Source organism: Erythrolamprus reginae, chromosome 1, assembly GCF_031021105.1.
Source record: "Erythrolamprus reginae isolate rEryReg1 chromosome 1, rEryReg1.hap1, whole genome shotgun sequence".
NCBI classification, from domain to species: Eukaryota; Metazoa; Chordata; class Lepidosauria; order Squamata; family Dipsadidae; genus Erythrolamprus; species Erythrolamprus reginae.
The window spans coordinates 403,068,442-403,624,707 of record NC_091950.1 but is presented as its reverse complement, the minus strand read 5'-3'; the positions used below and the strand labels follow the sequence as shown (position 1 = coordinate 403,624,707).

Here is a 556,266-nt window from a genome sequence, read left to right as displayed (position 1 = left end):
GTGCCTCTACCTACAAATGCCTCTACTTACGAACTTTTCTAGATAAGAACTGGGAGTTCAAGATTTTTTTTGCCTCTTCTCAAGAAACATTTTCCACTTACAAACCCAAGTCTCCGAAACTGTAACCAGAAAAGGCAGGGAGAAGCCTCCATGGGGCCTCCCTAGGAATCTCCTGGGAGGAAACAGGACCAGAAAAGGCAGGGAGAAGTCTCTGTGGGGCCTCTCTAGGAATCTCCTGGGGGAAACAGGGCCAGAAAAGGCAGGGAGAAGCCTCCGTGGGGCCACTCTAGGAATCTCCTGGGAGGAAACAGGGCCAGAAAAGGCAGGGAGAAGCCTCCATGGGGCTTCTCTAGGAATCTCCTGGGAGGAAACAGGGCCTCAACCCTCCCTGTGGTTTCCCCAATCGCAAGTATTATTTGTTTTTACATTGATTCCTATGGGAAAAATTGCTTCTTCTTACAAACTTTTCTACTTATGAACCTGGTCACGGAATGAATTAAGTTCATAAGTAGAGGTACCACTGTACCCTGTTTTCCTCAAAATAAGACTTACCCTGATAATAAGCCAAATTGGGCTTTTGGGTGCAGGGCAATAAGGCCAAGCACTTATTTCAGGGTTCAAAAAAACATCAGTCTTATTTTCAGGAAAATACGGTAGTACAAATGTTTTGCATATAATGGTTGCATTCTTGACAACCACTAGCGATCTCTTTCTTTCAATCTGAGGAATATACCTATACCATGTTTTCAAAGTTATATCTCTGGTAGGCAACAAAATTCCCCATAAGTCATTCCGAGTGTGCTTTATTATTATGTTAGTCCATTTTTCTATCCCCGGGGGTCAGTAACTTTTACAAGCCCCCTTAAAAACTAATTGCCTCAAATCTTATGAGACTTGGGTTATCTGACACAACATTTCACGCTAGATGACTTGCAAGATATCCGCCTTTAATTTTTTAAAAGGTAATAATTTAGTTTGGAGTTTGAAGTTGGTAGGCCTGCATCCGTAGTTGTCGTACTGTACCGCACCATGCTAGGTTCTGTTCAGAAGAATTGGCTTGTTATTTTGTGTTATCCCTAAAGTGGGATTAAATGTTGTAGATCTAAATTACAAGATAAGGGATTCAAAAGGAACACTAGAAACTTTGAGAGTAGGGCAATGAACATAATAATAATAATAATAATAATAATAATAATAATAATAATAATCATCATCATCATCATCGTAGGGTTTTTTTAATTGCTTTATTTGCTCCAGATATTTCTTTCCAGCCCTAACCAGGTGCTATTACTGTACCCAAGCTCTTTCATTGTTACTCTCTGCAAAGAATGTTTTCTAAGCCCTAAATCTTTGCAAGTTTTTCCCCCATTGGTCTAACCTGCTCCAAATGTTTCTTTCCAGTCCTAACCAGGTGCTAAGAATGTTCCCAGCTCTTACCTGCTTGCAAGCTCTTTCATTGTTACTCTCTGCAAATAAGATTATTTGTAAGGTTAGAAACATAGAAGATTGATGGCAGAAAAAGACCTCATGGTCCATCTAGTCTGCCTTTATACTATTTCTTGTATAATTTCTTTCCAGCCCTAACCACGTGCTATTAATGTACCCAAGCTCTTTCATTGTTACTCTCTGCGAAGAATGTTTTCCAAGCCCTAAGTCTTTGCAGGGTTTTTTCCATTGCTCTACTTTCTCAGACTGTTTCTTTCCAGGTGCTAATGATGTTCCCAGCTCTTACTGGCTTGTAAACTCTTTCATTGTTACTCTCTCAGAATAACTTTTTTTTAAGCCCTTAACCAGGGGATAAAATAATGTGCTGAAGCTGACCAGACTAAAGATGCTAGCCAGATGAATACCTGGTAAGCAGATTCGTATCCCTATTTTCCTCCCCCAAAACTAAGGTGCGTCTTATACTCCGAAAAATACACTGAGTATTGCAGCATCCACTTCCCACCCAAAGCACAGTTGGAATTGTAACTCCAGAATGGAAAAAGAATGAAACTCACAGTCCAGATTCAGGGCCAGGTAGGGAGAGATAACTGATCATACAAGAGCCAGCTTGGTCTAGTGGTTAAGACACCAGGCTCAAAAGCAGGAGGCTGTGAGCTCTAGTCCCACCTTAGCCATGAAAGGCAGCTTGGGGGATCTTGGGCTAGTCACTCTCTCTCAGCCCAACATACCTCAGAGGGGAAAATTGGAGGAGGAAGGCATGTTGGATATATTAGCCTTGAGTTATTTGTCAAAATAATAAAGGGGATACAAACTAAATCAATATGTACTTTATTGTTTTCAGAACTATTATCCAATTAAAGGTACTGTAGTGGATCAAATATACTTATAGTTACCATTTCTGCTTTCCCACAAAATTTGATACCAACCCTGAGTTTCCAGGAATGCCATGAATGCATCATCATCATCATCATGACAACAACAACAACAACAACAGAGTTGGAAGGGGCCTTGGAGATGATCTAGTCCAATCCCCTGCTTAGGCAGGAAACCCTACACCACCATAGACAAGTGGTCCAATAATTTCTCCTTAGTTCTAAGTTGCTTCTCTCCTTATTTAGTTTTCACCCCTTGCTTCTTGTTCTGCCCTCAGGTACTTTGGAGAATAGGTTGGCTCCCTCTTCTTTGTGGCAATCCTTGACATATTGGAACACTGCTATCATGTCTCCCTTGGTCCTTCTTTTCATTAAACTAGCCATGCCCAGTTCCCGCAACCGTTTTTCATATGTTTTAGCCTTCAGTCCCCTAAACTTCAGATCGTGCAGAATGCGGCCGCAAGAGCCATCATGAGGCTCCCTAGATTCGCCCACGTTTCTGCAACACTTCGTGGCCTGCACTGGCTGCCGACCGGTTTCCGGTCACAATTCAAAGTGTTGGTAATGACCTTTAAAGCCCTACATGGCATTGGGCCAGAATACATCCGGAACCGCCTTCTACTGCACAAATCCCAGCGGCCGATAAGGTCCCACAGAGTTGGCCTTCTCCGGGTCCCGCCGACCAAACAATGTCCTTTGGCGGGCCCCAGGGGAAGAGCCTTCTCTGTGGAGGCCCCGGTCCTCTGGAATCAACTCCCCCCAGAGATTAGAACGGCCCCCACCCTCCTTGTGTTTCGCAAATTACTCAAGACCCACCTTTATCACCAGGCATGGGGGAGTTAAGATATTCCTTCCCCCTAGGCCATTACAAGTTATGCATGGTATGTTTGTGTGTATGTTTGGTTTTTATAATAAGGGTTTTTAGTTGTTTTATTAATTGGATTGTACATGCTGTTTTTATCATTGTTGTTAGCCACCCCGAGTCTGCGGAGAGGGGCAGCATACAAATCCAATATATAATAATAAATAATAATAATAAATAATAATAATAATAAATAATAAATAATAATCATCTTTGTTGCTCTTCTCTGCACTCTTTCTAGAGTCTCAACATCCTTTTTTACATTGTGGTGACCAAAACTGAATGCAAGTATTCCAAGTGATGTATTACAGTAACTAGGATTAGTTCCTTATTTGCCTTATACAGTATATGGTAATAATGCCCCCCCACAGTTAGACTGATAAATCACAACTGGGCATCCACTGTGAGGTGTCCCAAAGGCTTCTGAGCTACTTCCTGCAACCTTGGGCTATACAACCCTGGATTAGACCAACCACAGCCCCAACTTCAGATTGTGCAGCTGGCAAATTTGGACGCATAGTTTTTCCTTTCCATAGGGAGCTATTTTCCCTCCCCTTAGCAGGCGTGAATGTAAACTTTCCTACAACTCTTTCATAAACACTGGCTGGGTGGTGGGAAATAATTAAGTACCAATAATGAAAACACTGACATGAGGCTATAATATAACAGCTTGAGAAGTGGAGGCCATCCTACCACGTGCCCCCCCCCCCATCCCAAGTTGCTTTTTTTGGAACAGACCGGTGGTTATAAATTGCCTGGGTTTAATTGGCTAACTTCAAAAGCATCTGAGAGATCCACCTGCCAGTCTTCAGACTTTCAAGTGGGGTGGTCAAGACGAGGGGGAACTTGATGGTGGTGTGGCTTCTATCCACCTGTCAAAATCTGCAGGCAGTTAAAAATGTATGACATAAATACCAAATGTCCTGTGCTGTTTCAGATGATTTAATGAAAGGACAAGATGGCTAACCCATTGGTCTACTTACAAACAAAGATTAGTTGCTGAGGAGCTCTGGGGAACACTTTTCCCCCCTACAGTATGTAAGGAAAAAAATAATATAATCTAATAGATTATAAAAGTGCAGCAACCCAAGAGTCAAAAGAGTTCCTGTTTGCAAGAATATGAAGATTTTTCCCCCCAGGAGCAATGATGGTATCCATCACACCTCATAGTTTAGATGAGAGGTTTCCCCAAATTCCACTTCATTGTCTTGCTTGGTTCAAAAAGAAAGTTTTGGGCCAGTTCTTTTTATAAAGTATTTTTTTTTAAATACACATGCTACCCAGTAATGGGCAGCCAACATTTTTACTGCCACACTGTGGGTGTGGCTTATTTTGTGAGTGAGACTTAATGATCATGTGACTGGGTAGGAGTGGCTTGCCGGCCATGTGATCAGGTGGGAGTGGCTTGAACGATCGTCATCGTTCAAGTGAACTGTTAAGTCCTCGACTTACAACCTTACCAGTGTCGCTCTCTGGAAATTTTTTATTTATTTATTTATTTATTCATTTGTCCAATACACAAATACATAGGAAGAAAGATAGACATGTGATAATATAAAAGAGGGTGAAAGTGAACTTAGAGGAGAGGATATATGAAAGGAAGAGAATATATAGGATAGTTGAAAGAAAGGAAAGACAATTGGACAGGGGACGAAAGGCACACCAGTGCACTTATGTACGCCTCTTACTGGCCTCTTAGGAACCTGGAGAGGTCAATCGTGGATAATCTAAGGGAGAAATGTTGGGGGTTAGGGGTTGACACAATTGAGTCCGGTAATGAGTTCCATGCTTCGATGACTCGGTTGTTGAAATCATATTTTTTACAGTCAAGTTTGGAGCGGTTCATATTAAGTTTGAATCTGTTGCGTGCTCTTGTGTTATTGCGGTTGAAGCTGAAGTAGTCATTGGCCGGTAGGACATTTTGCTTCACGTTTCCCACGTTCTCTTTCCTGGGTCGCCCCCCCCCCCCCGCCTCAAGCCAGTCACCCTTTTTTTCCCCCCAATAAATTTTATTAATTTTCTTAAAATAGACAAAACTGACAAAGTACATTTAACATAGAAGTGGGGTTGTATCTTCCCCACTTATTCTAGAAGTAAAATTTCAATACAGAAAAAAATAATACATTTAAAAAAAGCTTAAAATCAACTTATTACTTTAAATGAAAAGAAGAAATTTGTTTAACTTTTTATAATAAATCTTCATACATCAAGCCAGTCACCCTTAAGCCATCCCTTGGTCACATGATTGTCATGCCACTCCCACCTGTTCACATGCCTGGCAAGCCACACCCACAAAACAAGCCATGTCTATAGTGTGGTAATAAAACTTTTTGCAGCCCTTCTCTGTAGCTACCTATCATAAACTATAGCAATTTCAGATAAACGTAGGCTTGCTGTTGTGGTCTGGAGTCTGAAAAGACTCCATCACCTGCAACCTTTATTTTGCAACTTCTTCCCAGGTGCTTGTCTTCACACCCTCCAGGAGAAGCAAAGATCTCTGCTTTTATTAGCAATGAAGTGTCATTGAAACCAAGGGAGAGTTAGTGCAGCCATAGCTTATGGAGTCCTGTAGTTTTCAATCTCACTTTTTTCATTCTTGTAATACACCACAGTGGTGACAATGTACAGGGAGGAACTGAGAGGCAGGAAAAAAATGCTACGTCAGCCAACAGATTATTTCTTGCATGTGTCTGCTGTCAGTATGAAATTCTCTCTGGTATTCGCATTTTGGACAGTCAGCAAATCATTTCAACAGACGTTTGATGAGTGCGGGATGAGTTGTCATAATTTATGCAAGTAGGAACTGCAGCAAAATATTACAATGCAGAGGCACAACCGTTTTCGTTTTGTCTCAAGTTGTGGCTGCTCAGCCTGCCAAATCCTTGTGAATATAAGATGTTTCCCGGAGGCTGTGCTCTACTTTAGCTAAAATAAGACCCAATGTATAATAATCAAAACAGAGCCGGAAGGGACCTTGGAGGTCTTCTAGTCCAACCCCTGCTCAAGCAGGGGAGCCTATACAATTTCACACCAGTGACTGTCCTGTCTCTTCTTTAAAACCTCTGGTGATGGAGCACTCACAACTGATCCAGCAGTTAATTGTTCTCCCTATTAGGAACCTTCTCCCTAATTGCTTCTCTCCTCGATTAGTTTCCATCCATTGTTTCTTGTTGACTTAAATAAGAATAGAATAGAATAGAATAGAATAGAATAGAATAGAATAGACTAGGGACTGGGACTGGGACTGGGACTGGGACTGGGACTGGGACTGGGTTGGGACGGAACTAGAATAGCGCAGCGTAGAGTGGAGTAGAATGGGAATGGGAATTGGACTAGAATTAGAGTAGAGTAGAGTAGAGTACAGTGGAGTGGAGTGGTGTGGATTGGAGTGGAGTGGAGTGGAGTGGAATGGAATGGGGACGAGGACAGGATGGGACTAGAATAGAATAGAGTAGAGTGGAGTGGAGTGGAGTGGAGTGGAATGGAATGGGGACGGGGACAGAGACGGGACGGGACTAGAATAGAATAGAATGGAATGGAATGGAGTGGAGTGGAATGGAACGGGGATGGGACTAGAATAGAATAGAGTAGAGTGGAGTGGAGTGGAATGGAACGGGGATGGGACTAGAATAGAATAGAATAGAATGGAATGGAATGGAGTGGAGTGGAGTGCAATGAAGTGGAGTGCAATGGAACGGGGACGGGGATGGGACTAGAATAGAATAGAGTAGAATGGAGTGGAGTGGAGTGGAATGGAACGGGGATGGGACTAGAATAGAATAGAGTAGAGTGGAGTGGAGTGGAATGGAACGGGGATGGGACTAGAATAGAATAGAATAGAATAGAATGGAATGGAATGGAATGGAGTGGAGTGGAGTGCAATGAAGTGGAGTGCAATGGAACGGGGACGGGGATGGGACTAGAATAGAATAGAGTAGAATGGAGTGGAGTGGAGTGGAACGGGGATGGGACTAGAATAGAATAGAATAGAATGGAATGGAATGGAATGGAATGGAGTGGAGTGGAGTGGAATGAAGTGGAGTGCAATGGAACGGGGACGGGGATGGGACTAGAATAGAATAGAGTAGAATGGAGTGGAGTGGAGTGGAATGGAACGGGGATGGGACTAGAATAGAATAGAATAGAATGGAATGGAATGGAATGGAATGGAGTGGAGTGGAGTGCAATGAAGTGGAGTGCAATGGAACGGGGACGGGGATGGGACTAGAATAGAATAGAATGGAATGGAATGGAGTGGAGTGGAATGGAACGGGGATGGGACTAGAATAGAATAGAGTAGAGTGGAGTGGAGTGGAATGGAACGGGGATGGGACTAGAATAGAATAGAATAGAATGGAATGGAATGGAATGGAATGGAGTGGAGTGGAGTGCAATGAAGTGGAGTGCAATGGAACGGGGACGGGGATGGGACTAGAATAGAATAGAGTAGAATGGAGTGGAGTGGAGTGGAACGGGGATGGGACTAGAATAGAATAGAATAGAATGGAATGGAATGGAATGGAATGGAGTGGAGTGGAGTGCAATGAAGTGGAGTGCAATGGAACGGGGACGGGGATGGGACTAGAATAGAATAGAATGGAATGGAATGGAGTGGAGTGGAATGGAACGGGGATGGGACTAGAATAGAATAGAATAGAATGGAATGGAATGGAATGGAATGGAGTGGAGTGGAGTGCAATGAAGTGGAGTGCAATGGAACGGGGACGGGGATGGGACTAGAATAGAATAGAGTAGAATGGAGTGGAGTGGAGTGGAATGGAACGGGGATGGGACTAGAATAGAATAGAGTAGAGTGGAGTGGAGTGGAATGGAACGGGGATGGGACTAGAATAGAATAGAATAGAATAGAATAGAATGGAATGGAATGGAATGGAGTGGAGTGGAATGGAACGGGGATGGGACTAGAATAGAATAGAGTAGAGTGGAGTGGAGTGGAATGGAACGGGGATGGGACTAGAATAGAATAGAATAGAATGGAATGGAATGGAATGGAATGGAGTGGAGTGGAGTGCAATGAAGTGGAGTGCAATGGAACGGGGACGGGGATGGGACTAGAATAGAATAGAGTAGAATGGAGTGGAGTGGAGTGGAGTGGAGTGGAATGGAATGGAATGGGGACGGGGACGGGGACGGGACTAGAGTCGAGTCGAATAGAATAGAATAGAATAGAATAACAGAGTTGGTAGGGACCTTGGAGGTCTTCTAGTCCAACCCCCTGCTCAGGCAGGAGACCCTATACTAGTGATGACAAACCTGGTGCCAAAAGTGTGTTCGCGCACGCTATCAAACACGCACAAGTGCCCACAACCATAATTAAATGTCTGAGGAGAGCGAAAATGGCTTCCCCCCGAGGCTCCACGAGGCCCTCTAAAGGCCCGAAATGGCCCATTTCCCGACTTCCAGTGGGCCCAGTAGGCCCGTTTTTCACTCTCCCCAGGCTTCCGATGATTCCCTAGTGTTGCGTATGTATTAGGTTAATGTAAATAGTTGAATCCGAAATGATTGAATGTGATTGGATTAAAAGTTGACCGGGAAATTCAAGAAAGTGACAGTTGTATTTAAGCAGGAAAGTGGGAGTATAAAAGAGGCGATCTGACACTGTTTCAGTCAGTCCCACCGAGAGCTGAAGTCACAAGTTATTATTTATTATTATTATTATTATTATTATTATTATTATTTATTAGATTTGTATGCCGCCCCTCTCCGTAGACTTGTTCAACTGTATCTCTGCTACCGAGAATAAAGTACTTTTAAAGAAGCTGACAGCCTCAGTATTCTTCACCTAGAGCTTGGGGAGAGTGGAAATGCCCTCCTCTACCTCCCCCGAGCTTCTCTGGAGCCAAAAACACCCTCCTAGAAGCCTCCGCATGAGCCGAAAATCAGCTGGCCAGCATGTTGGAGCTAAACTAGGGCAACAACTTGCACGGCAGTAAGTATGCCTCTGCATGCCACCTATGGCACACCTGCCATAGGTTTACCAATACTGCCCTATATTTTTTCAGGCAAATGGTTGTTCAATCTCTTCTTTAAAACTTTAAAAGTGTTGGAGAATTCACAACTTCTGGAGGCAAGTTGTTCCACCGGTTAATTGTGTACATTCCCCTACTCCTCATCCACAAGTCTATAATTTTTTAAAAAGAAGAAATACAGTTTAACCGTATGAAATAGGACAATAGTATAGATTACTGTAAAAAGAAGAGATTTAGAAGTTGGTTTTTTTTCTTTTTTTTTCTTTTTCCAATTTTTTTCTCATTCTTTTTTTCCTTTTTTTTCTTTGTCTGTGTTCTGTCTGGGTCACTCCAGAAGCCAATACCAACCCAAAAAGAGAAGCCAGACACACTGGTAAAAGGCAAAGGCAGTTTTATAAAATTCAAGAAAAACATAGGTAACAGAAAATGTCCTTACAAACAGGAAAATGCTGTATCTTCAGATATATTCACGAAGGCCAAAAGTCCATGCAGCAATACAGAATTCTTGCTGCCAAGCCAAGGCTGTAGATAGCAGACCTACACCTCCCATGGATCTTCCAAAGTTGCTGGGCCACAAGCCAGGAACAGAGACACCGAGAAACAAGACAGGATAACGCCACGCCAAGCTGATAACACTCCACATGGCTTCAAGGGCTCGCCTGCCTTTTAAACCCTGCTGATGAGGACCACACCCAAACCCAGCTGTTTCCAATTCAATGGTGATAATATCTCTTTAACTGCTCCTTTCGTTGCTCTGAACGTCGCTGTCTCATGTCAATGACAGCTTGTGCGTCATCACCTAATGACTCCAAGCTCCTGGCTGGGGAGAGCCCCCCCCCCCCCCGGGGCTCTCATGCTGTTCTCCTTCATCCCATTCCTGATTTTCCTCTCCCCCGTCCGACTGTTCAGCCCCCACCTCTGCGCTGTCATCCTCCTCCGGGCATGGAGCCAGCAGAGACACAGCTGGTCCCTGAGCAGCCTCAGGCTGAATCACAACAGTCTGTATGTCTGTTTATATGTATTTATGTTATGTTATGTGTGTATAAGTCTAATCCATGTTCTAAATATATTTTTAATATTTATATCCAATAAAAAAAATTTTTTTCACAAGTCAAAAATTATATCTTTCTGAGGGACGTGGCATAGAAGGATCCTTAAAGAAGAAAAAAAAATTCAATAGTTTGATGAACCTACATCCTACATTCAAAACCCATCCTTGGAGAATAAACAAAACTCAGATGGGAAAATCTTACATTAAAAACAAAAACGAAACACTTCTAGTAAAGTGTCCAGAAAATTTCCAGAGAGCTACTTTTGAAATCAAAGCAGCTCGCACATCTGGAATTGGTTGCCGAGGATTCAGAAACCATCAAAGCAAATGGCATTAATAAATGCAAAGAGACATTAGGCAGGCAAAGAGGAGCGACAACAAGGACCAAGGACAGCAGAGGTGGGGAGGGGGTAACGTGAATTCTCCATGCAAATGGACTCATTAGCTGCAAAAGGAGTTTGCCTCCTGTCCTCACGTCTCTTAATTCCTTTTCATCACTTTCTGACATTGTTAATACAAAGGGTTTTTTTGTGTGTTGCATTGCATGTGTGTGTGTGAGGGAGGATGGTTGTTGTTTGAAAAGGATCAAGACTGGATTTTAGGTGAAGACAGAGATGGCATCCAGTCAACACATCCTATTTGATTAACTCTCCCCCAAAGTTTTAAGTAGAACCAGAAAATGCAAAAGCATTGTCAGAAACAGACAGCCTGTGTTCACCAGGCATGCTTCACACTGGTTGCTGAATTAATCCATTTTCCAGGTTGCACAGAATACTGTAAACTAGGCTAGCTTTGTGCTAGAAAATGTCCAAAGATACTTTACCAGAAGAGCCCTTCACTCCTCCACTCGCAATAGAATATCCTACGAAATTATACTTACAATCCTGGGTTTAGAAGGCTTAGAACTACATCGCCTTAAACATGATCCAAGCATAGCCCATAAAATCATCTACTACAGCGTTCTTCCTGTCAACGACTACTTCAGCTGCAACCTCAACAACACATGGGCACACAACAGATTCAAACTTAATGTAAACCGCTCCATACTCGACTGCAAAAAGTACAACTTTACTGATCGAGTGGTTGAAGCATGAAACTCACTATCAGACTCTGTAGTGTCATCTCCTAACTCTCAAAATTTTACCCTTAGACTGTCCACAATTTACCTCTCCATATTCCTAAGAGGTCAGTAAGGGGCATGCATAAGTGCACCAGTGTGCCTTCCGTCCCCTGTCCTAATGACTCTTCATGTTTTACTAACATCATGTATATGAATATTATTATTTCTAATGTTTTTCTTATCTTTTATTCATGTATATTAATATTGTTATATCTACACATACCTACATCATGTACTAATAAAATAGTAAATAAATAAATATTCACCGATATAAATGCCATGTCAAAAGTAAAATTAACCAAGTTTATGAAAATGCTTCTGTGATGTTTAGCTTCATTTTATTGGGAGGGTTGTGCCAGCAATAACTACCTTTGCAATGTTAGATATATAGCATATTTGATCATATATTTGGACATTTAAAATTACTGTCTGTCGGGGTGGGTTCCTCCCACTTTGGACCAGTTCGCTCGAACCAGTAGCAACCTGCTGATGATGTCACACTGATGTCACCAACCCCGTTCAGCCGGTTCCATTTTGTGGGGGCTGCCATCTTTTTTTTTTTTTTTTTTAAATTCTTTAAAAAATATTATTCTGAGCATGCAAAGAAGCCAAGTTTCGGGCACTGTATATGTGGTTGCCATCTTGTTTTCAACATTTTTATTTTATTTTATTTTTTGGCACTGTGCAAAAAAGTGTCAGGTAGCACAAGTTTCCAAACTGCCCTGGAAATAGAATAGAATAGAATTCTTTATTGGCCAAGTATGATTGAACACACAAGGAATTTGTCTTGGTGCATATGCTCTCAGTGTACATAAAGGAAAAGATACATTTGTCAAGAATCATGTGGTACAACACTTAATGATTGTCATAGGGGTCAAATAAGCAGTGAGGAAACAATCAATATTAATAAAAATCTTAGGATACAAGCAACAAGTTACAGTCATACAGTCCTAAGTGGGAGGAAAAGGATGATAGGAATGATGAGAAAAAACTAGCAGAAATAGAAGTGAAGACTTAGTAAAAAGTTGACAGTGTTGAGGGAATTATTTGTTTAGCAGAGTGATGGCATTCATGGAAAAAACTGTACTTGTGACTAGTTGTCTTTGTGTGCAGTGCTCTGTAGCAACGTTTTGAGGGTAGGAGTTGAAACAATTTGTGTCCAGGATGTGATGGGTCAGTAAATATCTTCACCGCCCTCTTTTTGACTCGTGCAGTATACAGGTCCTCAATGGAAGGCAGGTTGGCAGCAATTGTTGTTGTTTTTTGCAGTTCTGATTCTCCTCTGAAGTCCGTGTCGGTCTTGCTGGGTTGCAGAACCAAACCAGACAGTTATAGAGGTGCAGATGACAGACTCAATGATTCTTCTGTAGAACTGCATCAGTAACTGTATCAAACAGCAAAGGATCACATTGCAGTGCCTCTGCCAGCTAAAACAGCGCCCAGGAGGCCACCCTGAGATCCAATTTTGCTGGCAGAGAGCTGCAGGAGGCCATCATGGCTGAAAGCAGAGCCCAGGAGAGGGACAAGGGAAAATCAGCACAATGGGGCTACCAAAAGTCCAGAGGCTTTAGTGAAGCCTGTGCGCATGCATGGGGGGTGGAGCACAGGGTTTGTGTGCATGCGCAGGAGGCAGTGTGGGGGTTGTGCACATACACCCGGGGGGGGGGATGGCACCCATGTGCACCCATGCCGAAAAAGGTTCACCATCGGGAATGAGACAAGTTGGAGCAATGGTTAGAGTGCAGTATTGCAGGCCACTAAAGCTGACTGCTAGATCTGCAGGTTAGCGGTTCAAATCTCATCACCGGCTCAAGGTTGACTCAGCCTTATTTATTTATTATTTTATTTATTTATTAGATTTGTATGCCGTCCCTCTCCGTAGACTCGGGGCGGCTAACAACAGTAAAAAGACAATATGAATAAATCTAATATTAAAAGTAATGTAAAAAACCCCAATTTGAGAAACCAATCATACATACAGACATACAATGCATAAATTTTATCAGCCTAGGAGGAAGGGAATATCTCAGTTCCCCCATGCCTGACAACAGAGGTGGGTTTTAAGGAGCTTACAAAAGGCAAGGAGGGTGGGGGCAACTCTGATATCTGGGGGGAGTTGGTTCCAGAGGGTCGGGGCCGCCACAGAGAAGGCTCTTACCCTAGGTCCCGCCAAACGACATTGTTTAGTCGACGAGACCCGGAGAAAGCCAACTCTGTGGGACCTAACTGGTCACTGGGATTCGTGTGGCAGAAAACATTCCCGGATATATTCTGGTCCGATGCCATGAAGGGCTTTATAGGTCCTTCCAAGGTGGGTAAAATGAGGACCCAGATTGTGGGGGCAATAGGCTGGCTCTGTTAAAAAAAAAAGTGCTATTACTAACATGTTGTAAGCCGCACTGAGTCTAAGGAGAAGGGCAGCATTAAAAAATCGAATTAAAAAAAAATCGGTGCCCTAGCATAAAGTTCCTAGTCTTCCACAGTGACTTATACTAAATGATTTTTTTTAACGAAAGAAAAAGCAGAAAGAACAGCTTCTTTAATGAAATGCCTACTCGGAATATCTGCTGCAGGATGCAGAAATGGAGAACGTTCTGTTCGCTCCTGTTTGCTTTGGCCTACGTGCCCCTTGCTTAACCGGCTAATTGAATTAACTTTGCAGGTTCTGCATCGGTTGCTGGCCCCTTTTTTTCTTTTTCCCTTTAGACTAGCTGAATCGTTGAAGACGAGGATCCGCTTTCAAAGCTTTCCTGTAACGAAGACGGTGAAATAAAATACTGCACACTGAACTGCCTCCTGATTCCGGGTACCCTTTCTGTGTGCATTGGATAAAGAACAGGATTGGACTGATTTGTATAATTAAAACATCTGGGTATGGCAGGATTTCTTCTTTGGGATGGTTCCACCCACTCCCGAGGACATCTTGACTTTGATTGGAAGTGGGGGGGAGGGAGGCAGGAACAAAACATTCATTTTTGTGGGGCTAACAGGAGTCCCACGTTTTCATTTAGAAAACGTTTCTGATTCTAATTGAGTGGGACAAATAAGCGATCTTCCTATGAGGCTTTTGTAAATTGCAAAGGCTTCTGTCCAGGAGCAGATTCCCATTCCCGGTGCTACCGGTGTGCTGCGCCCATAGCTTTGCTTCTTGTGAGCGGATGCGCACATGAGATTTCAGTTATTTTTTTTTGCTTCTGGGCATGCAAGCGCAACCAAGATTTAGAAACATAGAAGACTGATGGCAGAAAAAGACCTCATGGTCCATCTAGTCTGCCCTTATACTATTTTCTGTATTTTAACTTACAATGGATATATGTTTATCCCAGGCATGTTTAAATTCAGTTACTGTGGATTTACCAACCACGTCTGCTGGAAGTTTGTTCTAAGGATCTACTACTCTTTCAGAAAAATAATATTTTCTCACGTTGCTTTTGATCTTTCCCCCAACTAACTTCAGATTGTGTCCCCTTGTTCTTGTGCTCACTTTCCTATTAAAAACACTTCCCTCCTGAACCTTATTTAACCCTTTAACATATTTAAATGTTTCGATCATGTCCCCCCTTTTCCTTCTGTCCTCCAGACTATACAGATTGAGTTCATTAAGTCTTTCCTGATACATTTTATGCTTAAGACCTTCCACCATTCTTGTAGCCCGTCTATTTATTTGTTTGTTTGTTTGTTTGTCTGTCTGTCTCTATCTATCTATCTATCTATCTATCTATCTATCTATCTATCTATCTATCTATCTATCATCTATCTATCTATCTATCTATCTATCTATCTATCTATTTAATTTGCATGCCGCCCCTCCCCGCAGATTCGGGGTGGCTCACAGCAATAGTAAACACAATGTAAAATACAAATCTAATATTTAAAAAACTAAAAAAACCATAATTAAAAAACATACACACAACATACCATACACAAATTATATAGGGCTGGGGAAGATGTCTCAATTCGTTCATGCCTGACGGCAGAGGTGGGTGTTAAGAAGTTTACGAAAGGCAAGGAGGATGAGGGCAATCCTAATCTCTGGGGGGAGTTGGTTCCAGAGGGTTGGGGCCACCACAGACAAGGCTCTTCCCCTGGGTCCTGCCAAACAACATTGTTTAGTCGACGGGACCCGGAGAAGGCCAACTCTGTGGGACCTAACTGGTGGCTGGGATTCGTGCGGCAGAAGACGGTCCCGGAGATATTCTTGTCTGATGCCATGAAGGGCTTTATAGGTCATAACCAACACTTTCAATTATGACGGGAAACTGATTGGCAACCAATGCAGACTGCGGAGTATTGGTGAAACATGGGCATACCTAGGGAAGCCCATGATTGCTCTCGCAGCTGCATTTTACACGATTTGAAGTTTCCGAACATTTTTCAAAGGTTCAAAGATTTTGGTTATTTTCACTGGTATTTTTGCTTTTGTGCATGCACAGAAGCAAGAAACCGGCAATTTTCACCAAAAATCTGTCGGTCGCATGTGTGACTGACCTCACTGCTGGGATGGCGCCCACAGTAATGGGCAGCCAAATTTTTTACTGCCACTGTGGGTGGAGCTTATTTTGTGGGTGTGGCTTAATGGTCATGTGATTGGGTAGGAGGGGCTTGATGGCCATGTGACCAGGTGGGAGTGGCTCTGGAATGACAATTTGCTTCACATTTCCCGCGTTCTCCTTCCTGGGTCGCCCCCCCCTCCTCAGGCTGGGTAGCTAGGCAAACGGGTGCTGCCAGAAGCATAAATGCTGCCAGCGCCGCTTCCACTCACGCCTTCTGCTTGCACCTCAGGCAGAAGGGAGCCAGGCAGCAGAGAGGGAAGCTCGTCCAGGGCCAGGAAGGAGGAAAGAGGAAAAAAGCAAGGAGCGCAGACAGCAGCAGCAGCAGGGGAAAAAAGGAGAGCTGAGCCGAGACCAGTAATCCAGGAAGTGACAGCCGCCGATCAGCTGGAGCTGCACATGCATCTTCATTTCCACTGGTGGAACTGTGTTCAATTCAATTCAATTCAATTTATTAGATTTGTATGCCGCCCCTCTCCAAAGACTCAGGGCGGCTCACAACAATAATAAAAACAATATTCCAGTGAAAACAAATCTAATATTAAAAAGCACATAAAACCTTATCATATTTTTAAAAAGCAAACAACATATACATACCCAAACATAAATATTAAAAAGCCTGGGGGAAAGGTGTCTCAACAGTGTTATACCCTGTTCTGCCTGCTGCCCACCCCGGTCATCCCCTCTCATTGGGGGAGCTGCCCTCCCCTGCCTAGAGAGAATGCCATGGGATTCCACATTATACAAGGTATATACAAAAAGAGGAGAAGGTCAAAGAGCATCAGGCAATGCTAAGTTTAGCAGTCACTTTCCCATCTTATCCATCTCCGATCTTCCCTGAGTCTTTTCCGTCCCTCTGGAATTGTCAGAAGGACAGTAGGGGCTCAGGACTCCAAGGAAGGTTTAGGAAAATTGGTTTAATGTCAAGGCTTTGACTAATGAACCCAAGCAAATCAGAACTCTGAGATTTGGCTCTTTCTCAAAGGTCTTCTTTATTGAGTACATTGTATCGGCACAGCTCCAATAGAAAATCAATTCTAAATCTTTCCCACGGTTTCATTATAATTAAACTATGAAGTAACCCCATCCCCAATGCTCATGGGTCATGTTGGCCAATTGGTTTAAATTGATGGGGCTCTCCGGGCACTCCTTCTCCCAACTTATCCGTTTCCAGTAGAGATGACCTTGGTTCTCATGAGAAAGCTCTTTGTTGTGTCTAGTAAAGTATTCCAACCTCCCCCCTTCCCTTTCTGTGTGGCAACTGATGAAGAGAAAAATAGATGCAGCCAGGCAGTTCAAAGTTGATAGTAAGTGAAAGACTACTTGCATGTTAGTTTTGTGCCTTTTATCATTTTAAAGCTTTTAATAATAGCAATACAATGGTACCTCTACTTACGAATTTAATTAGTTCCATGACCAAGTTCTTAAGTAGAAAAGTTTGTAAAAAGAAGCAATTTTTCCTATAGGAATCAATGTAAAAGCAAATAATGTGTGCGATTGGGGAAACCACAGAGAGGACTGAAGCCCTGTTTCCTCCCAGGAGATTCCTAGAGAGGCCCCACAGAGGCTTCCCTCCACCTTTTCCAGCCCTGTTTCATCCCAGGAGATTAGAGGCCCCACAGAGGCTTCTCCCTGCCTTTTCTGGTTACAGTTTCAGAGGCTCTGGTTTATAAGTGGAAAATGGTTCTTGAGAAGAGGCAAGAAAATCTTGAACACCCAGTTCTTATCTAAAAAAGTTTGTAAGTAGAGGCGTTCTTAGGTAGAGGTACCACTGTATTCATATTTGTTTGTAGGAATGTGTTTAGAGTAATGTAGACGTTACTAGACTGTGCTCAAAAATATGTACCAAGAATGGGGATGAAACTTTTACTTCAGCTGAATTCGTAAACAGCAATGGACAGAACTTGATGTGAGACATTTGAAGTAACAAAATTGACTGTACCACCAATCCCTACAAAAGCAAGTAGAAACACTGAATAAAATAGAAATATTCTTAGCTGTTTTGCAAAAGACCTACTAGGAGCTTGAGACATAAAATAAAGGAGGCAAACTAAGTGAGGTACATTGACCAAAAGGTCTTGTAACCTATTGTTACATCTGAAAAAGAAAAAATATATAATTTATTTTTTTTTCTCCGAGTCTCCGGAGAGGGGCGGCATACAAATCCAATAAATAAAATGAATAAATAAATAAATAATACATTTTTAGCAGATTGATAGTGCTGTTTCAGCCGCTGCCAGTTTTACATCTGTTCATTTATAAGTACTCAATCCATTCTTGTGATTTGCATTTTTGCAAAAAGAGAATGAGAGTATCTAATGCAAGTTTTGAGGATAGTTTGTACTATTTCAGCCCAGACCAGCTTTGCATCTGTTCGCTTATAAGTATTCCATCCAATTGATGTGTGTGTATGTTTGCATTAATGTGCAATTGAAGAAACAAAAAAAAAACCACCAAAATTTCCAAGCACAAAACTGTGTTTATAAAGAAATATTGAAATACAAGATTTCGAAGATGTTTTGTCACAAAATCCCTGTTTCAAAATGCAATGTAATTTTTAATCTTATGTAAGAGCTAGCTGGCCTTAAAACTTTTAAATCTATAATTGGGAAAGCTTTGGAGTGAAAAACTGCACCACCAATTCTGAGACTACACAATAGCTGAAGTGTAACCACACTCTGATCCACACCCCACTTGTGTTTCTGCAGAGCATCTGACAGCTACATGACATGTGGTCTTTAAAGAGTTACTTCCTTAAAATTAAATGCATAGTTGGCAGAAATTCAGGTCTTTTGAAATCTAATTCAACTGCAGATCCTGTGAATTTCTTTTGTTAAAGTCACATTCTGTTGGAATATCTGTGCCGTGTTCCTCACAAACGATTTCATTTTATTCTCTGGTTTGACAAGAGACCTCAGAGCTTCGCAGCAGTTCAAGACCGAGTTAGGCGGGCTTGATCATACAGGAAACTGATGAAAGTGTGTATGTGAATACTGTGTACACAGTGAAGCTGTGTGGCCTGCACCTATTAGTGAATTCTCAATTATTAGAATAGAATAGAATAGAATAGAATAGAATTTTTATTGGCCAAGTGTGATTGGACACACAAGGAATTTGTCTCAGTGTACATAAAATAAAATATACATTTGTCAAGAATCATGTGGTACAACACTTAATGATTGTCATAGGGGTCAAATAAGCAATGAAGAAGCAATATTAATAAAAATCTTAGGACATAAGCAACAAGTTACAGTCATACAGTCAACATGGGAGGAAATGGGTGAAAGGAATGATGAGAAAAACTAGTAGAATAGAAGTGCAGATGTAGTAGAAAGTCTGACAGTGTTGAGGGAATTATTTGTTTAGTAGAGCGATGGCGTTCGGAAAAAAACTCTTCTTGTGTCTAGTTGTCTTGGTGTGCAGTGCTCTGTAGCGACGTTTTGAGGGTAGGAGTTGAAACAATTTGTGTCCAGGATGTGTGAGGGGTCAGTAAATATTTTCCCCGCCCTCTTTTTGACTCGTGCAGTATACAGGTCCTCAATGGAAGGCAGGTTGGCAGCAATTGTTTTTTCTGCAGTTCTGATTATCCTCTGAAGTCTGTGTCGATCCTGTTGGGTTGCAGCACCAAACCAGACAGTTATAGAGGTGCAGATGACAGACTCAATGATTCCTCTGTAGAACTGTATCAGCAGCTCCTTGGGCAGTTTGAGCTTCCTGAGCTGGCACAGAAAGAACATTCTTTGCTGTGCTTTTTTGATGATGTTTTTGATGTTAGGTGACCATTTTAGGTCTTGAGATAGGATAGAACCTAAGAATTTGAAGGTCTCTACTGTTGATACTGTGTTGTCTAGTATTGTGAGAGGTGGAAGGGTGCAAAGGTTTCTCCTAAAGTCTACCACCATTTCTACGGTTTTGAGTTTGTTCAGTTCTAGATTGTCCTGGTCACACCACAAGAATAGTTGTACAACTTCCCGTCTGCTGTATGCGGATTCATCATTGTCTCAAGTATTTAAAGAAGGGAGAAGTCAGAAATTAAATACCCATCAGGGGTGGGTTGTAACTTACCTCGTTGCTGGTTCGCTTCCTCCTGTGCCGCATGGGCACACCGCATGAGCGAGCCACATATGTTTGACTCTCGCACGCATGCACAGTGCTGAAAAATCCCCCCCCAAAAAAAATTATTTTTAAAGTTGAAAACAAGATGGCGACACATGCAGTGCCGGAAAATCGGCTTCTGTGCATGCTCACAAGAAAATAAATAAATAAATAAAATCTCCCCCCCCACCAAATTCCATTTTTTTTAAAAAAAGATGGCAGCTCCATGGACAAACGCTGACCAAAAGGGTTCTGTGACGTCATTGTAACATCACCGGCGGGTCGCTACCGGTTTAGGTGAACCAGTATGAACCGGGGGAAGCGTACCTCTGCTATCTATTCTTCCCACTGCCCCCCCCTCTTTAGAAACATAGAAACATAGATGACTGACAGCAGAAAAAGACCTCATGATCTATCTAGTCTGCCCTTATACTATTTCCTGTATTTTTATCTTAGGATGGATATATGTTTATCCCAGGCATGTTTAAATTCAGTTACTGTGGATTTACCAACCACGTCTAAGGGCAGACTAGATGGACAATGAGGTCTTTTTCTGCCATCAGACTTCTATGTTTTTATGTGATGCATGGTGTGATTAGATTGTCTGATTGAGTAATATATAAAGTTTTAAATGTAGTTTTTAAAAATGTTTGTTTGTTTGTTTGTTTGATTGATTTTTATGCCGCCCTTCTCCTTAGACTCCTGGCAGCAGACAACATGTTAGCAATAGCACTTTTGAACAGAGCCAGCATATTGCCCCCACAAGCTGGGTCCTCATTTTACCCACCTCAGAAGGAGAGAAGGCTGAGTCAATCTTGAGCCGGTGATGAGATTTGAACCGCTGACCTCCAGATCTACAGTCAGCTTCAGTGGCCTGCACTACAGCACTCTACCTGCTGCACCACCCTGGCTCTCTTAGATTTGTTTTGTATGCTTTGTTTCTATATTTATTCTGTGAATAATAATAATAATAATAATAATAATAATAATAACAACAACAACAACAACAACAACAATAACAACAACAACAACAACAACAGCAACAACAACAATGTAGCATCTGAATATACAGGCAGTTCCGAATAGGATGGTTTTTTGCAAAGTCAGAATATTCAGATGTAATAAGTTCAAAATGTCCTTGCATCTAGGCAGCCCTTTGCATTATTGTTCCAAGGGCTCCTATTACTATTGATACAATAATTGATTTCTCCCTCCAGAATTGCTCACCTTCAGTTTGCAAATCTCGATATTTCGTTATCTTTTCTAGCTGTTTCTCTTCAATTCGTGCAGCACCTGGTATTGCAATGCTAGCGAACAAGACTTTTTTTTTCCTTTTCCACAATAGTGATATTAGGCATATTCTGTTTGGATCTATAAGGATCCCACAAGATCTTGACTTGTTCCTTTTCAAGAATTATATCAATTTGGCATTCCTAGTCATTTTTGCTACATTCGAATTCTCACTTCTGGCAAAGCTTCAAATGAACAATTTCAGCACCTCGATCATGACATTGTAGATAATCAGTCTTTGAAATTTTGCTGCAGCCACTGATAAGATAATGGACTGTTTCATCTTTCTCATTGCATAAGCGACATTTGCTGTTGTTCCTGATGTGTTGAATTTTTGCTTTCATGGAATTATTATTGTTGTTGTTGTTATTGGGCTGCTATTGCATAAGTAAGTTCATCAGTTTAAAGAAAAGGAGGACCAGGGGAGACATGATAGCAGTGTTCCAATATCTCAGGGGTTGCCACAAAGAAGAAGTAGTGAAGCTATTCTCTAAAGCACCTGAGGGTAGAACAAGAAGCAATGGATGGAAACTTAACAAGGAAAGAAGCAACTTAGAACTAAGGAGAAATTTCCTGACAATTAGAACAATTGATCAGTGTAACGGCTTGCCTCCAGAAGTTGTGAATGCTCCAACACTGGAAGTTTTTAAGAAGATATTGGATAACCATCAGTCTGAAGTAGTGTAGGGTTTCCTACCTAAGCAGGGATTTGGACTAGAAGACCTCCAATGTCCCTTCCAACTTTGCAATCAACTCCCCCCAGAGATTAGGACTGCCCCCACCCTCCTTGCCTTTCGCAAACTCATAAAAACCCACCTTTGTCACCAGACATGGGGAAATTGATTCCCCTCGGCCGCTCTGTTTTATGTATTGTTTATTTGGATCGTATGAGTGTTTTTTAATCAAGGGTTTTTAACTGTTTTGCTTTTTTAATCATTGGATTTGTATTTTGTATTACTGTTGTGAGCCGCTCCGAGTCGGCGGCATACAAATCTAATAAATAAATAAATAAATAAGCAAGCAAGCAAGCAAGCAAGCAAGCAAGCAAGCAAGCAAGCAAGCAAGCAAGCAAGCAAGCAAGCAAGCAAGCAAGTAATAGTATTACCAACCTGGATACTATTTTGCATGATCGAGGCATATAGAATTGTTTATAAATGGGAGGGGGCTATGTTTTTAATTAGGTGGGAAATATTTGGAGGAAAAAATAAAACGTTTTTTACAAGGATAATAAAAAGAAAGAAAATCTCTCCCAACACACACCAACAATTACAACCCCCCCCCCCCCCAAAAGAAGCCATCTATAAATTTTCTGCTTAGCTCTAAGGTTGCATTTAAATAAATAATGCAAACATAAAGGTATAGTTCAATTACTCTGTTTCCCTGAGACATTTTTCATTTTTTCCTCATCAATTTATTTTGACAGGTCATTTTAAAAATACTGTTAGAGTCAGGCAAGAGATTCTTCCTGAATATGTGCCAGTATTCTGCATATGCCTAAATAAAGGAAGAGTAGATGAGTTGGGGGGGGGGCGGACAGTAGAAATTGTGCTAGGAAAATATTGAAGTGTTCCTTTATAGGAGAAAGAGAAGAGAAATGTAAAAGCTAGGTGTGAAGCCATGAGTATGGCAGACTCAAGGATGGTTTGTGAGGACAGGACGATACGGAGAAGTATAATGAACAATAATTAAAACTATACAGTGGTACCTCTACTTACAAACTTAATTCATTCCGTGACCAGGTTCTTAAGTAGAAAAGTTAGTAAGAAGAAGCAATTTTTTCCCATAGGAATCAATGTAAAAGCAAATGATGTGTGCGATTGGGGAAACCACAGGGAAGGTGGAGGCCCTGAGATTCCTAGAGAGGCCCTATGGAGGCTTCTCCCTGCCTTTTCTCGCCCTGTTTCCTCCCAGGAGATTCCTAGAGAGGCCCCCCCAGACGTTTCTCCCTGCCTTTTCCAGTTACAGTTTCGGAAGCTTGGGTTTGTAAGTGGAAGATGGTTCTTGAGAAGAGGCAAAAAAATCTTGAACATCCGGTTCTTATCTAGAAACGTTCGTAAGTAATTTATTAGATTTGTATGCCGCCCCTCTCCGAAGACTCGGGGCGGCTCACAACAACAATAATAACAATGTTACAATAGAAACAAATGTAATATTAAAAAAACAGCTAAAAAACCTCTTCATTTAAAAACCATACAACACACACATACCATACATAAAATGTAAGAGCCTGGGGGAGGTGTCTCAGTTCCCCCATGCCTGGCGATACAGGTGGGTCTTAAGTAACTTGTGAAAGACAAGGAGGGCGGGGGCAGTTCTAATCTCTGGGGGGAGTTGATTCCAGATGGACGGGGCTGCCACAGAGAAGGCTCTTCTCCTGGGGCCCGCCAAATGACATTGTTTAGTCCAGTGTTTTTCAACCAGTGTGCTGCGGCACACTAGTGTGCCGTGAGACATGGTCAGGTGTGCCACGAAGCTCAGAGAGAGAGAGAAAGCAAGAAGAGAGAGAAAGAAAGCAAGAGAGAGAGAGAAAGAGAAATCAAGAGAGAGAGTAAGAAAACAAGAGAGAGAGAAAGAGAAAGAAAGCAAGAGAGAGAGAGAGAGGGAGGGAAGGAGAGAGAGAGAAAGACATAGACAGAGGTAGGGAGGGAGAGAGAAAGAGCAAAAAAGAGGAAGGAAGGAAGAGAAAGAAAGAGGGATGGAGAGAGAAAGAAGGAATGGAGAAAAAGAGGGAGGGAGACAGAAATAGAGTGAAAGGGAGGAAGAGAGAGAGAATTTTTTTGTGCAAACTTTTTTTAGCCCCCCCTCCCCCCGCTCAATGTGCCCCAGGGTTTCGTAAATGTAAAAAATGTGCCACAGCTCAAAGAAGGTTGAAAATCACTGGTTTAGTCGACGGGACTCGGAGAAGGCCAACTCATAATCTGGTGAGGCTGTAGCATTTGAGGAGGATCAAGGAAACATTTCATGCAAAATATTGAAAGACCATAATTGGCATTCAGGGAAATTTCAACTCTGGGCAAATTTGCTTGCCAATCTTTCTCTTGGTCCATTTAAATTGAACTTTTGTGGTTAAAACAAGTTGCTGCCGCCTGGTTTATCAACATGGCTATGTAACTGTTGAATAGTTTTCAGATATGTCTCTCAAGAAAGACATTTTGTGCTGTTTCAAGTAATTAATGGTTTGTCTCTTGGAATAGCCTCCAGAAATCTAAGTAATGTGCTTGACAGCAAACATGAATAAGCTTGTAAAAGTTTAAGGAAAATTATTAGACCTGTGTGAGCTTGAGCTGCTCAAATCAACCTCAACGTAGGAGTTGGACAAGACTTCAATAGAGGGAAGTTTCCAATGGTCAATTTTTTATCCATTCACCCAGCAGATTAAGACCATATATCCCACAATATACAACAGCCGTTCAAACAGTAAATAAGCAAAAAAAATATTTTTAAGGCGATGGTTTTGAGTACTTCAATCCTGTGCCTATTTTACAATGATTTGCTCATGTTTAACAGAATAAGCTTTGCCAGTTACATATTTTTCAGTGATTGCTAGATAGATTGATAGATTATAGAATGGAATGGAATGGAATAAAATAGAACACAACTCTTTATTGGCCAAGTGTGATTGCACACACAAGGGATTCGTCTTTGGTGCATATGCTCTCAGTGTACATAAAAGAAAAAGATGCAGTACATTTGTCAAGAATCATGAGGTACAACACTTAATGACTGTCAACAGACTCAAGCTCAACCCTGATAAGACGGAGTAGCTGTGGGTTTTGCCTCCCAAGGACAATTCTATCTGTCCGTCCATCACCCTGGGGGGGGGAGTTATTGACCCCCTCAGAGAGGGTCCGCAACTTGATCCACAGCTCACATTTGAGAAACATCTTTCGGCTGTGGCAAGGGGGTTCGCCTGGTGCACCAGTTGTGGCCCTATTTGGACTGGGAGTCACTGCTCACAGTCACTCACGCCCTCATCACCTCGAGGCTCGACTACTGTAATGCTCTCTACATGGGGCTACCTTTGAAGAGTGTTCGGAAACTTCAGGTCGTGCAGAATGCAGCTGCGACAGCAGTCATGGGCTTTCCCAAATATGCCCATGTTACACCAACACTCCGCAGTCTGCATTGGTTGCCGATCAGTTTCCGGTCACAATTCAAAGTGTTGGTTATGACCTATAAAGCCCTTCATGACACTGGACCAGATTATCTCAGGTACCGCCTTCTGCTGCACGAATCCCAGCAACCAGTTAGGTCCCACAGAGTGGGCCTTCTCCGGGTCCCGTCAACTAAACAATGCCGTTTGGTGGGACCAAGGGGATGAGCCTTCTCTGTGGCAGCCCCAGCCCTTTGGAACCAACTCCCCCCAGAGATTAGAATTGCCCCCACCCTCCTTGCCTTTCGTAAGCTTCTTAAAACACACCTCTGCCATCAGGCATGGGGGGACTGAGATATTCTTTCCACCTAGGCCTTACAATTTATGCATGGTATGTTTGTATGTATGTTTGGTTTTATAATAAGGTTTTTTTTAGTTGTTTAGTATTGGATTATTACATGCTATTTTTTATCACTGTTGTTAGCTGCCCCGAGTCTGTGGAGAAGGGCGGCATACAAATCCAATCAATCAATCAATCAATCAATCAATCAATCAATCAATCAATCAATCAATAAATGTCAAATAAGCAACGAGGAAACAATAAATATTAATAAAAATCTTAAGGATAAAAACAGCAAATTACAGTCATACAGTAATAAGTGGGAGGAGATGGGTGATAGGAATGATGGGGGGAAAAACAAGTAGTAATAGTAGTGCAGACTTGGTAAATGGTTTACAGTGTTAAGGGAATTATTTGTTTAGCAGAGTGATGGCGTTCGGGGAAAAACTGTTCTTGTGTCTAGTTGTCTTGGGGTGCAGTGCTCTGTAAAGACATTTTAATGGTAGGAGTTGAAATAGTTTATGTCCAGGATGCGAGGGATCTTATGTGCCATAAGTCACTGTTGACCCTTAGTCAACACATGGTGATGGTCTGATTTAGTCGTTTAAGTCTTCCAGGGGTTCACCCATTACCACTATAACCGAGTCCATCCATCTTGCTGCTGGTCATCTTCTTTCCTTCAATCTCCCGAGCTGGAGCTTTCCATAAGGTGCTCTTAAGTATAGATAGTCTTTGACTTAGATCTTAAAACCATACTTGAGCATGAAATTTCTGTGGCTTTGTTAAATGAGTTTTGTTCCGTTTTATGTCTTTCTTGCCATAGTTGTTAACTGAATCACTGCAGTGGTTAAGTTAGGAACATAGTTGTTATGTGAATCTGGCTTCCCCATTGACTTTGCTTGCGAGAAGGTCACAAAAGGCCACACAAGAAGAGTCCTTCACTCCTCTTCTCACAACAAAATACCTTACTCCGCCAGACTTGAAATTCTTGGTTTAGACAACTTACAACTTCATCGTCTCCATTCCGACTTAACTATAGTTCATAAAATCATATATACCAAAATGTCCTACCTGTTAACGACTACTTCACCTTCAACCGCAACAACACACGAGCACGAAATCGATTTAAACTAAATGTCAACCGCTCCAAACTTGACTGCATATAATACAGCTTCAGCAACAGAGTAATCAACACCTGGAATACACTACCTGATTCTGTGGTTTCTACTCCTAATCCCAAAACCTTTAGCCTTAGACTATCTACAATTGACCTCTCCCCCTTTCTAAGAGGTCTGTAAGGGGCGTGCATAAACACACCACTGTGCCTACAGTCCCTGTCCTATTGTCTTCTTTTTTATCATTATTATTATTATTATTATTATTATTATTATTATTATTATTAATATTATTATTATTATTATATTTATTTATCTATCTATCTATCTATCTATCTATCTATCTATCTATTTATTTATTTATTTATTTATTTATTAGATTTGTATGCCGCCCCTCTCCGTAGACTCGGGGCGGCTCACAACAATAACAAAGACAATATAAGAACAAATCTAATAATTTAAAAAACACTAAAAAACCCATTATTAAAAGCAACCATACACACAAACATACCATTACTTATCTAATGTTTTATTTGTACAAATTACCACTCTATAATTGTTTGACAAAATAAATAAATAAAAATAAACCCCAGGACGCAGCAACAGTCATAAATATGAATCAATTGTCCAGAGTCTGAATTTTAATCACATGACCATGGGCAGTGAAGGGCTACCCAAATTTTTACTATCACACTGTGATAGTATTTTCTTTCATCTTTCAGTGCAAATTGGATGCTATGGGGTAGAGCTCCATTTTCCCTACCCTACTGCATTCCCCCCCATCCGGGCAGTAGCCCACTCCTGACCATGGGGATGTTGCAATGGTCATCAATTGCTTTTTTCAATACTGTTGTATCTTTGAATGGTCAATAAATGAACTGTTGGAAGTTGAAGGCTGCCTGTAGGATAATTTGAGTCTGGTTCTTTGTGCCTCAAGCGAGAATTCTGGGTTCATTCATTGAACTATCAAATATCTGTTGTTCTTGACTGTCCAAAGTATTCTCCAACACCAGCAGAAGCACAAGTATTTAATTTATAATTATACCTTTGGTAAACCACTTCAGGAGTCAGTGTTTCCTGAGAATCAAGATATTCTCAGGAAACCGAAGAAACAAATACCAGACAATGAAGCCGTTTAATGGCTATGGAACAAGGAAAAAATCTTGGGACACAGTAGTTGCAAAATCAGCCTGGTTCTTTCCCATCATCCCACCCCCACTCCCCAAAAAATCAGATGGATGCATGCCAATAATATCAACATCATGTCAATTATGCAGGAGCAATTAAAAGAAGACAGAGATTCGAGATATGAATACCAAAATATGAGATTTCTCTCAGGAGTGATAACCGATTCCGTTTGCAAAGCCTGGTTGCCTTTGATTTTTAATTAAGATTGCTGGAGATTCATCCTGATCCAGATGAATCAACAAAGCTTTAAAAAGTTTCCTTGTTCTTGCACACATACCATTGCAAGGGTGGAAGGAGTGTTTTTGTTCTTTACTCAATCCATAATAATTTACCGGATTTGCTGCCAGCAATGGAAGAAAAATGTCTTGGTAGCCATAACCATCAAAATTGAAGCTTCAGTTTCTACCCAGATTCAGTGGAACTAAGACAGAATCATTGAGAAGATAATCATCTTTTAAAAAAAATATTTGTATTGATTTTTTACAATATAAACACACACACAACATAAAACAAGTGCTTTGTGAATTGTGCCCACCACCAAACATTCATACCCCACCACCAAATCGAGGCTGTTTCTTGTATAAACCATTTTAACCCAAGAGAAAAATATCTATTTACATATTATAAAGTGATTCCAATTTGTTTCTTGTAGTCTCGGTTTCTACTCGTTTTTGTGAAATTTTGTTCATTTTCATCTAGATTAGGCTGCAAAATCTTACTTTTTTGACCATCTTTGGTATTGGGAAATTAATTTGAACATTTCTGAACATAATGAAATGAAAATTATACTTAAAAAATAACAACAACACTTTCAACCAAGTTTATAGCCCTTTGGATTTTCTGATGTTCCCTCCAAGTACTAACCAAAACTGACCCTCTTTCACTTCCAAGCCTAGATGTAATTCACCAGCTGCTGTGACATGCTAAAGGGAAGGTATTTTTCAAATATCCAAAAGACTACTATTCAGACAAAGTTGGCTCTCTCATTTTTGAATGGCAAGACTAGCAATAGAAATAGCATTGTAGGATTACAGTATATACTGCCCCAGTACTGTATATTGTTCCCCAACAATCTGGGTCCTCCTTTTACTGACCTCAGAAGGATGGAAGGCTGAGTCAACCTTGAGTCCATCAGAATCAAACTCCAGGTTGTGGGCAGAGTTTGCCTGCAATGCTGCTCTTTCTTTCTTTCTTTCTTTCTTTCTTTCTTTCTTTCTTTCTTTCCTTCCTTCCTTCTCTCTCTCTCTCTATTTATTTATTTATTAGATTTCTATGCCGCCCTTCTCAGACAACTCAGGACAGCGTACAACATTATAAATGCAGCAATATGTAAAGAAATCTAAATTGCTATAAAAGAATTATACAAATTACTAAAAAGTATTAAAACCCCCATATACAGACATCCAATTCAATCATATATAGTATCGGCTGGAGACAATCTCATCACTCACAGCCCCCATGCCCGCCAGCAGAGGTAGGTTTTAAGAGCTTTACGAAAGACCAGGAGGGAGGGGGCGGTACATATCTCCAGAGGGAGTTCGTTCCAGAGAGTTGGGGCCGCCACAGAGAAGGCTCTTCCCCTAGGCCCCGCCAGTCAACATTGTCTAGCCGACGGGATCTGGAGAAGGCCGACTCTGTGGGACCTAACTGGCCGCTGGGATACAAGAGGCAGAGGACGGTCCCAAAGATAATCTGGTCCTAAGCCATGTAGGGCTTTATAGGTCATAACCAGCACTTTAACCATTGTGCCCCCAGGGCTCATTAAATAGAATGAATGGGTGGACATTTCAGGGGGGGAAACATATTTCAACCATATTTAGGGGAAAGTTCTTGTTGAGCTGTTGAGCAGTGAAACAGAAGGTGGAGGGTTCTGTTTTCCTGGAGAATGTAACCAAAGGCAACCGAGCATCTTTAAAGGATGCATCCCATATAGAAGATTAATTAGAGTTGTATTTTTTCGACTGTACCCACCTTTAACAAGACAGTTTGATTTCTACAAGACTAAGAATAAACCAACTATCTTGTTCACATTTTGTTTAATAGTTTTAAGTTCGAACTACAAACTTACTGAACTCTAAAAACTGCCCATCCTTGAAATGTTAAAAATCAACATCCATGGGACAATATGCTAAACCAGTTTCTTTTATTGGATTTTTTTTTACAAAAAAGTTGAACACCATTTATGTTTGCAGTGTCTCAAAATCATAGGGAGGTTCCTATATAGCTTCCTATAATTAACTGTTAATGTAAATTGCCTAAGAATCTTTTTAAAAATGCAAATCACCCTCTTTTCATTCTTTGACAAATAGACTTATCTGATGGGGGCTTCATGGAAGCTCTTTTTTTAAAACATAACTGCCTATTTTTCCACACAATGTTCATTCCTGTACATTTCAGGTACTTAAAATAATAATAATAATTATTATTATTATTATTTATTGGATTTGTATGCCGCCCCTCTCCGCAGACTCGGGGCAGCTAACAACAGCAGTAAAACAGTACAACAAAATCCAATACTAATAATAATTCCGGGTTTTGTCTTTAAGTGGCATTTTGAATGTAACATTTTGTTCACTGAATGGGACACACAGATTTACTTTCAACACAACTCATGGTGGAATTCTTTCACACAGTAAAATTCTTTCCCTATTGACACACCCACGCCTGCTTTGGGGAGGGATGGCACAATGGGCAGAAGGACTAATCCTGAGAAACAGGAGGTAATGCCAGAACAACGGTCAGATGAAAGAAATCTAAATCTGGGCCAGAACTGAAACCTGAGATACTGCAATGTTTCAGACAGACACCATCCTAATTCTCATGAAGATAAAGGGAGAGGTGATTAAATCCAACTTTTCAATCTTGTATATTTATTTATTTATTAATCAGATTTGTATGCCGCCCCTCTCCGCAGACTCGGGGCGGCTCACAGCAATAATAATACAATGTAAACAAATGTAATATTTAAGTTAATTTAAAACCCCAATTTAGAAACCAATCATACATACTAGCATACCATGCATAAATTTTATAAGCCTAGGGGTCAGGGAAAGTATCAATTCCCCCATGCCTGACGACAGAGGTGGGTTTTAAGGAGCTTACGAAAGGCTAGGAGAGTGGGGGCAACTCTGATATCTGGGGGGAGTTGGTTCCAAAGGGTCGGGGCCACCACAGAGAAGGCTCTTCCCCTGGGTCCCGCCAAACGACATTGTTTAGTTGACGGGACCCGGAGAAGGCCAACTCTGTGGGACCTAACTGGTTGCTGGGATTCGTGCGGCAGAAGGCGGTCCTGGAGATATTCTGGTCCGGTGCCATGAAGGGCTTTATAGGTCATAACCAACACTTTGAATTGTGACCTGAAACTGATCATTTGTGGTCCCCAACCCCCAGATCAGTAATGGATTGCGGTAGTATGTTTGTGCACTATTTATTGAATACGTAATAGTTTTTTATTGTCCTTCCTTCTCTAGTACCTTAGTATGATCCTTAATTACTTTTAAAATAGGAAATAATTAAATAGTATGTTCTTACCCATAAATGCTTCAATCACTTTAATCGTTATCTAGAACTGAACCTTTATAGCAATTAAAGAAAATTGAGCTACTTACCTAATCTGTTATCATACTGAACCTTGTGGGTTCAGTACAAAACCTTTAATGTTACTGTGCTCCTCAATAAATAATACTGTCTATCATTTGTCCTTTTTGTGGTTATTCAAATAATGTGACTTAATCAACTGAAAAAGAGTCCAAGCACCTATTTGAAAACTTATCTTGGTCGGGAAGCCACTCCCACCCAGTCACATGACCTTTAAGCCAACCCCCTGTCACATGATTGTCAAGCCACTCCCACCTGGTCACATGGGTGGCAAGCCACTCCTACCCAGTCACATGACCATCAAGCCACACCCACAAAAGTAAGCCACGCCCAAAGTGTGACAGTAAAGATTTTGGCAGCCCATCACTGAATATAACCACATTATTTCTCATCGTGAGAAAATGTTATCCAACTTTCATATACCTTATGGTTTTGTTATCACTGTGGAATAGCAGTTTCCAGATTGTTTGTGCTTCTCTTCTGTTTATAACCTGGGAATTTTCCATCTATCAGCAGTGACGTTTGTATCCAGTGTGGGAGCTGGCTTTAAAAAACTGGCTAACTCTATCCAGCAAGGGTATAATTGTCTTCATATATTCACAACAAAATAACTCAATTCAAGCAGGGGTGGCTCCCCGAGATATATCACGCACCAAAGCAAGTTTAGATTTTTGGAATATGGTTTTCAAGAAAAAGAATTAAGAAACTAATTGAAAACAATAGATCAAACGGTTGAAACAGATACAAGCAATAATCTCCAATGCTCAAAGAAAAGTATGAATGATTAACTAGCGGTAAGTAGCTGAAAAGAATTGAAGGGAAGGGACAAAATGTGCTATCGATAGTTCCTCGTGGAATTTTTTTTTATGGTTATCATTGTACTACTTTGCTTTTAGTATTTCATTCTTTGATATCTATACTTTTAAAATTTTTTTATCATCAGCTTGAAGAACGTACACTGACTGTATATCTATAACCAGGCAGGGGTTGCTGCTCCTGCTGCTACCAATGCGCTGCGCATGCAGCTTTGGGTGTTCGGTGTGTGCAGGGCCCCTGCCAAGAGTTTGCACCCTGTGCATGCGCTGAATCAAAATCTTGCTGGGACATGCGCGCATGCACTACAGACACCCAAAGCTTCCTTAAGTTTCTAGGGCAGAAACAAGGATCTTAGGCTCTCCCGATGAATAACCATGTACAGAGTAAATTGTGCATGTACAGATTAACAGAGTTGGAAGGAACTTTGTAGGTCACCTGATCCAAACCCACTCACCCACCCACCCCTGCCTAAGCAGACTGTCAGCCTTCCAACTAACATCTAAGTTTAAATCAGAATCCCAGGGAAAGACCCGGAGAAGGCCAACTCTGTGGGATCTAATTGGCCGCTGGGATTTGTGCGGCAGAAGACGGTTCCGGAGATATTCTGGTCCGATGCCATGTAGGGCTTTAAAGGTCATTACCAACACTTTGAATTGCGACCGGAAACTGATCGGCAGCTAATGCAAATCACGGGATGTTGGAGAGACGTGGGCGAACCTGGGTAACCCCACGATAGCTCACGATCTGAAGTTTCCGAACACTCCATGGAAGATGACTACATCTTAGAGGTGTCACCAAATTCTTTTAGCATTTTTTTCTACATGTTATACACTGTTCAAAAAATGAAGGGAACACTCAAAGAACATATCCTAGATCTGAATGAATGAAATATTCTCACTGAATGCTTTGCTCTGTACAAAGTTGAATGTGCTGACAACACGTGAAATTGATTGTCAATCAGTGTTGCTTCCTAAGTGGACAATTTGATTTCACAGAAGTTTGATTTAGTTGGAGTTATATTCTGTTGTTTAAGTGTTCCCTTTATTTTATTTTTGAGCAGTATAGTTTTGTCCCATTGGGGAATCTTCAATACACACAGATTTAAATTCCCAAAGTTCTCAGCATTCATCATGCTGACTGAAGAAGTTTTGGAACTGAAGTTGAAATGTCAGGAGGATATTCAAGTTTGGGGGACGTTGCTTTAATATGCAATCAGTCAAGACACTAGGGGTGGATTTGGGATTGTTGCAGGCCTCTGCAAAAGTGAACATAGTGAGTAAAAAATAAGATGGATCCTGCCCAGAATAAGCAATACAGTGACAGTGTCTTTGACAATGGTGGTCTTGGACAACTGTCCCTCTGTCCATTGTCTACGAATGATTGGAGGGCATCTTATCCTGATGCAGGATTGTATCCTAAATTTTGGAGCAGAAAGCAAGTAGAATGCTTGGCTGCATAGCTAGAGGTATAACAAGCAGGAAGAGGGAGATTGTGATCCCGCTGTATAGAGCGCTGGTGAGACCACATTTGGAATACTCTGTTTAGTTCTGGAGACCTCACCTACTAAAAGATATTGATAAAATTGAACGGGTCCAAAGTCGGGCTACAAGAATGGTGGAAGGTCTTAAGCATAAAACCTATCAGGAAAAACGTAATGAACTCAATCTGTATAGTCTGGAGGACAGAAGGAAAAGGGGGGATATGATCGAAACATTTAAATATGTTAAAGGGTTAAAATAGGGTTCAGGACAGAAGTGTTTTTAATAGGAAAGTGAACACAAGAACAAGGGGACACAATCTGAGGTTAGTTGGGGGAAAGGTCAGAAGCAAGGTGAGAAAATATTATTTGACTGAAAGAGTAGTAGTTGCTTGGAACAAACTGCCAGCAGACGCGGTTGGTAAATCCACAGTAACTGAATTTAAACATGCCTGGGATAAACCTTGTTTGTTTGTTTGTTTGTTTGTTTGTTTGTTTGTTTGTTTGTTTGTTTGTTTGTTTGTTTGTTTCCTTCCTTCCTTCCTTCCTTCCTTCCTTCCTTCCTTACTTACTTACTTACTTACTTACTTACTTACTTACTTACTTACTTACTTACTTACTTACTTACTTACTTACTTACTTACTTACTTATACAGTATACCTATATCCATCCTAAGATAAAATACAGGAAACAGTATAAGGACAGGCTAGATGGACCATGAGGTCTTTTTCAGCCGTCAATCTTCTATGTTTCTATGTTTCTATGAGATGTGAGAGTGCAGCAGCAGTTCCCATTGATCTCTACGATAAGGAAATGTACACACACAAATATTTTACGTTTATCGCATAATTAACTTTGCTGGTAGATGCCTCTGGTCGCCCTGTTGAGAAACCACCTGAGACACAACTCCTAATATCTATCCTATCTCAAAGCTACGGAATTATTGGCTCCCCTTTTCCCCTCCCTTCCCCCCCACCCCGCCCGCCCCCGCCCACTAAGCCTGCAGACATAAACGCCGCCTTATCTCATGGTGGAGTCTCCGATGACGCCAGGGAACCTGAAAAAACCTGCCTAGCCCTTGTCAGCAGACAGAGACAGTTGAAGCTCATTCCGCCTGACCTTACCTGCCTGCCAGCAAATGGGCGTTGAGAGAAAGGAGAAAGCTTTAATCATTTTTAAGCACCGGGCAGATCAGCCAACCACCGAAATCACCGTTTGGGGAAACCTGTTTGCTCTCTTTTTTTCCCCGATTTTTCAAACTTCATGCCCCTCACTGTACTGCCATCTGCAGAGCGTTTATTTATTATTTATTTATTCTTTGTCCAATATACAATACCTATGGAAGAGAATAGACATTAAGTAATATATATAAAGACAGAAAGTAAAAAAGAAGAGAAGTAGATGGGAGGGAGAGAATATATATGATATAAGAGATAGGGAGAGAATATATATGATATATATATATATTATATTAGATAGATAGATAGATAGATAGATATAGATATATAGATATATAGATATATATATATATATAGAGAGAGAGAGAGAGATAAGGAGAGAATATATATGATATATGAGATAAAGGAAAGGCAATTGGACAGGGGACGATAGGCACATCAGTGCACTTATGTACGCCCCTTACTGGCCTCTTAGGAACCTGGAGAGGTCAATCGTCGAGAGTTTAAGGGAGAAATGTTGGGGGTTAGGGGTTGACACTATTGAGTCCGGTAATGAGTTCCACGCTTCGACAACTCGATTGTTAAAGTCATATTTTTTACAGTCAAGTTTGGAGTGGTTAATATTAAGTTTGAATCTGTTGTGTGTTCTTGTGTTGTTGCGGTTGAAGCTGAAGTAGTCATTGACCGGAAGGACGTTGCATCTTGTGGGCAATACTTAGATCGTGTTTTAGGCGCCGCAGTTCTAAGCTTTCAAGACCCAGGATAGATAGTCTATTTTCGTAGGGTATTCTGTTTCGAGTGGAGGAGTGAAGGGCTCTAAATAATAAATAAATTATTATTTATTTATTATTTAGATTTGTATGCCGCCCCTCTCCGCAGACTCGGAGCGGCTCACAACAAAATAAAACAATTCACGATAAATCTAAATTATAATTTAAAATATTTTAAAAACCCCATTTACTAAGCAAACATACATACAAACATACCATGCATAAATTGTATATGCCTGGGGGAGATGTCTCAGTTCCCCCCATGCCTGACGACAAAGGTGGGTTTTAAGGAGCTTACGAAAGGCAAGGAGAGTAGGGGCAGTTCTAATCTCTGGGGGGAGCTGGTTCCAGAGAGTCGGGGCCGCCACAGAGAAGGCTCTTCCCCTGGAGCCCGCCAACCGACATTGTTTAGTTGATGGGACCCGGAGAAGGCCCACTCTGTGGGACCTAATCGGTCACTGGGATTCGTGCGGCAGAAGGCGGTCCCTGAGATATTCTGGTCCAATGCCATGAAGGGCTTTAAAGGTCATAACCAACACTTTGAATTGTGACCGGAAATTGATCGGCAACCAATGCAGTTTCTTCATGCCATGGTTGGTGAAGGAGAAGATGCCAGGATACCTGTGGTCCTGCTTGTAGGTTTACCAAGCACCATGCGCCACCAACATTTTATTTATTATTTATTAATTATTTATTAATAAATATTTTATTATTTATTAATTAGATTTGTATACGGTCCCTTCTCCGAGGACTCGGGGCGGCTCACGACATAATAAAAACAGTATATAATATCAAGTCTAAAATCCAATTAATAATAATAATAATAATAATAATAATAATAATAATAATAATTTATTGGATTTGTATGCCGCCCCTCTCCGCAGACTCGGGGCGGCTAACAACAATAATAAACACAACATGTACAATCCAATAATGAAAAACAACTAAAAACCCCTATTATAAAACCAAACATACACACAAACATACCATGCATAACTTATAATGGCCTAGGGGGAAGAGCTATCTCAACTCCTGGCGGTATAAATGAGTCTTCAGTAGTTTACGAAAGACAGGGAGGGTGGGGGCAGTTCTAATCTCCAGGGGGAGTTGGTTCCAGAGGGCCGGGGCTGCCACAGAGAAGGCTCTTCCCCTGGGGCCCGCCAAACGACATTAACTACTCTAAAAACACTGGAGCATTAAAATAATTCCTTCCCTTTCAACAACGAGCATACTTCGCACTCGTTGGCAGAAGCTAGGGTATAATGACCCCAGGTCTGGTAGCATAGATGGGTTTTCAAGTTCTTATGGAAGGCAAGGAGGGTGGGGGCAGTACAAATCTCTGGGGGGAGCTGATTCTAGAGGGCTGGGCCCCCCACAGAGAAGGCTCTTCCCCTAGGCCCCATCAAGCGACATTGTCTAGCAGTCGAGACCTGGAAAAGGCCAACTCTATGGGACCTAACCGGGCGCTGGGGCTCATGCGACAGAAGGCGGTCCCGCAAGTAGCCTGGTCTGGTGCCATGTAGGGCTTTATAGGTCATAACCAGGGGTGGGCAGCAGGCAGGACTGCCTTTCTGTGGCAGCTCCTCAAGTATTTGAAGGCTGCTATCATGTCTCCCCCCCCCCCAGACCTCCTCTTTGCTAGACTATCCATGCCCAGTTCCTGTAACCTTTCCTCATATGTCTTGGTTTCTAGCCCCTTTATGCAATTGAAGAAACCACAGGGAGGGTGGAGGCCCTGTTTCCTCCCAGGAGATTCCTAGAGAGGCCCCACGGAGGCTTCTCCCTGTCTTTTCCGGCCCTGTTTCCTCCCAGGAGATTCCTAGAGAGGCCCCACGGAGGCTTCTCCCTGTCTTTTCCGGCCCTGTTTCCTCCCAGGAGATTCCTAGAGAGGCCCCACGGAGGCTTCTCCCTGCCTTTTCCGGCCCTGTTTCCTCCCAGGAGATTCCTAGAGAGGCCCCACGGAGGCTTCTCCCTGCCTTTTCCAGCCCTGTTTCCTCCCAGGAGATTCCTAGAGAGGCCCCACGGAGGCTTCTCCCTGCCTTTTCCAGCCCTGTTTCCTCCCAGCAGATTCCTAGAGAGGCCCCACAGAGGCTTCTCCCTGCCTTTTCCAATTACAGTTTCGGAGGCTTAGGTTTGTAAATGGAAAATGGTTCTCGAGAAGAGGCAAAAAAAATCCTTGAATATCCAGTTCTTATCTAGAAATGTCCGTAAGCAGAGGCGTCCTTAGGTAGAGGTACCACTGTGGCTGCATATCTTAAAATACATTGTTCCTGCCACCTCCCCTGGTCTTTTCTTTCCTCTACAAAAATTTAAGATCCCAAAGTAGTTACTGAAAATTTCCTATTCTTGCTCCCCCCCCCTTTCCTGTCTCAAAGAACCCAGGGATTGCAAAACGGGGAGCTTGTGGGTTACAAATGGACCCCCAACGTTTTGCATCCCTTCTCTCGAAGGTACTCATAAAAGAATGCATAAAAACCTGCTTGAGTGGCAACATTAATGTAGGCGACAATCAACCTTTTCTTGGTGCCGCATCTGGGAACAATACCTCCAGGCAGAATTTCAAGGTTGTCAAAAACACCTTTGAATACTAATTGCTGAGAGACAAATCAAGGAAGGGCAATTGCTTCAAACCTTCCATGTAGACTTCTCAGAAATATCTGATCGTCTGCTCCAGAAAAGAGGATTCTCGACCAGGAAAGTGTTTGATCTGTTCAGGCTAGACTCTTCTAATTTCTTCTGGCTATAGAACATAATCTTTATTTTATTTATTTGTTTGTTTTGTCAAGTACGTATTAGTGGTATACAGAGATATGTATTGGTGGTATACAGGGGCGTGCATAAGTGCACCAGTGTGCCTTCCGTCCCCTGTCCAATTGTCTCTCCTTATCTCATTTATCTTTTCTTCCTTTCAAATATGTTCACCTATACTTTTATATCTTATCTTCTATTCTTTTCTTTACTTACATTATTACATACCTTTCTCTTCAATGTGTACTATGTATTGGACAAAATAAATAAATAAAATAAATAAATAAACAAAATATAATAATATTCATATACATGATACTGGTAAGAGAGAAACATTAGGACAGGGGATGGAAGGCACACTGGTGCACTTATGCACGCCCCTTACTGACCTCTTAGGAATCGGGAGAGGTCAACAGTGGATAGTCTAAGGCAGTGGTCCCCAACGTTTTTTCCACCAGGGACCAGTTTCAGCAAGACAATTTTTCTATGGCCCGGTGGGGGCGGAAAGGGGTGTGGTTGGGGGCGGGATTAAGCATGGGGGTGCTGGTCCTCCCCACCCCTCTTTCCCGCCATTGCCCTGTGGCCGGCAGAACCTGCGGCCCAAGCCCTCTTGCCCGGCAGGAGGTGAAGCACTGGAGGGAGGGGGTCAGGCCAGCCCTCCTGCCTCCCCTCCAGCCAAAAACACAAAGGCATGCCGCGGCAGAAGCCAAAAGAGGCTTGAACCTCCCGGTCCTTCCTGCCCATCTGTCCCATCCTCACCCTGTGGCTGGCAGAACCTGCCTCCCAAGGCCTCTTGCCTGGCGGGAGGCGAAGCGCTGGAGGGAGGGGGCGGCGGCAGGAGGGCCAGCAGCTGCTGACTCTGCGGACCGGTGCAACATGCCCCGCGGCCCGGTACTGGTCCGCGGCCCGGTGGTTGGGGACCACTGGTCTAAGGGTAAAGTTTTGGGGGTTAGGTGATGATACTACAGAGTTTGGTAGTGAGTTCCATGCATCAAATACTCGGTCACTAAAATTGTATTTCCTGCAGTTGAGTTTGTAGCAGTTTACTTTAGGTTTGTGTCTGCTGTGTGCTCGTATGTTGTTGTGATTGAAGCTGAAGTAGTAGGTAACAGCAAGGACATTGTAGCAGATGATTTTATGGGCTCTGCTTAGGTCATGTTTAAGGCGACGTTCTAAGCTTTCTAAACCTAGGATTGTAAGTCTAGTTGTGTAGGATATTCTGTTGCGAGTGGAGGAATGGAGGGCTCTTCTAGTAAAGTATCCCTGGACATTATTTAGAGTGATTGGTTCTCCATCAATAGCAATAGCACTTCCTTATATACCACTTCATAATGCTTTCCAGACTTCTCTAAGTGGTTTACAAAGTCAGCACATTGTCCCCCAAAATCTGCATCCCCGTTTTACCAACCTTTGTGGATGGATAGCAGGCTGAGTCAACCTTGAGCCAGTAAGATTCAAACTCTTGGCAGTTGTTCCGTCGGGCTCTCTGGTAGAATCCTCCCAAAAATGCACAGATACAATTTCAGACACACACATGTTTGAAAATTCAAAACAATGTTCTTTATAATGAAAATTCACTGGTAATTTGTACAAGTCCCTTATCAGTTCTGTGATACTTAGCTTGCAGCTGTGAGGCAATTCACAGTCCTTCTTCTTTCACAAAGTGAAACACACTTTGCTCTGGTTTAGTTTCAAAGCGGGGAAAAATCAGCACACAAAAGGTCAAAGTCAGTAAAGCAGTCACTAAACACAACGATCAGATAATCCTCCACAATGGCCAAACCCACAGGCTGCTCTTTATAGCAGCCTCACTAATCACCACAGCCCCAACCAACCACAGGTGGCCTCATTTTCTTTGATAATAATCTCTCAGTTGTTGTTGCCTATGCATTGCTTTCCGCATGTGTGGCTGTATCATTAACTCTTGTTCCGAATCCAAGGAAGAGCTAGATAATTGATCTCCTTCTGAGCTGTCTGCCACACTCTCCTCCTTCCTGTCACTCATGTCTTCTTGGTCAGAGGAGCCTTCATCAGCAGATTCCACAGGGGGCAAAACAGGCCTGCAGCATGTGGATGTCTCCCCCACATCCACAGTCCTTGGGGCAGGAGATGGGCCACAGCTAACCACAACAGCAGTGAGTAGAGTTAGCCTGCAATACTGTATTCTAACTACTGTGCCATCACAACTCTAAAAGGTTGGTTGGAAATATACTATATACTTGGCAATTTCTCCATTTTTACCAAACTCTGCCAAGCCATGGACAGCACTGAGAATGATTTGCTCTTATCCAAACACATCTCCTCATGGAAAGTTCATGGAGACCGTGCGTTGGCAACAGTTCTATTTTTCGGTGTGGAAAAGATTCTATAGAGATGGCAGCACCCTTGAATGCCTGCTCTTGTTCTCCCAAGCTTCTGGAAGAGCATCATGGTGGTTGAAAGTGAAAGCATCATCATAAAATGCACACAGCTGTAAAACCAACTGTATTGGGAGCATCTGGAGAGGGTTTAGCTGCCAGAGTTTGGATACGTAGAGATAGGAAAGTATTTCAGCTTTCAATAGCAAGAATGTTTGCTATTGTGGTCTTTGAACTAGAATTATTATTATTATTATTATTATTATTATTATTAATGTCAGTACAACACAGCAAATGAGATCACTATGCTGGATTTCGTATTTCATCACCAGTCGGGCGCTTCCCAAGCACCTAGGACTGCATGATGTAGTGGCAAATTATGTTTGCCGATCCCAGTAAAGCGGCCTTTTGCAATTGACAGATGGAGATTTTGTCAATTCCGATGGTTTTCAAATGTCCACTGAGATCCTTTGGTACTGCGCCCAGCGTGCCAAGTACCACTGGGACCACTTTCACTGGCTTATGCCAGAGTCGTTGCAGCTCGATTTTTAGATCTTCGTATTTCACCAATTTCTCTAGCTGCTTCTCCTCAATTCTGCTGTCCCCTGGGATTGTGATGTCGATGATCCATACTTTCTTTTTCTCCACGATCACAATGTCTGGTGTGTTATGCTTCAGAATTTGGTCAGTCTGAAGTCAGAAGTCCCACAGTAGTTTTGCTTGCTCATTTTCGACCACTTTTTCGGGCTTATGATCCCACCAGTTCTTTGCCACTGGTAAATGGTAGTTCCGGCACAAGTTCCAGTGGATCATCTGTGCCACAGCATCATGTCTATGCTTGTAGTCAATCTGTGCGATCTTTTTGTAGCAGTTGAGTATGTGATCGATTGTTTCATCTGTTTCTTTACAGAGTCTGCACTTTGGATCATCTGTTGATTTTTCAATTCTGGCTTTGACAGCATTTGTTCTAATGGCCTGTTCTTGTGCTGCCAGTATTAGTCCTTCTGTCTCCTTTTTGAGTGTTCCACTTGTAAGCCCTGACCAGGTCTTTTCTTTATCCACTTTGCATTATTATTATTATTATTATTATTATTATTATTATTATTATTATTATTATTATTTATTAGATTTGTATGCCGCCCCTCCCCGTAGACTCGGGCCGGCTCACAACAGTGATAAAAACAATACATAATGACAAATCTAATAATTAGAATCTAAAATAACAGTATTACATTTAAAAAGTCTAAAAGCAAGAAACCCCAATATATAAAAAGCATACATACAGTCATATCATGCACAAAACTACATAGGCAGGGGAGATGTCTCAGTTCCCCCACGCTTGACGACAGAGGTGGGTTTTAAGGAGTTTACGAAAGGCAAGGAGGGTGGGGGCAGTCCTAAGCTCTGGAGGGAGCTGATTCCAGAGGGTCGGAGCCGCCACAGAGAAGGCTCTTCCCCTGGGTCCCGCCGAACAACATTGTTTAGTCGACGGGACCCGGAGAAGACCAACTGTGTGGGACCTAACCGGCCGCTGGGATTCGTGCGGCAGAAGGCGGTCTCGCAGATATCCTGGTCCGGTGCCATGAAGGGCTTTATAGGTAATGACCAACACTTTGAATTGTGACCATAGAATCATAGAATGGTAATTAGAAACTTTGAAGGCTACCTAAAGTTATCATTTTTGTTGCTGCAGTGGTTCTCAAATATTTTGGTCTGAGGACCTGTTTACCTTCTAACAAGTAAAGATCTGAAAAAGCTTTGTTTTATGTGTTGTATTAATTCATGTTCTATATTAAAAATGAAAACTGACAAGCAATATGTATATCGATTAGACAATCTGTGTTTTGTTGAATCATCATTTCAGAGTTTTGGAGGTCATCTAATCTAACCTCCTATTCTCTCAGGAGACCTATTCTATTTCTGATACACGGCTGTCCAGTCTCTTCTTAAAAACCTCCCGTGTTGCTGCATACTGTTGCGGTTTATTGTTAAACACTGCTGCATGAGTCCCAGAGACCAATCAGGTCCCACAGAGTTGACCTTCTCCAGGTCCTGTCAACTAGACCAGTGTTTCCCAACCTTGGCAACTTGAAGCTATCTGGACTTCAACTCCCAGAATTCCCCAGCCAGTGAATGCTGGCTGGGGAATTCTGGGAGTTGAAGTCCAGATAGCTTCAAGTTGCTAAGGTTGGGAAACACTGAACTAGACAATGTCGCTTGGTGAGGCCTAGGGGAAGAGCCTTCTCTGTGGGGGCCCCGGCCCTCTGGAATCAGCTCTCCCTGGACATTCACACTGCCCCCACCCTCCTTGCCTTCCGTAAGAACATGAAAACCCATCAATGCTGCCAGGCTTGGGATCACTAGACACTAGCTTCCGGCTGATGGGTGTGATGTATGCTTGTTGTTTCAATGTAAATGAATGATTTTTAATGTTCCAGGATTTCTAGAGTAGTTGGTTATATTAATTGGATTTTATTTATTTATTTGTTTGTTTGTGTGTGTGTGTGTGTGTGTTTGTTTGTTTGATTTGTATGCCGCCCCTCTCCGTATATTGATATTGTATGCTGTTTTTTTGTTGTGTTGTGAGCCGCCCCGAGGGGAGAGGGGTGGCATACAAATTCAATAAATAAATAAATAAATAATAAATAAAAATGATGACATTTTGGCAGACTGCAATCCACTGAGTGGTTGAATGAAAGTCTGACGGTTCTCTCTGCTCAGCAATTGGCCATAACAAAACAATTGGTGATGTGCTATTTATTGTCGGTCTATATATATCAGTGATGGCGAACCTTTTCGGCACTGAGTGCCGAAAAGGAAAAGCATGCACACTCGTCTGGGCCGCAACCCAAAAGTGGAGCTGCCCAGGGGGCATGCATGCTCTGGAAAATGAACTTCCGGCTTCTGGCGCATGGATGCCCACTGGCAAGCTAGTCTTCCAATTTCTGGCGCACATGCACACATGACAATCAGCTGGCCGGTGTGCATGCTCACGCCAGTAAACCATAGACCAGCTCTTCCAATTTCTGCCACTGCCACACGTACAAAGGCCAGTTGATCATCACACCCGCATGCGCACTGGAAGAGGAGCAGGTGAGGGCATGCGTGCAAGGAGACATGGCTCCGTGTGCCACTTTGAGCACACATGTCATAGGTTCGCCATCACGGCTATATATTGCCTGTCTGTTAGTATGTCTGGGTACGAAATCTTCCACACACATTAAGCAGAGTTGTTGTGGTGTAGGAAATGTTGGTTAGCCAGACAATGACTCAGTCTTGGTATCAAATGTATATACAACAATATTATTTATTAAATGTATTATTATTTATTATTATTTATTAAATTTGTATGCCGCCCCCTCCGTGGACTCGGGGCGGCTTAGAATTATTATTATTATTATTATTATTATTATTATTATTATTATTATTATTATTATTATTATTATTATGTCAGTACAACACAGCAAACGAGATCACTATGCTGGATTTCGTATTTCATCACCAGTCGGGCACTTCCCAAGCACCTAGGACTGTGTGATGTAGCGGCGAATTATGTTTGCCGATCCCAGCAAAGCGGCCTTTTGCAATTGACAGATGGAGATTCTGTCAATTCCAATGGTTTTCAAATGTCCGCTGAGATCCTTTGGCACTGCGCCCAGCGTGCCAAGTACCACTGGGACCACTTTCACGGGCTTATGCCAGAATCGTTGCAGCTCGATTTTTAGATCTTCATATTTCACTAATTTCTCTAGCTGCTTCTCCTCAATTCATCATCATCATCATCATCATCATCATCATCATCATCATCATTATTTACAAATATACAAAATCAACAATATAATACTCTAATAGTTTACAAACCACGCATACAGCAAGAATACAGCTCACAGCAAAATATATCTCTAACAAAGTAACTCCCCCCCCCAAAGTAAACGGTGTTGGCGCCCTCTTCTGGCCAAACAGTAATATTCCTTTAAAGGTACAGTCTTTACATTTGTACAAACTAACATAGTTAGCTACTGTATGGCAACACCCAAGTAGGTTACGTTCTATATACTAACACTGTCTATATATTCTCTGTCTAAATCCCCATAGACATAGAAGCAAACCTGTAGATGCAGTGTTCAGATGTTTGCAAACATACAAAGAGCCTCAACTTGGATGCATCTGAGAGCAGATGGTTTCAGGGACCAAAAGGGCTGTTTATTTATTTATTTATTTATTTTATTTATTAGATTTGTATGCCGCCCCTCTCCGTAGACTCGGGGCGGCTCACAGCAATAATAAACAATATATAACAAATCTAATCATTTAAAAGAAACACTAAAAGCCCCATTATTAAAAGCAAACATACACACAAGCATACCATACATAACTATATAGGCCCGGGGGAGATGTCTCAATTCCCCCATGCCTGACGGCAAAGGTGGGTTTTAAGGAGTTTACGAAAGGCGAGGAGGGTGGGGGCAGTTCTAATCTCTTGGGGGAGCTGGTTCCAGAGGGTTGGGGCCACCACAGAGAAGGCTCTTCCCCTGGGTCCCGCCAAATGGCATTGTTTAGTTGACGGGACCCGGAGAAGGCCAACTCTGTGGGACCTAATCGGTCGCTGGGATTCGTGCGGCAGAAGGCGGTCCCGGAGATATTCTGGCCCGAAGAAGTAGGCCACACAGTCGTTTACAAATGGCATCCCAGAGAATCCACATTCCCCAGATGCAATTTAAGGAAGCCTGCGAGAATTAAGAGTCAACTGCCATTTCAGTCAGCTTCTGCACATGGAACGAGGGAGGCGCCACCTGGACTTTCATCTTAGTCAGGAAATCAGTTTGGATTAGTTTTATCCTGGAACAACAGAGCGCAAGTTAGATCATTTTTTTAAGTTGAGCAGCACTTTAGGTATTTGAAGACTCCTGCAATATTTTTTTTAACCAATGATGTGCTGACAGAAGAGGTATTATTTGAGGAATGTGCCAAATTCTGGATTTAGAATAGAACAGAATGAACGAGTTGGAAGGGACCTTGGAGGTTTTCCAATTTTCACCTAATTTTAACTTTTACTTCTTCTTCTTATCTATCCATATATACACTTTATCCCAAATCTCATAAAATTCTGATTCTTCTTGGTTATTTATCCATTTCAGCGCAGTCTAATATTTTCTTGATAACCTCTTCCTCTTTGGGAATACCTTCCCCTTTCCAATTTTGCGCATATACTATCCTGGCCGCTGTCGTTACATGAATGACTAAATGTAAAATATCTTTCTTATATTTCTGTTTGGTTATACCCAGTAAGTAAAATTCCGGAGTTTTTTCTATCTCTTGCCTTACTATTTCTTTTATTATTTTTTCTATCATTTTCCAATATATCTTAACTTTACAGCAACTCCACCATTGATGATAATATGAACCTATTTCTTTCTTACACTTCCAACAAAGTGGGGACATATTAGGGAATATTTTTGCTATTCTACTTGGTGGGAGGTGCCACCTATAGAACATCTTAATTTGATTTTCCTTTAGCGATACTGACTTTGTCATTTTGGAGGTTTTCCAGTCCAGCCCCTTGCTCAAGCAGGAGAACCTATATCCGTGATGGCGAACCTGTTTTGGCTTGTATACCAACAGGGTGTGCATTAGCACACACCAATTGTACACAGCCATGCCCTCCCCATGTATGCGCACAACACACACTGCCTCCGCACACTGCCCCCCATACATGCGTAAAGGCCTCACTGAAGCCTCCGGACTTCTGAAGCCTGGGGACAGCAAAAAACGGAGAAAGACACCAAACATAAGTTCAGAAAAGAACTTCTGGTTGGCCCATTTGGCTGTTTTTCACCATCCAAGAGACTTCCCTGAAGCCTGGGGATGGTGATAAATGGCCCAATGGGCCAACTGGAAGTCCATTTTTCCAAATTTCCTGTTTGACCGTTGGGCCATTTTTCAGACTCCAGAGGCTTCAGGGAAGCTGCCTGAAGCCTCCTGAGGGCAAAAACGGCCTTCCCCAAGGCCGAAAATCATCATATGCACACTGGAGCTGATACAGGGCAACACCTCGTGTGCCCTCCAATATGGCTCTGTATGCCACCTGTGACACGCATGCCATAGGTTCAAATTTTGGACAGATATGAAGAACTGGTTGAAAAATTTGGAATTTATTTATTTATTTATTTATTTATTTATTTATTTATTTATTTATTTATTTATTTATTTATTTATTTATTTATTTATTTATTTATTTATTTATTTATTTATTTATTTATTTATTTATTTATTTATTTTATGCCGCCCTTCTCCTTAGACTCAGGGCAGCTTACAACATGTTAGATTACCTCAGGGACCGCCTTCTGCGGCACGAATCCCAGCGACCAGTTAGGTCCCACAGAGTGGGTCTTCTCTGGGTCCTGTCAACTAAACAATGCCGCTTGGCGGGACCCAGGGGAAGAGCCTTCTCTGTGGTGGCCCCGGCCCTCTGGAACCAACTCCCCCCAGAGATTGGAATTGCCCCCACCCTCCTTGCCTTTCGTAAGCTACTTAAAATCCTCCTCTGCCGCCAGGGATGGGGGAATTAAGATTCCTTTTCCCCCTAGGCCTTTACAATTTTATGCATGGTATGTTTGTATGTATGTTTGGTTTTTATATTAAGGGGTTTTTAATTCTTTTTTAGTATTGGAATATTATTGTACACTGTTTTATGATTGCTTTTAGCCGCCCCGAGTCTTTGGAGAGGGATGGCATATCAATCAATCAATCAAACAAACAAACAAACAAACAAACAAACAAACAAATAAATAAATAAATAAATAATAGCACTTTTTTAACAGAGCTAGGCTATTGCCCCCACAATCCGGGTCCTCATTTTACCCACCTCGGAAGGATGGAAGGCTGAGTCAACCTTTTTTTCCCCTTCTGGGCTCTGGGTATGTTTTTCCTATCACAGAAAATGAAGTTGGTTGTATAATTTTAGAAGAGCTGTGTGTGTGTGTGTGTGTGTGTGTGTGTGTGTGTGTACATACACATACTGTTTATATAGTAGATAATGTATATTTTTGTTTGCCTGTGTGTAATATGTATGTACACATATGGCATATATACATAGAATTAAATAGTATATTTTGGATGTTCAGTAATAGTAAATATTTATTTATTTATTTATTTATTTATTTATTTATTTATTTATTTATTTATTTATTTTTAGTCCAATACATAATACACATTGAAGAGAATAGATATGTAGCAATATAAATAAAGAAAAGAATAGAAGAAAAGATATAAAAGTATAGGTGAACATATTTGAAAGGAAGAAAAGATAAATGAGATAAGGAGAGACAATTGGACAGGGGACGGAAGGCACACTGGTGCACTTATGCACGCCCCTTAATAGGAGAGGCCAGGCACCCTAACCCTAACCTAAACCCTTGATGTGAATGACGTCAAGCTGGCCACCTTTAAGCCAGTCACATGACCTTTTAGCCACCCCGTCACATGATCATCAAGCCACTCCCACCTGGTCACATGGCCAGCAAGCCACACCCACAAAATGAGCCACAGTGTGATAGTAAAAATTTTTGCAGCTCTTCACTGACCTATACTATATCTGAGGTGATGCCTCTCCAATAATTTGGGACGCCTCAGATGTACAGGGATTGTAACTTCCATAATTCCCTAAGCAACAAACAATCTCAAACAGGGCTTCTCAACCTCAGGAACTATAAAATGTGTGAGCGTCAACTCCCAAAATTCCCCAGCTAGCATGTCGGGTTGGGAAGGGTTGGGGTTGGCCAGAATTGAAACAACATTTCGATTTTAGTTCGATTCACGCCATCTGATGGAATGATTGAGGGAAAGAACCAGGAGCCCACCTGCTTTGTCAAATCTGATGGAACAGGCAAAATTATTGGAGACAGGCAGTCCTGAGCCTAACCTAGCCCTATGCCATGAAAGCTTTTATACCAGTGTTTCTCAACCTTGGCCGTTTTAAGATGTGTGAACTTCAATTCCCAGAATTCCCCAGCCAGTGAATTCTGGGAATTGAAGTCTACACATCTTCAAACGACTAAGGTTGAGAAACTCTGTTTTATACCATAGGTCAGTATTTCTCAACCTCAGCAACTTTAAGATCAGTGAACTTCAACTCCCAGAATTCCCCAGCCAGCATGTTGTTGAAGCTGAGCAACATGGATACAGATGACAAATTGGAACAAGGTAGAGAGAAGGAGCCCGCAGAAGCCATTCATTCATTCATTCATTCATTCATTCATTCATTCATTCATTCATTCATTCATTTATTGGATTTGTATGCCGCCCCTCTCCGGAGACTCGGGGCGGCTAACAGCAATAATAAGACAGCATATAATAATAATCCAATACTAAAAACAATTAAAAACCCATTATAATAAAAACCAAACAGACATACAGACATACCATGCATAAAATTGTAAAGGCCTAGGGGGAAAGAGTATCTCAATTCCCCCATGCCTGGCAGCAGAGGTGGGTTTTAAGTAGCTTACGAAAGGCAAGGAGGGTGGGGGCAATTCTAATCTCTGGGGGGAGTTGGTTCCAGAGGGCCGGGGCCCTCTAATCTCTGGGGGGAGTTGGTTCCAGAGGGCCGGGGCTGCCACAGCGAAGGCTCTTCCCCTGGGTCCCGCCAAGCGGCATTGTTTAGTTGACGGGACCCGGAGAAGACCCACTCTGTGGGACCTAACTGGTCGCTGGGATTCGTGCAGCAGAAGGCAGTCCCGGAGATAATCTGGTCTGGTGCCATGAAGGGCTTTATAGGTCATAACCAACACTTTGAATTGTGACCGGAAACTGATCGGCAATCAATGCAGACTGCGGAGTGTTGGTGTAACATGGGCATATTTGGAAAAGCCCATGATTGCTCTCGCTGCTGCATTCTGCATGATCTGAAGTTTCCGAACACTTTTCAAAGGTAGCCCCATGTAGAGAGCATTACAGTAGTCGAGCCTCGAGGTGATGAGGGCATGAGTGACTTTGAGCAGTGACTCCCGGTCCAAATAGGGTCGCAACTGATACACCAGGCGAACCTGGGCAAACGCCCCCCTCACCACAGCTAAAAGATGTTTCTCCAATGTGAGCTGTGGATCGAGGAGGACGCCCAAGTTGCGGACCCTCTCTGAGGGGGTCAATGATTCTCCCCCCAGGGTAATGGACGGACAGATGGGAGGCAAGACCCACAGCCACTCCGTCTTATCTGGATTTCCCATTTTGTAGTTTGCTTCCCACATGCTGTAGGAGTGTTTTCTGAATGGTCTCCAAAGTCATCTTCAGGCAAATTGCATGACAGTAGTTTAATGCCAGATTAGCAGAGCGGAGCTAAGCGAAGACGGTCTATGCCCTACTTCTCCCCTATGACCAGCAAACGTTCACATTCATTTTAAGCCTCACTGAAAGAACCTATTACTTCACCAGGAGTGCACAGTTTTAATGAAACTCCTCCACTCACAATAGAATACCTTATGTAACTAGACTTACAATTCTAGGTTTAGAAAGCTTAAAACTAGGTTGCCTTAAACACGACCTAAGCAAAGCCCATAAAATCACCTGCTACAACGTCCTTCCTATCAACGACTACTTCAGCTTCAACCACAACAACACAGCAGCATACAACAGATACAAACTTAAAGTAAACCGCTCCAAACTCGACTGCAGGAAATATGACGAGTAACTGATGCATGGAATTCACTACCTCACTCTGTAGTATCATCATCTAACTCCCAAAACCTTATCCTTAGACCAGTGTTTTTCAACCAGTGTGCGGTGGCACACTAGTGTGCCGTGAGACATGGTCAGGTGTGCCGTGGGGAAATTAAACTACGGCGTGCATGCCAGATATGGCCCGCGAAGGCCATTTATCCGGCCCGCCACCAGCCGCCTCCATCCAAACATAAACATTCCCCTCACAATCCCTCCAGCTATCAGCGACAGGAAGAGTGGAGGCAGAGGGAATGCTCACTGACCAATCATCTTCTAGGATTCATCCCGACCACTAGCGATGAACCAATAGCAGGCCGCCTCTCATCCACACCCAGGAATGCCCCCGCTCGGGCTGCCGCGCACTTGTCATTGTGTGGCCGCGGCGAGTAGTTGAATCTGCTATTCCTCCCCATGGTCCCGATTTCTAATCCTGGTCAGGACTGGAGATAAATGTTATTTTGGTTGATGGTGTGCTCCAGGATTTTGTAAATGTAAAAAATGTGCCGTGGCTCAAAAAAGGTTGAAAATCAATGCCTTAGACTATCCACTGTTGACCTCTCCCAAATCCTGAGAGGGACGTGCATAGGTGCACCAGCATGCCTTCTGTCCCGTCCTAATGTTTCTCTTTTACTAGTATCATGTAAATAAATATTGTTATATCTTTGTATACCATCAATAGGTACTTGACAAAACAAACAAACAAACAAAATAATAAATAAAATTATTTATTATATAATAAATGTATTATAAAATTTAATTTATTATATAATAATTTATTATAAAATTTAATTTATTATATAATAATAAATAAATAAAGACTTTATTCTGAGCTGCAGACATTAATTAGGAGAAGGAAACTGATGGGCCCAACCTGTTAGATACAAGAAATTGCGTAAGAGATGGATTGTTAAAGATGAGTTGTATCCTGTTCCCGGACGTCAGGCAGTTCCATCCAAAAGGAATGAGGAATGGGTTGGAGGGGTTTTTTTTCCTTTCTCTTTTGCAGGGAACCAGACAGTTTTGGGGCAGGGCATGGTGAGCTATCTGACCACAGGTTCTTTCTACAAAGAAAAGAGACCAACAGGAGGAAGTAAAGCCTTCATATTTCTACAGTGCCGTGATACAAAGCATTGCCTAGGGAACGTTTAGAAGGGAAAGGAACATTAAAGACAGCAGTTCCACATTCCAGGTGGAATTTACATACCTGTTTATGTTTGTTTGTTTCTCTTTACTCATCCCCTGCCTTCGACTTGGTGACTGGAAGAATTTTTTGAATGGCTCTAACCTACTTTGCTTGCTCTGAAGAATGAATCACTTTCTCCTCCTACTGGCAGGCAATGGAACTGAATCTAGGAATTCGCCACCATTCTGTCCGGTTGTCTGGAATTCTTGTTACGGCAGACAGTAGGAAAGGGGCTACTGCTGATAATTTGGGGGTGGCGCAGTGGTTAGCGTGCAGCACTGCAGGCTACTTCAGCTAACTGCTGGCTGTAGTTCAACAGTTCAAATCTCACCCCCTGCTCAAGGTTGACTCAGCCTTCCATCCTGCCGAGGTGGGTAAAATGAGGACCCAGATCGTTGGGGGCACATGCTGATTCTGTAAAACCGCTTAGAGAGGGCTGTAAAAGCACTACAAAGTGGTATATAAGTCTAAGTGCTATTGCTACTGACAGCCAGGGGTAGGTTCCACTTACCTTTGCCGCTGGTTCACATTGCGATATTTCGCGCTCGTCCCATCGTGCAATTTAAGAACATAAGAAGAGCCATGCTGAACTGGGCCAAAGCCCATCGAGTCCAGCATTCTGTGTCACACAGTGGCCCACCAATTGTATATGGGCACCTTGAGCAGAAAGAGAAGACAAAACCCTCCCTTTCCCTTGGCCCCCAACAAATGGTATTCAAGGGAATCCTGCCTGCCTCAACCGACATAGAGGCGGCACTTGGACATCCGTTCCAATAACCACCGATACACTTGGCATGCATGAATCTGTCTAATCCTGCCTTGAAGCTATCAAGGCTGACAGCTGTTACGATCTCTTCTGGAAGTGAATTCCATAAACCAACGATCCTCTGGGTGAAGAAATATTTCCCTTGATTTGTCCTCACTTTCTTACCTCTGAGCTTTAAAGAGTTCCCCCTCATCTTGGTATTGTGTGATAGAGAAAAGAATTTTTCTCTATCCACCTTTTCTACCCCATGCATGATTTTATACACTTCGATCAAGTCACCCCTTAAATGCTGTCTTTCAATTTGACTCCCGTGCATGCGCAGAAGGTGGATTTAGCCCCAAACACAGCTGAGGAGCTGATCAGCTGTGATTCTGGTGAAGAAATAAAGATCACTTTTAACCCTGGGGGTGGGCAGGTGGGCTTTTTTCAAATCACAGAACATAAATTGGCGAAAAATTCAAAAACAAAGATTGGGGCAAGCCGGACCGATACAGAAAGAACCGGATCTGTGACACCAAAATTACATCACCAGCGGGTCACCAATGGTTTGGGTGATCTGGTCCAAACTGGGAGGAACCCACGCCAGCTGACAGCCCCATGGAATGGGAAAACTGAGGCACAGTGGGTGAGGCTATATTCTAGATTAGGCTAATCATAGTCTAGAGCAGTGTTTTTCAACCAGTGTGCCGTGGAACATGGTCAGGTGTGCCGCAAGAGGGTAGAGAGAAAGAGAGAGAGAAAGAGAAAGAAAGCAAGAGAGAAAGAATGCAAGAGAGAGAGAAAGAGTGTGAGAGAGAAGGAAACAAAAAAAGAGAAAGCAAGCAAGAGAGATAAAGAAAGCAAGAGAGAGCAGGGGGAGAGAGAAAGAGAGAGAGAGAAAGAAAGAGAGAGAAAGAAAGAAAGAGAGAAAGAAAAGAAGAGAGAAAGCAAGCAAGAGAGAGTTTGTGTGTGAGAGAGAGAGCAAGCAAGAAGGAGAGGGAGAGAGAGAAAGAAAGAAAGAGAGAGAGGGAGGGAGAGAGAGAAATGTGAGAAAAAAGGGGAGAAAAAAAGAGAAATGAGAAAATAATTGAGGCAGAGAATGAGATGAAAGAGAGAGAAACAAAAGAGAGAAGTGACTCTTGATTTAAAGCATATGATAAAAAGCACCCATTGGAAATGGTTCAAGAGTGTGTATACACACACACACAAGGGGGACGAGGGCAATATGTATAATATGTACTGTCTTAGAGTGTCATTTTGGTTGGTGGTGTGCCCCAGGATTTTGTAAATGTAAAAAATGTGCCGCAGCTCAAAAAAAGGTTGAAAATCACTGGTCTAGAGCAGTATCATAATGCAGAAAGACTGAGTAATTAGCTACAAATAGACTTCACTGAACAGAAGACTGAATCAATTGCAAAAGGTATATTGCTAGTTACGCAGGGCAGAAACACACCTGAAAATTAGCTCATGATTTTGAAGTAATTTGTCTCATGATAAGAAAAAAATTCTACCACTACACATGGCGGGATATTTGCAAACCTAGTACACGTAAATAGTCCTTCAGGAGTTAGATGGTATAAAAATAAAATAAAATAAAATAAAATAAAATAAAATAAAATAAAATAAAATAAAATAAAATAAAATAAAATAAAATAAAATAAAATAAAATAAAATAAAATAAAATAAAATAAAATAAAATAAAATAAAATAAAATAAAATAAAATAAAATAAAATAAAATAAAATAAAATAAAATAAAATAAAATAAAATAAAATAAAATAAAATAAAATAAAATAAAATAAAATAAAATAAAATAAAATAAAATAAAATAAAATAAAATAAAATAAAATAAAATAAAATAAAATAAAATAAAATAAAATAAAATAAAATAAAATAAAATAAAATAAAATAAAATAAAATAAAATAAAATAATAAATAAAATAAATAAATAAATAATAAAATAATAAAATATTAAATTAAATTAAAAATAAAATAAAGTTTCTCAATCTTGCCAACTTTAAAACATGTGAATTCCCAGAATTCTCCAGTCAGCACCTCAATTCCAGCTAGGAACTGAAGTCCACATGCCTTAAAAGCTGCCAAGGTTGAGAAACGCTGTGGCTTTAAATATATATACAGCATATATATTTGGGAAACAAGGCAAAACCTGCCTAGGTTCAGAAGCTAACCAGGGTTGGACCTGTTAATACTTGGGTGAGGGACCTCCAGGGCATCTGAGGGCTTTGGCCTGAGCCGAAAATCTGGAGGGAAAAAATAATCCCAACCTGGAAGGAAAGGCACGTTTACCTTTTCCAAGAAAATGACATGGAGACACGGTGTCTATGATATCACCAAGCATTAGACTCAACTTGAAAGATCATCTTAGCCTTGATCTTGCCTTTGATTTTATAGCAGTGTAAACTATTTTAGATTTATGCTACAGGTCTTGTGTGTTCCCCGTTTCAAAATGCAGAACCTTGACATTTTATTTATTTATTTATTTATTTATTTATTTATTTATTTATCTATCTATCTATCCATTCATTCATTTATTCATTCATTCATTCATTCATTTTATTTATTTTGTCCAATACACAATACATATAGAAGAGAATAGACATGAGGTAATATATATAAAGAAAAATATAAAATAGAGGAGAAGATATATGAAAGGAAGAAAATATATATGAGATAAAGGAGAGACAATTGGACAGGGGATGAAAGGCACACTAGTGCACTTACGCACGCCCCTTACTGACCTCTTAGGAACCTGGAGAGGTCAATTGTGGATAGTCTAAGGGAGAAATGTTGGGGGTTAGGGGTTGACACTACTGAGTCTGGTAATGAGTTCCACACTTCGACAACTTGATTGTTAAAGTCATATTTTTTACAGTCAAGTTTGGAGCGGTTAATATTAAGTTTGAATCTCTTGCGTGCTCTTGTGTCGTTGCGGTTGAAGCTGAAGTAGTCATTGACAGGTAGGACGTTGCAGCATATGATCTTGTGGGCAATACTTAAATCGTGTTTTAGGCGTCGTAGTTCTAAGCTTTCTAGACCCAGGATTGTTAGTCTATTTTCGTAGAGCATTCTGTTTTGAGTGGAGGAGTGAAGAGCTCTTCTGGTGAAATATTTTTGGACCTTTTCAAGGGTGTTGATGTCCGAGATGTGCTATGGGTTCCAGACAGCTGAGCTGTATTCGAGGATGGGTCTGGCAAAAGTTTTGTAGGCTCTTTTGAATAGTGTGAGATTGCCGGAACAGAAGCTACGTAGGATACATACAGCAGCACGGGAGTAGGAGTCAAGAGATTGCAAAAAATAAGGTGGGTGGGTGGGGGAATTGGGACACTAAATGCAACTCTGCAACATACTCGAGATGCGCTACTCCCTGGGTAACTGGTGATCAGTAGATGTCCATTATTACATCATCTGCTTCAACCGCCTCACATTCATAGCCAGCACCTTCTGGGTGCTATCTCAGCCCTGTCTCTTTTAAGACCACTGACATTCAAAGACCCAACCCTAAATAGTCAACTCTTCGCAGGAAGGATCAATGGCTGACAATCAATTCACTGACAAATCATATGATAAAATCAAACATGTATTAAAATTTAGAAACTCCATTATGCTGAATGTTGTGGTTAGCTCTGGCCAAGCTCCTGCCACAAGGAATGTGCAGGTGGATGTGGGGGAAACATCCACATGCTGCAGGCCTGTTTTGCTCCCGATTGAATCTGCCAACGAAGTCTCCTCTGACCAAGGAAGCGTGAGTGACAGGGAAGAGGGAAGTTTGGCAGACAGCCCAGGAGGAGATCAATCATCTGTATCATCCCTGGATTCTGAACAAGAATTAATGACACATCCACACATGCGTAGAGTGATGCATAGGAGACAACAACTGAAGGATTATCACAAGAGAAAATGAGGCCACCTGTGGTTGGGTGGGGCTGCTGTAATTAGTGCTACAGATAAAAGTGCAACCTGGTGTTTTAGCCTCATGGCAGTTTATCTGATTCATTGTTTCATCAAGATTGTGGTTTTTGTGCTGTTCAAGATTGTGTGGGGACTCTCTGGACTTTAGAATTGGACTCAATTTCCCAGTTATTGGGTGAGCAATTGGACTGCATTTAACCTGTGCCTTGTGTGTACCAGAAAATCCCTTTGACATTTAAAAAGGGAGCTGTTTCTGTTTTTCTGTTTATAAAAACTTTTGGGTTTTCCTTTTATCATGTGGTGTGTGTCTTCCTGGACTAATTACCCTGTAATTACGGGCGGTTGAAACATGCCGGCAGAACACTGAACAGACCTCAACGACTAGTATATATAAATCTGTGGTAAATAGAACTGTGATCTGCAAAGGCCATCCAGAAATAGTGAATTTGAAATAGCATAATGAATGGAGTTTGATCAGTTTGGAGATTCAATTGGTTCTAGACTAGGGGTGTCAAACTCATGGCCCATGGGCTGGGTATGTCACATTCCCCATTTTAGCAAAGGGGAAATAGTCCAACTGTGTCACATGACAACATGAGTTTTACACCCTTTGTTCTAAACTTGAAATGTTCTCCGAATTCTTCTGCATCTACACCAATGTTTTTCAACCTTGGCAACTTTAGTTTGTATGGACTTCAACTTCCAGAACTCCCAGGGAACTAGCCAAGGAATTCTGGGAACTCAGGTTCACACAACTTAAAGTTACCAAGACTGAGAAATGTTGTTCTACAGTAATGAATGAGAGCCACTTGAAAGTATAAAATGCATCACCTTATCATATCAATTATCCCAATGGTGCCTGTCTTGCAATTCTCAACCCTGAAGGTACGGCTTATCGTTCATGAGCAATTATTGAACACAGACTGTCACACACACCCAAAAAAAGTTATTCGGTTCCTTATAATGATGATCCAACGATTTTGTATGGATTAGGCACACTAAACCAGCCATGCAAAGAGTTTTGATAGACACCGACTCCGTGATGTGGATTTCAGCGGAATAATCCCAAACTGGTTATGCAAGGCTACATCAAGTCCTCAACCTTGCCAGCTGCTGGCACTGGGCCCAGAGAGAGAATATCCATGAAATGAGATTTTCTGCAGCAGAGATCCTACGACCACTTCTCTCTGCTGAAGATATGACCAGAAAACGTCTCTCAAAGTGGTCCACTTCTTTTCCTCTTGTGGCTGGCTTTTATTGACTAAGCTTTCTGAATAACCAATAACCCAGATGCTGCTTTAATTTTTTTTTGATAAATGCAGGAAATAATTAATTGGGAGCTAATAATTTTTTGGGGGGATTATAATTGGCTTACTAACTCAATACTGTTTTTATTATTTATTTATTGGATTTGTATGCCGCCCCTCTCCGCAGACTCGGGGCGGCTAACAACGATAAAAAACATGTAACAATCCAATTTAATAAAACAACAAAAAACCCTTATTATAAAAAACCAAACATACACACACAAACATACCATACATAACTTGTAATGGCCTAGGGGAAGGAATATCCTAACTCCCCCATACCTGGCGACAAAGGTGTATTATGAAAGTATTTTGAAAATGTATTGAAAAAGTTTGTATGGAGAAAAATAAAAAAAATTACCCCCCCCCCAAAAAAAACTTTTTAAAGTGAAGTCATTTAAAATGAAAATGAATACAAAAAATTAAAAGTACTGAATTCTTCCTCTTCCTGTTCTTCCTCTTCTTCCTTCGGATTTTGGTTCTGTTTAAAGAATCTGTACAAAAGAGTACTGTAATTCTATGATTTACAGAAGCAGTGAGTCTGGAAAGGAATATCGCTTAGACATGAGTAAATACTAGACTTAACTCTTCCAAGTCAGCAAGTTGGTTAGACCTTCTCCTTTTCAAGTGTCTCTCCCTCCTTCTGGCCCCATTCCAAGCTTTTGCCAAGGAAACACGAGTTACTTCAAGCATTTTGGCAGGCTCGGCCGTAACACACCTATGTTACCAGCTAATGATCTGATCAGCTATTAGGGCTGTCAGATCTTTTCCTAGACAAGGATGGCTGCCTGCCAGGTTCCTGGATCCAACATGAGAGGGATGTTTTCACAGGATAATAAGATGTGAAGCTTTCCTTTGTGATGTAACCTGGAGAAGATTCTTCTAAACAAAAGCCTTTTTGAGCACAGCATAAAGCTTTGGTCCGAGTGATGCATCTCCAGTTGAAAAGGAAAACTGTTTGTTCTTGACTGTTTAGATCCCTATCTATAATTTGGTTTGGGAGAATGCCCTGTTAGAATCTGTATCTGTACAATGCAGATCTCAAAGTCGCAACTTATTTTCCAAAGTTTCCAGAAGTTCAAGCTTATCACAGATGTAGGAAAGGAGCTTTCTAACAGGGCAGTCCAGTGATGGGATTCAAATAATTTAACAAGATGACTGGTTAGCTCAGTTGGTTAGAGCGTGGTGCTAATAACAACAAGGTTGCGGGTTCGATCCCCATACAGGATCCCCGTACTTACGCTGTATGTGCATAAGTGCAACAGCGTGCCTTCCGTCCCCTGTCCTATTGTCTTTCCTATATTTCTTTATATATCCTTCTTCTAGCCCTATATCTTTTAGTCTATTCTTTCATTGACATATTTTATTCCTATATCTTTTCTTCTATTCTTTCATTGATATAACTTACTATAAGTATATCCTATGTAACCTTCGTTATGTTTTGGACAAAATAAATAAATAAATAAATAAATAAATAATAAAAAAGAGCTTTGTGGTTTTTTTCATCTGTCTGGAAAACATTCCAGAAAATGTCCGGAGATATTACTTTACTAGAAGAGCCTTCCACTCCTCCACTCGCAAACTAGACTTACAATCCTAGGTTTAGAAAGTTTAGAATATGTCGCCTTAAACATGACCTAAGCATAGCCCATAAAATCATCTGCTACAGCATCCTTTCTGTCAGCTTCAACCACAACACACGAGCACACAACAGATCAAACTTAAAGTAAACTGCTCTAAACCTGGCTTCAGGAAATACAACTTTAGTAACAGAGTAGTTGATGCATGGAACTCACTACCTGACTCTAGTATCATCACCTAATCCCCCAAAATGTATCCTTAGACTATCAACTGTTGAGCTCTCCCGATTCCTAAGAGGTCAGTTAGGGGCGTGCATAAATGCACCAGCGTGCCTTCTGTCCCCTGTTGTTGAGACTTTGACAGCATCCACACCCTGTCCTAATGTTTCTCTTTTACTAGCATCATGTATATAAATATTATTATATCTTTGTATACCACCACTACATACAAACAAACCAACAAACCGGTTCTCTGCCCTAATGACTGGTTGGGTGGATGTGGCCATGGTGAGCATAGCTAGGGTGCGTGACAAGCGACACTCGGCCACATGCAGCTCTCCTGGGAGCAAAAACAGGCCACGGGGAGAGCATACCCCATTTTGGGCCTAGTAGGTCTCCTTGAAGCCTCCTGGAAGTGAAAATGGGCCATGTAAGCAGGGGTGACGCACCCCATTTTGGGTCTAGGAGGCATCCCTGCACTTACCTGGGAGCCAAAATGGGGCACGTGGGTTCGCCCAAAACGACCCAAAATGACCCAAAACAACTAAATCCCACCACTGGGGCAGTACTTATTTATGAACATAGAAACATAGAAACATAGAAGACTGACGGCAGAAAAAGACCTCATGATCCATCTAGTCTGCCCTTATACTATTTTTTGTATTTTATCTTAGGATGGATCTATGTTTATCCCAGGCATGTTTAAATTCAGTTACTGTGGATTTACCAACCACGTCTGCTGGAAGTTTGTTCCAAGCATCTACTACTCTTTCAGTAAAATAATATTTTCTCATGTTGCTTTTGATCTTTCCCCCAACTAACCTCAGATTGTGTCCCCTTGTTCTTGTGTTCACTTTCCTATTAAAAACACTTTCTTCCTGGACCTTATTTAACCCTTTGACATATTTGAATGTTTCGATCATGTCCCCCCTTTTCCTTCTGTCCTCCAGACTATACAGATTGAGTTCATTAAGTCTTTTCTGATACGTTTTATGCTTAAGACCTTCCACCATTCTTGTAGCCCGTCTTTGGACCCGTTCAATTTTGTCAATATCTTTTTGTAGGTGAGGTCTCCAGAACTGAACACAGTATTCCAAATGTGGTCTCACCAACCTCTTTCTCATCAGATATCCAGTGGGGTAGATAACTGAAAACTGATCTGGCTTAAAGAAAGACTGGTTTCATTTCCAATCTGTCCTAACAAAGTGGGTCTGTTTAACACCAGAAGCAGGAGGAGGATAAAATGCAGGAACTGGGCCTGGCTAATCTAGTGAAGAGAAGGACCAGGGGAGACATGATAGCAGTGTTCCAATATATGAGGGGCTGTTGCAAAGAGGGGGGGAGTCAACCTGTTTTCCAAAGCACCTGAAGGTCAGACAAGGAATAATGGATGGAAACTGTTCTTTCTGGGTCACTCCGGAAGCTATAACCAACCCAAAAAGATAAGCCAGACACACCGGTAAAAGTCAAATACAGTTTTATAATGTTCAAGGAAAACGAAGCTAACAGAAAATGTCCTTACAAAGCAGGAAAACACTGGAACTCCAAATATATACACGAAGGTAATTGTCCATGCATCAATATAGGATTCTTGCTGCCAAGACGAGGCTGTAGATAACAGACATACACCTCCCACGGTTCTGCAAGACTGCTGGGCCACAAGCCAGGAACAGAGACGCCAAGAAACAATGCAGGTTACAGGAACTCCAAACTGATAACACTCCACATGGCTTTAATAGCTTGCCTGCCTTATAAACCCTTCCCTGCTAATGAGGACCATACCCAAGCCCCGGTGTTCCTTATTCAATGCTGATAATATTTCCTTAATTGCTCCTTCCTTTGGTCTAAACCTCTCTGTCGCATGTCAATGACAGCTTGTGCCTCCTCACCTAATGACTCCAAACTACTGGCAGGGGAGAGCCCCTCCCCGGGGCTCCCATGCTGTTCTTCCTCGTCACATTCCTGACTGGACCCTCCCCCGTCCGACTGCTCAGCCCCCTCCTCTTCGCTGTCAGCCTCCTCCAGGCATAGAGCCAGCAGAGACGCAGCTGGCCTTTGATCTGCCTCAGGCTGAACCACAACAGAAACTGACCAAGGAGAGATTCAACCTAGAAATAAGGAGAAACAGTGAAAGCAATCAACCAATGGAATAGCTTCTCTTTGGAAGTTGTGGGAGGTTAAACACTGGAGTCTTTCAAGAAGAGATTAGACTGCCATTTGTCAGAAATTGTATAGGGTCTCCTGCTTGGGTGGGGAGTGGGTTGGACTAAATGACCTATAAGGTCCCTTCCAGCTCTGAAAAGCAGAATGTGGAATTCCTCCGTTGGTGCCACTTTTTACTGCAGTGGAAGACCCATAAACTTTCTAATGTCATCTGTCTGATCCAGTCATGGGCTCCAGCCGGTACCCCCAGAAACGTTGTTCCGCTGTGAAAAGCGGAGCGCGTAACATAGAAACATAGAAACATAGAAGACTGATGGCAGAAAAAGACCTCATGGTCCATCTAGTCTGCCCTTATACTATTTCCTGTACTTTATCTTAAAATGGATATATGTTTATCCCAGGCATGTTTAAATTCAGTTACTGTGGATTTATCAACCATGTCTGCTGGAAGTTTGTTCCAAGGATCTACTACTCTTTCAGTGAAATAATATTTTCTCACGTTGCTTTTGATCTTTCCCCCAACTAACTTCAGATTGTGTCCCCTTGTTCTTGTGTTCACTTTCCTATTAAAAACACTTCCCTCCTGGACCTTATTTAACCCTTTAACATATTTAAATGTTTCGATCATGTAGGCCCGTTCCAGTTTCCGCTGCTGCTGGTGCACGCGTGTGCATGAGCAGTCGGAGCGATTCCAGTAAAAAATTACATGGAATAAAAGAAACTGACAATTTTTGCTGCCGGAAAGTATCTTGCCCATTCTGGCTTCTGCCCATCTCCAGCCATGCAATGTTATCTCGCGCCGCAGGAAAGAGACGCCTGTGGCGCAGGAGAGCACCATGCCTGCAGCGCCCCTGCAGGCAATGTAAGGACCGGGCGGGCCGCTCACAGCAGGGCATGGTGGGCAGGAGTGGGGGGGAAGCCAGAGTGAGAGGCGCGTGTCATGGGCAGGGGTGGGCGAACGACGGCAAGCGGTCGATGGGAGGAAAAGCTGCTGCGTAGCGCGAACGGCAGCGAGCGGTTAGTGGGGGTGAAGCTGTCACATAGCGCGAACTGCGGCGAGCAGGCAGTGGGGGGAAGCTGCCACGTAGCGTGACTGGTGGCAGGCGGGTGGGAGGGAAGCTGCTGCATAGAGCGACCAGCAGTGGAGGGGGCATGCGCAGAAGCAAAAAAACCTGGAAATCTCACTCGCTTGTGTGAGATTCTGCTTCTGCGCATGCGCAGAAGCTGAATTCTGTGCAAGTGCATGCAAGCGGGTGCGCGCGCACGAGGTGGCAGGAGCGTGCACATAGGGGTACTCCTGGCCTGTTCCCATAGGGCCAGGATTGGTGGCCGATGCCTGGTCTGATCCTATAAATCAGGGGTCTTCAAGCTTGGCAACTTTAATACTTATGGACTTCAACTCCCAGAATTCCTCAGTTAAAAAGCGTTGAGATAATGAGATGGGCAACATATAAATTTAACAGTAAAATGTTAAAAAAACCTGCCCACCTATTGATTCAGTGAAGAAAATAGAATTTAATTTAATTCAATTAATTTAATGTATTGGATTTGTGAGCCACCCAACTACTATATGTTTACAACAGCATCAGATAAACCAGCATTCCAACTCAGACTATTGTGTATTTGGGCTGGTTGCAGAATTCTGCAGAGAGAACCATTCTGCAAAGCCAATATTCTTGACATCAATAGCAAGACATTGTTATTTTAATCATCGCCTTAAAATTGGTGTCTCATGTTTGAACTGCAAAAATCTAGAGGGCCACTAGAGGATTAGTGTTAGGAAACTGAACTCTCTGCTGCCCCCTAGAGTCTATTTTTTTCCAACCCAGATCTGACTTTGTAGAGAGGAGCCCAGGGGAAAATGAGAGAATAATTTGACTTTCTCTTTAACTGAAAACCACTTTGCGTTTTTCCCTTGCTGCTTTTTTGGTAATATTGGCTACTGTGGGAGGCAGCTTTGAGCTAATCCCCCTTGATTCCCTGCCATTCCTGGCAATTGCACCAAAGACCCGAGGCACTGAGTGAAACATCAAAAGGAAAATTAACATCTTCTATCAGCAATTAGAGGAAATTACGTAGATATACATCTTGTTTTATACCTTCTCATGTGTGTTTTTCAATCTTTGCTCTTTGATTCCTCCCTTCACTTCCATCTCCACTTTTTGAAAAGAAAGCATTTAGAATCCCTCTTGTAAAATCCAGAGACATAATTAGCTGGATGTTATACTCGGTATTTTATTCATCTGCAGAAGAACAATTTATTTAGCTTTCTTCTTCATTGTATACCCCAGAGGAATCCCCCCCAGCACTCTGAAATGAAACTCTATCCATATATTACCTCTGTGTTCTTTCACCACTGAAGGGGTAGTGGAAGCAAATCAATCCCGTGCACAGGTTTACAAGTGTTGTTGTGTGTTTTAAACAACACGCTTTGATTTCCATCCTCGGGGAATATTATATTCTTCAACATTTGACAGATGAAAATAGATAGACTTGGAATACTCTTGCTTTTTTTTTGTGAAGATTATTTTATAATGAGTTCAGTTGGTCAGCCAATTACAAATGCATCTGGTGGTGATGCTATCTAAACCACGTTTTTCTAGTTGATCAAGTAGTAGGTTATGGTCTACAGTATTTTGTCAAATGCCTTACTGAAGTCCAAGTAAACTATACTGACAGCATTCCTCTGGTCCACTAGTTCTCATCTTACAACCATAATTTCCATTGTTAACCAAGAAAGTTGTTAAGTGAGTTTTGCCCTATTTTACGACCTACTTTGCTATTTAATTTAATTTAATTTAATTTAATTTATTCAATTTTTATGCTGCCCTTCTCCTTAGACTCAGGGTGGCTTACAACATGTTAGCAATAGCACTTTTCAACAGAGCCAGCATATTGCCCCCACAATCCGGGTCCTCATTTTACCCACCTCGGAAGGATGGAAGGCTGAGTCAACCTTGAGCCGGTGATGAGATTTGAACCGCTGACCTTCAGATCTACAGTCAGCATCAGTGGCCTGCAGTACAGCACTCTACCTGCTGCGCCACCCCGGCTCTGTTATAGTTGCTAAGTGAATCACTGCAGTTATTAAATTAGTAACAGAGTTTTTAAGTGAATCTGGCTTCTCCATTGACTTGTCAGAAGATTGCAAAAGGTGATCATAGGACTCCTGGATACTCCAACCGGAATAAATACATGTCAATTGCCAAACATCCAAATTTTGATCATATGCCCATGGGGATGCTGCAACTGTTATGGGGAAAATGATCACATGTCCCTTTTTTCAGTGTTTTCTAAACTTTGAATAGTCACTAAAGAAATGGTTGTAAGTGAAGGATGACTTATCTTGTAATCTACACATTTTTATTTATTTATTTATTCATTTGTCCAATACACAATACATATGGAAGAGAATAGACATGAAGTAATATATATAAAGATAATATGTAAAAATAGAGGAGAAGATATATGAAAGGAAGAAAATATATATGATATATGAGATAAAGGAAAGACAATTGGACAGGGGACGAAAGGCACACTACTGCACTTATGTACGCCCCTTACTGACCTCTTAGGAACCTGGAGAGGTCAATCATGGATAGTCTAAGGGAGAAATGTTTGGGGTTAAGGGTTGACACTACTGAGTCCGGTAATGAGTTCCACGCTTTGACAACTCGATTGTTAAAGTCATATTTTTTACAGTCAAGTTTGGAGTGGTTAATATTAAGTTTGAATCTGTTGTGTGCTCTTGTGTTGTTGCAGTTGAAGCTGAAGTAGTCATTGACCGGTAGGACGTTGCAGCATATGATCTTGTGGGCAATACTTAAATCGTGTTTTAGGCGCCATAGTTCTAAGCTTTCTAGACCCAGGATTGTTAGTCTATTTTCGTCGGGTATTCTCTTTCGAGTGGAGGAGTGAAGGGCTCTTCTGGTGAAATATCTTTGGACGTTTTCAAGGGTGTTGATGTCCGAGATATGGTATGGGTTCCAGACAGATGAGCTGTATTCAAGGATGGGTCTGGCAAAAGTTTTGTAGGCTCTTGTGAGTAGTGTGAGATTGCCTGAGCAGAAGCTGCGTAGGATCAGGTTAACAATTCTAGAAATCCTTGAAGCTAAGAAGTGATTGGATAGCCATTTGCATGAAGGGGTGCAGGGTTTCCTACTAAGCAGGGGGTTGGACTAGAAGACCATCAGCTGTGTCATTCTATATCATTCTATATTCTATCTACCTATCTGGTGATATCTAGGAGATTAGTTGGATTTAGATTTCCAAAAACAGAAGATAGGATTCTGCCTGTCTCTAGGTGCAGTTGAATTATTACAACACTCAGAATTCTTTATCACCTTCCAAGCTAGCAAAGGTTGTAGAAAGTGATCCACAACAGGTGGAGAGGTCCTGGACCAGAGGCCAGGCCATCTCAATATTGCATGACAGCATACTGATTTATTGATCAGTATGCTGTCATGATTTATTGATTGATTTATTGAACTCCAATACTCTGGACATTTTTAAGAGGAAATTGGACTGCCATTTGGCTGGGATGCTATAGGGTTCCTGCTTAGGCAGGGGGTTGGACTTGATGACCCGCATGGTCCCTTCCAACTCTAACAATAAATAAAGCATTGGCATTGGCATGAGTAAGCATTGACATCAGTAAGCATTGTGGAAAGGCTGATTCTAAGCTATAATAGATGCTCCAAAGATGAATTGAATCATCTTGTGATCCCACTCCAGGGTTTGATACTTTCAAGGATTTGCCACTTTGCCTTTCAGACAACCATGTATTGGATTAAACCACAATTGTCATTCAGTGTTGGTGAACAGCAGTAACAATAGCACTTAGACATATATGCCATCCCATAGTGCTTTATCGCACTCTCTGAGTGGTTTAGTGGTGAGGCGTCTGTAATATGGTAAATGATTTAGCTTTACTAGATAAATGGTCAAAGCAATGGAAACTGCAGTTTAATGTTTCCAAATGTAAAATAATGCACTTGGGGAAAAGGAATCCTCAATCTGAGTATTGTATTGGCAGTTCTGTGTTAGCAAATACTTCAGAAGAAAAGGATTTAGGGGTAGTGATTTCTGACAGTCTCAAAATGGGTGAACAGTGCAGTCAGGCGGTAGGGAAAGCAAGTAGGATGCTTGGCTGCATAGCTAGAGGTATAACAAGCAGGAAGAGGGAGATTATGATCCCGCTATATAGAATGCTGGTGAGACCACATTTGGAATACTGTGTTCAGTTCTGGAGACCTCACCTACAAAAAGATATTGACAAAATTGAACGGGTCCAAAGACGGGCTACAAGAATGGTGGAAGGTCTTAAGCATAAAACGTATCAGGAAAGACTTCATGAACTCAATCTGTATAGTCTGGAGGACAGAAGGAAAAGGGGGGACATGATCGAAACATTTAAATATATTAAAGGGTTAAATAAGGTCCAGGAGGGAAGTGTTTTTAATAGGAAAGTGAACACAAGAACAAGGGGACACAATCTGAAGTTAGTTGGGGGAAAGATCAAAAGCAACATGAGAAAATATTATTTTACTGAAAGAGTAGTAGATCCTTGGAACAAACTTCCAGCAGATGTGGTAGATAAATCCACAGTAACTGAATTTAAACATGCCTGGGATAAACATAGATCCATCCTAAGATAAAATACAGAAAATAGTATAAGGGCAGACTAGATGGACCAGGAGGTCTTTTTCTGCCATCAGACTTCTATGTTTCTATGTTTCTATGTTTACAATGTTAGCATATTGCCCCCCAGCAATCTGAGTCCTCATTTTACTAATTGCAATAGTACTTAGACTTATATACTGCTTTACAGTGCTTCACAGCCTTCTCTAAGTGGTGTGTGGGGTAAGTATATTGCCCCCAACAATCTAGGTCCCCATTTTACTGACCTCAGAAGGATGGAAGGCTGAGTCAACCTTGAACCTGGTTGTTGTGGTCTGCCAGCGGCCTGCAGAGCTGGTAGCAGAATTGGATAGCGATGAGGCTGGGGAGGAACCTGGTACAGGCCTGGAGTCTGGAGAAGGCTCAGTGCCAGAGGCAGGGATTCAGCCAGGGCCATTGGGGAGATCTGTCCTGTCTCCAGAACCTCCAGAGGCTCCATGAGTGAGGAAGAGGAACAGGAGGAGTCTGTTGTCAATGCATGTAGGCGCAGAGCTACCAGAAGACAAGAACAGTTCCCGAGGAGGACTACTCAGGAGTAAGGCTGGGGATAATTGGCCCCTTCCATAGCCCGTATAAGTAGAGAATACAAAAGGGTTTGTTTCAGGAAGCAACTCAATTTATCTCTCGTTCTCATCACTGCAACTCGGATTCAGTTTTTGCTCCTGTTTGAACTTGCCAAGTTCTTCCTGCAAAGTGGTCCTTGGCAGTTTGCCAAAGAAGAGCAAGGTTCATGTGTGGTATCTGCTTTTCCCTGAAAGACATTAGTCAAACTTGTGTTTGTTTGTTTGGATTTTTATCTGCCTTTCTGTGGAAGACTTTAGTTGGACTTGTTTTACTTTGTTTGGACTTACTACAACTACTAATGAAAAGCATTAGAAGCCGTTACAAATCAAATAGATTTGTAGGATGCCATTTTTGCTATTTTATTTAATTAGGAAGTCCAGGTCAGAACACTGGTGAGGTTTGAACTGCCAAACTGTAGGTAGGCAGCAGTCATCAGAAGTACAGCATTCTAACCACTGTGCCACCACAGCTCTTAATTTAGGATGGAAGGATGGAAGGCAGTCAACCTTGAGTTCTGTTAAGTTCGAACTCCAGGCTGTGGGCAGAATTAGGCTGCAAAGCCACATTATAACCACTGCACCACTTTATGTGGATCCTTCACCTAGGCAGAAAAAACGCTGGACACACATACAACCTGGGAGAAACCCCTCTTAGCAGTAGTGACTGCGAAAGAGACCTCGGAGTCTTGGTGGACAATCAACTAAACATGAGCCAACAATGTGCAACAGCAGCTAAAAAAGCCAACACAATCCTAAGCTGCATCAACAGGGGAATACACTCCAAGACCAGGGAAGTCTTAATACCACTCTACTACGCCTTGGTCCGACCACACCTGGAGTACTGTATTCAGTTCTGGTCACCACACTTCAAAAGAGACATTGAAACTCTGGAGAAGGTGCAAAAAAGAGCAACCAAGATGATTAAGGGATTGGAAACCAAGACTTACGAAGAGAGACTGAAGGAACTGGGCATGGATAGCCTAGAGAAAAGGAGGGCCAGAGCGGACATGATAGCAGTCTACAAGTATACGAGGGGATGTCACAGAGAGGAGGGGATCACTTTATTCTTCAGGGCACCAGAGGGCCGGACGAGGAACAGCGGCTGGAAGCTAACCAAGGAGAGATTCAACATGGAGATAAGGAGGAACTTCCTGACGGTCAGAGCGATCAACCAATGGAACAACCTACCAGCAGACGTTGTGAACTCCAACACTCTGGACATTTTTAAGAGAAGATTGAACTGCCACTTGACTGGTGTACTATAGGGTTCCTGCTTGGGCAGGGGGTTGAACTCGATGGCCTTCATGGTCCCTTTGAACTCTAGCAATAAATAAATAAAAGTTAAAATAAACAACCCAAGACAGTTGTGAAAATTAGGATGAGCATCTGGATATTTTTTCTCTCATTTTGATACTAGTTTTCCTCAAGTTCAGAAGAACCCACAGTTGTGAGGGAATGATGGAAGTATTAAAAATAGCTGCTATGTCCCCATCAATAAAGCCTGGCTTCTTTCTTATTGAGACCACATCAACTACATTAAGAAGGAGCATACAATTCCAAGAGTTGTTTGATTCTCTCCTGGGTGTAGCTATGAGGAGAAATTACGGGTGTCCTCAGAAGGGAAAGTAACTGTGTATATCGACAATGCGATCATACAAATGCTATGACTCACATGTTTAAGTCGAATCTCTTGACACACATTTGCAATTGTGACTTGGCGTGATTACATCATTACATGCATGTTACTATTTTGGCATCCTTATGGTTTGTAAGGAGATGAGTATGACACATTCTACCCTCTGGCTTCATAAAGGAGAGCTTTTCCTATCCGCCTAGGCAATTCTGAATGGAAATCATGGAATGTTTTGACTTGGAAAGGCTAAGTTTCTAACATCACCAACAGTTCTTGATAAGAGCAGTCAGAATCATAATCAATACATAAAATGCCGTTGATTTATTTGGAAAAGGCTAGGTTCGCAAATCTTGGCTCAGCACACTACTAACCAGAGCATACAAAACTTTGGCCAGACCAATCCTTGAATACAGCTCATCTGTCTGGAACCCACACTGCATTTCGGACATAAACACTCTAGAAATTAATGTCCAGAGATACTTTACTAGAAGAGCCCTCCACTCCTCCACTCGCAACAGAATACTCTAAGCAACTAGACTTACAATCCTACGTTTAGAAAGCTTAGAACTATGTCACCTTAAATACGACCTAAGCATAGCCCATAAAATCATCTGCTACAACGTCCTTCCTGTCAACGGCTACTTCAGCTTCAACCACAACAACACACAAGCACACAACAGATACAAAGTTAAAGTAAACTGCTCCAAACTCGACTGCAGGAAATACGACTTTAGTAACCGAGTAGTTAATGCATGGAACTCACTACCTGACTCTATAGTATCATCACCTACCCCCAAAAACTTTGCCCTTAGACTATCCACTGTTGATCTCACCTGATTCCTGTCAGTAAGGGGCGTGCATAAGTGCACTAGAGTGCCTTCCATTCCCCATCCTTATGTTTCTCTCTTACTAGTATCATGTATATATTTATTTTTATTTATTTTTATTTATTTATTTTGTCCAATACACAATGAGGGTTTTAGTGGGTATATATATATCTATATACACATAGTAAAATACATGATGAAGGTTATAGAGGAGATACTCATAGTAAAATATATCTAAGAAAGAATAGAAAAGAAGATATAGGAATAGAACATATCAATGAAAGAATAGAAGAAGAGATATAGGAATAGAAGAAAGGTATAGGAGATATAGAAGAGCAATAGGACAGGGGACGGAAGGTACTCTAGTGCACTTGTACTCGCCCCTTACTGACCTCTTAGGAATCTGGATAGGTCAACCGTAGATAATCTAAGGGTAAAGTGTTGGGGATTTGGGGATGACACTATGGGATGACACTATGGTAATGAGTTCCATGCTTTGACAACTCGGTTACTGAAGTCATATTTTTTACAGTCAAGTTTGGAGCGGTTAATATTAAGTTTAAATCTGTTGTGTGCTCTTGTGTTGTTGTGGTTGAAGCTGAAGTAGTCACCGACAGGCAGGACGTTGCAGCATATGATCTTGTGGGCAATACTTAGATCATGTTTAAGGCCTCTTAGTTCTAAACTTTCTAGGCATACTACCAATGCGTACTTACAAACAAACAAACAAATGGGAGGCCTTGCACAACCGAAAGTTTTCTCAGGCTCTGTCCCTCCATCGTTGATGTATGAATCATAATTTTTGCCAAGCATTAAGTTTTGCAAGGCAGACCAATCTATAGCCTTGTTCATTTGATTTCAGTTCCTATATCTGGGGTGCAAAACTCAAGGAATCCTTATACGGTAGCAGAGCAATTCAAAACTGCCTCTTTGCTGCTATTAAGCAGTTGACCGGCTGTTTGGAGCCCAAATATCATTGCAGAGCTGAAAATGTTAATGATTAATACGTTACAGTTAACGGGATAACAAGGTAGGCAACATAGCAAAATAATAGCACCCCAGAATTGTTGATGTTATACCAGTGTAAAATCACAGCTTGAAGCAAACAAACCTTGTGGGAACAGGAGGTGTGTTGATGACTAAGCTGCTAAAGCCATCTGCATGAATTGGCACCATGAAATAAAACCAACCACAATGATTACTATATATGTTTAGGATTATTAGGTATAAATTATGCACACAAAAAAAGAGCTTTCAACATGGATGGATGCCTAAGAGCCGTAATTTTATGGAAATGGCAAACAGTTGTAAATGCTTAGAGCAGCCTTTCTCCAATCAGGAATTTTTTGCACAACTCTCATATCCCATAAAAAGCTAGGTGTGGAAAATGGGAGTTATAGTCCAACATAACATAGCATACATAGTCCGGTGCCCAATTGGGAAAGGCAACCATATTGGCCTCGAGAAACCTACCATTTTTACCACGAGTTTCAAGTTATAAACAGAGGCATAGAAACAAAATCACGTGAAGTATTAATACTGCTTTATAAAACATTAGTCAGGCCACACCTGGAATACTGCATCCAGCTTTGGTCACCACAATGGAAATGGGCCTATTTTCAGCCTTCCCAAACTTCCGGCAGGCCCATTTTTCAGCCTTCCCAAACATCCGGCAGGCCCATTTTTCCGCCTTCCCAAACTTCCGGCAGGCCCGTTTTTAAGCCTTCCCAAACTTCCGGCAGGCCCATTTTTCCGCCTTCCCAAACCTCCGGCAGGCCCGTTTTTCCGCCTTCCCAAACTTCCGGCAGGCCCGTTTTTCCGCCTTCCCAAACTTCCGGCAGGCCCATTTTTAAGCCTTCCCAAACTTCCGGCAGGCCCGTTTTTCCGCCTTCCCAAACTTCCGGCAGGCCCGTTTTTCCGCCTTCCCAAACTTCCGGCAGGCCCGTTTTTCCGCCTTCCCAAACTTCCGGCAGGCCCGTTTTTCCGCCTTCCCAAACTTCCGGCAGGCCCGTTTTTCTGCCTTCCCAAACTTCCGGCAGGCCCGTTTTTCCGCCTTCCCAAACTTCCGGCAGGCCCGTTTTTCCGCCTTCCCAAACTTCCGGCAGGCCCGTTTTTCCGCCTTCCCAAACTTCCGGCAGGCCCGTTTTTCCGCCTTCCCAAACTTCCGGCAGGCCCGTTTTTCCGCCTTCCCAAACTTCCGGCAGGCCCGTTTTTCCGCCTTCCCAAACTTCCGGCAGGCCCGTTTTTCAGCCTTCCCAGGAGTCCCCACGCATGCCCCGCACTTACCTGCATCCAAAATGGGACCTCTGGGGACTCCTGGGAGGGATCATGTGGGTAGGCGTGGCTAGCCAGGAGTGGGATGGGAGGGGTCTCTGAGCTGCACAGAATCTTGGCTAGAGGTTCTCCTAAACCCCTGCAAACCCCCCAACAGCCCACCCCTCTGTGGGTGCTTCATCACTGGACATTTTTAAAGAAAAGAGTGGATAGCCACTTGTCTGAAATGAGACAGTATTGGGTTGCTACTGGTATGGATGAAGACAGCACACCGGTGCTGAAAATTGTGCTGTGCATGCAGTTTCTGCTCTCCTGTGTGCGCACATGCGCATCCCAACATGGTTTTGCTCCTGCTGATGTGCAGGAAACAAAAACTCATGACGACCCAAGCATGCAGGAGATTTTGGTGGTTTTTTTTTTTTGCTTCCTCCCATGCACCGATGCAAAGAAATTACTGAAATCTTTCTCGTGCGCATGCGCGTGTTATCCTTTGCCAGATTTTGTTTGGTGTGCATGTGCAGAAGGAAAAATATGCTGGGAGGCGCACACGCACATGCCGGAGAAGCGAAGCTGCACACATAGCGCACTGGTAGCGGCAGGAATGGGAATCCACCCCTGATATAGGCCTCCTGTTTGAGCAGGGGGGTGGACTAGAAGACCTCCAAGGTCTCTTCCAGCTCTATTCTGAATTTGAATTTGAAAAAAGTCAGGCCCATAGCTGGCCAATTTGCGAGTGGCCATAGAGATTCAGGAGATAGACAACTGCTGTACAAGGGGTGCTCTAGGGCAGTGATTTTCAACCGTTTTTGAGCCGCGGCACATTTTTTACATTTTAAAATCCTGGGGCACACCACCAACCCAAATGACATAAAATGACACCCTAAGACACCCTCCTCTCTTTTTCCATCCCTGTCTCCTCCCCAACCTTGTGTGTGTGTGTGTATACACACTCTTGAACCATTTCTAAAAACAGGTGAGGGCTGGGGGGGGGGTTCTCTCTTATTATTTGGGTGCTTTTTATCATATGCTTTAAATCAAGAGTCACTTCTCTCTCTCTTTTGTTTCTCTCTCTTTCCTCTCATTCTCTGTCTCAATCATTTTCTCATTTCTCTTTTTTCCCCTCCCCTTTTTGCTCATTTCTCTCTCCCTTCCTCTCCTTTTCTCTCTCTCTCTCTCTCTCTTGCTTTCTTTCTCTCTTGGTTTCTCTCTCTCTCTCTCTCTCTCTTACTTTCTATCTCTCTGACACTTGCTTTCTCTCTCTTTCTCTCTTTTCTTTCTCTCTCTTGCTTTCTCTCTCTCTCTCTTGCTTTCTTTCTCTCTTGGTTTCTTTCTCTCTCTCTCTCTCTCTCTTACTTTCTTTCTCTCTAACACTTTCTTTCTCTCTCTTTCTCTCTTTTCTTTCTCTCTCTCTCACTCTCTCTCTCTTGCTTTCTTTCTTTTTCTTTCTCTCTCTCTTGCTTTCTTTCTCTCTCACACACACACACACACACTCTCTCTCTCTGCAAAAAGTTGCGAGACCGGAACCTGATATTCCTTCTTCCTGGCACACCTGACCATGCCTCGCGGTACACTAGTGTGTCATGGCCCACTGGTTGAAAAACACTGCTCTAGGGCATCCCTGCAAAACCCCTAAATCTGAGCACGTTTAAATCAGTGTTGTTAAATTATTTAAGAATAGGATGTGGTTAAATTTAAAAAAAAGATGAATATCAAGAATGCAGGAATGTATCATGATCTTCGGTTTGGGAGAAAAACTTCAAGGCAGGAGAAGTGTTTGCTTTGGAGCAAGATTTTTCTTTGGGGGGCAAAGCCCGTGGAGGATGAAGGCATCAAACTCCACTCATTTAGGCAAGATCAAAAAAGCTTGAATTCTCCAAGTTTCCTTGAGCTATTTTTAAAGCTAGTCTTGGGGTAAATACTGTGCAGAATCTTGGAAACTATGAGAGGTAACACCCTAAACCACATTTATTTTCAGCTTATTAAAGTGAGGTCTTTTTGAATGATTTGAAAATATTCCTCCACTTGGGCTACGTTTTCACTTAGGTCAGGGGTATCCAGTGAAGGGCTACAAATTTTTTTACTACCACACTATGAGCATGACTTAGGAATGTGGCTTGCCGACCATGTGACGAGGAAGGAGTGGCTTGACAATCATGTGAATGGGGGATGGCTTAAAGGTCATGTGACTGTTTAACGGTGGCCATCTTGACATCACTCACGTCAAGGATTAGGGTTAGGGTGCCAGGCCTCTCCTCGCCTCAAAGAGATACAATTTCCCTATCTATTTACTATTACTGAACATCCAAAATATATTATTTAATTCTACATTTATATGCCATATTTGTACATACATATTACACACAAGCACTCAAAAATATGCATTATCTACTATATAAACTGTATATGTGTGCACACACACACACAGCTAAAATTATACACATTCAACCTCATCTACTGTGCTAGGAAAAAACATATCTATAGCCCAGAAGGAAAAAAAGACCATACCTGTAGGAGCCCATCACTGGGTGTGTCGTACTTGATTTCATTGAGAGCTGCATCAGGGTTGTGTTTCACTTCATGAGCTGGGGTGGATGGGGCCAAGGTTGGCATGGCATCACTCATTTTTGTTTATTTATTTTATTTATTTATTTTGTCCAATACACAATACATATTGAAGAGAATAGACATGAAGTATTATATATAAAGAGAAGATATAAAAATAGAGGAGAAGATATATGAAGGAAGAAAAGATATATGATATATGAAATAAGGAGAGACAATTGGACAGGGGACGAAAGGCAGGCTAGTGCACTTATGTACGCTCCTTACTGACCTCTTAGGAACCTGGAGAGGTCAATCGTGGATAGTCTAAGGGAGAAATGTTTGGGGTTAGGGGTTGACACTATCGAGTCCGGTAATGAGTTCCATGCTTCGACAACTCGATTGCTAAAGTCATATTTTTTATAGTCAAGCTTGGAGCGATTAATATTAAGTTTGAATTTGTTGCGTGCTCTTGTGTTGTTGCGGTTGAAGCTGAAGTAGTCATTGACAGGAAGGACGTTGCAGCATATGATTTTGGGCTGGAAAAGGCAGAGAGAAGCCTCTGTGGGGCCTCTCTAGGAATCTCCTGGGAGGAAACAGGGACAGAAAAGGCGGGGAGAAGCCTCCGTGGGGCCTCTCTAGGAATCTCCCAGGAGGAAACAGGACCTCCACCCTCCCTGTGGTTCCTCCAATCGCACGCATTATTTGCTTTTACGTTGATTCCTATGGGAAAAAATGCTTCTTCTTACAAACCTTTCTACTTAAGAACCTGGTCACGGAACAAATTAAGTTCCTAAGTAGAGGTACCACTGTACTAACTTAGCAGCTGCTGTGTTTCACTTAATAACTGAGGCAAGGAAGGTCGCAAAATGGGACAAAACCCACTTAACAAGGGTCTCACTTAATGACGGAAATTCCGGACAGTTAAAAACTGCCTTTGCATGGCTGTTTTTCTCATGCTGTCCCCTTTCTCGGGATGTGGGGTGTTGGTGGAGCAGGGAGTGTTTAGACTTACTTTTGAAACTTTTCAAATATCTGTGCTATCTGCAGTTGCTACTTTGGGTTGCGGTGTGCTTAACTGGGTCACGAAAAGCCCCAGCAGCTATGTTTGCATAAAATGTTAACTTTGATTAGCGTTGACCTTGGTTGGCTTTTCTGGGGCTATGGTGTTCTTTTTTTTTTTTTGCAAACGCAGTCCAATTGGCTATGTTTTTGAGTTCACTGTATCATTCAAACTCGTAAAATGGGTTAATGCAGTAACTGGATTAAAGCTATTATGCAAAATGCCGCCTAACTTTGAAGTAGTTTGTGGAAGGATCGCACAACTACACAACACTAAGTCCCGAGTAAACATACTAAAAAAAAAACAACAACCCACACCAATGAAATTACATTTGTGTGGTGGGAAAGGACAACATTTCCTGAAACAATTGCTTTTTAAACAATGTCAGTTTCGTACAGAACGGCAAAATCACTGTTTCTGCTGGATGGTTGTGGCTGTTTGGCAAACAAGCTGAACTGGGTTACTGGCAGATCCACATATTGTGCAAATAATCTGAACTCAAATACCAAACATAAAATAGCACCGGGGCTGTTTTGGGTTAAGGTGCCCTTCCGTAATCAGCTATGTTATATAAACACCAGCCGTAAACTAAGTCAAATATTATAACAGTTGCTCAGTATCATTCACTTAGTCCTCAAAAAAGAAAAAGAAAAAAGAAATACAGAAATACAGAAATGTGGAAATACGGAAATACAAAAATACAGAACACCAGAATTGGAAGAACCTTGGATGGTTTGAAGTTACAATGGTGCTGAAAAAGTTTATCATATTTTTCAGAGTATAAAACACAGCTTCCCCCTCCCAAAAAAGAGGCTGCAAATTTGAGTGCATCTTATACTCCGAATGCAGAGATGGGTTGCTACCAATGCTGTAGGCCAGTGTTTCCCAACCTTGGCAACTTGAAGATATTTGGACTTCAACTCCCAGAATTCCCCAGCCAGCAAATGCTGGCTGGGGAATTCTGGGAGTTGAAGTCCAGATATCTTCAATTTGCCAAGCTTGGGAAACACTGCTGTAGGCGACCGTGCATCGGTAGCAGCCGCCAGATTGCGCAAGTTGCGCACAACCACTCCGGTGCAAGTCCTTCGGACACTGTCATCTTTTTTCTTCAATTTTTCATATTTTTGGCTTCATGCACAAAATCTAACTAGGCGACATGTGCGAGATATTTCAGCACCGTTTGGCTTCCACGCATACATGGTAGCAAAAAATCACTGAAATTTCACATGTGTACATGTCCCTTCATGAGATTTTAGTGCATTTTTGCTTTGTGTGCATGCACAAAATTGTCCCAAGCTGCACACATAACGCACCGGTGGCGGATGGTAACAGCAATCCACACCTGTCCAAATGTCATTTTTTTGAAGCTTTTCCGCCTAGCTCTAACGAGATGCTAACAATCTTCCCAGCTTGCAGGATTTTTTTCATTGCCACTGCAAAGGGTTTTTTTTCCATCCCTCTTTGCAGGCTTGTTTTCATTGCTATTCCCTCCCAAAAAGTTTTTTTTTCAGCCATAACCATGGGATAATATGATGTGCTGAAGCGGACCAGACTCTAGCCCAGTGATTTTCAACCTTTTTTTGAGCTGCGGCACATTTTTTACATTTACAAAATCCTGGGGCACACCACCAACCAAAATGACACAAAATGACACTCTAACACAGTACATATTATACATATAGTTAATAATATCTATATACACCATGAGGATAGACATAATCAGCTGAGGCTGAAGCTTCATCTAGTGGTGGCAACATTAACCTCCAGTCCTGACCAGGATTAGAAATCAGGACCATGGGGAGGAGTAGCAGCTTCAACTACTCGCCGTGGCCACACAATGACAAGTGCGCGGCAGCCTGAGTGGGGACCTTCCTGGGTGTGGATGAGAGGCGGCCTGCTATTGGTTCATCGCTAGTGGTTGGGATGAATCCTAGAAGGTGATTGGTCAGTGAGCATTCTCTCTGCCTCCACTCTTCCTGTCGCTGATAGCTGGAGGGATTGTGAGGGGAATGTTTATGTTCGGATGGAGGCGGCTGTCGGCAGGCTGGATAAATGGCCTCCACGGGCTGTATCCGGCACGCGGGCCATAGTTTTGGGACCCATGTTTAATTTCCCCATGGCACACCTGACCATGTCTCACGGCACACTAGTGTGCCACGGCACACTGGTTGAAAAACACTGCTCTAGCCAGTTGAATACCTGGTAGTAGATTTCATTTCATTTATTAGACTTGCATGCCGCCCCTCTCCGGAGACTCGGGGCGGCTATCCCCCCCCCTTGCCACCTATTTTCCTCCCCCCAAACTAAGGTGCATCTTATACTCTGAAAAATACAGTAGTTATGACCATTTTCACACTTAACAACTCTTGTAGCATCCTCATGGTCACGTGGTCAAAATTCAGATGCTTGGCAACTGACTCATATTGACGATGGTGGCAATGTCCTGGGGTCATTGGGCCGGGGGGGCGTGGTGGTTAGAATCCAGCCCTGCAGGCTGCTTCAGCTAACTGCAAGCTATCATTCATCAGTTCAAATCTCTTTTTTTTAAAAAATTATTTTTATTGGATATAAATATAAAAAATACATTTAGAACATTGATTAGACTTATACACACATAACATAACATAAATACATATAAACAGACATACAGACAAAGCAAAAAAAGAATGGAAAAAATGGAAAAAGAAAAAAGAAGAAAAAAATTCAACTTCTAAATCTCTTCTTTTTACAATGAACTTTACTGTTGTCATATTTCATACGGTTAAACTGTATTTCTTTTACAGTTTTTTACTTTCAAGTCTCACCGCCAGCCAGTAATGGCCAGCCAAAATTTTTACTGCCACACTGTGGGTGTGGCTTATTTTGTGGGTGTGGCTTGATGGTCATGTGACTGGGTAGGGGTTGCTTGCTGGCCATGTGACCAGGTGGGAGTGACCTGAACGATCAGCATTGTGCAAGCGAACTGTTAAGTCCTCAGCTTACAACCTCACCAGTGTCGCTCTCAGGAGGGACAATTAGATTCATGTTTCCTGTGCTCTCCTTCCTGGGTCGCCCCCTGTCTCAGGCTGGGTAGCTAGGTGAATGGGTGCCAATCAACTGTTGAGAAAAGAGGGGGGAGGAAATGGGCCCCCTGCAACTCCTGCCAGTGCTGGTCTCCCTGCCGCTTTCCGAGGAGGAGAAAGAGGATGGGAGGGAGGGATAGTCAGCTGGAGCTGGGCACACAGCTTCATTTCCACTGGTGGAACTGCGTTCCACCCCATCCTGCCTGCTGCCCACCCCTGCCAACCAGTTCAAGGTTGACTCAGCCTTCCATCCTTCCAAGGTGGGTAAAATGAGGATCCAGATTGTTGAGGACAATATGATGATTCTGTAAACCACTTAGAGAGGCTGAAGCGGTATATAAGTCTAAATGCTATTGCTATTGTTGGAAACTTTCTGACAAAGTCAATGGGAAAGTATATTGCTAACGTAACAACTGCAGTGATTCACTTAACAACTCTGTCAGGAAAGGTTGCGAAACAGGGAAAATTCACTTAACATAGTAACAGAAATGTTTAGGCTCAATTGTGATCGTAACTACCTGGAGAGCTACCTGTATTTGAATGCGAGACATGGATCTTGAGACTCAGAGGATTAGAAAACCCCTTGTGAATCAAAACATATCTTCAGGTTTATTCCTGCTGTCACAGGATGATCCAAAGTATTTCTGCTGAAACTGACTCCAGTGTATATTATGCTAGGTAGCTGAGCTATAAATGAATATTATAAAAAGTTACATCCGCCATAGATTTTAAAGACCTTCCCAGCATCACTGGAATAAATAGAACAGAAAGGAAATGAGGACAAATTGGCGCAGTCGTTTTGGAGTTTATTTCCTTCCTTGTTGATTAATGCTTGCATTGATTTCTTTTAAAGCACATATACTGAGTTCATCTAATTGAGAAAGGAAAATGTGGAGGTTCTTACTTGGGGCCTGGAAGCAATACAGGCAGGGGTGAAATTTATTTATTTTATTTATTATTTAAATTTGTATGCTGCCCTCTCCAAAAAGGACTCAGGATGGTGAACAGTAGTCATACAATCCAGAAACAATCAAATATAACAATAACACAGTAAAATAAAATTATTATTATTATTATTATTATTATTATTATTATTACTATTATTATTACTATTATTATTATTATTACTATTATTATTATTATTATGTCAGTACAACACAGCAAACGAGATCACTATTCTGGATTTCGTATTTCATCACTAGTCGGGCGCTTCCCAAGCACCTAAGACTGAGTGATGTAGCGGCGAATTATGTTTGCCGATCCCAGTAAAGCGGCCTTTTGCAATTGACAGATGGAGATTTTGTCAATTCCAATGGTTTTCAAATGTCCGCTGAGATCCTTTGCACTGCGCCCAGCGTGCCAAGTACCACTGGGACCACTTTCACTGGCTTATGCCAGAGTCGTTGCAGCTCGATTTTTAGATCTTCGTATTTCACTAATTTCTCTAGCTGCTTCTCCTCAATTCTGCTGTCTCCTGGGATTGCGATGTCGATGATCCATACTTTCTTTTTCTCCACGATCACAATGTCTGGTGTGTTATGCTTCAGAATTCGGTCAGTCGGAAGTCGGAAGTCCCACAGTAGTTTTGCTTGTTCATTTTCGACCACTTTTTCGGGCTTATGATCCCACCAGTTCTTTGCCACTGGTAAATGGTAGTTCCGGCACAAGTTCCAGTGGATCATCTGTGCCACAGCATCATGTCTATGCTTGTAGTCAGTCTGTGCGATCGTTTTGCAGCAGCTGAGTATGTGATTGATTGTTTCATCTGTTTCTTTACAGAGTCTGCACTTTGGATCGTCTGTTGATTTTTCAATTCTGGCTTTGACAGTATTTGTTCTAATGGCCTGTTCTTGTGCCGCCAGTATTAGTCCTTCTGTCTCCTTTTTTGAGTGTTCCACTTGTAAGCCATGACCAGGTCTTTTCCTAATCTACATTATTATTATTATTATTATTATTATTATTATTATTATTATTATTATTTAGATTTGTATGCCGCCACTCTCTGAAAATATTTCATATACTGTGCTATCTCTATTTACAAACTTAATTCATTCCGTGACCAGGTTCTTAAGTAGAAAAGTTTGTAAAAAGAAGCAATTTTTCCCATAGGAATCAACGTAAAAGCAAATAATGCGTGCGAATGGGGAACCACAAGGAGGGTGGAGGACCTGTTTCCTCCCAGGAGATTCCTAGAGAGGCCCCACAGAGGCTTCTCCCCACCTTTTACAGCCCTGTTTCCTCCCAGCAGATTCCTAGAGTGGCCCCACAGAGGCTTCTCTCCGCCTTTTCCAGCCCTGTTTCCTCCCAGGAGATTCCTAGAGAGGCCCCACAAAGGCTTCTCCCTGCTTTTTCCAGTTACAGTTTCGGAGGCTCAGGTTTGTAAGTGGAATATGGTTCTTGAGAAGAGGCAAAAAAAATCTTGAACACCAGGTTCTTATCTAGAAAAGTTCGTGAGTAAAGGCTTTTGTAGATAGAGGTACCACTGTATATTCATCTCTCTCTCCTTCTCTGCTGATCTAGACCCACAGTCATCACAGTATATTTGTAGCTCAGGGCTGAAATGTGGGGACGGAGGGACCTTTGAGCTTGGTCGTCTCCTTGCAGATTGTTTCATTACCAAACTAAGTAACATCATCAGTGCTAGGACTAGCACTCCCCCCAGAGATTGGAACCAACTCCCCCCAGAGATTAGAATAGCTCCCACCCTTCTTGCCTTTCGCAAGCTTCTTAAAACCCACCTGTGTTGTCAGGCTTGGGGGAATTAAGATACAGTGTTCCCTCGATTTCCGCGGGGGATGCTTTCCGAGACCGCCCGCGAAAGTTGAATTTCCGTGAAGTAGAGATGCGGAAGTAAATACACCATTTTTGACTATGAACAGTATCACAAGCCTTCCCTTAACACTTTAAACCCCTAAATTACCTTTTCCCATTCCCTTAACAACCATTTACACACCATTATTACTGGTACTCACCATTGAATAAGACACTTAGTGATCCTGATATTTATAAACATAATTATTTATTAACAATAATTATTTTTTTGTTATTTATTTGCAAAAATTATTAGTTTGGCGATGACATATGACGTCATCGGGTGGGAAAAACCGTGGTATAGGAAAAAAATAGCAAAGTATTTTTAAATTAATATTTTTTGAAAAACCGTGGTATAGGCTATCCGCGAAGTTCGAACCTGCGAAAATCGAGGGAACACTGTAATTCTTTCCCCCTCGGCTTCCACAATTTATGTATGGTACGTTGTATGTATGATTGGTTTTTAAAATAAGGGCTTTTAGTTTTTAAGTATTGGATTGTCGCACATTGTTTTTATTACTGTTGTTAGCCGCCCCGAGTCTGCGGAGAGGGGCGGCATACAAATCCAATAAAATGAAATGAAATGAAATGAAATTATCTAGTTTGGTAATGAAATGTCTGCAAGAAAGCAACCAAGCATCGAGAGCGCTTAGGACCCCACATTCAACTAAATGCCTAGGGAAAGCCTGCAGAGGGCAAAATTTTCAGGCTAAGCTGTCCTAAATATGGGAGAATGATTTCAGTACTTGGGGAAATAATACCGTGAAATGAACTTTTGATCGACTGATTAAGTGGCGGTAAGTTGGTGTCTACTCTCAGCAAATACATAGGTGGATAAAATAGAAAAAGGACCCGCTGGGCTAAATAAGTGTTGACTTCAGCTTTCTGCTTCTCACTTTGTGAACTATAATTTATAACATAACCCGCAATAATCAAAAAGGCCACGTTCCTCTCTTGCATGGCCGTCCACCCACTCTTATTAAATGGTCCCTATCTCTAAGTGTGGACTTTCATTACTTGGTCCCAAATCATTTATAATGTTAGAGTAGAAGGAAACCAGAACAGATGGTACAGTTTCAAACTGTAAAGTTTCAAACACACCTTTTTCCTTTGTGGGAAGCCTTCTGGGCAAGCAGACCTCCTGCAGAGCGATGACCAAGACTGAATTACATACCATCTTTCTGATAAACAAACTTTCTGTCTTCAGGGGTTTTTGGGGGCCAGCTGCCTTGTCCTATATCATATACCAAATTTGTTCACTCTAGTGCAGTGATACCTCATCTTACAAATCCCTTGTCATACAAACTTTTCGAGATATGAACCCGAGGTTTAAGATTTTTTTGCCTCTTCTTCCGAACTATTTTCACCTTACGAACCCGCCGCCGCTGCTGAGATGCCCCGCCTCCGGACTTCTGTTGCAAGGCGAAGGCTCCCCTCATTGGGAAATGCCACCTCCAGACCTTCCGTTGCCAGTGAAACACCCGTTTTTGCACTGCTGGGATTTCCCTGCAGCATCGCAAAAACGCAGAAGTCTGGAGGTGAGGTTTCCCATGGAGGGGAGCCTCAGGGGAATCCCAGCAACGCAAAAACGGGCGCTTCGCTTGGCAAAAGGAGTGAATTTTGGGCTTGCACGCATTAATCCCTTTTACATTGATTCCTATGGGAAACATTGTTTTGTCATACAAATTTTTCACCATACGAACCTCATCCTGGAACCAATTAAGTTCGTAAGACAAGGTATCACTGTATCATCTTCAACCTTGGCAACTTTAAGACGCGTGGACTTCAATTCCCAGAGTTCTTCAGCTTTGCTGGCTAAGGAATTCTGGGAGTTGAAGTGCACAAGGCTTAACGTTGCCAAGGTTGGAGACCCATGGTCTAGTAAAGAGAACGCCTTTTGCTGCCACCTGGATCTTGAAGGAAGGAAGGAAGGAAGGAAGGAAGGAAGGAAGGAAGGAAGGAAGGAAGGAAGTATTTTTGCCCTGAAAGCCTCTGTGTTTCTGACTGCATTTAGATTCTGCTGGATATCTACAGTATATAAATTAATCCAAATTCTTTCTCTGCTCCCCTCTCCCCTCCCCTCCACCCATTACTCCTCTGAGTAATTGCAGTTAAAGGAGGAAAGTTGGTATAATTAGCAAGAGGTATTTGGACTGATTTGGAGCAAGTCAGGATGTGGGATGGGTAACAGCAGAGGGAGGGCTTGGGCGGCAAAGACATTAAATCCAGGTGCAGTCATTCTCCCAGTGATTAGAGTTGATGTTTCCTGTACCACCCATCTTGAAAAGTTAACAGGTGGGCACATTAAGGGCTGATGTGAAATGAATGGCAGCACTGGACTTCCCAGCCAGCAGATTTTCTTAAAACTCTTTCTAAGATATTCATTTGCCAACTCTTAATGTGAAGAGTGAGAGAGCCAGCTTGGCGCACTATCAGTCTAGAGACTGGGTTACCATGAGTTTTAATCCTACCTTTGGCATGAAGTGAGTTTGGCAACTTTGAACACTCTCTCTGAGTCCTAGGGAGAATAGAAAACCATCTCTCCCCAAAAAACAACCCTTAGTAAGAAAACTACAGGGATATTCCATCCAGGCAGTTGCTAGGAATCAATACTGAAAAAAGTAACACAATAACCAAATTGGAAGAAGGAAGGAAGGAAGGAAGGAAGGAAGGAAGGAAGGAAGGAAGGAAGGAAGGAAGGAAGGATTTTTGCCCTGAAAGCCTCTGTGTTTCTGACTCCATTTAGATTCTGCTGGATATCTACAGTATATAAATTAATCCAAATTCTTTCTCTGCTCCTCTCTCTCCTCCCCTCTACTCATTAGTATTTGGAGTTGGAGGTCTTCTAATCCAATTCCCTGCTCAAACAGGAAACTCTATAGCTTTTACTTACTTACTTACTTACTTACTTACTTACTTACTTACTTACTTACTTACTTACTTACTTACTTACTTACTTATTATTTTGACAAATGTATATATAATTACAGACAAAGTATAAACATGATTGTGAATACATAAAATGTGTAACACGTGGTTATAAGTATATGGGGTGGTTAAATGCATGGGGATATTAGGGTAGGGATGGTACGGTAGGTGCTTTGGTCCGCTTATGCAAACCCTTTACAGACCTCTTAGCAATTGGGTGAGGTCAATGGCAGATAGTCTAAGGTTAAAGTTTTCTGGGGGTTGGGGAGAAAATATTATTTTACTGAAAGAGTAGAAGATGCTTGGAACAAACTTCCAGCAGATGTGGTTGGTAAATCCACAGTAACTGAATTTAAACATGCCTGGGATAAACATATATCCAACCTAAGATAAAATACAGGAAATAGTATAAGGGCAGACTAGATGGACCATGAGGTCTTTTTCTGCCGTCAGTCTTCTATGTTTCTATGTTTCAGCAACAGATTGGTCAATACCTAGAATACCTGACTCTGTAGTAAAATAATATTTTCTCACGTTGCTTCTGATCTTTCCCCCAACTAACTTCAGATTGTGCCCCCTTGTCCTTGTGTTCACTTTCCTGTTAAAAACAATTCCCTCCTGAACCTTATTTAACCCTTTAACATATTTGAATGTTTCGATCATGGCCCCCCTTTCCTTCTGTCCTCCAGACTCTACACATTGAATTCATGAAGTCTTTCCTGATAAGTTTTATGCTTAAGACCTTCCACCATTTTTGTACCCATTCAATTTTAACAATATCTTTTTGTAGGTGTGGTCTCAACTGAACACAGTATTCCAAATGTGGTCTCACCAGTGCTCTATACAGCGGGATCACAATCTCCCTCTTCCTGCTTGTTATACCTCTAGCTATGCAGCCAAGCCTTCTACTTGCTTTTCCTACTGCCTGACTGCACTGTTCACCCATTTTGAGACTGTCAGAAATCACTACCCCAAATCCTTCTCTTCTGAAGTTTTTGCTAACACAGAGCTGCCAATACAATACTCAGATTGAGGATTCCTTTTCCCCGAGTGCATTATTTTACATTTGGAAACATTAAACTGCAGTTTCCATTGCTTTGACCACTTATCTAGTAAAACTAAATCATTTGCCATATTACAGACACCTTCAGGAATATCAACCCTATTGTACACTTTAGAAGTCATGTTTTTTGCAATTAAGTTTACCTTGAGTTTCTATGTGTGCTTGTGTATTGTTGAGGTTGAAGCTGAAATAATCATTGATAGGTGAGACATTGTAGCAGATAATTTTATGTGCTACATTTAGGTCAGATCAAAGGCAGCATAGTTCTAAATTGTCTAAGCCCAAAATTTCAAGTCCGGTGGCATAAGGTATTCTGTTGCGAACAGAGGAGTGGAGGACTCTTCTCATGAAATATCTCTGGAGATTTTCAATTGTATTAATATCCGATATGTAGTGTGGGTTCCAGACAGATGAACTGTATTCGAGAATTGGTCTAGCAAATGTTTTATATGTTCTAGTTAGAATTACAATATTACCAGAGAAGAAACTTCTAGAATACATTATACATTTTATGTATATAGATGGTTATGAATAAAGTTTATACTTTTTCTGTAATCTTATATATGCTTGACAAAATTCATTAATTAGTTAATTAATTTAAAAAGTCTCACCAAATTTCATTTCAAAATTACCAAAGGAGTCATGGGTCTTAGATTTTGAACACATTCTGTAAGTTAATCCATTTGCAGTGCATTGATTCAAAAATTGTTGCCCTAGGAAGCACAGTTTCTTCCAATTGAAGGTTACAAACAAACAAATAGGTGTAAGAGTTTTTCTAGAATAGAATAGAATTTTTATTGGCCAAGTGTGATTGGACACACAAGGAATTTGTCTTGGTGCATATGCTCTCAGCGTACATAAAAGAAAAAGATACATTTGTCAAGAATCATGTGGTACAACACTTAATGATTGTCACAGGGGTCAAATAAGCAATGAAAAAGCAATATTAATTAAAATCTTAGGATATAAGCAACAAGTTACAGTCATACAGTCAACATGGGAGAAAATGGGTGATAGGAATGATGAGAAAAACTAGTAGAATAGAAGTGCAGATTTAGTAGGAAGTCTGACAGTGTTGAGGGAATTATTTGTTTAGTAGAGTGATGGTGTTCGGAAAAAAACTGTTCTTTTGTCTAGTTGTCTTGGTGTGCAGTGCTCTGTAGCGACAGTTTGAGGGTAGGAGTTGAAACAGTTTGTGTCCAGGATGTGAGGGGTCAGTAAATATTTTCCCCGCCCTCTTTTTGACTCATGCAGTATACAGGTCCTCAATGGAAGGCAGGTTGGCAGCAATTGTTTTTTCTGCAGTTCTGATTATCCTCTGAAGTCTGTGTCGGTCCTGTTGGGTTGCAGCACCAAACCAGACAGTTATAGAGGTGCAGATGACAGACTCAATGATTCCGTTGTAGAACTGTATCAGCAGCTCCTTGGGCAGTTTGAGCTTCCTGAGCTGGCGCAGAAAGAACATTCTTTGTTGTGCTTTTTTGATGATGTTTTTGATGTTAGGTGACCATTTTAGGTCTTGAGATATGATAGAACCTAGAAATTTGAATTCTAGAATATAGATATTCCACATGTCTTTCCTCTTTCAAGTATAATGGAATTCTTCCATCGCTAAATCCCTGTTCCATTTCCATCTTTCTCCCTGGCATGGCAGGTGATCAATTGCAGCTCATTTTTAAAGCATATCGCATCTCATATATGCTTGATCAACTTCAGTGGTTCAATTGACTGTTTGCATTTAAAGTAAACACAGGTGAACACTCAGGGTCTGATAAGATTTTTTTTTTTTGGAGATATTATAAAACTCCATTTATTCATTTATTTATTCATATATAAACAAAGACAGCTGGGTGACCTTGAGCCAGGCTTTCTCCATCCCTTCCTCCCTCCCTCCCAGGAAAATAGGGTGAGGAAAATGTGTTGGAAATGTTTTCAACTCTGTTATTTTTAAAAATAATACAAGGCAGATGCAAGTAAGCTAAGTAAATGTGCTATCCTGGAGGTTTTGAATCTAAACCATTTTGAGATGTGTAGATTTTAATTCCCAGAATTCCCCAGCCAACACGGGACCAGAAAAACAGAAGACCACTGTTCTGTCCTTCTTCTGGTCACTTGACCAAAATTGGCAGAATGTTAATTTGAAAGCTCTGCCATTTCACTCATTAAAGCAGTGTTTTTTAAACAGTTTGACCCGTTTATCCATTTCCAGCCCTGGAATAATGTCAGTAGCTCTAGAAAAATAACTAACAAATAAAAACCAGATTCTCTTCTTTTACACAAGCGACTGCTTTAAATACTGGTCCTGTAAATTTAAAAAATGATTCAAAAGCCCAGCCTTTACCTCAACCGCCCATAATTACAGGGTAATTAGTCCAGGAAGACACACACCACACGATAAAAGGAAAACCCAAAGGTTTTTATAAACAGAAAAACAGAAACAGCTCCCTTTTTAAATGTCAAAGGGATTTTCTGGTACACACAAGGCACAGGTTAAATGCAGTCCAATTGCTCAACCAATAACTGGGAAATTGAGTCCAATTCTAAAGTCCAGAGAGTCCACACACACAATCCTGAACAGCAAAAACCACGATCTTGACAAAACAATGAATCAGATAAACTGCCATGAGGCTAAAACACCAGGCTGCACTTTTATCTGTAGCACTAATTACAGCTCCTCACCCAACCACAGGTGGCCTCATTTTCTCTTGTAATAATCCTTCAGTTGTTGTCTCCTATGCATCACTCTACGCATGTGTGGATGTGTCATTAATTCTTGTTCAGAATCCAGGGATGATACAGATGACTGATCTCCTCCTGGGCTGTCTGCCAAACTCCACTCTTCCCTGTCATTCACGCTTCCTTGGTCAGAGGAGACTTCGTCGGCAGATTCTACTGGGAGCAAAACAGGCCTGCGGCATGTGGATGCCTCCCCCACTTCCACCTCCACATTCCTTGAGGCAGGAGCTGGGCCAGAGCTAACCACAACAATAATTAATGAAGGAGAAGAAGAAATACCATATTTTTCAGAGTATAAGATGCACCTTTTTCCTCCCTAAAACAGGCTGATAATTTGGGTGTGTCTTATATTCTGAATGTAGCTTTTTTTCCTTCAGCCTTAACCAGCTGCTAACAATCTTCCCAGCTCTTACCTTGCAGGCTCTTTCATTGTTTCTCTCTGTGAGGAATCTTTTCCAAGTCCTAAGTCTTTGCAGGGTTGTTTTCATTGCTCTAACTTGCTCCAAAAAAGGTTTCTTTCCAGCCCTAACCAGGTGCCAATGATGTTCCCAGCTCTCACTGCCTTGCAAACTCTTTCATTGTTACTCACTGCAAAGAATGTTTTCCATGCCTAAGTCTTTGCAGTTTTTTCCCATTGGTCTAATTTGCTCCAAATGTTTCTTTCCAGCCCTAACCAGGTGCTAACGATGTTCCCAGCTCTTACTCTTGCAAGCTCTTTCATCGTTACTCTCTGCAAAGAATGTTTTTCAAACCCTGTCTTTGTTGGTTTTTTCATTGCTCTACTTGCTTCTGAATGCTTCTTTCTATGTGCTAATGTTCCCAGCTCTTACTAACTTACAAGCTCTTTCATTGTTACTCTCCCCAGATAAAGTTTTTTTAAAGCCCTAACCAAGGGATAAAATAATGTGCTAAAGCTGACCAGACTAAGGACGCTAGCCAGATGAATACCCAGTAAGCAGATTCTTTTCCCTATTTTCCTCCTCCAAAACTAAGGTGCATATTATAATCTGAAAAATACGGTATGTTTGGCACTCAAGGTCCAATTCAGAATGAGTTGGCGGTAGAGCAGGGGTGCCAAACTCAAGGCCTGTGGGCAAAATTTCACCCATGGGGTGCTTAGATCTGGTCCGCGGGGCTCCTGCCAGGGAATAGAGAGCTTGGGAGGGCCACACGTAACAGAGGGTTGCAGGAGGCCATCACTGCTGAATAATGGAGTTCAGGAGCCCATTTTCATTGGCAGAATTCTCGGGTCACCATAGGCGCTCCCAACATGACTGATGTCTAGGTGGCCACACCCACCCTGGCTACGCCCATCCCAGCTACTCAAGGTCAAACACAACCCAGATGCAGCCCTCAATGAAATCAAGTTTGATACCCGTGGGGTAGAGGATCACTATGTTTCATCATCCATTTGGTATTTCTTTTATTGTATCCTTAAGATTTTTTATTAATATTGATTGTTTCTTCATTGATTATTTGACCCCAATGACAATCATCAAGTGCTGTATCTCATGATTTTTGACAAATGTATACTGTATTTTTGTTTATGTACACTGAGAGCATATGCACCAAAGACAAATTCCTTGTGTGTCCAATTCCACTTGGCCAATAAAGAATTGTATTTTATTCTAAGTGAGGAATTACAGGGTCATGGATCATGCCATATGGATTTCTTTCCTCATTTAATTTACTGGGTTTTATGCTGTTCTCTGCCAGGATCACACTGTTTAAACCATAAAAAGATTTATAGAAGGGTAAATAGACAGACAGACATAAAGAGAGACTGTCTTGGACTTTCATACTCCTGGGAAATGGTTGGACGCTCATATTTCAACACTTCTTAACTGCTGAAGATTTATTTTCCCCCATTTGGATACTGGCCTCTATAGTCATGCATGCCATATGCACAGAGTTAATTAAAAATTTGCAAAGTTTGTTTTGGTTCCCTTCATTTTTCTCCTGAAGTGCAATTATGGTGTCCCATCTGTTAAAGTCAGGAGAAAGATGGACAATGTGAAAGCAGCACTCCAAAGAAGAAGGGATTCAGAGGGCCTTTCTCTTTCCATCCTCACACCGCAGAAAGCAATTCGTTCTGATTGTCTCTATTGTGATGTCATAAAGCCGCAGAAAGCCTCTTTGTGTTTGTTTATTTATTAATTAAATGTATTATTATTTATTAATTAAATGTATTATTATTTATTAATTAAATGTATTATTATTTATTAATTAAATGTATTATTATTTATTAATTAAATGTATTATTATTTATTAGTTAAATGTATTATTATTTATTAGTTAAATGTATTATTATTTATTAGTTAAATGTGTTATTATTTATTAGTTAAATGTATTATTATTTATTAATTAAATTTGTTATTATTTATTAATTAAATTTGTTATTATTTATTAATTAAATTTGTTATTATGTATTTATTAAATTTGTTATTATGTATTTATTAAATTTATTATTATTTATTTATTAAATTTATTATTATTTATTTATTAAATTTATTATTATTTATTTATTAAATTTATTATTATTTATTTATTAAATTTATTATTATTTATTTATTAAATTTATTATTATTTATTTATTAAATTTATTATTATTTATTTATTAAATTTATTATTATTATTATTTATTAAATTTATTATTATTTATCTATTAAATTTATTATTATTTATTTATTAAATTTATTATTATTTATCTATTAAATTTATTATTATTTATCTATTAAATTTATTATTATTTATTTATTAAATTTATTATTATTTATTTATTTATTTATTAAATTTATTATTATTTATTTATTAAATTTATTATTATTTATTTATTAAATTTATTATTATTTATTTATTAAATTTATTATTATTTATTTATTAAATTTATTATTATTTATTTATTAAATTTATTATTATTTATTTATTAAATTTATTATTATTTATTTATTAAATTTATTATTATTTATTTATTAAATTTATTATTATTTATTTATTAAATTTATTATTATTTATTTATTAAATTTATTATTATTTATTTATTAAATTTATATGCCGCTCAATTCCCAAGGGGCTCTGGGCAGCTTACAACAGAAATCAACATCAAAAACAGTTTAAAACCCCAATTGATAAAATCATACATATATTCATGGCCGGATCCAGAAGATAAATCACTCAATTTATCCACTCGATCCTGCTGGCAGAACCAGGTCTTTAAAGCTTTCTGGAAGGCCAGTAAGGTGGGGCCAGGACAGATCTCAGAAGGTAGATGGTTGAACCAATATATGTTTGGTTCAGTTCCAAACTCGGAGAAAGATACTGGAAACATGGAGGCTGATTGGAAATATGGTTTATTGATAAAGCAGAACCTCATGGGGGGTTCTGGTGCAGCTGACCACATGGAGTTGGGAGTGAGGGATCCTTGGCAAGAAACACTGAAAGAGTTTACTGAAAGAGTAGTAGATGCTTGGAACAAACTTCCAGCAGACGTGGGTGGTAAATCCACAATAACTGAATTTAAACATGCCTGGGATAAACATAGATCCGTCCTAAGATAAAATACAGAAAATAGTATAAGGGCAGACTAGATGAACCATGAGGTCTTTTTCTGCCATCAATCTGTTGCTATGAGTCCAGAGTCTAGTGAGGAAGAAACAGACATTCGCTGGGTTAATCCTCAAGTCAGAAGGGTCCAAAAACGCAAGGAACAGGTGTTAGGAAAAAGATATTAAGGGGAGGAATGGGTTAAATACTGGAGCGATGTATTTGGTACGTCAGGGGGCCAGTGGGGAAGAAGGGTGGAGTTTCAATGTTGTAGTTCCAAAATGAAATGTGTTTCAGTTTAGCTCCGGAGCGAGTAAGCTCATTCTGTGTTATTTTGCAGTCATTCCTGCTGTTCTTGAAGCATGCTGTAAGTACATAAATCTTGGGAGAGGGAGGAGACTGGAGGGAATGTATGTGGAATGTAATTACGAGAGATAACAGAGAAAAGGAATGTACCAGTCTATATTGCATTTTGAATACGGAAGTGAAGAGAATAAAAATGGGGTTTCTTTATTATTATTATTATTATTATTATTATTATTATTATTATTATTATTATTATTATTTATTAGATTTGTATGCCGCCCCTCTCCATAGACTCAGGGCGGCTCACAACAATAACAAAGACAATGTAAGAACAAATCTAATAATTTAAAATACACTAAAAACCCCATTATTAAAAGCAAACATACACACAAACATACCATGTATAAATTGTATAGGCCCGGGGGAGATGTCTCAGTTCCCCCATGCCTGACAGCAGAGATGGGTCTTAAGAACTTTACGAAAGGCAAGGAGGGTGGGAGCAGTTCTAATCTCCGGGGGGAGCTGGTTCCAGAGGGTCGGGGCCGCCACAGAGAAGGCTCTTGTCCTGGGTCCTGCCAAACGACATTGTTTAGTCGACGGGACCCGGAGAAGGCCAACTCTGTGGGACCTAACCGGTCGCTGGGATTCGTACGGCAGAAGGCGGTCCCGGAGATATTCTGGTCCGATGCCATGAAGGGCATCTTTGCTTATGAAATACTGCATTCAGTAAGCATTATTGTTAATTACTAAAGTTCTACCAGAAACCAGAACAGGATTCGTGCAGCAGAAGGCGGTCTCAGAGATAGTCTGATCCAATGCCATGCAGGGCTTTATAGGTCATAACCAACACTTTGAATTGTGTCCGGTAACAGATCGGCAGCCAATGCAGTATAATGAAACATGCTGTGAATTTGGCTGACTGGCAAAACGAAAGGTTCCCAAATGAATTAAGGAACTGAGAACTGCTACAAAATCTGTGGCCAATTAATTGCACTTAGATTGGAATTAATGTAGCAATTTAGTTATGATTTAAGCACCTCTGGCTGCAGTGAGACCTAAGTTCAATTAACTTAATCTAGATGCAAATGTCCATTTGGTTTACTACTATGAAGTTAGAAATGAAAATCTGGGGCCAAGGTTTTTATTCTCCCCATGGTTAGCAGTTCTTAGGTAACTGAACTGACCTCTCTTAAGCAATGGGGTGGGCGCAGAGGTTATATTCAGCGGGTTCTGATCTATTTCTGGAGAACCGGTAGTGGAAATTTTGAGTAGTTCAGAGAACCAGTAAGTACCACCTCTGACTGGCCCCCCTTCCTGTCTATTCTCTGCCTCCCGAGTTCCCACTGATCAGGAAGAAATGGGGATTTTACATTATCCTCCTACCCCTGAAACACCCACCAAACCACGCCCACCAAGCGCCACCATACCACGCCCACCAGGCCACGCCCACAGAACAGGTAGTAAAAAGATTTGAATACCACCACTGGTGTGTGTGTGTGTGGAAACAGAACTACTACATTCTACACTGGAATTAATGGATATTTCATCTGAACAAACCACAGATTCCTGGTATTCTTTGAAAACAAGAGTGTTTGGTTAACTAAAGGCTGATATTATAATTGTAAATGTACAGCACATTGAATCAATATTTTAAAACAACCCCTAAGATAACAATTTTCTCTCTCTCATTTGCTTTATGTTTAAGAACAACAATAATTTTGTTAACAAAAATATTTACTTATCGAGAACGCCTTCTGCCGCATGAATCCCAGCTGCCGATTAGGTCCCACAGAGTGGGCCTTCTCCAGGTCCCATCAACTAAACAATGTCAGCACAATCTAAGGTTAGTTGGGGGAAAGATTAGAAGTAACATGAGAAAATATTTTACTGAAAGTGTAGTAGATGCTTGGAACAAACTTCCAGCAGACGTGGTTGGTAAATCCACAGTAACTGAATTTAAACATGCCTGGGATAAACATATATCTATCCTACGATAAAATACAAGAAATAGTATAACGGCAGACTAGATGGACCATGAGGTCATTTTCTGCCATCAATCTTCTATGTTTCTATGTTTCTATGTCTGGCGGGACCCAGGGGAAGAGCCTTCTCTGTGACAGCCCTGGCCCTCTGGAACCAACTCCCCCCAGAGATTAGGACTGCCCTCACCTTCCTCACCTTTCGTAAGTTATTAAAAACTCATCTTTGCCACCAGGCATGGGGAAATTAACACACACCCCAACTGTCAAAATTGGTATATGGTTTGATTGGACTGTGTGATTATTTTATTATAAGGGTTTTAAATTGTATTTTTTTAAATGGGATTTGTACACTGTTTATGTTGTTGTGAGCCACTCCGAGTCTTCGGAGAGGGGCGGCATAGAAATCTAATTAATAATAATAATAATAATAATAATTATTATTATTATTATTATTATTATTATTATTATTATTATTACTACTACTACTACTACTACTACTACTACTACTACTACTTGAGTCAAATATGGCACAGCTTAGTAGCTTTTCTCACTTTGTGGGGGGATGATTCCTCCCCCTCATTTCCTTATCTTAAATTAGAGGCCCAGAATTTCCTAATAGTTTCCTAATAGTTTGCCAGCAGCAAGATAGATGGACCTAGGTGATGACCACCAGATTAGAGACAGTTTTCTCTCATTGTGGAGAAACTCCTTCTGTAAGGTCTCTAGGAGCTGAAAACCACAATGGCATATAATCAATTAACCAACTAATCAGTTGATCAATAAATCTATGGCTACCCTTGTCCTATATAGCTTGGTTATATTAAGATGGTTCTCTGATTTTTCCATCTGTTAGTTGCTGTCCTGTCCTCAGGTGATGTGGAGAATAGTTTGACTTCTCTTCTCGATGACAACCTCTTAAGCACTGGAAGATAGTTATTATGTCCCTCCAATCCTTCTTTAATTTAAAGTTCAGTTTTTTAATTCCAAAATATTGCCAGTAACATCAACCCATGCTTTAAACCTTGTTTGTCTTCATTTTGCCTGTTGCTTCTCTTCCTTGTAGGTAGTGTCACTTTATTTATTTATTTATTGTGCCCCATTGTGATAGGCTTGCTTGGGAAATATATAATTGTCCTTTTTTAAATGGCAGTTTCCTCAGGTTAATTAAATATCAATTGAACATTATAGGCCATGGTAAGATTTATTAATCACCCTAGAGATAAATCTCTTTAGAATTCAATTAACTGAAAAATCACATCACAATATATGTGCAGTTTTATGTCGATGCTCCATAAAAAAAACCCTGGTAAATTATTAGTGAAGCATTTTCTGGTAAATTGATAATGGAATTCATTGTGAAAACTGCAGGGAATTGATCTTTAACTACCTTGTGAGGGTATTAAAATATCAAATATTTAACTTCAGCAGTTAAGTTGTAGCTGAAAGCCATGCACATGATAAAGCAGATAATGTATTGAATATGAGATTGGCTTGTTCCATATATCCAACGTATATTTGTTCTAGTTTGCTGTTTAATGCATTATGTTTGTACATATACAAATGATCCATAAATCTAACAAGGGGTAGTGATCAATCTTAAATTCCTGCTTTCGAAATAAAGTGTTTACTCCTATGATATCAGTCTGAATTATATGAAAATATCATATAACAAAGATTGGTTGCTTGGGAATTCAGCAGATGTTATCTGCATCATATTGTCACAAAACTGATATCATGATGATAATGAAATTTCGCCATACTTCAGCAAACAAACAAAATAAGCTGGGGTGGCGCAGCAGGTAGAGTGCTGTACTGCAGGCCACTGAAGATGACTGTAGATTTGTAGGTCAGGGGTTCAAATCTCATCACCGGCTCAGCCTTCCATCCTTCTGAGGTGGGTAAAATGAGGACCCCGATTGTGGGGGCAATAGCCTAGCTCTGTTAAAAAAGTGCTATTGCTAACATGTTGTAAGCTGCCCTGAGGAGAAGGGCAGCATAAAAATTAAATAAATAAATAAAATCAACCATAGATTACTGGTAGTCCTCACTTGATTACCATAGATTACTGGTAGTCCTCACTTGATAACAATAATTGGGATCAGGAACTTCATCGCTAAGCAACCTGGTCATAAAATGTGAGGTCATGAGTCCATGCTGACTTACAATAAGCAGTTCTGGCAATTCCAGCAGGTATGGCTGTGAAGCGAATCCTGCACTGTCATTTTAACATCACATGATCACCATTTGCAACCTTCTGCCACCTTTCCCTCTGTGGGAAACCAGCAGAAGATCACAAGTGGTCTGATACGAGGGGTGGGCTACTGACTGGACTGGGGGGGGAGGGAGACGACACACTGGGGTAGCGAAAATGGAGCTCCACCCCAGAGCACCCAATTTGCACTGAAAGATGTTGAAAGAAAATGCAGGGCGTCCTGCATAAGCCACGCCCACAGCGTGGTAATAAAAATTTTGGTAGCCCTTGACTCTGTGATACCCACACTGTGCTGTCCCCAGAGACAGAGATAGTTGGACTGTATTTAGGCATGTTTCTTTAAGATATTGCATTGGGGAAATGTCGTGAAATTGCACTCTGGGTAATGTAGTTTTACATGTGACCACATTTGTGTATTCCTATTGGCTCTGACTCGGGATGAGGGGTAATTGGAGAGAACATTCCATAGGGTCTTTGTCTTCACTCACTAAGCCAGCCAGCATGTAGATGCTACTCCTAGAGCCTGAGTCAATTCAACCTCTTTTTACCTGCGCAATGGGAAAGATTATACTGCAAAAGAATCGCATCATAACTGTGAGTTATTGTGAGAATGCCTGTAATAAAATGATCTGTGATATCTCGCTGTGCTGAGTTAGATGACTGGGAAAAGTTGAGCTTATACCAGAACACACACTGAGGACCAACATAAGTCTCCTTGTTCAGCACCATCAGGTCCCCAGATCTGTAGGTCCAACAGTCGGCCATCTCGAGATCCCATCAATTAGACAGTGTCGCTTGGGGGGCCTGGGGAAGAGCCTTCTCGGTGGGGGCCCTGGCCCTCTGGAATTAGCACCCCCCAGAGATTCGTACTGCCCCCACCCTCCTTGCTTTCTGTAAGAGTCTAAAGACCCATCTGTACCACCAGGCTTGGGGCCATTAGACCCTAGCTCCATGACCAACGAGTGTAGGTATGTTTTGCTGTGCAAATGAGAATGAGTGATTTTAAACGTTATTAGGTTTTTTAAAGACATTTTAGCTAAATTAATTGGATTTTTAGATATGTATACTGTATATTGTTTTGATATGCTGTGAGCCGCCCCGAGCCCTCAGATAAGGGCAGCATATAAATCCGATTAATAAATAAGAAATAAATAAGAAATAAACTTCAAATGGTTGTTGAATGTTACCTGTTACATTTGGCATAAAAACTGTTGGTGGAGATCAAAATGGATTATGTTGAGTGGCTTTGAGTTTCAGAAGCAGACAGAGGTGCAGACAGCTGGACGCTGGCCCCTCCAGCAACTGAATCAGGTAAAGAGGCAACTTGTGAGTCAAGGCCAGCATCATCAAGACAACCTGAGAGCTCCGAGGAGGGAATGGAGCCGTCAGAGATAGAGACAGAGCCTGGGCCATCCATCAGCCTTCAGATGGAAACTCAACACCCCCCAGTCTGGAGTTGGCTGATGAGGAAGAAGAGGAAGAGCTGGGTCCAGTGCCTGGACCTCCTTTTTCGCCTTCTGACTGGCCAACTGGACGACAGCTCCCCGGCTGTTTCGGAAGGTGACAGCTGGGCGGCGGTGCTTCCTGGTGCTCTCCTGAACCCGAACCCGAACCTGAACTTTTGCCGAACTTTTGCAAAAATTCAGGTTTGGGTTCAGTATACCGAACCGTGCAAAGTTCAGTACGAACCCGAACTTTGCAGGTTCGGTTCGCCCAACACAAGACAGTGCAAGCATGCTGTAAACAGAATATCCCAATAGTCCGAACACAGATCTGGGACTTCACCATTTTGGGTAGTTGATGGAATGGTACTCCCCCAAGCTGTCCTTCTAGACTTAGGAATATTTCTCATGGCTAGGAGAAAGCTTTTGTACACCTTGAGGCTATGTGTCAGTTGTTTCCATTCCTGGATCAGAAAGTATGACTCACAGTTACTCATGGCCTGGTCACCTCCCAAACAGACAACTGTAACGCATTCTACATGGGGTTGCCCTTGAAGTATTTGGAAACTCCAACTGGTACAAAACAAAGCAGTGCAGGTAATTGAGGTGTGCCTCTAAAATGGTACATTTTACACCTCTGTTCCACACCTGGGTTTGTTGCTAGTTTGCTAAGTGATCTTTGACATATTTTCCAGCTCAGGGATTCACTTATTCCCAATCACCACCACCACCACCACTTGGAACAACTTACCTTCTCACTTCATCATAATGCATGTACCAATGACAGTTAACTGCCCATTTGCCTAAAACTGGACATTCCCAATTGGAGGTCTTTTCCTATGATTGGAATACTTAACCCGTTATCCCCAACCATGATGGCCACTAAATAGAATTGGCCAAATGGCTTTAAAAGAAATAAATTCATAAATTTGACAATATGGACTGTTCTGTCGGGCTCTCTGATAGGAGCCTCCCGAAAATTCAAGGATACAAATTTCAGACACACACACGTTTGAAAAGTCAAAATAAACTAAGCACTCTTTTTGTATTGCAAAGAGCATTCTTCCCAAAACAACCAGGTAGTCTGTACAATTTCCCTTAAACAGTCATTAAGTACTTAGCCCGCAGCTGGGGAGAAACTTCACACCCCTTCTTCTTCTTCTTCTTCTTCTTCTTCTTCTTCTTCTTCTTCTTCTTCTTCTTCTTCTTCTTCTTCTTCTTCTTCCACACACACACGCTGCTCTGCTTTGGTTTCAAAGGCGTGAAAAAGCAACAAAGTCCAGCACACAAGATTTGTGACGAAACTGCAACAGATATTCTTCCACAATGGCCAAACCCACATGCTGCTATTTATAGCAGCAGCCCTAATTACTGGAGCTGCACCCAAACACAGGTGGCCTCCCTTATTTCCTGTAATATGTTCTTACTTGGTCTCTTCTACGCATAATTCTGCGCTTGCATGGATCCAAAATGTCATCATCTGAAGCTATAGAAGATAAGGAGGATTGACTGCCTTGACTGTGTGCCAAGCCCTCCTCTGCACAGTCATTCCCACCTTCTTCTTCGTCGGAGGAAACTAAACTCTGATCTGATTCTGTCGGCAATAACACAGGCCTGTGACATGTTGAATTTTCCCCTGCATCCACTTCCCCATTCTCTGGGGCAGGAGCTGGGCCAGAGCCAACCACAACAATAGACAAAGACAGAAACCCAGTACAGTAAAGAGATCAGATGTGAAAGACGACTATTATCTTGTTTGTAAACTCACGATACAATTTCTTCCCATTAACTGAATATGGAATGAACATTTCCCAAATGAGCTCGCTTTGTATTTCTTACCTTTTGTTGTTGTCAGAGATATTAGCATTAAATACTTACTACTTGGTTTAACTAAGGGTAGAGATTGGATTTAATTTGTATGGATGAAATTCAATTATAGAGCGAAGGCCTTGGGGAAAAGCTGTAATACCTGCTGAATCTTTATGATTAGTAATTGCATACAAAGGATCTTTTCTTGCTCTTGTTCTCTCATTCTTCAAAAGCAGACATTTTTTTTGTTACAGATTAGGTTGAGAGTTTGGATGGAGAATAGCATAACCCCGTGTAGCATGGGAATTAAGTGCTAAGAGTTAAGATGGCATTCACCTGACAAATAAAATATCATTTCAGGACAAATTCTCAAACAATACTTTTTTCAAACGACTTCCAGTGAGAACATGGAGAATTAGACATCCCTAGAGACAGCATTATGGCAGAGACTGGCAGTTGGATGGTGAATCCTGGCCAGCAAAACTCTCAGGAGAAAGGAGAGATGGGACCAGATTACTTAGGGACCGTCTTCTGCCTCATGCATCCCAGCAACCGGTAGATCCCACAGAGTTGGCCTTCTCCAGTTCCCATCAGCTAGACCAGTGTTTTTCAACCAGTGTGCCACGAGGCATGGTCAGGTGTGCCGCAAAGCTCAGAGAAAAAGAAAGCAAGAGAGAAAGAAAGAAAGAAAGAGAGAGAGAGAAAGAAAGCGAGAGAAAGTAAGCAAGAGAGAGAAAGAGCGAGAGAGAGAGAAAGAAAGCAAGAGAGAGAGAGAAAGAGAGGGAGGGAAGGAGAGAGAGAGAAAGACATAGAGGGAGGGAGGGAGGGAGAGAGATAGAGAGCAAAAAAGAGAGGAAGGAAGGAAGAGAAAGAAAGAGGGATGGAGAGAGAGAATGAAAGAGGAAGGAAGGGAGAGAAAGATGGAGGGAGAAAGAAATAGAGTGAAGGGGAGGAAGAGAGAGAGAGATAATTTTTTTGTCCAAACTTTTTTTAGCCCCCCCCCCCCCCCGCTCAATGTGCCCCAGGGTTTTGTAAATGTAAAAAATGTGCCGCGGCTCAAAAAAGGTTGAAAATCACTGAGCTAGACGATGTCATCTGGAGGGGCCTAGGGGAAGAGCCTTCTCTGTGGTGGCCCCGGCCCTATGGAACCAGCTCCCCCCAGGGATTCATACTGCCCCCACTCTCCCTGCCTCCCATAAAGATCTATCTCTGCCGGCAGACTTGGGACCATTGAAACTCTGATACCTTGCCCCGCCTGATGATCAAAATGTTTCTACTGGTTCTGTGTACCTGATTGTACCCATTGGAGCCCATCACTGCCTCTGATATGGTTCTGCATGCTACCAGTTTGCCATCACAGATATAGGGGATTTAGGCTGCACTCTTATACTCAGATGATTGGTAACTTAATGGAGCTTAATGAATCTTATTTGTAAGTAGACACACAGATCGCCACTGTGGCAAACATTTTAATAAACGAGGAATAGATGAATGAGTCAACTAATTCCTATGCCTCCACGCCAATTCATGTTGCTCATTTTATTACATCTCTCTTATAATTTTATTATATACACATTTTGAAATCACAGCTGCCAGTTCTTTAGCTGGTGTTTGCCTTCATTCAGACCAAGTTCTTTGCAAGAACCATGTAGCCAGTGTACAGATCCAAGCGCTGCAGTCATTTGTAATTAAGAAATGGGAATGTTGTCAATTACCACATCAATTGTCCATGCTTCCTCCCTTTCACCTACAGTTAAATCTGCTGCGTTAGGCACTGAGACTTTATATCCGATTGAATTTTAACCTATTAGCAGCCAAAAAAGCCAATACAATCCTAAGCTTCATCAACAGGGGAATACACTCCAAGACCAGGGAAGTCTTAATACCACTCTACTACACCCTGGTCAGACCACACCTGGAGTACTGTTCTGGCCACCACACTTCAAAAAAGACATTGAAACTCTGGAGAAGGTGCAGAAAAGAGCAATCAAAATGACCAGGGGTCTAGAAACCAAGACTTACGAAGAGAGACTGCGGGAACTGGGCATGGATAGCCTAGAGAAAAGGAGGGCCAGAGTGGACATGATAGCAGTCTACAGGTATACGAGGGATTGCCACAGAGAGGAGGGGATCACTTTATTCTCCAGGGCACCAGAGGAACAACGGCTGGAAGCTGACCAAGGAGAGAGTCAACCTGGAAATAAGGAAGAACTTCCTGACGGTCAGAACGATCCACCAGTGGAACAACCTACCAGCGGACGTTGTGAACTCCAATACTCTGGACATTTTTAAGAGGAAATTGGACTGCCATTTGGCTGGGATGCTATAGATGCAGGGGGTTGGACTTGATGACCCGCATGGTCCCTTCCAACTCTAACAATAAATAAAAATAAATAAAATAAATAAATAAATAACTAAAATTATTTTTTCAACTATATGTTCCTCTATACAGCTAAAGAGGATAGAATAATTCTACTAATCAAAAAAATTGGATTGGGCATTTTTTGTGCATGATGAAGGTCATGTAAAATCTACTAGGAGAAAGGTGGACGAACTCTTAGGTTATTTTGGGACCATACCAGTTCTTCATTTGTTGTTGACTCGTTAAAACTAATGTTAGTACAGAAGGGAGCTCAATGTGATTTGCTTTCCGAACTAATTATTGGCCACTGGTGGCTAATGAAACCAGAGTGGTGTTGTCAGAAGACATCTAAGCAAAGGTGATCCTTGAGGGATCCAGGTTGACAGTTTTGTACAATCATCAAGTCAGTGAGATATTTGTGTTGTTTACAAGGCCATCACCCTGATTGGATATGAGGACTTCCTGACTCAGATCTCCATGTTTTAAAAGGATACTAAAATCCGTTAAATAAAAATAGAAGAGGGAAGGTACAGCGGGGCAGTTATGTAATGTCAGGTTCTATCTATAATGGGCTTCTAGCACTCTCTTTTTATGACATGGGTCTGTATTTATTGATTTACATCAAACTGCAGTAAGGTAATGTCAGCCTCCATTTTTCCTATTCACCTACTTGCCTCTGCTGCAGTAATGGGCTGCTACTCTGACCGGGGGGAGGGGGAACGCAGTGGAGGTAAAATGATGGTTTTTAAAAATATATATATATATAATCTGTGCAAATTTTTTTATTTATTTTATTTTATTTATTTATTTTGTCCAATACACAATGAGGGTTTTAATGGGTATATATCTATATACACATAGTAAAATACATGATGAAGGTTATAGAGGAGATACTCATAGTAAAATATATCTAGGAAATAATAGAAAAGAAGATATAGTAATAGAACATATCAATGAAAGAATAGAAGAAGAGATATAAGAATAGAAGAAAGGAATAGGAGATATAGGAGAGCAATAGGACAGGGGACGGAAGGCACTCTAGTGCACTTGTACTCGCCCCTTACTGACCTCTTAGGAATCTGGATAGGTCAACCGTAGATAATCTAAGGGTAAAGTGTTGGAGGTTTGGGGATGACACTATGGAGTTCCACGCTTCGACAACTCGGTTACTGAAGTCATATTTTTTACAGTCAAGTTTGGAGCGGTTAATATTAAGTTTAAATCTGTTGCATGCTCTTGTGTTGTTGTGGTTGAAGCTGAAGTAGTCGTCGACAGGCAGGACGTTGCAGCATATGATCTTGTGGGCAATACTTAGATCTTGTTTAAGGCGTCTTAGTTCTAAACTTTCTAGGCCCAGGATTGAAAGTCTAGTCTCGTAGGATATTCTATTTGAAGTGGAGGAGTGAAGGGCTCTTCTGGTGAAGTATCTTTGGACATTTTCAAGGGTGTTAATGTCTGAGATGCGATATGGGTTCCAAACAGATGAGCTGTATTCGAGGATGGGTCTGGCAAAGGTTTTGTAAGCTCTGGTAAGTAGTGTGAGATTGCCAGAGCAGAAGCTACGTAGGATTAGGTTTACAACTCTTGAAGCCTTCTTGGCTATGTTGTTGCAGTGGGCTTTGGCACTTTGTTATTAGTATACCAAGGTCTTTAACCCAGTGGGGATTATCTGTGATAATTTGATTATTCAGTTCGTATTTGGAATTCAGATTCTTCTTCCCAATGTGTAGGACAGGGCATTTGCTAATTGAGATTTGGAGTTGCCATGTGTTGATACAAATGTATATGAGTTTTGAGTAGACAGTTATAAGTCAAAATACACACTTATATACATAAAAGGAAAGAAAGCTAAAGAGAAAGAAAGAAAAAGAAAAAGAGGGTAAAAGAAGAGAATAAATAAAAAAGGAAAGAAAGAAGAAGAAAGAAAAGGAGAGGTAAATTCATATCTGTACATTTATCAGGTGTTGTAGATGGTGTCAACTTATCTGTTGTCCTTCCTTCTCTAGTACCTTAGTACGATCCTTAATTACTTTTAAAATAGGAAATAATTAAGTAGTATGTTTTTACCCATAAATGCTTTAATCATTTTATCTAGAACTGAACTTTTATAGCAATTCAAGAAAATTGAGCTACTTGCCTAATCTGTTATCAGGAGTTCAGTACAAAACCTTAAAATGTTTCTGTGCTCCTCAACAAATAATGCTGTCTATCATTTGCTCTTTTTGTGGCTATTCAAATAATGAGAGTTAATCAACTGAAAAAGAGTCCAAGCAAACTTATCTTGGTCAGTAAGCCACTCCCACCTGGACACATGGCCAGCAAGCCACTCCTTCCCAGTCACATGACTATCAAGCTACACCCACAAAATAAGCCATGCCCACAGTGTGGCAGTACAAATTTTGGTAGCCCATCACTGCTCGGCAGTCATAATAACAGAGGAGGGAGAGGTCAGTTATTTGGGAGCGGGGAAGCGTACTAGTGAGTGCCCTGTTTGAATTTGCAAATATTGCTAGGGATGAATTTTCTCACCATTGTCTGCCTGGTACAGCCAGGCATCAAGGACTTGTTCACAGCCTGTTCAAGGTCAACAGCTTCAGCAGCCCAGATATGGAAGATCAAACGGCTGGCGCATCCACCTGATATCTTGAGACATTGGGATTGGATAGATGGTCCAGAAGAGGGTTGGGAGTGTCTTTGTATACGCATCTTGCTCACCTTTTGCCCCAGAACTTGCTTTCATTGGGATGCTATCACTTTTTGTCTAGTAAAAGTACTCTTCTCTAGTGATGGGTGAACCCAACGGTGTTCGCGTTCGGCAAGTTCGGCCAAATTTTACACAAAATTCAGCCGAACCTGAACCAGACCCGAACTCGAACACAAATGGGGAATCTCTCCCATGAAGAGATTCCGGGGATGGGGCTTTGACATCACCAGCAGGTTGCTAAGGACGCCAAGGTGATCACTTCCTGGATTCCATGGAATCCAGGAAGTGATCATCTTGGCGTCCTTAGCAACCTGCCAGTGACGTTAAGGCTCCGAACGCCGAACACGACCCCAAACATTACCCGAACTTTGGAAAAATTTTGGGTTCATGTTCGGCATACCGAACACCGCAAAATTCGGTACGGACCCGAATTATGCAGGTTCAGTTCGCCCATCACTACTCTTCTCTATCAAATGGAGTTGGGGTCTTTCTTGGACTTTGAATGGAAGCACACTTAACAGGTAGTCAGCTCTTTTTGGAGGATATCTTCCTGAATGGAACTCTAAACTTTGACCCCAAATTCTCCTCCTGCCAATAATAAAACTTGCGACATGGAGTGTGAAGTGACTCGAGACAGCACGTAAAGAGACGGTTCGCTTTATTTCTCAGCTCTTTAGAAGTGACTACCAGCTGGAACGCGTCTCAGCTGGAGCCGGCAAAACCGGCTCTATTTATACACAAAGTTCCCGCTCAAACGCGAGCTGTCAGCGCCGCAGCCAATCAGGCGCAACCTATTTACATAGTCTGCCTAGAGACAGTTTACATGGCAATACTCTGAGGCAATACACTTAATATTCAACACCCCTCCCCTCCTAGACAAAAAAACCATACAGATTATACAGAAAGCCATGTGACATATTCATCCAATCGGTGAGGTCTTTGGGTGTTTCTTGTGGATCTGCGCAATTCAGTTAGTCCTTCGTCGCAGGCATGGAAGGAGGTCGATTCGCTAGTACCTCCTCTGGACTCCGAAGGCCCTGGTTGCACTCCGAGGCCCAGAGTTGAGTGGGCTGGCACATCTCCGACCTCCGTTGACGAGGATGATTCCGGGAGGCTGGCCGAGCGGCTTCGGATGGGTGAGTCCAGATTTAAGTCTGTCCATGTTGGCGTTGCGTTGTTTCCCATCGGTGGGCCTGCGTGTGCAATCAGCGGGTTAACGGTAGCATTTGCCCCAGTTTCTTGGCACCTTCTCAAATGATCGATGTGCCTAGTCCATACTCGGCCATCGTTCAAAGAAATCAAATAAGTTTTTGGTGCTTTTTGTTGAATAACAGTGCCCTTAACCCACTTTGGGCCCCCATCAAAATTCCTTGCGAATACACATTGCCCCATATACATATTCCTCTCAACATTATCAACATTATTATTTACATAATTCTTTGTACAATACACAGGATTTAATCTGTCCAAGGTTGATCTGAGCTTCCTGCCCATTAAAACCTCTGCTGGGCTTCTATTTGTTCTTGAATTTGGAGTCATATGTTGTGCCAATAAAAATTCATCAAGGTGCTCTTGCACCTCCCCAGGGCCAGCCCTCCTCAATGCTTCCTTGGCCACTCTTACGTATCTCTCTGCCAATCCGTTCGCCCATGGCGAAAAAGGAGAAATGAGGGCATGCCTTACCCCTAACTGATCCAGGAAGAGTTCAAACTGTCTGGCTGTCAGTTGGGGCCCATTGTCGGAAACCAACACATCTGGGTAGCCATGCGTGGCAAAAAGGTGGCGTAACGCTTTAATAGTAGAGCATGTGGTGATATTATGCATTAATATTATTTCGACCCACTTAGAATATGCGTCTACAACGATTAGAAAATATTTAGAATCAATGGGACCAGCAAAATCTATATGCAGCCTAGACCACGGGCCCTGGGGTGGCTCCCAGTCCATAGGGGTTGTTTTTGGGGGTTTAGGCCGTGACTCCTGGCAAGGGTCACACTTTGACACCCAACTCTCAATGTGGCCATCAAGCCCTGGCCACCAGAAATGGCCCCTTGCTAACCCCTTCATCCTCACGATGCCTGGATGGCCCACATGTAGCATGGTTAAAACCTTAGATTGCAGAGTTTCAGGAATTACAACCCGGTCGCCCCATAACAGGCAACCCTTAACAACAGAGAGTTCTAACCTTTTACTTTTAAATTCTGACAAGTCTGTCCCCAAGTTTTCATTATTCCACCCTTTGAGAACACAATTCACAACTTTAATGAGAATGGGGTCTTTAGCTGTGTGTTCGGCTACCTCCTTGGCAGTAGTCATTGGGTTATCAGCCAACTCTATTAATAAGACATCAGCGGATGGGGCAGGATCCTCTACTAAGTCGGGAATGGGGCATCTGCTAAGGCCATCCGCATGGTTGATGGTTGTTCCTCCCTTATGAATTAGTTCATATTGATATCCTGCCAAGAATATTCCCCACCTTAGTAAGCGGGGGGACATAAAAGGTGGAGTTGGTCTGTCTGGGGCTAGAAGGCCTAACAAGGGTTTGTGATCTGTTACTAATTGGAATTTTCGACCAAAAATGTAATTGTGGAATTTCTTTACTCCTGAGACTAATGCTAACGCCTCCTTGTCTAGCTGACTGTAGTTCCTTTCTGTGCTAGACAGGGTCCTGGAGAAAAATGCGATAGGGGCCTCTGTACCGTTAGGCAGTACATGAGCCAGTACACTACCCACCCCGTAAGGGGAAGCATCGCACGTAAGACGTAGGGGAAGTAATGAACTGTACTGTACCACTACGCTTTTGGACGTTAATAGACTTTTTATTCGGGTAAATGCTTCACTCTCAGTTTTCCCCCATTGCCAGGGAACTTCCTTCTGAAGCAGCCGGTGGAGGGATTCCGCTGCTGTGGCCTTCTGCCTCAAAAAAACAGAGTAAAAATTAAGTAATCCCAAAAAAGCTTGTAATTCAGACTTAGTTTTTGGCTCGGGAGCGTTTTGTATTGCCCAAACTTTCTCGCTAGTGGGATGAATCCCTTCGCCATCAATAGTGTATCCCAGAAAATTAACACTGCTGGTTCCCCATACACATTTCCCTGGTTTAACCCTAAGGCCTTTGTCCTGTAGCCTAGTTAGAACTTGTCTTATTCTAGCATTTAATTGGGCCTGATCCTTCCCAGAAATTAAAATGTCATCAAAGTATGGTATAGTTCCTCCTATTCCAGTGAGGAGGCGTTCCATCAAACTCTGGAATATCCCCGGGGCTACACTAACCCCAAATTGCAATCGTGTGCATCGGAACGCTCCCCTATGGGTGACAATGGTTTGGAAATATGATGTAGGTTCGTCTACGGGAAGCTGTAGATAAGCCTGGGCCAGGTCAATCTTTGCAAACACCTTCCCCTCCCCCAAGGAATGCAGTAAGTGTTGTACAACAGGTATGGGGTATGGGTGGTGTTGTAAGGCTCTGTTCAGGGTTGACTTGTAATCTGCGCACACACGTAACGAGCCATCTGGTTTGAGGGGAGTGACAATTGGTGTTTCCCAGGCCGCTTGATCAATTGGCACTAGAATACCCTGATGGATGAGTTTGTCTAACTCAATATCTAGTTTGGGTAACAGAGGTAGAGGGACTCTCCGCGCTTTGAGCCGGATTGGAGGCACCTTAGGGTCTAGTGAGAAAGATATAGGTGGCCCTTTATAAGTCCCTAGAGTTGGACTGAATACATTTGGAAATTCCTTGACAAAATCCGGATTGTCAGAATGTGTAATTGTGTGGATTCCAGAAATCCCTATTCCCAATGGGTCCATCCAATCTAAGCCTAAAAGGGAATGAGTTTGCCCTGACACAATTAGTAATGGGAGGTCACCCTTAAAACATTTGTATACAATTGGTACATTTACAATGCCTAAAACAGGAATTAATTGCCCTTGAAAATCCTTAATACGTAAATCAGAATGCATTAAGTTATGTTTGTTAACATGAGGCATATACAGTTTAACCTTTGTCCAAGGCATAATGCTATAACGAGAACCAGTGTCCAGTTCCATCTGGCATGGTTTAGCATTTAACAGCAAAGAAATGTTAATTTTTGTTTTGTTGGTTGTTACCGTATTAATAGTGATGTTTTGAGTACCTCTTATGTAGTCGCGGTTATAGTTTGAGTGCTTGTTTCGGCCGAAGGAACGGAAGCCTCTATTCCCTCGGGTTTGGTTGTTGAATCTGGCAGCCCTTGTAGAGGAGAAGGTGTCCTCAGGAGTTGGGGCTCTGCAAGCGGCCGCAATGTGCCCACGGCGGCCGCAACGGCGGCAATCGGCGTCCCGGAAGGGGCATTGATGGCGGGGATGGTTGCCGCGGCACCCGGAACAGGGAAGAATTTGACGTGGAGGTCTCGACGCTTGGAGGTGGTCTTGTCGAATTAGGAAGCAGTCGTCTTCGGGGTGTGGAGGTGTAATTGCTTCGGAAGGAGAGTTGGCTTGTTGAGGAGGCGAATAGATGTGAGCCACGACTTCCTGTTTATCGTTTTGCTTGAGTTCTCGAGCAGCTGCTTCAGCGACTTCAGCTGTCTGGGCGAGTTTTATTACGTTTTGAAGTGAAGGCTCCTCTTCGGTCAGGAGCTTGTTTCTCACCGTAGAGTTTTTCATCCCGAAGATGAGGGCGTCAATTAAGCGCGCTTCCGGGTTTTCAAACCGGCACTTTGACAGCACGGCTCTGAGGCGCGTCGCGTATTGGTTGATAGATTCTCCCTCAAGTTGTCCCATTCTGGAGAACTGGTGGCGGTAGACGATCGGCGGCTTTGTCGGTTTGAAATGGTCGGAGAGCTTAGTCTTCAGGGAGTCCCAGGAAATGGAATTCACCGGAGTAGGGTCGGTCAACGTCTGGGCGAGATCGAACATTTCAGTGCCGCAGTAGTTTAAGAAGATTGCTCTCTTCCGATCGGCATCGGCGTTTCTCATGCCCGCAGCCTCGAGGAACACTTCGAACTTCGCTAGATAAGCGTCCCATGTTGTCTTCTCCGGGTTGAAGTAGTCTGGAGCTCTCCCGACCGGCAAGGGATCCATTGCGGCAGGCGCAGGCTCGTTCTTCCGTCGTCGCCAGGTGAAGTGACTCGAGACAGCACGTAAAGAGACGGTTCGCTTTATTTCTCAGCTCTTTAGAAGTGACTACCAGCTGGAACGCGTCTCAGCTGGAGCCGGCAAAACCGGCTCTATTTATACACAAAGTTCCCGCTCAAACGCGAGCTGTCAGCGCCGCAGCCAATCAGGCGCAACCTATTTACATAGTCTGCCTAGAGACAGTTTACATGGCAATACTCTGAGGCAATACACTTAATATTCAACAGAGTGGGGAGGGAATATACATCTAATAAATATATATTTGAAGCATGCTTTGCACCTTAGGTAAAAGGTATTGGCAACTTCTTCCAAATGATTGCTTCACATCATCCCAAGTATTAGATTTAATCAATGAGATTTTAGTCAACCAGTTATAATGTCCAAAACACAGTTTTTACTCCAGGACTACATTCTTAGATGCTAGGATTCCTTGAATCTCACAAGTCCGGCAAACAATATGTATGAATGAGAGAGAAATCTCCATCCTGACCTTATTCTGAGCCATTTAAATCCACTTTGCAGATTTGTGTGTGTGTGTGTGTGTGTGTGTGTGTGTGTGTGTGTGGAAAGAGTCAATTATTTGAAGTAAGATAATTCCCAAAAGCAGAAGTAATGTCCCCACACACTTGTCCAATTTCATTTTAGGTTGCCAAATGTAGGCAGAAAGTCAATTTTAAAGACAAGAGATTGTTTTCACATACAAAATGTTTTATTGTTCAGTGCATTAAATAAGTATGTCTTTTGTATCTGTGGGTTCTTTAATATTGCCCCCACTATTCTGTAGAGGGGGGGGGACACCCCAAAAGGAGAATACAAAACATTCCATATAGAAACCTATAGTATACAAGAAGAGAAGTAGATGCAATTCAATAAACATGTATGAACCTGAACAGTAATAATACAAAGCTGCAGAGAAAGTGTAGGTAGATGACCCCTGGGTACTCAGTTTAGGATCTGCATCTAGAAATATTTGGGCCAAAGAAAAGTTCCAAATCCTATTTCCATTCCCTTAAGTAGTTACCACATCAAAAGTAAAAATTAAAGCAAAATTTGCAGCAAGTAACACTGGTAAAACCATTTCTGAGAGAGCCCACAAGAGGAAGTGGCAAGACTATGAAATTCGCCTTCTACTCATCTTTAAAGTAGCTTGTCTGAAATCCAGCTGCTGGCCTGGATACACCGTTTTACCGCTTAATATATCCATGAAGTTCAGAAGTTCTGACCAAAACTTTATTCATTTTGGCATCCTCCATTAGGAAAAGAGCAAGATAAATGAGTAAGGTATCAAAAGAAGCTGGGACATTCTCAAATGTCCACAGTGCATGGCTATAAATGAAATAGATAGGTTTAATATTTCACATATATCTTTATATGGTACACACTGTCTTAACTAATTGGTCAAATTCAAATGCCTGTTTAAAGTGGGTTTGCAGACTCTTGATAGCAACTTTTGCATTCTTTGATTCACCTCCCTTACAGGCTGGGGATCATTTGATCATTGAAATCTCGCATGTGCATCCCATCGCAAGATTTTGCTTCCTGTGCATGTGCAGAAGTAAAAACATGCTGGGGAATTCTGGCTGGGGAATTCTGGGAGTTGAAGTCCAGATATCTCCAAGTTGCCAAGGTTGGGAAACACTGGGCTAACCGATGCTGCTACTGGTAACCGCAGTAATTGAACGGGTCCAAAGACGGGCTACAAGAATGGTGGAAGGTCTGAAGTATAAAACGTATCAGGAAAGACTTAATGAACTCAATCTGTATAGTCTGGAAGACAGAAGGAAAAGGGGGGACATGATCGAAACATTTAAATATGTTAAAGGGTTAAATAGGGTTCAGGAGGGAAGTGTTTTTAACAGGAAAGTGAACACAAGAACAAGGGGACACAATCTGAAGTTAGTTGGGGGAAAGATCAAAGACAACATGAGAAAGTATTATTTTACTGAAAGAGTAGTAGATCCTTGGAACAAACTTCCAGCAGACGTGGTTGGTAAATCCACAGTAACCGAATTTAAACATGCCTGGGATAAACATATATCCATTGTAAGATAAAATACAGGAAATAGTAAAAGGGCAGACTAGATGGACCATGGGGTCTTTTTCTGCCGTCAGTCTTCTATGTTTCTATGTTTCTATGTAATAGGAATCCACCCCTGGATTATGGGGTGCTTCCAAGGGCTTATCCTCAGGCCTCACTAACCATGGAACAAAGATGCTTTGCTGAAGGATGTATCTTTACATCTTGGTTTCATCCCCAGCAGATTAAATTCATCTTTAACTGTTCCAGTCCTAAATACTGTAATTCTTCTGCCAGGGGTGGGCTGCTGGGGGTTCGCAGGGGTTCAGGAGAACCTCCAGCTAAGATTCTATGCAGTTCAGAGAACCCCCAAATCCCACTCTCGGGTGTCCTCGCCCACCCTACCTATGCACAGCCCATTTTGAATGCAGGGTGGCGCACGGAGGCTTGGGGAGGGTGAAAAATGGGCCTGGTGGATGTTCCAGAGCCTGGAGGTGGCATTTGTGCCCTCCCAGAGGATCAAGGGAAGCCTCTGGAGACCAAGGAGAGCAAAAACGCATGGTCCAGGAGGCCACCATTGTTTATAGTTTGTGTTGGAAGGGACCCTGTGGGTCTTCTAGTCCAACATCCTGCTGGTGCAGGAGACCCTATACCAAGCAAAGTTGGCTCTTCTATGATATGTGGACTCCCAGAATTCTTGAGCTAGCATGATTGGCTCAGGAATTCTGGGAATTGAAGTCCAGAAGTCATAGAAAAGCCAACTTTGCCCACCACTGCCCTATACCATCACAGACATATGGCAGTCTAGTCTCTTCTTGAAGGTCTCCAGTGTTGGGGCGTTCACAACCTCCACAGGCAGGCCACTCCACCAGTTGATCGCTCTCACCATCAGAAAGTTCTTCCTTATTTCTAGGTTGAATCTGTCCTTGGTCAGCTTCCATCTGTTGCTCCTTGTCTGGCCCTCTGGTGCTTTGGAAACAGTGTGACCCTCTCCACATTGTGGCAGCCCCTCAAGTATTTGAAGACTGCTATCATGTCCCCCCTGGACCTTCTCTTCATTAGACTATCCATGCCGAGTTCCTTTGCTTGTATGTTTTGGTTTCCAGTCCTTTTATCATTCTGGTTGCTCTCTTCTGTACTTTTTCCAGCATTTCAATGCCTTGGTTGCTACGCCCACCCAGCACCCGGGCAGAGAACCCTTTACTAAATTTATTTATTTATTTAATTTATTTATTTATTGTTAGAGTTGGAAGGGACCATGCCTAAGCAGGAACCCTATAGCATCCCAGCCAAATGGCAGTCCAATTTCCTCTTTAAAATGTCCAGAGTATTGGAGTTCACAACGTCCGCTGGTAGGTTGTTCCACTGGTTGATTGTTCTGACCGTCAGGAAGTTCTTCCTTATTTCCAGGTTGAATCTCTCCTTGGTCAGCTTCCAGCCGTTGTTCCTCATCCGGCCCACCCATCTTCTTCTCCCAAAGCAAGCGTTGCCATGCAAAACAGCTTGCAATGCCTCCTTCACAGCATTGGGGATAGAAACATAGAAACATAGAAGACTGACGGCAGAAAAAGACCTCATGGTCCATCTAGTCTGCTCTTATACTATTTCATCTTACAATGGATATATGTTTATCCCAGGCATGTTTAAATTCAGTTACTGTGGATTTCCCAACCACGTCTGCTGGAAGTTTGTTCCAAGGATCTACTACTCTTTCAGTGAAATAATATTTTCTCACGTTGCTTTTGATCTTTCCCCCAACTAACTTCAGATTGTGTCCCCTTGTTCTTGTGTTCACTTTCCTATTAAAAACACTTCCCTCCTGTTGTGATTCAGCCTGAGGCTCCTCAGGGAACGGCTGGAACTCTGCCGGATCCATGCTCAGAGGGGGAGGACGATGAACAGGAGGGGGAGGACCAGGCAGAAGAGGAAGAGGAGGAGGGAGAGCAGCCTGAGACCCCCGGGGGGGGTCTCTCCCCAGCGAGTAGCCTGGATTCATTAGATGAAGACGCCCAGGCTATCATAGATATGAGGCAGAGACGGGCAGCCCAAAGAAGGGGCCAATTAGCAAGGTATTTCCATCCCTGAATTGGTAACAGCTGGGTTTGGCCCGCCCTTACTATATTGTGGAGAGTTATCAATTGGGAGTCCTGTGACCTTGCTTCGATTCTTGGCGTCTCTGATCCTGGCTTGTGGCTTCGAAGGCTGAAGATTTGGGGGAGGCGTGGGTTTTATTACCTCCAGTGTTGTTTTTGCCAGCAAGAATCCTGTTTTATTGCCTGGCCGTCGTGAAACCTCTAGGAAGCTTCATAACGTTCTTGTCTGTAAGAACAGTTTTTGTTACCTGTGTTTGCTTTCAAATATATAAACTGCCTTTGCTTTTTACCAGTGTGTCTGGATACTCTTTTTAGTTGGTGTTGGCGTCTGGGGGGGACCCAGACAGAACACCTCCTGGACTTTATTTAACCCTTTAACATATTTAAATGTTTCGATCATGTCCCCCCTTTTCCTTCTGTCCTCCAGACTATACAGATTGCGTTCATTAAGTCTTTCCTGATACGTTTTATGCTTAAGACCTAGATAAAAGGATAAAAGGAAATAATCCTGAATAAGATTTACGTACTTGGCTTCCGTCTGCCATGTTTCTGCAAATTACCCCTAGCCATTATCATTCAGGAACTTGCAATATGTAGCTTTTAGGTATCCATAATCTCATTTTGCAATCAAAAAGCAACAAAATGGTACAGTTGAGCAATGTAGATCCTATCAAAATGATTTCATTTTGTAACATACAAGAAGACCGCTGATTATCAGAAACTATAGATGTACAAATTGTACATGATCTGTAATCAAATTATAAAACCTAAATCATTTCTAGCTGTTTAGCCTCTTTTGGTTTACAGCTAAATAACAGAGGAATAAATGATTCATTAGACGCCTTCACATTATGTTTTCCTAACCTTCGAGATCAGGGCCCTTGTGAGAAAGTGAAAGAAATGTAATTTTAATAGCTTTCAAATATTAAATAAGATTCAGTAAAGAGACCATAGAGACAGTACCTTGAAACAGCCTTCAGCTACATTTATAAAGATTATTTTCTTTCTCACTTTCCATGACAATGTACCTTAAACAAAGTAGCATTTAAAAGAAGATCAAGTATGCTTTAATTTTCATCCTTGTTAATTAAAAGAGGCCCTTCTAATGCTCTAAGACAAACTTATAACAAGTTGTAGGTTAATAAACACATTTTAAAAATCTAATAAGCTGCACTGGGTTATGTTGCAAGAATTTCAATTTCGGTAAATGAACTAAGGTACATCCTCTATACAGTTAGCAGACCATTTGTATGGCTGCAAGACTTTATGTGAATTCTACTTAAATTCTGGAAAGCCTAGTAGACAGAGAGGGGAAAAAATCAGCATATTTCAAATCTAGAAGGGTGGATATGATGTTAGTCTTTTGTAACAAACAAGCCAAAAATGTCTAGTAGCAAGTTTTCAAAAATCTATTATATAATCTTTTGTTCATCACAATCTGATCACATCTAATGAAGCAGACTGAGATATACAGAACCATATGTGATAATAAATTTATTAATATTTAAGATGCCATAAGACACTTCATTTTTTCCCCTTACATGCTAGGAATACCACACTACTCTTGTCTCTGCCATTGACATCTAAAATCAAATGGATGAGGCAATTCTCCACACTTTGCCTATGAAATTTCATTCCTTTAGGAGCATTATCAAAATATATATCAAAAACAGGTCCAAATGAACTTTAATAAAAAGTGAAATAAGGAAGGAATCTTTAAAAAAAACCATACAGGTAAGATATTAGCCACAGCAGAACCACAAATAGTAAACTCTTGCAAAAGGAGACCTTAATTTTGGATTATAACATCATAATTACTACTCAAAAATCTAGTTGGATATGGGGGAGAATTAAAGGAAAGTATGTATATTCCCTAGCGCTTGGCTCTGTGGCTATATGAGCTATATCCATATAATATTTGTGGCAACAGTATTTAAGGAGGTGGCATTCTTCTCAGTTGTTTGTTTGACTTCTCAACCTATAGCTCTCAGATTTTCTGGTGATCTCCAATCTACATGTTCACCAATTCTGTTTAGTTTCTCATGGTCAGTCAAGTTTGGCTAGGCACTACAAATCTAGATAACAGGAAGATTTATATAGAACGATGCTTTTTAGACTGAGCTCAACTGTGTAACTGAGGTTTCTTGAACGCTTGGTGGGAGTTCTACAATTAGATCGGGAACAGTCTTGAAGTGATCATGAACTACAATTGACTTCTATTAGTTCTCCCCCCCTCCCTTGCAATATGAACTTGGCTTGTTTTCTGCAGTCCGTTCATTCAAAGCAATGGCAGGGCCAATAAACACATTCCGCGCTCTTCATGGATCGGTTCTAGAATGTTATTCCCAGAATGTTCTAGATTGCAGTACTGGCTCCATGGCAGACAGGTTACAACAGCGATTGTTACAAACATCTCTACAAATGTTGGTGTCTATCCCATGAGACTTCTTGGGATTGGAAGTTTATGTAATCACCTGAGATGGGCCCCAAAACAAGAACAAAAATAGTATGTATGTAAAATGTGAAGAATATTTTTTAAAGAATCGTGGAAAGTTCAAGGAAGGGATTCCAGTTGGACATGGCTCCATCCTCCTGGCCTGCAGGACTTCCCAACAGGAGTAAACAGAGGGGTTTTTTTTTCAAGTCTTCGCTGTTGTACCTACCAATGAAAAGGGATGCATTAATATTTTCTGTTAACTTTGGGACTCCCGTTGTTACTGTCATAGGAGGAACCAATTCAATTTCATGTCTTTACTTTCCTGTCATGTAATATTTAATATTTTTAACTCTATTTAATTTTAACTTAATGTAAACCCACCCAAGCTTGACTTTTCCTCCATTAAATAGGCAATTTATCACACAGTTCTCGACTTACAAAAAGATCTACACCCCTGCCTTACAGATTTAAAACAAGCAAAAAACAAACCACTATGCAGAAATCTACCCCAAAGGGAATCCTGGAAAGGTTTGGATGATGAAAGGATTTCAATTAACAAATTATTGAATGGATGCCAGGTGGATTTTCTACTATAAGTAGATTCCCTGAGGCGCATGTGGTGCCAGCCTTGTCTCGTTGTCTCAGAAATTTTCCTTCATCAATACAGAGCAGAGGCATCTGCTGGCTATGGAAGTGTGTCAAAATCAGCAAGATGGCAGATGAAATATCACATTCTAAGCCACGCCCTTAAGGGTGGGCTTGAGTCATATTACGTCCACCATTTTGTTGTTTTCAAATCACTACTGAAAACAATGCTGCTATGCTATTAGTAATAGCAATAGTAATACAGTGATCCCTCGATTTTCGTGGCTTCAAACTTCGCGAAACGGCTATACCACGGTTTTTCAAAAAATATTAATTAAAAAATATTCCATGGTTTTTTTTCTATACCACGGTTTTTCCCACTCGATGACGTCATACGTCATCACCAAGAGTCACTTCTCTCTCTCTTTCTCTCTCTTTCCTGTCATTCTCTGCTTCAATCATTTTCTCATTTCTCTTTTTTTCTCCCCTTTTTTCTATCATTTCTCTCTCTCTCTCTACCTTCCACTCTCCCCCCTCTTGCTCTCTCTCTCTCCTTTCTATCTCTGTCTGTCTGTTGCTCTCTCTCTGTGAGAACGCCTGCCCCACCTCTCCTGCAGCCCCCTCGCCGACAGCTGGGACGAAAGTGCTCTCAGCTAAGGGACTGCAAGAGGGGCGAGGCAGGCATTCTGAAAGTGCTCAGAGCCGCGAGCGGCCGAATGAGGAAGATAAGAACCCATAGCCGCCAGTGCTTCTGCAGGAGGACCCGTGCCCCAAGAAAGCTGGTGAGAGGGGCGGAGCGGGCGGGGCGGGGGGGTAGCGTCGAGGGGGCCGGAGGTGCTGGGGGGGTGGGGGGGCGGCCGACATTCAAAACAATCTTTGCCGGTCTCCGCACTTTCGTCGCTCCCCGCCCCCAACTTCAAGCCCGGCTCCTTGCGCAGCCTTGGAAAAGGGTGCGCGGGGGGTAGTTTTTGGCTGTCCATAGCCAAAATGGCGTTTTTACTTCCGCATCTCTACTTTATGGAAATTCAACTTTCACAGGCAGTCTGGGAATGCAACCCCCATGAAAATCGAGGGATCACTGTAGTAATAGTATAATAGTAATATTATATAGTATACCAGTGATGGCGAACCTATGGCATGGGTGCCACAGGTGGCATGTGGAGCCATATCTACTGGCACACAAGCCATTGCCCTAGCTCAGCACCAACGTGCATGTCTGTGCCGGCCAGCTGATTTTTGGCTCATGCAGAGGCTCTGGGAGGGCGTTTTTGGCTTCCGGAGAGCCTCCGGGGTGATGGGGGAGGGCGTTTTTACCCTTCCCTGGCTCCAGGGAAGCCTTTGCAGCCTGGGGAGGGCAAAACATGAGCCTACTGGGCCCACCAGAAGTTGAGAAACGGGCTGTTTCCGGCCTCCAGAGGGCCTCGGGGGGGCAAGGGAAGCTGTTTTTGCCCTCCCCAGGTATTGAATTATGGGTGTGGGCACTCGATGGTGCGTGCCCATGCTTTTTTGGCACCCGAGGAAAAAAAGGTTCGCCATCACTGTACTATACTATTATAATAGTAATATTCCAGAATAAGTATAACAAAATGGCAGCTTTTGCACAGAAGATAGTTAAACGCTTCTGGATACTTCATAAGTTGTGGGTGCTCCATTACTGGATGTTTTTAAGAAGAAGTTCGCCAAGGATCTCCTGCTTGAGCAAGGAGTTGGATTAGATGACCTCCAAGGTCCCTTCCAACTCGGTTGTTCTCTTCTGTTTGGTTCTATTCCCCTCTATATTTACTCAGCTATTTGAGGTCTGCTGCATGATAGCATTTCCTAACCTGATGCATCCTAACTGGCTAGAATTACAATTGCAAACACCACAATTCTTATTTAAACATAGAAACATAGAAGACTGACGGCAGAAAAAGACCTCATGGTCCATCTAGTCTGCCCTTATACTATTTCCTGTATTTTTATCTTACGATGGATCTATGTTTATCCCAGGCATGTTTAAATTCAGTTACTGTGGATTTACCAGCCACGTCTGCTGGAAGTTTGTTCCAAGCATCTACTACACTTTCAGTCAAATAATATTTTCTCATGTTGCTTTAGGGAGCATACTGCGAGGTGCCAGGCTGCTTCTATGTGTGATGCACAAAAGAGGAAAAATGTCGCTTGTGGATCATTATTAATATTAAAAACTGAGGCACATTAATTCATGCTTGAATTACTTAGTTTTCCTTTTCCTTCTTATGTTTCTCTCCCCCCCCCCCCCCATTTTAAACATCAAATGCAAAAACGGCTTGGATTCAATTACTGTGTACGAGGCTCTGGAAATTTTCAAACTGAGGGGGTGAGCCATATATTATTTAGATATATAATAAATAAAAGTAGCACCTACTCGTGGAGTGTTAATCTACTTTAGACATTTAAACAAATTGGATTTCACAATCAAATCCACTTTTCCAGTGTAAGTATTTTTCTTGTGCTAACACCCAGAGTGAAAAATGGAAATGTAACACAAAAAAGCCACGTGATGGGGGGGGGGAAAAATCACAACTTCACAAAACCTCATGCCTTTTGATAAATTTTTTTGTCAGTTAAAGAAAACATCACCAAATTCCTTCTGATATTTTTTGCCACTGGAAAAGTGAGTGAGTTAGAACTTTCTCAAATTCCCAACAAATAATTACTCTTTTGGAAAACGCTGTTCACAGCCAAGGTGGTACACCAAAGCAATTACTGAGTGGGAAGACCAATAAAAGAGAGGATCTTCTGGTGACACTTCTGCACACATTTGCATTGCCTTGCATAACTGAAAGGGAGAGGAGCAGAGGTGGGTTTCAGCAGACTCTCACCAGTTCTCGAGAACTGGTAGCGAAAATTTTGAATAGTTCAGGAAACCTGTGAATACCACCTGTTGTGGTTAGCTCTGGCCCAGCTCCTGCCCCAAGGACTGTGGATGTGGGGGAGACATCCACATGCTGCAGGCCTGTTTTGCCCCTGGTGGAATCTGCTGATGAAGGCTCCTCTGACCAAGAAGACATGAGTGACAGGGAGGAGGAGAGTGTGGCAGACAGCTCAGAAGGAGATCAATTATCTCTCTCCTCCTTGGATTCAGAACAAGAGTTAATGATACAGCCACGCATGCGGAGAGCGATGCATAGGCAACAACGACTGAGAGATTATTATCAAAGAAAATGAGGCCACCTGTGGTTGGGTGGGGCTGTGGTAATTAGTGAGGTTGCTATAAATAGCAGCCTGTGTGTTTGGCCATTGTGGAGGATTATCTGATCGTTGTGTTTCGTGACTGCTTTACTGACTTTGACTTTTGTGTGCTGATTTTTCCCCGCTTTGGAACTAAACCAGAGCAAAGTGTGTTTCACTTTGTGAAAGAAGAAGGACTGTGAATTGCCTCACAGCTGCAAGCTAAGTATCACAGAACTGATAAGGGACTTGTACAAATTACCAGTTTGTTTGGAGACAAGTGCTCTTTGCTATACCAAAAGAGGGCTTGGTTTAAGTGAATTTTCATTATAAAGAACATTGTTTTGAATTTTCAAATGTGTGTGTGTCTGAAATTTGTACCTGTGAATTTTTGGGAGGAGTCTACCAGAGAGCCCGACAGAACAACCACCTCTGACTGGCCCTGCCCAGTAAAGGGCAGCCATTTTGGAATGCTCTGGTGGGGGGGTGCACATGCACACCCACCCTTCAGCTCCTGCGCATGCGCAGAGTTGTGGCCCGAAGTAGCCCCGGCCAGGAGCCACCAGCAGGAAGTAATCCTCCAGGCAAGAGAGCAGCTCGTCAAGCGCCGCACTCTCTGGACCCACCCAGCAGAGGGTGCTGTTGCTGCTGGCTGGGGTGGCGAGATTCGGCTGGTGCACATGCGCAGAATCCGAATCTCGCATGCATGACCAGCGGTGATGGAGCTGTGCACGCGGCTCCATTTCTGCCGATGGAAACCGTCTCCTGCCCACCCTTGGCCCTGCCCCATCTATTCTCTGCCTCCTGAGTCCCAGCAGATTAGGAAGAAATGGGGATTTTGCAGAATCCATCAGTCTCTGCATTTGTTCACATTGTCCTGCTTGCATCGGCTTCTATGGAAACAGTGGGAGGGGGGAGGAAACTGGATTTTTGGGGAGGGGAAAGATGTGTTGGAGGACCCTGCTGAGAAGTTTGAAAACTATTAGGGAGGAATAGTACCACCATCCTCTTCGCGGCTCAGCTATGCCTCAGGGACTTGTTTATTGCTGGCTCTAAGGTCAACGGCCATAGCATACCAGATGCATCATCCCAAATCCCTCCCAGTTGCCCCTCTGCGCCATCCACCCAATCCCTATGTCCTTAGGCACAGGGGGGCAACTGGGAGGGATTTGGGATCTTTGTATTATGCATTCTACGTGCCTTTTCCCCCAGACTTTACTTTGCTTTTGTTGCGTCCACTGCTTATCGAATAAAAGTGCTCTTTGAAGTTCAAATGGACTCTGAGTTTTACTTTCCTAGATCCTGAAAGGAAGCAGACCTGACAGTATCCTTTCCCTGTCACTCCCACCAAGACACCACCAAGCCACAGCCACCATAGAAACATAGAAGCCTGACCGCAGAAAAAGACCTCATGGTCCATCTAGTCTGCCCTTATACTATTTCTTGTATTTTATCTTAGGATGGATATATGTTTATCCCAGGCATTCAGTTATTCAGTTACTGTGGATTTACCAACCACGTCTGCTGGAAGTTAGTTCCAAGCATCTACTACTCTTTCAGTAAAATAACATTTTCTCACGTTGCTTCTGATCTTTCCCCCAACTAACCTCAGATTGGGCCCCCTTGTTCTCGTGTTCACTTTCCTATTAAAAACACTTCCCTCCTGGACCTTATTTAACCCTTTGACATATTTAAATGTTTCGACCATGTCCCCCCTTTCCCTTCTGTCCTCCAGACTATACAGATTGAGTTCATTAAGTCTTTCCTGATACGTTTTATGCTTAAGACTTTCCACCAAGCCATGCCATGCCCACAGAACCGGTAGTCAAAAATATTGAACCCCCACCACTGGAGAGCAGTATAGGGATCTTACTAAAGTTTTATTGCCTCCGGTCACTTTTCGCCCTGGGCCTGCTGTCATCCAGAAGTGAAGAAAGGATCTGGTTCGAATGGTGCCGCTTGTTTTTCGTGTTTGCTCGGAGCGGGGCGCCCAGGATCACATCTTGTCCTGAGCCTGGTTCAACGGAAGACAAAGAATCTGAAAACAAAGGAAACCGGGACGGGGGTGTTGTTTTAAAAAAAAAAACAGGGAGGGGAGAGTGGGAATTGCCCTGGCCACGGAGGACCCCCCTCATCTCCCTGGAAAGAGAGAAAGTCTGAAAGCCTTGGCCGCCGGAGAGGCAGACGGATCAATGGCAGTAAATTATAAATACTGTAATCAACTGCTGTCCAAATAATCAAGAACTGGTTTCGTACAGCAGTCAAAGCACTGCCCTAGAAACTGGGAGATAGTGAGTTCTATTCGGTGATTTTGGGGAAGACCTTCTCTCTCAAACCACTATCCCACTGTGGTATCTTTGTTGTGGGGAAAATAGGCAGAACAGAACCCTCAAAAAACCCATAAACCCGTGATGGTGAACCTTTTTTGGTTCACGTGCCAAAAGAGGTGTGTGGGGGTGTGCTAGCATGTGTGCATGAGTCCATACCCCTTCACTCCCCCATCACACATGCGCACACACTCGTGCTCTGCCCCACATACATGCGCACAGGCCTTTCTGAAGCCTGGTTGATGAAAAACATGCCCAAACGGGCAAACTGGAAGTTCGGGAAAATGTACTTCCGGTTTGCCCATTGTGTTGTTTTTTGTACTCTGGGGCTTCAGGAAGCTTCCCAGAACCCTCTGGAGTGCAAAAAACTGCACAACGGGCAAACTGGAAGTTGGGAAAACGTACTTCCGGTTTGCCCATTGTGTTCTTATTTCTCTCTGGGGCTTCAGAAAGCTTCCCAGAACCCTCTGGAATGCAAAAAACTGCACAACGGGCAAACTAGAAGTTGGGAAAACGTACTTCCGTTTTGCCCATTGTGTTGTTTCTGAACATTGTGGCATTTTCCGAACTTCCGGTTTGTGCATTGGGTGATTTTTTTTTGCCTCAAGGGCTTCAGGGCAGCTTCTAGATGGTGAAATGACCTTTCCCAAGGCCGAAAATCAGCTGGTGATCACGCGCATGCGCGCTGGAGCTGAAACAGGGCAAAGTCTCATGTGCCCTCTGATATGGCTTTGTGTACCCCGTGACACATGTGCCATAACTTCACCATCATGGCCATAAATGAATGTGGCTGCTCTTGCTGTATTGCCATACTTAGCCAAACTGTAAGGGGAGCAGTCCAAACATTCATTCATTCATTCATTCATTCATTCATTCATTCATTCATTCATTCATTCATTCATTAGATTTATAGGCTACCCTCCTCCTTGCAAACTCAGGGTGGCTTTGGCCCTTCCAAAAATGCCCTTTTAAGCCAAACCCATGTTGTGAGTGATGTCAAGTTGGCCACCTTTAAGTCATTCACATGACCTTTAAGCCACCCCCAGTAACATGATCGTCAAGCCACACCCACCTGGTCACATGGCCAGCAAGCCACACCTACCCAGTCATCAAACCACACCCACAAAATAAGCCATGCCCCCAGTGTGGTAGTAAAAATTTTTGTGGCCCTTCACTTCCTGGAATATATAATTAAATGTCCAGGGGTTGGCACCTCTGAATAGACAACAATAAAACTATCCCTTGTTTTAAGTCTTTAAACTGGACTTTTGGCAAACTACCTTTCACATTGCCCATCCAAGATAAGGCAAACAGTTCCCTTGAAGAAAAGCCAGATTTACCGGCACTCACCATGAATCCCTATCATATGTTCTAAAATTAGCACCCTCTCTGCTAAAATCTTCAAGGCCTCTCGCAACTGTTGGACCCCTTCACCCTACAGAGGAGAGAAAAGGTGAGGGAGAGAAAATAAATTTCTGCATTGTGTTAAACTCCTATTTCTTATTTTCCATTTTTAAAAAAGCAAATGAGAAGTATTTCAGTAATTTATTCAACCTCTTAAGGACTTGGCTGCAGGGATGGGCTCCTACGGGTATTGAATTTTTTTTTTTCTTTTATTCCCTTTTGAGCTCTGGGCATGTTTTTCCTATCGCAGTAAATGAGGTTGAATGTGTATAATTTTAGAAGAGCTGTGTGTGCGTGCGTGTGTACATACACATACAGTTTATATAGTAGATAATGTATATTTTTGTGTGCAGGTTGCTACTACCAGTTCGCCCGAACTGTTCTGAACTGGCTGAATACCACCTCTGCTCTACACCTTCCAAACTCCTGCAAATTTCCACTCTGTCTAACCAGTTTTTGAATCTCTACCTGAGTTACCATATAGAACAGGGGTGGGGAATTAATTTTGCCATGGGGCCACATGAGAAATTGGGATGGTTTTAGAGGGCCAGACTAACACTTCGTCAGGGAGGTGGTCCACGGTGTGTCTGCGCATAGGAGGCTTCGGAAGCCGGGTCTTCCTGGACCACGGCTACTGCTGCCCCCCCCCTCTGCTGCCGCTGCTGCTTCTCCTTCTTCCTCTCCTTCCTCCACCGCCGCCACTTCCTCCGCTCACCCGGACCCCAATCGCCGCCGCTCACTCAGCTCTACCAAAGCGTCTCTCTCGGGCTCATGATGTCATCCACAGTGACCTCATCGCCTAGCGCTCACCTTATTGTTAATGTCCTGAGCCTCCCTCGGGCAGAGGAGGTGCACAGCTGCCCCTGGACTGCAGTTTCCAGGCTCCCACCACAGCCCCAGGGAAGGAGAACTTTTTTAAAAAGTGGGACATTTTTCACAGATAGCCAGCAGGCCAGTCACAGACAGCGGACAGGCTGCCCCTTGCCTAGGTTTTTTATTATTATTATTTTATTTATTTATTTATTTATTTATTTATTTGTTTGTTTGTTTGTTTGTTTGTATGTCGCCCCTCTCCATAGACTCGGGGCAGCTCACAACAATAACAAAGACAATGTAAGAACAAATCTAATAGTTTGGTATAGAAGGTCAACTGAAGACTCAAAATGAATTTCAATTAATATTCAGGAAGCCATTCACTTTGCCCCGCCAAATTCAGTTATTTCTTCCACAGGGACAGGAACTTAGGAATTAGTGTCTGTAGGAGAGGTGGGTTCCTGCTGGTTCAGACCGGTTCCATAGAACCGGTAGTGGGAATTGCTCCTCGCTTGCTGCTGCATGGACGGTCCAGTGCGCAGTCCCGGTTTGGAAAATGGAGATGCACATGCATCTTTGCATCCCCGACATGTGAACGTGTATGCTCGTGTGAGATTCAGCTTCTGCACATGGTCACGAAGTGAAATCTCATGTGAGGACGCTCTCACGTGGGAACTTTTACTGATTTTTGGCAATTTTTTTTGCTTCCACGCATACGCAGAACGAAAGAAATAGCCAAAAATCGGCAAAATCTTGCAGGTGTGAGCATCCTTGTGCAAGGTTTTGCTTCCTGCACAAGCACAGAAGTGCAATCTCATGATGACCTTCGCACTGCACCAGTTGCCAGGAGTGCGCCGGTAGTGCCACCCATGGCCAGCCCTTCACTGCCCTTCCCCGAGCGGCCAACTCCACAATCAGGGAATTTATTGTACATGAATTAACTGGTATGTCTGAGTTTTCAATAATTGTGAAGAAGAGTTTTTAGGAAGTGAACTTGGTGCATCAAATGCCATCAAGTCTTAGGTGGCTTGTCACCTCGTTTACCACCAGCGGTGTCAGATTTAATTTCTTACAAAGAAGCACGCACTGCTTTGCCACTTTGTCAAGGAAAACCCTCCAGGATGTGCAATATTAAAGAATCTCTCCTGCTTTCTTTGGCTTAAAATGCTGGCCTTTTTATGAACTTCAAGAATGGGCTTCTGAGCCCGAGATGGCCTTTTGAACTCAGGGCTAGATAAATGTTGCACAGCAGTGGGAGAGACTGTTGACACGATTCAGAAAAAGTTGATTGCATCCTTACATCAGCACCTCTGTCTCCTTCTTCACCTTTCTTACCAGGTTCACCCTAAAAAAAAAAAAGACAGAAATTGATATAATACTGATGTCTCCAGCCTCATGTATCCCAGTGACCAATCAGGTCCCACAGAGTCGGCCTTCTCCAGGTCCTAACAGCCAAGCAATGCCATCTGGGGGGGCCTAGGGGAAGGGCCTTCTCTGTGGCAGCTCTGACCCTCTGGAACCAACTCCCCCCGGAGATTCGCACAGCCCCCACTTTCCTGGCCTTCCGGAAGGCTTTAAAAACTCCCCTTTGCCAGCAGGCTTGGGGCCATTGAGCTGTAACATCCTACTCTAGCTGTCAGTTATGATTGTGATATGAATGAGTGGGGTTATATGATTTTATGACTTGGGTTTTTTTAAGATCAGTTTTATAATTGGGCTTTAGAATTGTTTTTGTATTGCTTTTATATGTTGTGAGTTGCCCTGAGTCTTTGGGGAAGAGTGGCATATAAGTCCAATCAATCAATTAATCAATCAATCAATCAAAAAACAAACAAGGAAACTGTCTTCCCAGAAATAAAGAGGGATGGTAACATGCTATGAGCTATGATTCAAGATCAAGCTATGAAACCAAGAGCAAATTACTCAAGACCCACCTATATCGCCAGGCATGGGGGAACTGAGACATCCTCCCCCAGGCTTTTATATTTTATGTTTGGTATGTATGTGTTGTATGGTTTTAATTGCTGGGGTTTTATATAGGTTTTATTTTTAATATTAGATTTGTTTCACTGTTATATTGTTTCTATTATTGTTGTGAGCTGCCCCGAGTCTTCGGAGAGGGGCGGCATACTAATCTAATTAATAATAATAATAATAATAATAATAATAATAATAATAATAATCTTAGCCTCCTTCCTCATCCCCCAATGTTGTCTCTTCCTGAAGTCCTTAGGCAAGAAAAACAAAATGCACAGGTATAGTTTTTGTGGTATATTGCTCAACAGTAGTAACAGGGAGAGGGATCTTGGAGTCCTAGTGGACATTTAAATATGAGCCAGCAGTGGGCAGCAGCTGCCAAAAAAGCCATCACAGTTCTAGGCTGCATTAACAGAGGGATAGAATCAAGATCACGTCAGGTGTTAGAACCACTTTATAAGGCCTTGGTAAGGCCACACTTGGAATACTGCATTCAGTTTCGGTCACCACAATGCAAAAAAGATGTTGAGACTCTAGAAAAAGTGCAGAGAAGAGCGACAAAGATGATTAGGGGACTGGAGGCTAAAACATATGAAGAACGGTTGCAGGAACTGGGCATGGCTAGTTTAATGAAAAGAAGGACCAGGGGAGACATGATAGCAGTGTTCCAATATCTCAGGGGTTGCCACAAAGAAGAAGGAGTCAACCTATTCTCCAAAACACCAGAGGGTAAAACATGAAGCAATGGGTACAAATGAAACAAGGAGAGAAACAACCTAGAGCTAAGGACAAATCTCCTGACAGTCAGAACAATTAATCAGTGGAACAGCTTGCCTCCAGAAGTTGTGATTGCCCCAACACTGGAAGTTTTTAAGCAGATGTTGGATAACCATTTGTCTGAAGTAGTGTAGGGTTTCCTGCCTAAGCAGGGGGTTGGACTAGAAGACCTCCAAGGTCCCTTCCAACTGTTATTATTGTTATTGTTATTGAAATGTTTTCATCAGCTGTTCCTCCAACATTGGCTGGAGAAAGCTATTCCATCTTCTTCAAGGAAATCCTTAAGTTGCTTAGTTAATACTATTGGTTGTTGAATAAGATAGGGGTTACAAAAGTAATGAAACCAAGCAAGCCATCATAGGGTTTGCCAATAACATCTAGGAGGCTCCCTCTAGAGCCAAGAGAGGTTGCGGTCAGCTGCTTCGGCACAGGTACACCTGGCTTATTGAAACACCACCCCAGGGAGAAGTGTGGGATCTGAAATCCATTAACAATATGCATCGGCTTTGATCTCTTCCTGAAATACGCTATCCATTAGTTGTGTGCTTTAAAATTATCTCCTGGCCCACCCAAGAAGCAAGCTCTCCACAAACAAAAGCATTGGATTAAAAACAGAGGGCTGGCTTGAGTAACAGGACGTTCCAGGAGAAACTTGGCTCCGTTGGCTGTCCTTGAAAAACTCCGAAGGACGGAAAGAGATTTTGCCAGTGACAAAAGAAAGAGGCAGAAAGTTAATATATGGGGAGACGCTATTTTTAAAAAAAGGGAGAATCTTTTTTCTTCTTGAAAACCAATCTACTTGGTTTCCCTCTGTTGTTCCTCTAATGCAGTATTTCCCAACCTTGGCAACTTGAAGATATCTAGACTTCAACTCCCAGAATTCCCCAGCCAGCAAATGCAGAGGAGCTGGACAAAAGAATAGGTTTGGCCAACTGAGCCCCCCCCCCGGAGGCCAAACACAACCCTAATGTGGCCCTCAATGAAATTGAGTTTGATACCCCTTCTATAGAGGGTGCTGGCCTGCTTCTGATCTTGTGCAGTGGGACAAATGAGGAATCCTGTTTATTTATTTATTATTTATTTATTTATTTTGTCCAATACACAATGAGAGTTTATGTGTATATGAAGGGATTGGATACTGTAGCCTAGAAGATAATTCTCTGCCTTACAAGGTAAAGGTTGCAGGTTCAAGTCCCAATGGGTATGACTAGCTGATGAGGCCAAAATAAGGCCAAAATAGATCTATCCTAGTCTCCCTTAATTTTCAAATTCAGCAAAAAAACATGTGACATATATATATATGTATATACACATAGTAAAATACATGATGAAGGTTATAGAGGAGATACTCATAGTAAAATATATCTATGAAAGAATAGAAAAGAAGATATAGTAATAGAACATATCAATGAAAGAACAGAAGAAGAGATATAGGAATAGAAGAAAGGTATAGGAGATATAGGAGAGCAATAGGACAGGGGACGGAAGGCACTCTAGTGCACTTGTACTCCCCCCTTACTGACCTCTTAGGAATCTGGATAGGTCAACCGTAGATAATCTAAGGGTAAAGTGTTGGGGGTTTGGGGATGACACTATGGAATCCGGTAATGAGTTCCACGCTTCGACAACTCGGTTACTGAAGTCGTATTTTTTACAGTCAAGTTTGAAGCGGTTAATATTACGTTTAAATCTGTTTTGTACTCTTGTGTTGTTGTGGTTGAAGCTTGTTGTATGGTCCAGTCCCTATTTGATCCCCTGCATCTTATTGCAGGGGTCTTCAACCTTGGCGAATTTAAGGTTTGCAGACTTCAACTCTCAGAGTTCCTCAGCCTGCATTTTGGGATCTGAAATCCACAAAACTTAAAGTTGCCACATTTGGAGACCCCTGGCTTGTTGAACGGTTGGTTATGGTCTAGTCTCAGCTGGGGGATGCTGTAAAACCCCAACCTTTATGCTTTGGGTGAAATTAAGCCGAAAACATACATGGACACACATAAATAAATCACTTACAGGAAAACCCTTAATGCCTCTTTCTCCAGTCTGCCCCGCTGGCCCCTGTCAGAAGTAAAATCGATTAATGGGAAAGTCCAGCTGCTAGGTGAGCTAAAGTAATTTGTTTCTTTGTTTGTTTACGTGAGAAGGGGATAGATCAGAGAAGGGATGGATGAGCATCAGGATGTAGAATCGAAAGTCTTTCGAACAACACTCAATGAAACTGATTAAATGTAGTGTTTTGAGACGAGATAACTTTTAGAAAAAGAAATAACTAAGATTTTGGAAACAAATTTCGTGATCATGTTGCTTTATTTGCATTATTGTTCTTCTTCTGTTTTTTTTTAATTGTGGTTTACCATACCCCGGGGCAGTTTTCAATAAAAACTTCAAATGGTGAGTAAAAATCCTACATTTACAAGTGAGCATTAAAATCCAACGAAAATTAAAACTCTGCTCAAAACATGCGCTTATAAGGCTTTTTAAAATGCCAGCAAATTGATTTCAAGATCTGAAGAGGAAATGCAGTTCAGACATTAAGGGAACTATAAAGACGGCTAAATTCCTGGTGATCCTTGGGGAAATTGTTACAGGTTTTTTATTAGTTTTTTATCACAGCGCTTTAACATTTTTTATTTTAGATAAAATTCAAGATGGCAAATAAAATTTTCCTGCCTTCTATTTTCCCCATAACAACACTGTGAGGTGAATTGGGCTGCGCAGAGGGTAAAAGAACCCAAATTGTGGCATTCAGGCGGTGGGCGGAGCCTCGCACTCGTTTCGTGACTGGCTCTCAGGCGACCCAATGGCACAAGCGAACCGGGAGCATTTCCCCCTTGGCCGAGAAAGAGTGACTGGCCCAAAATCACCCAGCTGGCTTTCATGCCTAAGGGAGAATTTATTTATTTTATTTTTTATTGGTTTGTTTTGTCAAGTACTTATTGGTGGTATACAAAGATATACAGTGGTACCTCTACCTAAGAACGCCTCTACTTACGAACTTTTCTAGATAAGAACTGGATGTTCAAGATTTTTTTGCCTCTTCTCAAGAACCATTTTCCACTTACAAACCCAAGCCTCCGAAACTGTAACTGGAAAAGGCAGGGAGAAGCCTCTGTGGGGCCTCTCTAGGAATCTCCTGGGAGGAAACAGGGCTGGAAAAGGCAGGGAGAAGCCTCTGTGGGGCCTCTCTAGGAATCTCCTGGGAGGAAACAGGGCCGGAAAAGGCAGGGAGAAGCCTCTGTGGGGCCTCTCTAGGAATCTCCTGGGAGGAAACAGGGCCGGAAAAGGTGAGGAGAAGCCTCCATGGGGCCTCTCTAGGAATCTTCTGGGAGGAAACAGGGATGGAAAAGATGGGGAGAAGTCTCCTTGGGGCCTCTCTAGGAATCTCCTGGGAGGAAACAGGGATGGAAAAGGCAGGGAGAAGCATCTGTGGGGCCTCTCTAGGAATCTCCTGGGAGGAAACAGGGCCTCCACCATCCTTGTGGTTTCCTCAATCACACGTATTATTTGCTTTTACATTGATTCCTATGGGAAAAATTGCTTTTTCTTACAAGCTTTTCTACTTAAGAACCTGGTCACGGAACGAATTAAGTTCGTAAGTAGAGGCACCACTATAATAATATTTATATACATGACGCTAGTAAAAGAGAAACATTAGGACAGTAGGCACGCTGGTGCACTTATTCCCGCCCCTTACTGACCTCTTAGGAATCGGGAGAGGTCAACGGTGGATAGTGTAAGCAGGGTAAAGTTTTGGGGGTTAGGTGATGATACTACAGAGTCTGGTAGTGAGTTCCATGCATCAGCTACTCGGTGAGTAAAGCCGTATTTCCTGCAGTCGAGTTTGGAGTGGTTTACTTTAAGTTTGTATCTGTTGTGTGCTCACGTGTTGCTGTGGTTGAAGCTGAAGTAGTCGTTGACAGGAAAGAATTAGAACTCATGGTCTCCTGGTTTCCAAATCAGCACTCTAACCACTAAAATTGGTGTAGTAGTTGGGCCTTGGACCAAACATACATTGATTTTAATATACATTGGATTTTGTTCTGAAATGGCATTGGCTGTTTTTTCGCATTGGCTGTTTTTCCACATTGACTAATGGAAGAACAATCGACTAAACAATGTCATCTGGCGGGCCCCAGGGGAAGAGACTTCTCTGTGGCGGCCCCGGCCCTCTGGAATCAACTCCCCCCAGAGAACAGAACTGCCCCCACCCTCCTTGCCTTTCGTAAGCTATTGAAAACTTTTTAAAAGTTTTAACATTTATCTGGGGCTACCTTCGAAGAGTGTTCGGAAACTTCAGATCGTGCACAATGCAGCAGCGAGAGCTATCGTGGGACTTCCAAGATCTGCCCATGTCTCATCAACACTCCGCAGCCTGCACCGGCTGCCAATTAGTTTCCAGTCACAATTCAAAGTGTTGGTAATAACCTATAAAGCCCTACATGGCATCAGACCAGAATACCTTCAGAACCGTCTTCTGCCGCACGAATCCCAGCGACCGATAAGGTCCCACATAGTTGGCCTTCTCCAGGTCCCATCGACTAAACAATGTCGTCTGGCGGGCCCCAGGGGAAGAGCCTTCTCTGTGGTGGCCCCAGCCCTCTGGAATCAACTCCCCCCAGAGATCAGAACTGCCCCCACCCTCCTTGCCTTTTGTAAGCTATTGAAGACTCGTCAGGCATGGGGAAATTAAAATACCCCTGGGCTTATATTGTTTATGTATGGTATGATTGTGTTGCATGGTTTTAATAATGGGTTTTTAGATGTCTTTTAATATATTGGATTTGTCACATTGTTGTTTTTGTTGTGAGCCGCTCTGAGTCTCTGGAGAGGGACGGCATACAAATCTAATAAATAAATAATAATAATAACAGAATTTCTTCAGTTTGGAATCTTCTTTGGAGCATCCCCCGATTGTTAAACAAATTTTGTTAAATTTCCTTGCACAAGAGCTTATGAAAGTTCTGAAGTTAATGCCTTTTTGGGTCATCGGCAGAGATCTATCGAACTGAAGAGCAGAACAGTGAAGGAGAAAGAGAGAATAGTTTAAAGGCTCATCTATTTGGAGAACAGCTTTTTTCCACATGAATTTGCCTGAAGCGCCATTTTTCATCTCAGGCCCATCTTCTGATATCAATAATTATTTCAGATATATACCAAACTGTTGTGGTTAGCTCTGGCCCAGCTCCTTCCCCAAGGACTGTGGATGTGGGGGAGACATCCACATGCCACAGGCCTGTTTTGCTCCCGGTGGAATGTGCTGATGAAGGCTCCTCTGACCAAGAAGACATGAGTGACAGGGAGGAGGGGAGTGTGGCAGACAGCTCAGAAGGAGATCAATTATCTAGCTCCTCCTTGGATTCAGAACAAGAGTTAATGATACAGCCATGCATGAGGAGAGCGATGCATAGGCAGCAACAACTGAGAGATTATTATCAAAGAAAATGAGGCCATCTGTGGTTGGGTGGGGCTGTGGTGATTAGTGAGGCTGCTATAAATAGCAGCCTGTGGGTTTGGCCATTGTGGAGGATTATCTGATCGTTGTGTTTCGTGACTGCTTTACTGACTTTGACCTTTTGTGTGCTGATTTTTCCCCGCTTTGAAACTAAACCAGAGCAAAGTGTTTTTCACTTTGTGAAAGAAGAAGGACTGTGAATTGCCTCACAGCTGGAAGCTAAGTATCACAGAACTGATAAGGGACTTGTACAAATTACCAGTTTGTTTGGAGACGAGTGCTCTTTGCCATACAAAAAGAGTGCTTAGTGTATTTGAATTTTCGGTATAAAGAACATTGTTTTGAATTTTCAAACGTGTGTGTGTCTGAAATTTGTATCTGTGAATTTTCGGGAGGATTCTTCCAGAGAGCCCGACAGAACACCAAACTATGTCATTAAGCGTATTATAGGACCAAATTATATTTGACAGTAAATATACCACCTTGAGTTTCTTAGACTGTGCTATAATCCAGATTCAAAGAGCAAATGGGTGATTTGGTAGGCATGGAAGTATTTGCCTCATACCAGTTGATACGTCCTTACAGAAGTGCACTTTTTCCTGGCTTTTGCTGCCTCAGTGAAGATGCATTTGATTAAATGTGGTGCCAATAGGTACAGTGTACACTTCAGCATATGGGTGGACAGTTTATGCCTGACCGCCTCTTCCCCTCTGAATCTGGATTGATGCTTTGCCTCGGTTTTTAATACTCTTTTAAAAATTTCATTTTAGCTGTTGAATACAGATTGTCCTTGACTTTTGATCGGTTGCTTAGCAACCACTCAAAGTTCTGACATGGGGTATTTACACCCGGTTTCAAAGTTCCAACGTTCAACCCCCTCAAGCAGTCACATGACCGTAATTTGGGAGTTTGGCAACTGGGTTACATTTACTGCATCCTATGTTCACGTGACTACATTGTATGATGGCTTGACCAAAAACCAGTATTTGCTTTCAGCAAAACCAGGTCATAGAAAAACATGAGTTTGCCCTGGTGGTATAGTAGTTAAGTATACTGCTCAAAAAACCACTTAAACAACAGAATATAACTCCAAGTAAATCAAACTTCTGTGAAATCAAATTGTCCACTTAGGAAGCAACACATCAATTTCATTTTGTTGTCAGAGCATTCAGCTTCGTACTGGGACTTCAACTCCCAGAATTCCCCAGCCAGCGAATGCTGGCTGGGGAATTCTGGGAGTTGAAGTCCAGATAACTTCAAGTTGCCAAGGTTGGGAAACACTGCCCTATGCCCTCCGTCTGGTAAACACACAAGATTCATTTTTCTTGCTATTTATTTTTATTTATTTGTTTGTTTGTTTGTTTTGTCCAATACACAATAATCCACAATGATTATAGAGGATATAATCAGGTAGAATGTATTAAAGGGGGAATAGAGGAGAAAATAAAGGAGTGAAATATAACTATGAGAGAATAGCAGAAAAAGATATAGGTATAGAAGAGAAGATATATAAGATATAGGAGAGACAATAGGACCGGGGACGGTAGGCACACTGGTGCACTTATGTACGCCCCTTACTGACCTCTTAGGAACTTGGTGAGGTCAACCGTAGATAGTCTAAGGGTAAAGTGTTGGGGGTTGGGGGATGATACTACAGAGTCCAGTAATGAATATGTACAGGTATGCATCCAAAATAGATTTTGTTGTTTCTTTGTGTTATATGATTGTGAGTATATTTATTTAGTCATGTTTATGTAGTGCATATTGGAGGTGGAGACCCTTTGAGAACGGCACACAACAAAATTTCATTTTAATGTATGCCAATTAGTGTACATTCAAAATGACAATAAAGTTATTCTAAGTCTAAACTGCTCAGAGACTGCTGTAAAGAGCTATGGAGTGGATTATAAGCCTAAAATTATATTGCTATGAGTTCACTTATTTATTTATTTTATTGGATTTGTAACCCAGCTCTCTCCGAGGACTTAACAACCATTGCAAAAAAAAAAGCAGCTCATTAAATTCACTCAGTCAAATATTGATCCAATATATGTTTGTTGTGTCTTATGACACTGATGGGCAGGATCCATTATGGTTATAACTCAAGGACTACCTGCAGGCAGGGGAATTAAGAACCCCTGATGTCACAAGTGACAGTTTCCCTTGCACTACAGATAACAATAAGAATGAGTTGTTGAGATGCGAGTTGAGATGTTGACATTGTATAGTCATGTTTATGTTGAGATGTTGACATAGTTGAAATAGCAAGCAATATGCAAGCCAATGATGAATGCCAACATTGTGTGGAATTAGTCAGCCCGCTATCACAATTGCATGATGTAACCTAAAGGTTCCTACAGGAAACATCTTTGATGGCAGCAAGACTTCCTCCTCACTCTTTTAATTAAAAGATGGGAAGTTAGCTCTTTGCAAGATCAACAATCGCCTCCAATTTATTTATTTATTATTAGAGTTGCTTGGAAGGGACCTTGCAGGCCATCTAGTTCAACCCCCTGCTCAAACAGGAGACCCCACACCTCCCTTGAGAGATGGCAGTCCAATCTCTTTTTGAAAGTGTCGAGTGTGGGGCATTCACAACCACCACTGGCAAGCCATTCCACTAGTTGATCGCTCTCACCATCAGAAAGTTCTTTCAGAGGGTCGTTGGTTTATGGAATTCACTTCCAGAACAGGCTGTGACAGCTGTCAGCCTTGATAGCTTCAAGGCAGGAATAGACATTCATGGATGCCAAGTGTATTGGTGGTTATTGAAACGGATGTCCATGTGCTGCCTCTATGTTGGTTGAGGCAGGCAGGATTCCCTTGAGTACCATTTGTTGTAGGTCAGGAGAAAGGGAGGGTCTTGCCTTCTCTTTCTGCTCAAGATCCCTATGGACAATTGGTGGGCCACTGTGTGACACAGAATGCTGGACTCAATGGGCTTTGACCTGATTCAGCATGGCTCTTCTTATGTTCTTATGTTCTTTCTTATTTCCAGGTTGAATCTCTCCTTGGTCAGCTTCCATCTCTTGCTCCTAGTCTGGCCCTCTGGAGCCCTGGTAAATAGTGTGACCCCCTCCTCTCTGTGGCAGCCCCTCAAGTATTTGAACACTACTATCATGTCCACCCTGGACCTCCTCTTCGCTAGACTACCCATGCTCAGTTCCTGTAATCTTTCCTCATATGTCTTGGTTTCGAGCCCCTTTATCATTCTGGTTGCTCTTTTCTGTACTTTCATAAGAACATTAAGAAATTTCAAAAAAGTACTTTTCTGTAATTTCTTTCGTCAATATTCCTAGGCTTCCTGTAAGCCTCACCTGATTTTTTTAGGAAATGGAAACAAAGAAGAATTACAGCCTTGTGATTCATTCAGGGATAAATCCAGCTGCCCATATCTTTTTTTAACAGGTCAGTTGGGATAGAATTTTGAAGAGAAAAGGTAGAACAATGTTTCTCAACTTTAGTAACTTTCAGAGGTGTGGATTTCAACTCCCAGAATTCCTCAGCCAGCCCTGTCTTCTAGGGCAGTGTTTCCCAACCTTGGCAACTTGAAGATATCTGGACTTCAACTCCCAGAATTCCCCAGCCAGCAAATGCTGGCTGGGGAATTCTGGAAATTGAAGTCCAGATATCTTCAAGTTGCCAAGGTTGGGAAACACTGTTCTATGGAATCCTAGGAGTTGAAATCCCCACACATCTTAATCTTGCCAAGATTGAGGAACAATGGTGTAGAATAAAGAAACACTTAACTGAGTAAGCAAGCCAAACAATCAGTACGTGAACATGCTAAAACCTGCTTCCAAAATTCCAATTATGTCCATTGCCCCAAAGTTCATAATGCATATATTTAATGCACAAAAGGGATTTGCTGAACTGCACTGATGATCTGGTGCAAATTTCAAAATTGGCTTACCCTTTCGCCCCGATCACCTTTTGGGCCCTTCAACCCAGGCTGTCCAGGAGAACCAGGAGTGCCCTGATGGAAAGCAAAGACATTAGAAGAAGTGTGTTTGTCTGTTTTAAGATGTGTTGTAATATCACAGATAATATCACTCTGGATCTTTTTATAGGTAGAAAATACTGCCTTTTGCAAAATCACATACAGTAATACCTCATCTTACGAACCTAATTGGTTCTGGAAGGAGGTTTGTAAGGCGAAAAGTTCGTAACACGAAACAATGTTTCCCATAGGAAACAATGTAAAAGCGATTAATGCATGCAAGGGGGGAAAAATCACAAAATGGCACTCCGCTGGGCACCGCCGCCCAGCTGTCACCTTTTAAAACAGCCGGGGGGCTTCTTGGCGTTCTCCCGAACCCGAACCTGAACTTTTGCCAAACTTTTCGGGTTCGGGAGGCTGCCGAGAAGCACCGCCGCCTGCCTGTCACCTTCTGAAACAGCCAGGGGGGCTTCTCGGCGTTCTCCTGAGCGCCGAACTCGGATGTTCGGCAAAAGTTCGGGTTCGGGTTCTGGAGGCCGCCGAGAAGTGCCCAGCTGTTTCAGAAGGTTACAGGTGGGCGGCGGCGGCCGCCGTTTTCGGCCAATCTGGAGGCTGAAACGGAGGTGGGGAATCCCAATAGGGAATTCCATGGGCGGAGCTTTGACGTCACGAAGACGTCCTTCCTGGTCGGCCGAAACGTGGCAAAAGAGAAAGTCAATGTGATGTGTGCCCTTCCTACAAAGCCCCCCTTGTGCCATTCCAGAAGCAGCTGCTAGAAGCAGCCATAATTCTCACAATCTCTCAGAAAGACTCCATTTGGAAAATTCACAATCTTCTGAGATTGCCCGAATGATGCCCACTTTCAGAAAGGCTAGAGGTGGCCTCTGTAGGAAGGGCACCTATTGCACATAGTCTGGGGGCTCAGCCATAGGTTGAATACTACCTGTAACTATACTGCTCAAAAAATAAATAAAGGGGACACTCAAAGAACACATCCTAGATCTGAATGAATGAAATATTCTCATTGAATACTTTGTTCTGTACAAAGTTGAATGTGCACAACAGCATGTGAAATTGATTGTCAATCAGTGTTGCTTCCTAAGTGGACAGTTTGATTTCACAAATGTTTGATTTACTTGGAGTTATTTATTTATTTTATTTATTAGATTTGTATGCCGCCCCTCTCCGTAGACTCGGGGCGGCTCACAACAATAACAAGAACAATGTAAAAAACAAATCTAATAATTTAAAAAACACTAAAAACCCCATTATTAAAAGCAAACACACACACACAAACATTCCATGTATAAACTGTATAGGCCCGGGGGAGATGTGTCAGTTCCCCCATGCCGGACGGCAGAGATGGGTCTTAAGAACTTTATGAAAGACAAGGAGGGTGGGGGCAGTTCTAATCTCCAGGGGGAGCTGGATCCAGAGGGTCGGGGCTGCCACAGAGAAGGCTCTTCTCCTGGGTCCCGCTAAACAACATTATATTGTGTTGTTTAAGTGTTCCTTTTATTTTTTTGAGCAGGGTATATGGGTTGTACCAGAGATTAATGACCATAAATTCTAAAAGGTTAAACTATCATGTTCAAACTATCTGGTGCAGAAAGTCAGAATCAGGGAGATCGAGCGATTACAACCTCGCCTCTTTTAAAAAAGAAAAAAAGAAAAGAAATATGAATAATTCATTTTAAGCTTAGTTTTTTAAAAAATCACTTTAATTTGACCTGAAAAGGTTCAGCAGGTGGGTGAAAATGGTTTGCCTACCTGTACTCCAGGTGTTCCCATTGGCCCTGGTGCCCCCTTGGGGCCTGAAGATCCAGGTGGGCCTGGTGAAAAAAATGCATTAATGTATTTTAAGGATTTGCATATTATTTAATGCACATCTGTATTCTGATGCAAATACTAAATGGCAAGATTCCAGGCTTTCCTTAAGCCAGTGCTTCTCAAACAGTCCTCTTTCACATTTCACATTTAAAGACCAAACCCTGTTCTCTTATAGTGGTGTTTGGCAATTTCACTCTAGAAAACCCATTTATGGCTGATGTGCAGGACTGGAAAAATTTAAACTATAAATAAGCATTGTATTTGTATTTATTAGATTTGTATGCCGCCCCTCTCCAAAGACTCGGGGCGGCTAACAACAATAAAAAAGACAATGTAAACAAATCTAATATTAAAAATAATCTTAAAAACCCCAATTTAAAGGACCAATCATACATACAAGCATACCATTTATAAATTCTATAAGCCTAGGGGGAAGGGAAAATTTCAATTCCCCCATGCCTGACGACAGAGGTGGGTTTTAAGGAGCTTGTGAAAGGCAAGGAGGGTGGGGGCAACTCTGATATCTGGGGGGAGCTGGTTCCAGAGGGTCAGGGCCGCCACAAAGAAGGCTCTTCTCCTGGGTCCTGCCAAACGACATTGTTTAGTCGACAGGACCCGGAGATGGCCAACTCTGTGGGACCTAACGGGTCGCTGGCATTCATGCGGCAGAAGGCGGTCCCGGAGATATTCTGGTCCGATGCTATGAAGGGCTTTATAGGTCATAACCAACACTCAAACTTTTAATTTCGCTCATTTAAAAAAATATATGAACTGACTTGAAAAGTCTATTTATTTCTGCCCTTCTGCGACAAGTTTTGGCAAGATGTAATAGAGCAGGCAGATTCATTTTACTTTTTTTTTTTTTTTAAAGTAAAACAAGTGGTGATGCAGCAAGGACCCCTGATTTAGATAGGGTTAAGGAGATTTGGTGGGAAATTTAAAAATATTACAGGGGCTAAGGGGTAGTCTTAAACCTGAACAAAAGTTTACACCTCCAATTTGTCTTGATTTATGCCTGGAAAGCAGCAGGAAACCACTTGCGATTTCTTTGCAATTTTCTACTGAAATTTGAGCGGTTTAAAGTTGCCCGAACACCTTCACGTTTTGCTTTTGGGAAGCAAAGACCAAACCTTGTTCTCTTACAGTGGTGTTTGGCAATTTCACTCTAGAAAACCCATTTATGGCTGATGTGCAGGACTGGAAAAATGTAAACGATAAATAAGCAACTCTCAAACTTTTAATTTTGCTCATTTGAACCGACTTGAAAAGTCTATTTATTTCTGCCCTTCTGCGACAAGTTTTGGCTAGATGTAATAGAGCAGGCAGATTCATTTTACTTAAAAAAAAAAAAGTAAAACAAGTGGTAACACAGCAAGAACCTCTGATTTCGATAGGGTTAAGGAGATTTAGTGGGAAATTTAAAAATATTACAGGGGATAAGGGATAGTATTAGAAACATAGAAACATAGAAACATAGAAGTCTGACGGCAGAAAAAGACCTCATGGTCCATCTAGTCTGCCCTTATACTATTTTCTGTATTTTATCTTAGGATGGATATATGTTTATCCCAGGCATGTTTAAATTCAGTTACTGTGGATTTATCTACCACGTCTGCTGGAAGTTTGTTCCAAGGATCTACTACTCTTTCAGTAAAATAATATTTTCTCATGTTGCTTTTGATCTTTCCCCCAACTAACTTCAGATTGTGTCCCCTTGTTCTTGTGTTCACTTTCCTATTAAAAACACTTCCCTCCTGGACCTTATTTAACCCTTTAATATATTTAAATGTTTCAATCATGTCCCCCCTTTTCCTTCTGTCCTCCAGACTATACAGATTGAGTTCATTAAGTCTTTCCTGATACGTTTTATGCTTAAGACCTTCCACCATTCTTGTAGCCCGTCTTTGGACCCGTTCAATTTTGTCAATATCTTTTTGTAGGTGAGGTCTCCAGAACTGAACACAGTATTCCAAATGTGGTCTCACCAGTGCTCTATATAGCGGGATCATAATCTCCCTCTTCCTGCTTGTTATACCTCTAGCTATGCAGCCAAGCATCCTACTTGCTTTCCCTACCGCCTGACTGCACTGTTCACCCATTTTGAGACTGTCAGAAATCACTACCTATTAAACCTGAACAAAAGTTTTCACCTCCAATTTGTCTGGAAAGCAGCAGGAAACCACTTGCGATTTCTTTGCAATTTTCTACTGAAATTTGAGCGGTTTAAAGTTGCCCGCACACCTTCACGTTTCTGCTTTTGGGAAGCCCGGTGCCAAGAACTGAAACTTAAGTGTTTCTGCAAGTAAAGCAGGTGCTCTTTCCTCGAGCTGGTGACAGATCCTGACTCCACCTATGCTACTTGCCAGGCATAATTTTGGATGCAGCTTCCAAATCCCCTGCCCTGGAGAATTCTTGTGACTCCAGACAGGCTAGTGCTTCCCGCCGTCTCTTTCCTAACAAGTGCTGAGTTCTTCCTGGCATGCAGCAGCTCCCTGCTTGGCAGGAGGAGAAGACTATTTGGACTGATCTGCTTTGCTAATGCTGCATGGTTAAGGGATTGCCTTCAAATGGCTTCACCCTACCTGGAAAAAAAAGGAGGGGGGGGGGCAGTGATATAATTTCTTCCAGACGCCGACTATTAATTACACTTGCCGATCTTTGGGGAGAGGGAGGGACCTGCGTGGGCTCCTTCCAAACTTAGCCTTAATTGTTTCAGTTGAAACCCCCAAGAGCTCCAGACGGCTCACCAGGGCAATTGAATCTGCCTCCATAATTAATGCAACCCTCATATATCAAAGTCTGGGATGAAAACGAGCTGAAGGCTCAACGCAGGAATGCGGTAATAAGAGAAAGGACCGTCTTGCCATCCTGATGGGAGGTCACTTTTGAGTGCCTCTGCCATAGACAAATCACTTAAGACGCTTTTCTTTTCTCTTTTAAAAAAAAGAAAAGAGAGGGCAGAAGGAATGAAATGAACATTACTGTTAGACGTGCAGGACAGCCTAACGGAAGGAAAAGCATTTTTAGCTATCGTGATTTAATTCCTGATTTTTGGGTGGACTGAAAAGTTTGCTGTCGTGGCTCTATGATTCTTCCTCTTTCTTTCTTTCTTTCTTTCTTTCTTTCTTTCTCTTTTTCTGTCTTCCTTCCTTCCTTCCTCCCTCCCTCTCTTTCTTTCTTTCTTTCTCTCTTTCTCTCTCTCTTTCTTTCTGTCTTCCTTCCTCCCTTTCTCCCTCCCTCCCTTTCTTTTTCTTTCTTTCTTTCTGTCTTCCTTCCTTCCTTCCTTTCTCCCTCCCTCCCTCTCTTTCTTTTCCTTCCTTCCTTCCTTCCTTCCTTTCTCTCTCTCTCTCGCTTTTTCTGTCTTTCTTCCTCCCTCCCTCCCTCTCTTTCTTTCTCTCTCTCTTTCTTTCTGTCTTCCTTCCTCCCTTTCTTTCCTTCTTTTTCCTTCTTTCTTTCTCTCTTTCTTGCTGTCTTCCTTCCTTCCTTCCTTTCTCCCTCCCTCCCTCCCTCTCTTTCTTTCTTTCTTTCTTTCTTTTCCTTCCTTCCTTCCTTCCTTCCTTTCTTTCTTTCTCTCTCTCTCTCCTCCCTCCCTCCCTCCCTCTTTCTCTCTCTCTTTCTTTCTTTCTCTCTCTCTCTCTTTCTTTCTGTCTTCCTTCCTCCCTTCCTCCCTCTCTTTCTTTCTTTCTTTCTTTCTTTCTTTCTTTCTTTTTCTTTCTTTCTTTCTTTCTTTCTTTCTCTCTCCTTCCTTCCTCCCTCCCTCTCTTACTTTCTTTTGATTGAGGGCTGGGCATCTTTTGGGTAGCATGAGACAGTTCATAATTGTTATCATTGGGAGTGATTGTTGCAGTAGTGGGGTAAGAGGGCAAAGGGCATTTAAAAAAATTAAATCAGGCCACTGGACCAAATGTTTTCATGAACTGGGAGACCCAATGGTCACAAGGTCAGACAATGAAAAGGCATAGCAACTAAGTTGGGAGCTAACCACTTCTGAGTCTGTGCAGAGAATCAAAACTGAAAACGTATGCTTAAGGCTGGGCGTGGCTCAGTCCACGCAGCACTCTGTACTCTCAGTCCACTCTGTACTTGTCTGAACTCTGGTGAAATGAAACCAACTCAGTCCACTCTATACTTGTCTGAAACTCTGCTGTCTGTAACTGCTTGAAGAAGAATCTACATTGGTATTGCAAATATATATATTACTATGTTTACAAAGAAGTTGTAAACCGCTTAGAGAGGGCTGTAAAAGCACTATGAAGCTGTATATAAGTCTAAATGCTATTGCTATTGCTAAATTCTATCCTTGGTGATGGCAACAGTAGTCAACCTTTTAAGGTAGACCAGCTCAGGAAACCAACTCAAGACAGGTGATTGAAATGGCATCTTACAAAGCTATGTTTCCCCTTCCTTTCTTCTTAAAGTTAAGGCAGAGCCAGTTTGAATTTTTTTTCCTAATCCTTTCTTCATTTTCTGCGCTTAAAATGTACTTTATTTTTAACTGCTGCTGCTGCTGCATACTTTCTTCAAAATCATCTCTGTGGTTCTCCCCAATGGTGAGCAAAGCACCGCTTGCTTATGGGATGAACAGTTCTTAGCCTAAATTTCAATTCACTCTGATTCTCTAAAACCAGAATTTGTTAATCTCGGCATTTTTGAGGCGTGTGGACTTTAACTCCCAAAATCCCCCTCAGCCACACATCTTAAGGTCTTAAGCATAAAACTTATCAGGAAAGACTTAATGAACTCAACCGGTAGAGTCTGAAGCAGTGTTTCCCAACCTGGGCAACTTGAAGAAATTTGGACTTCAACTCCCAGAATGCTGGCTGGGGAATTCTGGGAGTTGAAGTCCAAATTTCTTCAAGTTGCCCAGGTTGGGAAACACTGGTCTGGAGGACAGAAGGGAAAGAGGGGGACATGATCGAAACATTTAAATATGTTAAAGGGTTAAATAAGATCCAGGAGGAAAGTGTTTTTAATAGAAAAGTGAACACAAGAACAAGGGGGCACAATCTAAGGTTAGTTGGGGGAAAGATTAGAAGTAATGTGAGAAAATATTATTTTAATGAAAGAGTAGTAAATGATTGGAACAAACTTCCAGCAGACGTGGTTGGTAACTGAATTTAAACATGCCCAGGATAAACATATATCCAGCCTAAGATAAAATACAGGAAATAGTATAAGGGCAGACTAGGTGGACCACAAGGTCTTTTTCTGTCGTCAATCTCCTATGTTTCTATGTTAAAATTGCTGAGGTAAGGATTGAAGTCGGTACATCTTAAAATTGCTGAGGTTGACACACACTGCTCTAAATAAATGTGTCTATTCCGTCTGTAACAGAGGCATATCTGGATTTTTGAGAACACACATAGGACTCATATTGCTTCTGAGAATGGGAGGCTTTATAGTTCAGGGGTCTTTAACCTTGGCCATTTTAAGATTTGTGGACTTCAACTCCCAGAATTCTTGTGGACTTCAACTCCCAGAGTTCCCCAGCCAGCTTTGAAGTCCACAAGTCTTAAAGTGGCCACGGTTATAGTTGCCTTGTTATAGTTGCCAATGGGTGGGAAATCAGTTACAGTTCACCAATTTACCAGAAGGAGACTTGAGAATCTCTTAGCTCCCACTTCTCTACTAAGATTTTATTTATTTTTATTTATTTATTCATTTGTCCAATACACAAATACATAGGAAGAAAATAAACATGAAGTAATATATATAACACGAAGTAATATATATAAGTATAAAAGAAAATAGAAGAGAAGATATATGAAAGAAGAAAATATATATGATATATGAGATAAGGGAAAGACAATTGGACAGGGGACGAAAGGCACACTAGTGCACTTATGTACGCCCCTTACTGGCCTCTTAGGAACCTGAAGAGGTCAATTGTGGATTGCCTAAGGGAGAAATGTTGGGGGTTAGGGGTTGACACTAATGAGTCCGGTAATGAGTTCCACGCTTCGACAACTCGATTGTTAAAGTCATATTTTTTCCAAGTTGCAGCCGTCATATTCTTATCATCCAAGAACACTTATGCAGTCTTGTTGAGTTCCAGAAACATTCTGGAAAACAGAGATGACTGTCCAACCTGCCATTTGGTTTGCTTCCCGTTTATTTTTCCAAATGGAATACAGTTGAAAAGATCAAAGGTTGGATGTTTAAAAAGAAAAATTAAGTGTGTCAAGCGAACAGGTTCTAGAAGTGATTATCTTGGAGCGTCTCAAACACAGTTATTGCTTCATTCCTCGGTTTCTATCAATCCATCTGTCTTACCTGGCAGCCCTATGGGTCCTGGTGCCCCACGAGGTCCTGGCAAACCCGCCAATATAGTGTCAATAACAGTAGATGCTAACTGTGGCTCTCCATCTGTAGGAGCAAGGGAAAAAGGCGAGACGTCACTGCACTTGTTAAATTATTAAATGCATGTTACTGTATTTTGTGTGCCATCTGGGGATTTCCCTTGCAGACAAATAGAAAGGCAGAGTTGGACAGTCCTTCAGTTCCAATTTTCCTTCATAGAAACATAGAAGATTGACGGCAGAAAAAGATCTCATGGTCCATCTAGTCTGCCCTTGTACTATTTCCTGTATTTTATCATAGGATGGATATATATTTATCCCAGGCATGTTTAAATTCAGTTACTGTGGATTTACCAACCACATCTGCTGGAAGTTTGTTCCAAGGATCTACTACTCTTTCAGTAAAATAATATTTTCTCACGTTACTTCTAATCTTTCCCCCAACTAACCTCAGATTGTGCTCCCTTGTTCTTGTGTTCACTTTCCTATTAAAAACACTTTCCTCCTGAAACTTATTTAACCCTTTAACATATTTAAATGTTTCGATCATGTCCCCCTTTTCCTTCTGTCCTCCAGACTATACGGATTGAGTTCTTTCTGTCCATGTTTTATAGTAAGTTATATAGAAACATAGAAACGTAGAAGAAGGTGGTTGAATAATCAAGTGGAAATAGAATTTTATAAAACTTGGCAAAAGGTTTATTGTTGGTGGAACAAAAGGAGTGTTTAAAGACGTTGAAGTATAGAGTTTAATAGTTAAATTTATTAGATATAGAATAGATTATATAAAGATATTTTACAGAAATGTATACTTTTCTGAATTGATCTAAACCAGTGTTTTTCAACCAGTGTGCCGTGGCACACTAGTGTGCCGCGAGACATGGTCAGGTGTGCCGTGAAGCTCAGAGAGAAAGAAAGCAAGAGAGAGAGAAAGCTAGAGAGAAAGAAAGCAAGAGAGAGAGAAAAAGAAAGCAAGAGAGAGAAAGAGCGAGAGAGAGAAAGAACAAGAGAGAAAGAAAGCAAGAGAGGGAGAAAGAGAAGAGAAAGAGAGAGAGAAAGAGAGGGAGGGAAGGAGAGAGAGAGAAAGACATAGAGGGATGTAGGGAGGGAGAGAAAGAGAGCAAAAAAGAGAGGAAGGAAGGAAGAGAAAGAAAGAGGGATGGAGAGAGAGAAAGAGGAAGGACGGGAGAGAAAGATGGAGGGAGAAAGAAATAGAGCGAAGGGGAGGAAGAGAGAGAAAGAATTTTTTTGTCCAAACTTTTTTTAGCTGCCCCCCCCCCTCAATATGCCCCAGGGTTTCGTAAATGTAAAAAATGTGCCGCGGCTCAAAAAAGGTTGAAAATCACTGATCTAAACTATAATTAATTTTTCCTTTCTGTACTAAGATGACTTCAATACTGAGCGGAGCAATTGTAGCTCCCTTTTTTGTTATGTGTTATGTTTTGTCTATTTTATGTTAGTCTGTCTTGTTATGTTTTTTTATTTTGAAAACAATAAAAATATTTCTTTAAAAAAATTAAAAAAAGAAACGTAGAAGACTGATGACAGAAAAAGACCTTGTGGTCCATCTAGTCTGCCCTTATACTATTTCCTGTATTTTATCTTAGGATGGATATATGTTTACCCCAGGCAAGTTTACATTCAGTTACTGTGGATTTACTAACCACGTCTTGTGGAAGTTTGTTACAAGCATCTACTACTCTTATAGTATAGTTATACTCTACTCTAAGAGTATAACTATACTCTTATACTTGAGCATAGTTATACTCAAGAAGGATATATTGATGCAAAAAAGGAAAAGGTGCAAAAAAGGGCATTAAGAACGATCAAGGAAATGGAGCACTTCTCTTATGAAACCAGGTTGCAATGCCTTGGTCCCTTCAGCCTTGAAACATGGCGTTTAAGAGGTGACTTGATTGATGTGTATAAAATCATGCATGGGATAGAAAGTGGATAGAGAAAAATTCTTTTCTCTATCACACAATACTAGGACAAGGGGGCACTCCCTAAAGCTCATAGGTAAGAAAGCGAGGACAAATAAATTGAAATATTTCTTCACCCAGAGTGTAACTGGTTTATGGAATTCACTTCCAGAAGAGGTTGTGACAGCTGTCAGCCTTGATAGTTCAAAGCAGGATTAGACAGATTCATGAATGCCAAGTGTATCGGTGGTATTGAAACAGATGTCCAAGTGCCGCCTCTATGTTGGTTAAGGCAGGTTAGATTCCCTTGGTACCATTTATTGGGGGTCGGGGAAAGGGAGGGTCTTGCCTTCTCTTTCTGTTCAAGATCCCCATGGACAATTGGTGGGCCACTGTGTGACACAGAATACTGGACTCGATGGGCTTTGGCCTGATTCAGCATGGCTCTACTTAGGTTCTTTTATTTATTTTATTTATTGGATTTGTATGCCGCCCCTCTCCGTAGACTCGGGGCGGCTAACAGCAGTAATAAAAACAATGTCTTATGTTCTTATAGTACAATACAAGATACAGCCGCATGATTCTTGACTGTTTGCTGTCTAGCCTCGAAAGGAAGCCCTGTACGTCTTCAGACAGTTATTTGCATTGTCGATCAACTCTTACCATTAGAATAAGAATTTCTCCTAACGTTGAGCCAAACTCTGTTCCCTGTAATTTGCCTTTAATTGCTTCTAGCCCTACCCTCCGGCGAAACAAAAAACAAGCCTGAACAATACCGGAATAATTACTAGCATGCTTTTTTTCCATTTTTCCATTCGTTCACTGTCCTGCAAATTCACCCCATCTTCATTCTGCTCTTTTTCTGAATTCTGGATTAAAAAGAACACCCAGCATTCATTTCCATTTACAGATCCCTAAGATGCAATGGGGAGTTTATTTTATGTATGTAATAAACTTCAATAGGCAATAGTTCCCTTTGACCCATCTGCAGTTTTTTCTCTATCCTTTTGTTATGGATCTGCTGGTATCCATTAATAAAAGATTTCAAAAAAGTTATTTTCCTGCAAGCCTATGTGATGGTACCAAAGTTTTGTTTTAATAAAACAAAAAAGTTTCTTTCAACATATAAATAACAAGAAAATAATCAAGGAAACAGTTGGTTCACTAAAGAGAAAAGAGGGCAAGGAAGTAACAGGCAACAGAAAGAAAGCAGAGCTGCTTATTTATTTTATTTTATTTTATTTTATTTTATTTTATTTATTGGATTTGTATGCCGCCCCTCTCCGGAGACTCATGCTTAACTCATTCTTTGCATCAGTCTTCACATAAAAGAAATTATAACCCAACCTACCAGAAATATAACTGCAAAAAACAGACTAGAAACCAAAGTTAAATAAGCAAAAAACCTGCAAGACACCTGACTGAACTTGATGAATACAAATCACCAGGACCAGATGGATTATACCCTAGATCAGTGCTTCCCAACCTTGGCGACTTGAAGATATTTGGACTTCAACTCCCAGAATTCCCCAGGCAGCGAATGCTGGCTGGGGAGTTCTGGGAGTTGAAGTCCAGATATCTTCAAGTTGCCAAGGTTGGGAAACACTGCCCTAGAGTACTAAAGGAGCTGGCAGATGTCATCTCAGAACCACTGCACCACATTTTTCAAAAATCCTAGAAAGCTTAGAACTACGGCGCCTAAAACCCGATTTAAGTATTGCCCACAAGATCATATGCTGCAACGTCCTACCAGTCAATGACTACTTCAGCTTCAACCGCAACAACACAAGAGCACGCAACAGATTAAAACTTAATATTAACCGCTACAAACTTGACTGTAAAAAATATGACTTTAACAATCGAGTTGTTGAAGCGTGGAACTCATTACTGGACTCAATAGTATCAACCCCTAACCCCCAACATTTCTCCCTTAGACTATCCACGATTGACCTCTCCAGGTTCCTAAGAGGCCAGTAAGGGGCGTACATAAGTGCACCGGTGTGCCTTTCGTCCCCTGTCCAATTGTCTTCCTTTCTCTTGCTTTTCATATATATTTTCTTCCTTTCATATATCCTCTCCTATAAGTTCACCTTTACCCTTATATATATTACTACATGTCTATTTTTCTTCCTATGTATTTATGTATTGGACAAATGAATAAATAAATAAAATAAATAAATTATACCCTAGATCAGTGTTTCCCAACCTTGGCGACTTGAAGATATTTGGACTTCAACTTCCAGAATTCCCCAGCCAGCAAATGCTGGCTGGGGAATTCTGGGAGTTGAAGTCCAGATATCTTCAAGTTGCCAAGGTTGGGAAACACTGCCCTAGAGTACTAAAGGAGCTGGCAGATGTCATCTCAGAACCACTGCACCACATTTTTCAAAAATCCTGGAATATCAGGGAACTACCAGAGGACTGGAAAAGAGCTGATGTGGTTCCCATTTTCCAAAAAGGAGGAGGGGGAAGCGACCCTGCAGACTAATTAGCCTAACATCAATACCTGGCACGATACTGGAAAAGATAATAAAAAAACAGATCTGTCAACATCTAGAAACAAATAAAGTAATAACTAGCAGCCAGCACAGGTTTGTTTAAACAGATCATGCCAAACCAATCTCATTTCATTCTTCAACTCTGTGACTAAACTACACTGCTCAAAAAAATAAAGGGAACACTCAAATAACACATCCTAGATCTGAATGAATGAAATATTTGCATGGAATACTTTGTTCGGTACGAAGTTGAATGTGCTGACAACAAAATGAAATTGATTGTCAATCAGTGTTGCTTCCTAAGTGGAGAGTTTGATTTCACCGAAGTTTGATTTACTGGGAGTTATATTCTGTTGTTTAAATGTTCCCTTTATTTATTTTTTTTAGCAGTACAGTAGACTAGCGAAACACTGTGGACGTTAAATACCTAGACTTCAGCAAAGCATTCGACAAAGTAGATCATAACCTACTTCTTCATAAACTAGAGAAAAGTGGGATAGGCAACCTCACACCAGATAGATCTACAATTGGATGGCAAACTGTATTCAACAAGTAGTCTTTAATAGGTCTAAGTCCATATTGAGAGCAGTAAGCAGTTGGGTACCACAAGGCTCTTAGGCCCAATACTTTTCAATTTCTTTATCTTTATAAATGACTTAGATGACTTGGATGGATGGACAGACAGACAGACAGACAGATATAAGATGGAGTGGCTGTGGGTTTTGCCTCCCAAGGACAATTCTATTTGTCCATCTATCATCCTGGGGGGATCATTGACCCCCTCAGAGAGGGTCCGCAACTTGGGCGTCCTCCTCGATCCACAGCTCACATTAGAGAAACATCTTTCAGCTGTGGCGAGGGGGGCGTTTGCCCAGGTTCGCCTGGTGCACCAGTTGAGGTCCTATTTGGACTGGGAGTCACTGCTCACAGTCCCTCATGCCCTCATCACCTCGAGGCTCGACTACTGTAATGCTCTCTACATGGGGCTACCTTTGAAAAGTGTTCGGAAACTTCAGATCGTGCAGAATGCAGCTGCGAGAGCAATCATGGGCTTTCCCAAATATGCCCATGTTAGACCAACACTCCGCAGTCTGCATTGGTTGCTGATCAGTTTCCGGTCACAATTCAAAGTGTTGGTTATGACCTATAAAGCCCTTCATGGCACCGGACCAGATTATCTCAGGGACCGCCTTCTGCTGCACGAATCCCAGCGACCAGTTAGGTCCCACAGAGTGGGCCTTCTCCGGGTCCCATCAACTAAACAATGTCATTTGGCGGGACCCAGGGGAACAGCCTTCTTTGTGGTAGCCCCAGCCCTCTGGAACCAACTCCCCCCAGAGATTAGAATTGCCCCCCACCCTCCTTGCCTTTCGTAAGCTTCTTAAAACCAACCTCTGCCACCAGGCATGGGGAACTGAGATATTCTTTCCCCCTAGGCCTTTACAATTTTATGCATGGTATGTTTGTATGTATGTTTGGTTTTTATAATAATGGGTTTTTTAGTTGTTTTAGTATTGGATTGTTACATGCTGTTTTTATTATTGTTGTTAGCCGCCCTGAGTCTGCAGAGAGGGACAGCATACAAATCCAATAAATAAATTAAATAAATAAATAAATCAGGTGAAAGTGGATACTCCAGCATTATTATTGTCCTCACCAAGATCATTACATCATGGTCCTTGACTCCCACCTAGTGGCCCTGCGGCTGCTGCAAAACCAACTTTTCTTAAGTAATGAAAGAAGAACGTACCAATACTGACGGGAACATATAAATTCCAACATTTTATTTTATCAAGGATTATGAAGCAGAATAGAACAGGTCAACAAGGGCAAATAAAAAGAAGAAAACTGCAAAATATTGAAACCAACCAAAGATCAAATTAAATTGCTTGAGATATTAAAACTAACATCTTCCTTTTTGTTTTCTTCCAACCACAGAAAGGAAGCAGTGATTTAACCCAAAGAACTATAAAATCCTGTAAAGTGACGTGGTTTAAACTGACTTAAAGTTGGCATCCTTCCAGTTACAGCTGTCATCAAAAAGCTGCCCAGGATAGCTTAAAAGTCCTATTTGCTAGACTGGTCATCTCATACTGGATGCCCTGGAATTCCGTGACAGTAGAAACTTTTCACAGCAATGGCTCAGAAATGATGGGAGCTAGGTCTCAATACACTTGGAGCACTTGTGGTGAAATAAGAAAGCAAAAACCAGCTTAATGCAGAAAACCTCTGAAAAACAGGCTGACCCCGGGTTAGGAAGGTAGAAAAACTATTGATGGTTTTTGACCGCTGGAGAAGATTCTTGAGAATACCATGGACAGCCAAGAAAACAACAACACACAAATGAATCCAGAGTTCTCATTTGAGGCACAAAGGACAGAGTCACACTATCATACTTCATGTAAAATAATGCACTTGGGGAAAAGGAATCCTCAATCTGAGTATTGCATTGGCAGTTCTGTGTTAGCAAAAACTTCAGAAGAGAAGGATTTAGGGGTAGCGATTTCTGACAGTCTCAAAATGGGTGAGCAGTGTGGTCGGGCGGTAGGAAAAGCAAGTAGGATGCTTGGCTGCATAGCTAGAGGTACAACAAGCAGGAAGAGGGAGATTGTAATCCCCTTATATAGAGCGCTGGTGAGACCACATTTGGAGTACTGTGTTCAGTTCTGGAGACCTCACCTACAAAAAGATATTGACAAAATTGAACGGGTCCAAAGACGGGCTACAAGAATGGTGAAAGGTCTTAAGCATAAAACGTATCAGGAAAGACTGAATGAACTCAATCTGTATAATCTGGAGGACAGAAGGAAAAGGGGGGGACATGATCGAAACATTTAAATATATTAAAGGGTTAAATAAGGTCCAGGAGGGAAGTGTTTTTAGTAGGAAAGTGAACACAAGAACAAGGGGACACAATCTGAAGTTAGTTGGGGGAATGATCAAAAGCAACAGGAGAAAATATTATTTTACTGAAAGAGTAGTAGATCCTTGGAACAAACTTCCAGCAGACGTGGTTGGTAAATCCACAGTAACTGAATTTAAACATGCCTGGGATAAACATATATCCATTGTAAGATAAAATACAGGAAATAGTATAAGGGCAGACTAGATGGACCATGAGGTCTTTTTCTGCCATCAGTCTTCTTTGTTTCTATGTTTCTATACTTTATGCAAATATCTTTTCCCTTGAGGAGTCCACAATGGTGGAAAAGGTAGAAGGAAGAAGAGAACGGGACGACCATCAGCAAAATGTTAAGACTCAGTTATAGTGGCAATGGATGCCTCATTGGAAGATCTAGAAGATGAGGTTAAGCACATCGGGAGGGGTGGAAATCTATCCACGTGGTTGCTAAGAATCAACACTAACTTGATAATAATCATCAAAGCACATCATCAGAGTCACCAGCCCTTTGCCATTAGCAGTTGGCTTTTCATCATTACTTAGGTTCTGCTTCCCTCTGCTGTTAGCAATCTGGAACTGCAGCTTAAATTTTAGAATTGAATAGAACAGAACAGAATTTACTTAGTTGTTAGTTGGAGGAAAGGTCAAAAGCAACATGAGAAAATATTATTTTACTGAAAGAGTAGTAGATCCTTGAAACAAACTTCCAGCAGACATGGTTGGTAAATCCACAGTAACTGAATATAAACATGTCTGGGATAAACATATATCCATCCTAAGATAAAATACAGAAAATAGTATAAGGGCAGACTAGATGGACCATGAGGTCTTTTTCTGCCGCCAGTCTTCTATGTTTCTTTGTTACTAAAGCTGCACTACTATTAATCTTATCATCGTTCCCATCACTCATTTGTATGCGGCTCCAAGTCTTCGGAGAGGGGCGGCATACAAATCTTAATAATAATAATAATAATAATAATAATAATAATAATAATAATAATAATAATAATAATAATAATAATAGCAGCACAGATGATCCACTGGAACTTGTGCTGGAACTACCATTTACCAGTGGCAAAGAACTGGTGGGATCATAAGCCCAAAAAAGTGGTTGAAAATGAGCAAGCAAAACTACTATGGGACTTCCAACTTCAGACTGACCGAATTCTGAAGCATAACACACCAGACATCCTGATTGTGAAGAAAAAGAAAGTATGGATCATTGAAATCGCAATCCCAGGGGACAGCAGAATTGAGGAGAAGCAGCTAGAGAAATTAGTGAAATACGAAGATCTAAAAATCGAGCTGCAACGACTCTGGCATAAGCCAGTGAAAGTGATCCCAGTGGTACTTGGCACGCTGGGCGCAGTGCCAAAGGATCTTAGCGGACATTTGAAAACCATCAGAATTGACAAAATCTCCATCTGTCAATTGCAAAAGCCGCTTTACTGGGATTGGCAAACATAATTCGCCGCTACATCACGCAGTCCTAGGTGCTTGGGAAGCGCCCGACTGGTGATGAAATACGAAATCCAGCATAGTGATCTCGTTTGCTGTGTTGTATTGACATAATAATAATAGTAATAGTAATAGTAATAGTAATAGTAATAATAATAATCTCCTCCCACAAATGACTGTTGCTTGTATCCTTACAATTTGTACTGACTAGTTCCTAATATGATTGAACTGTTTATTTCTACCCGGAGTATCATTAAGTGTTGTACCTTATAATTCTTGAAAAAGATGGCAGGGAAATCCCAGAATTGGCAATAATAGGGCCAATTCATAAGGCAACGAAGACCTGGCTTTGCTGGCAGGCCTGGGAGGCCATGAACTAACAACTAACATGGCCAAATTGTATGAATTGTATGTATGCATCTGATCATGACTGTTTTAATTAATGGGCTCTTTTTTATTACAGAGTTTTATAGTTTTAGATATTATATTCGACTTCTTTTTATTGTTCTGTATCTATTTGCATTTATATTATTATTATTATTATTATTATTATTATTATTATTATTATTATTATTATTATTATTATTATTATTATTGTAAGCCGCCCTGAGTCCTTTGAGATTGGGTGGCATAGAAGTCGAATAAATGAATGGATGGATGGATGGATGGATGGATGGATGGATGGATGGATGGATGAATGAATGTTGGCTGGGTTCATTAAGGTTTTATACTGTTTCTATACTGTTTTTATATATTGTTTTTATGCTGTTTTTATGCATTGTTTATTCATAGCCGCCCAGAGCCGTTCGGGAGTTGGATAGCATACAAAATTGGCAAACAAACAAACAAACAGACGGACAAACAGACAGGGTGCACATTTCATTTTCAAACCACATGCAGACCTACTTTCTTTTTCACCTCCAGGATGCAGTGAGTAAAGAACTCCTTGTTGAAATGTTAGTGGGAGATTTGAAGACGCTGGAGGTCCCGGTGGCCCCGGTAGGCCAGGAATCCCTGTCTCACCAGGATAGCCTCTGGGTCCCGGAGGTCCAAGTTGTCCTAGAATTCAGAGCAAAGAAAGAGTCAGGATTCCTCAGAGCACTGGAAGCGCATTGCCTTTGCTGAGGATTAAGCTGAGCCTTAAGGCATCTGACACAGAGCCTGTTCCTTAATGCAAAAACAAATCTTGTTTGAGATATGTGAAACATTGATAAAGGAAGGACAATATTCTGCCCTGATTAAGGCATGGCCAAGCATGATTCATCTCCCAACCCCCAGTCTATCAATCCCATTCCTCCCAATGCTGGATTATCAAGCATAAATATTTTGCACGCCAATTCTAGACATTGGTGGAGAAAGTCCTGGCTGTCAGCAGGAGACTAGAGCAAGGGAATTGTATTGTGGTGTGGTGTGGTGTGTTGTATTTATGTATGTATGTATGTATGTATGTATGTATGTATGTATGTATGTATGTCAAGTACAGTGATCCCTCGATTTTCGCGGGTTCAAACTTCGCGAAACGGCTATACCACGGTTTTTCAAAAAAATATTAATTAAAAAATAGTCCGCGGTTTTTTTTTCTATACCACGGTTTTTCCCACCCGATGACGTCATACGTCATCACCAAGAGTCACTTCTCTCTCTCTTTCTCTTTCTTTCCTGTCATTCTCTGCTTCAATCATTTTCTCATTTCTCTTTTTTTCTCCCTTTTTCTATCATTTTTTCTCTCTCTCTACCTTCCGCTCTCCCCCCTCTTGCTCTCTCTCTCTTTCTCCCTCTCTCTCTCCCTCTCTGTGAGAACGCCTGCCCCGCCTCTCCTGCAGCCCCCTCGCTGATAGCTGGGACGAAAGCGCTCTCAGCTAAGGGACTGTGAGGGGTGAGGCAGGCATTCTCAAAGCGCTCAGAGCGGCTACCGGCCGAAAGAGGAGGATGAGAAGCCGTAGCCGCCAGCGCTGCTGCAGGAGGACCCGTGTCCCAAGAAAGCCGGTGAGAGGGGTGGATCGGGCGAGCGGGCAGTAGCGGTGGGGGGGGGGCGGAGGCGCTGGGGGGGTGGGGGCAGCCAACATTCAAAACAATCTTTGCCGGCCTCCGCACTTTCGTCGCTCCCCGCCCCCAACTTCAAGCCCGGCTCCTTGCGCTGCCTTGAAAAAGGGTGCGTGGGGGTAGTTTTTGGCTGTCCATAGCCAAAAATGGTGTTTTTACTTCCGCGCCGCTATTTCGCGGAAATTCGACTTTCGCGGGCGGTCTTGGAACGCAACCCCCACGAAAATCGAGGGAACACACGCCTCATCATACAAACTTTTTGAGATACAAACCCGGCGTTTAAGATTTTTTTGCCTCTTCTTACAAACTATTTTCACTTTACAAACCCACCGCTGCCGCTGGGATGCCCTGCCTCCGGACTTCCGTTGCCAGCAAAGCAACTGTTTTTGCGCTGCTGGGATTCCCCTGAGGCTCCCCTGCATGGGAAACCTCATCTCTGGACTTCCATGTTTTGTGATGCTGCAGGGGAATCCCAGCAGTGCAAAAACGGGTGCTTCGCTGGCAATGGAAGCATCCTAGTCTTCCATAATACCTCAGCAGTGCCACAGGTTAATAGCGTCCATACCACACTGCATTGAGGCAGTAATTGCTGCAAAAGGGGTCCCAACAATGTGCTGAGTACATATGCATGCTTGTACTTTTCAGAGGTCCGATATTGTTCTATGTACAATCCTTTTTTAATTGATCGCATGTAATATTCTAATTTTCTGAGATGGGGGATTTGGGGTTTTCATGAACTGTACCCCATAATCATCACAATTATGACAAATCATGGTTTGAACTATCTTATCTTGCATGATGTGAGTATCTCCCCTATATTAAGTTTCACCTTTTAAGTTACAATACTAAAATAAATGAATGTTTGCACGATATTCTAATTTTTCGAGTTTCACCTGTAAAGCATGCTACTACTAATGAGAAATTGTTGCCCTTGATGACGCATGTGATGTTCATTAATAAAATGAGGACCTTTGACAAATCACACAAAGAAGTTCTCAAATGGAATAAATGACAGAGACCTGTTCTTAAGTTTTGGAAACAAACTGTTTTAATGACAGTTAAGCCTTGGGATTAAGACGGGTAGCCAAGAAGTAAACTCAGTTCAGCCACCAAGACTGAAGATTGGTATTTGTGCTGGGCTCCAGGTCCCTGTAATCTAAATCACTGTATTGATGGGGACTATGGGAATATGGTTCATCTGGAAGCTGTAAAATTGCCACATAACATGTAGCCCAACTTCAAGTATTATCATGGAATCGGCCAACTTGTCCTCCCATAAGTGTAGCTGCTTCTCTCCCCACTTCACTCACCTGGTGGTCCAGTCGGTCCTCTTTCACCAATCTCTCCCTTTTCCCCCTTGGGCCCTTGCAGTCCTGGTCTCCCACTTGGTCCTGGAAGCCCTAAAAATACAAGCATAAACATTTTGGTATCAAACAACAGGGGTCAATAAGAGGGATGCATTCCAATACTAGGGAAGTAATAATACCACTGCATAATGCCCTGGTCAGACCACACCTGGAGTACTGCATTCAGGAGTCATTGCTCACAGTTGCTCATGCTCTCATCACCTCGAGGTTTGACTACTGTAATGCTCTCTACATGGGGCTACCTTTGAAAAGTGTTCGGAAACTTCAGATTGTGCAGAATGCAGCTGTGAGAGCAATCATGGGCTTCCCCAGGTATGCCCATGTTACACCAACACTCCGCAGTCTGCATTGGTTGCCGATCAGTTTCTGGTCACAATTCAAAGTGTTGGTTATGACCTATAAAGCCCTTCATGGCATCGGACCAGAATATCTCCGGGACCGCCTTCTGCCGCACAAATCCCAGTGACCGGTTAGGTCCCACACAGTTGGCCTTCTCTGGGTCCTGTTGGCGGGACCCAGGGGAAGAGCCTTCTCTGTGGTGGCCCTGACCCTCTGGAACCAGCTCCACACAGAGATCAGAATTGCCCCCACCCTCCTTGCCTTTTGTAAACTCCTTAAAACCCACCTTTGTCGTCAGGCATGGGGGAACTGAGATATTCCTTTCCCCCAGGCCTATACAATTCATGCATGGTATGTTTGTATGTATGTTTAGTTTTAATAAGGGTTTTTAGTCATTTTTAATATTAGATTTGTTTCATGTTGTTTTATTATTGTTGTTAGCCACCCCGAGTCTACGGAGAGGAGCGGCATACAAATCTAATTAATAAATAAATAAATTCTGGTCACCTCACTACAAAATGTATTTATTCATTTGTTTGTTTGTTTTATTCGACTTCTATGCTGCCCAATCCCGAAGGTTTCAGGGCAGCTTACAACAAAAAAGGGACATAGAAACTCTGAAAAAGGTACAGAAGAGAGCAACCAAAATGATTAAGGGACTGGAAACCAAGACATACGAAGAGAGGTTGCTAGAACGGGGCAGGGATAGTCTAGTGAAAAGGAGGAGGAGGAGGGACATGATAGCAATATACGGGTACTTGAGGGGTGCCAGAGAGAGGAAGGAGTCACACTATTATCCAGGGCACCAGAGGGCCAGACCAGGAGCAACGGATGGAAATTAACTAAGGAGAGATTCAACCTGGAAATAAGGAAGAACTTTCTGATGGTGAGGGTGATCAATCTATGGAACAGCCTGCCAACAGAGGTTGTGATCACCCCAATGTTTGACATATTCAAGAAGAAATTAGACTGCCATCTGAATGGGGTGGTGTAGGATTCCTGCTTGAGCAGGGGGTTGGACTAGATGACCAGCAAGGTCCCTTTCAACATTAATAATAATAATGATAATTTATTACATTTGTATGCCGCCCCACTCCGGAGACTCGGAGCGGCTCACAAGAAAGATAGATAGATAGATAGATAGATAGATAGATAGGTAGGTAGGTAGGTAGGTAGGTAGGTAGGTAGACAGAGAGAAAGAGAGAAAGAGAGAAAGAGAGAAAGAGAGAAAGAGAGAAAGAGAGAAAGAGAGAAAGAGAGAAAGAGAGAAAGAGAGAAAGAGAGAAAGAGAGAAAGAGAGATAGATAGAGAAAGAAGGAAGGAAGGAAAGAAAGAAAGAAAAAAAGAAAGAAAAAAGGAAGAAAGAAAGAAAGAAAGGAAGGAAGAAAGAAAGAAAGAAAGAAAGAAAGAAAGAAAGAAAGAAAGAAAGAAAGAAAGAAAGACATTTTTCCCTTTTGGTGCACTGGTTAGAATGCAGTACTGCAGGCTATTTCTGCTGACTGCCAGCAATTCAATCCTGACTGATTCAAAATTGCCCTCCATCCTTTCAAGGTTGCTAAAATGAGGACCAGACCATTGGGGACAATATGCTGACTCTGTAAACCGTTTAGAGATGGCTGTAAAGCATTGTGAAGCAGCATATAAGTCCAAGTGCTATTGCTATGTTTACAAATACTCTAGTTATGTGTCTGTGTGCATCCTTATTACAGTCAAAAAACAGTTGAATGTGAAACAAAATGTAAATACAACTTGCCTAATTAAGCAGTCTAACTATAAAATATTCACTAATAGGAAACCGCTCATAACATAGCAAGAATAATAATTGACACTTTCCTAATTGATTCACAAGCTGCGTTCTTAATTGATAAGCACTGCCAAAAATATAAGCTGCAGCAGGGGTCTCCTTGAAATTTCTGTCACAAAACAAACATTTTTACATATTCAGCATGAGATCTGCCTGCAACTATTTTTAGCATGACCCAGATCAAGTCAAAGACAAGCCTCTTTCTCCCACCACTCTCACAAAATCACAGTGGCTCCAAAAACATATTTGAGTCTGAGAGATAATGGGAGGAGAAATAAAAAGAAAAGCTTGAAAAAGTTGGGTATGTTTGGCATGGAGAAGAAAAGACCAGAAGAAAATAAAGATGACTGTCTTCAAATGTTTGAAAGACTGACATGTGGAAGATGAGACAGACTTTTTCAGAATTCTTCTAGAACAGGGGTCTCCAACTTTGGCAACTTTAAGTCTAACATCTTAACTGAGTTGGAAGGGACCTGGGCAGATCATCTAGTCCAGTGTTTCCCAACCTTGGCAACTTGAAGATATCTGGACTTCAACTCCCAGAATTCCCCAGCCAGCATTCTCTGGCTGGGGAATTCTGGGAGTTGAAGTCCAAATATCTTCAAGTTGCCAAGGTTGGGAGACACTGATCTAGTCCAATCTCCTGCCCAAGCAGTGTTCTGCCTGACTGGCTCGGCAATGCGTAATAGTCCAATGAAAAGAAATCAAACACACACGTGCTCTGCTAATCAGCAAACTTGTATTAGATAAACAAAAATAGCTTACTCAAAAAACAGTTCTTAATGTCCAAAAACAATGCAAGGCTTACTTCAGCCGCACACAAAAAACACAGGGAAAAACAAACAAAGACAACCTGGAATGAGCAAAGACATTTCAGGAGTCCTTTTGAATCTTTGAAGCAAACAGCAAGTCCCAGAGTTTTCACCTCCCACTTGTCTGAAAAAGCTGGGTTGAAAACTCCAACGGCACAGAAACTTCAAAGCAGGAACCACAAAACAACACAGATAAACAGTCACAGTTTGCCTTGGCCTTTGTTCCCCTTTTATCCCTTTAGCCCTCATTAAGGGAACCACACCCAGCCCTGGTGCTCCTATAATGATTTGTAATACTCCTTAAAGCGATCCCTTCTTTGCATAGCTCTTCGGCTACTTAGATCAATATATTGATCTGCAGAAGAATTCAAGGAGGAAAGACTGTCTGAGGGACTGCAGGCCAAATCCCCTGGGCTGTCTGCTGAATCCTGTGTCCCAATGACCTCGTCCTCCTGGCTGTCTGCCACATCTTCCTGGCTGTCTGCCACATCTTCCTGGCTGTCAGCCAGGCTTTCACATTCACTTTGTGCCGCGTCTCTCCCATCTGTGGGAGCAACGGCTGGCCCAGGCCCAAACACAACAAGCAGGAGACCCTACACTTGCCTCTACCTAGGACAGAACTCACAACCTCTTGGTTGTAAGGCAAGAGCTCCCCCTCTAGGCCATGGCAGCTGGCTGGGGAATTCTGGGAGTTGAAGTCCACCAGGCTTAAATTTGCCATGGTTGGAGACCCCTGTTCTAGAAGACAGGACATAGTAGGTTTAAATTTATTTATTTATTTATTTATTTATTTATTTATTTATATGCCGCCCCTCTCTGAGGACTTGGGGTGGCATATAAATCCAATTAATTACCAAAAAAATGTATATGTTGGTTGGACATTGAGAAAAACATTCCTAAAGGTAAGAGATATCCAAAAATGGGCCAACCATTGGAATTATTTTTCCTTTACTTGGAGGTGCTTAAACTGGATTACACAATCCTTAAAGCCACTTCAAATTCTGTGATTCCCAGAGCAAAAAGTAAAGCAAACCTTGCTAATAGCTGGGTGTACAAAGCATGCTTAACCAAGTTACTCATAAATTTTGTATCTCCATTTGCATAGCAACTACCGTATTTTTTGACTATAAGACGCACCGGACTATAAGACACACCTTAGTTTTTGGGGAGGAAAATAAGAAAAAAACTGATTGGCCGGTGGATTGGCCTCCCGGAATATCCCCAATCAGCTGTTCCCGGGGTGAATTTTAGCAACAGGTTCATTGGTTGTGAGCTCTGTGCCTTGCTTTTTTTTTCTGCCTCTGAAACCTCCATTTCAGAGGCTTTTTTTATGAAGCTCCATTTCAGAAGCTTTTGTTGGAGTAATGTTTTGCAGAAGCTAGCCCACCCAGATAGCCAAAGCAGCTAGCCAGTCAGACCAGGATATCAGGAACTGTAATCATGAAGATAAATTGAAGACAAGTACTGCAGAGTTTCTTAGCAAAATATTTACTTCTTTCATAGCAAAATTACTTTATTTGTTTGTTTGTTTGTTTGTTTGTTTGTTTGTTTATTATTTCTGTATGTATGGATGGATGTATGGATGTATGGATGTATGGATGTATGGATGTATGGATGTATGGATGTATGTTGAAAGGGACATTGCAGGTCATGAAATCCAACCCCCTGCTTAAGCAGGAAATCCTACAGCACCCCAGCCAATTGACAATACAATCTCCTCTTGAAAATGTCCAAAGTTGGGGAGTTTACAACCTCCGCTGGTAGGCCATTCCACTGGTTGATCGCTTTGACCATCAGGAAGTTCTTCCTTATTTTTAGGTTGAATCTCTCCTTGGTCAGCTTCTAACCGTTGTTCCTCGTCTGGCCCTATTTACACTGTAGCTATCTCTCTCTAGCAGTTACTATACAAAATACTCATAATTCTCTATCTACTATTCTCAGTTACTCTGCTACAAGTCTTCAGCCACGACATTCTTCAGCCAACACAAGCCACAATAACTCACAATATCTCCAAGCTACAATATCTCTAAGCCATAAGCCAAGCCAAGCCACACCTATGGAAAGGTGCATCATGGTATATACTTTCGTCAACCAATCAGATTACATTACAATCTGTAGATTCTAAGCAGTTTTACATTGTTAAATTCATTACATTGATTACAATTCTTCTCTCTGCAATTTGGAATATTATGTCAGCTGATCCTGACAGCTTTTTTTCTGAAACTCCATTTCAGAGGCTTTTTTCAGCCACTGAAACCTCCATTTGAGATGCTGGGTGGGGCTACATTCAGAGTATAAGATGCACCCAGATTCTCACCCTGGTTTTTTGGAGGGGTGGGGGGGAAGTTACATCTTATACTCCAAAAAATATGGTAACTTTTACTGACGTGATTTTTTTACTTAATAGTTTGGTTGAATGGATGGCGAGCTAACCACGTTGTGTGAACCCAGCAAGCTAAGCACGTTATGTGTTGAATGGATGGCGAGCTAAGCACATTGTGTGAACCCAACCACTTTATAGTTCATTGTATAGTGAGAACTCATAAAATGGATAAATTCCATTATGAGGGTTAAGTACATTGAGCAACTGTGTGTAATTATTTCTCAACCAAGTGTCTTTCAAATGCATTGAAAAAGCATAATACAATTATTGTTAGGAAGTTAAGATATGAAATGAATTACCCGATGCCTGTTCTGAATTACATGCATTCTGAGAAGAATAAGTGAGGCCAATAAATCCCACACAGTCTGTTTCTCCACGGATATAATAGACATTCATTACATACAATAATAGTCAATGATCTCAGGCATAACAAAACTAAAGCAATGCCTGTATGCTATTAATTAATGCTTTGCTATATTAAAAAAAGGTTGCATTTAGAAACATAGAAACATAGAAGATTGATGGCAGAAAAAGACCTCATGGTCCATCTAGTCTGCCCTTATACTATTTCCTGTATTTTATCTTAGGATGGATATATGTTTATCCCAGGCATGTTTAAATAAATAAGATGCTTCTATAGCAAATGATATAAAGCCCTTCATGGCACTGGACCAGATTATCTCAGGGACCGCCTTCTGTTGCACGAATCCCAGCGACCAGTTAGGTCCCACAGAGTGGATCTTCTCCGGGTCCCGTCAACTAAAGAATGTCGCTTGGCGGGACCCAGGGGAAGAGCCTTCTCTGTGGCGGCCCCGGCCCTCTGGAACCAACTCCCCCCAGAGATTAGAATTGCCCCCACCCTCCTTGCCTTTCATAAGCTGCTTAAAACCCACCTCTGCCATCAGGCATGGGGGAATTGAGACCCTCTTCCCCCCCTAGGCCTTTACAATAATATATATATATATATAATATTAATGTGCTTTTAATTATTTCTAACATCAGACTACTATTGTACATTGCTTTATTGTTGCTGTTAGCCGCCCCGAGTCTCTGGAGAGGGGCGGCATACAAATCCAATAAATAAATGAATGAATGAATGAATGAATGAATGAATGAATGAATGAATGAATGAATGAATGAATAAATAAATAAATAAATGCTTTAACTAGTGATTACATTTCTTGGTCAGACTTAATGTTATTTGATTTAAATAATGAACCGCAAGTTCAATGCAGAAAAAAAGACAGAATTGGCCTATGAAGAAATACATGGCGTTTCCCATTTTTATGAAAATCAAATGCCCAGAATGAGAACACGAGGCAATCTGCTCACCAACAGGTCCCATTGGTTTCCTCAGGGTTGTTCCTGGATTAGCTAGTGGAATAGCATCAGGCACCACATCATCATACCAAGTGGCTGTAGTCCTTATCATCGGAAGATCATTGTCTGAAGGTGAAGCTCGTTCCGCAGCCTCAAGTAAAAGGATCTGGGTGGAAAACACAAGGGTAAAAACAAATTGTATACATGAAAGTGATATGGAGACGAGGGTCGCCCGGAAAGTAATGCACCACATTTTTTTCTTCAACAATTATTTATTGAATGCAATGAAACTTACACACAGGAAAGAATGATGTTTCTTCTACACTCCCTATTTTTCCATGTAATCTCTGTCCCATTCTATGGCCTTCCTCCAGCGAGACACCAAGGGAGTGTATATGCTCTGTTGGTACCACTCCTTGTTCTAATGGTCTCACCCTCTGTTCTTCTGTTCTGTTCTTCTAATGGCCTCACCCTCTGTGCCCAGTGACTAACCATACTTCTCTCAAGTGCAGATTTTCCATAAACTGTACATAAATGTTTGTGAATGTTCCTAACAGTTTCTTTCTCTGCAGTGAGAAATTTAACACTTACAGACTCCATTTCAAACAACTACTGCAGCTACGCTACCTGTCTGAAAAAACACAAAATTTACACACGCACTCCTGACTATTCAAATAATGTATATCTAAGGTTTCGCATTCATACCATTATTGTAGGCTGAGAAAAAAAATGTGGTGCATTGCTTTCTGGGCGACGCTCATAAACCTTTTTGAATAGGATATAGTGTTTAAATGAAAATCAGGACCACGAACAGCTCCTAATCTATCCTTGAGGACTGGAGCAGCTGGAATTTCTCTGGAAAAGTATTTTGAGCTATTTGCTCAAGGGATAGAAACATAGAAACATAGAAAACTGACGGCAGAAAAAGACCTCATGGTCCATCTAGTCTGCCCTTATACTATTTCCTGTATTTTATCTTACAATGGATATATGTTTATCCCAGGCATGTTTAAATTCAGTTACTGTGGATTTACCAACCACGTCTGCTGGAAGTTTGTTCCAAGGATCTACTACTCTTTCAGTAAAATAATATTTTCTCATGTTGCCTTTGATCATTCCCCCAACTAACTTCAGATTGTGTCCCCTTGTTCTTGTGTACACTTTCCTATTAAAAACACTTCCCTCCTGGACCTTATTTAACCCTTTAACATATTTAAATGTTTCAATCATGTCCCCCCTTTTCCTTCTGTCCTCCAGACTCTACAGATTGAGTTCATTAAGTCTTTCCTGAAGTTTTATGCTTAAGACCTTCCACCATTCTTGTAGCCCGTCTGTGGACCCGTTCAATTTTGTCAATATCTTTTTGTAGGTGAGGTCTCCAGAACTGAACACAGTACTCCAAATGTGGTCTCAACAGCGCTCTATAGGATGGTGTCCTTCAGAAAACTTTGGATTCCTGGAACACACTACCTATAGGAAGAGCTTCCAGGACAGATGGACTGTGGCTTGCAAAAACTAAGAAGAATGTTTTTGGAAAACATATTGTTGGTGTCATCTGTAGGGCAAGGGAGTCTAGTTCCTAGAACCATATTTAAAACACAAGTCTAAAGTCATTGTATAGTATCTTACATACATTAGGAGATACAGCAGGGAAATTTTAAAATAGCCCACCCAAAGTCCTTTGGGAGTTGGGCAGCATATAAGTCCAACTAAATAAAATGAATTAAAATAAATAAAATAAAAAGGGCATTATTAAAGGGGTCAAATACCTATATGGGGAACAAGCAAGAAAACTTAAAAATCCTAGCATAGGGGAGTTAATATGACATTGAAACAGGGGTGGGTTCCACTTATCTTCACCACCGGTTCACATAAATTTCTCCTTACTTCTGGGTTTCTTTTGCCCATTACTTTTTGCCCTACCCTCTAGTGTCTTAAAGAAGAAGTCAATCCCCAATTCTCTGTGACAGCCTCTCAAGTACTGAATGATAGTTATCATGTCCTCTTCACAGTCCTTCTCTTCTATAGGTTAGACCAGGGGTCCACAAACTTGGCTGGGCTGGATAATTCTGGGAGTTGAAGTCCACAATTCTTAAAGTTGCCAAGTTTGAAGACCTCTGTCTGCACTAGACATATCCAGCTGCCTCAATCATTCATCATGTGATTTAGCCTCCAGACTTCTTATTAAATTAAGTCTGAATCTGTAGGCACATTTATCTACGAGAAAGCATGATTTAATTTACTGGGATTTATTTCTATTAGATGTAGATGCATTTCATCTCATATAGTTGTTAACAGTTGTTTTTTTTATGTGTTTAAATTAAACATGTGCAACAAAAACTCTATTTTCCTTTAAATAAATCAGCACAAGCCTTTCAAGGATATGGGGAGAAGTTATAATTTGGAAGCTGGCAGAGAAAGACAATTATAGTATGAAAAATAGTGCTCATGCAAAAACTATGCAGTCCTTTAGCTGTCAAACAAGGAATCAATCATAACTAGCATTTGTATAATCTTATTTCTTCAGATCCAGGGCACCATAGCCTATGCCCTCCACTGGGATGCATGATATCAACTCAGTTCAGATAACTGCAAGTTTTCAAGGAGCGATCCAAACCTTATATTTGTAACAAGCTATTCATCATCCACCATGGATATTGCTAAAAGACATTGGCAGATAGGACTGAAAAACAAAACAAAAAAAGAAAGCAAAACCCCCAACCCTAGGCTCCAGAGAACCTGGCAAATATATATAGTCCTGGACAGATTATACATTGTGAAATCTAATACTTATTATTTATTTTATTTATTTGTTGGATTTGTATGCCGCCCCTCTCCGGAGACTTAAATATTGGTTGATACTGTATGCACTATATTAAGCCATGTACATCATTTATTTATTTATTTATTTTGTCAAGTTCGTATTGGTGGTATACAAAGATATAACAATATTTATATACATGATACTAGTAAGAGAGAAACATTAGGACAGGGGAAGGAAGGCACTCTGGTGCACTTATGCACACCCCTTACTGACCTCTTAGGAATCGTGTGAGGTCAATAGTGGATAGTCTAAGGGTAAAGTATTGGGGGTTAGCTGATGATACTACAGAGTCAGGTAGTGGGTTCCATGCATTAACTATTTGGTTACTAAAGTCGTATTTCCTGCAGTCGAGTTTAGAGCGGTTTACTTTAAGTTTGTATCTGTTGTGTGCTCGTGTGTTGCTGTGGCTGAAGCTGAAGTAGTTGTTGAGAGGAAGGACGTTGTAGCAGATGATTTTATGGGCTATGCTTAGATTGTGTTTAAGGCGACATAGTTCTAAACTTTCTAAGCCTAGGATTGTAAGTCTAGTTGTGCAGGGTATTCTGTCGTGAGTGGATCTTTGTTTCCAAAGCCACCAACACTTAAAAAGAATGTCCATTCTTTTTAAGTGTTGGTGGCCTTGAAAACAAAGATCCACGATAACCAAAAAGAAGAGAAGATCAACAAAAATGATTAAGGGGCTAGAGGCTAATACACATGAAGAATTGGTCTATGACAGAGCTCAAGCAACCCACGGCTCTGAGCCACATGTGGCTCCTTCATCCCTCTGCTGTGGCTCCCTGTTGCTCAAAATATGCGACACAACTGCCAATGTGCGACAACCACCGACATGCAATTTATTAAGCTTTTTGACTCCTGGTAGGCCAACCATGGATAAATCCAAAGAAAAAAAGGTTTCAGAAGGAAACAGAATCTTTAATTCAAGTATGGGAAGAGTTTTGTGGCTCCCGGTGTTTTCTTTTGTGTGGAAAATGAATCCAAATGGCTCTCTGAGTGTTTAAGGTTGCCGATCCCTGGTCTAGGAAATCTCATGTAAAAGAAAATTCTCTTAAGCTTAGCCAGTGATTCTAGCATCTAGGTTTATTGGGAAATGTAGTGTAGCAGGGAAAGCCGAGTTATTAACACTACTTACTGTGCCATAAAAAATCAAAGGGAATGTACTAGGCAGGAAATGTTGGGAACAACTCAGTGATTGGCTCCTACAGGTACGGTCAGATACTCAGTACCTGTAGCAAAATTTTGATATTTTTTTTCCTTTTCCCCCCTTCTGGGCTCTGGGTATGTTTTTCCTATCACAGTAAATGAGGTTGAATGTGTATAATTTTAGAAGAGCTGAGTGTGTGTGTGTGTGTGTACATACACTTTATATATTTATTATTTATTTTTATTTATTCATTTGTCCAATACACAAATACATAGGAAGAAAAATAGACATGTAGTAATATATATAAGGGTAAAGTGAACTTAGAGGAGAGGATATATGAAAGAAAGAAAATATATATGATAAGTGAGAGAAAGGAAAGACAATTGGACAGGGGACAAAAGGCACACCAGTGCACTTATGTACGCCCCTTACTGGCCTCTTAGGAACCTGGAGAGGTCAATCATGCATAGTCTAAGAGAGAAATGTTGGGGGTTAGGGGTTGACACAATTGAGTACGGCAATGAGTTCCACGCTTCGATAACTCGATTGTTGAAATCATATTTTTTACAGTCAAGTTTGGAGCGGTTCGTATTAAGTTTGAATCTGTTGCGTGCTCTTGTGTTGTTGCGGTTGAAGCTGAAGTAGTCATTGACGGGTAGGACGTTGCAGCATATAGTAGATAATCAGGGGCGGGCTGCTGCCTGGATGGGGGGGAAGCACAGTGGGGTAGCGAAAATGGAGCTCCACCCCAGAACACCCAACTTGCACTGAAAGATGTTGAAACAAAATGCATAAGCCACGCCCACAGTGTGGTAGTAAAAAGTTTGGTAGCCCATCACTGGAATAACTCCTAAAGAGTTGAGGACAAGAGTTGTGCATGAGAAAGAGAATAACTAGAGTGTCGCATTAACCAACCTAACATTTAAAAAATCCTTCCATTTTTGGGTGGTTACAATCGAACTAGAAGCATCTGGACACTACAATAATGGGGGAGAAATAACGAAAGAAGCTTAATTTCTCAGAGCAAATTGGTTGTAAACAAGTTCGTGGGAATGGACTATGAACCCAGATTCCTCCTAGGAATATCTAAGCAAGATGCCCACAAACTTGGTACTGAGATTTCAGGAAGTCTATGGAGAGGGGCGGAATACAAATTTATTTAATTAATTAATTAATTAATTAATTAATTAATGAAAGAAAGAAAGAAAGAAAGAAAGAAAGAAAGAAAGAAAGAAAGTCATTGTCACCTTGACGATAAAGCCTATTTCTAATGTGTTGGTTGGTTGGATTTTAGTTAGTGGCCGATGTAAAGAAAATTTTAGTATTGGTTTGACCCCAGTCTGTATCTCAAATAGCTTTGTTAATAAATTGGAACCTGGAAAAGGGCCAGGGTTTGGACTCTGGTTTACTTCTCGGAAGTTTACTGGGATGCTAACACTGAGATCTGTTAAGATCTGAAGTAGTCCTGTTAGTGACCATCTTCAACAACAACAACACAAGAGCACGTAATAGATACAAACTGTTGTGGCTAGCTCTAGCACAGCTCCTGCCCCAAGGACTGTGGATGTAGGGGAGACATCCTCATGCTGCAGGCCTGTTTTGCCCCCAGTGGAATCTGATGATGAAGGCTCCTCTGACCAAGAAGACATGAGTGACAGGGAGGAGGAGAGTGTGGCAGACAGCTCAGAAGGAGATCAATTATCTAGCTCCTCCTTGGATTCAGAACAAGAGTTAATGATACAGCCACGCATGCGGAGAGCGATGCATAGGCAACAACAACTGAGAGATTATTATCCAAGAAAATGAGGCCACCTGTGGTTGGGTGGGGCTGTGGTGATTAGTGAGGCTGCTATAAATAGCAGCCTGTGGGTTTGGCCATTGTGGAGGATTATCTGATCGTTGTGTTTTGTGACTGCTTTACTGACTTTGAACTTTTGTGTGCTGATTTTTCCCTGCTTTGAAACTAAACCAGAGCCAAGTGTGTTTCACTTTGTGAAAGAAGAAGGACTGTGAATTGCCTCACAGCTGCAAGCTAAGTATCACAGAACTGATAAGGGACTTTTACAAATTATCAGTTTGTTTGGAGACGAGTGCTCTTTGCTATACCAAAAGAGGGCTTAGGTTAAGTGAATTTTCTTTATAAAGAACATTGTTTTGAATTTTCAAACGTGTGTGTGTCTGAAATTTGTACCTGTGAATTTTTGGGAGGACACTACCAGAGAGCCCGACAGAACACAAACTAAATGTAAATCGCTCCCAACTAGACTGCAGAAAATACAACTCCAGCAACAGAGTAATCAATGCTGGAATTCACTACCTGACTCTGTGATTTCTTCCCCTAACCCCAAAATCTTCAAACTTAAATAAACTACAGTTGACGTCTCCCCATTTCTAAGAGGTCTGTAAGGGGCGTGCATAAGCGCACTATTGTGCCTACCGTCTCAGTCCTATTGTCCTATTATCCTTTTTAAAAATCATTACTTTCTAGTTATATTATGTTAATACGAACTACAATTCTATACTTGTTTGACAAATAAATAAATTAAAATAAATTAAAATTAAAATAAGATCAACGGAGTCAGGTAGATGAAGGCTAAAGGCAAGGAGAATGGTTTCCCAAATAATTTACTTACTTTGGCTTCCAAGATATTCAGCCTTTCAGTCATATCTGTGAGCTTTGTGCAATTCATACATTCTAGAAGAAAGAAAAAAAACATCGAGTCTGTTACAACATATGGTTAAAATAAATGAGCAACTCATATTGAGCAGGTTTTAATTTTATTTTAATTACTTGAAATGTACTGTTTGTGCTTAGCTTTTCAATTTTTAAAAAAATAAATAAATCCCTGGGGGGAAATTGTAATGATTTATTAACACAATAACATTTCAAAAACAGTACACATTCCTATGTTGAATGCAAATAAATAGATGATTAGTTTCATGAAAGAAGCAGATGGGTGATCCTTGTAACATTTAAAGAGGGGTCTATCAATCAAGCTGGCCTGGAAACAATAATGATAAAACAATGAGAAATGTTTTAACTCAATTTACTTGCTGGAGAACAAGGATTAGAAAACAGGGTGGCAGAAGATTTGGACTATGGTTCCCATTAGCGCCAAACCAAAAAAAAAGGGCCAATGAATAAGGATTCTAGCTAACAGATGTTCAGAAGTCTTCGGTTGTTTAACTGTGTCCAGAGTAGGGGTGGGGAGAAGCAAATCTCCCTATATATCTGCAATATAATTGCTTGGGAGTTCAGAATACATATTCCATCTCCTCTGTGAAGATTGTTGGATGGAACTACAGAGAGTCCTGAACCAGTGATGGCAACTGGCCTGCATTTATTGTTGTGAGCCACCCCGAGTCTTTGGAGAGGGGTGGCATACAAATCTAATAAAATAATAATTTATTTATTTATTTATTATTTAGATTTGTATGCCGCCCCTCTCCGCAGACTCGGGGCGGCATACATGATATAATAATAATGATAATAATAATAATAATAATAATAATAATAATAATAATAATAATAATAATAATAATAATAATTGTTCTGTCGGCGTGTCTCAACTGCCCTTAATTACAGGGTAATTAGTCCAGGAAGACACACACCACATGATAAAAGGAAAACCCAAAAGTTTTTATAAACAGAAAAACAGAAACAGCTCCCTTTTTAAATGTCAAAGGGATTTTCTGGTACACACAAGGCACAGGTTAAATGCAATCCAATTGCTCACCCAATAACCGGGAAATTGAGTCCAATTCTAAAGTCCAGAGAGTCCACACACACAATCCTGAACAGCAAAACCCACGATCTTGATAAAACAAGGAATCAGATAAACTGCCTCGTGGCAGTTTAGATTAGATTTATTGGATTTATATGCTGCCCCGAGTTTGCGGAGAGGGGCGGCATATAAATCCAATAAATCTAATCCAAACTGCCATGAGGCTAAAACACCAGGCTGTACTTTTATCTGTAGCACTAATTACAGCAGCCCCAGCCAACCACAGGTGGTCTCATTTTCTCTTGTAATAATCCTTCAGTTGTTGTCTCCTATGCATCACTCTACGCATGCGTGGATGTGTCATTAATTCTTGTTCAGAATCCAGGGATGATACAGATGATTGATCTCCTCCTGGGCTGTCTGCCAAACTCCCCTCTTCCCTGTCACTCACGCCTCCTTGGTCAGAGGAGACAGATTCTACTGGAAGCAAAACAGGCCTGCGACATGTGGATGTCTCCCCCACATCCACCTCCACATTCCTTGGGGCAGGAGCTGGGCCAGAGCTAAATAATAATAATAATAATAATAATAATAATAATAATAATAATAATAATAATATTATTTACAATGTTTACAAGATCATAGGACTGTGTTTTACCCATTTATTTATTGATTAAAATTTATATGATTTCCATAGCCAGGGTGGTGCAGTGGTTAGAGTGCAGCACTGCAGGCTACTACAGCCAACTGCTAGCTGTAGTTCAACAGTTCAAATCTCACCACCAGCACATGGTTGATTCAGCCTTCTGTCCTTCCGAGGTGAGTAAAATGAGGACCCAGACTGTTGGGGGCAACATAGTTATTGCTATCTTGTATTCTGAGGCAATTCTGGACAGTTTACGATGCAATAAAACATAGAGGTATCAAAACAATGACAGTGTATATCTATACTGATCTGAATCCTAGATCTGTCAATGGCAAAAGGCCGCTTTACTGGGATCAGCAAACATAATTCGCCACTACATCACACACTGCTAGGTGCTTGGGAAGCGCCCGACTGGTGATGAAATACGAAATCCAGCATAGTGATCTCGTTTGCTGTGTTGTATTGACATAATAATAATAATAATAATAACAACAACAACAACAACAACAGCAATAACAATAACCCATTACTGACCTACCTGAACATTTCACACTGGAAGAAATTAAAGAAAGAGCTTACAAAATCTCTACTGGGGGTAGTCTCCATACATTATCTTTTTTCATTCTTTTGCAAACGTTTCTAAGCATGAGCTGACTCATCTTGCACTTGCAGTGGCTCCATTTAGATTCCAAAACTCCTGGTAGGAAGCCACTAACTTTCCTATTAGGCACAGTCCTTCCAGTTGCATAGACAGCTCTTTTTTTAAATTAAAGATCAGTTGCTACAAACACAAAAACCAATAAAACGCCATTGGAATGTTGGTAGTCTGGGCTGCCTGCTGTTGGAAACAAGTTGTTGTTGTTGTTGTTGTTGTTGTTGTTGTTATTATTATTATTATTATTATTATTATTATTTAGATTTGTATGCCGCCTCTCTCCGCAGACTCGGTGCAGCATACAAAGTTGCTGAACCTGATACCTAATTTTTCAATGCACTTTTAATCAGCTTTTGTCTCTAGGTCAGTGATGGAGAACCTATGGCATGGGTGCCACAGATGGCACATAGAGCGATATCTGCTGGCACGCGAGCTGTTGCCCTAGTTCAGTTCCAACATGCATGTATGTGCCAGCCAGCTGGTTTTTGGCTTTCACAGAGGCTCTGAGAGGACATTTTTGCCATCCAGAGAGCCTCTGTGGGGGTGGGGGAGGGCATTTTTCACCCTCCCATGCAATGTCCCCTCTAATTTTTTTCTGGTGTGGGCGGAAAAGTATAGTGTCTGAGCGGCAGTCCCTTCGGGACTGGGTGGCACTCTTTCCCTCTCACTTTTTCCCTCTTGGCTTCTGGGCAGGTTTGAAAAACTCTGAGTTGATGATGATTTTTAAGTGAGCGATTGCTCACTGCTCAGCTTAGAGGGAACTATGTTCCCATGGCTCCAGTGAAGCTTTTGGAACCTGGGGAGGGCGAAACAGGAGTCTACTGATGTTCGGAAACAGGCCGTTTCCAGCCTCCAGAGGGCCTCCGGGGGTGGGAGAAGCAGTTTTCGTCCTCCCCAGGCATTGAATTATGGGTATGGCCACTCGCACAGGCATGATAGTGCGCAATTACGCTCTTTCGACACCCGAGGAAAAAAAGGTTCGCCACCACTGCTCTAGGTCATAACAACCAATGTGTAAAATAAATTTTAAAATCTATATACTAAAATAAGACACTAGGTGGCAGTACCGCCAAAGCAACATCTTGGAAGGAAGCTAGGAAAAGGAGGGTGGGAAAGGTGAGGGACAGATGGATCTTGTCTCGTTAGAATGTTATTTTAACGACAGTAAAATAGCTTACAATGGAAAGGACTTGTCATACACAACAACCACCAGACCTACATATTGGAAGATATATGGATGGATGGATGGATGGATGGATGGATGGATGGATGGATGGATGGATGGATGGATGGATGGAGGGAGGGAGGAAGGAAGGAAGGAATGGAGTCAGTATTTCAAGTAATGCACTCATAGAAAGCAGAATTCTGAAGCAAGTGCCAGTAAATTCCTCAAAGATCAATTTATTGGATACATCATATTGGCACAACTGGTAAAAACCGACTCTGAAAATTTGTGCGGTTTTCATCTAAATAAACACCAAGTCATCAGTCATATTGTCCAATAGAGGTGCTGGCTGGTTGCTGGGTTACTCCACTCCTCCTCTCCTCAGCTACCTATTGGAATGTCCTTGGTTCCCACAGGAAAACTTTTTGCTTTGATTACAAAACCCCAGCTATCTATTCCCCCCACCACGTCTTCCTCCTTGGGGTAACTGTGAAGCCTCAAAGATGGTTTCAGACAGGTTCACTTCAGGGTTGACAGTATGAATGAATTTGAATCATAGAAACATAGAAGACTGATGGCAGAAAGAGACCTCATGGTCCATCTAGTCTGCCCTTATACTATTTCCTGTATTTTATCTTAGGATGGATATATGTTTATCCCAGGCATGTTTAAATTCAGTTACTGTGGATTTACCAACCACGTCTGCTGGAAGTTTGTTCCAAGGATCTACTACTCTTTCAGTAAAATAATATTTTCTCATGTTGCTTTTGATCTTTCCCCCAACTAACTTCAGATTGTGCCCCCTTGTTCTTGGGTTCACTTTCCTATTAAAAACACTTCCCTCCTGGACCTTATTTAACCCTTTAACATATTTAAATGTTTCGATCATGTCCCCCTTTTCCTTCTGTCCTCCAGACTATACAGATTGAGTTCATTAAGTCTTTCCTGATAAGTTTTATGCTTAAGACCTTCCACCATTCTTGTAGCCCGTCTTTGGACCCGTTCAATTTTGTCAATATCTTTTGTAGGTGAGGTCTCCAGAACTGAACACAGTATTCCAAATGTGGTCTCACCAGCGCTCTATACAGCGGGATCACAATCTCCCTCTTCCTGCTTGTTATACCTCTAGCTATGCAGCCAAGCATCCTAATTGCTTTTCCTACTGCCCGACCACACTGCTCACCCATTTTGAGACTGTCAGAAATCACTACTCCTAAATCCTTCTCTTCTGAAGTTTTTGCTAACACAGAACTGCCAATACAATCAATTTGTATTGAATCAATTTACTATGGAAAAAATGCCCCTAGTGCAGTGATGGTAAAACTTTTTTGGTTCATGTGGCAAAAGAGAGTGTGTGTATGTGTATGCTAGCACACACGCACATGCCCACACCGATGCATGCACACAATCCCCCATGTTGTCCATTACACATGTGCACAGTCTGGGATGGTTTAAAACAGTCAAATAGCCAAATGGGAAGTTTATTTTTTCCAAACTTCTGGTTGTCCATTTTTCACCCTCCAGAGGCTTTGGGAAACTTCCCTGAAGCCTCCAGAGAGCGAAAATGGCCTTCCCGAGGTTGAAAATCAGTTGGCCAGTGTGCACATGCGCACTAGATCTAACATAAAGCCACACCTCACATGCCCTCCACTATGGCTTTGCGTGCCACCAGTGGCATGCATGCTATAGATCAGTGACGGCGAACCTTTTTTTCCTCAGGTACCAAAAGAGCTTGCGCACAGTCTATTGCGTATGTGTGAGTGCCCACGCTCATAATTCAATGCTTGGGGATGGCGCAAACAGCTTTCCCCACCCCCGGAGGCTCTCTGGAGGCTGAAAGTCGCCTGTTTACCAACTTCTTGTGGGCCCAGTAGGTTCATGTTTTGCCCTCCCCAGGCTTCAAAGGCTTCCTTGGAGCCAGGAAAGGGTAAAAACGCCCTCCCCCATCCCCCTGGAGGCACTCTGGAAGCCAAAAACGCCCTGCTAGAGCCTCTGTGCAAGCCAAAAATCACCTGGCCAGCACACCTGCACATTGGAGCTGAGCTAAGACAACAGCTTGCATGCCAGCAGATATGGCTCCATGTACCACCTGTGGCACCCATGCCATAGGTTCGCCATCACTGCTATAGATTCACCATCACTGCCCTAATGTATTTAGTGTTAACTCACAATACAATAAGTAAATGTCCACTGCAAAATGGCTCGCTTATTTCACATCAAGAACTACTAAGCTATGGAATAGTTTTCTCCCTAGACTTCTGGATGCGCCATTGCTGGAGGTTTTCAAGAAAACAAAGCTTTTAAGAAGAAGGTAGGATATTCGTTTTTGTTTTGGTTTTTTGTACATGACAAGCTTATAAAATGTTTTACAAAAAAATATTGCCATTCCCTTTGATAGAAATGAATGTTTTAATGGGTACAAACCGATACTGACATACCGCTGAATTCAGGAAATGGCCATTTATTAGAAGCTCAGAAAATGGCTCGTGCTTGAAATAAAACAGATGGCAAACAGCTTGAGCATTGTGGGCTGGCCTCTCTACCTGAAGGGGCTAGCAGTCCCACCCCTCTATTAAATGTTGAGTTTGTTCACATTGTACACTCAATCCAGTTCCTGAATTAATGCATTTTCTCAGTTCAGAAAAATTGAAACTATCAAATACTCAGACCACACCTAGAGTACTGCATTCAGTTTTGGTCACCTCGCTACAAAAAGGACATTGAAACTCTAGAGAAAGTACAGAAAAGAGCAACTAAAATGGTAAAGGGACTGGAAACCAAGACATACAAAGAGAGGTTGCTGGAACTGGGCATGGATAGTTTAGCAAAAAGGAGGGCCAGAGGGGACATGATAGCAGTATACAGATATTTGAGGGGTTGCCACAGAGAGGAAGGGGTCACACTGTTTTCCAGGGTACCAGAGGGCCAGACCAGGAGCAACGGATGGAAACTGACCAAGGAGAGATTAAACTTGGAAATAAGGAAGAACTTCCTGACAATCAGAGGGATCAACCAGTGGAACAGCCTGTCAGCAGAGGTTTGTGAACGCCCCATCACTTGACACATTCAAAAGAAAATTGGACTGCCATCTGGTTGGGGTGGTGTAGGGTTTCCTGCTTGGGCAGGGGTTGGACTTGATGACCTGCAAGGTCCCTTTCAACTCTAATACATAAATAAAAATAAAAACAAAAATAAATAAATATTCCTACCACAACTAAAATTAGTATTAATCTGGTTTACGGTTTTGGTTAATGTTGGAGTGCAGCAGCTCCAAGGTCTTTTCATAGATTTGGATAAATATTGTTGGTAATCCGAGTCTTCCGAGAGGGGCGGCATACAAATCTAATAAATGAATGAATGAATGAATGAATGAATGAACGAACGAACGAATGAACGAACGAACGAACGAACGAACGAACGAACAAACAAACAAACAAACAAACAAACAAACAAACAAACAAACAAACAAATAAATTTTAAAAATGCACTGGTTGCCAATTAGTTTCCGGACACAATTCAAAGTGTTTGTAATGACCTATAAAGCCCTACATGGCATTGGACCAGAATACCTTCGGGACCGTCTTCTGCCGCACGAATCCCAGTGGCCGATTAGGTCCCACAGAATTGGCCTTCCCCGGGTCCCGTCGACTAAACAATGTCATCTGGCGGGACCCATGGAAAGAGCCTTCTCTGTGGCAGCCCTGGCCCTCTGGAATCAACTCCCCCCATGGATTAGAACTGTCCCCACCCTCCTTGCCTTTTGTAAATTGCTGAAAACCCACCTTTGTCACCAGGCATGGGGGAACTGATACATCCCCTTGCTAATAAGGTTTATGTATGGTATGATTGGGTTGTGTGGTTATTTTAATCATAAGGGAACGTAGCACCTTACCGCTACAGTAACAGGCCATCAGTGCTCCCAATGCCTGATTTGTCTTTGTTTGTTTGTTTGTTTGTTTGTTTGTTTGTTTGTTTGTTTGTTTGTTTGTTTGTTGGACTTCTATGCCGCCCAATCCCAAAGGACTCAGGCAGGAAGGCGGAGTAAATCCCGAAGGATTTCTAGGCAGGAAGACACAGTAATAATAATAATAATAATAATAATAATAATAATAATAATAATTTATTGGATTTGTATGCCGCCCCTCTCCGTAGACTCGGGGCGGCTAACACCAATAATAAACACAACATGTACAATCCAATAATTAAAAAACAACTAAAAACCCCTATTATAAAACCAAACATACACACCAACATACCATGCATAACTTGTAATGGCCTAGGGGGAAGAGCTATCTCAACTCCCCCATGCCTGGCAGTATAAATGAGTCTTGAGTAGTTTATGAAAGACAGGGAGGGTGGGGGCAGTTCTAATCTCCTGGGGGAGTTGGTTCCAGAGGGCTGGGGCTGCCACAGAGAAGGCTCTTCCCCTAGGGCCCGCCAAACGACATTGTTTAATCGACGGGACCCGGAGAAGGTCAAATCAAACAAGCTTTATGTTAACGATTATTATCTCATAGGAAGCCTATCTAATAAGCTCCCTGACTGAGTGACGTAAAATCATGGCCTCTCACCAGTAGAAAAACAAGCAATTTGAACAAAAGGTTTAATTCACCCTTTGTCTCCTCTGCTGGTTTTCTACTTGGGAGTTCTTTTTTTAAAATGTTGGCCTGCATTCAAATAAGGTTTCCCCAGACAACAATCTGGCCTTCTCTTCTCTTTCCAGCTGCTTTGTCCTTGTATTGACCATCGGAAAACTCCCCAGTGGAATCTCGGAGAAAGTTCCCATTTTGCTTTCTGAAGCCTTAATAACCAGCCTCAGGCACCAAGAACTGAGGGAGTTCATCCAGAAATTACAGAACCTGCAACTTCTGATTGCTTTCTGCCCAGGCATCCATTATCAATGATGGCAACCACTGCCATTTTTACAAGTGGATGCCTCATGCATCCCAGCGGCTGGTTAGGTCCCGCAGAGTTAACCTTCGCCAGGTCCCATCAGCCAGACAATGTCGACTGACGGGGCCTTAGGGGAAGAACCTTCTGTGTGGTGGCCCCGGCCTGCTGGAACGAACTCCCTCTGGAGATACGTACCATCCCCTCCCTCTTGGTCTTTCGTAAAGCTCTGAAGACCCACCTCTGCCGGCGGGCATGAGATTGTCTCTGGACAATGTTGTAAATGATTGAACTGGGTGAATATGGATGACTGTTTATGGGGTTTTTAGAATCTTTATTAATTTTGTATATTTCCTTTTTTTAAAAAAATATTCAAATATATTGTCTGCATTTACAATGTTGTACACTGGCTTCACTTTGAGAAGGGTGGCATAGAAGTCTAATAAATAAATAAAGTATCCCAACCCCCACCCCAATTTGCAGGAAAGCAGTTAAAAGCATACCACTTTGAGAGAGAGGAAGATAAGAGTCGGCCTTCTCCAGGTCCCATCAGTCAGGTCCCGTCATCCAGGCAATGTCATCTGGCAGAGGCTAGGGGAAGAGCCTTCTCTGTGGTGGCTCCATCCCTTTGGAACCAACTCCCTCTGGAGATTTATACCGCCCCCCTTTCGCAAGGCTCTGAGGATTCATCTTTGCCAACAGGCATGGAGGCCATGAGTATTAAGAATTAACTCTGGCTGATGTTATGAATGGTTAATTTAATTGGATGAATGTGGATGATTGTTTTTCTGTTTAGGAAAATGGGGCTTTAAGCATTTTCAGAATTTTTTTAATGTTAATTTTAATTTAATTTAATTTATTAGATTTGTATGCCGCCCCTCTCTGGAGACTCTGAGTGGCTCACAACAATAACAACAATGTAAACAAATCTAATACATTTAAAAAACATCTAAAAACCCATTATTAAAACCATAGATTTCTACACGGTTTATATTTTTACTTATTTCTGTTGTAGGCCGCCGTGAGTTGGTTGAGAAGGTTGGCATAGATATCTAATTAATTAATTGATTGATTGATTGATTGATTGATTGATTGATTAATCTCTTCTCAGCAGCCCCCCAAATTCATCTCCATGTTTTGCTAAAACCAACGTCCTGTCTTTGTCAGAACTTCCACGCTGGAGCAAATTACTCAAGTTTCTCCTGCAGCCGGCATTGGGTTTCTGCCGAGCCCGCTGGTTTTTGCCATGGCGGCAAAAGATAAGACATCTAGGCCTGAGCCCTTTTATCCCCAGATGTGCCATTGCTTCCTTCACAAAACCCCTCGGTGGTTTCGGGCAGCTCGTCTGCTTAGCAGATGTGCCGCTTCTATGACTCCCAAGGTTTCCCCCTAGAACAAACCTACAGATGTTCACTGAGGTAAAACTGGTCCTAAACAACATATTTCTTCCCTGCGTTGGAAGTAACATCCTTTTGGGTTCAGTTCCAAGTGGGGGAAAAGACACTGGAAACATGGAGACTTCTTTGGAAAGATGGTTTAATGGTGGACAGGATTACATGGTTTGAGGGCTTGGAGAAAAAAAGGTAGGGAGGCAGAGATGTCCTGAGTGTGCCTGGGTTTTATGCCCTCTGTCAGCCTCGCTATGTTTCCTCCTTCAACTACGCTTCAGCTGTCATAAGTAATGGGGGGTGGGGGTTTGTGGTTTTGGGATTTGGGAGGGAAAGTTTTCCGGAGGGGCCTAGTAATTTTCATTTCTTCTGGTGAAGGCCAGGGGAGTATCATTTCTCCTGAGAAGAGGTGATAAAGAGGTCCATTAGTGGCGTGCATTCTATAAGCATGATGCCACGGTGAAGATGCATCCACCTGACAAAGATTTATTTATTTTATTTATTTATTAGATTTGTATTCCGCCCCTCTCCGAAGACTCGGGGCGGCTCACAACAGCAATAAAAAACAGTATAACAATAGAACAAATCTAATAATAAAATATATAAAAACCCCAACAATTAAAAACCATTCAGCACATACACACCAAACGTGAAATATAATAAGCCTGGGGGAGATGTCTTAGTTCCCCCATGCCTGGTGATATAGGTGGGTCTCAAGTAACTTGCGAAAGACAAGGAGGGTTGGGGCCGTTCTAATCTCCAGGGGGAGTTGATTCCAGAGGGCTGGGGCTGCCACAGAGAAGGCTCTTCCCCTGGGGCCCGCCGAACGACATTGTTTGGTCGACGGGACCTGGAGAAGGCCAACTCTGTGAGACCTTATCGGCCGCTGGGATTCGTGCGGTAGAAGGCGGTACCGGAGGTATTCTGGTCCAATGCCATGTAGGGCTTTAAAGGTCATTACCAACACTTTGAATTGTGACCGGAAACTGATCGGCAGCCACTGCAAGCCACGAAGTGTTGTGGAAACGTGGGCGAATCTAGGAAGCCCCACGATAACTCTTGCAGCCGCATTCTGCATGATCTGAAGTTTCCGAACACTTTTCAAAGGCAGCCCCATGGACAATGGGGATTGGTTGTTTCCCAAAGGGGGGTAAGTGGGATACTTTGATATGGGCAACTATCGAGCCTTTTTCCTCAGACTTTGCTTTGCTTCTGATGCATTCACTTCTGATTTAGAGAGGTTTACTTCTGAAGTTCAAAATGGACTCTGAGTTTTACTTTTCTTAAATACTGAGTGGAGCCATCCTGACAGTTGGGTTTTGAATTTGAGCTTGTGTTCTGATTGGTTGTCAGAGTCCCATGGGGCGGAGATGGGCCATTACCAGAGCGGTCAGGTGCTCCACTCCAGTAGTGATTTTCAAGATGTGCACCAGTTGCGGGTCCCTGATGTGCCCACATGCACCCCGTGTGAGATTTGGCTTCTGCGCATGTGCAGTAAATAAAATCTGTTGTAAATACACTCGCGCGCGTGAGATTTTGGCAACTTTCGCCGATTTCTGCGCATGCACGGAAGCTAAAATACCGGCAAAAATGGCTGAAGTCTTGCTCTCAAGCATATCCTCATGCGAGATTTCTCTTGCTGCCAAATCTCACACTGACGGGCGGACATGCGCCCACCAGACACACGCGCACCCCCGACGGTCTCAGAGGGCACACTGAAGACGGCAGTCTTTTGTTGCCATGGGGCCATGCAGGGGCAATTCTGTAAGCTGTCCTGAGTCCCCGGCTTGGTTGAGCCTTGCTGGGTGCCATGTGGGAAGTTCTGTTGCTAGATGGGTAGAGGGCTAATTCTACCTTTGTTGGATCTTGGGTGAGGGCATTTGCCTATGAATAGACCTAGCCATCTCTCTACGTCTTAAATATGCCCATGTCACACCAACACAGTCTGCATTGGTTGCCGATCGGTTTCCGGACACAATTCAAAGTGTTGGTTATGACCTATAAAGCCCTTCATGGCATCGGACCAGAATATCTCCATGAATCCCAGCGACCAGTTAGGTCCCACAGAGTTGGCCTTCTCCGGGTCCCATCGATTAAACAATGTCATTTGGCGGGACCCGGGGAAGAGCCTTCTCTGTGGCGGCCCCGACCCTCTGGAACCAACTCCCCCCAGATATCAGAGTTGCCCCCACCCTCCTTGCCTTTCGTAAGCTCCTTAAAACCCAACTCTGTCATCAGGCATGGGGGAACTGAGATATTCCCTTCCCCCTAGGCTTATAAAATTTATGCATGGTATTTCTGTATGTATGATTGGTTTCTTAAATTGGGGTTTTTTACATTACTTTTAATATTAGATTTGTTCATATTGTCTTTTTACTGTTGTTAGCCGCCCCGCGCCTACGGAGAGGGCGGCATACAAATCTAATTAATAATAAATAAATAAATAAATAAATAAATAAATAAATAAATAAATAAATGAATGAATGAATGAATGAATGAATAAATAAATAAATAAATAAATAAATAAATAAATGCTGACATTTGCTGTGGGCTATTGAGGAGGGTGGGGGACTATTAAGAGTGAGCCTGCTTCCTGCCTAAAAACATGTTTCTCCCTTTCTCATCCAGGAAAATATAATCTGCCTTTTTAATATTTCCTAGCATATTTCATTCTTCTAGGAGAGGGGTGGGTAGAGCGGTGGGCTACTAGCCAGAACGCTAAATTGGGCTCGCTGCCACAGCTCGTAAGTGCTTGCGGGGCCAGCGCGATTTTGCTTCTGCACCTGTGGAGGTAGCAAAATCCTGCACAAAGCCGCAGGTGCGCCCGTGTTTTGGCATCCGTGGAAGCAAAAAACCTCACCGAAACATGAGCACACCTGCGACTCCGTGCGCTATTTTGCTCAGGTTTTGCCTCCCAAGGACAATTCCATCTGTCCGTCCATCACGCTGGGAGGGGAATTATTGACCCCCTCGGAGAGGGTCCGTAACTTGGGAGTCCTCCTCGATCCACCGCTCACATTAGAGAAACATCTTTCAGCTGTGGTGAGGGGGGTGTTTGCCCAGGTTCGCCTGGTGCACCAGTTGCGGCCCTATTTGGACCGGGAGTCACTGCTCACAGTCACTCATGCCCTCATCACCTTGAGGCTCGACTACTGTAATGCTCTCTACATGGGGCTACCTTTGAAGAGTGTTTGGAAATTTCAGATCATGCAGAATGCAGATGCGAGAGCAATCATGGGCTTCCCAAGGTATGCCCATGTTACACCAACACTCTGCAGTCTGCATTGGTTACCGATCAGTTTCCAGTCATAATTCAAAGTGTTGGTCATCACCTATAAAGCCCTTCATGGCACCGGACCAGGGTATCTACGAGACCACCTTCTGCCGCATGAATCCCAGCGACCGGTTAGGTCCCACAGAGTTGGTCTCCTCCGAGTCCTGTCAACTAAACAATGTCGTTTGGTGGGACCCAGAGGAAGAGCCTTCTTTGTGGCGGCTCCGACCCTCTGGAATCAGCTCCCTCCAGAGATTAGAACTTCCCCCACCCTCCTTGCCTTTTGTAAACTCCTTAAAACCCACCTCTGTCGTCAAGCATGGGGGAACTGAAACATCTCCCCCTGCCTATGTAGTTTTCTGTGTATGATATGACTGTATGTATGTTTTTTATATATTGGGGTTTCTTGTTTTTTAGTCTTTTTAAATGTATTATTGTTATTTTAGAGTCTAACTATTAGATTTGTCATTATATATTGTTTTTATCATTGCTGTAAGCTGCCCCGAGTCTACGGAGAGGGGCGGCATACAAATCTGGAGGACAGAAGGAAAAGGGGGGACATGATCGAAACATTTAAATATATTAAAGGGTTAAGGAGGAAAGAAGGAAAGAAGCAAGGAAGGTAGGTTATAATGAGAGGGAAGGAGGATCTGAGGGAAGTTGGAGAGGGGCGGCATACAAATCTAATTAATCATCATCATCATCATCATCATCATCATCAAAATCGCACTGGCCCTGCAAGCACTCATGAACCACGGTAGCGAGCGCAATTTTGCATTCCGGCTAGTAGCCCACCACTGGGTGGATACTAACTTTTTACACCTGGAAACTACTAGGCTCTCTAACCAGCTCCTGCTGGGATCCTGAAATCTATTTTCAGTTCTAAACAGGGACACAATAGCACAACAATGATGAGTGCTTTCAACCCAAGGTATCTTTGAACTCAGTAATTCAATGAAGGGCTGCCTGTCATCAGCACTACAGGACTGTTCCTGGCAGTGGTCTAATCTAGAGAGGCAACAAACTGATTTAAAATATTAAACCAAAATGCTTTTCCCCAATATTTCTACTTCACTGCACAAAAAAAATCTGGAAAGGTTTTCAGAGTTGGATGAGCGGGCAGGGGGAGTTACTATAAATATTCTACTTTTTGTTATCATTTCCTAGCATCATGAAATTATCCAACAGTGAAATGCTGGAAATATACTTAACAGATTGGATCCTTTTTCCATATGTGGTGGCAATGTTGTAAAGCTCAACAACACTAGAAAACAATCCACTGTAGAATGGAACAATTCAGAAAGATGTACTCCTCTTCCCTCCCGAGATATTTTTATTACATTTCATGAAATCATATATGCCTTTAAAATCTACTGGATTGGCATTGTATACATTAATGACTACATGGATTTTATATGCTTTTAAATTGGAAAACAACTTTGATTCCCTCCATCGAAGATATGACTAACCAAACCGTGAGAATATGTTTTGGTGTCTGATATAACTTTGCATTTAGAAAATAAATCTCAGGTAGAATTCAGTTCTGTTTGAAAGTATTTTTTAAGACTGTGATTTTAGATGTGGAATTTTGGAAGGTTGTGGATGCAATGGTTGGTTGGGAAGTTACTTTTTCATCACCAGTCATTAAATAAGGCAGGCATTAAGCGAGTACTACATGTATGCAGTTCAGAAGTGATTTGTTTAAGTGGCATGGTGCAGAAGCTAGCCCACCCAGATAGCCAGAGCAGCTAGCCAGTTTGCCTCTGACCAGGATATCAGGAATTGTAGTCTTGAAGATAATTCCGCAGTCTGCATTGGTTGCCGATCAATTTCCGGTCACAATTCAAAGTGTTGGTTATGACCTATAAAGCCCTTCATGGCATCGGACCAGAATACCTCCGGGACCGCCTTCTGCCGCACGAATCCCAGTGACCGGTTAGGTCCCACAGAGTTGGCCTTCTCCGGGTCCCGTCGACTAAACAATGTCGTTTTGCGGGACCCAGGAGAAGAGCCTTCTCTGTGGCGGCCCCGACCCTCTGGAACCAGCTCCCCCCGGAGATCAGAACTGCCCCCACCCTCCTTGCCTTTCATAAAGTTCTTAAGACCCATCTCTGCTGTCAGGCATGGGGGAACTGACACATTTCCCCCGGGCCTATACAGTTTATACATGGAATGTTTGTGTGCGTGTTTGCTTTTAATAATGGGGTTTTTAGTGTTTTTAAATTATTAGATTTGTTCTTACATTGTTCTTGTTATTGTTGTGAGCCGCCCCGAGTCTACGGAGAGGGGCGGCATACAAATCTAATAAATAAATAAATAAAATAAATAAATAATTGGAGACAAGTACTACAGAGTTTCTTAGGAAAATGTTTACTTCTTTCGTAGTAAACCTACATTAATTATTTACACTGTAGCTATCTCTCTACATAAGTTACTATACAAAATACTCACAATTCTCTATCTAGTATTCTGTTACAATACTTAGCTACAAGTCTTCAGCCACAATATTCTTCAGCCAAAACAAGCCACAATATCTCCAAGCCACAATATCTCTAAACCATAAGCCAAGCCAAGCCACACCAATGCAAAGGTGCATCATGGTATATACATTTGTCAACCAATCAGATTACATTACAATCTGTAGATTCATCATGACTAAGCAGTTTTACATTGTTAAAGTCATTACATTGATCACAGTTCTTCTCTCTGCAATTTGGAATATTACGTCAGCTGATCCTGACAGGGTTTTTTTCTGAAACTCCATTTTAGAGGCTTTTTTCAGCCTCTGAAACCTCCGCTTGAGATGCTGAGTATAAGACGCACCCAGATTTTCACCCTCTTTTTGAGGGGGAAAGGTGCATCTCATACTCCGAAAAATATAGTAACTTTTACTGAGGTGATTTTTTTTTATTTCTCAGCTACAAGTCTTCAGCCACAATATTCATCAACCACCACAAGTCACAATAAGTTGCCACACAATATCTCTAATTCAAAAGCCACACCTATGCAAAGGTGCATCATGGTATATACATTTGTCAACCAATCAGGTTACACTACAATCTGTAGATTCACCATGACTAAGCAATTTTACATTGTTAAAGTCATTACATTGATTACAATTCTTCTTTCTGCAATTTGGAATATTATGTCAGGTATGGCCCTTGTTGTGTCCAGAGGACAGTTAGGCCTTGTACCCGCCCCATATTCCTTGGGCGGGAAAATACTGCAAGGTGATTGGTTGGCTCAGCCTGGCAGCCCGGGATATATATAGCTGCCAGGCACGGCCATGTTGTTGTTGTCTTGTTTCCATTCTGTGAACCTGATCCTGACAGGATTAATAAGAAATAAAATGCACCCTGCATAAATTCAAGCACAATGCCTCTGTTTTCTCAGAAGAAAGATGGCACTGCTTTAATGAGCCGATTTATTTACATAAATACTAAAAGAACCGCATCTTTTTCCAGGATTCCTTGGAACAACTTTGGGGTAGAGGAGTGGATGGGGATGGGCAGAAAGAAGCCTTCTTAATGAAAAGCAGAGCGGTGTTACAGTTAGGAGATCTGAAACACATCTTTCAAATTGTTTTTGAAACATGCAGAGTCCTAATTTTCTTCTGTATACCATTGGGCACAGTGCTGTTCTTTTCAGGTTGTCTGTGAAAGGTGATATAAATTGCCCACAGTGTGGTGCAATACGCTGGGGGGTCTGACCAACTTTAATTTGCCAGAATATTAAATTAGTGCATGCCTTTCTTTACATTTTAAAAGAAACCAGCCGCCACACATATACTGCAAAATGTCAGTTCCAACATTTCCATTTTTAACACGTCAATGTTCTTCTATTCCTTTGTCTGTGTACAGATGGGAAGAAAGTACAGTGATGCCTCTACCTAAGAATGCCTCAACTTACAAACTTTTCTAGATAGTAACCGGGTGTTCAAGAGTTTTTTGCCTGTTCTCAAGAACTGTTTTTTACTTACAAACCCGAGCATCCAAAACTGTAACCGGAAAAGGCAGGGAGAAGCCTCTGTGGGCCCTCTCTAGAAATGTCCTGGGAGGAAACAGGGCCGGAATACGCAGGGAGAAGCATCCAGGGGGCCTCTCTAGGAATCTCCTGGGAGGAAAGAGGGCCGGAAAAGGCAGGGAGAAGCCTCCGTGGGGTCTCTCTAGGAATCTCCTGGGAGGAAAGAGGTCCAGAAAAGGCAGGGAGAAGCCTCTTTGGGGCCTCTTGAGGAATCTCTTGGGAGGAAAGAGGGCCGGAAAAGGTTGGGAGAAGCCTCCATGGGGCCTCTCTAGGAATTTCCTGGGAGGAAAGAGGGCTGGAAAAGGTGGGGAGAAGCCTCCATAGGGCCTCTCTAGGAATCTCCTGGGAGGAAAGAGGGCCGGAAAAGGCAGGGAGAAGCCTCCATGGGGCCTCTCTAGGAATCTCCTGGGAGGAAAGAGGGCTGGAAAAGGTGGGGAGAAGCCTCCATAGGGCCTCTCTAGGAATCTCCTGGGAGGAAAGAGGGCCGGAAAAGGTTGGGAGAAGCCTCCATGGGGCCTCTCTATGAATCTCCTGGGAGGAAAGAGGGCTGGAAAAGGCAGGGAGAAGCCTCCATGGGGCCTCTCGAGGAATCTCCTGGGAGGAAAGAGGGCCGGAAAAGGCAGAGAGAAGCCTCCATGGGACCTCTCTAGGAATCTCCTGGGAGGAAAGAGGGCTGGAAAAGGTGGGGAAAAGCCTCCATGGGGCCTCTCTAGGAATCTCCTGGGAGGAAACAGGGCCTCCACCCTCCCTGTGGTTTCCCCAATCGCACACGTTATTTGCTTTTACATTGATTCCTATGGGAAAAATTGCTTCTTCTTACAAACTTTTCTAAAGAACCTGGTCACGGAACAAATTAAGTTCGTAAGTAGAGGTACCACTGTAGTTGGATTTTTGCTTAGCGAAGAACAAAAGCTTTCTCTCAAAGAGAAAAAGGATTCTTTTCAGAAAAAGAATTTGACCCGGCTCCATGGATTAGAGATGACCCAATAGTAATCTAGCTTCAGACAGAAAAGGAGAAATGGCAGCCAAAACAAGAGTATCTGGTGCTTTGGCAGATTTACCTGATTTTAATCAGGGCCTGATTATTAGTCATCATTGCAATTCTGGTGATCCGTACTTAAAATCTGACATTGGCTTCCCGTCTTTTCTGCATGTGGGTAAAAGCTCCTTCCAAATCAGTCACCTTAACCAGAAAATCCCCGATCTCTTCTACAACTTCTAGCCTAGTGGTTCTCAATCTGGAGGTCGGGACCCCTTTGGGAATCGAACGACTGTTTCACAGGGGTAGTCTAAGACCATGGGAAAATACAAATTTCCCACAGTGTTAGGAACTAAAGCCTCTATTCTGGTGCCTTGGAACATATTTTTTACAATCTGACCAATCAAGCATTTACAGTGGGGGTGTCCCTCTGACCTTCCTGCCAATCAGCTTAAAGCTCTTTTGGGAGAATTGACGCTAGACTTATGGTTGGGGGTCACCACAACATGAGGAACTGTATTAAGAGGTTGCGGCATTAGAAAGATTGAGAACCACTGATATATAGGGACAAAAAATTGCTGGCTGGAAAATTCTGGGAGTCGACGTCCATAGGTCTTAAAGTCACCAAGGGTGAGGAACACTGACTTAGCGCAATGCATCAACCACTTTATTGGATTTTGACTTAAATGTTTGGACCCCCAACTGAACCTGGATTGCTCAGTAAGAAATAATGGCTTAGCTCAGTGATTTTCAACCTTTTTTGAGCCGCGGCACATTTTTTACATTTACGAAACCCTGGGGCACATTGAGCGGGGCGGGGAGGGCTAAAAAAAGTTTGGACAAAAAAATTCTCTCTCTTTCTCCCTTTCGCTCTATTTCTCTCTCCCTCTTTCTCTCCCTTCCTTCCTCTTTCTTTCTCTCTCTCCATCCCTCTTTCTTTCTCTTCCTTCCTTCCTCTTTTTTGCTCTTTCTCTCTCTCTCCCTCCCTACCTCCCTCTATGTCTTTCTCTCTCCTTCCCTCCCTTTTTCTCTCTCTCTCTCTTTCTTTCTTTCTCTCTCTTTCTCTCTCTCTTGCTTTCTTTCTCTTGTTCTCTTTCTCTTGCTTTCTTTCTCTCTCTTGTTCTCTTTCTCGCTCTCTCGCTCTTTCTCTCTCTTGCTTTCTTTCTCTCTCTCTCTTGCTTTCTTTCTCTTTCTCTCTCTCTCTCTTGCTTTCTTTCTCTCTCTGAGCTTCGCGGCACACCTGACAATGTCTCACGGCACACTGGTTGAAAAACACTGGCTTAGCTTAAACCTAAACCCTTTCTCCATCTCAGGATAACTACGGCTAATCCCCATGAACACTGAATTTGGACCTAGAATAGAATATAGAATAACAAAGTTGGAAGGGACTTGGAGGTCTTCTAGTCCAACCCCCTGCTTAGGCAGGAAACCCTACACTACTTCAGACAAATGGTTATCCAACATCTCAAATCATCGCTACAGAGCACTGCACACCAAGACAACCACACACAAGAACAGTTTTTTCCCGAATGCCATCACTCTACTAAACAAATAATTCCCTCAACACTGTCAGACTTTTTACTAAATCTGCACTTCTATTTCTACTAGGTTTTTTTCCTCATCATCCTTTTTCTCCCACTTAGGACTGTATGACTGTAACTTGTTGCTTGTATCCTAAGATTTTTATTAATATTGATTATTTCTTCATTGCTTATTTGACCCCTATGACAATCGTTAAGTGTTGTACCACATGATTCTTGACAAATGTATCTTTTTCTTTTATGTACACTGAGAGCATATGCATCAAGGCAAATTCCTTGTGTGTCCAATAACACTTGGCCAATAAAATTCTATTCTATTCTATTCTTATGGGATACCGAGCCATATCAGAGGGCATATGAGTCGTTGCCATATGTCAGCTGCAGTGTGCTTGCAAATGCTAGCCAGCTGATTTTTGGCCTTATGGAAGGCCATTTCTCCTCTGGAGGCTTCAAGCTGAGTTGGGCTACAAGTCTTCGGATAGGGGCGGCATACAAGTCTAATAAATTATTATTATTATTATTGTTGTTGTTGTTGTTTTATTGTTGTTGTTATTGTTGTTGTTATTTATTTATTTATTTATTTATTTATTTTATTAGATTTGTATGCCGCCCCTCTCCGTAGACTTGGGGCAGCTCACAACAGCAATAAAACAATTTATGACAAATCTGATAATTTAAAATCATTTTAAAAACGCATTATTAAAGCAAACATACACACAAACATACTTGGGAGGATGTCTCAATTCCCCCATGCCTGATGACAGAGGTGGGTTTTAAAGAGTTTACGAAAGGCAAGGAGGGTGGGGGCAGTTCTAATCTCCGGGGGGAGCTGGTTCCAAAGAGCCGGGGCCACCACAGATAAGGCTCTTCCCCTGGGACCCACCAAATGACATTGTTTAGTCGACAGGACCTGGAGAAGGCCAAATCTGTGGGACCTAATCGGTTACTGGCATTCGTGCGGCAGAAGGCGGTCCCGGAGATATTCAGGTCCGATGCCATGAAGGGCTTTATAGGTCAATAACCAACGTTATTATTACTGAGCATGCTCAGAAGCCAAATTGGATGAGAGAACGCGGCTGTGAACGGAGCACGTGCGCAGGTGCAAAACACCCCGATACGAACCAGCAGCAAGGCAAGTAAGAACCCATTTCTGATTGGTACCTTCCTTTAAAAAGCCGGGTTTGAGGTTATGCTACGGTTAGCCATTTGGGGTTGTGGTTACACAATTAGCTGGATGGGCCAGTGAGTGAGTGAAGCAGTGTGAGGTGATCAGTCTGTCTCTCTCAACAAGCTGGGAGGGAATTGAGCACTTCCTTTCTCAGGTTTCCAAGCTTGTAAATGTTTATGTCCCTATGGAAAGGGGAGGGGGATGAGCTGAGTGTTGCCTTGGGAAAGGATGGGGAGGAAGGCCCTTCAGTCAGAATTTTCAGAGCAGTTTTTTCTTAGCACAGAGAGAAATTTTAACCCTTTTTCTTCAAACTGACATATACAGTACTATACACATCCTGGAGGAATCAGTTTCTGGTTAATTTTATTTTCTTAGCTCCTCTAAGGCAAGGGACAGTGATGGGCTCCTACAGGCATGGTCACATACACAGAACCAGTAGAAAAAATTTGAATTTCTTTCTTTCTTTCTTTCTTTCTTTCTTTCTTTCTTTCTTTCTTTCTTTATTAATCAGATTTGTATGCCGCCCCTCTCCGCAGACTCGGGGCGGCTCACAGAAATAATAATACAATGTAAACAAATCCAATATTTAAGTTTAAGTTAATTTAAAACCCCAATTTAAAAACCAATCATACATACTAACATACCATGCATAAATGTTATAAGCCTAGGGGGAGGGAATGTCTCAATTCTCCCATGCCTGACGACAGAGGTGGGTTTCCCTTCTGGGCTCTGGGTATGTTTTTCCTATCGCAGTAAATGAGGTTGAATGTGTATAATTTTAGAAGAGCTGTGCGTTTATGTCTGTGTGTGTGTATATATACAAAACAGTTTATATAATAGATAATGTATATCTACTATATAAAGTCTGGAGGACTGCTAAGTCTTGAGGACAGAAGGAAAGGGGGGGACATGATCAAAACATTTAAATATGTTAAAGGGTTAAATAAGGTAAAATTATGGTTCGATAAAATTGAACGGATCCAAAGACAAGCTACAAAATTGGTGGAAGGTCTTAAGCATAAAACATATCAGGAAAGACACAGTGAACTCAATCTGTAGAGTCTGGAGGATAGAAGGGAAAGGGGAGACATGATCGAAACATTTAAATATGTTAAAGGGGTAAATAATGTTCAAGAGGGAAGTGTTTTAATAGGAAAGTGAACACAAGAATAAAAGGGCACAGTCTGAGGTTAGTTGGGGGAAAGATCAGAAGCAACGTGAGAAAATATTATTTTACTGAAAGAGTAGTAGATGCTTGGAACAAACTTCCAGCAGACGTGGTTAGTAAATCTGCAGTAACTGAATTTAAACATGCCTGGGATAAACATATATCCATCCTAAGATAAAATACAGGAAATAGTATAAGGGCAGATTAAATGGACCATGAGGCTTTTTCTGCCATCAATCTTCTGCCGTCAATCTTTCTATGTTTCTCTTACTGCATTCTAACCACTGCGCCACCATGGCTCCTATGGATGGATACCGATCCCTGTCTAAGCTTTCAATTCATTTTGTTTGTCCCTCTCATTTCTTCTTTTCTTATTAGCGTTGGGAGCGAACATTACCCTGCCTTCCCTGCACAGAGGTTAAACACTACTAACCCAAATAGAAACCAACCATTAATTTGTTAAGCTGCATGGCAGTTTTTAAGGGTGAGGTCCCATGACCCTGCTGGCTTTCTCCATCAGTCATGTTGGTTGTGGCTGTGGCTGTTAAATGTGAATGTGACTTGAGTCTTCCTAACAGCGTCCTTAATCAACTTTGCTTTTCATAAGCCAGCTGTGAAGGTTACAACTGGCGATCGAATGACCCAATGAATGCTGTGATGGCTGCAAATTTGAGATCCTGTCGTAAGTCTTGTTGTCAACACTGCTGAAACTTTGAATGGTTGCTGAATGTGTGGACATTAAGCAAGGAAAGTTGGGCTTTTGAGAATTTCCAGGGGCTTGTTTGGCAGATTCTCTGTAACTTTTGCAAAAGACTCCCTTAGAGAGTCTGTAAATTATTTTTTTAAATAATCTTTATTAAATATTTAAATTAAAGCAAATATACAAAATTTGACTAACAAACATATAAACATACATTGCATATCATAGGCCCACATTCTATCACAACATCATTTTTCTTTTGTACATATTTATAATTAGTTAAGCGTATTTACAATAATTTATTCTTATTCAATTTCATAACTATCTTTTTCTGTGTGCTTAGACTAATTTGCTACATAGAAGATCTATTTGTCAACCGTACTGTTGACTTTTGTTATCAAGCGACCTGTCAATGAGTCCTTTTTTCTGGTTTGTGGATTTATTAAGCTATATAATTTGATTTTGTACGTTTGGAAAAGTATATGTATTACCTTCCATTTCTATAGCTGCTACACCAATATATTATTTAGTGTTCTAGCAATATGGTGTAGTATACCTGTGTTTACATTTCCTATGTGTAGAAGGTGTTGTGGTTAGCTCTGGCCCAGCTCCTGTCCCAAAGACTGTGGATGTGGGGGAGACATCCACATGCCGCAGGCCTGTTTTGCTCCCGGTGGAATTTGCTGATGAAGGCTCCTCTGACCAAGAAGACATGAGTGACAGGGAGGAGGAGAGTGTGGCAGACAGCTCAGAAGGAGATCAATTATCTAGCTCCTCTTTGGATTCAGAACAAGAGTTAATGATACAGCAACGCATGCGGAGAGCAATGCATAGGCAGCAACAACTGAGAGATTATTATCAAAGAAAATGAGGCCACCTGTGGTTGGGTGGGGCTGTGGTAATTAGTGAGGCTGCTATAAATAGCAGCCTGTGGGTTTGGCCATTGTGGAGGATCATCTGATCGTTGTGTTTTGTGACTGCCTTGCTGACTTTGACCTTTGTGCTGATTTTTCCCCGCTTTGAAACTAAACCAGAGCAAAGTGTGTTTCACTTTGTGAAAGAAGAAGGACTGAGAATTGCCTCACAGCTGCAAGCTAAGTATCTCAGAACTGATAAGGAACTTGTACAAATTACCAGTTTGTTTGGATATGAGTGCTCTTTGCTATACAAAAAGAGTGCTTAGTTTATTTGAATTTTCGGTATAAAGAACATTATTTTGAATTTTCAAACATTTGTGTGTCTGAAATTTGTATCTGTGAATTTTCGGGAGGAGTCTACTAGAGAGCTCGACAGAAGAAGGGGTGTTTGAGTTTGAGTTTCCTTTAGTTTTGCATTTATTTTGCATGTATTGTCTTACATATCGGATGTAGAGTACAGTATTTATTTTATTTTTAACTGTGATCCACAGGGAGAAAAACGAGCAGTCAGCAGACTACATTTGGCTATGAAGTTGGCTGCATTGCCACCTTTTAAACATTTGAGAACTGGGGTGACATAATATCAGTCTTCCAATGTTTGAGGGGCTACCATAGAGAAGAGGGGATTGAACTACAGTGATCCCTCGTTTTTCACGGGGAATGCGTTCCAAGACCACTACTTACCAGAGCTTACAAAACTTTTGCCAGACCCATCCTAGAATACAGCTCATCTGTTTGGAACCCATGCCTCATTTCTGACATTAACACCCTGGAAAATGTCCAAAGATACTTTACCAGAAGAGCCCTTCACTCCTCTACCCAAAACAGAATTCCCTGCGAAAATAGACTTACAATCCTGGGTCTTGAAAGCTTAGAACTACAACGTCTTAAACATGATCTTCTGCCGCACGAATCACAGTGACCACTTAGGTCCCACAGAGTTGGCCTTTTCTGGGTCCCATCGACTAAACAATGTCATTTGGCAGGATCCAGGGGAAGAGCCTTCTCTGTGGCGGCCCCGACCCTCTGGAACCAACTCCCCCCAGAGATCAGAATTGCCCCCCCCTCTTCACCTTTCGCAAGCTCCTGAAAACCCATTTCTGTCGTCAGGCATGGGGGAACTGAGATATGCCCTTCCCCCTAGGTCTATACAATTTATGCATGGTATGTTTATGTGTATGTTTGGTTGTCTTTTAAATTAGGGTCTTTTAAATTATTTTAAATATTAGATTTGTTATATGATGTTTCACTGTTGTTAGCCGCCCCGAGTCTGCGGAGAGGGGCAGCATACAAATCTAATAAATAAATAAATAAATATTGCCCACAAGATCATATGCTGCAATGTCCTGCCTATCAAAGACTACTTCAGCTTCAATCACAACAACACAAGAGCACACAACAGATTCAAGCTTAATATTAACCGCTCTAAACTTGACTGTAAAAAATACGACTTTAGTAATCGAGTTGTTGAAGCGTGGAACTCATTACCGGATTCCGTAGTATCATCTCCTAAACCCCAACACTTTACCCTTAGACTATCCACGGTTGACCTCTCCAGATTCCTAAGAGGTCAGTAATGGGCGTACATAAGTGCACTAGAGTGCCTTCCGTCCCCTGTCCTATATTTCAAGTGGAGGAAAGATATTTTTTTTATGTATTTAATGAATATTTGGACTTTTAAAACCCACCCTTTGCATTAAACAGTCATTCTATAATGTTTCTCAACTGGAACTACATGTGATATCCTACCAGTTTCTTTAATAGAGTACAGTAGTACTGTAGAAGAATTTTATGAATTTTTAATGGATATAAAATTTTCAATGGGTTTAATGGATTTAAGCCCCCTTTGAAAACATGTGAAGTAGCGAATCTGCAAAAGATGAACCGGCAAGTAGCGAGGGATTACTGTATTCTCCAAGCACCTGAAGGCACAACAAGAAGTAATGGATGAAAGATTATGAAAGAGAGATCCAACTAGAATTAAGGAGAAATTTCCTGAAAGTGAAATTGTGGGTGTTCCACCATTGAAGGTTTTGTCCAGAATGCCATATAGGGTCTCCTGCTCGAGCAGAGGGTTGGACTAAAAGACCTCCAAGATCCCATCTAACCTGGGGTGGATTCTAACTTAACTCGATGCTGGTTTGCTTCCTCCCGCGCCCCATGGGCGCCTGTGTGCTTTGTGTACACACGCATGCATGGGCAGTGCCAATTTTTTTTAAAAAAAGCTGAAAACAAGATGGCGACAGATGTACAGTGGAAGAAAAATTCAATTTAAAAAAAATTCATTAAAAAAAAAAATCCCAAAGAAAGGATGGCAGTGCCCATGGACCAGCACCAACTGGACCGGTTCCATGATATCATCATGACGTCACCAGTGGGTCGATTACCATTTCGGGCGAACCTGTGCAGACCGGGAGGAATCCAACTCTGCTTCTAAGTCTGTATTTTGTATTCTATTGCAAATCTAGATTCTTGGTCTACCCTTGAATATGCTGTGCTGCCGCTGAGCGGACAACAGCTGTCTGTGGGCAGGGAGCATCCTTTTGTAAAACCTGTAAGTTGTGGACTTTCCATCTCTCCCTGGAGAGCCTGTTCTAAAATATCAAAGAGAGATATTGCGTTACTTACAGACTGAACTTTCTTGTTGAAATATACATTGGTCAACTTTCAGCTGTTTTCAGGGGTCTGGATATAGCCTGCCTTCCCCTACCCGCACCACCCCATGTTCCTTTTCTCCAATCTAATGGCTCAGTGTGCCAGAAGAAGAAGAAGAAGAAGAAGAAGAAGAAGAAGAAGAAGAAGAAGAAGAAGAAGAAGAAGAAGAAGAAGAAGATTATTATTATTATTATTATTATTATTGTTATTATTATTATTATTATGTCAATACAACACAGCAAACGAGATCACTATGCTGGATTTCGTATTTCATCACCAGTCGGGCGCTTCCCAAGCACCTAGGACTGCGTGATGTAGTGGAGAATTATGTTTGCCGATCCCAGTAAAGCGGCCTTTTGCAATTGACAGATGGAGATTTTGTCAATTCTGATGGTTTTCAAATGTCCGCTGAGATCCTTTGGCACTGCGCCCAGCGTGTCAAGTACCACTGGGACCACTTTCACTGGCTTATGCCAAAGTCATTGCAGCTCAATTTTTAGATCTTCGTATTTCACTAATTTCTCTATCTGCTTCTCCTCAATTCTGCTGTCCTCTGGGATTGCGATGTCGATGATCCATACTTTCTTTTTCTCCACAATCAGGATGTCTGGTGTGTTATGTTTCAGAATTCGGTCAGTCGGAAGCAATGTTCCCTCTAATTTTTTTTCGGTGTGGGCGGAAAAGTATAGTGTCTGAGTGGCAGTCCCTTTGGGACTGGGCGGCATAGAAGTATTAATTAATTAATTAATTAATTAATTAATTAATTAATAAAAAAGAAAGAAAGAAAGAAATCCCTTCTTTTTCATTAAAAGAAATTAATAATAAAACAAAACCAAAATCTATTACTATTATTACTATATTCTCCTCTTTTTCCATCCCTGTCTCCTCCCCCCTTATGTGTGTGTGTGTGTGTGTGTGTGTGAACTCTTGAACCATTTCCAATAACAGGTGAGCTATTGGAAATGGTTCAAGAGTTCACACACACACACACACACACACACACACACACACAAACGGCTGGTTTTTTTTTCTTTGTTATTATTTGGGTGTTTTTTACCATATGCTTTAAATCAAGAGTCATTTCTCTCTCTTTCTCATTCTCTCTCCCCCTCTTGCTCTCTCTCTCTTTTTCTCACTTTCTCTGTCCCTCTCTTTCTATCTCTCTCCCCCTCTTGCTCTCTCTTTCTCTGTTTTCTTTCTCTCTCTATTGCTTTCTTTCTCTCTCTCTATCTCTCTTGCTTTCTTTCTCTTCTCTCTCTTGCTATCTCTCTCTCCCCCCCTCTTTCTCTCTCTCTCTCTCACTTCTCCCAAGGCGGTGGCTGCAGCTTCTCCTCCTCCTCCACTTCTGTGCTCCCAGCCAGGGGGCTGCGAGAGAGGGTTTTCTCCATGTGCTTCAGGAATGCCTGCCCCACCCCTCTCACAGCCCCTTCGCTGGGAGCACTTTCCTCCCGAGCTTTCAGCAAGGGGGCTGCAGTAGAGGCAGGGCAGGTGTTCCCGAAGAACTCGGAGAAAGCGCTCTCGCAGCCCCCTTGCTGAAAGAGAGAGAGGGAGATTTTTCTCCCCGCGGGCTGGCAGGGGGATGGGGAGCGCACGCCTGTGGAAAATGGTGCGCGGGGGGTATTTGGGGGTGCACGCCTGCTCACGGGCACAGCTTATGGGGAACGGTGGTCGGAAGTCGGAAGTCCCACAGTAGGTTTGCTTGCTAATTTTCGACCACATTTTCGGGTTTATGATCCCACCAGTTGTTTGCCACTGGAAAATGGTAGTTCTGGCATAAGTTTGACACCCCATGCCAGTCACCAGGAGCGCTGGCGATGACAATAATTCATTGTCAAGGACAGCCCATATTTGAAAATTGTTTCTTACCCTGTATATAAATGCATTAACCTGCGGTAATCTTACGGAAGATCAGGAGGGAGGGGGCAGAACATATCTCCGGAGGGAGTTCGTTCCATAGGGTTGGGGCCACCACAGAGAAGGCTCTTCCCCTAGGCCCTGCCAGTCAACATTGTCTGGCCGACGGGATGTGGAGAAGGTCGACTCTGTGGGACCTAACTGGCCGCTGGGATACATGAGGCAGAAGACATTGATTTATGAATAAATGAACAAACAAACATTTATATGGCTCCCCAACTCACAGTCACTTCAGGCAGCTTACAAAGATAAATGGATAAATAAAATACTGGTAGATTTTCCTCACAAACTAAACACAATTAAGTTTCTAGAATAGCATTCATTGTGACATCACCAGCAGCTTGCTACCCTGTTTCCCTGAAAATAAGACGTACCCCGAAAGTAAGGCAAGTCAGAGGTTTTGCAGAATTTGCTAATATAAGGCAAACCCCCCCCCCCCCGAAAATGTGTAGTGAAGTTTACATACGGTATGGTGGAAAAAACATAGAAACATAGAAACATAGAAGTCTGACGGCAGAAAAAGACCCCAATGGTACAGTACCATTCAAAGCTGTTCATAGCGGTACCATAATAATGTGGCGTCCCCTGCTGGCTCCTTCCATCGCTTTGTACTGTCCAGTACAGCAGACACAGTCTGCTGCTGTCTCACCGCCATTACAGTCTCCACTACAGTGCGTAGACTGTAGTTCCTCTGGTGGCTGGAAGCTGCAATAGTGGGAGTATACTGTTGTACCATATAAGTGCCGTCGTTTGTGTGTCTGGGTGCCATACTGACAGGCAGTGTTCCCTCTAATTTTTTGGGGGGGTGGGCGGAAAAGTATAGTGTCTGAGCGGCAGTCCCTTTGGGACTGGGTGGCACAGAAATAATAAATAAATAAATAAATAAACAAACAAACAAACAAACAAAAAACCCACCCTGTTTTGCCTCAGAGAATTTCAAAATAAAATACTGTACTGTGTGTCTATAACAGTGAGCTCATAATAGGGCAACTCTATCAATATCAAAATGCCACTTAAATAGTTGAGCTAGTTTCAAACTAGATTTTGATTTTCTTTCTCTCTTCCTTACTCCCATTCTTTCTCTTTCTCTTTTCCTTCCTCTCTTTTTTCTATCTGTTTCTCTCTCTTCCTCTCTTCCTCTCTCTCTCCTTCCCTCTCACTCTTTCCCTCTTGGCTTCTGGGCAGGTTTGGAAAACTCTGAGTTGATGATGATTTTTAAGTGAGCGAATGCTCACTGCTCAGCTTAGAGGGAACTATGCTGACAGGTACTGTACCGTAATCAGTCTACTGTATGGTACACTTTCTTTGGGGGTATCAGCTTTTCTGCCTGTGAATTTGTGTTATTTGAGAAATATAAGGAACCCCCCGAAAATAAGACATAGCACAACTTTTGGAGCACAAATTAATATAAGACAGTGTCTTATTGTCAGGGAAACACGGTACTAGTTCGGGCGAACTGGTCTGAAGTGGTCCGAACCCCCCCTCTGGATCCATCTGAAAGGTCTCTGAGCACATTTTAATCTCCTGAATTTCTGACTTTGAGTGAATTTCATTCTAAGCAAAGCCAGATGAGCTGGTCTTTCCTCCACCTCCCAAAAACAAGTTAAAAAGGGGAAACAAAACAATTTTTTAATATACATGCAAATATATTTTTCCTCCCACAGTATTTTTCAAATTTGCTCTCTGTTCTGCAGAAATCTCTCAGGCTGATTTATTTTTCTACACCTGCTCTCTTGCTGGGGGGGGGGGGACTTTATTCCTTTGAAACTCAACACTTTAGTGTCATAGACTACATTTTGGAAATTATTCAACTTCACTTAAACCATGGAGAGCCAAGGAATTGACTAATTCATACAGTGAGTGGTCCAAGCTTGGCAACCTTACGATTTATGGACTTCAATTCCCTGAATTCCCCAGGCAACATGGGGAATCTGAGAGCTAAAGTCCACAAGTCTTATAGTTGCTAGGGTTCATTGTGTCTTCCACTTTTTGCTTAATTAGTTTGTTGCAAAAATTGTCGGATTCAAACGACACTCTAACCTACAAACTTAGCTTGCTGTCTCTTGTGTTCAAACACCGTACAAGACACATTCAATATACCACACTCTGACTTGAGGTGTGATATAGCAATAGGGACCTTTGAATATAGCATTCTGCTCAGTGCAGAAGTCTTATATGCTGCCCCCATTGGGGGGGGGGAGAAGTGGGGGTAGTACCATAAGTTTATGCACTATTTATTGTCCTTCCTTCTCTAGTACCTTACTATGGTCCTTAATTAATTTTAAAATAGGAAATAATTAAATAGTATGTCTTTACACATAAATGCTTTAATCATTTTAATCATTATCTAGAACTGAACTTTTATAGCAATTAAAGAAAATTGAGCTACTTGCCTGATCTGTTATCATACTGAACCGTGTAGGTTCAGTACAAAAATGTTACTGTGCTCCTCAACAAATAATGCTGTCTCTCATTTGTCCTTTTTGTGGCTATTCAAATAATGTGACTTAAGCAACTGAAAAAGAGTCCAAGCATCTATTTGAAAACTTATCTTGATTGATTGATTGGATTTATATGCTGCCTCTCTCCAAGGACTTACCTTGGTTGGTAAGCCACACCCATCCAGTCACATGAGCTTTAAGCCATCCCCAGTCACGATTGTCAAGCCACTCCCACCTGGTCAAATGGCCGACAAGCCACTCCTACCCAGTCACATGACCATCAAGCCACACCCACAAAATAAAAAATTTGTAAAAATTTTGGCAACCCATCACTGTTTATATGGAAAAACCTTGTCTAGCAGCCACAACTGGAACAGGCAACATGGTCATTGTGAAGCAATTGCTAAATGAAAATTTGTAATATTAAGATCTTAATTCAGCCTACCTTTGTTTTACAGACCAGCTAATCATCATAAATGTGAGGACTGGTCATGAAGTTACATTTTCACCACTGTCGTAACAGTCATAACAATCGCTAACTGAAGTTGTCACTAAACAAGGGCTACCTGTAATTCAGAGAGATGGCCGGCCAGCTGTATGACAAAGGGACCCCAGCCTCTTCTTACATCCTTCCACTCGCCTCCAGAAGAAATTTATTGCATAGTTTCACAGCTCTCGCTTTATTACGTTTCTGCTTTTATAAAATTCTGTTGCCTACTCTTTACTAAAACTGCTATATCAATAAAATCTTAAAATTGTGGCAGCTAAAAATCCAATAAAATAAACCAAAATTTTCTAAAAATCCAACAGACTTTCGTAAACTCCTGAAAACCCACCTATATCGCCACGCATGGGGAAACTGACATACCTCCTGGCTGTTTCACTTTATGCTTGATTTGTTTGGATTGTATAATTGTTTCTTAAATAAGGGTTTTAAATATTGTTTTAATATTGGATTTGTATTTTGTATTGTCTGTTGTCAGCCGCTCCGAGTCCCAGGAGAGGGGCAGCGTAAAAATCTAATAAATTATTATTATTATTATTATTATTATTATTATTATTATTATACTCTTCAAACTGATTAAATCCCATTGACCCACTAAATTTCAATCTGAATAGAGCTGGAAGGGATCTTGAAGGTCCTTCTAGTCCAATGATGGACTAGATGGCATTTGGAGCCATACCTGCTGACGCAAGCCATTGCCCTGAGCCAACGTGCATTTGTGTGCCGGCCAGCTGACTTTTGGCTCACACAGAGGCTCTGGGAAGGCATTTGTGGCTTCCAGAGAACCTCCAGGGGGATGAGGAGGGCGTTTTTACCCTCTCCCGGCTCCAGGGAAGACTGGGGAGGGCTAAACATGAGCCTACTGGGCTAGCCAGAAGTTGGAAAACAGGTCGTTTCCAGCCTCCAGAGGGCCTCCGGAGGGCGGGGTAAGCTGTTTTTGCCCTCCTCAGGCATTGAATTATGAGTGTGGGCACTCGTGCATGTATGATAGCACGAAATCGATTTAAACTAAATGTCAACCGCTCCAAACTTGACTGCAAAAAATACAACTTCAGCAATAGAGTGATTAACGCCTGGCATGCCCTACCTGATTCTGTAGTTTCTACTCCTAATCCCAAAACCTTTAGCCTTAGACTATCTACAATTGACCTCTCCCCCTTTCTAAGAGGTCTGTAAGGGGCGTGCACCTCTGTGCCTACCGTCCCTGTCCTATTGTCTTCTTTTGTTACTTTTCATCATTACTTATCTAATGTTTTATTTGTACAAATGGCTTTCTCAACGGGACCCGGAGGAGGACAACTCTGTGTGTTCTTATTGGTCTCTGGGAGGTATATGGCAAGAGGCGGTCCCATAAATAGTCTGGCCCTGAGTCAGGTTGGCCATTACGGCCCTATACCATTTCAGACAAGAGGTTTTTCAATCTCTTCTTAAAACCCCCCAGCAATTGAGCACCCACAACTTCTGAAGGCAAGCTCTTTCAGCGGCTAATTGTTCTCACTGTTAGGAAGTTTATCCACTATTCCACGTTGCTTCTGGTGCTTTGGAAAATAAGTTGGCTCCCTCTTCTTTGTGGCAGCCCCTCAAATACTGGAATAACCGCTGTCATACGTCAACCCAAATCTTCTTTTCTCTAGACTAGATGCCACTTCAGCCCACATCCTAGACCGTCCTTCCCAAAGAAGATTTGTTGGTCTCTATCTTTTTATTCTTTGCTATGCCTGATCGAACTGCAACTTTTGACAAAGCGGCAACTACAGAACTGGTACTGGTACATGGTGGATCACATACATTTTGAAATCATGGAAATAAGATTAAACAACTTTGATGAAAACAAACTGGAGAAGCTGACGGTACGATGGAATAAGGTGAAAGGTTATATGTTGAGTAGAATCTGTGATGCAAATGTGAAAAATAAACTTCAATCACTCTTTCAGTAATAACAAATGCAAAGTAGAGCCAAGGAAATATATATATACAAACTAGTAAATTTTCGAACCCCCCGCAATGGGTGGTGGTGGTGATGGGGGTTTCTTTGTCGGTCAGGTGATGGGCACATGCACTGTGCACTGTTTTATGTTTGTTTTTATGTAATCACATTTATAAAATCAATAAAAATATATTTTTAAAAAAAAGACAAAGCGGCAATCTTGACTTTGCTCCGTGTTGTACTTAGTTACACAGAAGTACCAAGGCTTAACTTTTGACATTCCGCTAATCAGCAAATTCTTTGGCGTTGGACCACAAGTATTAAAACTAATCTGAGGTTAGCATCGTTGTTTTTATTGTCAGTGTACGTTGCTTTGGGTTATGTTATTTTTTAAGAAAAAGAAAGATGTAAAAACAAAAGTTTGTCTTATTGGCTGAGAAACCGAATGACTGGAGTCCCAGACATCTGGAGGTCAGAGTTCAGGAAGGTTTCATTAAACAAACAAGATGAACTTTTTCAAACTGAAAGATTATCTCGCCCACTTGTAGAAACAGAATACGGGGCTCAACTGGAAATTTAGATGAAAAAAAGCAATATGAATCAATCCAGCAAAACAATCCTTATTTTATCCTGTTCCTTTCCCATGACCAATTATATTAAAGTTTTAAAAAATCATGCTACTACTCCTGTATCAACACTCGCATAAATTTGAACAAAGAAGAATCATTCTTTTTTCTCATTCTTATTTTTCTTTGTTTAATAACCTAGAGAGGACTTCCATCTCTCTGGCAGCTGATTTATTTCCTTTCTTCCTTTCACACTGCTGTCAGTTCAAATCCCTGGACCTCTCCCACCAGGCTAATATTTCTGCAAACTTAAGATATATAGGTTTCAGCCAAATGCTGTCTGGAACTTGTTGGTTTTTCAATAAGAGTTTCAAATAAGGGAAAAAATATCCACACACCTGTTTCCCGTGGATTGTTAAAAAGTTCCATCTTTCATTGCACGATCTCTTTCTTATATCAGGAATCTAGATACTTTAGGTGTCCTCTTAATTATTAAAAAAATTGGACCTTCTCAACCAAAAATTTCAAATGTCTAAGGAGCTACTTGGTTTTCCAGATCATGATTGTTTCAAAGGAGCTTTCTTTGTTTTTCCTTTCTTTCTATTTGAACAGGTAAAATCAATAAAATAATTGAATTGATAAAATTGAACGGGTCCAAAGATGGGCTACAAAAATGGTGGAAGGTCTTAAGCATAAAACTTATCAGGAAAGGCTTCATGAACTCAATCTGTATAGACTGGAGGACAGAAGGGAAAGAGGGGACATGATTGAAACATTTAAATATATTAAAGGGTTAAATAAGGTTCAGGAGGGAAGTGTTTTTAATAGGAAAGAAAACACAATAAATATACAATAGACAATCACTAAGGAAATGGCAGTACTAGTTAAAAGTAATGCGATGGGAGAATTTAGAGAAATAAAACAAGCAGCAATAGAAAGCGCTCAGGCAGTAATAGTTTTGGGTTGGAAGGATGTGACAAAATGGACAATGCAAAATTGGTGCAGGTACATGGTGGACCATATTCAATTTGAAATTATGGATAAAAGGATAAATTCGGATATTGAAACTGAATTGGGACAACTAATGGGACGGTGGGACAAGGTAAGACGATATATGATGAGCAGAATCCGAGACCAACCTACAAGAAATAAATTGGAATCACTCTATAATATGTAAATAGATATATTGCTCTTGGGTCAAGTGGATTATATAAGAAACACCCCCAATTTGGTGGTGAGGTATGTGTGTGTGTCTGGGTGGTGGGCACATTCCACTATGCACTGTTTTATGTTGTGTGTATATTAAACTTGTTAAAAATTAATAAAAATATTTTTTTTAAAAGAAAAAGGAAAGTGAACACAAGAACAAGGGGGCACAATCTGAGGTTAGTTGGGGGAAAGATCAGAAGCAACGTGAGAAAATATTATTTTACTGAAAGAGTAGTAGATGCTTGGAACAAACTTCCAGCAGGTGTGTTTAGTAAATCCATAGTAACTGAATTTAAACATGCCTGGTATAAACTGGTTTTGTTTTACTAATTAAGAAGACACCTAAAGTATCTAGATTCCAGATACAAGAAAGAGATCAGGCAATGAAAGATAAACATATATCCATCCTAAAATAAAATACAGGACATAGTGTAAGGGCAGACTAGATGGACCATGAGGTCTTTTTCTACAGTCAATCTTCTATGTTTCTATTTTATTTATCTGTTTTTGAAACATTTGCAGGCCTGTCCTGCAAATTGTTGTGCCTGCCATTCCTTTCTACCTTATGGAGATTCACAGCCATATCTTTTCCAGATACCTTCAGTATCTATCACCAATAAAATATTAGTTATTTGATATCACCTTCCAATCTTACAGGAAGACGTACTTAAGAAGATGTATGTGTTCAGGGAATTTTATCGAAACCATGTGAGTACCCAATTTCCAGTTCTGGTCTAAAGCCAAAACATATAAGCAGAAAATTACAAAAGTGTAAAATGTGACAGTTGGATTTTTAGAGGAGGAAAAAGTCACCCTTGTGCAGATAAGAAACAAGGTTGATTCAGATCCGTATTCTTCCAAGTGTGCTTGGGAGACAAATTTTCAACCTCCCTGACCATCTATGATTGGAAAGTTAAGAGAATTGTAGCCATAACATTGTTTGAAAGCACCACAGGGGAAGTCTACCGTAACAAGAGGTTATTTGAGCAGATTATTATTATTGGTTTCAGTTTCATAAACAACTTTAGATTGGGTACTCTAATCAATCTGTATTAAGGCACATACAGCGATGCTTAAATGTTTGTGAACCATTTTGGATTTTCAATATTTCTGAAGAGTCTAACAATATTGTTGGAGGTATAGCAAGCAGGAAGAGGGAGATTGTACAGAGATTGTACGCTGCCATTTGGGTTCTTTTATGCTCTGTGCATGCACAAAGCATTCGGTACATGCGCAGAGGGTAAAAGAACCCAAATGGCAGCATCCGGGCAGGTAGGTGGAGCTTCACGCTTCCTTTGTGACCAATTCTCCGACGACCGACAGGTGCGAGCAAACCGGGAGCATTTCATCCCTGATTTAAAGTGATGTGCAGATATAGGAAAGCAGGCAGCTTAAGCTATTTAATGTTCTGTCGAGCTCTCTGGTAGAATCCTCCCAAAAAATGCACAGATACAATTTCAGACACACACACACACATTTGAAAATTCAAAACAATGTTCTTTATACCAAAAATGCAAATAAACAGAGCACTCTTTTTGTATAGCAAAGAGCACTTGTCTCCAAACAAATTGGTAATTTGTACAAGTCCCTTATCAGTTCTGTGATACTTAGCTTGCAGCTGTGAGGCAATTCACAGTCCTTCTTCTTTCACAAAGTGAAACACACTTTGCTCTGGGTTAGTTTCAAAGCGGGGAAAAATCAGCACACAAAAGGTCAAAGTCAGTAAAGCAGTCACGAAACACAACGATCAGATAATCCTCCACAATGGCCAAACCAACAGGCTGCTCTTTATAGCAGCCTCACTAATTACCACAGCCCCCCCCCCAACCACAGGTGGCCTCATTTTCTTTGATAATAATCTCTCAGTTGTTGTTGCCTATGCATCGCTCTCCGCATGCGTGGCTGTATCATTAACTCTTGTTCTGAATCTAAGGAGGAGCTAGATAATTGATCTCCTTCTGAGCTGTCTGCCCCACTCTCCTCCTCCCTGTCACTCATGTCTTCTTGGTCAGAGAAGCCTTCATCAGCAGATTCCACCGGGGGGGGGGGGCAAAACAGACCTGCAGCATGTGGATGTCTCCCCCACATCCACAGTCCTTGGGGCAGGAGCAGGGCCAGAGCTAACCATAACATTTAATGACTATACAACAGACAGCAAATTAAAAACAGAATGGTCAATTTCCTCCCTCCCCCCCAAAAAAAGTAGGAGCAGAGTCCATTTTAAAGGGATAGAAAGAAAGATGGTCCACAGGACAAACTACCTGTGGTTTGATTTAAAGTTTACACTCCATTGATTTCAATGGGATATGTTGGTGTAAAGTTACTCAATGGGAATATTGTTGGCTTTACTAAGAACCTGAAAATAGTCGTTTAGTTTTCCATATGCTTATAAAACTCTTGGTTGAGGTGAAATTGAAGAGTTTAGGCTATAGTTTTCATATCTAAAAGAAAATGTAACGTTTTGTCTGTGACTTACAACCACCCACTTAGTGGATCATTCAAAGTTACAAAATGGTACTGGAAAAAAATTGATTTATGACCATTTTTCACCCTTATGACTTGTGCCATTGAGAAGCCAAATCAAAGGGGGAAGCCAGATTCACTTAACAACTGTGTTACTAACTTAACAACCGCCGTGATTCACTTAGCCGTTGTGCCAAGCAATGTTGTAGAAAGGAGCGAAACTAATGCAATAACAGTCTTGCTTAGCAACTGAATTGTGTCTGTAAATCGAAGATTATCAGTAGACACTGCTGCTCTGTTGCCACCCCAGGAAACATTTTCATTTACAGCTATACAACAAATACCCAGGAAGAATATTACACATTTTTTTACATTTCTCTAGAACTGCGTGAGGAGGAAAAATTCGCCCTTGTGCAGGCAAGAAAAAAGGTTGATGCAGATCGGTATTCTTCCAAGTGTGCTAGGGAGACCCCTGATTTAAAGTGATGTGCAGATACAGGAAAGCAGGCAGCTTAAGTTATTTAATGACTATACAACAGGCAGCAAATTAAAAACAGAATGGTCAATTTCCTCCCCCCCCCAAAAAAAATGTAGGAGCAGAGTCCATTTTAGAATAGAATAGAATTTTTATTGGCCAAGTTTGATTGGACACACATGGAATTTGTCTTGGTGCATATGCTCTCAGCGTACAAAAAATAAAATATACATTTGTCAAGAATCATGTGGTACAACACTTAATGATTGTCATAGGGGTCAAATAAGCAATGAAGAAGCAATATTAATAAAAATCTTAGGATATAAGCAACAAGTTACAGTCATACAGTCAACATGGGAGGAAATGGGTGATAGGAATGATGAGAAACAACTAGTAGAATAGAAGTGCAGATTTAGTAGAAAGTCTGACAGTGTTGAGGGAATTATTTGTTTAGTAGAGTGATGGCGTTCGGGGGAAAAAACTGTTCTTGTGTCTAGTTGTCTTGGTGTGCAGTGCTCTGTAGCGACGTTTTGAGGGTAGGAGTTGAAACAATTTGTGTCCAGGGTGTGAGGGGTCAGTAAATATTTTCCCCGCCCTCTTTTTGACTCGTGCAGTATACAGGTCCTCAATGGAAGGCAGGTTGGCAGCAATTGTTTTTTCTGCAGTTCTGATTCTCCTCTGAAGTCTGTGTCGGCCCTGTTGGGTTGCAGCACCAAACCAGACAGTTATAGAGGTGCAGATGACAGACTCAATGATTCCTCTGTAGAACTGTATCAGCAGCTCCTTGGGCAGTTTGAGCTTCCTGAGCTGGCGCAGAAAGAACATTCTTTGTTGTGCTTTTTTGATGATGTTTTTGATGTTAGGTGACCATTTTAGGTCTTGAGATATGGTAAAGGGATAGAAAGGGATAGAAAGAAAGATGGTCCACAGGACAAACCACCTGGGGCTTGATTTAAAGTTCTGCTGATGTCTCAGCCAGCAATTTTCCTTTTCTGTGGGTTATTGTTTTGTGGAAGGGGGTTGCTTTTATAATGGCTGAATGACTATTAGTTCAGTGCTTCGTGCTTATCTATGTGAAGGAGAGCATCTTGCAATGATTAACAATTACTTCAAAGTACAGACAGAATGCCCCCTTTTCAAGAGGGGAGGGGAAAGTACTTCCAAGTGGAAAACAGTTGTAGAGCAAATTTTGGCAAAGGGTGGTTGAGGTGGGAGGAGGGGCGGCTAACGGAGTGACTAAGATAAATTACAATCCTGACATTATTTCTCAAGTTTCAAACAGGAAACTCTGAAATCAGTGAACCCAATGAAAGAACAACTCTTTATAAGAGACACGTTGTGATTTGCTCTGGGTTCTATCTCTTCCCTTTCACCACAAACATCCCAGTGTTTATCTTTCCACCATATTCTCTAACGTAGAATCAGATAACAGCCCCTCCTGCCCTCCCCGCCAAAGGGAAAGAAATTGCTTGCAACATATGATGAAGTACAGCAGTACATGACCTGGTATACATGCAACATGCCTTTAACTTTAACCTGGTTCACATACTTTCAGGTAGAGTCAGGAAAAGCTCCTTACCAGAATCCTGTTGGAGATTGACTACTACCAGTTAATGTTGGAAATGTTAGCATTAGTAAAGGAGGAGCTATACAAAAGAGTTATTAGCTGGGTTCTTAAAACACAATATATCCTATTCTGCCGGGCTCTCTGGTATGAGCCTCCTGAAAATTCAAGGGTACAAATTTCAGATACACACACGTTTGAAAATTCAAAACAATGTTCTTTATCACAAAATTCAAAATAAACTAAGCACTCTTTTTTGTATTGCAAAGAGCACTCGTCCCAAAGCAACCTGGTAGTCTGTACAATTCCCTTAAGCAGGATGCCTGGCTGCATAGCTAGAGGTATAACAAGCAGGAAGAGGGAGATTATGATCCCGCTATATAGAATGCTGGTGAGACCACATTTGGAATACTGTGTTCAGTTCTGGAGACCTCACCTACAAAAAGATATTGACAAAATTGAACGGGTCCAAAGACGGGCTACAAGAATGGTGGAAGGTCTTAAGCATAAAACGTATCAGGAAAGACTTAATGAACTCAATCTGTATAGTCTGGAGGACAGAAGGAAAAGGGGGGACATGATCGAAACATTTAAATATATTAAAGGGTTAAATAAGGTCCAGGAGGGAAGTGTTTTTAATAGGAAAGTGAACACAAGAACAAGGGGACACAATCTGAAGTTAGTTGGGGGAAAGATCAAAAGCAACATGAGAAAATATTATTTTACTGAAAGAGTAGTAGATCCTTGGAACAAACTTCCAGCAGACGTGGTAGATAAATCCACAGTAACTGAATTTAAACATGCCTGGGATAAACATATATCCATCCTAAGATAAAATACAGAAAATAGTATAAGGGCAGACTAGATGGACCATGAGGTCTTTTTCTGCCATCAGACTTCTATGTTTCTATGTTTCTAAGCAGTCCTTAAGTACTTAGCTTGCAGCTGTGAAGAAACATCACAGCCCTCCTTCTTCCACGAAGTGAAACACACACACACACACTTTGCTCTGCTTTGGTTTCAAAGTCGTGAAAAATCAACAATCAAAGTCTGGAGACAGCAAGGCAGCCCTGAAGCACAACGATCAGATAATCTTCCACAACGGCCAAACCCACACGCTGCTATTTATACTGGAACCTCACTCAAACACAGGTGGCCTCTCTTATCTCCTGTAATATACCCTCAATTGATCTCTTCTACGCATAACTCTGCGCCTGCGTGGGTCCAAGACTTCCGCATCCAAAGCGACCGAAGATAATGGAGATTGGCTTCCTGGGCTTTGTGCCAAGTCCCCCTCTTCCAAGTCACTCCTACCTTCTTCTTGCCTGTTTTGGCTCATTGATTATTCACTCCATTGTATAAACCAGGTAACATATTAATTAATTTAAGATAAATACACAAACACAGCCACTCAGTAACTTTGACTGAGCCATGATGGGAACAGTTTTGCATCAAATTATAGCTGAAGATTAACTAAACTTTGGAGAGGAAAATGAGCAGGTTCAAAAAAGCATCTAAAGTAACTAAATCTTCCAAAGACAAAATACATTAAATTAATCTCCCTTGTCTCTTTGACCTTCGGATGCATCTGAAAGAAGAATCCTTGAGGATTCCCAGAGGCCATCCTTGGAACTTTGATAATCTCTTAACTGGAGCAAATTGTAATGGTTTTTCTTTGGACCAAACATTCAAACAGCTGCTGCGGTGGAACTCTCTCCTTCATCACCTTCCCAAAGATATTGTTTTCTGCTTTTAAAAAAATCTCAGGTCATCCAAGAAAGATTACATCTGCAAATGTCCCTGCTCATTGAAACAGATCAACAAACAAATAAACAATGCATTTTGAATAATGCGCAGAAATACCACGGTTTTTATTATGATCTTCTTTCCAGAATCACTCAAAGGAAGGAGAACTGATCCAACATGCTGCATCCTATTTTGAACAGTGCAGTAGCTGAACAGTGCAGTCAGGCAGAAGGGAAAGCAAGTAGAATGCTTGGCTGTATAGCTAGAGGTATCACAAGCAGGAAGAGGGAGATTGTGATCCCGCTGTGTAGAAAGGTGGTGAGACCACATTTGGAATACTGTGTTCAGTTCTGGAGTCCTCACCTACAAAAATATATTGATAAAATTGAACGGGTCCAAAGACGGGCTACAAAAATGGTGGAAGATCGTAAGCATAAAACTTACCAGGAAAGACTTAATGCACTCAATCTGTATAGTCTGGAGGACAGAAGGAAAAGGGGGGACATGATCGAAACATTTAAATATGTCAAAGGGTTAAATAAGGTTCAGAAGAGAAGGGTTTTTAATAGGAAAGTGAACACAAGAACAAGGGGGCACAATCTGAGGTTAGTTGGGGGAAGATTAGAAGTAACGTGAGAAAATATTATTTTACTGAAAGAGTAGTAGATGCTTGGAACAAACTTCCAGCAGATGTGGTTGGTAAATCCACAGTAACTGAATTTAAACATGCCTGGGATAAACATATATCTATCCTAAGATAAAATACAGGAAATAGTATAAGGGCAGACTAGATGGACCATGAGGTCTTTTTCTGTCATCAATCTTCTATGTTTCTATGATAGCAAATATTCTACTTTTTCCAATGTAACAATACACTAGGATATTTCCAGTTTACAATTTTAAAAGTTCCAAAGATGCATGTTCCAAAATTTTCAAAATTTTGAAGTTCCAAACATGCAGCTCAAAAGCTATAACTGTCATCTTCGGAGACCTCCTAGTGTGCTTACCAAATCATAAAAGCCATCATTGCAGAAAGGGGGAATTACTGACGACATGGCTTCAAGCAATCAGTAAATATATCAGTACTTTGTACTGCACTGGGTGGGTTTTCAATATATGTACTAACCAGCAATGTATGGTTGGAGGAAATGGTATAATGATACTTTAAGAGCTGGGCTGCAATTAGCCATAAAAGGGAGACAGATGTGTGGCTCTCTGTTGCATTGTGTTGCATTGCATTGTATTGGATTGTAATTGTATTGTTGGTGGCTATTGCGATTAGTATTGCTAATGCTTGCAATATTGCTGTGCGCTAAGTTATGCTATGTGCTAAAGTATTGCTGTGTGCTAAAATATTATTGTGTGTTTAATATTACTGTGTGCTAATACTGCTGTGTGCTAATAATATAAGATATAGCTGTGTGCTAATAATCTAATAATCTCATCACCAGCTCAAGGTTGACTCAGCCTTCCCTCCTTCCGAGGTGGGTAAAATGAGGACCCAGATTGTGGGAGCAATATGCAGGAAACAATCAATATTAATAAAAATCCTTAAGATTTACAGTCATTTACAGTCCTACAGTCATAAGTGGCAGGAGATGGATGATAGGAATGAATAGTAGTAATAATAGTAAATAGTTTGACAGTGTGAGAGAATTATTTGTTTAGCAGAGTGATGGCACTTGGGAAAAAACTGTTCTTGTGTCTAGTTGTCTTGATGTGCTGTGCACCGTAGTGACGTTTTGAGGGTAAGAGTTGAAACAGTTCGTGCCCAGGATGCGAGGGGTCAGTAAATATTTTCACTGCCCTCTTTTTGAATCGTGCAGTATACAGTGGAACCCCGACATAAGAGCTGCTCTACTTAAGAGCAACTCGAGATAAGAGCTGGGAGGGGAGAGATATTTTTGTTCTACTTACAAGCCCAAATTCGAGATACAAGCGCCAAGGAGCTGTCTCCTGAAGCCAAACGCTAACTTCCGCGTTTGGCTTCAGGAGACAGCTGCGAAGCGGCGCGCGTGTTTTAAAAGGTTGCAGCCGGCCTGGGGGGCTCGGGGGGTGCTTGCAGCTTTCTTTCTTGCTCTTTTTCTTTCTCTCTTTTACCTTCCCTTCCTCTATTTCTTCTTTTCTTTCTCCTTCCCACCTTCTTCCCTCCCTCCCTCCCTTCACTCATTCCTCTCTTACTCTCCCCTTTCATAAGTTTCCTTGCTTCCTTCCTCTGTTCCTGTCCCTTCCCCCTTTCTTTCTTTCTTTCTTTCTTTCTTTCTTTCTTTCTTTCTTTCTTGCTCTTTTTCTTTCTCTCTTTTACCTTCCCTTCCTCTATTTCTTCTTTTCTTTCTCCTTCCCACCTTCTTCCCTCCCTCCCTCCCTTCACTCATTCCTCTCTTACTCTCCCCTTTCATAAGTTTCCTTGCTTCCTTCCTCTGTTCCTGTCCCTTCCCTCTTTCCTTCCTTCCTTCCCACCCTCCGTCCATTCATTCACCCATTCCTCTCTTGATCGCTTAAAGCCGGTCCCTGGTGCAAAAAGGGTTGGGGACCTCTGTCCTACAGGATTGGGTGGCAGAGAAGTTGAACATATGTAAATTTAAAAGTTTAAGAAAGTTTACAAGTTAAGTGAAAGAAACTTCATTATTCATTTATATGTACATGTACATTTCTTCATTAAAAACATGTCTTTCTGCATAATTTAGACTAACTTTGTGAGTTTTTTGAGGGCTGGAACCAATTAAAATTATTTACATTAATTCCTATGGGGAAAAGTCGTTCGAGATAAGAGCTGCTCGACTTAAGAGCCCAGGTCCGGAACGAATTAAACTCGTATCTCGAGGTACCACTCTACAGGTCCTCAATGGAAGACAGGTTGGCAGCAATTGTTTTTCTGCAGTTCTGATTACCTTCTGCAGTCTGTGTCAGTCTTGTTGGGTTGCAGAACCAAACCACACAGTTATAGAGGTGCAAATGCTTGGGAGAGTTTTTTTTAAAAGTCACATTAGTAGATGCATTAGCTACTATCAGTGTTGTCATTTAGCAAAGTTTTAGCGACACAGCAAATGAGCAGCGTAGTAGACTAGTGTTGAAGACTCTCACCTCCCATTTGGAAGTTTGAAAGTTCACTCCTAGCTAATGGCAGATGTTTCTCTCCAAGGGCGCAAAGAAAAATAATATCTGCTGCAAACTCTGTGTGGCATCACAGAGAGTAAATGCTGAGTTCCATCCAGTTGTCCCAACTCCTCCCCGAATTAAGGGATGCAGTGTTCCCTCAATTTTCACGGGTTCAAACTTCGCGAAAAGTCTATACCACGGTTTTTCAAAAATATTAATTAAAAAATACTTCACTGTCTTTTCCCCTATACCACGGTTTTTCCCGCCCGATGACATCATATGTCATCGCCAAACTTTCATCCACCTTTAATAAATATTTTTTAATAAACTTTAATAAATAAACATGGTGAGTAATAATCTAAATGGTTGCTAAGGGAACGGGAAATTGTAATTTAGGGGTTTAAAGTGTTAAGGGAAGACTTGTGATACTGTTCATAGCCAAAAATAGTGTATTTACTTCCACGTCTCTATTTTGCGGAAATTCGATTTTCGCGGGCAGTCTCAGAACGCATCCCCTGCGAAAATTGAGGGAACACTGTATAGGGACTTTAAAAGGGCATTTAGTGATACAAGAAATAAAGAGTTAGATTTGGGTCACAATATTGAGAAGTTTATAGATCAGTCTGAACTAATATACCATACCTTGTCCACATGACAACCTTCAACTGGGTTAAGGGATAAAGATGTTAATATGTTCTGCAGACACCATAACCAAGCCAATGGCAAGGAGAGACGAGGTAGCATTATTTGGAGTTAAGTTTATTTCCTTCATGGGAATATGGATGAGAATGTTAAGAGCTCCTGCTTTTGACGCAGTTCTAGAGAAATGTAAAAAAATTAATATTCTTCCTGGGTATATGTAAATGAAAATGATTCCTGAGATGGCAACAGAACAACAGTGTCTCCAGATAATCCTCGATTTACAGCCACAATTCAGTTGCTAAGCAAGACAGTTATTACGTTAGTTTTGCCCCATTCTACAACTTTGCTTGGCACAATGGCTAAGTGAATCACGGCAGTTGTTAAGTTAGTAACACAGTTGTTAAGTGAATCTGGCTTCCACCCATTGACTTGACTTCTCAATGGCACAAGTCATAAGTGTGAAAAATGGTCATAAATCACTTTTTCCAGTGCCATTTTGTAATTTTGAATGGTCCACTAAGTGGGTGGTTGTAAGGCTCGACTACTGTAACGCTCTCTACATGGGGCTACCTTTGAAAAGTGTTCGGAAACTTCAGATCATGCAGAATGCAGCTGCGAGAGCAATCATGGGCTTTCCTAAATATGCCCATGTTACACCAACACTCCGCAGTCTGCATTGGTTGCCGATCAGTTTCCGGTCACAATTCAAAGTGTTGGTTATGACCTATAAAGCCCTTCATGGCACCGGACCAGATTATCTGAGGGACCACCTTCTTCTGCATGAATCCCAGCGACCAGTTAGGTCCCACAGAGTGAGTCTTCTCCAGGTCCCGTCAACTAAACAATGCCGCTTGGTGGGACCCAGGGGAAGAGCCTTCTCTGTGGCGGCCCCCGCCCTCTGGAACCAACTCCCCGCAGAAATTAGAATTGCCCCCACCCTCCTTGCCTTTCGTAAGCTACTTAAAACCCACCTCTGCCATCAGGCATGGGGGAACTGAGATATTCTTTCCCCCTAGGCCTTTACAATTTTATGCATGGTATGTCTGTATGTATGTTTGGTTTTTTATATTAATGGGTTTTTAATCGTTTTTAATAATTGGATTATTATTGTACGCTGTCTTATTATTGCTGATAGCCGCCCCGAGTCTCCAGAGAGGGGCGGCATACAAATCCAATAAATAAATAAATAAATAAATAAAGTCAGAGACAAAATGTTGCATTTTCTTTTAGACATGAAAACTATAGCTTAAACTCCTCAATTTCACCTCAATCAAGAGTTTTATAAGCATATGGAAAACTAAACAACTATTTCAGGTTCTGAGTGAAGCCAACAATATTCCCATTGAGTAACTTTACACCAACATATCCCATTGAAACCAATGGAGTGTAAACTTTCAAAATGCTAACCATGCTTCAAAATCTGGAAACGAAAACGATAGCAATTGTTTTTCTTCCCACTGGACCTTCAAAATCATATCCCAGCCAGCAATTACAAGGGATAATATTTGCCTGGTGTATCAAATTTCCAGCTGACAAACATACAGCTATTGCAGACAAAGTCAAATTCTAATCCCTCTTGTTTTAATTCTCTCCATGGTAGAACGTTATTTTAAGCAGATGTTTATGTCGTGGGACATAATAAATTAGACCTTGTGAACTCTCTGGTGGTATCTGTTTTCTTTCTTGCTTGCCCCCTCATCTTTTATCCCAATCATGTTCCAAATTCAATGTACATGAAAATGGTGCTGGTAGTAACGGCAGACATCTTGAGCAATATTAACCAGATCTCTTGTTCAATCAAGAATATAATAAAAACATGTCAGGAGGTAAAACTTTCCTGTCCTTGAAATGAAGTCTGATCTCTGCCTAAGTTACTAACCATACAACTCTTCCTTTTCTGTGATGTCATTCAAAGGGGGGAAAAAGCAGATCTTTGCAAATTCCAGCCAACATAGCTTTTAACAGAATGACATAGTGAGAAGGGACCTTGGAGGTCTTCTAGTCCAACCCCCTGTTTAAGCAGGAGATTGAATACCATTTCAGACAAATTGTTGTCCAATCTCTTCTTAAAAACTTCCAGTGTTGGAGCATTCACAACTTCTGGATGTAGCTTTTTTTCCCGCAGCCCTAACTTGCTGCTAAGATCCTCCCAACTCTTATCTTGCAGGCTCTTTCATTGTTTCTCTCTGCAAAGAATGTTTTCCAAGCCCTAAGTGTTTGCAGGGTTTTTTTCATTGTTCTAGCTTGCTCCGAATAAGTTTCTTTCTAGCCCTAAGCAGGTGCTAACAATGTTCCCAGCTCTTACCAGCTTGCAAGCTATTTCATTGTTACTGTCTGCAAAGAATGTTTTCCAAGCCCTAAGACTTTGCAGTGGTCTTTTTTCATCACTTTACCTGTTCCAAATGTTTCTTTCCAGCCCTAACTAGGTACTAACAATGTTCGCAGCTCTTACTGGCTTGCAAGGTCTTTCATTATTACTCTCTCTCCGAATAATTTTTTGTTTTAAAGTCCTAACCAGGGAATAAAATAATGCGCTGGCTAAGGACGCTAGCCAGATGAATACCTGGTAAGCATAGAAACATTGAAGTCTGACGGCAGAAAAAGACCTCATGGTCCATCTAGTCTGCCCTTATACTATTTTCTGTATTTTATCTTAGGATGGATCTATGTTTATCCCAGGCATGTTTAAATTCAGTTACTGTGGATTTATCTACCATGTCTGCTGGAAGTTTGTTCCAAGGATCTACTACTCTTTCATTAAAATAATATTTTTTCATGTTGCTTTTGATCTTTCCTCCAATTAACTTCAGATTGTGTCCCCTTGTTCTTGTGTTCACTTTCCTATTAAAAACACTTCCCTCCTGAACCTTATTTAACCCTTTAACATATTTAAATGTTTCGATCATGTCCCCCCTTTTCCTTCTGTCCTCCAGATTATACAGATTCTTTTCCCTATTTTCCTCCCCAAAAACTAAGGTGCATCTTATACTCCGAAAAATATGGTAAGCAGAGTTTAAAGAGCTTTGATTCTTTGCTGCTTTGCTGATAACTGTGGAAAGCTGGAACATGCGCATTGATCAGAAGAAATGAAACAGTTAAATCCAATTACAGAGAATTGGAGAAAAGAGGAATGGCCAGTTTGTAAAGGAGACAGGTTGGCACCAACACGTTGTCGTCACCATAATGCTGGGATGCCCATTCACAGGACACCCCTTCCCCCAAACACCTGTGATTGAAAGATACGATTTCTTCTCCTGAAGCAGACAAAAGCCACGGATTCATCACAAACATGCTGAGTCAATGTCAGATGTAAACCTGGAGTGATATACTGTCCAGGCATCTCTTTGGGAACTTCTTGTCTTGAAAGCATTAAAAGAAGAAAAACCCAGTGGAAGTGTAACACACAGAAAGAGAGAGAGAGAGAAAGAAAGAGACCCATTTGACTTATACAAAGTCTGCATTCATTCCAGACACCTGGATCCAGCACTCCACAATCCGGAGGCCTGTCAAGAGCCCTCCAGAGGAGGAAGAAGGCAAGTCCATAAAATAAGAGCAGAGATTGAGGGAATTGAAAGAAAGCCCTCCATTAAACCAGCAGGACAAGAGGAACAGCATGAAGAGATTTCTGGAAGAACTCCAAGTATACTTCACCTCGAAACTGAAACTGCAGCAGAACACCAAACCGGAGTTGAATTCCAGGATCGACGATTCTTTCAGAAGTTCTGAAGTTCTTCCCGAGGAAAGCTAACGTCCCCTGCCCTATTGTCTCTCCTGTGTTTATTTATTTATTTATTCATTTGTCCAATACACAATACATATGGAAGAGAATAGACATGAAGTAATATATATAAAGATAATATGTAAAAATAGAGAAGATATATGAAAGGAAGAAAATATATATATGATATATGAGATAAAGGAAAGACAATTGGACAGGGGACGAAAGGCACACTAGTGCACCTATGTACGCCCCTTACTGACCTCTTAGGAACCTGGAGAGGTCAATCGTGGATAGTCTAAGGGAGAAATGTTGGGGGTTAGGGGTTGACACTATTGAGTCCAGTAATGAGTTCCACGCTTCGACAACTCGATTGTTAAAGTCATATTTTTTACAGTCAAGTTTGGAGCGGTTAATATTAAGTTTGAATTTGTTGCGTGCTCTTGTATTGTTGCGGTTGAAGCTGAAGTAGTCATTGACCGGTAGGACATTGCAGCATATGAACTTGTGGGCAATACTTAAATTGTGTTTTAGGCACCGTAGTTCTAAGCTTTCTAGACCCAGGATTGTTATTCTATTTTCGTAGGGTATTCTGTTTCGAATGGAGGAGTGAAGGGCTCTTCTGGTGAAATATCTTTGGACGATTTCAAGGGTGTTGATGTCCAAGATGTGGTATGGGTTCCAGACAGATGAGCTGTATTCAGGGATGGGTCTAGCAAAAGTTTTGTATCTCATATCTCTTCTCTTCTATCCATATACCTTTTCTTCTATGCTCTCATCGATATATTTTATGCCTATATTTTCTCCTCTATTCTCTCCTTGATATATTTCACTTCGAGTATATCCACTATAACCTTCATTGTGTATTATTATGTATTGGACGGACTAAGTAAGTAAGTAAGTAAGTAAGTAAGTAAGTAAGTAAGTAAGTAAATAAATAAGCAAGCAAGCAAGCAAGCAAACAAACAAACAAACAAACAAACAAACAAGTTCTTTCACAGTAACACAGGAGGCACCTAATTTATTTATTTATTTATTTATTAATCAGATTTCTATACCAGCGTTTCCCAACCGGTGTGCCGCGGCACACCGGTGTGCCGCGAGACATGGCCAGGTGTGCCGCCAAGCTCCGGCTGGGCGGGGCGCTGCCGGTACTTCCGTCCCGGGGCTCCCGCTCGCAGCTGTCAACCGGCTCCTGCTCGATGCCGCGGTTTTCGGCGCTCTCCTGCTGGGCTCCAAAGAAGGAAGGCGGGAAAAAGCCTTTTTCCCGCCTTCCTTCTTTGGAGCCCAGCAGGAGAGCGCCGAAAACCGCGGCATCGAGCAGGAGCCGGTTGACAGCTGCGAGCGGGAGCCCCGGGACGGAAGTACCGGCAGCGCCCCGCCCAGCTGGAGCTTCTCTGTCATCCACGGCAAGTGTCCTTTGTGGCCCCGCGGGAGGGCACTGGCGTTGGGAGCGGGGGGGGGGGCGGCCGCAGCAGCCGCAGGCAGTCGCAAGAAGATGTTGGAGGCGAGAGGGAGCTCTCTCTCTCTCAGCTGACTGCAAGCGGGAGCCCTGACGGTGGCGGTTGGACCTGCGGCAAGTGTCCTTTGTGGCCCGGCGGGAGGGCACTGGCGATGGGAGCGGGGGGGGTGGCCGCAGCGGCCGCAGGCAGTCGCAGGGAGATGTCGGCGGCGAGAGGGAGCTCTCTCTCTCTCTCAGCTGACTGCAAGCGGGAGCCCTGACGGTGGCGGTTGAACGTGCTGCTGGCGCTGCGGGCCTGGCATATACGGTGTCCAGCAGCACGTCCAGCTGCCGCCGTCAGGGCTCCCGCTTGCAGTCAGCTGAGAGAGAGAGAGAAAGAAAGAGAGACATAGCAAGAGAGGCAGAGAAAGAGAGACAGAGCAAGAAAGAGAAAGAGAGATAGAGAAAGAGAGAGAGAAAGAGAGACATAGCAAGAGAAAAAGAGAGAGAGAGAAAGAAAGAGAGACATAGCAAGAAAGAGAAAGAGAGAGAGAGAAAGAGAGAGAGAAAGAGAGACATAGCAAGAGAAAAAGAGAGAGAGAGAAAGAAAGAGAGACATAGCAAGAGAAAAAGAGAGACTTAGCAAGAGAGGCAGAGAGAGAGAGAAAGAGAAAGAAAGAGAGACTTAGCAAGAGAGACAGAGAGAGAGAAAGAGAGAGAAAGAAAGAGAGATAGCAAGAGAGGCAAAGAGAAAGAAAGAGACATATAGCAAGACAGTGAAAGAGAGAGAGAGAGCAAGAGAGAGAGAGAAAAGCAAGAAAGAGATAGCAAGAGAGACAGAGAGAGAGAGCAAGGGAGAGAGAAAGACATAGAGGAAGGGAAGGAGGGAGAGAGAAAGAGAGAAAAAAAGAGAGGAAGAAAGAAAGAAAGGAATGGAGAGAGAGAAGGGAAGGAAGGAAAAGAGAGAAAGAGGGAGAAATAGAGCGAAAGGGAGGAAGAGAGAGGGTTTTTTTGTCCAAACTTTTCTTTAGCCCGCCCCCCCGCCCCGCCCCCCTTCAGTGTTCCCCAGGATTTTGAAAATATGAATAATGTGCCGCGGCTCAAAAAAGGTTGGGAAACACTGTTCTATACCACCCTTCTCCTGGGACTTTCGAAGCATGGACCATGAGGTCTTTTTCTGCCGTCAATCTTCTATGTTTCTATGTTTCTAATCAATAAACAAATGAAATAAAGATAACAGATTAGCTAAAAGAAATAAAGTCTGCCATAAACCATCCTGGAGAAATACTGGCATAATATCTGAAAATTGAAAAATGGAACAGCAGAGAGTTGCTAATGCCTGGCTTACCCTTTGGGAACACATCCCAAATTAAATCATTTTGAACTCCAATCTAAAGGAGCCGTATGAAAGACAGAGAAATAAACAAAACATGAAAAAAAGCAGCCTTTCTAAACAAGACAGGAGGGATTATCTCCATTATGTTAGTAGTTGCCTCCAGCTCAGCAATATCAAAACTAAAACATTTAGAAATCAGAATAGTTGGAGCAACATGTCCAGAACGGAAAAGACAACCTGTTTTAACCTGAAACACAGCATTTTGATACGTATTTCAACATAATTGTTTTTTTTAAAACTCATTGCCTGAGTCATTAGCCAACAAATCTTTTAATTGTCAAAAATAGTGGAATTATGATTCTACGCCTGTGCGCATTGAGTTAACAACATTGAGTTGTCCACCAAAACCCCAAGATCCCTTTCTTGGGTTGTCTCAGACAGCTTGGTCCCCATCAGTTGGGGTTCTTTGACCCGATGTGCATAACTTTGCACTTGTTTAGGTTAAAATGCATTTGCCCCTTTGTTGCCCACCCACTCAATTTCTAGAGATCCTTCTGGAGCTCCCGACAATCACTACCCGGAACAATTTAGTGTCGTCAGCAAACTTTGCTACCTCACTATTTACTTCTACAACCAGATCATTAATGAATAAATTTAAAAGGAAAAGTCCCAAAACTGAACCAATGGTCCTCTAATGTATATATTGTAAGGCTTACATTAGAATACATTCCCATGGAACAATCCAGGACATGTTAGCTCCTATGTGGTCTTTCCTGATTGTATAGTCTGCAAAAACATTATTTATTTAGCATGTCGTCTCAGCCTGGGATTTATTGCTCCCTTTAAAAAGAAAAAAAATTATAAACCAAGATTCTCTAAATCAAGATTTAATACATTTCAATATAATCGGCTTATTTGAGAAACATCAGAACTACAAGTTCAAACATAACTTCTGGTCTACCTATATTAAGTTAAACTCATAGTAGCTGGCTCATAGTTTGGCATGCCAGAGCTCTCCAGTTCAAGCGACGGTATCTCCACTTAAAAGACTACAAGACAGTTCCCTCCCTTGTAATGTGCCAGAATAAACAGTGATGAAATTCGTGTGGCTACAGTCTGAATCAAATAGACTTTGTAAGGGCAGTGAAGAAATATAAGAATGCTCATTACTGTAAATCCACAGCCACCACTTTAAGACTGGGGAACGTGCCAAAGGCTTCATGGAAGAGGTGGGTTCTCTAGGTGCAGCCAAAAATAGATAAATGACATCACTGGAAATGTATGAAGAGTCTACAGGATGGTTAGAACATGTGTGCCTATAATACTATCTTGGTGCATATATTGGATCTCTATTTGCTATCCATCTTTTCTTTCTGAAATTGGCCAGATGGGCCATCAATTTTTCTTTCACACAACTTTGTTTGTTTGTTAGTTAGTTAGTATTCTGCCGGGCTCTCTGGTAGAAGCCTCCCGAAAATTCACGGGTACAAATTTCAGACACACACACGTTTGAAAATTCAAAACAATTTCCTTTATCAAAAGAAACAAAGCACCCTTTTTGTATTGCAGAGAGCACTCTTCCCCAAAACAACCTTGTCGGCTGTGCAAGTCCCTTAATTAGTCCTTAAGTACTTAGCTAGTAGCTGTGAAGAAACATCACAGCCCTCCTTCTTCCCACGAAGTGAAACACAAACACACTTTACTCTGCTTTGGTGTCAAGGCGTGAAAAATCCACAAACAAAGTTCAGACACAGCGAGGCACGATCCTGAAGAACTGCGATCAAATAATCTTCCACAACGGCCAAACTAGCACGCTGCTATTTATAGCAGCAGCTCTAATTACTGGAGCCCCACCCAAACACTGGTGGCCTCTCTTATCTCCTGTAATATTTCCTCAATTGGTCTCTTCAATGCATAAGTCTGCGCCTGCGTGGGGCTAACACTTCGTCATCCGAATCGACCGAAGATAATGGTGATTGGCTTCCTGGGCTGTGTGCCAAGCCCCCCTCATCATGACTCAGCATTCCTTTACACTTTTTCACTGTAACTGGAATATTAACTCAGGTACTAAGCCTGACATCAAGCGCTAGTACCGCCCACGCCCAGCTTAGCAAAGAGGGAGGGGGGGAATTGTGAAACCTCACGTGATGACACGCTTTTGACATCCCTGCATTATAGATACAAGGAAGAAGGATTCAACAAGACACCTGCTTCCCAGGCTATGAGAGGGCCAACATTATCTTCAGAAGAAGAATTGCAACGATTGCTGGTGTTTGCTGAAGAGATGCTGGAAACTTACTGTTTGCTTACTAAATGGAGATAAATGAAGAACAGGGATGAATTCTCTGTGTTTTGAAAATGCAGTGCCAGAAATATTTATGTCTCTTCCTGTCCCTTGGGAGAATGCCTTCAATTTTTGGCTCTGCCTTTTGTGGAGAGCAGTGGCCTCCAACTGGAATCAGTTTCCAAAGCTACCATATTTTTTGAAGTATAAGATGCACCGGAGTATAAGAAGCACCTTAATTTTGGGGGAGGAAAATGGGGAAAATAATCTGCTTACCAAATTTTCATCTGGGTAGCATCCTTAGTCTGGTCAGCTTCAGCACATTATTTTATCCCCTGGTTAGGGCTTTTAAAAAATCTTATTAGGAGAGAGGAACAATGAAAGAGCTTGCAAGCAGTAAGAGCTGGGAACATTGTTACCACCTGGTTAGGGCTGGAAAGAAACTTACTTGGAGCAAGTTAGAGTAATGAAGAAAAAACTCTGCAAAGACTTGGAGCTTGGAAATTTTTTTTGCAAACAGTAACAATGAAAGAACTTGCAAGTTAAGAGCTGGGATGACCTAGTTAGGGCTGGGGGGGGAGAAAATTATGGGGAAAAGTTTCAGAAAAAACCTGCATCCAGAGTATAAAACCATGCCTGAATTTTCAGCCTCTTTTAGGGAGGAAAAAGGTGCGTCTTATACTCCGAAAAATATGGTAATTCAAAGACAACGAGAAATGACAGACAATGAAAAAACAGCAACTCCAAGAAGACCAGACAACAGATGTCCAAAGAGGAGGAATTGGCTGCCCTTCTCCAAAAAATTGAGGAGCAATTTTGATCAGAGCAGGTGAGGAGTTACTGGCATTCAAGCAATTCCAATTGTAGTGCTGTATCCTCTGAAACCCTGCACAGGGACCTGGCAAACTGAAGTAAAGAGCACTGAAGTGCAGCCACATGTAACTACTGTCGAAGGAATGCGAGGGGAAAAAACCCCCACTGAGCTCAAAATGCATCAGAATTCGCAAGTGGGCATGACATTTCAGCAGTGCTTTTCCAACAATTGACATAAACGATTAGTCTGTATGCTTCAGGAATTGAAATTGGATTCTGCTTGTGAACTGTATTGATCTTGGATAAGTTCGAAGAAAGGGTGCAACGATTAGAAAGTAGGGAAATCGGGAAATAGTGTAATCTGGGTATGTTTAGCCTTGGAAAAAATAACAACAGACATGGGGGTGGAGGTAGAAGAATGATAGCATTCTTCCAGGACCTGAAGGGGTGTCACCTAGGTCAGTGTTTCCCAACCTTGGCAACTTGAAGATATGTGGACTTCAACTCCCAAAATTCCCCAGCCAGCGAATGCTGGCTGGGGAATTCTAGGAGTTGAAGTCCAGATATCTTCAAGTTGCCAAGGTTGGGAAACATTGACCTAGAAGAAGACCAATTGCCAAACCAATCCTTGAATATAGCTCATCTGTCTGGAACTCACACCACATTTCAGACATAAACACTCTAGAAAATATCCAGAGATACTTTACTAGAAGAGCCCTCCACTCCTCCACTCGCAAGAGAATACCCTACACAATTAGACTTTCAATCCTAGGTTTAGAAAGCTTAGAACTACGTTGACTTAAACACAACCTAAGCATAGCCCACAAAATCATCTGCTACAACGTCGTTCCTGTCAACGACTACTTCAGCTTCAACCACAACAACTCATGAGCTCACAACAGATATAATCTTAAAGTAAACTGCTTTAAACTCGACTGCAGAAAATATGACTTTATTAACCAAGTAGTTGATGCATGGAACTCACTACCAGACTCTGTAGTATCATCACCTAACCCCCAAAACTTTTCCCTTAGACTATCCACTGTTGACCTCTCCCGATTCCTAAGAGGTCAGTAAGGAGTGTGCATAATGAGCCGGGGTGGTGCAGCAGGTAGAGTGCTGTACTGCAGGCCACTGAAGCTGACTGTAGATCTGAAGGTCAGCGGTTCAAATCTCATCACCAGCTCAAGGTTGACCCATCCTTCCATCCTTCCGAGGTGGGTAAAATGAGGACCCGGATTGTGGGGGCTATAGGCTGACTCTGTTAAAAAGTGCTATTGCTAACATGTTGTAAGCCGCCCTGAGTGTAAGGAGAAAAGCGGCATAAAAATCAAGTAGATAGATAGATAGATAGATAGATAGATAGATAGATAGATAGATAGATAGATAGATAGATAGATAGATAAATGCATATAAGTGCACCAGAGTGCCTTCCGTCCCCTCTCCTAATGTTCCTCTTTTACTAGTATCATTTATATAAATATTGTTATATCTTTGTATATCACCAATGCATACTTGACAAAATAAATAAATAAAATAAATAAGATCAAGATATCTTTTGAACTGTCCCAAAGCACAGGAATCAGAATGATGGTTTAAATCAGTGGTCAGCAACCCGCCTGTGGCTCTTTCATCCTTCTGCTGCGACTCCCTGTCGCTCAAAATATGCCTCACAACCACCAATGTGTGATACCCACTGGCACACAATTTATTGACCTTTTCAAATCCCGGTAGTTCAAACATGAATAAATCCAAGAAAAGAAACATTTCAGAAGGAAACAGAACATTTAATTCAACTACATATGCTAGTTTTGTGGCCGCTCAGGAAATAGTCAGGCAAGGGAAGAGTTTTGTGGCTCCCGGTGTTTTCTTTTCTTTGGGAAACGGGTCCAAATGGCTCTTTGAATGTTTAAGGTTGACAACCCCTGGTTTAAATTATAGGAGGCAGCAGTTTGATATTGTAGCAGTGAACTCCACTTTGCAGGTTGAATGACCATCTGTTTCGGACACTTTCATTTGGATTCCTATACTAACAAAGGGGTGGATCTGAAATGCAAACTGTATGTATGTATGTATGTATGTATGTATGTATGTATGTATGTATGCATGCATGCATGCATGCATGCATGTATGTATGTATGTTGTTCTGTCGGGCTCTCTGGTAGACTCCTCCCAAAAATTCACAGGTACAAATTTCAGAGACACACACGTTTGAAAATTCAAAACAATGTTCTTTATAAGGAAAATTCACTTAACCTAAGCCCTCTTTTGTAATAGCAAAGAGCACTCATCTCCAACCAAACTGGTAATTTGTACAAGTCCCTTATCAGTTCTGTGATACTTAGCTTGCAGCTGTGAGGCAATTCACAGTCCTTCTTCTTTCACAAAGTGAAACACACTTTGCTCTGGTTTAGTTTCAAAGCGGGGAAAAATCAGCACACAAAAGGTCAAAGTCAGTAAAGCAGTCACGAACCACAAAGATCAGATAATCCTCCACAATGGCCAAACCCACAGGCTGCTATTTATAGCAGCCTCACTAATCACCACAGCCCCACCCAACCACAGGTGGCCTCATTTTCTTTGATAATAATCTCTCAGTTGTTGTTGCCTATGCATCACTCTCCACATGTGTGGCTGTATCATTAACTCTTGTTCTGAATCCAAGGAGGAGCTAGATAATTGATCTCCTTCTGAGCTGTCTGCCACACTCTCCTCCTCCCTGTCACTCATGTCTTCTTGGTCAGAGGAGCCTTCATCATCAGATTCCACCAAGGCAAAACAGGCCTGCAGCATGTGGATGTCTCCCACACATCCACAGTCCTTGGGGCAGGAGCTGGGCCAGAGCTAACCACAACAGTGTGTATGTATGTGAGTATTTATTTGACTGATTGACTGACTGACTGACTGACTGACTGACTGACTGACTGACTGATTGATTGATTGATTGATTCATTGATTCATTGATTCATTGATTCATTGATTTCTATGCCACCCTTTCCCTGCGATTCAGGGCAGCTTACAATAAAGATTAATACAAGGCATGTTAGAAATCTAAATAAAACACAGTCTAAAAAACCCAATACTGTAATTAAAATTAATCGATCACATTAATCACATGATATACCATACATTCAAGTATGGACAAGATACTTGCCTCTCTCATCTCTTTGATTCCTCAGAAATGAAATTAGGAGGCATAACTGATTTCACACACATGTTTAGAAAATTAAACGAACCTGGTGATCTAATTATGCTACTACTTTATTTCTTATTTAAACACTTGCACCATCCCTCAAATAAATATTTCTGCTTCTACGCAACCATGCCAAGTCTTTAATCAAGCTAATGCCGTGCACTCTGTTATCTTTCTGAAATGACACTTTCAATTCAATTAGTCTCTAAGATTAAGTCACTTCCAACCTATTAAGCAAAACAACTAGGCCATGCCGAGATAATGTGTCACACCACTCTCTTAATCTGTTTCTCGATTGCTCGTTTAGTAACCTGGATGGTGTATACAGCAAAAATTGCACATCACAGTCACACAGAATTCATGGGAAATCTGACTTACCGTGAAAATGCAGACGCCAAATCCTTATGGAAGAGAGCCATCACCAATGAGGCATTCTGGAGGAGAACCATCTCCATAAAATGGTGGCATCACCATAAACCAAGTACAGTGGTACCTCTACTTAAGAACGCCTCTACTTAAGAACTTTTATAGATAAGAACCGGGTGTTCAAGATTTTTTTGCCTCTTCTTAAGAACCATTTTCTACTTAAGAATCCGAGCCTGGAAAAATTTCCCAGGAAATTTGAGAGCAGCAAGAAGGCCCGGACAGTTTCCTGCCATTCTCCCTGGGTTTCTCTCTCTGGCACAGTATATGGGAGGCATGTGTTCCTCCTTGCTGCCTCAGAGTCCCTCTTTTTTTTTAAGCCTTAAAGTTTTGGATTTTTTTCATTCCCCTCACCTCACCTTCTTCCTTCGGCAGCGACTGTCCTCCTCCTCTTCTTCCCCCTCCTCCTCCCACCCAAATTCCGAGATTTTATTTCTTTCCTAATGGGTTTGCACGCATTATTTGCTTTTACATTGATTCCTGTGGGAAAAATTGCTTCTACTTAAGAACTTTTCTACTTAAGAACCTGGTCACAGAACAAATTAAGTTCTTAAGTAGAGGTACCACTGTACAAATATATCACTAATGGCATTTATCTTGTCTTAAGCATGGGGACCAGTGAAGGGCTGCAAAAAATTTTACTACCACACTGTGGGCATGGCTTATTTTGTGGGTGTGGCTTACCAGCCATGTGATCAGGTGGGAGTAGCTTGACGATCAGGTGACCAAGGTGGCTTAAAGGTCATGTGACTGGCTTAAAGTTGGCCAACTTAACGTCACTCACATCAAAGGTTGCGGTTAGGGTTAGGGTGCCTGGCCTCTCCTCGCCTCAAAGAGATGCAATTTCTCTATCTATTACTGAACATCCAAAATATACTATTTAATTCTATGTATATGTTCTGCCAGGCTCTCTGGTAGGAGCCTCCCGAAAATTCAAGGGTACAAATTTCAGACACGCACACGTTTGAAAATTCAAAACAATGTTCTTTATCTCAAAAGTCAAAATAAACTAAGCACTCTTTTTGTATTGCAAAGGGCACTCGTCCCAAAACAACCAGGTAGTCTATACAATTAACCTTGAGCAGTCATTAAGTAATTAGCTAGCAGCTGTGAAGAAACTTCACACCCCTTCTTCTTCCAACGAAGTGAGACACAGACACACACATATTGCTCTGCTTTGTTTTCAAAGGTGTGAAAAATCAACAAAGTCCAGAAACCAGAAACCCAGGATTCCTGACAAACTGCGATCAGATACTCTTTCACAACGGCCAAACCCCACGCTGCTATTTATAGCAGCAGCCCTAATTACTGGAGCGCCACCCAACCACAGGTGGCCTCATTTTTTCTTGTAATAATCCTTTAGTTGTTGTCTCCTATGCATCACTCTATGCATGTGCGGATGTGTCATTAATTCTTGTTCAGAATCCAAAGATGATACAGATGATTGATCTCCTCCTGGGCTGTGTGCCAAACTCCCCTCTTCCCTGTCACTCATGCTTCCTTGGTCAGAGGAGACTTCGTCATCAGATTCCACCGGGAGCAAAACAGGCCTGTGGCACATTCCATGGGGCAGGAGCTGGGCCAGAGCTAACCACAACAGTACATATGTCATATGTATACGGAGAGTCTGCGGAGAGGGGCAGCATACAAATTTAATTAATAAATAAATAAAATAAAATAAATAAATATTACACACAGGCCCACAAAAATATACATGATCTACTATTTAAACTGTATGTGTATGTGCACACATACACACACATGCACAACTCTTCTAAAATTATACACATTCAACCTCATTTACTGTGATATGAAAAACATACCCAGAGCCCAAAAGAGAAAAAAAAAGGAGGAGCAATCAAACATTTTTCTACCAGTTCTGCGTACCTGACGATACCCATAGGAGCGCATCACTGATGGGGACATCTGAGGTCGTATAGAATAGAATAGAATTTTATTGGCCAAGTGTGATTGGACACACAAGAAATTTGTCTTGGTGCATATGCTCTCAACGTACATAAAATAAAATATACATTTGTCAAGAATCATGTGGTACAACACTTAATGATTGTCATAGGGGTCAAATAAGCAATGAAGAAGCAATATTAATAAAAATCTTAGGATATAAGCAACAAGTTACAGTCATACAGTCAACATGGGAGGAAATGGGTGAAAGGAATGATGAGAAAAACTAGTAGAATAGAAGTGCAGATTTAGTAGAAAGTCTGACAGTGTTGAGGGAATTATTTGTTTAGTAGAGTGATGGCGTTCGGGGAAAAACTGTTCTTGTGTCTAGTTGTCTTGGTGTGCAGTGCTCTGTAGCGACATTTTGAGGGTAGGAGTTGAAACAATTTGTGTCCAGGATGTGAGGGGTCAGTAAATATTTTCCCCGCCCTCTTTTTGACTCGTGCAGTATACAGATCCTCAATGGAAGGCAGGTTGGCAGCAATTGTTTTTTCTGCAGTTCTGCAGTATCTCATGATATGAAGAGTTTGTCATGTATATACAGCAGCAAGCACCTTCTTAGTTTGTGTGTGGTCACTGCTGCACCCATACACGATGCATCAACTACATGAGCACAAAGTCCCAGTGTATCTCTAAGCAGCTCATTGAGCGAAAGTCTTCTATGTCAGCAATATGGGCCTGTTATCTGCCTCACTTAAAAACACATACTCCTCTGTCAGACATAGCCATTTCACTGGAGACAGCCAAACACAAGGAAAAAATAAATATAACATTATGTCAAACCTAATAATTCACTAGTCTGGGTTTATCCGGGCTGAGTCAGCAGTTTATTTGATTAGGGTTATTCCCAGATGTCTAACATTCGAGTTGCCATTAGCAACCGGTTCATGAACTCCATCAAGAGATCAAATGTTGAAGTTTTGGGGTTCTTAGCTGAAGTTGCAGCTTCAAAGAAGAGGAGTTAATGGAGTGTGCGCTTGAAATTTTAAACATTGATGAAGCAATAAGTAGACGCCAAAAGAAAATAGAACGGCGGCATGCTTTTTCAGCACTGTTCTCTTTTCTGGCCTTGTTTCCTTGATATCTCACAATTCAGGTGAAGATGGAAAGGAAACAGTATGAGATAAATTAAGTTATATTCCCAGCTGCAACTTCTTTTAAGATAAAAGCCAAATAGAGCTCCCAGACAGGGAGGGAGGTGCTAAAGAGAGTGTTGAGTTATCTCAGAGTGGTCAAAGATACACAAACACAGAGGAAAAGTGTAGGTCTTGCAGATATCCAGCCGATAACCCAGAGATACGAGTGATAATTCAGTAATATAGTACAGATACATTAAGTGTATAAAATATTATTTACTTTAGCAAATATCCTAGTCAAGAATAGTCCTAGTCGTACACAGTTAAATCAGTCAATACTTCTCACTACATATACAATACTATAAGATTACTTGTCCAGCTTACAAATACAGAAACCATCATATGAACACACAGTTCTTACTACAGCATAGTCACAAAGACAAAACAGAAATAGCAGAGAATAGCTGAGAGAGAGAATCACACTTCTGGCTCCCTCTTGTGGCAATCCATAACACTCGCTCTTAAAGCAATAGTGTTCTAACACATGTAAGCATACCTTGTTGGTTTATTCTTTATATTGCCAAACCCAACTAGTTATGTACATAGTACTAACAGGAGGTAGTAAAGAAGAATTGAAGCAAGAGAGTTGTGTACATTTTAAGTGCTTTAAATATAGATATTGTATCTTTAAAATATTTCAATGAGTATTGTATTTTTTAGCAAAGACCTGGGCAAGTATGGGGACACCCTATTTCGTTTAGTCTGGACCCCAATGTAGCCCCTATCCGTTTAAAGCCCATGCGGATTCCACTGGCACTGAGGCCCAGAATTGACAAGGAGTTTGACAAGCTTATCAGGCAGGGAATCCTTGAGCCGGTCAACTATGCTGAATGGGAGACCCCCCATTAAAGGGGACAGCTCTATTAGGATCTGTGCAAACTACAAATGCATGCTGAACAAGGCATTTCAGCAGAGCACATGCACAGAGAATGAAAAGGCGCATGTGATGGTGTCCCACATGCATGCAGAGCACATGCTTCAGAACCGGTAGGGAAGGTAAGTAGATTTCACCCCTGTTTCAACAGCCTTCTCTAATAATGAGGCCGTTGTTCAACATCTCTGCATTTCAAGAAGGCAACTTAAGGAAAGAGCTGACCAAGGTGTCCTTCAAAACTACAAGCTATAACCCCTCCAAAATGAGGAACTGACAATTTCCTATCCTTCTACCTTACAACAATACATTACTGGAATCTCTTTGTTCAACAAACAATATCCCATCTGTTGACATAGCCAACTTTGAAGGGCTGGAATGATCGATCAGGGCTTGGCCAGATTGAGTATTTATCTTTTTCCACCAATGATGGAGACATTGCTCCTGGTGCTTCCTCTCTTGAAGACCCCCGTGTTCTGTCTGGACAGATCAATTATCAGAAATAAAGACCCACATAACATTGATTCAAAAGAACCCAAAGGCAAAAGTCTATTGATGACACTATTTCTGAAATACAAGTTTTAATGCAAGGAATTCCATGTGATCTAATGAGAAAGCAGGGACTTATTTTCACATATGGTGGACCTGCCCACAAATCAAGAAATTCTGGAATAAAATACAAAATTGGATAGAGGAACTGACTAAAACTCAAATTAACAAAAAAAACAGAAGTGTTTTTATTAGGCATCATAGATCAGAATATGAAAAACCCCCAATACCATTTAACATTCCATATTTTGACAGCGGCCGGAATTTCAATCGCACAATTTTGGAAACAGAAAGATCTACCAGATGATTCTATGTTAGTAAGGAAAATAATGGACTGTGACGACGCTCAAAATAAATAATAAAGAAGACTCCGAATATTACAAAACCTGGAACAATTTTTACGAATGGTTAAAAACAAGAAAAAAACAAAATTGAGATATTTATATGAAATAGATATAAATATATATATATAAAGGAATGAATTTATATAAGCATTAAACTCTTAGAGATACATTATGAATGATTTGATATATAAGAAATGTATTACCATATCTAAGATGGATTATAAGCGTTCGAAAGCACAACTAAATCGTAAATTAAGTAAATAACCAAAACCAATTTTCTTACATTATTGCTCGTATCAGCCATCGAATTAATTTACTATAAGATGTGTTTGATGGATATATACAAAATGATTAATCAATAGATATTGTTTGTTTGTTTGTTTGTCTGTTTTGTTTTGTTTGTCTGTGTTTTTTTCCTACTTTCTTTTTCCTTTTATTATGTATGTTACATTCTATGTTTTTTCAATGTATTTTTTATGTTTTGTTTTTAATGTAAATAATTCAATAAAAACTATTTCTTTAAAAAAAAAGGAATTCCATGCTGGCCGAGTTTCTCTAATTAGCAGGAGATAAGGCTAGTCCAGGATGTCAGCCAGATAGAATCCCAGCGACCAGTTAGGTCCTACAGAGTGGGCCTTCTCCGGGTCCCGTCAACTAAACAATGTTGTTTGGCCGGGCCCAGGGGAAGAGCCTTCTCTATGGTGGCCCCGGCCCTCTGGAACCAACTCCCCCGGAGATTAGAATTGCCCCCACCCTCCTCGCCTTTCGTAAGCTCCTTAAAACCCACCTCTGCCATCAGGCATGGGGGAACTGAGATATTCTTTCCCCCTAGGCCTTTACAATTTATGCATGGTATGTTTGTTTGTATGTATGTTTGGTTTTACAATAAGGGTTTTTTAGTTGTTTTAGTATTGGATTTACATGCTGTTTTTTATTACTGTTGTTAGCCGCCCCGAGTCTACGGAGAGGGGCGGCATACAAATCCAATAAATAAAAAATAAAATAAATTATAAATCTCCGCTAATAAAACTACAGTCCAGATTCATGCCACATGCAGGAATCCAAGTCTGTGGAAGTAGAAGAAGTCCCTCAGCTTTGAGGCACCTTGCTCCATAATGGGGAACATTGTCTGCCACACCCCCTTTCCCATCGGCCCTTCCTTATATACTGCCAAGGTGTGGCCAAATGTCCCATAGATCTATTTAACTCCAAGAACCTCTTCTTGTGAGATATTCATGCCCAGATCTCATTCTCCTTATCCTTGCATCCAGGCGGTCCTGATCCTCAAAGTCCCCATCGCCCTCTGACTCACTCAGTTCCATAACTTGAAGTTCTACAGTCCGTGGTTGACCTTCAGTCCCTAATTCTTTCCCACTCTCACTCTCAGACTCAAATGGCAAGAACACTGGCCTGCAATGCCAGTACTCATCCATCTCCTGGTCCTCAAAATCCATGACCACTCACAACACCCAGGTTCCAGGAAATAAAGAGGTTCGTGCATCTTTAAATTGTCAGAGTAGAAATACTGTTATGTGCCATAGTTAAGGAAAGGTAACTTCTTAGTTACACAAAGTAAGAACCCTCACAAAAGGGAAACCTGTGCAAAGGTTTTTGTTGCATTTTTGCTTAAGAGAAAAATATTTTGCTATATTTCTTGAGTTTAGAAGCATATTCTAGACAGAGACTCAAGAAGTGGGTACTTGCATTTACAGAATTCCTGTCTTTAACAGTAAGAATGTTTTAAATCAGTCTCCCTCAATTTGGTATTTTCCAGATGTGCTGGAAAGCAGCTCCTAGAATTGCCAGCCAGCAAGGCTCAAGACCATTTTGGTTGGGAATTCTGGGATTTGCAGTCTCAGAACATCAGAAAATTGCCAAATTGAAGAAGGCTGTTTTAACTTAATGTATTCTTCAGTCCTAAGTGTAAAACATCTGTTGTTAATTCACAACTTGGTGGAAGAGAAATGCCAACACATCATTTATTAGATCCGTTGATGCTATAATGTCCTTCCTCATGTTCCTTTTGTCTTTTTCTCAGAGAGCGTAATAGATTCCAGGACATCTTTTGTTTCACTGTATAGACCATGTTTCCTCCATCAAACAGAGCACAATATAATGGATTCCATATATATATTGGCGGGGGTAGCCAATACTCTAGAAGACAGGCTAAAATTACAGAAAAACCTAGACAGACTAACACAGTGGACCCATACCAACAAAATGATGTTTAACATCGACAAGGGCAAAGTCCTTCACCGAGGCAAAAAAAAGCTCTTCAACAAAAAGAATGGCTTGGTTCCTCCCTACCAGGTCCGAGCATCATGAAAGAGAGAGAGAGAAAAAGAACGAGAGAGAGAGAGAAAGAAAAACTACTGTGGGACTTCCGACTTCAGACTGACCAAATTCTGAAGCATAACACACCAGACATCATCATCATCATCATCATCATTATTATTATTATTATTATTATTATTATTAATTAATTAAATTTGTATGCCGCCCCTCTCCGAAGACATCCTGATTGTGGAGAAAAAGAAAGTATGGATCATCGACATCGCAATCCCAGGGGACAGCAGCATTGAGGAGAAGCAGCTAGAGAAATTAGTGAAATACGAAGATCTAAAAATCGAGCTGCAACGATTCTGGCATAAGCCAGTGCAAGTGGTCCCAGTGGTACTTGGCACACTGGGCGCAGTGCCAAAGGATCTCAGCGGACACTTGAAAACCATTGGAATGGACAAAATCTCCATCTGTCAATTGCAAAAGGCTGCTTTACTGGGATCGGCAAACATAATTCGGCGCTACATCACGCAGTCCTAAGTGCTTGGGAAGCGTCCAACTGGTGATGAAATACGAAATCCAGCATAGTGATCTCATTTGCTGTGTTGTAGTGACATAAGAAGAAGAAGAAGAAGAAGAAGAAGAAGAAGAAGAAGAAGAAGAAGAAGAAGAAGAAGAAGAAGAAGAAGAATATCTCACATGAGGACACTTGCGGGCGTGGAATTTCACTGATTTTCAGCAATTTCTTTGCTTCCGCGCATGCGCAGAAGCAAAAACCCCGCCAAAAATCGGCAAAATTTCTCACACACGAGCATCTTCGCGTGAGATTACACTGGCTGCGCATGCGCAGAAGCCAAATCTCATGCGGGTATGTGTGTACACATACAGAGATGCATGTGCATCTCAATTTCCGCTACCGGAACCCCAATCCCAGCCTTACCAGCCGCAACCCATTACTGACTGCAGTAAACATGACATGAAACAGCTGTGGAGAGAGAGGAGATGAGAATTCCAGTTCCCAAAACCAACTCTTTCTCCCAATTCAGGCGGTCAGTGAAAATTCTTTCAAGCACAAGCCTGCATAGGAAAGTCTTCTTACAAGACAGATGCCAAACTATCTTGTTAATTTTTTATAGTCCTAACCGCTAAACAAGCTACTTTTTTCAATCATTTATACCTGAATGGGGTGTCTAGACATGACATCATTTTAAGATATGCCTGATGTTTTGTGGTCTATTTACAATAACCAGGATGTATAATTGCCTTCATTCAGGTCAGTAAAAGGGGTGATTAGTGGGTTAAGGAGTGGAGGGAAAAAAATCAAAACCCATATAACAGCTGTTTTAGGGAATGGCTTTTAAAGGCACTTGTTCTCTGTCAAGGAGGCAGGCCACAAATGTTAGACTCCACATCGGATCAGTATTCCTAGCAGTAAGGAGGGGCAACAAATACCATAGTTAATCTCCGATTCACAAGTAGTTTCTTGTGGATGGTTTACATTGAAGTCAGGAAAGAGCCAGTTGCGGTTAAGGTAGAATATTTATGTGTACGGGTGTAGACGGACTGCAAGGACAGGATCCTGCACGTATTTATAAAAACATGAGCTTTTTTGGAGTATTTGCCTTTGAGCAGGGAGTAGGACAAGGTTGTATGAAGCCCACCCCCAGGTGTTTAATGTGTTTATGGACAAACATATAAGGAATATTTGCTGTGATGTTAGAGGTGCAGTCGCTGATGACAGGATTGGGTGTGCGTTTTTGTACACAGGTGAAGTCATCGTTTTGGATGGCAGCTCAAATGGTTTGCAGCAAATGTCAGTCATTTCCTATGTCGCAGAATATTAATACAGTGAACATGAAGGTGGCTGTATTTGAGGGGGGAAAGAGCCACTGAAGGGATGCAAAAAAATTTACTACCACACAGTGGCTGTGGCTTGACGGCCATGTTACCAGGTGGGAGTGGTTTGACGACCATGTGACCGGGTGGTGGCTTAAAGGTCATGTGATTGGCTTAAAGGTGGCCAACCTGACATCACTGATGTCAAGGGCCTCTCCTCGCCTCAAAGAGATACAATTTCCCTATCTATTTACTATTACTGAACATCCAAAATATACTATTTAATTCTATGTATATATGCCACATATGTACATACATATTATACACAGGCACACAAAAATATACATTATCTACTATATAAACTGTTTGGCATCGGACCAGAATATCTCCAGGACCGCTTTCTGCCACATGAATCTCAGTGACCAGTCAGGTCCCACAGAGTTGGCCTTCTCCGGGTCCCGTCGACTAAACAATGTTGTTTGGCGGGGCCCAGGGGAAGAGCCTTCTCTGTGGCGGCCCTGACCCTCTGGAACCAGCTCCCCCCAGAGATTAGGATTGCCCCCACCTTCCTTGCCTTTCGTAAACTTCTTAAAGCCCACCTCTGCCGTCAGGCATGGGGGAACTGAGATATTCCCTTCCCCATGGCTTATAAAAAATTTATGCATGGTATGTCTGTATATATGATTGGTCTCTTAAATTGGGCCTATATAGTTTATGTATGGTATGTTGTGTGCATTTTCTTTTAAATTATGGGTTATATTAGATTTTTATTGTATATTGTTTTCCATTGCTGCTGTGAGCCGCCCCGAGTTTGCGGAGAAGGGCAGCATACAAATTTAATAAATAATAATAATAATGTGTACAGGTACATGCACGGACAGCTCTTCTAAAATTATACATATTCAACCTCATTTACTCTGATAGGAAAAACATACCCAGAGCCCAGAAGGGGAAAAAAGAAAAAAAATTCAAAATTTTTCTACCGGTTCTGTGTATCTGACCATACCCATAGGAGCCCATCACTGAAAAGAGCAAACAAATCCAAGCTACCTAATACACAAATGGCAAAAATCTAGTGCAAATCAAGGCATTTGTATTGTATTTTTTATTTAATAAGGTATGTTTGCTGCTTTGAGTTGACTAAGTATTTTTAAAAGTGGGATACGGTGATGATTAGAGGTGGGTTTCTACAGAGTGGTCACCGCATCACCACTCCAGTAGTGCCCCGCCAATGACTCAATTTTGGCACGATGGTTTCGCTGCTGTCTTTGCCAGTCCGTGCTCACCACCATTTTTTGTGGTGTGTTTTTTGGGATTTTTCAGTTCTCTGAGCCTGCGTGGAAGTAAAATCATCCCTCTTGAGCATGCACAGAATTAAAATTGTGCAAGGGGACACACTAAGCACTGTGAAGCAGTATATAAGTCTAAGTACTATTGCTACACTAACCTCCCCAAAAGGCAGTAATTGCATATTTTTTGGCCAAATCTATATACTGAGTGCAAGAAACCATATCTTTCTCAAATATAAAAAGAAAAACTGTGTTTTTGAAAGCTATAGTGGCTGATTCATCTGGAACTCCGTCTAACAAATGTTTTCAGAACCTTTGCATAAACCAATCTGATGTTGTTTAATAAGCGCTTCTCGACTGATCTATTTGTAGGTTTCAGAAAAATTGCTTAGAAATGTCAGTGATTTAATTTAATTTAATTTAATTTATTAGATTTGCATGCCGCCCCTCTCCGAAGACTCGGGGCGGCTCACAACAATAATAAAAATAATGTTACAGTGGAACAAATCTAATATTAAAAGAGAAAAAGACATATAAAACCCTATCATTTAAAACCAAGCAACACATACATACCAAACATAAAGTAAATTTAAGAACAAACACTGTGAAATGTCTGTTTGGTGGATGGCACTTCTAAGGACTTTATTACTAATTTAAGTAATAAAGAAAATCAGAACAATTTTACTGTATTTCATTTTTTTCTTTAATCAAATAAATTCTGCAGATTTTTAAAGCAGTATAAAAGATCCAAGATTAATAGAGCTATCATTCTTAATTCTTTATTTCTGACTTGATATCTACCTGGAAGGAAAACTATCTCTCTCCCTTCCCACCCCACCCCAAATTAAATTTATACAGTATATTGTCTTACTTTCCCAATAATAGGTTATGACCTATAAAGCCCTTCATGGCATCGGACCAGAATATCTCCGGGACCGCCTTCTGCCGCACAAATCCCAGCGACCAGTTAGGTTCCCACAGAGTTGACCTTCTCTGGGCCCCGTTGACTAAACAATGTCGTTTGGCGGGACCCAGGGGAAGAGCCTTCTCTGTAGCGGCCCCGACCCTCTGGAACCAGCTCCTCCAGAGATTAGGATTGCCTCCACCCTCCTTGCCTTTCGCAAACTTCTTAAAACCCACCTCTGTCGTCAGGCATGGGGGAACTGACACACCTCCCCCTGGCCTATATAATTTATGAATGGTATGTTTGTGTGTGTGTCTTGTTTTTTAAATACGGATTTTTAGAGACTTTTTAATATTAGATTTGTGATACATTGTTATTGTTATTGTGAGCTGCCCCGAGTCTGCAGAGAGGGGCGGCATACAAATCTAATAAGTAAATAAATAAATAAGGGAAGTAATAGTACTTTCCCAATAAGGAAAGTAATAGATTCCTGTGATCTATTTTTTGTTTGATTTCTTGATTGAATAGAACAGAACAGAATAGAATAGAATAGAATAGAATTCTTTATTGATCGTGTGATTGGACACATAGGAATTTGTCTTTGGTGCATATGCTCTCAGTGTACATAAAAGAAAATATACTTTTGTCAAGAATCATGAGGTACAACACTTAATGATTGTCATAGGGCTCAAATAAGCAATCAGGAAACAATCATTATTAATAAAAAAAATCTTAAGGGTACAAGCAACAAGTTACAGTCATAAGTAGGAGAAGATGAGCAATAGGAACGATGAGAAAAACTAATAGTAACAGTAATGCAGCCTTAGTGAATAGTTTGACAGAGGTGAGGGAAATATTTTTTGGTCATTTTTCTTTGAGGTGCAAATGGTATTTACGGTAAGTCAGGATCAGAAGGAGTGTAGAGTTATATTCAAGCATCAGTGCAGTCAATACAAGGTTAAAAGTTAGAACACAAAGTGATTTTCCACTCTCTCTCCTTTCAAATCTGTTTGAAATTCTCCTTGCACAGTTTGCTCTGTGTCTTTAAAAAGGAAAGAGATTTAAAAGCAAAACAAACTTTGCAATTTTACAGAAGCAACTAGGCTTACCTCTATCCTTATCTAGTCTATGGCTGAGCATGTGAGCTCAGCATAAACTACACTTCCCAGAATCCCTTGGGGGAAACCAGGGCAACTAAACTGTTTACATTCTCAAGGGAGAAGCCAAAGCCTTAGTTACCAAACGCAGAGGGAGATGAACCAGGCACAGACTCTGCTGCTTGATGGTCTCATCAAGACAAAGCATGTGGAAAAAGCTGCCCTTATCAGAATATCCGACATGAATGTGATGGCAGCCACTGCAGGCTTCAGCATCCAGAACTGGGCCTCAGTCTTTGTCCAAGCTTTCTTCAACAACCCGGCCCAGATACGAAAGGAAGGGCAGTACCTTAACGACCGGTATTATAAATGCCTCCGAGCGGATAGCAACTCCATCTACCTTAAGGTAAAAGATGAAGGAATGATACTAGTTAAAACAGGAAGTTTTATCCTGGTCGGAACATATTGCTCAGGCATGTACCCTAGTGTCTGCGTCGAGGCAATGGAGAAACTAGCGGACTACATAAGAGCAAAGGGGAACTGAAGAAAGGAAGGAAGAAGGAAAAGATCTGGAGAACTCCCTACCCAAAATTCTTGCTTGGCACAACCAGGGGAAAAAAACGTCCCTTTATGAACAACACAACACAGCAGGTCAGTCTCAATGGACACAGAAGACGACCCAGCATCATCATGAAACACTTTCTATGTGTAGACAAGCGTCTAGATGTGGAATTGAATTACTATAAGCCTATTTCCAGAGAAGGATACAGCAAACAAGCATGGGCGGAGACGGGGACCATCTCTTTGCTATTAACCTACAAAATGGCTGAGGTTGGCAGAGCTGTTGCCACGGCAACCAGAAGTGGTAAGGCACAGTTTCGCTTGTGGAGGGAAAGGCCTACCAGGTTGCCAAGGCAATGGACCATTGGGCCTCCATGGGGAATTTCCTGTCAGAACCAGCTCTGGCAGCAGGTTGAAAAGGCAACAAACCCTAGTTTTCTTGGTTTTATTCTCAAGGAGAGGCAACTCGGATTTTCCTTTGCCTCAGTTACAACTTGGATTGCCTTTGGGCCCCTGCACCTGAACTTGGATGCTAGAAAGATCTGCATTTGCTGCCCCAAGATTAATAATGTTTTCCATCCAATCTTGGGTGCGCATCATTTTTGCCCATGCGCATAAATAAACAGGGAAACTTTTTTTCAAGCTGAAGGTTGTTGTTATTATTATTATTATTTATTAGCTTTGTATGCCGCCCCTCTCCGAAGACTCGGGGCGGCTAACAACAACACAAAAAGACAATGTAAACAAATCTAATATTAAAAACAATCTAAAAAACCCCAATTTTTTTAAAAAACGCTCATACATACAAGCATGCCATGTATAAATTCTATAAGCCTTGGGGGAAGAGAAATTTCAATTCCCCCATGCCTGACGACAGAGGTGGGTTTTAAGGAGCTCACGAAAGGCAAGGAAGGTGGGGGCAACTCTGATATCTGGGGGGAGCTGGTTCCAGAGGGCCGGGGCCGCCACAGAGAAGGCTCTTCTCCTGGGTACCACCAAACGACATTGCTTAGTCAACGGGACCCGGAGAAGGCCAACTCTGTGGGACCTAACCGGTCGCTGGGATTCGTGCGGCAGAAGGCGGTCCCGGAGATATTCTGGTCCGATGCCATGAAGGGCTTTATATTCCGATCAACCGGAAATTGATCGGCAACAAATGCAGACTGCAGAGTGTTGGTGTAACTTGGGCATGCCTTGGGAAGCCCATGATTGCTCTCGCAGCTGCATTCTGCACGATCTGAAGTTTCCGAACACTTTTCAAAGGTAGCCCCATGTAGAGAGCATTACAGTAGTCGAACCTCGAGGTGGTTAGTTGGCCACAGACTCACACACCAGAGTTGTGTCATTTTGAAAGCAGACAGGCCCAAGACAAAGGAGTGGGTGAGCAAGGAGTGGTTTTAAATTTGAGTTCATGTTAATCTGTAAACGTTCAACAAATGTGGTTAATAGTATTCTCTGTCTGAATTATTTTCCTCTTCTTCTCCATTAAGTATTATAGCTGGGGAGGGTGGCTTTTGAATAAGTAAGCATACCTTGGGGATATTGTGGGTTGGATTCCAGACCACTGCAATAAAGCAAATATCGCAATAAAGTGAGTCACAGACATTTTTGGGGGGTTTCCAAGGGCTTATAAAAATTATGTTTACAATAAACTGTAGACTATTCTGTGCAATAGATGATGTCTTTAAAAAAAAAAGACCAATGTAGATACTTTAATTTAAAAAAGACTTTATTGCTAAAAAGTGTTAATCATCATCTGCAGGCCATAATTATTTTGTTGGTGGAGAGTCTTGTAACAAAAACACACACCCCTATCTGCAAAGCACAATAAAGCATAATGCAATAAAATGAGGTATGCTTGTACAGGGGGCCACACACAAAGCTTTCTACGTCCATATTTGGCCCTGGGGCATAAAAATGGTCGTCCCTTATATAGAGAGGAATAAATAACCTTTTTATCCTCGTTTTCCATTTTTTTTCGGTCTCTTTCTCATTTCTATCCATTCGGCACTTTTGCTTTAGCAATATTTTTTTCCCCTTTCAGCCCTACAGCTGGAAAAGCGGCAAATTTATTTTGTTGTAAATCTTAACTCCCTCCCAGCAAGGCTGACCAAGTTAGGCCAAGGACTGCAGGTTTATTTCCTCAGGTATAGAAACTTGGAGGGAAAGCCTGGGATGCAACTTAGACAGTATCGGATTGCTAGTGGTATGGATAAGGTCGGCGCACCAGTAGCAAAAATTGAGCTGTGCACATAGCTTTGCTTCTTCTGCGGGCGGGCGCGCACATTCCAGCAAGATTGAGGGGATGCACATGTGAGAGATTTCAGTGATTTTTTGCTTTATTTATTTATTAGATTTGTATGCCGCCCCTCTCCGTAGACGCGGGGTGGCTTCCGCGCATGTGCAGAAGCAAAAATAATTGCCAAAATCTCTCATGTGCATGCATCCCCTCACAAGATTTTGCTTCCTGTGCATGTGCAGAATCTCGCTGGGTCACACGCCCGCAGCAAAACTAAAGCTGCGCGCGTAGCACACTGGTAGCTGCGGAATTGAGAATCCACTCCTGAACATAGAATGCTACAATGTTAATAAAATGAGACCATTTTAAAATCCTAGTTTCCAAAGCAGGTTTTCTCCCCTGGCAGAATCTTCTTGTTGGCCGCCTTCAGTCCAGCGGACTTTGTGGTGGTGGCAGGAGAACTCAGGACACCGGCGGCAGTGTTTTCCTGGGGAAGCAGCTGTGTGATCCCCTTTGGGCACCTTTTGGAAGGTGATGGGCTGCTCCCCACCATGATTACAAGGCTGGGTCAGCCCGTGTATGGAGGCGAGATGCTCTTGGGGTTCACCCACCGTATGCCCAGAGACGATAACCTGGGCGCGTGAGCCTCCCCACACGCATGAGCGTGGCAAAGAGCAAGGGAGGGTCAAGTTCAAGTTCAAGGTTCCGGGGACCCTCCCTTGCTCAGCAGGGGGCTTTTGCCCTATAGTTGCTCACAAATGTTCTTGAATGGTTGTTGCGCCCTCTTTCGTTTACCTCTGCAGGTCCTAAGCTAATTTAATAAATGTGATCCATAAATCCCAGTTCTGTGCTTATTCTGCGTCCACCGCAAACTGGGACACAGAAATAAAACAAGAGGGGAAAAAACAAGTAGTACAGGATTTAGAATAGTTGTCAATATATTTTCTTCCATCTAATCTATTACTTTCTGTACACAGTTTCATTCCAAACAATTAACAATATGTAACTCTATTTTTAATTGTCTGTATGAGATCTGGATCTCTTGATTATGTTAGTGAGAATTAAAAATAATTCTGTTTTTTTAATTCTCACTAGCATAGTCAAGAGAACCAGATCTCATCTAAGAAAGCCCCAGGAGCTACTATGTACAAGTTTTAAGCCAATCCCAAATTACTGAATAATTTTACTAAAGACATTTTGATTTGACTGTTTCTCCAAGGACTTCGGGAAGCACATGGATTCCCACACACACACACAATTTCCACTTTATTCATATAACAGCTGAAAACAAGACAGACAGGCAGACCTACAAATAGGGAGGGAGGGGAGAGGGAGGAAGGGAGAGAGAGAGGAAACAATCCCAGATTACCAGGCTGAGTTTCTTGTTAAAAGCTTAAGTGTTTCAGGCCTTCGTTCCAAACTACTCATCAAACAGATATAACTCTGATACCACAAATTCAAATAGGCTAAAAGACAACTGTGTTCTTTTCGCCGACGATGTAAAACTTTTCAACACCACGGACAACACATCTACTCTCCAAAAAGACCTCAACTTTGTCTCAGATTGGTCTAACACCTGGCAACTTCAAATATCAACCAGCAAATGTTCTACCCTCCACATCGGCAAAAAGAATCCAAACCTCATATATAAACTGAATAAACAAAATCTCACAGCCAACCCCCACTCAGTAAAAGACCTTGGAATACTAATATCAAATGATCTAAGTGCCAAAGCCCACTGCAACAATATCACCAAAAAGGCTTCTAGAGTTGTTAACCTGATCCTACGTAGCTTCAGCTCTGGCAATCTCACACTACTCACCAGAGCCTACAAAACTTTTGCCAGACCCATCCTTGAATACAGTTCATCTGTCTGGAACCCATACCACATCTCGGACATCAACACCCTTGAAAATGTCCAAAGATACTTCACCAGAGGAGCCCTTCACTCCTCCACTCAAAACAGAATACCCTACGAAAGCAGACTATCAATCCTTGGTCTTGAAAGCTTAGCACTACGACACCTAAAACACGATCTAAGTATTGCCCACAAGATCATATGCTGCAACGTTCTACCTGTCAATGACTACTTCAGCTTCAATCGCAACAACACAAGAGCACGCAACAGATTCAAACTTAAAATTAACCACTCCAAACTTGACTGTAAAAAATATGACTTCAGCAACCGAGTTGTCGAAGCATGGAACTCATTACCTGACTCAGTAGTGTCAACCCCTAACCCCCAACATTTCTCCCTTAGACTATCCACGATTGACCTCTCCAGGTTCCTTAAAGGTCAGTAAGGGGCATGCATAAGTGTTCACCTATACTTTTATATCTTTACTTCTATTCATTTCTTTAGTTATATTACTACATATCTATTCTCTTTAATGTGTATTATGTATTGGACTAAATAAACAAACAAACAAACAAACAAACAAATAAATAAATAAATAAATAAATAAATAAAAACATTTCAAATGGATGGTCATATGCATTCACAAATAACATCAATAATAATCATGAGGAAGAGGAGAGCATGGCACATACAAATACTCCAGGAGTGTTTGCTTCTTCCCGTGCCATGATGCACAGGCATGCATGCGCAGGGCTGAATTTTTTTTTAAATCCAAAAAAATCAAAGCCAAAAACAAGATGGTGGTGCATGCCCAGTGCTGGGAACTAGGCTTCTGTGCATGCACAAAAGAAAAAAAAATCAACAACAAAATCCCCCCCCCAAAAAAATATTTTTTAAAAAAAGATGGCGGCATCCATGGACCAGCACCAACAGAAGTAGTTCCCTGATGTCACCGTGATGTCACCAGCAGTTTGCTATCAGTGATCCAGGCGGAACCCACCTCTGAAATATTCTCCATCCACTTAGTTTCAGTCCCATCTTTACAAGCAATCCTCAAGTTTGTTTATTTATTTATTTGTTTGTTTGTTTATCTATTTCCCTTCCTTGTTTTTTTCTTCCACTGTAATTTTCTAGCATTCTACATTATTTATTTGAAAAATGTAGCAATAACACGTAGACTTATATATCGCTTCATAGTGCTTTTACAGCCCTCTCTAAATGGTTTACAGAGTCCGCATATTGCCTCCAACAATCTGGGTCCTTCTTTTACCCACCTAGGAAGGATGGAAGGCTGAGTCAACCTTGTACACATTGTAGTTTATAATACAGTGGTACATCTACTTACGAACTGGAGGAGGAGGAGGAGGACAGTCGCTGCCCAGAGCGAAGGGAGCATTTCTTTTCTCTGAGCGCTGGCAGAGGTTTATTCCCTCTCCAAGCACCCAGAGAAAGGAAATGCTCTGTTCACTCTGGACTGCCAAAGTCTCCTTAAGCACCACTGAAAGGCTCCTCTGGCAGCCCAGAAAAGCCCGAGATGGCCGGGATTAAAGGAGAAATGGCAGGAAACTGGCCGAGCCTTCATGCCACTCTCAAATTTCCTGGGAAATTTTTCCGGCCTTGGGTTCTTAAGTAGAAAATGGTTCTTAAGAAGAGGCAAAAAAAATCTTGAACACCCAGTTCTTATCTAGAAAAGTTCTTAAGTAGAGGTGTTCTTAAGTAGAGGTACCACTGTATAGCTTTCTTAAAGTGGTTTATAATGTTCTAAAGACCCTGACCCAATAAGCTACCATATTGGTCCAGGGCAAGTTAGTAGATAGATGGTTTTTACTTCTCAGTGGAGAGTTGATTGGCTCAAAATCATCCAGCTGGCTTCTACGGCTGAAATTCGACCCATTCCTAGTCCAGCACCTTAACTATTACATGATATTGGCTCTCAAAATGTATTTAGAAGCATATAAACATACATATAAAAATACATAAAATTAAAGTGATAAACAGCAGAAAGAAAAATGTAAAAACTCCATTTCTGCATGCATATTAAAGCATTAGTGTTAGAAGTCATGAAAGAATAAAAATGCCTTTCCCTGATGCTGAAAAGATAATAAAATAAAGTCTAAAGCTATCTCACTACAGGAGGGCATTCCAAGTTTGGCTACCCCCACTAAGCAAGCTACCCATTATATACCACTATGGGAATTATGTGTAGCTGACTTTCCAACAATGATCTCTGCCAGGACCATGTGTTCTTCATACATATAATAAATCAATAAATAAACCTCATATTGTAGATAATAGATGGGAGGAAGTTTCACTACATGTACTGTGCTGGGAATGGTCATAAAGTATTATTGACATTCGCGAAGCCTCTCGATAAAATGAACAAAGCATGATGTGCATTTAACTGAATCCAAAGTTGAAATATTGCTCTTGAGAATGGCAAGGTATCATGGCCACTTTTGTAAGCCAAGGCTGAAGAGGATATGGCCTTTAAATATTTATAGAACTACAAGCCAGCGCATTCGAGACCACTGCCCATGCTAGTTGAATCAAACATCTGTCGTGCCAAATGCTCCAACTTTGTGTCAAGCACTTAGAAATGAGTTCCAGATCTCTTTTCTCTTTCTCGTAAAATCCTCTTTTGAGAGCACTGATAGCTATTGTAAATTGCAGCGCAGGCAAAATAATGAAGCTGGAAAAGTTGGACACCCAGCCATACAAAAGCTCTTCTTTCCAAATTGGTGGCTGAAAAGGGGAAAATGCTAAATGAAATTTTTGCATGGGGATATCTAGTAGGCAAGGAACACAGTCAAATGTTGACCAAAATGTGGAAATAGGCAAAGGTCCATGCAATAAGATTCCAAAATAAATAATGTTTTAGAAAAACCCTTTGTTTCTTTTTTACAAACATAATGGAGGAAATGCCTAAACCAAAATATCAAACTAAGCGAGGTCAATTTAATCCACTGATAGTTAACATGCTGTGCCAGAATAGAATACTATAGCTGAGCTCTGCAAAATATAAGTTACTAAATGGGATGCACTCAGGGACTGATGCATCCTGATATTCTATGCAGTTTTTATCTCCCTGCTCTGCAATATTGTCCAAAAGAGAAAACAGAGTGCACCAAGATTCGAAGCCAGAGAACACTTGCTGAGAGGTATGAAAGGAAGGGGCCTAAAAAGAAGCATCCTGTGTGGCAACCCCCCCTCACTTTCCTGGAATGACTCACCACCCCCAAAGGCTTCAGTGACCTATAGCATTTTGGGAGTCTGTATAAATGTAGCTGTTCTGAAAGATCTTTGGAATTTGCTGTTTTATATTTACTGGCAACAAATGCGAGCATCAATGTAATTATTATATATGGTTATCTCTTGGGTTTATTGTATTATTGTGTTATTTTATTGCCTATAGTACCGTATGCTTCTATACTGCCTAAAGTTCTTGATAGTGAGATGCATACATTCCCTAAATCTATGAATGAGCAGCATAAGGTGCGGTAAATAAATGCATAAGTCTTCGGAGAAGGGCAGCATACAAATGTTAATAATAATGATAATAATAATAATAATAATAATAATAATAATAATAATAATGTATGTATTTGTTCGTTCCTTCCTTCCTTCCTTCCTTCCTTCCTTCATTCATTCATTCATTCATTCATTTATTTGGATTTATATGCCGCCCCTCTCCGAGGACTCGGAGCGGCTTCCAACATATAAAAGAAACAATATACAGTATAAATCTCCAAAATCCAATTATTTTTTTCATTTATTGTATTTATATGTCGCTCACTCCAAAAGGACTCTGATTAACTAATTACTCTAAAACCCTAGAAATATTAAATATCACTCATTCCCATTCAAACAACAGACATGTATTATATTCGTCGCCCAGGGTGGATGTTGAAGTCCAAATATCTTCAAGTTGCCAAGGTTGGGAAACACTGACATAGATGAGACTTCAGACTCTTAGGGAAGGCGAGGAGGGTGGAGGCCGTTTCCAGATTATGATTATATTATGTTGTAGTAGCCAGTGGCAGAGGAAACGTTCTGCATATAGAAGACAGAATGCATTCAGCTAAATATAAACATATCCAGGAAGCTAATGTTTGAAATTCTTCAGTTAGACACCAGAAAGATAAAGACTTTTGGAATGGCATTTACAGTACTCAGAATTGAACACAATGGGAAATCTCCATAATGTATCTCAAAAATGCAGTGCATGCAAAGAAACTTGACAAAAAATAAAAAAATGGGCAAGAAAGAGTAAGAAAAAACTCCAAAAGCAAGAACTTAGCCTAGCGGACTGCAAGACATATTTGCACACTGTTATTGTTTCCAAAGAAAGTGTGCAAAGAAAGTGAAGGGCATCTAAAATTATGCTATACAGTACTTGTGTTTAATTTGAATCCGTAATTAACTGCATATAAATGTGCATTCAACTTTGCAGGCAGAGGCTTCACTTTCAACCACACTGAAGTTGTGCAAGTTTTGTTTGTTTAGGTCAGGGGTGTCAAACTCAATTTCATTGAGGGCCGCATCAGGGTTGTGTTTTATCTCCGGGGGGGGGGGAGCGTGGCCAGCTCAACATTGTTAGAAATGTTTATTTCTGAAGGTAATATTACAATGCAAGTAAATGGTTTGTAACCATGGGAAAGGCTAATGTAAGCCATAATCAGGATGTAATCATGGGTTTTCTAATTGTGCTGCAACCTGATTGGCTGTAATCTATATAAGGAGTAACACCCTTGCATGGGTGTGGTTTGTTACAGAGTGGATTGTTATAGTAGAGAGTGGTTTGTTATATAATGTTTTTGTGCTGAGTGGTTTATAGTTAGTGGTTAGTGCTTAGTGGTCGCAGTGGTGGATGTAATAAGAGTTATATACTAGTATTGTGGATAATTTATTATAGTAGTTAAATGTAAAGGTGATAGTTTATTTAGAGAAGCAGTTTGATAAAAAGAAAAGTAAAATATATTTTTACAAGAAAGCCTGCTGCAATGTTTTTCGTTGAAGACTTCAACTAGGTATAATGGTTAACTGTAGCTACTTGGTAGGATAACTTCTGCATGTGAGTAAAACTCTCCCCCAACAAACACCACTTGTGTCAGGGGCACTTGTGATGGCCTGAGCGTTCTGCCAGTAAAAACGGAAGAAGGTTGCAGTAGGCCGTTGCAACAGACTCAAACTCAACCCTGATAAGGCGGAGTGGCTGTGGGTTCTGCCTCCCAAGGACAATTCCATCTGTCCGTCTATAATCCTGGGGGGGGATTATTGACCCCCTCAGAGAGGGTCCACAACTTGGGCGTCCTCCTCAATCCACAGCTCACATTAGAAAACCATCTCTCAGCTGTGGCGAGGGGGGCGTTTGCCCAGGTTCTCCTGGTGCACCAGTTGCAGCCCTACCTGGACCAGGAGTCACTGCTCACAATCACTCATGCCCTCATCACCTCGAGGTTCAACTACTGTAATGCTCTCTACATGGGGCTACATTTGAAGAGTGTTCAGAAACTTCAGATCGTGCAGAATGCAGCTGCGAGAGCAATCATGGGCTTTCCCAGATATGCCCATGTCACACCAACACTCCACAGTGTACATTGGTTGCCGATCAGTTTACGGTCACAGTTCAAAGTGTTGGTTATGACCTATAAAGCCATTCATGGCATCAGACCAGAATATCTCCCAGAGCCCAGAAGGGGAAAAAAAGAAAAGAAAATCAATTTTTTTCTACCAGTTATGTGTACCTAACCAAAAGTTTTCTACCAGTTCTGTGTACTTGACCATACCTGTAGTAGCCCATCACTGCTTTAAGCATACCTTCATAAAAGTCAAATGCTTTATATTAGGAAAAAATATGTAAAGGAATGTACGTCTGGCCCTATATATATCCTGAACTAGAACTACCACAAAGTCACAGCCTGCACTCTACCCTTTCCAGAATAACCAGGTAGAGCAACTGTCGCCCTTGCTGAATTGCTGCTATTCCAATAAAACATACATACATACATACATACATACATACATACATACATACATACAGTAATGGGCAGCCAAACTTTTTACTGCCACACTGTGGGTATGGCTTATTTTGTGGGTGTGGCTTAATGATCATGACTGGGTAGGAGTGGCTTGCATGATCATCATCGTTCAAGTGAACTGTTATTGCCGCACGATGCCTTTTCATCTCAGCTGTGGGCAGAGTGAGGGCTTCAAGAGGGGAAAAAGACCGCAGCCCAGACTTCTTTGGCATGGCATGGCTTTCCTGGCCTTGGGAGGTGGCCACATGAGGCTGGAGGGGAGCCGGGCAAGAGAGAGGAAAGCTGATCCGAGACCAGGAAGGAGGAAAGAGGAAAAAAGCGAGGAGCACACAGCAGCAGCAGCAGGTGGGGGGGAAAGGAGAGCCGAGCTGAGACTGGTAATCCAGGAAGTTACTGCTGCCGGTCAGCTGGAGCTGTGCATGCAGCTTCATTTCTGCCGTTGGAACTGCGTTCAACCCCGTCCTGCCTGCTGCCCACCCCTGCATGCATACATATGTATGTTTTTCTGTCGAGTCATCCAGAATACCCAAATATGGGAGGGAGCTCTCTGCTCCCTTTTGCCTTTTCAGCCCCACTCCAATGGCCATCCAGACACCAAACCATATTTTTCAAACTTGCAAAGGACTGATAAAGAATTAAAGAGAGACTGGTATAGATCTATTTCAAGCCTATTAGCTTTCGCCAGCCAAGCCACACCCTTCTAGGATTCGAACCTGGGCTGTTATGCCTTGCTAAGCAGTGATTTTTCCTCTAAGCCACAAGCTAATATTGCTGAATATTTAAAATTAAGGGAGACTAGGATAGCGCTATTTCGGCCTTGTTCTAACCTCATCAGCTAGCCATATCCTTACTGGATTTTGATCCTGGGGCTTCTGCCTTATAAGGCAGAGAATTATATATATATTTATTAGCTTGTGGCTTAGAGGAAAAATCACTGCCTAGCAAGGCATAACAGCCCAGGTTTGAAAATATATGTATATATATGTTTTCGTAGATTTTCACGGGTACAGGTATGACGGTCTTGGTATATTCGGGTTTCTTCCCATGTAGGATTTGGAAATTTCTGGCGACGTTTCGACGAGATCCCACTCGTCATCTTCAGGCTGGTGTTTCTGTCCTTGTTCTAGAGTGAACACTGCGAGACCTGAGTGTCGGGATGGAGAGACCCCCTTACCTTAGACAAGGCGCTCAGCCCGTGAGGAGTGAGCCGGGAGCTTCCAGAGGTGATGAATATTGAAGTACAGACTAAGCATGTTCAAATGAACAATTAGTTTTTATTAGAAAAGTATAAAAACAATAAAAGTCTGAAGAGACATAAAAAGCACATCCTCTGGCTAAGGATGTACGGAGGAAAGATGTCTCCTAATTAAGGACCGCCCTTCTTCTCCAAGAAGAGACAGGATGTGAGCAAACAGGTTACATCACACAGGAGGAGCTATCTTACTAGACAGAATTAACTCTCTAACTACTGGATGTTTCTCAATGTCGTTGGGGGCTGGCAATTTCCAGCGCGACACTGAGCTGCCTTCCTTCTATAATCTACAACCATTAACTAATCAGCATACCTCAGCTACATCAACGACCCCAATTGTTACCCCACTGACTCACCAGGAAGTTTCTACACAGCAGGCAATTGCTGAGCCATCAAACCACACCCAGCCACCAGTATTTATAGAAGGAAAGCAGCTCAGGTCTCGCAGTGTTCGCTCTAGGACAAGGACAGAAACACCAGCCTGAAGATGACGAGTGGGACCTCGTCGAAATGTCGCCAGAAATTTCCAAATCCTACACGGGAAGAAACCCGAATATACCAAGACCGTCATATGTATGTATGTATGTATGTATGTATGTATGTATGTATGTATGTATATATAAAATCCCAGTAAGCTGATGAGGCCAGAACAAGGCCGAAATGGTGCCATCCTAGTCTCCCTTAATTTTAATTTTTTTAAAAAAAATTAAAATTTAAAATTTAATTTTTAAAAAAATTCAGCAAAAAACATGTGATACATACAGAATATAGTTGTCGGCTATGAATAAATTAACTGCCTTGAAATGGCCCTGGGTTAGGCCTAGAGGCAAAAAGGAGCTGTGACGTTCCTTCAATATACCAGGGTGATCCGACATAAAAAACATATAACCCCTCCCAGGTAAAGAGCTGAAGGGATCAGGTCTGGTGGCTCAGCTATTAATTCTCTGCCTTACAAGGCAGAAGCTGCCAGATCAAATCCCAGTAAGGGTGTGGCTAGCTGATGAGGCCAGAGCAAGGCCGAACTGTTGCCATCCCAGTCTTCCTTAATTTAAAAAAAATTCAGCAAAGAACATGTGACATATATATATATATGGCTAGCTGATGAGGCCAAAATAAGGCCGAAATAGATCTATCCTAGTCTCCCTTAATTTTCAAATTCAGCTTAAACATGTGACACATACAGATAGAATTGTCGGCTATCAATAAAATTAACTGCCTTGGAAATGGCCCTGGGTTGGGCCGAGAGGCAAAACAGGAGCTGTGATGTTCCTTCAATATACCAGGGTGATTCGACACAAAATGTAACCCTTCCCTGGTACAGAGCTGAAGGGATTGGATACTGTAGCCTAGAGGATAATTCTCTGCCTTACAAGGCAAAGGTTGCAGGTTCAAGTCCCAGTGGGTATGGCTAGCTGATGAGGCCAAAATAAGGCCGAAATAGATCTATCCTAGTCTCCCTTAATTTTCAAATTCAGCTTAAACATGTGACATATATACATATATATATATATATATATATATATATATATATATACACGTACGTATGTACATACATACATACATACATACATACAGTACATACATACATACATACATACATACATACATACATACATACACACACACACACACTCCAAACTTGCAAAGAACTGATAAAGAAATAAAGGGAGACTGGTATACTGTAGATCTATTTCAATCTTATTAGCTTGTGGCTTAGAGGAGATATATATATAAAGGACAGAAGTCAGGGTTGACATTTATATGAGCAAACGTAAAACAGTTGTCATTAGCTGGCTGCATCAAATTGGTGCCAAGATTCCAAGTTGATGGGGGACATTTCAGCCTCCCCAGAGAAGATCCACGTCTTTGAACTTCTACGCACAAGGGAGAAGGGAAACAGACTAGGTTGAGGTGTCAGCATTATCTTGGATTCAAATCAATCAAGTTGACGCATGTTGCAATAATTAGTGCACATCACCTCTGGGCTGCCCCCTTCCATATGGTCTTTATATTAGGATTTAGCAGTCTGGGTGGCTGAATAGGCTCATTTCCTGTTCTAGCTAAAAACTCTTTTTGCTCCAAACAGACAGAAAGAGAGAGAGAAATAAAGTCAAGCTTATTATACAGCAGAATTGTTTGAATAAAGGCCTTCAAAGCCAAAAAAACAAGTCCTGCTAAGTCCTTCATTATCTTACAAACTTAAGCAGATACAAGCAAAAGGAATAAACAAATAAATACTGATGAGTCCCCAAGGCTAGTGTCCCTCACATGTTTCTTCACACAGATTAATTTGCAGTATCTTCCCTGATCAAGGTCCCAAAATGGAAGGATGCTAGAAATATTGGCTGTGGGTTTTGTCTCCCAAGGACAATTCCATCTGCCCGTCCATCACCCTGGGGGGGGGGGGGAATTATTGACTGCCCTCAGAGAGGGTCCGCAACTTGGACATCCTCCTCGATCCACAGCTCACATTAGAGCACCATCTTTCGGCTGTGGCGAGGGGGGCGTTTGCCTAGGTTTGCCTGGTGCACCAGTTGTTTGGGGAAGACTGGCCAACTTATGTGTGTGCTTTTCCTATTCCATGTCTTATGCTCCTCCAAACTCATTTAGGAACTTTACTTACAGTATAAGGATACAAAGTTATATTCCTAAGAAAATTTCTCCATGTTTTTCTCTGTGTCGCTCCTTATTTTGATATGATCTATCCTTAGTTTTTTTGATTCTCGACAAATGTATCTTTTCTTTTATGTACACTTAGTGTATGCACCAAGTGTATGCACCAAGACAAATTCCTTATGTGCCCAATCATACTTGGCCAATAAAAATTCTATTCTATTCTATTCTATTCCATTCCATTCCATTCCATTCCATTCTATTGTATTCTAATTTATTTATTTAAGAACATTTATATGGCCACACAACTCACTCTCAGTGACTCTGGGCTTACAAAAGCTTTTTCTTTACCAGTTTGTCAAACAAACGATTGTTTTGTTTGAAAGATGGGCAGTCATAGAAGCTGAAACCTCATCCCCTTGGATGGTAGCTATCCTAATTGTTTTCTCCTGCCTCACCGGAGTCTTACAAAAAGAGTTCAGAAGCCATCAAACAGGAAACAGCCATCCAACAAAGACCAGGGTTCTTATTGATGAAGTGTTCTCTGTACCATGCAGTGGTGTTGTATGACTACATTTGTTATTTTATTAAAGCATTAATGGCTGAAGGTTTGGGTTTTTTTAAAGGACAGAGGCAGGCGTCTGAGTGATATTTTGCTTCTATGCACATGCAGGAAGCAAAATCTCGTGAGGGGACGCACGCACGTGAGATATTTCGATTATTTTTTTTGCTTCAGCACATGCGCAGAAGCAAAAAGTCACTGAAATCTCACACACACACGCATCTCCTCACAAGATTTTGCATGCGCAGAAGCAAAATCTTGCTTGGACGTGTGCACACAAACGCCGGAACTGCAGAGCTGCACGTGAAGCTCAATTACCGGTACAATAGCGTCGACCCTACCGGTAGAAACCCTCTACTGGACAGAGGGGAGAGAAAGGAACTGCCCTGTTTCCCTCAAAATAATAAGCCTAATCAGGCTTTTGAATGCACGGCAGTAAGGCCAAGCGCTTATTTCAGGGTTCAAAAAAATAATAATATAAGACAGGGTTTTATTTTCAAGGAAACACGGTAGGAAGGAGGCCGCACATGTGAAATCTTAAAGAGAGAGGCAAAGTTTTAACTATATCAATATGACATCTCGTATCCAATTCAAAGTGTTGTTTTTGACCTTTAAAGCCCTTCGTGGTATGAGGTCGGGTTATCTAAGGAATCAGCTCTGCTTGATTACATCTGTTTGTTTCAAAAGAATCCACTGGTTCTTGCCCCTCGGGAAATTACATTCGGCGAGATCAAGGAGGGGCACCTTCTCTGCCATGGCACTTGTCTTATATGGGACATTCTCTTCCTCGAAGTGAGAACAGTTCCATCCTTCCTTATTTTCAGGAAGAATAGAGGAGTAGAAACATAGAAACATAGAAACATAGAAGTCTGACGGCAGAAAAAGACCTCATGGTCCATCTAGTCTGCCCTTATACTATTTTCTGTATTTTATCTTAGGATGGATATATGTTTATCCCAGGCATGTTTAAATTCAGTTACTGTGGATTTATCTACCACGTCTGCTGGAAGTTTGTTCCAAGGATCTACTACTCTTTCAGTAAAATAATATTTTCTCATGTTGCTTTTGATCTTTCCCCCAACTAATACTAGTAGAGTAGACTAGACTAGACTAGACTAGAATTTTATTGGCCAAGTATGATTGGACACACGAGGAAATAGTCTTCGTGCACATGTTCTCAGTGCACATAAAAGAAAAGTTCATCAAGAATCCTAAGGTACTCAACACCTGGTTTTGTTATCAACCCTAAGGGTCTCAGGACTGGTCAGATCTTGAGGTATGGCTCCATTGCTGATCAAATCTCTTGTGTGTTTAATATAATTGCCTCCACCATCCTGTCCTTTCGTAAAGTTTTAAAAACTCTCCTTTTATTATTATTTTTATTATTATTTATTGGATTTGTATGCCGCCCCTCTCCATAGACTCGGGGCGGCTAATAACAGTGGCAAAAACAACATGCGACAATCCAATACTAAAGCAGCTAAAAACCCTTATTTTAAAACCAACCACCTCTGCCAGCAGGCTTGGGGCCATTGAGCATTGACATCCTGCTCCAGCCATATATGTGACTGTAATTGAATGAATGTGGATTTTTTAATAATTGGGGGTTTAGATTAGATCTAGATTAGTTTTAATGTTTTGGGTTTCTTACATGTACCTTTGTATTTACTCCTGTTTTGTAAGCCGCCCCGAGTCTATGGAGAAGGATGACCTAGAAATCCAAATAAGAAAGAAAGAAGGAAGGAAGGAAGGAAGGAAGGAAGGAAGGAAGGAAGGAAGGAAGGAAAGAAGGAAGGAAGGAAGGAAGGAAGGAAAGAAGGAAGGAAGTCGACAAGTTTGTATATATATAAATATATTATTATTATTATTATTATTATTATTATTATTATTATTTATTAGATTTGTATGCCGCCCCTCTCCGTAGATTCGGGGCGGCTCACAACAGTGATAAAAACAATACATAATGATAAATCTAATAATTGGAATCTAAAATAGCAATTATGCATATAAAAAATCTAAAAGAGAAACCCCAGTAAATAAAACCATACATACAGTCATATTGTGCATAGAAACTACATAGGCAAGGGGAAAGTGTCTCATTTCCCCCAAGCTTGACGACAGAGATGGGTTTTGAGGAGTTTACGAAAGGCAAGGAGGGTGGGGGCAGTCCTAATCTCCGGGTGGAGCTGATTCCAGAGGGTTGGGGCCGCCACAGAGAAGACTCTTCCCCTGGGTCCCCTGGGACGGCATTGTTTAGTCGACGGGACCCAGAGAAGACCAATTCTGTGGGACCTAACTGGTCGCTGGGATTCGTGTGGCAGAAGGCTATGTGTTGTTCTCTTCTTGTGAGATGAGTGGCCATATAAATTAGATAAGTAAGTAAGTAAGTAAGTGAGTGAGTAAAGTAAGTAAATAAAGCTACTAAGTAGTGGAAGAACCTCTTTGCTGGATTTACAGTAACTATCAATATTTTTAAACAAAGGCTAGATAGCCAACTGCCTGGGATAAGGAACTCTAATTTGGGCAAAGAGTTGGATGAGAGTTCCAGTCCTGATTCTATGATATTCAGCATTTCTGTCAAGAAATTTTATAAATAATCTGTTTGTGCAGGAGAGCTAAACATTGAAGGCCAAATCTGAAGAAATCAATCTTTACTTAGAAAACTCTTTGCTATTGTATACTAATTACCAACCTTTTAAATTACTACTGATCCAAGGAGAATTGTTCTTTCTAATAATTATTATAATAAAACTGACAGCTAGCAGCAACAAATAGAAGTTTGAGTGGGCAATGTTTAATGGGACAATTCACCCAGGCCAGCTAGCTCCGGTCAATCCGCCCCAGTTGTCGTGCTGCAGCCAACTCAATGTGGGGCATCTCTCTTTGGCACGATTTGCTTGTCCCTCTCCTGAGTTATCCTGCATTGAATTGCCCCACGGTGAGTCATCCTGCAGTGAGTTGGCTGCAGGGAGTCAGCTATGGGAAGTTGCCCTAGACCAGTGATGGCAAACCTATGGCACAGGTGCCACAGGTGGCACATGGAGCCATATCTGCTGGCATGAGAGCCATTGACCTAGCTCAGCTCCAACGTGTATATGTATGTTGGGCAACTGGTTTTTGGCTCAAACAGAGGCTCTGAGAGGGCATCTTTGGCTTCCAGAGAGCCTCTGGGGGGGGCAGGGGGGACAGCAGGTAGGACGGGGTGGAACACAGTTCCACCGGTGGAAATGAAGATGCGTGCATAGCTCCAGCTGATCGGCAGCTGTCACTTCCTGGATTACCGGTCTCTTTTTGGCTCTCCTTTTTTCCCCTGCTGCTGCTGCATCTGCGCTCCTTGCTTTTTTCCTCTTTCCTCCTTCCTGGCCTCGTATGATCTTCCCTCTCTCCTGCTCAGATCTCCTCCAGCCTCCCATGGCCACCTCCCACCTGTGGTGCAAGCAGAAGGCATGGGTGGAAGCGGCGCTGGCAGCACTTATGCTTCTGGCAGCACCAATTCGCCTAGCTACCCAGCCTGAGGCGGGGGGGGGGCAACCCAGGAAGGAGAGCATGGGAAACCTGAAGCAAATTGTCACCCCAGCGAGCGACACTGGTAAGGTTGTAAGTCGAGGACTTAACAGTTCACTTGAACTATGATGATTGTTCAAGCCACTCCCACCTGATCGCATGGCCGGCAAGCTACTCCTACCCAGTCACATGACCATTAAGCCACACCCACAAAATAAGCCATATCTACAGTGTGGCAGTAAAAATTTTGGCTACCCATTACTGGGTGGGGAAGGACATTTTTACTCTCTCGTGGCTCCAGAGAAGCCTTCAGAGGCTGGGAAGGGTGAAACTTGAGCCTACATTGAAAGTGAACACAAGAACAAGGGGGCACAATATGAGGTTAGTTGGGGGAAAGATTAGAAGTAATGTGAGAAAATATTATTTTACTGAAAGAGTAGTAGATGCTTGGAACAAAGTTCCAGCAGATGTGGTCGGTAAATCCACAGTGACTGAATTGAAACATGCCTGGGATAAACACATATCCATCCTAAGATAAAAAACAAGAAATAGTATAAGGGCAGACTAGATGGACTGTGAGATCTTTTTCTGCCGTCAATCTTCTATGTTTCTATGTTTCTACTGGGCCCACTAAGCAGTGTATCTATCTATCTATCTATCTATCTATCTATCTATCTATCTATCTATCTATCTATCTATCTATCTATGAAATTTATATGCTGCCCAACTCCAATTGGACGGCTAAACATCACATATTCAAACAACTATTTATATTTTACAGTACTCCCTGGGACCAACATACATACTGTACATTTGCTGGTCGCAAAAAATCCTTTCCATCAATGTAGCCCGACACTGGGTTAGAACTATATAATTCTATATTTTTATTAAAGCTTTCAATGCTTTTAAATGTAATTAATATTTTTCCCCTTTCTGGTTCCTGCGTTTCTGATATGAGACAAAATCAGTAAAGCTCACTCTGGGTCTGGCTAGACAATTTCTTTTGACCCCAAGGTCTTTCTACTATCTCAAGAACTTTGCTGAAGATAAGGGGGGAAATCCCAGTACTTTTAAGGTTTTAGGAGGGAAAGCAGAAAATTTTTACATTTTATGTATCTTTCTTCATGCCTATTGGCAGCCTCCTCCGACAATGTGTACAACAAATGCGCTTTACTGGAGCAGGATACTGGGATCCATAGTCTAAGATAGCTGGAAGGCACCAAAATGAGAAAGATTGGCCTTTTCCTTTTATTATGCTGGAAGATATTACGTTAGTAACCCCAAAATCATTTGCATGCTGTGAGTGAAAAACATCAACGTTTAAAAGTTCTGGCTTAATTTTCTGTTAAAATTGATGTCAAAAATAAAAGAAAAACAAGGGGAACCGAAAGCAAGCATAAGTGAATGAAAAATTAAATCAATTCAATGTTTAAAGTATATATCGTCTTAAGTTCCAAATGCACTCAGATAAAATTTCACTAGGGACAGGAAGCTATATCAAAACAAACAATATCTCTTCTTTCTTCAAAATCCCTTCCATTTATAAAGCTTCTGCTTTATATAAGGATGACATTTTTTAATCTGGCCATAACACTGTAAAGAAAATGAACCTTAAATTAGAGTTAGGTTTGCAGGCTTGAGGGACTGAGAAGGATTCACTTGTGTGAACCCCTACCTCAGTGGTCCCCAAACTACAGCCCGCGGGCCACATGCGGCCCACTGAAGCCATTTATCCGGCCCGCCAGTGAGTGACAAGAGCACAGGGAAAAGAGAGAAAGAAAGAAAAGGGAAAGAGAGGGAGGGAAGGAGAAGTGGAGAGGAATGAAGGAGGGAAGGAAGGAAAGGAGAAATGGAGGGAACAAGGAAGAAAGGAAGGAAGGAAGAATGAAATGGAGGGACAGAGGAAGGAAGGACTGTTTTGGGGGGGTGTTAATTTTTCTCTCAACGTACATTCAAACAACACAGTGTACCATCTAATTTTCCATGAATAAAATGTGGTATTTTGTTAGTAACTAATATCAATCATCAAAAAAGTTGCAAAAGGTTTTTTTTTCTAATTTTGTCATCCAGTTACATTCATTTTCTTTTAATTAAATTCCCTCCTTAATGTTCCTTCAAAAAGTGCAACACCAATTATATTTCTAACTTATTAACCATTATGCCAAAGTGCTTCCTTCTTTCTTTATACATTTTTCATAAGCCAAGAAAACCTTGTATAGCCAATAAGATGTTAACAAAAGAAAATTAAAAACAAAACATAAACATATATGAATTTCAGATCTTCTCCCCCCTCTAAATAGTACGTTCCCATTTTGTTTTTTACTTTAAAACAAGGTATGTGCAGGGTGCATAGGGATTTGTTCATAGGGTTTTTTTATAGTCCGACCCTCCAATAGTCCGAGGGACAGTGAACTGGCCCCCTGTGTAAAAAGTTTGGGGACCCCTGCCCTACCTAATGCAAAATGAAGAACATGAGTCAATCTGTTTTATTTGCAAATCAATCTTGTAGCTGCTACGCTAATGACTTTTTCTGCCTCATGTCCTAAATTTTTTCAGGAGTTAAGGCCAAGAGACAAACTATAGTCAATTTGTGTGCATTGGATGTGTCAGAACCTGGAAAGATGAAAAAGAATACATCAATCTATTATCTAAACTTAGTTTAATTGCACATAGCTGTCTGCCCTCCAACACAAGCCTCACAGGTAATTTCCTGCAGATGACTGCAGTTTAAAAGTTTGTAATACACACTTGGCACAACACTCACCCTACTAGGCTGAATCTTATCAGTTGAGCAAAAATTTATTTATTTGTTTATTTATTTAAAAATTATTTAGAAAAGAAATACAAAAGTATACAGTATCATTACAGATATACATATAGAATCATTTCAAAAGAAAAGAAACAAGAAAGAAGAGAAACTTACAAACAGTTAAAAAACAAGAGAGATATTTCATTCACTATCTTATTCTTGCTGGTATATTACTATATTTTGTGCAGTAATCCTTATCGTGTTGTATAAATGTTCACAATCTTATCATTTGGCATATTGCAATTTTATCATCTTGATAAAGATTCTTAATTTTAAGTAATTTTATATTATAATTGATATAGTTCACCTTTATAAATTAGCTCATCCGTAGTTTGTTTATTTATTTATTAAATTTACATTGCTGCCTATTCACACATCGCAACTCAAGGTAGCTTACAGAATATAAAACATCATTTAAAACAATAACACTAATTTAAAAAATCAAATAAATTAGTGTTATAATAATATATAATGTAATATAGTATAGTATTGTATTATTTTAATATGATATGATATAATATGATATAATAATATAATATAATATAATATAATATAATATAATATAATATAATATAATATAATATAATATAATATAATATAATATAGAAACATAGAAGACTGACGGCAGAAAAAGACCTCATGGTCCATCTAGTCTGCCCTTATACTATTTCCTGTATTTTATCTTACAATGGATATACGTTTATCCCAGGCATGTTTAAATTCAGTTACTGTGCATTTACCAACCACGTCTGCTGGAAGTTTGTTCCAGGGATCTACTACTCTTTCAGTAAAATAATATTTTCTCATGTTTCTCATATTATAATATAATATATCCCCCCACCTCCCCATCCCGGTGACAGATCACCTGAGCCATTTAATGGGCTCCATCCCGCTCTGCATTCCCTAGGCCCACTGGCAGAACCAGGCATTCAGTGCCTTCTGGAAAACTGTTAGAGTGGGGGGCATTCTAATCTCTGGGGGAATGATGTTCCAGAGAGTGGGAACCACCACAGAGAAGGCCATTCTTCGGGGGCCCACTAGGTGTATCTCCCTAAGGCAGGGGTCCCCAACCACCGGTCCGCGGACCAGTACCGGGCCGCAAGGCATGTTGCACCGGTCCGCGGAGTCAGCAACTGCTGTGGAGCCGGCGAGTGCCAAGCTGTTTCCTGTCTCTTTCCCCTCACGTTCACTTGGGACCGCCATTTGCCTCGGGCTGAGAAAACCTTTGCTTGCTTGCTTTCTTCCTTTCCTGTCTTTCTTCTCTCGTCGAAAGTGGTCTATTTCCTCCTTGCGAAGCCCTTGCAAAGCCCTCGCTCTGCCTGCAGCTCAAACGAAAAGGCTTTGGCATTGTGCAGCTCTTTTTTTGCTAGGCTCCCCCACCCTATTCCCGGGGTCCTGGGTGGGAGCGAAGCCAGGGGTGTGTGTGTGACCATGAAACCCCCACCACCAGCTCTGGTAATTTTCTTTTGGAAGGATTCCTTGCTGCAAGAAAATTACCAGACCTGGCAGTGGTGGGCGCTCCAAGCAGGCAGCGATCGCAAAGGAAGGTGACTGTGTCCGTGGAGGCACCTCCCCCTGCTCTGGGATTCCTTGCTGCAATCCCAGCCGGAACGGGGGCGGGGGATGTCCTCTGGAACTGCTGAAAGGCAAACGGCGGTCCCGAGTGAACAGGAGGGGAAAGAGACAGGAAACCGCCCCCTCCTACCCTTTCTCCCTCTGTCACCTCAACTCCCCCGCAAAATTAAAAAGGGGGGGGAGAGAGACAATGGAACGATAAGCTAAACCCCCTTTCCGCCCCCACCGGGCCATAGAAAAATTGTCTTGCTGAAACTGGTCCCTGGTGGAAAAAAGGTTGGGGACCACTGCCCTAAGGGATGCGACCCGCAACATTTCCTGTCTCCCAAATGATGAAAGATAGGCAGTTCCTCAAATAACCAGACCCTATGCCTATTGCATGAGTGTATTTATTTGTCTATTTCATACAGATTTTGTTCCCATAGACTAGATTCCCTTGCATTCCACATTTTTTTTAATCCTATTTTTGTTCTTGAAAAAAAATCTTGTCTCCCCATTTCAGCGACTTTTTTCTTCCTTTGTAGAGTTGAATCTCATTGTTGAATCTCATTTTAGAATAAAACAGAAAGTCTTGACCCTTTCTTAATAGGTTCAGGTTTTGAGAAAAGTAACCACTTAACCATCACCATCTGGTGGGCACCTCCTTAATGCTAAAGGCTACAGATTGTTTAGATTATAATTATCTCAGGAATTTTAATTCTTAACCAGGCAGCTGACAAAGAAAAGAAAAAAGAACTCCAGCCTGTGAAGAAATCTTTCTGGCTGTTCACTCAACTCTAGGTCATGTGTGAGCTTTAAATCATCACTTTTTCCTCTTTAGGGAAAGAGTTCCTCTACATTCATGAGATGTTCTCCTTCCTATGGAATATGTCATGCATTGACACAGGGCAGTTTCACAGAGCTATTTTCTGAAATCCCACTCTAGGAGACATTATTACTTTTTCTGGTCTTCTAAACCAGTGTTTTTCAACCAGTGTGCCGCGGCACACTAGTGTGCCGTGAGACATGGTCAGGTGTGCCGCGAAGCTCAGAGAGAGAAAGAAAGCAAGAGAGCGAGAGAAAGAAAGCGAGAGAGAGAAAGAGAACAAGAGAGTGGGAGAAAAAGAGAAAGAAAGCAAGAGAGAGAGAAAGAAAGCAATAGAGAGAGAGAAAAAGAGGGACGGAAGGAGAGAGAGAGAAAGACATAGAGGGAGGTAGGGAGGGAGAGAGAAAGAGAGCAAAAAAGAGAGGAAGGAAGAGAAAGAAAGAAAGAGGGATGGAGAGAGAAAGAAGGAAGGGAGAGAAAGAGGGAGGGAGAGAGAAAGAGAGCGAAAGGGAGGAAGAGAGAGAGAGAACTTTTTTGTCCAAACTTTTTTTAGCCCCCACCATTCCCCCGCTCAATGTGCCCCAGGGTTTCGTAAATGTAAAAAATGTGCCGCGGCTCAAAAAAGGTTGAAAATCACTGTTCTAAACTATGGACCAATCCTGCTTTTATTCTTAGTTGAATTGCACCAGAGCGGGGCCTTAAACGAAGAGAAGCAAATGTCCATTAATTCTATAATATCCTACTTTAATGCAGGTGCTGGTTGTCTGTCATATTTCTACACCACTCATCTCACCTAAGTGAGTTTGGGCCATTTATCTCTTCATGCTTATCTCAGGCTTCCTGGTTAAACCAGACAGGAAGCCCAATTAGATGAGGTAATTCTACTTTAATACATTGACAGGATTTTGCAACACCGAAAGCCCAAAACTTCCTGTTACCATTTTTAACCATTTGATCCAGGGGTGAAATGCTCCCAATTCAATCGTGCCTGTCCGTCATCAGAGAGCCAATTATGAAGGGAGTTTGAGGCTCCGCCCACCGGCCTGGACACCGCCATTTGGGTTATTTTACCCTCTGCGCATGCACAAAACATTCTGTGTAAAAGAACTAGAATGGTGGCCCCCAGGTGGGTGGGCAGAGCCTCACACTCCCTTCGCGACTGGCTCTCCAACGACCGACAGGCAGGAGCAAAATGGGAGCATTTCGCTTGATCCATTAGGGAGGGTCCTTTCTAAGTTTCTTTTTTTTGACTTTTAAGCCATGGGGGCTCCTGCCTCATTTATCTGATAGCTTCCTAAGCAACGTCTCTTCCTCTCTTTACCCAAAATCATTCCCACATTCTATTACAATTAATTAGAATGGGGTAGGCTATAAATTAAAATTATGCAGCTGAACTTTTGGGGTCCCAATTCTTATTTTGAATTACTAATTATTAGGACTCATCCAATAATGTCTTGAAAAGGTTAGAGAAAGTGGAATAATGTTGGACCAGTTTGGTACTCACACTAAACCTACGTTTTTAAAAAAAAAATACAATTGCTATACTAATACAATAAGTTGGAGTAAAATAATACTTCAGTTCATACAATAGACTAAGAAAATAGCTACGTTTTCACAACATACTGAACTGAAAACAATCCAATCCCATTTTAACGCTAACCTAAAACATAGAAACATAGAAGACTAACGGCAGAAAAAGACCTCATGGTCCATCTAGTCTGCCCTTATACTATTTCCTGTATTTTATCTTACAATGGATATATGTTTATCCCAGGCACGTTTAAATTCAGTTACTGTGGATTTACCAACCACGTCTGCTGGAAGTTTGTTCCAAGGATCTACTACTCTTTCAGTAAAATAATATTTTCTCATGTTCGTTTTGATCGTTCCCCCAACTAACTTCAGATTGTGTCCCCTTGTTCTTGTGTTCACTTTCCTATTAAAAACACTTCCCTCCTGAACCTTATTTAACCCTTTAACATATTTAAATGTTTCAATCATGTCCCCCCTTTTCCTTCTGTCCTCCAGACTATACAGATTGAGTTCATTAAGTCTTTCCTGATACGTTTTATGCTTAAGACCTTCCACCATTCCTGTAGCCCGTCTTTCGACCCGTTCAGTTTTGTCAATATCTTTTTGTAGCTGAGGTCTCCAGAACTGAACACAGTACTCCAAATGTGGTCTCACCAGCACTCAATATAAGGGGATCACAATCTCCCTCTTCCTGCTTGTTATACCTCTAGTTATGCAGCCAAGCATCCTACTTGCTTTTCCTACCGCCCGACCACACTGCTCACCCATTTTGAGACTGTCAGAAATCACTACCCCTAAATCCTTCTCTTCTGAAGTTTTTGCTAACACAGAACTGCCAATGCAATACTCAGATTGAGGATTCCTTTTCCCCAAGTGCAAGAATGGGGTAGGCTATAAATTAAAATTATGCAGCTGAACTTTTGGGACTCCCAATTCTTATTTTGAATTACTAATTATTAGGACTCATCCAATAATAAGTCTTGAAAAGATTAGAGAAAGTGGAATAATGTTGGACCAGTTTGGTACTGTCAATAAACCTACGATTTTTTTAAAAAAATACAATTGCTATACTAATACAATAAGTTGCACCAAACATAAGCCTGGAGTAACATAATACTTCAGTTCATACAATAGACTAAGAAAATAGGTTTTCACAACATACTGAACTGAAAACAATCCAATCCCATTTGAACGCTAACCTAAGACATTATGTATACCCATTCAAACTATGACAAGGAGCTTCAGAAAATAAATCACTAAAGGGCCAACTAGGAAAGCTTAAGAAATTATATTGAAAAATAATCAATTCAACAGACAACAACAACAATAATAATAATAATAATAATAATAATAATAATAATAATAATAATATTAATAATCAAGCATAGACATGATGCTATGGCACAGATGATCCACTGGAACTTGTGCCGGAACTACCATTTACCAGTGGCAAAGAACTGGTGGGATCGTAAGCCTGAAAAAGTAGTCGAAAATGAGCAAGCAAAACTACTGTGGGACTTCCGACTTCAGACTGACCGAATTCTGAAGCATAACATACCAGACATTGTGATCGTGGAGAAAAAGAAAGCATAGATCATCGACATCGCACTCCCAGGAGACAGCAGAATTAAGGAGAAGCAGCTAGAGAAATTAGTGAAATACGAAGATCTAAAAATCGAGCTGCAATGACTCTGGCATAAGCCAGCGAAAGTGGTCCCAGTGGTCCTTGGTATGCTGGGCGCAGTACCAAAGGATCTCAGCGGACATTTGAAAACCATTTGAATTGACAAAATCTCCATCTGTCAATTGCAAAAGGCCGCTTTACTGGGATCGGCAAACATAATTCGCCGCTACATCACACAGTCCTAAGTGCTTGGGAAGCGCCCGACTGGTGATGAAATACGAAATCCAGCATAGTGTTCTCATTTGCTGTGTTGTACTGACATAATAATAATAATAATTTATTAGATGTGTATGCCGCCCCCTCTCCAAAGACTCTGAGTGGCAGTAATTCATACTGACTTGTTCAGCATCTTATTTGCGGATCATAATCTTTCTCCAAATTTTGTGAAGCGCTTTGACTTCAACTATATAGCATTTTTAAATAATACATAATTCATTATAAAGATATCTAGAAAAGTATATCAATATATAAGGCCCTTTGTCAAGCAGGAAAAGAGAAGACACCACAATTTTTTTTTAAAAAAGATGGTGGGGTGCATGAACCGGTATCGACCAAATTGGATCTATGACATCACCAGCACTACCGATTCAAGAGATCTAGTCTGAACTGGGAAGAACCCACCCCTGAAATATGATGTGAAACATTTTCCAATTCCAATTTTCGGAACATTTCAAACTGGGATTTCTAATTCCAAGGCCTACAGATTTTATTGCAGCTTTGCATTGCTCTTATCACATCCCCAGAATCAACCAGGGGGAAAAAGAACTTTTAATTTTATGTAAAAGCTATTGACTTTAGGTTACCTGATCTAATCCCAATACTGTAATTATCTTTTCCTTTCCCCACCTTTTATCTCCTCCTTTCTGGAAGATAGAGACAACATTCCTCCAATTGCCTGATCCTTCATCAGTTTTCAATGATTTCTAAAAGCTAATACAAGTGAGATATAAATTGAATGAATGAATGAATGAATGAATGAATGAATGAATGAATGAATGAATGAATGAATACAAAAAGGTAAACCATTAGCTGGGTTCTTCAATTCAATTCCTCTGAAGATTTAGGTATTCCCCAATCATATTTCAGGTGAACCCAAACTTCACTTTTGCTCTTTGTTTTTTTTAGTTTTTTTAAAAACTTTATTTAGGTTTTCAAATACAATAAAAAGAGAAAATATATACACATGCAGACCATAACCCATTTCTGAATCAGTATGCAACGGTTTCATATTTGGTTAGTTACTTTCATCAGTGAAAAAGTAAAATGAGTTTATCTTATTAAATGTTAGTATTTATGTACTTCATCTGTTGTCATCTAAGTATGTTTTAGTTCCTCATCATCTCTTTGAATTATTCTGTTCTCAATCCAGGTGTACCATTTATCCCAAGGTATGTTTGTTTCATCTACTTTCGTGCCCTTAATGTCTCTTGTCATCTCGTCCATCTCTGCACACCTGTAGATTTTTTTCCATTGCATTGATACCTCGCCTTACAAACGCCTCGTCATACAAACTTTTCGAGATACAAACCTGGGGTTTAAGATTTTTTTGCCTCTTCTTACAAACTATTTTCACCTTACAAACCCACCGCCGCCACTGGGATGCCCCGCCTCCGGACTTCCGTTGCCAGCAAAGCACCTGTTTTTGCGCTGCTGGGATTCCACTGAGGCTCCCCTCCATGAGAAACCCCACCTCCGGACTTCCATGTTTTTGTGATGCTGCAGAGGAATCCCAGCAGGGGAATCCCAGCAGCACAAAAATGGGCACTTCGCTGGCAACGGAAGTCCAGAGGTGGTGTTTCCCAGCGAGCGGAGCCTCAGTGAAATCACAGCATCACAAAAACACGGAAGTCTGGAGGTGGGGTTTCGAGGACTTCTGTGTTTTTGCGATGCTGCAATTTCACTGAGGCTCCCCTCGCTGGGAAACCCCACCTCCAGACTTCCGTTGCCAGCGAAGTGCTTGTTTTTGCGATGCTGGGATTCCCCTGCAGCATCGCAAAAACACAGAAGTTCAGAGGTGGGGCTTCCCATAGAGGGGAGCCTCAGGGGCAATCCCAGCAGCACAAAAACGGACGCTTCGGCTGGCAAAAGGGGTGAATTTTGGGCTTGCACGCATTAATTGTTTTTCCATTGATTCCTATGGGAAACATTGTTGCGTCTTACAAACTTTTCACCTTAACAACCTTGTCCCGGAACCAATTAAGTTTGTAAGACGAGGTATCACTGTATTTGCCTTTCTGACTGAGTGTCTTGACTTTTCATCTGTTTTGACTTTTCATCTGCTTCATCAGTTTTGAGCGTAAGTGATTCTCGTGGCGGTGATTATGTTTTGCTCTTTAATCTTGCTCTTCAAAATTACCTAATGAAACACACACCCTCTCATATTGGAGACAACAGAATCAAAACAAGAGTTCTGACTTGACTTTGTTCCCCATTAACACTTTTATGTCTTCATTGAGTTGTTGGTTTATTGATTCTTTTCTCTTTTTTTATTTTAGATAGTTGAGTGCAAACGCCTTGAATTCAAAACAGCTGTTTCAAGATCGGGATTGGTTATTCCGAACTCAAAATATTTATCGGAGCCATTTCAAGCTCAGAACATTCCCATGAAGGTTGGAAGGCTTCCTGTTGGGATGGAACAGCCCATTTTAAACTTGAAACAACTGTCAAGCTCAAAAGATGTCACACTTAGAATGGTTTAAACAATCTAAACAACTCTAATTTTTTTTAAAAAAAAACTTCTATAAAAGCCTTTTTATTGTTTTTAGCATCCTTTGTCAACTTTAGCTCATTCTCACATTTCTTATACCATTTCTACAGTTTTCATCCATCCGTATGCGTGCAGTATGGTTAGGGTCAATCCCCACACACCTGGGCAAGTTCAAGGAAGCCAGAATTGCATCAATTTCCATAAAGTATCGTTAATGGTAGTCTTGAGATAAACACAGTATTGAAACCGCAAGAGGAATTCCCAATGCTCCTTTAGGTTGGCTGGGGAATTCTGAGAGTCGACGGCATCCGCACAGCTTAAAGTTACCAAATGTGAAAAACAGAGTGAATTAATTATGCTAGTTTTCAAGTCTGAAATGTACAACTCTGGAGAGAGTCTGAATTTTCTGGCATCTGGGCTGAGTTGCCATTTGTAAGATGAACTGCCAACAGCCTCACCTTTTATCTCTTCATTAGATTTGCTTTCCTTTCCATTTCTTTCTCAGTTTCCCTTTAATCTCTTACATTAAGTGATCTACTACTCCTTTTTGTAGATTTTCATGGGTACAGGTATGAAGGTCTTGGCATATTCGGGTTTCTTCCCGTGTAGGTTTCAGAGATTTCTGGCGACGTTTCGACGAGGTCCCACTCGTCATCTTCAGGCTGGTGCTTCTGTCTTTGTGTGTTCACCCTAGAACAAGAACAGAAGCATCAGCCTGAAGATAACGAGTGGGACCTCGATGAAACATCACCAGAAATCTCTGAAACCTACACCGGAAGAAACCCGAACATGCCAAGACCTTCATATATATACATATATATATTGCCCACTGCAACAACATTGCCAAAAAGGCTTCAACAGTTGTTAACCTAATCTGCTCCGGTAATCTCACACTACTAGCCAGAGCATACAAAACTTTCGTCAGACCAATCCTTGAATACAGCTCATTTGTCAGGAACCCACGCCACATTTTGGACATGAACACTCTATAAAACATCCAGAGGTACTTTACCAGAAGAGCCCTCCACTTCTCCACTCGCTACAGAATACCCTACGCAACTAGACTTACAATTCTAGCTTTAGAAAGCTTATAACTACGTCGCCTTAAATACGACCTAGGCATAGCCCATAAAATCATCTGCTACAATGCCCTTCCTGTCAACAACTACTTCAGCTTCAACCACAACAACACACGAGCACACAACAGACACAAACTTAAAGTAAACCGCTCTAAACTCAACTGCAGGAAATACGACTTTAGTAACTGAGTAGTTGATGCATGGAACTCACTACCAGACTCTGTAGTATCATCACCTAACCCCCAAAACTTTACACTTAGACCATCCAGTGTTGATCTCGCCCGATTCCTAAGAATAAGGGGGGTGTATAACTGCACCAGAGTGCTGTCTGTTCCCTGTCCTATTGTTTCTCTTTTACATAGAAACATAGAAGATTGATGGCAGAAAAAGACCCCATGGTCCATCTAGTCTGCCCTTATACTATTTCCTGTATTTTATCTTAGGATGGATACATGTTTATCACAGGCATATTTACATCCAGTTACTGTGGATTTACCAACCACGTCTGCTGGAAGTTGGTTCCAAGCATCTACTACTCTTTCAGTAAAATAATATTTTCTCATGTTGCTTCTGATCTTTCCCCCAACTAACCTCAGATTGTGCCCCCTTGTTCTTGTGTTCACTTTCCTATTAAAAACACTTCCTTCCTGAACTTTATTTAACCCTTAAACATATTTAAATGTTTCGATCATGTCCCCCCCTTTTCCTTCTGTCCTCCAGATTACACAGATTGAGTTCGTTAAGTCTTTCCTGATATGTTTTATGCTTAAGACCTTCCACCATTCTTGTAGCCCATCTTTGGACCCGTTCAATTTTGTCAATATCTTTTTGTAGGTGAGGTCTCCAGAACTGAACACAGTATTCCAAATGTGGTCTCACCAGTGCATATATTATTATTATTATTATTATTATTATTATTATTATTATTATTATTATTATTTCTTGGATTTGTATGCCGCCCCTCTCCGCAGACAGCATATTAATGGATTCTGAACATATCCCTCTGTGTTAGAGGTTTTTCACTGGTTGTCAATGAGTTTCTAGATGCAATTTTAAGTACCGAATTTAATTTATAAAGTCTTACATGGTTTGATGCTGAGACTACTTTTTTCATATGGAACCCACCAACCTAAAGACAACTCATAAAAAAATAGTAATGTCTATGAAATGGGTGGTGAGCCAAGGAGAAACTGTTTCTCGGTGCAATAATGAATTTTTACTTGTTTGTTTAATTTCTATGTCTGTCCATTCAATCACTGACTCTGGGTAGTTATTGTAATATAATGGTCTTACATTATGGAACAGCTTAACCCAAGAAACTAGACAAGCCTTGACGTTACTGCCTTTCTGGAAACAAGATAAAACAAAACTCTTCTGAAAATCATTTTAAATTTGACGTAACGAGGGAACACAACATGTGTGTTTATATTGCTCTAAGTTGCTGTTTTTAATTTTTGCATTGTACTATTATTTGGTATTTTTGTGATTAGACATTTTGTAATTATTTTTCATACCTTGCCAAAAGTGGCATGATTGCAGCCATTTAGAAACTAATAAACAAATGAACAAACAATGGAAAAACCAAGAACCAAGAAGACATAAAAAAATCCAGCAACAAGAGAGAGAAGGGAATTGAGAAATAGCAAATTAATGGGGGTGGTTTTTTTGCAAGTTTTAGCAAAGCAGAGCAAACTTTACTGAAAAGCAGTGGGCTTTCCTCTTGTGTATTTTAATAATTAGGCAATTATAATTGTAATGATAGATGTATCAAAAGTGGTTTTTATTTTGAAAAGGCAACAGGACTGATTTTTTGAGAAAAAGATATTTCATTCCCTATCCTGGAAGCTTCCTCCATTGAATTAGATGCTGTGGCAGGTGGAAAGATAGTTACTGACAATTAAGATTAATTGCAAAGAAAACACAATCTTTCCATTTCCCCACCACTACCATCATCCTATCAGAACCTATCATTCCCCCTCCCACCAAGTAAAAGCTGAGGTGGCGCAGGGGGTAGAGTGCAGTACTGCAGGCCACTAAAGCTGACTGCTAGATCTGCAGGTCAGCGGTTCAAATCTCATCACCGGCTCAAGGTTGATTCACCCTTCCCTCCTTCCGAGGTGGGTAAAATGAGGACCCGGATTGTGGGGGCAATATGCTGGCTCTGTTAAAAAGTGCTATTGCTAACATGTTGTAAGCCACCTGAGTCTAAGGAGAAGGGCGTCATAAAAAAAATGAATAAATAAATAAATAAATAAAATAATCTCAATAATCTATATACAGTACAGTGATACCTTGTTTTACAAACTTAATTGGTTCCAGGACGAGGTTCTTAAGGTGAACAGTTTGTAAGATGAAACAATGTTTTCCATAGGAATCAATGGAAAAGTAATTAATGCGTGCAAGCCCAAAATTCACCCCTTTTGCCAGCCGAAACGCCCATTTTTGCGCTGCTGGGATTCCCCTGAGCCTCCCCTCCATGGGAAACCCCACCTCCAGACTTCCATTACCAGCAAAGCACCTGTTTTTGCGCTGCTGGGATTCTCCTGCTGGGATTCCCCTGCAGCATCACAAAAACACAGAAGTCCAGAGGTGGGGTTTCCCATGGAGAGGAGCCTCAGTGGAATCCCAGCAGCACAAAAACGGGTGCTTTGCTGGCAACGGAAGTCTGGAGGCAGGGCATCCCACAGGCGGCGGTGGGTTTGTAAGGTGAAAATAGTTTGGAAGAAGAGGCAAAATAATCTTAAACCCCGGGTTTGTATCTCGAAAAGTTTGTATGACGAGGCGTTTGTAAGATGAGGTATCACTGTATATAAAAGCCAAATGCCACTCACTCATCACAAAATCACCAGAACTGCAATACCTAAAAACTTGAAACTTGGCACATATGTACCCCTTGGCTTTAAAATCCTGAGTCCTTTGGGATTGGGTGGCATAGAAGTCAAAAAGTAAATAAAATAACCATCAGATAATTAGTATTTAATGATTTAGATCATTATGATTAGTTTATTAACATGCTCTGATTCTAAGAAGTTAGACACTGTACTCCTCCTCCCTACCTGAAAAGAACTCTGTTCCAACTGCCAGTTGCCTTATATTAACACGTTCTGATCCTATTCTCTAAACTGGGTATAGGCATGGACAGCGCATGACTAATCCATAGACATTCTACTCCCCCTCCCCACTGGAAAAGAACTCTGTTTCAACTGCCAATTGTCTTGTATTAGCATGCTCTGATGCTAAGGAGTTACACATTTGACATAAATTTTCGAGCTTTGTCAATTTATCAAGCCCGATTACATAGTTTCGTAGCAAAACATGAGTATCCAGCGACTAGTTCTCAATAATTGTCCTTCCCTCCCCCACAGCATCCAATACAACTGATGAAGCTTCCAGGATAGGAAGCAACAAGTCTGGTCTAGATGGATTTTCAAAATAAAAACCACTTTTGATACAACTATGATCTGGATAACTGAGAACCTTGATACACATTTGTAATAAAGGATATACATATTTTAAAAATAGGCATAGAGATCTATAGAATACGGAAATGTAAAAATATATTCAGTAGTTACTATAGGTAACTGCTTGGTCGGGGTGTTTTGTGGCATACAACTACTATCCGTATGACCACATATGAGTTACTAGGAACCATCCTGTAACATTGAAAAGAGCCGAGGTGGCACAGCACGTAGGGTGCAGTACTGCAGGCCACTGAAGCTGACTGCAGATCTGTAAGTGAGCGGTTCAAATCTCATCACCGGCTCAAGGTTGACTCAGCCTTCCATCCTTCTGAGGTGGGTAAAATGAGGACCCGGATTGTGGGGGCAATAGGCTGGCTCTGTTAAAAAGTGCTATTGCTAACATGTTGTTAGCCGCCCTGAGTCTAAGGAGAAGGGTGGCATAAAAAATCGAATAAATAAAATAAAAATAAATGTTCCTCGATTTTCACGGGGGATGCGTTCCGAGACCACCCGCGAAAGTTGAATTTCCGCGAAGTAGAGATGCGGAAGTAAATTCACAATTTTTGGCTATGAACAGTATCACAAGCCATTCCTTAACAATTTAAACCCCTAAATTACCATTTCCCATTCCTTTAACAATCATTTACTCACCATTATTACTGGTATTCACCATTGAATGATGATGATTCTTGGTGATTCTGATATTTATAAACATAATTATTTATTAACAATAATTTTTTTTGTTATTCATTTGCAAAAATTATTAGTTTGGCGATGACGTATGACATCATCAGGCTAGAAAAACCGTGGTATAGAAAAAAACCCGTGAAGTATTTTTTAATTAATATTTTTTGAAAAACCGTGGTGTAGGCTATTCACGAAGTTCAAACCCGCGAAAATCGAGAGAACACTGTATAACATAGACCAGTGGTGGCGAACCTTTTTTGCCTCGTGTACTGAAAGAGCGTGCGCAAGTGCCCACACCCATAATTCAATGCATGGGGAGGGTGAAAAACAGTTTTCCCCAACTCCCAGAGGCATCTGGAGGCCAGAAACGGCCTATTTCCCAACTTCTGGTGGGCCCAGTAGGCTCGTATTTTGCCCTCTTGAGGCTCCCCTAGAGCTGGGGGGGAGGGTAAAAATGTCCTCTCCCCTCTGGAATCCACAAACACCCTCCCAGAGCCTGTGTGCGAGCCAAAAAATCAGCTTGCCAGCACACACATGCACTTTGGGTTTGTTTTAAATTAATTAATTAATTAATTTTATTTATTTATTTATTTTGTCCAATACACAATACATATAGTAGAGAATAGACATGAGGTAATATATATACAGTAGTACCTCTAGATACGAGCTGCTCCACATGCGAGTATTCCAAGTTAAGAGCCACGACGCGAGTGAAATTTCTGTTCGACACCCGAGCTAAAATTCAGAATATGAGCCGAGCTTCCACTAGGTGGCGCAAGAATCCTTGCTTCTGGTTATCTCGGCGCGGAAAAACAAAGTCTAAAGGCATTCATTCGAGATGCGAGTTGATCGACATACGAGCTCGGTTCTGGAACGAATTAAACTTGTATCTAGAGGTACTACTGTATTGAAAAGATATAAAAATAGAGGAGAAGATGAGCCGGGGTGGCGCAGCAGGTAGAGTGCTGTACTGCAGGCCACTGAAGCTGACTGTAGATCTGAAGGTCAGCGGTTCAAATCTCATCACCGGCTCAAGGTTGACTAAGCCTTCCATCCTTCCGAGGTGGGTAAAATGAGTACCCGGATTGTGGGGGCCTTAGCCTAGCTCTGTTAAAAAGTGCTATTGCTAACATGCTGCAAGCCACCCTGAGTCTAAGGAGAAGGGCGGCATAAAAATTGAATGAAATCGAATGAATAAATAAATATGAAAGGAAGAAAATATATATGATATATGAGATAAAGGAAAGACAATTGGACAGGGGACGAAAGGCATGCTAGTGCACTTATACATGCTCCTTACTGATCTCTTAGGAACCTGGAGAGGTCAATCGTGGATAGTCTAAGGGAGAAATGTTGGGGGTTAGGGGTTGACACTACTGAGTCTGGTAATGAGTTCCACGCTTCGACAACTCGGTTGCTGAAGTCATATTTTTTACAGTCAAGTTTGGAGCTGTTAATATTAAGTTTGAATCTGTTGCGTGCTCTTGTGTTGTTGGGGTTGAAGCTGAAGTAGTCATTGACAGGTAGGACGTTGCAGCATATGATGTTGTGGGCAATACTTAGATCGTGTTTTAGGCGTCGCAGTTCTAAGCTTTCTAGACCCAGGATTGTTAGTCTATTTTCGTAGGGTATTCTGTTTCAAGTGGAGGAGTGAAGGGCTCTTCTGGTGAAATTATTAAAATAAATTTTATTTACAAAGATAAATACAATAAACACAATAACAGTACAAATAACAATACAAGCATGTAAAAAGAGGGGGGAAGAGAAGAAAAGAAAAGAGAAAAGAAACACACAGAAAAAAACAAGAATTATACAGTGAATCATATGATAAGCAATGTACAATAACAACAAACAATAAAGGACGGGCGGGTGGACGGCAGATCTGCATGGAGAGTGTGAGCTATAAATATTCTCTGTAGCCCGTTACATTATAGCTAATAATCTAAATTATAAGTAAATAAAAGGAAGATTTGAAGAGGAAGCAAGGAGGTTTTAAATAGATAAGCTTAATTTTTACATATATCTTATTTCATTCGTCCATTGAGATAATTTAAACACCGGATAATTATCTTTGTATATAGAGAATTTTTGAATATGGCACATTTTTAACAGTTGTTGGGCGGATTATTCACACATGCACTTTGGAGCTGAGCTGGGGCAACAGCTTGCATGCCAGCAGATATGGCTCCACGTGCCATTTGTGTCACCCATGCCATAGGTTCGCCATCACTGACATAGACTAACATGGTGGAAATGTGTATAGAACATGAGATGCATAGTGTTTCTGTCTATTGCCATGGGAGCTACAATAACATTTAAATATGTTAAAGGGTTAAATAAGGTTCAGGAGGGAAGTGTTTTTAATAGGAAAGTGAACACAAAAACAAGTGGGCACAATCTGAAGTTAGTTGGGGGAAAGATCAAAAGTAACATGAGAAAATATTATTTTACTGAAAGAGTAGTAGATCCTTGGAACAAACTTCCAGCAGACGTGGTTGGTAAATCCACAGTAACTGAATTTAAACATGCCTGGGATAAACATATATCCATCCTAAGATAAAATACAGAAAATAGTATAAGGGCAGACTAGATGGATCATGAGGTCTTTTTCTGCCTTCAGTCTTCTATGTTTCTATGTTTCTATGTTTCTAATAAAGATAGTTCGATTTCAATGCCATGTACTAAAATTGCCTAATTAATTGTGGACTGAACACAATGCAACATGGGAGAAAAAAATCTAAATAGCACATAATGATACGTCCGAATGGTAATTGGAAAATAACCAAGGAAGCAGCGTTATTGATAAAAAATAGTGAGGTAAAAGAATATGAAGAAATCAAAATTGCAGCGATAGAAAGCGCCCAGGCAACTATAGTGCTTGGGTGGAAAGATGATAATAAATGGACGATAAAAAATTGGTGCCGATACATGGTGGACCAAATTCACTATGAAATTATGGAAATCAGATTACATAATTATAATGAAGAGAAGTTAGCAGCAACAATGAGGCGGTGGGAGAAGGTTAAAAATTATATATTAACAATATCAGCAAGCGATGCAAATGTAAGAAATAAAATTCAATCACTTTATAAAGAATGAACAATGTAACCCAGAGATGAAGCAAATGAAGGACACAAAATTGAATCTTCCCTGGTGAAGGGAATTTTTATTTTTCTGTTTGGTGATGGTATACTTTTATGTCTTATGTTTTTGTTTTTTGTAAAATTCTTTTTTAAAAAATCAATAAAAATTATATTTAAAAAAAAACACATAATGATACGTCACTTAAAATTAGTACGGCTTGCAAGCCACAAAAGCACACATTTATGAAATCCTCAGAAATGTAACTCTTGCTTAAGGGTAAACACAGATGAAACTCAGACAGGATCACAGTCCAGTATTTCTAATCTAAACCAGTAAATCCTCCCATTTCTAACTACTAGCATATTCCAGTCTCCATAGAAGACATCCATAGCCTCCGTGCTGAGATTCATGCTGACTATGGTTGTGAGATTCCAAGTCCAACACAACTAGAGGACATCAAATGGGAGAAGGCTGGATGATATATACTCACAGTTTCATAGACCACCCTCTTGATGGGCAGTGTCTGTCAAGTATTCAGGGATCTTACCTTCTTCACAGTTGCTTCCAGTGAAACCAGGGCAGCATCGCCATTCAAGACCAGTTACTGTTCGGTAAGCTATCTTGTACGTGGGTCGGATGAGGGTCCTGTAACTAACACAAGCAACACGTCATCCACAATGTTCAGCCCAAACCTGCCAACATCAATAGCTGCTCATAAGAACAAGATTTATCCCAGCATAGACCCTACATGTTGGAAATGCAAAAAATAATTTGGAACCTACTACCACCTATGGTGGTCATGTCCAGTGGCACATAACTATTGGTTGAAAACTAAGAGATGGATAAAAGAAATAGTGATACCTCGTCTTACGAACCCTTCGTCATACAAACTTTTCGAGATACATACGCAGGGTTTAAGATTTTTTTGCCTCTTCTTCCGAACTATTTTCACGTTATGAACCCAAGCCGCCGTCGCTGGGTGCCTTGCTTCCAGACTTTCATTGCCAGCGAAGTGCCCGTTTTGCGATGCTGGAATTCCCCTGCAGCATCGCAAAAACATGGAAGTCTGGAGGTGGGGTTTCCCATGGAGGGGAGCCTCAGGGGAATCCCAGCATCGCAAAAACGGGTGTTTCGCTGGCAATGGAAGTCCGGAGGTGGGGTTTCCCAGCGAGGGGAGCCTCAGTGAAATCACAGCATCACAAAAACACTGAAGTCCAGAGGTGGGGTTTCGAGAACTTCTGTGTTTTTGCGATGCGTTGCCAGGGAAGTGCCCATTTTTGCGCTGCTGGGATTCCCCTTCAGCATCGCAAAACACGGAGGTCCGGAGGTGGGGTTTCCCATGGAGGGGAGCCTCAGGGGAATCCCAGCAGCGCAAAAACGGGCACTTCGGCTGGCAAAAGGGGTGAGTTTTGGGCTTGCATGCATTAATCGGTTTTCCATTGATTCCTATGGGAAACATTGTTTCATCTTACGAACTTTTCACCTTACGAACCTCGTCCTAGAACCAATTAAGTTCCTAAGACAAGGTATCACTTTATTGCAATGCGATCTAGGGCTGAAACCAGAGACCTACCCTTTAGGGCTTGTTAGAGAACAATACTCAAAATCAAACTACTACCTTATCATCCACATAATAATCACAGTGAGACTAGCTTACGCACAAATGTGGAAGGACAACAATCTCCCAACAGATAATATGGTTAAAAGTAAACTTAAGGACTGGGCTGAAATGTCCAGGCTCACTTTATTCGAACTACAAAATAAACAAGAGAAAGATTTCTATACAATTTGGGAAAACATTTGCAAATGGCTTAAAACCAGAAGAAACAACCAACAAATAAGTAAATGATTACATTGACATAATTGATAATTGCAAATAACATGCTGAAAATGTAAATAATTTATATTATTATTATTATTACTACTATTATTATTATTTATTATATTTGTATGCCAGCTCACAGGATACGGACTAGATATGATATACGGACTAGATAAAGTAATAATGAGATATATAGAGTTTGCTTTTTGATTCACCAGAAATGTAAATAAGGAGATAACGATATGTCATATAACTGTTTCTTCTCTCTTTCTTTTTCTCATTCTCTCCTTTTGTTTTCCTTTTTTTTCTCTTCCTCTCTTTTCTTTTCTATTTGTATTTTTATATTGTTGTTCATTGCTCTTTCTGAATTGTACTGTTGTTTTATATGTGAATAAAATGTTTTACATCACATCCTGAAAATCCTTGATTTACAAGAGCCCAAAATTTCCATTGTTCATTGAGACAGTTGCTAAGTGGGCTATGACATTTTTTTCCACCACAATTGTTAATTGAATCACTGTGGTTGTTGTTGTTGTTGTTGTTGTTATTATTATTATTATTATTATTATTATTATTTATTAGATTTGTATGCCGCCCCTCTCCGTAGACTTGGGGTGGCTCACAGCATACAATAAACAATTCATGACAAATCTAATAGATTAAAAAAAACCATTTTAAAACTCCATTATTAAATCAGACATCCACACAGATATACCATACATAAATTGTATAGGCCCAGGGGAGAGGGGGGGAATGCCTCAATTCCCCCATGCCTGACGGCAGAGGTGAGTTTTAAGGAGTTTACGGAAGGCAAGGAGGGTGGGAGCAATTCTAATCTCCGGGGGGGAGCTGGTTCCAGAGAGTCGGGGCCGCCACAGAGAAGGCTCTTCCCCTGGGACCCACAAGATGACATTGTTTAGTCGACGGGACCCGGAGAAGGCGAACTCTGTGGGACCGAATCAGTCGCTGGGATTCGTGTTAAGTTAGTAACACTTTTGTGAAGTGAATCTGCCTTCCCCACACTGTTTATTAGTGTATGTTTTATTCTTGTAAACCGCCCTGAGTCCACTAGGGGAAGGGCAGCAGTTAAGTCTAACAAATAAAATGTATTTTCTGTCGTGCCTAACTCCAAATGCTTATATGCAATTCTCATCATATCCAATTCTCACCAGCATAGTTTTTTTTTTAAAAAAAATATTTTTATTGATTTTGTAAATATGGTTAAATAAAACAAACATAAAACAGTGCACAGTGCATGTGCCCATCACCTGACCAACAATAACCATCACCACCACCACCAATTGCGGGGGGTTCAAATATTTACTAGTTTCTATACAGTGTTCCCTCGATTTTCGCGGGTTCGAACTTTGCAAATAGCCTATACCACGGTTTTTCAAAAAATATTAATTAAAAAATACTTCGCGTTTTTTTTCTATACCACGGTTTTTCCCACCCGATGACATCATATGTCATCGCCAAACTAATAATTTTTGCAAATAAATAACAAAAAAATAATAATTGCTAATAAATAATTATGTTTATAAATATCAGGATCACTAAATGTCTTATTCAATGGTGAGTACCAGTAATAATGGTGAATAAATGTTGTTAAGGGAATGGGAAATGGTAATTTAGGGGTTTAAAGTGTTAAGGGATGGCTTGTGATACTGTCCATAGCCAAAAATGGTGTATTTACTTCCGCATCTCTACTTCGCGGAAATTCGACTTTCGCGGGCGGTCTCAGAACGCATCCCCCGCGGAAATCGAGGGAACACTGTATATTTATTTATTTATTTATTACTTAGATTTGTATGCCGCCCCTCTCCGAAGACTCGGGGCGGCTCACAACATGTAAAAACAAATCATAAGCAATCAGACAAATTTAAAATATTTAAATATTTAAAAAACCCCATATGCTAACAGTCACACACACAGACATACCATGCATAAATTAAACGTGCCCAGGGGGAGATGTTTCAGTTCCCCCATGCCTGACGGCAAAGGTGGGTTTTATATATATATATATTTCCTTGGCTCTACTTTGCATTTGTTATTATTGAAAGAGTGATTGGAGTTTATTTTTCACATTTGCCTCACAGATTCTACTCAGCATATAACCTTTCACCTTATTCCATCGTTCCATCAGCTTCTCCAGTTTATTTTCATCAAAGTTGTTTAATCTTATTTCCATGATTTCAAAATGAATGTGATCCACCATGTACCAGTACCAGTTCTGTAGTGTCCATTTTATAGACTCTTTCCAACCCAATACCACTACCGCTTGAGCACTTTCCAGTGCTACAGTTTTTATTTCTCTAAAATCTCTTAGTTCTCTTTGTTTCGCTATTTCTTTTGTAATTGTCCAATTAATATTTAACATTTTATTTATTTTGTTCTGCACTTCCTTCCAAAATTTCTGAACTTCAACACACTCCCAGAACATATGCATGAAAATTCCTTTCTTTTGGCAACCATGCCAACAATTACCTTTCTCTCTCCCCTGGAAGTGTGCAAGTTGTGCTGGTGTATACAGTAATACCATTTATGTAAGATTTTTCTTCTCATCTCTTTAACTCTTGTGTTCTTAATCTTATGTATTCTCACCAGTATAGTTGATACTGATTCTTAGCAGCTATATAGACAGACCTTCTCCAGAATATCTACTCCGCAAGATGAGCAGTTGGTGCTGGAGGAAACACCACAGGTGCTACTAGATAAGAAATCTGGTTTGATGTATTGTCTCAACAGCCCTTTTCTTTCCTTTTTTTACATTTCATCTCTAATGGCCCATTTGTGTTATCCAATAAGTCCCTGATGTACTACACTCAGATGTAATTTTTACACATGCTTAAAATGTATATTTTGAGAAGCTTAAGGAGAATATAGTGTTGCTCTCAGTGCTTAGGAAATGCTGTGTGAGCTGTGCCAGACACATTTGTTATGGTTACCCAGTGTAACACTCACTCTCGCCTTCCCAGTTTGATATCCTCCATATGTGTCGGCCTGCAATTTCCAAATTTCCCAGCTTGTATATGTAGGCCAGACATATTTGGATCCACGTTTTCCTTGGCAACATTTTTCCAGCACAATAGTCAATGTGCAATATTGCCACAATTTGAAATTGTAGGCGTGGGGTTTCATCTCTCTGCTGAGGATGGGGCTCACTGCAAACATAAAACAGAAGCCCTAATTCCTTGAAATAGCAAGGGAAGTAAGAAAGTTTCTGGTATATACTTAAATTTCAATTAGTCCCTAAATTTATCCTTTGAGTAAAGCTTGAAAAAACTCCTATGTGTAATAGAAACTTTGTGTGTGCCAGGGTGGTGGTGGTACAGTATGAATATGTATACTGAGAGCTATATTTGCTTGAGGAATTTGTCAATAGTGAGCGAAGCCAGAGTTAACAATGGAAGAATTATTTTGTTTCTAGGATCTTCTTCCTTGTCTGTCTCCCTTTTTCTTTTTTCCAAATGCAGTTGTACCTCATGATACGAACCCCTTGTCATACGAACTTTTCGAGATACGAACCCAGGGTTTGGAATTTTTTTACCTCTTCTGACGAACTTTTTTCATCTTACAAACCTGCCACAGCCGCTGGGATGCCCCGCCTCCAGACTTTCATTGCATGTTTTTGCAATCCTGGGATCCCCCGAGCCTCCCCTCCATGGGAAACCCCACCTCCTGACTTCCGCAAAAACGCGATGCTGTAGGGAAATCCCAGGAGGGGAATCCCAGGATCGCAAAAACGGGCAGAGTTGGGGGGACAAAAACGGGAAGAAAAGACTCATGGAGCTCAAGGGAGGAGAAAGGTGTGGGGGAGATTAGGAGAGTGGGGTGGGAAAAAACGGGAAGAAAAGACTCATGGAGCTCAAGGGAGGAGAAAGGTGTGGGGGAGATTAGGAGAGTGGGGTGGGGAAAAACGGGAAGAAAAGACTCATGGAGCTCAAGGGAGGAGAAAGGTGTGGGGGAGATTAGGAGAGTGGGGTGGGAAAAAACGGGAAGAAAAGACTCATGGAGCTCAAGGGAGGAGAAAGGTGTGGGGGAGATTAGGAGAGTGGGGTGGGGAAAAACGGGAAGAAAAGACTCATGGAGCTCAAGGGAGGAGAAAGGTGTGGGGGAGATTAGGAGAGTGGGGTGGGAAAAAACGGGAAGAAAAGACTCATGGAGCTCAAGGGAGGAGAAAGGTGTGGGGGAGATTAGGAGAGTGGGGTGGGAAAAAACGGGAAGAAAAGACTCATGGAGCTCAAGGGAGGAGAAAGGTGTGGGGGAGATTAGGAGAGTGGGGTGGGAAAAAACGGGAAGAAAAGACTCATGGAGCTCAAGGGAGGAGAAAGGTGTGGGGGAGATTAGGAGAGTGGGGTGGGAAAAAACGGGAAGAAAAGACTCATGGAGCTCAAGGGAGGAGAAAGGTGTGGGGGAGATTAGGAGAGTGGGGTGGGGAAAAATGGGAAGAAAAGACTCATGGAGCTCAAGGGAGGAGAAAGGTGTGGGGGAGATTAGGAGAGTGGGGTGGGAAAAAACGGGAAGAAAAGACTCATGGAGCTCAAGGGAGGAGAAAGGTGTGGGGGAGATTAGGAGAGTGGGGTGGGGAAAAACGGGAAGAAAAGACTCATGGAGCTCAAGGGAGGAGAAAGGTGTGGGGGAGATTAGGTGAGTGGGGTGGGAAAAAACGGGAAGAAAAGACTCATGGAGCTCAAGGGAGGAGAAAGGTGTGGGGGAGATTAGGAGAGTGGGGTGGGAAAAAACGGGAAGAAAAGACTCATGGAGCTCAAGGGAGGAGAAAGGTGTGGGGGAGATTAGGAGAGTGGGGTGGGAAAAAACGGGAAGAAAAGACTCATGGAGCTCAAGAGAGGAGAAAGGTGGGAAAATGAGCAGGACAGGGTGGGCAAAAACAGGAGGGACTCATGGAGCTCAAGAGGAGAAAGGTGCAGGGAAAATGAGCAGAACGGGGTGGGCAAAAAAAGGGAGGGACTCATGGAGCTCAAGAGGAGAAAGGTGCAGGGAAAATGAGCAGAACGGGGTGGGCAAAAAAAGGGAGGGACCCTTGGAGCTCAAGAGGAGAATGGTGTGGGGAAAATGAGCAGAACGGGGTGGGCAAAAAAAGGGAGGGACTCATGGAGCTCAAGAGGAGAAAGGTGCAGGGAAAATGAGCAGAACGGGGTGGGCAAAAAAAGGGAGGGACTCATGGAGCTCAAGAGGAGAAAGGTGCAGGGAAAATGAGCAGAACGGGGTGGGCAAAAAAAGGGAGGGACTCATGGAGCTCAAGAGGAGAAAGGTGCAGGGAAAATGAGCAGAACGGGGTGGGCAAAAAAAGGGAGGGACCCTTGGAGCTCAAGAGGAGAAAGGTGCAGGGAAAGTGAGCAGAACGGGGTGGGCAAAAAAAGGGAGGGACCCTTGGAGCTCAAGAGGAGAATGGTGTGGGGAAAATGAGCAGAACGGGGTGGGCAAAAAAAGGGAGGGACTCATGGAGCTCAAGAGGAGAAAGGTGCAGGGAAAATGAGCAGAACGGGGTGGGCAAAAAAAGGGAGGGACTCATGGAGCTCAAGAGGAGAAAGGTGCAGGGAAAATGAGCAGAACGGGGTGGGCAAAAAAAGGGAGGGACTCATGGAGCTCAAGAGGAGAAAGGTGCAGGGAAAATGAGCAGAACGGGGTGGGCAAAAAAAGGGAGGGACCCTTGGAGCTCAAGAGGAGAAAGGTGCAGGGAAAGTGAGCAGAACGGGGTGGGCAAAAAAAGGGAGGGACCCATGGAGCTCAAGAGGAGAATGGTGTGGGGAAAATGAGCAGAACGGGGTGGGCAAAAAAAGGGAGGGACCCATGGAGCTCAAGAGGAGAATGCTGTGGGGAAAATGAGCAGAACGGGGTGGGCAAAAACAGGAGGGAAAGACCCATGGAGCTTAAGAGAGGGTCTTTTCGCCTTGCTTCGTTGGGACTGCCACCTCTTGCCACCTCTCGCTGTCCCTCCCCCCACTCCATTTGCCTCAGCTTCATCTGCCCGCAGCTTTTTTTTTTTTTTAAAGCCTTAATGTTTTGGATTTTCCTAATGGGCTTGCACGCATTATTGGCTTTTCCATTGATTCCTATGGGAAACATTGTTTCATCTTATGAACTTTTCACCTTACGAACCTCCTCCTGGAACCAATTAAGTTTGTAAGATGAGGTATTACTGTGCATGCATAGAACTCTTTATAGAATTCTTTATTGCCAAGTGTGATTGGACACACAAGGAATTTGTCTTGGTGCATATGCTCTCAGTGTACATAAAAGAAAAAGATACATTTGTCAAGAATCATGAGGTACAACACTTAATGATTGTCATAGGGGTCAAATAAGCAATCAGGAAACAATCAATATTAATAAAAATCTTAAGGATACAAGCAACAAGTTACAATCATACAGTGATAAGTGGGAGGAAATGGGTGATAGGAACGATGAAGAAAAAATTAATAGTAATAGTAGTGCAGACTTAGTAAATAGTTTGACAGTGTTGAGGGAATTATTTGTTTAGCAGAGTGATGGCATTCGGGGGAAAACTGCTCTTGTGTCTAGTTGTCTTGGTGTGCAGTGCTCTGTAGCGATGTTTTGAGGGTAGGAATTGAAACAATTTGTGTCCAGCATGCGAGGGGTCAGTAAATATTTTCACGGCCCCCTTTTTGACTCATGCAGTATACAGGTCCTCAATGGAAGGCAGGTAGGCAGCGATTGTTTTTTTCTGCAGTTCATGCATACAAACCAGTGATGGGTTTCCAAAATTTTTACGACCACACTGTGGGCGTGGCTTATGCATTTTGTTTCAACATTTTCCAGTGCAAATTGGGTGCTCTGGGGTGGAGCTCTAGGGTGGTAGATAGGTAGATGATAGGTAGGTAGGTAGGTAGGTAGATGGTAGATGATAGGTAGGTAGGTAGGTAGGTAGGTAGATAGATAGATAGATAGATAATCGTCTTTGTTACTCTTCTCTGCACAAACAAAGGAGGAGGCTCTCATTGTACACTTTGCTGTGGATTTCAAACACATGGATTGACTCTTTTACATCTGCAGCATCTACACTGATTTTTTTTATGTAAAAAAGAAAGATAGCATTTTGAGAGTTGTGGAGTAGGATAGTCTTCTGAACTCTGTGGCCTTTAAGAACCAGCACCTATTTCAGATCTGCTGGATCACCTTCAGAAGATAATCACTTTTGCTGCAGTATGCTTTAGGAATGAATTAGAATTAGCAATATTATAACATATACCAGCGGTGCCCAAGCGGTGAGCAGTCACATGCAAATAGGCAGCTCAATTTTCATGAATGGCAGGGGCTAGCGCATAGTTCTAGCTCTGTGAGCGGTAGGCACTCATGCAAATGGACCTGTGTACCTGCCTACCACTCACACAGAACCCCCTCTGGGCCGCCAAGCCAGAAAGGTCGGGGACAACTGTAATTCAAGCTGACCAGATCATTGCTGTGAGTGATCCTTGTCAGCCTCAGGAAATGTCTGATTCTGAAGACAAAGAGCCATGTGCCTTAGTTTTTCCCGGGTTAGGGAGGTTATCAGATGGTGGGGGAGACAGGAGTGAAGTGGACAGTGATTTAGAAGGGCCTCCGGGGGGCTGAAGTTACTATGGAAAGTGGTTCCCAGTCAGATAGTGATGAGTTATCACACATCGAGTGGTTAGATCCGAGTCTATGGAGAGGGGCGGCATACAAATCTAATTAATAATAATAATAATAATAATAATAATAATAATAATAATAATAATAATAGAGGAGAATCAGCTAGAGAAATTAGTGAAATACGAAGATCTAAAAATTGAGCTGCAACGACTCTGGCATAAGCCAGTGAAAGTGGTCCCAGTGGTACTTGGCACGCTGGGCGCAGTGCTAAAGGATCTCATGGACATTTGAAACCATCGAAATTGAGAAAATCTCCATCTGTCAATTGCAAAAGGCCACTTTACTGGGATCGGCAAACATAATTCGCCGCTACATCATGCAGTCCTAGGTGCTTGGGAAGCGACCGACTGGTGATGAAATACGAAATCCAGCAAAGTGATCTCGTTTGCTATGTTGTACTGACATAATAATAATAATAATAATAATAATAATAATAATAATAATAATAATAATAATAGATCCAAAATATAGAAGAATGGTCAAAATAAAAGAAAAGAAGTTCAAGGTAAGAGGTATTAATCTGCAGTTTAATAGCTCTGTGCATTGATATGTCACTTCCAGGAGAAACCGGAAAAAGAAGGCTGTGTTCTGACAACTGATTGACAAAGTATGGCGTTTGTTTCATTAGTTTCTTGAAAAGAAAACCGTAAATAATCACGAGACTGTTCGAATGAGCCAGAAGCAGTTTTGCAGGATACCCTGTTTTGTACCGGTAAGATGTTTGCTTAAGTAGAGATTTATAGCCAACTAGCTCTCAGCTATTCAGAATGGAATGTTAATTGCATCATAAAACCATTAACACCCTGCTGACAGAGAAATCCCAGTCCTACTGCTTGCTTGCTACCAGAATATATTCAGTGTGTATTTGAACTGTGGAAAGGAAAAAAAGAGTTTACTTGTTTGAAGATTGAGTCTTTGGAGGATTGTGGGATCAGTAGTCGTGCCCAGAACAGTCATTATCCAAGAATTGCTCCCTTTTTCAACTAGACCTCACAGATGACTCTGAACCGTAGTGTAGAAAGTCTGCATTGGTTGCCGATCAATTTCCGGTCACAATTCAAAGTGTTGGTTATGACCTATAAAGCCCTTCATGGCATCGGACCAGAATATCTCCGAGACTGCCTTCTGCTGCACGAATCCCAGCGACCGATTAGGTCCCACAGAGTGGGCCTTCTCTGAGTCCCGTCAACTAAACAATGTCGTTTGGCGGGCCCCAGGGGAAGGGCCTTCTCTGTGGCGGCCCCGACTCTCTGGAACCAGCTCCCCACAGAGATTAGAACTGCCCCCACCCTCCTTGCCTTTCGTAAACTCCTCAAAACCCACCTTTGTCGTCAGGCATGGGGGAACTGAGATATCTCCCCCGGGCCTATACAATTTATGTATGGTATGTTTGTACGTATGTCTGCTTAATAATGGGGTTTTTAAAATATTTTAAATTGTAAATTATTAGATTTGTTATGAACTGTTTTATTGTGTTGTGAGCCGCCCCGAGTCTACGGAGAGAGGCGGCATACAAATCTAATAAATAAAATAAAATAAATAAATAAATAAATAAATGATACTTTTATTTTATTTTATACTTTTACTATTATTCTGTGAGCCGCCCCGAGTCTTCGGAGAAGGGCGCCATACAAATCTAATAAATTGAATTGAATTGAATTGATACAGTTTCCAAACAACTGTATAGATTCAGCAGCTCATTCAAATAGATAGATAGATTTATTTGTTTGTTTGTTTGATTGATTTTTATGCCGCCCTTCTCCTTAGACTCAGGGTGGCTTACAACATGTTAGCAATAGCACATTTTTAACAGAGCTACGCTATTGCCCCCACAATCCGGGTCCTCATTTAACCCACCTTGGAAGGATGGAAGGCTGAGTCAACCTTGAGCCGGTGATGAGATTTGAACCGCTGACCTTCAGATCTACAAGTCAGCTTCAGTGGCCTGCAGTACAGTACTCTACCTGCTGCGCCACCCCGGCTCCCTAAAAGATTAAAGTCTTCTTGCCAACCTTTGGCTTCGGTCAACACAGCAGATTATTTATCCACCGCTATTTCTCTGTGGCTTGGATCAAAAAAAAAAAGAAAGGTCTAAAACACAGTCCATTACCTGACTAAGTTGGCACAAGGTCCCGGCCATCGACAGCTCTGATAAACCCTTTGGATTACTGTCTCCGAACCATTCTGCACTTGACAGGAAACCGTCCGGGTGACTGTGTAGTGGCACCAATGACTGCGGAACGGAATGAAAGACAAATTCTGTTATTCAAGTTTAATTACTTCTTTCAGATGTAGTTCATTGCAAATTCTAAAGACAAGTCAACAAGTACAAATTACCAGATTAAGACTGAATGCATGTCCATTTCCCACAACTGTGGCAAAAATGTTGTAAAATTGGGGTCAACTCATTTAATATCTGTCTTACCCAGCAATGGAAATCAAGGATTATCTGTAGATGGTGCTTGGTTTGCTAACATTTCTCTGCTAACATTTCTTATGCTCTTGTCATCTTAAACCTATTGTCAGGGTTCCAAGTAATAGACCCATAGCAAGCAAAACTGGTTTCCATCTAATTAAAAGAAAATGTTTGTCACTTTCCCAAAATGGTCACATGGTCCAATCATGGCGCTATCTTGTTATCTGATGACATCACTCCGCCTTCCTCAGCCGGTGAGAATGTCCTTGGTTCCCAAGAGAAAGCATTTTGTTTTGACTACAAAATCCCAGCTATTTAAAATCCCCCCTCCCTATCCCTCGGCTCCAGTGTGGCAACACTGAAGCATTCATTCATGTATTTGTTTGTTTGTTTGTTTAGTCCAATACACAATAATACACAATGAAGGTTATAGAGGATATAGTAGAGAAGAAATGTCGCTTGGTGGGACGCAGGGGAAGAGCCTTCTCTGTGGCGGCCCCGGCCCTCTGGAACCAACTCCCCCCAGAGATTAGAATTGCCCCCACCCTCCTTGCCTTTCGTAAGCTGCTTAAAACCCACCTTTGCCGCCAGGCATGGGGGAATTGAGATACTCTTTCCCCCAGGCCTTTACAATTTTATGCATGGTATGTTTGTATGTATGTTTGGTTTTTATAATAATGGGTTTTTAACTGTTTTTAGTATTGGATTATTATTATATGCTGTTTTATTATTGCTGTTAGCCGCCCCGAGTCTCCGGAGAGGGGCGGCATACAAATCCAATAGATAGATAGATAGATAGATAGATAGATAGATAGATAGATAGATAGATAGATAGATAGATAGATAGACAGACAGACAGACAGACAGACAGACAGACAGACAGACAGACAGACAGACAGACAGACAGACAGACAGACAGACAGACAGACAGACAGATAGATAGATAGATAGATAGATATGAGATATAGGAGAGACTATAGGACAGGGGACGGAAGGCACTCTAGTGCGCTTATGTACATGCCTTACTGACCTCTTAGGAATCTGGAGAGATTCAAGATGGTTTTGGTCACGTCATCTCCAGGATTGACACATATATCCAGATAAATGTAATGTCGGCCATCCCTGAGCTACATTTAGTAAATGTATGGCATTACAGGAAGCCTTCAATATTGCTGGCTCAGACATGAGCTGGCCACATTTTTTCCTTGCCAGGAAACACTGAGATAGGAAGATGAAGTAGAAAGTACACTACAGGAGGATTAAACTTTGCAAAGATTTGACACTGAGAAGGGAGACCCTAGCTGTGTTTACATTACCCAATGCAGTTAAAATTTTGCATCCTGGGATGAAGGATTTCCTAGCAATAAAACAAGCAAGATAATTAAAAGCTTCTCTCAGTCCCTTGGATGCATCCTCTCATCTTTATGGGAATGACTCATGGCTTTGACCTCATGGGGCTATAATTTTATGACAAAGGAAGAGGCATTTTAAAAAAAACTTTCAAGTGAATGAGGACTTTTGCAAGAAAAAAACCCTGTAACATCCAAGACAAAAATGCCCACTTCACTAAAAAAATACAAAAGAAGATTTAAAAATGTATTATTCCATGCTTCATGGAGACATCCAAGAATAGATCATGGTGAAGGAAAATTACTAATTTATAATCTATTAAATATCACCTTAGAAAAGAATAAGCAAAAATGAAGAATGGAAGCAATAATTTCACAATTCCAAACACAGCTAAATGTAGGGAAGGGTCATATCATGATTAAATGCTTTAAAAAAACCTAGGCCCAATTCTATTCTGGTGGGGGCAGTGGAGATATTTCTTCTGTTAAAGAAAGTGAATGAAGGAAATTTATGGTGGAACAAGAAATATTTCCCCAAAAGTTACACTTAAGGTAACTGTTTAAATGATGTCTAAAGAGAGAAAAAACATCATCAAAACATAACAAAAGGGTGCCAGTATTTCTCTGCCTGTTTAAATTGTTGGAAATTAAAATATCTAGAAAATATACCGATAGACTCACAGGTTACTAAATAAAAATGTAAAACTACAGGAATAAGGAGAAAATCCTGTTACATTGAGACTATGGTATTCAACTGCTTTGAAATTCATCAAATTTAATACTCACCGTATTTTGATATAAATTTTTTTGTCCCGGTACTCTTTCTTTGTTTGGTACTCAACACACAAGCTAGAACTTATTACTGTCAGCTGTCTTGGGATTCATTACATTATTCCTTACAGAAAAAAATGTGTTTGGTACTCATTGCTTTTGCTACCCATCACACCTCCTGGAACCAATTAAGGATGAGTACCTAGGTACCACTGTATTTTTCTTGAAAACAATGGGACAAAATGAAATACCGTATGTTTTGGAGTATAAGACGCAACCCCCCCCCCTTTAAAAAGGTGGAAATGTTGGTGCATCTTATATCCTGAATACAGCCATTTTTTACTTCCCGAAGCCGCGTCCCATGTCCCATTTTTGCAAAATAATGGGCCCATTTTTTGCAAAACTGGGGTGAACAGAGGGTCTGGGAAATGTGCAAAGAGCTCCTGTGGGAACTGGGAGAAGGCAAAAAAAGGGCAAAAAATTGGCTACGTTTTGCAAATAATTTATTTATTTATTTATTATTTGGATTTGTATGCCGCCCCTCTCCGAAAACTCGGGGCGGCTCACAACAAGTGAAAAGACAATCCAATACATAATCCAATTTAATTAAAATATTATAAATTTAAGAAAAACCCCTATACTAACATACACACACACAAGCATACCATATATAAATTCAAAGTGCCCAGGGGAAGATGTTTAGTTTCCCCATGCCTGACGGCAAAGGTGGGTTTTGAGGAGTTTACGGAAGGCAGGAAGAGTAGGGGCAGTTCTGATCTCCGGGGGGAGTTGGTTCCAGAGAGTCGGTGCCGCCACAGAGAAGGCTCTCCCCCTGGGGCCCGCCAACCGACATTGTTTAGTTGACGGGACCCGGAGGAGGCCCACTCTGTGGGACCTAATCGGTCGCTGGGATTCGTGCAACAGAAGGCGGTCTCGGAGATATTCTGGTCCAGTGCCATGAAGGGCTTTAAAGGTCATAACCAACACTTTGGGGGTATTTTTGCCTTCCCCAGCCCCCAGAGACTCTTTGCAAGCTTCCCAGGCCCTCTGCCCACTCCACTTTTGCAAAAGAAATGGGTGAAACATGGTCTGTTTTTCACAACAACGGGGAGTATTTTTGCCTTCCCTCAGCCCCCTGGAGCTATCTGCAGACCTCCCAAATCCTCTGCCCACGGGCTCATTTTTGCAAAAAATGGGGCACACAGAAGGCTTTGGAGACCGGGGAGGACAAAAACTTTTTTTCTTACTTACTTCTTTGAACTCTCGGTGCATCTTATATACTGGTGCATCTTATAGTTTGAAAAATATGGTATATACAATGCTTTTATATATGCATATGTACAGTGGCTACCTCTACCTACGAACGCCTATACGTAGGAACTTTTCTAGATACGAACCAGGTGCAAGATTTTTTTGCCTCTTCTCAAAAAACATTTTCCACTTACGACCCCCCCCCCCTCAGGGATGAAACAGGGCCAGAAAATGCAGGGAGAAGCCTTTGTGGGTAGTGTTTGGCGAACCAAACTTGCACAATTCAGGTCCGTACTGAATTTTGCGATGTTCGGCATGCCGAACCCGAACCCGAATTTTTTTTAAAATTCGTGCTTCGGTTCGGCGTTTGTGCTGAGCACCGCGAAGCACCACCACCCGACTGTCATCTGCTGAGAAGAGGAGGAGAAGCTGGGCGCCCGTGGCGGCAGAGGAAGGCAAACCCCCGGAAGCTGTCGGCCGGTTGGGAGACTGGGAGAGAGGCACAAAAGGAGCTGGGGAATCCCATGAAGGGATTCCGGGGGTGGAGCTTTGACATCACGTATACCGGCAGGTTGCTAAGCACGTAGTGATGGGGTGACAATTTGCTCCGTGTATTCCCGCACTTGGGAACGGGTGCTGCCAGAAGTCTACAGAGAAGGGCGGCATACAAATCTAATAAATTATTATTATTAAATTATAAATTAAATTACAAATTACTCAATTTACGACCACACTTAAGCCCAAAATTTATGTTGCTCAGCAAGACATTTGCCCTATTTTTACAACCTTTCTTGTCATAGTTATTAAGTGAATCACTGCAGTTGTTAAGTGAATCTGTTTTACCCATTAACTTTGCTTGTTAGAAGTTTGCAAAAGATGACCACATGATCCTGGGACACTGCAACCACCATTTTCCCACTCCAAGGCTTCAGGAAGCTTCCCTGAAGACTCCAGAGTGGGGAAAAACAGCCCAATGGAGAAACCAGAAGTCTGTTTTTCTGAACCTCCTGCCTTCTGCCCATGGACCTTTTTTGAACTCCGGAGCTTCAGGAAGCTTCCCTGAGGCCTCCAGAGGGCGAAACGGCCTTTTCCAAGGCCATTTACAGTGATCCCCCGCTCGTTGCGAGGGTTCCGTTCCAGGACCCCCCGCAACGAGCGGGTTTTCACGAAGTAGCGCTGCGGAAGTAAAAACACCATCTGCACATGTGCAGATGGTGTTTTTACTTCTGCAGCGCTAGCGAGGAGCCGAAGATTGGGGGCGGCGCGGCTGTTTTAAAACGTCGCCGCCGACATGGGGGGCTCGCTAGCACACCCCCAAACCCGGGTTGGGGGTTCAGGGGGGTGCTAGCGAGCCCCCCATGTCGGCGGGGACGTTTTAAAACACCCGGGCGGCTTTCCAATGAGTCCCGAAGACAAACGTCAAACTTCCGTGTTTGTCTTCGGGACTCATTGGAAAGCCGCGTGGGTGTTTTAAAACGTCCCCGCCGACATGGGGGGCTCGCTAGCACACCCCCGAACCCCCAACCCGGGTTTGGGGGTGTGCTAGCGAGCCCCCCATGTCGGCGGGGACGTTTTAAAACACCCGCACGCCTTCCCAACTGAGCCCTCAAGCCAAGCGCCAAAGGCGAACTTCTGCGCTTGGCTTGAGGGCTCAGTTGGGAAGCGGCCCGAGCGAACGGCGTGGGCGGGAGAAGGGCGCGTGAGCCGCGGGCGCGCGGGCAGGCAGGCTGCGGACAAGCCGTTCGCTCGGGCCGCTTCCCAGCTGAGTACTCAGCTGGGAAGCGGCCCGAGCGAAGCGGCAGCAGCGAGGAGTTTGCGTGGGAGGTGGTGGGGAAACTCCTCGCTGATGCCGGCCAAGAGGGGGAAGACCTAGGGAAGCCGCCCAGCAGCTGATCTGCCCGGCGCCATCTACGCATGCGTGCCCATAGAAAAAAAAGGGCAAGCATGCGCAGATGGTGTTCTGACTTCCGGGTTCAAAAATCGCAAATTACCCTGTTCGCAATGGTCGGGGACGCAATAACCGGGGGATCACTGTATATCAGCTGGTGCGCGCTGGAGCTGACATAGGACAATGCCTTACATGCAGTAATGGGCAGCCAATATTTTTACTACCATACTGTGGGTATAGCTTATTTTGTGGGTGTGGCTTAATGGTCATGTGACTGGGTAGGAGTAGCTTGCCAGCCATGTGACCAGGTGGGAATGGCTTGAATGATCATCATCATTCAAGTGAACTGTTAAGTCCTCGATTTACAACCTTACCAATGTCGCTCGCTGGGGTGACAATTTGCTCCATGTTTCCCGTGCTCGGGAACGGGTGCTGCCAGAGGTCTACGGAGAGGGGTGGCATACAAATCTAATAAATTATTATTATTAAATTATAAATTAAGTTACAAATGCTGCCAGCGCCGCTTCCACCCACACCTTCTGCTTGCACCTCAGGCGGGAGGTGGCCGCGTGAGTCTGGAGGGGAGCCGGGCAGGAGAGAGGGAAGCTCGTCCGAGGCCAGAAAGGAGGAAAGAGGGAAAAAGCAAGGAATGCAGATGCAGCAGCAGGGAAACAAAGAAGAGCCTAGCCAAGACCAGTAATCCAGGAAGTGACAGCCGCCGATCAGCTGGAGCTGCACACACATCTTCATTTCCACCAGTGGAACTGAATTCCACCCCATCCTGCCTGCTGCTCACCCCTGCTTACATGCCCTCCAATATGGCTTCCCGTACTATAGGTTCACCATCACTGGTCTAGAATTACTGTACTTGTAAAGCCCTTCATGGCACCGGACCAGATTATCTCAGGGACCACCTTCTGCTGCACGAATCCCAGCGACCAGTTAGGTCCCACAGAGTGGGTCTTCTCCGGGTCCCGTCAACTAAACAATGCCGCTTGGCAGGACCCAGGGGAAGAGCCTTCTCTGTGGTGGCCCTGGCCCTCTGGAACCAACTCCCCCCAGAGATTAGAATTGCCCCCACCTTCCTAGCCTTTCGTAAGCTACTTAAAACCCACCTCTGCCGCCAGGCATGGGGGAATTGAGATTCCCTTTCACCCTAGGCCTTTTCAATTTTATGCATGGTATGTCTGTATCTATGTTTGGTGGGTTTTTTATATATTAATGGGTTTTTAATCGTTTTTAGTATTGGATTATTATTGTACGCTGTTTTATGATTGCTTTTAGCCACCCCGAGTCTTCGGAGAGGGGCGGCATATAAATCCAATATGTAAGTAAGTAAGTAAGTAAGTAAGTAAGTAAGTAAGTAAGTAAGTAAGTAAGTAAGTAAGTAAGTAAGTAAGTAAGTAAGTAAATAAATAAATAAATAAATTTCAATTATTCTGAGAACAAGGAGGAGTATAGAAATATCCACCCAATATTTCTTCCAGGTTCTTTCTTTGCTCTAACTACTGGACACAGACTTTGCCAATACAGTGTTCCCTCGATTTTTGCGGGTTCGAACTTCGTGGATAGCCTATACCACGGTTTTTCAAAAAATATTAATTAAAAAATACTTCGCGGTTTTTTTCCTATACCACGGTTTTTTCCATTCGATGACGTCATATGTCATCGCCAAACTAATAATTTTTGCAAATAACAAAAAAAATAATTATTGTTAATAAATAATTATGTTTATGAATATAAGGATCACTATTCAATGGTGAGTACCAGTAATAATGGTGAGCAAATGGTTGTTAAGGGAATGGGAATTTGCAATTTAGGGATTTAAAGTGTTAAGGGAAGGCTTGTGATATTGTCCATAGCCAAAAATGGTGTATTTACTTCCGCATCTCTACTTCGCGGAAATTCGACTTTCGCGGGCGGTCTCGGAACGCATCCCCCGCAGCAATCGAGGGAACACTGTAGTACTAAATATATTAAGGTTCTTTATTTTGGCAGATATTATTTCCACACATATATTTGGGGAGCGTAACCAGTACTATAGGATTCTGCATGCTAAGTGAAAAGGATTGAGAGAGAGAACAGATCTGCACAGCATCCACATACCAATGTACAGTATTATCTTATTTGACAAAATGCAAGTGGACACCTTACATACAAAGCAGCCTTTCCATATGCATTAAAAATTTAAAAAACCCACGTATTTGTTAGCCTTTGTGTAAACCAATATCTTAACTGTTCTTATGAGATTCCAAAGCTTTTCACCAAACGGCAATTAAATACCATCATCTTACATTCCAGACTTTACAAATGTCCTACCACCAGCATTAGATACAGATGTCCCAGTGCAAGACATTGTTAAAAATGCAATTGGCACAAGCCCAGAATATAGCAATAGATAGAGCACTGCTCCTCAATGTGGAGAAAAATGTACTGATTCATGTTTTAACTCTCTAGTGCTCATAGCTGCTTGTTTTTTTGGAAACCATGTGTGCTGAAAAAGTTTTAGCAACTGTCTTAAAGATATAGAATCCCACCTGTGCTGAGAAGATCAAGTTGAATTTGTCAATGGCCTCTTTACAGCACAGGTTAATTCAATAGAGTGATTCTTTGTTAACCCATTGAAATTCCACAACCCTAGGAACCTTTTCCACAACCCTAGGAACACACCGCTTTCTACATAGTCAATGGTTTGGAATATTGGAGAGATATCATAAATGTTGACTGTGGAGAAAAATATACAAACACATTGTTCTTTGGGTGCTATTGGGGGAAGACAATACAGTGGTACCTCTACATAAGAAGACCTCTACTTACGAACTTTTCTAGATAAGAACGGTGTGTTCAAGATGAATACCTGGCAAGCAGATTCTTTCCCCTATTTTTCTCCCCAAAACTAAGGTGTCTTATACAGTGATACCTCGTCTTACAAACTTAATTGGTTCAGGAACGAGGTTTGTAAGGTGAAAAGTTTGTAAGACGAAACAATGTTTCCCATAGCAATCAATGGAAAAACAATTAATGCAAGCAAGCCCATTTTGCCAGCCGAAACACCTATTTTTGCACTGCTGGGATACCCCTGAGGCTCCCCTCCATAGGAAACCCCACCTCCGTGTTTTTGTGATGCTGCAGGGGAATCCCAGCAGGGGAATCCCAGCAGTGCAAAAACAGGTGCTTCGCTGGCAAACCCCACCTCCGGACTTCCTTTGCCAGTGAAGTGCCCGTTTTTGCACTGCTGGGATTCCCCTGCAGCATTGCAAAAACACGGAAGTCCGGAGGTGGTGTTTTCCATGGAGGGGAGCCTCAGGGGAATCCCAGCAGCGCAAAAACTGGCACTTCACTGGCAACAGAAGTCCGGAGGTGGGGCATCTCAGTGGTGGCGGCTTGGGTTTGTAAGGTGAAAATAGTTTGGAAGAAGAGGCAAAAAAATCTTAAACCCCAGGTTTGTTTCTCGAAAAGTTTGTATGACAAGGGGTTTGTAAGACGAGGTATCACTGTATTCCGGTGCATCTTATACTCTGAAAAACACGGTAGTTCTTGATTCATGGCCATCATCATCCTGTGCATGCGCAGAAGCTAAATCTCGCATGGGAGCACGTGCCCCCCCCCCCGCCAGTCACCCTGAGCTGAATGCACAACCACACCAGTAGCGGCGACAATGAGAAACCCCTGCCTACACTAAACTTGTAAGTCAAGGACTAACTGTATTCAAAACCTGATCCAGGCCCCATCAGGTCTGTACATCTTATTTCCAAGGGATTATAGGGAGCTTATTCAGCTCTAGATGCAGATGAAAGTACTTTATATAAATAAATGATCATGGCCTTGGCATTTAGGAATCTAGGAATAAATGGACCCTTAGCTCTGCAAATTTAATAGCAGGGTATCTTAAAAGCAAGTTATCAGGACAAACTACTGCATTAAATTATCTTCTTCTTTCCCTAAAGATAAAAGAACAATACAGTGGTACCTCTACTTACCAACTTGACCAGGTTCTTAAGTAGAAAAGTTTGTAAAAAGAAGCCACTTTTCCCATAGGAATCAATGTAAAAGCAAATAATGTGTGCGAATGGGGAAACCGCAGGGAGGGTGGAGGCCCTGTTTCCTCCCAGGAGATTCCTAGAGAGGCCCCATGGAGGCTTCTCCCTGCCTTTTCTGGTTACAGTTTCGGAAGCTTGGGTTTGTAAGTGGAAAATGGTTCTTGAGAAGAGGCAAAAAAAAATTGAACATCCGGTTCTTATCTAGTAAAGTTCGTAAGTAGAGGCGTTCTTAGGTAGATGTACCACTGTACTTTATATATATATATGATCATGGCCCTGGCATTTAGGAATCTCGGAATAGATGGACCCTTAGCACTGCAAATTTAATTGCAGGGTATCTTAAAAGCAAGTTATCAGTACAAATTACTGCATTAAATTATCTTCTTGTTTTCCTAAAGAGCAATATTTGAGAACAGGGGGAAAATGGTAGGAGCATTTTGCTAAGGCCAGGGTCTATCTTCTATTCCCTCTTGAGTTACTCCCTGGTGTTTCATTGCAGAAATATATTGTTTCTCTGAAAGGGAGGACTGGGATTTCAATAAAAATTCAAAGGCCATAGACTCAGAATGGGAAAGGGGTTGATCAACCATTGGCGGGACCTCGAGGAAGAGTCTTCTCTGTGGCGGCTCCAACCCTGAGGAATCAACTGCCCCTAGAGATTTGTACTATCTTCTCCGCTAAGACCTGGCTACTGGTTAAGACCTGGTTAAGGCCTGGAATTAAGATTGATCGTGAGTATGTATGGTTTACTTTTTATGATATTGGAGTTTTTATGGATTTTAGATTTTAAATAAATAAATAAGTAAATGAATGAATCAATGAACGAATGAACGAATAAACAAATAAACAAATACATACATACATACATACACACAGAAAGAAAGAAAAAAAGAAAGAAAGAAAGAAAGAAAGAAAGAAAGAAAGAAAGAAAGACATACTGTGGACTTAAGTCAAGGATGACCTGTATACTATACAAATCTTCATACTTGTTCCTTTACCCCAAAGACAGTTAAGTACTATCTGCTTTCTCAGATGGATTTGTGCTCCACTTCCATCAAGTTGAGAACTATTTTAGGTTTTGCCCAATACAATCAAATCCCACATTTGAAAAAAAGATAGACACAAAACTTTGGGGGAGGGCCAAAAGGAAGGAAAAAAGTTTGAAATTGAATTACATACAAATGATGAACATGTTATTGCTAAAATGTATACACTTTTATCGAGATTTGAAACAGAAGAGGAACAAGTTAAAGGATGCATGATAAAATAGGCGAAGTATTTTGGTTATAACATACAGATGGACCAACGGGAGAGAATGTAGAAAAAAAGGACAGAAATTCACATTGTGTTCCAACTTAAAAGAGAACTTTTATGAAATGATGTACCATCAGTATATAGCTCCGCGGAAACGATCAAACCTGTATAAAATTACTTCTAATCAATGTTGGAAATGTGAAAAATATGAAGAGGCATTTTAATAATGCAGAGACGACTTGCAAAAAACTAAATGAAAATCAGATTCAAGTACAAACAATGATAAAGTTTTTAAGATCAATATTGAAGATGAAATTAGAACTTTTTGGATAAGACCTACGGAAAAATGGTTTTGTATATATATAATTGCAAGAAGACTATATGCACAAAGATGGAAAAAATACTAAAATACCCACAACAGAGGCATGGATTGTGAAGATGGTGGTACTTTGTAGAAAGGTGGAAGTGTAAGGATTGGTCACAAAGTTACTTTTTCATCACTTCTGACCATGACCAAATCAGGTTCTAGCCAAAAAATTCACAAGTATTCTTTCTGTAGCCAATTTCCCTTTCCACACCATTTTTTGTAAGCACCAAATTTCCAAAATTAGGTTTGGGCCACAACCAAATCAGTTTGCAACCAAAGTTATGGAACAAATTATGGTCATGACCAGAGGTTCTATAGCAATGTAAAAGCAAATAATGCGTGCGATTGGGGAAACCACAGGGAGGGTGGAGGCTCTGTTTCCTCCCAGGAGATTCCCAGAGAGGCCCCACGGAGGCTTCTCCCCACCTTTCCCACCCCTGTTTCCTCCCAAGAGATTCCTAGAGAGGCACCACGGAAGCTTCTCCCTGCCTTTTCCGGCTTTGTTTCCTTCCAGGAGATTCCTAGAGAGGCCCCATGGAGGCTTCTCCCTGCCTTTTCCGGTTACAGTTTCGGAGGCTCGGATTTGTAAGTGGACAATGGTTCTTGAGAAGAGGCAAAAAAATCTTGAACACCCAATTCTTATCTAGAAAAGTTTGTAAGTAGAGGCTTTCTTAGGCAGAGGTACCATTGTATATCTAAAGCCAATACAATCCTAAGCTGCATCAACAGGGGAATATACTCCAAGACCAGGGAAGTCTTAATACCACTCTACTACGCCCTGGTCAGACCACACCTGGAGTACTGTGTTCAGTTCTGGTCACCACACTTCAAAAAAGACATTGAAACTCTGGAGAAGGTGTAGAAAAGAACAACCAAAATGATCAGGGATCTAGAAACCAAGACTTACGAAGAGAGACTGCAGGAACTGGGCATGGATAGCCTAGAGAAAAGGAGGGCCAGAGCGGACATGATAGCAGTCTACAGGTATACGAGGGGATATCACAGAGAGGAGGGGATCACTTTATTCTCCACGGCACCGGAGGGCCGGATAAGAAACAATGGCTGGAAGCTGACCAAAGAGAGATTCAACCTGGAAATAAGGAAGAACTTCCTGACGGTCCGAACGATCAACCAGTGGAACAACCTACCAGCGGACATTGTCAACTCCAATACTCTGGACATTTTTAAGAGGAAATTGGACTGCCATTTGGCTGGGATGCTATAGGGTTCCTGCTTAGGCAGGGGGTTGAACTTGATGACCCGCATGGTCCCTTCCAACTCTAACAATAAATAAATAGATAGATAGATAGATAGATAGATAGATAGATAGATAGATAGATAGATAGATAGATAGATAGATAGATAAAGAGAAAGAAAGAAAGAAAGAAAGAAAGAAAGAAAGAAAGAAAGAAAGAAAGAAAGAAAGAAAGAAAGAAAGTTTCACATTCATACCATTACTGTAGGCTGAGGGGGGGGGGAAATGTGGTGTTTTATTTTCTGGGCGACTCTCATAAACATACCCAGTTCCTGCAACTGTTCTTCACTTGTTTTCCTTAGCAATGCTGTGTTCCCTGTTGCATCTCAGATATTGCAAGGAATAATGGTGCTTCATCTAATTCATCTACACTGCCTCCCTCTCCTGCAAATCCAACTGAGACAGACAAGCCAGTCAATCCTTTTCCAAATGCTCATTACAAGGGAGGGCTGCAACCCGCACAAGATGCCAAGCAGGAATGGCATTGAATGGAAAGGCTTCCCTCTGCTGCCGCATAACTCAAGCCTCCCCTGCAGAGAAATATAATAGTGAGGCATTTGGCCAAAGCACAGCAAATGCTCGCCAATGGGTGGAAGGTCCTTCAGGAAATGGGAAACACAATTATTCCTTGCAGTATACAAACTATATTTGTCATAGATACAAACTAAATGTAATGCATGCAATAGATACAAACTAAATGTAAATCGCTTCAAACTAGACTGCAGAAGATACGATTTCAGCAATAGAGTGGTCAGCGCCTGGAATTCACTACCGGACTCTGTTGTTTCCTCCTCCAATCCCAAAAGCTTCAACCTTATGTATTATTGTATTGGCAGTTCTGTGTTAGCAAAAACTTCAGAAGAAAAGGATTTAGGGGTAGTGATTTCTGATAGTCTCAAAATGGGTGAACAGTGCAGTCAGGCGGTAGGGAAAGCAAGTAGGATGCTTGGCTGCATAGCTAGAGGTATAACAAGCAGGAAGAGGGAGATTATGATCCTGCTATATAGAATGCTGGTGAGACCACATTTGGAATACTGTGTTCAGTTCTGGACACCTCACCTACAAAAAGATATTGACAAAATTGAATGGGTCCAAAGACAGGCTACATGAATGGTGGAAGGTCTTAAGCATAAAACGTATCAGGAAAGACTTAATGAACTCAATCTGTATAGTCTGGAGGACAGAAGGAAAAGGGGGGACATGATCGAAACATTTAAATATGTTAAAGGGTTAAATAAGGTCCAGGAAGGAAGTGTTTTTAATAGGAAAGTGAACACAAGAACAAGGGGACACAATCTGAAGTTAGTTGGGGGAAAGATCAAAAGCAACATGAGAAAATATTATTTTACTGAAAGAGTAGTAGATCCTTGGAACAAACTTCCAGCAGACGTGGTAGATAAATCCAGAGTAACTGAATTTAAACATGCCTGGGATAAACATATATCCATCTTAAGATAAAATATAGAAAATAGTATAAGGGCAGATTAGATGGACCATGAGGTCTTTTTCTGCCGTCAGTCTTCTATGTTTCTATCTACAATTGATCTCTCCCCTTTTCTAAGAGGCATGTAAGGGGCGTGCATAAGTGCACCTTTGTGCCTACCGTTCCTGTCCTAATGTCTTTTTTATCTTTTCTATCTCTACTTTATACTTATATTCTGGTAAACATACAATACTATATTTGTATGACAAATAAATAAATAAAGTATCTGAGACCGCACCAGGGAACACAGCATTCCTAAGGTAAGCAAGTGTTTTATTTCAAATGTCAGGTGCTAGAAAGCAAAAAAAATAAAATAAATAGGGGGGGGGCTGCAACTTTTCAGAAAGGATCCTGTAGGGCAGTGTTTCTCAACCTTGGCCACTTGAATATATTTGGACTTCAATTCCCAGAATTCCCCAGCCAGCATTCGCTGGCTGGGGAATTCTGGGAGTTGAAGTCCAGATATCTTCAAGTGGCCAAGGTTGGGAAACACTGCTGTAGGGTAACCCGCACCACCCCTCCTATACCTTCCTTGCGATTGAGAATTTTTTTAGATTAAAAAAAGTATTCAAATCAATGCTAAAAGTTAATAAACTTTAGGAACTTAGTGTTGGGTACAGAGAGTTTTGCACACACAGAAGTTAACCGACCAAGTAGCCACAATTAACCATTATACCTAATTGAAGTGTTCAATGAAACACAGCAGCAGGCTTTCTTGTAAAAATATATTTATTTCTCTTTTATCAAACTGCTTCTCTAAATAAATTATCACACAATACTTTAATATGACTCTTATTAAATCCACCATTGCAACCACTAAGCACTAACCACTAAGCACTAACCACTCCATAACAAACCACACTGTATCAAATCATTCTCTGTAACAAAACCACCCACTGTAACAAACCACACCCATGCAAGGGTGTTCCTCCTTATACAGCCAATCAGGTTGCAGCACAATTAACAAACCCTTGATTACATGTTGATTATGGCTTACATCAGCCTCTCCCATGGTGATGAACCAATTACTGTACAGTACTTGCATTGTGATATTACCTTCAGAAATGAACTTATTTCTGACCCTTAGAGCCTTGGTAAGTGCAGTGGTTAGAGTGCAGTACTGCAAACTACTTCTACTGATCACCTGCTGCCAGCAGTTTGGCAGATCGAATCTCAGTAGGCCCAAGGTTGACTCAGCCTTCCATCCTTCTGAGGTCGGTAAAATGAGGACCCAGATTGTTGGGGGCAATATGCTTACTCTCTGTAAACAGCTTAGAGAGGACTGTAAAGCACTGTGAAGCAGTATATACGTCTAAATGCTATTGTTATTGCTAGGCTACTGTATCTGCTATTGCCATTTACTTATACAGTGATACCTCGTCTTGCGAACCCCTCGTCATATGAACTTTTCGAGATATGAACCCGGGGTTTAAGATTTTTTTGCCTCTTCTTCCAAATTATTTTCACCTTACGAACCCAAGCTGCCGCCACTGGGATGCCCCACCTCCAGACTTCCATTGCCAGCTGAAGGCTCCCCTTGCTGGGGAACCCCATCTCCAGACTTCTGTTGCCAGCGAAGTGCCCATTTTTGCGCTGCTGGGATTCCCCTGAGATCCCCTCCATGGGAAACCCCACCTCCGGACTTCCGTGTTTTTGTGATGCTGCAGGGAAATCCCAGCAGGGGAATCCCAGCAGCGCAAAAACCGGTGCTTTGCTGGCAACGGAAGTCCAGAGGTGGGGTTTCCCATGGAGGGGAGCCTCAGGGGAATCCCAGCAGCGCAAAAACGGGCACTTTGCTGGCAACGGAAGTCTGGAGGTGGGGTTTAGATTAGATTTATTGGATTTATATGCCGCCCCTCTCTGCAAACTCGGGGCGGCATATAAATTTCCCAGCGAGGGGAGCCTTCGTCTGGCAACGGAAGTCCAGAGGTGGGGCAAAAGGGGTGAGTTTTGGGCTTGCACGCATTAATTGCTTTTCCATTGATTCCTATGGGAAACATTGTTTCATCTTACAAACGTTTCACCTTACGAACCTCGTCCCGGAACCAATTAAATTTGTAAGACAAGGTATCACTGTAGTCTGATTGTTTCTTGGCTTTCATATGATATATTTAACTATCTTTACCGCCAAATATGCAGAAATAATTCTGAGCTAAGCAGGAAGGCTCTTCAAACCAAATTGTTTCCACTCAAGCCAGCAATGAGCACTCAAAACTATTGCATTAGTACTAAGTATTGTTATTGTCCATTGTCACTTCTAAGGCACTTCTGATAAATACTGAACTTATTTTAAACATAAGGTACTTATTCTTTTAAATACTGAAGTTTATTTAAACAAAACTTTAAAAAAAGAACCCCAAAAGCACTTAACCTCAAAATTGCTATGAGCTTTTGAACCAAAACACCTCATAACTCGTTTTTTTTAAAAAAGGAAGAGAGGGGAAAATTCATTATTTGAACTTAGCATACACAAGCCGGAGCCTTTAACTTCCATTTGCAGAGATAAGCTGATTTTGACTGCTGTTAAGATATAAATACTCTTAAGTTTAAAGGGGCGGACAGAAATTTATTTTACAAAAATGTATTTGCGGAACGTGCGTTGGACAATAGATGCAGAAATGTGGCCAAAAGAGAGAGAAAATGGAGTGACTGTTTGAAGACATACAGCACCTTCTCCAATAGCCTGGGTGTTAACACACACAGACCAAAATGCATGAAAACTTTTTCAAAAACCTGTGCTCAATTAAAATAGCTCAGTTACAGAAGGTAGATGAGGAAGCAAATCAGCCTTCCATCTCTACAAACTGGGAAGCCCAAATACTAAATAAGAATCAATAAGCTCAAAGAATCAAGATCACGTGAAATGTTAATACCACTTTATTAGTCCTTAGTATGGCCACACTTGGAATACTACATTCAGTTTCAGTCGCCACGATGCAAAAAGGATGTTGAGACTCTAAAATGTGTGCAGAGAAGAGCAACAAAGATGATTAGATCTGGGACCACCTTCTGTCGCACGAATCCCAGCGACCAGTTAGGTCTCACAGAGTTGGCCTTCTCCGGGTCCCGTCAACTAAACAATGTCGTTTGGCAGGACTCAAGGGAAGAGCCTTCTCTGTGGCGGCCCCGACCCTTTGGAACCAACTCCCCCCAGATATCAGAGTTGCCCCCAGCCTCCTTGCCTTTTGTAAGCTCTTTAAAACTCACCTCTGTCATCAGGCAGGGGGGAATTGAGACTTTCCCTTCCCCCTAGGCTTATAAAATTTATGCATGGTATGTTTGTAGGTATGCTTGGTTTCTTAAATTACGGTTTTTAAATTAACTTAAATTATTGGATTTGTTTACATTGTTTTACTGTTGTTGTTAGCCCCCCAGAGTCTACGGAGAGGGCTGGCATACAAATCTGATAAATAAATAAATAAATTAGGGGACTGGAGGCTAAAACATATGAAGAATGGTTGCAGGAACTGTGTATGTCTAGTTTAATGAAAAGAAGGATCAGGGGAGACATGATAGCAGTGTTCCAATATCTCAGGGGTTGCCACAAAGAAGAAAGAGTCAACCTATTCTCCAAAGCACCTGAGGATAGAACAAGAAGCAATGGGTGGAAACTAAACAAGGAGAGAAGCAACTTAGAACTAAGGAGAAATTTCCTGACAGTTAGAACAATTAATCAGTGGAACAGCTTGCCTCCAGAAGTTGTGAATGCTCCAACACTAGAAGTTTTTAAAAAGATGTTGGATCACCATCTGTCTGAAGTAGTGTAGGATTTCCTGCCTAAGCAGGGGGTTGGACTAGAAGACCTCCAAGGTCCCTTCCAATTCTGTTGTTTTTGTGGTGGTGGCGGCGGCAGCTTAGTTCTGCCTGTTTGCAATGTACATAATTCCTTTTGCTCTCTAACATTATGTCTAGGAAAGTTTCATTGGAGAAAACAGTCAGACCATGTAATTCAGCACATCTCTATTCAAACATCGCACAATGCCCAAATATATTAGTATTAGTATTAGTATTAGTATTAGTATTGGTATTAGTATTATTAGTATTATTAGTATTATTAGTATTATTAGTATTATTAGTATTATTAGTATTATTAAATAGATTTGTATGCCACCCCTCTACGGAGACTCGGAGCGGCTCACAACAAAATACAGTACAAATCTAATGACTAAAAACAGTTTATTGTTTAATATAATTGGATTGGGTTTATGGTACCCGATATGTTACACACGTAGTCCTCAACTTACGACCACAACTGGGAGGGATGGCACCATGTGTGCTTATGTGCCTGTACTTTTACAGCCCTCTCTAAGCGGTTTACAGAGTCAGCACATTGCCCCCAACAATCTGGGTCCTCATTTTACCCACCTCGGAAGGATGGAAGGCTGAGTCAACCTTGAGCCAGTGGTGAGATTTGAACTGCTGAACTAAAGCTAGCAGTTAGCTAAAGTAGCCTGCGCCACCCCAGCTTTTTATCATAATATCATAAGAGACTTTGTTGCTGTTGTTATTCATAGCTAATGAGGAAGAAAGGAAGGGTCCAACGTCCACTTAAGACTCACTATCAAGCATGACCAAAGAAAGCCTCAGGGATACAGGAAACCAGCGCAGATTCCAGATCCAGACAAAAAAAATCTATTGAGTCCCAGAAGGAGCTGGACTGGCTTGAATGTGGCTTGCTGTTATCCCTCCAGGCGGAAGCTCCAGACTTTCTCTACCCCCTTCCCCTCCATCCCCTCCCCAACTTCCTTCCCCCTCTTCAGATAGGCTCAACCTGACCTCCTAACTTAAGCCTTCTGTGGAAAGGTCAAATAGAAAGACTAACCCCCAGGGGGATAAACCACATCAAGGAATTAAAAGGGGAAAAAAGAAAAGGAGAAAAAGCAAGTTCTATTACACAAACACACGCAAACACACTTCAAATCTGCACAAACGGAAATAAGGATGGCTTTACGTTTATTTATTCTGGAGCTGAGCTGGAGAGCGAGCCAACACAATCTTTTATACCAGCAAAAAACTTAAAAGGCTCCGAATTAGGTAGGAGTGTTCAATCCTTGAATACAGCTCATCCGTCTGGAACCCACACCACATTTCGGACATAAACACTCTAGAAAATGTCCAGAGATACTTTACAAGAAGAGCCCGCCACTCCTCCACTCGCAACAGAATACCCTACGCAACTAGACTTCTAGGTTTAGAATGCTTAGAACTACATCGTCTTAAACATGACCTAAGCATAGCCCATAAAATCATCTGCTACAATGTCCTGTCAATGACTACTTCAGCTTCAGCCACAACAACACACAAGCACACAACAGATACAAACTCAAAGTAAACCACTCTAAACTCGACTGAAGGATATACGACTTTAGTAACCGAGTAGTTGATGCATGGAACTCACTACCAGACTCTGTAGTATGTTCACCTAACCCCCAAAACTTTACCCTTAGACTGTTGACCTCTCCCGATTCCTAAGAGGTCAGTTAGACACGTGCGTAGGTGCACCAGAGTACCATCCATCCCCTGTTCTAATGTTTCTCTTTTACTAATATCATGTATATAAATATTATTATATCTCTGTATACCACCAATACGTACTCGACAAAACAAACAAACGAAGAAAGAAAGAAAGAAAGAAAGAAAGAAAGAAAGAAAGAAAGAAAGAAAGAAAGAAAGAAAGATTAATGGATTCTGGACACATCCCTTTTGCATTCAGTATTGCAAAGTTGTTAACCTGATCCTACGCAGCTTCTGCTCAGGCAATCTCACACTACTCACAAGAGCCTACAAAACTTTTGCCAGACCCATCCTAGACTACTGCTCATCTGTCTGGAACCCATACCACATCTCAGACATCAACGCCCTTGAAAATGTCCAAAGATATTTCACCAGAAGATCCCTTCACTCCTCCACTCGAAACAGAATATCCTACGAAAATAGACTAACAATCCTGGGCCTAGAAAGCCTAGAACTACAACGCCTAAAACACGATTTGAGTATTGCCCACAAGATCATATGCTGCAACGTCCTACCGGTCAATGACTACTTCAGCTTCAACCGCAACAACACAAGAGCACGCAACAGATTCAAACTTAATACGAACCGCTCGAAACTTGACTGTAAAAAATATGATTTCAACAATCGAGTTATCGAAGCGTGGAACTCATTACCGGACTCAATTGTGTCAACCCCTAACCCCCAACATTTCTCCCTTAGACTCTCCACAATTGACCTCTCCAGGTTCCTAAGAGGCCAGTAAGGGGCGTACATAAGTGCACTGGTGTGCCTTTCGTCCCCTGTCCAATTGTCTTTCCTTTCTTTCACCTATCATATATATTCTCTTCCTTTCATATATCCTCTCCTCTAAGTTCACTTTTACCCTTATATATATTACCATATGTCTATTTTTCTTCCTATGTATTTGTGTATTGGAGAAATAAATAAATAAATAAATAAATAAAATAAAATAAAATAAAATAAATTGTTGGATCATCTTCCCCTTGGAGATGATTATTTGAACATTGTTGATAGGACTGCTCTATTTGTATTAGAAGTGATCAAACTCCTATTAACTACAGCTGAACACTTTGTTTTCTGCCCTGTCCTACTTCCACTTGTTATCAGCACTGCGTTTTCTTATCATTTTTTTTGCATAACTTAACAGTTCTTTTGCTTGGTTTCACGCCCTTTAAATTTCATAATTCCATAGGGTTAGGGCTAGCTTAATTCAGATCAATATATTTTTACTTCCAAAGTGCTCGGTCCTGATTGCTTTGAAACAAATTACCGTAGGTGGTAGATTGTTAAATTGGTTAAATTAAGAACTGAGAATTCAATTTTCTCTTCAATGTTGTTTCTAAAAATAGACAATGCTCCCTCTACCGGCAGCAACAGGGTTTAATGCTTTTGTGTTAGCCAGTACAAGAGTCTGAATTTTCCTGCTTCAGGGGATCCTTTCCATATCAGTTTGAACTTGAAAGAACAAATTAGTGATAGATCATCATGGAGAAAATCTATCTATGTGGTTACTGTTGTATCCTGTAATGGCTACCTTGTAACTCTGTAAATAGTTTGTTCCTCTTTCAGCGCTGTCTGAGCCCAAGCAGGAAGTCGCTCCTGATTGGCTCAGACGCAGCCGGCTCTGGCTTTGGCGGGAACCGCAAATATATAAAAGGAGCGGTTTCTCCAGCCAGAGTCAGTCGGTACTCGCTGAATTGTCACTTTACCTTGCTGAGCTGTCACTTGTTCTCTGAGCTGAATAAACGTACCGATTGCTCCAAACCCTGTCTCTGGGTCTACTTCACTGGCGACGAACGGACGGAAGAAACTTCGCGTGCAACATGGACAAAATCCAGATCGGCCAGGCTCCGGAACTCTTCGATCCCGAGAAATCGACATGGGACGAGTACATGGCCACCTTCGAGATCTTCCTCGAGGCGGCGGGAATGCAGGACGCCGAAGCCGATCGCAGACGGGCTATTTTCCTTAACTACTGCGGCGCAGAAATCCGCAGACTTGCCCAAACTCTCACCGAACCGGAACAAGCAAGAGCCACAGCGTGGGACGTCCTACAACAAAAACTGGCGAGCCACTTCAAGCCGACCAAACCAGCCATGGTTTTTCGGCATCAATTCCACATGATGGTTCAGAGGGAAACCGAGTCGATCAGCCAGTTTACAACGCGGCTGCGAACGGTACTTGCTCAATGCAAGTTTAAAGACCCGGAAGCTCGCCTCACCGACGCCTTGGTTTTCGGCATGAAAAGCAACACGGTGAGAAATAAACTCCTCATCGAAGAAGAGCCGACTCTACAAACCGTGATTAAACTGGCGCAAACCGCAGAAGCAGCCGACGCAGCGGCGAGAGAATTGAAAGAGCACGGAAGGCGAGAAATCATTGCAAAAATCGACTCCGCGTCTCCCAGCGCCGTGGAAACAGACAACCTCAGCCAACAAATTCCCAGCGGAGACAACTGCCTCCTGGTGCAAGACCAGCCGAGACACCTGAGAGCTACTCACCCAGCACCCTGCGCGGGCTGCCGGGGAAATCACCAGCGCCATCGATGCCCCTTCCGAGACGCTACATGCCGCCGTTGCAACCGGAGAGGCCACATCGCCATCGCATGCAGAGCAACGGCGCCAGAGGAAACATTTGCCACACCGCAATACCAGCGACCTCCAAACCAGACCCCCCAATCGCGAGAAAGGAGACCATTCCGCAACGCGGGTCAAAGGAACTACTCAACCGCTAACCGCGACTACTATAGAGGTAACTCTCAATTTTCCGTGAATAACACGGCAACCAAAAAGGGGGCTAAAATTGTTATATCACTGTTACTCAATAACCAACCTTGCTCAATGGAGCTGGATACGGGCTCTAGATATACCATCATGCCCTGGGAAAAATTTAAACTGTATATGCCTAATGTATCTAAGGCTGACCTAAATCAAACCTCTTTGGTGATTAGAGACTTTCAGGGGGGAGTAATCTCGGTCTTGGGAACAGCAAATGTACCTATCGCATTCAAGAATGTTAAATGTACCCTTCCCATGCTTATTGTAACAGGGGCCAAGCACTCTCTTCTGGGTTTGGCATGGATGGAACCACTGGGGATCGAGATTTCGGGTGTGTGTAATGTAAACTGTTATGATATGCCTAACTTTGTGAAAGAGTTCCCCGAAGTGTTCAGCCCCACATTGGGATTGTACAAGGGCCCCCCTATATCTTTCTCTATTGACCCCAAGGTCCCACCGATCAGACTAAAACCTCGCAGGGTCCCCCTGCCGCTCCTCCCCAAACTAGACATACAGCTGGACAAACTCATTAGCCAAGGTATTTTGGTCCCTGTAGAACAGGGGCCATGGGAAACTCCCATAGTTACCCCTCTGAAGCCAGATGGCTCTTTAAGAGTTTGCGCTGATTACAAGTCGACCCTGAACAAGGCACTCCAACACCACCCCTACCCCATCCCGGTTGTGCAACAACTGCTACACTCCCTGGGGGAGGGGAAAAGGTTCGCAAAGATCGACCTGGCGCAAGCTTACCAGCAACTTCCGGTCGATGAACAAACAGCAAACGCCCAAACAATTGTAACGCACAGGGGGGCTTTCAAATGCACGAGGTTACAGTTTGGGGTAAGCATAGCCCCAGGAATATTCCAGAGCATTATGGAACGCCTATTGTCAGGGGTAAATGGGGCCATTCCATACTTTGATGACATCTTAATTGCAGGGGAAAACCAGGAACAAGTAAACAAAAGAATAAGGGAAGTACTTAAGAGGTTACAGAACAAAGGTTTAAGAATCAAGCCTGATAAATGTGTCTGGGGAACCAACAGTATAGAATTCCTAGGATATAAAATAGATAAGGAAGGTATCCACCCCACAACAGAGAAGCTGAGAGCAATTAGAGAAGCCCCAGAGCCACGAGATAAGAATGAGTTGCAGGCATTTTTGGGCCTCCTTAATTTTTATTCCGTTTTTTTAAAGCAGAAGGCAACAGTAGCAGAGCCTCTCCATCGTTTACTCCAGAAGGAAGCCCGCTGGACATGGGGGAAAACTGAACGTGAAGCTTTTTCTCAAATAAAAAATTTATTAACTTCTAAAAGTGTAGTAGTCCAATATAGTGCTTCACTACCCATTAGACTCACGTGCGACGCTTCGCCGTACGGCATAGGAGGAGTCCTAGCTCACGTTCTACCTAATAAGACAGAGGCCCCAATAGCATTTTTTTCAAGAACCATGACCAGCACAGAGAGGAATTATAGCCAGTTAGACAAGGAGGCTCTAGCATTAGTGGCAGGGGTAAAGAAGTTTCACAATTACATTTTTGGAAGAAGCTTTGAGCTAGTCACTGACCACAAACCCCTACTAGGCCTGCTAGCCCCCAACAAGCCCACTCCACCTTTTATGTCTCCAAGACTAATCAGATGGGCTCTTTTCCTCTCAGGGTATCAGTATGAGCTCACCCACAAGGGGGGGAAGGAAATCAATCATGCAGACGGCCTCAGCAGATGCCCCATAGCAGACTTAGTGGAAGACCCTGTTCCTTCCACAGATGTGTTAATGATAGAACTCGAGGAAAACCCACTAACCACAGCAAAAGAGGTAGCTGCACACACGCAGCAAGATCAAATCCTTAAACAAGTGGTGAACTGTGTTCTAAAGGGATGGCAAAATGATGTTGTGAAACCTGAATTGTGTGATTTTAAAAACAAAAGACTTGAGTTATCGTATGTAAAAGGTTGTTTGCTGTGGGGGGATAGAGTGATCATCCCCAAAAGCCTAAGGGGAAAGGTACTCAAAATGTTACATGTGGGTCATCCTGGGATTGTCAGGATGAAGAGCCTGGCAAGGGGGCATTTATGGTGGCCAGGGCTGGATGCTGATATTGAAAGTTGGGTTTCAAAGTGTGATCCGTGCCAAGAGTCACGGCCCAGTCCCCCCAAAACAACTCCGGCTGAGTGGGAACAGCCTGCTGGCCCTTGGTCTAGAATCCACATTGATTTTGCTGGCCCAGTGGGGTCTCAGTATTTTTTAATAGTGGTTGATGCCTTCTCCAAATGGTTGGAAATAATAGCAATGAACAACATAACCACAAGTGCCACTATCAAGGTATTGAGCAGACTGTTTGCATCCCATGGTTGCCCAGATCTATTAGTGTCTGACAATGGGCCACAGCTAACAGCCAGGCAATTCGAATTGTTCCTAGATGGCCTAGGGGTCAGGCATGCCCTCATCTCGCCTTATTCGCCCTGGGCTAACGGATTGGCAGAACGTTACGTACGGGTGGCAAAGGAGGCATTGCGCAGGTCAGGCCCTGGGGATGTGCAACAGAACTTGGACCAATTCTTACTCACCCAACACATTATCCCTAACTCGCACACACATGTAAGCCCTGCAGAGTTATTGATGGGAAGGAAGTTGAGGTCACCACTAGACAGGTTAAACCCAAGGTTCTGTGTTAACAATAACCAAATGTGTACAAAACCTGAAAGAGAAATGTATTTGGGACAAAATGTATATGTAAAAAGTTTTGATGGAAATGTAAACTGGATGAAGGGAATTATTGTTAAGCAAAATGCACCTAAGACCTATGTTGTTAAACTAGAGGATGGTCGTTTGTGGAAACGACACATAGACCACATTCGGAAGCGAACAGAAAATCAATTGCCACAAACCGCTGACATGGACTCTCCCCCTTCAACAGACTTTAGCACATTGCCCGAAATAAGAGACACGCAAAGAGACTTATCGGGCCAGGGGGAACCATCCAGTGACGCCGAACCATCCTCGTCCTCCGAAGCCTTCGTTGGGCCCGCCAGGCCAAGTCCGCCACACCGGGAGAACAGCGGCGAGCCATCCTCCACAGTCGGTGGCGAAGGAGAAATTGAACTGCGCAGGTCAGCGCGAGCTCCTCAGAGGCCCCACCGATTGGACGACTTTGTCACATGGCTTTCTTGATGGATGTGTCCAACTATGAGGGGAGGGGTGTTGTATCCTGTAATGGCTACCTTGTAACTCTGTAAATAGTTTGTTCCTCTTTCAGCGCTGTCTGAGCCCAAGCAGGAAGTCGCTCCTGATTGGCTCAGACGCGGCCGGCTCTGGCTTTGGCGGGAACCGCAAATATATAAAAGGAGCGGTTTCTCCAGCCAGAGTCAGTCGGTACTCGCTGAATTGTCACTTTACCTTGCTGAGCTGTCACTTGTTCTCTGAGCTGAATAAACGTACCGATTGCTCCAAACCCTGTCTCTGGGTCTACTTCAGTTACTAGAAGATGAAAATGACTTGATAGAAGGGGTGGGCTTCAAAAAAAGTAACAAGTGGTTCTCTGCCCAGTTGCTGGGTGGGTGTGGCCATAATGGGCGTGGCCTAGTCAGCCTCCTGTACTATGGCGGGGGGCACACATTTATTTATTTATTTATTTATTTATTTATTTATTTATTTATTTATTTATTACAGTGGTACCTCTACTAAAGAACGCCTCAACTTAATAAATTTTCTAGATAAGAACCGGGTGTTCAAGATTTTTTTGCCTCTTCTGAAGAACCATTTTCTACTTAAGAACCTGAGCCTAGAAAAATTTCCCAGGAAATTTGAGAACGGCATGAAGGCCCAGTCAGTTTCCTGTCATTCCCCCTTTAATCCTGGGCATCTGGGCTGCCAGAGGAGCCTTTCAGTGGCACTTAAGGAGGCTTTGGCAGTCCAGAGTGAACAAAGCATTTTCCTTTCTCTAGGTGCTAGGAGAGGGAATAAACCTCTGGCAGCGTCCATAGAAAAGAAACGCTCCCTTCGCTCTAGGCAGCTGAGAAGTCACCACAGCGAAGGAAAAGCGCCAGCTACAAAATGACTGAGCGAGAAGAGAGGGGAGCCCTTCAGCATGGGAAGGAAGAGGAAGCAGGTAACAGCAGCAGCAGCAGCCAGTGTATAGGAGGCAGTGTATGGGAGGCAGCCTCGCACCGGGTGTATGGGAAGCGCATGCTCCTCCTCGCCGCCTCAGAGTCCCTCTTTTTTTTTTAAGCCTTAAAGTTTTGGATTTTTTTGATTCCCCTCACTTCACCTTCTTCCTTCAGCAGCGACTGTCCTCCTCCTCTTCTTCCTCCTCCTCTTCCGACCCAAATTCTTTCCTAATGGGTTTGCACACATTATTTGCTTTTACATTGTTTACTATACCTTCAAGTTGCCAAGGTTGGGAAACACTGAACTAGATGACCTACAAAGTCCCTTCCAACTCTGTTAATCTAATTTAATCTATCAATCTATCAATCTATCTATCTATCAATTCTTGTATATCAGAATACCATGGATATCAAATGGGGACAAATAATAAAGCATGGAGCCCATAGAGCAAATCTTCCTTTATTTATTTTGCAACCCAACCTCGGATGCGAATATGTAAGTCATGGTATTTGCATCCTGATTTGTTGAGTAAATTAAAATCGGCTGTACGTACACAACATGCTATGAACTCTGATTTTAAATAACAGTTTAATTTATGCTTTTCCTTATGATGTTTTTTTAACCGAGGTTTACTGTATGAAACTCAACCAGTTGAGCTCACTGATGAAAATTGTGGTTTAAAACAACGGCTGGGTTGTGCAGCAAGCTAAAATACATAAGGAGCAAACCAGTTTTGGGCTTACAGTAAAGTAAGACTAGAGGTCCTACATAGTAGAAAACCAAAGTACAAGTAATTTGGGGCATAAACAAAGTACCTGTTCATTGGACACCCTGGACACACATACAGCCTGGGAGAAACCCCTCTTAGCAGTAGCGATGGCGAAAGAGATCTTGGAGTCTTGGTGGATAATCAACTAAACATAAGCCAACAATGTGCAGCAGCAGCCAAAAAAGCCAACACAATCCTAAGCTGCACCAACAGGGGAATACACTCCAAGACCAGGGAAGTCTCAATACCACTCTACTACGCCTTGGTCAGACCACACCTACAGTACTGTGTTCAGTTCTGGTCACCACACTTCAAAAGAGACATTGAAACTCTGGAGAAGGTGCAGAAAAGAGCAACCAAAATGATCACTGGTCTAGAAACCAAGACTTACGAAGAGAGACTGCGGGAACTGGGCATGGATAGCCTAGAGAAAAGGAGGGCCAGAGGGGACATGATAGCAGTCTAGAGGGGTTGCCACAGAGAGGAGGGGATCACTTTATTCTCCAGGGCACCGGAGGGCCGGACAAGGAACAATGGCTGGAAGCTGACCAAGGAGAGATTCAACCTGGAAATAAGGAAGAACTTCCTGATGGTCAGAACGATTAACCAGTGGAACAACCTACCAGCGGAACAACCTACCAGCGGACATTGTGAACTCCAATACTCTGGACATTTTTAAGAAGAAATTGGACTGCCATTTGGCTGGGATGCTATAGGGTTCCTGCTTAGGCAGAGGGTTGGACTTGATGACCCACATGGTCCCTTCCAACTCTAACAATAAATAGGTAGGTAGGTAGGTAGGTAGGTAGATAGGTAGATAGATAGGTAGATAGAGAGAGAGGGGGGGGGGGTAGGTAGATAGATAGATAGGTAGGTAGGTAGGTAGGTAGGTAGGTAGGTAGGTAGATAGATAGATAGATAGATAGATAGATAGATAGATAGATAGATAGATAGATAGATAGATAGATAGATAGAAAGATAGATAGATAGATAGATAGATAGAAAGATAGATAGAAAGATAGATAGATAGATAGATAGATAGATAGATAGATAGATAGATAGATGATAGATAGATAGATAGATAGACAGACAGACAGACAGACAGACAGACAGACAGACAGACAGACAGACAGACAGACAGATAGATAGATAGATAAATAAATAAATAAAATAAAATTGTGATTTATCACTTTGCAAATGGTGGCCTCTGCTGAAAGAACGAAAGAGGCCATAATTAAAATCACATTCAGTGTTAGAAGAACCAACAAGCCTTTAAAAAACTGCACATGTGTGCCTTTAATCCTTCCCTACCCAAAGCTGAGTGATCTGTTAGCTAAACTTGAAACTCTAGTTTTGGAACATCTGGTTCCCTCTGAGTTAATGCACTACATATGTTCCTTGTACTCCGCACTGGAATAAAACGAGACTCAATGAAATCACCTCTGTTTTCTGAGTCAAGGACCAAGGAAGTCCTTTGGGTTTGGTACAGCAGAGAAGGGTAAATCTCAAGATACTTCGACGAAGATTAGCGTCCATTTTCCACTCCCAGTCATTTAGTAGCAACAGTAAATAACCTTATACTTCACTCTCTTAAATTAGGATGCCGAACCAAGAAATTGTGAAAGAAAAGCAGAAACAGATTCATGTGTGCGCAGGCTCTACATATGGAATGGAAATAAATCCCCACTGAGCTGAGCATCTGCTTGAAGACAGCTTGGCTCTACAATTACACACTGGCCTTTCGGAGCAAATTTTCAGCATTGGGGTCCAGCTGGTGCGTCTCGGGCGTGTTCCTGAACTTGCAAGCCTAAATATCTGCTTTTGTTAGTAGACGGTGTTATTTCCAAAGCTGCAAGGCTCCCGTGGCTCTGTGCAGTTAGGTTCAAAAAAGGTGGAACGGCCCAGAAATGAGTAGAGCAGTGATGGCGAACCCATGGCACGCGTGCCGCCTGTAGCAGCCATATCTGCCGGCACATGAACCACTGTCCTAGCTCAGCTCCAGCATGCATGTACAGGGGTGGACAAAAAAATGGAAACACGTTTTGGCATCATAATGTTTCAACATGTTCAAATCAATCAAAACTTGACATATTTTAATGTTTTTTTTAAATTCTGTTATTTGATATGTTTTTTTAAACTACTTTTTTTTTTACAAAAATTAAGGGAAATTGGTTATAGCCTTTTAGAAATAGCAGACCTCTCAGACTTTCAAAAAGGCCAAATTGTTGGGGCTCGAATGACAGGCGCTAGTGTAACAGAAAGTGCTCAAATGTTTGGTGTTTCAAGAAAAGGGAAAATGTCCTCAGCCAAGCACAGGTCTGGTCGAAAGTCGCAGTTGTGTGAGAGAGACTGTTGGACTCTAAAGCAAATTGTAAGAGCAGATCGCAAGACCACAGCTCCTAAAATCACTGCAGAGCTCAATAGACACATACAGAACCCAGTTTCCACAAAAACTGTTCGAAGGGAGCTTCACAAATCTGGATTCCACGGAAGAGCTGCAAGGTGTTTCCATCTTTTTGTCCACCCCCTGTATGTGCCAGTCAGCTGTTTTTTGGCTCACGTGGAGGCTCTGGAAAAAGCATTTTTATATATATATATAAAATAGAATTTTAATTTACTGTCTTTAACTATTAGACTTTTATTTATTTATCTATCTATTTATCTATTTATCTATTTATCTATTTATCTATTTATCTATCTATCTATCTATCTATCTATCTATTTATTTATTTATTTATTTATTTATTTATTAGATTTCTATGCCGCCCCCTCCGTAGACTCGGGGTGGCTAACAACAATAATAAGACAATATAAACAAATCTAATATTTAAGTTTGAGTTAATATTATTACTATTGTTAATATTATTGTTGTTGTTGTTGTTGTTGTTGTTATTATTATTATTATTATTATTATTATTATTATTATTTATTAGATTTCTATTCCACCCCTCTCCGAAGACTCGGAGCAGCTCACAACAACAATACACAGTACAAATCCAATAATTAAAAACAGTTTAAAACCCTTAATATAAAAACAGTCATACTGTATATCCCAGACAAACTATACATAAAACGGAACAGCCCAGGGGAATCAATTTCCCCATGCCTGATGGCAGAGGTGGGTTTTAAGAAGTTTGTGAAAGGCAAGGAGGGTGGGGGCAGTCCTGATATCTGGGGGGAGTTGATTCCAGAGGGTTGTGGCCGCCACAGAGAAGGCCCTTCCCCTTGGTCCCGCCAGACGACATTGTTTCGTCGACGGGACCCGGAGAAGGCCAACTCTGTGGGACCTAATTGGTCGCTGGGATTCATGCGGCAGAAGGTGGTCCCGGAGATATTCTTTGTATACATATTGTTTGTATTGCAAGTTGTGAGCCACTCCGGGTCCTCAGAGAGGGGTGGCATACAAGTCTAATAAATTATTATTATTATTATTATTATTATTATTATTATTATTATTATTATTATTATTATCCCCAGGGGGCAGATTTGGGTGTTTTTGCCCTCCCCAGGCTCTAGGGAAGCCTCTGGAGCCTGGGGAGGGCAAAAAATGGGCCTACGGGCCCACTGGAAGTCAGGAAACAGGCTGTTTACCCTTCGCAAGCAGTGGTGGGATTCAATTTTTTTAACCACCGGCTTGGTGGCCGTGATGCAGCTTGCTGGGCACAGCAGGGCAAGGATCCTGTAAAATCTCCATCCCTCCCCCACTCCAGGGGAAGGTTACTGCAAAATCCCCATTTCCTCCCGATCAGCAGGGACTCGGGAGGCAGAGAATAGATGGGGGTGGGGCCAGTCAGTGGTGGTATTTACCGGTTATTCAAACTACTCAAAGTTTTTGCTACCTGTTTTCCAGAACTGATCAGAACCAACATATTTACATACATAACTGTTGTGGTTAGCTCTGGCCCATCTCCTGCCCCAAGGACTGTGGGGGTGGATGTGGGTGAAACATCCAAATGTCACAGGCCTGTTTTGCTGCCGACAGATTCAGCCAGTGAATTATCAACTGAAGAAGGAAGTGAAAGTTAGATGGCAGAGGGGGGGGCTTGGCAGGTAGCCCAGGAAGAAGCCATTCATCTTCTTCCTTATCTTCGATAGACTCTGATGAGGAAGCAATGATAGACCCACACATGCGTAGAGATATGCATAGGAGAGAACAGCTTCAAAAGTATTACAGGCGATAAGAGAGTCCACCTGTGGTTGGGTGGGGTTCAAGTAATTAGGGCTGCTGTTAAAGGGGCAGCGTGCCGGCCTCGCTGTGTGGAAGATTATCTGATCGTACTTGTGGATCTTGACTTGATGTTCAGGATTGTTCTCAGGACTCTGTTTGGATTTCAGGACTTTGACCATAAATCATAGTGAGTTTACAACGTCTGAAGAGTAGTGGCTATGACGAATTTCACAGTTACTGGTTAATTGACTGGAGTTTTATTGTCTTTGTTATCTCACTGCATTCAAGTGTGTTTTGTTTTTACAAGAACTATCCACGATTGACCTCTCCAGGTTCCTAAGAGGTCAGTAAGGGACGTATATAAGTGCACTAGTGTGCCTTTCGCCCCCTGTCCAATTGTCTTTGCTTTATCTCATATATCATATATATTTTCTTCCTTTCATATATCTTCTCTATTTTTACATATTATCTTTATATATATTACTTCATGTCTATTCTCTTCCATATGTATTGTGTATTGGACAAATGAATAAAATAAAAAAATAAATAAGAAATCCCTTTGACTTTAAAAAGGGAGTTTTGCTTCTATTTTTCTTTGGATAAAGAAACTATTGTTGCATTTTGTTGGTCATGACCTTTAAAGCCCTACATGGCATTGGACCAGATTACCTCTGAAACCGCCTGCTACCGCACGAATCCCAGCGACCGATATGGTCCCACAGAGTTGGCCTTCTCCGGGTCCCGTCGACTAAACAATGTCGTTTGGCGGGCCCCAGGGGAAGAGCCTTCTCTGTGGCGGCCCTGGCCCTCTGGAACCAACTCCCCTGGGAGATTAGAACTGCCCCCACCCTCCCTGTCTTTCGTAAACTACTCAAGACTCACTTATACCACCAGACATGGGGGAGTTGAGATACTTCTTCCCCCTAGGCCATTATAAGTTATGCATGGTATGTTTGTGTGTATATTTAGTTTTATAATAAGGGTTTTTAGTTGTTTTATTATTGGATTGTTATATGTTGTTTTTATCATTGTTGTTAGCTGCCCTGAGTCTACGGAGAGGGGCGGCATACAAATCCAATAAATTATTATTATTATTATTATTATTATTATTATTATTATTATTATCATCATCATCATCATTATTATTATTATTATTTTCCCGTGTGTGTGTCTGTTTTGGCTACTTTACCTGTAATTGAAGGCTTGTGTCATAAGCCGGCAGAACACATAACACCTACATAATCCCACCTCTGTCCGAGCTTCGGTGTGTGCTGTGAACATCAAAATGGGCTGCATGAGGACTTCCACTGGAGGGGAAGGGTGGACAAGGCCAGACAGGAGTGGGATTTGGGGGTTCTTCAAACGGCACAGAATCTTAGCTAGAGGTTCTCCCGAGCCCCTGAAAATCCCCAGCTGCCCACCCCTGATTAAGAGCCAAGCTAATGATTCTTAGAGATAACTAACTAGAATGTCCAAATTCAGCAATGAATAGCTGCTATGAAAGAGTTCTAATCCCAATTAGCCATGTCTCTACTTTCCTTTAACCCCAACGTAGTGCCTATGCCCCACAAGGGGGCAATTTGATTTTCAATGTGGGCAATTGGAACCTTGTCTAAACCAAGTTAATGGCCTTTTTGGCTTCCTCCATGTGATTAGGAGTTCACTTTTGGGACGGTGGGACAAGGTAAGACGATATATGATGAGCAGAATCCAAGCTACAAGAAATAAATTGGAATCACTCTATAATATGTAAATAAATATATTGCTCTTGGGTCAAGTGGACTATACAAGAACACCCCTGATTTGGTGGTGAGGGATGTATGTGTGTCTGGGTGGTGGGCACATTTCACTATGCACTGTTTTATGTTGTGTGTAATATAAATTTGTTAAAAATTAATATAATTTTTTTTTTTAAAGGAGTTCACTTTTGAAGAGTAAGAATTATATGTCACAGGGAGGGGGCATCGGGATTTTAGAGATGTTTAGTGGGCATGTCCAAAAAAAGGTTGGGAACCACTGCTTTAACCTCTGTCTGAAGAAATTTTCTATTTTTTTATTATTATTATTAAAAATAAATTTTATTTATAACGCACAAAATACAAACAACAAAACACACACACACAAACATTAAAATAAAAGTTGGACAATTTGTGACATGCCTGTAATACAATTCTAACAGTGCTTAGTTACTATTACACAGATTGTATTTATATAATATACAGTACATCCAGTCTTAGCAAAGATCTTATTCTGGTATATCTTTTTCTTTGTTTTCCTTTTGTGACCGATCCTCTGACATTTACTCTCCAAATTATCTAACATTTATTAACTAATTTTACTTTTTCCCCCTTTTTTCCATCCAATCTTGACTGTAAAAAATATGACTTCAGCAACCGAGTTGTCGAAGCGTGGAACTCATTACCTGACTCAGTAGTGTCAACCCCTAACCCCCAACATTTTTCCCTTAGACTGTCCACGGTTGACCTCTCCAGGTTCCTTAGAGATCAGTAAGGGGTGTACATAAGTGCACTGGTGTGCCTTCCGTCCCCTGTCCAATTGTCTCTCCTTATCTCATTTATCTTTTCTTCCTTTCAAATTTGTTCACCTATACTTTTATATCTTTTCTTCTATTCGTTTCTTTAGTTATATTACTACATATATATTCTCTTCAATGTGTATTATGTATTGGACTAAAAAAATAAAATAAAATAAAATAAAATAAAATAAAATAAAATAAAATAAAATAAAATAAAATAAAATAAAATAAAATAAAATAAAATAAAATAAAATAAAATAAAATAAAATAAAATAAAATAAAATAAAATAAAATAAAATAAAATAAAATAAAATAAAATAAAATAAAATAAAATAAAATAAAATAAAATAAAATAAAATAAAATAAAATAAAATAAAATAAAATAAAATAAAATAAAATAAAATAAAATAAAATAAAATAAAATAAAATAAAATAAAATAAAATAAAATAAAATAAAATAAAATAAAATAAAATAAAATAAAATAAAATAAAATAAAATAAAATAAAATAAAATAAAATAAAATAAAATAAAATAAAATAAAATAAAATAAAATAATAAAATAAAATAAAATAAAATAAAATAGCCTACCCCAACAACTGGTATACTCTTGCTCATATATATTTTTTATTTCTTATTTAAAATATCCATTTCTGCACACATTGTAATTTTTTCGATTATGTCTTCCTCGGTAGACATAATTTCTTTTTTCCAATATTGTGCAAGCACTATTCTCACTGCTGTCGTTATATGGAGGATTAGAAACAATTGTGGTTTTTTTCAAATTTTCACGGGCTATAGCTAACAGAAAAAAATCAGGTTTCTTTTCTCTTTTTCTCTCTGGTATTTCTTCTAACCACGTTTGAATTTTCCCTCAGTACAGTGTTCCCTCGATTTTCGCGGGTTCGAACTTCGCGGAACGTTTATACCACGGTTTTTCAAAAATATTAATTAAAAAATACTTTACGGTTTTTTTCCCCTGTACCACGGTTTTTCCTGCCCGATGATGTCATATGTCATTGCCAAACTTTCATCTGCCTTTAAAAAACATTTTTTAAAATAAACTTTAATGAATAAACATGGTGAGTAATAATCTAAATGGTTGCTAGGGGAATGGGAAATTGTAAATTTAGGAGTTTAAAGTGTTAAGGGAAGGCTTGGGATACTGTTCATAGCCAAAAATAGTGTATTTACTTCCGCATCTCTACTTCGTGGAAATTCGACTTTTGTGGGTGGTCTCGGAACGCATCCCCCGCGAAAATCAAGGGAACACTGTATATCTTAACTTTCTCACAACTCCACCACATGTGATAATATGATCCAAATTCTTTTTAACATCTCCAACATCTAGGTGAACGCTTTTTGTTTATTTTAGCTAATTGTGTGGGAGTTATATGTGATGTGGTTGGCTGTGGCCGAGCTCCTGCCCTAGGGAATGGGGAGGTGGATGCAGGGGAAAATTCAACATGTCACAGGCCTGTGTTATTGCCAACAGAATCAGTTCAGAGTTTAGTTTCCTCGGACGAAGAAGAAGGTGGGAGTGACTGTGCAGAGGAGGGCTTGGCACACAGCCCAGGCAGTCAATCTTCCTTATCTTCTATAGCTTCAGATGATGACATTTTGGACCCACGCAAGCACAGAATTATGTGTAGAAGAGACCAAGTAAGAACATACAGTGGTACCTCATGATATGAACCCCTCGTCTTACGAACTTTTCGAGATACGAACCCGGGGTTTCAGATTTCTTTGTCTTGTCTAAAGAACCATTTCCGTCTTACAAACACAAGCCCGGCTCTGTGGGCTCTCTAATTCTGCGTGCGCTAACTTACTTATGCAGGGATTATCCTGCCTTGAGACTACCCCGATGGGATTTTCCATTTGTTCCCCCCACATTCCCTGCCGAAAATACAAAGACAGGCTGCCAGCATGTTCCCCCTGCCCCCGCCCCTTCGCCGTCCCTGCCTTCCTGGGCGAAGCGCTGGGGAGGGAGGAAAACCGGACCTTCTGCTCCTCCCCAGCACTATTCAGAAACGTTGCCCTGCTGCCCCTGAAGGGTCCTGAGCCTCCCGTTCTCTCCCACCCGCCCCTTCGCCGTCCAGGCCTTCTTGGGCGAAGCGCTGGGGAGGAGCAGAAGGTCCGGTTTTCCTCCCTCTCCAGCGCTTCGCCCAGGAAGGCAGGGACGGCGAAGGGGCGGGGGGAGAGAACGGGAGGCTCAAGACTCCTTTGGCGATGGCGGTCCGGCTTCCAGGTTTCTAATTTCTGGGCTTGCACGCATTAATCACTTTTCCATTGATTCCTATGGGAAACATTGTTTCGTCTTACGAACTTTTCACCTTACGAACCTCCTCCTGGAACCAATTAAGTTCGTATCTTGAGGTACCACTGTATTACAAGAAATAAGGGAGGCCACCTGCGTTTGGGTGGGGCTCCAATAATTAGGGCTGCTGCTATAAATAGCAGCATGTGGGTTTGGCCATTGTGGAAGAATATCTGTTGCAGTTTCGTCAGGAATCTTGTGTGCTGGACTTTGTTGCTTTTTCACGCCTTTGAAAGCAAAGCAGAGCAGTGTGTGTGTGTGTGTGTGTGTGTCTCCCTTTGTTGGAAGAAGAAGGGGTGTGAAGTTTCTCCACAGCTGCTGGCTAAGTACTTAATGACTGCTTAAGGGAAATTGTACAGACTACCTGGTTGTTTTGGGAAGAGTGCTCTTTGCAATACAAAAAGAGTGCTTAGTTTGACTTTTGTGATAAAGAACATTGTTTTGAATTTTCAAACGTGTGTGTGTCTGAAATTTGTATCCTTGAATTTTCAGGAGGCTTCTATCAGAGAGCCCGGCAGAACAATATGCCACCTGAAATACATCTTGTACCAATTTTCTTTATAATTTTTGGCTAATGTTATCTTTTTGTTTCTGCTCCACATCTGTTGCCGTCCATTTAAAGCAGGGTTTCCCAACCTTGGCAACTTGAAGATATTTGGACTTCAGCTCCCAGAATTCCCCAGCCAGCGAATGCTGGCTGGGGAATTCTGGGAGTTGAAGTCCAGATATCTTTAAGTTGCCAAGGTTGGGAAACACTGATTTAAAGTAATGGAATAGCCAAAATCCTGAGCCCACTTAATCATATTTTCCTTCACTTGTTCTGTTTCCTTTTTATAATTTAATAAATAACAATACAATTTTGTAATCAGTTTCTCCTCCGGGCCCAATAATATTTTATCTCATACTACCTTTGTTTCAATACCCCCCTCTCTCTTGTCATTTTCTAGTCTTGATTTTATCTGCAAATGTTCCCACCATTCCAAGTCAGCCCCTCCCTCTTTCAGTTCTAGTCTAGATTTTAATGAAGGGATTTTCTACAACACTTGAAGCAGATGGGCGATCCTGGTCAAGCTTATCTAGGCTCACAAGCTAAACAAGGTCAAGGCTAGTTAGCACGCCAGGGAATCCCAGTTTATAGGCCAGACTAGGAAATGGGGAGAACATATCTAGGAGAAGGCAGTTAGCAACAAATCCCTTCTGTATTGCTGCCAAGAAAATTGCATCAACGTGTCCTTGAAATCAGCGGTTGTTGAATCCTTCTTGAAAACTTTTATTTCTATTTGAAATTCTTCCCAATCAGCTTTAGGAAATAAGGGAGAAAGGAGTTTATTCCATTAATCAAATGGAATTAGCCACTGCACAACACATGGCGGATGCATCTTTTCCCACTACAGTGTTCCCTCGATTTTCGCGGGTTCGAACTTCGCGAATAGCCTATACCACGGTTTTTCAAAAAATATTAATTAATAAATACTTCATGGTTTTTTCCCCTATACCATGGTTTTCCCCACCCGATGACGTCATATGTCATCACCAAACTAATAATTTTTGCAAATAAATAACAAACAAAATAATTATTGTTAATAAATAATTATGTTTATAAATATCAGGATCACTAAGTGTCTTATTCAATGGTGAGTACCAGTAATAATGGTGAGTAAATGGTTGTTAAGGGAATGGGAAATGGTAATTTAAGGGTTTAAAGTGTTAAGGGATGGCTTGTGATACTGTCCATAGCCAAAAATGGTGTATTTACTTCCGCATCTCTACTTCGCGGAAATTCGACTTTCGCGGGCAGTCTCGGAACGCATCCCCAGCGGAAATCGAGGGAACACTGTATAGCACAATATACAGTGGTACCTCTACTTACGAACTTAATCCGTTCTGTGACCAAGTTCTTAAGTAGATAAGTTTGTAAGCAGAAGCAATTTTTCCCATAGGAATCAGTGTAAAAGCAAATAATATGTGCGACTGGGGAAACCACAGGGAGGGTAGAGGCCCTGTTACCTCCCAGGAGATTCCCACAGAGGCCCCACGGAGGCTTCTCCCCGCCTTTTCTGGTTACAGTTTCGGAGGCTTGGGTTTGTAAGTGGAAAATGGTTCTTGAGCAGAGGCAAAAAAATATTGAACACCCGGTTCTTAACTAGAAAGGTTCGTAAGTAGAGGCGTTCTTAGGTAGAGGTACCACTGTACTGTGTTTCTGTTACGATGACTTCCAAATTGTCCTCCATCCGTGCATTAATCTACAGCAGAGGTCCCCAACCGCCGGTCCGCGGACCGGGACCGGGCCGTTGGGGCTTTTCAGCCGGTCCGCGGCGCCAGGGCCCCCTCGGCCTTTCCGCACCACCAGCAGCGCTCCCCCCGCCAGCCAGCCAAGCCCCGCGCCCGCCGGAACCGGCTCCTCGCTCTCCCCCCGCCGCCCGCCGCGTTTGCAGGAGGTGGGGAGGGTTGGGTGGCCCGCCAAGGCCAGGAGGGACGCCGCTGCCCCCCCTTCCCTCTCTCCGCCCGCCGCTGCGCCTCCTTGACGCCGAGAGGAAATGCCGGCAAAGGCTTTCCTCAGCGGAGGCCGGCGAAGGTGATATTGAATGTCGGGGGAGAACGAGCGGTTGCACGCGCTCCCTATCTCCCTGCTAGCCCACTCGGAATATTCAAAATAAGAAAAGCCTTTGCCGGCGAAGGCTTTTCTTATTTTGAATATTCCGAGTGGGCTAGCAGGGGGATAGGGAGCGCGTGCAACCGCTCGTTCTCCCCCGACATTCAATATCACCTTCGCCGGCCCCGCCTCTCCTGCAAACCCCCTTGCTGAGAGCCCGGGGCGAAAGTGCTCTCGCAAAGGTGAGGCGGGCAGGGCGTGCGCGCGTCATCGCTGAGAAGAACGGAGAACGAGAGTGAGTGATAGCAACAGACAGCAAGATAGAGAGAAAGTGAGAAAGAGAGAGTGAGAAAGGGGGGGAGAGAAAGAGATAGCAAGAGAGAGAACAAGAGAGAGAAAGAGCGTGAGAAAGAAAACAAGAAAGAGTGAGAGAGAGAGAAAGCAAAAGAGACAGAAAGAAAACAAGAGAGAGAAAGTGAGAAGAAGAGAGAGAAGGAGGGGGAGAGAGAGAGAAAGAGAGAGGGTGGAGAGAGAGAAAGAGAGGGAGAGGGAGAAAGAGAGAGGGGGAGGGGGGAGAGATAGCAAGAGAGGGAGAGAGGGAAAGGGGGAGAGAGGGGGGAGAGAAAGAGAGAGGGAGAGAGAGAGGAGATAAAGGAAGAGGAGAGAGAGAAAGGAAGAGAAAGAAAGAAAGAGGGATAGAAAGAGAGAGAGAGTGAGAGATGCTCAGTGAGCCTTTCTTTGAAGTTGCCTTTCTTTCTTTCTCTTTCTTGCTTTGTTTCTTGCTCTTTTTCTTTCTCTCTTTTACTTTCCCTTCCTCTATTTCTTCTTTTCTTTCTCCTTCCTACCTTCTTCCCTTACTCTCCCCTTTCATAAGTTTCCTTGCTTCCTTCCTCTGTTCCTGTCCCTTCCCCCTTTCTTTCTTTCTTTCTTTCTTTCTTTCCTTCCTTTCCTCCCTCCATTTCTTGCTTTCCTTTTCCTTCCTCCCTTCTTTCCTCCCTCATTCCCTTCTTTCACTCCTTCCTCTCTTACTCTCCCCTTTCACACCTTTCCTTGCTTCCTTTGCACCCTTCTTTTGTTCCTGTCCCTTCCCTCTTTCCTTCCTTCCCACCCTCCGTCCATTCATTCACCCATTCCTCTCTTGATCGCCCCTTTTACGGCGCCGCTGACAGCTAGCTCCCCCCCCCCCCACCGGGCCATGGAAAACTGGTCTAGCTTAAAGCCGGTCCCTGGTGCAAAAAAGGTTGGGGACCTCTGATCTACAGGACTGAATCAAACTAAGGCATTAACAACTGAAACAGTAATGCAAATATCTAGCTTCTCTTCTGTACTGTACAATTTCCACCAAAGTCTTCCAGAGGCTTCTGGGATGCCCACAGCAGTGGTGGCAATCATGGGCTCCTCCCTCCACATGAGGGTAAGCCGTCCGGCCAGTAGAAATAGTCTGGGAATGGCATGACCAATAGATTTTGGCCTGGGAATGGTACAACAAACAGATTCTTGGTGAAAATCAGCGTACAGTTAAGCGAGCCACTGAAGCCACCTATGGGCCAAAGGTGGGATTCAACAGGTTTGGACCAGTTCTGGAGAACCGGTAGCAGAAATTCTGAGTAGCCTGGAGTGGGGAGGAAGTAGAGATTTTACAATATCCTTCCCCTGTCCCTCCCACCAAGCCAAGCCACACCCACTAAGCCACGCCCACAGAACCGGTAGTAAAAAATTGACTCAGTATTGGGCAGCCACTTGCCACGCTAACCGGATGGTCCTTGGTAGCCGGCACAGAAGCACATGCTCCCGACGCATGCACTCGCACGCCCCACACAAGATTTGGCTTCTGCGCAAGTGTAGCAACCCAAATCTCACAAGATTCCAGCTATTTTCACCAGTAGTTTTCCTTCTGTGTATGCGCAGAAACAAAAAACCGGCGATTTTCACCAGGAATCTGTTCATTGTGCCATTCCCAGGCTGAAATCTATCGGTCATGCCGTTGCCGACCAGACTATCTCCAAGACCACCTTCTGCCGCACGAATCCCAGTGACCCGTGAGGTTCCACAGTGTTGCTCTCCTTAGGGTCCCGTTGACCAAACAATGCCAGCTGGCGGGACCTAGGGGAAGAGCCTTCTCTGTGGGGGGCCCAGCCCTCTGGAATCAGCTCCCCCCGGAGATTCTTGCCTTTTGAAAGAGTTTAAAAACTCATCTTTGTCACCAGGCCTGGGGTTACTAGATCTTCCCCCTGACCAACGAATGTTTTTAGTATTATTTTATTGAATGAATGTTAATGAAAGTTTTTAAAGTTAGAATTTTTAAAGATTATTTTTATGTATATTAATTTGATTAATTGTACTACTGTGTCTTTCTATATGCTGTGAGCCGCCCCGAGTCCTCGGAGAGGGGCGGCATACAAATCCAATTAAAATAAAATAAATAAATAAAAATAATAAATTTCTACTGGCCAGGTGGCTTCCCCTTATGTGGAGGGAGGAGCCCGTGATTGCCACCACTGCTGTGGGCATCCCAGAAGCTTCTGGAAGACTTTGGTGGCAAACAAAAACAAGAACCAAACAGGACGTTGAATTAAAACCCGGGTGTTCTTCCACTCAAACCAGCTCCTCACATATACTGAAGTGTGGTTATGCGCATTTTTTTGCTGATAAGCAATCATTTATTTATTCAACACCATAGGAAACTGCTTCATATGAAGTGAAGCCTCCAGGTCACAAGAGTACATTACTGTTTATTTTAAAACAAACCCCAGTGGCTTTTGGGGGTCTTTCCCAGACCTCCAAGTAAGCTAGCAAGAGATGCAGGGATTTGCATTTAAAAGAATCAAAGCTGCCCCCTTCCACCCCTGAGTAATGGGATCTCCAGAGGCTTTTTTTGTGTGTATGCGACTATATGTAAACTCACCCATTAATATTTCACAGATGAAAAGGGGCATATGGTGGAATTCCTTTTTTAAGTACCATAAGCATCCCAAATCTCCGAGTTATTTCTAATGACTCTATTTATCTTATCTTGCTTTATCTTATCTTTTCATTGCATTCCGTTGGGGGTTTCATTCATTTATTCGTTTTACAACAGCCTGAACAACACTAATCTTAAAGAAAGATGGGAGGGGGGGTCTTTGTGTTAACATAAACTAGAACAGTCTCCCTTAACTTGCTGCCCTCCAGATATGTCAAGTCTGCAACTCCCAAAATTCCTTTCCATGACTGTCATCTTGCTTGGGAATTGTGGGATTTCAGCACATCTGGAGTATGCTAAATTAGGGAAAGCAGTTTTTAAAAGACAACTCCCCCCCCCCTATAAAATATGATCCCCCATTTCCGCTCCTTTGGCATTCTCCAGAATCCATGCTCAAGTTAAATTTCATGCGCTAGTAAGTTTTTAGCCTAGAGATTGTTTTGCTTTATGAAACAGAAAAGTAATCACTAGAGTACAATAATCATCATAATCTCACTTTTGATACTGAAAACAAATTCCTTGTCTGAAATGCACTCACCTTCTTCTTTCTTTTGAACTTTACATCAATGATGCACTGGAATTATTAGGATTGCTCCTTGGGGCAAAAGATTGAGATTTCGTAAATCTCCTTTTTGACTATGGAGGCCAAAGACCAGAGGGGGAACAGTGGGGTCTGCAGGATGGGGGAGAGGTCAACATTAGCAAAATTGGTTTGGTTTGGTTTGGTTTGGTTTGGTGTGGTTTGGTGCGGTTTGGTGCGGTTTGGTGTGGTGTGGTTTGGTGTGGTGTGGTTTGGTGTGGTTTGGTTTGGTGTGGTTTGGTTTGGTTTGGTTTGGTTTGGTGTGGTTTGGTTTGGTGTGGTTTGGTTTGGTGTGGTGTGGTTTGGTTTGGTGTGGTGTGGTTTGGTTTGGTTTGGTTTGGTGCGGTTTGGTGCGGTTTGGTGCGGTTTGGTGTGGTGCGGTTTGGTGTGGTTTGGTGTGGTGTGGTTTGGTGTGGTGTGGTTTGGTGTGGTTTGGTTTGGTTTGGTTTGGTGTGGTTTGGTTTGGTGTGGTTTGGTTTGGTGTGGTGTGGTGTTGGTGTGGTGTGGTGTGGTTTGGTGTGGTGTGGTTTGGTGTGGTTTGGTTTGGTGTGGTGTGGTGTGGTTTGGTTTGGTGTGGTTTGGTTTGGTTTGGTGTGGTTTGGTTTGGTTTGGTGTGGTGTGGTGTGGTTTGGTGTGGTTTGGTTTTGTGTGGTTTGGTTTGGTTTGGTTTGGTGTGGTTTGGTTTGGTTTGGTTTTGTGTGGTTTGGTGTGGTTTGGTTTGGTTTGGTTTGGTGTGGTTTGGTTTGGTGTGGTTTGGTTTGGTTTGGTGTGGTGTGGTGTGGTGTGGTTTGGTGTGGTTTGGTTTGGTGTGGTTTGGTTTGGTGTGGTGTGGTGTGGTGTGGTTTGGTGTGGTGTGGTGTGGTTTGGTGTGGTGTGGTGTGGTTTGGTTTGGTGTGGTTTGGTTTGGTGTGGTTTGGTTTGGTGTGGTTTGGTGTGGTTTGGTGTGGTGTGGTTTGGTTTGGTTTGGTTTGGTGTGGTTTGGTTTGGTTTGGTTTGGTTTGGTGTGGTTTGGTTTGGTTTGGTTTGGTTTGGTTTGGTGTGGTTTGGTGTGGTTTGGTTTGGTTTGGTTTGGTTTGGGGTGGTTTTGGTTTGGTGTGGTTTGGTTTGGTTTGGTGTGGTTTGGTTTGGTTTGGTGTGGTTTGGTTTGGTGTGGTTTGGTTTGGTTTGGTTTGGTTTGGTGTGGTTTGGTGTGGTGTGGTTTGGTTTGGTTTGGTTTGGTGTGGTGTGGTTTGGTTTGGTTTGGTTTGGTGTGGTTTGGTTTGGTGTGGTTTGGTTTGGTTTGGTGTGGTTTGGTGTGGTTTGGTTTGGTTTGGTTTGGTTTGGTTTGGTGTTGTTTGGTGTGGTTTGGTTTGGTTTGGTTTGGTGTGGTTTGGTTTGGTTTGGTTTGGTTTGGTTTGGTTTGGTTTGGTGTGGTTTGGTGTGGTTTGGTGTGGTTTGGTTTGGTTTGGTGTGGTTTGGTGGGTGGTTTGGGTTTGGTGTGGGTGTGGTTTGGTGTGGTTTGGTTTGGTTTGGTTTGGTGTGGTTTGGTTTGGTTTGGTTTGGTGTGGTTTGGTGTGGTTTTGGTGTGGTTTGGTTTGGTTTGGTGTGGTTTGGTGTGGTTTGGTGTGGTTTGGTGTGGTTTGGTGTGGTTTGGTGTGGTTTGGTGTGGTTTGGTGGTGGTTTGGTGTGGTTTGGTGTGGTTTGGTTTGGTGTGGGTTTGGTGTGGTTTGGGTGTGGTGTGGTTTGGTGTGGTTTGGTTTGGTTTGGTTTGGTTTGGTGTGGTTTGGTTTGGTTTGGTTTGGTTTGATTTCTATACCGCCCTTCTCCAGAGACTCAGGGCGACTTACAACAATAAGAACAAAATACAATACAATATAAAAAGTGAAACGCAACCTAACCTTAAACCTAATAATTAAAACCCTTATAATATAAGAAAGTCCTATAACTAAAACCCCTATAATATAAAAAAACATTCATTCAACAACAATCACACAGTCACATCTACGACCAGAGCAAGGTGTTAAGCTCAAAATGGCAGGTGTACCTTTTATTTATTAAACAGTTTTTACATGCCCACCAAACTCACATTCACATGATGCCGGGTAGCTTATAACATTGATTATTCAGAACATTAAAACATTAAGAACATTAAAAATCATAAATCTCCACCCACACTCCCATGGCAGAAGTAACATAATCAAACCAATCACTTCGTCAGTTCCATCTCCATTACCTAAAGAGCCCTTTGGAAAAGCAACAAAGTGGGAGCCAATTACTGTATAGTTCATCGAAAATGATATTTCATAGGAAGGGGGCCACCACTGAGAAGGACCTTTTTGGTGGGTCCCATCAGAGGTACCTGAAACATGCCCCGCCTTCCCATCCTGATGGACTGGGTAGATGCAATGGGGGAGAAGCAAACCTTCAAATAGCTTTGCCCCAAATCTTTGCTATGAAGGCCCTGAACATTCATGCACCAGATGCACAATTGGAGTGGGGCTTTGTTCAAGATTATGCAGAGTGACCCCTGAGTTATCAAGGATGCACACAGGCAAAGGAAACAGGGAGTTCTAGCAGATATCCAGCAGAGACTCAGCATATATGAGTAATGGTTCAGTCATGCAAACCAGATGCATTTGGGGGCCTCCTCCGGGTCCCGTCAACTAAACAATGTCGGTTGGCGGGCCCCAGGGGGAGAGCCTTCTCTGTGGCGGCACCGACTCTCTGGAACCAACTCCCCCCGGAGATCAGAACTGCCCCTACTCTTCCTGCCTTCCGTAAACTCCTCAAAATCCACCTTTGCCGTCAGGCATGGGGGAACTAAACATCTCCCCCTGGGCACATTTAATTTATACATGGTATGCCTGTGTGTGTGTCTGTTAGTATATGGGGTTTTTTTAAATCTTTAAATATTTTAATTAATTGAATTATTTATGATTTGTTTTACACTTGTTGTGAGCCGCCCCGAGTCTTCGGAGAGGGGCGGCATACAAATCCAAATAATAAATAAATAAATAAATAATAAATAAATAAAGTGTATAAAATAGTAGTTACTTTAGCAAATATCGTAGTCAAGTTAAACAGTCCAGTCATACACAGTCAAATCGGTCAATAACTCAATATTTGAACAATACTATAAGCCTTACTTGTTCAGCTTACAAATACATAAACTATCATTGAACACACAGTTTGTTTGTTTGTTTGTTTGTTTGTTTGTTTGTTTGTTCGTTCGTTCGTTTTGTTCGTTCGTTCATTTATTCATTCATTTATTTATTTATTGGATTTGTATGCCGCCCCTCTCGTCTCTGTGGACTCGGGGCAGCTAACAACAGTGATAAAACAACATGTGACAATCCAATAGTAAAACAATTAAAAACCATTATTATAAAATCAAACATACATACAAAACATACCATGCATAAATTGTAAGGCCTAAGGGGGAAAGAATCTCAATTCCCCCATGCCTGACGGCAGAGATGGGTTTTAAGAAGCTTACGAAAGGCGAAGAGGGTGGGGGCGATTCTAATCTCTGGGTGTGAGTTGGTTCCAGAGGGCTGGGGGCCGCCACAGAGAAGGCTCTTCCCCTGGGTCCCGCCAAACGACATTGTTTAGTTGACGGGACTCGGAGAAGGCCCCATTCTGTGGGACATAACTGTTCGCTGGGATTCGTGCAGTTCTTACCACAGCAGTCACAATGAATCAGCAATACCAAACAGAGCAATAATAGAGACAGAGAGAATTAGCAGAGAGAGAGAGAGAATCACACTTCTGGCACCCTCTTATGGCAATCTCCAACACTAACTCTTAAAGCTATAGTGCTTTAATACATACAAGCATTCGTTGTTAGCTTGTTTATATAATTTATGTATGTATGTACTGTATGTATGTATGTATGTAAGTGTTTGTTTGTTTGTTTGTTTGTTTGTTTATTTATTTATTTATTTATTTATTTATTCTCTGCTCTATACACACTGCAGGGAGTGAATAAAAGCCCCAATGAAAGATTCCAAAGCATAATGGAATATAATGAGAAAAAGTGACAACAAATGAAATTTATTTGTTTGTTGGTTGGTTGGTTGGTTCGTTCGTTCGTTCGTTCGTTCATTCATTTATTTATTTATTAGATTTGTATGCCGCCCCCTCTCCCCAGACTCGGGGCGGCTCACAACAATAATAAAACAGTGTACAATGAACAAATCTAATATTTTAAAATATCTAAAAACCCATTATTTTAAAAACATACAACACAAGCATACCATACATAAAACTATATAACCCTGGGGGAGATGTCTCAATTCCCCCATGCCTGACAGCAGAGGTGGATTTAAGAAGTTTGCGAAAGGCAAGGAGGGTGGGGGGCAATCCTAATCTCTGGGGGGAGCTGGTTCCAGAGGATCGGGGCCCGCCACAGAGAAGGCTCTTCCCCTGGATCCCTCCAGATGACATTGTTTAGTCGACGGGACCCAGAGAAGGCCAACTCTGTGGGACCTAACTGGTTGCTGGGATTCGTGCGGAAATATTCTGGTCCAATGCCATGAAGGGCTTTATAGGTCATAACCAACACTTTCAATTGTAACCGGAAACTGATCGGCAACCAATGCAGACTGCCGAGTGTTGGTGTGACATGGGCATACCTAGGGAAGTCCATGATTGCTCTCGCAGCTGCATTTTGCACGATCTGAACTTTCTGAGCACTCTTCAAAGGTAGCCCCATGTAGAGAGTATTACAGTAGTCGAACCTCGAGGTGATGAGAGCATGAGTGACTGTGAGCAGTACCATCATGAACGGTTTTTATTGTGTTGTGAGCCGCCCCGAGTCTACGGAGAGGGGCGGCATACAAATCTAATAAATAATAATAATAATAATAATAATAATAATAATAATAATAATAATAATCCAAGTAATGCGCAGAGAAGTTATATCTTGCAGAAGGAACTTGGGGCAGGGAGAGGAGGAGGAGTTGGTGAAGGCAAGCCGGCAACTGACCCCTGCGCATAGAAGCCAGTCAAATAAATGGAAGTACCACATTTGAACCATCACAAACTCCCTCTTTCCCACTCTCCTCCATCTCCTCCCTACAATCTTCCAGGAGTACATTGGTGTCTAGTTCTGCCTTGCATTTGCCAAACACAGTTGATAGTCTGAAAGATGAGATTACACCCTGTTGCATTTCAAAGGAAGAATGGCATCCTTCCAATTTCTCTTATCCCGAGGAATTCCTCCTTCCTCCGCTGCTTTTGTTCAAATCCCTTTATTTTTTGAGTTTTAATGATGCCACTAGGCACGATGAACAGTTCCCAGAATCATTTAATTCAAAGAATTCTCTTTGCAAGAAATTTCCATTTAACCCCGATGACCTTCCGAAGACTTGCCAAAATCCATTTCTTTCTACACTTGGCAAGTTGTATTTCTTTACCTTTTCTTCAACTGAACTAGCCGGCAGTTTGCAATTGCTTTCTGCAAGACAGGCTTCTCCCCATAAAGTCAAGAGGAGAAAAGAGAAACAACAAATGGACCTAAAAGAGAAAGGCGCACTGTATTCAATGCGACTTGCAGTACTCCCAAAGGCATGCATAGGATTGCACCAGAGGTAGCATAGCAGTTAGGAGAAAAGCAAATTACACAATAGTACATAGTGACCTATTACTCTGCATCACTATTTATTTAATTGTGCTATTATTATTATTATTATTACTATTATTACTATTGTTGTTGTTGTTATTATTATTATAGAAACATAGAAACATAGAAGACTGACGGCAGAAAAAGACCTCATGGTCCATCTAGTCTGCCCTTATACTATTTTCTGTATTTTATCTTTAGGATGGATATATGTTTATCCCAGGCATGTTTAAATTCAGTTACTGTGGATTTATCTACCACGTCTGCTGGAAGTTTGTTCCAAGGATCTACTACTCTTTCAGTAAAATAATATTTTCTCATGTTGCTTTTGATCTTTCCCACAACTAACTTCAGATTGTGTCCCCTTGTTCTTGTGTTCACTTTCCTATTGAAAACACTTCCCTCCTGGACCTTATTTAACCCTTTAATATATTTAAATGTTTCGATCATGTCCCCCCTTTTCCTTGTGTCCTCCATACTATACAGATTGAGTTCATTAAGTCTTTCCTGATACGTTTTATGCTTAAGACCTTCCACCATTCTTGTAGCCCGTCTTTGGACCCGTTCAATTTTGTCAATATCTTTTTGTAGGTGAGGTTTTTATTGTAGGTGGGATTATTATTATTATTATTATTATTATTATTATTATTATTATTATTATGTCAGTACAACACAGCAAACGAGATCACTATGCTGGATTTCGTATTTCATCACCAGTCGGGCGCTTCCCAAGCACCTAAGACTGTGTGATGTAGCGGCGAATTATGTTTGCCGATCCCAGTAAAGCGGCCTTTTGCAATTGACAGATGGAGATTTTGTCAATTCCGATGGTTTTCAAATGACCGCTGAGATCCTTTGGCACTGCGCCCAGCGTGCCAAGTACCACTGGGACCACTTTCACTGGCTTATGCCAGAGTCGTTGCAGCTCGATTTTTAGATCTTCGTATTTCACTAATTTCTCTAGCTGCTTCTCCTCAATTCTGCTGTCTCCTGGGATTGCAATGTCAATGATCCATACTTTCTTTTTCTCCACGATCACAATGTCTGGTGTGTTATGCTTCAGAATTCGGTCAGTCTGAAGTCGGAAGTCCCACAATAGTTTTGCTTGCTCATTTTCGACCACTTTTTCGGGCTTATGATCCCACCAGTGCTTTGCCACTGGTAAATGGTAGTTCTGGCACAAGTTCCAGTGGATCATCTGTGCCACAGCATCATGGCTATGCTTGTAGTCAGTCTGTGCAAATCTTTTTGCAGCAGCTGAGTATGTGATCGATTGTTTCATCTGTTTCTTTACAGAGTCTGCACTTTAGATCATCTGTTGATTTTTCAATTCTGGCTTTGACAGCATTTGTTCTAATGGCCTGTTCTTGTGCCGCCAGTATTAGTCCTTCTGTCTCCTTTTTGAGTGTTCCACTTGTAAGCCATGACCATGTCTTTTCATTATTATTATTATTATTATTATTATTATTATTATTATTATTTATTAGACTTGTATGCCGCCCTTCTCCAAAGACTCGGGGCGGCTCACAGGGTACAATATAAAACAATGCGTACACAAATCAAATTAATTAAAACTATAGGCTAAGATCCCACTATATTAAAAACAGTCAACCAACTCAGTCACAACCACACATCACATTTGGTAGTCGGGGTGGGGGACATGATCTAGTTGTCCCATGCCTGGCAACATAACTGAGTCTTAAGACTCTTGCAAAAGGCAAGGAGGGTGGGGGCAGTGCGAATCTCTGGAGGGAGCTGGTTCCAGAGAGCCGGGGCCGCCACAGAGAAGGCTCTTCCCCTAGGCCCAGCCAGATGACATTGTCTGGTCGACGGGATCTGGAGAAAGCCAACTCTGTGGGACCTAACCGGCCGCTGGGGTTTGTGCAGCAGAAGGCAGTCCCGTAAACCAGTGTTTCCCAACCTTGGCAACTTGAAGATATCTGGACTTCAACTCCCAGAATTCCCCATGCAGCATTTGCTGGCTGGGGAATTCTGGGAGTTGAAGTCCAGATATCTTCAAGTTGTCAAGTTTGGGAAACACTGCCGTAAACAACCGACATTTAGCTGGCTTCCCATATGACTACAGTTTGCAAACCAAAACCTTGGGGTTCAGAAAAATGCTAAGCTCATGGTGAACAAACTGCAGTTTGGTTTAGTGTGAGGTGTGAATTCAATCGTTTTGTCAACTTTCCCCAGTGAAATAGCCTTAACTCCAGCTATGTGGCAGTGTGTGTGTCAAACTGATCAGTCTGATGAAAGCAACACCGCATTGTTGTGATGCAAGACCCTATCCCTATTCTGTAAGCCTCCTTCATCACATGCTCATCTTAAAGACTAGTGCCTGAAATGGTCACCTAATATCAAAAACGTCATCAAAAAAGCACAACAAAGGATGTTCTTTCTGGAGCAACTCAGGAAACTCAAACTGCCCAAGGAGCTGCTGATACAGTTCTACAGAGGAATGATTGAGTACTCCAACACTGGAGATGTAAAAGAAGAGATTGGACAACCATTTGTTTGAAATGGTATAGGACAGTGATGGCGAACCTATGGCACAGGTGCCGCAGGTGGCACGCAGAGCCATATCTGCTGGCACAAGAGCCGTTGCCCTAGCTCAGCTCCAGCACGCATGTGTGTGCCGGCCAGCTGATTTTTGGCTTGTACAGAGGCTCTGGGAGGGTGTTTTTGGCTTCCAGAGAGCCTCCAAAGGGAAGGGGGAAGGTGTTTTTACTCTCCCCAGCTCCAGGGAAGCTTTTGGAGCCTGGGGAGGGTGAAACACGAGCCTACTGGGCCCACCAGAAGTTGGGAAACAGGCTGTTTCAGAGGACCTCCCGGGGGGGGGCAGGGAAGCTGTTTTCGCCCTCCCCAGACATTGAATTATGGGTGTGGCCACTCACCCATGCACGATGGTGTGCACGCACACTCTTTCGGAACCCGAGGGAAAGAAGGTTCACCATCACTGGTATAGGATCTCCTGCTTGAGCAAGGGGAGGACTACAACAGGGGTCTCCAACCTTGACAACTTTAAGACTTGTGGACTTCAACTCCTAGAGTTCCTCAGTCAGCAAAGCACCTCGAAGGTGACGTCCAACTCTGTTATCCTGTTATTCTTTGCTATCCAAGAAATATTATTGATGATCTTATTTGAGTTAGTAATTGCTTTCCACCCAAGAATTAATCTCCTCTTTTTTATTACTATTATTTATTAGATATGTATGCCGCCCCTCTCTGTAGACTAGGGATGGCTCACAACAATAACAATCTTCTCTAGTATGTGGGTAGCCCTTCTTATGACTAATCCTTTACTGATCGTCTGAACTTACATTTCTCTCTGGAGATACTTACTCTCGGGGTTGAAGTCCACAAGTCTTAAAGTTGCCAAGATTGGAGACTTACAACCTGATTCCAAAATTCCAATGGTCAGTCTCCCTTTCTTTGTGACCCCTATTTAGGTGCTCAGCAACTCAGCAAATCAGACCAGAATACCTCTGGAACTGACTTCTGCCGCACGAATCCCAGCAGACGATAAGGTCCCACAGAGTTGGCCTTCTCTGGGGCCCATCGACTAAACAATGTTGTCTGGTGGGGCCCAGGGGAAGAGCCTTCTCTGTGGTGGCCCCAGCCCTCTGGAATCAACTCCCCCCCAGAGATCAGTACTGCCCCACCCTCCTTGTCTTTTGTAAATTGCTTAAGACCCGCCTGTATCGCCAGGCATGGGGGAACTGAGATACCTCCCCTAGGCTTATATAGTTTTATGTATGGTATGCTTGTGTTGTATGGTTTTAATGCCGGGTTTTTTTAGATGTTTTTTAAATATTAGATTTGTTACATTGTCATATTGTTATTATTATTATTGTGAGCCACCCTGAGTCTGCAGACAGGGGCGGTATACAAATCTAATAAATTATTATTATTATTATTATTATTATTATTATTATTATTATTAATTATTATTAACTAACCTTGCATCTATGGCCATTTTCAGCATCCTGTAGTTGTGTGAGCCCACATTTTACAACATTTTGCCTAAAACCAGCCCCTAGCACACAAGGGGTTCACTTTATGATCTTAGCTGTCACTTAATGGCCACTGTCAAAAAGCTCATAAAATCAGGTCAGTGATGTAAGTGACCTGTTTTACAGCTGTCATGATGTAAGACCGTTATAGGCAGGCTGAAACATGGCTGTAAATCAAGCCTAGAGGGATTTTCTGTGGTTTTGTCAGGAGAATAGAATAGAATAGAATAGAATGCCAGGAAGGACGTCTCTGTGACATCAAAGCTCCGCCCATGGAATTCCCTATTGGGATTCCCCACCTCCATTTGAGTCTCCCGACCGGCCGACAGCTCCGCGGCTCTTTTGCAAAGCTGACAGCCGGGTGGCGGGGCTTCTCGGCGTCCTCCCAAACCTGAATGCCGAACCCGAACTTTTGCCGAACTTCTGGGTTCGACGTTCGTGAGAAAGCCGAGAAGCCCCCCGGCTGTTTCAAAAGGCGACAGCCGGGCGGCGGGGCTTCTAGGCAGCCACCCAAATCCGAACCCGAACTTTTGCCAAACTTCCGGGTTCGGCATTTGGGAGAACGCTAAGAAGTGCCTGGCTGTTTCAAAAGGCAACAGCTGGGCGGTGGCACCCAGTGGAGCACCATTTTTGCATTGTTTTTTTTCTTGCACGCATTAATTGATTTTACATTGTTTCTTATAGGAAACATTTTTTCGTCTTACGAACTTTTCGCCTTACGGACCTCCGGGAACCAATTAAGTTCGTAAGATGAGGTATTACTGTATTCAATAAGAATATTTAATTCATTCAGATCTAGGATATGTTCTTTGAGCGTTCCCTTTATTTTTTCGAGCAGTATATTTTTAAAAATCTTAACATTTAACATTAACCAAAAAATTTTGTTTTCTATTTTTATTTTCACCATGAGCCCTTTCTAAGCCTTCTTTTCTTTCATATATCCAAGTGGAACCATGGGAACGTTTCAAATTATTAGCATTTTGATGTCACTTTTTTATTTCTAGCCTGTCATTCTTACAAACATATTCTCTGCTTAAATAGAATTGTAAGAGCTCACATCCTCCTCTTACTTCTTCTCTATTCTGAATCACTCTGCTTCTCCAAATGCAGTCCTTTTGCGATAGCTACTTATTCATTGCAATGGTTCCTAGATGAATTTATTTTTATTTTTTATTTATTTATTTATTTTGTCCAATACATAATACACATTGAAGAGAATAGATATGTAATAATATAAATAAAGAAAAGAATAGAAGAAAAGATATAAAAGTATAGGTGAACATTTATTTATTTATTTATTTTATTTTATTTATTAATAGAGTTGAAAGGGACCGTTAGGTCATCGAGTCCAACCCCCTGCCTGAGCAGGAAACCCTACAGCACCTCAGCCAAATGGAAGTCCAATCTCCTCTTGAAGGTGTCCAGAGTTGGGGAGTTCACCACCTCCCCTGGCAGGCAGTTCCATTGGTTGATCGCTCTGACCGTCAGGAAGTTCTTCCTTATTTCCAGGTTGAATCTCTCCTTGGTCAGCTTCCAACCATTGTTCCTCATCCGGCCCTCTGGTGCCCTGGGGAATAAAGAGACCCCCTCCTCACCTTGGCAACCCCTCAAGTATCTGTAAACTGCTATCATGTCCCCTCTAGACCTTCTTTTTTCTAGGCTGTCCATGCCCAGTTCTCTCAATCTCTCTTTGAAAGTCTTGGTTTCGAGTCCCCTAATCATTTTGGTTGCTCTTTTTTGCACCTTCTCCAGAGTTTCGATGTCCAAAATTGGATGACCAAAATTGGATGCAGTACTCCAGGTGGGGTCTGACCAGGGCATAGTAGAGTGGTATTAGTACTTCCCTGGTCTTGGAGCGTATTCCTCTGTTGATGCAGCTTAGGATTGAGTTGGCTTTTTTGGCTGCTGCTGCACATTGCTGACTCATGTTTAGTTGATTGTCCACCAAGACTCCAAGATCTCTTTCGCAGTCACTACTGCTGAGTGGGGTATCTCCCAGGCTGTATGTATGTCTAGGGTTCTTTTTGCCGAGGTGGAGGACTCTGCATTTGTTGGTGTTGAACCTCATTTTGTTGGTATGGGCCCACTGTGATAGTCTGTCTAGGTCTTCTTGTACTCTGAGCCTGTCCTCAAGGGTGTTGGCTACCCCCGCCAGCTTGGTGTCATCTGCAAATTTTATTAGTTCCCCTTTTATTCCCTCGTCCAGGTCGTTGATGAAGATGTTAAAGAGTACAGGACCCAGGACAGAGCACTGTGGTACTCCACTGTCTACTTTTTTCCATGTGGATTTGGTGCCGTTGAGGACAACTCGTTGGGTGCGGTTGGTCAGCCAACTGTTTATCCATCTACATGTGTAGTAATCTACTCCATTTTTTTCTAGTTTGTGGATTAGGAGATTGTGGTCGACTTTATCGAAAGCCTTACTAAAGTCCAAGTATATGAGGTCCACTGAGTTGCGTTGGTCAACTGACTTGGTTATGGTGTTGAAAATATGATATTCAACATATTTGAAACGAAGAAAAGATAAATGAGATAAGGAGAGACAATTGGACAGGGGACGGAAGGCACACTGGTGCACTTATGCACGCCCCTTACTGACCTCTAAGGAACCTGGAGAGGTCAATTGTGGATAATCTAAGGGAAAAATGTTGGGGGTTAGGGGTTGACACTACTGAGTCAGGTAATGGGTTCCACGCTTCGACAACTCGGTTGCTGAAGTCATATTTTTTACAGTCAAGTTTGGAGTGGTTAATATTAAGTGTGAATCTGTTGTGTGCTCTTGCTCACAGGTTTTGGCATTCACCTTAGCTTTAATGTGTTCCATGTTCTTTTTTGCTATCGTCAAAAAAGCAGAGGTAAATCTTCTCACATTCTCTTTCTTCTCCATTACATGATACTGTAGCTCTCCGATCGTGTGTCCTTCTGCCTTTTCTGAAGCCAGCATTTTAACCACTGTGCCACCACAGCTCTGGACAGAGACTGGACAGCTGCTTTTCTGAAATGGTATAGGGCCGTGATGGCAAACCTATGGCACACATTGCATTTTGGATGCAATCTTGCAAGGACAAAACAGTTAGCCATCACGGGTATAGGGTTTCCTTCTCCAGCAGGGGGTTGGACTAGAAGACCTCTAAGGTCCCTTCAAACTCTATTATTATGTTAATTTAAGTTTCTGCATCTTAAACATTACAATGCTGCAAGGGGCAAGTGGATCTCAGCAGGGACAAATCTAGAAAAATGACACAAAGCAATTTGTTCATTAAATTTATCTGCCGCCCACCTCAACCCCAAGGTGACCCTGCGTGGCTTACAATGTTAAGGTTCCTTATACTTTTAGGCTAGCACAGTGGTTCTCAACCTGGGGGTCGGGACCCCTTTGGGGGATCAAAGGACCATTTCACAGGGGTCGCCTAAGACCATGGGAAAAGACAAATTTCCCACGCTGTTAGGAACTAAAGCGTCTATTCTGGTGCTTTGGGACATATTTTTACAATCCGACCAATCAGGTGTCCCTCTGACCTTCCTGCCAATCATCTTAAAGCTCTGTTGGGAGAATTGACACTAGACTTATGGTTGGGGTTCACCACAACATGAGGAACTGTATTAAGGGGTCGCAGCTTTAGAAAGGTTGAGGACCACTGTTCTAGCTTTTCTGGAAGATACTTCAATGTATCTTGAAGTTACCATATGTGAATTTAGGGGGCATATATACTGCTGAAAAAAATAAACAGCACAATATAACTCCAAGTAAATCAAACTTCTGTGAAATCAAACTGATTTTCGTAGTTCGATCAACAAGGAAACATGCAGGCAACAAGATTAAAAAGTCTGCATCTATCTATACTCCTCAAAAAAAAAATAAAGGGACCACTTAAACAACACAATATAACTCCAAGTAAATCAAACTTCTGTGAAATCAAACTGTCCACTTAGGAAGCAACACTGATTGACAATCAATTTCACATGTTGTCAGCACATTCATCTTTGTACAGAACAAAGTATTCAATGAGAATATTTCATTCATTCAGATCTAGGATGTGTTCTTTGAGTGTTCCCTTTATTTTTTTGAGCAGTGTACATGTGTTTAATTAAAAAATAAATAAAATAAAATGAAGATATATTTTTTCCTCCCTGTCAGTGTCTGACGGCACTCCTCTCTGTTTCCCGGCCAAGGGAGTCACAATTGACGTATTCCATAAATAAATAATATAAGCATCTTTGGATCTTTTTTTTTCCTAAGTTAATGGGCACACATCCATATAAAACATTGGACTGCAACCTCTTATAACTCTGGTTGTCTAGGAATATCTCTGAAGTATATGCAGACTCAAAAGAATTCCAGAAAATGGTGTGCCTGTAACTAAAACCCCTGCTGTGCAACTGGGCAAGTCCCATATTGTGTTTTTAATTACAAGAATCTAAAAAGGAATGAAAGGAAAGCATGAGAAGCATGTAACCTAATGGTTTCCAAGGTGGGTATCCGTGAGCGCCGATTTGGGGGGCCGGATTACAGCAAATTCCCTTTGACATGCATAGGGACCGTCTTCTGCCTCATCTATCCCAGTGGCCGGTGAGGTCCCTCGGAGCTGGCCTTCTCCAGGTCCCGTCAGTTAAGCAATGCCGGCTGCCGGGCCCTAGGGGAAGAGCCTTCTCTGTGGTTGCCCCAGCCTTCTGAAACTAACTCCCTCCAGAGATCCAAACCATTCCTACCCTCCTGACCTTTCGGATGGTTACTAAAGCTTGCAGCCAGGTGTGGGGCTATTGAGCTTAATATCTTGTTCCGATTGAAGATGTGATTGCATGATTGTTGTTGAATGAATGTGACTGCCTGGTTTTTATCTCTTTGGGTTTTTAATGTTAGTTTTAGGTTGGGTTTCTCCTGCTATATTTTGTATTTTATTCTTATTTTTGTAAGCTGCCCTGAGTCTGCAGAGAAGGGCGGCGTAGAAATCCAACCGAAAAATAAAATAAAGTAAAGTAAAGTAAAGTAAAGTAAAGTAAAGTAAAGTAAAGTAAAGTAAAGTAAAGTAAAGTAAAGTAAAGTAATAAAATAAAAAATAAAATAAAATAAAATAAAATAAAATAAAATAAAATGAATTGAAATGAAATGAAATAAAATAAAATAAAATAATAACATAAAATAAAATAAAATAAAATAAAATTTAAATAGACAGACAGACAGCTAGACAGACAGAGACAAACAAACAAATAATAAATGAATGAATGGATAGATAGATAGATAGATAGATAGATAGATAGATAGATAGATAGATAGATAGATAGATAGGCTACCTCTCCATTTCGGCTACTTCAAGTCCCTTCTCAAAATGCTTCTGTGTTTTAATATGGCACTTGGTTAGCCAATTCACAATATTTTCTGGTGTCACCCAACCATCACTCTCCCAAAGGAAGAGCAATGTGGTCAGACTTCAGAGATGGCTGGATGATGCTATGAAGACACTACTAGTCCCTCAGTATCCTTTTTTGTCTGCTTTTAGATTTTAAACTTAGCAATAGCGTTTAGACTTATATACTGCTTCACAGTGCTTTACAGCCCTCTCTAAGCGGTTTACAGAGAGTAAGCCTATTGCCCCCAACAATCTGGCTCCTCATTTTAAAGACCTCGGAAGGATGGAAGGCTGAGTCAACCTGGAGCAGACTGAGATTCGATCTGCCGAATTGCTGGCAGCCGGTGATCAGCAGAAGTAGCTTGCAGTCCTGCACTCTAACCACTGACTACCAAGGCTCTTAGGAACACTACATAGTGGCACAGACCTGACAACGTATGCAGCCAAGTATACTGCTCAAAAAAAATAAAGGGAACACTTAAACAACACAATATAACTCCAAGTAAATCAAACTTCTGTGAAATCAAACTGTCCACTTAGGAAGCAACACTGATTGACAATAAATTTCACATGTTGTCAGCACAAGAAAGTACAGTTGCCTCCAAGGTGCCAGAATAAAAGCATTAGTTCCTAACACCATGAGAAATTTGTCTTTTCCCATCATCTTAGGCGACCTCTGTGAAGCTGTTGTTTGACCCCCAAACGAGTCCTGGCCCCCAGGTTGAGAACCACTGTTTTAGAGGGTCCTTGAAGCACTTGGAGGTTTATCTGTGTCCTCAAGATCACCTGATTCCTGTAGTCTGCAATTTCTCCCCCCCCACACACACACACACTGGAAATCCATTCCTACTTCCACACCAAAGGGTATTCATCCCAAACCATATAATTAAAAGCCTGTAGAGTCCCTACTAACCCCACTAACTAGAGAAAAGGAGGGCCAAGGGGGACATGATAGCAGTCTACAGGCACTTGAGAGGTTGCCACGGAGAGGAGGGGGTCACACTGTTTTCCAGGGCACCAGAGGGCCAGACGAGGAACAACGGTTTGTTTGTTTGTTTGTTTGTTTGTTTGTTTACTTACTTACTTACTTACTTACTTACTTACTTACTTACTTACTTACTTACTTACTTACTTACTTACTTACTTACTTACTTATTGTTAGAGTTGAAAGGGACCATGAAGGCCATCGAGTTCAACCCCCTGCCCAAGCAGGAACCCTACAGTACACCAGTCAAGTGGCAGTTCAATCTTCTCTTTAAAATGTCCAGAGTGTTGGAGTTCACAACGTCCGCTGGTAGGTTGCTCCATTGATTGATCGCTCTGACCATCAGGAAGTTCTTCCTTATTTCCAGGTTGAATCTCTCCTTGGTCAGCTTCCAGCCGTTGTTCCTCGTCCGGCCCTCCGGTGCCCTGGAGAATAAAGTGATCCCCTCCTCTCTGTGACATCCCCTCGTATACTTATAGACTGCTATCATGTCCGCTCCGGCGCTCCTTTTCTCTAGGCTATCCATGCCTAGTTCCCTCAGTCTCTCTTCGTAAAGTTGGAAGCTGACCAAGGAGAGATTCAACCTGGAGATAAGGAAGAACTTCCTGATGGTCAGAGCGATCAACCAGTGGAATGGCCTGCCTGTGTAGGTTGTGAACTCCCCAACTTTGGACATTTTCAAGAGGAGATTCGACTGTCATTTGGCTGGGGTGCTGTAGGATTTCCTGCTTAAGCAGGGGGTTGGACTTGATGACCTGCAAGGTCCCTTTCAACATTAATTAATTAATACCTGTCAGAGCTGTAGAAGCTTCTTGGATGAGAAGCAAAACCTCTTCAAAGAAAAAAAACAAGAAAGTCCAGTTACCTCCAGGTGCTGAAAAAGCACCTTTGGAACTAGGATGAAGGTAGAAAAGAAACAACAACAACAACACCAAGATCCATAGGCAAACACCTTATAAACCCTCTTGCTCATAGTACTGGTAATGTATGAAATTTAGCACACCTGAAGCAAATCTCCAAGGCAGGTTCTCCGGTCATTTGATTTTTTAAAAAGAAAATGACCCAAACTTCTGAAGCTGGCAGACAAATATTGATGCTTGAAATACTAAATTAATTTAACCAGGCAACTGAACTAAGGCTTTCTGATCCACACTGAACCATTAACTAAATCAAACAGAACCCACTAAGCAACATTAATTTCAAATTAAAATACAAAATGAAAGCCAAGCACCAAGGTTAAATTTATTCTACGAACTCTGTGAATTAACAAAGCTTGAATATTATGCAAATACAACCACCAGTGGGACTTTAACTGCGTTAGGGAAGCGCACTACAGTATGTGCAAATTGTACCACCCGATCCTAGATGCTTTTACACATTCAGTGCGAGAAAAGCTGTACAAAAGAAACTTAAAAACAGAACAATTTGGGTCCGCTTTCTGGCATCACATCTCCTTTGTTGACATCTAACTAACTATGGCTTGGTCATTATTATTATTATTATTATTATTATTATTATTATTATTATTAATTAGACTTGTATGCCGTCCCTCTCTGGGGACCCAGGGCGGCTCACAATATACAATGCAAACAATAAATGTACAAATCTAGTAGTTAAAAATATAGCTAAAAACCCATTAATTTTACTCAATCATACCCACACATAACATTAATGGTCAGAACAGGGGGGGGGGCATATACTAGTTGCCCCAAACTTGGTGACATAGATGGGTCTTAAGGCTTTTGCCTTAAGTTTCTCAATAGTTTCTCACACCATTTATTTATTTATTTATTCATTCATTCATTTATTGGATTTGTATGCCACGCCTCTCCGCAGACTCGGGGCGGCTAACAACAGTAATAAAACAGCATATAATAATAACCAATACTAAAAACTGTTAAAACCCATTATTATAAAAACCAAACATACATACAGACATACCATGCATAAAATTGTAAAGGACTAGGGGGAAAGAGTATCTCAATTCCCCCATGCCTGGCAGCAGAGGTGGGTTTTAAGCAGCTTACAAAAGGCAAGGAGGGTGGGGGCAATTCTAATCTCTGGGGGGAGTTGGTTCCAGAGGGCCGGGGCCACCACAGAGAAGGCTCTTCCCCTGGGTCCCGCTTTTCCTTTTTAAAGAAATAAATGTGGTGCTAGTGCATGCACAATGATGTGTGCATAAGCGCACCCTTGTGCCTACCATCCCTGTCTCACTGTCCTATTGTCCAAATTTACCTGCACCTTCTTTGCTCTTGTTTATGTTCATACCAACACCAGCTATTCTGAACATACTTTGATAAATAAGTACATAAGATGATTGATAGATAGATAGATAGAAAGATAGATAGATAGAAAAGATAGATAGATAGATAGATAGATAGATAGATAGATAGATAGATAGATAGATAGATAGATAGATAGATAGATAGATAGATAGAAAAGATAGACAGACAGACAGACATGACAACTGGCACAATAAAAAGGAGACAAAACTTAAGGAGCAAAAAAATAAGGCAAAGGGAAGGAAATCTGCAATAGTCCATGTATGTAAGTTATATTGGATCAATCTAGGATAGCCACAAACCAAAATCCCATTACCGACTGGAAGAGGGAGGGAGGGAGGCGTGGAGGGCAATGACTTTCGCAGTTTGACCAACAAGGAAATGTGCAGGCAACAAGATTAGAAACTCTGCATCCATCTATACTCCTCAAAAAAAAAATAAAGGGACCACTTAAACAACACAATATAACTCCAAGTAAATCAAACTTCTGTGAAATCAAACGGTCCACTTAGGAAGCAACACTGATTGACAATCAATTTCACATACTGTTGTGCACATTCAATTTGTACAGAACAAAGTATTCAACGAGAATATTTCATTCATTCAGACCTAGGATGTATTCTTGAGTGCTCCCTTTATTTTTGGAGCTGTGTATCTATGTATCTATCTATGTATCTATCTATCTATCTATCTATCTATCTATCTATCTATCTATCTATCTATCTATCTATCTATCTATCTATCTATCTTAGAAACGGAGGGGCCCTCCCCACCCCACAACTTGGCTGTCGATCCCATTTATCTATCTCATAAGGTTAGCCCTTCGTTCCCAGCCAAAGGAGAGGAATCTGGCTTACTCACCGCCGATTGGCGAAGGCATTGCCCGCCGCTCCGCCGGAGTTCTGCTCGGGATAATTGTGTTGCAGAGTCGACGCCGGGAACTGGTAGAGAAATCCGGTCCCGAAGGAACAGCCCCAAAGGCAGCAGGAGCACCAAAAGACAACCAGATACATCTCGGGGAACCAAGGCTGGCCTGGCGCCTTCGGAGGAGGCAAAGAAACAGGACGCGGCGGAGACGCGGGAAGGACCCCGGGGGGGGAGAGACTTTAGAGGCTCATCCTCCCAGACTCCGGAGGGCTCCCGCGTTGGGGGCTCAAGGCCAAATGCAGGGGGAGAGTTTGGGAGGGGGCCGGCAACTAACGCTGAACTACTATTATTATTATTTTGGAAAAAGGAGCTGAAGAAAAACTGAGGTTTAAAGCCACCCCGCCTGGAGAGGTCCGTGCGCTCTAGGCGCACAAGTGCTTTGGAGGGCGCTTTTTCAAGCGAGGTCGGTTCGGCAGCATTCTGCAAAAGGGGGCGGGAGGGTGGGTGTGGGGCGCCGGTTTAACCCTTTAGGAACGAGGCCGCTGCTGCTGCTGCTGTCATTGTTCCCATAGAAGAGAGCATATGTGCAATTTTCAGGGTTGAACTGTGGAGTCCTTGGCACGTTCTGAGCTTGGTCGGGTTTGCCTGCAGACGTTGCATTGACCCGACTGGAGTAAAGGTAACGGGCATAGCTACTCTGGTGAAGAGAATTAGATTGGATTGGATTGGATTAGATTACTAGAGTTGGAAGGCCCTTGTAGGTCATTCGTTCATTCATTCGTTTGTCAAAACCTGTACAAGATAATAGGTGTGGTACAGGGTGCGTTCCAAAAGTAATGCAATTTTTTTTTTAAAGTAATTTTGCACAAACACTTAAAATTGTTCAAAGTACTGTCCTTGGGCCTCTACACATTTTTTCCAGTGACTCTGGCATGACCAGTATGCGCCCTGGAAGGTGTCTTTGGGAGCCTCTCGCAAGGTCTTCGTCACGGCTGATTGGATCTCTTCTATGGACGAAAAACACGCTACGAGTCTGCGAGTTCCTGGCCAAACACCAGGTGCCAATGCTGCCCCCCCCTATAGTCCTGACTTCACCCCAGCAGACTTCTTTTTGTTCCCAGCCCAGAAAGGAACCCATTTTTCATCCATAGAAGAGATCCAATCAGCCGTGACAAAGACCTTGCGAATGAACCTCTGCCAGCACCTAGAGAAAAGAAACGCTCCCTTTGCTCTGGGCAACCCAGAGCGAATGGAGTGTTTTCCTTTCTCTGGGCACTTGGAGAGGGAATAAACCACTTTACTGTGGTGACTCCTTCGCGCTGCCTCCCATACAACGGGTGTGAGGTTGCCTCCCGGAGTGTCTGGCCGTGGAAAGGCAAAAGGGGGCGCTTTGCCTGGCCGGATCAACTCAGCTTCAGCCAAACTGAGAAGTTACCACAGTGAAGGAAAAGCGCCGGCTACAAAGTGAGAGAGCGAGAGGAGAGGGGAGCCCTTCAGCATGGGAAGGAAGAGGAAGCAGGTAGCAGCAGCAGCAGCCGCCGCCTCCGCCTTTCGATCAAAGGAGTGGGAGGTTCCCCCTTGCCCGCCTGGGTTTCTCTCTCTGGCACAAGGTATGGGAGGCACGTGCTCCTCCTTGTCTCCTCAGAGTCCTTCTTTTTTTTTGTAAGCCTTAAAGTTTTGGGGGGTTTTCATTCCCCTCACCTCATCTTCTTCCTTTGGCAGCGACTGTCCTCCTCCTCTTCCTCCTCCTCCTCCCACCCAAATTCCGAGCTTTTATTTCTTTCCTAATGAACATTATTTGCTTTTACATTGATTCCTATGGGAAAAATTGCTTCTACGTACAAACTTTTCTACTTAAGAACCTGGTCACGGAAACTCATTAAGTTCTTAAGTAGAGGTACCACTGTTTTAACATTTTAAACACTGCACACCAAGACAACTAGACACAAGAACAGTTTCTTCATTGCTTATTTGACCCCTATGACAATCATTAAGTGTTGTACCACATGATTCTTGACAAACGTATCTTTTTCTTTTATGTACACTGAGAGCATATGCACCAAGACAAATTGCTTGTGTGCCCAATCACACTTAGCCAATAAAGAATTCTATTCTATTCTATTCTATTCTGATATCCACACTGCTTGGAAAGTGAGGAAGGCAACAAAACAGAATACTGTACTATCCATTTATTACATGTGTGAAAAGATGGTTGAGGTCACATAACATGCTAAACGCTTAAATAGGATTATATGTATATAGGTACTTTAGATAGCTGTAGGAAACCAGCTACTATCTTACCATAAGGTGGAGCATTATTTAAACAATATTATTTGTACCGTAGTATTTTATTTTTGGCGGGCGTAGCATCTTACACAAAGGCAGCAATCTTGTTTTCTTAACCTGTCTTAGAATCTAGTGTGTTCTGTCTACTCAGCTGGTACAAATATAACAGCTATAATTCAGGGGAGGGAATAGCCTGGATTCATAATGAAAACAGAGTTCATTGTTCATTACCAACAGTTGCTCCAAGCATCATAAATTACCAGCAGACTTTGGAGTAAATTTAAATACATAATACAAAACAGAAGACACTGCATTCTAGTCAGCCAAGATATTTCTAGGTGCAAGGTTTGGAACAGACCGTGAATTATTGTTTCATATGTAAAGGATAAGATTAGAGAATTAAAGAGTAGATTTGCCAGGAAGATTACATCTGGAGGATATACCTGTATTCGTGGGAGCTGAATGGTACAGGAAGGGAATGGGAGAGATTCAGTACTGATACACAAAAGAATCTAAAGCACACTGGGAAGAGTTAAATACTGTGAAAAAGTAGGAGAAAATTCTCAAGATTTCAAGAAAAGTTCTTACGATAAAGGATGAAAGACCGGGCCAAAGAGAACATCAAATGACTTAAGGCTTTTAACATCAATCAAGGAAAGAAACAGGCAAGGAAAGTATCTCAGGAAAGTAAAAAAAGAGTGAAAAAAACCAAGAAAAGGAAAATAAATTGTATCCTTATATCTGTTTAATTTATCCAGTTAATATTCTTGAAAGGAATAGCCTGGGTTCAGTTCCCAGTGGGGGAAAAAAACACTTGAAGAATGGGACTGCTTGGAAAGATGGTTTAATGGAGGACAACAGGACCACATGGTCTGAGGTCCTGGGAAAAGGAGGATCACATGCAGTGAAGGGCTGCAAAAAAATTTTACCATCGCACCGTGGGCGTGGCTTGTTTTGTGGGTGTGGCTTGCCTGCCACGTGACCAGTTGGGAGTAGCTTGATGATCATGTGAACGGGAGTGGCTTAAAGGTCATGTGACTGGCTTAAAGGTGGCCAACTTGATGTCACTCACGTCAAGGATTTGGGTTAAGATTAGGATGCCTGGCCTCTCCTCACTTCAACGAGATACAATTTCCATGTCTATTATTGAACATCCAAAATACAGTATATTATTTAATTCTATGTATCTGCCATAAGCGTACATACATATTACACACAGGCACACAAAAATATACATTATCTACTATATAAAGTACACACACAAATACACAGCTCTTCTAAATTATACTTAAGAAATGCACTCTGATTGAATGTCAGACTCCCATGCAGGGGCAACTCTGAAGGCTGAGTGATGGTTTAATGCAGGGGTAGGCAAAGTTGGCTCTTCTATGACATGTGGACTTCAACTCCCAGAATTCCTGAGCTAGCACGATCGGCTCAGGAATTCTGGGAGTTGAAGTCCACAAGTCATAGAAGAGCCAACTTTGCCTATCCCTGGTGTAATGAAAGAGCTTTTGGCTATTCCTAATATGGCTCTGTGTGAAGGAGGTAGATCTTTGTTATGTAGAATGGACTGGTCCAGGCTATTAACAGGCAGGGGTGTTTTTTTAAAGTAAATTTTGCCATCTCAGTCAGTTCCATTATTTTCACTATCCGTTCTTCCATTGTGGGACTCTGTAAGTCTTCCAATCTCTGAGCACACAAAAATCTTGCTGCAGTTCTCATATATAGAAACAAAGTCCCAATTTTTTTTTAAATTGATTATCTCTGAAATCTAACCAGTCATCTCTACCCCCCACCCTACTGGCCAGTGAAGGGCTGCAAAATGTTTTACTACCACACTGAAGCCGTGGCTTATTTTGTGAGTGTGGCTTGCCGGCCATGTGACCAGGTGGGAGTGGCTTGACAATCATGTGACTGAGAGGGTGGCTTAAAGGTCATGTGACTGGCTTAAAGGTAGCCAACATGATGTCAGTCACGTCAAGGGCTTGGGTTAGGGTTAGTGTGCCTGGCCTCTCCTCGCCTCAATTTACTATCTATTTACTATTTGTTTGTTTGTTTGTTTGTTTGTTTGTTTCTTTGTTTGTTCGTTCATTCGTTCGTTCGTTCGTTCATTCATTCATTCATTTATTTATTTATTTATTAGATTTGTATGCCGCCCCTCTCCAAAGACTTGGAGCGGCTATTACTGAACATCCAAAATATACTGTTTAATTCTATGTATATATGCCATATGTGAACATACATATTGCACACAGACACACAAAAATATACATTATCTACTATATAAACTCTATGTGTATGTACACACATGAACAGCTCTTCTAAAATGATACACATTCAACCTCATTTACTGCAATAGGAAAAACATATCCAGATCGTAGAAGGGGAAAAAAGAAAAAAATTCAACATTTTTCTACCGGCACTGCGTACCTGACCAAAATTTTTCTATAGGTTCTGTATTTCCTGATTGCTTTTAAAAAAAATATATTAAATAATCTTTATTAAATTTCTACATATAAAAACAGTCAAAACAAACAAAACATACCAAAAAAAGAGAGAAAGAAATGAGGAAAAATAGACAGACAAATCAGCTTAGAGCATATAAAACGTTCAGTTTCAATAGTAAAGACATAGTTTGTCAACCATATTGTTGACTATCTCTATCGAGCAACCTTATATTAGGTATTTATGTCTAGTATGTGGAATTGTGTGTTTATTTTCTTTAGTTCTATATACTATATTTGTATTCATTTTGGGTATTTCTGAGGAAGTCCCTGATTGGACTTCCTCGCATGCCTGGGATAAACATATATCCATCCTAAGATAAAATACAGGAAATAGTATAAGGGCAGACTAGATGGATCATGAGGTCTTTTTCTGCCGTCAATCTTCTATGTTTTTATGTTAATATGATTGCTTATTTGTACCCTAGGACCATCATTAAGTGTTGTAACTCACGATTCTTGACAAATGTATACAGTATTTTCTTTTATGTACACTGCGAGCATGTGCACCAAAGACTAATCCCTTGTGTGTCTAATCACACTTGGCCAATAAAGAATTCAAATCCTGGATATAAACTGTTTCAACTCCTATTCACAAAAGGTTGCTATAGAGCACTGCACACCAAGACAACCAGACGCAAGAACATTTTTCCCCCAAACATCATCACTCTGCTAAGCAAATAATTCCCTCAACATTGTCAAACTATTTACTAAGATTGCATTACTATTACTATTAGTGTTCTCATCTCCTCCCACCTATGACTGTATGGCTGTAACTTGTTGCTTGTATCCCTATGATTTATATTGACTGGTTCCTAATATGATTTGATTGCTTATTTGTACCCAGACTTTTGTTGTGTTGTACCTTATTATTCTTGACGAACTTAATCTTTTCTTTTATGTACACTAAGAGCATATGCACCAAAGACAAATTCCTTGTGTGTCCAATCACACTTGGCCAATAAAATTCTATTCTATTCTATTCTGTTCTGTTCTGTTCTATTCTATTCTATTCTATTCCATTCTGGAGAACAGAGAGAAAGCAGCATGATTCTTTTAGAAGTGGCAAATTGAATATGACATACATTCTTTAGCCTTTTTAGAGATATGTCATATAATGACTTATATCAGGAATAATAAATGGATTCTCTCTTTCCCCCTAAAGTGTCTTTCAAAACTGCCTATCGGAACAATTTCTCAAAACTATGCTGATAAATTGGAAGCAGCACAGTTTGGAAGCAGAAGCAGCCAACAAAAATACCCATTTGTTCCATTTATCAGGGAGATTTCTTTTCTGTGTTTTAAGGAAGAGCAACCTAGAAATACGAACAGGCCAATCCATAAAAAAGCACTGTAGACTAATAAGGTAACAGAAAGAAAAGAGGCCGTTTTACTAATAATTTGAAGAGTCATCTTGGACAATGAGAAAATAAATAATAAATAAATGTGTTTAAGTGGTCGTAAGCATAAAACGTATCAGGAAAGACTTAATGAACTCAGTCTGTATAGTCTGGAGGACAGAAGGAAAAGGGGGGACATGATCAAAACATTTAAATATGTTAAAGGGTTGAATAAGGTCCAGGAGGGAAGTGTTTTTAATAGAAAAGTGAACACAAGAAGAAGGGGACACAATCTGAAGTTAGTTGGGGGAAAGATCAAAAGCAACGTGAGAAAATATTATTTTACTGAAAGAGTAGTAGATCCTTGGAACAAACTTCCAGCAGACGTGGTTGATAAATCCACAGTAACTGAATTTAAACATGCCTGGGATAAACATATATTCATCTTAAGATAAAAATACAGGAAATAGTATAAGGGCAGACTAGATGGATCATGAGGTCTTTTTCTGCCTTCAGACTTCTATGTATGTTTCTAAGTGGATTGATTAAATATTTGCTGCACAACCACCATTCAGACCACCTTTTAATTGGAAGAAAAGTAGCTTCTGCTGCTTTCTGTGTCTGGGTTCACCTACCATGCTGAGCCAAAACGTGATTCATTTGTCTTTGGTTTAATGGCTTGCAACACAAAACATGGCTTAGTTCTGGGATGGCTGGGTCTGCAGCTTCATGGTGCCTATCCCCTCTTCACAGCCTTCTGTCCATGCTTCCTGTTTTGAGAGTAAGGGTATTATACCCCTCCTGCGGATGAATGGATTTTATTCTCCTGAGAAGGTCTCTCGGTTTTATGTTGTTATAATATATGGTTTTATTTTTAAATTAGATTTGTATTGGTATTCATCTCAATTGTGCCTTGGGGAGCTGAGAGTTGGCTGGCCAGAGTGGCTGTCAGTTAAAAGGCCCCCTAAGTAGTAAAAAGAAAAAACAAATAGTTAAAACTTAAATGAGTAAAAAGTAGCTTTTTTAAAATCAGTACTAAATTAAATTAGTACTATTAATAAATAAAATTTTAAATTACATTTTAAAAAGCACTTTTTAAAAGAGTAAATAATGTTCGACTTCTTTTTATCGCTTTGTATCTATTTACAGTGGTACCTCAGTTCTCGAACGCCTTGGTTTTCATACATTTCGCATACCGAACAAAATTTTCGGCCAAAATTTGCTTCGGTATCTGAACAAAAATTCGGATGCCGAACAGCCACAGAAAATTTTGTTTGTTATCCGAAATGTTACCGCCCGCTTAACAGCCTCCCAGTCTCTATAGTCTAATCTCTCCAAGCTGCAGGAAGGGTGGGGGCGGCTGCAATACCAGCAGCTTCAGGGGGCTCCTTTCCTCAGTGCTTCGTCTTGTGCACCAACTTTCTCCTTCTTGGCGGCAGCGGTGGTGACAGCAGCGGCTTCTCTTCAAGGAGCAGCAGTGCCGGAAACGTTAGGTGATGAAGGGAAGCCGGTGGAGCCGTCTGAGCAGTTGCCGCCACTCCACCGGCTTCCCTTCATTACGTGACGTTCCTGGCACTGCTGCTCCTCGAAGAGAAGCCGCTGCCATCACCACTGCTGCCGCCGGGAAGGTGAAAGTTGGTGCACAAGATGAAGCACTGAGGAAAGGAGCCCCCCCGAAGCTGCCGGTATTGCAGCCGCCTCCACCCTTCCTGCAGTTTGGAGAGGTTAGACTATAGAGCTCCTCAGATTTTTATCCCATAGGAAATAAAGAAAATAGATTTAATTGGTTCCCAGCGAGTCAACAGGGGCTGGGAACCAATTAAATCCATTTCCATTATTTCCTATAGGATAAATTAATTCGGTACTCGACCAAATCGGTTCTTGACCACACTTCTGGAACGAATTGTGGTCGAGAACCGAGGTACCACTGTATAGTGTTATTTTTATTGTTGTTGTAAGTTGCCCTGAGTCCTTCGGGATTGGAGGGCATAGAAGCCAAATAAATGAATGAATGAATGAATGAATGAATGAATGAATGAATGAATGAATGAATGAATGAATAATAGTACAAATTACTGCTTAAAAAAGAAAATATTTGAAATCCCAATGAATATTGCAATTCTGCCTATAGGAAGATTTTTTTCAAATACAGACAGAAGATACCAATGCTTCTTTTTTTCTTGCAGGTCTGCTTTCCAGAAGACCCCACCCAGATGGAGTTGCCACTCCCAATACTACTGGTGCACTGTTCGCGCAGCTTCAGATGTACAGCGTGTGAACATGCACGGGACAGGGATATTTCGCTTCTGCACATGCCCAGGAAGCAAAATTTGTATCTTCGTTCCACCAGGTATACCTTGGCTTTTCGAAAGGCCGTGAAAATCTGGCTTTGCTGGCAGGCCTGGAGACCGCGAATGTAACTTCTTCTCACAGACGAATTGTGATTGATTCGGTATGTATGTGTTTATATCTTGGATCCAATTAATTAATTTAAAAGTCTAAAAAACCCAAAAAAAGCCATAAAAAACAGTCATTCCATTCGCTCAGCATTCTCTTAATCCAAGTTCTTATATTATTTATTTATTTGTTCAATTTGTATGTTGTCCATCTCGTTGCCAAGCAACGCTGGGTGGCTTATACAGTGTTCCCTCGATTTTCGCGGGGGATGCGTTCCGAGACCGCCCGCGAAAGTCTAATTTCCGCGAAGTAGAGATGCGGAAGTAAATGCACTACTTTTGGCTATGAACAGTGTCACAAGCCTTCCCTTACTTTAAACCCCTAAATTGGAATTTCCCATTCCCTTAGCAACCATTTAGATTATTCCTCACCACCATGTTTATTTATTAAAGTTTATTTTAAAAAAATATTTATTAAAGGCAGACGAAAGTTTGGCGATGACACATGACGTCATCGGGCAGGAAAAACCGTGGTATAGAGAAAAAAGCTGCGAAGTATTTTTTAATTAATATTTTTGAAAAACAGTGATACAGACTTTTCGCGAAGTTCGAACCCACGAAAATCGAGGGAACATTGTACAGTATTCCCTCGCTTTTCGTGGGGGATACGTTCCGAGACCGCCCGCGAAAATCGAGGGAACACTGTACAGTAATACCTCATGATACGAACTTAATTGGTGCAAGGAGGAGGTTCGTAAGACGAAAGGTTCGTAAAACGAAACATTGTTTCCCATAGGAAACAATGTAAAGTCAATTAATCCGTGCAACCAAAAAAAACCCCGCAAAAAACCGGCTTTCGGCGACTGCTGGGAAGCGGCGCGGCTCTTTTAAAAGGTCGCAGCCGGCCTGGGGGGCTTCCCAGCACCCCCCGAACCCGGGTTCTGGGTTCGGGGGGTGCTGGGAAGCCCCCCAGGCCGGCTGCGACCTTTTAAAACAGCCGTGCCGCTTCCCAGCTGTCTCCTGAAGCCGAACGCCAAAGCCGAACTTCCGCGTTCGGCTTCGGGAGACAGCTGGGAAGCAGCGCGGCTGTTTTAAAAGGTGACAGCCGGGCTGGGGGGCTTCCCAGCAACCTCCCGAACCGAACCCGGGGTTCAGAAAAATTTTGCCTCTTCTTACGAACTTTGTTCGAGTTACGAACCGGCGTTCGGGAGGCTTCTGGGAAGCCCCGCCGCCCGGCTGTCACCTTTTAAAACAGCCGCGTGGCTTCCCCGCAGTCTCCGAACGCCGGTTCGTAACTCAAAAAAAGTTCGTAAGAAGAGGCAAAATTTTTCTGAACCCCGGGTTCGTATCACGAGTTGTTCGTAAGACGAGGGGTTCGTATCTTGAGGTACCACTGTATATTGCTTTCTTCCATTGCTGCTGCTGTCTCATTTGCTCTTCCATCTCGGGCCTCTTCTACTCCATTCCCTGCCCATCTGCCATCACTTCATTCCAGGCGTCCAGCTTGCCTAGATTCTCAGGGTCCCCCCTCCAGTAACTCACTTCCCATGGAGACCGAAACAGCTTTGCCAGATCAGTCCTTCCACCCTCACCACCCTTCGCTTTCCTGCTTCTTTCTCATACTTATGATTCCCAGTGGAGGAGCTTGTCTTGTTTTCATAAGCTTTGTCCAAATCAATTTGATTCATTCTCCTCACCGGTCTGAGCGGTATCAGGCCTGAGCCCTAGAGAATCCTCTGAGCAAATTGAGTCGGAGGCCAGAATCTCTCCTCCCTCTTTTTGTATCTTTCAAGCTAAAATACAGCTTGGCTGGCGATTTCTGAAGCTCTCCCACAGGTACTTTTTCAAGAGGCGACTGGACCTTCTGGTTTATCTTTGAAGGTGTTTCACTTTCTCATCCAAGAAGCTTCTTCAGCAGAAAATAACGTTTTGGCCAGAGGACTGAATTTTGGAGTGACGCCAATTGTAGATCTTTTCACAGCTACAGAACCAGCCACTAGGAACAATAAACTGGCAGAAACCAGAAGCAGAACAATTAAGGATGAAGGTATCTTCGTGGAACAAGCTACCTCCTGATGTCCATACTGCTCCCACCCTACTGGCCTTCCAAAAGGCCATGAAAATCTGTCTTTGTCGGCAGGCCTGGGGGCCGCGAATGCAACTTCTTCTCAAGACAAATTTTGACCGATTCTGTATGTATGTGTGTGCAATTGTATAGTTCGTCAGGGTTTTATAATGGGTTTTTACTGTTTTTATTAGCTAATATTTGACTTTTTGTCATACGCCCTGAGTCCCACTGGGCTTGGGTGGCATAAAAAATTAAATTAAATTAAATTAAATTAAATTAAATTAAATTAAATTAAATTAAATTAAATTAAATTAAATTAAATTAAATTAAATTAAATTAAATTAAATTAAATTAAATTAAATTAAATTAAATTAAATTAAATTAAATTAAATTAAATTAAATTAAATTAAATTAAATTAAATTAAATTAAATTAAATTAAATTAAATTAAATTAAATTAAATTAAATTAAATTAAATTAAATTAAATTAAATTAAATTAAATTAAATTAAATTAAATTATTAAATTAAATTAAATTAAATTAAATTAAATTAAATTAAATTAAATTAAATTAAATTAAATTAAATTAAATTAAATTAAATTAAATTAAATTAAATTAAATTAAATAATTAAATTAAATTAAATTAAATTAAATTAAATTAAATTAAATTAAATTAAATTAAATTAAATTAAATTAAATTAAATTAAATTAAATTAAATTAAATTAAATTAAATTAAATTAAATTAAATTAAATTAAATTAAATTAAATTAAATTAAATTAAATTAAATTAAATTAAATTAAATTAAATTAAATTAAATCAAATTTTAAATTATCTGCAGATTTCACTGTTGTGAGTTCTCCCTTGTCCAACTCAGGTCATGTTAGATTCTGAGGAGGATGAGCTAGGCCCCTCTGGAAACCCAGGGTGAGGGGGGTTGCCAGCTGATGCAGAGAGCGAGATTGAGGGAGAAAGTGACCTGAGTGAGCCTGAGGAACCACTAGATGGGGCTGGTATGACAATGGGGGAGTGGTCCTAGTCGGAAGATGAGGAAGACATTAGAGTGGAAAGTCAGTGGATAGACCCTCACTATGGGAGATTGTTGAGAAGGCAAGAGGAGTTGCATAGTAAAAGGTATTAGTGTACAGACTTAACCTCTTTGGGGTGTGATGTTACTTCCAGGCAGTATAAAGGCAAAGGATGTTGGGAAATTGGGTGTGGAGTTTCAACATCGTTCAATGGGAGAGAGGTGAGACTGGTGTGGTTGAACAAGGTTTTAAAACCATGATTTCTGCCTTTATAAAACATTCTTTGCTGGATGCTTGTCAGCCAGGACTTTGGTGAACAAATTCATATGCTTAAATGATTAATTGACTTGTTATCTAAGGAATGATGATTAGGCCAAGTTTAGCGCCTTTCCCGGACATTGTTAAGAAAAAGATAACTCCTTTTCCTTTGCAGTTTAAAATCTGCTTTTCGTTATGTGTTTTTATATCAATAGTTTGATTTATTCATAAAATAAAGGCTTTTTGAGTCAATGGGATCACTCTGAGGGCCCGTGCACAGAACACTCCCTTTCCATCCTCAGAGCTGAAGAAGCTTCTTGGATGAGAAGCGAAATATCTTCAAAGAAAATCCATGACCTGGGTGACTGAACATCTCCATAGACATTCTGAAGCTCTGCAATTCATTCGTTCATCCGTTTGTTCATCCTTCCATCCGTTCAATTTACACAGGTATCCACCCTACATACATGGCTCTGGATAGCTTAAAATAATTGAAAAAAGAGAGAGAGAGAAAATGTAAATATATAAAAGCATTAAAAACCATATAAAATATATACAGTGGTACCTCGACTTACAAACGCCTCTACTTACAAACTTTTCTAGATAAGAACTGGGTGTTCAAGATTTTTTTGCCTCTTCTCAAGAACCATTTTCCACTTACAAACCCGAGCCTCCGAAACTGTGACCACAAAAGGCAGGGAGAAGCCTCCATGGGGCCTCTCTAGGAATCTCCTGGGAGGAAACAGGGCCGGAAGAGGCAGGGAGAAGCCTCCGTGGGGCCTCTCTAAGAATCTCCTGGGAAGAAAGAGGTGCGGAAAAGGGGGGGAGAAGCCTCCCTGGGGCCTGTCTAGGAATCTCCTGGGAAGAAACAGGGCCTCCACCCTCCCTGTGGTTTCCCCAGTCGCACACATTATTTGCTTTTACATTGATTCCTATGGGAAAAATTGCTTCTTCTTACAAACCTTTCTACTTAAGAACCTGGCCATGGAACGAATTAAGTTTGTAAGTAGAGGTACCACTGCAATTGGCAACCAAGGCATAAAAACAACAACTTTCAACAAAGCTACTGCACAGGCTCTACCACAGACTGGGGTTTCTATGTCTGGTGACCCAGCCACATCTTCAAGAGCTTGAGGATGCCAACGGTCAGGCCCATCTGATCTTCTCGTTCAAGAAACTTCTTCAGCTACGACTGGATGGTGGGAGCAAAAATGTCTTCAAAGAAAAACAAGGAAGTCCCGTTATTACTTGTTAGCAAGTTGAGGGAATGCAGCTGCTATCTCCTCATCTGCTCTCATTAAACGTCCTGTATGAAGCCTGTTTATTTAGGTTACATTTAATATGCTGTATGAGCCTAGCCGTGGGTTTATTCATCCAATCCTTATTAAACAAACTATGGCCTACTTGGCTGTAAACATTTGAGTGGCTACAGATCAAGAGTTTAAGCAGCTTGACTTTTACTGTAACTATTGTTAAATAATTAGGAGTGAGAAACATAATTGTTAAATAATTGGAAGCCAGCTGCTGAAATGCTGCGTTAGACATCTTTTACTATGATTAATGTAAAGCATCCAATTTCAAATTTGTGGGATAACCATGGTTTGATGATTGTCGCAGGCAGGAGGAAAATAATTAAGGGTCTGTTAGGACCACCGTTCCCTGTAAGCTGCGCACGTGAGCGCGCGCGCGCTCCAAAATACCCCCACGCGCACCCTTTTCCTTGGCCGCGCACTCCCCATCCCCCTGCCAGCCCGCGGGGGGGAGGCGCGGGCAGTAGAAGGGAGCCGCGGCCACACCTGCCTCTCCATGGTGCCTCCGGCCCCCTCGCGCTCCTGGCCTCTCGGCCCTGCCCCCCACCCGCCCGGCCTCTCTTTCTCCTCCGCTGCAAGAGAGGGGGGGCAGGCGTTCTCCGGAGGCTGGCGGGTGCGCGGGCTGGCGCGCGCCCTTCCCATCTCCCTGCCTGCGCGCCCGCCCAGAACATTCAAAGTAAGAGCGAAGGGTTTTCTTATTTTGAGTGTTCTGGGCGGGTGGGCTGGCAGGGAGATTTGGGGAGCGCGCGCCGGCTGCCCCCCGAACACCTGGCCGTCCGCCCGCCCGCCGCTCGCTGCCCACTCCGCCTCTCTTTCTCCTCCACTGCAACACAGCGTCCGGCCACGCTCCGCCTCCCGGGAGCCCAGCTGAAAACAAAACGGCTCCAAAAGTCGGCTGGGATACCGGGAGGCAGAGCATGGCTACTTCCTCTTCGCTGCAGAGCTGCACAGAGGCGAAGACACGGCGCCCGGCCACACTCTGCTTCCCAGGAGCCTGGCCGACTTTTGGAGCCATTTTGTTTTCAGCCGGGCGGAGGCAGCACGCGGAGGCGAAGACACGGTGCCCGACCACACTCCGCCTCCCGGGAGTCCAGCTGAAAACAAAACGGCTCCAAAAGTCAGCTGGGCTCCCGGGAGGCAGAGCTTGGCTGGGCGCTGTGTCTTCGCCTCCGCACGCCGCCTCCGCCCGGCCGGAAAAAAACCGCTCCAAAAGTCAGCCGGGCTCCCGGGAGGCGGTGCGCGGCTGCTTCCTCTTCGCTGCAGAGCCGCCGGGCAGAGGCGAAGACAACGGCGCCCTCCACTCTCTCTCCATCTTTCTCTCTCTCTCTTTTTCTCTCTGTTGCCGGCGTGATGAACGAAAGAGAAAGAGAGAGAGAGAGAAAGGCGGGGAGAGAGAATGAGAAAGAAAGTGAGAAAGAAAGCAAGAGAGAGAGAAAGAGAGGGGGAAGGAGGGGGAGGGAAAGACATAGAGGGAGGGAAGGAGGGAGAGAGAAAGAACAAAAAAGAGAGGAAGGCAGGAAGAGAGAAAGGAAGAGGGATGGAGAGAGAGGGAATGAAAGATGAAGGAAGGGAGAGAGAAAGGGGGAGGGAGAGATAGAAAGGAGGGAGAAGGGGGTAGTTAGGGAGAGGGAAAAGGAAGGGCTTGGAGAAAGGCAGGGGGAAAGAAAGATAGAAAGGAAAGAGGGAGGGAGAGATAGAAAGGAAAGAGGGAGAAAGGAAAGAGGGAGGGAGGAAAGAGGGAGGGAGAGATAGAAAGGAAAGAGGGAGGGAGAGAAAGAAAGGAAAGAGGGAGGGAAAGATAGAAAGAAAAGAGGGAGGGAGAGATAGAAAGGAAAGTGGGAGGGAGGAAAGAGGGAGGAAGACATAGAAAGGATAGAATTATGGATGCAAGAACTTGCTCATGTGTGATAGCGCACACCAACACTTACTTACTTACTTACTTACTTACTTACTTACTTACTTACTTACTTACTTACTTACTTACTTACTTTATTTATTTATTTATTTATTTATTTATTTATTTATTTATTTATTTATTTATTTATATATTTATTTATTTATTTATTTATTTATTTATTTATTTATTTATTTATTTATTTATTTATTTATTTATTTATTTATTTATTTATTTATTTATTTATTTATTTATTTATATGCCGCCCAGTGCCAAAGGGACTGCCGCTCAGACACTATACTTTTCTGCTCACCCCGGAAAAAAATTAGAGGGAACACTGGTTAGGGCCTTAACTTTAACCTTAACCCCATGGAGATCGATGGATAGAAACCTTAATCATTTCAAACAAGATATATTTATTTTAAAAACAGAAATAAACAAATAAAAAATTGTCTCGAGGGACATCAAAACATATACGTCTTACATCATGGAGATTAGGAAGAGAAGAGGGAAGAAGAAGGAGGAAGTGAAGTGAGATTGGCAGGATATTACATCATAAGAGGAGGATCCAACAAGGCACACATAGTTAACTCTTTCATTACTAAATGTCTCTGAGGGGCTGTCAATATACAACGTGACAATTATAACCAATGGGTCTCTGGACAGAATTCAAGGTGTGGGTTATTATCTTTAAAGCCCTTCATGGCTTAAGACCAGATTACTTACAGGACTGTGTGTTACTTCATACTTCTCTGCGATCGATAAGGACCCACAGAGTTGGCCTTCTCCAGGTCCCGTCTACCAAATATTGCCAGTTGGCGGGACCGCGGGTAAGGGCCTTATCTGTGGCAGTTCCGATGCTTTGGAACCAACTGCCACTGGAGTCTCGTACTATCTTCACCTTGCCGGCCTTCCGGAAAGCGGTTAAAACCTGGCTTTTCTGCCAGGCCTGGAGCCATTAAGTTGTCACCTTGGTATGGCCATAAATGATTGAGAGTATATATGGTTTGTTTCTTAATAATTAATTAATTAATTAATTAATTGGATTTATATCCAAGTTTTAGGAGTATTAATGTATTTTATAGCGTTTTTACTTTTGTTTATGATTGTAGCTATATTCTATATCAGTGATGGCGAACCTTTTTTTCCTTAGGTGCCAAAAGAGCATGTGTGCACACTATTACGCATGCGCGAGTGCCCACACCCATAATTCAATGTCTGGGGAGGGCAAAAACAGCTTCCAACACTCCCTGGAGGCCAGAAATGGCCTGTTTCCCAACTTCTGGTGGGCCCAGTGGGCTCCTCTTTTGCCCTCCCCAGGCTCCAAAGGTTCCCCTGGAGCCGGGGGAGAGTAAAAATGCCCTCCTCATCCCCCAGGAGGCTCTCTGGAAGCCAAAAACGCTCTCCCAGAGCCTCTGTGCGAGCCAAAAATCAGCTGGCCAACACACACATGCACATTGGAGCTGAGGTAGGGCAACGGCTTGCGTGCCAGCAGATATGGCTCCACGTGCCACCTATGGCACCTGTGCCATAGGTTTGCCATCACTGTTCTATAGAAACATAGAAGACTGACGGCAGGAAAAGACCTCATGATCCATCTAGTCTGCCCTTATACTATTTTTTGTATTTTATCTTAGGATGGATATATGTTTATCCCAGGCATGTTTAAATTCAGTTACTGTGGATTTACCAACCATGTCTGCTGGAAGTTTGTTCCAAGGATCTACTACTCTTTCAGTAAAATAATATTTTCTCATGTTGCTTTTGATCTTTCCCCCAACTAACTTCAGATTGTGTCCCCTTGTTCTTGTGTTCACTTTCCTATTAAAAACACTTCCCTCCTGAACCTTATTTAACCCTTTAACATATTTAAATGTTTCCATCACGTCCCCCCTTTCCCTTCTGTCCTCCAGACTACACAGATTGAGTTTATTAAGTCTTTCCTGATACATTTTATATTATTCTATATTATTTTTATTACTGTAAGTCCATTTGAATTGGGTGGCATATAAATGCTACTAATAAATGAATAAATAAATCTCAATAATGGTTAGAATCTACCTTGTGTGCTAAGCCAAATAAGACAGACCACGTGTGAGTGCAGCTAGTTGGAGATTGAAGAGAACATGAGTTTGTTACAAATAGACACAATAGAGTGTTCCCTCGACTTTCGCGGGGGATGCGTTCCGAGACCGCCCACGAAAGTCAAATTTCCGCGAAGTAGAGATGCAGAAGTAAATACACTATTTTTTGCTATGAACAGTATCACAAGCCTTCCCTTAACACTTTAAATCCCTAAATTACAATTTCCCATTCCCTTAGCAACCATTTAGATTATTATTCACTACATTTATTTATTAAAGTTTATTTAAACAAAATATTTATTAAAGGCGGACGAAAGTTTGGCGATGACATATGACGTCATCGGGCAGGAAAAACCATGATATGGGGGGGGGGGGGAACCGTGAAGTATTTTTAAATTAATATATTTGAAAAAACAATGGTATAGACTTTCCGCGAAGTTCGAACCCGCGAAAATCGAGGGAACACTGTATTTTACTTCCAGTAATCAGGTTTTATTATTTTCAGTTCCAAAACAACAAGCAATACAGTACAACTGTTTGCAAATGTAATTTGCCAGACAGAGCAGTGAACAAAGAAAAAGTTAGGTATGCCTGGGATGCAAGCAAAGTATCAGTCCAATCACTGTCAACTTTAAAAAAAAAAAATGTATTATTAGTCTCCAAGCCCAGATGTCAGCCAGGGCTCTCTTAGACCACAGGCGAAGACAGGGGAAAAAGAATGTAACTCAGGCAGCAAACGGGGACCTGCAGCTTAACAGACGAGGCTTTTACAAGCCTAAGCAGAATTTTATCATCTTGTCCATTTGCCAGTATTTTAGGCCCAGGAGATGTGAGCCAAAAGAAGGAAATCTTCCCAACCATCCACTTGTGTTTTGAATTTGTACAAGTGAATTCAGCTAAGTGCCCAATGTGACATGGAAGCAGACAATATCCAGAAGAGAAGGGCAGTAGCTCCAACCACTAGCAATCTACTCCCACGTTTTAGGAACTCTTGTGAGATCTGATCTAGGGGAAAAGTTTATGCAACTATGTCAATAAATAGAGATAAAGTAGAACAGACTCGGGTTCTAGGGAACTGTCATCCCTTTGAGGTTGTCCGGACAAGAAGCACAAACCACGAGCAGTAATTATGTAATATGCATTTGGAGAAAAAATGTGTGTGGGCTGGGGGAGAGGAGGGGAATCTCAGCCGGAGCACCACTGTTTCATTTTTTAAAAAATAAAGTTTTTTGTTTTTCTTCACAATACATCCATTTTGCCTCTTCTCAAGAACCATTTTCCATTTATAAACCTGAGCCTCCAAAACTGTAACCGAAAAAGGCGGGGAGAAGCCTCCGTGGGGCCTCTCTAGGAATCTCCTGGGAGGAAACAGGGCCGGAAAAGGTGGGGGAAAGCCTCTGTGGGGCCTCTCTATGAATCTCTGGGGAGGAAACAGGGCCGGAAAAGGTGGGGAGAAGCCTCTGTGGGACCTCTCTAGGAATCTCCTGGGAGGAAACAGGGCCGGAAAAGGTGGGGAGAAGCCTCTGTGGGGCCTCTCTAGGAATCTCCTGGGAAGAAACAGGGCCGGAAAAGGTGGGGAGAAGCCTCTGTGGGGCCTCTCTAGGAATCTCCTGGGAAGAAACAGGGCCGGAAAAGGTGGGGAGAAGCCTCTGTGGGGCCTCTCTAGGAATCTCCTGGGAGGAAACAGGCCTCCACCCTTCCTGTGGTTTCCCCAATCGCACACATTATTTGCTTTTACATTGATTCCTATGGGAAAAATTGCTTCTTCTTACAAACTTTTCTACTTAAGAACTTGGTCACGGAACAAATTAAGTTCATGAATAGAGATACCACTGTACCTTAACTTTTATCAAAATACATATTCACATAGTTATACACTTCTGGTCCAAAGACTCCATCAGGTTCAGAACAAAGAATGAGACCATTTTGCCAAGAAGAGTTTGAGAATCCCTTCCACACTATTCCACTTAGGTCAGGGGATTTCAAGACGAATGAGCTATGAATTAGCTACCTGATGAGTGAGTTGCTCCAGAAGTACGGTAAATAACCGCCCCTAAACCACCCTGGGAGCTAAACTTGAAGAAGTGTTATTCCTGAGGAAGTATTGAGTTGCACAGACAAGGGTCAGGCTAGCGATGCAATGAAGTCACCACCTTGTAATGAAGTCAATCGCCTTGTCGCCAGCAAGATGACTTCCTCCTTTAAAATAAAAAGAGAGAAAGTCTACTGGAAATCAGGGTGCCAGCAGGTCAGGAAGTGTGTAGCCCACCCACTCACAGGCTAAATCAACAACTAATACAGCATTCTGGTCCCTGAACCTGGAGAGGGTAGAAGAGAGAGCACGACAGACAGAGAGAGAGAGAGAAAGAAAGAGAGAGAGAAAGAGAGAGGAGAGAGAGGGAGAGAGAGAGAGGAGAGAGAGAGAGATGGGTGGGATACTTTTTCGTATTTCACTTTCTGTCCTAATAAAAAACAGAACACAGGAGAGGACTGGAGAAAAAGTGTGGTTTGCTACACACCATGAAAATCTCTCAGTGGCATTAAGTTAAAGGCAACAGAGAGAAAGGAAATTAATTTAAATACACTCAGCCACTAGGGGTTACTGTTGCTCTATTTATTTTCAGATTAGCAACTTTTTTATTAAGAAAGGGAAAAACTGCTCCAAGTGTTCTCTTGGTAACCTCAAGCTGAAAAGCTTTACTGCTTCTGATACAAACACAGTTTTACTTTTCTTTTTTGCCATTTCTTTATCATTTATTTATTTATTTGTTTGTTTGTTTGTTTGTTTGTTTATTTGATTTGTATGCCGCCCCTCTCCGTAGACTCTGTAGACCAGTGGTCCCCAACATTTTTTCCACCAGGGACCAGTTTCAGCAAGACAATTTTTCTATGGCCCAGTGGGGGCGGAAAGGGGCGTGGTTGGGGGCGGGATTAAGCATGGGGGTGCTGGTCCTCCCCGCCCCTCTTTCCCGCCATCGTCCTGTGGCCGGCAGAACCTGCCTCCCAAGCCCTCTTGCCCAGCGGGAGCTAAGCGCTGGAGAGAGGGGGTCAGGCTGGCCCTCCTACCTCCCCCCAGCCAAAAACGCAAAAGTGCCCCACGGCAGAAGCCAAAAGAGGCTTGAGCCTCTCGGTCCTTCCCGCCCCTCTGTCCCATCCATCGTCCTGTGGCCGGCAGACCCTGCCTCCCGAGGCCTCTTGCCCGGCGGGAGCTAAGCGCTGGAGAGAGGTGGTCAGGCTGGCCCTCCTGCCTCCCCCCAGCCAAAAACGCAAAAGTGCCCCACGGCAGAAGCCAAAAGAGGCTTGAGCCTCTCGGTCCTTCCGGCCCCTCTGTCCCATCCATCATCCTGTGGCCGGCAGACCCTGCCTCCCGAGGCCTCTTGCCCGGCGGGAGGTGAAGCGCTGGAGGGAGGGGGTGGCGGCATGAGGGCCGGCAGCTGCTGACTCCACAGACCGATGCAACATGCCCCGCGGCCCGGTACTGGTCCGCGGCCCGGTGGTTGGGGACCCCTGCTGTAGACAATTGCAATAGCATTTAGACATATACCGCTTCATAGTGCTTTTAGAGCCCTCTCTAAGCGGTTTACAGAATCAGCATATCGCCCCCAACAGTCTAGGTCCTCATTTTAAGGATGGGAGGCTGAGTCAACCTGAAGACGATGGTGAGATTTGAACTGCTGAACTACAGCCAGCAGTTAGCTGAAATAGCCTGCCTTGCTGCACTCTAACCACTGCCGCACCCTTGTGTGGTAGAGAGAAATCTGGACAACATTTTGGAGAAATCAAAACCTACAGTATTCATGCTGCAGGCCAAAAATATTGTATTTCCAAGAAAGAATCAGTTCGGTGAAATATTCACTTGAGAAGAAACAGCATGCTCTCTGAGTCAGTTCTATAAACACAAGTAAAATAAAACATCGATTTTGTTTTTTAAAAAAAACAGAATTTGTTCGAAAGTGCAAGAGTAATCTTCCTAAATGACACTTATTTATGTATGCAGTAAAACCTCTGGTCATGAATGCTTCCCCCCCTTCCCGCACAACCAAATTGGGTTCTGACCAAAAAATTCACATTTTTCCCCCTACAGCTGATTTCCTCTTCACACCATTTTTTTTGTAAGTGCCAAATTTCTAAAATTAGGTTCGGGTCACAACCAAATCAGTTTGCAACCATAGTTATGGGACAAATTAAGGTCATGACCAGAGGTTCTACTATATAAGGCTGCCCAATTCAATGTAACTCTAGGGTGATGATGTGCAATAACAGAAAGCAATCAATAAATCCCAAAAGAATAACCATGATGTAAAAACATGCACAATATATAAATATGAATATGAAAGCAACACTAATTTGTCTGCCTTCTGATTGCCTTACTGCAAGCATCTCCCAGTCTTGATATACTAGAACGGATGTACAGTGTTCCCTCAATTTTCGCGGGGGATGCGTTCCGAGACTGCCCGCGAAAGTCGAATTGCGGAAGTAAATACACTATTTTTGGCTATGAACACTATCCCAAGCCTTCCTTTAACACTTTAAACCCCTAAATTACAATTTCTCATTCCCTTAGCAACCATTTAGATTATTACTCACCATGTTTATTTATTAAAGTTTATTTTAAAAAATGTTTTTTAAAGGCAGACGAAAGTTTGGCAATGACATATGACGTCATCGGGCAGGAAAAACTGTGGTATAGGGGGAAAAACCGTGAAGTATTTTTTAAATTAATATTTTTGAAAAACTGTGGTATAGACGTTTCGCGAAGTTCGAACCCCCGAAAATCGAGGGAACACTGTAATCAGTATGTATACAGATACTGTATACAGTGTTCCCTCGTTTTTCGCGGGTTCGAACTTCGCGAAAAGTCTATACCACGGTTTTTCAAAAATATTAATTAAAAAATACTTTGCGGTTTTCCCCCCCCCATAACAAGGTTTTTCCCGCCCGATGATGTCATATGTCATCGCCAAACTTTCATCCGCAATTAATATATATATATATTTGAATAAACTTTAATAAAGAAACATGGTGAGTAATAATCTAAATGGTTGCTAAGGGAATGGGAAATTGCAATTTAGGGATTTAAAGTGTTATGGGAAGGCTTGTGATACTGTTCATAGCCAAAAATAGTGTATTTACTGCTGCATCTCTACTTCGCAGAAATTCGACTTTCGCGGGCGGTCTTGGAACGCATCCCCCGCGAAAAGCGAGGGAACACTGTACTGGTATATAGATCAATCTAAAATGAACCTTGGTGACCCAGTGGTTAGAGTGCAGTACTGCAAGCTGCTTCTGCTGACTGCTGACTGTAGTTCACCAGTTCAAATCTCACCAGGCTCAAGATTGGCTCAGCCTTCCATCCTTCCGAGGTGGGTAAAATGAGGACCCAGATTGTTGGGGGGGGCAACTTTGTAAACCGCTTAGAGAGAGTTGTAAAGTACTGTGAAGCAGTATATAAGTCTAAATGCTATTGCTATTGTTAAAAGAGTGCTGCCTGTTACTACATTTGTCCAAAGGTTGTTCTCAGTTTCTGAGCAGTAAATAAATCTACCATCTCATTTTTTTGTTTCCTGCCCTGACAACACTTGTGGTTAAAGGTTAAGATGATTATCTTATAGATACTTTTTTGATGATTTACTGTTTTATCATTTTATTGTTTTATGGTTGAAATCATTGTGTAAATTGTTCAGAGAAATGCAATTACTGTGTATTAAATATTTCTTAGTAGCAACAATAACAGTTGTGTTCTTCCTCTACTTAAGTTACCTTACAGAGGAGTGGACCAATTTTAAGAACTGGGAAAAAAATGCAACCAGATTCTCATAATTATAATTATATAGCTCTGTTGTCATCTCCTTAATCTCTTTTTGGTGCTTTTTTGACTCACAAATCATTCTTCTTATCTCCATTCAATGTGAATATTGTTTGTTTGTTTGTTTGTTTGTTTGTTTGTTTGTTTGTTTATCAGATTTGTATGCCGCCCCTCTCCGCAGACTCGAGGCAGCTAACAGCAGCAACAATACAATGTAAACAAATCTAATATTTAAGTTAATTTAAAACCCCAATTTAGAAACCAATCATATTTACTAACATACCATGCATAAATTTTATAAGCCTTGGGGGAGGGAAAGTCTCAATTCCCCCATGCCTGACGACAGAGGTGGGTTTTAAGGAGCTAACGAAAGGCAAGGAGGGTGGGGGCAACTCTGATACCTGGGGGGAGTTGGTTCCAAAGGGTCGGAGGTATTCTGGTCCAGTGCCATGAAGGGCTTTATAGGTCATAACCAACACTTTGAATTGTGACCGGAAACTGATTGGCAACCAATGCAGACTGCGGAGTGTTGGTGTGACATGGGCGTATTTAGGAAAGCCCATGATAGCTCTCGCAGCTGCATTCTGCATGATCTGAAGTTTCCGAACACTTTTCAAAGATAGCCCCATGTAGAGAGCATTACAGTAGTGGAGCCTCGAGGTGATGAGAGCATGAGTGACTGTGAGCAGTGACTCCCGGTCCAAATAGGGCCGCAACTGGTGCACCAGGCGAACCTGGGCAAACGTTCCCCTCGCCACAGCTGAAAGATGTTTCTCTAATGTGAGCTGTGGATCGAGGAGGACGCCCAAGTTGCGGACCCTCTCTGAGGGAGTTAGTGATTCCCCCCCCCCCAGGGTAATGGACGGACAGATGAGATTGTCCTTGGGAGGCAAAACCCACAGCCACTCCGTCTTATCAGGGTTGAGTTTGAGTCTGTTGACACCCATCCAGACCCCAACAGCCTCCAGGCACCGGCACATCACTTCCACTGCTTCGTTGACTGGACAAGGGGTGGAGATGTAAAGCTGGGTGTCATCTGCATATTGCATATTATGCATTTATTCTTATTATTTTCAGTTCTTTGTCAAACTTTAACCCATCAGAGGGACTCCCTGTAGATTCTTATCACTGCCTAGTTCATCCAAAAATTTTCAATCAGGAACCTTTTAAAAAGGTTTTTCTTTTTTATCAACTTGTCTAATTAAAAAAAAAAAGAACCAGGAAATTTGAGCACAGTTTTGAAAAATGGATTTGGGAATAGGAAGAAAATATATTTGTTTGGACGCAATATCCCACTACATTCAATTTGTAAATCCTTCTGACAACTTATTCCATAGGCCTTCGTGGATCACAGCCTGATTCAGCAAAAGCAGGGATAAAGTCATGAGAAGAGAAAAATAAAATAAAGAAAATGTTATCTTAATGTATTCCTTGCCAGTTTAACATGCCTGTATATAAATGGAAATTTAATGTCACTGTAAAATGCTATAAAAGTTGTTATGTGTATTTGTATGTGTTTATTGTACAGTACCGTCTAATGTTTGTATTTTAATATTTTAAATGGTTTTTTAAATATTTATACTCAATAAAAATTAATTTTTTTAAAAGAAATGTATTCCTTGCAACTAGTGCAGTGTGATTCTGTGATTTAGGCAGGATATACACTGCTCAAAAAAATAAAGGGAACACTTAAAAAACAGAATATAACTTCAAGTAAATCAAACTTCTGTGAAATCAAACTGTCCACTTAGGAAGTAACACGGATTGACAGTCAATTTCACATGCTGTTGTGCAAATGGAACAGTTGTGCAAATGAAATATTCAATGAGAATATTTCATTCATTCAGATCTAGGAATCTAGGATGTGTTCTTTGAGTGTTCCATTTATTTTTTTGAGCAGTATACTTTGTTGCCATTAAACCAAAAAAAGTGTAACAGTTCTTTTTTCCCCTTTTCTTTTAAGATCTGCAACAGGAGGGAACACACGAAGATAAAAGAAATTCTTCTCCGCTCCGCCCTGAGACCTGCAAACAGAGCCTGTCAGGGCAGCCTCTCCTTCGCCCGCCCATAGCAACCGTGCTTAGCAACACTCGCGTGGCTGGATAGGGGCTTGGGCGGAGCTGTCTGGAACGTCGGTCCTCTGGAGCGTCGGGTCGGCTTTCTAGGCGAGGCCGAGGCTGCGTGGCCTAGTCCGAAAGGGATGCTAAAAGTAAAACTCCTTTTCGTAGGCCCCAGCGAGGTGAGTGCGCTTCTAAGGCCTTTCTCAAAGAAAGGAAAACTCCTTACGGTCTTGTCGCTTGACTCCTCATCCGTTTATTTATTTATTTAATGCATTTGTTTTGTCAGGTACGTGTTGGTGATATACAAATATATATCAATGTTTATATACATAATGCTAGTAAGAGAGAAACATTAGGACAGGGGATGGAAGGCACGCTGGTGCACTTATGCACGCCCCTTAGGTCAACAGTGTATAGTCTAAGACGGGTAGGCAAAGTAGGCTCTTTTATGACATGTGGACTTCAACTCCCAGAATTCCTGAGCTAGCATGACTGGCTCAGGAATTCTGGGAGTTGAAGTCCACAAGTCATAGAAGAGCCAACTTAGCCTACCCCCCTGGTCTAAGGGTAAAGTTTTGGGGGTTAGATGATGATACTACAGAGTCTGGTAGTAAGTTCCGTGTATCAACTACTCGGTTACTAAAGTCGTATTTCCTGCAGTCAAGTTTGGAGGGGTTTACTTTAAGTTTGTATCTATTGTGTGCTCATGTGTTGTTGTGGATGAAGCTGAAGTAGTCGTTGACAAGAAGGATGTTGTAGCAGATGATTTTATGGGCTATGCTTAGGTCGTGTTTAAGGCGACGTAGTTCTAAGCTTTCTAAACCTAGAATTGGACGGGAAAGGCTGGGAGACAAATCGGAGTTGCAGCCTACTTACTAACTCCTCCGAAGAGCTCCAAGTGGGGAGGGATGGAGGTCTGTTGCCTTCACTTGCCTCAGTGGGCTCCAAAAGGCATTGGGCTGCCTAAGGCAGTGTTTCCCAACCTTGGCAACTTGAAGATATTTGGACTTCAACTCCCAGAATGCTGGGAATGCTGGCTGGGGAATTCTGGGAGTTGAAGTCCAAATATCTTCAAGTTGCCAAGGTTGGGAAACACTGGCCTAAGGGATGTTGAAGAACTGGATGCAAGCTTGGCATAATCGAACATTTGTTCGTTTTCTAATTTACATATTTACATCTTCTATTTTACTAGATTTTATGTATCGTTTGTCACTTTCTTCTTTCTTTTCCTTAATTCGATCCATTTGTGCCACTGTTGCCATGTCTCAGATTCCTTTTGGCCTCTTAATTCCATTGTAAGTTTATCCATTTCGGAACAGTTATATGTTTTTTCAATTATTACTTTTTTCTGGGGGAGTCTCTGCGTTCTTCCAAAATTGGGCAAAAGTAATCGTAGCTGCAGTTATAACATGTAGTATTAAATATTGCTTTGCCATACTCTTTTTTAAATATTCCCCAAAAGAACAACTCTGGGGTAAATTCTATTGTTAATTGTGTCATCTCTTGCAATCATTTATGGATTTTTGTCCAGATTTTTTTTTTGTCTCGGAGCATAACCAACACATGTTAAAGAAAGTGCCATTATTTTTTTTACATTGCCAACAATTTGGGTTTAGTTTTGGTATATTTTTGCCAATTGGCTCAGTGCCAAATACCTTCTATAACACATTTTATAGTACAGTAGTTTTTTTATAGGATACTGATATAAATAGTTTTAAGTTTCTATTCCATACTTGTTCCCAGTGTTCGTTTTCTATTCCTTCTGACAATGACCATTAAAACAGAACTGTAGAGCCTTCATGTTCAGAAACAGTTTATCTTTGTGAACAAAAGATCCTTTCCTTCCAGGACAAATTGCCATTTCTGCTGCTTGTGCACACAGCTTCACTTCTCGTGCATACGCGCGTGTACATCCCAGCGTGTTTTTGCTTCTGGGCATGCACAGGAAGTAAAAACATGCTGAAATCTTGTGATCTGGACGCAGGTGAGACAGAGATTTTGGCAATTTTTTTGCTTCCGTGCATGTGCAGAAGCAAAAAACAATCACCAAAATCTTGCATGTATATCCCCTCATGAGATTTTGCTTCTGCGCATATGCAGAAGCAAAAAAAATCACCAAAATCTCACATGCATATGAGATTTTGCTTCTGCGCATGTGCAGGAGCAAAAAACTGCTGGTAAGTGCACATGAAAGAGAACAGAAGCTGCGGGGGCAGCGCACCATTCGCTACCAATGCGCCATCCTCAACTGTACCAGTAGCAACCCACTACTATTTTCCTTAGTACAGCAGTACCTCTACTTAAGAACTTAATTTGTTCTGTGACCAGGTTCTTAAGTAGAAAAGTTTGTAAGTAGAAGCAATTTTTCCCACAGGAATCAATGTAAAAGCAAATAATGTGTGCCAACCCATTAAGAAAGAAATAAAAGCTCGGAATTTGGGTGGGAGGAGGAGGAAGAAGAAGAGGAGGAGGACAGTCACTGCCGAAGGAAGAAGGTGAGGTGAGGGGAATGAAGAAAAAGAGGGACTCTAAAGCAGCGAGGAGGAGCACACGCCTCCCATAGACCCAGCGCGAGGCTGCCTCCCATAGACTGCACCAGAGAGAGAAGCCATGGGGGAATGGCAGGAAACTGGCCGGGCCTTTGTGCCGCTCTCAAATTTCCTGGGAAATTTTTCCGGGCTCGGGTTCTTAAGTAGAAAATGGTTCTTAAGTAGAGGCAAAAAAAAATCCTGAACACCCGGTTCTTATCTAGAAAAGTTCTTAAGTAGAGGTGTTCTTAGGTAGAGGTGCCACTATATTCTGTTAAATCTTTCATTCTCTACTTATCTGGATAATCTGATCCAGCAGATTTCTACTTATTACAAGTAGTCCTTGATTTACAATCATGCCTTTAATGACTGTTGGACATGACAATGGCACTAAAAAAAAAGTGATTTATGACCATTTTTCACACTTACGATTGTTGCATGGATGGTCAGGAGTTCAAAATTCAGATGCTTGATAACTGGCTCATGTTTTTGACACTTGCAGTGTCCTGGGACATGATTGCTTTTTGCACCCTTCTGACAAGCAAGCCTTAAATACTTAACAATCCTGTTGCTAACTTATCTGCAGTGATTCGTTTAACACAGTGCTTCTCAACCTTCCTAATGCCGTGACCCTTTAATACAGTTCCTCATGTTGTGGTGACCCCCCAGCCATAAAATAACAAAAATTATTAGGAAACTCAGGGTGGGTGCTAACTTACCTCGCTGGTGCTTCACTTCCTCCTGTACTGCATGGGCACACGTGCGCTTTGCATGCTGATTTTTTTTAATTGCAAAAAAAAACCCCAAAACAAGATGGTGACACTTGCGCAGTGCTAGAAGTTCTGCTTCTGCACATGCTCAGAGGTTTCCATGCTAAATCTTCTATTCTACTAGTTTTTTCTCATCATTCCTATCATCCTTTTCCTCCCACTTTTTGACTGTATGACTGTAACTTGTTGCTTGTATCCTAAGATTTTTATTAATATTGACTCTTTCTTCATTGCTTATTTGACCCCTATGACAATCATTAAGTGTTGTATCGCATGATTCTTGACAAATGTATGTTTTTCTTTTATGTATGCTGAGAGCAAGACAAATTCCTTGTGTGTCCAATCACACTTGGCCAATAAAAATTCTATTCTATTCTATTCTATTCTATTCTATTCTATTCTATTCTACAGAGTTACTTTCTTGCAGTAGTTTATTTGCATACCTGAAGACAGATAGAGGAGCAGTGTCTCGGTTCCTAAGACCATTTGAAATGTGTGTTTTCCAATGGTTTTAGCTGAACCCTGTGAAAGGGTCATTTGACCCTCAAATGGGTTGCGACCCACCGGTTGAGACCTGCTGCTTTAACAACTTTGGCAAGAAAGATGGTAAAAATGGGGCAAACTCACATAACATAAATTTTGGGCTCAATTGTGGTTGTAAGTCGAGGACTACCTGCTGAAGAAAGTTTATTTTCAAGATGCTTAATCATGGACAATTTGGGTTGAGCCACATGGGAATTGGAGTCCAAAATATCCTCTCTCACCTTGGATAGGAAAAACAGTGTCAAACTGTCTTGTGCATTCATTCATGCATCACACTTCTAAACTATTTAAAAATACATCAATAACAGTGGGGAAGAATTCCAGGTGGGATCTTCTTTAAGCTGCAGCCAATATTGAAAATACATCTCTGGGACCGCCTTCTGCCGCACGAATCCCAGCAACCCGTTATGTCCCACAGAGTTGGCCTTCTCCGGGTCCCGTCAACTAAACAATGTCATTTGGCGGGACCCAGGGGAAGAGCCTTCTCTGTGGCAGCCCCGATCCTTTGGAACCAACTCCCCCCAGATATCAGAGTTGCCCCCACCCTCCTAGCCTTTCGTAAGCTCCTTAAAACCCACCTCTGTCGTCAGGCATGGGGGAATTGACATTTTCCCTCCCCCTAGGCTTATAAAATTTATATATGGTATGCTAGTATGTATGATTGGTTTCTAAATTGGGGTTTTTTTAAATTAACTTAAATATTAGATTTGTTTACATTGTATTATTATTGCTGTGAGCCGCCCCGAGTCTGCAGAGAGGGGCGGCATACAAATCTGATAGATAGATAGATAGATAGATAGATAGATAGATAGATAGATAGATAGATAAATCTGTTCCAAACGTCAGAGCAGCCATGGAAATATATAGTTTTGTCAGGTGCATCGCAATACTTTTGTTGTAATTTAATTCCTGCTAATGCTTCAGTAATTTTGTTTCTGAATTTGTTTGTGGTAGGCTGGAAAATCTGTCTTGGCAAACTTCTTGTCGGAGACCATTGAAGGTATTGGCAGTTACATCCCCACACAAGGAGTAAGGTGAGAAGGAATAGACTTATTTGCTGTGCACCTGATTACACAAGCAAGCATTAACATGACTGAAACCATTCATTAACTTCATTGTTAGTACTTTCTCCATGTCTGAAAACATAACATAGAACATACTGATTTATGTCCTTGACTTATAACACAATAGGGACCAGGATTTCCATTGTTAAACAAGACAGTTGTTAAATCACTTACTTTTTACAATGTCACTGTAACTTTGAATGGCGCCTAAACAAATAATTGTAAGTTGAGGACTACCTGTACTATGTTACTTCTTCAATAATGAGATCTTGACATTGAGTACATACCCAATCCAGTACATGTGGATCACTGCAGAAATGGATGTGATTCTCTTGCTGCTTATACACTGCTCACAGTCACTCATGCCCTCATCACCTCGAGGCTCGACTACTGTAACACTCTCTACATGGGGCTACCTCTGAAAAGTGTTCGGAAACTTCAGATCGTGCAGAATGCAGCTGCAAGAGCAATCATGGGCTTCCCTAAGTATGCCCATGTTACACCAACACTCCGCAGTCTGCATTGGTTGCCGATCGGTTTCCGGTCACAATTCAAAGTGTTGGTTATGACCTATAAAGCCCTTCATGGCATCGGACCAGAATATTTCTGGGACCGCCTTCTGCCGCATGAATCCCAGCGACCGGTTAGGTCCCACAGAGTGGGCCTTCTCCGGGTCCCGTCGACTAAACAATGTCGTTTGGCAGGACCCAGGGGAAGAGCCTTCTCTGTGGCGGCCTCGACCCTCTGGAACCAGCTCCCCCCAGAGATCAGAGTTGCCCCCACCCTCCTTGCCTTTCGTAAGCTCCTTAAAACCCACCTCTGTCGTCAGGCATGGGGGAATTGAGATATTCCCTTCCCCCTAGGCCTATAAAATTTATGCATGGTATGTCTGTGTGTCTGTTTGGTTTCTTAAATAAGGGTCTTTTAAATTAATTTAAATATTAGATTTGTTACATATTGTTTCATTATTGTTGTTAGCCGCCCCAAGTCTACGGAGAGGGGCGGCATACAAATCTAATAAATAAATAAATAACTTTCCCAAAGCTTGCTATTCTGCAGAAATGTTTGCTAAATGTGTGGTTCAGATGAGATAGTTGCATTTTTTTTGTTTTTTGCTGAGAACAGAACAAGGAGTTTGCATTCTCTGGCAACCTGTTTGATTTGTTAATCTCAGGATGCAGGGAATGGTCTAGTCTTCCATTGCGTTTTTCATGCAAATCCCATGCAGTACATTTGTACATGTATCTCTTGACTGATAGGCTAATGCATAAATCAAGGACTATGAGTGCCTCTTTCTGTTGAAACAAGAGATAGTAGTGGCTGATATTAGCCAATGGGCAGAGGAGACTGAATGTCTGAGAAAATTCTAACTCAACTTTGATTGGAAAGGAGAGAAATAACCATGGCAAGTAATATGACACAGTAACAGTTCATTTGAAAAATATTCTGTCAGTATACAGATCAGGGTTCCTCTTTCTCTAGCATGCCTGCTTTATTTCCTCAAATGTAGTATACCTGTTTTTAAATTTTAGGATTTTAGAATATGAGAAGCCACATTTCAATGGAAACAGCAAAGGACCAGGATGTCGATTTGAACTATGGGATTGTGGAGGTGATCAAAAGTGAGCAAGCTTCTTATATATCTTGCCAGTTTTCTCTATGTAGGTCCATTCACACCCTGTACCAGACTTTTAAGCTAAGAAACCTTAACTATGATGGTAGTTAAATTGATGATTTGCAATCAGTTAGCAATATAGAGTTAGATATTGTGATTTTTGAAAGGAAGAGTGAACACCGTGATTTACTCCTTGGTGTGATATGTTGATTAAAAAAACAGTTTAAAAAAATATATACTTTATTAATTTATTAAGAATGGGGAAGGGGAATGGGAGTACAAAAAGAGAGATAGGAGGGGCATGGGGCAAGCAATCTTTTTATACAGTAGCATATATATATTGTTGTATATTCATTTCAAACATTTATATATAGATAGTTATTTTATATTCAATATTTGTATTTACATAATCTTGTATCTATAAAAACAGTTTTTTAAATCCCATAGAAAGCCTCCATAGATAAAGAGGCACCGTGTTGCAGACAAGTAGTCTGGTGGGTATTAGCATTATGGCAATGTCATAAACCATTGATGGCGAATCTATGGCACGGGCGCCACAGGTGGCACGTGGAGCCATATCTGCTGGCACATGAGCCGTTGCCCTAGCTCAGCTCCAATATGCATGTGTGTGTCGGCCACCTGATTTTTGGCTGAAACAGAGGCTCTGGGAGGGCATTTTTTTGGCTTCCGGAGAGGAGGGCGTTTTTACCCAGGGAAGCCTTTGGAGCCTGGGGAGGGCAAAACACAAGCCTACCCACCAGAAGTTGAGAAACGGGAGAAAGAGGGGCTTTCAGAGGGTCTCTGGGGGTGGGGGAAGCTGTTTTCGCCCTCCCCAGGCATTGAATTATGGATGTGGGTACTCACACATGTGTGATAGCATGCACACACGCTATTTTGGTACCCGAGGGAAACAAGGTTCGCCATCACTGTCATAAACTGAACAAACTTGCAGATTAGATTCTGAAAGGGGATATCCTAAAGGCATGTAATGTTTTTATATTACTTATTATTGCAATTACATCCCATGCTGCTTATTTGGGGGGAATTTAAAATGTTATATATGAGAGTTTCTCTCCCATCCTTCAAGCTACAACCACCCTGTGAATTATGTTGGGCCGTAAGAGAAACTGAGATATGCATATCTGTAGCCATGTAGGAATTTCACATATAACTGTACTGCAGGCCACTGAAGCTGACTGTAGATCTGTAAGTCAGCGGTTCAAATCTCATCACCGGCTCAAGGTTGACTCAGCCTTCCATCCTTCCGAGGTGGGTAAAATGAGGACCCGGACTGTGGGGGCAATAGGCTGGCTCTCTTAAGAAGCGCTATTGCTAACATGTTGTAAGCCGCCCTGAGTCTAAGGAGAAGGGCGGCATAAAAATTGAATAAATAAAATATATACATAACACTAAGGCAATGGTTCTCAACCTGGGGGTTGGGACCCCATTGGGGGTCGAACGACCGTTTCACAGGGGTCGCCTAAGACTATGGGAAAAGACAAATTTCCCATGGTATTAGGAAGTAAAGCTTCTATTCTGGCGCCTTGGAATATATTTTTACAATCCAACCAATCAGGCATTTACAGTGGGGGTGTCCCTCTGACCTTCCTGCCAATCAGTTTAAAGCTCTGTTGGGAGAATTAGCACTAGACCTATGGTTGGGGGGTTTCACCAGAACATGGGGAACTATATTAAGGGGTCGCAGCATTAGAAAGATTGAGAACCAATGCACTAAAGTTTAATTAAATTGTAATTTGGCTTGCTGATTTCACCTTATCTAATATATCAATGTTTCTCAACCTCGTCAATTTTAAGATATGTGGACTTTAACTCCCAAAATTTCCCAGCCAGCAATTATGGGAGTTGAAGTCCGCTCATCTTAAAATTGCTAGGGCTGAGAAATACTGTGTTATATGAACCCAACTGCTGTGATTAGCAAACTGTGCTTGACGTTTTACATTAATCTTTATACTTGATAGCGAGATGGGCTGCATAGTAAGTAGCTGAAAAACTGTGGCTTGAAGCAGTGTGAAACCAGTTATTATCTGCAGCTGGGTTGCGTAATTTCTATCAAACAATACTAAGTGTTCCCAGCCACATTGTTTTTTTCTTTTGCACTTCTAGATTTGAGACTTGCTGGCCTGCTCTGATGAAAGATTCCCATGGTGTCGTCATTATTTTCAATCCAGACTTGCCAAGCCATGTGAAGGAAATTGAAATGTGGTACTCCTGTTTTGTCCAGCAGCAGCAGCTGCTTGAGAATCAGTGCTTGCTCATTGCACATCACAAGCCAGGCACTGCAGGAGATGTAGACAATATCACTTTGCGTAAGACCATAAACTTTATTTCTCCATGTTTGTGTAATCTTTGTCAAATTTGTCTCACTTACAAAAAAAGATATTGATAACATTGAACGGGTCCAAAGACAGGCTACAAAAATGGTGGAAGGTCTTAAGCATAAAACTTATCAGGAAAGACTTCATGAACTCTGGAGGACAGAAGGGAAAGGGGGGACATGATCGAAACTTTTAAATATGTTGAAGCAGTGTTTCCCAACCTTGGCCACTTGAAGATATCTGGACTTCAACTCCCAGAATTCCCCAGCCAGCGAATGCTGGCTGGGGAATTCTGGGAGTTGAAGTCCAAATATCTTCAAATGCCCAAGGTTGGGAAACACTGTGTTAAAGGGTTAAATAAGGTTCAGGAGGGAAGTGTTTTTAATAGGAAAGTGAACACAAGAAAAAGGGGACACAATCTGAAGTTAGTTGGGGAAAAGATCAAAAGCAACATGAGAAAATATTATTTTACTGAAAGAGTAGTAGATCCTTGGAACAAATGTCCAGCAGACGTGGTTGGTAAATCCACAGTAACTGAATTTAAACATGCCTGGGATAAACATATATCCATCCTAAGATAAAATACAGGAAATAGTATAAGGGCAGACTAGGTGATGTCTTTTTCTGCTGTCAAACTTCTATATTTCTATGTTTCTAAATTACAAACCTGATTCACTGTTTTCTCTTCTTCAACTTCGAAGCTTCACCATTGAACAGGCTGTCATTGATACACTCCAGCCTTGAAGAAGACCCTGAAGATTTCAGAATGGAATTTGTGAAATTCCTGAAGAATATTACTAATTTGGTAAATGAGAACCGGGACAGAGAGGAGATGCTGATTATTAATTAGTAATATGATAAACATTGGAGAAATAAATGGCTATTATTTATTAATAACTTAAGTTTCTATTAGACTTTTCTTAATGATTACAAGTTCATTTGCTTTTCTTCAAAATGTGAGAATAACTGTATTGACTTGGAATTATGTAATAAGGGAATCAGCATTCACTATACGGTACACAATGAGAAATACAGTGATCCCCCGGTTATTGCGTCCCCGACCATTGCGAACAGGGTAATTTGCGATTTTTCAACCCGGAAGTCAAAATACCATCTACGCATGCGTGCCGGGCACGCATGCGTAGATGGCAGCGGCTTCCCTGGGTCTTCCCCCTCTTGCTGGCGTCAGCGAGGAGTTTCCCCACCGCCCACGCAAACTCCTCGCTGCCGCTCGCCCGCCCTTCGCCTGCCCACGCCGTTCGCTCCCCCCTCTTGCTGGCGGGAGGGCGAGAAGCCCTCCCCAGCACCCGCTCGCCCGCCCTTCGCCACTCGCCCGCCCTTCGCCACTCGGCCGCCCTTCGCCCTGGCCGCTTCTTCCCAGCGGAGAAATTCCAGCCTCCACCTGGTCCCGCCCGATCCTCCTCCCTGAGGCAGCTCGCCCTCCCATGGCCGCTTCCTCCACCCTCCATTGCAAGCCCTCGCCACCGCAGCCAACGCGCGCTGCGATCTTCAAGCCCGGCTCCTTTCGGCCCAGCATCCCGGGCCAAGCAGCTGCCTTCCGTGACTGAGCCTGGCTGGCCCGGAAGATCGTAGCGCGCGTTGGCTGCAGCGGCGAGCAAAGCCAAGCCGGCAGCAATGTCGCCGCCGGTGCAGCCAACGCGCGCTACGATCTTCCGGGCGAGCCAGGCTCAGTGACGGAAGGCAGCCGCTTGGGCCGAGAGGAGCCGGCCTTGATCCGCTGAGCCTGGCTGGCCCGGAAGATCGTAGCGCGCGTTGGCTGCACCGGCGGCGACATTGCTGCCGGCTTGGCTTCGCTCGCCGCTGCAGCCAACGCGCGCTACGATCTTCCGGGCCAGCCAGGCTCAGCGGATCAAGGCCGGCTCCTCTCGGCCCAAGCGGCTGCCTTCCGTCACTGAGCCTGGCTCGCCCGGAAGATCGTAGCGCGCGTTGGCTGCAGCGGCGAGCGAAGCCAAGCCGGCAGCAATGTCGCCGCCGGTGCAGCCAACGCGCGTTACGATCTTCCGGGCCAGCCAGGCTCAGCGGATCAAGGCAGCCGCTTGGGCCGAGAGGAGCCGGCCTTGATCCGCTGAGCCTTCACATTCCTCCAAGTCATTTCGCCGCTCATGTCCTGGCTAAACCGGGCAGCCGGAGACAGGCTTTGAGTTTTGGCTGCGGGGCGAGGGAGTTAGGAAAGTCCTACTTCTCCCCCCGCAGCCAAAACTCAAAGCCTGTCTCCTGCTGCCCGGTTTAGCCAGGACACGAGCGGCGAAATGACTTGGAGGAATGTGAAGCTGAAACCGGCCGGTTTCAGCTTCACATTCCTCCAAGTCATTTCGCCGCTCGTGTCCTGGCTAAACCGGGCAGCAGGAGACAGGCGGTGGGCTGGGAGCCGCAGGCGAAAGGAGCTCGGGCATTGTTCTCCGGACCCCGCCCGCAGCCTGGAGAGGGAAAGGGCCGCCGCGGGGCTGAGCGGGCGGGGTCCGGAGAACAATGCCTGGCGCCGCGCTCCGATGCCCGAGCTCCTTTCGCCTGCGGCTCCCAGCAGCACTTTGAATCCAGCAGCTTCTGCTGGATACGGGCGGTGGGTGGGACGAGCGGCGCGGAAGCCAGGGGCTGTGGCAGCTCGCCCCCCCATCGCCCGTATCCAGCAGAAGCGGCGGGATTCAAAGGGATTCAAGGCTAACTTCTGCACTTGGCTTGAGGACTCAGCTCGGAAGCTGCACGGGTGTTTTAAAAGGTCTCCGCCGGCATGGGGGGCTTCCTACCACCTCCCGAACCCCCAACTCGGGTTTGGGGGGGTGCTAAGAAGCCCCCCATGCCGGCGGAGACCTTTTAAAACACCCGTGCAGCTTCCGAGCTGAGTCCTCAATCTTCGGCTCCTCGCTAGCGCTGCGGAAGTAAAAACACCATCTGCACATGCGCAGATGGTGTTTGTACTTCCGCAGCGCTACTTCGCGAAAACCCACTCGTTGCGGGGGTTCCTGGAACGGAACCCTCGCAACGAGTGGGGGATCACTGTACATAGCTATGGATCCTATACAGGTAGTTTTCAACTTACAACAGTTCATTTAGTGACTGTTCAAACCAGTGATGGGCTGCCAAAATGTTTACTGTCACACAGTGGGTGTGACTTATTTTGTGGGTGTGGCTTGATGGTCATGTGACTGGGTAGAAATGGCTTGCCAGCTATGTGACCAGGTGGGAATAGCTTGACAATCATGTGACCAGGGGTGGCTTAAAGGTCATGTGACTGAGTGGGAGTGGCTTACCGGCCAAGATAAGTTTTCAAATAGGTGCTTGGACTCTTTTTTTAGTTGATTAAGTCACATTATTTGAATAGCCACAAAAAGGACAAATGATAAACAGCATTATTTATTGAGGAACACAGTAACATTTTAAGTTTTTGTACTGAACCCACAAGGTTCAGTATGATAACAGGTTAGGCAAGTAGCTCAGTTTTCTTTAATTGCTATAAATGTTCAGTTCTAGATAATGATTAAAATGATTAAAGCGTTTATGGGTAAAAACATACTATTTAATTATTTCCTATTTTAAAAGTAATTAAGGATCATACTATTGGTACTAGAGAAGGACAATAAAAAACGATTAAGTATTCAATAAATAGAGCATAAAGTTACTACCCCCACTGCCCCCCCCCCCATGTGGAGGCAGTAACCCATCATTGGCTCAAACTTATAATGGCACTTTAAAAATTGACGTGACCGTTTTTCATACTTACAACCATTGCAGCATTGCCATGATCATGTGATCAAAATTTAAATGCTTTGGCAACTGATATTTATTTATTTATTGATTGATTGATTGATCGGTTTATTTGTTTGTTTGTTTGTTTTATTTATTTATCTATATGCCACCCAATCTCATGGGACTCAGGGCAGCTGACAGCAAAGATAAAAAACAATTAAATAATTAAAATACAATGATTAAAAGTACTTTAAAACCCTAAATAACACAATACAAATCATACTATCAAATATCCCAATTGAATCATATCTTGGCTGGAATAAGGCTTCAGTCTCACAGCCTGCCGGCAAAACCAGGCCTGCCGGCAAAACCAGATCTTCAGGCCTTATGAAAAGACAGTAGGATAGGGGCAGTACCCTTGATGGGTAGTTGAGTCTAAAGAGCCGGGGCTGCCACAGAGAAGGCCCTGCGCCATAGGCCAGCCGACCAACATTGCTTAGTCGATGGGACCCGGAGAAGGCCAACTCTGTGGGCTCTAATCGGTCGCTGGGAGGTATGCGGCAAGAGACGGTCCCGTAAAAAGTCTGGTCTTAAGCCATGTAGGGATTTATAGGTAATAACCAACACCTTTATTTATATTTATAACAGTTGTAGTGTCCTGGGATCATGTGATTCCCTTTTGCAACCTGACAAAGTCAATGGTGAATTTATTTATTTTATTTATTATTTAGATTTGTATGCCGCCCCTCTCCGCAGACTCGGGGCGGCATACAAATCTAAAATTCAGATTCACTTAACTGTGTTGCTAATTTAACAACTGCAATGATTTACTTAACAACTGTGGCTAGAAAGGTCGTAAAAATGGGGAAAAGTCAATACATTTCTCATGTACCAACATAAATTTTGGGCTCAATTGTGGTTGTAGGTCAAGGGCTTCCTGTATTAAAATTAAGTTCTGGGTCCATTGTTCAAAAATATCCTTCAGTATATCCAACGTTATAATATTTGACTAAGTTCCATAATTGTAAATTGAGTTTGTGTTCTTTAACTGTTATCTTCTTTACATCTGTTGGCATTCATTGCTCCACTAAACCATGCTGCATTTCTGAAAAGCGTCAATCTCCAATCTAATCAGCCAGTTGTGTGCTGCAACCGCTTATTGACAGCTCTAGTTTGAGATCATATTTCTGTTTTTTTTCCATCCATGCTTGATAAAGCAGTTGGCTCTTCAGCTGCAAGAATGAGACCAGAAGACTGATTAACATTGTTTGCTTTCTTATATTTTATTTATTTATTTATTTATTTATTTATTTATTTATTGTTTGTTTGTTTGTTTGTTTGTTTGTTTGTTTGTTTTATTGATCAATTTATATGCTGCCCTCTCCGAGGCCTCAAGGTGGCTTACAACATATAAAAGAAACGATACAAAATCACCTAAATCCAGTTATTTTATGCTAAAAACTAACAATCTAAAACCCAATTTATTAAAAAAAAACACCAGTCACTCTCAAATTGACCATCCAAACATGCATTCCATTCATCGGCAGGGACTAATGTCTAATGTCCCCAAGCCTGTCAGCACAAGTGAGTCTTCAGACTTTTGCGGAAGGCGAGGAAGGTGGGGGAAGTACAAATCTCTGGAGGGAGCTGATTACAGGGGACCGGGGCCGCCACAGAGAAGGTCCCGCCAAGCGACATTGTCTAGTTGACGGGACCTGGAGAAGGAATTCCTTGCCTACCAGTAGTTGAGCAGAAGTTTCAGTGTGTTTGACATTACCAGCAGTAACAGAAAAGTTGGTGAAATCATTAACTATCCGAGGCCAAAGTTTCCTTTGAACAACGTTAAGTGTGCTTTGGTTTATTTCATCCAAGGATTCCTTAATGATAAATAGTGCATGAGCAATCATCTATCATTTTCATGTTTCTCAAACAAACTCTTAGCTACATTTATTTATTTAATTCAATTTGTATGCTACCCAACTCCCTTGGTCAGTGATGGTGAACCTTTTTTTCCTTGGGTGCTGAAAGAGTGTGTGCATGCGCTATCACGCTTGCACGAGTGCCCATACCCATAATTCAATGCCTGGGGAGGGTGAAAACAGCTTCCCCTGCCCCCCAGAGACCCTCTGGAGGCAGGAAACTGCCAGTTCTGGTGGACCCATGTAGGCTCATGTTTTGCCCTCCCCAGGCTCCAAAGGCTTCCCTGGAACCGGTGGGGAGTAAAAACGCCCTTGCCCATCTGCTCGGAGGCTCTCTGGAAGCCAAAATCACCACCCAAGAGCCTCCGGGGGAGCCAAAAATCAGCTGGCCAGCACACAGATCCATGTTGGAGCTGAGTTAAGGCAATGGCTCGCGTGCCAGCAGATATGGCTCCGCGTGCCACCTGTGGCACCCATGCCATAGGTTCGCCATCATTGCCCTAGGTACTCTAGGCAGCTGAAATGAATGGTGACAATGGCCCTGGTTTAGATTTCTCCTGAGTGGCCATTCTCTGTATGCCAAACTGGTAGGGCTTTTCAGTTTATAGGAGAGTCCTGGCAGATTATTATTATTATTATTATTATTATTATTATTATTATTATTTATTAGATTTGTATGCTGCCCCTCTCCGTAGACTCGGGGCGGCTCACAACAATAACAAAGACAATGTAAGAACAAATCTAATAATTTTAAAAACAGTAAAAAACCCATTATTAAAAGCAAGCGTACACACAAACATACCATGTATAAACTGTATAGGCCCAGGGGAGATGTCTCAGTTCCCCCATGCCTGACGGCAGAGATGGGTCTTAAGAACTTTATGAAAGGCAAGGAGGGTGGGGACAGTTCTGATCTCTGGGGGGAGCTGGTTCCAGAGGGTCGGGGCCGCCACAGAGAAGGCTCTTCTCCTGGGTCCCGCCAAACGACATTGTTTAGTCGATGGGACCTGGAGAAGGCCAACTCTGATGAAGTTGCAGAAGAAACATCTATAGTAGTACTAGAGGAAGAGGAAGCGTCTGACATGGGTAAAAGCCACATTAAAGATTACATCATGCTGATAAGAATAGAGAAATGAAATTATTCTGCAGACATGTATCTTGACCTGGGCTTTATTGGAGAGAAAACTGCAATGAGGATTCTAACAGAGGGATTAAAAACACTTGGCCACATCCAATGATCTAAACCAGTGTTTCCCAATCTTGGCCACTTGAAGATATTTGGACTTCAACTCCCAGAATTCCCCAGCCAGCGAATGCTGGCTGGGGAGTTCTGGGAGTTGAAGTCCAGATATCTTCAAGTGGCCAAGGTTAGGAAACACTGATCTAAACAGTGTGGCAGGCCTGAAGACCCAATACCCAAGATGGTTTCCAGGCCTGACACTTGGATCTTCTTTGAGTTATAGCATGACCATGCAAAAATAAGTGCTATTAATCAAATGAGATCTACTAAGTAATTATACAAAGCAGCAATGGGTTGCTCCCGGTTTGTCACAGGTCTGCAAACAGTGACAGCAGCTGGAGATTCTGCCTGCCCTCCCAGGACACTCCGCCCACTTGCCCGGAACGCTTCTGCACATGTGCAGAATCATTGCGCACGTGTGAACCAGTAGCAACGGGATTTAGAACCCACTATTGATGCAAAGCCTCATGGTGTAAAGTTTCTTTTCTCCATAAAACAAATAGTCGCTTTCATTTTTGTCTATATTTTTTATAGATAATAAATGAAACTTTTATACAAATTAGAGTTGAGTAAAGGTAGTTGGAGGGGTTGTTTTATTATAATACTTTAAAAAATCAAAACAAAATATATGCATGTGTCAGAGGTTGCCATTTTTCTCCCTATAATGTGAGAAGGAATAAAGAAATATGTTAGTTTTAATGAAAAGGAACTCATATTGTCTATAAAAGATGACTCCCAGAAAGCAAGGGTTGGAGCACATTCTCAGTCTTGCTTGTTCTCCTTTGGGGAAACTTAGATGCGGCATTTATTCAATTTGGCAATATCTATTTGATTTTCTGAAAGGCGTATGGAACATATATTTTTTCTCCTCTTTAAAAGAGAAAGATCTGAAAAGTAGTGTTTATACAGCAAGTTTTGTTTTGGCAACAAGACACCAAACATTCCAACATCATTGTGCTGTTTAAAACTACACAAAATGCAACATCAGTTTTGCACCCATTCCAACCCTACAATGCCCCCTTTATTCAGAGATGATTCAGACTCTTCCTCTTCCTCCTACATTGAAATAAAAGTTTAACAAGACATTTGGTGCATCAAAAATGACTAACTAAACATTATTTAAGTATGAAAAATAATATAAGTAAAAGACAGTGGGTTTATAGATCACGTTCAATTATCAAGTGCTTTGTTAAGTTTGGCTTATTGTCTTCTCTGACCTAGCTAGTCTGATTTTTCAAATATATTTTGCAGCCATTAGTTACTATGAACAAAGTCAATGGTACTTTATTGAACAAATAAACTAAGAACAAATCCTAGGTAGCATAATATTTGACTCCAACCTATGGTGTATTCATACAATATATTAAGTCAACTGGAGATGTTTTTTTGTTTTTTTGTTTTTTTTATTTTAATTCGATTTCTATGCCGCCCAATCCCGAAGGACTCAGGGTGGCTTACAATAATAATATAGATACAAAAACAGTAAAAAGATGTCAAATATTCAAACTAAAACTATAAAACTCTGATTAAAAACCCATTATTAAACAATCACGGCAACATGCATGCATGCCATTCATATAATTTGCCCATGATAGTTATATTGCTTTATTTGCTTTTTAATTTGCAAGGACTGTAATTAAAACTTACAATAAGTCATTTTGTGAGACTCGAGGGCACGATCTAGATAGGCATGCGATTCTTCACCAGTTCAGTTTTTGTTCTGCAGTTAGGCTAAATATTTTTTTTAATAAGCTGCCTGGAAGAAAACAATTCATTATTTGTTAAGTATGGGAATCCGGGTCCTTTGTTTCTAGTGTTTATACAACATATAAGAATGTTTCAGCTCTATGTGTCCTTATTGCAAAGGGACAAATTTCGAAAACTGTTCTTGCCAAACAGTAATGAGTAGATTCTTTTCAAAGTGGGCAGTTCTCTTCTTTGGGAGAGAAGGAATTTTCCATTTCAATATACAGTCCTGCCATTTGAGAAATAATCACTAGCTGGAAAAAGACAAGTCCAGAGAAGTAAATCACATAGATAAGGACAGATTCCTTTTTTAAGTCTATGTACTATTGAACAAAGCTTTTTTGTTTGTTTTAGTTTTGATTAATTTCTCATGGTGTGCCAGCAGATTTTGCTAACTTGGGAATTTCACCACAAATGCTTCTCTAACCTGTTCTGTCGGGCTCTTTGGTAGACTCCTCCCAAAAATTCACAGGTAAAAATTTCAGACACACACACATTTGAAAATTCAAAACAATGTTCTTTATAATGAAAATTCACTTAAACCAAGCCCTCTTTTGGTATAGTAAAGAGCACTCGTCTCCAAACAAACTGGTAATTTGTACAAGTCCCTTATCAGTTTTGTGAAAATTAGCTTGCAGCTGTGAGGCAATTCACACTCCTTCTTTCACAAAGTGAAACACACTTTGCCCAGGTTTAGTTTCAAAGCGGGGGGGGGGGGGGGGGGGGGAAATCAGCACAGCAGTCACGAAACACAACGATCAGATAATCCTCCACAATGGCCAAACTCACAGGCTGCTATTTATAGCAGCCTCACTAATTACCACAGCCCCACCCAACCACAGGTGGCCTCATTTTCTTTGATAATAATCTCTCAGTTGTTACTGCCTATGCATCGCTCTCTGCATGCGTGGCTGTATCATTAACTCTTGTTCTGAATCCAAGGAGGAGCTAGATAATTGATCTCCTTCTGAGCTGTCTGCCACACTCTCCTCCTCCCTGTCACTCATGTCTTCTTGGTCAGAGGAGCCTTCATCATCAGATTCCACCGGGGGGGGGGCAAAACAGGCCTGCAGCATGTGGATGTCTCCCCCACATCCACAATCCTTGGGGCAGGAGCTGGGCCAGAGCTAACCACAACATAACCTAATCTAAAATTTGAGTATCACTAATTTTCAATAATTAGTTTTTATCAGTATCTTTTTGCAGAAAGAAACAAAATTTTCAGGCTCGTGAAATATCGAAGTCTTTGGTGAACACTTACAAAGGAATGAAAGAGTGCTCTCAGACTCTTTAATATGGGCAGCTTTCAAATGAGGTCATGAGTTTTGAATCTATTTCAATTTATAGTCAATGCAAGGAACATTAACTACTAGTACATTTGTTTTCAGCATTTGGGGAGGGGTCTCATCTGCTTTCCATCTACTCAGAACATGCACCCACATGGAACCTTTTAGACAAGAGAAGGGAAATTACAACCCCTCTGAATGTGGGGCGGGGATTTTTTTGCAAAAAAATTAAATCACATAAAATATCTGGGAGGCAGGATAGGTTAAGGTAATTTATGATTGCAAGCAAACTTTTGTTTCAGGATGAAAAAACCAAATTATGGGGCTGTTGCTGGAATGATCCTTGGCAGTTTAAAATGTATGCACCAGTCTCTCATGGGAATCCTAGGGCTTACCTAAGTTTCCACAACAAAATGGCATTAATAAGCAAGATGCTAATAAATGTGTCTGTTTAGCAATGTGCATGCATCATTTTTATTTCTGATTAAAATTAGAATAGGGGATAAAAAAAGAGCTGACATTGTCTTTGGGCATTTATGAGATAAAGTTCCAAAGTTGTAAATTGACAGACTTGATTCATTCAAACCTTTGTGGAAAAACTGCACAGAACAATCCCTGGAGAATCTGGAATTATCAGCAACAACAAAACTATGCCCGAGTTTACATTTTAGAAAACAGACTCACCAGGTTAATATTCCAATATGTGAGACCCCCCAAGGTTTGATATCATCCCTTTGACTGAATTGGGAATGAAAAAACCCCCCAACAAAATCTAGTTTTATTCCTTGTAGAAATGCAGATGAATTTCTCATTATTTGTAGAAGAAATCTGTGTTCATATCATGCATGGAACAACAAGCTACCCAACTACGGTACATTTTATCTTGCAAATTGACAACCTAGCTTATATCTTTACAAGCTAACAATTCAGTGTGTTATGTGAACCCTGAAATTGTTTTTTTTCTTAAACTCTGGTTAACATAACTGAGGTCAGAAAATCCCTAGATATTAGCTGTAGATTTCAAGCATGGTAGATTCAAGTAGGAAAAACAGAATGTGAAGAGCCATTGCCTAGCAAACCAACTATTGTGATTAAAAAAAACACTAATCTTCACATGGAATGAATGACAAGTAGACTGTGGAAGGTGGAAGCTCAATGGAACCAACCAGAAGAACACTGGTTGACATCAAAAACTGCTAAGGAGCACAAGATATATATGTATGTATGTATGTATGTATGTATGCATGCATGCATGCATGCATGCTTGTTTGTTTGTTTGTTTGTTTACTTACTTACTTACTTACTTACTTACTTACTTACTTACTTACTTACTTACTTACTTACTTACTTACTTACTTAATTTATTGGATTTGTATGCCGCCCCTCTCCGGAGACTCGGGGCGGCTAACAGCAACAATAAAGCAGTGTACAAAAGTAGTCTCATGCTAGAAACAATTAAAAACCCATTAATATAAAAACCAAACATACATACATACATACCATGCATAGAATTGTAAAGGCCTAGGGGGAAGGTCTCAATTCCCCCATGCCTGATGGCAGAGGTGGGTTTTAAGCAGCTTACGAAAGGCAAGGAGGGTGGGGACAATTCTAATCTTTGGGGGGAGTTGGTTCCAGAGGGCCGGGGCCGCCACAGAGAAGGCTCTTCCTTTCACGCCTTACTAAGGTAAATAACCTAGGCAACTATTATGGCCAGGCTTGAATTCACGGGTAGAACCAGTAATGGGCAGCCAAAACTTTTACTGCCACACTGTGGGTATGGCTTATTTTGTGGGTGTGTCTTAATGGTCATGTGACTGGGTAGGAGTGGCTTGCCGACCATGTAATCATGTGGGAGTGGCTTGAACAATCATCATTCAAGTAAACTGTTAAGTCCTCGACTTACAACCTTACCAGCATCGCTTGCTGGGGTGACAATTTGCTTCGTGTTTCTCACACTCTCCTTCCTGGATCGCCCCTTGCCTCAGGCTGGGTAGCCAGGCGAATGGGTGCTGCCAGAAGCACAAATGCTGCCAGCGTCGCTTCCACACACGCCTTCTGCTTGCACTTCAGGCAGAAGGTGGCCACGTGAAGCTGGAAGGGAGCCGAGCAGGAAAGAGGGAAGCTCGTCCGAGGCCAGGAAGGAGGAAAGAGGAAAAAAGCAAGGAGCACAGACACAGCAGCAGCAGCAGGGGGAAAAAAGAGAGCTGAGCCGAGACCAGTAATCCAGGAAGTGACAGCCACCAATCAGCTGGAGCTGTGCGTGGATCTTCATTTCCGCCGGTGGAACTGCGTTCCACCCCGTCCTGCTTGCTGCCCACCCCTGGGTAGAACCCTACTACTTTCTCCTAAGGGTGTTAAAAAACGATGAGTATATATAAGATGAAAGTTGTTTTTCCCATGGGATCTAGGCCAGGCTTTTGAGGAGTGGCTGGAACATCCTCTTCCTTCAGAGAAGCACTGAGCACAACCTGGGTCCACCTTCAAATCTCTTCCCTAGGTAAGGCAGGGATCCAATGCACAAATGGGAGAACTACAGTATAGCAATAGCACTTAGACTTACATACCACTCCATGGTGCTTTACAGGCCTCTCTAAGCGGTTTGCAGAATCAGCATATTGTCCCCAACAATCTGAGTCCTTATTGTACTGACCTCGGAAGGATGGAAGGCTGAGTCAACTTTGAGCCTGGTGAGATTCAAACTGCCAAATTGCAGACAGCTGGCAGGAAGCAGAAGTAGCCTGCAGTACTGCACTCTAACCACTGGGCCACTGTGGTATAGAAAATGTGGTCCTCTTCTTTGGGGTCTACAGCTAAAAAAATCTTCAATGATGTCTGTCATTTCAACAGAGTCCAACTATCTAGTTCCCAACTTTGAGCATATAAGACCTCTTTTATCAAGGCTGTAATAGCTGTCGTAGGTTTCTTATTCTGGCCAATCCTTATATAAATAAGATCTGAGACACTTTGGCCAACATTGTGCCAATGGAGTAAAACTATGGAAGTGATTCTGCCTCACCACATTTATCACGTACATAATAGGGCAGTGATGGCGAACCTATGGCATTGGTGCCACAGGTGGCACGCGGAGCCATATCTGCTGGCATGCGAGCCGTTGTCCTAGCTCAGCTCCAGCAGGCATGTTTGCATTGGCCAGCTGATTCTTATTCTTATTCTTATTTACTAGATTTGTATGCCGCTCCTCTCCGTAGACTCGGGGCGGCTTACAGCAATGATAAAAACAATATATAATGACAAATCTAATAGTTAGAATCTAAAATAACAATAATACATTTAAAAAGTCTAAAAAACAAGAAACCCCAATATATAAAAAAAACATACATACAGTCATATCATACACAGAAAACTACATAGGCAGGGGGAGATGTTTCAGTTCCCCCACGCTTGACTAGGTGGGTTTTAAGGAGTTTACGAAAGGCAAGGAGGGTGGGGGCAGTTCTAATCTAATTCGTGGCTTACAGAGGCTCTGGGAGGACATTTTCTAAGGAAATGGCAGTATTAGTCATGTTAAATCAGAGGCTGGAGGCTCGGTAAAAGGCTAACAGCTCTTTATTGGCATTCAGGAACAGTTGAAGTGACCAGCTCGATGCATAAGTAAGATTGGGAAACAAGTGGCATAACCCGCACCTTATATACATGGTTACTAGCACAGGGATTGGTGACAGTGTTTCAAGCCTTGGCGCTGAAGCTTCCTATTGGCTGAGCCTCGAGGCTCCTCATTGGTCGCGCCCAGGCTTCCCATTGGTTGTGCTAGCAGGCTGCTTATTGGTCGCCCTGCTCCAATCAGCTATCACCATTATTATACAGCTTGCAAACATAACACCTTTTAAAAGACAGACATAACAAGTCAAAAGTAATGCGATGGGAGAATTTAGAGAAATAAAACAAGCAGCGATAGAAAGCGCTCGGGCGGTAATAGTCTTGGGTTGGAAGGATGCGGCAAAATGGACAATGCAAAATTGGTATAGGTACATGGTGGACCACATTCAATTTGAAATTATGGATGAAAGGATGAATTTGGTTAATGAAACTGACTTGAGACAACTGATGGGACGGTGGGACAAGGTAAGACGATATATGGCGAGTAGAATCCGAGACCAAGCTACAAGAAATAAATTGGAATCACTTTACAATATGTAAATAGATACTTTGCTCTTAGGTTAAAATGGTTTATACAAGAAACACCCTCGATTTGGTGGTGGGGTATGAATGTTTGTCTGGTGGTGGGCACTTTTCACAAAACACTCGTTTTATAGAAACATAGAAGTCTGATGGCAGAAAAAGACCTCATGGTCCATCTAGGCTGCCCTTATACTATTTTTTGTATTTTATCTTAGGATGGATATATGTTTATCCCAGGCATGTTTAAATTCAGTTACTGTGGATTTATCTACCACGTCTGCTGGAAGTTTGTTCCAAGGATCTACTACTCTTTCAGTAAAATAATATTTTCTCATGTTGCTTTTGATCTTTCCCCCAACTAACTTCAGATTGTGTCCCCTTGTTCTTGTGATATGTTGTGTGTATCTTAATACTGTAAAAAATCAATAAAAAATAAAATTAAAAAAGACATTTTTGGCTTCCAGGGGGCCTCCTGGGGGATGGGGAGGGCATTTTTTCCCTCCCCAGGCTCCAGGGAAGCCTCTGGAGCCTGAGGAGAATGAAAAACGGGCCTAACGGGCCCACCAGAAGTTGGGAAATGGACTGTTTCTGGCCTCCAGAGGACCTCCGGGAGGGCAGGGGAGGCAATTTTCACCCTCCCCAGGCACTGAATAATGGGTGTGGCCACTCACACAGGCTCTATAGTGTGTGCCCACATGCTTTTGGCACCTGAGGGAAAAAAGGTTCGCCATCACTGTAATAGGGTCAAATTTTTAGTTCATACCTACGTCCAGGCACATTCCAGTCTTTGAAAATCTTATTTTAAGCTGTTCTCTGCATTCCTCCATATCCTACTTTATAGAAACAGACTTCCACTTGATATTTCAGGGGGGTAGACAGCCCTCAAAAAAATCCTGGATAATGTCCATAAAACCACTTCAGGCGTGGACATGTAAATCACAATTTTAATATGCTAGGAGGAGAAAATAAGCAAATACATATGGAGCAGATACATTAATGGTATTGTATTAAAATAAAAATTACACTAAATTTTTTTTTACTATTGGCGCTATAATGCATGCAATAACAAGAAGACGGCCTATCCGCTGTGTTAGAAATCACCTGGGATTACTCCTCAGAAACATAAATCTTCCATACCAAATTTGCAGAATAAGGTATTAGTGTCAGCCTTGTTGTGTTTTCCTTCCTATCTTCAACTGCACTTCGGCTTTCATAAGAAACTGGAGTGGGGGGAGGGCATTCAGTATTTGGGAGGGGAAGCTTACTGGAGGAGCCCAGGGGAATTTTGAGTTTGCATGAGAAAGGGTGAAGGGAGGCAGCTGGAGGCTGGCACAGATGCATTCTGCTGCACGAATCCCAGCGACCAGTTAGGTCCCACAGAGTGGGTCTTCTCCGGGTCCCGTTAACCAAACAATGTCGCTTGGCGGGACCCAGGGGAAGAGCCTTCTCTGTGGCGGCCCCGGCCCTCTGGAACCAACTCCCCCCAGAGATTAGAATTGCCCCCACCCTCCTTGCCTTTCGTAAGCTGCTTAAAACCCACCTCTGCCGCCAGGCATGGGGGAACTGAGATACACTTCCCCCTAGGCCTTTAAAATTTTATGCATGGTATGTCTGTATGTATGATTGGTTTTTATATAATGGGTTTTTAACTGTTTTTAGTATTGGATTATTGTTATATACTGTTTTATTACTGTTGTTAGCTGCCCTGAGTCTGCGGAAGGGGCGGCATACAAATTAATCAAATAGATAGATAGATAGATAGATAGATAGATAGATAGATAGATAGATAGATAGATAGATAGATAGATAGATAGAGCCGGCCTGCTTATCAGCGAGCCAAGGTTAATAATAATAATAATAATAATAATAATAATAATAATAATAATAATATATTAGATTTGTATGCCTCCCCTCTCCGAAGACTCGGGGCGGCTCACAACAATAATAAAAACAATATTATAGTAGAACAAATCTAATATTAAAAAACATATAAAACCCTACCATTATTTTAAAAAAACCAAACAACACATTCATACCAAACATAAAACAAAGTATAAAAGAGCCTAGGGGAAAGGTGTCTCAACTTTCCCATGCCTGGCGGTATAAGTGAGTCTTGAGTAGTTTACGAAAGACATGGAGGGTGGGGGCAATTCTAATCTCCGGGGGGAGTTGATTCCAGAGGCCGGGGCTGCCACAGAGAAGGCTCTTCCCCTGGAGCCCGCCAAACAACATTGTTTAGTCAACGGGACCCGGAGAAGGTCAACTCTGTGGGACCTTATCGGTCGCTGGGATTTGTGTGGTAGCAGGCGGTTCCGGAGGTAATCTGGTCCATTGCCATGTAGGGCTTTAAAGGTCATAACCAATACTTTGAATTGTGACCGGAAACTGATCGGCAGCCAATGCAAGCCACGGAGTGTTGTGGAAACATGAATCTAGGAAGCCCCACGATGGCTCTCGTGGCTGCATTCTGCACGATCTGAAGTTTCCGAACACTTTTCAAAGGTAGCCCCATGTAGAGAGCATTGCAGTAATCGAACCTCGAGGTGATGAGGGCATGAGTGACTGTGAGCAGTGTCTCTCGGTCCAAATAGGGCCACAACTGGTGCACCAGGCAAACCTGGGCAAACGCCCTCCTCACCACAGCCGAAAGATGATGTTCCAATGTCAGCTGTGGATCGAGGAGGACGCCCAAGTTGCAAACCCTCTCTGAGGGGGTCAGTAGTTCCTCCCCCAGGGTAATGGACGGACAGATGGAATTGTCCTTGGGAGGCAAGACCCACAGCCACTCCGTCTTGTCTGGGTTGAGTTTGAGTTTGTTGACACCCATCCAGGCCCCAACAGCCTCCCGGCACCGGCACATCACTTCCACTGCTTCGTTGACTGGACATTAATGACTCTGACGCCTTAAACATGAACTCCTTGATGCCTTGAACTCCGAAGCCTTAAACACGGTCTAAGTATTGCTCATAAGTTCATATGCTGCAACGTCCTACCTGTCAACGACTACTTCAGCTTCAACCACAACAACACAAGAGCACACAACAGATACAAGCTCAATATTAACCGCTCCAAACTTGACTGTAAAAAATAGGACTTTATTAATCGAGTTGTCAAAGTGTGGAACTCATTACTAGACTCCCGTAGTGTCATCCCCTAACCCCCAACATTTTACCCTTAGACTATCCACGGTTGACCTCTCCAGATACCTAAGAGGTCAGTAAGCGGAGTGCATAAGCACACTAGCGTGCCTTCCGTCCCCTGTCCTACTGTCTCTCCTTTATCTCATATACAGTGATACCACATCTTACGAACCCCTCATCATACGAACTTTTCGAGATACGAACCCGGGGTTTAAGATTTTTTTACCTCTTCTTCCAAACTATTTTCACCTTACGAACCCGCCACTGCCACTGGGAAGCCCCGCCTCCAAACCTCCGTTGCCAGGCGAAGGCTCCCCTCGTTGGGAAACCTCACCTCTGGACCTTCCATTGCCAGCAAAGCGCCCATTTTTGCGCTGGTGAGATTCCCCTGAGGCTCCCCTCCATGAGAAACCCCACCTCTGGACTTCATGGTGCTTCGCTGGCAACAGAAGTCCAGAGGTGGGGTTTCCCAGTGAGGGAAGCCTCAGCGAAATCCCAGCAGCCCAAAAACGGGTGCTTTGGCTGGCAATGGAAGGTCCAGAGGTGAGGTTTCCCAACGAGGGGAGCCTTTGCCTTTGAATTTTGGGCTTGCACGCATTAATTGCTTTTCCATTGATTCCTATGGGAAACATTGTTTCGTCTTACGAACTTTTCACGTTACGGACCTCGTCCTGGAACCAATTAAGTTTGTAAGACAAGGTATCACTGCATCTTCTTTTCTATCACTATATCTATATCTCTTCTTCTACTGCTCTTCCTATGTTATATATTATTCCTACATCTTCTCCTCTATTCTTCCATTGATTGATGTACTATGTGTATATCTCCTGTAACCTCGTTGTGTTTTGGACTAACAAAAGAAAGAAAGAAAGAAAGAAAGAAAGAAAGAAAGAAAGAAAGAAAGAAAGAAAGAAAGAAAGAAAGAAAAATAAAGGAACATTCCAAAAGCGTGACACGCCAGTAAAGATGCACCCACCTGACGATTATGGACAATGTGGATGGACTGCCAAGGGCGGTGTTGGGGTTACTTTGTAATAGCCACCTCTGGCACCTTTTTCCTTGGACTTTGCTTTTCTTTCGATGCATTCACTTCCGATTTAGTAAAAGTGGCCTTTGAAGTTCAAAATGGACTCTGGGTTTTACTTTCCTAAATTCTGAGCAAAGCAGACCTGACAGGTACTGTTATAAATAATGCAATGGATTATGCATGCGCACCAACTACTCATCACCTTTTTGCTTCTGAAACAGAACAAGAATAGCATTTCTGTGTTGGTAATACAGTTCTAATTACTGTGACATCTGCAAGCAGAGAAAACAGATAAGGTGCTCTTCAAGTATCTATATTTTCCCATTTATAATTAGACTTTTACATTTAAGAACATGATGTTCAACCTTATTGAATCCCAACCACCCTTCCTTACATTTCTCTCTCTCATCCTTGTGATGGGAGGCATGCTTAACCATCATGACAAAATACATAAAGAATTAACTAGTTACGATGCCAACATTTCAGGGTTGCCTGCCTTAACTATACAACCTAAGCATTTGTGCAAGGTGGTTGGACACATATGTGTTCAGATTTGCTGTTGCTAAATATACTTGTCTATGGTAATTCAATTGAACATAATTAAGGATGCTGCCTGGACTGTTTTATGACCCTGGGTTCTCAACTGCACCCCTAAAATTTAGAGGCAAATCATCAAGGCCAGCCTAATTTTCTGTGGCTTCAGAAGAACAAGATAAATGTATAACGAAGTGATGGCGACCGGACACTGGGATCTGTGCGGCAGGCGGTATAAATCTAATAAATAAATAAACTAACTTATTATTTTTGAAGGATGTTAAATCATGAAGACAGAATTGTAGAGTAGAAATGAATCATCAGGATCATCTAGTCTAGTCTCTGCGGGCTACAGGAAGGTCAAATTGTCCTCAGGGATAATTATCCAGGCTCTTCCAAAAAACAAGAGGCAGAGTACCTACAATCTCTCTATAATGCAAGTATAGCGTTATAGTTTGTATTAACATAACAAAGTATAAAGAGTAGATTGTACTCTTAGAACTTAGGTAGATTGTTCCACTGTTCTACAGGGTTTGTTTTAATTAACTTTTTGACAACTTATCTAGGTGCCACGTTATTTGTTTATTCACTCATTATGTCCCAACGCCAACTGAGATTTTTGACTGCCACTTGTGATAAACTTGCCACTGTTTGAGAACAATCACATTCACTTTATTTTTCTTAGCTAACCCCAAGGATCCCAAAATTAATGAGGAGGAGGAGGAGGAAAAGAATCAGAAACTGGAAGTTTTAAAGAAGATGTTGAATAACCATCTGTTTGAAATAGTTTAGGGTTTAGGGTTTCCTGCCTAAGCAGGGGGTTGGACTAGAAGATCTCAAAGGTCCCTTCCAACTCTGTTGTTGTTTTGCTGTTGTTATTGCTATCATTGTGATACGAAATCCAGCATATAAATCTCATTTGTTGTGTATTACTATTTATTGTGATGATGATAATAATAATAATAATAATAATAATAATAATAATAATGATGATGTTTAGATCTTCTGTCTCCAACTCTAGCAGGATCAGTGCATCATCACCATGAAAGATCAATGGTGTAACCATTGTAACCAAATGGTTGACGCATGGAACTCACTACCAGACTCTGTAGTATCATCACCTACCCCCCAAAACTTTACTCTTAGACTATCCGCTGTCGACCTCTCCTGATTCCTATGAGGTCAGTAAGGGGCGTGCATAAGTGCACCAGAATGTCTTCCATCCTGTCCTAATGGTTTTTTTTTACTATCATGTATATGAATATTATTATATCTAATGTTCCTACTTATCTTTTTCTTGTTACTAGTATCATGTATATGAATATTCTTCAGATATATTAGTGATAGGAAGAAGAAAAACTGCAGCATCACAAAGCTTAGTACCGGGAATAATACATGCATTGATGGGAATAAGGAGATCGCTGACCATTTCAATAGCTACTTCTGTTCAGTTTTCTCAAAAGACACCTTACAAAATAATACTATAGAGGGATATAGCATTGCTTCCAGCTGTACGGATTCAGCTCCAGTGATCTTAGAAGCCGATGTCTTAGAAGAACTTGAAAGATTAAAGATAAATAAGGCAATGGGTCCAGATGGCATCCACCCCAGAGTTCTTAAAGAACTCAGATCTCTCATTGCTACCCCCCTGACTGATTTGTTTAACCAATCCCTGTTAACAGGAGATGTCCCTGAGGATTGGAGAATGGCCAGTGTTGTGCCTATCCACAAGAAGGGCAGTAGAGAAGAAGCTGGTAACTACAGGCCAGTTAGCTTGACATCAGTTGTAGTTAAAATGATGGAGACTCTACTCAAAAAGAGGATAAATCAGCATCTAAAAAACAATAACTTATTGGACCCAAATCAGCATGGCTTTACTGAAGGCAAATCGTGTCAGACTAATCTCATTGAGTTCTTTGACTATGTCACAAAGGTGTTGGATCAAGGTGGTGCCGTGGATATTGCCTATCTGGACTTCAGCAAAGCCTTTGATACGGTTCCACATAAAGAGCTGATAGATAAATTAGTGAAGATTGGACTTAATCCCTGGATAGTTCAGTGGATTTCAAGCTGGCTGAAGCATAGACATCAGAGAGTTATTGTTAATGGCGAGTATTCTGAGCAGAGACAGCTTACAAGCGGTGTGCCACAAGGGTCTGTTCTGGGTCCTATTCTTTTTAATATGTTTGTGAGTGACATAGGGGAAGGTTTGGTAGGGAAGGTTTGCCTATTTGCCGATGACTCTAAAGTGTGCAATAGGGTTGATATTCCTGGAGGGGTCTGTAATATGGTAAATGATTTAGCGTTACTAGATAAATGGTCAAAGCAATGGAAACTGCAGTTTAATGTTTCCAAATGTAAAATAATGCACTTGGGGAAAAGGAATCCTCAATCTGAGTATTGCATTGGCAGTTCTGTGTTAGCAAAAACTTCAGAAGAGAAGGATTTAGGGGCGGTAGGAAAGGCAAGTAGGATGCTTGGCTGCATAGCTAGAGGTATAACAAGCAGGAAGAGGGAGATTGTGATCCCCTTATATAGAGCGCTGGTGAGACCACATTTGGAGTACTGTGTTCAGTTCTGGAGACCTCACCTACAAAAAGATATTGACAAAATTGAACGGGTCCAAAGACGGGATACAAGAATGGTGGAAGGTCTTAAGTATAAAACGTATCAGGAAAGACTTAATGAACTCAATCTGTATAGTCTGGAAGACAGAAGGAAAAGGGGGGACATGATCGAAACATTTAAATATATTAAAGGGTTAAATAGGGTTCAGGAGGGAAGTGTTTTTAATAGGAAAGTGAACACAAGAACAAGGGGACACAATCTGAAGTTAGTTGGGGGAAAGATCAAAGGCAACATGAGAAAATATTATTTTACTGAAAGAGTAGTAGATCCTTGGAACAAACTTCCAGCAGACGTGGTTGGTAAATCCACAGTAACCGAATTTAAACATGCCTGGGATAAACATATATCCATTGTAAGATAAAATACAGGAAATAGTAAAAGGGCAGACTAGATGGACCTTGGGGTCTTTTTCTGCCGTCAGTCTTCTATGTTTCTATGTTTCTATTTGCCGATGACTCTAAAGTGTGCAATAGGGTTGATATTCCTGGAGGGGTCTGTAATATGGTAAATGATTTAGCGTTACTAGATAAATGGTCAAAGCAATGGAAACTGCAGTTTAATGTTTCCAAATGTAAAATAATGCACTTGGGGAAAAGGAATCCTCAATCTGAGTATTGCATTGGCAGTTTTGTGTTAGCAAAAACTTCAGAAGAGAAGGATTTAGGGGTAGTGATTTCTGACAGTCTCAAAATGGGTGAGCAGTGTGGTCGGGCGGTAGGAAAGGCAAGTAGGATGCTTGGCTGCATAGCTAGAGGTATAACAAGCAGGAAGAGGGAGATTGTGATCCCCTTATATAGAGCGCTGGTGAGACCACATTTGGAGTACTGTGTTCAGTTCTGGAGACCTCACCTACAAAAAGATATTGACAAAATTGAACGGGTCCAAAGACGGACTACAAGAATGGTGGAAGGTCTTAAGTATAAAACGTATCAGGAAAGACTTAATGAACTCAATCTGTATAATCTGGAGGACAGAAGGAAAAGGGGGGACATGATCGAAACATTTAAATATGTTAAAGGGTTAAATAGGGTTCAGGAGGGAAGTGTTTTTAATAGGAAAATGAACACAAGAACAAGGGGACACAATCTGAAGTTAGTTGGGGGAAAGATCAAAGGCAACATGAGAAAATATTATTTTACTGAAAGAGTAGTAGATCCTTGGAACAAACTTCCAGCAGACGTGGTTGGTAAATCCACAGTAACCGAATTTAAACATGCCTGGGATAAACATAGATCCATTGTAAGATAAAATACAGGAAATAGTATAAGGGCAGACTAGATGGACCATGAGGTCTTTTTCTGCCGTCAGTCTTCTATGTTTCTAATATTATATTTTTACATACCTCCAATATGTACTTCACAAAACTAACTAACTAACTAACTAACTAACTAACTAACTAACTAACTAACTAACTAACTAACTAACTAACTAAGTAAAAAATATAAATTCCAAAAAAGCAATCTGTGGCCCTAGTTGCGAAAAGTTGGTCGGGCGCTGCCCTAAACCAGTGTTTCCCAACCTTGGCAACTTGAAGATATCTGGACTTCAACTCCCACAATTTCCCAGCCAGCGAATGCTGTCTGGGGAATTCTGGGAGTTGAAGTCCAGATATCTTCAAGTTGCCAAGGTTGGGAAACACTGCCCTAAGCCATTAATGCAACGTGTGTGAATCCGGCTAAATGCAACCTTTTCTTCCAAAACACATCCACCACCACCACCACCCAAACGGGACACCGCATCTTCATCCCAGCTTTTTCGTTCCATTCCCCCACCCCCGAAAAAACCTAGAAAGCCACTTCCAACACGACGATAGGAGGGAGCTGCCGCATCTTCTTCTTACTCCCCGCTAGGCTGTGTAAGCACCTCAGCAGGGTTATTTGCACCCACCCCTTACTTGCCCCCCCCCCACCTCCACAGCGTTCGGCGCCACTGGGCGCATGCGCATGCGCTCGCGCTGGCTCCCTCCTTTCCCGCCGCCGATTCCCCGCCCTCCCCCCTCCCCGCCGCCGTCCCCCCTCCCCCCCGCTTTGCCTGTCAAGATGCGTTCGGCTTCGTCGCCTGACGTAGCGGACCCGGCCTCGGCGTGACGAGGGACGAGCTGGCTCGGTCATGGCCCAGCCCGGGGAGACCCCGGCTTCGGAGCCGACGGAGGGTGAGGAAGGGAAGGCCGGGTTGTGTGTGTGTGTTTGTGTGAGGGAAGTGGGGCAGGGGGGCAGCCGGCGCCGGTCTGAGGCGCGGCCTGCAAAATCCTGCCTCGACCTGGGTGCAAAAGGGGGGCGTGGGAAGCGGCGAGGAATGCAGGCCGCAGAGGGAGCGTAGAGGGGGGGGAGCATGGAAGGAGCGGAGACCCTCGCTTTGCCCACAGGCGCTTCTTCCTCCTGAACCAAGCCCTCCTCGGCCGCATCCTTTCGAAGCCGCCCCACCGCCGCCCCTTCGCCATTTCTCTCCCTCTCGGGCCCTGCTACCTTCCTACCCAGCCCTCCTGCCCCCCCTCTCGGCCCCTTCTTCTCCTCCTTGGCCCAGCGGCGCCGCCGCCAGCTCCTTTAAGGCGCCACCTCCCCCCCTTTTTTTGCAACGTCTTCTGGCTTCAGCCACCCTATCCACTGCGGTCTCTGGTCTCTGTCCCCATAGTAGCCCCCCCACACCCCTTTTTCACGTGACTCCTGCCTTTCTTTCCTCCCATTCTCCCACCAAACAGCTGGTGCCTCTCCTTCCCTCCCCTCCCGCACCCGCACAGGAGTTTTTTTCCTTGTAGAGATTGACAAAAGAGTTGGAAGGAACCTTGCAGGTCATCTAGTACAGGGGTAGGCAAAGTTGGCTCTCCTATGAGATGTGCACTTCAACTCCCAGAATTCCTGAGATAGCATGATTGGTTCAGGAATTCTGGGAGTTGAAGTCCACATGTCCTAAAAGAGCCAACTTTGCTTACCCCTGATCTAGTCCAACCCCCTGCCCAAGCAGGAGACCCTACATCTGCCTCTACCTAGGATTCTTATCCTTGTGTCTTAAACTCATCCCCCATATCTATCTATCTATCTATCTATCTATCTATCTATCTATCTATCTATCTATCTATCTATCTATCTAATCTATCTAATCCTATCCTATCCCAGTGTTTCCCAACCTTGACAACTTGAAGATATCTGGACTTTAACTCCCAGAATCCCCCAGCCAGCATTAGTTGGCTGGTGAATTCTGGGAGTTGAAGTCCAGATACCTTCAAGTTGCCAAGGTTGGGAAACACTGTCCTATCCTATCCACCTATCTGGCCAGCTGGCCACCCACTTCAGGAAAACTCTGGGCGGCTTACAACAATTAAACAAATAGTTTAAAAAACAGTTTAAAATCCCATTGATACTATCATGTTGTGTCATGTAATTTTACTGTGGCCGGAACTGAAGAGTGTCACTTGCTCACGGTCCCAGATGTTTTATTTGTTTTTTTGTTTGGTCAAGTACATATTTGTAATATACATAGATATAACATTGTTGATATCCATAAGATAGTACAGTGGAACCCCGACATAAGAGCTGCTCTACTTAAGAGCAACTCGAGATAAGAGCTGGGAGGGGAGAGATATTTTTGTTCTACTTACAAGCCCAAATTCGAGATACAAGTGCCAAGGAGCTGTCTCCTGAAGCCAAACGCTAACTTCCGCATTCGGCTTCAGGAGACAGCTGCGAAGCGGCGCGCGTGTTTTAAAAGGTTGCAGCCGGCCTGGGGGGCTCGGGGGGGGGTGCTTGCAGCTTTCTTTCTTGCTCTTTTTCTTTCTCTCTTTTACCTTCCCTTCCTCTATTTCTTCTTTTCTTTCTCCTTCCCACCTTCTTCCCTCCCTCCCTCCTTTCACTCATTCCTCTCTTACTCTCCCCTTTCATAAGTTTCCTTGCTTCCTTCCTCTGTTCCTGTCCCTTCCCCCTTTCTTTCTTTCTTTCTTTCTTTCTTTCTTTCTTTCTTTCTTGCTCTTTTTCTTTCTCTCTTTTACCTTCCCTTCCTCTATTTCTTCTTTTCTTTCTCCTTCCCACCTTCTTCCCTCCCTCCCTCCCTTCACTCATTCCTCTCTTACTCTCCCCTTTCATAAGTTTCCTTGCTTCCTTCCTCTGTTCCTGTCCCTTCCCTCTTTCCTTCCTTCCTTCCCACCCTCCGTCCATTCATTCACCCATTCTTCTCTTGATCGCTTAAAGCCGGTCCCTGGTGCAAAAAGGGTTGGGGACCTCTGTCCTACAGGATTGGGTGGCAGAGAAGTTGAACATATGTAAATTTAAAAGTTTAAGAAAGTTTACAAGTTAAGTGAAAGAAACTTCATTATTCATTTATATGTACATGTACATTTCTTCATTAAAAACATGTCTTTCTGCATAATTTAGACTAACTTTGTGAGTTTTTTGAGGGCTGGAACCAATTAAAATTATTTACATTAATTCCTATGGGGAAAAGTCGTTCGAGATAAGAGCTGCTCGACTTAAGAGCCCAGGTCCGGAACGAATTAAACTCGTATCTCGAGGTACCACTGTATGATGATGATGTTTGAGCATCATGTTCGAAGAGGACATCTAATGGGTTGTGGGCTGTATGCGATGTGTCCGCAGGTGGCCAGTAAAGCCTATACAGGCACGAAATGTTCTGCCACATGTTGGGCAGATATGTGGGCATCATTGTCACAGTATTTGCAGCTCTGGCTTTGCAGAGTGCTTGCTTCTCTTCTGCTATGAATGTTCTTCTGACTGATAAGAGGGAACAATTGGACAGGGACGGTAGGCACGCTGGTGCCCTTATGCACCAGCTCATTTTTATTTCTTTTTATTCATTTCATTCCTTGCTCATTTTTCTCCCTCTAAACCCCTCTGCTTTAGCTTTCTGGAGTTGTACTGGATGCAGGTAGAGTTCTTTGGGGCTCACAACATTGTGTGAATCCAGCCGATTTATTTGTTCAGAAACTGAGTTAACTTAGAGGCCAGGTAAATAATTCAGCCACAAGGTGTTCCTCCCCCCCCCCCCCACTTATCTTCTTTGTAAAGCAAGTTTTGTCTTAATTGTTATCTTTTCTGCTTATACCTTTTCCCTCAGTCTCAGAGACCCTCAACATGTACTGCTCTGACTACTGTTTAGTGGTCTCTCTTTCTACTTCTGATCCACCTTCATGCCTATACAAGCAACCTCTTACTTTAACTGTCATCTAAACAGACTTTTCTCTCTTCTCCACAGTAACCACTTCCTGCATCCTTGAGGTGTTAAATAGTAATGCTAAATGTGATATCAGCTGTGGTAAGGTTGAGACTATCAGGAGCATGTATTAATGTTGTTAGCAGGTTTATACAGGCTATCTAGATCAAATAAGTCCAATATTAACTGTATGTTTAATCACTACAGAAATAAGACAGACAATCAGTAAGGTTCTACATTTAGGCAAGACAAGAAAAAAAATGTACAGTTACAGTATATGTGGTACTTTACTCAACAGTAGTAACTGTGAGATGGATCTTGCAGTCCTAGTGGGCAACCATTTAAATATGAGCCAGCAGTGTACAGCAGCTGCAAAAAAAGACAACACAGTTTTAGGCTGCATTAACAGAGGGATAAAAGGCCATATTTAATAAGGTCATACTTGCATTCAGTTTTGGTCGCCATGATGTAAAAAGGGTGGTGAGGCTCTAGAAAGAGTGCAGAGAAGAGCAACAAATATAAATAGGGGCCTGGAGGCTAAAACATATGAAGAACGGTTGCAGAACTGGGTATGTCTAGTTTAATGAAAAGAAGGACAAGGGGAGACATGATAACAGTGTTCCAATATCTCAGGGGTTGCCACAGAGAAGAGAGATTCAAGCTATACTCCAAAACACCTGAGAGTAAAACAAGAAGAAATGGGTGAAAACTAAACAAGGAGAGAAGCAACTTAGAACTAGGGAGAGATTTCTTGAGGGTTAGAACAATCAGTGCCCCAGGATACTTGCCTCCAGAAGTTGTAAATGCTTCAAATACTGGAAGTTTTTAAGAAGATGTTGGATAATCATTTGTCTGAAATAATGTAGGGTTTCCTGACCAGGCAGGGGGTTGGACTAGAAGACCTCCAAGTCCCTTCTAACTCTGTTGTTGTTGCTGCTGCTGTTGGTGTTGCTGTTGTTATTCAGAAATGTGATGGTTATGGCATTTGTCTAAGACTGGAGAGAGAGATTCAGGTTTTTTCTCTCCCATGGAAACTGATTGCCAGATTGTAGACTAGTCACTGCTTCATTCCAATAATATATTATATTAGATATATTAGATATATTATATCTAATATAAATAAAAAGAATAACTAATTTTATTAGTTTTCTAAAGCTAGTGCTTAATGTTTGTGGATTGGTTGCTCCTCCTGTTGTACAGGCAGGCTTGGTTCCCCTTTTTTAAACAGGATTTTTCCATTATGCTTGCACATTTGGTTTTTTTAAATAAACAATTTATAGTTGACTTGGAAAATATTGGCTGTATTAATTAAGATATATTATGGGTGATGTTTTCTTAGAAAATAACAAATGTAATAAATAGGGCAAGTATGCATTAAAATTGTATGTAAGAAGGAGGGAAGCTACAAGTACATGAACAACTATCGTTGGTAGAGGTGTCAATTTTGGAAATTTGTGTGACAGTTATATAGAAACCTGCTACTGTAATTGAATGTGTGAAATAACAGGTTTTATTCATTGCAATTCTAAACCACAAGGATAGTTATAGAAAAGTTGTTTTTAATGCTACATAATCTTGTAAAGTACCGTAACTAATAATAATGAATAAATAAAATAGCAATAGCACTTAGACTTATATATCACTTCACAGTGCCTTACAGCTTCTCTAAATAGTTTATAGAGTCAGCATATTGTCCCCAACAATCTGGGTACTCATTTTCCTGACCTCGGAAGGATTGAAAGCTGAGTCAACTTTGAGACGGTGACAATAGAACTGCCCAATTGTAGCTGGCAGTCAGCAAAAGTACTCAGCAGTACAGTGTTCCCTCGATTTTCGCGGGTTCGAACTTTGCGAAAAGTCTATACCACGGTTTTTCAAAAATATTAATTAAAAAATACTTCATGGGTTTTTTCCCTATACATGTACCACGGTTTTTCCCACCTGATGATGTCATATGTCATCGCCAAACTTTCATCTGCCTTTAATAAATATTTTTTTTAATAAACATTAATAAATAAACATGGTAATAATCTAAATAGTTGCTAAGGGAATGGGAAATTGCAACTTAGGGGTTTAAAGTGTTAAGGGAAGGCTTGTGATACTGTTCATAGCCAAAAATAGTGTATTTACTTCCGCATCTCTACTTCACGGAAATTCGACTTTCGCGGGCGGTCTTGGAACGCATCCCCCACAAAAATCGTTCTGCATTTTAACCACTGTGCTACCATGGCATATATGCTTGATTTGCTGGGGAAAGACTTATGAAGCTCCGTATTGTTTTAATTATTTATTTGGTAAAAGCAATTCTTCAAGAGAATACATATTTCTACAAAACTGTGCGGTAAATGCCATAATATTATATCCTGCTCCCAATCCTAAGGGCCCAATTTGGATGGAAGGTTGAGTCAATCTTGATCTGATGATAAAACTAAATTGTAAAACCATTTATTTAGAAAAAAATATTCAATTAATACTTGGTATCCAGTCAAAATTCAGAGGAAGTAAATCCTCTAAAACCTGAGACTAAATTAGATAGACTTTTTAAAGAACAGAATTCCAAAAGTCATTGGCTAGAGTTTATGTGTTTATGTATTGAGTTAATCTTTTCCACTATATAGCAACATCCACGCAGTTTCTTGGCAACATTTTTAAAAGTGGTTGCTATCGTCCCCATTTGCAGAATGAGAGAGAGTAACTGGCTCAAAATCATCCAGTTGGCTATTATCTAAGGCAGGACTGGATTTCAGTCTCTCAATTTCCAAGCTGGTGCCTTTAACCACTAAAGCCAAACTAATTTTCAACTAGGTTCATATACTGCAGTATGATGCTGTTTGCTTGTGGCATTTTATATCTTCTTAAGCCAACTAAATATAAATCATGGTAAAACAGTTTATGGCTTAGTGATGTATTGATCAAAATCAGTAGGCAGAACTTTATTTTTCTTCAGTTAAAGGAATCATGAATAAGGTTTTATCTCTAGGATAGAGTTTTGGGACATGGGGAGAAGTTGATATGTGTTAAAGTAATTTTCAGATGCCTTATATTAAAGCCATTCTGAGCTTTAAAAGTTCTTATGAAATGACTTTATAATCATATATGCATGACATTGGCTTTTTATAGGTAGTTATATTACATTATTTCTCCAGTCTGGACATGAATCCAAATACTGCATATTGGAAAGCTTGTAAGTTTTTTATAGTCTTTAGAAAATATATCTTCATGGTTGAGTGCATAACTTTATTTTTATTGAGTAGTTACCATAGTATAGTAGGTAGCAATGGCTAGAACACACTTCTCTCAGTGAAATGTATGAGTAAATGTTGGAAAACTGGAGACAGACAGTCATGGTCAGTGCAACTACCTGAAAATAAATTACAACATAGAAATGTGGGTTCTGTGACTGTTAAAACTCTTCATGTGAATAAAAAATTCATGATTAATGTAAAGAGATGAATAAAGTCATTTCAGCCAGGAATGGACCAGATCTTACTTTTGTTACAAGGTTCAAGGAATGCAAAAATGCTTTTTTGAAAATCCACACAAATTTGGAGCATGTAAACATATATTAAGGTGCATGAAGTATCAAAAAAAGAGTTACTTTCCCATATAACTATTTTTTATGTCTGGGCTGATCAAAAAGAAGAATTTTACCTTTGGTAACTGGGTTTCTTTAACACAAAACTGGAAGGCCTGTTTTGTACTAAAGCTATAATGTGTATTTCATTTTGGTTTGACCTGTTGGTCAAACCCAGTTTTTTCTACATGGAAACCATGGGTTTGGGGCATGATATATATACAGTGGTACCTCTGCTTACGAACTTAATTCATTCCATGACCAGGTTCTTAAGGAGAAAAGTTTGTAAGAAGAAGCTATTTTTCCCATAGGAATCAATGTAAAAGCAAATAATGTGTGCGATTGGGGAAACCACAGGGAGGGTGGAGACCCTGTTTCCTCCCAGGAGATTCCTAGAGAGGCCCCATGGAGGCATCTCCCTGCCTTTTCCGGCTCTGTTTCGTCTCAGGAGATTCCTAGAGAGGCCCCATGGAAGCTTCTCCCTGCCTTTTGCGGCCCAGTTTCCTCCCAGGAGATTCCTAGAGAGGCCCCATGGAGGCTTCTCCCTGCCTTTTCCGGTTACAATTTCGGAGGCTCGGGTTTGTAAGTGAAAAATGGTTCTTGAGAAGAGGCCAAAAAATCTTGAACACCTGGTTCTTATCTAGAAAAGTTTGTAAGTAGAGGCGTTCTTAGGCAGAGTTACCACTGTATATATATTGTGTATGTGTGTGTAACATATTTTGCTGATAATGAAAATAATATATAATTATTTATACACACACACCTTCCCTGGTGCAGAGCTGAAGGGATTGGATACTGTAGCCTAGAGGATAATTCTCTGCCTTACAAGGCAAATGTTGCAGGTTCAAGTCCCAGTGGGTATGGCTAGCTGATGAGGCCAAAATAAGGCTGAAATAGATCTATCCTAGTCTCCCTTAATTTTCAAATTCAGCAAAAAAATGTGACATATATATATATATTACCCATTGTGTGTGATTGCATTTGGTATCACATACTTTTGAGAATGAAATGCATAATCTTGTGATTATGTGGTTCCATCTTACGTCTTAAGGGAATTCAGACACTCCAGTTTACTATACTGTCAATTTTTAAAGTTCTTTTATATGAATCATTTCTGGTTTTTCATCTGTAAAATGCAGAATATTCATCTGATTCCATTATGGAATAATACTATAGCGGAAAAGAGGTAGCGTGTATAGATTAAAATGTTTAGCTTATTTTTGTAGTGCAGATTTTGAAAACTTGTTGGAGAATAGAATTACTGAGAAACACTAAAATATTGATGAAAAACACATTTTTCCTGAATTGCTACAGGTTCCTATTTCTTAATTGAAAATCTCCATTGTGTTGTATTGGAATGGGATATTTAAAAATCAATTATTGCTTCAGATGTAAAAATGATAACATCTTCGCTGCATTTAATATGCTTCAGTTGAAAAGATCATTTTTAACTGTTGAAATTTGACACTTAATATGAGAAGTCATAGAATGCTTGTCTTAAGGCTTACTGTTGTAGCCAAGGAGGCGGTCTTAACTTTAATCTTAAGCCATATTTTTATTTTGGGTCATATTTTCTTTCCTTGTAGCCTGTTGTATTGCTTAACTAAGGTTTAATGGTTATCCTATTGTTAAGTAACCACTAATCCTTCAAGAAAACAATATACAGTACTGTGCAAGGGCAGCTATAAAACAAGGCTGTACTGTACTTTGTTTTATAATACAGTACTTTTTTCTAATCTGCATGGTGCCCTCTTTTCAAGAGCTGTGGGTAAAGTACTGTAAGTTTTCTGTACTCTAGGCCAGTGTTTCCCAACCTTGGCAACTTGAAGATATCTGGACTTCAACTCCCAGAATTCCCCAGCCAGCATTCGCTGGCTGGGGAATTCTGGGAGTTGAAGTCCAAATATCTTCAAGTTGCCAAGGTTGGGAAACACTGCTCTAGGCAGTCCTGATCACTGTTGATTTGCTATTGTTAGGAAAAAGGTAAAAAAGTGCTGACATACAGGTAGCTGTATGAATATTTTAATCATACTCAGCTGTTTATATCTGTTGTGTGAACATAGTGAATCAAACTATGAAGATTAAAAAGAACTGCCAGAAAAATGCAACAAAGAAATGACAACATCTCTTTTTTAATATAGTAGTGTAATCGATTTCTGCACTTATTCAATGTTATCATCTATCCTATCTAAACCACAGCAACCATATGCTTCTTTTTAAATACAATTTGTTTTAGATGGAATGCATCTCTAGGTAATTTGACCTTGTAGAACTGGTTCACACATAATAGCAGTCTTTATTTTACTATTACTTGAATAAGGTTTCCCTTTTAATATAGTACAGTATGGTAATTATTTATAATTGTCCTCCAAGTATTTAAAGGTCCAACTATAATTTACAGTCCTGATTTTGAACTCTTTTTTACTAGCATGTGGAAATTATGTTATGTTGAGAGACTGACACACACTCATAAAAAAGGAGGGACTTTGGTGTTAAGCTACTTAAATGAACTAAGAAATTTTGTTGAAGTCAACTGAGAAACAAAAGAATGTAGACGGTATATACCCGTGATGGCGGACCTATGGCACAAGAGCCATATCAGTGGGTATGTGGGCTCAGATCCGGCACGCAAGCGCTTGCCAGCCAGCTGATTTTTGGGCATTCTGGTCCCACTGGGACTCGGGAAAGAGTCTGTTTTCAACGTCTGCAGGGGGTTGGGAAGGGCATTTTCGCCTACCCCATGCTCCTTGAAAGGCTCTGCAACCTGGGGAGTACAAAAAATGGGCATGCCATAATGTGCTGGGAGCAGGGGAGGGTGATGCATGCACTCCCCTCCCACCCCCACCCCTTTTGGCACACGAACCAAAAAACGTTTGCTATCAATGGTATATGTAGTTTGTTGTAATAGATATTTTTTTTCTTATGGGACATGAAAATGTGCTTTTTTTTCTCTTGGACCAGTTGTGCCAGTTGCCCGTTACCAATTGTGCCTGTTATATGATTGCATGAGCCATCATATAAGAAGGCATTTAAAAAAAATATTTTGTGAATTCTGAAAAATTGGATATGCTTTAGTAGAACCATCTATTTATTTTGCGCTTATCAGGTGGTTGCTGAGAACTGCTTCCACAGTATTATATATAATTATATCAAATGTTATGTTTTATTTGTATCGCCGTACAAACACCTTGGATTTGAAGACACTTTAAAATGCTGTATTCCAGTATTAAAATTGAAATAAAAACAAACATCATTATTTGAACGGAATAGAAAAAAAGCCAACAAATTAATCAATGCCCAGGTAGCCGTGGGGTCACGATGGCAATTGGGATCAGGATTGCAAGTAAGTAATATAATCATAAAGTACTGTGTCGTATGACTGTTTTGTATAGTGACAATCTCAGCAATCCTGGTTGACGTAACCCCAAGACATACTATATAGAACAATGATGCCAAACCTTTTTTGGCTCAGGTGCCAAAAGAGTGTGCGTGTGTGTGTGCCCACACCCATAATGCAATGCCCTCCCCCGTGCATGCGCACAACCCTTGCACTGCCCGCCATGCATGCACACAACCCCCTACACTGCCCTCCTGCACATGCACACAGGTCTTACTGAAGCCTTACGGATTTCTGATAGACCCGTCCGGCCATTTTTCGCCATCTCCAGCATTCAGGAAGCTTCCCTGAAGCCTGGGGAGAGTGAAAACGGCTGAAAAGAAGGCTGAAAATCAGCTGACTAGTGCACACATGCATGCTGGAGCTGACATAGAGTCATGCCTTGCATGCCCTCAGCTATGGCTCCGTGTGCCACCTGTGGCACCATGCCATAGGTTAGCCATCACTTGTGTTAGAATGGCTAGGTAATATAATAAACCTTCAACAAACTTTAAATAGAATGAATGTAGCAATGAGGGTTAGTCAATGAATCAGACTTAGTACAAAATAGAATAATATTATATGCAGAGAGGCAAAAAAAAAAGTAGTTACACAGTCCAATATCATACACATATGATCCTAATAATGGTTTACAAACCAGGTTATCCCACACAGCAAGTATACACACAGCAAATATAAATCTCTCTAGTATAAACTTCCCCAAAGAAGAACATTGTTGGCTCCCTCTTATGGCCAACCAGCGCATGTCTCTTAAAGGTACAGTCTTAAACTTACACTGTTAGCCTATGTATTGCAACACCCAACATATTTTACATTCAGTATACAGTGATACCTTGTCTTACAAACTTAATTGGTTCCGGGACAAGGTTCTTAAGGTGAAACGTTTGTAAGATGAAACAATATTTCCCATAGGAATCAATGGAAAAGCAATTAATGCGTGCAAGCCCAAAATTCACCCCTTTTGCCAGCCGAAGCGCCCGTTTTTACACTGGTGGGATTCCCCTGAGGCTCCCCTCCATGGAAAACCCCACCTCCGGACTTCTGTGTTTTTGCAATGCTGCAGGGGAATCCCAGCATCGCAAAAACGGGCACTTCGCTGGCAACAGAAGTCTGGAGGTGGGGTTTCCCAGCGAAGGGAGCATCAGTGAAATCACAGCATCGCAAAAACACCGAAGTCCTTGAAACCCCACCTTCGGACCTCTGTGTAGCATCATAAAAACATGGAAGTTTCCATAGAGGGGAGCCTCAGGAGAATCCCAGCAGTGCAAAAATGGGCGCTTCGCTGGGAACGGAAGTCCGGAGGCGGGGCATCCCAGCAATGGTGGTGGGGTTGTAAGGTGAAAATAGTTTGTAAGAAGAGGCAAAAAAATCTTAAATCCTGGGTTTGTATCTCGAACAGTTTGTATGACGAGGTGTTTGTAAGATGAGGTATCACTGTACTAACAACTGGTATAGAAGAAGTGGGAGTCTCAGCTAACAAGTGCAGGGATGACCCTGGATAGTGGAGGAGGGCCTGGGAATGCCGGCATAGGCTGTGCTTGGGGAGGGTGGTAGTACTACTGTCAAGAGGAAAAGCAGGAATGACTTGTGACCTTCCTTTCCACCTTCCCTATTGACTTTTCTGGAAATGTGGCTATTTATTTATTTGAATATATTTAGTGATCATGTGATTGCAACTCCCTGAAGTTTTGTAATCTCAAGCTGGGGCCTTAGTGAGTAAGGACCCTGTTTGCAATCCTGTGCCATCAAGGTGCTTTAATGGCCAGAACTTTGAGGATGAGTCTATGTCTCTTTTTGCCCCTCCACCAGAACTTTGATCAATGAACTAATGGACTGAGGACTACCTACATAGGAAATCCAAAAGAAATAGAAAAGAAAAGATACATTGGCATCCAAGAAAGGGGATGGTACAAAGTATCCAAATGAGAAAGCTGCAATGATATAGAATCTTCTGTTTGAGCAGGGGGTTGGACTAGAAGACCTTCAAGGTCCCTTCCAGCACTTATTATTCTACTTTATCTTAATCAACGACAGCTGCCAATTATGTTCTGAATGAAACCAAGAAGCTACAACAAGGGGTTAAATCCAGCAGGTTCTGACAGGTTCTGGAGAACCGGTAGCATAAATTTTGAATAGTTTGGAGAACTGGCAAACTGGCTGGCCCCAGAGTAGGTTGGGCATGGAGATTTTGCAATATTCTTCCCCTAGGAGTAGGGAGGAAGGAGGGAATGGGGATTTTGCAATATCCTTCCCCTGCAGCGCCCACCAAATCATGCCCATCAAGCCACACCACACCATGCCCATCAAGCCACACCCACAGAACTGGTAATAAAAAAAATTGGATTTTACCACTCAGCTATAAGAATATGATATAACTGTTTATAAAATTATTTCATATAGTCACATAAGTATTTGTACATATGGTTACATGGTAAAGGAATGAATATAAATAAATATAGACTTTCAGGGTGAACAGTGTCGACTCAGCTGCATTGGGAGGTACCACAAAAGCTTTGAGGAATACCTATAACTGAAAGGAGTCTGCTAAAAATACATAATAAATTGTTATAATTTACGGAGCTTCCTGGCTTAGAGGTAGTTTGTTAGGTGGATTTGTGTAAAAAACTCAGGAGAATTTGCTGCACTAAAAAGCGGTTTATCCTATTTTGCCTCATTGAAGTGAGAATTAAGTGTTGATCTGATCATCAGAAAAATTATAGCTGCACAGCATATTTTTACAATATTGGTAAGACTAAATGCAAATAAATAATTTTAGATATTGTAATAATAATCTAAAAATCATAAAGTGAAATTATTCAATGTTTTAGCTTAGTTTATATTTATTTCTTCTGGTTGATTATGACTTTATGGATAGAATATGCATTTTAGCTCTTAAATCAAAAAGTATTGTTTGATATTACCTTTTCCTGCAATTTAATCTAGAATCTAGATCCTCTTGACAGTCTTCTCAATATGTTGTTTTAATAACAGTAATTCATATCTGCCAGTAATGTGAGCTATACTGCTCAAAAAAATAAAGGGAACACTCAAATAACATCCTAGATCTGAATGAATGAAATATTCTCATTGAATACTGTACTTTGTTCTGTACACAACAGCATGTGAAATTGATTGTCAATCAGTGTTGCTTCCTAAGTGGATAGTTTGATTTCACAGACGTTTGATTTACTTGGAATTATATTGTGTTGTTTAAGTGTCCCCTTTATTTTTTTTTTGAGCGTTTGTACATTTTTAGTGATAAGTACACTTCTGGGTTTGTTCCCAGAAGTTTATTTCAGATAATGATTACTGTAGTGATAATGAATGCTTGGATGATGGACTCTTATTTACTAATGATTTCCAAAGGGAAATCATTTTCTATCTTCCCTTCCCTAAATTCACCTCTCAAACTTATTTTAGATCTACAGGAGGGTGCATTGTAGTTATCGCATGTGCATGCACACATATATTTCCTTTAGATTGAAAGGGGTAGTTATGGATTTCTTAAAGTTTGTTAGATTTGAGTTGAATCATGTGAACAGAGACAAATTAATTGTGACTCAATCTCCTAGTTATTGTATTTACAGTGTTCCCTTGATTTTCGCGGGGGATGCGTTCCGAGACCGCCCGTGAAAGTCGAATTTCCGCGAAGTAGAGATGCGGAAGTAAATACACTATTTTTGGCTATGAACAGTATCACAAGCCTTCCCTTAACACTTTAAACCCCTAAATTGCGATTTCCCGTTCCCTTAGCAACCATTTAGATTATTACTCACCATGTTTATTTATTAAATTTTATTAAAAATATATTTATTAAAGGTGGACGAATGTTTGGCAATGACATATGACGTCATCGGGCGGGAAAAACCATGGTATAGGGAAAAAACCCGCAAAGTATTTTTTAATTAATATTTTTGAAAAACCGTGGTATAGACATTTTGCGAAGTTTGAACCCGCGAAAATCGAGGGAACACTGTATTCTATTTTTAAAATTGACCAGAATACATCATCTTCCTTATTTTAGTGTGTTATAAAAATACCTTATGGTATAAAGATTGTGATCATTCTATGGCTTCAACTGAATTGTTCTATATTTATAAAATTCTGGGCTTGTTATTAAAGTTATGACAAAGATACTCTCTTTTGATGCTGCATTATTCTAATTGAAATATAACTTTTATGGATATATTTGTATTGCTTTTTAAATAAAATTTTAAGGGAAAAATGGGTTATAGATCTTACGAAGTCTTATATATTTTTATATCTATATCCACATCTTTTTGTAGTTCTATCTTTCTGTATTTGCATCTTTTTGTAGTTCCGCTTACTCTTCCAGAAGGGCTTTAGCTTCAGAATCTAATATAGCCAGTTTTGTCACTACCAGCATGCCAAGCACAAAGGGATGGCTATTGCTTCTAAAGTGCATATTCAGGTAAATGTTTATTCTGTGCAAAGGAAGAACAACAAACTTTTATATGCATGAATGTTTCTAGAGAAATAATGTAGCCTTTCAAATATTGTGACTGTAATTATGGATGGTTGGTTTTTTTTGCAAACTCTGGGAAGTTTGAGTATAGGTGAGCAATGCTAGAGCTGTTGGGAGAGGATATGAGGTTATGTAGAAAATTAGTCCTAGCATTGTCTATGTAAATCACCAAAAAACTGCAGTCACTTAAAGTCCAAATCTGTTTCTTTTGAAGTAAAAATTCTCAGTCAAAATAGTTTTGCATTTGCCTAGCATATCTATAATTATTTAAGACACATGTTATACGCACATATAGCTCATGATCAGGAGAAAAAATACAGTTCATTTGCATTGAAAACATTAGGTAATTTTTCTTTTGAATAATTTAAAACTGGGAACAAAGTAATGTGGGAATGAGCTGAAGAATCCACCCCTGGTTCAGAGTAATAAAATAGTTCATTGATGGCTGGAATGGAAGTGGAGGAACTCTCAGGAAGATTTGGATTGAATATGGAATGCAACCCTGAAATCATATTCCCTCCCAGCAGATAATGTGAAAAAGACACATAAGAACATAAGAAGAGCCATGCTGAATCGGTCCAAAGCCCATCGAGTCCAGCATTCTGTGTCACACAGTGGCCCACCAATTGTAATGGGGATCTTGAGCAGAAAGAGAAGGCAAAACCCTCCCTTTCCCTCTGCCTACTTCTCTGCCTACATTGTATCTACAGAGAATTGACAACGATGCATATTATATGACATCTTCTCATCCATTTGCAGTGGTTCTCAATCTGAGGGTCGGGACCCCCTTGGGGGTTGAACGACCATTTCACAGGGGTTGCCTGCGGCCATGGGAAAAGACAAATTTCCCATGTTAGAAACTAAAGCTTCTATTCTGGCGCCTTGGAACATATTTTAACAATCTGACCAATCAGGCATTTACAATGTGTTCCTTCCTGCCAATCAGCTTAAAACTCTGCTGGGAGAAGTGATGCTAGAGGTCACCACAACATGAGGAACTGTAGTAAGGGGCATTAACAAGGTTGAGAACAACTTGGTTGGCAAAGGAGAGACAAAACAAGATCTCTCTTGAGAATTTTCAGTATTTGAAGGCAAAATTGATTATATTCATATCAATTTCAACTCCAAAAATGGAATAGATGATAGGGAGGTGGCCTCAACAACTGTTTGTTATGTTCAAATAGTTTGTTTCCAGCTTGTAGAGCTCAGGGTTATGGAAAAGGTAAGGTAGACTGATGAGTCATTCTGCCAGTTTGTTGCCCCTCCTGGGAGACTAAGTAGCAGATGAATGCTGATCCTTTGCTTAAGGAAATGATTAATGTTTCCTTAACGAGATGATTAATGCCTTTCAAACTAACTTATAACTTACTAAGATATATGGATAAACTCATAAGTGTATTAGAATTGGATCTCAGCTCAAAGACATATTTATCTTTTTGTATACAAATATACTCAATAACTCAGTTCAGTGAATCAGTGGATGCGATGTGCCAGTGCCTAGAAGCTGTGAGGGTGTGGATGCGTGTCAACAGACTCAGATTTAACCCAGACAAGACCAAGTGGGTGTGGGTGCTGCCTCCTAAAGACTGTATCGAATGTCCATCCTTGGCTCTGGGGGAGAGAAATTGTCCCCCTCAGAATGAGTTCGTAATTTGGGTGTCTTCTTAGACCCACGGCAAAGATTATTAGACCAACACCTAACAGCTGTGGCTAGGGGGACCTTTTGCACTGATTCATCTGGTGCACCAATTGCGATCCTACTTGGATCGGGAGGTTCCCCTCATAGTCACTCATGCCCTTATCACCTCACGGTTGCATTACTGCAACACACACTAGGTACACTCACATTACACTGATCCTCTGCGAGCTGAATTGGCTCCCTATTGGTCTCCGGTGTTGGTTATTACCCTTTAGGTAATATGGCTCAGGGCCAGGTTATCTTCGAGACCGCCTTCTATCTCATAGTTCCCAACGACCGGTAAGATCCCACAGAATTGGTCTCCTCCAGGTCCCGTCAGCTAAACAATGTTGGCTGGTGGGCCTGCGGGTAAGGGCCTTCTCTGTGGCTGCCCTGGTTCTCTGGAACCAACTACCCCTGAGATCAGGACTACCCCCACTCTATTGGCCTTCCAGAAAGCATTGAAGACCTGGCTTTTCCGGCAGGCTTGGGGCCAGTGATCTTGCAATTTACAAGGTCTGGCATAGAATGATATGTATGAATGTGATTTTTTACTGTTTTTTTCTTTAATCTTTTATGATGTTTTAAATGTATTTTCCATATCCTGTTGTAAGCCGCACAGAGGCTTTTGGGAGTTGGGTGGCATAGAAATACAATAAATTAAATATCTCTTGGATATCTGCTAGAATCCCACAATTTCTCTGAGCATGCCCTTGATAACTCAAGGGTTCTACACACTCCTTAACATCTCTGTATTATTTTTATTGTTGTAAGTTGCTCAGAGTCATGATGGAGTCAGACAGCTTTATTCTTCTTCTTTTAAAAAAGCATGAATGTTTATAGTAAATGCTCATTAGTAAATGTGTTGGGGACATGTAAATAAGTTACAGCATGTTTGTGGACTTTTAATACTGTTATTTACCGTAAGTCTTCTGTATGTTTCAATTCATAATGAGAAGGGCAGCATAGAAATCTAATAAATAAATAAATAAATAAATAAATATATTCTGTTATTTAGCTCTTCTGTATGTTTCAATTCATCTGAGAAGGGCGGCATAGAAATCAATCAATCAAACAAGCAAACAAATTAATTCTATGTTAGTAAAATATTTTTCCATCAATGCATGTATTTGTTTCAATTTGATGGTTGTTTATTTTTTTCCTAAATGTATTCAGGAAAAGCTTCTGTGCAATTATTTTATGAAAACTTTATGTTCAGAAATAATCTTACTGATAATCAGCTTGCTTTTAGTTCTAAAGTTGTTACTGTGTACATTATATTATCCAAAACTTTGGCATAGTTGTTGAAATCTTACATGCCTAATAATTTTAAGTGCATGAGGAAGTGGAATTTATATTCAGCTTCCCAAGTTTTCTATACTGTATGACAAGAATAAAATATAATTGGCCAGCAAAATTCTGTGTTATATTTTTTTCTTCTTGAATCATACTTGTGATGGGATGACACTTCAAAATTATATACAGTGGAACCCCGACATAAGAGCTGCTCTACATAAGAGCAACTCGAGATAAGAGCTGGGAGGGGAGAGATATTTTTGTTCTACTTACAAGCCCAAATTCGAGATACAAGCGCCAAGGAGCTGTCTCCTGAAGCCAAACGCTAACTTCCGCGTTCGGCTTCAGGAGACAGCTGCGAAGCGGCGCGCGTGTTTTAAAAGGTTGCAGCCGGCCTGGGGGGCTCGGGGGGGTGCTTGCAGCTTTCTTTCTTGCTCTTTTTCTTTCTCTCTTTTACCTTCCCTTCCTCTATTTCTTCTTTTCTTTCTCCTTCCCACCTTCTTCCCTCCCTCCCTCCCTTCACTCATTCCTCTCTTACTCTCCCCTTTCATAAGTTTCCTTGCTTCCTTCCTCTGTTCCTGTCACTTCCCCCTTTCTTTCTTTCTTTCTTTCTTTCTTTCTTTCTTTCTTTCTTTCTTGCTTGCTTGCTTGCTTGCTTGCTTGCTTTCTTTCTTGCTCTTTTTCTTTCTCTCTTTTACCTTCCCTTCCTCTATTTCTTCTTTTCTTTCTCCTTCCCACCTTCTTCCCTCCCTCCCTCCCTTCACTCATTCCTCTCTTACTCTCCCCTTTCATAAGTTTCCTTGCTTCCTTCCTCTGTTCCTGTCCCTTCCCTCTTTCCTTCCTTCCTTCCCACCCTCCGTCCATTCATTCACCCATTCCTCTCTTGATCGCTTATAGCCGGTCCCTGGTGCAAAAAGGGTTGGGGACCTCTGTCCTACAGGATTGGGTGGCAGAGAAGTTGAACATATGTAAATTTAAAAGTTTAAGAAAGTTTACAAGTTAAGTTAAAGAAACTTCATTATTCATTTATATGTACATGTACATTTCTTCATTAAAAACATGTCTTTCTGCATAATTTAGACTAACTTTGTGAGTTTTTTTAGGGCTGGAACCAATTAAAATTATTTACATTAATTCCTATGGGGAAAAGTCGTTCGAGATAAGAGCTGCTCGACTTAAGAGCCCAGGTCCGGAACGAATTAAACTCGTATCTCGAGGTACCACTGTATTTGATTAAAACAGATGCTTGAAAGGACAAACAAAGGAAGCTTATGGGAAAGAACAGTCTTTTGCAAACAAAAGTCAAGGAATACTCAAATTAGCATTAGTCTACTGAAAATTCACAAGTAGATCTTGATTTATAATGACAGTTGGAACCATAATTTCCATTTCTGAGCAAAACATTTGTTAAGTGAGTTGTGCCCTATTTTGGGGGCTTTTTGCCGTGGTTGTTAAGTGAATCATGCCGTTCTTAAGTGAATCCAACTTCCCAGATTGACTTTGCCAGCTGGGAAGATGGCAAATGGTGATCACATGACTGGAGTGCTGCATCTATTGTAAATACATGTCTGTTGCCAAGCAACCAAATTTTGATCATATGACCATGGGGATGCTGCAGTGGTCATACGTGTGAAAATCAGTCATGTCACTTTTTTGAATGCTATTGTCATTTTGAACAGTCATTCAATTAATGCTTATAAGTCAAGGACTATTTATATAGAAATAGTATCAAAATTAAGAGAAATCCACATTCTTCCCAATTCTGTAGTGGCCAAATTTCACTTAAAATATTGCATTCAGTCTGGGCCCTGCACTGGAACCAGCTTTCTTTTATATCCACTTTTGTTTCTTTTCTTATGGAATTGTTGACACTTCAGGAAATGACTGATCTCTCTGTCCCCCCCCAATTTATTATAATATGCTGAATCACAGATCATATGATCTCTGTATCATGGATTTTGGTGTCTGATAACAACTTCATGCCATACTTCTATAGTATTCTGGATATTATTCCAATCCTTTTATTTGTTTTGTTATTAAATTTATAAACATCCCATCTCCTACTCAGCCGGTATATTTTTAGTGCTGCTAACTTAATCATCTTTGTTTTAGTATATAGGTGGTCACTATATTTATACCGTACACAGAGGCTATCATTACAGTTGATTGGAGTAGAACTACTCAACTAATGTTGAGTAATAAACATGTTTATTTATAACAGTGGAAAAATTACTATATTTAAAGTTTGAGGTCAACTGAAGGCCAGTCTCCTATTTACATATTACATTTTGCATTCAGAAAATAGATACTTTTCAAGGCTACTTTCCAGTACATGGAGGACTTAACTATACAGTACAATCTTAGTAAATTTGTCCACTAATAGATGTCATATTTCTGTTCCAGTTTTTAAAAAAAATAAAATAGATGCTGAGAGTTTCTTCCTAGGATGTTTTTATTTAAATTTTGCATAAGATGAGAAATAATTTATTAGGTGAGTCTGAAGTTACAAGTCTTTTGAATTCTCCTTTAAATTAGTTTTATTAAAGTTTTTTTACAAAGTAAAAACAGTACAAATTTAAAGGAAAAAGTAAAATTAAAAAAGTGAAAAGTAATTTTTTTAAAAAGTGGTTTTTGATCTTCTTTACAGCAACTATAAATGCGCTTATATTTTGTCCTTTCTCTATCTGGATACATCTTGGGTCTTTTCTTTCCATATTCTACCGTTTGTAATCATCAAACCCATAAATCACATTCATTTCTTTCCATTTTCAGCAAAAAGTCCACAAAGGGTTTAAAATCACTGACAAATATCTTTTTCCGAATCAGACAAGTCTGTTTTACTAGTCCTGCAAATTCAGTCATCTTTATTAACCATTTGTCCATTCTTAGTGTTTCTTTTTTAAAAAATATGCAAGCGCATTGTGAGTGTTTCAAAGTCTTTCCATCTTTTGTACATAATAATCTCTCTGCACTTACTAGATATAAAAGTAATCATACATAAGTCTTTTCTAACAATCTTCTGAATTCTCAAAGTAGCCTTCATCGAAGCAGGCAACAAAAAATGAAACAGGGAGCTGATATACAAGCCATATTTTTCACATTAGGGAGGAATATTGGAGCTGGCTCCAGACATGTAAATTAGGCTAGTATCAGATGCACCAGAACATTCATTAAACTGTCAGGATGAATAAACATACAAACTGTGATTATTTCTTCTTTTTTTGAAATCCAGCTGTTAATCTTGACCCAGCTTCCAATCTGTAATTAAATGCAAACATTAGAACATTTGCTCTTTTATAGTTTGTAATCATGTTTAAAGACTAATTTTTACTTAGCAACCAATTCACCATGCTCTGTTGACTAATGATATATCTTAACCCCCAACTCTTAAGCCTCTGCCTCAGAATTTGCCTTTTTAAAATGTATGTTTGTACTGTAAAGATAGAAATTAAACTTTGATGATATGAAAAGCAAAGTAATACAATACGAACAAATAACCCCAGTATAAAACAGAAGATACAATGCTACTGCTGAACATTCTGCAAATTTAGTAGATGAAATTGTAAAATGGAAAACAAGTTTCCCGGGGGGGGGGGGGATATAAAGAGAAAATCTGATACATTTTATCTGGTAGGAAATCATTTAGTGTATTTACTTCATTTTTATAATTCCTTTATTTTTGGTTAAATCAAGGTAGCATGCATACCTCATTCCCCTGTCTCCTGTTTTTTTCTACAACAGCAATTCTGCAAGATGGATTGGTTTAAGGGAAGAGAATGACTGGCTCAAAATCACCCTGTCAGTTAAGGGAAGACTAGAACTCATAGCTTGATTTATAACCCAATTCTTAGCCGCTATCATGTTGTTTTTTAAAATTTAAACGTGGGGAGGGAGTAAAGAGGGACTGCAACAGAAAATAGATTGTTCTGCATTGTTTAACCCACCTTTAATCAAAAGAAATACCCAAACTTCTATTATGTACAAACCTGCTCTACTACTGCAGAAAATTTGAATATTTAAGGAATATTTGATCATTTTTGTAACATTAGTAATACATTGCTAGACCTAGTCATACTCTTGAGATACCCTTTCATCTATATTTACATGATTCAGAAAATGAAACTGGAAATGTAGCATTGTGCATGGGTACAAAGGTATATTTTGATTATTTATTTGTATCCCACCTTTATTATTTTTACAAAAAGTCAACATGACAAATATATCCAGCTTATCTTCCTCCTCCTATTTTCTCCATAACAACACCCGTATGTCATGGCTGACTCACTGGGCACTCCACGACACAACAGAAATGGAGGGGAGGGGTAGCTGGAGAGGAAATTGTGGAATGGAAGAGAGCCAACTGTCACCTGGCAATGTCCTGGTGTCTAAGGTCAAATGGGAAGTTCCAAGGTGCTCAGACTGTTTCCCAAAACATATTGACTGTAGTTTATTGGTGGGCAACGAACAGTGGGTGATCCAAGGGAGAAAATGGGATTTTACCAATGCCACTTCAAGCGCAAAAACTTCAGAACTGGCTTTGCTTCTTTGTGAATTATCAGTAAAATTACACTCTTGATAAAATAATGTCCAAACGTTTTTTTCTGTGTTGCTTTTTGTTTGCTGCTTATACCAACAGGATGATTGACATCTTGGTTCTACAATTGTGGTTGATATACACTCAATTTTTGTATTCTACACATCTTGATTTTTTCCCATATTTGTATTTATAGTAATTAAGATTATTTGAAAAGGTATTGGGACTTGTGTGCCTCTACAGAGTTATTTAAAATTGTACACAATTATTTGATACATTGTTCTGTAGTAATACTAGTGCATTACTATTCTTATAGCTGAGTGGTAAAATCCATTTTTTTTATTACCAGTTCTGTGGGTGTGGCTTGTTGGGCATGGTGTGGTGTGGCTTGATGGGCATGATTTGGTGGGCGCTGCAGGGGATAAATTAGTGAAGATTGGACTTAATCCCTGGATAGTTCAGTGGATTTGCAGCTGGCCGAAGCTGGCCGATATCAGAGGGTTGTTAATGGCAAGTATTCTGAGCAGAGCCTGGTTACAAGCGGTGTGCCACAAGGGTCTGTTCTGGGTCCTATTCATTTTAATATCTTTGTGAATGACATAGGGGAAGGTTTGGTAGGGAAGGTTTGCCTATTTGCCGATGACTTTAAAGTGTGCAATAGGGTTGATATTCCTGGAGGCATCTGTAATATGGCAAACAATTTAGCTTTTTGGTGAAAGCAATGGAAACTGCAGTTTAATGTTTCCAAATGTAAAATAATGCACTTGGGGGAAAGGAATACTCAACCTGAGTATTGTATTGGCAGTTCTGTGTTAGGAAAAACTTCAGAAGAGAAGAATTTCGGGGTAGTGATTTCTGATGGGGGAACAGTACAGCCAGGCGGTAGGGAAAGCAAGTAGAATACTTGGCTGCATAGCTAGAGGTATAACAAACAGGAAGAGGGAGATTGTGATTCTGCTGTATACAGTGATGGTGAGACCACATTTGGAATACTGTGTTCAGTTCTGGAGACCTCACCTACAAAAAGATATTGATAAAATTGAATGGGTCCAAAGACAGTCTACAAAAATGCTGGAAGGTCTTAAGCATAAAACTTATTAGAAAAGACTTGATGAATTCAATCTGTATAGTCTGGTGGACAGAAGGGAAAGGGGGGACATGATAGAAACATTTACGTATGTTAAAGGGTTAAATAAGGTTCAGGAGGGAAGTATTTTTAATAGGAAAGTGAACACAAGAACAAGGGGGCACAATCTGAAGTTAGTTGGGGGAAAGATCAAAAGCAACATGAGAAAATATTATTTTACTGAAAGAGTAGTAGATGCTTGGAACCAACTTCCAGCAGACGTGGTTGGTAAATCCACAGTGATTGAATTTAAACATGCCTGGAATAAACATATATTCATCCTAAGATAAAATATAGGAAATAGTATAAGGGCAGACTAGATGGACCATGAGGTCTTTTTCTGCTGTCAATCTTCTATGCTGATCCACCGTACCTGCGCTGGCAGAGGGGACACACTGCAGATTCCATCAGCCAAGCAATTTGGACTGACAAGCTCCAGGAGAAGAAAGATATTGTGAAATACTGTATCTTGTCCCCTGAAGTGAGATTTGCTCCACCTTTCTGATGTTTCATAAGCTTCAAGACCTGGCTCTGTCAGGTGTCTTGGGGACCCAATGGGGGAGTTTCATAGTGGTTGACTATGATATTAAAATTTAATCCCACCTCCCCAGCCCTGTGTGTCCAACTCTCCCCTTTCCCATCTGGCATTAGTGGCTTGTATTTGTATTTGTTAATGATTTTATCTGCTGTCTTCTATGTTGATTATAATTTTTTAAAGATCCTTTAATATTTTTTATGCTGTAAGCTACTCAGTCATTGAAAACATAATGGATATAAATAAATAAATAAATAAATAAATACTGTGTTTTCCGCAAAATAAGACCCTGTCTTATATTTTTTGAACCCTGAAATTAGCAATTGGCCTTATTGCCATGCACTCAAAAGCCCAATTGGGCTATTATAATGGCAATAATTCGGAGAGAGAGTCTTCAGAGAGGGGCGGCATACAAATCTAATAAATAAATAAGTAAGTAAGTAAGTAAATAAACGAACGAACGAATGAACAAACAATTGAGGATGACTTATTTGGGGGGAAACATGGTAAATAAAATATTCAAAGTTAATAATGTAAGCTAATATTTTCTCTTTAGACCCCCCCTACAGAGAGCATCCTGTCAAGGACAGGTAGTCCTTGACCCACTACCACAATTGAGCCCAAAATTTATGTGGTTAAGTGAAACATTTGTTAAGTGAGGTTTGCCTCATTTTACCATCTTTCTTGCTGATAAGTGAATCGCTCCAATTGATAAATTAGTAACTTGGTTGTTAAGTGCATTTGGCTTCCCCATTTATTTTGCTTGCCAAAAGATCTCAATAGGTGATCACATGATCTTGAGACACAGCAGTTGCCACGCATCTAAATTTTGATCACATGAGCATGGGGCTGCTACATATGTCATACGTGTGAAAAATGGTCATGTCTTACTTTATTCAGTGTCATTATAACTTTGAATGGTCATTAAATGAAGTGTTGTAAGTCAAGGACTACGTGTAACAGTTTGTCAAATTAGTCAATATCAAGCCAAGTCCAAAAAATACACCGTGAAACTAAGGAAATCAAAATTTTGTATATTTCTGTCTATTCAACAATGTAATAAGAGGTACAGTATTATTGGTTTTTCTTCCTTTCGATAGCCATTTTTTTGGTGTTGCAATTGAGCATCCTAAAGGATTGTGAAGAAAAAGCTAGGCAATGAAAAGAATAGGAAACATATACAGTAATATTTTTCAGAAGCAATGAAATCACGGATTCTCCCCTGTTGCTAAGGCCATATTGTGTTTGCCCCCTCACGGATTATTAAATTACCGGTATTTATTATTTATTGAGAGGAAATTGTGAAGGAGTTTAAATGTAACTGCTTTTTAACTGCCAAGCGTCATGCTGTGAAAAATTCCACTTTAGTTAGATTGTGGTTTTTGACAACGGTGTCTAAGAATGAATGTTTCAATATACCAGGAATAATAGTTTCAGAGCTGTTGATGCGTTGTAATTTGAAGAGTTTATATTGGTTCTCTCAAGCAATATTATTTTGATGGTATAGTATAGGGATGCAAATTTGCTTTTGATTTCTAATTATTAGCCATTTTTAAAGAATAGAAAAGAACCATAGAAAGCTACAGAAAACTCTTAAGGATTTGATAAGTAGGGGGTTTCTGTTAAAAGACTTAATAAATGCTTGGTAGTGTAACTCTTTGGCTGTTAAATTACTCTGAAAGGTTTACTAAATTGGAGAACTTCACTGTAGACATCAGTATAATTATTGTACTGAGAACAGAAATGGGATATTGATGGGCTACTTTTTGTAGTCAATGTAGTTACTACTTGCTGTAGAGCAGTATGATTTTAAAGGGTTTGCTTAATTAACACATACAATTTAAAGTCTTCCTGACTCCTTTAACAACTTGGGGTGGCTTACATGTATAAAGCAAGAAACAATAAAAGCAAGAGTAGAGATCTTATGTGTCCAGCACACAAACCATGCACAACAACCACCACCTTATCTAAAGCCTTGGGGGATAGCAGGTTTTCAGAAAGCCATCAGGGTGGGAGTCATGCGAATCTCTTAGGGGTTGCTATTTCAGAGGGCCTGAAGACAATACATGCTTCTTAGGTTCTGATACATTATTAGAAACATCCCGTGTTCTTGTTCTCAACATTTAGAAAGCATTTGTTAATCATTTAAGCAGGCATTTATGAATTGGGGAATGTTATAATTAGATCCCTGAAAGTTCATGATACTATTATTTATTATGTCTTTATGAATTAATTGAAATCTTTTAAAAATACCATATGGTTATGTTATGTTACAATATGTTATGTTACTGAAATTGAAATCCTTCTGAGATGCAGGAGATCTGCCTAATAGAAGTAACATAAAAATATCAATATTAATAATTGAATAAAAGTTATACAAGTGATCTTCTGTGTATTTCAAAGTGAAAGGACTCCAGGTTATCATAACACACGTATGGCTGCAGCACTTCTACAGAATTCCAAGATACTGCAACTAGATACTCCACCCCATGTCTAGTCAGCGAGGCAGTGGAAGTGATGTGCCTGTGCCTGGAGGCTGTTGGGGTCTGGATGGGTGTCAACAGGCTCAAACTCAACCCTGACAAGATGGAGTGTCTGTGGGTTTTGCCTCCCAAGGACAATTCCATCTGTCCATCCATTACTCTGGGGGGGGGGGAATTATTGACCCCCTCAGAGAGGGTCCGCAACTTGGGCGTCCTCCTCGATCCACAGCTAACATTAGAGCACCATTTTTGGCTGTGGCGCGGAGGGCGTTTGCGGCCCTATTTGGACAGGGAGTTTCTACTCACAGTCACTCATGCCCTCATCACTTCGAGGTTCGACTACTGCAACGCTCTCTACATGGGGCTACCTTTGAAAAGTGTTTGGAAACTTCAGATCGTGCAGCTACGAGAGCAATCATGGGCCTTCCCAGACATGTCCATATCTCATCAACATTCCGTGGCCTGCACTGGCTGCCGATCAGTTTCCGGTCATAATTCAAAGTGTTGGTTATGACCTATAAAGCCCTACATAGCATCGGACCAGAATACCTCCGGGACCATCTTCTGCCGCACGAATCTCAGCGGCCAATTAAATCCCACAGGGTTGGCCTTCTCCAGGTCCTGTCGACTAAGCAATGTTGTCTGGCGGGGCCCTGGGGAAGAGCCTTCTCTGTGGCGGCCCCGGCCCTCTGGAACCAACTCCCCCCGGAGATCAAAAGTGCCCCCACCCACCTTGCCTTTCGTAAGTTGTTGAAAAGTCACCTTTGCCGCCAGGCATGGGGAAATTGACACTTCCCCTAACTACTTGGTTTATGTATGGTTAGATTGGGTTGTATGATTATTTTATTATAAGGATTTTTACATTGTGTTTTTAAATATTGGATTTGTACATTGGTTATTATTGTTGTGAGCCGCCCCGAGTTCTTGGAGAGGGGCAGCATACAAATCTAAATAATAATAATAATAATAATAATAATAATAATAATAATAATAATAATAATATTTTTTATTATTATTGTTGTTGTTATTATTATTGGAATGAAAGTAGGATGATACAGTTGTATGGTAGAAGCAACTGAATATTACAGATTACATCGTATCTCTTGTATTATCTGAATGTTAAATACCCTATTTTTTCAGAGTAATAGACACACCTTATTCCTCCCTAAAAGAATAGCTTTTTTAGCTTTTGTAGCTTTTTTGAAGCTTTCCCCCCCCCAGCCCTATCTAGGCGCTAACAATCTTCCCAGCTTCCTACTCTCACTGAAGAAGGTTTTTTCCAGCCCTAAGTCTTTGCAGGTTTGTTTTCATTCCTACTCCCTCTGAAAAAGGCTTTTTCATCCCTAACCAGAGAATAAAATAATGTGCTGAAGCTGAACAGATTAAGAACGCTAGCCAGATGAATGCCTGGTAGGTAGATTTCCCCCCCTATTTTCCTCCCTCAAAAGTAAGGTGCGTCTTATACTCCAGTGCATCTTATATTCCAAAAAATATGGTAGCTTTGCAATTACAATATTGTTTGTAATAATTTTCTTCAAATAAATATGCATTATTGTCATAATTATTGCTCTTTCTCTGATTTACTTTTAGCTCTTCTTCAACGAGTAGCTGAACTAGAGAAAGTCAATGCTGAATTTCTACGTACAAAACAGAATCTCGAGCAAGAATTTAATCAAAAGAGAGCCAAGTTTAAAGAACTGTATCTGGCTAAAGAAGGTAATGTTTAATTATTCTAAGTAGACGTAAAATACTAACTCTTAACTATGATGGCTAGGTAGAGAATTATTATTTTTTGAAGGAATGTACGTATGAGAAAATATATGTGCGGATCGTTCACACATGGAAAAGCATTATTCTCTGTCTCACAAGACATAAAGACCTTTCACAAATCTTAGGTTTTAAAATGAATTGAAAAATCATAACACATAATTTAGAATGGAATAGATATAGTCCTTGATTTATGACCAGTTTTTCAATGACTGTTGAAGTTACAACAGCACTGAACAAATGGTGGCTATGACCAGATCTTAAAGTTCAGGCTGTTCCAGCACTTTCTGTGGTTGTGTGATTGCACTCTGGGCCCTTAGCACCTTGCATTTATGACCAGTTGCAACCAGTCTGTATAATTTCAATGAACACAAGACTAATTTGAAATAGTGGACATTATCTTGAAGAATTTGTGAGTCTGTGGTCCCATTCCATTTTGTTTGAGTAGAAGCGCCTTGACTAATAAGGAATGTCTGTTGACTTTGTGTTAACTGGATTATCACAGCCCTTGAGAAGAGACAAAGAATGTCCTTGCATGTCTTGAGAAAAAATTTAAAAGGTATTAAGCCAGATTCAAGCTTAGATTTTACAGATAATGGCATTAAACCAACTTATGAAATTAATGGTGAAAGAATTGGCAAGCTCTGGGCCATACAGTCTTTATCAGGCCTGGGAGAGAGATTAATAATTTGGATATATAATATGACTTCATAAATCTGAGTGATCGTAATGATAACCATTCCAATGTTTAGTATGTTCAAGATTCTCCAAATCATATTTCAATATTACCCCCTAAGATGTAAAGTAAATGTTTACACCATAGCTTTTGGGAGAGAAGGAACTTTTGGGTAATGAGGAAAATAGAGAACATTTCTAAAGATTCATAGACGCCACTTTTCAATTTTGAAATGACACCTCTTCCTAAATGTGTAAGAAAGCCCCTTTGTTGCTTTCTTGGCACCAGGAATCTCTAAAATAAATAAATGTTTATATAACTATCCCCTATTGTTTTTAAAGAGGATCTGAAGAGGCAAAATGCAGAATTGCAGGCAGCACAGGATGATCTGGAGAAACTTCAAAAGGAGCTTATGGAAGCACAGGCTGAAATGGAGAACATCAAAGCCATTGCTACAGTGTCTGAAAATACTAAACAGGAAGCTATTGATGACGTAAAGAAACAGTGGCAGGAAGAGGTTGCCTCTCTGCAGGCTATAATGAAAGGTAGGACTAATAAAAATGGATGGATTGTTAGGCCAGTTTCATACTATCTCCGATGCATAGCTTGCTATTCCAAACCACTATGTAGAAAAACTGCCTGCTTCAAATAGCTCTTGTGGAAAGGAAAGTGCACTAAATTGATTCAGAAGAATGATTTTGATGTATGAGGTCATTGTTTAGCATCTGTGGTTTCTTTAATTTTGTGGATTCACATTATTTTTTGTCATTTAGAAATACCCATCCTGCTTGTGTTAAAAGTTGGTTCAGATAGACCTCCAAGAATAAATAAATGAATTTGTCATAAAAATCTTCTCCTGATAGTATATTCTTTCTGTTTTAAAAGTAGGATTGATTGATTGATTGATAAATAAATAAATAAAGAAATAAATCGTCCAACCTGAAGCAGATGTTAGTAAGAATGTTAGACTGGAACAGTCTTGCTGACAATATCAAATAATCTGGAACTTCTGGTGGTCTTTATTTATTTATTATTTATTATTTAGATTTGTATGCCGCCCCTCTCCGCGGACTCGGGGCGGCTCACAGCAAGATATAGCAAATCGTAACAAATCCAAATAAATTTAAAATATTTTTTAAAAAAAAAAGTTTAAAAAGAACCCCATTTTTCTAACAAACACAAACATACCATGCATAAATTGTACATGCCCGGGGGAGGTGTTTCAGTTCCCCCATGCCTGACGGCAAAGATGGGTTTTAAGGAGTTTACGGAAGGCAGGGAGAGTAGGGGCAGTTCTAATCTCTGGGGGGAGTTGGTTCCAGAGAGTCGGGGCCGCCACAGAGAAGGCTCTTCCCCTGGGGCCCGCCAACCGACATTGTTTAGTTGACGGGACCCGGAGAAGGCCCACTCTGTGGGACCTAATCGGTCGCTGGGTCTTATAACAAGATTGTCAGCAAAGATGATTTGTTGTTATTGTATTGTTGTTATTATTATTATTATCATTCAGAAACTGTCCGTGAATATGAAGGCCAGTTTCATCACAGGTTGGAACAAGAGCGATCTCAGTGGAATCAATACCGAGAGAACTTTGAACGGGAAATAGCAGAGCTGAGAAGGCGACTTTCAGAAGGTCAAGAAGAGGAAAACTTGGAGAATGAGATGAAGAAGGTTAGTCGGGATAGAGCAGAGTTTTTCAACTTTGGCAACTTGGATGGGCTTCAATTCCCAGAAATCTCCAGCCAGCGTTCCATAAAAAAATGGAACCATATGCCACTTGATAATAGATTAACAAATTGGACTGATCTTAACCTCACTATTTCTAAGTTTTGAGCTCTATAGAAAAGTCCTTTTATTTAATCTCACTTTTTGTGCATGAAAGCAAAATATATTTTATTTATTTAATTATTTTGACAATGGTTAAAGGCTGATTTGAAAATACCATTAGGACAGTGATTTTCAACCTTTTTTGAGCCGCGGCACATTTTTTACATTTACGAAACCCTGGGGCACATTAAGCGGGGGGGGGGGGGGCGCTAAAAAAAGTTTGGACAAAAAAATTCTCTCTCTCTCTCTTCCTCCCCTTCACTCTATTTTTTTCTCCCTCCCTCTTTTTCTCCCTTCCTTCCTTCCTTTCTTTCTCTCCCTTCCTCCCTCTGTCTTTCTCTCTCTCTCTCTTTCTTTCTCTTGTTCTCTCTCTCTCTTGCTTTCTTTCTCTCTCTCTCTCTTGTTCTCTTTCTCTCTCTCTCTCTCTTGCTATCTTTCTCTCTTGCTTTCTCTCTCTCTTGCTTTCTTTCTCTCTGAGCTTCGCGGCACACCTGACCATGTCTCGCGGCACACTAGTGTGCCACGGCACACTGGTTGAAAAACACTGCATTAGGAGGTATTGAAACTAAAAGTGATGCCATGCAAGAATTTTTAATATTCATCATTGAAAATTGTCAAAAATATTGAAATATTTTAAAGCCTATTTTTAATTTCCTTGTTTAATTTCTTCCATATTGGTATATAATTATGCATAAAGGTTTTAATAATACTTTAGTAATAGTGATACCTAAGTGTTTTATATGCTATTGGAATTCTTAAAAGTGTGGACATTTCCTTTTCAGTTTTTGGGAATGTATGAATAAACATCAAATGTGATTTATGAAGATTAGCTTATGGCCCCTGTACCTCTACAAAGTCCTCTTAATATAGCTAGCTGAAGGAAAGTATTTGGGAGAATTAAGATCATATCATCTGCAAATAGATTTAAAAGATAGCTCCCATTTTTATCTCTCTGATCTGATTATTGAATCTAATTGCTTTTGCCAAGATTTTGGTGATAAAACACAACCCTACTTGGTACCTCTTAAAATCATAATGGGATCTGAATCATAGTTTTTAAGACATATCGGGGATTTTGAATAATATTTAAGAGGACCGGGATTGTGGGGGCAATATGCTGGCTCTGTTAAAAAGTGCTGTTGCTAACATGTTGTAAGCCGCCCTGAGTCTAAGGAGTAGGGCGGCATAAAAATCGAATAAATAAATAAATTGAATAAATAAATAAGACTTAAGTGATTTCTGAAATAAAAAAGGAGATTCCATAAATTGTATATCCTCAGCAGCTGAATGTTAATTTATTTAAATATTTGTTGATTTTTATTGAAGGATTATGTGAGAAATGTAATTGTTGAAAAGTTTGAATTGTTCGCATACTTCTAATTTTGATCACAATTTGACCATTGCTATTTTTAATTGCACTTATGTATTTTTTTCATTAACATTTTTTCAAATTATGTGCCAGTACAGTATTCTAGAATTTTTATGACATGCTTGTAGTGAAATTACTCTTTAGAAAAATACTGTAATTTGAAAGGACATTTTATCTGTCTGCAAACTATCAAACTCTCTCCTTTGATTTACTATTTGTTTGTATTGTATTCAGTTCTGTTTTAATTTACTAATAAATTATTAATTTCTAAATAAAACCTTTTAGTTTGATATTTTATTATACTAATCTTGTTTATACACTCTCCTTTTAATACTGTCTTCATAACATACCATCTTGTTCTTACTGTTTCATTTGTATGATTTTTTTGCAAAACGTTTCTCTACACTTTGCTTGAGTTACTTATATAGGATTATATCGAAACACCAATTGTAAGGGGAACAATCTAATTGAACCCAAATAGCTTAAATTGTCAATGTATGTTAGTGTGCTTTTTATATATTCAGCACGCAAGAAATCTGTTGCCTAAAACTGATAGAATACTGAAATTCGGTTAGGATTCAGTCAGTAGACTGATGAAGTCACAGATGGATTTATTCTATCATTTAATGTTGATTTTAGGCTCAAGAAGATGCAGAAAAACTTCGCTCAGTTGTGATGCCCATGGAGAAGGAGATTGCAACTTTAAAGGATAAACTGACTGATGCTGAAGAAAGAATAAAAGAGCTGGAAGCTTCAAAGGTGAGCAAAACAAAATTCTAACGATCAGCCCTGAGGAAGAGTATAATAATTGCCAATCTGCCAACACTATACAGTAATACCTCATGATACGAACTTAATTGGTGCAAGGGGGAGGTTCGTAAGACGAAAGGTTCGTAAGACGAAACATTGTTTCCCATAGGAAACAATGTAAAGTCAATTAATCCGTGCAACCAAAAAAACCCTTGCAAAAAAAACGGCTTTCGGCGACTGCTGGGAAGCCGCGCGGCTGGTTTAAAAGGTGACAGCCGGCCTGGGGGGCTTCCCAGCACCCTCCCGAACCCCGAACCCGGGTTCAGGGGGGTGCTGGGAAGCCCCCCAGGCCGGCTGCGACCTTTTAAAACAGCCGCGCGGCTTCCCAGCTGTCTCCCGAAGCCGAACGCCAAAGCCGAACTTCCGCATTCGGCGTTCGGAGACAGCTGGGAAGTCGCGCGGCTGTTTTAAAAGGTGACAGCCAGGCTGGGGGGCTTCCCAGCAACCTCCCGAACCGAACCCGGGGTTCAGAAAAATTTTGCCTCTTCTTACGAACTTTGTTCGAGTTACGAACTGGCGTTCGGGAGGCTTCTGGGAAGCCCCGCCGCCCGGCTGTCACCTTTTAAAACAGCCGCGCGGCTTCCCAGCAGTCTCCGAACGCCGGTTCGTAACTCGAAAAAAGTTCATAAGAAGAGGCAAAATGTTTCTGAACCCCGGGTTCGTATCACGAGTTGTTCGTAAGACGAGGGGTTCGTATCTTGAGGTACCACTGTATATTGTTTCTTTACTTTGCAGTATGCCATTCTTCATGCTTTTTTCAAAGGGAAAATGAGTGAGCAAAATATTGTCACTAAGCATTATAAACATATTTTTAAAGTAGTGTTATCTCTGTGTCCTCTTTTCTCCTTCAACCCTATCCATGCCATGGTATCATTGCTATCTTCAAACCTCAGAACTGTAGCTTTGCTTCATCTGTATCTTGTTGAATACATTTTGAATTTAATGAGAAAACAGAAGTTTACTAGTAAATGTTAAAACTCAATGAAGATTTGAATGGTTAAGCCTCACATTCAGTCCTGATAAGCTAAGTATACAGTGGTACCTCAAGATACGAACCCCTCGTCTTACGAACAACTCGTGATACGAACCCGGGGTTCACAAAAATTTTGCCTCTTCTTACGAACTTTTTTCGAGTTACGAACCGGCGTTCGGAGACTGCTGGGAAGCCGCGCGGCTGTTTTAAAAGGTGACAGCTGGGCGGCGGGGCTTCCCAGAAGCCTCCCGAACGCCGGTTCATAACTCGAACAAAGTTCGTAAGAAGAGGCAAAATTTTGCTGAAACCCGGGTTCGGTTCGGGGGGGTGCTGGCAAGCCCCCCAGGCCGGCTGCGACCTTTTAAAACAGCCGCGCCGCTTAGCAGCTGTCTCCCGAAGCCGAATGCGGAAGTTCGGCTTTAGCGTTCGGCTTTGGGAGACAGCTGCGAAGCGGCGCGGGTGTTTTAAAAGGTCGCAGCCGGCCTGGGGGGCTTGCGAGCACCCCCCCCGAACCCGGGTTCAGGGGGGTGCTGGGAAGCCCCCCAGGCCGGCTGTCACCTTTTAAAACAGCCGCGCGGCTTCCCAGCAGTCGGCGAAAGCCGTTTTTTTTGCAGGGGTTTTTTTGGTTGCACGGATTAATTGACTTTACATTGTTTCCTATGGGAAACAATGTTTCGTCTTACGAACTTTTCGTCTTACGAACCTCCTCCTTGCACCAATTAAGTTCGTATCATGAGGTATTACTGTATATGGCTTTTAAAGAATACTCCATGGTTTGAGAAAACTAATACTGCACTTCAAAATCTTTCTTTCTCACTCTGCTTTTTATCAATATATTGCAATATTCTCTTAGAATTTTGCATATTACATGAATAGGGGAAATGGCTGCATTTAAGTGGTATTTTGTAATAGGTTTTATTTCTTATAGCATCTTCTTCCTAATAGTAGGTATTCTGCTGTTTAACATTCAAGATATCCCAGATACATCATTCCTTTTTAATTAATAACTTTTAATATTTGCTTTCAGCAGAGAATTATAGAAGAACTTGTTTATCAAGTGAATATTATGCTATGTTTTAACCTCAGTTAACTGTTCGACTTCTTTTACTGTTTTGTATTTATTTTCATTGTACTTGTACCGCTGTTGCAAGCTGCCCTGAGTCCTTCGGGATTGGGTGGCTTAGAAATCAATCAATCAAACAAACAAACAAACAAACAAATAAATAAATAAATAAATAAATATTAACAGATAAAGAATTAGCATTCATTATCTTTCTAACTGTAGAGTTGATCTATCCAAAAATACTGTGGTGGAGATGTTTCATGATCCTCCTCACACAGTTCTTTGCATGCTATTAACTTATGAAACTGAAGCAGAAATACCAGTGAAGCAAACAGCTGCCATCTTAAAATTCTCTCTTGTCTTAATTATATATTATTATATAATTTATATAATTTGTTATAGTCATTTTAGAGCCTAACCTATGAGCTAAAAGGTCTTAAAATAAGCAATATTTTTATTTTTTTAAAAATAGGAAATTTATAGGTAGTAAAATAAGACACAACTTCCATTGATTCATTATGTGTCATCAAGTCATTAATGATCATGGAGGATGATCTGCCCCGACTGGCCCTTTAGGCTGTCCAGTATTGCACCTGTCACCACTGCATTCAAGTTCATCCACCTTACTGCTGGTTTTCTTCTTTTCTTTGTCAACAAAAGAGCTTCTCTTTACATTGTGTGTCCAAGATATAATTTCAGCCTGCTTATTTGTGTCTCCAGTGGCAATTTGGATTGATCTGTAATCCATTTGTTTGTCTCCCCCACTATCCACAGTATTCCCAAGAATCTTCTCCAACATCAACTTTGAAATCATGAATAGTCTTTCTGTATTTTTCAAAATCCAACATTCACTTCCATAGAGTGTTACAGGGAAAAAATTGCAGACATAATTCTGAGCTTTGCATGTATCAACACATTAAGGAATATTTTTTCTGAAGCCTTCATATCACATTAACATATGCTAACCTGCCTCACATTTCTTGGTTGTTGATTTCTTTATTGTTAATAGTTTATTTATTTATTTATTTATTTATTTATTGGATTTGTATGCCGTCCCTCTCCGCAGACTCGGATCCCAGAAGACAGATACTAACCATCATTCCAATATCTTCTGTGTCAATTCCTTGTCAATTGGTTGCCCCATGTGTTATCATTATTTTCGATTTCATGTTTAATCTCCATTCCATTTTTTTCATTCTTCTTGATATTTGTTAGTAATTTGATTTTCCAGCTATCAGAGAAGGGTGACCATGTAGTGCAAATTATCAATGTTTCTTCCTCCAGTTTTGAAACCACGTTTGCCTTTTTCCAGTCTAGTATTCAATCAGGAGAACTACAGATGTCATACTTTTGAATGACTTTCCTCAATAAATCAATGAATAAATATAATATTTTTGACAATTATTTCATTGAGTACCGTTGATTTAGTTTTAGGACTTGTGTGAAGAACAAGTTTTAAAACATACTGTATTTATACAGAAATATTGAAATTTTAAAAGAGTTCACCAACACTGAAGCATCACTGTACAGCTGCAATATAGGTGGGTAATATACAAGATCTAGATATATCAGTATAACAGTTCCTGCCTAATAACTTTTTTTAACATGCTTAGAAATAGACTTGATAAATATCTATGCTAACCATTAACTTTTGCTTTTTTTGTATGTTTTTCAGGTTAAAGAACTGAATCACTACTTGGAAGCTGAGAAATCCTGTAGGACAGATCTAGAAATGTATGTGGCTGTTTTGAACACTCAAAAGTCAGTTCTACAAGAAGATGCAGAAAAATTACGGAAAGAACTTCATGAAGGTATGGATTTTTCTCTAGGCTAAAAATATGAAGATACAGTGATCCCTCGAGTTTCGCGATCTCGAGCTTCGCGAAACGCTATATCGCGATTTTTCCACCGATGACGTCACTCTCTTCCTTCCTTTCTCATCTTTCTTTCTCTCTCTCTTTCTCTATCTTGCTTCTTCCTCTCTCACACTCTCTTCCTCCCTCTCTCATCTCTTTCTTTCCTTCTCTTTCTCTATCTCTCCCCCTCTAGCTGGCGGGCGGCGGGCGGGCGAGTGGGGGCATCAGCGAGGAGCCGGGGTTTCCCCTTTGCGTGGGCGGCTGGGAAACCCCGATCTTCGTCTGCTTGCTGCTGCTCCGAGCAGATCAGCTGCTGGGCGGCCAAAGGAACCTTCCCTGGGTCTTCCCCCTCTTGCTGGCGGGCGGGGCGAGCGGCGGGCATCAGCGAGGAGCCGGGGTTTCCCCTTTGCGTGGGCGGCCGGGAAGACCCAGGGAAGGTTCCTTCGGCCGCCCAGCAGCTGATCTGCTCGGTAGCGCAGCAGCAGCGAGGAGCCAAATCGGGTTTCCCCTTTGTGTGGGCGGCGGGGAACGCAAACTCCACCATCTACGCATGCGCGGCCATAGAAAAAAAGGGCGCGCATGCGCAGATGGTGTTTTTACTTCCACCACCCTACATCGCGAAAAATCGATTATCGCGAGGGGTCTTGGAACGGAACCCTCGCGATAATAGAGGGATCACTGTAATAGCTTAATGTAGCTTTAGAACATGGGTGTCAAATGATTTTGTTGCGTGCTGTCATGTGACGTATTGTGATGTTTTTTGCCTTTGCGGAGCTGGAGTGGGTGTGGTCTACATGACGCTTCCAGCCCACGGGCCGCCAGTTTAATATTCCTAATTTAGAGCATGCAACTACATGCTTAAGCTAAGTTGTATGCCCATAATATGCTACTAAATATAATACGCTACTAAATATAATGTAATATCTTCTCATATTAGAAATACATAATTCTTAAGAGTTCAGAAGAGTTCAGGAAGCTTCATACAAACCAGAATCCAGCCTTTGATATACAATTAATATGTATATAAAGTTAAATTTTATCTTTTAAAATATGTAATGCATATTAAGGGAACTATTTTGTAATTTATGGAGGGTTTTTTTCTTTTTTCTCCTTGCCGTTTATTTGACATCTGAACAAATGGTTTTCTGGAGGATAATACAGGTAGTCCTCAACTTATAACCATACGTTTAATGACTGTTCAAAGTTGCAACAGCACTGAAAACAGATACTTATGATCATTTTTCACATTTACAATTGTTACTGTATCCCTATGGTCACATGATCAAAATTTAGATGCTTGACAACTGATTCATATTTATGACCTTCTGACAAGCAAAGTCAATGTGGAAGCTGGATTCACTTAACAACTGCATTACTAATTTAAAAACTGTAGGGTTTCATTGTAAAATGGGGAAAATTCACTTAACTGTCTTGCTTTCTGCTCCATTGTGGTCATAAGTCAAGCGCTACCTGTAATTATAAAAGAATATTAACTCAATGTTAATAGCTATAAAGAAGCAATGTTGTTGAAATAAGGTAAGCCTATGTAAGAGCTATGTCAAGTAGTTCTTCATGTGTCTTTGAGTACTGAGAACAGATAAATAAATTGGAATACTGTTTCTTAGCTATTAGTATCCTTCTAAGACTCGTATCTGATTTGCCTGTGTTAAGACAGGATCTTATGGAATTGTTATTTAAAATGCTTTTTTTATTATTTAGCTGAGTGATTCCACATAATCTGTTCTGTAGATTAGCTGGCTGAAGTATGCCTTTTATATTCATAGTAGTTCCTGTTGTATGCACATATAGTTTAGTAGATATAAAGCATTATGCATCAAATAAATCTTTAATGTTGTTCCTTCTTATCCATTCCTTTCACAAGAACTCAATGTGCATTCTCTTGAAAGTCTTATGTCAAGGGAACTTTTGATTTGAGTTTGAGATGAATCAAGCTTTGAGCTCTTCAAAATGTAACATTCTTACTACATAAATTAGAGAAAATCATCAAAATAAACTACGCCCCATAAAATAAATGGTGCAATGAAACATATGAATTCAATTGCTGTAGTGATTGTTACTAAAGAAAATAAATTATATTTTCTTTGGCATTCAAAACTATGGAAAATTATTTTGGTTGAAAAGATAACAAGGAATAGTTCTTACCAATGTGTATCCTTAATGGAACTGCATTTGCATGGAGAAAAGTATGCAGTGGGGTACCTCCAGGCTCTTAGACCCAATACTCTTCAGTATCTTCATAAATGATTTATATGAGAAGATAGAAGGGGAACTCATCAGATTTCCAGATGACACCAAGTTGGCAGAAATAACCAATAAAATATAGGCTAAGGAGACAAAAGGATTTCAACAGACTTGAACACTGCGTCCTATCTAACAAAATGAAATTCAGTGGTGGGAAAAGTACAGTTTCACTCTTAGGCACAAAACCCCAAATGCATAGATACAGAATCGGACAATAGGTGGTACTTGACGTCATAGTAGTAACTGCAGGAGGGATTTGGGAATCTTATTAGACAATCATGGTGAGAGCGATCAACCAGTCTGCGGAGAGGGGCGGCATACAAATCTAAATAATAAATAATAAAATAAACTGCCTGCCAGCGGAGGTTGTGAACTCCCCAACTTTGGACATTTTCAAGAGGAGATTGGACTGCCATTCGGCTGGGGTGCTGTAGGATTTCCTGCTCAAGCAGGGGGTTGGACTTGATGACCTGTAAGGTCCCTTTCAACTCTAATAATAAATAAATCACTTAAATATGCAGTGTGTTGCAGGCCACCAAAAAGCCACTGCAGTCCTAGACGCATGAATAGGGGGATAAAATTAAGATCATGTGAAGTGGGATCTTATCTGTTACTTATAATGCATTTGTAAGACCACAGTTGGAATATTGCATTCAGTTATGATCACCATAATCATCACAAAGATCATTAGAGGACTGGAGGCTAAAACATAATGGAGAACGGGGTATGTTAGTTTAATGAAAAGAAGGACTAGGGGTAACAGGATGTCAGTGTTCCAATATTTGAGGGGCTGCCACAAAAGAAAGCGGTGGGTGGGTGAGTGTTCAACCTATTCTCCAAAGTTCCTGAAGGAAAGACCAAGAAGGAATGGATGGAAACTAATCAAAGAAAGAAGTAATCTAGAAATAAAGATAAATTTTCTGACAGAACAATTAATCAGTGGAACAGTGTGGATGCTCCATCACTGCAGGATTTTAAAGAGATTGGACATTTGTCTGAAATGGTGCGGACTAGAAGACTTCCAAGGTCCCTTCCAACTTGAAGAAAATTTAAAAGATTCCTTTTGCTGCATTTTATCTCTGTTTTAGATAAGATAGAGATACTGAGAATGTGACTGTATTGAAAATGTTGTATTTGTTGCTCCTTATGTTTGCAAATATATAAAGCTTTATTGTCAATTTTCATGCTGTTGTTATTAGCTATATAGTGTGTACTTCTTTGGTTTTTAATATTCTTTTTTATTTTATGTATCCTGTAATTGTTGTCCATTCAACAACTATACCAAACTGTGACATTAAATGAGGAATACTTAAACAATATGAATTCTCTGCTCCTAATTATGTATGTTAGCTGTTCAGTAGGCTCCTAGATGTGTACAAAATATCATCACAATAAACTCTGTGAGCAAACTTAACTGCATTGATTCAAATGGAATTCATTGTTTGTTTTCATACAGTATGCCGTCTACTAGAGCAGGAAAGGCAACAGCATAATCAGCTCAAACACACATGGCAGAAGGCCAATGACCAGTTCTTGGAGTCACAGCGTTTATTGATGAGGGACATGCAATGGATGGAGATGGTGCTGACCTCAGAACAGCTGCGGCAAGTTGAAGAACTGAAGAAAAAAGACCAGGTGAGCTAATACAGCACTGAGATTAGCTGAGTCCTTCGGGATTGGGCGGCATAGAAGTCGAATTAAATAAATAAATAAGTAAGTAAATTTGTAGCCATTTTGTCTTGTTGTTGAAGAAGTGCAATGTAAGTAGATGTAGCGGAGCATTTGTTTCTAGTCCTGTAATTTTTGGGGGGACATATGCTTAATGATATCAGATCTCGGGTTTAACATGCATTGTGATAAAGGGTGGTTGGGTGTACATACGCAGAATGAACAGAAGAAGGATATACACTGTGGATTATATAATTATGACCACCAGAATTTCTTTTGCTAAGCAAGACAGCTACTACTGTGTTTTCCCCAAAATAAGTCATAGCTTGATTTTTACACATGCGCCCTACCCCCAAGGGTCTTTTCTGGGTCCTATTCTTTTTAATATGTTTGTGAGTGACATAGGGAAAGGTTTGGTAGGGAAGGTTTGCCTATTTGCCGATGACTCTAAAGTGTGCAATAGGGTTGATATTTCTGGAGGCGTCTGTAATATGGTAAATGATTTAGCTCTACTAGATAAATGGTTAAAGCAATGGAAACTGCAGTTTAATGTTTCCAAATGTAAAATAATGCACTTGGGGAAAAGGAATCCTCAATCTGAGTATTGTATCGGCAGTTCTGTGTTAGCAAAAACTTCAGAAGAGAAGAATTTAGGGGTGGTGATTTCTGACAGTCTCAAAATGGGTGAACAGTGCAGTCAGGCGGTAGGGAAAGCAAGTAGGATGCTTGGCTGCATAGCTAGAGGTATAACAAGCAGGAAGAGGAAGATTATGATCCCGCTATATAGAGTGCTGGTGAGACCACATTTGGAATACTGTGTTCAGTTCTGGAGACCTCACCTACAAAAAGATACAGTCATACCTCGTCTTACGAACCTAATTGGTTCCAGGGGGAGGTTCGTAAGACAAAAGGTTCGTAAGACGAAACATTGTTTCCCATAGGAAACAATGTAAAGTCAATTAATCCGTGCAACCGGAAAAAAAACCCGCAAAAAAAAACGCTGCCGCCTGGCTGTCACCTTTTAAAACAGCCTGGGGGCTTCTCAGCGACCTCCCAAATGCCGAACGCCAAACCCGAACTTCCGGGTTCGGCGTTCGGGAGGCCGCCGAGAAGCCCCCAGGCTGTTTTAAAAGGTGACAGCCGGGCGGCGGGGGCTTCCCGGCAACCCCCCGAACCCGGAAGTTCAGCAAAAGTTCGGGGTTCGGGAGGTTGCTGGGAATCCCCCCAGCCCGGCTGTGACCTTTTAAAACAGCCGCGCGGCTTCCCAGTTGTCTCCCGAAGCCGAACACCAAACCCGAACTTCCGCGTTCGGCGTTCGGAGGCTTCTGGGAAGCCGCGCGGCTGTTTTAAAAGGTGAGAGCCGGGCTGGGGGGCTTCCCAGCAACACCCCGAACCCGGAAGTTCGGCAAAGGTTTGGGGTTCGGGAGATTGCTGGGAAGCCCCCCAGCTCGGCTGTGACCTTTTAAAACAGCCGTGCGGCTTCCCAGCAGCTTCCCGAAGCCGAACGCCAAACCTGAACTTCCGTGTTCGGCGTTCGGAGGCTGCTGGGAAGCCGCGCGGCTGTTTTAAAAGGTGACAGCCGGGCTGGGGGGCTTCCCAGCAACCCCCCGAACCCAGAAGTTCGGCAAAAGTTCGGGGTTCAGGAGGTTGCTGGGAAGCCCCCCAGCCCGGCTGTGACCTTTTAAAACAGCCGCGCGGCTTCCCAGCTGTCTCCCGAAGCCGAACGCCAAACCCGAACTTCCGCGTTCGGCGTTCGGAGGCTGCTGGGAAGCCGCGCGGCTGTTTTAAAAGGTAACAGACGGGCTGGGGGGCTTCCCAGCAACCCCCTGAACCCCGAACCCGGAAGTTCGGCAAAAGTTCGGGGTTCGGGAGGTTGCTGGGAAGCCACCCAGCCCGGCTGTCACCTTTTAAAACAGCCACGCGGCTTCCCAGCAGCCTCCGAACGGTTCAGAAAAAAATTGCCTCTTCTTACGAACTTTTTTCGTGTTACGAACGCCAAACCCGAACTTCCGGGTTCGGCGTTCAGAGGCTGCTGGGAAGCCCCGCCGCCCGGCTGTGACCTTTTAAAACAGCCGGGGGGCTTCCCAGCAGCCTCCGAACGCCAAACCCGGAAGTTCGGGTTTGGCGTTCGTAACACGAAAAAAGTTCGAAAGAAGAGGCAAATTTTTTCTGAACCCCGGGTTTGTATCTCGAGTTGTTCGTAAGACGAGGGGTTCGTATCTTGAGGTACCACGGTATTGACAAAATTGAATGGGTCCAAAGATGGGCTACAAGAATGGTGGAAGGTCTTAAGCATAAAACGTATCAGGAAAGACTTAATGAACTCAATCTGTATAGTCTGGAGGACAGAAGGAAAAGGGGGGACATGATCAAAACATTTAAATATGTTAAAGGGTTAAATAAGGTTCAGGAGGGAAGTGTTTTTAATAGGAAAGTGAACACAAGAACAAGGGGACACAATCTGAAGTTAGTTGGGGGAAAGATCAAAAGCAACGTGAGAAAATATTATTTTACTGAAAAAGTAGTAGATCCTTGGAACAAACTTCCAGCAGACGTGGTAGATAAATCCACAGTAACTGAATCTAAACATGCCTGGGATAAACATATGTCCATCCTAAGATAAAATACAAAAAATAGTATAAGAGCAGACTAGATGGACCATGAGGTCTTTTTCTGCCGTCAGACTTCTATGTTTCTATGTTTGGGCGAAAAGTGTTTGGGCAGCTACTGCTGGCCCCGCCTTCTCTGTCCCACTGTCTGCTTCCCCGAGGTCTTAATCTGGGCCAAGCTCCTGGCACGCCCTGATCTCCTCCAGCCCTGCCAGGAGAGTGAAGGGCCCCCGTATCAGGAAAGACTTAATGAACGCAATCTGTATAGTCTGGAGGACAGAAGGAAAAGGGGGGACATGAGAAGTGTCCCAGCAGAAGAAGCTGGGCCATTAGTCAGGATGGGTGGAGGCTTGGCAAACCGAGAGCTTGGCCCACTGCAGCCAAGGGCAAGCAGACAATGGGACAGAGAGGGCGTCTCCTGCACTTAAAGAAAATAAGACCTCCCTAAAAATAAGCTCAAGTGCTTATTTTCAAGCCCCCTCCTCCCCCAAAAATAAGATCCAGGTTTTATTTTTGGGGAAACACAGTAAGTGAGTTGCACCTGATGTATGACCATTTTTGCCATTGCAGTTGTTAAGTGAACTGTCAGCCTTGCTGTGTTTCATCCTTCAACTGCGTTTCAGCTTTCATGAGAAAACGGGGGTGGGGTGAAGATGTGTCCACCTGACGAGGATGGACAATGGGGATTGGGTGAATTGCCAAGGGAGGTATTTGGGATTACTTTGATATGGGCAACTATTGCACCATTTTCCTCCGACATTTCTTTTCTTCTGATGCATTCACTTCTGATTTAGTAAAATTCACTTTTGAAGTTCAAAATGGACTCTGAGTTTTACTTTTCCTAAATTCTGAGCAAAGCCAGCCTGACATTAAGCAAAGTCTGATCCTTTACTTAACATATTAAGTAAATCTGACTTCCCCCATTGACTTTGCTGTTTTAACTTTCAATGGTCTCTAAAAAATGGTTATAAGTCAAGATCTACTCATAGTACTACCATACTTACATATGGGCTTTTTATGTTTAATATCCAATATTTTGCATTAAGAAGCCAACTTATAAATTAGATATATTGAAATGTTAATTATACTAGAAGATAATAATATAATTTTAAAGAATGATTTGTATTAATATGAAATTATGCAGTTTTTTGGGGGGGGTGGAATAAAGGGAGCATTTTGCAGATTAAAAAACCACTGATTTTCAACTTTTGTTCTAGGAGGATGAACAGCAAAGAAAACTTCATAAAAGGAAAGAAGAGAAGGAGAAAGGCACTGATGATGAATCAAATGTAACTTGTTCTACAGTTCATGAAGAAGCCCTTCCATCATTTCCTGGGGAAGAGGTAAACTTAATTATTATAACAGAACTGTCTTCCATGACAAATTCCAAGACAAATTCCTTGTGTGTCCAATCACACTTGGCCAATAAAATATTCTATTACATTATTCTATTCACTGGGAATGCTGCTGCTTCTTTCTTTTTAACTTAATGTATTATGCGTGTGAACCAACCCAGTTTATTGTACAGTATATTGTACATAATGATAATAGTTCATTTAATAACCAGGTTCAGCACATTGTGTGACTAGGTCCAAAAGTCACTCTTCAGTGAAGAGTCACTGCAAGATTGTATTTCAGTTTTGAATTTTATACCAAAAAGAGCTGGGCTTACAGTATATGAGCCCTGGAATTGGAAGCTGAAAACAAAATATTTCTGCTTTTTTGGCATCAATGTTTAAAATTACAATGGTACCTCTACTTAAGAACGCCTCTACTTAAGAACTTTTCTAGATAAGAACTGGTGTTCAAGATTTTTTTGCCTCTACTTAAGATTAAGAACCATTTTCTACTTAAGAACCCGAGCCGGGAAAAATCTCCCAGGAAATTTGAGAATGGCACGAAGGCCTGGCCAGTTTCCTGCCATTCCTCCTTTAATCCCAGCCATCTGGACTGCCAGAGCAGCCTTTTGGTGGCGCTTAAGGAGGCTTTGGCAGTCCAGAGCGAACGAAGCATTTTCCTTTCTCTGGGCGCATGGACAGGAAATAAACCTCTGCCAGTGCCCCCCAAAAAGAAACACCCCCTTTGCTCTGGGCAGCCGAGGAGTCACCACAGCGAAGGAAAGGCGCCGGCTACAAAGCGAGCAAGCGAGAGGAGAGGGGAGCCCTTCAGCATGAGAAGGAAGAGGCAGCAGGTAGCAGCAGTAGCAGCCAGGGTATCGGAGACAGTCTATGGGAGGCAGCCTTGCGCCGGGTGTATTGGAGGTGCGTGCTCCTCCTCACCATCTCAGAGTCCCTCTTTTCTTTTTTTAAACCTTAAAGTTTTGGATTTTTTTGATTCCCCTCACTTCACCTTCTTCCCTCAGCAGCGACTGTCCTCCTTTTCTTCCTTCTCCTCCTCCCACCCAAATTCTGAGCTTTTATTTCTTTCCTAATGGGTTTGCACACATTATTTGCTTTTACATTGATTCCTACAGGAAAAATTGCTTCTACTTAAGAACGTTTCTACTTAAGAACCTGGTCACGGAACGAATTAAGTTCTTAAGTAGAGGTACCACTGCACTTATTGTGCGGCAATTGATCCATTGTGTAAATTTTCTCACCATCTCCTACAAATGTGTAGCCTGATTTGAAACTTACATTATTGTCAATTCATGATAGTTTGAATTATAGTTTTAATCAGGGAACAATAACTATGAAATAATTTGAGATGTTTTAAGTATGGATTAAAAGAGAGGGAGAAGTTATATGACTGAGATTTTGGCAAGGGATTCTGTTCTCTTACAAATAGTTTAATCAGTGATGTTTGATGACTATATATTTGAGAAACTGTTCCAAATAAGCCTGGAATAGAAGACAGATGTTCCAATTCTTTCACAATAAATTCCCAATGAGAATTACATGGTGGCCTTCCTCAAAATATTTATCTTAAGCTTTATTTCCAAAATACAGAAACTATTTTGATGAGCTACAAACAGGATGGGCAGGTTCAGTTTAGAGGAGGGAATCCTTATCCTCTATAGCCCAAGCCTTACAGTGCTTTATAGATCACTATTAGCACCTAAATTGTATTTACAAACATTAATGCAGTATTTCCCATGCAGAGGCCATACAGTTGAATCAGATTTTCATCATTAGAATGCAGTCTGCAACATTCTGTACTAGTTGCAGCATTTGTGTGGTCTTCAAGGACAGCTGTAAATAGAGCATAGTTCAGTAACCTGTTTGATGTCAAGAGAATATGAATTGCTTCCTGCTCCCCACATGGCTGCAGTTAAGCCAATGCATCTCTGGCCGTATTCTCTACCTACTGGTCCATTCAATCTAGAAGAATTCTAGTCTCCTTTAGAGCTGTTTCTTTAAGAGCGCAGCCCATTCCAGAGCAAGTGGAGGGGCTGATAAACTGCTGATTTCTGAATGAGAAACAACTCCTAATCTGGATGAAAATAAGCTATAAAAGATAGCATGCATCAAAAGAGAAATTCTTATGAACAATGAGAACTCCAATGAAAGGGGAATTGGAGGTAGATTTCATTTTGGAGATAAATGAGGGGGAAAGTCTACAACCTGTCTTATATTTTGGTATATAACCTAGGAGTGGGTTGGTGGAGCAATGATTTGTCTGGATATAAGGGAGTTTTTATTGTTGGACAGTTTTTCTGTTTCAATTCTAGGTGCACCTCAACAGCAATCATGGTTCAGCCCACTCGCTTGACACAGATGCATTGCTGTCTTCAGGAGAGTCTCTCAAGTCGGACATTGACATGTTTAAAGAGGGACTGCGTAGAGCTCAGTCAACAGACAGTTTGGGAACATCAGGATCTTTGCAAGCCAAAAGTTTGGGCTACAACAATAAAGCCAAATCAGCTGGGAACCTTGATGAATCTGACTTTGGCCCATTGGTTGGGGCAGATTCTATATCAGAGAACTTTGACACTGCCTCCCTGGGCTCTCTGCAAATGCCTGGTGGGTTTATGCTAACCAAAGACCAGGAGAAAGCAATCACAGCAATGACGCCCGAGCAGGAGGAAACCGCATCCCTTCTCTCCAGCATCACGCAGAGCGTAGAAAATGCTTATGTGTCTCCTAGTGGTTACCGTTTAGTTAGTGAAACTGAATGGAATCTCCTTCAGAAAGAGGTATGCCTTTGTATGTACTGTATCCTCCCATCTGAGGATTATTTTATAGAGAATGATTTGTGTGTTAGACCTCTCTTCTGAAAACTTCTTCATTTTTATACAAAATGACTACATCCTCTCAGTGGGATTCATACATATTCATCTATGAAGCTTCCCAGAGAAATAATGGTTTTATGTTCTCCAGGTGCAAAATGCGGGGAACAAGCTGGGAAGGCGCTGTGACATGTGTTCAAATTATGAAAAACAGTTGCAAGGCATCCAGATTCAGGAGGCTGAAACAAGGGATCAGGTGAGTGCAGCTTGGTCTCTAATCAGAAGTGGGATTACCTGTGCAACATCTAGTTTGCTGAGAGCACACTTCAGAATTCAGAATTCTGTAATAATATTTTGTTGTGGGGTCAAAGAATCAGACGGCTATAATGTTTAGTTTAGTTTAGTTTTATTAGATTTATATGCCGCCCCTCTCCGAAAACTTGGGGCGGCTAACAGCAATCATAAACAATATACAATAATAATCCAATACTAAAAGCGAATTAAAAACCCCTTAATATAAAAAACCAAACATACATACAAACATACCATACATACAATTGTAAAGGCCTAGGGGGAGAAGGAATCTTAATTCCCCCATGCCTGGCGGCAGAGGTGGGTTTTAAGTAGCTTGCGAAAGGCAAGGAGGGTGGGGGCAATTCTAATCTCTGGGGGGGGAGTTGGTTCCAGAGGGCCGGGGCCGCCACAGAGAAGGCTCTTCCCCTGGGTCCTGCCAAGCGGCATTGGTTAGTTGACGGGACCCGGAGAAGACCCACTCTGTGGGACCTAACTGGTCGCTGGGATTCGTGCAGCAGAAGGCGGTCCCGGAGATAATCTGGTCCGGTGCCATGAAGGGCTTTATAGGTCATAACCAACACTTAGAAAAGGTTATATCAAAGAGGGCTGGAACTAAAACACTCATTTTCATGGTTTCTTTATCCATTCCACTTTGTTTCTAAATTATAAGCATAGATTTTGTCTTGGAGAATAATTAATCTCATTGAGAAAAGGGATGTTTATAGTGTATTGTTTCTAACCCCGTAGGTGAAGAAACTTCAGATTATGTTGAGGCAGGCGAACGATCAACTAGAAAAAACAATACGAGAGAAACAGGAGCTGGAGGAATTTATGAAACAAAGTAGTGAAGACTCAGCCAATCAGGTAAGGAAAATCTTACAGAAGACTAAAAATTCTTCAGTGAGAATGACCATTGCCTAGAGCAATGATGGCGAACCTTTTTGTCCTCGGGTGCCAACAGACCGTGTTATCGTGAATGCGAGAGTGCCCACACTCATAATTCAATGCCTGAGGAAGGTGTCTCCCATCCCCTTGGTGGCTCTCTGAAAGCCAAAAACGCCCTCCTAGAGCCTCTGTGTGAGTCAAAAATCAGCTGGCCAACACACACATGCATGTTGGAGCTGAATTAGGGCGACGGCTCGCGTGCCAGCAGATATGGTTCCACGTGTCACCTGTGGCACCCATGCCATAGGTTCGCCCCTACTGGCCTAGAGCCTTTATTTAAACTGGTTGATTCTTTTTACACCAATTGTGTACTGCAGAATGTAATGAAGTTGATTTAAGAGTATGGTCATCTTGTAAAGTTAACAGGATCAAATAGCACTTAGCATTGGTTTTTCAGTGCGGAAGCTGGCAGTAATGGTTGGAAGTGGAGGGGATAGAGGATAGATCACTTCATTTCTTTGTGTGGCTGCAGGAACAGAGTTGGAAACTTTAACGAGTTCAGCTCCATTCTGAACTCCATGGAGGGGCAAGGAAATCCTGGCACTCCTAACTGCACCTGTAAAACAATCTCCCAGTATTGGGAGATTGTTTTACAGATGCAATTACGAGTGCCAGGATTGTGGGCTTTGCTCAACAACTAAGATTCTGGTTCCACTTGTGGTCATAAGGAGAGTTACAAGGATGGTGAGTGGTCTGGAAACCATGTCCTATGAGGAACGGTTAAAGGATCTGGGGATGTTTAGTCTGCAAAGGAGAAGACTGAGAGGAGACTTGATAGCTGTCTACAAATACCTGAAGGGCTGTCACAGAGCAGAGGGATCAGCATTGTTCTCATTAGCACATGGAAGGATTAGAAACAATGGAATGAAACTGCGAGGGAAGGGATTTAGATTAGATATCAGGGAAAAAACTTTCTAACCGTAAGGGTGATAAACCGGTGGAACAGTTTGCCAAGGAGGTGGTGGGCTCGCCTTCACTGGAAGTCTTCAAACAGAGACTGGACAGTCATCTTTCTGGGATGGTTTAGTGAATCCTGCATTGAGGAGGGGGTTGGACCGGATGACCCTGGAGACTCCTTCCAACTCTATGATTCTATGATTCTCCTAAATTGACCATACATGGGTTGTGAAATCACTAGAGGCAGAGTTCAATTTGGAGACTACCTTTAAGTATTTTGGAGCATTTGCTCCATTGTTGCTGAGATTTCAGCATGGAATTCTGTAGGAAAAAAATGAAAATAAAAAGTTAGTGAAAATTGTATATTATGCCATTTTGTATTCATGGTATGTGTATTCCCCCCCCTTCCATCTTTTTGATAGATCTCATCACTTAATGCTAGAGCTCAGGAATCTGATGCCTTACTTAATGAGTTACAGCAGGCATTTTCTCAAGCTAAAAGAAATGTCCAAGATCAAATGGTAAATAGTGAAGAATTATTTTAATGCACATATTTGTTGTTTATTCTATATCTATATTATAGTTTCATATTATCTGTATTATTCAATTTATCTGCACTGTAGAATGAAATAAACTTTTTCTGCAGACAGGTATCACTCTTGAGTAGAACACATTTCTAGCTGACTAAGGATAGTTTAGGATATTATAGTTGGTTTTGCTCTTAAAAGCCTGCACAGAATGTATCTGTCTCTTTATTTCTTGTCCTTATTTCAAGAGCAAAATCAACTATATGCTGTATGAAATGCACAAATTGGTTCATAAAAACAGCCAATGAATCAACAAGGAGCATAGACCTTCTGGGTCTATTGGATATTACTGTATCAACTCTTCAGTACATCTGCAGCAGGCTAGCCCAGATGTAGGCAAAGTTGGCTCTTCTATGACATGTGGACTTCAACTCCCAGAATTCCTGAGCTAGGACGATTGGCTCAGGAATTCTGGGAACTGAAGTCCACAAGTCATAGAAGAGCCAACTTTGCCTACCCCTGGCTAGACTAACAGTCTTCTACAATTAAGATCTGCAGTTGGAATTACGTTACGCTGTTTATGAAGGAACCTTCCCTAACCCAATTTGACACTGTGCATCAATTATATACTGTTTGAGGAACAGACTGGTCTGCTTGACAGTAAACAGGGGAGGGAAACCCAAATGATGTTAAATTGGCCATTTTCTGATGATATCCGTCCTGCAATGTTGGGGAACTCAGGTCCCAGTGGCATCTACAGGGATGTCAACCTAGGCAAGATAACAGTATTGTGTAAAATTGTGACAAGGGTCTAGAAGTGGCAGTAACAATATACACGTTCAGGATGCTTCCTGTTTTCATATATACATTCTGACTGTTCTTAGGTCTAACCTCCTCACAAGGTTATTGTGAGGAGATATTATATAAGCCACCTTGAATTATACGAAATCAGTATTATTCCAGTGTACTAAATGAATAAATTTAAAGCACCAGAACTGCTTATTTTGTTACTACCTGTGCACTAAGACAGTATTTATGATGAAAGCCAGGGTTTTGGTTTTATAGTTATTCAAATGACCTTTCTTTCAATATTGAACAGCCCCCCGTACTTTACAAAGCTGGGACCTAGAGAGGATTGCTGTATTGTCTAGATCAGTGTTTCCCAACCTTGGCAACTTGAAGATATTTGGACTTCAACTCCCAGAATTCCCCAGCCAGCATTCACTGGCTGGGGAATTCTGGGAGTTGAAGTCCAGATATCTTCAAGTTGCCAAGGTTGGGAAACACACTGGTCTAGATAACACAGAACGGATATCTGTTTCTTTTCCAGCTTGTCTAAATGGTGAAATATCTTTGTCTCAATAGGCCAGAAGGAGATTTAGGAAAATGCTGAACAGAAAGGAATACAATTATGATACTTGATAAGAGACATGTCATTATGGAGGCAAGCCCAGAAATATAGTCAGGAAGGTAGATTAGGGCAAAGGTTAAGTCTGAATTTCCGTTGGGGGTTTTTCTATAAGCTCCCCATGGTCTTACTATTAAGCAGCGCTGCCTGTGAAATAGCAGCTTAAAAGTGGTAAGAATAAGCTCCAGACAGTTTGGCCAGCTTCCTAATAAGTTGATCTATTGTTCTTGTATTTTTGAAGAAATCATGTGCTCTTGTAGGAGGTCTATATTTTTATTTATGCAGCCAGCTATACAGTTATTCTTTTCCTAGAACTCTACTCACCAAACTAATTTCACTTAATGTAGATTCATAGAAACATAGAAACATAGAAGACTGACGGCAGAAAAAGACCTCGTGGTCCATCTAGTCTGCCCTTATACTATTTCCTGTATTTTATCTTACAATGGATATATGTTTATCCCAGGCATGTTTAAATTCAGTTACTGTGGATTTACCAACCACGTCTGCTGGAAGTTTGTTCCAAGGATCTACTACTCTTTCAGTAAAATAATTTTTTCTCATGTTGCCTTTGATCTTTCCCCCAACTAACTTCAGATTGTGTCCCCTTGTTCTTGTGTTCACTTTCCTGTTAAAAACACTTCCCTCCTGAACCCTATTTAACCCTTTAACATATTTAAATGTTTCGATCATGTCCCCCCTTTTCCTTCTGTCTTCCAGACTATACAGGTTGAGTTCATTAAGTCTTTCCTGATACGTTTTATACTTAAGACCTTCCACCATTCTTGTAGCCCGTCTTTGGACCCGTTCAATTTTGTCAATATCTTTTTGTAGGTGAGGTCTCCAGAACTGAACACAGTACTCCAAATGTGGTCTCACCAGCGCTCTATATAAGGGGATCACAATCTCCCTCTTCCTGCTTGTTATACCTCTAGCTATGCAGCCAAGCATCCTACTTGCCTTTCCTACCGCCCGACCACACTGCTCACCCATTTTGAGACTGTCAGAAATCAATACCCCTAAATCCTTCTCTTCTGAAGTTTTTGCTATCACAGAACTGCCAATGCAATACTCAGATTGAGGATTCCTTTTCCCCAAGTGCATTATTTTACATTTGGAAACATTAAACTGCAGTTTCCATTGCTTTGACCATTTATCTAGTAACGCTAAATCATTTACCATATTACAGACCCCTCCAGGAATATCAACCCTATTGCACACTTTAGAGTCATCGGCAAATAGGCAAACCTTCCCTACCAAACCTTCCCCTATGTCACTCACAAACATATTAAAAAGAATAGGACCCAGAACAGACCCTTGTGGCACACCGCTTGTAACCTGACTCTGCTCAGAAAACTCGCCATTAACAATAACTCTCTGATGTCTATGCTTCAGCCAGCTTGAAATCCACTGAACTATCCAGGGATTAAGTCCAATCTTCACTAATTTATCTATCAGCTCTTTATGTGGAACCGTATCAAAGGCTTTGCTGAAGTCCAGATAGGCAATATCCACGGCACCACCTTGATCCAACACCTTTGTGACATAGTCAAAGAACTCAATGAGATTAGTCTGACACGATTTGCCTTCAGTAAAGCCATGCTGATTTGGGTCCAATAAGTTATTGTTTTTTAGATGCTGATTTATCCTCTTTTTGAGTAGAGTCTCCATCATTTTAACTACAACTGATGTCAAGCTAACTGGCCTGTAGTTACCAGCTTCTTCTCTACTGCCCTTCTTGTGGATAGGCACAACACTGGCCATTCTCCAATCCTCAGGAATATCTCCTGTTAACAAGGATTGGTTAACAGGGATTCCTGTGTTTGTTCTTTGCCCTCCTTTAAAGTTATGTAATTATGAATTATTGCAGAATTGTATCTGTTGTAGCTAATTTACTCTTTAGAATGTTAAAATTGCTAAGGCCTTGAAACAACTGAACACAGTCAGCCATTAATGATTCTCACAAATCACAGTTGGAATAAGGGGCCATATGATTTGTAAATGCTAGAATCACTACTTAGTTCCTTCAGGAAATGCTTACTATCCCATAAGTCATTGCGCCAGGAAGGTAATGGCAAGACTTTCCCATTGGCAAGGGAAGCAGCAATAGATGTGAGCTAGTCAGCATCCCGTCAGTGTTTGGGAAGTGGTTTCTGAAAAATCAAAGATTTTTAACCTTTTAGTTGGTTCTCCTTTCCATCTTTCGCTTCAAGGACAGTGTAGGCAAACTGATTTCTTTAACTGGGTTTATGTGTTTTTAGAGAACAATTATGTTTTGGGTTGAACAATCTTACATATTAACTGTACTGTTTAGCTGATCCCCTTTTTTAGTATTTTAATTGAAAAATTCACAGCTCACCTATTTAAGTTATGGGAATGGGAAGAAAGTCATGGTGAGCAAGGATATTCTTCATATTGGTGGGGTTTTTTCCCTATTGTGTCCGCTACCTACTGCCACCATATTAAGAATGAAATGTGAGTTAATCTAAAGAGCTGAGTTTTGTAGGGTTTAATTTTTTCTTTGTTTGCTGGAGGCTGTCCTGATGCAGTCACGAGAACTTGTTTCAGAGGAATTGGTGAGGCTCCAGAAAGACAATGAAAGCCTTCAAGGAAAACACTGTCTGCATGTGTCCTTACAACAAGCCGAGGATTTTATCCTTCCAGAAACTGGAGAGGTAGGATACCTCTTGGTTAATTTTAAATAAATCCATTTTGAGCATATTAGACATTCTTGCAACTAAATAATGGCCATCACTTTTTTAAAGATTAGAAAAGTAGAAACTTGTTTTTAGTAATGTATGCGAATAGATCCACATGTTGATTATAATATTTATCTAAACAGAAATCTTAAATTAGTAAAAACTGCAACCCTATCTGTGGTTATGTTTTAGTGTTTATCTGTCTTAATCTAGATAACTTCCAATATATCTTGAACAATCACTGGTATTTTCACTCTAAAACAGCCTGTACTATATTTTGTTATTATATTATATTTTTGTTTTGTTAAAAAAAGGGTGTTTCTTTGTTATAAAGTATATGATTTGTAGCTACATAAGTGAAGTTACTTCCATTTCTGCTTGAAATCATTTGATATCAAGGAAGATAGCTTATTATGCAATTGTGGTAATATGTTTTCAAACAACATTCTAAGCAGAACTCTCTGAAATTGCTAGTCTGGAATTGTTGCTTGGCATCTGTAGTAAATGGATTAACAGAAGAAAACAATATAATAATTTTACTGCAAGGTGATTATTATAACTCTCCTTGTTTTTCCAGTCATCCTTAGCCTGAGTCCTTCCAGTTATCAACTTACATAGGTTACCTATCTGAAGGGAATGAGGTTGAGACAATTATATTAAGCCCCAAATTACATGAACTGCTGGCCTTAAAAACACGTTTGTAGTAACTGACAGCCCCAACATTGCCCATGGGCTCAGGAATTTGCCCTTACGTTGGATATTAAATTAACAAAGATGTTAATTTTAAAATGCTGGAGAATATTTTTTTAGTGTTAAACAACTGCCTCCCCCTACCCTTTTTTTTAAAACCTGAAGAATTTCAATAATTCTCTAGACTTGGAATTATTACATTTTAAGGCGTTCAAGACTATTGTTTCCCCTTTTGTATCTTTCCCTCCTTTTCAAAATCAGTTTCCAATCAAAGTCCCTTATAGTGTATTCCTCGAGGGTATATGTATACGGGAATGCAGTTTGACATATATAAGCCTTTGTTTCAGGGCCTCCGTGAATTGGTCCTCAAGTATCGTGAAGATATTATTAGTGTACGAACTGCAGCCGATCATCTGGAAGAAAAACTGAAGGCAGAAATTTTATTTTTAAAAGAACAGATTCAAGCTGAACAATGTTTAAAAGAGAACATAGAAGATCCTGCAGTAGAAACCATTGCCACGAGGAATAGGTAGAGACATTTTGGGTAGCCTTTCACTGGAAGGGAATTTCTTTGCCATGCATAATTTACATCTCCCAAAGTTTATTAGATAAATGAACCTGCTCTTTATTCACTCTTATTTGCTCCAATTCTGCTTTACCTTTCCCCATCTTTTAACAGCTGCTGCATCCAGTCTAAAAGCAGAATTGGAGCAAATAAGAGTGAATAAAGAGCAGGTAATTTATCTAAAAACTTTGGGAGATGCTCAATATGCCATGGCAAAAACCTTCCATCCAGTGAAAGGCTACCAAAATGTTTACTACTACACTGTGGGCATGGTTTATGCAGGATGCCCTGCATTTTCTTTTAAACATCTTTCAGTGCAAATTGGGCGCACTGGGGTGGAGCTCCATTTTCGCTACCCCATTGTATACCCCCCCCCCCCGTCCAGGCAGTAGCCCACCCCTGCTTCCATCCCTTGATGTTCTCCCCCCCCACCCCGCCCGTATACATTGGCCTCCTATCCAAGGTCTTCGTGTCTGTCTCTCAAACATAGAGTAAATCTTTAGCTAGTACTTTGTTTATTCCAAATTATTGGGTGTGGACTGTGGAGGAAGTGCTGTATGTCTTCTATCCTAGTTATGTTTTTTTTCTGGGCATAAAGAAGAACAACTAACAGAGGGGCGGCATACAAATCTAATAAATAATAATAATAATAATTATTATTATTATTATTATTTAAAATCAAAATAGTGATTCTTATTTCCCTCTCTTTGTGATAAAGTTTCTACCTAAAATTGAAGATAATATTCAAGGCCGCAAGCTATCTTGGAATAATGGTAATAAGATACATGTCGAAGGACTAATTAATGTTGTTCTCAGATTTTAATGTATACTTGGCATAAAACTGCTTGCTCTGTGTATAACCTGATATCACAGTGGCAAAACAAGTAGCCAGAAAACAGATGGTTCTGGAAATTCCGAGCAGCAGAGATTAAAATAATTGATGATAACTTCCGTGTTTGTTTTCAATAAAGGAGAGGGTTAAATAATGCCACAAAAGATTTTACAAAAGCAAAAATGAGTAGCCTGTAGAAGAGCCCTAAGTGGTTGATTAGCACTGGAGAGCTTTTAACTCATTCAGTACGTTCTTCCGTTTTCATAGTTGGAATCCAACTTGAAAGAAAAGATACAGCAGTTAGAAAACTTTGAGGAGAGAGAAAATGATCTTGAAGAACAGCTGAAGAAGGAAGTTACCACAAAGGTAAATAATTTTGTATGACTCACATTAAATGGTACAGAGTTGGTATACAGGAAGGGGGCTGAAAATGCTCATTGATGGAGGAACTGTTTGTCATTCTGTTGCTTCCCCCTGGGAGGAGGTTTTGAAGTATCTATAGCAGGACTGCCAGATCCTGTGACAGCTTTGTTTCCTATGCTATCCCTCTGGCAAATTCACACGATTCGTTTCTCTCACCATGTACATGTATACATCTGAATTAGGCTCTGCTGTTTCTCCATGTCATATAATATTTGTGGGTATATGCAGAATTTTGTCATGTTTACGTAGTGTAGAGGTATATGTGGAGAGAGCCATATGCAACAAAATTTCATTTTAATGTATGCCAATTAGTGTACATTCAAAGTGACAATAAATTTATTCTACGTTCTAATTGGGACAAACAGTTCACAAAAGAAGGGACTTGAATGGGATCAATAGTGTATTTCTGAAATCAACGAAATCCAAAGAGATTTGAAATGAATACAGGGAGTAGACAGCCAGGCAGCAAATTAGATTCATTACAATACGTGCAATATATGCAGATAGGGAATGGAGCAGTGGTGGGTTCTAAATTAGATCACCATTGGTTCGCGTGCACGCTCTCCTGGGCACAGTAGCGTTCCGGTTGGGTGGACAGAGACTCCCGCTGCCACCACTACTGGTTCTAAGAACTGTTCCGAACCGGGAGCAACCTACCACTGGAATGGAGATACGAAATGAGAATGAGCAAGCCCACTTTCATACACCTAGAGATGTGGTTTGGATAATAAAATAGAATTCCTTATTGATTGCATACCCAAGGAATTTGTCTTTGATGCATAAACTTTCAATGTATATAAAAGCTACAAGTGATAAATCATGATCATAATCATCCTATGAATACATTCATCATAAATCATAACACTTAGTAATAGTCATAGAATATAGTGCAATAGAGGTGATAAGAGATCCTTCCAGTCTTCTTTGACTAGGGAGGTCATCATGCAGCTATGTTTGTAAGCACACACACCCAATATCTCCCAAGATGCAGACATCATTGGTTTTCTTTTCCCCAGACTAATTTAGAACACATGATGTTTGAGGAGAAGAATAAAGCTCAACGGCTTCAGACAGAATTGGATGTCAGTGAGCAAGTACAGAGAGATTTCGTTAAGCTTTCTCAGACCCTTCAGGTAAGGTGATCACTTGAGAACAAAGACAGTGAAAAGTATTGTACAGTATTTGTATTTATTAGATTTGTATGCCGCCCCTCTCCGAAGACTCGGGGCGGCTAACAATATAAAAAGGACAATGTAAACAAATCTAATATTAAAAAACAATCTAAAAAACCCCAATTTAAAGAACCACTCATACATACAAGCATACCATATATAAATTCTATAGAGCCTAGGGGAAAAGGGAAATTTTAATTCCCCCATGCCTGACAACAGAGGTGGGTTTTAAGGAGCTTGCGAAAGGCAAGGAGGGTGGGGGCAACTCTGATATCTGGGGGGAGCTGGTTCCAGAGGGTCGTGGCCACCACAGAGAAGGCTCTTCTCCTGGTTTCCGCCAAACGACATTGCTTAGTCGACGGGACCTGGAGAAGGCCAACTCTGTGGGACCTAACCGGTCGCTGGGATTCGTGCGGCAGAAGGCGGTCCCGGAGATATTCTGGTCCGATGCCATGAAGGGCTTTATAGGTCATAACCAACACTTTGAATTTGTGCCCACAAATTGATCGGCAACCAATGCAGACTGCGGAGTGTTTGTTCTTGGATTTTTCTAGTCACTAGAATTATGTTTCTCTCGTATACTGTTGCTCTAGCTTGGTTGCTTCCTACCTTCCAAGGTCACAAGAGCCACCAGGTTCTTCCCACAAATAATGCTGATGAATAAAATAGGTCTTGCTCAATTTTGTCCTTTTATAGAGTTATTTCATGCTCAGGGGAGAAATCTTTCTTCTTTGAGAATACTAGAATGTAAGCGTAATCTTGGAGGTTGTCCAGGCCAACTCCTTGCCTGATGCGGAACTACTATCCACCCAGACTCTATTTAATTCCCAGCTGAGGAATATCCACCCCTTCCCTAGGCAGTCCATTACATTTTGGAACAGCCCTTGCCGTTTCAAAATGTTTCCTGAGGGCCAATCCAGATTTTCCTCCTTGAATTTAAACAATTGTTCCTTGTCCTGCCTTCTGAAACCACTCTGAATAAATTATTCCCCAGCTTCCAGATTTTGGAAGACTGCTTTCATGTCTCCCTGTAATCTTATAGCTTCCAGGCTAAAGGTACCCAGTTGCCTCTACCTATGTGTCTATTGATTGATAAATCTCTTAAAAGTTAATAACTAAGAGAAACCTCATTCCCCCCTTACAGATGGTCATTCTATTAATGTTCTGTGTTGCTCATTTTTGCTCAGGTCCAGTTGGAACGGATCCGGCAGGCCGATTCCCTGGAAAGAATTCGTGCAATCCTCAATGATACAAAACTGACTGACATTAAGTCAACTACCTGAAACATGACAGCCTCAGTAGCAGAGCTACCAAGCTACATTTTGGTGTTTGTTTGTTTTTAAAACCCTCCTCTTTATAGCAAAACCTTTCATAATTATTTAACTCTAACCGAAAGAGCAGAAGGATGACACAAGAGCCATGGTGCAGGTTGTGTTTCTGGGAGGGAGAGGAAGGTTTTCTGGAAGGGAAGAGAGTTTCACACCAAGAAGAGATTGGGCAGGGACCCTCCAGGGCAGAGGTCTTCAAACTTGACAACTTTAAGACTTGTGGACTTCAACTCCCAGGATTCCGCATAGCTTGGGCTGGAGAATTCTGGGGAGTTGAAGTCCACAAGTCTTAAAGTTGCCAAGTTTTGAGGACCCCTGCTCCAGGGTATCTGCCTTCAGTGTAGTTGGACTTCTCCATATAACTCATCTACCTTCATCTTCCTGCTCCTCCCCACCCCACCCGATCCTGGAATATCGCATATTCCCTCCCTCCCTTCCTCTCATCCATACCCTGTTAAAATACTGTGATGAAAGTAGTTGCTGAAAATTGTCTCCTCCCATCCCACCCCAAAATTTTTGGAGTGAAGTTACAATAGCAAGTTGGGCAGAAGGGGAAAATAGTATATTGTATTAATATTTTATATTAAAATATGAATTTATTTGCAGGACACTGGATTTTGGGTTTTTCTAGCTCAGTACATTTTTTTGTACGTTGAATGTTGTGCTGGAAGAGCCCCCAACTAAAAACATGGGCAGAAGATGATTAGAGGGAAGGCTACAAATTTTCCAAAAAAAAAGAAAAGAAAAAAAGAACCTAAGGCACAAGGGGGGGGGGATGGATAATTGGAATGGGGAAATAAGTCAGGTCAGGGAGGTGAAGGTTCATGGAAAGAAAAGCAAATGAAAATAATTTGCTTTAGTATCTCATTACTCCCATCACCACTACACACACACACACACAAAAAGCTACATTGCACAATATCTGCACATGGCTGGATCCAACATGACACTTTTCTCACTGAAATACATGGACTCGAGTTAATCACATTTATCAATACTACATTTGATTACTATGGTGTAAAAGAACCTAAGCCGTATCATACTTATAATGCAGAGGTGTTTTGCGAATCTCTACCCAGATTCTAGAACAGGGGTGCCAAACTAGTGGCTCACAAGCTGGATGCGTCATGTGTAGGCCATGCTTACTCCAGCTCTGAATGGGAAAAACGCCGTATGATGGCAACATGATGCGACAGATTTGACACCCGTGTTCTAAAAGGCCTTTTGCTTTGCATTTGTTTAAAAATTGGGTTTAAAAATTATACATTTAAGATAATGCTGCAACACTTCAGATAGGAAAGCTGCAGTTATGTTTGTGCTTGGACTGAATGCTTCTCTTGAAAAGCTCAGGTCTGGAAAACCTTGTTCTGGACTTACAATTTAATGCAAGATGCATTAAACTCCATAATAGAAGGGTTCCAGCAGAACTCAAATGCAACTGATTTGCGGTGATCCAACTCTGAAGGGAAAAGGAAGATGCTTCTCTAAATTTAAAATGAAACTTTTAAATAATTTCATTAAAATTAAATTATTAAAAATTTTCCAGTCAGGAGGCTGCATGATTTAAGAGCTTATAAACTCCAAGGAACTGTTTTAAATAGGATGAGTGTAAAGTAGATAAAATGTGTCTAATCTGTATTTCTATTGGATTTTTATTATTGTGGTCAAGCAGTAGTTGAAGAGATCAGTGCTGAAATGGGCTAATGGAGTTGCAAGCAAGTGTTCATTCCCAAATCTTCCACACCTGTTGCAAAGAGAGTAACTATCAGTTATGACATTCATTTTCTAAAGGCCAGAATCAATCTAATTTAATCATGTTTATTATTACTTGCTTCTTGAACAAGCAAATAATATCCAATATCTAGTTGAAAGAAAGCTATCACTCTATTTTATTTTTTTGGGTGGGCAACTGAGTTTTTCTATTTCAGGTTTTCTGGATAGTGATCCAGGTGGGGAGGAGAAAGAGGTGGGGGCAACTTGATTCCATGTAAGTTCTAACTATGTAACTGGTACAAAATCAAAAAGCATTTGCTGGAATCCAGTCTGTTTCAACCTGCTGGTTAATAAAAAAAATTGAAAAACATTGTAGGGAAAATAAAAGTGGACTTATTTTTAGAAATGAAGAGGTTATTCTAATGAAGTTCATTAGCATGTTTATTTGCATCTTTAATGTATCTCATTAAATTTAAGCAAATATGGTTTTCCTTTTAGGAAAGAGCATTTTCAAAGACCCCTGCCAAATATGGTCAACCTTGGCTAAATTTAATACAAATTGTATGTATTGCTGTGTTAATTGGGAGGCAATGCTATAATCTCTTAAGTGATGCGATACTGAAAGAATTATACCACTAATCAAACACATACTATTCTATTTAGCATAGCATCCAAGTACTGTTCTGCTATTCATCCTGAAACCTAGAAGTATTTCAGAATTATTGGGGAAAGAAACTACTATGGAAGAGAACACAAGGAAGATAGATCTGTAGTACTACATTTAAAATTTATACATATAATTAAACAAATATTGACAGTGTAATATTGTAAACCCACAAGTCTACAAACCTGAGAAGAATATGTTGCTACCCTGTTTTCCCCAAAATAAGACATTCCCTGATAATAAACCCAATCGGGCTTTTGAATGCATGGCAATAAGGTTATTTTGGGGTTCAAAAAAATGTAAGACAGGATCTTATTTTCGGGAAAACATGGCAGTCCACACAAATTTTTAAAGAGGAAAAATTTGTTTTAATGGCAGAAAATCTTTATTTTTCAAAATTGAACTTTGAAAATGAATTGCTTTCATAATTTTTTTTTTTTTTAAAAGGCTTGTATGACTTTTTTAATATAATAGATTTATGCCATTAGTTTTCAGTTTTCTCAAAGGCTCAACTACTACAAATAGGTATAATGTAGTGACCAGTATTGATTTAAATAGGGATTATGTGCAAAATGAGAGAAGAGTCAGGCTGCCTCTGTTCTGTATACTTATACAGTCCTTTTATATGCAAAATGTATACTAAAAGGTCAAAGAATTACTGGAAGACTCATAGTCTTAATATGTGCACAAAAGGTTCTTTCAACATGTCAAATGGTTTACTTTCACTTTTGTATGGTCTATGGCATAACTATATAGCTTCTAACAACACAATGTGCCCACGGCTAAGGGTGGGAGATGGGTAAACAATCTATAAAGCCCCTTACTTAAAAAAGAAAAAAAACTAGCCTTCAAATTCCACACTTTTGGAATTGTATTGCATTCCAGCAAAAGCCACTAGTGTCCTGTGAAACTGTGGATGTAAAATTATCCTGTCTATTTTGAATTTAAAAATGTAACCATTTGTTAACTGTATTGGAGGTGTATACTGCAAAAGTGTTCCAAATTAAAGGAGAAAAGTCTTGCAATTCATTTCACACATTCTTTCTATGTAAGTGTACTGTCTTGATGATCTAAGAAGGGTTCATACAGTTAGCTCAGAAGATGATCTATATGTAAAGATATATACAGAGGTTGTATTAGAAACATAGAAGACTGACGGCAGAAAAAGACCTCATGGTCCATCTAGTCTGCCCTTATACTATTTTCTGTATTTTATCTTACAATGGATATATGTTTATCCCAGGCATGTTTAAATTCAGTTACTGTGGATTTACCAACCACGTCTGCTGAAGTTTGTTCCAAGGATCTACTACTCTTTCAGTGAAATAATATTTTCTCACGTTGCTTTTGATCTTTCCCCCAACTAACTTCAGATTGTGTACCCTTGTTCTTGTGTTCACTTTCCTATTAAAAACACTTCCCTCCTGAACCTTATTTAACCTTTTAACATATTTAAATGTTTCGATCGTGTCCCCCCTTTTCCTTCTGTCCTCCAGACTATACAGATTGAGTTCATTAAGTCTTTCCTGATACGTTTTATGCTTAACCCTGCTCTTCTGTTTTAAAAAAGTTACAAATCTTCTGTTCCCTGGTCACCCTGACCCGGACCGAAAACTCTTCATTTGCAGTGCTTATGTTTGGTCAATTTGAATTTATTTATTTATTTATTATTTGGATTTGTATGCCGCCCCTCTCCGAAGACTCGGGGCGGATACTTTTTTCACTTGGAAAGTAGTCTGAACATTTCTGCACACAATGATATGAAAATTGAACTGAAGAAATTAATCCTTATTGGTTTATTTTGCACATAAATATGCCCCCCCCCATTTTTGTGATTTTTTTTTGGGTTTATTGATAATTATGCCTGCAAAATACATTCTATTTTACTAAAGTTGGTGTGGGATTGGTAGCTTGAACATTTCTGAACATAATGATATGAAAATTGAACTGGAAAAATTGATGCATATTGGTTTATTTTGTTGATGAAATGCAGGCCCCCCGTTTTTTTTAAATAGTCTTCACTTTATGGATAGTTTTGCTAGCAAAATACATTCTATTTTACTAAAGTTGGTGTGGGATTGGTAGCTTGAACATTTCTGAACATAATGATATGAAAATTGAACTGGAAAAATTGATGCATATTGGTTTATTTTGCACATAAATGTATGCCTCCCCCCATGTTCAATTATTTCAATTTATATAAAAATTATGCTGTTAATTTCAAACTTACATACTTTTTTTAGTAAAATGGATTTGTTTCATAAAATTAGTTCTCTGGCTACAATGTGGTTGATTTTCAAAAGGATATTCCAAATATTTCTAGCCAAATATGTATAAAAAGTGACAATAATGGCACACAGCAAGGCCGAGGGGGGGGGTTGGCCCTTTTGTGGCAAAAATAAACCAATAAGAACCATTTTTTCCAGTTCATTTATATTTTTCTTATATTCATAAATGTTCAATTTAGTATATCAAACCTTTTGGGGGGAAATTCCTTGGGGATTTGTAGCTGACACGAAATTCAGAAAGGATGGGGGGAGGGTCTTTTTGATCAAAATAAAAATATAAGTCTCAATTTTTCCAGTTCAATTTTCATATCATTATGTTCATAAATGTTCAAACTAGTTTTCCAGTTGAAAAAGTTTTCAAAAAGACCAAATTCAAGTACCTAAAAAAAATCATTTTGGTCCGGGTCTATATGACCCGAACAGACTAAACGTGACTTTTTTTTTGCCCAGAAAAAAAAATTTTCCCCCACCCCCACAAATATTTTTTTGATGATCAGCATTGTTAAATTGAGTAAATGAATGCCTAAGATTTTAAAGAATATTTCGGATTTGGGGCATAAAAAAATAAAAAGTGAAAATGGTTGCAAGCAGCTGAGGGGGGGGGGAGGCCTTATTTCTGATGTTAAAAAACCAGTAAGAATCATTTTTTTCAGTTCCTTTATATTTTTCTTATATTCAGAAATGTTCAAGCTACCAATCCCACACCAACTCCAGTAAAATAGAATGCATTTTGCAAGCAAAACTATCCATAAATTGAAAATACTTTCACAAAAACGGGGGGGGGGGGCGTGCATTATATCAGCAAAATAAACCAATAAGATTTACTTTTTTCATTTCAATTTTCATATCATTGTGTGCAGAAATGTTCAGACTACTTTCCAAGTGAAAAAAGCTTTCAAAAAGACCAAACATAAGCACTGCAAATGAAGAGTTTTCGGTCTGGGTCAGGGTGACCCGGGAACAGAAGATTTGTAACCCCCCAAAAAAAATTCTCATAGAGAGAACCCCTGAAATGATGAATAGTCATGAAATTTCAAGTTTCAGATATGCAGGGAAAAATTTTTACAGGGACTCAAACTTGGCTTCGGGTCAAATAGACCCGAAACAGAACAGCAGGGTTAAGACCTTCCACCATTCTTGTAGCCCGTCTTTGGACCCGTTCAATTTTGTCAATATCTTTTTGTAGGTGAGGTCTCCAGAACTGAATACAGTATTCCAAATGTGGTCTCACCAGCGCTCTATATAAGGGGATCACAATCTCCCTCTTCCTGCTTGTTATACCTCTAGCTATGCAGCCAAGCATCCTACTTGCTTTTCCTACTGCCCGACCATACTGCTCACCCATTTTGAGACTGTCAGAAATCACTACCCCTAAATCCTTCTCTTCTGAAGTTTTTGCTAACACAGAACTGCCAATGCAATACTCAGATTGAGGATTCCTTTTCCCCAAGTGCATTATTTTACATTTGGAAACATTAAACTGCAGTTTCCATTGCTTTGACCATTTATCTAGTAAAGCTAAATCATTTACCATATTGCAGACCCCTCCAGGAATATCAACCCTATTGCACACTTTAGAGTCATCGGCAAATAGGCAAACCTTCCCTACCAAACCTTCCCCTATGTCACTCACAAACATATTAAAAAGAATAGGACCCATAGTAAAATAAAAATAAAAATCAATAATGTTGATTTTTATTTTAAAACGAACAGTGTGTTATCACAAACATATATTTAAACTGAAGTCACAAGACTTACAAGGTTCCCTTATTTTCCCTCCCATGGTATCAAAAGGATGGAAGTCAAATGTCTTTAGCATCCTGCCTTCTGTAGAATGCTGCAATATGCGTTATAATCAGATGCATCCTCTAATGAGTATTTAACAGTGGCTCCTTTTGTAAAAATATTTCCATTTATAAATTAAGAAAAAGGCAGCTGGTTACACTTAATATTCCAAAAAATGTACGGTAAGTCTTTAATCTGATGACTAAAAGGTGACATGATTCCTGATGTCATTTATTTGTTTCACCATCTCTTGAATGTGTTCTCCCCTGAAAGGAGAAAAGAAAAAGTTTTCTTTACCTCAGTATTGAGCAAGGATAGTAAGACAGACAGTTTGCAATTTAAACCTTTAAATTTGATGTATTTTGGTTAGTCCAGTAATTTTTATGTATAACTAATACCTACAGTGTCTCACAAATTGCCTTACTGGAAATATATTTTTAAAAAATCTTATCACTCTCACAAATCTGGTAAACACACAAATATTTAGGACCTATACAACTCTGGCCAAAATATAATACTTAAAGCATTAGTATAGCAGCTGTCAACAGCCTAGAAACTCAACCAAGATTGAAGCCTGTGCACCATGCATGCTTTTGTCTTTAGTCAAATATTAATTATGCAAGAAAATTATAAATTCGGTTTAGCAAGCAATTGACTCACTCCTCTTTCAGAACAGCCTGGATACATTTCCTCTGATTGGTGCTGAGGTTGATGCTCGGCTTCTGTGGACTATTCCCCTTCTCCATTTTTCTCTGCTGGTAATCTTTTTTCATTTTAACCTGGGTTACAGGGCAGAAACACCTCAAAAGTTATTTTTATTGTTCTCTCAAAGGAAAATATTTGTAGCTCAGGGTTGAAATGAGGGGTCCTTGGTGTTCTCTGAGCCTGCCTGTTATCTTGCAAATGTCTCATTACCCTAGGTAACATCATCAGTGCTAGGCCTTAAGAGATTATTTGGTTGGGCTGTTTACTGTTGTGGTTAGCTCTGGCCCAGCTCCTGCCCCAAGGACTGGATGTGGGGGAGACATCCACATGCTGCAGGCCTGTTTTACCCCCCGGTGGAATCTGCTGATGAAGGCTCCTCTGACCAAGAAGACATGAGTGACAGGGAGGAGGAGAGTGTGGCAGACAGCTCAGAAGGAGATCAATTATCTAGCTCCTCCTTGAATTCAGAACAAGAGTTAATGATACAGCCACGCATGAGGAGAGCCATGCATAGGCAACAACAACTGAGAGATTATTATCAAAGAAAATGAGGCCACCTGTGGTTGGGTGGGGCTGTGGTAATTAGTGAGGCTACTATAAATAGCAGCCTGTGTGTTTGGCCATTGTGGAGGATTATCTGTTCGTTGTGTTTCATGACTGCTTTGCTGACTTTGACCTTTGTGTGCTGATTTTCCCCCCGCTTTGAAACTAAACCAGAGCCAAGTATGTGTCACTTTGTGAAAGAAGAAGGACTGTGAATTGCCTTACAGCTGCAAGCTAAGTACCTCAGAACTGATAAGGGACTTGTACAAATTACCAGTTTGTCTGGAGACAAGTGCTCTTTGCTATACAAAAAGAGTGCTCTGTTTATTTGCATTTTCGGCATAAAGAACATTGTTTTGAATTTTCAAACGTGTGTATGTGTCTGAAATTGTATCTGTGCATTTTTGGGAGGATTCTACCAGAGAGCTTGACAGAACATTTACTGATGGCTCTTTGGCAGTTTCTTGACTGGGGTATTGTTTTCTTGATTGATGGTCTGGAGTTAACCATAAATCTATGCTGATCTGAGAGCTGATTGCTGGTAGCTGATTTATCAGAGAGCCAGGCTTCTAGAAATCCCCTAGCTGTTTTGTTGTTGCAGTAAGAACAATGTAAGAACTGCAACAATCGCTATGTAGATCAGGGGTGGTCAAACTCGCTGCCTGTGGGATGGATGTGTTTTTCACTGCCCTTGCTGATTTAGCGAAGGAGGAGCGGAGTTGCACTCCTTACTAGCACTGACAATGTTACCTAGTTAGGGTAATGAAATGTCTGTAGAATAACAAGCAAGCTCGGAGAGCAGCAAGGACCTCTCATTTTATTTTTCTAGGTATGTTTTTAGAAATGAGAAGTCACTTGCCTGCTTAATAGCATTGCCTAAATGCCGCAGTTGTTCCTGTATTGTTTGTAGCTCCTTCTTCATATCCTTTTCACTATCGGACAGGACAGGCAGCTGTGAGTGGAAACCACGGAGAACTTTCTTCATCCTGTATCCATAAAAAGAATGACAGGTTTCTAACAAGGAGCAGTGGAGATGGGGGTTTGCTATGCATTTTCAGACTACACAGCTAAATATCTTCTCAGAATAATGTTACACTTGTACAATATATAACCATTCCTTTCAAATTTACTTGTAGATTTTAGTTTCTTATTTGGTGAGGTGTGATATATACTTTTGTTCAAAAGTAAATTGGTTTCATTTTGCTAATTAAATATTAGCAGACTTATTGGTTACTCTAGATGTTTGGTATTTGACAAGGAAAAAGAGGTACAATAGTACAGTACAGTACAGTAATACCTCGTCTTACGAACCTAATTGGTTCCGGAAGTAGGTTTGTAAGGCGAAACGTTTGTAAAACGAAACATTGTTTTCCATAGGAAACAATGTAAAGGCGATTAATCCGTGCAAAAAGAAAAAAAAATCGCAAAATGGTGCTCCACTGGGCGGCGGCGCCCAGCTGTCACCTTTTAAAACAGCCGGGGGGCTTCTCGGCGTTCTCCCGAACGTCGAACCCGGAGGTTTGGGTTTGGGTTCCGGAGGCCGCCGAGAAGCACCCGGCTGTTTCAGAAGTTGACGGCCGGGCGTCGGCGCTTCTCGGCAGCCTCCCGAACCCGAAAAGTTCGGGTGAATGCCGAAAAGCCCCCCATCTGTTTTAAAAGGTGACAGTCGGGCGGCGGCGCCCAGTGGAACGCCATTTTGCGATCTGCGGTGGGTTCGTAAGCCGAAAAAAGTTCGTAAGAGGCAAAAAAATTCCGAACCCTGGGTTCGTATCACAAGGGGTTTGTATCATGAGGAGTTCATATCATGAGGTACCACTGTATTAAGTAATTTTTAGAAAACTAATTTCTTTACTATGCAAAATATTCCTCTGCACAGACTGGCTGAGAGACACAACGGAGCTGCCAGACTCCGGTAAGATGCGCGTCTCATGGCCCGCCTGTCCCCTCCACTTGTCTCTCCGCCGTGTCTTACTTGACTCCTGGCATGCCCGGCGAGACTGCAAGTGGAGCCCTGTCTCACTCCATGTGTCTTGCTTCTCCACCGCCCCACCCCTCCGCACCTGCCACTCCCCCTTGCAGGGGAACAGCAGGCCAGATTTGGGTAGCTGAACATACTGCATCGCCTGGGAGAAGGTCTCACAGCGCCCCTCTCTCTCCCCCCCCCCCCGAGTGGCAGTGGCGCATCCGGCTCACCAAATCTGGCCTGCTGATCTTGGGCAGCAGTGGCTCTGACCCAATCAATGCCAACAATGCTGCGGGCAAGAACTGTCCACACCGATCCCGCTTTATGGCTGCGTAGACATCCTGCAACAGCCACTGCTTGGAACTCTGGTGCCAGTCCCCCTCGACTCCAGTCCCAGGTCAACAGGACTAGGGCTGGCAACAGTTTTTTTGCAGCCACCACTAAGAGAAGGGACGCATGAACTAGGGTTTGCATGAGTAGCCTCCACGAGGCCATGCCACATGAATGGCAGGCGCATGTGGGCCTGTTCCCCCTCTCTTTCCTCCCCTCTGGCATCATCTCACTGTGGTTTGCACGGCAACTGGGCATGAGTCTAAGTATTTTGGGGGGGGGGGGAGTATTTTAGCACATGCACTCAAAAGCCCAATTGGGCTTATTATCTGGACAGGTCCTAGTTTTGGGAAAACACGGTTGCTGTTACCTCAGCTAATCAGAAGAACCTGTAGTAAGATGTCCTCACCTGTTCACAATATCCTCTTGTTTCTCTTTGGCTTCTTCATATTTGTCAGCCAAACGCTCTGCTATCTCCCTCAAGCTTTTCCTTTATGAGAAAACAAAATGTTATTTTCAGGAGAGCAACACACCTTTGTTTTATTACACATTACAGTATTATAATAGACAAAATATTTGTTCCTTGAGTAAATTGTTTCTAATGGATATCTTCATTGCAAATCAACTTCTATAATACCCAGTAGCAGAATCCATGAGGAATCAGAAGAGCACTAAAATACAGAATGTACAACTTAATTTTCACCTAAAAGGAGCCAAATATTAGGCCTGGTAATGTTAAAGATTAAAAAAGGAAAAAGTCCAAAAGCATCCGTCCAAACACATTAAACTCGACCATTTAAGCTTTCCCCTATACCTGAACTGAACAACATAAGGTTTCCTTAAATGCTACGGTAGTACACAATCTCCTTCGTAGGAATTACAGTAGTACCTCTAGATACGAGCTGCTCTACATGCGAGTATTTCAAGATACGAGCCACGAGGGGAGAGACATTTCTGTTCTAGTCCCGAACTCAAATTCGGGATACGAGCCGAGCGTCCACTAGGTGGCGCAAGAATCCTTGCTTTTGGTTATCTCGGAGGGGAAAAACAACGTCTAAAGTTATTTGTTCCAGATACGAGTTGCCTCGACATACAAGCTCCCTTCTGGAACGAATTGTGCTCGTATCTAGGGGTACTACTGTACAATTCTTGGGTGGGAGAAGAAATAGGTTCTCTACCCTGTGTTATTTTTGTTTTACTGTGAAACTTAAGAGAGAAGCTTCCTTCCAGGAACCTCAGATTCTTTTGCCACCATGGACAATGGTTAGAATATTGCACCCAGCAGATGCATGCTCATGTTAACTTTGATTAGATTATTTCATAGTTTAGCAAGTTCTATGAACAATCTGGTTAGTGTACAGTTCAGTTTTACAACATCGGAAAAAGGTTTAATTAAGTAACCAGGTTGAGATTCAGCAACCTGGGTAAGTAGTCATACCAATTGCTCCCTATAATGCCTGGCCCTCCCAGTCTAAGATAGGTGAATTTGTCTTGTTCAGCAGTACTTGTTAATATATGACAATAGCTCCCCAAAATCATCCACAAATGGGTTTTTGGAATTCTACAACCCAAGTCCCAAAGGTAATTTTCCAAAGGGCAACTGGACTTCCTTGGGGGTTTTTTCCCTTTGAAAAAGTTTCACTTCTCATCTAGGGAACTTCTTCAGTTTCACTTCTTGATGAGAAGTGAAACATTTTCAAGGAAAAAAAACCCAAGAATGACTCACTGCCTTTTGGAAAAGCACCTTTGGGACAACCATGGCCTGGATGATTTGAAGATCTCCATAACTGTCTATAACCCAAGCCATTCGAGCTATTGAATATGTGTACATCTGAAATAATTTCTGTACGAGAATATTCTGCATCATTGACTTTTGCTACTTCCATGGGACAATCCAGTACACTGGTACCTCTACTTAAGAACTTAAATTTGTTCCGTGACCAGGTTCTTAAGTAGAAGCAATTTTTCCCATAGGAATCAATGTAAAAGCAAATAATGCGTGGAAACCCATTAGGAAAGAAATAAAAGCTCAGAATTTGGGTGGGAGGAGGAGAAAGAGGAGGAGGAGGAGAGTGGCTGCCGAAGGAAGGTGAGGTGAGGGGAATAAAAAAAATCCAAAACTTTAAGGCTTAAAAAAAAAAAAGGGACTCTGAGGCGGCGAGGAGGAGCACACGTCTCCCATATACCTGGTGCAAGGCTGCCTCCCATACACTGGCTGCTGCTGCTGCTACCTGCTGCCTCTTCCTTCTCATGCTGAAGGGCTCCCCTCTCCTCTCGCTCGCTCGCTCGCTCGCTTTGTAGCCGGTGTCTTTCCTTCGCTGTGGTGACTCCTCGGCTGCCCAGAGTGAAGGAAGCGTTTCTTTTCTCTGGGTGCTGGCAGAGGTTTATTCCCTGTCCAAGCACCCAGAGAAGGGAAAATGCTTTGTTCGCTCTGGACTGCCAAAGCCTCCTTAAGCGCCACCAAAAGGCTCCTCTGGCAGCCCAGATGGCTGGGATTAAAGGGGGAATGGCAGGAAACTGGCCGGGCCTTCGTGACGCTCTCAAATTTCCTGGGAATTTTTTCTGGGCTTGGGTTCTTAAGTAGAAAATGGTTCTTAAGTAGAGGCAAAGAAATCTTGAACACCTGGTTCTTATCTAGAAAAGTTCTTAAGCAGAGGTACCACTGTACTTGAAACCAGAAAAAAAACATAATCATTGTGTAAGTTCTGTTGTAAAATCTCAATCCATGATGGCAAACCTATGGCAAGCGGTCCACAGGTGGCATGCAGAGCCAAATCTGAGGGGACATGAAGTGTTTCCCTATGTCAGCTCCAGTGCGCGTGTGCATGCTAGCCACCTGGGTTTGGGCCTTCTGGAGGGTAGGGGCAAAGCAGTTTTCACCCTCCCCAGGCTTCAGGAAAGCCTCTGGAGCCTGTGGATGGTGAAAAATGGCCCCAATAGTCTACCGAAAGTCGTGGCTTCAAGGAGGCCTGCACACATGCATGGGGGGCAGCCGGGAGGGGGTGTACACATGCATGGGAGGGAGGGCATTGCGAGTCTGCGGAGAGGGGCGGCATACAAATAATAATAATAATAATAATAATAATAATAATAATAATAATAATAATAATGGGTGTGGGCACATGTGCCTTTTTGGCACCCAAGCAAAAAAGGGTTCGCCATCACTAAACCATTCCATCTAACTATGAGACAGGTTTCTTCTCCTGAAATTAATCAATTTTAGATCTCATAACTCAATGGTGGCAGTCATTCCATGTAGTTAAAATGAATGGCTTGTGTTGCAGCTGGACAAAGAACTATCGGCAGCAGTGTGAACTCCCTTTTTGTCACTAAGGCCATAAGCCCCAAAAGGAGTACACATTGTCCTGTCCCAATAGCGAGTCATTCTAAGATTCTTTTTGGCTAAGAAATAAAATATACATGGTTTAAAACAATAAAGGGGGGGACGGGAGGGGCAGCTGACAAATGGGTTGGCCTTTACCTTTCTTCTTGACAGCATTTTAGATCTTCCAGCTGTTTTTTTTTCTGTTCACGCAGCAATTTCACTCTGAGGCAGAGAAAAGACTTAAAGGTTAAACAGTAAGCAATGCCTCAATCTGCATGTTTTGTTTTCCTCTAACCACTACTGCAGAAGATAAACACCTAAGGCTTTAATGTTTAAAGGAAATTATAATATTTAAAAATGACTATTACTGTATTTTTCAGAGTATAAGATGCACCTTTTTCCTCCCTGAAAGAGGCTGAAAATTCAGCTGTGTCTTATACTTTGAATGTAGCTTTTTTCCCGAAGCTTCCCCCCCCCCAAATCCTAACTAGGTGCTAACAATCTTCCCAGCTCTTACCTTGCAGGTTCTTTCATTGTTACTCTTTGCGAAGAATGTTTTCCAAGCCCTAAGTGTTTGCAGGGTTTTTTTCATTGCTCTATCTTACTCCAAATGTTTCCTTCCAGCCCTAACCAGGTGCTAACGATATACCCAGCTCTTACATGCTTGTAAGCTCTTTCATTGTTACTCTGTCAAGAATGTTTTCCAAACCCTGTCTTTGTAGGTTTTTTAATTGCTCTGCTTGCTCCAAATGTTTCTTTCCAGCCCTAACTAAGTGCTAACAATGTTCCCAACTCTTACTGGCTTGCAAGCTCTTTCATTGTTACTCTTTGCAAAGAATGTTTTCCAAGCCCTAAGTGTTTGCAGGGTTTTTTTCATTGCTCTATCTTACTCCAAATGTTTCCTTCCAGCCCTAACCAGGTGCTAACGATATACCCAGCTCTTACATGCTTGCAAGCTCTTTCATTGTTACTCTGTCGAGAATGTTTTCCAAACCCTGTCTTTGTAGGTTTTTTAATTGCTCTGCTTGCTCCAAATGTTTCTTTCCAGCCCTAACTAGGTGCTAACAATGTTCCCAGCTCTTACTGGCTTGCAAGCTCTTTCATTGTTACTCTTTGCTAAAAATGTTTTCCAAGCCCTAAGTCTTTGCAGGTTTTTTTTTTTCATTGCTCTAACTTGCTCCAAATGTTTCTTTCCAGTCCTAACCAGGTGCTAACAATGTTCCCAGTTCTTACACGCTTGCAAGCTCTTTCACTGTTACTCTCTCTGAATAAGGTTTTTTTTAAAGACTTAATCAGGGGATAAAATAATGTGCTGAAGCTGACCAGACTAAGGGTGCTAGCCAAATGAATATCTGGAAAGCAGATTCTTTTCCCTATTTTCCTCCCCAAAAACTAAGGTGCATCTTATACTCTGAAAAATACATTAACTGATCTATTCCAAGGATAGAACAATGTAGAACATTAGGTATACTTAAATGTGGAGAAAATGGGATTTCCTTTCTTTTGTAGTGTGTGTAAGATAAATAAATTACCGGGGAAGCAGAATAAATGCTTTTCTCAGAATAATAGATTGTTTTTTATTAAAGTAATGTGTAGGTTTATCAGTTGTATTACACTTAAATCAGCAGAAAATCAAGACTAAGGCAGGCAGTAAATAAAAAGATGATTCAAAAATCAATTTTAGACTTTCACTGAAGTATTTTGATAACACAGGTGAAGTGGTTCATTTTTAGAAATATTGCTTTACACATGTTGCAAATCATTTAAGTGCCCTTTTCTGAAACATTGGGTCCAATACAAAAATTTAGTGGCACTTTAAATTATTCTCTATTTTTGTTAGGGCAGCGGACTCTTAAAAACCTTCATTGTGGTCACTGTGAGAAAATGCTGAAATGACTTTCTATGTTTAGAATTTAGAACTTAGAAACAAAGAGCCAGGGTTACCTTCGCTGGATTTCTTCTCGAGCCAAGTCCTGTTTTAGAATATATTCTTCCCGGAAAACTTGTGTGGCTCTGCTTAGAAGCTGAAGGCATTCTTCTGGGGGAGGGGAAGACTCTTTATCTGCAGCTCTTTAAAAAAAAAGAAGCAAACATGGGACATCCAAGATTGGAAAAGTACACACATACAAACATACACATATGTATGTGTGTGTGATGTACACCAGTGTTTTTCAACTAGTGTGCCGCGGCACACTAGTGTGCCGTGAGACATGGTCAGGTGTGCCGTGAAGCTCAGAGAGAGAAAGAAAACAAGAGAGAGAGAAAGAAAGAGAGAAAGAAGGAAAGAAAGAGAGAAAAGGAGAGAGAAAGAAAGCAAGAGAGAAAGAAAACAGAGAGAAAGAAAGAGAGAGAAAGAAAGCAAGAGAGAGAAAGCAAGAGAGAGAGAGAGAGAAAGCAAGAGAGAAAAAGAAAACAAGAGAAAGAAAGCAAGAGAGAGAGAAAAAGAAAACAAGAGAGGGAGGGAGGGAGAAAGAGAGCAAAAAAGAGAGGGAGGAAGGAAGAGAGAAAGAAAGAGGGATGGAGAGAGAGAGAAAAAAGAAGGCAGAGAAAGAGAGAGGGAGAGAAAAATAGAGCGAAAGGGAGGAAGAGAAAAAAATTTTGTCTAAACTTTTTTTAGCCCCCCCCCCTCCTCAATGTGCCCCAGGGTTTGGTAAATGTAAAAAATGTGCCATGGCTCAAAAAAGGTTGAAAATCACTGATATACACAAACACACACACATATATAGACACATCTCTGAGGGAGATGGGCAGTTAAAATTATGAAATAGATTGTAGAAGATAGATAAGATGATAGATTCGATGGATGGACAGACAAGATAGATAGATAATATAGATATATGATACAGATATAGACAGACAGACATTGAGCATCTCATCTAAAGTACTCAAAGAGAGCAAAGAATATTGAAATCAATGTTTGATAAAGTTCTCTAATCAATTCCCCCATCTCTTAGTCAACCAGACTACAAGCATAATAATTTATAATAACCCGCAAGATGGCTTGTATTCTCTGAATCTCTTACCAGCCTTGCATGAAAGAAGAATAACAGATTTAGGGCAGTAACAGAAAAGATGCAAAAACAGCCAAATACAGAACGGGAGATTTTCAGCCAGAAAAAGAAAAATCTGATCATGAGTCCACTGAAAAGATCAAGCTTTGGTGTCCATCCCAAGCAAGATGCAATTTGCCAATTGCAGCCAAAACAAAGAACAAGCAACAACACAAGGCATGGAAAGGGTTTATCTTTGCACACCAGTGAGGAAAAGCAGCAAAGTAACGACAAAAAAAATTCCACTTTATGTGAAATTGGTTTTCCCCAAAGAGAAAGAGGTTGTACTTCAGCAATAATGGATTTGCAGTGGTGCGACACAAGATGTTCCGGATATGTCTCTCAAAGGAATCCTGTGATTCAGCTAGGATGCGGAGGGGTGTGGTAGAACTCTGCGGCTCTTCCTTGGTGCACAGAAGCGGAGGGCATGTTGGGTGGACTGTGGAACTGTCAAAACAAAGGTCAGGCATCTATTAATATCAACAATTCTTCGCTGCCTTCTTTTTTTCTCCTTTTCAGTTAAGTTCCTTGGAGCTATAAAACCCTCCTACCATTGTTAAAAAAAATGGCTTGCATTGCCATTGGCCCTTCCTAATCATAACTCTCATGCAGAAAATATCAGAAAGAGAAGCTTATTCAATGTTATCCCTTACTGCTAATATTTCTAAGAAGAACCCACTAAGGAGAGATTCCCTCTTTTCTATAAGAACAGATTAAAGAAATCAGAGTGGGGGTTTTTCCAGTCCCTGTAGGTAAGACCCTGGCAAAAAGCACTGCGGGGCCTACAAAATTGCAATACAGAAGGAAGATTCATCCCTTTTTCATCCAACACACTATAGTATCTATTTTTCTTCCAGATTGGATTTTTCCAGGAAATCGCAGCAAGATAAATGCTTAAGCCTAGTTTGGGAAACACAATGTTTTCTTACTATGAGACAGAATCAATCTGGAAACTAGGAAAAAGACATATTTTCCATTTGTATTATTGCAGGAAGAACAGAGATGCACCATTACTTCTGTTTTGAGCAGACTACAAAATTATTGAGCTATTGGTTATGAATTTTGCAGACCTTCATGAATTTTGCACTAAAATACTATATTGCATAGATATTTTAAACAAAAGACAAACACATAAAGGTTATTGTCTACAGAAGTACTTAAAAGAATTCAAGTTCAATGACAGCTGGTGCCAGCAAGCATATCACAAAGGAGTTAGCCAAACAACAGATATATAAGGCAAGGTTCGACAAACCCAGGCGCCTGGTCGCCAGTGGCGCCTAGAAAATGTTGTCTGGCGCCTAGAAAATGTTGCCTGCTGTACTGTATGTCAGCGTTTCCCAACCGGTGTGCCGCCTGGGCAGGGCGCTGCGGTGCCTCTGACCTCTCCGCTCCTGCCCGATGCCGCGGTTTCTGGCGCTCTCCTGCTGGGTCCCAAAGAAGGCAGGCAGGAAGGAGAGCTCCATTCTTCGCGCCTTTTTCCCGCCTTCCTTCTTTGGGGCTCAGCAGGAGAGCGCCAGAAACCGCGGCATCGAGCAGGAACCGGGAGGTCGGAGGCACCGGCACGGCAGCGCCCGCCCAGCTGAAGGTTCCCTGTCGTCATCGGCAAGTGTCCTTTGGGGCCCGGCGGGAGGGCACTGGCGGTGGGAGCGGGGGGGGGCCGCGGCTGCAGCGGCACAGGCAGTCGCGGGGAGATGGCGGGGGGAGCGGGGGGCGGCTAAAGCGGCCCCGGGCACCATTCCCTGTAGGCTTTTCCAGGGGCGCGCAGGGAGCCGCGGCCACCCGCCCGCCTACCGGATTTCCCTCCGCGCGGCTGGGGAGGTGGATTCGCCGCCCCCGCCAGCCCGATCTCCCTCCAGTGGCTGGTGACGTAGTTCTACCGCCCTCGCCAGCCTGATCTCCCTCCGTGGGGGGGTGGGGGGCGACGAACCGACGACCGGGGGCTGTCCGTCCGTGTTGGGTGGTGCAGGGCAGGCACAGGCAGCCCCAGGGGAGAACAAGGGAGGGAGAGAGAAAGGAAAGAGAGAGTAAGGGAGGGAGAGAAAATTGAATGAAGGAGGGAGAGAAAGAAAGAGTAAGAAGCAGAAAGGATAGAGAAAAAGGAAGAGAAAGGAGGGGAGAAAGGAAAGAGGAGGAAGGGGGGAGAGAAAATTGAATGCAGGAGGGAGAGAAAGAAAGAGTAAGAAGTAGAAAGGATAGAGATAAAGGAAGAGAAAGAGGGGGAGAAAGGAAAGAGGGAGGGAGGCGGGAGAGAAAATTGAATGAAGGAGGGAGAGAAAGAAAGAGTAAGAAGTAGAAAGGATAGAGAAAAAGGAAGAGAAAGGGAGGGAGAGAAAGGAAAGAGGGAGGAAGGGGGGGAGAGAAAATTGAATGAAGGAGGGAGAGAAAGAAAGAGTAAGAAGTAGAAAGGATAGAGAAAAAGGAAGAGAAAGGGAGGGAGAGAAAGGAAAGAGGGAGGAAGGGGGAGAGAAAGAAGATATGAAGGAGGGAGAAAAAGAAAGAGAGATAGGAAGGAAAGAGGGAGAGAAAGGAATGAGAGAGAAAGGGAGGGAGAGAAAGGGAATGAAAGAGGGAGAAGGGGTGAGAGATAGAAAGGATAGACAGAAAGGGAGAGAAAGGAAAGAGAGAAAGGGAGGGAGAGGAAGGAAAGAGATGAGAGAGGAAGGAAGAGAGAAAGAAAGAGGGATGGAGAGAGAAAGGAAGGAAGAGAGAGAAAGAGGGAGGGAGAGAGAAATAGAGCGAAAGGGAGGAAGAGAGATTTTTTTTGTCCAAACTTTTTTTAGCGCCCCCCCCCCCATGTTCCCCAGGATTTTGAAAATATGAAAAATGTGCCGCGGCTCCAAAAAGGTTGGGAAACACTGCTGTATGTGTATACAGTATATTTTTCCCGCCTGTGTTTACGCCCAGAAATGGTACATCTTGGCTTCCGTAGCTCCGCCCATCAACCTCGGAGCGAGCTGCTTTCCCAGCGTCCCCTGCGCTTGCGTGCGTCTCTCCCTCCCCCCTTGCCTCCATTCCGCCTCCTACTCGAACCCCTTCACTCCCCCCCACCGCACACAGACGCTCCGATCTTGGCCGCTCACCCGCCTTCGGAGAGAAGCGGAAGCCCCTCCCCTCCCGGCGTGAGGTTTTGTTCATTCCTCCTCCGGCCGCTGTGCGCGGTGACTTCCGACCAGTAACCCCTCCTCCCCCCTCCCCCCCTCACCCGCGTCCCCGGCCCGGTCTCCCTTTCCTTCTTCTCTGTTTCGGTTTCTGACTAACGGTCTCCCCTCGGATCCCGACGGGAGTACAGCAGAGCCGGCTCGGCGGAGCCAGGCCTGCGCCGGGGGGGAGGGGTGAAAGGATGTCAGGTGGAGACTCGGCAAAAAACCAAGTTTGCTTAAAAAAAATTCTGGCTCCTAAATTTTTTGGCTGGCTCCTAGATTCTGAACAACTTTGTCGACCCCTGATATAAGGAAAAACAGATATGCTTTCAAGAACAAGGTAATGTTTGTACAGTGATACCTCGTCTTACAAACGCCTCGTCATACAAACTTTTCGAGATACAAACCCGGGGTTTAAGATTTTTTTGCCTCGTCTTACAAACTATTTTCATCTTACAAACCCACCACTGCCGGTGGGATGCCCCACCTCCGGACTTCTGTTGCCAGCGAAGCACCCGTTTTTGCACTGCTGGGATTCCTCTGAGGCTCCCCTCTATGGGAAACCCCACCTCCAGACCTCTGTGTTTTTGCGATGCTGCGATATCACTGAGGCTCCCCTCGCTGGGAAACCCCACCTCTGGACTTCCGTTGCCAGCGAAGCGCCCATTTTTGCGCTGCTGGGATTTCCCTGCTGGGATTCCTCTGCAGCATCGCAAAAACACAGAAGTCTGGAGGTGGGCTTTCCCATGGAGGGGAGCCTCAGGGGAATCCCAGCAGCGCAAAAAACAGGCTCTTCAGCTGGCAAAAGGGGTGAATTTTGGGCTTGCACACATTAATCGCTTTTGCATTGATTCTTATGGGAAACATTGTTTCGTCTTACAAACTTTTCACCTTAAGAACCTCATCCCGGAAACCAATTAAGTTTGTAAGAAAAGGTATCACTGTAATTGAAACAAGGAAATCTAAAAATCTAGGTCAACCAAAATCTGAATCCACTATATGTAAGATGAGGAATACTTCTAAATGTGAAGCAATGATTAAGGTTGATTTAACTGTTTTAATACTGCATTTGAATCTGTGGGTAACCTTGATAAGATTTGTAGAACAAATCACCTCAATCTAAAACAGCGTTTCTCAATTTTGGAAACTTTATGGTGGGGGACTTCAACTCCCAGAATTCCTCAGCCAGCATACATGGTGATTCTGGGAGTTAAAAAGTTCTCCTGTTTTAAAGTGGCCAAAATTTAAGGAAAGCTGAGCAAGTGGAAAACTTGAAAGTATATCTGACTCAGGCATAGATTATAAATGGCTTCATACTTACAGAAGAGGCCTGGTAATGCATTCATAGGTGCTGGTGATGCAAACCATTGTAGGGCCCAGAATATCCGAGACAATCCAGAATCCTCTAATTGCAGCAGGTTGTCTACAGGAACAAAACATCTCTTTAAAAGTTCTGGCAGGGAGGAATTATTATTGGTAGTGTCAAAACAAAAAAATAACAAAACACCTGGACTGGATGGTCTTCCAGGTGAATTCTACAAAGCCACAATTGGTACTATAGGACAGTGATGGCGAAACGATGGCACGAGTGCCAGAGGTGGCACACAGAGCCATATCTGCTGGCACACGAGCTGTTGCTCTAGCTCAGCTCCAACATGCATGTTTGTGCCGGCCAGCTGATTTTTGGCTCACACAGAGGCTCTGGATGGCATTGAAGGTTACAATCCAACATATCTGAAGACTAAAGTTGAGGACTAAGTCATTTAAATATATAAAATGAAAGATCCAACCTACAACAATTCTCATGAACATTACTTTTCCTATAACATACAACTCTACTTGAGCATGGTAAATGCAGCACACTTGATAGCCCCCCAGTTTCTCTCTCAAACACATGTTGTACAAAATTATTAACAAAGCCAATGTACACTTCACTGTTTCATATGTTACAACAAGTATCTGTAACAGTTGTTGAGCAAAGGTCTCCAAAGATAAAGTGCATGAAGAACATCAACTGGAGAATAGATGGAAGCCACACTGGGTCTTACCTGCATGGTAGAGGCTTGGTACACAAGATATGCTCCACAAAACACTTCTGTTCTGCCCCAAGCTCCTGTAAACTGTCCTTGTCTTCTTCGCCTGAAAAGCAAGTCCACTAATTTAATACACAAGACGAATTCCAATTTGTAGAATTCAGCTATCACCACAAACTACCCTATTCACTTGACATATTTTTATATCACATTTCTGCGTTAAAACACAAAGATAGAAGCAAAATAATTTTGCAACGTAAAAGCATTTATAAATATATATGGTACACATGAACTATGCATTATAAAAAGGGAGGGGAAAATACATTTAGGAAAAACAACTTCTCATACAAAGGTCTGATGCAAGACAGACATACTGCTAGAAAATAAGGTAGTATTTGCTTCCAAATATCAATGAGAGAGCACTCCAAAGAGTAGAAGCCACCAAATTTGAAGTTATAAACACATTAATATCTTATCTTTTTAATATATGTTAAATTGAAGGCAATGGCAAGAACCTAAATGTGTATTTTTAAGAAAAATCAAATTACAAGCCAGAAGGATTAAGTTACTTACCAGAACCAAGGAATTTGTGTAATTTGTTGATCCAGGGGAGTCCAATACTATGTACACCAGCATCATGTGTGCAGTGGTAGCGAGAAGAACATTTGGGATCTGAGAAACATAAGCATGGTTTGTGTTAATTGATGACCAAATTGGCACAAGATAGATTTCACATTTCACATATATATCTTATATCTTTACATACTGTACTTCTTTCACTGACTCATAGTACAATGCTGTGCTTCTCTGCTTAAACAATCTACTGTGTTCAAGTAAGCCCACATTAAGTTGTATAAGAATACCATTTCAAGATCACATTTGCAACTCGGCATTTATTTTATTGTCTCAATTATTCTGTAACAGTGATGGCAAACCTTTTTTTCCCTTGGGTGCCAAAAGCATATGTGTGCATGCTACTGTGCATTCGTGAGTGCCCACACCCATAATTCAATGCCTGGAAAAAGCGAAAATGGCCTCCCCCTCCTCTCCGGAGGCCCTCTGGAGGCTGAAAACTGATCATTTCCCAACTTCTGGTAGGAGGCTTCTCTGGAGCCTGGAAAGGGCAAAAATGCCATGCCCCAGAGGCCCTCCGGAAAAACACGCTTCCCCTGCCTCTGTGCAAGCTGAAAAATCAGCTGGGCAGCGCGCATATGCACTCTGGCACCAAACTAGAGCAATAGCTCGTGTGCCGGCAGATATGGCTCTGCGTGCCACTGTGGCCATAGGTTCACTATCACTGTTCTATAACATTAGAAACTTCCTGTGCCTGGTATAATGCTAGAGCTTTCCAGATGTGTATTTTAAAAAAATATTTTGCTTTATGCCCTAAAACAGAGGTCCCCAACCTTTTTAGCACCAGGACCGGCTTTAAGTTAGACGAGTTTTCCACGGCCCGGTGGGGGGGGGGGGGGGCTTTGGTCATATGGGGGTGGGGTTATGGAGGGGTGGAGCTTAGTGGACGCAGCCCTCCACACTTCTCCACAGGGCGGGGAGAATCAGGAGGCTCCTTTGGCAGCTGGGGGCTGCCTGGCTTTGTGATTTTGGCTGGGGGGGGGAGTTAGGGAAGGTCCTACTTCTCCCCCCCCAGCCAAAAATTCAAAGCCTATCTGCTAGATACGGGCGATGAGTGGGACAGAGCGGCGCGGAAGCCTCTTGCAGCAGCTGCCACAGCCACCGGCTTCGGCGCCGCTCGTCCGCTCATTGCCCGTGTCTGGCAGAAGCTGCTGCCCGAGTGCTCTTGGCCGGCGGGATTTAAAGTGCTGGGGTGGGGGGTGTCCCATCGGGAGGCGAAGCACTGGGGTGGGGGGGCTGTCAGGACACCCCCCACCCCAGCACTTTGAATCCCGCCGGCCAAGAGCACTCGGGCAGCAGCTTCTGCTGGATACGGGCGATGGGCGGGACGAGCGGCGCCGAAGCCGGTGGCTGTGGCAGCTGCTGCAAGAGGCTTCCGCGCCGCTCTGTCCCACTCATCGCCCGTATCCAGCAGATAGGCTTTGAATTTTTGGCTGGGGGGGGGAGAAGTAGGACCTTCCTAACTCCCTCCCCAGCCAAAATCACAAAGCCAGGCAGCCCCCAGCCGCCAAAGGAGCCTCCTGATTCTCCCCGCCCTGTGGAGAAGTGTGGAGGGCTGCGTCACCGCCCGACGCCCCACCCCGTCCTGCATAATGTTCTCTGCCGGGAGGGCAGCGGCGCCGCGGACCGGCTGAAAACCCCTAACGGCCCGGTCCTGGTCCGCGGACCGGCGGTTGGGGACCTCTGCCCTAAAAGGCAGGTTTATCAGCTATTAAATGGACACGGTGAAGAGAATAAATATAATGGAAGTAATGACCTGTGTTCTTACCTTTGTGCAATTTCATTGGACAGGTGAAATCTGAATCTAGAGGCTCTTCCCCTTCTCTAGAAGCTAGTTTCAAAGCAAGTTCCAATTCAACACACTCAAGCACATAGAGTGATGGAATGAGGTCACTTCGGGAATCCCAAGACTTGATGGACTGCAGGGGGAAATGGAATGATTATATTAACATTTTTCAAGTCAGGATTCCCTTGAGACACATTGGGTTAATAACATTTAGTGTTATATACTTCCCCAAAGCGCTTTACAGCATTATCTGGAAAGTTTACAATATAAGCACCCACGGGCCAGATCCAACCCATGGGCATGACTACAAAGGACACGGCCCACCCAAGCTCTGTTCTCATTGACAGAAGGCTGCCGGAGGCCGTTGCGGCTGAAAATGGAGCTCTGAACACAGCTATTTTACAAGCCCCACCTCCCAGCCCTCTGAGGTCAAACACAATCCTGATGTGGCCTTCAATGAAATCGAGTTTGACACCCCTGACTTAGAAGTATGATTCCATGAACATGGAGCAGAACTGCATTGAGTGGCACTAACTTCAATCAGTAATCACAATTTAAATGTGTGTCAAGGGTACATTCTCCCCTTTCCAGCAGTCTCTTGAATGGTTAGGATAAAACATATTTCCTGGATAGAGATCACACATTTCAAACTGTTTGTGTTATAAGTCAACCCTGCACAGCAATATAACTGTAAGGTAGTGATGGAAAATACTGGCAGAAGCTACTTCTCAATCCCTCAATCTTCTATCTAGTTTTCCTGGAAGGACACTTCCTTCCTTCCTTCCTTCCTTCCTTCCTTCCTTCCTTCCTTCCTTCCTTCCTTCCTTCCTTCCTTCCTCCCTTCCTCCCTCCCTCCCTCCCTATCTATCCATCCATCAGTCTTTCGGATTTATATACCACCCCTCTCGGAGGATTCGGGGGGGGGGGGGGCTTTAGCATCTTATTTAAACCGGGGGGTGAACTGATTAAGAAAGAAGGTGACAGGAGGAGAGTTTCCAAATTATTCTAAAACATCCAAAAGTCGAAATTATGAAAATGAAAGTCATCCATTTTATTATTGAATTACAGCAGTGAAAAAAACTGGGGAGCAATATTTAGATTTAGATTTAATTGGATTTGTATGCTGCCCCTCTCCGAGGACTTGGGGCAGCTCACAGCATATACAGAAAACAGTAATAAACAATCTAATTAATAATAATAATAATAGATTGTGGGGACAATATGCTGGCTCTATTAAAAAGTGCTATTGCTAACATGTTGTAAGCCGCCCTGAGTCTAAGGAGAAGGGGTGGCATAAACATTGAATAAATAAGTAAGTAAGTTAGTAAGTACGTACGTACGTACGTACATGCATACATACATACATACATACATACATACATACATACATACATACATACATTAAAAAACAATCCTTAAGATTCTGATTTAAAAAACTATCATTTACATATACATGCAAACCTCTGGGCTGGCTACTCACAATCCCTAGAAGGTTATATTGTAACACTGCAGTTTATTATACCTCCAATTAATATGCAAGATTGCCAGAAGTAATCTGGAAATACAGCAAATGAACTCTTCTGTAGTCACATTTTTTAAAATATACACAATGTTTTAAGGGATTTATACTCAGGCCATTTCACGCTCTAGCCGATTGTTTCAGGAAAAAAAGGCTATTTTGGGGATCTTCAGTCATGGATCTGTTCTATTGATTAAAATTTGATTCTTTCTTCTGGACAATGTTAGGAGTTTACATGCATGTTTTACCACTGAACTAGAGATTCCTCCCATGTATCAATGCTTTTTCTCAAAAGTGCAAACTCTAGCAGTAACATACCATCTGTTCATCATCATCTTCTCCGTCTAGTACCACACAATGATAAATCATCCCCGATTCAGTAGCAATCACTAGGATGTTAGGAACACAGGAAAGGCAGAGAACTGCACAAGCATCGTAGCCATAATTGTCTTCAGCTGCAGGATACATCGGCAATGGGCCCAGAAGCTTACCAAGGTTACTGGTGCTGGAATAACAATTTCAAGACGAGTGGGAAGCTGTTTAATAGCATTAACTTTTATTATTACTGTTCTGCCAAATAAAACCAACTTAACTGCTTCATAAAGTAAGCCTTTCTCTTCTGTTTGCTACAAAAATTGAGTTATTTGAACTACCAGGAGCTAAGTATGGTCTCACATATTTAATATTTATTCTGAGAACAATAACAAAAAGTCTTCTATTTTATAAAAGTGTGATGTGATGTCACTCCTGGAAGCAATCACCTGAACCAAATTTCAGAGAAGTGACTTAGCTCTAAGCACTTCTAGGGATAGTGGAAAATACTTAAGATGCTCCCTTTAAACCAGAGGTCCCCAACCTTTTTTGCACCAGGGACCGGCTTTAAGCTAGACCAGTTTTCCATGGCCCGGGGGGGGGGGGGGGGCTTTGGTCATATGGGGGTGGGGTTATGGAGGGGTGGAGCCAGGGCCGCCATCAGGAATTTTGGGGCCCCATACAGCCTAAGTGTCTGGGGGCCCCCCTCCCCGCCATTTTAAAACTACTTTATTTTGCGACATACCAATTATGTATGAAATTTACCTTCTTTGGGGAGGGGTGAAAGGGGAGAGTAAGAGAAGAAGGAGTGAAAGAAGGGAATGAGGGAGGAAAGAAGGGAGGAAAGGAAAAAGGAAAGCAAGAAATGGATGGAGGAAAGGAAGGAAAGAAAGAAAAGAAAAGAAAGAAAGAAAGAAAGAAAGAAAGAAAGGGGGAAGGGACAGGAATAGAGGAAGGAAGCAAGGAAACTTATGAAAGGGGAGAGTAAGAGAGGAAAGACTGAAGGAAGGGAGGGAGGGGAAGAAGGTAGGAAGGAGAAAGAAAAGAAGAAATAGAGGAAGGGAAGGTAAAAGAGAGAAAGAAAAAGTGCAAGAAAGAAAGAAAGAAAGAAAGAGAATGAAAGAGAAATAAAAATAGAGAGGGGAATGAAAGAAATGGAAGGAGGGAAGGAAGGAGAGAAAGAAAGAGAAAGAAAGAAAGCAAGAGAGAGAAAAAAGAATGAAAGAGCAAGAGAGCAAGAGAGCAAAAGAAAGAGAGAAAGAAAGAAAGAAAGAAAGGCAACTTCAAAGAAAGGCTCACTGAGCATCTCTCACTCTCTTTCTGTCCCTCTTTCTTTCTCTCTCTTCCTTTCTATCTCTCCTCTTCCTTTATCTCCTCTCTCTCTCTCCCTCTCTCTTTCTCTCCCCCCTCTCTCCCCCCCTCTTTCCCTCTCTCCCTCTCTTGCTATCTCTCCCCCCTCTCCCTCTCTCTTTCTCTCTCTCCCTCTCTTGCTATCTCTTTCTCTCCTCTCTCTCCCTCTCTCTTTCTCTCTCTCCCTCTCTTGCTATCTCTTTCTCTCTCTTCTCCCCCCTCTCTCCCTCTCTCCTTCTCCCTCTCCCTCTCTTTCTCTCTCTCTCCCCCCCTCTCTCTCTCTTTCTCTCTCTCCCTCTCTTGCTATCTCTTTCTCTCTCTTTCTCCCCCCTCTCTCCCTCTCTCTTTCTCCCTCTCCCTCTCTTTCTCTCTCTCTCCCCCCTCTCTCCCTCTCTCTTTCTCTCTCTCCCTCTCTTGCTATCTCTTTCTCTCTCTTTCTCCCCCTCTCTCCCTCTCTCTTTCTCCCTCTCCCTCCACTCACCCATCCCGGGGGTCTTTTTCGGACTTGCCAATCCAAGTCACGCAGCCTTGCGGAGCTCCTGGTGGTCTCTCATCCCCGAATCAGCCAGGTAAACACGGCCCCCTCTTCCCTGGCCCGAAACCAGCGAAGGTTGGGGGAATTTCTGCGCAACCCCGGCCACTTTCGGGGTTAAATTCCTCTCCCCGCCCTCTCCGCACCTCCGAAGGGAGCAGGGCAGCGTTGCTGGGCTAGCCAATTCTGGGCAGGGGGCGAATTCCTCCCGGGGGGGTGGAGGTGTGGATGTGTGCGTGCGCCCAGAAGGCGTCCGAACTTTGCCCGGCGGAGCTCTGCAAACACGAGGCAGGGAGGGAGGGAGGCCGTTGCCCGGCCAGCGGGCACCAAACAGGGCAGGGCTCCATGGGAGGGGAGGGGGCGCCCCGCGTGGGACCCCCCCCCCCGGCGGGCTCCGTCCGGTCGGGAAAAAGGAGGGCAGGGGTCTCTCGGCTGGGGCGGCGCTGGGGGCGCTCTGCACACGCTCAGGGGGCCCGAAGCTGCGTGTGAAAGGGAAGGGGAGGGGGCACCTCGCGGCTGGGGGCTGCCTGGCTTTGTGATTTTGGCTGGGGGGGGGAGTTAGGAAGGTCCTACTTCTCCCCCCCCCAGCCAAAAATTCAAAGCCTATCTGCTGGATACGGGCGATGAGTGGGACAGAGCGGCGCGGAAGCCTCTTGCAGCAGCTGCCACAGCCACCGGCTTCGGCGCCGCTCGTCCCGCTCATCGCCCGTATCCAGCAGATAGGCTTTGAGTTTTTGGCTGGGGGGGGGGAGAAGTAGGACCTTCCTAAGTCCCCCCCAGCCAAAAACTCAAAGCCAGGCAGCCCCCAGCCGCCAAAGGAGCCTCCTGATTCTCCCCGCCCTGCCCGACGCCCCATCCTGTCCTGCATAATGTCCTCTGCCGGGAGGGCAGCGGCGCCGCGGACCGGCTGGAAAACTCCAACGGCCCGGTCCCGGTCCGCGGACCGGCGGTTGGGGACCTCTGCTTTAAACGAATCAAATGTAATTAATCTTCTAGGTGTCATAATATTGTAGCTTTATTCATAACCATGAAACACCCTCCATATTTTTCCCTTGCATTGCATGCAAACCCTCTTGATTCTCCATCAGTTTCACTGTAGTGCCCTAAATGTTAGCTCAGTAAGAGCATATTTGAATAGCTAGAGGCACAGTACCAGTAACAGAAGATGAAATGTGTTATTTAGCAACAGTTGATTTCCGCTCAACCTTTTAAAACAATTTTATTTTTCACTCAATGCTTTTATAACCTCCTATATTTGAAAATGTACTCTCCAGTGCAGATAGGCAAACTTAATGCCACTAAGTGAACTTTCTCAACCAAGTCTTTACCTGTGCAAGAGATTAATATAGGTCAAAAACGTCTCTCCATTTTCATACAGGATATACATAGGATATGCCAGCATATCCTCTTTGTCTCTCTGTCCGATTACATTCTTAGGAAGTACCGCTAGAGGTCCAAAGTCAAATGCCACTGCAGTCTCTCCTATCAACGCTGTGTATGTTCTCCTGAAGCAGAAAAGGCAGAGAGAGACTTTAGTCTGCAGTGACTCTAAACACTTAGGTCCGGTCTGCAGACAAACAAACAATAGCTGAGCTTGCCTGGGGAGGAGAAAGATTCAATCTTACCCCTTATTAAGTCTCAATGTTTCCTCATCAGCATCTGAAAGTGTTATCATTTTCACAGGTGTCTCGGGTGAACTCAAGTTATAAATCCTATTAAACAAAGAAAAGTTTTTAATAAACAAAAAAACCCCACTATTATTTCTTCAGATTGAATAACTAATTGTCAGTGTGTATATCAATTATGGTAAATAATTTTCCATATTGGTTGGTTTTGTTTCTTTGTTTTTATTTATTTATTATTTATTTATTTATTGGATTTGTATGCCGCCCCTCTCCGGAGACTCGGGGGTGGCTAACAGCGACAATAAAACAGTGTACAATAGTAATTTGGTATTAGAAATGATTAAAAACCCATTAATATAAAAACCAAACATACATACATACATACCATGCATAGAATTGTAAAGGCCTAGGGGAAAGAGGATCTCAATTCCCCCATGCCTGGCGGCAGAGGTGGGTTTTAAGTTGTTTACGAAAGGCAAGGAGGGTGGGGGCAGTTCTAATATCTGGGGGGAGTTGGTTCCAGAGGGCCAGGGCCGCCACAGAGAAGGCTCTTCCCCTGGGTCCCGCCAGGCGACATTTTATTAGCAGCAGCAGCAGCAAAAATATCCATACAAAACTAGAGATGGCCTTGTTGACATTTGCTTTTATATTTCTTTGGAGTTATAACTCTATTAAATGCAATCTATTTAGAGCAAGAAAAGGTTACCTTATTGTGTTGTCAGATGTTAACAGCACAACATGGGGCTCCAGCGTCTCACTGGGATACCAAGCAGCATGCTTCAGGGTCAGAGATGATGAACTGGTGAAGAACCTTTCGCCAATAGGTATGGTACTGGAAAACACATGTCTGCATTTCAGCCACAAAAGATCTACCATTCATTCATCTGTTCCAATGCTTTAACCAACACGGAGACAAAATTAAAATGGCTTGATATTTTTCTGACTGATTTCCCAGTTAACCCCTATTAAGAATTTTCCCTGCAACCTCAATCTCATGTTCTCTCTCAAGTGCCAAACTGCTTTCCAGAATGTTTTCATGAGAAATTTTCTCCAAATGTTTCTACATACCTGTTTTTTTCATTAAAACCTTTAGTATCTATCTTTATACTGTAAGTAAGCATAACTGAAATGATTAAGCATTTCCAAAGCAAAACTCCCTGTGATGATCCATAGAAACATAGAAGTCTGACGGCAGAAAAAGACCTCCTGGTCCATCTAGTCTGCCCTTATACTATTTTCTGTATTTTATCTTAGGATGGATATATGTTTATCCCAGGCATGTTTAAATTCAGTTTCTGTGGATTTATCTACCACGTCTGCTGGAAGTTTGTTCCAAGGATCTACTACTCTTTCAGTAAAATAATATTTTCTCATGTTGCTTTTGATCTTTCCCCCAACTAACTTCAGATTGTGTCCCCAGACAAAGCAAGGCAAATGTAGCACAATAAGATACACTACTTCAGGGTCTGAAATATCCACGGCTGGATTTTAGGTCAAGTCTAACAAAAGTTATCCTCACTAACCCTCGGGCACCTGCTTGAAGCAATCTGAACTACTGCTTTTCATAATGTAAATCAGCAATGTTCACAGGAGGAGTTTAAAAAGACAAGGTAGCAGTAGCCAAAGCAATCCAATTGTTGCCTCTATATATGTATGTGATGTCAGGAGGGGAATGGATTACACTGCTGAATCTCCAATCTTGTCAGTTTGATTCCTACCTTGGAGATACTAGCTGCATAACTGAAAAGAGTCTGTTTAAATACTGGACAGGAGAACATTAGCAAACAAACTTTTATCCAGTGGCACCACTACATAATAACAATAGTCTGGAGAAAAATAAATGATAAAGCAATCATAGGTGATTTTAAAGCTGATAATCAAGATAAATGGAAATTCTACATACCTACAATTAATGGTTTCTTTTCCACCTTCAAATTCAGAATTCTTTCCCCAACGTTTAGGTAATTCCAACACCATTAATCCTTTTGTTCCTATGAGAGCTACATGTTGTTGCATAGGACTTAAAATTGTTTGATACACTTCAAAGAAGGGGGGATTTATGCAGAGAAGAACCTGAAAACAAAAACAGGTTTGATTACTTACAGACATTTCTCATGTTAGCACAAGGATATGCTAAGCCTTGGTTTGCTTAATCATGATCTGTTGAATAAATTGGGTATCTTTCCACAATGTGCAAAGTCATGAACCACAATCTACAAAACATAACTGTATTAAATCCTACAGGTAGTATTATTAGTAACTGCCAATGCTGAAGGATCAGTCTGCAAATAGATTCATAACTACAATAGATGACTATTAAGTTGGAGGCCCAGGCAAAAGGAATAATTTATTCTTCCAACTGAAACAGATGTGTGATGTATAGTCCTTGGACACTATGGAAAACAATTCCTGGTTTGTCAATGAAGTTTTATACTGTCTGTTTATGTATCTCTTTGGATTCTTCCTGTTTAGCAAAAGCTAAGTTACACTTCTCTGTCTTGCCAATTTATGTAAAATAAGAACAGAAAAGAATTACAGGAAAAAATATTACAGAAACGAACTGTTTTAAGAGTACAGTATATTGCTTCACACTACCAGCAAAATCGGACCAGAATATCTCCGAGACCACCTTCTGCTGCACGAATCCCAGCAACAGTTAGGTCCCACAGAGTTGGCCTTCTCCAGGTCCCGTCGACTAAACAATGTCATCTGGCGGGACCCACGGGAAGAGCCTTCTCTGTGGTGGCCCCGACCCTCTGGAACCAGCTCCCCACCGGAGATTAGGATTGCCCCCACCATCCTTGCCTTTCGTAAACTCCTTAAAACCCACCTCTGCCGTCAGGCATGGGGGAATTGAGATGTCTCCCCCTGGCCTATATAGTTTATGCATGGTATGTTTGTGTGTATTTCTTGCTTTTTAAATAAGGGGTTTTTAGTTACTTTTAAATAATAGATTTGTTGTACATGGTTTTATTATTGCTGTGAGCCACCCCGAGTCTACGGAGAGGGGCAGCATACAAATCTAATAAACTAAACTAAACTAAAATTGAGCGTTCACATGGCCCTTTTTAATGCATCTTCAATCAAACTACCTATCAACTAACCAATATCAAGCAACCAATTTATGTACCTCTTTGGATTCTCCTGGTTTAGCAACTTTTAAATTCCCCGTTTAACTACTTTTCCTCTAATTTATGAGTCACCCCTTAACTAAGTTCAAAGGAAGGGCAATTGTTAATAGCTTTAAATAACATTGTTTAAACCTATTTGTCAGTTTTCTTTAAGTATTGTAGGCTGCCCAGGGTCACTCTCTTCTGAGATGGGCAGCTATATACATATAAATAAATAGAAGTATTGCAAAAAACCCAATCTATATCAGAATTTGCATTATGAGATTGCAACATTAAATGCTAAAAATCAATTAAATGTCAATTGCAACCTCAGATATAAAACAAAATTATAGTACAATTTAAAGAATCTGCAAAAGTCAGTGGATCTTAAAATTTGGTGCCAAATGGGAGTTCAGTACTGGTTGTAATCTGACTTTCTCTTACAGGTGCCACTTGTGTTTCTACACATTCTTCTCTGAATGCCTTCATTTTTTTCCATGGAAAACTGAACTTTTCTGATTCAACTCAAATTTATACATTCAATTTTGGGGGTCGGGTGGGGTTGTTGTCTATGCATATGGCTGCTTGCATGAAGTAAAATTCAGCCTAAGGGAGGTGTTTGTGTATGGGGGATGATCTTTCCAACAGGTGAGGCACAAAGTTTACAGACATGTTCCTTCCTAGGCAAAGGAATGGTCCCCACAAACAAAACGTTAGCAATTTCAGCAAGGTGAAGCTTGGAATTCTTCTAGATGAGAACTCTCCAACCTTGGCAACTTTAACCTTGGCGGACTTCAACTCCCAGAATTCCCCACCCAGGAAAGCTGGGCAATTCAGAGCAAAACTGGCTGGAGAATTCTGGGAGTTGAAGTCCGCTAAGGTTTAAAGTTGCCAAGGTTTGAGACCCCCTGTTCTAAGAACCAGGAGACTCGCTCCAGAAACGCCCCACCTGGTAGGAGCCCAATCTGTCCGGATCGTCGCCCAGGTGCCTCAGGCTGAGGACGCAAAAGGCGGCATTTTCTCGGTCCCACAGGAAGAATTCTCCGCCGATGCCAAACATCAAATTCCTCGGCAGAGCTGGTCTGGCTTGCTCTGTCTCCGGTCCGGCTTCAGAGGCCTGCTCCCTCAGGCGACTCAGCACCGCATGGCGAGGCAGTTCGACCCACCAATGGTCTCCTAAACCCGGCGACACAGTAAACGCCGCCGCCATGGTTACTTCAGCGAGGCGAGTGGAACGGCCGGCGGCTTAATTAGGCGGCTAAACGGATCTTGCCCGGCCACCTCAGACGGCCGAACTACAGCTCCCAGAGTGCATTCCGGCAGCGACCATAGAGTATTCAGAAGTCGCTTGGCGGGTTCTTACACTTCTCCCCGCCCTCCGGTTAGAAGTAAATCCGAGAAGTTGTAGACTGTTTTTCCATCCTCCATTCCTGCAAAAGGGGAAATGTGTCATAAGAAATATAGTTTAAGGATGCTGCTAGAGTTGTAGTTGCATAAAATTGGACAAAATAAATAAATAAAAATTAAAAATGAGAATGTGATCAGGAGAATATTAGAATGTGCAGAAATGAATAAATTAATGCTAGCAATTAACAAACTGAATGTTATATGACAGAATAAAATAGACTTTTTTATTGTCCAAGTGTGATACTTTTGTCAAGAATCATGAGGTACAACATTTAATGATTGTCATAAGGTACAAATAAGCAATCAGAAAACAATGGAAATCTTAAAAAAAAAATTATTGAATTTTTTAAAAAGACAAACAAAGACATACAACAATAAACATTTAAGGAGCTACCATTGCTCCTCTTGTCGTAGAAGTCTAACTAATACAAAAATATAAAAAATCCTAACTATATTCAGATCAAAGCAGAAATGTCATACATGTGAGTTACATTCTTGTTAATTTTAACTCTATATTTTCAGTATTAAACTTACTAATTAAACTTTTTTATATTTTAAAATGTTCTGTGCTTATACAAACAGGAAAAATAAGAGAAGAAAGTTATTAGTAATACTATTCTATATTGTGGTTAATTATTAGTACCATTTTTAAAATTCCACCAGTCATATACTTTATCCCATATTTTATAATATTCTGTTTCAGTTTGATTATTTAAACGTTTAGTCATCATATCTAATTCTGCACATTCTATAATTTTTTTAAATACTTCAGTATCTTTTGGTATTGTATTTTCTTTCCATTTCTGTGCGAATACTATTCGTGCCGCAACCAATATATGTATTATTAGATAATAAATTTCTTTTTTATACTTTATATTTGAAATACCCAATAAAAACAGTTCAGGAGATTTTTTAATCTTCTCCTTTGTTATTTCATTATCCAGTTCTCTACTTTGTTCCAAAATATTTTTGTCTCAGGACATGTCCACCACGCATGATAATATGTACCAATTTCTTTTTTACATTTCCAACATATAGGTGATACAGACGGAAACATTTTAGAAATTCTATATGGTGGAAGATGCCATCTATAAAACATCTTAATTTGATTTTCTTTAAAGGAAATCGATTTTGTTATTTTCCAATTATACATCCATACTTTTTCCCATGTATCTAAATCTATCTCTTTGCCTAAATTTTTGCACCAACTGATCATATTGTCTTTCAATATCCAGCCTATCGTTCTATAATTTAATAAGTATTTGTACACATTTCCAATTAATTTTGGATAATTTTGAAATAATAATTTACTCAGTGCGTTATTTTCTTTTTTAAAGATATAAGTCTTTACATCTGTTTGATATCTCGAACTAATCTGTATATATTGCCACCAGTCCAAGTCAATACCTAAGTCATATAATTCTTGTTTTGTTCTTAATTTAAATTTATCATCTAATAAATCCCTGTATTTCCAATTCTTAGCTTTTTCTTTAAGATTCGGGTGTATAATCGCTTCAATGGGTGATACCCATTCTGGCATTAGTAAAAAATGATTTTTCTTTATTTCGTTCCATATTTCTATCAATGCTTTCCTGATCGAAAACAATGGAAATCTTAAGGATACAAGCAACAAGACACATTCATACAATCATAAGTGGGAAGAGTTGGGTGATAGGAACAATGAGAAAAACTAATAGTAATAGCAATGCAGACTTAGTGAATAGTTTCACAGTGTTGAGGGAATTATTTGTTTAGCAGAGTGATGGCATTTGGGGAAAAACTGTTATTCTGTCTAGATGTTTTGGTGTGCAGTGCTCTATAGGGACATTTTGAGGGTAGGAGTTGAAACAGTTTGTGTCCAGGATTCAAGGGGTCAGCAAATATTTTCACCGCCCTCTTTTTGACTCGTGCAGTATAAAGATCCTCGATGGAAGGCAGGTTGGCAGCAATTGTTTTTTCTGCAGTTCTGATTATCTTCTGAAGTCTGTATCGATCTTGTTGGGTTGCAGAACATGGGACTTATTTTATCAACAGTTACATAACAAAACCGGAAGTTAGAAACTGGGTAACAAAAGAAAAAGATTAGTGAAATAAAGATGATATGTTAAAAGAAAGAAATATTACGATTATGTGTAATATTTTTATATTATAGAATCAGTGTTAATGTAATGGATATTGTTGTACATTTTGATTATAATTTTAGAAAGGTATCTGTACCCAGACAACAGTTTAATTGAAGATGGAATTATATTTTTAAAATGTTTTAAAAAATAGAGTTTAAGATGTTGGCTTGGAAAACAGGAAACAGTCAATTCTAGCCCTCCCTTGGGCTTGAAAGTCCTCCAGGTGATTTTGGATGTGTCACTCCTTCTCAGCCCACTTACTGAAGGCAAAATAGGAAGCAGGAGTAATAGGTACACAGGTAGTCCTCGACTTACAACCACAATTTAGCCTAAAATTCATGTTGTTAAGCAAGACATTTGTTAAGTGAATTTTGCTTCATTTTACCTTTCTGGTCACCGTTGTTAAGTGAATGATAGCAGTTGTTAAGTTAGTAACACATTAAATGAATCTGTATTCCCCACTGATTTTGCTCATCAAAAAGTTGCAAAAGGTGATCACATGATCCCAGAACACTGCAACTGTCATAATAACCAAACAACTGCCAAGCATCTAGATTTTGATCAAGTGACCTTGGGGATGCTGCAACGGTTGAAAGTGCTGTTGTAACTGTGAATGGTCATTAAATGAACTGTTGTAAGTTGAGGACTACCTGGATTCACTGCCTTAAATTGACCAAAATGAGAGGATAAGGCAGGATAAAAAAGAGGATAAGGATCAAAATAAGAGGATAAGTCAGAATAAAAAGGCAAGATAAAAAAACCCCAAAAGCCAGGATAAAAATCTAAATAAGAACCTTGGGAAAAATTTGATATGCATGAAGGCCAATACCAGCCAAACAATCAGCACTTGTGATTTAACTGTTGGTCCAGATGATAAAATGACTGAGTGTGTCTATCATCTATCTATCTATCTATCTATCTATCTATCTATCTATCTATCTATCTATCTATCTATCTATCTATCCATCCCTCCCTCCCTCCCTCCCTCCCTCGTCTCCTTTATCTCATATATCTTTTCTTCCTTTCATATATCTTCTCCCCTATTTTTATATCTTTTCTTCTATCCTTTTGTTTATATATATTACTACTTGTCTATTCTCTTCAATGTGTATTGTGTATTGGACAAAATAAATTAAAAACTACAGTAAATAAATAAATCCATCCATCCAACTCTTAGGCTTATGTTGAATGCCACCTATAACAATGCCATGAGTTAGCATGTTGTGGGTGGCATCACTAGCCTAAAAGTTGACATTGATTTAATGGTATATAATCAAAAAGTATTACCAGAGCCTGCATCTATTGGTACCACAAATGGCCTGACAGTATCTCTTTTTTTCTCCCAAGAGAAGGAAGAAGGGAAGAGAGACTTAAAAGTGGAGGATAAGTAGGAGGGAGCAAAGAGACAACAATCTAACACAGGCTTGGGGGGTGGGGATACATTATTTTGCGGCCCTTTCTCCTTGCAAACTAATAACATTCGCATCTAGGCGAACTCTAAGTCTTCGGAGAGGGGCGGCATACAAATCTAAATAAACTAAACTAATTCCCATCATGCACCAGAAACATTGTGACCGCATTAGCAAAGGCAGGGAGTCCCGTCGTGCAACGGGCGCCGAAGATTCTTCGCCTGACTCCATTTCCCGGCATGCTTCATTTTTGGGCGAATGGAAGTAGCATGTAAATCCAACGGCTGGTCCCGCCCAGGTTTGTTTTGCCGCGGGAGTGGAGTAGCCATGGCGGGCTTGATGCCGCGGCATCAGGCTCTTTACAAGAGCTTCCGAACCCCCCCGTGGAAAGAGACTTTCCGGCAGGTAAGCAGAACCAAACTTCTGCCTTCTCCTCCCCTCCGTCTTTGGAACGCTGAAGGCGGCAACGATACAAGCTCGGAACGCGCACGGGCAATGCCGCCGCCAAATTGGTAGTAGGCGCCCGGCAAAACCCCGCGTCCAATCCGGGAGAGTACCTGGGATGGCATGGCTTTCCTTGGGGGGGGGGGGGGGTAGGAAAGTGACCACAAGAACAATGGGGTACAATCTGAGGTTTTTTTGGGGAAAGATCAGAAGCAACGTGAGAAAATATTATTTTATTGAAAGAGTAGCAGATGCTTGGAATAAACTTCCAGCAGACGTAGTTGGTAAATCCACAGTAATTAAACATGCCTGGGATAAACATATATCCATCCTCAGATAAAATACAAGAAAATAGTATAAGGGCAGACTAGATGGACCATGAGGTCCTTTTCTGCCGTCAATCTTCTATGTTACTATGTTGAAAATGCCTGCAGTTGATTCGGATTAATGTCAGGCTCATTTAGATCCCTTATCGTGAATCGCGCCAACGCCCCTCTTAAACATCAAGTCGCGTAATTATCATTGCGTTGTTAAATTCAGTGGTGAAAAAAGTTGAAATGCATTTCGGATTCAATGGTGAAAAAAAGTAAAGTTTCTACATTGAGGCAAGAAAAACAAAATGCACAAGTGCAGTACATGGTACCTTGGTACACTGCTCAAAAAAATAAAGGGAACACTTAAACAACAGAATATAACTCCAAGTAAATCAAACTTCTGTGAAATCAAACTGTCCACTTAGGAAGCAACACTGGTTGACAGTCAATTTCAACTTTGTACAGAACAAAGTATTCAATGAGAATATTTCATTCAGATCTAGGACGTGTTATTTAAGTGTTCCCTTTATTTTTTTTTGAGCAGTATAGTTAACTGGGAGAGTCCTTGTGAACAATCCCTTAAGTCCTAGTAGAGTAGTAGTGGACAATCACTTAAAATTGACATTGTCCTCTTTTATACGTATCATTTTATTTATGTTTATACAAACTACTACTATCCTATACATGTTTGACAAATAAAATGAAAACAAATAAAATATGAGCCAGCAGGGTACAGAAGTTGCCAAAAAAGCCAACACAGTTCTAGGCTGCATTAACAGAGGGATAGAATCAAGATCACCTGAAGTGTTAATGCCACTTTATAATCCTTTGGTAAGGCCACACTTGGAATACTGCATCCAGTTTTGGTCTCCACAACGTAAAACAGATATTGAGACTCTAGAACAGTGATTCTCAACCAGGGGGTCGGGAGTCGGGACCTCTTTGGGGGTTGAGCGACCATTTCAAGGGGTTGCCTAAGACCAGGGGAAAAGACAAATTTTTCTTGGTGTTAGGAACTAAAGCTTCTATTCTGGCGCCTTGGGACATATCTTTACAATCCGACCAATCAGGCGTTTACAGTGGGGGTATCCCTCTGACCTTCCTGCCAATCAGCTTAAAGCTCTGTTGGGAGAATTGGCGCTAGTCTTATGGTTGGGGGTCACCAACAGGAAGAACTGTATTAAGGGGTTACGGCATTAGAAAAATTGAGACCCACTGCTCTAGAAAGAGTGCCAAGGAAGAGCGACAAAGATGCTTAGGAGACTGGAGGATAAAACACATAAAGGGCGGTTGCTGGAATTGGGTATGTCCAGTTTATTGAAAAGAAGGACTAGAGGTGACATGATAGCAGTTTTCCAATATCTCAGAGGTTTCCACAATGAAGAGGGAGTCAAGCTATTCTCCGTGAAGCAATGGATGGAAACTAAACAAGGAGAGGAGCAACTTAGAACTAGGGAGAAATTTCCTGAGAGTTAGAACAATCAGTGGCCCAGAGTACTTGCCTCCTGAAGTTGTGAATGCTCCAACACTGGAAGTTTGGATCACCATTTGTCTGAAGTGGTGTAGGGTTTTTTGCCTGAGTAGGGGCTTGGACTAGAACAGGGGTACACAAACCCCAGTCTGTGAACTGCCATGGGGCCACAGTGTTGTGGTTAGCTCTGGCCCAGCTCCTGCCCCAAGGACTGTGGATGTGGGGGAGACATCCACATGCTGTAGGCCTGTTTTGCCCCCGGTGGCATCTGATGATGAAGGCTCCTCTGACCAAGAAGACATGAGTGATAGGAGGAGAGTGTGGCAGACAGCTCAGAAGGAGATCAATTATCTAGCTCCTCCTTGGATTCAGAACAAGAGTTAATGATACAGCCACGCATGCGGAGAGCGATGCATAGGCAACAACAACTGAGAGATTATTATCAAAGAAAATAAAGCCACCTGTGGTTGGGTAATTAGTGAGGCTGCTATAAATAGCAGCCTGTGGGTTTGGCCATTGTGGAGGATTATCTGATCCTTGTGTTTCGTGACTGCTTTACTGACTTTGACCTTTTGTGTGCTGATTTTTCCCCCACTTTGAAACTAAACCAGAGCAAAGTGTGTTTCACTTTGTGAAAGAAGAAGGACTGTGAATTGCCTCACAGCTGCAAGCTAAGTATCTCAGAACTGATAAGGGACTTGTACAAATTACCAGTTTGTTTGGAGACCAGTGCTCTTTGCTATACCAAAAGAGGGCTTGGTTTGAGTGAATTTTCATTATAAAGAACATTGTTTTGAATTTTCAAACGTGTGTGTGTCTGAAATTTGTACCTGTGAATTTTTGGGAAGAGTGTACCAGAGAGCCCGACAGAATACACAGCATGCCAGCAACTGGGCCACGCAGACAAGCAAAGCCCCATCCATGGGATACAGGCAGCATACAAAACCATGCATCCTTAGGTCTGCAGAAAATTCTCCATGGAACCAGTTCCTGGTGCCCAAATGTTTGGGAGCCATTGGACTGGAAGACCTCCAAGATCCCCTCCAACTCTGTTCTAGCTCAGGGTTAACTGCTGACATGAAGTTATTTTTTTCTTTCTTTAGCGCTGTGTGGACAGACTGAAAAGTAGTCGGGCCAAGTTGCTGGAAAGATATCGTCAAGTGGGAGAAAATGGAGCGAGTAGACCAAATAAAGCTTTGCTGGTACAGGAGGTGATGGAAGTTGAGTGGAAAGCTTTGCAGGCTGTGGATTCTCAGCTACCCTCTCTCAGAAAGCAAGATTCTTCCCAGGTTAGTGCCATACGAAGAGGTTTGGGGGGAGAGCGTCCATGTTCTCATAGCAGTTTTTCAACTTTAGTAACTTCAAGTGTGGACTTCAACTCCCAGAACTCCTCAGCCATGCTGGCTAAGAAACTTTGGGAGATGAAGTTCACAGGTCTTCGAGCTGTCGAGAAACAGTGCCTTAAAGCAGAGGTCCCCAACCTTTTTTGCACCAGGGACTGGCTTTAAGCTAGATCAGTTTTCCACGGCCCGGTGGGGGGGGGGGGGGCTTTGGTCAAATGGGGGTGGGGTTATGGAGGGGTGGAGCTTAGTGACGCAGCCCTCCACACTTCTCCACAGGGCGGGGAGAATCAGGAGGCTCCTTTGGCGGCTGGGGGCTGCCTGGCTTTGTGATTTTGGCTGGGGGGGGGAGTTAGGAAGGTCCTACTTCTCCCTCCCCCAGCCAAAAATTCAAAGCCTATCTGCTGGATACGGGCGATGAGTGGGACAGAGCGGCGCGGAAGCCTCTTGCAGCAGCTGCCACGGCCACCGGCTTCAGCGCCGCTCGTCCCGCTCATCGCCCGTATCCAGCAGATAGGCTTTGAGTTTTTGGCTGGGGGGGGGAGAAGTAGGACCTTCCTAACTCCCCCCCAGCCAAAATCACAAAGCTAGGCAGCCCCCAGCCGCCAAAGGAGCCTCCTGATTCTCCCCGCCCTGCCCGACGCCCCACCCTGTCCTGCATAATGTCCTCTGCTGGGAGGGCAGCGGCGCCGCGGACCGGCTGGAAAACCCCAACGGCTCGGTCCCGGTCCGCGGACCGGCGGTTGGGGACCTCTGCCTTAAAGGGACCAATAGTCTTTTCTGATGTCTTCATGCAATGCTTGTTGTAGGTAGGGCCAAAAACTAGGCACAAAGTTTCACAAGATGTAATTATCACACTTGCAAATGTGGGGCATCTCTTTTCAGATAGGACCAATTTCAAAGGTTTATTTTTTATTTTACATTGGTTTGAAATGGTGGTTTTGGGGCTGGAAAGTATGTCTTGTTCTTTCTTGAATAGCAATACATGTGAATATGTTTTACATATACAGTGGTACCTCAAGATACGAACCCCTCGTCTTACGAACAACTCGAGATACGAACCCGGGGTTCAGAAAAAATTTGCCTCTTCTTACGAAGTTTTTTCATGTTACGAACGCCAAACCCGAACTTCCGGGTTAGGCGTTCAGCTTCAGGAGACGGCTGGGAAGCCGCCCGGCTGTTTTAAAAGGTCACAGCCGGGCTGGAGGGCTTCCCAGCAACCTCCCGAACCCCGAACTTTAGCCAAACTTCAGGGTTCGGGGTTCGGGAGGTTGCTGGGAAGCCCCCCAGCCCGGCTGTGACCTTTTAAAACAGCCGCGCGGCTCCCCAGCAGTCTCCGAACGCAGAACGCAGTTTGCTCTCCGGAACCGGGAAGTTTGGCAAAATTTCGGGGTTCCGGAGGCTGCTGGGAAGCCCCGCAGCCCGGCTGTCACAACAACCGGGAGGCTTCCGCCTTTGGGTTTTCGGCTCGGGGGAGCAGGAGGACCTTCCTAACTCCCTCCTCCCCAGCCGAAAACACAAAGGCGGTCTGATGCCGCCCCGCTTGAGCCAGGAGGCATTCAGGGCGTGGAGGGTTTCTTAGCTTTCCTCTTCCCCATTCTCCGTGAAAGCTGGAGGACAAATAGAGAAGAAACGGTGAAGAGAAAAGCCTCCTTGAAAGGTTGAGGACACATGGAGAGCAAACTGGGAAGAGGAGAGGTGAAAAACCTTCCATGAAAGGTTGGGGACACATGGAGATCAAACTGGAAAGAGGAGAGGTGAAAAACCCTCCGTGAAAGGTTGGGGACACATGGAGATCAAACTGGGAAGAGGAGAGGTGAAAAACCCTCCGTGAAAGGTTGGGGACACATGGAGATCAAACTGGGAAAAGGAGAGGTGAAAAACCCTCCGTGAAAGGTTGGGGACAAATGGAGATCAAACTGGGAAGAGGAGAGGTGAAAAACCCTCCGTGAAAGGTTGAGGACACATGGAGATCAAACTGGGAGATCAACCTTTCAAGGAGGGTTTTTCACCTCTCCTCTTCCCAGTTTGCTCTCCATGTGTCCTCAACCTTTCACAGAGGGTTTTTAACCTCTCCTCTTCCCAGTTTGCTCTCCATGTGTCCTCAACCTTTCACAGAGGGTTTTTCACCTCTCCTCTTCCCAGTTTGCTCTCCATGTGTCCTCAACCTTTCACGGAGGGTTTTTCACCTCTCCTTTCCCAGTTTGCTCTCCATGTGTCCTCAACCTTTCACGGAGGGTTTTTCACCTCTCCTCTTACCAGTTTGATCTCCATGTGTCCCCAACCTTTCACGGAGGGTTTTTCACCTCTCCTCTTCCCAGTTTGATCTCCATGTGTCCCCAACCTTTCACGGAGGGTTTTTCACCTCTCCTCTTCCCAGTTTGCTCTCCATGTGTCCCCAACCATTCACGGAGGGTTTTTCACCTCTCCTCTTCCCAGTTTGCTCTCCATGTGTCCTCAACCTTTCACGGAGGGTTTTTCACCTCTCCTCTTCCCAGTTTGATCTCCATGTGTCCTCAACCTTTCACGGAGGGTTTTTCACCTCTCCTCTTCCCAGTTTGCTCTCCATGTGTCCCCAACCATTCACGGAGGGTTTTTCACCTCTCCTCTTCCCAGTTTGATCTCCATGTGTCCCCAACCTTTCACGGAGGGTTTTTCACCTCTCCTTTCCCAGTTTGCTCTCCATGTGTCCTCAACCTTTCACGGAGGGTTTTTCACCTCTCCTCTTCCCAGTTTGCTCTCCATGTGTCCTCAACCTTTCACGGAGGGTTTTTCACCTCTCCTCTTCCCAGTTTGCTCTCCATGTGTCCCCAACCATTCACGGAGGGTTTTTCACCTCTCCTCTTCCCAGTTTGCTCTCCATGTGTCCTCAACCTTTCACGGAGGGTTTTTCACCTCTCCTTTCCCAGTTTGATCTCCATGTGTCCCCAACCTTTCACGGAGGGTTTTTCACCTCTCCTCTTCCCAGTTTGCTCTCCATGTGTCCTCAACCTTTCACGGAGGGTTTTTCACCTCTCCTCTTCCCAGTTTGATCTCCATGTGTCCCCAACCTTTCACGGAGGGTTTTTCACCTCTCCTCTTCCCAGTTTGCTCTCCATGTGTCCCCAACCATTCACGGAGGGTTTTTCACCTCTCCTCTTCCCAGTTTGCTCTCCATGTGTCCTCAACCTTTCACGGAGGGTTTTTCACCTCTCCTCTTCCCAGTTTGATCTCCATGTGTCCTCAACCTTTCACGGAGGGTTTTTCACCTCTCCTCTTCCCAGTTTGCTCTCCATGTGTCCCCAACCATTCACGGAGGGTTTTTCACCTCTCCTCTTCCCAGTTTGCTCTCCATGTGTCCCCAACCTTTCACGGAGGGTTTTTCACCTCTCCTTTCCCAGTTTGCTCTCCATGTGTCCTCAACCTTTCACGGAGGGTTTTTCACCTCTCCTCTTCCCAGTTTGCTCTCCATGTGTCCTCAACCTTTCACGGAGGGTTTTTCACCTCTCCTCTTCCCAGTTTGCTCTCCATGTGTCCCCAACCATTCACGGAGGGTTTTTCACCTCTCCTCTTCCCAGTTTGCTCTCCATGTGTCCTCAACCTTTCACGGAGGGTTTTTCACCTCTCCTTTCCCAGTTTGATCTCCATGTGTCCCCAACCTTTCACGGAGGGTTTTTCACCTCTCCTTTCCCAGTTTGCTCTCCATGTGTCCTCAACCTTTCACGGAGGGTTTTTCACCTCTCCTCTTCCCAGTTTGATCTCCATGTGTCCCCAACCTTTCACGGAGGGTTTTTCACCTCTCCTCTTCCCAGTTTGCTCTCCATGTGTCCCCAACCATTCACGGAGGGTTTTTCACCTCTCCTCTTCCCAGTTTGCTCTCCATGTGTCCTCAACCTTTCACGGAGGGTTTTTCACCTCTCCTCTTCCCAGTTTGATCTCCATGTGTCCTCAACCTTTCACGGAGGGTTTTTCACCTCTCCTCTTCCCAGTTTGCTCTCCATGTGTCCCCAACCATTCACGGAGGGTTTTTCACCTCTCCTCTTCCCAGTTTGCTCTCCATGTGTCCCCAACCTTTCACGGAGGGTTTTTCACCTCTCCTTTCCCAGTTTGCTCTCCATGTGTCCTCAACCTTTCACGGAGGGTTTTTCACCTCTCCTCTTCCCAGTTTGCTCTCCATGTGTCCTCAACCTTTCACGGAGGGTTTTTCACCTCTCCTCTTCCCAGTTTGATCTCCATGTGTCCCCAACCTTTCACGGAGGGTTTTTCACCTCTCCTCTTCCCAGTTTGCTCTCCATGTGTCCCCAACCATTCATGGAGGGTTTTTAACCTCTCCTCTTCCCAGTTTGATCTCCATGTGTCCTCAACCTTTCACGGAGGGTTTTTCACCTCTCCTCTTCCCAGTTTGATCTCCATGTGTCCTCAACCTTTCACAGAGGGTTTTCCACCTCTCCTCTTCCCAGTTTGATCTCCATGTGTCCTCAACCTTTCACGGAGGGTTTTCCACCTCTCCTCTTCCCAGTTTGCTCTCCATGTGTCCTCAACCTTTCACGGAGGGTTTTTCACCTCTCCTTTTCCCAGTTTGCTCTCCATGTGTCCTCAACCTTTCAAGGAGGCTCTTCTCTTCACCGTTTCTTCTCTATTTGTCCTCCAGCTTTCACGGAGAATGAGGAAGAGGAAAGCTAAGAAACCCTCCACGCCCTGAATGCCTCCTGGCTCAAGCTGGCGGCATCAGACCGCCTTTGTGTTTTCGGCTTGGGGAGGAGGGAGTTAGGAAGGTCCTCCTGCTCCCCCCGAGCGGAAAACCCAAAGGCGGAAGCCTCCCGGTTGTTGTGACAGCCGGGCTGCGGGGCTTCCCAGCAGCCTCCCGAACCCCGAAATTTTGCAAAACTTCCCAGTTCCGGAAGCTGCTGGGAAAGCCCCCCCCCCCTATTTTAAAAGGTGACAGCCAGCCGGCAGCGGTTTTTTGCGGTTTTTTTTTTCTTGTTGCACGGATTAATTGACTTTACATTGTTTTCTATGGGAAACAATGTTTCGTCTTACGAACCTTTCGTCTTACGAACCTCCCCCTGGAACCAATTAGGTTCGTATCTTGAGGTACCACTGTATGTTTTTCTTATTAAACAAAAAGGAAACATTCTCTGCTTATTTGTAGAAGTTAACTTTGCATATGAGGCTTTTAAAATGATTTATAAAACAATTTCAAGATCATTTGAAAAAATAAGCGGTGGGGTTTACTTTTAATATTTTATAATAGTTTATATTTTATCGATTTCATTATAATTTCTTTGTTGTGAGCTGCTCAGTCATTGAGAATCAGATAGCTGATACATTTAATACATTATTATTATTTTGAAACTCCAAAAACACTAACTTTTGAAGCAGTCATCATTTAGATGGGTGGAAGAAATGAATGCTCAATTGGTGCTATGCAGAAAGCACGTAACCTTCCATTCCTTATAGAAAAACTGTGCTAGAAACACACTTTATTTTTTAAAAAAAAACAACACAATCATTCTACCATTGCCAGAATGCATTGTTGCAATAATTCTGAGCTTGACCTAAAAGTATACCTTATAGTAGGGATCCCCAACCTGTGGCCTACTGCTTGGGACAGGGAGGAACGCAGTGGGGTAGCTCCACCCCAGAGCACCCAATTTGCACTGAAAGATGTTGAAAGAAAAGGCAGGGCGTCCTGCATAAGCCACCATGGCCAGTGTCGTATTAAAATTTTTGGTACCCCTTCACCAGCCTGCAGCCTATTTGCAATTGTGAGAGGAGGGCCTGCACATATGTGTGCAAAGCCTGAGACACAACTGTGGGAGGTGCCAGCACTCACAGCTCCATTCGCACGAGCGGAAGGCTCACAGCCTCACTTGTGTGGGCACCGGTGCTCTCAGCCCCCCTTGCATGAATATGGACACCAACACTTGTGCGAACATGCACACCTACCCTTCACACAAAATCATTCCCCCCTTAATCCCCCTCTCCCGCACTGGGCCACCAATTCAGAAATTTTAGGGAACAATTCCAGCGTTCCAGCTTCTTGAATGATGGGAAGGTTTTTACTTAGAACTCACCCTCGTGTTCTGAGACACCTTGGTAAATAGAGCCTAATTATGTTCAGAAGCTCACTACCATGGAGTGGTCCTGGGCAAACATCTGTTTCCAGTCTTGATTTTGGAGACAGGACGTATGAAATGGAAGCAGTCCTAAGCGTGTCTCTCCCGCATGTACCATTTCCCTTTCTTAAATATTAGGACTAAAACAGTGATGACAAACCTGTGGCACACATTCCACAGGTGGCACGCAGAGCCATGTCTGATAGCACACAAGCCGTTGCCCTAACTCAGCTCCAATGTGCATGTGTGCGCCGGCCAGCAGATTTTCGATTTTGCACAGAGATTCTGGGAGGGTATTTTTGCCCTTTGGAGGGCCTTCGAGGGGGGCAGTAGAAGTCTATCTATCTGTCTGTCTGTCTATCTATCTATACCTACCTACCTATCGATCTATCTATACCTACCTACCTACCTATCTATCCCTGTCTGTCTGTCTATCTATCTATCTGATTTGTATGCCGCCCTTCTCCGAAAACTCGGGGCGGCCTTCCTCAAGCTCCAAGAAAACCTCTGGAGCCCGGGGAGGGCCAAAAATGGACCTATTGGATCAACCTGGAGTTGGGAAATGGGGGAACAAGGGGGATCATGTGCACAGGCAGGGGGGAGGAGAAGCACCAGGGAATCATACGCGCATGTGCAGGGGGCATTGAATTATGGATGTGGGCACTCGCACATGCGCATAGTGTGCACACAAGTGTTTTTGACACCAGAGGGAAAAAGGACCGTTGAACTTACCTGAACGGTCTTCTCGATGCACTGCAAGGAGAGTCCAAGATGGGTAATTCTACAGTCTGATTGGTCGGGACTGAGTTTAATTTAAATATTAGGCATGCACCGCCCCCTTAGCCCTCCAGTCTAAAAGAAACGAAGGAGCAGTAAAGCCAACAAACATTTATTGAAACATTCAAGATAACTAGAAATATAATAAAAACAAGCACAACCTTCCAACAGTAACCCCGGTCCCGAATTCGGGCGGGTTTGGACTCTCCTTGCAGTGCATCGAGAAGACCGTTCAGGTAAGTTCAACGGTCCTTCTCCAATGCACTTGCAAGGAGAGTCCAAGATGGGATATACCCAAGATATTAACCAAGGGAGGGAGAAGGTCGGACCGGGGGCTCTGAAAAGGAACACACTCGCTGTAATACCCTCCTCCCAAAAGCTGCTTCCGTGGAAGCAAAGGAGTCAATTCGATAATGTCTGACAAATGTGGACGGAGCCGCCCAAGTGGCCGCCCTACAAATGTCCTCTAGTGAAGCCTGAGTCCTCCAGGCCGCTGTAGTGGCTGTACTGCGTGTAGAATGTCCAGTAAGTCCCTGTGGTACAGGGGATCCCTTAGTCCGGTAAGCCTCCTTGATGCATTCACACAACCAGCGGCTTATAGTCCTAGAGGAGACTTTGGTGCCCAAGGTTCTAGTTGCAAAGGACACGAATAAAGCCTCCGATATCCTGAATTCCTGAGTCCTGCAGATATAAATTTTCAAAGCTCGTCTCACATCGAGCTTATGCCACCGCAGCTCCGAAGGGTGAGTCCCCTTGGCACAGAAGTCCGGTAGCACTATCTCCTGCGCCCTGTGAAAGGTAGAGTTGATTTTTGGAAGAAAAGCTGGGTCCAGTCTCAAGACCACCCTATCGGGGTGAAACCTGCAGAGGTCCTCTCTGGTGGAGAAAGCTGCAATCTCATAGACCCGCCTGGCAGATGTGATCGCCACCAAGAATGCTGTCTTGAGAGTCAATATCCTGAGTGGTACATGGCGAAACGGCTCAAATGGAGGACCAGTTAAGGCGTGTAACACCAAAGACAAATCCCAGGAAGGGAACCGATGTACCGGTGGAGGCCTGATGTTGGTGGCCCCTTTCAGGAAGTCCCTGATCCAAGGATGTCTGGTGAGGGGGCGGTAACTGTCTCCTCCTATTATCGTGGATAAAGCGGCCACATGCCGGCGCAACGTGTTTGGCGCGACACCTTTATCCAAGCCAGCCTGAAGAAAGCTTAAGACTATGAGAGGGGAGGCCTTTTGTGGATCCACCTCCCGTTCCTCACAGAACTTGCAAAAGGAAGCCCAGGTCGCTTGGTAAATTCTTCTTGTCGAAGGTCTGCGAGCAGCCTGAATTGTGTCGATGACTGTGTCTGGCAAATTCTGGCGTTTTAGATGTTGCCGCTCAATCGCCACACGGTCAGCTGCCACCACTGAGGCTCTGGATGTGATATCGAGCCCTGGGAGAGGGAGATCCGACGATCCGGGATCCTCCAGTGGGGTGACACTGATAGTTGCATCTGGTCGCTGGAAATGCGTACAGAAGTCCTGGTGGCCACTGTAGTCGAAGAGCGTCTACCCCCTCCGCACCCGGGGTCGGGAAGCGGGAGAAGAAACGTGGGAGCTGAGAGTTGCTTCGAGTAGCAAACAGGTCCAAGACTGGCCTCCCAAACCTCTGAACAATGTCCAGAAAAACTGCGGGATCCAGCTGCCACTCCCCTGGGTCCAAGGTCTCCCGGCTCAGCCAGTCCGCGCACACATTCTCCACCCCCGAGATGTGCTCCGCTGACAGGGAAGCCGGATTGGTCTCCGCCCACCTGAGCAGGGACTCCGACTCCCTCATCAGTCATCGAGACCGTGTCCCCCCTTGTCTGTTGATGTGAGACCGGGTGGAGACGTTGTTGGTCAGAACTAGGACATGCTGACCCCTTACCAGGTCTGCGAAACTGAGGAGAGCCAAGGAAACCGCCTTCAGCTCCAGAAAGTTGATGTTGACATCCCTCAGGTCCGATGGATCCCAAAGGCCCTGGGCCAAATTTGAGGAAAGATGAGCTCCCCACCCAGTCAAGCTGGCGTCTGTTGTCACCGTAAGAAGGTATCGTTCCAGAAATAGGGAACCCCTTGTTAGAGCTGGGGAAACCCACCACTGTAAGGACCTTCGAACCCTCGAGTCGAGATGCACCTGTAGGTGAGAGTGGCTGGTCTTCTTCCTTTGGAATGGCAAGAGGAACCACTGGAGAGGACGTAGGTGATACCTGGCCCATGGAATGATATCGATACATGAAACCAGCGTACCGAGTACCTTGGACAGGAAGGAGAGCTTGGGGTATTGTTGCGATGCCAAGACACGAACGAGCTCCCTGATGGTGGACTGTCTCTCCTGGGACAGGAAGACAAGGCCCCTCCTGGAATCTATGATGGTTCCCAGGTGAGCAAGCCGAGTCGTGGGAGTCAAGTGGCTCTTGTCGAAGTTGACCGAAAAGCCATGATCCTGAAGCGTCTGGATCGTTAGATGTAAGTCCTGATATGCAAGGTCTCTTGTCCTGGACAGAATCACGATGTCGTCCAGGTAGGCCATCAGGCGCACCGATTGATGCCTGAGACCGGCCGTGAGGACATCCAGCAGCTTCGTGAATGATCTTGGGGCCGATGAAAGCCCAAAAGGCATGGCCCTGTACTGAAAATGGGCCCCATCCAGGCTGAAGCGCAGATATTGTCGGTGAGGCGGAAAAATGGGGACATGGAGGTAGGCCTCCTTTAGGTCTATGGATGTCATGTAGTCCCCCTGCCTGATGGCTGCCAGAATGGACCTTAGAGAATGCATTTTGAACCTCCTGTACTTGACATAAAGGTTCAATCTCCGAAGGTTCAGTATGAGACGTACCCCTCCTGATGACTTCGGGACCAGGAAGATTGCTGAGTAGAACCCCATACCCTGTTGGGGTAGAGGGACTTCCTCGATGGCTCCTATCTCCAACAGGTGAGACACCTCTTGGTACAGAAGCCTCTTCTTGGGAATGTCCAAGGGAGCACGACAAGGCAAATAGCGGCAAGGTGGAGGGCGAAGAAACTCGATCCTCAGACCTTCTGAGACCGTGGCAGCCGCCCATGGGTCCGAGGAGGTGTTTGTCCAGATGTCTGAGAAATGTATTAGCTTGCTGCCCAAGGGGGTATCCACAGGAAAGTCATTTGGTCTTTCTGAACCCCCTGCTGGAACCTCTAAAGGGGCGGCGGCCTTGGAAGGACCTGTTGCGATCAAATTGCGGGGTCCTGTCCGAAGGAAAGGAACCTTGTCCGAAGGATCCTGGAAAGTAGGACCTCGACCCTTGGTTGTTGGTCGAGGCAGAGTCATTCCGAAAGGGCTGCCTCCGTTGGTAGGGGGTAAAGCGCCTTCCCTGCTTCTTGCTGGAGCTGGGCATAACCTTTTTCTTGTCCCTGTCCTCCACTAATACATCGTCCAAGACCTCTCCGAAGAGTTTCTTGCCCTTGAACGGTGAAGAAGCAAGGGCCCATTTAGATTTTACATCGGCCTGCCAATTCCGCAACCAAATGAGCCTGCGGGAGGCGACCGACGACGCCATTGCTCTAGATGCGAACTTAGCCGCATTAACTGGCGTCCGCGGAAAATTCTGTGGCCGCCAACAGTTTGTTCAGGTCCTGGCGAAGTCTCGCATCTTGTGGATCCACTCTGGACTGGATCTCTTGTATCCAGATGATCGTAGCCCGATTAAAGAAAGAGGCCGCCGAAGCAGCCCTTACGGCCCAAGCCGCCATTTGATGAGCCCTGCGAACGACATTGTCCGCCCTTTTGTCCTCAGCCCTTAATCCCCCCTGAGACTCCGAAGGAACAAGGGCATTCGAGACCAAGCTGGTCACCGGCTTGTCCACCGTAGGTAGCTCCAAGAGATCTTCCATGGCCTGGTCAAAGGTGTAAAAGCGCTTGTCGAGATTAGACGGGCCCTGGGCTGTCGCAGGGCTCTCCCATGGGCGCTGCACTGTCTCCAGAAACAAGTGGGATCATGGCACATTGACAGTCTCCTGCTTTGGAAACACAAACAGGCCCCCTGTAGGCTGACCCAGTGCCGAAGGAGCCCCTTGACCTCCTTCTCCAGCCTGGTCAATGGTCATTTTCGCTTTGTTCAGCAAAATCCTGAAGAGGGAGGACCTGAACAGACTGGGCAACGCAGGTTGTTCAGGTGGCTGGTCATCTCCGGATAACTCATCGTCCGCCTCGCTGAATTCATCCCTGGAAAAGTCATCCTCATCCTTGGACTCCAGCATGGATTGAGTGGCTGGAGCTATCCAGGGGTCTCTGAATCTCGTTGGAGCAGGACCTGCTGGCAGCTGCTGTTGCTGAGCCACACTAGCCTGCCCCTGAGTGTATGCACTGACAATTAGGTCCTGCAGGGCCTGGGGCATACTCTGCCAGGCATCTTGTGCAGTGCGTAAGCCAGCAGCCGTGGGGGTGAATGTGGCTGCTTGTGTCTGCCCACCTTGTGGATGGATAGGCTGTAGAGCAGTGAAGGTGCAAGGCCACGCAGCTTGTCTTCCAAATGCAAAGGCCTCTGGCCTGGAAGAAGTGGAGGATTGGAAAGGCCTCTCTGGTGACCAATCCCTCTCTGAGGCCGAGCCTACAACCCCTGGTGTGAATATGGGGGAGACTGGCGGGGGGATGGCACCGAGAGGCTGAGCAGCAGAGGCAGAAGATCTTTGAGAGGCCTCTAACTGTTTCTCAAGCGCTTTGATGCGCTTCTCAGCTTCTCTGAGAGAAGCTCCCTTGGAGGGCTTGGATTTGGGAGCCCTCTCCTTGGGGGTACTGGGCCTGTTGGCATTGGCCTCCTCCCCGGCCTGGATTACTTGATCTGCCATGTGTCCAAATCAACTCACAATTAGCAATATGCGAAGAAAAAGACGTCTCTGCTAGCACACCACCGACAAGAGACACAATGACAGGGCTGAATTGCGCCTGCGTGTCTCCAAGCAGTATTACGGCCTGCTCCAAGCTGAGCCAATGAGGGAATCCCCCTACAACAGCTCTGGGAGGCAGCAGCCTGACGAGATTAATAACGGCCTGCTGCTATGGCAACCGCTGATACTTTTGGGCGCGAAGCAGCTCCCTCGGCCGGTCTCGCTTTAAAAATGGCCGCCGGGCCGTTGCCCCGGCAACCCTGGATACAATCGGGCGCATTATGAGCAGCCCGGTCCGTTGCGGCCTCCCAACATGGCCGCTGGGCCGTTGCTATGGGAATGGGCAGGAAGCCAAGCTCTCCCGCCCTCCGACTGTCTCTCGATCTCGGCGGCTCCCCCTCTGAGGCCTCGCCGACGCCGATCACTCCGGAGGCTCTCAGCTGACAGTCGGGTTCCACGGCGCTCACTAAGGTAGCGCGGAGCGGTGGGGGGGCGTCTGTAAAGCCCCTCACGGAGGCCCCTGTCCGAAATGACAGGCAGCCTTGTGACCTATTCGCCACGGGAGGGGCGGACCCCCCCGAGGCGTCAGTCACCCCCGAGGCTACCGGGCGCTACCACGGAGGCAGACAGCCCGGGAGCTCTCTCTGTCTCCCACAGGCCCTTTCCACAATGTGGGGAGAATCACAGAGGAGCAGCAGCTGACAGGGCAAACCCTCTGGAGGTTTAAACCCTGGCTGCCCGAGGAAATCCTTTCCCCCTGCTGCACCTGAAAGACAAAAGAAAAAAGAGAAAAAAATATTAGTAGTAAAATTTATTAATAAACATCATTTTTAATAAAAAACAGAAAAGGAGAACAAACTCAAAGTCCCTTTACTGCGACTGAGTTTTTAGACTGGGGGGCTAAGGGGGCGGTGCCTGCCTAATATTTAAATTAAACTCAGTCCCGACCAATCAGACTGTAGAATTACCCATCTTGGACTCTCCTTGGAGAAAGGTTCACCATTACTGAACTTGGACATTTAACTGGGTGTTCTTATCTTTAGATGCTTGAAGAACTGGCTGTATTGGATGAAATCCAGATGGAACTGATCTTGCAAGGTATCCAGGCTTATTTTTGACAACTGGCGCTTTAATTAATGCTTTTATTAAAGGACAGTGCATAGCTCACCTTGATAATTTTTTTTTAAAAAGCCAAGCAGGGTCAGCCAGGAGTTTTCTGGGGAATCATATATGGCTATATGTCCATCAGCAGTGCATGTTTGTAAACTGTGGGATGATAAAAGTGTGACTTAGAACGTGTTGATGGAAATGTATGATCAGCTCAAAATTAGCAACCCCTGCATCTTATAATATACTTGATTCAAAGACAGGTAAGACAAGTTTCAGTTTCCATATGAATGAAATGTATTGACCCAGAGAAGGCACTGTCAGTAAATTACTTCTAGTATGTCAGGAGGAAAGAGGAAAAAAACCAAGGTACATTTAAAATTAACAAAAACATGAAATAAAGCGAGAAAATTGGATATATTGCAGCTCAATATAGTTAAAATGTCGGTTTGGGGAGATCCGGATTCAATTCTACTCCGAGAAATGAAGTAAATTACTTTGTGGTGGCCACTCTATCTTAGCTCAACCTCCCTCAGTGTTGCTATTACAAGTAAAGAAATATAAAGATATATATATATATTCCAAACTTGCAAAGAACTGATAAATATTTATCTTGGAGTCCCTGAAGAAAACTGGAATAGAAAGCTGGAATAAAAATAAATAAAATATGTATTTTTATCCTGTTTTCATAAATAACTCAAGATGACCAACATTCCTAATAATCCCTCCTGCTGTTTTCTCCAGCACAACAACCCTGTGAGGTAGGTTGGATGGGGTCATATTAATCAGAAAGTGGATCAAAATCCAGATTTGTAAAGCGAGAAATTTTCAGCTCCATGGCTTCACTAGGAATTGAACTCTGTTTAAAAGATATTTAACCAATTAACAGCAATGTTCTCATTTACAGAACAGCTGGTCCTAGAAGAGTATGAGCAAAGCCTGAAGTTTGAGGAGGAATGCCTTAATGCAATGCTGGATGGGTTAGATGCAGAACACCGTATCATCTGTCCTATTTGTAGAAGGTGAATTGAATGGCTTGAGAAAAGCATCTTGTAAATCTTCGTTTCTGTGTGGTAACAGGCCACATGATTCCTTATTTATTGAAATTCTGCCTTTTATTATTTTTAGAAATAACTCAAGGTGTAGAATGTGTATAGAGATCCTCAGCCCTACAGGTAGTGGTTGTCCCAAAGACGCCTTTGCAAAAGGCAACTGGACTTTGTTTTTCCTTGAAGAACTGAAAAAGATTCTTGGATAGAAACATAGAAGACTGACGGCAGAAAAAGACCTCATGGTCCATCTAGTCTGCCCTTATACTATTTTCTGTATTTTATCTTACCGTGTTTCCCCGATAGTAAGACAGTGTCTTACTTTCTTTTTACCCCCAAAAGCCCCACTAGGTCTTACTTTCGGGGTATGTCTTACATACCCCCCCCCCCCCGCCGTTTCCCGCCTCCACTCACCAAATTGACAGGGTGAAGTCGGGAAGACCCAGGGAAGGTTTCTTCGGCCGCCCAGCAGCTGATCTGCTCGGCAGCACGGCAGCAGCCCTGGCGGCGGTTCCCTCCGCTTTGACGGCGCTGGTCCGCTCGCTCGTCCCCGCAACCGACCCGCTTCCCCGACACGCGTCTGGAGGGGAGGAGCCGCTCTGCGCAGTTGGGCAGCCCTGCCTGCCGGAAAGGAGGCGGGCGAAGGAGGGCGCAGCTCCGCCCGCCCGCTTGGCTCGCTTCTACAACTTAGGACCAGCGCCATCCTTCGCCTCGCATTTCCGGGTTGGCGAGCCTGGATTGTTTTTCCTGCGAGCGCTGGTCCCCGCTAAGCCTTCTGCACCTGACTCGGCGAGGCGAGAGGGAAGAAGAAGCGCAAGTGGATGCGGAGCGCCCGGGAGGCATTTATCCTTCCTTCGCTCCGCATCCACTTGCGCTTCTCCTTCTTCCCTCTCGCCTCGCCGAGTCAGGCGCAGAAGGCTTAGCGGGGACCAGCGCTCGCAGGAAAAACAATCCAGGCTCGCCAACCCGGAAATGCGAGGCGAAGGACGGCGCTGGTCTGAAGTTGTAGAAGCGAGCCAAGCGGGCGGGCGGAGCTGCGCCCTCCTTCGCCCGCCTCCTTTCCGGCAGGCAGGGCTGCCCAACTGCGCAGAGCGGCTCCTCCCCTCCAGATGCGTGTCGGGGAAACGGGTCGGTTGCGGGGACGAGCGAGCGGACCAGCGCCGTCAAAGCGGAGGGAACCGCCGCCAGGGCGCCGCGAACTGCTCCAACGCCTCCCTCGCTTTTAGTACCGTGTTTCCCCGAAAGTAAGACATATGTCTTACTTTCGGGGTATGGCTTATATTAGCCGACCCCCCTGAAACCCCCCATATGTCTTACAATCGGGGGGGTCTTACTATCGGGGAAACACGGTAGGATGGATATACAGTATGTTTATCCCAGGCATGTTTAAATTCAGTTACTGTGGATTTACCAACCATGTCTGCTGGAAGTTTGGATCTACTACTCTTTCAGTGAAATAATATTTTCTCACGTTGCTTTTGATCTTTCCCCCAACTGACTTCAGATTGTGTCCCCTGTTCTTGTGTTCACTTTCCTATTAAAAACACTTCCCTCCTGGACCTTATTTAACTCTTTGACATATTTAACCCTGCTGTTCTGTTTCAAAAAAGGTACAAATCTTCTGTTCCCGGGTCACCCTGACCCGGACCGAAAACTCTTCATTTGCAGTGCTTATGTTTGGTCAATTTGAATACTTTTTTCACTTGGAAAGTATTGGTTTATTTTGCACATAAATATGCCTCCCCCCCCCGTTTTTGTGAATTTTTTTTAGGTTTATTGATAATTATGCCTGCAAAATACATTCTATTTTACTAAAGTTGGTGTGGGATTGGTAGCTTGAACATTTCTGAACATAATGATATGAAAATTGAACTGGAAAAATTGATGCATATTGGTTTATTTTGTTGATGAAATGCACGCCCCCCCCCCCGTTTTTTTAAAATAGTCTTCACTTTATGGATAGTTTTGCTAGCAAAATACATTCTATTTTACTAAAGTTGGTGTGGGATTGGTAGCTTGAACATTTCTGAACATAATGATATGAAAATTGAACTGGAAAAATTGATGCATATTGGTTTATTTTGCACATAAATGTATGCCTCCCCCCATGTTCAATTATTTCAATTTATATAAAAATTATGCTGTTAATTTCAAACTTACATACTTTTTTTTAGTAAAATGGATTTGTTTCATAAAATTAGTTCTCTGGCTACAATGTGGTTGATTTTCAAAAGGATATTCCAAATATTTCTAGCCAAATATGTATAAAAAGTGACAATAATGGCACACAGCAAGGCCGAGGGGGGGTGGTGTGGCCCTTTTGTGGCAAAAATAAACCAATAAGAACCATTTTTCCCAGTTCATTTATATTTTTCTTATATTCATAAATGTTCAATTTAGTATATCAAACCTTTTGGGGAGAAATTCCTTGGGGATTTGTAGCCTTAAAAAATAGAAATTGACACGAAATTTAGAAATGATGGGGGGAGGGGCTTTTTGATCAAAATAAAAATATAAGTCTCAATTTTTCTAGTTCAATTTTCATATCATTATGTTCATAAATGTTCAAACTAGTTTTCCAGTTGAAAAAGTTTTCAAAAAGACCAAATTCAAGTACCTAAAAAAAATCATTTTGGTCCGGGGCTATATGACCCGAACAGACTAAACGTGACTTTTTTTTTGCCCAGAAAAAAAAATTTCTCCCCACCCCCACAAATAATTTTTTGATGATCAGCATTGTTAAATTGAGTAAATGAATGCCTAAGATTTTAAAGAATATTTCGGATTTGGAGCATAAGAAAATAAAAAGTGAAAATGGTTGCAAGCAGCTGAAGGGGGGGGAGGCCTTATTTCTGATGTTAAAAAACCAGTAAGAATCATTTTTTTCAGTTCCTTTATATTTTTCTTATATTCAGAAATGTTCAAGCTACCAATCCCACACCAACTTCAGTAAAATAGAATGCATTTTGCAAGCAAAACTATCCATAAATTGAAAACTTTCACAAAAACGGGGGGGGGGGGGGCTGCATTATATCAGCAAAATAAACCAATAAGATTTACTTTTTTCATTTCAATTTTCATATCATTGTGTGCAGAAATGTTCAGACTACTTTCCAAGTGAAAAAAGCTTTCAAAAAGACCAAACATAAGCACTGCAAATGAAGAGTTTTCGGTCCGGGTCAGGGTGACCCGGGAACAGAAGATTTTTAACTTTTTTTGCCTAGCAAAAACTAAGCCCCCCACCCACCCAAAAAAATTCTCATAGAGAGAACCCCTGAAATGATGAATAGTCATGAAATTTCAAGTTTCAGATATGCAGGGAAAATTTTTTACAGGGACTCAAACTTGGCTTCGGGTCAAATAGACCCGAAACAGAACAGCAGGGTTAAATGCTTCGATCATGTCCCCCCTTTTCCTTCTGTCCTCCAGACTATGCAGATTGAGTTCATTAAGTCTTTCCTGATACGTTTTATGCTTAAGACCTTCCACCATTCTTGTAGCCCGTCTTTGGACCCGTTCAATTTTGTCAATATCTTTTTGTAGGATGATACGTGAAAGATCTTCAAGGAAGAACAAAGTCCGGTTGCTTTTTTGTAAAAACACCTATGGGTCTATATGGAGAACATACGTAATGTTCCTTCCTGTTTTCCTTCACAACACCACCCTGAGAAGTGTGTGTTGGACTGAAAGTGACTGGCCCAAATTCACCCAGCCAACTTTTCTGCCTAGAATGGGACTAAAACCCACAATCTCCTGGTTTCCTAAATCAACACCTTGGCCACTACTCCAACACTGGACTGCTGTGTCAGATGTAGGTTCAGCTCAGAGGTGGGCTGCTAAGGGGGAACGGTGACGTGTGCTCGCCCCCATGGCTCTGAGTGCTAGCGGAGTCCAGCACAATTCTGCTACTGCACCTGTGCAGGTAACAAAATCGCACATGAAGCCGTAGCAGGTGCGCCCATGTTTTGGTGTGTTTTTTTGCTTCCGCGTGCACAAGTTATTTTTTTATGCCGACATTTTCTTTCTGCCATCTTCAGAGATAAGCAGAGACCCAAAATTTGGCTTTCCTTACTTGCATCCTAAAGGATGTTTTTCTTAACTAGTGGAATGTTTAGTATAAATATGGCAGTGTGGAGGGCTCCATATTCAGGATTTGATTTGATTTATTGGATTTGTATGCCGCCCCTCTCCGGACACTCGGGGCGGCTAACAATAATAAAAACAGTATACAAAGTAATCCAATAGTAAAAACGATTAAAAACCCACTAATATAAAAACCAACATACATACAGACATACCATGCATAAAATTGTAAAGGCCTAGGGGGAAAGAGTATCTCAGTTCCCCCATGCCTGACGGCAGAGGTGGGTTTTAAGGAGCTTACGAAAGGCAAGGAGGGTGGGGGCAATTCTAATCTCTGGGGGGAGTTGGTTCCAGAGGGCCGGGGCCGCCACAGAGAAGGCTCTTCCCCTGGGTCCCACCAAGCGGCATTGTTTAGTTGACAGGACCTGGAGAAGGCCCACTCTGTGGGACCTAACTGGTCGCTGGGATTCGTGCGGCAGAAGACGATCCCTGAGATAATCTGGTCCGGTGCCATGAAGGGCTTTATAGGTCATAACCAACAGTTTGAATTGTGACCGGAAACTGATCGGCAACCAATGCAGACTGCGGAGTGTTGGTGTAACATGGGCATATTTGGGAAAGCCCATGATTGCTCTCGCAGCTGCATTCTGCACGATCTGAAGTTTCCGAACACTTTTCAAAGATAGCCCCATGTAGAGAGTGTTACAGTAGTCGAGCCTCGAGGTGATGAGGGCATGAGTGACTGTGAGCAGTGACTCCCGGTCCAAATAGGGTTGCAACTGGTGCACCAGGCGAACCTGGGCGAACGCCCCCCTTGCCACAGCTGAAAGATGTTTCTCTAATGTGAGCTGTGGATCGAGGAGGATGCCCAAGTTGCGGACCCTCTCTGAGGGGTCAATGATTCTCCCCCCATAGCAAGTGCCTTCCATTCTTCTTTTCTGATTTTCCTTGCCAGGCTGTTCAATCAGTGGTTCATAGCTTAAAAAAACCCTAACTTCTGCAGGTCATGTTAATATGATGTTCTCTTTGTCAGGGTCCCAAGTAATAGAGCCATAACAAGCAAAACTCGGAGGCAGGTAGATTCCTCAAATAGCTTTATTGGATAGATCATATTGGCACAGATCTGGTGAAAACCGACTCTGAAGGTTCCCAGAGTTTCCATCTAATTAAAAGGAAACGTTTGTCACTGTTTCCTAAACAGTCACATGGTCCAATCACAGCAATGTCTGGTTGCCTGGTGACCTCATTCCTCCTTTCAGTGATTGGATGTGAGAATGTCCTTGGTTCCCAAGGGAAAGTATTTTATTTTGGCTATGAAGTCGCAGCTATCTCAACACCCAACACCCCCCCCCCCCCTTCAGCTCCAGTGGGGCAACACTGAAGCTGCAAAATGGCTTTGGTCAGATCAGCTTCATTGTTGACACTCTTCTTACTGACTTTTTTTTTTTGCATTTATTGCTTGACCAAGAAAATATTTTGTTCTTAGTTTTAGATCCCATAGCTGATTTCAACATCTGCAAATCCCAATTTCTCAACTGTTTTGACTTGTGAATAGGTTACTATTCATTATTCACTATGGCTTAGCTAGACATCAGAACCCACCTAAAAAAAATCAGTTAGACTGAATGCAATCAAGAAGTCTTCAAATATGCCTGCTTTTTCCTATTGATACATATAAGAATATATACATATAAAAATGCTTCCTTCAATCATTTGACCTCCTAATTGTAGACTTAAGTAGTTAACATTGGTTGCCGATCAGTTTCCGGTCACAATTCAAAGTGTTGGTTATGCCCTTCATGGCATCGGACCAGAATATCTCCGGACCGCCTTCGGCCGCATGAATCCCAACGACCAGTTAGGTCCCACAGAGTTGGCCTTCTCCGGGTCCCGTCGACTAAACAATGTTGTCTGGCGGGACCCAGGGGAAGAGCCTTCTCTGTGGCGGCCCCGACCCTCTGGAACCAACTCCCCCCCGAGATCAGAATTGCCCCCACCCTCCTCGCTTTTTGTAAGCTCCTTAAAACCCACCTGTTGTCAGGCATGGGGGAATTGAGATATTCCTTTCCCCCAGGCCTATACAATTTATGCATGGTATGTTTGTGTGTATGTTTGATTTTTAATAAGGGCTTTTAGCTATTTTAAATATTAGATTTGTTATATGCTGTTTTATTATTGTTGTTAGCCGCCCCGAGTCTACGGAGAGGGGCGTCATACAAATCTAATAAATAAAATAAGTAAATAAAAACAATTCATGGCATGTTTTAGCTACCGTTTCTGCAGAATATATAAATTGGACCCTAAAATTGTTTTTTGATATATCTAGTTTTAAGTAATTTTTCAAGGGAGTACAGTAGAATGCTTTTCTGATTTATTTAATGGCTTTTTACCTCCTTTTTCGTTCAATCTTCATATGTGATGCCTTTGATGGCAAGCTAGACAAATTACTTTTCATTTTCATCACTGCAATTCTCTCTGTGTCTAGGAGCAATCTCAGTGTGACTAGCAACATGGTTGCATGCCAGTGTGGACTCTGCATCAATAGCCTGGTAAGCAAATGTCAAGGAATTTCAGTATTTAAGCTTCTGCTTTGCATGCTTAAGTTTCCTGGGTTGATCACTTCTTCCTCACTTAAACTTATTTAGATATAAAGTTGTTGAAAAAGAGGCCTTTCAGTCTGATGTCCTGGAGGACCTGCTAGCCAGCTAAGTACATATAATTATCCTGGCCAACTGCTGTTCTCTTTTCAGCAAATCAACTTATTGTGACCTGTGTACCTTTTATCTCAAGAATTGTCATCTTCATCGACCAGCTTGTGTGTGCGTAGGAAGATGATTGATCTCTTAAATTCTTTTCCTGTTGGGTATTTTTCCTCCAGTTTTTGAGACAGTATTGTGAAGTTGGCCTATAGTAGTTGCTGAAGGGACATGGACAGAATGTGCTAATGATGCTGCATTAGACGGCCTTTGGTCAGATCTAGGATTTATTATCAAGTGGAATAACGCCAAAAAAAATGAAATACAGTGATCCCCCGGGTATTGAGATCCCGATCATTGCGAAACGGCTATATGGCGATTTTTGAACCCGGAAGTAAAAACACCATCTGCGCATGCGCGCCCTTTTTTCTATGGGCACGCATGCGTAGATGGCGCCGGGCAGATCAGCTGCTGGGCGGCTTCCCTGGGTCTTCCCCCTCTTGCTGGCGGGAGGGCGAGCGGCGGGCATCAGCGAGGAGTTTCCCCACCGCCCACGCAAACTCCTCGCTGCCGCTCGCCCGCCCTTCGCCCACCCACGCCGTTCGCTCGCGCCGCTTCCCAGCTGAGTCCTGAAGCGAATTGGCTTCAGGACTCAGCTGGGAAGCGGCGCGAGCGAACGGCGTGGGCGGGCGAAGGGCGGGCGAGCGGCAGCGAGGAGTTTGCGTGGGCAGTGGGGAAACCCCAATCTTCGGCTCCTCGCTGCTGTGGCGGAAGTAAAAACACCATCTGCGCATGCGCAGATGGTGTTTTTACTTCCGCAGCGCTACTTTGCGAAAAACCGGTCATTGCGAGGGGTCCTGGAACGGATCCCTCGCAATGATCGGGGGACCACTGTATAGGTGCTACTTCAACTTTGTTCAGTCATCATTTGAAGTTACAGTGGCACTAAATGGAGAGACTTACAACCGATTCCAAATTATGGCCTTTACAGTGCTTCTGTGGTCATGTGGTTAAAAGGTTCTTGAAGCCTACTTTCATTTATGACTCACAGGGTTGCTTCAACTCACCCCCCCCTCTTTAAAAAAAAAAGCCCCCCCTGCACTCTGTTAATAGTTCAAGCTTTCAATGTAAAAGTTAAAAGAAACAGTTTTTAATTAAAAGCAAACCCACAAAATACGCAGGACCTTTCTGGTTCAACACCAAAGTAACGATGCAAAGAAGAGTTCCTAACAATAAAATGGCTTGGATTGGATGTGGGCCCTTGGCTAATGACTAGTGGAATTCACTTAGCGAGTGCTATTGCTCAATTGTTTTCTGTTAGCCCCCCCCCTCCCAGGAAAAAGTAAACATTTTGCGCCCCAACTCCGCCAGGATGATTGTTTGCAATATTTGGCACATTTTCCCTGAAAAAAACCTATCAACGTGATTGAGGTATAAGGTTTTAAGTGACACCTTAATTTATTTGGCTTCATGCTGTCCTCTTCCAACATTTTTAGGCATAGTAAACATACTGGTCTTTACACGTCTCCCACCCTAGTCAGTGAAGCCAAGCGCTACATCCGCCCCGAGTTTTCGGAGAGGGGCGGCATATAAATCCAATAAAACTAAAACTTCCTCATCTTAGCTTTCGAGAGACTTACGTTTGTCTCATTATCTCTGTCTCTCTCCTCCTTTCTTTTCATCCGTGAAATATTTTTCCTCTTAAGGGTTTGTTATCTGCACTTCATATCTCCTGCCATGGGTTGTGAGCTGTTGTTCAGTGCAAAAAAACCCTACTCCCTGTGGCAAAAAAAGAGCAAGCAGCACATACCCTGGGTTTGTAAATTACTCAAGACCCACCTTTACCACCAGGCATGGGGGAGTTGAGACACCTTCCCCCAGGCTTTTTATATTTATGTTTGGTATGTATGTGCTGTTTGGTTTTTTAAATATGATAGGGTTTTTATGTGCTTCTTTTTAATATTAGATTTGTTCCACCATAATATTGTTTTTTTTACTATTGTTGTGAGCCGCCCCGAGTCTCCGGAGAGGGGCGGCATACAAATTAATAAATAATAATAATAATAATAATAATGATGATGATGATGATGCCCCCCCCCCCCAGCATCGCTCCACACACACCCGGGGGCCCCACCTCACTATTTGATAAGCACTGTGCTAAGCAATGTGATTGTAGTTTACGACTGCATTGCTTAAACAACGGGAATTCCAGTCCAAGTTGGGGTTGGAGGGCTACCTGTAAAATAAATAATAGAAGATACTGCCTTCATGTCCTGCTTATGAGCTTTCCATAGCAGGGGCCCCCAACCTTGGCAACTTTAAGACTTGTGGTCATCAACTCAGAGAATTCCTCAGCCAGCTTTGGTTGGTGACCCCTGTTCTATAGCATCTGGCTTGCCATAGTAGAAAGCAAGAGCGAGACCTTCAGCACTATTAAGAGCTGTTCTTAGAAAGTTATGGATGCAAGATGGCATCAGATTAAAAACCTATACTCTCCACCTGTGTTTATAGTAAGAAAAAAGGAGGGATTGGGGCTACTTGGCAACTGGACAAGCATGAACTTGACTCGTCCGCATAGAAATTTATTTTTTTCTCTTTTAAGGGCATGACTGAGGAAAAGCTCCAGTTACTCTTAGAAGAAGCCCTGGTGGAACACAACCAAAATTGCCATCACTGCCCTGAATTCACTGTAACTAATATGATGGAAGGAGAAGCCAATCTTCTTATGAGCTGTCAGGTAATCTTATTCAGTATCCAATTGTAGTGAAAACATTGCACTGAAAATTCACTCCAATAATTCCTCCCCCTCCCAAGAATTTTTACCACAAAAATCAGAAGCAGTTTTTTATACACAATATTGTGAATCCAATACTGACTTCATCCTTGAAAATCAAAGATGTCCCTGAGTTAAGCTCAAATATTTGTGGCTGCATCAATGCAGCTTTTTTGCCTCACCCAAGAAAACGCCTGAAATCAGCAATGGTTACTTTTTTGTCATCTTTTTATTCTGCTTAAAGTGACTAAAAAAATATTTTTTGTTATAAAAAAGTGGAAACACAAAGCAGAAAAGGTAGCTTAATCTTTCTGTAGAGCAGGAGTCTCCAACCTTGGCCACTTTCAGACTTACGGACTTCAATTCCCAGAGTTCCTCAGTCAGCTCTGGGAGCTTTGCTGGCTGAGGAACTCTGGGAGTTGAAGTCCACAAGTCTTAAAGTGGCCAAGGTTGGAGATCCCTGCTGTAGATTATCCGTTTTGCAAGCACTGGCCACAAAGAATGCTTTCCTTACTCATAACCATTAGAGGGAGAAAACCCCTCTAGATAGGGGCTGAGCTTTTCAAACTCAGAAGATATGTTTAAAGGCTTACATAATGTTGCTCAGTAGTAAAGAGCTATAGCTATATTTAAATACACAGGCGCACTTTGTAAATGAATCAGGACTTTATTTACGAAACAATAACTTGTATTTATTTCCTTTTGCTTCTAGGCTTGTGATTTCTGGACAGTGATTTTTTAATTCCATCTGTATAGCCCTACCGTATTGTAGAAAGACAATGCTGTCTCCCCCATCTCCTTCTTTAGAAGGGTGTGTATAATACAATGTATACAAGTACGAAGTGTCCTCTATTTAAAAAATTGGATCTATGCTATTTTTTTCTAATGTGTCCCAATGAATAAACTCCTTTTATGATAAGAACAGGAGATTATAGGTTTGGAGCAGATTTTTCTTGTTGCAGCACTTTTTTTGTACAAATTCTTGGAAGTTTTGATCCAAATTGCATGTACTTTCATAAGGGGATTAAAGGAATTGCTATGTGTGAAGCACCTATTTTGCAAAAAGGTGAAATTTTTGCTTAAAGGAGATCAAATAACAGGAGGATGGATGTATTTCATTCTTGGACATGCCTAAAGGCCAGACCAACAATTTTACAATTAAGATTTGACCAACGTACCAGTCACCTGTGGCTTACTGAAAACAACACTGGCCAGCGGCCTGATTACATAAAGTACATAAAGCAGAATAATGTATATCATCTTTTTAATAACATCTGGAAATAAAGTTGTGTGGGTGAGCAACTGCTCTTTCTCCCCAAATATGTTGGTGAAATTCGGAACTGTGATTAAAAGGGGGGGGGGGGGGGGAGACAAACTACCTCTTTCAATAACTAGAACGACTAGTAGCCCTGATTTATCTTTTTAGATGAGAGACCTTATTCCAGAAAAGGGGTTTTAGCCTGGCCTCCTTTTGTCCCCCCAGATTCCGCTTCTTGGAAAGCTATGGCATAAAAATCCACTGAAAATGGAAATACAGATTTCTGTTGCAAGGTTATTTTCTGGAGCTCTAAGGGAAAGCTGTTGATAGGTAGTTTCCATTTTAGAAAACCCCAGAATTCGGGTTCAGGGAAGTCCCTGTTGTATAAGTTGGTACATAACTGTACCAACTTATACAACAGGGAACCACCTTAACTGAAAATCACCTTAGCAAAGAGATTGGATAGTAGGAAAAACCCATATAAAATACTATTTTATTTAAACCCAAGCTAGGATAGAGGGACAAGAATATACAATCAGATATATTACTATTTCCCACATTTTGGAAGAAATGTTCTTTCAAATCAAGTAATTAAAATTACCTATGGTAGCCAAGCAGTACCTTACTCAGATAAAAGATCATTTTGTAGTTCCTTCTCTCGTCTTAAATATAGCATGACACTGATGCTATATTCCCACCAAAATATGTAACATACAGTAAATTGGGTACCTGTTTTTTTTCCTTGCTAGTTTTGAATGATCAAATTCAACTCAGATGCAAAACGGTGGCTCATATAGATTCATATATCATATAAACCTAATTCACATTACATTCTAGTTCCAGGAGTAGGCAAAGTTGGCTCTTCTATGACATGTGGACTTCAATTCCCAGAATTCCTGCGCTAACATGACTGGCTCAGGAATTCTGGGAGTTGTAGTCCACAAGTCATAGAAGAGCCAACTTTGCCTACCCCGTTCTAGTGTCATGTATCCCTGAACATATAGTATAACGTATTTGCACTAATATACCAAATGTATTAATTCCTGCCAATATCAGTTCTGATCAGTGTTATAAGCTGCACTTAAAATCATTGCAATTTTTTTCTGTTGGGTTTTTGCAGGTGTTGGGGAGGCTGGCTCAATATTCAGTCATGCTATTGACTAATTAGTTTTAAGCAGCATGCATTGGTTGAAACATTACTGGTATTTGCTTTGAACCACCAAAAGGCCAATGTGATTCCACTTTCTCTTATCCTGTCAACAGCTTCCCCCCCCCCCAATTCAAATAGTCTTTTGTGTATAACTAAATACCTTGGTAGGTACTGTTCATTAATATTCTGATTGTTTTTTGTTTTTCACTTTCTGTGTTGTTGAACAACTTGAGTTTTGTTAATTGAAAACCAGGCTATAATTTAAGAAATAAACTACCTCTAATGCCGTTAACTTTGATTGTGATGTTTCTGTTATTTGAAATCCAGATGCAAAATTACCCATTGCTTCTTTTCAAATATTAAACCACTATAACATTAATGTTCTCTTAGGCTATAATCCACTGTACAGTCAGGGCCCAGGATTAAATTGGTGCCCTTTATGAAGCTTTGAGCGGAACCTGCAGGTATCATTTTAGCAATTTCAATTATTAAGGGCTTAAAATGGGAACCTGGCTTGACTTCCACTTGCCAGATAGTCTTCCCACAACTATGGCCATACTCCTGAAAGCAAAAGAGATTAATCAGATGACTCCATTCCAAGGAAAAGCTGCTTCCCCAGAAGGGTGTTTTCTTATTGTTTGCAAATTATGCAAAGAAATCATGACTGCCACACAAAGCTCTTGGAAACATTTCCCAAAGGGAGAAAATTGACTGATTTGTTTATTATATTACCAGAGTCACTTTCTCAGTCTGTTCATTTTGACCTCCACCTCCTGCACAATATTTTGCAGATTAGTAGCAGTTTTTGTCAAGGCAGCAAAGCTTTCTTTAAGGTTTACTGTCCCTTCATTTCTGCCTATATTGTCAAGACCATCAAACCATCGTAGAATCCCTTCAAGGTGCCTCTGGACAATCTTTTGCTCTTCCAATTCTGTCCGTAGAGCTTGCTCAGCACACATTTCAGCTTTAAGTTCTCTTTCGAGCTGGCTGATTTCAATTCTCCAACTCTTGAAACTGTTGTGCAGTGTAGCAGAATTCCTCTTGGAGTTTATCTTCTGGAAGACAAACGTTCTTGGGGATGCTTAAAACTGTGCTTAAAAGAGGTTCTTCCATCTTAGTGAACTGATTATCGAAGCGTTCCTTCATGAAAGCAAAGAATTGTTCTGTGCTCCTCCGGATTAAAGTAGGTGTAAGACTAGGACAGATGTTCTGCAGTTTATTTCAATATAACTTTCTCCACTACCAGCATTATATGAGAAAGATGATTCTTGGAAAGCAAAATATATCCGCAGCATGAATGTTTGAGGGGTAAAGCCAAAAAACTGGGCTTCGTATGTCATTGGATTTATTGACATGTTGAGAAATACCTGGAAAGAACATTGTTAAAATAAAATCAGCCTTTAGTAACTTAATTGGACTGGGTTCATACATTGTGCTAAATTGTCAGTTCCTTTGAGGTAGTCCAGACAAGAAGCACCAATCATGAGTTTACTCTAAGATTACCATAACAGAAAGTAAATTTCTTCTCCCCCGCCTTGCCTTTATAGTCCCAAGAAACTAAGGAGGCTCCCTTCTAAGATTTTAGCTATACTATTACTTATGTGGGCTAAGGTGCCTCTTATCTCATGGTTGCCTAGTTTGCTGCTGCTGCTGCTCATCCTGATAGTGAACCTTGTTCCCTCGGGTGCCAAAAGAGCGTGGGCATGTGCTATCACGCATGCATGAGTGCCCACACCCATAATTCAATGCCTGGGGAGGGTGAAAACGGCTTCCCCTGCCCCCGCGAGGTCTTCTAGAGACCAGAAATGGCCTGTTTCCCAACTTCTGGTGGGCCTAGTAGGCTCGTGTTTCATCCTCCCCAGGTTCCAAAGGCTTCCCTGGAGCTGGGGGAGGGTAAAAATGCCCTTCCCTATCCCCTAGGAGGCTCCCTGGAAGCCAAACACATCCTTCTAGAGCCTTTGCAAGCCAAAAATCAGCTGGCCGGCACACACATGCATACTGGAGCTGAGCTAGGGCAACAGCTCGAGTGCCAGCAGATATGGCTCTGCGGTGCCACCTGTGCCATAGGTTCGCCATCACTGTTCCAGGCCATTCTCACAGATTAGACCTGTACAAGCAAAGAATCATAGGTCTGGAAAGGATCTCAGGTCTTCTAGTCCAACAGCCCCCAACCTTTTAGGCACCAGGAACTGATTCTGTGGAGAGATTTTTTTTTTTGTGGACTAGAGGGGGTGGGTGGGTGGGTGGGTTGCATACTGCCTGAATCCCATGGAGGTGGCTTGATTTGTTTGCGCAGCCCAGCTTCTGGCATGCTGCGGCCCAGTACCGATCTACTGACCAGGGGTTGGGGAACCCTGTTCTAGTCCAGCCACCTATCCAAGACAAGGCCTTACACAAGTGGTGGTGAACCGTTTACTTGTTGGGTGCCAAAAGCACACATGCACAAACGTGACAGAACGTGCATGTCAGCACCCATAATGCAATGTGCCCCCCTGCACATGTGTGCACAACCCCCCAATATTCCCCCTGCACATGCACCCCCCACCCCGTTTTAGGCCTAGCAGGTCTCCCCTATTGTTAGAGGTGTTATGTCTGCCTTGTACGCAGCTTTAGCATTTTTCTCCATTGTTATGTGATGCATTTCCTGCCTCTACAATTTACCTCTATTTGCTTGCGAGACACTTCCTGTTCCTGTTGTATAGACATATTTATATTCTCAATGCAGCATTTTAACTGCATTTTGATTAAAATTACTTGAAACACCTGCAGCCCTCCCGGTACCAACTTCCCCCCACTCCCTACAAATGTGCACACAACACCTGCGCATGCGTCTCCTGCACCTGCACCTGCGGCCATCCTAAAAATAATTTAGCCTGCGGGAAACAAAAGCATGCACATGCACAACAGAGCTGAGCTGGGCGACGACTCGTGTATCCACAGAAAGGGTTCTGCATGCCAGCTGTGGCACACGTGCCATAAGTTCGCCATCAGGGCCTTACACCATCCTGGTCAAGTCTATTTTGTCCAGTCTACTTTTGAAAACCTCCAGCGATCAGTCACTCACAATTCCAGGGGGAATGCTATTCTATTGATTAATTGCTCTCATTGTTGGAAAATTTCTGCTTACTTCTAGGTTGGATCTTCATCTCATTACTTGTTACATCTTTTGTTTTGGACAAAAAGTTAATCCCCTCTTCTGTGAGACACCCCTCTCCCCAAGTATTAAAGACAGCTGTGACGTCTACCCTTATTCTTCTCTTTGATCTCCCCCCCCCGGAGATTAGAACTGCCCCCACCCTCCCTGTCTTTCGTAAACTACTCAAGACTCATTTATGCCACCAGGCATGGGGGAGTTAAGATATTCCTTCCCCCTAGGCCATTACAAGTTATGCATGGTATGTTTGTGTGTATGTTTGGTTTTATTATAAGGGTTTTTAGTTGTTTTATTAATTGGATTTCTACATGCTGTTTTTATCATTGTTGTTAGCTGCCCCGAGTCTGCGGAGAGGGGCGGCATACAAATCCAATAAATAATAATAATAATAATAATAATAATAATAATACAGTAATAATAATAATAATAATAATAATAATAATAATTCCATGTCAGGTGGCCTGATTTCAGAAAAGTGTCCCGCTTGACCATCATGGATTTCAATGAAATTTTATATGAACATGCACACATTTCCCCAATGAACATTGGTAAAGTGTTCTGTGTGCTGATGCAATACTTGCAGAGATATAGTCACTTGTGTGACCCCCATACTACAGCCTTCTGACTCAGTATGATTCTGAGGTTCCAGCAATTTTGAGACATAATAATATCTCCAGCAATATTTTGTTGAGAGAAACAAAACTTGACCATCTTGTATAATTTTCTGTGCTCTATTAAACATAATAAAAACATTCTCATGAGCGATCTCCATCTAAATAATTTGGAGCAAAGTTAGCCGAAAATATCATGGCTCGAAAAAAGATTAAAGTTTGGCTTTTTAGATCTTTGGAAGGAAAGGTATGAAAAACGTGAAATTTTGTGCATAATAATTTAGCAACATAAGATTTTTGAATATAAAATTTCATTTTCCTACTGCTTTTCAATAGTTTACAAATTGAGTGTAAAGTTGACGGTTTTTGTAAAAATGCTAAAAAAGAAGGTATTTTCAGCCCACTTTAACAAAAAAGACCTTCTAAAAATTTTGTTAAATCATTCTCATTAGAAAGAGCATTTTTGAAATCCCCTAAAACAGTAGGGTTGGTTTTTCATCACTCACATATAAAGCCCTAAAAATAGGGACAAAGTTGAGGATGTTGCTATGGCAATGCCACATGCATTCTACTGTAAATAAAATTTCATTGAAATCCGTGATGGTCAAGCAGGGACCCCAGACCACTTGGCATGGAATGAACCAACTTGCCGTAGTAAAATTTAGAATATATCACAAAAATCGGATTCATACCACTTGCTGAAATAAAATGGTTTATCATAGTGCATGATCATTATTAGAACTGATAAACTATTCCAAGCACTTGGGCACATGACTATATATGTAATTTCCTTACAAGAAAATGAAGAAATGATACTTGCAAAAAAAGTAGGGATTTGGGGGGGGGAGGGAAACCACCAGTCTTACGAACAGGAAAAGGGGCAAGCAGCCATACAATAAGTGGGCATATAAATAAAATCAATCATTGAGTAGACACCCAAGCCCACTGCTTAAATATTTTAATATTCATTTTTATATTACTTGATACTTGTATTTTGTATTTCATGTTTAATATTACTTAATACTTGTAAAATAAAAAAAGCCTATGCAACATGATAGTTAAATAAAATTCTGAATACTAATTCCATATTATTGAAATGGTTATTAAATGGACTGATTTATTCCAGGAGAACATGCTTGCAACTGAGCAGTATTATATTACTAGATAATGTTTCAGACATTTAAAAACTAGCTATTTTGAATTAATTTAATGAACTCAGGCAACCTGCTTTTCTGAGGAATCTTGATGGAAAACATTGCCTTGGGCTGGTATGTTAGATGATGGAATTTTATATACATAGGAATTTGCACACCTTGCTTTTTTTGAATCAAATAAATTCCAATGCCAAATTTTGAGCCTCAGAATTCATTTTAATTAAAAGGCTCTAAATACCACTTATTGAATTTGGATATTTTTTTTCTGAACAATACAGTAGTTCTCAATAGTGAAAAATTACCTGTGATAAATTTTTGCCAAATAATCCATTTTTTATGCAATAACTTAGTATTTGGACTAATAATCAATTAGATGTTAGTGACCTATAATAAAATCTTTGTTAAGAACTGATGAAAGCTATAATAAACTGACATCAGCACACTGTTCTTATTAGTCATAATTGAAATATATTTCCAACACAAGTGGAAAACAGTGAAAAATAAATGTAACATTTCCTAATAGAAATATATGCACAGTAATTTTTGACAAATATGACTGAAGTTCAATAACTTCCAAAAGCAGAACTGTCAGAAGCAATTTTTCCTTTCCAAATAAACAGCTATAAAATATAAATAATGCTATACATTTATGTGAGAGCAAATACTGTTAAATTTAATAGGACTTGTTTCCAAATACATATATGCTTAGTTGGGTTTTAAAAACAGGAATGTTATACAATTAACAGAAAATTAGACAGGAACATCTGGTAGGTTTCCAAGTGTTTGGAATTAGTACACAGATAAGGATGCCCATGTACTAATTGCTTAACAGTGTCAAAACTCCAGCCCAAAATATGAAGGGATTATTTTGTTTGGAAACCAAAGCTGAATGGGGCCAGAATTTAATTCACTTTTACATTCATGTTTGCCATAAACAAGCCAGAAATTTATGTTGTACAAACCTTCCAGTGCTGAATAACCCACTCAATCCTGTAAAATGCTGGAATACAGTGAATTCCCTTTTAAGTGATGCCCAATTGTTCTTCTGTTAATCATCCTCTTACTTGTCCGTGGTTGTTGTCATTTCATTCTTGATCGGATAAGTCAGTTATTCCTGATTCCCCATCTTTACATTTTTGGACCCATCTATGTACAGTACTCACGTCAATACAGTCATCCCCATAAACAGCCTGCATTCGGTGATGAATTTCAATGGGAGGGACTCCTTTGGCAGTCAAAAACTCAATCACGGCACGTTGCTTAAAGCGTATGGCGGAGTACTCAGTGCAGGCTTCCATTTCACCAGCAATAGCAACCCAACCTTTCCTCTCTCATCAACTTCCCGCCAGCCAAAAACAGATGCTAAACAAAACCGGTCAGAGGTTCCAACACTGCCATCTGCTGGCGAGCTAGCATTGGGGCCATTGTTTTCTTCCAACCTCTTTCGACAGTAGGCAGCACAGATATTAAGGCCATGCCTGAATTTGGATCCAAATTCGAATTCAGACCAGTTTCTCTTCCTTCAGCCCAACTTGCCTCATAGAAGGGACGGAGACCTACGTTTATCTATTATTTCTAAGGGTAAGGATGTGTGTGTGTAACATATTTTTGCTGATAATGAAAAGGGAGGGATATATACTGCTCAAAAAAAAATTAAGGGAACACTCAACACATGCTAAATCTAACTGAATGAAATACACTACTGTATTCTCATTGAATACTTTGTTCTGTACAAAGTTGAATGTGCACAACAGCAGGTGAAATTGATTGTCAATCAGTGTTGCTTCCTAAGTGGACAGTTTGATTTCACAGAAGTTTGATTTACTTGGAGTTATTTATTTTTATTTAATTTATTCAATTTTTTTATGCCGCCCTTCTCCTTAGACTCCTATATTCAGCCTTCCATCCTTCCGAGGTGGGTAAAATGAAGACCAGTATTGTGGGGGCAATATGCTGGCTCTGTTAAAAAGTGCTATTGCTAACATGTTGTAAGCCGCACTGGGTCTAAGGAGAAGGGTAGCATAAAAATCAATCAATCAATCAAACAGCAAGGCAGACCCCACAGGTTCAAATCCCAGTAAGGATATGGTTAGCTGAAGAGAGCAAAAGAGCTAGAAATAAATTGATACTAGTCTCCCTTGCTTTTCATTATCAGCAAAAATATTGTATACATATACTGTATATACATACACGCACGCACACACACACACACTTCTAAGGTGCACATACACTTACACTGTAGACACCTCCTGGTTTTATTTTATATACATATACGTGTGTGTGCGTGTGTGTATAAATGTAGATTGTTGTGAGTTCGGATTTTTCCCCATGTAATATTTTGAGTGTCTTTGACCCAAACTCACAGCAATCTACATACATATACCTGTGGAAATCTACGAAAACACAGAAACTCATACATGTATATGTATATAAAATAAAACCAGAAGGTGTCTATGGCGTAAGTGTATGGGTATCTTAGAAATATCTATATCTATACCTACATATATACATATATATATACATATATATACATACATACACACACACACACACACACACACATATATATATATACAGTATGTGTGTGTGTGTGTGTGTGTGTGTGTGTGTGTGTGCATACATACACAAAAGCGTAAAAATTAATGTGGCAATCCTGAAAACTGCCCTCCCAGCGCCATTCCCCTTTTAAGGAGGGGCGGGGAAGCCCTTGTGGGAATATTGTTACCTGCTAAAGAGAGTTTGCCTTCTTTTCTTGATATTCGTTTAATACCCAAAAGCCATCTAAGGTTTTACAGTAACTGACCAAGTTCTTCGCAGTTTTCTTCGTGATTTTTTGGTATCGTATTTAATGCCTAGTCCCTTTTTGGTCTATTTTGCTTTATTTTATTACTACCAGTTTGTGCATTAAGTCTTATGCTTTAATTTAAAAGGTTATGGGGGTTTTTTAGGTCTGGAGCGCCAACTCACCTCAAAACCTCTCCGCCCCCTGGGTAGGAATTCAAGTCGCTCTGACAGAAATTTCGCCGCATTGAAATTCGATTTTCCCGCCTCTTTGGTTTCCAAACGGCTTTCCCTCTCCCCCGCCCCTTTCCACAACTAACCATAGAGTTTAGGAAGGCTAGAACCACGCAGGCTAGACTTCCGGCAGTCGTCACGATTCTACGGCACACCTAATCGGCTCTGATTGGGTTTAACAAGTACACAGAGGGAGGGAGGTGGACGGCAGAGATTGGCTGAAGGGGGGGAAAGGGAAGGGTGGAAATGGCAGAGATTGGCTATTCGGCCGATGGCTTTGGGGATATGATTGGCCGACGCCGAGGAGCTGCTATAAGCAGAGGCAGAGCTTTAAGGCGGCAGCGCCAAGATGGCGTATCAGACTTTCCGGCAGGAATACCTGCAGGTGCCTCCTGTCACACGGGCCTACACTACCGCCTGCGTCCTCACCACCGCGGCTGTGGTGAGTGGGGGAGAAGGGTGGGCTCCCGTGGTCGCTGGGTGGTGGAATAAGCAGTGGTTCGAGGGGAATCCGTAGAGTCTTCTCCTTTGACATGCCTCTGCCTTGGCTATTGGGCAGCTCTGTTGTATTTGTAGATTGGGACGTGATGAACTCCCCCCTCCCTTGATTCCAGTAATTAATTAAATGTATCTGTCGCCCGTGTGAAGTGTCTCTGGGCGGCATAGAAATTTTGTGCAGCTTAGGCTTGGAAGAAGGGTTTTATATACAGTATATACCTGAGGGGCTGCCAAAGAGGAAGGGGTCAGGCTGTTTTCCAAAGCACCAGAAGCCCAGACGAGAAATAACGGATGAAAGGTGACCAAAGAGAGATTCAACCTGGAAATAAGGAGGAACTTTTTGACGGTGAGAGCGATCAACTGGTGGAACAGCTTGCCTGCCGAGGTTGTGAGCTCCAACACTTAGGACTTTCAAGGGTAGTTTGGACTGCCATTTGTCCGAAATGGTATAGGGCAGTGATGACGAACCTATGGACGGGTTTCACAGCTGGCACGCAAAGCCATATCTGCTGGCATGCGAGCCATTGCCCTAGCTTAGCTCCAATGTGCACTTGTGTGCCGGCCAGCTGTTTTTTGGCTCGCAAAGAGGCTCTGGGAGGGTGTTTTTGGCTTCCAGAGAGCCTCCAGGAGGATCAGAGAGGGTGTTTTTACCCCATCCCCCGGCTCCAGAGAAGCCTTTGGAGCCTGGGGAGGACAAAAAACAAGCCTACTGGACCCACCTGAAGTTGGAAAACAGGCCATTTCTGGCCTCCAGAGGGCCAGGGGGAGGGCAGTGGAAGCCAATTTCGCCCTCCCCAGGCATTGAATTATGGGTATGGCTACTCACATATGCATGGTTGGCACCCAGGGAAAAAAAGGTTCGCCATCACTGGTATAGGGAGTTGGACTAGACGACCTACAAAGTCCCTTCCAACTCAAATAAATAAATAAATAAATATCTATGGCATTGTATATAAAGCACCTTTCCACTCCTGGGGACCCATCTGCTAAGAATCGACATTAGAACAGGCCATGAAGAGTTAGGATCCCTCAGGCCGACTTTACAATATGGATGTGAAAATTAAATCGGGCTGAGATCGCTAGGATTCTCTGAACCTTACATGGGAAGAAAGCCAAATATTCCAAGACCTACATCCTATACCCATGAAAATCTACAAAAATATATACCGCATTTTTCGGAGTATAAGACGCACCTTAGTTTTGGGAGAGGAAAGTAGGGAAAAGAATCTGCTTACCACATATTCATCTGCCTAGCATCCTTAGTCTGGTTTGGGCTTAAAAAAAAACCTTATTTGGAGAGAGAGTAACAACGAAAGAGCTTGCAAGCCAGTAAGAGCTGGGAACATTGTTAGAACCTGGTTAGGGCTGGAAAGAAACTTACTTGGGCTAAGTTAGAATAATGAAAAAACCCTCTGCAAAGACTTAGAGCTTGGAGAACATTATTCAGAGACAGAAACAATGAAAGAACCTGCAAGTTAAGGGCTGGAAAGATCGTTAGCACCTAGTTAGGGCTGGGGGGGAAAGCTTCGAAAAAAGCTGCATTCAGAGTATAAGAAGCACCTGAATTTTCAGCCTTCTTCTTATACTCCGAAAAACATGGTATGTACATAGATATACATACAGTACATACATTATTAGCATACACACATATATATATATATATGCTGATAATGAAAAGGAAGGGAGACTAGTCTAGATCTATTTCAAGCTATTTTGCTCTCATCAGCGAGCCATACCCTTACCGTGATTTGAACCTGGGCAGTCTGCCTACAAGGCAGAAAACAAACACACACACACATATAAATATATATAAATATTACAGCAGTGGCTTTTGGGATAGTGTGCACATAAGAAAAAACACTCTTAGCATTGTTTTCTTCAATGGCCAAACAAATACATGAAAAGCAGGACATAAAAGCAGTAGTCTTCATTTTTTGCTGCAAGTGTAACATCAAGTTTCTATCTACAGATATTTATTAGAGGTTTTATCTTTCTTTTTAAAAAGTTATATTGAAGAGTGGTATTTGCTATAGCTATTGTATTCATATTATCTTGCTTAGAATTCTGAAATAGAACAAATGTCCAATTAAGAGGGTTCATCTCAATGGAGGGGGGAAATGGTACTTTGATTTATGTTTATGGGGGAAAAACCAGCAGATTTTGCCTGATTGGTATTGGATGAAATCAGATGAGTATTTATGCATGAAGATAGATTGGTTATGAACCAGATTGCATTATGTCATCAAGGATACTCTATAAATTCAATAATATACCCTTATGGTATATTGCCGTATTGGTATATGGTATCTGCCTTACGGTAGATTCATAAATCACAATGTTGTACAATTGCAACTTCCTTTGTATTTTCTTCTTTTTTTAGCAATTAGAATTAATCACACCTTTTCAACTGTACTTCAATCCAGAATTGATATTTAAAAGCTTTCAAGTAAGTGCTTTTTTGCATGTTTTCATAAAGACAAGTAGCACAGTGCAGTTTTCACAAATCAGAATTGCTGGTATTTTTAAACAAGTGGAATCAATTCTTGAGATTTATGGTAGAACCCTCCAACACAGGAGTGTCAAACTCAAGGGCTAGGGTGCTTAAATTTGGCCTGCAGGGCCACCCTGGGAACAACAAATAACCGGCCTGTGATGCAGGCAGCCCTCTCGAGCTCTGTTTTTGTTGGCAGAGGGTTGCAGAAGGCTGTCACAACTGAAAACGGAGCTCACGAGGGCCATGGGTGACCCTCTCAAGCTCCGTTTTCACTGGAAGAGGGTTGCAGGAGGCCATCTCAGGCAAAAACTGAGCTTGGGAACCCGTGTTCATTGGCAGAGCACTCAGGCCACCACACACGCCCCTGACAAGTGATGTTGAGCTGGCCACACCCACCCTGGCCATGCCCCTCCCCGAGGTCAAACACAACCCTGATATGGCCGTCAATGAAATTGAGTTTGCCGCCCCTGCTCTAATATCTACAAGAATTATTACTAATAAGGTTATATGTTGATTCTACTACCAAATACGATTGTTCTGTAATTATATGTATATATGTATGTATACGTGAGTGTGTATATATGTATGTATGTATGTGCGTATCAACATGTTTTTGCTGAATTTTTAAATTTAAGGGAGACTAGGATAGCGCTATTTCGGCCTTGTTCTGGCCTCATCAGCTAGCCATACCCTTACTGGGATTTGATCCCGGGGCTTCTGTCTTGAAAGGCAGAGAATTAACCTCTAGGCCACCAGATCTGATCCCTTCAGCTTTGTACCAGGGAGGCGTTATATGTTTTTTCTGTTGGATCACCCTGGTATATTGAAGGAACGTCACAGCTCCTTTTTGCCTCTAGGCCCAACCCAGGGCCATTTCAAGGCAGTTAATTTATTCATAGCCAACAAACTATGTTCTGTATGTATCACATGTTTTTGCTGAATTTTTAAATTTAAGGGATATAAATGTGGGATATAAATATACAGTGGAACCCCGACATAACAGCTGCTCTACTTAAGAGCAACTCGAGATAAGAGCTGGGAGGGGAGAGATATTTTTGTTCTACTTACAAGCCCAAATTCGAGATACAAGCGCCAAGGAGCTGTCTCCTGAAGCCAAACGCTAACTTCCGCGTTCGGCTTCAGGAGACAGCTGCGAAGCGGCGCGCGTGTTTTAAAAGGTTGCAGCCGGCCTGGGGGGCTCGGGGGGGTGCTTGCAGCTTTCTTTCTTGCTCTTTTTCTTTCTCTCTTTTACCTTCCCTTCCTCTATTTCTTCTTTTCTTTCTCCTTCCCACCTTCTTCCCTCCCTCCCTCCCTTCACTCATTCCTCTCTTACTCTCCCCTTTCATAAGTTTCCTTGCTTCCTTCCTCTGTTCCTGTCCCTTCCCCCTTTCTTTCTTTCTTTCTTTCTTGCTCTTTTTCTTTCTCTCTTTTACCTTCCCTTCCTCTATTTCTTCTTTTCTTTCTCCTTCCCACCTTCTTCCCTCCCTCCCTCCCTTCACTCATTCCTCTCTTACTCTCCCCTTTCATAAGTTTCCTTGCTTCCTTCCTCTGTTCCTGTCCCTTCCCTCTTTCCTTCCTTTCTTCCCACCCTCCGTCCATTCATTCACCCATTCCTCTCTTGATCGCTTAAAGCCGGTCCCTGGTGCAAAAAGGGTTGGGGACCTCTGTCCTACAGGATTGGGTGGCAGAGAAGTTGAACATATGTAAATTTAAAAGTTTAAGAAAGTTTACAAGTTAAGTGAAAGAAACTTCATTATTCATTTATATGTACATGTACATTTCTTCATTAAAAATATGTCTTTCTGCATAATTTAGACTAACTTTGTGAGTTTTTTGAGGGCTGGAACCAATTAAAATTATTTACATTAATTCCTATGGGGAAAAGTCGTTCGAGATAAGAGCTGCTCGACTTAAGAGCCCAGGTCCGGAACGAATTAAACTCGTATCTCGAGGTACCACTGTATATATGTGTGTGCGTATGTGTGTATCTTTTATACACACACTTCCGGCCCGGGCAACAAAGCTGGAAAGATTGGGGACCAGTTTTACAGCACTCTTTGATCTTTCACAACATCAGCATATTGCCCCCAACAATCTGGGTCCTCATTTCACCAACCTTGGAAGGATGGCAGGCTGAGTCAGCCTTGAGCCAGTCAGGATTACACTCATGGCAGTGGACAAGATTACCCTGCAATACTGCATTCTAATCACTGCACCACCACAGCTCCCACAAACAAGCAAGCATTTGTTTACATGTGATTTATTAATTTTTGATTCCTCATATCTTTTGCAGGTATGGAGGCTGATTACAAACTACCTTTTCTTTGGGCCAGTCGGATTCAATTTTTTATTTAATATGATATTCTTGTATCTTTTACTTATCTTAAGACCTTTTAGACATACCCCGATGAAAGTTGATTGAATCTTCTTTTCTAATTTTATTTAATATACTGCCATAATTTACATGGATTCCAAATGGTTTAGCAACAACTTTAGAAGCAAATAAGTAATTTAAACTAGCTGCAGCTGATTCCTTCTTTGAAAAAAATATAAGCCACATGTTTTATTGTATTATAGTATCAGTAACCCAACAGAGAATATGGTCATTGTGATTTGTTCTTGTTGCACGTGTAAGATTTCCATTGGTAATCTCCAAGTGTAAAAGTCGCTATAAAAATATGTGGTTTTTGGTGGAAATCAAGCAATACAAAATTAGATCTGTAATGATAGGAGGCAGAGAACCCTGGTTGTACCTTGGTTATAAACCCCTACTTTAGGTTTTTATTTATTATTTATTTTAGTTTAGTTTAGTTTATTGGATTTGTATGCCGCCCCTCTCCGAGGACTCGGGGCGGCTCACAGCATGTACAAAAAACAAGAAACAATAGCAATCCAATTAATACATTAAAAAACAGTCTTTAAAATTCTAGTTAAAAAAGAAAAACCATCAATATCATTCATTCAAGAATCAAACAATCAATTTTGATTATATGAGCAGAAAATCCCTGATGTATACCAATTCTATGGCATAGAAGTTTTAATGTCAGTATTGATCTTATTTCCCAAAATGTTTGACTCTGTAATTAACAATAGCTAGAATTATTTCAGTTCTAAATGCTAAAGGTGTGTCTATTTCTTTTACTTCTTCCACCTCTGAATGTGAAGCTAAAACAAGAAAAGAGTTTCATTTTCTCATAGAAATAAAATATATATCAACATGTAGTATTTTCCTGAACTGGTGATCAGATATCGCTATTGTCGAATGCTTGAGGAAGGATCATTTCGTGGTCGGACAGCAGATTTTGTATTTATGTTCCTTTTTGGTGGACTCTTAATGACTGTATCCTTTCATTGTTGGATTTTATATATAAGATTTGGGACAAGATAAAATTATTTGAATTGTTCTCCATCTATGTTTGGGATATCTCTTTACATCTTCTAGGACAGTGATGGAGAACCTTTTATTGTTCGTGTGCCAAAAGGAATGTGTGTGGCTCTACTAGCATGCGTGCCCATGCCCCTTCCCTCGCCCCGCACGCATGCGTACACACACACGTGTTGCCCCCTGCGAATGCACACAGGCCTTTCTGATGCCTGGTAGGGGAAAATAAATGAAAATAAAATGGAAGTTTGGGAAAACGCACTTCCAGTTTGCCGTTGTACTGTTTTTTGTATACTGGAGGGTTCAGGGAAGCTTCCTGAAGCTCTGGAGTGCAAAAAGCAGCACAATTGGCAAACCGGAATTTCAGAAAACGAACTTCCAGTTTGTCCATTGTGCTGTTTTTTGCACTTTGGGCTTCAGGAAGCTTCACTGAACCTTCCACAGTGTAAAAAACAGCATAACGGTGAACTGGAAGTGCATTTTTCTGAACTTCCAGTTTGTCCGATGGGGGATTTTCTTTTTTTGCCTCCAGGGCTTCAGTGAAGCTTCCCTGTAGCGTCTGGAGGACAAAATGGCCTTTCCCAAGGCTGAAAATGGAGCTGAAACATGGCAAAGTCATGCTTGCCCTCTGATATGGCTATGCGTGGCACATGTGCCATAGATTTGCCATCATGGTTCTAGGAAGTCAACTAAATAAATAGCAAGCATTATTTCCAGAAATGAACACTTTGTGAGAGAATTCTGAGTTCTTATGTTGATTCATGCAGTGCCATTATGATATCTACTAGGCGTGATCAGGAGAAATTATTTATAAAAATACCCCTCCCCCCCCCCAAAGAAAACAATTCCTTGGTTTGATTTGGAACTGGCTGGCCTTTAACTTTTGAAAAGAATCTGAAGTGTACCGTTTCATAAAAGAGTTTCAGAACTCTGGTAAATTTTGTTAGGTGGTACTTTCAAAGAAGATAATTTATTTCTGAAGAGCATAGGTAATCTAAAGATTATTTAATTCCAGAATACTTATTTATTTGCATGAAAAAACACTGATAGTGAAAAACGTCAGACATTCAGAACAAAGTCCTGTTCTGCCCTACTGCAATAACTTTTTATTTCCTTTCAGCCCAGCCTGCAGGTGTCTCTATTTTTAACTTCACAATCATCTAGTGACGATTCTTAAGCTAAGAATATAAGATCAGCCTCAGATAATTTTGCATAATTTCTTTTATGCAAGTGGAAGTGAAACCTAGGCTTTATGTACATAAAGTGGCAACCACTCTCCAGATGAAGGGATTTTGCTTAGTTTATTCTTAGGTACAGCTTGTCCTTGACTTAGAACAGTTTAGTAACCATTTGAAATTACAAAGACACTGTGTCTTTGTGACTAATGACTATTTTTCACACAACTGTTGCAGCATCTCTATGACCACATGATCAAAATTCAGCCACTTTGCAGCTGACTCATATTTATGATGGCTGCAGTGTCTTGGGATCATTGTGATCATTTCCAACCTTCTAACAAACAAACTCAGTGGGGAAGCTAGATTCACATAACAACTGTGATACTAATTTAACAACTGCAGTGATTCACTTAACTATGCAAAGAAAGTTGTTAAATGGGACAAAGTTTAGTTAACTGTGTCACTTAGCAACATAAATTTTGGGCTTAATTGTGATGGTAAGTTAAGGACTACTTGTACTAAAAAGTAAAGCTCTCCCTTACAGTATTCATGTGTGAGATTACATGGCAGAAGTGTGGAAATTGTCTTAGTAGTATTTCCCTCTTAGAAAGTATCTTTTTTTTTCTGGATAAGGCATATTTGGTTTGCAATCTGGCATCAGATCTGTACCACAGGTTGACTGCTTCAGGAAACCCATCTTTCTAAGGATTTTTTTCTGTGTATAAATTAAACAGTAAATGTTTCCATTGTGAAGGTACTTTTTAAAAAAGATTTGACATATTACTTTAGGCTTTAAATCTGATTTACTTTTTTGTTCTTCCTCATTTCTAATGTGCCACCAGACACTGAATTACTGAAATAAATAGGTACCGGTATGCAGGGCAACTTTCTGCTATTTATTTTTACATTTCTTTGATAAGAGTACAATGACTTTTTCTTTAACCATTATTCCTATCAGCTTTTTGGCTTGTTTGTCAATTTGGTTTTTTTAGGGCAGGCATTTACAATAATGCTAGTATATGTCTGGAGCCGCAGAAATCCTTTTGTTCGCATGAATTTCTTTGGGCTTCTCATCTTTCAGGCTCCATTTCTTCCGTGGGTTCTCATGGGATTTTCACTTTTATTGGGAAACTCCATTATAGTAGATCTTCTAGGTAAGATGATCGGAAATTATGTCAGTAAGTGAGCTATAATAAAATAATTGCCTTGTTGACTTGCCTTGTCCCTTTAAAATTATTACTTGCTTTTCTCTTGTACATACTAACATTTAAAGTTACAATTATGCAATACATTGATAGTTATTGAGGAATCCCAGCAACTATGATTACACTGTTAGAAGAGGTGAAAGACCAGATAATTCTGGAGGAGGACTATCTATGTAATTGCTAAAAATGGTCCTTGATGGTACATAATTTTTTTTAAAAAATCTTCATAACAGCCTTTATTATGAGGTGATACAGATTTATTCCCTAGCTTAAAAATGAGAATTGTGTATACTTTGCCGAATGTAAAATGCAGAATTCATAAAAGCACTACTGTGCTGCTTGTTTTCTTACAGTTTACATATGAAGAAAAGAGGCCAAGAAAAGCTATGCTACATATGAAAATCTTAAGTTAGAAACAGTGTGCAAAATATATATTGAGGTGCTTCTTCTAAAAATAGATGAACTGATGATGTGAAAAACGATTAAATGTTTTAAGAGCTAAAGGAACAGGAGGAGGTTTTGCTGTCCACCTAAATGTTGACACAATTGGAAAAGAAAACTAACTTCTTTAGATTTCCTAAGCAATCTTTTCAAGCCTCAGGTAGTCTTTTATGAAACAGGCTTTTAAAATGCTTTCTCAAAACTGGAATGATTAATGTTGGGCAGTTGGATGCTTTTAGAATTTTGTAATAAAACAATGTTGTGTTTCACTATTCCCCCCATCTCCAGGCATTGCTGTGGGTCACATATATTTCTTCTTGGAAGACGTCTTTCCTAATCAGCCTGGGGGAGGAAGGCTTCTAAAAACACCATACGTATTGTAAGTACTTTCTATTATTTTTTTGTTTAAATCATTTATAGAGCTGCCCATTTATAGCCAATTCTGTAGAGCTCCCAATCAAAAACGGTTTCCGTTTGATGGGTATTGAGTGGAAGGGAAAAGGCAGAATAAACTGTACCCAAATTAATGCAGAACAGTTGTATTCAATGAGTGAATTTCAAACGTAAAAAGATAGAAAATGGACAGAGATGGAGTTTAATCCATATCTAATTCCTGAATTATCGCGTTATCCTCACTGTTTTCCAAGCAGAGCTTAGTTGATCATATCTAAGAGGTGTATAATTAAATGGAATTCCCAGAGAAAATCTACATCAATATTAGAACACATGCTTCACATGATGAATTCAACCCCAGCATGTATAGATAGAGATGGGAATAATCAGCGGTGGGCTACGAGCCAGAACGCTAAATTGTGCTTGCCGTGGCTTGTAAGTTCTTGCGGGACCAGCTACTGCACCTGTGGAGGTAGCAAAATCACACACGGAGCCACAGGTAAAACCTTGCGGAAACACAGGAGTAATTTTGCTACCTCCACAGGTGCAGCAGCAAAATCGCGCTGGTCCTGTCACTGGGAATAATATCTAAAATCTAGAGAAGCACTGTCAGTTAGCATAATACTGAACTAAATGAATTGGTTGCCTGACTCAATATACAATGTCTGATAATTGCTGTGGAGGGTATTTGTCTATAAGTACTGTTTGTGGGATCTATAAAAGCATCTCATTGGTTACTTATAGAACAGGTAGTTGAAATAAGTGGATACTTTTTGGCCCCTTATGCCATTTACTATGGTAGACTGAACCATAGCATCTTAGATAAATCTAGATTTTAAATCCGTTTAGAATTCACTTTATATCCTACACAAAAGAAACTATAAAACTAGCACAATGTGATAATAATTAACCTGATAAATTTCAATAAGAGCTTTTTAAAAAATCACCCTACCCTGCTGTGCTGTTTGGGCTTGATGAAATCTATATTTGGTACTTCTGTAGAATATCAGATTGGGAAAAGCTGCGATACAGTCACAAGAAAGTAATTTAGAAGCAGCATTTAAAAGAATCTTTTTAACAAATTAAGAAATATATGCAGTTCAGAACAATGGGAAGTAATGTTTCTTCCTAAAACAAATATGCATACATTCCTAATTCTGGTTACTTGTTCTTTCCAATTACCCTTGAGGCAAAAGAGAAAAGAACAGGTTGAACAGGCAGGCAGAAATCATGGAGCTTTAAATGCTTTCCTTTTGTTAGTAACGTTATGTACACTTTTCTATTTTTGTTGACTTGAGCATTAAAGATATATATATATATATATTGCTTAACAGGAAACTAATATTTGATACTCCAGAAGAAGATCCCAATTATAATCCATTACCTGAAGAAAGGCCAGGAGGTTTTGCATGGGGAGAAGGTCAGCGCCTAGGAGGCTGAGATCCAGCAAGCATCTTTGACAAGAGACTAGGCAAGCAAACCAGCCTGGAGAATGTTTCTGTTCTCTTGTGCGTAAAGGAAGTTTTGACAACTCTGAATATGCAAAACATTTTTTCAGAAATGAAAAAAAAATCTGATCAAAAGACATTTTTCAAGGAACTGACTTCAAACCTTCTTGAAGACTTTTACATTGATTTGTTTAGAAGTGAATGACCCAAGCCAAGGAAAACTGGAAATGCACATTCTTGTGTTCTTCAGTTCATGTGTAAAAAGAAATATTTGTAAGGCCCTTTTCAATTTTATTTCATACAGGACTGGGGCAACTACAGATGATGAATAAATCTTTATTTTACTTTTACTTTTTCATTAGATAATTAAACAGGCAAACTTACTTGACTTGCTGGCCATGGCAACGGTGCCTCTGAAGCAAACTACAACGGAAGAGCCTTTTTTTTTTCCTCAGAAGATTTGGGCAGATTTTATATGCTGAATTATGTTGAAGTCTTTGTGTTTACTAAATCTGGTTTACTGTTATGTTTGCAGTGTAACCCCCAATGGTGGCTAGGGACTGAGTGAGGTTTCATATGTAAATTGTAAAATTGGTTAGCTATAAGGTACAACCCATCTTCCTTACGTATAGTGTTACATACGGTACTCTCTTAAAAGCAGATTTCTTTTGTGGGGTTTGAGATTAGAGTCAAAGTAGACACTATTATGGTATGGTGGATACTATAGACATTTGACTTTTATATCTTCAATTCCATTGGTGTCTTTACTATTTTTGTATTTCATGGAACATCATTTGTCTTCCTCTATTGCTACTTGAAAAGGAAACATCTAAAAATCTATGAAACATACTGTTTCATACAAATTTCATGACAGACTACATTGGAAGAGTGGAAGTTCTAAGCTATAATTTGTTTAAAATATCTGTTTTATGAAAGATTAATTCTCTTCAGGGCTAAAAAGTGCTATGTTTGGCCTGTTGTGTGGGCAAATTACCTTCCACGTTTCACACTTAAATTGCTGCACAGTGGCCTTAGCATCCCATAAAATAAAAGCTAAAATTCTGAGATCATGAAATTTTGTGAGATCCTAAGATTCATGTGCCCAAGGTCTTGGCCAGGTAAAAATTGTGAGAGTTCAGGAGTTGAGCTACAGCCTAGAAGTTTGAAGAGTGTGAAGTTATTAAATATTGACATACTTAAAAGGTAGAACAAATTCTGATGTGTTTGGTATGTAAAATTCCCTGACTGATAAACCACTTGGCCTACAGGCAGTCTTTACCCATTCTATATGTTCTCTGATGAGCATTCAGCCTTCCTCATAACTTAAGCCACAGTTGCTAGTATTGTCCAGATAACTGCATTGCTTTACCTCATCTTCAAACTTAAAAGTGCTTGTTTAAAAAACAGCACCAAACAAGCATACTGTTGTGTGCATATGCCGATTTTTAAAAAAATTGGAACAGTAAAACTTGATGAAGATTGAAAGCAGTTTCAAATGCATTATTCTTCCTCATGGACCGACCTCCCTTAGGAGTGTAAAATGTATGGATCAGCACAAATTGTTATTGGAGTAACTGTTTTAATGGATACTTCTTAGGATAAGAGTCAAACATTTGGGCTTCTTTTAATGGTCTAAGAGGATAAATGCATGTATTAAATTTTAGATGATTCTTTTTGTAGAGTTACATCAGGAAGATAAACTATGAACAAATTTAACATTAGATAAGATTCATGAAGTTAGCAATAGCTATTTCATACAGGAAAAGCTGATGTGGGTAGTACAGCACTGCCTCTGAAACCCAGTAT

General features: G+C 41.8%; 8 protein-coding genes across 11 annotated transcripts; 5 read left to right on the top strand and 3 right to left on the bottom strand.

Annotated features, from left to right (window-relative positions):
- Positions 1-116,036: 116,036 nt before the first annotated feature.
- On the bottom strand, positions 116,037-352,760 carry COL26A1 (collagen type XXVI alpha 1 chain). 3 transcript variants are annotated; one of them, XM_070742446.1, is made up of 14 exons: positions 352,344-352,523; positions 290,968-291,090; positions 279,927-280,030; positions 171,038-171,099; positions 164,449-164,602; positions 157,722-157,811; positions 155,275-155,427; positions 145,563-145,655; positions 139,230-139,291; positions 137,433-137,495; positions 126,617-126,661; positions 124,450-124,534; positions 122,646-122,786; positions 116,037-117,217 (listed from the first exon to the last, which is right to left on the bottom strand). In XM_070742446.1, the coding sequence occupies exons 1-13, from the start codon at positions 352,493-352,495 to the stop codon at positions 122,653-122,655; spliced, it is 1,320 nt and encodes a 439-aa protein (XP_070598547.1). In that variant the 5' UTR covers positions 352,496-352,523; the 3' UTR covers positions 116,037-117,217; positions 122,646-122,652. The 3 variants fall into 3 exon arrangements, with proteins under 3 accessions (XP_070598547.1, XP_070598539.1, XP_070598530.1); XM_070742438.1 differs by having other exon boundaries at positions 116,228-117,217; positions 122,646-122,810; positions 279,927-280,024; positions 352,344-352,760; XM_070742429.1 differs by having other exon boundaries at positions 116,228-117,217; positions 122,646-122,810.
- PFN4 (profilin family member 4) lies at positions 241,472-243,480 on the top strand. The gene has a single exon (XM_070742414.1). The coding sequence runs from the start codon at positions 241,486-241,488 to the stop codon at positions 241,870-241,872; it is 387 nt and encodes a 128-aa protein (XP_070598515.1). The 5' UTR covers positions 241,472-241,485; the 3' UTR covers positions 241,873-243,480.
- Positions 352,761-377,413: 24,653 nt separating the features above from the next.
- On the top strand, positions 377,414-387,137 carry IFT22 (intraflagellar transport 22). Its single transcript, XM_070742402.1, has 5 exons — positions 377,414-377,563; positions 382,180-382,259; positions 383,822-383,911; positions 386,029-386,231; positions 386,942-387,137. The coding sequence occupies exons 1-5, from the start codon at positions 377,525-377,527 to the stop codon at positions 387,088-387,090; spliced, it is 561 nt and encodes a 186-aa protein (XP_070598503.1). The 5' UTR covers positions 377,414-377,524; the 3' UTR covers positions 387,091-387,137.
- A 22,486-nt stretch (positions 387,138-409,623) lies between these two features.
- Positions 409,624-469,307, top strand: RABEP1 (rabaptin, RAB GTPase binding effector protein 1). Of its 2 annotated transcripts, none has more exons than XR_011557586.1 (18): positions 409,624-409,757; positions 437,465-437,590; positions 438,659-438,862; positions 439,825-439,985; positions 442,150-442,269; positions 446,032-446,167; positions 449,931-450,109; positions 453,969-454,094; positions 456,422-456,886; positions 457,071-457,175; positions 457,961-458,077; positions 459,478-459,576; positions 463,525-463,665; positions 464,727-464,908; positions 465,059-465,114; positions 466,044-466,142; positions 467,216-467,332; positions 468,559-469,307. XR_011557586.1 is itself a non-coding variant. In XM_070735174.1 (18 exons), the coding sequence occupies exons 1-18, from the start codon at positions 409,715-409,717 to the stop codon at positions 468,652-468,654; spliced, it is 2,559 nt and encodes an 852-aa protein (XP_070591275.1). In that variant the 5' UTR covers positions 409,624-409,714; the 3' UTR covers positions 468,655-468,740. The 2 variants fall into 2 exon arrangements, 1 of the variants encoding a protein (XP_070591275.1); XM_070735174.1 differs by having other exon boundaries at positions 465,072-465,114; positions 468,559-468,740.
- A 5,730-nt stretch (positions 469,308-475,037) lies between these two features.
- NUP88 (nucleoporin 88) lies at positions 475,038-502,482 on the bottom strand. The gene is made up of 17 exons (XM_070735178.1): positions 502,055-502,482; positions 499,899-500,068; positions 498,702-498,827; positions 497,996-498,082; positions 497,699-497,875; positions 494,495-494,681; positions 492,640-492,790; positions 490,812-490,910; positions 490,254-490,344; positions 489,527-489,628; positions 485,354-485,512; positions 483,960-484,085; positions 482,172-482,237; positions 479,100-479,180; positions 477,257-477,383; positions 475,810-475,928; positions 475,038-475,415 (listed from the first exon to the last, which is right to left on the bottom strand). Exons 1-17 carry the CDS (start codon positions 502,313-502,315, stop codon positions 475,352-475,354), a joined length of 2,193 nt encoding a protein of 730 aa, XP_070591279.1. The 5' UTR covers positions 502,316-502,482; the 3' UTR covers positions 475,038-475,351.
- Positions 502,483-506,278: 3,796 nt separating this feature from the next.
- On the top strand, positions 506,279-535,779 carry RPAIN (RPA interacting protein). The gene is made up of 7 exons (XM_070735173.1): positions 506,279-506,449; positions 509,377-509,562; positions 522,415-522,469; positions 523,386-523,500; positions 530,096-530,159; positions 532,909-533,043; positions 533,792-535,779. The coding sequence occupies exons 1-7, from the start codon at positions 506,303-506,305 to the stop codon at positions 533,819-533,821; spliced, it is 732 nt and encodes a 243-aa protein (XP_070591274.1). The 5' UTR covers positions 506,279-506,302; the 3' UTR covers positions 533,822-535,779.
- Positions 535,780-536,165: 386 nt separating this feature from the next.
- MIS12 (MIS12 kinetochore complex component) lies at positions 536,166-541,744 on the bottom strand. Its single transcript, XM_070735172.1, is given in 5 exon segments — positions 536,166-536,482; positions 536,484-536,705; positions 536,707-536,751; positions 536,753-536,854; positions 541,570-541,744. Coding segments are annotated over 5 exon segments (762 nt in total). The 5' UTR covers positions 541,705-541,744; the 3' UTR covers positions 536,166-536,224.
- Positions 541,745-543,705: 1,961 nt separating this feature from the next.
- Positions 543,706-555,535, top strand: DERL2 (derlin 2). Its single transcript, XM_070735171.1, has 7 exons — positions 543,706-543,863; positions 546,300-546,365; positions 548,707-548,780; positions 549,660-549,753; positions 551,932-552,127; positions 552,908-552,998; positions 554,347-555,535. Exons 1-7 carry the CDS (start codon positions 543,771-543,773, stop codon positions 554,450-554,452), a joined length of 720 nt encoding a protein of 239 aa, XP_070591272.1. The 5' UTR covers positions 543,706-543,770; the 3' UTR covers positions 554,453-555,535.
- The last annotated feature ends 731 nt before the right edge of the window (positions 555,536-556,266 follow it).

What these genes read in the sequence shown, in the direction of transcription:
- PFN4 (XM_070742414.1), top strand. Translation starts at nt 241,486, where the DNA reads ATGAACCAGGCACAGACTCTGCTGCTTGATGGTCTCATCAAGACAAAG.
- COL26A1 (XM_070742429.1), bottom strand. Translation starts at nt 352,495, where the DNA reads ATGTATCTGGTTGTCTTTTGGTGCTCCTGCTGCCTTTGGGGCTGTTCC. An exon ending in TGGGAACACCTGGAGTACAG is followed by an intron (nt 137,496 to 139,229) that starts GTAGGCAAACCA and finishes GCTTTCCATCAG; the next exon opens with GGCACTCCTGGTTCTCCTGG. An exon ending in ACATATGATAGGGATTCATG is followed by an intron (nt 122,811 to 124,449) that starts GTGAGTGCCGGT and finishes CTTTGTTTTCAG; the next exon opens with ATTCTTTGTCTTCCGTTGAA.
- IFT22 (XM_070742402.1), top strand. Translation starts at nt 377,525, where the DNA reads ATGCTAAAAGTAAAACTCCTTTTCGTAGGCCCCAGCGAG. An exon ending in TTTTCGTAGGCCCCAGCGAG is followed by an intron (nt 377,564 to 382,179) that starts GTGAGTGCGCTT and finishes TGTTTGTGGTAG; the next exon opens with GCTGGAAAATCTGTCTTGGC. An exon ending in GATTGTGGAGGTGATCAAAA is followed by an intron (nt 383,912 to 386,028) that starts GTGAGCAAGCTT and finishes TTGCACTTCTAG; the next exon opens with ATTTGAGACTTGCTGGCCTG.
- RABEP1 (XM_070735174.1), top strand. Translation starts at nt 409,715, where the DNA reads ATGGCCCAGCCCGGGGAGACCCCGGCTTCGGAGCCGACGGAGG. An exon ending in AACTGAAGAAAAAAGACCAG is followed by an intron (nt 450,110 to 453,968) that starts GTGAGCTAATAC and finishes CTTTTGTTCTAG; the next exon opens with GAGGATGAACAGCAAAGAAA. An exon ending in CATCATTTCCTGGGGAAGAG is followed by an intron (nt 454,095 to 456,421) that starts GTAAACTTAATT and finishes TTTCAATTCTAG; the next exon opens with GTGCACCTCAACAGCAATCA.
- NUP88 (XM_070735178.1), bottom strand. Translation starts at nt 502,315, where the DNA reads ATGGCGGCGGCGTTTACTGTGTCGCCGGGTTTAGGAGACCATTGGTGG. An exon ending in AAAGAAACCATTAATTGTAG is followed by an intron (nt 498,828 to 499,898) that starts GTATGTAGAATT and finishes TGTGTTTTCCAG; the next exon opens with TACCATACCTATTGGCGAAA. An exon ending in CGAGAAGAAATCCAGCGAAG is followed by an intron (nt 482,238 to 483,959) that starts GTAACCCTGGCT and finishes TCTCTGCCTCAG; the next exon opens with AGTGAAATTGCTGCGTGAAC.
- RPAIN (XM_070735173.1), top strand. Translation starts at nt 506,303, where the DNA reads ATGGAAGTAGCATGTAAATCCAACGGCTGGTCCCGCCCAGGTTTGTTT. An exon ending in ATCTGTCCTATTTGTAGAAG is followed by an intron (nt 523,501 to 530,095) that starts GTGAATTGAATG and finishes CTCTGTGTCTAG; the next exon opens with GAGCAATCTCAGTGTGACTA. An exon ending in ATCTTCTTATGAGCTGTCAG is followed by an intron (nt 533,044 to 533,791) that starts GTAATCTTATTC and finishes TTTTGCTTCTAG; the next exon opens with GCTTGTGATTTCTGGACAGT.
- DERL2 (XM_070735171.1), top strand. Translation starts at nt 543,771, where the DNA reads ATGGCGTATCAGACTTTCCGGCAGGAATACCTGCAGGTGCCTCCTGTC. An exon ending in CATTATAGTAGATCTTCTAG is followed by an intron (nt 552,128 to 552,907) that starts GTAAGATGATCG and finishes CCCCATCTCCAG; the next exon opens with GCATTGCTGTGGGTCACATA. An exon ending in CTAAAAACACCATACGTATT is followed by an intron (nt 552,999 to 554,346) that starts GTAAGTACTTTC and finishes ATTGCTTAACAG; the next exon opens with GAAACTAATATTTGATACTC.